This window comes from Cydia fagiglandana, chromosome 20 (genome assembly GCF_963556715.1).
Source record: "Cydia fagiglandana chromosome 20, ilCydFagi1.1, whole genome shotgun sequence".
Taxonomy (NCBI): domain Eukaryota; kingdom Metazoa; phylum Arthropoda; class Insecta; order Lepidoptera; family Tortricidae; genus Cydia; species Cydia fagiglandana.
In genome coordinates, this window is record NC_085951.1 from 3143488 (window position 1) to 3720203 (window position 576716).

At 39.2% G+C, this 576716-nt stretch overlaps 21 protein-coding genes, 1 long non-coding RNA gene and 1 other non-coding gene across 32 annotated transcripts in view; 13 read left to right on the plus strand and 10 right to left on the minus strand.

Moving 5' to 3' along the window:
- Positions 1 to 68881: 68881 nt before the first annotated feature.
- Positions 68882 to 69988, plus strand: LOC134674940 (ribonuclease P protein subunit p29). The gene has a single exon (XM_063533098.1). It carries the CDS (start codon positions 68971 to 68973, stop codon positions 69604 to 69606), a length of 636 nt encoding a protein of 211 aa, XP_063389168.1. The 5' UTR covers positions 68882 to 68970; the 3' UTR covers positions 69607 to 69988.
- Positions 69989 to 70187: 199 nt separating this feature from the next.
- On the minus strand, positions 70188 to 75970 carry LOC134674939 (E3 ubiquitin-protein ligase SIAH1-like). Its single transcript, XM_063533097.1, has 6 exons — positions 75875 to 75970; positions 74979 to 75007; positions 74610 to 74799; positions 73833 to 73971; positions 72866 to 73041; positions 70188 to 71515 (listed from the first exon to the last, which is right to left on the minus strand). Exons 2-6 carry the CDS (start codon positions 74996 to 74998, stop codon positions 71078 to 71080), a joined length of 963 nt encoding a protein of 320 aa, XP_063389167.1. The 5' UTR covers positions 74999 to 75007; positions 75875 to 75970; the 3' UTR covers positions 70188 to 71077.
- Positions 75971 to 76899: 929 nt separating this feature from the next.
- On the minus strand, positions 76900 to 83102 carry LOC134674790 (E3 ubiquitin-protein ligase sina-like). Its single transcript, XM_063532922.1, has 4 exons — positions 82841 to 83102; positions 79599 to 79782; positions 78608 to 78800; positions 76900 to 77950 (listed from the first exon to the last, which is right to left on the minus strand). The coding sequence occupies exons 1-4, from the start codon at positions 82861 to 82863 to the stop codon at positions 77511 to 77513; spliced, it is 840 nt and encodes a 279-aa protein (XP_063388992.1). The 5' UTR covers positions 82864 to 83102; the 3' UTR covers positions 76900 to 77510.
- A 155-nt stretch (positions 83103 to 83257) lies between these two features.
- LOC134674733 (CCR4-NOT transcription complex subunit 10) lies at positions 83258 to 85065 on the plus strand. Its single transcript, XM_063532859.1, has one exon. The coding sequence runs from the start codon at positions 83341 to 83343 to the stop codon at positions 85033 to 85035; it is 1695 nt and encodes a 564-aa protein (XP_063388929.1). The 5' UTR covers positions 83258 to 83340; the 3' UTR covers positions 85036 to 85065.
- A 926-nt stretch (positions 85066 to 85991) lies between these two features.
- LOC134674311 (WSCD family member AGAP003962) lies at positions 85992 to 93672 on the plus strand. The gene is made up of 5 exons (XM_063532338.1): positions 85992 to 86478; positions 87891 to 88066; positions 90307 to 90394; positions 90677 to 90846; positions 93187 to 93672. Exons 1-5 carry the CDS (start codon positions 86217 to 86219, stop codon positions 93385 to 93387), a joined length of 897 nt encoding a protein of 298 aa, XP_063388408.1. The 5' UTR covers positions 85992 to 86216; the 3' UTR covers positions 93388 to 93672.
- Positions 93673 to 105949: 12277 nt separating this feature from the next.
- Positions 105950 to 239746, minus strand: LOC134674338 (myotubularin-related protein 4). Of its 5 annotated transcripts, none has more exons than XM_063532381.1 (21): positions 189258 to 189729; positions 178053 to 178450; positions 132811 to 133005; positions 123000 to 123175; positions 119271 to 119466; positions 117500 to 117639; positions 116638 to 116827; positions 115383 to 115579; positions 114661 to 114853; positions 114220 to 114405; positions 113668 to 113841; positions 113426 to 113555; positions 113001 to 113103; positions 112596 to 112719; positions 111911 to 112180; positions 111192 to 111480; positions 110211 to 110339; positions 109303 to 109499; positions 108728 to 108844; positions 107245 to 107420; positions 105950 to 106083 (listed from the first exon to the last, which is right to left on the minus strand). In XM_063532381.1, the coding sequence occupies exons 2-21, from the start codon at positions 178206 to 178208 to the stop codon at positions 105987 to 105989; spliced, it is 3435 nt and encodes a 1144-aa protein (XP_063388451.1). In that variant the 5' UTR covers positions 178209 to 178450; positions 189258 to 189729; the 3' UTR covers positions 105950 to 105986. The 5 variants fall into 5 exon arrangements, with proteins under 5 accessions (XP_063388451.1, XP_063388452.1, XP_063388454.1 ...); XM_063532382.1 differs by having other exon boundaries at positions 189205 to 189729; XM_063532384.1 differs by lacking the exons at positions 178053 to 178450; positions 189258 to 189729 and adding an exon at positions 239577 to 239746.
- A 548-nt stretch (positions 239747 to 240294) lies between these two features.
- On the plus strand, positions 240295 to 265390 carry LOC134674356 (phosphorylase b kinase gamma catalytic chain, liver/testis isoform). Of its 4 annotated transcripts, none has more exons than XM_063532408.1 (13): positions 240295 to 240640; positions 241303 to 241478; positions 243383 to 243515; positions 246881 to 246936; positions 248322 to 248417; positions 249622 to 249712; positions 250893 to 250922; positions 251779 to 251885; positions 252317 to 252414; positions 254721 to 254804; positions 259221 to 259382; positions 259753 to 259908; positions 260631 to 265390. In XM_063532408.1, the coding sequence occupies exons 1-12, from the start codon at positions 240552 to 240554 to the stop codon at positions 259885 to 259887; spliced, it is 1257 nt and encodes a 418-aa protein (XP_063388478.1). In that variant the 5' UTR covers positions 240295 to 240551; the 3' UTR covers positions 259888 to 259908; positions 260631 to 265390. The 4 variants fall into 4 exon arrangements, 3 of the variants coding, with proteins under 3 accessions (XP_063388478.1, XP_063388477.1, XP_063388479.1); XR_010099598.1 differs by lacking the exon at positions 248322 to 248417 and having other exon boundaries at positions 240296 to 240640; positions 246881 to 247032; positions 260631 to 262758; positions 262902 to 265390; XM_063532407.1 differs by lacking the exon at positions 248322 to 248417 and having other exon boundaries at positions 240296 to 240640; positions 246881 to 247032.
- Positions 265391 to 268368: 2978 nt separating this feature from the next.
- LOC134674346 (max-binding protein MNT-like) lies at positions 268369 to 333954 on the plus strand. 2 transcript variants are annotated; one of them, XM_063532395.1, is made up of 13 exons: positions 283339 to 283456; positions 292369 to 292925; positions 310218 to 310440; positions 315147 to 315381; positions 318264 to 318399; positions 318879 to 318940; positions 319872 to 319985; positions 320709 to 320783; positions 321751 to 321834; positions 323037 to 323157; positions 328039 to 328113; positions 329262 to 329344; positions 330702 to 333954. In XM_063532395.1, exons 2-13 carry the CDS (start codon positions 292535 to 292537, stop codon positions 330831 to 330833), a joined length of 1731 nt encoding a protein of 576 aa, XP_063388465.1. In that variant the 5' UTR covers positions 283339 to 283456; positions 292369 to 292534; the 3' UTR covers positions 330834 to 333954. The 2 variants fall into 2 exon arrangements, with proteins under 2 accessions (XP_063388466.1, XP_063388465.1); XM_063532396.1 differs by lacking the exons at positions 283339 to 283456; positions 292369 to 292925 and adding an exon at positions 268369 to 268515 and having other exon boundaries at positions 330702 to 333953.
- Positions 333955 to 337181: 3227 nt separating this feature from the next.
- Positions 337182 to 339385, plus strand: LOC134674412 (uncharacterized). Its single transcript, XR_010099604.1, has 2 exons — positions 337182 to 338427; positions 338654 to 339385. It is a non-coding gene; the product is annotated as an uncharacterized LOC134674412 (long non-coding RNA).
- Positions 339386 to 346736: 7351 nt separating this feature from the next.
- Positions 346737 to 354978, plus strand: LOC134674786 (zinc metalloproteinase nas-4-like). Its single transcript, XM_063532918.1, has 6 exons — positions 346737 to 348446; positions 350181 to 350327; positions 350878 to 351033; positions 351646 to 351779; positions 353075 to 353160; positions 353641 to 354978. The coding sequence occupies exons 1-6, from the start codon at positions 348314 to 348316 to the stop codon at positions 353690 to 353692; spliced, it is 708 nt and encodes a 235-aa protein (XP_063388988.1). The 5' UTR covers positions 346737 to 348313; the 3' UTR covers positions 353693 to 354978.
- A 123-nt stretch (positions 354979 to 355101) lies between these two features.
- Positions 355102 to 357163, minus strand: LOC134674787 (uncharacterized). The gene is made up of 4 exons (XM_063532919.1): positions 356936 to 357163; positions 356561 to 356622; positions 355996 to 356146; positions 355102 to 355331 (listed from the first exon to the last, which is right to left on the minus strand). The coding sequence occupies exons 1-4, from the start codon at positions 357126 to 357128 to the stop codon at positions 355249 to 355251; spliced, it is 489 nt and encodes a 162-aa protein (XP_063388989.1). The 5' UTR covers positions 357129 to 357163; the 3' UTR covers positions 355102 to 355248.
- Positions 357164 to 368170: 11007 nt separating this feature from the next.
- Positions 368171 to 387042, minus strand: LOC134674739 (aldo-keto reductase AKR2E4-like). The gene is made up of 6 exons (XM_063532864.1): positions 386741 to 387042; positions 385992 to 386165; positions 385178 to 385294; positions 370602 to 370769; positions 369419 to 369622; positions 368171 to 368608 (listed from the first exon to the last, which is right to left on the minus strand). The coding sequence occupies exons 1-6, from the start codon at positions 386813 to 386815 to the stop codon at positions 368429 to 368431; spliced, it is 918 nt and encodes a 305-aa protein (XP_063388934.1). The 5' UTR covers positions 386816 to 387042; the 3' UTR covers positions 368171 to 368428.
- A 197-nt stretch (positions 387043 to 387239) lies between these two features.
- On the plus strand, positions 387240 to 389764 carry LOC134674738 (zinc finger protein 420-like). The gene is made up of 3 exons (XM_063532863.1): positions 387240 to 387749; positions 388503 to 388703; positions 388845 to 389764. The coding sequence occupies exons 1-3, from the start codon at positions 387641 to 387643 to the stop codon at positions 389717 to 389719; spliced, it is 1185 nt and encodes a 394-aa protein (XP_063388933.1). The 5' UTR covers positions 387240 to 387640; the 3' UTR covers positions 389720 to 389764.
- An 8472-nt stretch (positions 389765 to 398236) lies between these two features.
- On the minus strand, positions 398237 to 412811 carry LOC134674398 (gustatory receptor for sugar taste 43a-like). Its single transcript, XM_063532468.1, has 11 exons — positions 412692 to 412811; positions 412204 to 412318; positions 410896 to 410978; positions 410270 to 410380; positions 409263 to 409410; positions 403632 to 403787; positions 401785 to 401931; positions 399963 to 400148; positions 399457 to 399566; positions 398664 to 398825; positions 398237 to 398369 (listed from the first exon to the last, which is right to left on the minus strand). The coding sequence occupies exons 1-11, from the start codon at positions 412794 to 412796 to the stop codon at positions 398307 to 398309; spliced, it is 1386 nt and encodes a 461-aa protein (XP_063388538.1). The 5' UTR covers positions 412797 to 412811; the 3' UTR covers positions 398237 to 398306.
- Positions 412812 to 415273: 2462 nt separating this feature from the next.
- LOC134674596 (cytochrome P450 6B2-like) lies at positions 415274 to 426305 on the plus strand. Its single transcript, XM_063532709.1, has 2 exons — positions 415274 to 416697; positions 424964 to 426305. Exons 1-2 carry the CDS (start codon positions 415314 to 415316, stop codon positions 425149 to 425151), a joined length of 1572 nt encoding a protein of 523 aa, XP_063388779.1. The 5' UTR covers positions 415274 to 415313; the 3' UTR covers positions 425152 to 426305.
- A 51607-nt stretch (positions 426306 to 477912) lies between these two features.
- LOC134674422 (gustatory receptor for sugar taste 43a-like) lies at positions 477913 to 486312 on the plus strand. The gene is made up of 9 exons (XM_063532487.1): positions 477913 to 478073; positions 478834 to 479030; positions 479491 to 479635; positions 480375 to 480515; positions 481174 to 481281; positions 482389 to 482565; positions 483694 to 483806; positions 483999 to 484163; positions 484940 to 486312. Exons 1-9 carry the CDS (start codon positions 478061 to 478063, stop codon positions 485006 to 485008), a joined length of 1128 nt encoding a protein of 375 aa, XP_063388557.1. The 5' UTR covers positions 477913 to 478060; the 3' UTR covers positions 485009 to 486312.
- A 12809-nt stretch (positions 486313 to 499121) lies between these two features.
- On the plus strand, positions 499122 to 516472 carry LOC134674845 (uncharacterized). The gene is made up of 4 exons (XM_063533000.1): positions 499122 to 500208; positions 500674 to 501095; positions 513293 to 513747; positions 516223 to 516472. The coding sequence occupies exons 1-4, from the start codon at positions 499122 to 499124 to the stop codon at positions 516470 to 516472; spliced, it is 2214 nt and encodes a 737-aa protein (XP_063389070.1).
- Positions 516473 to 518797: 2325 nt separating this feature from the next.
- Positions 518798 to 527463, minus strand: LOC134674846 (uncharacterized). Its single transcript, XM_063533001.1, has 8 exons — positions 527448 to 527463; positions 525730 to 525894; positions 523820 to 524016; positions 522785 to 522932; positions 521796 to 521936; positions 520913 to 521017; positions 519260 to 519445; positions 518798 to 518808 (listed from the first exon to the last, which is right to left on the minus strand). Exons 1-8 carry the CDS (start codon positions 527461 to 527463, stop codon positions 518798 to 518800), a joined length of 969 nt encoding a protein of 322 aa, XP_063389071.1.
- A 6916-nt stretch (positions 527464 to 534379) lies between these two features.
- Positions 534380 to 543750, plus strand: LOC134674670 (farnesol dehydrogenase-like). Its single transcript, XM_063532794.1, has 6 exons — positions 534380 to 534651; positions 535189 to 535354; positions 535929 to 536070; positions 537560 to 537689; positions 543141 to 543299; positions 543649 to 543750. Exons 1-6 carry the CDS (start codon positions 534520 to 534522, stop codon positions 543691 to 543693), a joined length of 774 nt encoding a protein of 257 aa, XP_063388864.1. The 5' UTR covers positions 534380 to 534519; the 3' UTR covers positions 543694 to 543750.
- Positions 543751 to 547495: 3745 nt separating this feature from the next.
- LOC134674811 (farnesol dehydrogenase-like) lies at positions 547496 to 551074 on the plus strand (the record flags this gene model as incomplete). The annotated part of the gene is made up of 6 exons (XM_063532963.1): positions 547496 to 547585; positions 548445 to 548613; positions 549169 to 549310; positions 549482 to 549611; positions 550084 to 550227; positions 550977 to 551074. Coding segments are annotated over 6 exons (720 nt in total), but the record flags the coding sequence as incomplete, so codon positions are not given.
- A 3935-nt stretch (positions 551075 to 555009) lies between these two features.
- On the minus strand, positions 555010 to 561404 carry LOC134674813 (uncharacterized). Its single transcript, XM_063532964.1, has 7 exons — positions 561276 to 561404; positions 560568 to 560810; positions 558319 to 558819; positions 557909 to 557974; positions 557481 to 557624; positions 557120 to 557179; positions 555010 to 556679 (listed from the first exon to the last, which is right to left on the minus strand). Exons 1-7 carry the CDS (start codon positions 561402 to 561404, stop codon positions 556539 to 556541), a joined length of 1284 nt encoding a protein of 427 aa, XP_063389034.1. The 3' UTR covers positions 555010 to 556538.
- Positions 561405 to 567549: 6145 nt separating this feature from the next.
- LOC134674669 (armadillo repeat-containing protein 2) overlaps positions 567550 to 576716 on the minus strand; it is a 23832-nt gene continuing 14665 nt past the window's right edge. For both annotated transcript variants that reach the window (XM_063532791.1, XM_063532792.1), the window contains exons 16-20: positions 576423 to 576572; positions 575339 to 575572; positions 572053 to 572132; positions 571532 to 571680; positions 567550 to 570872 (exon numbers count right to left, since the gene is read on the minus strand). In XM_063532791.1, the coding sequence (XP_063388861.1) occupies positions 570722 to 570872; positions 571532 to 571680; positions 572053 to 572132; positions 575339 to 575572; positions 576423 to 576572 (764 nt within the window). In that variant the 3' untranslated portion in view covers positions 567550 to 570721. The remainder of the gene's footprint in view (positions 570873 to 571531; positions 571681 to 572052; positions 572133 to 575338; positions 575573 to 576422; positions 576573 to 576716) is intronic.
- Positions 573702 to 573773, minus strand: Trnaw-cca (transfer RNA tryptophan (anticodon CCA)). Its single transcript has one exon. It is a non-coding gene; the product is annotated as a tRNA-Trp (tRNA).

A 576716-nucleotide genomic window follows, 5' to 3' on the forward strand; every position in this document is an offset into this window, starting at 1 on the left:
ACTTGAGTAAAATTTGCTTATTAATATTGTGACTTGAGGTAACTTTCATTCTTTGATAAAAATATTACTTCTTGAACTTAATTTATATTAATGTTACCAATATTTTGATTTCTATATCTAATATCTAATCAAGTCTAACTTCAATATATCTTAATTATATGAACTAATAAATTTTAATATAATCATTTTTTTCCATTATAAATAGCACAAACCAGTCTTTCCATACTTAACGTAAATAATTATGCACATTATTTTTTTAATGTATTTTTAGTTCTTAGCATTTTTTTATAATACATATTATTAATTATGTACACGTATTGAGGTTATTTAATGCCTGTTTATTCTGATGTTTTGAATACATTTACCTTAAATAATAATTACCAATACTTTTGATAGTTCAAGCTTCTTGGATAATAATTACCTTTGGGTTCAATTGGCGTAAAGGACATTTTGGCGAAAATGAGTTATATCCACTACCGTAGCCTCAAAGGGCTTAACTGACAAAACGCCAGGATATCTTTCCAGGAGAGCCAAAAATCAGTTTTGTTTTGAGAAAAAAATCAGACCTTTTTTTGTTTGTTTGAATTAACTGATAACTGTATGTGGCTTATTATTAATTCTATTTTTGAGGCCTTTTAAACTGATTTCTTGAATACAATGCTTATTTACAAAAATAGCATGTCCGTTATGCCAAAAAACACGACTATTTTTAAAAAGGCGTCCCTTACGCCTCTTCTTTAATGTTTATCTTATCAGAAAAAGGGCGTAATGTACTAAAATTAAACTGTTTTAGTACCATTTGGCGTAAATCCAACAATTTCGTTGCAATATTCGCAACTTGCATTTAGGGAACACTATACTTCTAAGTTCTAAGTACTATAATTTACATTTTTTTTCTGAAAAATTATAGAGATGTATGTATTCACTGTCAAGTTTTCCCCATTATTGTTATTTTGGATACTTAAACGTGGAAAAGATCGTTTTTAAGAAAACAATGTTTTTTTACACACTACAAAAACAATGTTTTTTTTTTTTATATTACTTCAAGTAGGGTACATCGCCAATTACTAGCCACCCCCCAATTACTGGCCACTTAATTTGATTTCTATTTATAGGTGAACAAAGTTCATTTTAGTATATAAGGTACGAAAATCCAATTATTAGCCAGTTTTCAATTACTGGCCACCTATTCCAAAAATGAATTCTATTTACAGATAAATAAAACTCATTTTCAGTATAAGGAAAATGGCCAGTAACTGAAATTTATCCACAACCCACTCGTTCAATAACTGGCCGCCTCTTACAAAAATGAGTTCTATTCACCTATACACAGAATTCATTTTAGTATAGGTGGCCAGTAATTGAAAACTGGCTAATAATTGGCGATGTACCCTATATTAATTTAATTAAATTTGGAAGGTGAGAAGAGATCTCTGCTATAAACAATTGAAAACCGAAGGGGGAACATGTTGGGGCACCTGATACGTCACGATACTTACATAAAGTCTATAATTGAAGGCAGAATAGAAGAACAGAGAGGCAGAGGAAGACCGAGACGTGCATATATTGACCAGGCCAAAGAGAAAATTAATGTAGTGACGTATCAGGAGCTCAAAACAGTGGCAGAGAAAAGTACGGAATGGCGAATACTCCACCGACAAGAGCTAGGCTCTTAAGAACAATGATGATGATGATTACTTCAACAGAATCACTGCTGTCCTACCATTTATACAGGGTGTCAAGTAATTAACCTTCTAACCATCGACAGGGCACCTTAGGCTGGTCCAGAAAAAGCACTTATAGGTTTAGTAAAAGTTTCGTGGTTTTCGAGATAATCGCACTTTTCTAATGATAATGATCGCTTAGGACATAAATGAAAAGATTTTTACCTTCTGTTTTTTGAAAAATATTCTCAAATAGGCCTGCTAACCGAACACCGATAGGCAATACAGTTTTTCCATAGCCAAGGTGTATTTTTAGAAGACCTTAATCCAAAAAAATAATTTGGCCAAGTCCGAGATAGCTCGAGGCATTTAGTGTTCCGTACGGCTACCATCAGTTTGGCATTGACATAAACGATATCGTGAACGTAATTTACTTCCTATAGGTATATCTCTTTCGCACTAATATGTCAGTACGAGCGAGATGCATAGAAAGTAAATTACGTTCACGCCCACGGTAGCGTTTATGTCAATGCCAAACTGATGGTAGCCGTACCGCTCGCATCGTTACATTTTACAGAGGTTGTTTGCCTGTTTTTAGGATACCGTATTCAACTACACACACAGAACAATAGTACAAAGTGTCTAAGTGCGAAGGCCGAAGGCCGAGCTTTAGCAAAATGTAATCGCTTTAGCACAGAGCAATAGTACAAGTGTCTAAATGTGAAGGCCAAAGGCCGACCTCCGCGTAGCCCGAAGGCCCGAAGCGTCCAGGATGTCAGTGCTTTAACACAGAAAAATAGTACAAGTGTCTAAATTCGAAAGCCGAAGGCCGACCTCCGCGTGGAACCGAAGGCCCGAAGCGTCCAGGATGTTAGTACTTAAACACAGAACAATAGTATAAGTATCTAAATGCGAAGGCCGAAGGCCGAGCTCCGCGTAGGGCCGAAGGCCCGAAGCGTCCAGGCTGTCAGTTCTGTGTTTAACCACTGACATCTTGCAGGCGTCGGGCCTTCGGCCCTACGCGGAGCTCGGCCTCCGACCTTCGCATTTAGACACTTGTATTAATTACCTGTGTTTAGAACTGACCTCCTGGATGCTTCGGGCTTTCGGCCCAATGCGACTTCAGCCTTTGGATCTTGCGACTTAGACACTTGTACTTGAAAATACTTGGAAAAGTTACGGGAGGCGCGCGTCTGTCGGACGCTTCGGATCTTCGAATCGCTCCTTCGGCCTTTGCATTTAGTTAGATTCTTGTACTATTGCTTTGTGTTTGAATACCGAAGTCGAGCATCTCGCGAATGCTTGATGTATTATAATAATTTAGAGTAAGGCCAAGCGCGCACCACTTTTTTTTGTCCTGCGATAATTTTGTCGCAGAAATGCAACGTATGTGTTTATATGTTAGTGCGCGCATATGAGACAAAAAATCGCAGCGATTTTTAAATAAAATTGTGATTTGTCACATTTTTCCGCGATTGTCGCAAAGTGAATTGCAGCATGCGGAGTTGTATGGCCCCGCGCGCACTATGATAATAAAATCGCACCCCGGCCGGACCTCAGTCGGCATTTCGCTCTCCAAACCCCAACATCTCGGCAACTGCATCTCCAATGGAGTCTCAAAATGAGACGCTAGATGTTGACCATTTAATTATGGAAATAGACGGGGATCACCTTTGTGTTATAAATGCTCAAAGTCATACAGCAATCGCATATTAAAGACACGTTTCATGACAAGCGACTGGTCGACTTTTTCATTTTCATCGCAGTGCGCGCAGTGAATTTTCTACGATATATTACAGCGCGATTCTAAAATCGTGTCGCAAAAATTAATATCGTGGTGCGCGCTTGGCCTATAATACCTTAAAATGTATACTCCTTCAATTTGAATTTAGAACTCATTATTATTTTTTATTTGATTTTGTTTCTAGTTCTATGCCATATATATATAGAGTATAGACTTTAATATTATTTAGAACTGCTAAAAAACAAGATCGGCTTACTTTAAATATTTCGTAAATTTTACCTTTGTTTCTAAAAACTGTGATATTTAACTGTCATATACTATTAATGTCTTCCAAAATTATTTTCTCGTAACAGGACTGAGGGGCTACCGCGTAAACCGAAATTCGCAATTTGCGGGGATCTTTCTCTTTTACTCCAGTGAAGGCGTAATTTAGAGTGACAGAGAAAAATGCTCGCAATTTGCGAACCTCTATTTCGCGGTTATAGCCCTGAATCTTGTTGCTCACCGATCCGTTCAAAAATATACATAAGTACTGAATATAATTAATAGATATTATAATTATACAATTAATACAGAAATGTAATGGTACTTAATGAAAAGGAATATTGTGTATATTGTTTCGACGAATCAGATACTCTCAATAAAATCTATACATGAGGCCAAAGCTGTTCATAAATATTAAATGACTTTATTATCTCTATACGCCTTACTAACTCTATGTGTCCTATTGTGGAAAAAAAAAACAACGACAGTCAAGAACGGAATTCTTAATTTGAATTTTTTAGTTTTTTGAGATGCCTAGTCCATTGCTTGGAAAGCCCGTTCGAAATTGAAACTTATTTGCAATATAATAAGGTCGTATTTTGTAGATCTCTCTCATACTTATAGTAGGCTATTGAGATAAAATTAAATATCCCACAAAAATAAGCAAGCAGAATTAAACTTTGTGTCAAAGACATAAGTCATAAATTTCAATGTCAAAGTTTTAACTAAGGATGTTTCTCGCCTAATATGAATTGACCAGTGTAAGCATCAGTTAGCTAGCCCTAAGCAACCAAAGGTCAAGCTGCAGTTGAAAAACTAATAAAGATAAAGTTAAGCTGATAATTTTCCCGCCGTCTCCATGCTTCTTTAAGTTGGGTATTGACTGGTCAGCTGCCTGTTAGCTATAGTTTTCGCGAAAATCGTCAGGACAGAGGTGAAATTTTTTGTATGAAAACTTGCAACTTTAAATGCATTTTTTGACGAAACTATTGCAGTCTAAAATGAAGTCAAAATCAGTCCATCGACTCAATTTTTTGCAAGCTTTCTAATGGTACCCCACACGATTCTTACAAATGAAAAAAGTTTCAGCCTACCCCTCTCAACCCCCTAAATTTCCCCCTTTAATAAGAAATAAGCAGTTTTGACTTATTCACAATATGAGTGGTGGTAATTGCTATAACTGTTCCAAATTTTAGGTATCTATGTCAAACGGTCTCTGAGAAAAACGTATTTAACTGATTTGCAAGACCGAAGTGATCCCATAAGTGTTCCGTAAACAAAGTTTTGTACGGAACACTAAAAATACATTGTACTCTAACATTTTTAAGAAATCTGATCGCTTGTGGTGAAAAAAAAGCGTATGGAGAACAGAGTGGCCAACTTTCTTAAAAATAGTTTGTCTAATACTGATTCTAAAATGGTATCACACATGCTATTTACATTTCTACAAACAAAGATATGGCCTAGATGTTGATTAAAGTGAAGTATGGTGCTAACTAGTAAAAAAGACATAAAAGTGCGATTATCTCGAAAACCACGAAACTTTTACTAGACCTATAAGTGCATTTTCTGGACCAGCCTGAGGTGCCCTGTCGATGGTTAGAAGGTTGTCCATTTATTACTGGACACCCTGTATATATTGATATACAACAATTTGTAACAAATTAATTTTACTATAAAAATATGCGTGATTTCTGTTTGTAATGTTAATTGGATTATAAATTTTACTTTTACATACTAAAGTACTATTAGGTACAGTAGTAGTTTTGAAATTTCGTATGTCTATTCAGTAAAACTTATTGAATATGATCGCATATTTATGACATTATATTATAGTAGAAAAAGGCATGCAAAGGCATAACGTTTGCCTAGACAGTAACTTTCATAAGGTAAATTAGGGTTTAAACAAAAAAATATTAATATTACGTCTTAATTAATATTACCAATGACCCAGTCACAAACAAAACTAATAGTTATCAGTCTAACCTTAATTAAACGCCATAATTATCATTTGAATATAGTCATGTTTTATTATTTTTATAAAACTGATGAAAAAGTACTAGAGATGCAAGGGATAGTTGTTTGGCCGGATACCGGATACCGGATATTCGGCCTGACCATCGGCCGAATATCCGGTATCAGGCCGCCGAATATCCGGTCAGAGGAACAATACCTACGTTTCGGTTTTTTAGGTGCGCATTCTGCAGGTTTGACCTGTTTCCTAGTAAACGTTCGCGCACTCATTTCTAGGTTCGAAATGAGTGCGCGTACAAGTCAGTGGAATGATTAAATTGTTTTAAAATAATAAATAAGTACGATTATGACCGTGTCTGTTTTTTAAATCCAATTTTATTACTCCGAAATCAAGCAATATTACTATCTGGTATCCGGCCGGATAGTAAAACAATGGCCGGATAGGCCAATACCGGATAGTAACCGGATATCCGGTGCATCTCTAAAAAGTACCCACTAGTTCAGTTTAAATTGTCAAAATTTAGTAACCCTATAAATAAAGCGATGAGCACATGAGCACAGATTATATAATAGTTCTTACGAACAGATACTTATCTCTCAAACAAAAGGCAAATACCTACCGCTTTGATACCTACACAAAAATACAATGGAGTGACCTTCAACGCGCCGCTCCCCGCACCGCGAAATATAATACCTACTTAAACAGCGGAGTGAAATAAAAGGAAAGTTTAATCTTAAATTATACCTAATATTCCGATGATGCGTTAGTGTTTACGAAATAGTCATTTTAAAAGGTCATATGTCCCTGCGGTAACCGCAGTGTTCACGCCGTTTTATAAACCGCGCAATAATCCCAGCCAGAATTAGTTTTAAAACTTCGTGTAATTTAAAACCAGATAGAGATTAATGTTACATATAAAGACAAATAATAGAAACCCCATGAATACAGGTAATTAATTATAAGTTAACCAGAGCAAAAATGAGTAGGCACTTTCCGGTGTAAAGTTACGAGTAACTTACTGTCGTTAAAATAAACATTTACCAAAATAAATTAAAAATTTGCTCCCTACTTCAAATAGACAGATATCTAAAACTATACATTTGTCATACATAATAAACATTACATGTTTAATTAAAGAAATTCAATAGTAGGTACCTACTACGTAGCTTGACTATCGTAAAAATGTACAGTGCGGCGCGCGGTGACGTGCGTACATGAGCGCGTATGGCAACCAACTGGCTTGCTTTTCTACCGTGAACGGGAGCAGATTCGTAGGTATAAATCCGAGCTCGCGCGGAGAGTTCCATAGGCCTGACATGAGCAGGTAATGCAAGTACCTACTTAACAAAAAAAATTACAAGGAAAGTAGGTATAACTAGGTCATCCCACTTAAACACAAAAAAGCAACAATTATAAACCCGAAATTATACATAGTATGGGGGCGCGGGCGTATCTCTTACACTGAATCTCTCTCTCGCATAAATATACAATAGTTATACATTTTTTGTACATTAGTTGTGGGCGTAACGTACATTTAATTTTAGCACTCAAAAATTTCCGATGCAAAAGGGCGTATCGTACACAAAGTTGCGAGTTACGCCAAAATGTCTCACAACATTTTTTTGAATTGGCAGATACGGCCAAATGCGTTGGAAAACTGTGTTCAAGCATTGATTTTTCATAGGGCTTAACGGACATTTTTTTCAAGTTACCGATACGTTAAATATACTATTCGATAGAGAAAAAAATACTGAGTATAACAACATTTTCGCAATTTTGTCCCTTACGCCCTTTGAGCCTACGGTAGTCGTTATATACAGTATTGTTCAGAATTCCAACCGCTTTCGTTCTGTATAGTGAAAATTTTTATATCTCTTAAAAAGTTGCCTTTACGACCCAATTTTTGCACTATGAGCTTGCAAAAACAGCTTATCTCAAGGGGCGTAAATGACCAGTTATAAATTAGAAATTCATAGATATTATCGTTAAGGTTACCGCTAAATATAAATATGGTTGTAAATGACTTATATGTCTTTTGTCGTCCTTTAAGCCCTTCATTTGTCTTGATGATTTTTCATATCGTATCTCGTATGGTGAATATGGTCGTAAAGGACATATTTTACTATTGACAATTATTATTTTACTTGCCCTTTATGACCCGCCCTAAAATAAATACCATAAGTATAGGAAGCGAACAAGGTTGTAAAGGACTTTTCTAAGATTTGTATCGTTTACTACCACGAATTAGTTTCTAAACTCTAAATTTAAAACAAATAACATGGACTTAGCGGTGTATAATAACAAATAAATAGTTTTCTGGGACCTATATTACTACATTGTAATGTTTGCCCTTAAATTTGAAAGCATTTACGCTAAGAGTTTTTTCGGCAGTTATCTTTGTTCATGGGCGTAAAGGTCTATAATGCCTAATAAATAAATAGTTTTATGGATCCTTTATTACTAAAATGTCAAACATTACATTTTTCTTCAAATTAAAAACCTCAGCTCGGTGTTTTTCAGCAACTATCATCGTTTTACTCGCAGTGGAATTTCTTATAGTATATTATATATATAATTTCTTATATTCTATAATATCGTTATTTATCGACTAAGCCAATCTGTGTAAGAATGTCCTATAAAATCATTCATTCATTCAATTGTTTCATAATCGTTCTACTTACCAGAAAAAATTCTGCTCCTCAAAGGAACATATTTTTTTCAATAACTTTTAAAATGTATGGAGTCTTGTATTCAATGTACACCATCATCATTGTAATTGGCGTTGCTTGCCACGCTTTATAAATCACAAAATTAGCAATACCCCCCCGCCGAAGAGTCGCATGTCTATCGGTGTTCTATCGGATACATTCTGGAGAGTGCGCACAAGAGCTGCATGACCTGATCCCACCATCCCCTTTCCATCATCGGACATCCAGGCGCGGGGAGCGAATGCACCCGTTCGTGGTTAGTATTCCATTTGTCCGCACAAAACGATTTGCCTCGTCTTTTTTGGTAAGGACGGCTAAGGAATGGAATGCGCTCCCGGCATCTGTATTCCCTGAGAAATATGACCTCGGTTTCTTTAAAGCTAGAGTGAATAGGCTATTACTGAACCGGTGAGCTCCATCTTAGGCTCTGTCTTCACTTTCCATCAGGTGTGACTAGAGCCAATCGCCGATCAGTATATTATAAAAAAAAATACATTGCGTATTAAAATAATCTTAAAAAGTGTACTAAATATCGAATAAAAGTTATTTTTAAGAGTCGCTGATGTGACATTCTCATTCAAAAGGTAGGGACCACTTTGTCCTTTACCATAAAGACGAAATTTTATTGTATCTTTATACAAATAACCTGTCAGAGAGTCCTTATGGCAAGGATAAAGTGGTACCTTTTGATTGCGAACGTCACGAATGTTGGTCAGTATGAGGAGCCTACATTTTATTTTTAAATATACTTACAACATACCTACTCCCACACTATGAAAAGACTTAATATAATAATTATGCCTCCGAATGAAATAAATACACTGTAATGGCTCCTCTACACGATGGGCCAACGCCGGCCACTCCAAGGGACGCATTTATGTGTTAGAGGGAGCAAGTGGCCGGCGTTGGCCCATCGTGTAGAGGAGCCATAATGTTCATCTAACAAGCACCCTACACGCGTAGGTAGCCTTCCCCGCGTACGCCGTTCATGCAAAGTTTTATTTTGCCAAATAGTAAAAAACCGTTGTTGAAAATGACCCAAATTATGAATGTTGTCTCGATGTGGCATTATAATAATGTAGACGTAAACTTAATAACATGAATTTTTTTTTGTGAAAGATACATGATATTTATAAGAAAAAAAAAGATTAAAAATAAAAGCGGTGGATGAATTTGACACACATTTGTTTGAATAACATATTATAATATCCTGTGAAGTACAACACTTCACTTACCGACTATAATTTTATTTTAGGCATTTTAGGTTCACTATTAGGTATTTATTAAATGTCATTATACCCGTGGATGAAAATGACACAAAATGCGTATGTACGTCGGAAGCCACTTTGCTTTTACAGAGAAACAAAGAATTTCATCTCGAATATTCTTTTTACCGAATGCTGTTTAAAAAAAGAAATACCTAAATTTCTACCTAAGCAAATACCTAGGATGACACAAATTATTATTATTAGGTTTAGTATGTGGTCTGAAAACTATATGTAAAAAATAGGCAACATTAATAATCTTATAACTTCAAAAGTTATTGCTATCGGACTATAAGCCGCGCGTGGCGCTGTCGCCACCTAGCGGCCATATCTGTCCTGATCGTGACAGACGCGTTTTGTTAGAGAGTGAGTCTTCCGTACCTAGTACTATTATTTATTCTGTGATATAGTATAGAGTAGGCATGTATTTCGGTATATTTGCTTTCGCAAACATTTTATAGCATGAAGCTTGTTAATTATTTAGGCACAATAAAATACTATCAAAGTCGGAACTTTGTTCATTAAAGCTGAAATACTTTAATCACTCGACTTTGCCTCGCCAACCATTTGGCGTTTATTGATATTAATGCTTTGATTTAGGTACTTTTCTTAACTTGGTTTGATTCATTTTGACTTGAATCAAAGATTTACCTGTGAAAGGTTATTTTCTTATAACGTATACGTAACGTAAACGCGAATCACTGACGTAGCTGAAACTGCCGCCAAGCTTTAATGGGACTGGGCGGGACACGTCTGCCGTATGCCGGATGATCTGTGGGCGAAAACAGCCACCCGCTGGGTCCCACGGACTGTAAGGCGTTACGGCAGACCTCGTCGGAGATGGCGGGACGAGCTTGACACCTATGAGAGAGACTGGTGGGAGACTTCAGGTGAGAGGGATACGTGGAGAAATGAGAGGGAGGCCTTTGCCCAGCAGTGGGACAATATAGGCTCATAATGAATGATGAATGAACGTATACGTAATGAAATTTGGAGTAAATTCCATGTCGTAGTAAATAAATATTAATGTTTTCGAACACGTTAAATGCAAGAAAAAGTTTACCTATGCGAGATGCTTTAAGGATGACTCACGTTAGACCGGGCCGTGTCCGGGCCGGAGCTTCCGGCGCTTACTTTTCTATGACATGACAGGTGATCACGTGATGCTTTCCATAGAAAACAAAGCTCCGGAAGCTCCGGCCCGGACACGGCCCGGTCTAACGTGAGTCGTCCTTTACGGTAGTTCTGCTACTACTCACTACTACTGTCGTAGTTCGTAGGCTTTAGAGGTTAAACTGCTACGAAATACATGGCTACGGCGTAGAGGCGTAGCAAGAACAGTCTGTGCGGTAGAGAATAATCGTGGAATGTATGGAGCCCAATACATTTCCCCACAGACTCTAACCTACGAGTGCTACGCTTTTAGGTACTCTTCTTACTAAAATTCTTGAAAATTTAATCAAATATTTTAATGTTTATTTGGGCATAAACGGTACAATAATTCTTACAGGTAGTATAAATATTATTCAATATATGAATCAATGAAGTTCTCACTGACAAATTTAGTACTTTTTTATGTAAAAATGTTAAATAATGTACATTCAGATTGTACATTATTTATTTACCTATTCGTTAACGTTCGCAGTCACCAAAACCACAGCCGTCTGTTTTTCACAGCCATATATATCAATTTTTTATAAAAGTTTCATGCAATTTATTATTTTAATATTCAATTTTCCACACAAGTGGCAGTTCAATGTAGCTCATTGAAACAACCGATAGAAACTGATTCAGAAAGGTTCTCAAGTGACTTAATTGCCACGGATTGCAGGCTGCATAAGAGATCACCAACAAGGCGGACCGAATATTTGGTCAAAATCACTGGAAACTAAGAGAGGGCAGTGCAATCAGTCTATGGGCCCGAATCGGATTTTGAAATAGACATCTATTAGATATCTTTTAGACATCACCAAGATACGATAACGATATGTTTAAGATCTAACCTGTCAAATTTGACATTTGCGCGATTCTGGAGATACTCTTAAACGATTTCCACAGGTTATGACTTAGAGATCCAATTCTCATCTAATAGATATCTTACTCTATCTAACGTAAAAATGACATTGCTTGCCCGAATTGCGCCGCAAAAGAGAACTAGTTGATATCTAAACTATAAAGTATCTAGAATGGATCTAGTACGGGTCGTCTCTTGTGAATATCTTGAAGTTCGAATACGGCAGCATCTCTCTGTTGAGCAAAGGCCTCTCTTCTAGTACAGTCGCCATCAGATATATCGGAGCGGCTAAGGTGATCACAAATATCTGAGCACGCCTCTATTGTCAAGGCGTTAGAGTGCCTGTTCAGATATATTTGAGCACCTCGGCCGCTCACATATATCTGATGGCGACTGTACCTACGCCACTTGTCCCGGTCCTCAGCTAAACTCGTCCAGAAATGACCCGCCAAGCGCTCCTTTCATCTAAAAGTGGCCATAAATCCACCACTCCTTTAACATTTTAATATTTTCAATCCACCTGCCATCACTCTGCCTAATAACCATACATCGTTATCGCGGGAGCAAATATAAATTTATTAAAGAAGTGGTAAAACAGACTGCCCGTTTAGTAAAAACAGACCTTTCTGCCTACACATTATAAGCCTCCAAGAAGTTCATCATACATAGCACGAAGTTTTTGTTGCATAATGTTCATAAATCTTGCTTTACACTCTGTTAGTAAATAATGACCCGGAATCGACATATCAAATAAATATTCATGATTTATTTTGTACAACATTATTTAATTTTTGTTGATCTTAAGTGATTTTCGTAATATACGACATAAATTTTCTCTATGTTTTCTACTCTTAATCTGCGGCGTCGTGCAGTAAATATCCATTTTAATTGGCTAAATGATCTTTCGACTGCTACTGTTGTAATGGGTGCGTTTTTAAAACGACGGAAGTAATCAAATGTAGAACGATATATCGTTGAATCTAGTACTATCTCCTTCTCCGATATCAGTTCACACATTTTTTTCATAACTTCATATCCGGCATTTTTCTGCAAAACCACTTTGAACTTTTTTAAAATCTGTTTTCCATCTTTATTCAAAATTAATTTGGATATATGTTTGTATGTATTTTGTACTATGGTCAAACTTTCACTAAGAGATAGATTTTGGCACTGCAGTTTATTTATAGCATCTGGTATTACTTGCAGATACTTTGCTATGAAATTTACATCTTTTCGAACTTTTGCACTGAGTAAAGATTTTTTTGCTTTGACGATGCACTGTGCGTCTGAATTACGAAATGTGTCTATAACGCTTTTTATTTCATCAAAATACTTGTTGTAGTAAGTGGTAGCCTCGATCCATGTTCCCCAGCGAATAATTGTTGGGTTTGGAGGCAAAGGAATTCCATTAAACATTTCTCTTAATGCTTTTACTCTTTTCGGAGATTTGCGAAATACTTTCTTTACATTTGAAATTAATAGGTTAACTTCTGGAAAAAGAACACGAACTTGATCGGCAACTCTGTTAAGAGCATGGGCTAAACATGTAACATGGACAATGTTCGGAAAAAGTGTTTTCAAATTTCTGCCAGCTTTCAACATATACCCCACACCATCAGTCAATAACAACAACACCTTGTCATGCTTATTGTGACCAGGGCCCCACAAATCATCCAGGGCATTTTTTACAGTATTAGTTATACTGATATTGTTCGTTTCATTTAAACATTTGCTTGACAGCACGTGTGGAGTTCCAACATCATCTTCAAGCATAGCACCTACTATAACGTTAGCGATTTGACGACCTATAGCATCTGTGGTTTCATCAACACTTACATATATATACGCGTCTTTTAATTCGTCTCTAATTATATCCATCTCTTTGTCGTATAATTCATTCACGCAAGTCTGCCTCAGCAAACATTCTGAAGGGACCTGAACAGTTTTTTCAAATTTTCCAGATAGACAATCTTCAATGAAATTTTTAAATACAGGGTTCTCTATTTGAGACCACGGTATGTTACAGCTTACTAGAAATTTTGTCAGTTCCAACCTAAAATCTTTTTTGAGAGAAGTGTGTCTTTCAGAGTTAAAATGACGTTTCACGGAAGATTTAGTTTTACAAAAACTAATATTGCACTTCGAGCAAAATAGATTTGTATCGCGAGCCTCTAGCTCAGGATAATCCTGTATAAACAACCCCACAAATTCATCACATGTTATTTTCCTTCGAGGCATTTTAAAGGCAACTTCTATTTGATTATGTTGTTACAAATAAAGATCAGTCAAGATTGACAAATGTCTAAATTGACTGATAAGGTTGCGTACCTAATAGGTAATCTTTTTAAGTACCAATCAAGTCAAGTATGGAGGTAAGATAGCATTGATATTCAATAAAATAATTATACATTTTAAGGTCGTAGGTATAAACGTTTCTCTATACGAATGTCATTTCTGTTTTTGACTGTTTTTTATAATCTTTCAGTATTGTCAAATCGTATTTGCTCCCGCGATAACGATGTATGTTAATAACATGTTCAGTCCAACTTAGGGTTGCCTACTTTTTTTGGTGGTATAGTATTTACCAGAATAAGGCATCAAAAATATAGTACATTTCCAAAAAATGTAGTACTTTTAGATAAAATACTAAACATGAGTGTAATATACGTTTAATCGGAAATATAGTATTTTAGCGTACTATATATTTTTCCAAAAGTATATAGTACAGAGAGCCAAAATATAGTACAATACTATACATTTACTTTGGTGATGACGTAGATTGTTAGGGCCAAAATTCAGAAGAAAACATCTCACAGCTGTTATGATGACCTATTCAGTTTGTAAAAAACGTTATCCTAAATGACACCGGCGTTTAAATATCTCCGGGATGCCGAGATTTTCCTTTCAAGCCGTCTCGCTGCTGGCTCTTGTATGTTCCCGTGTTTTGCGAGCGTTAGCGAGTTTGTTTGAACCAATGTAACAGGACCTACCAGGTCCGTGACGGCTAGGGTAGTGTAAGCACAGAATCATCATCATATATATAAAATTGAAAAACCAGAACGGGATAAAAAACGAGAGAAGAAGCGAGATGGCGCCTTACAAATTTCTAAAAAAGTTTTTGACACGTTTCTCGAATACGACGCACGTATGATAAGAAAAAACTGTTCCAATCTATTATCTAAATATGAGAATATAACTAGAACATAAAATTTATCGCTTTCGATGCGTATTTAATTTACAATAAGCAAATGAAATTTTCAAAATAACTTTATTCGGCCATCTCTCGGCAACTCTCGGTTGCTTTCGTTTGGCGGGGCTACAGATTAGACCAAATAATCAGTAAGTGATGGCGTAAAGCCAGTGGACTGTAGTTTTTTAAGTTAGTTCCTTCAACACTATACTGCTTTATCTGATGGTAGAAGGACTTACCGGTATTTTGGTCTGCAGCTGGCAGAGGCCTCTGCGGATGGATTGCTCGCTGGTGGCTTCCTCGTTAGTTAAAGTAAACTAAATTATGTTTGTCATGTTGGTATACAGGTATTTCTGAGTTTTTTTACACGAAGTAAAATAAAAAGTGCTGCCAACCTAAACCTTAGACCATAGCCCATACGAGTGAATTATGCCATTTATGACATTGACATATCAATCAAATTAATATTATCGTATGATTATCGTGGTAATAATTTGTATTTTATTGTTTTAAATTTCTTTATGAGTTATTATTATTCAGATTGATTTTCATGGCTTCGGCAAACATTGTCATTCGTCCAGGAAAAGGGCTGCCGAGATGAGCCAAAAATACAAAGTTATAGAATGGGAGACGAGCGTACTTGGGACAACAAAATGAGAGACGCCCGATGGCGAGAGCTATCACAAGATCGCAAGAAACATGACGTGATCTGGCATCGGAGGCCAGGTGACTCCTTTGCATCGTTGCGTCACCTTATATTAGCCGTAGTAATGTTAAGATCCAGAAAGGGAAATGGGGACTACCTACGTTTGTATGAAAAGGCGATTTATGGGTGGTGGTCGTCCATATTCGTGGCTTAAAGCGGAAAATAAGTAATCTAATGAACGTTTTTGCAACTAGGCTTACAACAGTAAGTAATAATTTTATGTTAAAACAAGTTTTAAATAAATACCTACGTACGTTATAAGAAATTTCCGAATTAAGTTATCCAAATAACGGCTACCTACTTGACAAATAAGAAATCCTTATCACAGTTATAAACCCTGGCAGGGTTGAATACATAATAATGTCGGTATTTAACTAAACATAAGACAAACTCTTTATTTCATTTACGCGAGCGGAGCTGCGGGCCCGTCTAGTAACTAATAGTATGGTGTAAGCTAACTTTGCCCCAACTTGAACAGATCATAGTGGGGAGTGTCATGTTAAACATCATATTTTCATAGCAATTTGACATTAAATATGACATTGGCACACTTGGTCATTGCAAATAGCATGCAGATTTAGCTTAGTCATTATTTCGGACCGTACTTTTTGCGCCATATAACAGCTAGGGTTATAACCGCGAAAATCGAATTTCTTAAGAGCCCTTCAACGTGCACCTAGCGCCACTACTAAATTATCGTGATTATTTAAATTTCACGAAAGATATTTAAAAAAGGAGGCCGCTACGGACTGTATTGTGTATTTAAGTACCTTTTGAATACATCAAACTAGTTTTTATGTTGCTGGATTTGTCAATCTATGCGTCCAAAGTAAAAACGGCCGTTTTTGTTTTGAGTTCCTAGATAGACGAATCCAGCAACGTAAAAACTAGTTTGATGTATTTAAAAGGTACTTAAATACACAATACAGTCCGTAGCGGCCCCCATTTTTAAATACCTGTCGTTAAATACAATATTAATCAACAAGTGCAAGAACAAATATTACTATGACTCTTTTATAAAATGTAAGAACGAACCTAAACAGATGTGGCGACTGATATCAACTCTGTCCAATAATAAAAGAAAAGATGACAGCATTCCTTCAAAACTTACTACAACTACCGGAACTACCACCAACCTAAAGGAAATTTGTGAGCACTTTAACACCTATTTTGCTACAATAGGTCCGCAGTTAGCTAACGAAATAAAATCACAGCATCCCTATAAAGCAAGTGTTAGCACATACAAAGCTAGCAACGTTAACGGTAACACTGATAAAATGACGGAGCTACAACCCTGCGATGAAGAAGAAGTCTCGAAAATAATTAAGGAGTTGGATTCGAACAGTAGTGCTGGTATAGACAAAATCACTACAAAATCTATTCAGTGTATAATACATAATATGGTTCCGAAACTTACCAAATGCATTAATTACTGTCTCAAGAATGGTGTTTTCCCGGACTCACTAAAGATTGCTAAGGTTTCACCAATTTTCAAATCAGGAAACAAAACCGAACCTGGGAATTATAGACCTGTCTCCGTATTACCTACATTGTCAAAAATACTGGAAAAGATCATCTATCGTCGTTTGAATAGTTATCTAACACAAATGAATTTCTTTTTCGACAAGCAATACGGGTTTCGTCCAGAATCTAGTACATTATCTGCAACGATCGATCTAGTCAACAATATCAAAATTAACATAGATAACAGAAAAATAGCCTTGGGGATATTCATTGACCTTAAAAAGGCATTTGATACTGTCAGCCACGAGATCCTATTGCAAAAACTTAAAAACATAGGAATCACAGGCTTAGCATATGCAATTTTTGAGTCGTACTTAGAAAATCGCTTTCAAATTGTAAAAATAGGTAATGAACAAAGTTCTCCTCAAAAAATTACATGCGGCGTCCCTCAAGGTTCTATCCTTGGGCCACTTTTGTTTTTAATATATATCAACAGCATTAGTGAAATACCATTACATGGAGAGCTTAGTCTTTACGCAGATGACACGTGTGTGTTTTATTTTGGGCACTCGATAGATGAAATAAAAAAAATGGCACAATGTGATCTTAATGAACTATATAACTGGTACCAAAATAACTTACTCACTATTAATATAGATAAAACAAGCTACATGATATTTAAAGCTAAAAATAAAAAAGTCAATGATGAAACACCATTAATGATAAGTAAATTCAAAATAAAAAAATCCTCAGAAGAAAAGTATTTAGGACTCATAATTGACAGTGAGCTAACGTGGAAACCTCATATTAATAAATTAAAAAACAAACTATCATCACTACGAGGATGTCTTTTTAACACTGTACATTGTTTTCCGCGTCCAGTACTATACACTATATACAACTCTCTAGTGAAGTCTCACCTAAATTATCTAGTAGAGATATGGGGAAGTGCGAATAAGACGACGCTTAAAAGTTTACAGATAGCCCAAAATAAAATTGTAAAAACACTTTTTCGATATGACTTCCTGACACCAAGTGCTAAAATTTACTCGGAAACCAAAATAATGAATCTTAATCAGCTTTATTTTAATAATATATGTATACTTATAAGAAAAATAATAGATAAGAAAATTAGATCGCAGATAACTTTTATAACAAAAACTGAATTAGGATTACGACCTTTACGCAACTCTAATAGTCTATGCCTCCAACCCACGCGCACTAAATTTGGACAAAAAAACATCGGATATGAAGGGGCACAGTTCTACAATAAAATACCTACAGCTATTAAAGAATGTAAAAACATTAATAATTTTAAGAAAAAATTAAAAGACTATGTAATTAAAAATATTTAAATCCGGCCCTGGGAGTTCCAAGACGTACGGCTCAAAGGTTTGTCGTCAAGTGGTCGTCAAGTAGTAAACAATAACAGCGCGCGTACTATTGTAGACCTTAATACAATATACTTAAAATACAATATACAGTAACTGATATATTTTGTGGTAACAAGTTGTAGATTCTTCTCTACCCACTGTTTACTGGTTTATCGTCTTTGTTTAGAACTGAGTTTAATTAAACATAGGTTAGTTAACTTATTCATAGTTAGATCTATAAGTAGTAAAATTTTATTACACTAAGTTTCTTTCGCATTGTGCGCAAGAAAAATGAAATGTAAATTTAATAACATTTTGTTTTTAATTGTTATTTATTTTTAAGTGTAGTTAAGAGCTTTGTAAGTGAGTACGCATGCACTCGCTATACTTACTGATTATTTATATTTAGTTCTGTTGTAGTTAAGTTTCTCTTAAGTGAAATGTATAATTTCTTTGAGAAAAAAAATAAAGTTCTATAAACCTAAATAATCACGATTATCTAGCAGTGGCGCTAGTGTGCACGTTGAAGGGCTCTTAAATGGCGGGCATCTTTCTCTGTTACTCTAATTACACCTTCATTAAAGTACGATTAAAAGAGGGAGATCCCAATTTGCGAATTTCTGTTTTCGCGGTATTCATTTCATTTGGCATTTCTCGATGTACGATTGTAATTTTGGCTGAGCTCCAGCCGTTAACTCGCCCGTGCTAGAAGAGCGATGGGAAGGACAGCTCTGGAAGGGGCTTGTCGAGAGCTTGTCTTGTTATGAGTCGCCTCTCATTAAGGCTGAGCCCCTGGTAGCTTCAAGCTTGAATCGCTATATTTTTTCTAGAAAAAAAAGGATTTGTTGCTGGAAAAACGAAACTTATTTTCGAGTTTGATGGTGTGGATTTTTCGGTACAGTCAGCAGCAATAGTTGCTAAGCGAGCCAGGTGTTCAAAATGATCTTGACGCGACTTTACTGTTAAGATAATAAAAGCGCGTCAATGTAATTTTGAACACCTCGCCCGCTTTAGCAACTTCTGCTGCTGACTGTACGCTAAGATGAGATTACAGATATGCAAGTTGCGGAAAGTTTCCATAAAATTCTAAAAATTCTCAGAAACATGAAACTTTCACTAGGAAATATGGGAAATTTAAATTTAAAATTGGAACGTTTCAATTCTCATACAAAAATGAAAGAAATTTTCCGAATTTTTCCTACGTGAAATTTCCGAAACATTTCGCAAGTTTGGAAAGTTTCCTTAGGCACATCAGTAGATGAGATCGTGTTGAGTTTACGTGCTCGCGCAAGCGCATAGCCGATTGATATGGAAGACACTTGCTATAATCTTAAAGTGACGTTCGGATGTAAATGGCAGCTTAATGTTGCGTCGTCATTGTTGCCTCTGTCAATTTCCTTGAAAAATAAGTGACGGTCGCCGCCTTCGAGCAACACGGAAGGGAGGCGGCATTCGCACTATTTCCCCTCTGCCGAGGTACAAGATTAGCGCGTCAATCTAATCTACCGCGGGTAATAAAACTAGTTGCACTTGGATTTTTCACTAGACCGAGTCCAGACGCGCGCGTGAACACTGCTGCACAAAAATGCCTGTTTGCTCGGTTTTTTGTTATAAAAAGAGGTCGGGGACGTCAAATTTACAAAAAGAAAGTGTTACATTTCACATGTAATATTTTTTTTACATATCATACGTTTAATTACATTTAAATACAATTATTATATTTTAGTCTCAAGTAATTGTTGGATTTATCAATTTTGCTCGCTCAGTACAAATTGCGGCTCGGTCGAGCGACAAATCCGACTTCTCATCTCTCAGAATACAATGGCATACTTCTAGTAAGCGTCAGTAAGGTCATTTAGCATGCACTTTAGTCTCAGGCGATGCCGCTTGGCACGATTGTTCCTTAGGTCAAACAAAGTTGATCTGGCCCGGTAGACAGGAGATCGTACCATGCAGACCCCCCAAAAAGGTGGGGTGAAAGGGTCGGCTCCCCAGGTCCAATCTATGCCATATTCCTTCCTAGTCTTAGCAACTAGGTCAAGTTATATATCATTTTCGTATAAATTAGAGACGAGGAATTCATTTTTGAAAGAATTATTATGCTTTTCCATACAAAAAAAAATATTTTCGTATAAAACATGAAAATGTTATATAATTTTTTGTGACAATTTTGGATGGTACAATCACAGTGTGACGATTTGCACTAAATAAAAAATTTGACGATGTAGCCCATGTATTCTTTATTCTGGAAAATATCACTTTAAAGTAGGCATTTTTTTTTGTATGGAAAGGCATAATAATTATTTCAAAAATGAATTCCTCGTCCCTAATTTATACGAAAATAATATATAACTTGCCCTAGTTTTAGCAACTAGGAAGGAATATAGCATAGATTGGACCTGGGAGCCGACCCTTTCACCCCCCCCCCCTTTTTGGGGGTCTGCATGGTACGATCTCCTGGCTACCGGGCCAGATCAACTTTGTTTGACCTAAGGAACAATCGTGCCAAGCGGCATCGCCTGAGACTAAAGTGCATGCACTTCCATACATTTGTGTTCCTTACTAACCCTACTATTCAACGGAAATGTGTTAGTGTGCGTGTTGTGACACTAGTCACTCGTTCGTACACAAAAAGAGATCGAGGTTTGCAAGATTTGTCTTTGACGTGTGTCATTTTGTATGTATTTGTGTCGTCATTACAGAGGGCCTACCGCGAACCACATTCGACGTGTTGCCTCCCTGTCACACTTACGTATGAATTTACAAGTGCCATAAAGAGGCAACACGTCGAACGTGGTTCGCGGTAGGGCCTCTGATTGGATTTTGTATGTAAGTGTGTGAGAAGTGCCACTGTGTGCTTCCCCCCGCGAAAAATGGCAGAAAGATTTGTACGGTGAGCTCGGAGTAATTAAACAATGGAGCCGCCATTAACAGGCGTTCCCCTCTGTCGAAAATAGGCGGCCAATGGTCAAGCACATGTCAACCATATGTATGGACTGACGTTTATCTGACATGACGTACCTATACATTTGATGTGCCCCTCCCCCGCAAAAAACGGCAGACTATTTTGTACCGAAAATTTTAGACATGGCGTCTCCATTGGTTATATCCTCTAAGACGGTGAGATATCGCTTGGGCCCCTCCCTTCCGACGTGTCGGAAGCCGGTGTTGCTCGAAGGTCGCCGCCGCATACTACTAGTCGAATATTTTGACCCAATATTAACGTCGAAAGAAATTATTTCTTCTATATACAGGATGGTCAAAAAATAAGTGCATTCCCGTTGCCACAAAGGTTTTGGGATTATACTGAGCAACTCTTACTATGGGACTAACCCCGATATATCGAAAAAAATATTTGGCTGTTTTATACATTTTGGCTGGTCCATTTTCTAAACTCCTTCTTTCGCGATTTTGGGATTGGTTTGCAAATAGATAATGAAAGGACTGACGCTCTTTATTTAGTGAATTACGATTTAAAAATGGCTCTATCAATACAGATAACACTTAAGTCGCTATTTACTTAATTATAATCACTAGCACTGGTACCTCTTTGCCCCAGAAATACTATGCTATATTTACGAGTATAAGGTGTAGTTTAGAAACAACTAAATGAACACATTACTCCGGATTATCTCACGGGAATCAAAGTTTCTTCGTATCAGCGTAATCAGTACATCTACCTGATCTACCTGTATAGACTTACTACGTTGGGCGCTTACCAACTTTCCAGAGTAACTTAATAGCTGTAGGAATGCAGAGCACAGGAGCGAGCGGCATTCAGCGACCAATAATTAAATTCATTCATTCATTCAATTGAAGAAGAAGATAGGTATAGACCTAAAAAGAAGAAGATAGGTATAATGAATGGTAGATCACGCGGCCGCGGTAGGCCTTTAAGGTAACATTCCATTTCTGACCGCAGCTGCATCACTAGTACGAACGCGTCGGTGTTATTGTCAATTGCCATAGTAAAATGAAGTGCTGCTGTCGTTGGAATTTAGACTGTCACCTCGAAGCTGGCTGAACGTCGTGAACGTCGTGAACGTCGTGATAGCGGACATGGAAGAGAACAATCTCCATTCGTAAACAATTAAAATAAAACTTACTGAATCTATTCATATTCAATTTCACCATGTTTAATCCGTGTGAGAACAGAGCTTGAGCATAACGTAGTCCTTAATCCAGAGCCTGTAGAAAACTGAACAGTTTATCACCAAACTAGTTCTGCCGCAATTGGGATGCGTTGTTCCGTTGATACACACTGCAGTCTAGCTTAGAAAACAATTATACAATATAGTACAGTCATTATAGATTTTGACCCGTGAATAATTAGTTCTTGGAATTTTTTTTCGTAGGTCACTCGGGGGGGTCACTGAGAGTGTAAATTCAAAAAGTAGGCTTAATCAGGCTCCTGCGTATATTCAAAAAATGGTTTTTTTTACAAATAAACGGTTTTTCTTCAATAACTCGGCCATTTTTGATTTTAAAGTAAAACCGTAAGGACAAAAATTGTAGGAAATTTGATTCTCTACAAGTTAGTCCAGTCATTATATCCAAAAAAACGACCCTTCCCGTGAATAATCAGTTCTTGGATTTTTTTTTCGTACGTCCCTCGGGGGAATCACTGGGAGTGTAAATTCAAAAAGTAGACTGAATCAGGGTCCTGTGTATATTCCAAAAACGGTTTTTCTTGAATAACTTGTTCATTTTTGATTTTACAGTAAAACCGTGAGGACAAAAATTTTAGAAAATTTGATTCTCTACAAGTTTGGTCCTCACAATTTTTCTTCTAGGATCGATAGTTTGGAAATAAAATTTGAAAAAAGCGACAAATTCAAAATATTTTCAACATCTCGTTTATTTTCAACTTTACGACATAAATGAAGAGGACTAAACTTGTAGAGAATCAAATTCTGAACAATTTTGGTTCCCACCTTCTTTCCCCCAAAATCGATATTTTAGAAATTAAACCTGAAAAACGCGACAAATTCAAAATATTATCATTATCTCCTATGTTCCACGCTTTACGGCATAAATGAAGGTAAACAAAGTTGTACAGAATCAAATTCTGAACAATTTTTGTCCTCACGGTTTTACTGTAAAATCAAAAATGACCGAGTTATTCAAGAAAAACCGTTTTTCAAATATACACAGGACCCTGATTCAGTCTACTTTTTGAATTTACACTCCCAGTGATTTCCCCGAGGGACGTACGAAAAAAAAATCCAAGACCTGATTATTCACGGGACGGGTCGGTTTTTTGGATATAATGACTGGACTAACTTGTAGAGAATCAAATTTCCTACAATTTTTGTCCTTACGGTTTTACTGTAAAATCAAAAATGGCCGAGTTATTGAAGAAAAACCGTTTTTTTGTAAAAAAAACCATTTTTCGAATATACGCAGGAGCCTGATTAAGCCTACTTTTTGAATTTACACTCCCAGTGACCCCCCCGAGGGACCTGCGAAAAAAAAATCCAAGAACTAATTATTCACGGGTAGGGTCGGTTTTTTGGATATAATGACTGTACTAATACAGTTTTAGAGACTATGGACCCGATTCGGATTTTGAAATATACATCTATTAGATATCTTTTAGACATCACCAAGATACGATAACGATATGTTTAAGATCTAACCTGTCAAATTTGACATTTGCGCGATTCTGGAGATACTCTTGAACGATTTCCACAGGATATGACTTAGAGATCCAATTCACATCTAATAGATATCTTACTCTATCTAATGGATCTAGTACGTGTCGTCTCTTGTGAATATCTTGAAGTTCGAATATGACAGCGTAAATTAGAACCGGGCTTTTTCGTTCTTTCTAGAGTTAGAGCAAGATAAGTCTGCAACGATTTTGATAGCACACGCAGTGCAAGTGTTATTTTATTTTTAACTCTATTTCTAACTCTATTTTAAGTCGAACACCAGTCACAGTGTACAGTCACCGTCATCTCTATTGTCAAGGCGCTGGAGTGTTGTGTTCAGATATATTTGAGCACCTCGGCCGCGCTGATACATCTGATGGCTGTACACTTTACATCCTTCTAATCTGTAAGTGTTCGAAGACTAAACTGGCATCGACTCGTAGCCGACTTCTACTATTGCGGCTATGCCGTTACATGCCGTATTTATGACTAACTTGAGAGGAATTTATTGAATCAACTTTGGCTTTGGCCATACTGTGAGTCACCGTAAGATTAGGACTAAGTTTATAAAACTCTATTGCCTGATTAAAATAATAAACTTAGCAGAAAAGTACCAATAATCGTAAGAACTAAGAAAGCGTGTTCATCTAACCATCTGTTATGTGTTATGATTATGATACATATGTTTTGGATTTGTCATTGGTTTTTAATTTAAATTTAGATACTTACTGTCAATAGATATTACAAACCTCAATAATTAATATGTTAAAAAATTTTTGAAACTTCATTTAACGCTTCTACTCGGCTGACGCGTAGAGTCAGACCGTGAAAAGTCTGCAGCGATTTTGACAGCCCACGCAGTGTAAGTGTTATTCATACGTCATAATTTCATAGAAGTTTGACGTTTAAAATGACACTTGCACTGCGTGGGCTATCAAAATCGCTGCAGATTTTTTACGGTCTAACTCTAGTGATCACTGTATTCTGACATTATAATAATTTCTACATGATCCATTCCAACAGCATTGTATGCTGAATAGGGTATTTTCCAACTAGTCAAATCAGTTACTTTTTTAGAACTGTCAAAACGATTTGCTAATATGGAATTTATATGTAACATTACATCGTGACGTCACGGTCAACTCACCTACTTTATACATATATTTTTATCCGATTTATTAAATAGAACTTGTGTTTTCAAACAACTGTTATCTATGTTTTTCTAATAATTATCTGGTGCTTTATTTCATGCATGGTGTAAAATAATTTATTTTAAATACAGTATAATACCCTATTGTATACATACCTAATAATGATCACACTATATTTAATTACAGAAACGGGTCTACCGCGATATAATTATTAGAAAAACATAGATAGCAGTTATTTAAAAACACAAGTTCTAAGTAAGTACTTATTTAAAATTAAGTAAGTAATAAGTAGTAGTAGTAAGTAGTAGTAGTAGTAGTAGTAGTAAGTAGTAAGTATTTGAAATTATATCGCGGTAGATCCGTTTATGTAATTAAATATGTGTACAAAACGCGAGAGTTTAAAGTGTTATAATGATCGCACTGCTTTGAATCCCGTCGAATGTTAAAAACACAGAAATTCCTGCATGCACATCAATTTAATAGAGCAAATTGGAAATCTGATATTTTGCATCGTGAATTTCCTATTAGTTCTCGGTATTTTGACATTCAGGGGATTTTCCGAGTTTTAAATATTTTCTAAGCTATACAGGAGCCAACAGGAGTGGTCATTTCTCCATACAAACGTACTCGACTGTTTCCTCCGTGGATTTGGATGCTAGAGCAATGATTTTTTCAACACAGATTAATATTGTCAATATCTGTGTCGGACCGTTTTGCTTTTTTTGATATTTTTATTTTTAAGGCGCTAGAGCCCTTCGAAAGTGGCCAAAATGGCCCCATTGACAAAGTCATAAATTCACCTCTTGATTGAAACCGTTACCTTGGTTACTTCTAGACCCACACGTCAACCTTCTGACCCACAATTTCATCAACACTTTACGTCGGCCGTAAGCCTAGGCCAATATCGGCCTAGCCGTTACCGAATAGGCCATTAAGCCCGTGCTTTACGTCCCGTGTGCTATATTGCCGGCGCTAAAACAGCTTGCCACTACAAGACAGCCGCGAACGTTATGCTAATCCGGTAGGTACCGACAGCACTCTTGATTGAAAATAGGTGGACCTGCCGGCCTAGCCAAGGTTACAATCGCTATCGCTTCGACAACGAAAAGCATTATGTCTCTCTATCACTCTTCCATATTAGTGCGACAGTGACAGTTGCGTTTCGATCGCTACGGAGCGTAAGCGATCGGCATCTTGGCTACGCGGCCTTATCTCTTTGCAATAAGATTTCGGAATTATCATTTAACAATGTCGATAGTAGGTACCTTATTGTTATTCCTTTAGCTTAACTAAGAGTACCTACATGTCGCTTTAGTCTAACTCATCGGGGTTTTTTTATCCTGCCAAAAAGGTACAAGTACTTACCTTAGTAACCTTGGAGGATATAACCAACGGAGACGCCATGTCTAAAATTTTCGGTACAATATACCCAGCAAACATTTTAAGTATTTTTTCCTAGGCTCGAAGAAGATTTTTCCAATTTAAGTGAAAATGACGTCCTAAGTCACCAATTATTTTACGTATTGTACACTTTTACTTCCAAGTCAAAATATAGGGATAATAAAACGTAAATTTCACTTCATAAATACACCATGAAGTCAGGGACTTAGGGGTTGAAAATAAGGCAAAATATTAGGTAAAATTAACCTTAAACCCTGACCAATAGGTCAAATCTACTAATAAGGTATTTTAGGTGTATTTGCGACGTAATTATTACTTATACGGGGACTATGAAGTCACGGACTTAATGGTTGAAAATAAGTCCTATTACTAGGTAAAATTAACTTCGTACCCTGACCAATAGGTCAAATATACTAATAAGGCCTTTTAGGTGTATATGCGACGTAATTATTTCTTATACGGAGACCATGAAGTCAGGGACTTTATGGTTGAAAATCTGTCGAAATATTAGGTAATATTAACTTCGAACCCTGACCAATAGGTCAAATGTACTAATAAGGCATTTTAGGTGTATATGCGACGTAATTATTTCTTATACGGGGACCATGGGGTCAGGGACTTAATGGTTGAAAATAAGTCGAAATATTAGGTAAAATTAACTGCAAAGTCTGACCAATAGGTCAAATGTACTAATAAGACATTTTAGGTGTATTTGCGACGTAATTATTTCTTATACGGAGACCTTTAGGTCGTCGATTTTATGTCGATTTAGCTACTAATTTTAGGTAAATGTTACTTAAAATAGATACCAAATTGCGACCATATAGTTAAAATCACTTGTAAAGTACTATCAATACCATAAGGTTGTGCCGCCATTTTCTTTCATTATAACGAGATGCTAAATATGAAATTGCATAACTTAAGTTGTTATATCTTGAATGGTGCCATCGCACGGTACTTCATTGTGCTAATATTCAAAATAAAACAATATTTTTGATCAAGTCAATACACTCACACACACAAATATTCAATTACAACACTCAGTTACAAGCAAATATATGCATTTTGATTTTATAAAATGTTGAAAACTTAAATATTTCAAAAGCCCATCGATAGTTTTGTATGTAAACCTAACATACTGCACGAAAAAATTTTCTGTGCACTAGATTTCATCGTTCTTCATCAGCGTAATCGGCCTAAATTATTTTACATGACTTAGTGGCCGCCATTATCATTGCACAACTTAAAGTTGTTTTCTTGTTAGACATTTTGTTTCTGAGTGAAAAGAATATATAAGCGTAAAATGTTTGTGTCTCTTTTTCTCTTCATCGCGTCTCATCTAAATATTGCCTCGCAGAGTAATTATATGGATAAAAATATGTCGCCATCACGTCTAAAGGTGGTAAAGAATACCAAATTAGTACATTTTCACTACGCGGCACGTCGTGGCGACGTCGAATCCACATCGGAAACATGACCTAGTGTTGACCTAATGGTTGTAATCACTAATTTACCGTCAATAAATACGTCGCCGGCACGTGCGTTTTTTCCCCATTTATGTCGCCGGCACGTGCCCACGACGTCGATTCGACGTGCCTCATTTTGGTCTCCTAAATTGTGCGACCTAAAATAGGTGCCTTTTTCGGAATATCGACCAAAAATGTTTGCTGGGTAGTCTGCCGTTTTTTGCGGGGGAGGGGCACATCAAATGTATAGGTACGTCATGTCAGATAAACGTCAGTCCATACATATGGTTGACATGAGGTTGACCATTGGCCGCCTATTTTCGACAGAGGGGAACGCCTGTTAATGGCGGCTCCAGAGTTAGTAACCCATCAAAATGATATTACTATAGTCAATAATTGAGCCATTTCTCACTGCTGATTTGCATACTACACGTATACAGAATACAGAATACAGAATACAGACTTTATTGGTAAATATAAACATAGTTACATTTTACACGTCATTAACTTAAAACTATTGAGTACATTGTGTTTAAATCATTAAATACAAGTAATAAACAAGTAACATTTGTAGGTAGTTAGGTATTAGAACCTGTTTCTCAAACGGTGCTGGGTCAATTACTCACCGGCGCACTCATAAAGTCGGCAATACTATAGTATGCCTGATCTATTAGAAAGGATTTAAGTTTATTTTTGAATATTGCATCGCTAGTCGAGTCTTTGATGACATTAGGTACGGAGTTGTAGGCAGTCGGTCCCATGACGTCAAGCGATCGTCGAGACTTCGCGAGTCGATGCTTTGGGATTTGTAATCGTGGTCGCCTTCGCGACGAGGTGTCACAATTTTTAGCGCTAAATTTGTAATTTTGTATATTTGACCTTACATACATGCACACAGTCAATATGTATACAGACGGTAACGTTAAGATTTTATGTTTTTTAAATAAAGACTGAGCAGGATAGTCAAATGGTTTTCCATCGATTATACGCAGGGCTCGTTTTTGCATCTTAAACACTCTGTCGCGATCTGCCGCTGTGCACCAGAGATCTACACCCTGCGTAAGAATCGAGTGGAAATATCCATAGTAAGCAGTTTTGGTGTTCTCTATAGACAAACTGGGCGCAATCCTGGACAGTGCGAAACACGCTGCGGCCAATTTGTCACAAGTCGCATGTATGTGTGGCGCCCACTTTAGGCCAGCGTCAATATGGAAGCCTAGGTACTTAGCCGTTTCGACTTGTGGAATTGGGGTGTTATTTAATATAATATCCAGATTGGGCTTATTTGACTTTTTTAACTGGAAGTGGACAATATTTGTTTTTTCTAGGTTTAGAAGCATGCCGTTGGCGGAAAACCATTCGACTAGTTGATTAATGACGTGACAGATCCTTGATTTTAAGCCATCATAGTCATCCGCATGGACAATAACACATGTGTCATCGGCAAACATAACATATTCTTGGCCCTGGCAAGCTGACGTGATATCATTTACCAGGACCAAGAATAGGCTATTCCCACACACAGAGCCCTGAGGCACGGCGCAGTCACCTATAGACTCCATGTCAGACTTCGAGTTAAGTACGTACGTACATTGTTTACGCTCATCCAAAAATGATGCTATTATATCAAGGAAGGTACCGGTGACTCCGTAGTGAGAAAGCTTACTGAGGAGGAGCGAGTGATCTATCATCTCAAAGGCGCGCGACAAGTCACAGAAAATGGCTGCGACCTGCCTCGAGCCCTCGAGGTGTGTCAGCACCCGCCCCACGACATCGCGAGCGGCATCAGTTGTCGATCGGCCCGGCTGATAGGCATACTGCTGACTGTTCAGTAATCTATTGCGAGTAAAATGTTCCATAAGTCTATTACTCAGCAACCTTTCAAACACCTTCGAAATCACAGGCACCAATGAGATGGGTCTGTAAGACTTAGGTAAATTCAGTTCGCCCTTGCCCTTATAAATTGGCATAACCTTTATTAATTTTAGTATTTCGGGATATACACCAACACTAACGCATTCGTTGAATAGTGACAGAAGTAGGGATACGAGTATGACACAAGGAGGCAAACAATCTAAGATATGTGTCGACATGTCGTTTATGTCTTTAGATGTCTTACGTTTTATTTGTTTACATACTTCGATCAATTCACTCAGTGTAAACGGAGTAAAGATAAGAGGTGAGGGAGTATTGTCTAAGTAACTATGTAGATATTTTAAGGCAGTAGGAGTGCATGGTCTTGTATTGTTTACATTTGCTTCGACGTAGTACTTATTTAACAAGGCGGCGGAGGCGGTGGCTCGGGCATCCTGACAGTCGCCCGCGGCCTTGCTAACAAGTATGTCGATCGCTCTGTTCATGTTTTTTATACCTCTGCACGTTTCGTTTGATACTATGCGCCATATACTACGCGACATATCGTGACCGCTGCTGTTTGATATTTGACTGTTTATGTGATTCTTACGTACTTTTTTTAGAAGGGACCAGTAGGAAATTTCTAACGTCTGAAGCTTCGATCGCGCCACAGAGTCATTTGGGTTTTGACTTAGTTTTACTTTAAGTTTTTTAATAATGTTTCTCTGTTTTTTCACGATGTCATTGACCCAGACATCATTGGAGTTTTTAACAGGATGATTCCTAACAGGAAAGTGTACATCGAAGTAATGCTTTAAAACATTTATAACAGATTTTGTCTTCTCATTTGGGCAGTTGCTTTTACTCAAGACTTCATTCCAATTTTGGAAATTTAGACTACGAGTGAAGTCCTGCTTATTAGAAAGTGAGAACTTTCGTTTTAAAACATGGCATTTAGATTGTAGTCGGTGATTTATATTAATACCAATAATCAACGATAAATGATCGGATAAATGCATTTCAGTACAATTAATTTTATTTATATCGGACTTAATTATATTCGAGTATGCATGGTCAATACATTTTTGAGAGGTATTTGTTATCCTGGTCGGTTTCTTTACAAGGTTTCTAAATCCATAAGACTTAATTTTGTCTAGCAACTGATTAGTAATATTACAATTTGTCAGTATATCAATATTAATGTCACCTACTATGATTACATTATTATTTTGAATAGCAATAAAATCCAATAATTGATTCAATTTATTTAAATATAACGTGATGTCACCACCGGGCGGTCTATATAAACATATTATAATGAGGTCAAGGCCGATGCACTCAATCGCACACGCTTCAAATTGCATTTCGACCGACAAGTCTGTAACTTCCTTGCGCTCCATTGACAGGATTTCAGGTCTCGTATATACGCAAACTCCTCCACCCATTCGCGAGGGTCGGCAGTAGTGGCTCCGGAGCTCATAGTTGAGTATGTTTACTGATGTTATTTGATTGGAATTAAGCCAGTGCTCAGATAAACACAATACATCTATGTTCTGAAGTAGCTGTAGTTCACTTTCCAGTTTGTAGGTTTTATTAGCTAGTCGATTTATGTTTAAGTGAAATATGTTAACATTGGCTTGAGGAGGCAATTGCAGTGGGGCTGCCGGCGGTGCGGGGGCGGAGGCGCCTGTCGCTGGCGGGGGTCCGGCGCTGCGACCGGTTTGACGAGCGCCCCGCTCGCCCGGCGCCTCGGCGAAACCACTCGCTAACCTCAGTCCCTGGCGGCCAGTTGTCTGGATGCATGAAATATTCGAATGCGCTGCTAGGCAATACTATTGCGAATGATGAGTAATATTGGTGTTTGAGTGTTAGTTTAGTTACGTGATAATCGTGCCCTGCGTTTTTGCTCTGCATGTAATTCTTTAGGGAGTCAGTGGTAGTGTCCGGTTTAAAGAAGCAGGCATGGAGTTTCTTTGTCCGCTCGACTGTTTGTAGGTTATTATCTATAGGGCCAGCACCGCGGACCACAGCTCGAGTTGAGTGGCGGCGTCGTTTGCGTGACTGTGCTTCTTCCCATTGTGAAACGTTTTCGGAGTCTAATACTTGAGGTTCGTCCAAAGTGTTTGATAATAAGTTAGTGATTGGGGTTGACGTGCTGTTAGGTGTAACTGAGTCAACTTTATTGTTTAAAGAAGTGTTAGTTTTGTTGGTTGTCGGTGGCGATGCAATTTGTTTTGTAGTTGTCGGTTTTAGCGCAGGAAACTTGACAGTATCGGCAACAGGTGTTGTTGTTTTTATTATGCTGTTTCGTTGCGTGCCCCTTATATCTCGTGCTTGAGCCCTCTGGCTACGTAACGAATTAGAATACGACGTACCTTGTGTGTTTTGGCATTTGGCTTTTTCGCTTTCGGTGGTTTTTGAGGCGGCTCCAACAGTTGGCGCATCCGTATTCAAATCGCTGTCACTGTGCAACGAACCTTGCTTCGTCAATTTTTCTTCTAGTTTTTTTATTACTTGGTATAATCCTGCGATTTCTTTATTAACAGGCGCTAAACACTTTTGCACTATTTTTTCAATTTGGTCTAGGTTGTAATTAGACATTTTTATATTTTTTTTTTAGTAATATTATTTGGGGAGCTCTATGTTTCTGACAGCTACGACCACAGATAGTATAGATAGTATGATGGAAAAGGTCAATGATGTTATCGTAATTCACCTGATAAAACAAACATCTCTTTTTATTACTGTGCGATTGAAAGAGACAAGACTCTCGGCCCGATTCGAACTTTAAGATACGACAAATATTACGACTAGGTACGATATGGATATGACAGTGTCAAAAGTATGGTTCCTTCAAACAAAAACGTCACTTTTGACAATGACACATAATCCATATCCTGGTGGTGCCGGCGTAGAATGTCACCACCCCTTATCCTCCAGTGGGTGTCGTAAGAGGCGACTAATGGATCCTACGTGATATGCCACAATTCACACGTCCACCTGGGCGTTGGCAAGTCACTGCATTCCCTGTCTCTGCCAGTCGTATCGGTTACACGGTCCACTGGTGCCAGGAGGCTGGGAACGAGGGAGTGGGCCTGTAGGGGCGCAACTATTAGCCCACTATAATCTAATCACGCGCAGATGACCCTGGCAAAGTTCTCAATGGACATCGAGACAAAAGTCCTCCGGCGATGGAATGTCAGCGGTGGGGTTCCGGACTCCGATGTATCCGGGCCTTAGTTGGCATTCTGCACGTAGGCGGTCAGACGAGAGTGGTCGCTCCTTGGACTCGACAGAGGCGGGAGGACAGGTTCGGCAGCACGTCTGGTGGCAAAGCAGCCCTATTTAGGATCGCTCTGCTTTCCCCAATCAGGGGAAGGGCCTAGAAAAGGTGGCCTAAACATAGTCCGTCTCACCCCTCACCCAGATGCCAAACCGCGGGCATCCGGACATCGAACTAACGCGGTCGAAAAAGGAAACATACATTTAATTGTAAAAATCTGTGCATCGGGGCGTGGAATGTTCGAACGCTCCTGGATGCTGACACCAACTTGTGCCCTGAGAGAAAAACCGCTCTCATCGCCAGGGAATTGGGCCGGTATAGTATTGACATTGCAGCAATTAGCGAGACCCATCTCAGTGACAGTGGAGAGCTTTGTGAGCAACTAGGTGGTTATACTTACTACTGGAACGGTAGACCTGCCTCCGAAAGGGCAGCGAGTGGGGTAGGCTTTGCTATACGCAACCATATAGCGAGATCATTACAGGAATTGCCAGTGGGTATTAGTGATCGCTTGATGACGCTTCGGCTTCAATTATCATCGATGAAGCACCTCCATCTTATCAGCGTATATGCTCCTACGTTGCCCTCTTCGGACGAAGATAAGGCTAGGTTTTATCAGGATCTCCGTCATATCCTCACTAAAATACCATCAAGTGACAGGATCATACTTCTGGGGGATTTTAATGCTCGAGTCGGCGCAGAGTCTGAAGTTTGGAAAGGTATCCTCGGTCGTGACGGTGTCGGAAAGTGCAATGCTAATGGCTTGGATCTTTTGACGTTGTGCGCAGAGTTTGACCTGTGTATTACAAACACTTACTTTAGGCTGCCCGAAAAGTACAAGACCTCGTGGATGCATCCAAGATCCAAGCACTGGCATCTCTTGGACTATGTCATAGTGCGCAAAAGAGACATCCAAGATGTTCTTATTACGAGAGCTATGAGAGGTGCCGAGGGCTGGACCGACCACCGCCTGATTCGGTCAAAACTAAAAATTACTTTAATAGCACCACGCAGAGCATGCCTCAAGACCCCTAGTAGACTCGACACCAACAAACTTGTTCATGACAGGCAACTGGGAAAAGACATTGATGCAGCCTTTGGTAGTCAACCATCGTCATCTGAGCCAGAGTCAGTAGACGTACAGTGGCGTGCCTTTGCCACAAAGCTGTACGAAATCTCCTCCGAGACTATTGGAAAACCGCCCAAACAACATAAGGACTGGTTCGACAACTCTGACCCTGTAATTACGCGTCTTGTAGAAGAATATAGGCTTGCACTCAAATCTACAGCAAATACACAGGTTATAAGGGCTGCTCAACGACTCTTAAAAGCGAAAGTGCGCGAGCAAAAGGATAAATGGTGGAATGAGCAAGCGAATGAATTGCAACACCTTGCTGATACAAACCAAACGGGCAGGTTCTTTCAGGGTATTCAAGCGGTTTTCGGCCCGAAATGTAGGAAAATAGCACCTATTTATTCGCGTGACAAGGAAAGACGTCTCACAGACAAGCATGAGGTGCTAGCTCGTTGGGCAGAACACTTTAAAGACGTCTTAAACCCTGTCACCCAAAGCGTTGATTTAGCCTACATACGTACCTTGAAGAACCAGCCTTTATCAGATAACCTTGCTCTACCTCCGGATTACAACGAGTACGTAGCGGCAGTGAGGAAACTTAAAAATAATAAGACACCAGGATCAGACAGCCTTCCCGCAGAGATCTTTAAGTACACCGGACCAAACGTTAACAACAGGTTGTTTGAACTGATACTGAGGATTTGGGAATCAGAAACTGTTCCTCAAGTTTGGAGAGATGCCTCTATTTGTAAACTGTACAAGGGTAAGGGTCAGATGTCTGACTGCGGTTCTTATCGAGGCATCTCCCTTCTATCCACTGCCGGTAAAATCTTAGCGCATATACTTAACACCCGCCTAGGTTGCCTAGCAGAACAGCTCTTGCCCGAGAGCCAGTGCGGTTTTCGACCTTATAGGGGCACTATTGATGCTATATTTGTTCTAAAACAAATCCAAGAGAAAAGCTTAGAACAAAATTGTCCCCTATATATGTGCTTTGTAGACCTTGAAAAGGCTTTCGACCGCGTGCCGCGCGAAGCTCTCTGGCTTGTTTTGCAAAAAACTGGGTGTCCCGAAAAGTTCGTTAACTTAGTCAAACAGTTTCATGAAAATATGATGGCTACAGTTCGACATGAAAGCGAGTTTTCGGAACATTTTCCAGTCACCAGCGGGGTCAAACAGGGTTGTGTGATGGCTCCAACTCTTTTCGCGTTGTATTTCTCCACAGTACTTGAGGACTCACTTCTTGCGTGCTCTGGACAAATACAACTTAGCGTTCGTTCTGACAGAAGTGTATTCGACCTGTCTCGATTTAAGTCTAAAACGAAAACCAGAAAGCTCTCCGTTCTCGAGATTCTCTATGCCGACGACGTTTGCTTGATGGCCGATAGCATGGAAGCGCTTCAGTCCTACATGGATGCTCTGCAAAGGTCGTGCCTTAGATTTGGCTTAGTAATAAGCATATCCAAGACTCAAGTGCTTAAACAACCAGCCCGTAATTGCGAAGCGGACACTTCCAACCTAACTATAGAAGGGAAACCCCTAACCGAAGTGTCCACTTTCAAGTATCTTGGGAGCCAGATCAGAAAGGATAACAGACTAACCTCCGAGATCCCATCTAGGATTGCTAAGGCTGCGTCCACCTTCGGTCGGTTAACGCATCGTGTCTGGGGATCGCATGATCTAAAGCTGCAGACGAAGTTGTCGGTGTACAAAGCCATGGTTCTTCCGATTCTTTTGTATGCTTCGGAAACATGGTGTTTGTACAAAGGCGACATTCGCTTGCTAGACACGTTCCACTTACGTTGTCTACGTTCCATTCTGCATATAAAGTGGCAAGATCGCGTTCCCAACACTGAAGTACTTCGTCGTTGCAAGATGCCTGGCATGGAGGCGCTCTTGATGAAGGGTCAGCTAAGGTGGTGTGGGCATGTTTGGCGTATGAGTGATTGCAGACTACCGAAATCCGTTTTCTACTCCCAGCTATCAGCTGGTAAACGGAAGCAAGGTGGGCAGCACCTACGTTACAAGGATGTGCTTAAGCGCCACCTAACTGCCTGCGGTATACCACCTGACAAAAGGGAGGAGCTTGCTTCTCAGCGGCCAGAATGGCGTTCCCGCGTTAAGATGAGCGTAAAGAACTTTGAAGACGCTCGTCTCATTGACCTTGATGCGAAACGTCAGATACGTAAATCCCGGCCGAAACCCTCCTATAATTATACTTACAATAATTCTGGTCAACTTTACTGTCCCACCTGCGATAGAGTTTTTAAAAGTAAGTTCGGCTTTGCTTGCCATATCAGAGCTCACGCTCGTAATTAGCTAGGGTCGCCGTTGCCGATTACGGCATGGATAACTATATATATCCTCATTACCTCTCATTACCATGCTGTAACGCAGTTTCAAACCGTTATCTTTATTTAAGTAACAGCCGTATTTGAACAATGAGATATGTCAAATACTAGATATTGAAACGATATGGATCGGATATGTCAGTGTCAAACGAGTGTCGACTCGTTTGACACTGACATATCCGATCCATATCGTTTCAATATCTAGTATTTGACGTATCTCATTGTTCGAATACGGCTGTAAGTACTTCCACACAATTTAAAGATACCCTGGCATGTTGGCCAGAGGCGAACAATCGCCTGCATTTGGTATACATTAGCAATAATACGAACTAGGGAGGGGACCTCTTCGTTATTATGCACGCCTAGTACTTGTCGCATGAAAATGTGATGGAGGCTGGTTTCAACCGTTGCAAATGAATTTTTGATTTCATAATTTGGTTTTAAAAGCGTCCCAGTTCGCTGTGGGTAATTTGTAAATAACGAGTGGCTCGACTGAAAACAGAATGTAGGTACAAATAAACTTAATTTCTAGACTAAAAGCTGCGGCAAATTTTTTGCCAAATTAAGTTTAGAAGTACGGATATCAACAAATTTATTATTCACACCACCTATTCGGAAAAGAGCTTTTTCTTCCCTGCTAGGAGGGATCATAGTGGCACTTTGCCTCCCTGCTAGGAGGGATCAAAGTGACACTTACGTGTTCAAGCACACTATTTTACATTATTTTTTTAGCTTAAATAATCTGTTTAAGCATCAGATTGTATCAACACTAAGATTTTTATATTTTCCTCATAGTTGATGTGAAAAACAGTATGTATCACACGGTATCAAAATTATTTCGTCTTGGGCGTTAACACTTGAATCCCTCATTACGCTCAGGATTCTACTTTAGAAGTGTACCTCACTACTTTCGGGATTCTCTTGTAGAATCCATCGCTTCATTCAGGATCAGGAATCAATGTAGGCCCTTGACGGAAATATATCATTTTGATCCCTTGTAACACAAACTACTATTTCACATCACCTATTCGGAAAAAGGCTTTTTATTCCCTGCTAGGAGGGATCAAAGTGACACTTTTCTTCCCTGCTAGGACCTAAGAGGGATCAAAGTAACACGACTTTTCTGTTCTAGCACACTATTTTTAAATTTTTTTGCACATTATTTTTTTAGCTAAAATAATCTGTTTAAGCATCAGATTGTGTCAACACTAAGATTTTTTATTTTCCTCATAGTTGATATGAAAAGCAGTATGTGTCACACGGTATCAAAATTATTTCGTCTTGGGCGTTAACATTTGAATCCCTCATTAAGCTCAGGATTCTCTTTTAGAATCCCTCACTACGTTCGGGATTCTCTTGTAGAATCCATCGCTTCATTCAAGATTCAATGTAGGCCCTTGACGGAAATATATCATTTTGATCCCATGTAACACAAACTACTATTTCACATCACCTATTGGGAAAAAGGCTTTTAATTCCCTGCTAGGAGGGATCAAAGTGACACTTTTCTTCCCTGCTAGGAGGAGGGATCAAAGTAACACTTTTCTGTTCTAGCACACTATTTTTACATTTTTTTGCACATTATTTTTTTAGCTAAAATAATCTGTTTAAGCATCAGATTGTGTCAACACTAAGTTTTTTTATTTTCCTCATAGTTGATATGAAAAGCAGTATGTGTCACACGGTATCAAAATTATTTCGTCTTGGGCGTTAACATTTGAATCCCTCATTAAGCTCAGGATTCTCTTTTAGAATCCCTCACTAGGTTCGGGATTCTATTGTAGAATCCATCGCTTCATTCAGGATTCTATGTACGCGCTTGACGGAAATATATCATTTTGATCCCTTGTAACACAAACTACTATGAATGATTGTTCTGATTTAATAACACAACAAAATTACACGACATTGACTCAATGCAATGTTCTACTTTTCTTTGGATTTGGAAATGAAATATTTTTTAACTAGTGCCATCTGCGATATGTTTTGCGCGTTTTTCTTCATATCATAACAAACACGTGCTTTAAGTTAATTAATATTTGAAGCTTTGTGGAATTGTATTACTATCACCAAATACGTTGCGACGCCACCGAGCATCTGAAAAATAAGGAAACAGCTTTTATTTTATTACAAAAGCGGAGTTAATGCACTGCGAGTCATGTCAAGGTCAAAACATAACAATACTCATAATTTTTAAGAAATTCTTCAAGTCTCTTTCTTAGACATTTATTATTAAGACAAATTCACTACACTGACGAATTCGCTAGTGTCTGTAACGTAAGGATAACTCACGTTAGACCGGGCCGTGTCCGGGTCGGAGCTTCCGGAGCATCGTTTTCTATGGAAAGCATCACGTGGTCGCCTGTCATCTCATAGAAAAGTAAGCTCCAGACCGGAAATGACCCGGTCTAACGCGAGTCATCCTTTACTCCTCGGCCGGCTAGCCAAGGTGTCAATCGCTATCGCTTCGACAATGAAACGTTTCGTGTCTCTCTATCACTCTTCCATATTAATGCGACAGTGACAGTTGTGTTTCGATCGCTTCAGAGCGTAAGCAATTGGCATGTTGGCTACGCGGGCTGGAGTTACATGTGTACATAGGCTACGGAGACTGCTTATCATCAGACGGGCCGTATGCTTGTTTGCCACTGACTTAGTATAAAAAAATAGTATCGGCGCGATTCGGGAAATGAATTAGAGATGCACTAGATAAGATATGGTAACGATATGTGACGTTCCACGAGAAAAAGGTACCATTGCCCCGGCTGAATATTGGAGCGGCGTTAATAATAAGCGTAATCGCCAGCCGCCATAAGGTACCTTTTGCCGTGGAACGTCACATATCTTTACTATTTCATATCTAGTGAAAGTGAATGTCTAACGGCGCGATATCTTAAAGTTCGAATCGCGCCGTATGACGGAAACGTACCGCTGCTGTGAGCTCCCGATCCAGGGTGTAGACTCCAAGAGCGCAGAACTTGGTGTTGCTCAGAGTGAGCTGCTTGGCGAACTGTTCCAGCTCTCTGGACAGCCGCTCGCATCTGGGGCCCTGGTGCACGATCAGCTGCCGCAGCAGGAACACAGTGTGCTCCCTCTGTTGTGGACAGATACATTCCAATTATTTATACCAAACCAAACCGGGTGACCATCTCCGTCAGACTATGGCAGATGACGGAACAGAAGCCCATAGGAAGGGAAATCCTCGAAAGGAAAAGGATCGGACACGTACTCCGTAGGCCGGAGAGCCATCTGGCCAAGCAGGGTCTCCGCTGGCATGCGGCCGGCAGTAGGCGGTCGGGGAGGCCTTGTACTACATGGAGGCGATCAGTTGAGAAAGAGGCAGGCTCAACTGGACTCGGCTGGAAAGAGCTGGAAGAAGCCGCTCAAGATCGTGACAAATGGAGGATTCTTCTGCGATCCCTATGTCCCTAATGAGGGATAACAGGAATGCATCATCATCATCAAACCGGGTGACCAAAGGGGTTGCCCATAACCCCCGCCCACAACAACACACAAGCTACTGCACCGTTGCATGAGTTGCATCTACATCTGCAGGAAGCTGCGCATATGGCGGGTGACAGAAGCCTATGGAAGAAACTGGTCAGCAACAATAGGACATGATGTCACGATCCTCAGCATTGAGGGAACGACTGATGATGATTAAAACCAAACCGGGTGACCAAAGGAGTTGCCCATATTTCGCTCAGTGGATGAACATTGCTATCCAGTGGGGAAATATAGCCAGCATTCTGGGCACTGTACCGAGCGACCAGGATTTAAGGCAGCTGCAGCTTCTTGGAGAGCCGCTCGTATCTCGGGTCCTAGTGCACGATCAGCTGACGCAGCAGGAACACATTGTGCTCCCTCTGTTGTGGACAGATACATTCCGGTTATTGAAGTGTGATGCTGATGTTAACTTAAAACTTGAAATAAAAAAAGGATAAGTTACTAACCTGCGTATGGGTCCAGTGGCAGGGCTCTATGATTAGCGTCAATACTGTCAAGTGAAGGGTCATCCAGTTTATTGACAATGCCATTCCGTAAACGTCTGAGTACAATAAAAATATTGATATTATTTTCTATAACATAACACTCAAAACTCTCGCGTTTTTTACACATAATTATTTAATTACACAAACGGGTCTACCGCGATATAATTACATTGTTTTTATCTTAAATTCCGACGTTCGTGACCACAGCTGGTGCAACTCAGCTGAAACATCGGAATTTAAGGTAAATCAATAAAATGATATCGCGGTAGACCCGTTTGTGTAATTAAATATATATGTGTACAAAATATTGTATATTTTTAATATTATGTTTCAAAACATATTCCAAAACTGTCTCATATGAGGTAAGCTGCACGAAAACCGCCAAACCATTTGGATAACAAATTATTTATGATTTGCCTGGGCAAGGGAAAAAAACCATTTGGATAACAAATTATTTATGATTTGCCTGGGCACGGGAAAAATGAACAGCCCAGGGGGCCTACCGCGAATACCGAAATTCGCAAATTGCGGGCATCTTTCCCTTTTACTCCAATTAAGCCATAATCCGATCGACAGAGAAAGCCCACAATTTGCGAACTTCGGTGTTCGCGGTAGACCCTCTGGGTGTGCTGGCTGGATGTTACAAGAAATGATATGCGTGCCAATGATGTTAATAAAGAGAATGACGGTCAAGCGAAGAGAAGAAAAAGGAAGTTGGATACTGTTACAGAAGTTAATCATTAAAAGCATATTGTTAAAAGTTTAGCAGGCGTGGCTCACTTCGCAATTGCACCGCTTTGCAACAGATAGCTACAAGTACATCCATTCCACACCAATTTTGGTGGCTAGCCATAGGCCGCGCGTGGCGCTGTCGCCACCTAGCGGCCATATCTCTCTTGATCGTAACAGACGCGTTTTGTTAGAGAGTGAGTCTTCTGTACCTAGTCTAGTCCTATTATTTATTCTGTAGTTGTAGAAAATAAAGTGCTCACTCACTCACAAACAGCATGTAGTACGGAATGATGATGATCTGCAGGAAGATGAACATGAGAAGGACCATCAGGAACAGGCCGTGGGTGTCGTTTATCTGTCTAATGACGGCGCTCATGCGCACATGCGAGAGAGAGAGACGCCGAATCAGCGCCTCTGTTTTCTTAACACTCTCATCGCTACGTAGTCTTGAAAATACTGATCCTGTAAAACAGATTTAATTACTTGAAAGGCTCGTCTATATGTAAGTATAATAGATACTTAATATTAGAGATGCAACGGATACGTAGTTGTTTGGCCGGATATTCGGCCAGCGGAAATATACCTACATTTCGGTTTTTCAGGTGTGCATTCTGCAGATTTGACCTGTTTCCTAGTGAACGTTCGCGCGGACTCATTTGTAGGTTCGAAATAAGTGCGCGTGCAAGTCAATGGAATTATTAAATTGTTTTAAAATAATAAACAAGTACGATTATGACCGTGGCTGTTTCTTAAATCCAATTTGTTTACTCCGAAATAAAGAAATTTACTATCCGGTATCCGGTCGGATAGTAGGTCACTATCCGGTATCCGGTCGGATAGTAGGTCACTATCCGGTATCCGGCCGGATAGTAAAATAATGGCCGTATAGGCCATATACCGGATAGTAACCGGATATCCGGTGCATCTCTACTTAATATACATTAACGGTCTACCGCGATGAAATTTCATAGTTTTTACCTTAAAATAATAATTTAATTAATTATTAATTAAATAAAATAAACATTTTTAGTTAAGTACTTTAAGAAGTAGTTTTATTTAATTTAATTTATTAAATTCCGACGTTTCAGTTGAGCTGACCAACTGTGGTCACGGAAAGACTGGTCAAACTCACACTGGTCAAACACAGCTGAAACGTCGGAATTTAAGGTAAAAACATTGAAATTATATCGCAGCAGATCCGTTTTTGTAATTAATAGATAGATAGATCTGTAAAATTTGGATTAAGTAATTCAAATCGGTATCTTAGCCCGTTTCGGGATACTTTGTCTTTCCTATGTCTGCTTCGATTATTTTCTTTCCTGTGTTTTTTATTTTGATTATATTAAACCAGGATAATAACTGAGACGAGAGAGAGAGATCACCATGTCGTAGTCGTTTCAGATGTCGGTTGAGAGCAGTGGCGCCCTCGTGTACCGCTAGCACCGTGCACGCCCACTTCATCACCGCCAGCTTCCCCATCACGTCCACGATGTGAATAACTCCGACACATAAGTTAATCTTCCCTAAAACATAATATACCAATAAAACATAACCTCCATCTAAACGTCCTCCAAACTTAGCATAGTCGCGCTACCCCCTCTGCCACGCATACAATAATTTTACTCCATTTTCGAGTCGAAAGTTTCTTTGTGTGACGTCCGTGTCTTTGAACGGACCAATCACGGCACGAGACCTCGCTGGCCTCGTCCCGCGCACCCCCGCATTTTGGCGTCATCGGTTGCATGAAATAATTGCTCTAAACTCGGTCTAGAGGATTCTTAGTCTATGAAAGGGGCCTACTGATTACCAGTTCGCCGGACGATATCAGCCTGTCAGTTGTTCGGAGCTGTCAAATTTCTGCGTCTGACAGGCCGATATCGTCCGGCGGACTGGTAATCAGTGGGCCCCTTTAGAGCGTGACTCTGCATTATCGTCGCACATCGGAGCTCTAAAAAGCCAAGCGCGCACTACGATTTTTAATCGTGCGATAGTTTTGTCGCAGAAATGCAACGGATACTAACACATTGCGCCTCCATTGGATACAGCTTCACTTTCATACATAACGGCATCCGTCATCACTATTGACCCCATCCAGATCAGCGCCACCACCATCGCAATATTTTTGACTCGCACCGTCTTAGCGGACGGTCGTCTCACGTTCAGATCGAATTTGACCTAGGAAACATTGAGAGCAATTTTTATAGACCGACCGCTTAAATGAGTTCGCCTGCGCGGTACGGGGGCGACGGGGAAGGACGACTAAGGGCGGCGGGGAAGGTGCGCCTTCCCCGTCGCCCCCGTACCGCGCAGGCGAGGATTCATTTAAGCGGTCGGTCTATAGTTGCGCTTTTTTCTCAGATTTTTATGGATAATAGAGTTATCAAGGGAGTAGGCAAGGTCGGCCTAAGAAGAAATGGCGTGACGACCTGGACACATTTCTCAGCAACTGGACAGATGCTGCACTTAATCGGGAGGATTGGAAGTCTAGGGCGGAAGCTTTTGCCTAGCAGTGGGACACTTTATCCTTATAGGCACGAAAATATAGAAAAATAGAGTTATCGTCATGCGCTGATAATATTGTCGTAAGCCGCAAAAAGGCTATAAAAGCATGTACTTTAACATAATATACGATTATAATTTCCTGGTACCTGTTGTAACTGGCCAAGCACTAGCTTGAGGCTCTCCATCTGAGTGCGACCCCTGTAAATGGCCAGGCTGACTATCACATGCGACAACACGAAGTCAGCGACCCATACCGGTGTCTGCACCACCGTCTCGCCGGCGTGGATTCGCTCGTCGGGGGCCAAGTGTAATTCTAGATATATACCCGTCACCAACATTATGTCTGAAGCAAAATGCTTAGATATAACGTTCAAATACTGGATTTACAGATAACAAATTTAATGTGACGTTTCACGGGTAAAAGTGGCGATTGGCGCTTATGCTATTTTTAACGATGCTCCAGTAATGACTCCTCTACACGATGGGCCAATGCCGGCCACTCCAAGGGACGCAGCCATTCGGTAGAATGAGATAGAAATATCACTTGCTCCCTCTAACGCATAAATGCTTCCCTTGGAGTGTCCGGTGTTGGCCCATTGTGTAGAGGAGCCATAATATTGTGGTGCTATCCGTAGTAAACTCCAGCCGCGATAAGGTACCTTTTCCCGTGGAACCTCACAAATAGACCGAAAAAGGTCTGCAATGATTTTGATAGCGTACTTACGCAGTGAAAGTGTTATTTATACTTACGTCATAGCGTAAAACGGGGTGAGTAGGTTTCGCGGGGAGAGTTGGGTTATGAATGGGGAGAGAAGGTTTGAGAGGGGGGTGAGAAGGTTTTTTAAGGCTACTGCTACAAAAATAATGTATTCCAATTTAAAATGGGGCTATAGTAATCCACATAATAAAAAAAAATCGATCCAACAATCTTCCAAAATCACCTTTGTATGAAAAACCTTCTCACCCCAAATACGAGGCACTACGGGGTGAGGTGGGTTTTCCTCTTTATCGTCAAAGTTATGAAATGGAACTCCCCAAAATAAAATACAAACTAAAATACAAACGTCCGAACCACTTATTATATACACCATTCAGTTTTCACATGTAAAAATAAAATTTTATTGAGGTTTGAAAGTCAAATTTCACCCAACTCACCCCATTTCACGGTAATTTCATAGAAGCTTAACACTTGCACTGCGTGTGCTATCAAAATCGTTGCAGACATAATAATCTTGGTCGAACTCTAACAAACTCACTGCCGTATTCGAACTTCAAGATATTCACAAGAGACGACACGTACTAGATCCGTTCTAGATACGTTATAGTTTAAATATCAACTAGTTCTCTTTTGCAGCGCAATTCGGGCAACCAATGTCACTTTTACGTTAGATAGAGTTTTACAACCCTAGAATCATTACAAAATCTATTACCGTAGAGTAAGATATCTAAGTATTAGATGTGAATTGGATCTCTAAGTCATATCCTGTGGAAAACGTTCAAGAGTATCTCCAGAATCGCGCGAACGTCAAATTTGACAGGTTAGATCTTAAACATATCGTTATCATATCTTGGTGATGACTAAAAGATATTAAATAGATGTCTATTTCAAAATCCGAATCGGGCCCTCAGTAGAAATTCGACACTCAACGGAAATTCCATAATCCAGTGTGGTTACTTATAACCAAAGATAGCGTGAATTATTATTTTGATAATCTCTAGCCGCCCATACGTCAAACCTTGGCAAGCAAAACGAAATTTTATTTTGTCACTACAAGGGGCTTAGTGCCAGTTGCACCAACCACATTTGACAGACTGATCGTCGTCAGCCGGCGCGCCCCGCGCCTTTACTATGAAACTTTCCATACATAAAAATTTAGCGAACTCTTTAACGATACGAACAGTTTGGTGCAACCGATCCTAAGTCACGTGTTAGTTATAAAAGTATAAATAAAAAATACTTGGGTACAAAGAATTTATTTTCCTACCCATTTTATAGTTTGTATCCAGTGACTTTCATATTGATTGTCACTGTCTACCTTGGAATATAATCTAAAGTCATTTTACCGCGGGTTTACTGCCAATAATGAATTTTTAATCACAATGAATAATTTTAATGCCTAATTAATGATAGGACTGTAACGATTATCACGCTTTATAAATATTAACATTTTGCTTTGAAGTCAGGTATAGGTATCAGTATCAAGGATCTATAATGGCGCGTACACACAAGGCCAACGAACGCCAACGACAGAAAGCCTACCGCGAAACACGTTCGACGTGTTGCCTCTCTGTCGCACTTGTAAATTTTACGTAAGTATGACAGGGAGGCCACACATCGACGTGGTTCGCGGTCGGCCTTCAGATTTCGTTGGTCCCAAAGATTTATAAAGGTACCTACATACCTACTTAATAGCCTGTTCCTAAGTTCGACCGAACGGTTTACTGATATGCCGTTTTTTTAAGTAAGTATTCAGAATTGCATAATTTTCTCATGTAAATATATTGCCTCCGGGAAACGAAATTTTCCATTTGAAAAATGAAAGTTTCCTTTGGTTCTTGTTAGACTTTCCTGAAATTTCCGAGAACATTTCCAACTTTTTTGGAAAGTTTCCGCAACTAGCGCCTCTATAAATAATCTTTGATACCGCCAAATTTCAGATTGCCTTTGATATCTATTTAGGTTTTTGTTTCTTAACCTTTTTAGGGCCCCCCCACATCTAGCGTCTTTCGAGCGTCGGCGTCTGTCGGCGTCTGGTCAGCGCTATGGCGTCTACAATTCTATGGCCGACGTCGACGCAACGTCTAAGACATACAAAATCGGGCTCATTTCGCCGCGGTCTGATAAATAAGACGAAACTTCGTGTATTTTCGTACCGCCAGCAACACGAGCACGCTCGATTAGTAATTCTATGGCGGTTAAATGGTTAATTTGGTAAAGTATGAAATAAAACTTTGAATACACGTTATTTATATTATCAGAATCATTTATTTTGCTAGAACATTACACAGATGGTACAATTTGTCATGTCAGTAGATGGGTTACATGAATGCATGTTCTGCCACACTTGGCATGCAAAACTACACATTATACACAGTAATACACATGTACATTTTAAAATTATACAATTATTTAAATATTTATTATTACAATTTTAAAACTTAACTAATTATTTGGTTAGTACGTACTTAAGAGAGTTAAGAGCCTATCAACGTGCACACTAGCGCCACTGCTAAATAATCATGATTATTTAAATTTAACGAAAGATATTTAAAAAAGGGGGCCGCTACGTACTTAAATTTGTATTTAAGTACCTTTTGAATAATTTTCTTCTTCTTTTTAAAATTCAAACTAGTTTTTATGTTGCTGGAATCGTCAATCTAATATGCGTCCAAAGATAAAACGGCCGTTTTTGTTTTGAGTTCATAGATCGACGAATCCCGCAATATAAAAACTAGTTTGATGTGTTCATAAGATAAGTACCTAAATACAAAATACAGTAGGTAAATATCTTACGTTAAATTTAAATAATTACGGTTCTTTAGCAGTGGCGCTAGTGTGCACGTTGATGGGCTCTTAAGAACAACATTTAAAAATAATACATTAATTACTTGAAACGGTTTGAAACTGTATTATAAGGCCTGATTCGAAACAAATTTGACAAATTCAGAGTGATTTTTCTTGGATATTTTCTAGCTTACTTTATATATACACTACGACATTATAATTATCAGAATCACAAAATTATTATACCAAAAAATTTTTTTTTTATCAATTCTAAGATGATCAAAAAAATCAAATAAACGCCGCCGTCTTTTTAATTAGGCGCCAAATTGCTGTCAAAAACTTGATAAGTATGGAAGAAACTTGCACATAACTAATTTCCAACATAACCTGTTACCTAATATTATACCAATACTGAAAGGTAATTTCATTGCAATATCCATGAAACAATGAGGATCTAGACATATCTTCAAATATCTGGCGTATCAGGAATTTCGTCGATGTGGTGTCAGTTACCGGGCATTGGTTACTTTTCGACAGAGAAATCGACACCAACATCACTAAAAGAAACGGTTCGCAGCTTTAGTTTAATAATGCGGATTTCCAATATTACTTTGATAATATTTGGAGATGATCCACGATGTTTATGAGGCAATCAGCATGCTTAAGCCAGTACCCTCGAAATCGGACCAAAAAACTTGATTCAACAAAGTCCCACAGTATTGACCTATTGAACGGTATGGAGTGGAGTGTCCAAGGAATTAGTTAAAACAACAAAAACTATATGCAATATAATATTTCAAAATAAACATTGTTCTTGATAGGACTCAAACTAAGAAACTGTCAAAAAACACTGTCGGATGTATGATGGAGGGCATACAACAAAACTAACGACAGGAGCGGGAAGAAATGGAAAATGATGAATTTACTTATAAATAACAATTTTTAAACAAATTTTCAATAAATTATGGAAAAACAAATCTTGATTCAGCTAGCTTCAGTACCATTAATAGGGTTTTCAATTTGGCAGATTGAATTCGAATCAGGCCTTAATAGCCAAGTATGTCGTGACGCCACCGATAATCTGCAAAATAAGAACAATTACTTTTACAATTACTTTTGGTGGTGGTTTGTTATATTACTTATATTTATTTGCGTATTTATTTTTGCGGTGGGAGGGTGGGAACATTAATTGCATGTAAAAAAATACGCAAGTAAGTATAACGGGTTAGCATAGATTGACTAGCACGTTATCTTTTACGCGGATTAGCAAAGTAATATTTTGGTTATAATTAATATAGATTTCCACAAAGTAAGTAACGCCTGATTCTATTCACTTTCTGGGCACCTTGCCTGTTGACGGCGATCTAGACCAAATTTTTTATCTGGTTTTTAAGTTTTTTATGTTTACATGTCTATATCATTCTATTTTTTAACAACCACTAAAACTTAGGTAATAATATAATTCCGGAAATTCATACAGTCCGTTTACCTACTTTTGAACGTACGAGTAATATGACTATCGCAATGCACTTTAATATGTACTTATATCATGTTACGACCGTCACGAACGTAAAGAATTTTGCTTTGAAAACACAAAAAATCACTATCCTCTAGCCGCCCATACGTCAAACCTTGCCAAGCAAAATGAAATTTTATTTTGTCGACACAAAGTTCAAATTAGAATGGAACAGAAGACCTTTTTATAGGTCTCTGGGCGGCTAGAGGCTATAGATCAGTGTCAAGGTCGTTTAACCCAAGCTTTAGGGGTCATCCATAAATTACGTACGTATGTTTTGTTTACAATAAAATTGACAAAAATGTGATGGTTAGTCACACTCGAGGGGAGGAGAATGCCATTTGTGATGAGGAGGGGAAGGGGTAAAAATAATCGTGTGACGTTATTTGTACATGATTTTCGGCATGTAAGTCAAATAAACAAATAAACGCTTTATCTATCTATCTAAGGGCCACTTGCACCACCCCACTAACCCGGGGTTAAGCGGTTAAACCGTTAACCCAGCGTCAAATTGTATTGGTAACCATAGTAACTCAATGTTTAGCCGGTTAACCCCGGGTTAGTCGAATGGTGCAAGTGGCTCTAAGTCTAAGGAAGGATGAAATAAAACTCTGAAGTAAGTACACAAGTAATGTATAGATATACGAGTACAAGGTAGGTACATAACATAATTATTCGGTGAGAACTTAAAATTTTACTTAGATATAAATGTAATACCACATCAAATACTTCAAGCTGTCTGAAATTGTATTATGATCACCAAGTACGTTGCGACGCCACCGAGAATCTGGAAAATAAGGAAAAAGCTTCTAAAGGACGGCAACCATTTTGACTTGGGACTTATTAATGGTAGCAGGCAGTTATGAACAGTGTTATGAATCTCCTTTAGTACCGTTTGGTAACTAAAAATTGGTAACCAGCTTCGAAACGGGAAAGAAATACCAATTCGTAACTGGCTTCAAATTGGGACTTTTGCATTACCGATTTGTAACCACGTTTCGTAACCGGCTTCGAAACGGGAAAAATACATCCCGGTTTGTAACTGGTTACAAAATGGGACTTTTGAATTACCGATTCATAGCCACGGTTGGTAACCAGCTTCCAAACGAGAAAAAATATCCCACGTTGTAACTGGTTACAAAATGGGACTTTTGAAGTGGTTCATTAAGTTGTATGGAAAGTAGAGATGGGGCAGTAAAGGTAGCTTGCTGTCACTCGAAAATGGTCTTGGGAAGCCATCTCTAACTGTTTAAGTGGTGGCAATTGGCATTCACAGATTTTTGATAAAATGTACAGTCAGCGAGAAATTATCATTAAAACTTAAAATAAACGTATGCAATGACAATAAATAGGTCTGAAGTGATTTCGTATGTACATACACCGTTTTAGCCTCGATTTGGTAGAATAAACTCCGATCAGTAACTCAGGCCCAATATGTAACCGGCTACAAACAGGTAATTTTGGATTCCCATTTTGTAGCCGGTTACAATATTTAGTTACCAAATGGTACCACTCAGGCCTAATTCGTAACTGGCTACACACAGGGAATTTTAGATTCCCATTTTGTAGCTAGTTACCAAATCTAGTTACCAAGCGGTACCACGCTGGCCCAATACGTAACCGGCTACAAACTGGGAATCTTGATTCCCATTCTGTAGCTGGTTACGAAATTTTGGTTACCAAACGGTACTAAAGGATGAATCTTTATTTGAAGGCCTCCTTTTGAGTTGGTCTTAAAAAAGATTACAAAGGACTCGACTTGGGAGAAGTTTTTTAAGCGCAGTCTTGTAAAAAGGGGCTGTTCTTCAAATTCAGACTCAAAGAGCTCCAGTTTCTACAAACACGAGGCTCGAACATTGCACGGACAGCACTAGTGTTAATGAAAAAACCGGGCAAGTGCGAGTCGGACTCGCGCACGAAGGGTTCCGTACCATAATGCAAAAAAAAAAACAAAAAAAAAGCAAAAAAAAAACGGTCACCCATCCAAGTACTGACCACTCCCGACGTTGCTTAAATTTGGTCAAAAATCACGTTTGTTGTATGGGAGCCCCATTTAAATCTTTATTTTGTTCTGTTTTTAGTATTTGTTGTTATAGCGGCAACAGAAATATATCATCTGTGAAAATTTCAACTGTCTAGCTATCACGGTTCGTGAGATACAGCCTGGTGACAGACGGACGGACGGACGGACGGACGAACGGACAGCGAAGGCTTAGTAATAGGGTCCCGTTTTACCCTTTGGGTACGGAACCCTAATAAACGGGTGGCCCTGACGTCCCGGCCCCGGAACGGCTCGGTCACGGTGGCGCTCCTGACAGCCCCTGTGTCGGCTCGCTCCGGCCCGCTCCGGCCCGCCCCGGCCCGGCCACGGCCCGGTCTAGCGTGAGTCATCCTTTATGAATAGATAAATAGATAGATAATTTGTTTAATTATTAAATTGTAACACACACATAATATTCAAATACAAAATGACATAAAAAATCAATTAAAAAAAAAACAGAAAATACAATTCAAATTAAAATACACACAGATTTTTATAAAATAGAAAAAGATAGAAAAATAAATATAAATACTATTTCTGGCTGAATAACGAGACTTAAGGGGCCCACTGATTAACAGTCCGCCGGACGGAATCGGCCTGTCAATTAGAACAAAAGTTGACAGTTCCAAACAACTCACAGGCCGATACCGCCCGGCGGACTGTTAATCAGTGGGCCCCTTAACAAAGAAAACACAGAACTTATTTTTTGGATAACCCTTTTTAGGGTTTCGTACCCAAAGGGTAAAACGGGACCCTATTACGGGACTCTGCTCTGTCCGTCCGTCCGTCCGTCTGTCACCAGGCTGTATCTCACGAACCGTGATAGCTAGACAGTTGAAATTTTCACAGATGATGTATTGCTGTTGCCGGTATAACAACAAGTACTAAAAACAGAATAAAATAAATATTTAAGTGGGGCTCCCATACAACAAACGTGATTTTTAACCGAAGTTAAACAACGTCGGGCGGGGTCAGTACCTGGATGGGTGACCGTTTTTATTTTTCCTTTTTTTGCATTATGGTACGGAACCCTTCGTGCGCGAGTCCGACTCGCACTTGCCCGGTTTTTTCTGATTAGGGTAGACTGAGAGAAGTATACCGCTGCTGTGAACTTCCGGTCCAAGGTGTAGACTCCGATGGCGGAGAACTGGGTGCTGCTCATCATCAGCTGGTCTGCGAACTGGTCTAGCTCCATCGAGAGCTGCTCGTTTCTCGGGGCCGGGTGCACGATCAGCTGGCTCAGTAATAAAGCAGTGTTCTCCCTCTATGGTTCGTTTTTTTAGCATTAGAAAGAAGGTAAGCATATTTAATTACATAAACGGGTCTACCGCGATATAATTTCATTGTTTTTAGTAGTAGTAGTAGTAGTAGTAGTAATCACTTTATTGTACACAACACAGGTTTACAAAAATAAATTACAGTAATGGAAGTACAAAGGCGAACTTATCCCTATAAGGGATCTCTTCCAGCTAACCTTCGATTAGATGAGAGGAAAACTCCAGTCAGGTCAGATAGACAAACTTACAGGATGTACAGTAATATTTAGAAAAAGTAAACTAACGTATTGTCAACTCATAAAATACATAAATAATATTATCGAATAAAATACATAAAATACATACTAGCATACATACAATACAATACAATACAATATATATAATAAGCATAATTTAATTACATAAACGGGTCTACCGCGATATAATTTCATTGTTTTTAGTAGTAGTAGTAGTAGTAGTAATCACTTTATTGTACACAACACAGGTTTACAAAAATAAATTACAGTAATGGAAGTACAAAGGCGAACTTATCCCTATAAGGGATCTCTTCCAGCTAACCTTCGATTAGATGAGAGGAAAACTCCAGTCAGGTCAGATAGACAAACTTACGGGATGTACAGTAATATTTAGAAAAAGTAAACTAACGTATTGTCAACTCATAAAATACATATATATAGTAGTGGACCCTATAATGGACGTGGAACCAGTAATGGGACAAAAAAACATAATTCCTCTAAAATAAGTATCTAAAAGTAGTTTATAAACACTGGCTGTATATTATCATAAATAAGAGTCCTAGAGCTGTTTCAGTTTGAAGTTTTATTAAATTTGGTTGTTTTTTAAGAAATTGGCGTCAACCTAAAAGTTGTCGTGTCACTGAAAAAAAATACCACTACGAATTCTTAACAACTTCGCTAAGAGAGGTGAGTTAATTTATTAAATTTTAATTAATTAATACTTGATGAAAACTAGAATGTGTTTTGTTAATTGCATTTACCATGAGATAAGGTATATAACACACTATGTTGTGACTCCACAGATGTAAAAAAATAGTGGTATTTGGCCCAATCCCATTATAGGAGCTGTAAAACTGCGTACCTCCTATGATGGGACAAATGACAGAATGATGCTTGCTATGCCATAATTTCATGTTTAAACAATACAGAAATAAAATGTAGTTAAGAAATATGTCAATCAGGAGGTATTCTCGGACTTCGGATAAATTAATATCGTTTTTCCAAACTTTTATTTAACTTGCCCTGTTAGTTAGTGTGGGTCCAATCTTGGTAGCTGAATTTGAGCCACTTTTCGATTTCCGATTCAGTTGAAATTTTGTGTAAGTACGTAATTAAGTATGCAAATCGGATGATAATGCAATATTATGATAACATGGACCTAATCTGATAATGGAGACAGGAGGTGGCCATGGGAACTTTATCGCAATAAACCCTAACTAATTGTGTTTGGGTATATTAGAATTGTCTCCATGGATCTAATACAATAATAATTGGCTGTGGAAAGAAAAATACATTCAGCGATAAAAGCTTATACCAAAAATTGATTTTTTTGCCGTAACTTATTCCCCATTTCAATATTTTATACTGATAGAGCAATGTCCATTATAGGGGGCCCATTACTGGATCCACGTCCATTACCGGGGGCCCATTACTGGAGCTTTGGTGTCCATGACTGGAGAAAAAAAGCACAGTTTTAATTTGTTAAATATGTGGAAACTAATTGCAGTATCTTTGATACAACACGCCTAAAACATGAAAGACGGATAGGACTTTCATCTTTTAACACGCTAAGCGGTAGACCATTTACATGTATAAGGGAAATGTCATAAATACTCCAAATTTCCTCATAAATGTCCCATGACTGGTGCTGTTACTATATATATATATACACAAGTTTAAAGTAGAAATAAAGGTTAGTACTTAACCAGATCACGCTGATTGGAAAGCCAAAGCTTCTTCAGATTAGCCTTGAGTGAGTTTTTACCTTTAATTCCGACGTTTCAGCTGAGTTGCACCGGCTGTGGTCACGGAAAGACTGACGTCCCAACAAATGTCAACGGAGATACAAATGAACAATGAAATTATATCGCGGTAGACCCGTTTGTGTAATTAAATATGTGTACAGAACGCGAGAGTTTAAAGTGTTATAAGAAGGTAAGCGATCTTGACATGTCTTTTAATTGAAAAACGCTTTTTAAAAATCAGTAACTATTACTTATGAAAGCAGAAGAATATATTTGAACGTACTGGATTCATAATTGTTACATATTTGCCGTAACTTATTTTTAAAATGGATTTTACAATTAAGACACATCAAGATTGTTTACCTTATTTCTAATCCTAAAAAAACTAACTATAATTAAGACAGAAATTGATAACTATTGGCGCGATTCGGGAAATGAATTAGAGATTCATTAGATATGAAATAGTAAAGATATGTGACGTGTCACAGCAAAAGGTACCTTATGGCGATTGGCGATTACGTCGCATAGCGCCGCAATAATATTGGAGCGGCGTAAACGCCAGCCGCCATAAGGTACCTTTTGCCGTGGAACGTCACATATCATTACTATTTCATATCTAATGAATCTCTAATTCATTTCCCGAATCGCGCCATATACTTTCCACAGGCAACTAAAACACTAATCGAGAGAGTTTTAACAACTTCAAACACAATTAGGTTGCGTTATTTTATCACACAGTTCCTATGGCCACCTGTCTCCATCATCAGGTCAGATCAGCTCGATGGTAACATAATATTGCATTGAGGGTATTACCTGCGTATGCGTCCAGTGGCAGGGCTCTATCGTTAGTACCAACACCGCCAGGTGAATGAGCATCCAGTTTATTGATAATGTCACGCCTTGCACCTCTGAATGGATAAAAAACAATATTGTTTTAAATATTAGAAAAAAACCGGGCAAGTGCGAGTCGGTCTTGCGCACGAAGGGTTCCGTACCATAATGCAAAAAAAAACGGAAAAAAATGCAAAAAGAAAACGGTCACCCATCCAAGTACTGACCACGCCCGACGTTGCTTAACTTTGGTCAAAAATCACGTTTGCTGTATGGGAGCCTGGGAGCCCCACTTAAATCTTTATTTTATTCTGTTTTTAGTATTTGTTGTTATAGCGGCAACTGTGAAATACATCATCTGTGAAAATTTCAACTGTCTAGCTATCACGGTTCGTGAGATACAGCCTGGTGACAGACAGGCGGACGGACGGACGGACGGACGGACAGTGAAGTCTTAGTAATAGGGTTCCGTACCCAAAGGGGGTAAGGGTAAGACTTATTAAATTAGTAATGTTTTTTTTCTGATGGTCGTTTCTGAAAAACTACGTGAAGCACTGAGTTGTGAGCTCTTATTTGTAAATGTTGACAAGTTTTCTCTGCTAAAGCTAACTATTTTGTATTTACTAATACCCTGTAAGTACTTTAGGTTTGATATTTTTCCTACATACCTTTGAGAAAAAGAAAATCGAAGTAAAACGAACTAAATTTTCTCTCCGAAACAAGTGTCAATTCCTACGAAAATCTACTTAATATCGAAGTCTGTTGGTATACATTAAAATGTTTATGAAATTCTACCCAAATTTTTTGAAAACTACTCTATTATTACCAGCTAGCGGACGCCCTAAAAAGACGACAAAAGTCTGTTTAGGCGACAACGGTTTCACTTACTTGAATTCGGTATCGTCTTGGGTCGTCCCATTCGTTTTTCGTCAAGTACTTAAACTAGTCCTATTCTGCTTTCGTCACTCATTCTACATTGAAAGCCACCGACGATTGTGACGAATGTAGAATGGGTGAGGAAACCGAATAGGACTAATTTAAGAACTTGATGAAAAACGAATGGGACGACCCAAGACGATACCTTGAATTCAACCATGGTATAATAATATACTCCGCCTGGTACTCTCTTCCCGTCTTTTCTAGGCCACCTGACTGACACAAGCCTACGCTATCATGCGACAGCGCTATATGATAATATGCGATAGCGCTATATATAGCGGCCATGTTATTGTGACGTAGGCTTGTGTCACTCTGGGAAGAGAAAACCATGTTTTATTAGACTGAATTCGACAAACGAGCGACGAGGCGGGCGGCGCGATCAGTGCACGAGTTGCAGTCGCCGCGAGCACTCGAGCCTGAGGAAGGACCCCCGATGGGCCCGAGACATGTCGCCAATAGCGACTAAAAATTAAAGTGAGTGAAACCGTTGTCGTCTAGTTTAAAATATGTCTCACGAAAGTTTAATATCGAGGACAAAAGTCCTTACGGTTCAGATAGAGCATGTAGTAGGGAGTAATCACGAGTCTCAGGAACGTGGACACGAGAACGGCCATCAGAAACAAGCCGTTAGTGTTGCTCATCTGTCTCATCATGTCGCTCATGCGCTCGTGCGAGAGAGCGAGACGCTGAACCAATACCTCTGCTTTCTTCACACTCACATCGCCAGACAGTGTAGATAATTCCGATCCTGAAAAATTGATCCCAACAAAAACATAAATGTGAAATGAGAGCCAAGTTCAATATTATAAGAATACGTGTCGTTGTTTACTGGCCGACAAAAGAATTGAGATCTATATGGGATGTATATGGGTGCCAAGTTCTGTGCTGCGTAGTAAATCCTGAAATATAAAGGATTTGTCTTGGCTAGTTTTTACGTAGGCTATATTTATCTATGTTACTTTTCTAAAATTTGATTTGTTGGTAAAAACTAGCTAGTTCGTTTTTTAGAGCACCGTACAAAACTTTGTTCACGGTGCTCATATGGGATCACTTCGATCTTGTAAAGCACTTAAAATTCTTTCTAAATGCTAAAAATCGAAGTACAACACATTCATTGCCACTAAGTGCTACGGGTTACGCTCGTAGCGCGTAGCCACGGTTTCGCCGTATGGAGCGCGTTGTCGCTACGAACAGTGTTCCCGACAGTCGGGTTCTTGGCCCTGAATGTGATAATATATAAATATTATAGGTTAGCATAGGGCGCCGAAGAAAACCAATTAATTACCGTGTCGTAGTCTGATCAGATGATGGTTGAGAGCAGTGGCGCCCTCATGTACAGCTAGCACCGTACACGCCCACTTCACCACCGCTATCATGCCCTGCAGGTCCGTGATGTAACGTACTCCAGAACGATTAATTACCGTGTCGTAGTCTGATCAGATGATGGTTGAGAGCTGTGGCGCCCTCATGTACAGCTAGCACCGTGCACGCCCACTTCACCACCGCTATCATGCCCTGCAGGTCCGTGATGTAACGTACTCCAGAACAATTAATTACCGTGTCGTAGTCTGATCAGATGATGGTTGAGAGCAGTGGCGCCCTCATGTACAGCTAGCACCGTGCACGCCCACTTCACCACCGCTATCATGCCCTGCAGGTCCGTGATGTAACGTACTCCAGAACAATTAATTACCGTGTCGTAGTCTGATCAGATGATGGTTGAGAGCAGTGGCGCCCTCATGTACAGCTAGCACCGTGCACGCCCACTTCACCACCGCTATCATGCCCTGCAGGTCCGTGATGTAACGTACTCCGGAACAATTAATTACCGTGTCGTAGTCTGATCAGATGATGGTTGAGAGCAGTGGCGCCCTCATGTACAGCTAGCACCGTACACGCCCACTAAACCACCGCTATCATGCCCTGCAGGTCCGTGATGTAACGTACTCCGGAACAATTAATTACCGTGTCGTAGTCTGATCAGATGATGGTTGAGAGCAGTGGCGCCCTCATGTACAGCTAGCACCGTACACGCCCACTTCACCACCGCTATCATGCCCTGCAGGTCCGTGATGTAACGTACTCCAGAACGATTAATTACCGTGTCGTAGTCTGATCAGATGATGGTTGAGAGCTGTGGCGCCCTCATGTACAGCTAGCACCGTGCACGCCCACTTCACCACCGCTATCCTGCCCTGCAGGTCCGTGATGTAACGTACTCCAGAACAATTAATTACCGTGTCGTAGTCTGATCAGATGATGGTTGAGAGCAGTGGCGCCCTCATGTACAGCTAGCACCGTGCACGCCCACTTCACCACCGCTATCATGCCCTGCAGGTCCGTGATGTAACGTACTCCGGAAAATAGGTTTATCGTCCCTGGAAAATAGCTCCTATTAACATAACCTCTAGCCACGCCACCCACGCACCAAAACTTGCCAAGACCAGGCGTGGCTCACTCCGCGATTTCGTCGCTTTGCTACAGGTAGCTAAAAGTACATCTGTTCGACCCCAATTTTGGGGTTTGCCATAAGCCGCGCGTGGCTCTGTCGCCACCTAGTGGCCATATCTGTGCTGATCGTGACAGACGCGTTTTGTTAGAGAGTGAGTCTTCTGTACCTAGTACTATTATTTATTCTATGCCAAGACAAATACAAATGAAAATCAATATCAAAATCAAAAATACAAATCAAAAACAAAATTTGTTTTGTCATATTTAAAATTCAAAAGATTTAAAATTCATTGCAACGGGGCCTTTTTATAGGCGTCTAGGCAGCTAGCTAGAGGTTAAGACGAAAGTGGCCGGTCGCGAGAAATCTTTTATATAAACTTTTCATACAAAAGTAATCCTCATTTTAGTATTTAGTATATATTACACACGGTTGCTGCGTCGCCAGTTCCTGTTTCTTTGAACTTGGCTGTGTCTAAAATGTCTATTCTATGCCCGTTCGTTTCATTTTCCTACTCTACTTATACAGCACAACCGGAGTCTGAACCCGTTATTTTTGATCCTTACACACATAAAAGATTAAGCAACAACTTCGAAATAAATACTTGTAGCTTGTTTGATTTCTTTTTAAGGATAAGGGATGACTCCCTTATCCTTAAAAAGGGGGCCCGGGCCGCAGTCGTAGAAAATGACTTGTCGGACGCCCCGGCGTGAGTCATCCTTAACATGCTAGAAATTCAATATCATACTGCCGTATTCGAACTTTAAGATATTCACAAGAGACGACACGTACTAGATCCATTCTAGATACGTTATAGTTTAGATATCAACTAGTTCTCTTTTGCATCTCGGACAACCAATGTCACTTTTACGTTAAGATAGAGTAAGATATCCAAAAAGCGCTGGTGGCCTAGCGGTAAGAGCGTGCGACTTGCAATCCGGAGGTCGCGGGTTCAAACCCCGGCTCGTACCAATGAGTTCTTCGGAACTTATGTACAAAATATCTCAAATATCATTTGATATTGACTAGTCGCTTTTCGGTGAAGGAAAACATCGTGAGGAAACCCAATAAGGCCTAGTTTCCCCTCTGGGTTGGAAGGTCAGATGGCAGTCGCTTTCGTAAAAACTAGTGCCTACGTCAAATCATGGGATTACTTGTCAAGCGGAAGCCTGGGGGCTGTGAGCCGTGGCAAAATGCCGGGATAACGCGAGGAAGAAGAATAGAGTAAGATATCTATTAGATGTGATTTGGATCTCTAAGTTATATCCTATGGAAATCGTTCAAGCGAGTATCTCCAGAATCGCGCAAATGTCAATTTTGACAGGTTAGATCTTAAACATATCGTTATCATATCTCGGTGATGTCTAAAAGATATCTAATAGATGTCTATTTCAAAATCCGAATTGGGCCCATACTGACACATTTCGTCTCCCCCCAAGTAGCACAGATAGCTCTATAACTACTCACTTTTAGTTCTATCTAACGCTCTGTGCGTATTAAGACACTTATAAGAGCACACTCGTGGTCCTACAGCTGTATAATAGATCTCAGTGATATTTATATAGCTTAGGGCTGATTAAAAGCTGCCTTACGGCTCTGAAAACTACCATTTATACGCAAAGAGTGATATAAAGGTATATTTGCTACGACCCTATACAGCTTTAAGGGTTACCAAATGCTTTAACCGTTATAAGGTCTGTTAAGTGGATAAAATTACGCCATGTGCTGTATAAGGAGGTAATTGTGGACTTTTATTACGTTGACTTATTAAGGGAGCACAAGTGAACTATTATGAAGCTAATAGACGTATAATGAAACACATGTGGCACATAATACAGCTTGTCGCTGAACATGTTTACCGCTAAGCAGCTTTTATTACGCTGACTTTTAAGGGACCACGAGTGAACTAATATGAAGCCAATAGACGCATAATGGAACACCTGTGGCGCATAATACAGCTTATCGCTGAACGTGTTTACCGCTAAGCAGCTTTTATTACGCTGACTTTATAAGGAAGCACGAATGAACTATTATGAAGTCAATAGACGTATAACGGAACATACGTGGCGCATAATACAGCTTATCGCTGATCATATTTACCGATAAGCAGCTTTTATTACGCTGACTTTTAAGGGAGCACGAGTGAACTAATATGAAGCCAATAGACGCATAAATGAAACACATGTGGCGCATAATACAGCTTATAGCTGAACATGTTTTACCGCTAAGCAGCTTTTATTATTCTGACTTTTGAGGAAGCACGAATGAACTATTATGAAGCCAATAGACGTATAATGGAACACATGGGGTGCATAATACTGCTTATCACTGAACATGTTTACCGGTAAAGCAGCTTTTATTTCGCTGACTTATTATAAGGGAGAACGAGTGAACTATTATTAAACCAATAGACCTATAATCGAACACATGTGGCGCATAATACGGCTTAGCGCTGAACATGTTTACCGCTAAGCAGCCTATTATACTACCATTGAAACTGTGTGAATAGCGGCTGTTTAAACGTTCACAAGATGCCTTATAACTGTTTAGAGGTTCACTAGTGTATCGAAAGAACGACTTGGACTTTATAGTGGTTCACTTAAGTATCTTTATCAGATATATAACGGTCGTATGCTGCATATTAGAATTTTAACGGTTCACGTTGCTTTTTAACATTGACCGCCATTTTATTGTATATAACCTACAAAATTGAAATTACTTTTCCAACTTTTAAGGGTCACAATAAGGTTTTGTGCATCAGTTCTTAACCTAAATAATTAGTTTAGTACTTCCTATAAGGTATTATTAACTTTTTATCTCATAATTCTGTCCAAACCACTGAAATAGTTTTAACACATAGCTTATTTATATCATTAATTTAAATAAATCCTGATTATTTTCGTGGCGCACTGAAATTTTCTTAGATAATGTATATATATAATGTCAATAAACTTGCATTCCCAAACATCTTTCTCGCATTTAAATATAAAAGATCATGCACTAACATTTAACTAAACACTTTAACAAAATGACTTATGGTGTGGTTGCGCTAAACCTCTGCGTTCGTCGTCACTAAACTAAATAATAGCTGTTTTTTAAGGCAGAGGTGTAAAAGTAAGTTAATAATTATCTTTTATTCAGCCCAACGTCAATCTTTCCCGGTATTAGGGCGCACATGTGACATATTAACTGAATAAAGGGTAACTGGTGGGGTCTTACCCAGTCAATATACACCTCTTATAACTCCTGTTACCCCTTATAATTCCATTAAATTGCTGCTACAATGCTCTTAAGCAGCTATGTGAACTTAAGGCTGCATAATTTGTGCCCATTTAAGAGTTATAAAAGCTGAAAAGACGCTTATACAGCTCTTATGCAGCTTTTATATTCCAGCTTCAAGCGTATTCGTACTTCATTATGCGGCTGCTATACAGCTAATCTGTGCTACTTGGGCCGTCGTCGTTGCTTGCATGTAATACATAACGAAGTCCACCAACATAACGGCCGCCATCCAGAGGAGCATGATGACCATCGTAATATTTTTGATTCGCTCCATCATAGCGGACGGAGCAGTCACGTTGAGATCAAAATATATCTGAAAACATTACTTGTTTTTAAATATTATTAAACTTTCCATACAAACAACAACTGTTAAAATTTATCTTCTGCTTTCTATCTCTTCTTCTTCTCTTCTCATCTTCTTCTTCTCTGTATCTCTTTTTTTATTGTGGCAAACGAAATAAATGGTTTATCTATCTATCTATCAAAAATAACATTCTGGATTCCTAAATACTACCTTTTCCACCTGACCCAGAACGCGCATCAGGGTCTCCATCTGCGCCTGACCTCTATAGACGGCCAGGCTGGCTATGACCAGCGTCAGCACAGAGTTGGACACCCACACACTCGACTGCATCACAGTATTCCCGGCGTGGACACGCTCGCCAGGAGCTTGGTATAATTCTAGAATTATACTCGTCAGTGACATGATGTCTGAAATAAAATTCATAAAAGAATTTAAACTGTTACCTCCTGGGACTGCGTGAACTCGGATTACTCGCATTAAGGACCAAATGAAGGTATTAAAGCGATTTCCAGCTTGTTGGAAATGAAGAGAAGAGAGGAGCTTGTTCGAAAAAATCTAATTTGATTGGGCTAAGTGGGGCCGAAACATAGAAGCGCCAACTGGTACGCGTGCGGTTCGCATAACGACTAAACGCAGCAACAGCACCAGCGTGCTTTCCTCGTAGGTACATGATTTTGGGCCAATTCGAGTTTAGATATGATACGATACTGATCTCCAGTGTCAAAAGTGACATTTCTTCAACGATAAACGACACTGATAATGACTATCTATCGTATCGGAATCTGAACACATAACTAAAACTCGAATTGGCTCGTTTCATCCACTGATAACTGCAGCGCAACGAGCGTCATTGAGACATGGAAGCGCCAACATTCGCATCAGCAGAGCCGCATTCAAGCAGAGCAGCGCCATTCTTGTGTAACGACGCAGGCGAAGATTCAACGCCAACGTGCTCTCGGCGTACATCCATACTAATAATGTGATACAATTGAACAATACTCACTCATGGCTGTCATAGCAACGGCCTGTATAGCAGCGAGCGTTTTTGACACATGAAAGCTCCACCCAGCGCGCGCGCGTCTCGCGCTGAGCGGCGGCGCTACTCCTGTGTAGCGACACAGGTGGAGAATCAGCGCCAACGTACCCCCGGCCACAGAATAAATAAAAGTACTAGGTACAGAAGATTCACTCTCTAACAAAACGCGTCTGTTACGATTAGGACAGATATGACCGCTAGGTGGCGCAAGCGCCACGCGCGGCCTATGGCTAACCAAGTAACCACCAAAATTGGTGTAGGACGGATGGCCTTGTAGCTACTTGAGCGACGCGACGAAATCACGGAGTGAGCCACGCCTGCCCCCGGCGTTCATGTGATACCTACAATTGAAAAATACTCACTCATAGCTGTCATAGCAACGGCCTGTATAGCCACGAGCGTTTTTGACACATGAGAGCGCCACCCAGCGCGCGCGCGTCTCGCGCTGAGCGGCGCTACTCCTGTGTAGCGACACAGGTGGAGAATCAGCGCCAACGTGCCCCCGGCCACAGAATAAATAAAAGTACTAGGTACAGAAGATTCACTCTCTAACAAAACGCGTCTGTTACGATTAGGACAGATATGACCGCTAGGTGGCGCAAGCGCCACGCGCGGCCTATGGCTAACCACCAAAATTGGTGTAGGACGAATGGCCTTGTAGCTACTTGAGCGACGCGACGAAATCACGGAGTGAGCCACGCCTGCCCCCGGCGTTCATGTGATACCTACAATTGAACAATACTCACTCATAGCTGTCATAGCAACGGCCTGTATAGCAGCGAGCGTTTTTGACACATGAAAGCGCCACCCAGCGCGCGCGCGTCTCGCGCTGAGCGGCGCTACTCCTGTGTAGCGACACAGGTGGAGAATCAGCGCCAACGTACCCTCTGCGTACATACCGTCGCTTTCTGTATGCACTGTAGAGGAAACAGTTGATTAAAAACTGCAAGTTTCTCTCAAAATATAAACAACAAAAAAATGTTTCTCCAATATTACCGTAGTTATTTTGTAGAGAATAAGGTTTCATATATAGTATTGAAGCAGTCAAACGTGTTCCCATGATAATCGATCCTTGGAACTAAGCGTATTTGAAAACCTTTTCTTTAAATAGCTATCCACCGAGTCGTTTCTAATGAACCCAAACGCAATGAGATAGCTTCGTTTTGCCACAGGATTCCTATAGGGACAAGTGCTAGTAGGTACTTGAGAATTAGCGCAGTAGAGCGATATATTCAGATATTATCTCAATTATCTGTCAGACTGTCATCCTTTTGATTATAATATTAATATGACATGTTTGCTTATTAATTAGCGCAAAATTCACTGCGACTTATATGAGTCGCATGTCGAATACGGCATCTCGTGAAAGTGCAAGTGATTTCAAGATCATATCATAAAAATATCAATAAGTACTCAGACTCGAAAATGGGTACCTTAATTTAAATTTCAACCGACGTGTTTTACTTTCGTTTAGATAGTACTTGGTAATTATTAGGACGGAAAAGAACAAAACATAAACAAATGGGCAGGAAAGTACATAGTAATGAGTTCTAACAAGTATCTACGTGAAACCTAGATAAATGATATCATTGTATTGACAAGTACCTATGATAAGCATAGACTATGTCCACTAGTCCAACAGGACGCAGTAAGAAGAGAGCTTCCAGAACCGTTTGAATACCTGTAAGGCAATTTGTTACCTGTAAGGCAGTTTTGGATGAATAAGAAAAAAATAAGAATGGTTTTAACTCTTCCCTGTTTAATATTAAAACCTAAGCATGCAAAAAAAACATTTTTTTTATTTGTTTTAATTTATATTTAAACCACTAAGTACCTACCATGCATTTTTACATAAGATTCTGACCAGTCTACGCTTTTCCTATTAACAATCTTCATCATCATCATCTCAGCCATAAGGGGTCATCCATTAATTACATAAATTACAACACACGTTAAGGGGGAGGGAGGGGGTCAAGAAAATGTGACATATTGTGACATGGGGGAGGGGGGAGACACAAACTTTGTGACGTCACTTTAACTTCATCTGTAACCGAAAATTTATTAAAATTATTTTATTCGCTGTACATTTAAATAACAAGTTTTTAAAACGATAATCGTTTTTATTCGTTTAATTTTCTTTCCTAAGCAGCTTTGGGTTATAAAATTACTAATATTTATATCGTCAAAAATATTTTGATAAAATATTAATAATAATAACTAAGGTAGGTAAAGAAAAAATGTGACGTCACACTAGGGGGGAGGGGTTTGCCAACTGTGACCAAATGTGACAAGGAGGGGGGGAGGGGTCAAAAAAACCTAGAAATTCGTGTGACGTAATTAATGGATGACCCCTAAGACGTCCACTGCTGAACAAAGGCCTCCCCCTTTTTTGGGGGGTGAATGCCATAATCGCCACGCTTGGCAGGCGGGTTGGCGATCGCAGTCGAGTACACCGAATTTGAGGGACGCTGCTGCCCGTCCACCGGTGGTCTTGGACGTGGTTTAAGGACATACCCGGGTCCTGGACGTAGTTTAAGGATATACCCGGGTCCTGGATTAATAATCTTAACTTTGCAAAATTCTGTGATCCTACGTAAGAACTACCAAGACTCTATCCCTTTGTAAAAAAATAAGATATGGACTTAACCTCCTAAGACCCAGCCATACAAATGAAAAATCCGAAATTTGCCACTGAAATTTGAACCTAAATTGTAGGGCATAGAGTATGATTTTGCGTTGTTTGAAAATTAAACGAAACAAAGCAAAACCGATTCTGTTCCAATTGAATATGATTTAGATTTCACCGAACTGAAGAAGTACTATACGTAGGACTTTGGGCCTTAGGAGGTTAAGTATACTCTGGCAAGCCAGGTTTATCAGTAGAAAAAGGCACCAAATTTGAAAAGTTTAGGTTCGTATGATCTGCCATGAAATTTTTGAATTTCGGGCCATTTTTTACTGACAAAGTGAGCTTGCCGTGTATAATAAACAGCGTACCGGAAATAATTTAAATTAAAGTATAGTCCGTTTACCAAGGGTTTACTGGCTACTAGAAAGTACCTACTGGACATAATGAGTTTTTAATCGCAACTTTGAATTGGACTTTTATGCCTATAATTATCATGTTACAACTAGGCGATTTTCTGTGTTGGTGGGTAACTATGATACAATTTTGAAAAAGGACTTTTATTAACGTAAACATAATATTTCTATACATACATATACAGGATGTTTGGTAAATCGTTTGCCAAGCCAACTTAAAACGGCAGATATGTTGAGTCATTTTTGCTATCTGCTCATGTCTAGAAAAAATGGCCATTTTTTTAAACTACTGCTCAAGTAAAAATTTGAAATTAACGAAAAACTGCCATAGAACTGAAAAAAAAATGTGCGCAAAATTAAAAATTCCTAGGCCTGGGAAGATAGCAGATGACTCAACCTATTTGCCGTTTTAATTTGGCAAACGATGTACCAAACACCCTGTATAGGTATGTAATCTAATACCTTTAAACTATAGGTAAGTATATATTTCAGGGATCTCAGAAACAGCTCTAACGATTTCGATGAAATTTGCTACATGGGGGTTTTCGGGGGCGATAAATCGATCTAGCTAGGTCTTAACTCAGGGAATACGCACATTTTAGAGTTTTTGGATGTTTTCCGAGTAAAGCTCGGTGTCCCAGGTATTTATTATTTACTTAACACATGGCTCCTCTACACGATGGGCCAACGCCGGCAACTCCAAGGGCCGCATTTATGCGTTAGAGGGAGCAAGTGATATTGCTATCTCATTCTACCGCATGGCTGCGTCCCTTGGAGTGGCCGGCGCTGGCCCATCGTGAAGAGGAGCCATTAGAAACACTCTCACATACACATCTAATAATGTGTTCATATGGTCAGAAGGCAAGAGCACGATATAGTGATGTGAATCGAATAAAGTCGGATTATAGATTAGCTTCACAATATTAGAGCAGATATTGCACTTTCATCACCACGAAGATATGATTTTATTCGTGCATTCCCGCACCGATGCGAAATTTAAACCTTCTAGAAAAGAGCGCATTCCCATCTTAAAGTAGCTAACACACTATCGCACCGCACCAAGGTCATTGAGGGACGTACCCATAAGTAAGAGGGAGAAAGAGATATCGCTTTCTTCCTCTTACTTATGGGTGCTTCCCTCAATGACCTTGGTGCGGTGCGATAGTGTGTTAGCTACTTAAAGGCCGGTAATGCCGGCTACACACGTAACTATAAATCGAAGCGATTAAACTATGCAGTCCGATTTGCGCAGTTTTATCTACCGTGTGTATGACAAATTGTTACGATAGTCGACAACGATTTGTCATACACACGGTAGATAAAACTGCGCAAATCGGACTGCACAGTTTAATCGCTACGATTAAAGTAGCTAACACACTATCGCACCGCACCAAGGTCATTTAGGGACGTACCCATAAGTAAGAGGGAGAAAGAGATATCGCTTTCTTCCTCTTACTTATGGGTGCTTCCCTCAATGACCTTGGTGCGGTGCGATAGTGTGTTAGCTACTTTATAGTTACGTGTGTAGCCGGGGTAAGCCGGCAACACACAATCCAAGTTATCATGAATCTAGTATATAACTGGAACAGGCATGAGGGGTGGGGGGAAATGACCGAACGGGATAGTCATGTATCTCTTTCAGTAGGAGTAGCACCAAACGCTTTTATTGTTAAAATAAAGACCGTAGTTATGCAGAAAACGACCAACTCAATTTTTTTATCAATGCATAAAGCGACCAAAGCCACTGAGTTAGGGTGTAAGTCACTTTGACAAAAATAAAAAGTTGGTCGCTTTCTACAGAACTACGGTCGCTTTGTCCTTGTCACAGTCTCACTTTTTTTTACTCCCCTCCGTAAATTTAGATTATAAACAAATAAATTCGACCAATCATAGTGTCACATTGCGTATTAGACATAGACATCATTTATTGGTAATAAGGCATTACAAGTCACAATTTTTAAGCATATTTCTATTAGAGTAGCGTATCTATTACTCTTTTATGTAATCTGTAGCTGGCTGCACTGCTGGCAAAGTTTTAATGTATGTTCATCCCCAGCGAGCACAATCAACTGTAGCTTATGCTATGCTCTGCTCGCTTCACACGGAAATACTTTACTAAAATAGTGCACAGTTGTTTAGAATTTTTTGTTGGCATTTGGACGGGTATTCGTGTGTTTTTTTTTTAGTAGTAGATAGTTTTCATTACGGAATCCTACGTATAAACGAAGTCGCAGAAGTTACTAAGATTATCATGCTTATATATTTATTTATTAGGTTGCGAAATTGGTTTCGCCACTATTCTGTGAAAGAAAACATCGTAAGGAAATCGGACAAATCTCAATCAGGTACAGTTTCCCCTCTGGGTTTGAAGGTTTCGTAAAAACTAGTTCCTGTGCTGTACTAACACTGCCAACTCTTGCGAGCAGGTTACCGAGCGGGCCCCAGGCTCCTGAAGTACACAAGCGGCAAACGTGATGATGATGATGACTTACCTTCTAAAGGAAATTAAAGGAATCACCCAGACCCTCAATTAGATTGGCCTACGTGTATTTTAGGCCTGAATTTTATCCTACGCGCCAACTCCCTGAGTACAAATGGACGTAAAACAATAAATAAATAAGCTAATTTTATATTGCGACATAAAATAGTATAAATTAAATAAAATTGAACTAAAAAATTCCCACCATAATAATTTTATACAATTAATTTCTTGTCGGACTATAATCAGTTTCTTGCTCGCAGTGTATGACTTATCGCGTATTTGAACGCACCCTAGTAGTACATTCTCAAAATGTCTGTGAGTGTCACTGTCAATTTTCATAACATAACCTCTATAGCCTAGCAGCTACGCGAATGTTTACACTGGGTTTACACTATTTTAAGGAAAATAGTATTATAAATTTTGATTTGAACAATCCAATACCATTTCACACCTTAATATGTCTGCCGAAGAACGTAACGGCGATAATTCTATCATTAACTTCCTCAAAACAAATGTACCCAAATCGGACCAAGCCAACATCGAAGCAGAGTTGAAAAAGGACTTTCTTTTAGCTAAAAAGAAGAGTAAACAAAAAAAAAAGCCGCAAAAGAAAGTTAAAACTAAGAAAATTCGTACTTTAACGAGACGTGAGAAAAAATGTTTGGGTTTCTATGATATACCAAGACGCAGTGTTAAATACGAAGATGTACTTCCTATGCACAATATGTGGAGTGAATATGTGAGTCAAATGCTGGAACTGGACAAGCCGTTGCCGGACTGTACAAGTAAAAGTTGGGAGCAGTTCACACAAACCCTGTACCGGTCAGATTTCCATGGCAGCTTACTTCACGTGGTCCGTTCCAAATGCCCTAGCTACGTCGGCAAAAGCGGCATATGTATTATGGACACGAGGAACACGTTTAAAATAGTGTCGAAAGACAATGTGGTGACTACGGTGCCTAAATTTTGTTCAGTGTTTGAAATGCACATAAGGAATGTGGCAGTGACATTGTTTGGAAAGCATTTGTGTGTGCGGCCAGCAGAGAGGTCATCTAAGAAAGTGAAGACTCAGTTACATCCTGATTTAGTATAAGATATGAATATTGTGACTCAGTGTTATAAATACTAGGTTTTTAAGAAATAAACAAGAATCCCAATGATGTTTCAAACACATTATAAAAACTAACGCATGGGTTGACAAACCATAGCTCATGAGCCGCATGCAGTTCTTCCTTGCTTACAGCATGATTGCCTAAAACCATGCAAAAATTAACACTTGTGTCAAAAACATATGCGGCACCTTGAGATTTCTATTTTCTATTGCAAGAAATGCAGAGCCATTCAGTTGTTATAGGATAGGCTGTTATTTTTTTACATAAAAATAAGATAGTTTAACAAGCTTGCTCCTGAATTAGCTCAACTGCGCATTTAACCAGTACTTGTATGGAGTGAAATCAACCCATACCAGGCGTGGCTCACTCCGCGATTTCGTTGCTTTGCTACAGGCAGCTAAAAGTCCATCCGTTCGACCCCAATTTTGGGGTTTGTCATAAGCCGCGCGTGGCGCTGTCGCCACCTAGCGGCCGTATCTGTGCTGATTGTGACAGACGCGTTTTGTTAGAGAGTGAGTCTTCTGTACCTAGTACTATTATTTATTCTGTGCCCATACTATAATGAACAATTGAACATATTTAATAAAGAATTAAAATGTACTTGATTTAGTTACTTCTGCCTCACTCCCTAATTGTTAGTGATTGTTACCACATGATTTAAAGAAAACCAGTCATTATTATCAGGATCATCTAATTAGTAAAATAATTCTTAACGAACCTTAAAAATAATTAATTAATCATAATATTAGAGCCTAACCTGACTGAAGCAGAGTAAAGTTTATAAGATTGAAGTGCCAATTACAAAATAAATTAGAAGCTAATATTGTATCTCGAATTTTATATAAAAATCCAAATACTATTAGCATTATATGCATTAGGCTTAGGCTACTAAAACCAAACCAACTTACAAATACTTTGAAATACATTTTAACTCCCAACCTCTGTGTTTATTATACATGTTTACTTGTATATATATAATATAAATGTCATGTTAAAAAAAGGGATCCTATCTCGTCGCATAATAATTGATTGTCATAATGTAATGTTACACATAAAACTCTTATCGCATATTTTTTCTCCAGCTGAAACAGAAAGTATTTTCGAAAATATTTTGAAGAGGTTGTGTGGAATAGGGTAGGTTAGGTTAGGTTTGTGTCATAATTTTTCAGTGATGTTAAAATTTTCAGCACAATAAAAATTATGCGAAATGAGTTTTATGCGTAACATTACATTAGGGCAATCAATTATTATGCGACCCAATATGGACCCTAAAAAAAGTTTGATAACATAATACCACAATGTTACAATTTGCTATACCATTCTGTCTTTATTCTCTACATGCATAATACCTGATGTTCTCAGTACTGTATGCTAAAATTCTTAAACATAAGTACATTGGCAATATTGCCATTAATTAACTTAAAACTCTAAAAAGCATAACAATACTAATATTTAAGCCTGAGCCTTTGTGAATTTCTTAGGACCAGGTTTCTGTCCTGGATGTTTCTTCCAATGTGGCTTTGGCCCCGGGCCTCTCGTCTCCGGGCCCTGCGAGGCATCCCGGCCCCTGGAAACAGAGGACTCCCTACTACTTGGAGCCTGAACATTCTCTTTATTATCTCTATTCAACCTCTTAATAACAAAACGGAAGGAAAGTGTCTTATCCTTTATGAAATGGGTTAGCATGTCTAAAGGCATGACAGCGCAGTTGGCCTGTCGGAACACCTCATCGGCTTTCAAGCTGTCGTTGAGACAGTGCTCGGTGAAGACAACTTTGCGCTGCTGGTCGCGTCCGCTGGTGACCTGTATTTCGTAGAGGTGTTGTTGGGCGATTTTCTTTTGTCCGATATGCTGGATCACCCAGTAGGCCATGCGCTGGATGGTGTCCACCTTTAATAAAACAGGATTTAAAGTTGGGAAATTAGTGTCATGCATGTTGAAATTAGTTTCACGAAAGTAGTTTCGAAATATGCGAAAGTGAATTCGTGAAATAATTCGTTTCGTGATATTCACAGCATCGAAGCTATAGTTCGTTTTTTCTAGCATTAGAAAGAACTCCACAGAAGCAAGCGTGCAGTTTTTATCAGGCTCTTTAATTGTTAATAATTATTGAATTATCTAATGTAGCATGGTCAATACATATAATTTACTTCAAATTGTTACCGCTAAAAGTGCCAGATTTAGAACCACAAGCGAACTTCTGCGAAGTTCTTTCTAATGCTAAAAAAAACGGACTATACACGTCCGCAACTCCGCACAGGGCCTACCGCGAACCGCGAACCACGTTCGACGTGTTGCCTCTCTGTCGCACTTGTAAATTCGTACGTAAGTGTGACAGGGAGGCAACACGTCGAACGTGGTTCGCGGTAAGCCCTCAGCGTAGACACTCGCGACACTCAGTTTTCACGTCGCATTTACACATAGACTAGGAATCCTCTAGACCGAGTTTAGAGCAATTATTTCATGCAACCGATGATGCCAAAAATGCGGGGGTGCGCGGGACGAGGTGAGCGAAGCGACCGTTCAAAGACACGGACGTCACACAAAGACACTTTCGACTCGAACATGGAGTAAAATTACCGTATGCGTGGCAGAGGGGGTAGCGCGTCTATGCTCAGTCTGGAGGATGTTTTGTCTGTGCATTTACACTACGAAATTAGTTGCATGCAGTGATGCACCAAAAATCGCTGAGTTTCGTGAAGTTACTGCATGCATTACGAAAATATTGATAAAACGAATGTCACGAAATCAATTTCGTAATGTAAATCCCGATTAGAAAATGTATGTCAAAAGATAGTCACTAAATAACTAGTAATAAGCCGATATAAGGGCATGTCCACATGTACTACTTCAGTCTGGTATTTGAATCAGCTTTGATCTACGGCACAGTCAGCTTCTTGACTTATACAAGGTACAGTCACCTCTGTCACCTGCGATAGTATGTTACACAGCGAAGGCTGCAAAAATATCTGACACGATCAATCTTATTTGTAGAGTCAAGAGAGTGTCATATATTTTTGCCGCCTTCGAAGAGTAACATATTATTGCAGGTGACTGGTGACTGTGCTTCCCTAAGTTATTTTGTCATGAAGCAAAAGGACTATACCTACTTTAAAGACATACAAACAAGCCTTCTTGTTAATTATGTAATGCGTATTTCCCTCTAAATCCATCACGTTTAAAGGGTTAGGGCGTGATTTGTGCACAACCCTTTGCCAATCTCAGTAGAATTCAGCCAACCTTGAGGGTGATGATGAAGAGAAAGTTTTGCTGCGCGGCGAGGAACACGTGCCGCGCGCACTCCTTCAAGTCTAGTTGCTCCACCTGCAACCTCCAGCCCGCCTCGCGGTCCACTTCGGCCACGCAGTGGGCCGGGTGCTTCTCTTTAAAATGCTCCATCATCTTCCTTACATCACCTGTTTATCAAATAATTTGGCTTAATTTATGTTGGTATGTGAAATAGGTGTAAATTTAAAACGCCGATCAAAAGTATCACAGCATTCACAGCATCATCTAGGCATCTGTGATCCGAGTGAGTCGCCTTTACATAAAACCGTGACTAGATTGGTTGATCCGTTTGGTAAATATTTGTTAAAATCCACTTTTTTGGTCTAATACCGTTTCCCTTTCATCGGAAGTTATAAATATCAGTTAATTTCCATACAGATGAAAAATAAAATGCACAGCTCTCTCTCTCTCTCCTTATTTTCTGCTGCGCCCAACAGACTACATAATGTGATCTTTGATCTAAAATTATATGTATTAAATGTATTGAGTAAGCTATTAGCTAACTAACACAAGCAAAATAGTTACGTGCTACCTACAAACCCCACAACAATGATGAGTGACATATTTAGTAGTCTCTAATCTGCTTTTAATGTAACTTAAATATATATGCAGTCAGTGTTGGCCGATACGTTAATGCAATTGAATATTCTTGACCTTAACCAGTACAAATTGAACCGTCAACTGTAACTGTCCGTTACCGTTAAGATAAGATAAGATGTTTATTTGTATAGTCATGTACATGGGATGTTATTACAGTTACACAGGAAGCTTCCATGACACCCTGTCAGGGCACACTAATTTTCTTACACCGTTACCGTTTACGGTTCAATTTGTTGTACTGTCTGTTTGTTGTACTGGTTAATGGTTAATTGCAATACTTAACGTTCGGCCAACACTGTATGCATTGCATGTAAGTTACCATTCCAGGAGCATCTGCCAAAGACCGCGTGCGGGCACTCGCGCGGACGGAACAGGCATTCCTTGAGATGGTCGGCCATCGCCGGGCCGGGCAGCGAAAATACGCAGCCCGCGCTCTGGTTGGGGCATGGCGACTTGGCCTGCAATACAAAATATATACAATTAAACTAGTGAGCTGTAGATCCCGCGAGTCCTAATTTAATCAACATTTTTCAAAACCTGCTCACAATGCTTCTGGAGAATCGATTGAGAAATCCACCTGTAGAGAAAGTATAGCCGGATAGGTATCTAACTCAATTTTTGTCCAAGATGAAGTGGAATCAATAAAACATTAAGATCGTTTTTGCACACAGCACAAATAAACTTGGTGGGCTTGGTGGCTGAATATTAAAATTTACGGGCAACAACTGAAATACCGCAGACAGAGATTTACAACCCTCTTATTCTATCTTTACGTACAATTAAATTTATGTGATCTGAATCTAGATTACCTATAAATAAAAAATAAAATAAGCTTAGTCAATACAGGAGATGGAACCGTCCCGTTAAGAAACATCTTTCCTGTGTTGGGAGGCGCCGCTTCATGAGTACCTACCGTTAAACTACCCAACTGATTTAATTCGAATTTTAAGCTTAATTCTTGCCTCCCTTGCTTGCCTTAGGAAATTGCCTCGCGCGTATGCTCGCTCTGTGTGAACCCGGCTTTTGATTAAATCAGTCAATAAAATTTTCAATAATGCAAAATATTTTCGACAGAACCATTATTATTATTGGTTACCTTGTTAATGAGTTCCTCAAGGGAGCGGTTCCTCATCTGCGTCATGGGTTGTCGGCAGATGGGGCATGATGGAGGGCACAGCGCCAGCGTGCATGAGTTGCACAGACTGTGCCCCGACTGGCACAGGAACACCGGTATGGTCATAGTGTCCAGGCATATTGGGCACTCCGGGATCTCCACTGCTACTGATCTGGAGAAAATAAATTGCCAATGAAAAGGCTTAAAAGATTAAAAAAAAATTGAACTATAACAAGAGCTGACAAGAGTGAGTCATCAGTAAGAGCTCTTCGGTTGGAACTACATATATTATTATGTCATGGCCTAAAACAAATATACAATTAACTAAAGTGGAATTAAATTATCACTTACTTTTTTCCTTTGGAAGCCATTTAGGAAATCTGTAATGTGTACAAATCATAATTAGTATATTATCTTATTTATTTATTGATAAAAACAAAGAAAGGAATAAACAAACATAATAAAACTTACAAAACTATAGATAAATTAGTATCTTAACAAATAAATTAGTATATAAAATAATAAATAATGTAATCATATAGAACTGCCTCCCAGGTCCAGAGCGGCTACCGCGAAAACCGAAATTCGCAAATTGCGGGGATCTTTCTCCTTTACTCCAATGAAGGCGTAATTAGAGTGACAGAGAAAAATCCTCGCAATTTGCGAACTTCTATTTTCGCGGTTATAGCCCAGGATTTGTCCCAGGTTGGACCCCATCCAGGGAGCGTCCAACAAAGTCAAGCCTAATCACTTATTGTGTCAGGGGAAATCATGTTACAAGACCGTAACTAACTTATATCTAATCAAATATATGCTTCATCATCATCTCAGCCATAAGACGTCCACTGCTGAACATAGGCCTCCCCCTTGTTATGGGGGGTGAATGCCATAATCGCCACGCTTGGCAGGCGGGTTGGCGATCGCAGTCGAGTACACCGAATTTGAGGGACGCTGCTGCCCGTCCACCGGTGGTCTTGGACGTAGTTTAAGGACATACCCGGGTCCGGGTAATAAATGCTTAGTTTGAGAAAATAGAACCTGCTACTTAGGATAATCAAAACAAAGTACCATAACCACCAAAAAATCCTAATTCAATGACTATTTACAATCACTAATCAATTGAGTGCCACGACGTAATCGAAAGTAACTAAGATACAGACAAACTAATTATAGAAGTAAATCATAACGCCTTAACTTTATTAAACTTAAGAGTTTTCAACTAAATTGTTTTATACTTCTAAACATACCTAGCTGTCTTATTTCACCAGATTGCTTTTATAACACTCTTATTTCACAAAGGAATGTTATGAACAAACTTTGCAGTGTGTGGATCAAGTGACTTATAATCGTTATCGCTCCCAGCGCTATTGATTATGTAGTTACTTATAATTATAACTATAACTGCATTCTACGTACTTGTTTTATTAGCAACTGACGTATGAAACAACTTTAGTAATGCTGTCAAAGTGATCTTTATATCACTGTAATAAGGGTGATTGTTGTTGATTCAAGTGACGTAAGAAAAAAGAAAAATTTGATGAGGGTATTCCCAGAAAATGTTAGGTTGGTAGCATTGTGTGCAAACCATAGACAAACTAGAGTATCAAGTCAAACTATTCAAGGCACACGTTTTGACGGTATTATAGAGTTGGCTGCAGAAATGATTGTATGCTCTTGTACAGCCACTTCGTCAGTAGAAAAAGGCGGCAATTAAAAAAAAAAATGATATTTAAATTTTGCGCCTTTTTTTACTGACAAGTTGGGTGTTTTTCGGTGTAGTTACATAGGCCCTAGTATAATCAACGTGATTGAGTCACTTCCAGATGTTTAAAGAGTTGACTGCACTGCACTCGCACATCTGTGTGACAGTGGGCAGCGCACAGATGTTGATTTGCCCGATTTAGGTGGCCAAAAGTCGATTTTCCAAAAATCAACATGGAGATAAATAATTAACACGTGGGGGTAGCCCCTTCTACTCCCTATAGGTAAGTATAACTAGCTCAGGAAGAGGCCAAAGTTTGACTATCGCTCATCGCATCGTGCAGCGCTATGAATGAACATTATAAAGTGGTGTCCCGTTTGACCGCTTCGGCGCGGATCCGCGTCCGTGTGACCGAATCATAATCTCTGGTGTGCCTACGAGCGATTAATTAATCGAGAAGAAGGACAATAAAATAAAACCAATTATGTGACTTAAAATATTAATTTGCTTAGAAATGCTTAGTAAAAATGTTAATACAAATTCAAGTTGTTGCATTATTACTATTAAAGCCTACTACGCGGTCGGCAACGAAGCTGCCCACAACGGTGACCTTGGTAGGTTTCGACCAGTCAAATAGTTTTCAGCTCCTACCGCGATCACGGTAGCCTTGGACCGTCGGACGCTTATTTGCCTGCCGTGTAGTAGCCAGTGGCGGATTTCCCTTAAGTCCCAGTAGGCCCGGGCCTAGGGCGGCCAGATGTTAGGGGCGGCAGTCTATATGGTGAGTCCTGAGAAAGAGGCGTCTAGTACTTAGGTACTACAGGGCCTGGGGCCTAAGCCCCTAAGGCGGCAAAGACTGCAAATCCGCCACTGATAGTAGCCACTTAACTTTTACAAAAATGCTTTTCTAAGGCACTAGTTTCATTGAAAAAGAATAACAAAACCGTGCATAATCATAATTAAAACAGCTAGATTAACTTAGCATTATATAACAATAAATGTAAACAATAATCATCTTACGTATTTGATAGGTACAAAATCAAATACAGGGAGTGAAGACAGACCCATTGTAGTTTGATATTGTTATCTTGTCTCGTTATAGTCCTTATACATGTAAATGCCAACATCAAATCTGGGGGCACGATAACAAGCAACGGTCGTATGACTATATTGTGGTCCCTTTACAAGGTCGGCGGCACCTTCTTAATAACTAACTTAAAAGTAACCTTATTGTCCGTCACATAATGCGCCAGCATTTTCAAAGGCATGACCGCACATCTCCCTTCCCTGATAACATCTAAAGGCTCCACCACATCATTGACACAGTGTTCCACCAAAACTGAGCGCCGTCTGACATCCTGCTTACTGGTTAAGTAAATTTCATACGTGTATAGACGCGCGTTTTTCTTACTGCCGATATGTTGGACTGCCCAGGAGGCAGTGTTAGTAGTCTTGTCTATTTTCATGGTGATGATGAAGTGCATATTGCCGGTGGCGGCGAGGTAGACCTTGACGAGGTCTTGTGTGAGAGGTAGCTCCAGTTCCGTGTCGACGCCGGAGACTATCTCGCAGCTGGATGGGTGGCTCTGTTTGAAGTGGTCCATCATGTTTTTGAGTTTACCTGGACAAGAAGGTTTTAATAATACGTTATTAAAACACACACACACAATTACACAGTGTTGTAACAGTGTGTTACAATGTGAATACCTTGATAGCGCGTATTTAATGACGATTATCTGATTGCAAATTAATTATACAACGTGTTCTTGGCGTTTAAAATACTCAATTATTAAAAACAAAAGGTGTTTTAATTTTTGGTTAATGAAATACAAATACATAATATAATTAATAAATATTAAAAAAATGATTATGCTACTGTGGGAATCTCTGGACAATATTCGAAGAAACTTTTTTTTTTAACAATCATGAAGTAGGTAATGTGTGTTACTATCTTAAATGTTGATGTTCTCCACACTGGTGTGCTGACCCAGGCTGCATGTATTAGAGACTCAGTTATAGTTTAAAACCTGGATCTCTACTATCTCTGTATCTTTAGCTATTTAAATAAAAGTAAAAAAATCTACCCTCAAATGGCTCCTAAAACCAATTGAGGGTAGATGATAACATTACATGATCAAATAATGTAGGTTAAACTCAAGACTGATCCAGGTGGTTTTTGGTTGGTTAACCAATAAATGTTATAACTACCCGAAAATTAACAAATTGTTTACTTTTATTTAAATACCTAAACATGCAGACATACACATAATGCACTTACCTATCCAGAAACAGTTGCTGAAAGCGGCGCCAAGCGGGCAGAGCATGTCCCTGAAGATACATTCATTGGCGTGCTCATCTAGCTCGCGTGCTTTAGCTTGGCTGAATGTGAATCCGCAGCCGGCGTCTTTGTGGGGACAAAGCAGTTTGGAGGACGGCGCCGCTGGCGCTGGCGCTGGGGCTGGCGTATTCACCTGTGCGATTCAGTCTGTGACTATTGGTATCAATGCGAAGAAATGTAAATTTACTTTCATATGCTGTAGAATCTAACGTCGCTTGCCTTAAAGCTCATACTGACACTAAAAACCAAAAAAGTATATTTTGTTCCCGAAAGTTGTTTAGGACAATTAATTGGTTGTGATTTATTTTTGAATAAAACTGTTTCCTATGTAATCTTGGTCTATGTCAAAATTGTGGGCGATCAATATCGAATGCTTCACGCGGTTAGAACAATACACGCAGCTCCGATACGATATGTATGAGTGAGACAACTCCAAAGACCAATTTAGCGATCCGCATCCATTGAGACGACCGCCTTACCAATGTAGAGCGAGGTGCAAAATTACATGGACACATTATGAATGAATTCATTCAAAAAGTGGCCTTGCGATTTTGCGGCTGGGTGTACTTTCGGAAACAGAAAGGGACCTAATAAACAAAACCTGAGAGCAGGGCTCGGAACCGGTTTTTTTTTTAAACCCGAAATAGCACCATATTTTTTATTATTTCATGCCTTTTACGTAGGACTGATGAATAATAAACAAATGGAATAATAAACCAAAGAACGTAATAATACCGGTATTTTTTGTATGAAAATAAAACCGGTTACGAGCCTTGCCTGAGAACCCGTTATGTAAACGCCTGCACAGAAAGTGACGCTGCGCTCGGACGTAAATTCATACATTTCCATACTGCCACTATCGCTCTGGCGCCGCGTCAGTGTCGCTGCGTTACTGTCGCCGGAGCCGCTTTGCTCGGAAGTCTACCTTTACCTTTGAAATGATATCTTCGAAAGCCCAGTTCCTCATGTCCGTCATGGGCGAGCGGCAAATAGGGCACTGCGTGAGGCCGCGGCTCGTGCAGCGGCTGCAGAGGCTGTGCCCTCGTTGGCACTGCAGGATAGGAGCTGTCATGGTCTCCAGGCATACTGGGCACTCCATCGCCCGCTCCGACATCCTAGAACCGACCATCTTCGTCAGACTTAACTGAAACTAGATTTAGGGTCGGTTGCACCAAACCGTCTGTCACCGTTAAAGCGTTCGCTAAATTTATTTGTATGGGAAATTTCATACTTCACTGCTGTTTAATGTTAATCAGCCTGTTAAATGTGGTTAGTGCAACTGGGCCTTAGATATGTTGGTTTGTTAGATGACCCGTCTAAATCATTTTGTTGAGAAGCGAAATATTGATTTGGAACACCCTACCGCGAGAAACGAAAATCGAATTTTCACTCTACAAAAAATAATTGTCTGCCTCTCTGTCGCCCGAATATTCAAAGACGATAGAGAGGCAAATAACTAAATTTTGATTTTAGATTTTCGGGTATGCCCTCAGGACTCAAAAACCGAATTATTTCAAATCGTTCTATTCAGAATCTGAATTACAGATACCATTTTGGGCCTAATTCGTTCGTCTTTAGTTTATGTAGAACTGAATTAATATTAATAGAGTTAGACCAAGAAAAGTCTGCAACGATTTTGATAGCACACGTAGTGCAAGTGTTATTTTAAAAGTCAAACTTCTATGAAATTATGACGTATAAATAACACTTGCACTGCGTGTGCTATCAAAATCGAACATTTAGGTAGCCTGCTTTACGGTGACGTTAAAATGTGCCGATGCCGTGGAAGTACGTTATGGAAGTAAGAATATAGCATGACAATAGTAATCGAGCATTAAGTCTGTGTAACTAATTATTTAATTTTATTCCTGGTAAGGGCATTTATTCGTATGATGATACAGATATTTGTTCCTGAGTCATGGTTGTTTTCAATGTATTTAAGTATTTATATATTATATATATCGTTTTCTGAGTACCCACAACACAAGCCTTCTTGAGCTTACCATGCGGCTTAGTCAATTTGTGTAAAAATGTCCTATAGTATTTATTTATTTAAAACTTTCGAATATTTTGTTAATGATTTTTAATTAACAGTAAGAGCTGATAAGACCCCATAATGGGCTTAATGGATAAGATAATAGTAATAGTCCAGTTTCGACTTACTGCTACTGATAACAAACAATGATGAACGGGGAACCCTACTATACTGCCCTGCTAAGCCGAGTTGCGCTATCTCAAAAGAAAATCCATTGCTAATTTATACTTTAGTTTCTATAACTGAGAATTCCATTTTCAAAATCATTTGTTTTTGAGATAGCGCTTTTCGGCTTAGCAGGGCAGTATAAGTAATATACTTACCGTATATACTTACCGTAAGTAATTCCAACTGGCAACTGAATGCTATCTCTTTCACTCTTGGTTGGTCTTAACAAGGGTAAAAGAGGGTAAAAGATATAGCATTCTAAGTTTACACGAATTGATCTATACGTATATAGGTTTATACTCGGTATTCACGAGTGACGCGTAGATCAGAGGGGCTATAGCCCTGGCCTATAACCGCGAACATCGAAGTTCGCAAATTGCGGGCATTTTTCTCTGTCACTCTAATTACGCCTTCATTGGAGTAAAAGAGAAAGATCCCCGCAATTTGCGAATTTCGGTTTTCGCGGTAGTCGCTCAGAATTGTAAAGTGTTGACCAGAGGGCTTACCGCGAACCACGTTCAACGTCTTGCCAGCCTGTCACACTTATGTACGAATTTACAAGTGCGATAGAGAGAGAACACGTCCAACGTGGTTCGCAGTAGGCCCTCAGTAGCCTCAGATGGGATATACACTCTTATCGTCATTAGTATAGTCACCTAAAGTTGCCTGGGCATACCGAGAACCGATAACATTGTTTATGTTTAGACTTATCAAGCTTAAACGACGGGCGGTTGACACCCTAGGGCCTACCGCGAACCACGTTCGACGTGTTGCCTCCCTGTCATGTTTACGAACGAATTTACAAGTGCGACAGAGAGGCAACACGTCGAACGTGATTCGCGGTAGGCCCTCTGGGGCTTGCTTTACCCTAAACTGCACTAAAGGAATCGAAATACTGTCTAATTTGTAGGTAATTCTAATTAATGTTATGTAATACGAAAATCATTCTTCTGGAATTCATACAAAATGTAACAAAAATAGTGATGATTATGCCGTTATTATGTCGTTAATGATAATGACATAATAACGGCACATAATGTCGATAATGATTTTATGATATGACATATCAGAGTTTTTGACACATTGTATACTTTACTTCAATTCGTTTATTGCGGAAAAACAGGCGAAAGTATACAGTAATACAGAACAACATTGTATATAACCAAGGTTCCACGTTCTATTAATGGGCACTTGTACAACTCAGTAGTTTAAACAATATTCAAATACAAAACATAACATGACTCATTTATATACAGGGTGTTTGGTATATCGTTTGCCAAATTAAAACGACAGATATCTTGAGTCATTTGCTATCTTCTCATGCCTAGAAAAACAAAATGGGCCATGGTTTTTTTTTACTACTACGCAAGTAAAAATTTGAAATTTACGAAAAACTGTCATAGAAGTGAAAAATTTTTTTTGCACCAAATTAAAAATTTCTATGCCTGAAAAGGTAGCAAATGACTCAAGCTATCTGCCGTTTTAATTTGGCAAACGATGTACCAAACACCCTGTATTAATTTGTACTACATGCTAAATTTGATTAAACAAAGAAAATTGGTTTTATTTTATTGTATTTTGCATTTATAGTTTGGCCCAGGACTGCCTCATTTCAAACATAGACAGAGACTCATACTATCTTTATCTGACGCTACTATTAGCACCCAAAAGAAAGGGATGAGTTTAGATCTCTTTTTCTTACTTACTGACAAGTTGTATTTGCCTGACTATATTAAATTTATAAACAGAATAAATTGATACTTAGATATACCTAACTAAAATCTGAAACACATACAAAGTACATATAAAAATAATATTAAATAAATAAAGTAAAATAAAATATTGTTCCTACTACGGGCCCACCTTGTATATGTTGTGTATTGTTGATGAGAATTATATATATTTATGTAACTAGAACTAGAAACGAGCTTAAAACTTTAACTCAGGTTTTAGGCTAAATATCTACTTACGTGATAATTGCTCTTGTTGCCATTATAGACTGCAACTCGATATTAATTAATAAACTATGAAGAAAGTGCAAGGACAATTCCTTTTTGTTCCAGCTCCTTTATAATGGAGCAGAAACGAAAACTGACCACTGATTTTAAATTAGCACTGTGTGTACTATGTGTTTAGTATATTTTTAAACGAACTATTAATAATTAACTCAAGTAAGTTCTACTTCTTTAATAGAATAACAAAGTCAACACAAAGTTGTAATAGGAACCCCGACCGGGTGATTTAGGTGATGATTAGTCGAGGTCGACCATAGACACAAGACAATGTTTTACAACTTTTACATGCAATAAACGGTTTAAGCGTTTCTTTTAAACACAGTTATGACAGCGTCTCGTCTCGACAACACAACTGTCAAAAACGTCAAACACTCGTTAAAGTTGTACGATTTTTTTTTTGCCAATTGGAAAATATCTTTCTGTTGTAAACTATTGTTTTACTTATTATTTGTACCATGTCTAACTTAAAGGACCGCGAAGAGCCTGTCGTGCTCGCTTACCAGTGCTACATGAACAAGGATTACTCATCCGCTCTCCAGCACTTAAACGAGCTAGAATCTCTCGCTGGCGCCAGCAATAAGAGGATTCAGCATAACAAAGCCGTCGTAGAGTTCATGGCCAGTGATATGAGGAACGTAGAGAAATTCAAGAAGGCCATTACACAAATTACGGCGGTTACTTTCCCCGAAGTTGACACAAAGGAGTCATCTGCTTACGCGCTGTATAACTACGCGGTTATTTTGTACCATTCACGCTACTACTACCAATGCGCTGTAGTGTTAGAGAGGCTTCTCAACTCGAAAAATGTTAAAGACACTAAACTGCACCAGCAAATTGTACTACTCATGATGGAAGCTACTCTTTGTCGAAGAACCTTTAACAAGACTTTAGATGTAGCTAACAATCATACAGAATTAATGAAGTCAGACAGTGAAATCAACAACATGTTTGAAAGGCTAGTTAGCAGAGCAAAACTTCTCCTCGGACAGAAAATAAAGTTAACATTAACTGCGGACTCAATTGAGAATATATTTGTAATTGCTCAGCAGCATTACATCAATGGAGATATGAAGGAAGCGGCAAATACTTTAGGACAATACAAGACACTTAAGTATAATTATGATCTGAAGACTCAGGGTGAAGATATTTGGGCAGCTATTAACAATAATCTTGGAGTTATTTACATGTCAGTGAAAAAGCCGTTTTTGGCATCAAAGTATTTTCAGCATGCTGTAAAAGAACACTTTAGAGCCATGGAGAATGAGGACAGTGAGCGTCTCATCGCCTGCAAGGACAGACCGCTGTATGTTTACAATTTGGGACTGGCATTGCTGGCTGCAAACAACTCTGAAGGAGCCTTTGAATGCCTGGTGGAGACGGCCCGCCACTACCCCAACAACCCTCGAATTTGGCTCCACTTGGCCGAATGCTGCATCAAAAAATGCTGCAGCGATGAAGCCCAACAATTCACAGTCAAAAAGCTAGGCAGCGGCCCACACACTAGAATACTCTTCACAAAAGAAGTCAAAGAGAAATATTCAACAAGTGGAGAGTCATTCGCTATACCAACATTATCTTTAGAATTTGCAGCCCTGTGTTTGAGAAATGCTATTACTTTACTGCCAGACCAGGAACCTACCATAGATGCGACACTGCCAGTGGTGCAGGCCCCTCCGGGACCACCCATCAGCTGGAAGCAGTGCTGTGAAGTGAAGAACTCTGTCCTAGTTTTACAGAGTTATGTATTGCTGCACATGCAGGATCCACTCTCAGCCTTGATGAGTGCTACGGAGCTCTTGAACCAACCTGACGTCTCCAACAGCCATAAAGCCTGGGCCCACATCTACGCAGCTGAAGCTCTCATTAACTTAGACAGAATAACAGATGCTGTGGAGCACCTGAACCCACATATGATCCATGAACTAGTCTCAGTCCTCCCATACCAGATGAGAGACATGATAGCTGTCTCCGTGTGGGCCAAGGCTGCAGTTTGCCACATTTTAAGAGGAGATCTGGTCACTGCTAGGAAGATTTTACTGCAAATAAACTCTCCAAGAGTTTTACCCCTTCAAATGTATTTGGAAATATGTACTGGTAATATAGAAAGCTGTCACACAACTTTGAGAAAGTTAAGAAGTTTATCACAATGATTTACTCCAATATACTATATTTACTATAAACATATTTTTATTTTGAGCTACTCTCTAAAAGCCTCAATGAAAGGAATGTGTATCACATATTTTAAACTACCTGTTTATAGAAAGACTAGACTAGTATGCTGCATTTCTCACCCCTGTGACCCTACAGACCCTGTCACTGCAATGGCAAACCTTTGACATGCAGATCTAAAGCATATCAAATGAAACTTATGCAGACCGTATAATGTGATTAGTTCACTAGGCTACAGTGAAATATCTGGAATGCGCGCATTTTTCCCCGATTAAAAAAAAATAAAAGGCATGCTATGATTGAAAAATTTATTGCATGCTAGTTTCACTTCTAATTTATTTTTCTTTGCAATATAAAGAGATTCATCTAGTAACAAAATAGAAAGTACAAAGCTACAAAGTACATAATCGATCTTGGAGGATATAACCAACGGAGACGCCATGTCTAAAATTTTCGGTACAAAATAGTCTGCCTTTTTTTGCGGGGGAGGGGCACATCAAATGTATAGGTACGTCATGTCAGATAAACGTCAGTCCATACATATGGTTGACATGAGGTTGACCATTGGCCGCCTATTTTCGACAGAGGGGAACGCCTGTTAATGGCGGCTCCATTACGATATGCATGAAAATATGAACTCTTCAAATTAAAAAAAAATGCACACGGTGCTTGTAACCCGAGCGCCACAGGCATATTTTAAAGCGACAAAATATGCGTAAAGTCTGTGCGGAAAGAGAAGAGTCGTAGAATGTATTGGGCCCCATACATTCCACGACTCTTCTCTTTCCGCACAGACAATATATACGGTTCTTTATACTCTTATTTACACAATATGCAAGATAATTTGGGCAAGTGTTTCAAAATGAGTTATATGCACCATGTGCAATAATTTTGTGCAACCACAGTGGTAACACCGGTCCGGCCGGGGTTGTGTTGTGCTGTCAAAAATGACAAGTTATGAATCTGCGCGAAAACAAATCGATGTCGAAAAGTCGCAGAATCCGACCTCGTCGGTTAGTTTCGCGGAAAATGTACGAAAATCTAACTTAAACGGGACGAAGCCATGGCCTTGAAACTACAACAAGGTCCTATGTATGGCAAATAATCATGTGACGTCATGTTTATTATAACTATTAACAAAACTTAGTATAAACGGGCAGTCATGTCTCGGCGCTCGCTGTTTCTACTCGCAGCTACGTTAGTGGTGCTTCACTTTACTATAATAGTGTTTATGCTGAGCCCACTGCACGGTTCGCGGCGAACGTTCTACACGAGCGGCTACCATCGCTACTCGATGCGCGGGGGACCCAGCGTGGCATGGTGCAAGGATCTCCACTTTAAACCCCCTGGGCCTGTAGTAGCCCTGATATCTCACCCCGGTAGCGGTAATACATGGCTGCGCTACTTATTACAGCAGGTTACAGGTAAACTTTATTTAAAAGTCCAAATAATTATTCATTTAATTTATAATCGAGATATTCCTTATCAAAACATTGCAACTTTGCATATTTATTTCCGGTATAAACTGATACATTTAAAATCATGAATGGATTGAACATTATATATAATTTAAAACTATATAATAGACAAGATTATTTAATTTTGTTTTAATTTATGTTTTCCATATTCCAGGATCTTTAATTACCTACGGGTAAAAATAGTGCCTTTGAATAATTCAGAAACAATATTCTATGGATTTTCTTTGTAAAATATATAATATTTACATGAAAACACACAATATGAGTAAGCTCAATTATACTATGCCAAATGGCTTAAAAATATAAGTAGTAGTAGTGAAAGTAGACTGTTAAACTATTATTATACAGGGCGTCCCACGGCAATGCCACATGGAGGGAAAGTACCTTAAATATCATAGATAGCATATTTTGCTGAAAGAAGACTTCATTTTATTTTTAAAACTTAGTAAAGTTGCATTCATACTTTTTTAATTTTTTTTGAAAAAAAATGTATGGAAAAAAATTATCGCGTCATTGGAGGAAAAGTACCTTAATTATTGTAAATGAACATCTTACTGAAAGAAGGCATTATTTCGATTTAAAAAAACAAGTTGAATTGCATTTTAAATAATTTCATGGTTAAACCGGGAATCGAACCCGCTACACGAGAAAAAAAAATACCTTGTACCAAAAAAATAATTCTCACATTGAAGCCTTTCGATCGGTATGACAAAGCTACAAGGTATTTTTTTTTCTCGTGTAGCGGGTTCGATTCCCGGTTTAACCATGAAATTATTTAAAATGCAATTCAACTTGTTTTTTTAAATCGAAATAATGTCTTCTTTCAGTAAGATGTTCATTTACAATAATTAAGGTACTTTTCCTCCAATGACGCGATAATTTCTTTCCATACATTTTTTTTCAAAAAAAATTAAAAAAGTATGAATGCAATTTAACTAAGTTTTAAAAATAAAATGAAGTCTTCTTTCAGCAAAATATGCTATCTATGATATTTAAGGTACTTTCCCTCCATGTGGCATCGCCGTGGGACGCCCTGTATACTGGTCGCCATCAACAGATACGTCTGAGAGGACATCATCATATACATTTTAGAAAAAAATCATGTTATTTGGACACAGAGAAAATTGACTACCCTAGTATTAAATTATGTACTTTTTCTATTTCTCATTATGTTAATTTCTAATAGAAAAGGGGTAAGAAAAAATGTTGATAAGTTTATTTCCTCTGACTCGTGAACTAACAACTTTTTTGAAAACATCAATTCCTTACTCAGGGCCTGTAGGCGTGTATCTATCATATATACATGTTTTTTACTAATAAATATTCATACTGCAATTTTAATTACATTTTATCTGCAGGTATAATGACCGGGTCCATATACATGGACTACGGGCTGCGGACACACGGGTTTCCGGCAGAGAATGTCACAGACGGCACCGTCCTGGTTGTGAAGACTCATGAAGCACCTCCAGTGGACCCTGACAAATTCCAAGCCGCTGTGCTGTTGATTAGGCACCCTAAAGATGCTATTCTGGTAAGGATTCATCGTGTTCATGTATTAATAATTTAGAAATGGTTGCCTTTTTGCTTAAAATTTAAGTAACTGATAAGAAAACCAAGAAAAGGATTTCAAATTTAAACCAGCAGGCCTATTATGGATGGCTGTATCCACGTGACAAAATATCCGTCACTTATTAACAGAGCACGATTAACGACGAAAGTGACAAGTACCGTTTTATCATGCTGTCACGTAGACAAGAACAACCATCATATATGTACAGTTTCCTTATTTTTATACAAACAACATTATGGTAGTAATATTCATTTTTTTTTTCTGTCAACATTTTTATTAATAACCTTTAGAATAAAACAGATTTAACATACAAATTATAAACTAAAATAAACCTAAGAATGAGTAAAACTAACTTAACAAATAAAATATTGCCCCCCACTCTGATTGTCTCCCGGACCAAATGTGCCATAAATACTGGCGGCATTACCCTGCTGAATGGCCAGTGATGTTTGTTGGACAAGGAAAGAACCAGAGCGAGGGTCGCAGCCCCTATCCCTTAAACGACGCCCTATATCCTTAATAAAGGCTTTGGCCTCGGCACACCAAGGTCCCGCCGTCTCGACGGCAACCGGGACAAAGTCGTACACTTGTTCAAGATTCGCGTACTTGCTGTGCTTCAACCTAGCAGCAGTTTCAGCCGCTGCACCTGCCTTGTTCACCGTGCGCGTGAGATGAGTGGGTGCAAAAGTACTCACACACGTGGCATCCCAAAGCAAGCTGCGGCCCTTCGCCCAAGGAACAAGTGTAAGACCATCCGGTCTTTTGCCGTCCAAACGACTTAGGCCCTGGGGCTCCATGATACATGGGACGTTCTCCAACACCAAAGCTCGCCTTATTAATTCGGCGCAGTGCCTAGGTATCCTGCCCACACACCGCAAGCAGCTTAGCCCGTGGTGACCATCCGCCTCCACCATTGCCCCGCACTTACACTGATGTGGTTTGCACACCTTATATTCATATTATACTTAAATTATAAATGCGTATTTCTGCAAATCTGTCGATTTTGATAAAATTTGGTACCTATGTAGAATGGAAAGAAGTATAGAACCGAAGTACTTATCAGTTTCGGCACAATAATCATGAATCTAGAGCAAAACGGAAGCTTTCTAAAAATCTTATAACCACCTCCTAAGGAGAGGGAGGGGAATGTATGGGCAGAGCCACGAGCCACAGGTATAGCTAGTACTTATGATGCTAGACGTCGACTACGAAAATAATAGTCGTTTTGGTACTAAAAGTGATGTATGGAGTGAACACTCTGTGTTTTTTTCTCTATGCTTTGATTTAAAACTAATACTTATCAATGTTTAAGTATTTTGTAACAAAACACCCAAATATTTTATTTTATTGTTTAATGTTTTGTTTTAATGTTTGATAATCTGTTCGTTCGTCTGTTGTATTAATCGGTACATTCATCTTATTACAATTTATTTGTTTTCCAGCTATGATACAGTCAGCAGCAGAAGTTGCTAAGAGAACCACATGTTCAAAATTATCTTGACGCAACTTAACAATAACTTTTATTTGACGACCGGTCTGGCCTAGTGGGTAGTAACCCTGCCTGCTAAGCCGATGGTCCTGGGTTCGAATCCCAGTAAGGGCATTTATTTGTGTGATGAACACTAATATTTGTTCCTGAGTCATGGGTGTTTTCTATGTATATAAGTATGTATTTATCTATATAAGTATATATATCGTCGCCTAGCACCCATAGTACAAGCTTTGCTTAGTTTGGGGCTAGGTTGATCTGTGTAAGATGTCCCCAATATTTATTTATTTATTTATAACTTTATTGTTAAGAGAATATGAGCGTGTCAAGGTAATTTTAGCAACTATTGCTGCTGACTGTACATCCGAATTGTTATAACTGTTCTAAATAGATAAACTATATTACTACTACTCCTATTACTAATATTGTTTTATTTTATTTATTAGTTAATTTATTTATTTAAACTTTGTTGTCTTAGGTCCCAAAAAAAAGTCAGTTTTGTAACGCATTTTTCACATACATGTTGTTTGGGCCGTCACAAGACTGACACCCAAAATTTGTATGAAAAACTGGGGACTCTTTTTTTCTTTGTTTCACTCAATAGTGAGTCTAGATACCTAACCCAAAAGTTGATGGTTTTTCGAAAAAAGTGAATGTTACCATTTTTCTGAAAACCCCCATATATACTTTAGAATATCTACTCTGTTCATAGGCCGAGTACAACAGACTGCACAAAGGACATATCGGAACGGCGCCGAAATCAGCATTCAAAAGAAAATCTCACGAACATAGAACAACAGGTAATTTTGTATGTTTTTGCATCCCGGTTCTTTCTGGGTAATATACTAATTTACACCGATCCCTGCAATATGATATACACACCTATCACATAAAAATACATACGAGTATAATCCCTCCCAATAGTCCCAATCTGCCCATCGAACTAATCGGCTAATCGGCTAGAGCAGTGCTAGGAAGAATAACCCATAGGAGTCACGTCCCTCAGACACGAGGTCACGACCACGAAGAAGAAAGAGTAGAACTTTGTTTGCCACATAATAAAAACAGCCTTACTTCCTCAGACTGGGTGAAGTTCGTGTCCTACCAGCTCACAGCGTGGGAGTCGCTACACGACTTGTGGCTGACTCGCTTCCCGGGCCGGATACTGGTAGTGTTATACGAGACCCTGGTCCGTGACACCGGGCCTTCATTACAACGAATACTGGACTTCCTAAACCATACTGTGACAAAGGTGAGATGTTGTTAGTTATATAGAGGCTACGTCTGGGTGAAGTTCGTGTCTTACCAGCTCACAGCGTGGGAGTCGCTACACGAGCTGTGGCTGACTCGCTTCCCGGGACGGATACTGGTAGTGTTATACGAGACCCTGGTCCGTGACACCGGGCCTTCATTACAACGAATACTGGACTTCCTAAACCATACTGTGACAAAGGTGAGATGTTGTTAGTTATAATTATAGAGGCTAAGGTCTGGGTGAAGTTCGTGTCTTACCAGCTCACAGCGTGGGAGTCGCTACACGAGCTGTGGCTGACTCGCTTCCCGGGACGGATACTGGTAGTGTTATACGAGACCCTGGTCCGTGACACCGGGCCTTCATTACAACGAATACTGGACTTCCTCAACCATACTGTGACAAAGGTGAGATGTTGTTAGTTATATAGAGGCTACGTCTGGGTGAAGTTCGTGTCTTACCAGCTCACAGCGTGGGAGTCGCTACACGAGCTGTGGCTGACTCGCTTCCCGGGACGGATACTGGTAGTGTTATACGAGACCCTGGTCCGTGACACCGGGCCTTCATTACAACGAATACTGGACTTCCTAAACCATACTGTGACAAAGGTGAGATGTTGTTAGTTATATAGAGGCTACGTCTGGGTGAAGTTCGTGTCTTACCAGCTCACAGCGTGGGAGTCGCTACACGAGCTGTGGCTGACTCGCTTCCCGGGACGGATACTGGTAGTGTTATACGAGACCCTGGTCCGTGACACCGGGCCTTCATTACAACGAATACTGGACTTCCTAAACCATACTGTGACAAAGGTGAGATGTTGTTAGTTATATAGAGGCTAAGGTCTGGGTGAAGTTCGTGTCTTACCAGCTCACAGCGTGGGAGTCGCTACACGAGCTGTGGCTGACTCGCTTCCCGGGACGGATACTGGTAGTGTTATACGAGACCCTGGTCCGTGACACCGGGCCTTCATTACAACGAATACTGGACTTCCTCAACCATACTGTGACAAAGGTGAGATGTTGTTAGTTATATAGAGGCTACGTCTGGGTGAAGTTCGTGTCTTACCAGCTCACAGCGTGGGAGTCGCTACACGAGCTGTGGCTGACTCGCTTCCCGGGCCGGATACTGGTAGTGTTATACGAGACCCTGGTCCGTGACACCGGGCCTTCATTACAACGAATACTGGACTTCCTAAACCATACTGTGACAAAGGTGAGATGTTGTTAGTTATATAGAGGCTAAGGTCTGGGTGAAGTTCGTGTCTTACCAGCTCACAGCGTGGGAGTCGCTACACGAGCTGTGGCTGACTCGCTTCCCGGGACGGATACTGGTAGTGTTATACGAGACCCTGGTCCGTGACACCGGGCCTTCATTACAACGAATACTGGACTTCCTAAACCATACTGTGACAAAGGTGAGATGTTGTTAGTTATATAGAGGCTACGTCTGGGTGAAGTTCGTGTCTTACCAGCTCACAGCGTGGGAGTCGCTACACGAGCTGTGGCTGACTCGCTTCCCGGGCCGGATACTGGTAGTGTTATACGAGACCCTGGTCCGTGACACCGGGCCTTCATTACAACGAATACTGGACTTCCTAAACCATACTGTGACAAAGGTGAGATGTTGTTAGTTATATAGAGGCTACGTCTGGGTGAAGTTCGTGTCTTACCAGCTCACAGCGTGGGAGTCGCTACACGAGCTGTGGCTGACTCGCTTCCCGGGCCGGATACTGGTAGTGTTATACGAGACCCTGGTCCGTGACACCGGGCCTTCATTACAACGAATACTGGACTTCCTCAACCATACTGTGACTAAGGTAAAGATATGAGTATAATATTTTAAACTTTCGCGTTTTGAATACATATTAACTCACATTATAGACGGGTCTAACGCGAATTATATTCAATTACCTTTATTTACCGACGTTTCGACACAGGTTTCACTGGTCGTGGTCGCGGCTGACTGATTGTCCCAGCAAAATGTCAAAACAGAGATTTGTGCACAAATAATATAATTCGCGTTAGACCCGTCTATAATGTGAGTTAATAAGGTAAAGATGTTGACTTGGGGGGTGACTAGCTCTATAAGACAAATATTAATAGTGTTAAACCCCTTTAATAGTTATTTACGATACAAGTGCGGAAAAGAGGAGGAGGCCCAGTATTCGCACGTGTATCGTACAACGTTTTACAATACATATGGCCCTTTAAACTTTTGACATGTTTAAAGGGCCATATGTATTCTAAAACGTCGAAAAGTGCTATTTTCGACCATATGTACTGTAAAAGAGTTTTGTGTTTTTGTGTCACGGGGTTACTAAAATATAACTCTGTTTATTAGGATGACATGAGTTGCGCGTTAGCCAACCGCGAGGGCATCTACCGGCGGCGGAGGAAACTACAAGACTTCGACCCGTTCACGGCAGACATGTACCAGGCGCTTGACCGGGCGCATGCGCGGGTGCGCGACTTAGTCGCAAACTATAGTCGTAAGCATAACCTCACACAAACGAGACTTGAAAACGTCGCTCCGTTGAAGTAGGAGTATTCGACCTGTACCAGGCGCTTGACCGGGCGCATGGACTGGTGCACAACGTAAGGGGCACTGATTACCAGTCCGCCGGACGATATCGGCCTGTCAGTTAAACGTAACATTTTACAACTCCGAACCACTGACAGGCTGATATCATCCGGCGAACTGGTAGTCTGTGGGCCCCTTTAGTCGCAAACTATAGTCGTAAGCATAATCTCACGCAAACGAGACTTGAAAGCGTGGCTCTGTTGAAGTAAGAGTGTTCGACCTGTACCAGGCGCTTGACCGGGCGAAAGACTAAGGGCCAGTTGCACCAACCACACTTGACAGACTGATCAACTTGACTGACTGGTCACGGAGCAGAGATCTATGAAACTTCCCATGCAATACGATTTAGCGACCGCTTTAACGGTGACAGACCGCTTGGTGCAACCAACCCTAAGGGTCGGTTGCACCAAACTGTTCGTATCGTTAAAGAGTTCGCTAAATTTTTATGTATGGAAAGTTTCATAGTAAAGCGCCGGGGCGCGCCGGCTGACGTTGATCAGTCTGTCAAATGTGGTTGGTGCAACTGGCCCTAAGTCATCAGCACAAACTACCTTTGAAAATGTAGCTCTGTTGAAGTAATACAAGACTTTTCGATTTATTCATGTCGCTCGACCGGGCGCGGAATCGGCAAAAGCCGGAAAAAACCGGACAAGTGCGTGTCGGAGTCGCCCACCGAGGGTTCCGTACTTTTTAGTATTTGTTATAGCGGCAACAGAAACACTTACATCATATGCGAAAATTTCAACTGTCTAGCTATCACGGTTCATAAGGTGCCTGGTGACAGACAGACGGATAGTGGAGTTTTATAGTCCGTTTTTTTTAGCATTAGAAAGAACTCCGCAGAAGGAGGCGTGTAGTTTTTATCAGGCTCGTTAATTGTTAATAATTATTGAATTATCTAATGTAGCATGGTCAATACATATAATTTACTTCAAATTGTTACCGCTAAAAGTGCCAGATTTAGAACCACAAGCGAACTTCTGCGAAGTTCTTTCTAATGCTTAAAAAAACGGACTATAGTAATAGGGTCCCGTTTTTACCCTTTGGGTGCGGAACCCTAAAAAGCTTACGGGCGTCCGTGTTAACGAAAAATATTATGAGCAACGATAACTGGCGCGGACGCGTGCGACGGATTTTACCTAGAATGGTATCCGCGTAGTGATGTGCCGATGAGAAAAACGGAAAATTTCAAACTTTCTCGAGAACATTCTCTTATTAGCGTAAATAAGTTATGAACAATCTTATTTTTTTTAATGGAATGACATATTTACTTTTGTTAAGTTTATACCTTTTGCCTCAAATAACTTTTTTGGGCAATTTTGTGTTGTTTTACTCCTGTTTTTTTATCAATTAGTATTATTTTTTTTATTGCCATGAATGGTGCCAAGTATTTGCTTTTAAGCTTCCATGGTTAGTCTTATCTCCTACACTAAGCGATTTAAACAAAATAATTCATCGCTTTTGCGACGCAAGGGTAAAACTCTCAGAGAACATTTCCGAGAACGTTTCCGATAGATTTCTCTGTTCTCGGGAAATTTTCGAGAACGGTACATCACACCACCCGCGCCATCTAGCGGACGCCCTTATGACCAATGTATATGATAAGTGTGAAGAGACGCTTACTTGACATGATTGTGAGTTTGTGGAATCAACAAGCTTCTATTGTAGGTAAATAAAATAAAAATCACTGGACTCACAGGGAGTTCGTTCTAAGTCAAATGTGTCGTCCTATGGAATAGGGATCTTAGCACGATTAGGGCTTATATCACGAAATACCTTATTTTTAATATCGTTATTAATGGCATAAGCGCTAAGTCTTAATTGTTCCCTTTCCCACAAAAAAGTCGTTAGGATAATATTATATTTAATTAGGTAAATGTGATAAGCAAAAGTGAACATTATTTATATACGGGTTAAAACTACTTACAAGAACAAGGTCGCATAATAACTCTGATTTTGTTACTTAAGTATTTAAGATTTTACTAGTCATTCTAGTCAGAGTATTTGCTGTCCTATAGGGAGGGTGCATGAACTATAGGGGGCAGCACAGGAGCCGTCAAATTTTTGGCGCGAGGCGTAAAAGTATAGTTTATGCTTCCGATGTAGCCCACAAGATGGCAGAACTTACTATTCACAAAAAACCGTACGTCAACGGTAGATGGCAGCACTTGCTTTAGTTCATGCACGGGATATAAAGGAAGTTTTCAAAATATCCGAGAACTTTTTGGACCTGCCTCTTCTTATCTTTATCACACGCGCTAAGTTATATTGCTGTCCCGCTCGCACAGTGTCATTGATTGCCAGCATCCTGAGGAGCCAGTAACATAACCGCGTGCGATACACATAGGAACAGGCAGGTCAATGTTTAGTAAGCAGCAGATGTTACTAAGCGGGCGAGGTGTTCAAAATGATCTTGACGCGACTTTATTGTCGAGAGAATAAGAGCGTGTCTAGGTAATTTTGAATATCTCGCCCGCTTAGCAACTTCTGCTGCTGACTACGAAATTTTACGTGCTTACTTTATGTGGGATATGAAAACACGGTAGGCTAGTGTTTTTCATTGGCTTCCGCGTGCATTAATAGCGCCAAAGTTACAAGTATACTTCCATGACATGCTTTGTAGATTTTAATCTACAGGGGGCCGATTTTTGAAATTCGACCACTCGATTTCGTGTATTTCGTTAAATGATATCTCCACTACTAGGCGTTTAAATTCTACTAATAGAATTGAAATCGAGTGGTCAATACCAATAGATTCCAAATTTCGATCGTTCGTATTTCAAAAATTAGCATTTCGCCGTTTTCCACCGATTTTCGAGTGACGAAATCGAGTGATCGAAATTCAAAAATCGGTCCCCAGGTTCATGACTTCCACAATCATTGTAGAAAAGGTAATAATAAGTTATTAAATGTTATATGTCGTGTTATGTACTTATCCCACCACTCTTTATTATAGTTTTTATGATCTTTACTTTTATTCAATGTTTTTTCTTTTGAATCTTTATTGTTATGTTTCTTATGTACTTAAAAATAAATGTAATCGCATCGTACAAATGTTTTTCCAAAGATATTTAGTTATTTATTTTAGTCGTTAGGGTGATCATTGTAAATAATTTATTACTTTGATTTTTTACTATGTAAGTGAATTATATATTATATGTCAACGAATCCTATTGAAAGTTCAAATATTGGCCTAAATAGTAATGCTGAAGCTTAGAGCAATTGAAATACTTCTGTCATTTGATTAAAAAGTAACATAATACGAATATAGAAAGAGCATAAAAAGAAACGAATTCCGCATAGCTTTTGCGCACAAATCTTACTTTGTATACTTGCATCAACAGAGATTATATTCGCCATTATACTTTATTGACAATAATTTATTTTTAAATGCCAAACTTACAAAGCAATTAGCTTTTAAGTTTAATTTTAGGAATAAGTGTATTAACAAATGTGTATTGGGGTAATTTTGAAAACGAGGTAATTTAGAAAACGGCAAATATCTATAAAACCGAAGCATTTCGTTCTTTAGCAACACTTGTGCTACTGCAACGCTTACCACGTCAACTTGCGTACTGTTACGTTTTTTTTAGCATTAGAAATAAGGTAAACAATCTTGATGTGTCTTTTAATTGAAAAACCCATTTTAAAAATAAGTTACGGCAAATATGTAACAATTAAGAATCTAATACGATCATTTATATTCTTCTGCTTTCATAACTAATAGTTATTAATTTTTATAAATTTTCAATTATAAGACATGTCAAGATCGCTTACCTTCTTTCAAGTTCTTTCTAATGCTAAAAAAAACGAACTAAAAACCAGAAGCATTTTCTACTAAGATAATCTAAGAGATTAGACAAATTATCCGCCTTCGAAATTACCCCAATGCACCCTACTAGAGTCCGTCTAAGCTAACTCTGCACCGGCTTGAACAGAACAAATTGTGGGAGTGTCATAAATGTTAATATTTTCATACTCTATTGACTTTGTCGTTGCAAATGCCGTGCAGTGTTAGCTTGGTCCTACTATACTTAGGTATAATATAATTGTTTAAACAATGCAGTATTTTAGTTAATCAATGTGAAATCAGTGTATTAAGAGTTCATGAATGAGGTTAAATACTGGAAATCATCAATAAAACTAAACTAAACTATAACACAACTAAACTATAACTATGTATGAAACTTTGGAGTAAAGGTTACTGTGGACGACGCACCTTTATTTATACGTTTACTTTTTATAATTTTATTGTAATCTTGAATTCCTTTGTTCGTATTTTTTATAATTTTATTGTAATTTTGAATTCCTTTGTTCTTATAATGTTATGTTCCTTTTGACACCATATTTTTGTTCAGTCTTCTCTCAGGTTTCATGAAATACAGTACTATCCTGAACCAGTGCGCCTTATCATTAACAGTTACACTGACAAAAGTTGTGTGAAGACTGTAGACTGTGTAGTCTATGGTTTATCTATCTCACTATGGATTGTTCCATAGACAATATTTTATTTCCGTATTTATTTGTCTGTGCGGAAAGAGAAGAGTCGTCTAATGTATGGGTTCCCTTACATACACAGACAGGACATCCTCCAGAGCATAGTCGCGCTACCCCTTCTGCCACGCATACGATAATTTTACTCCATGTTCCAGTCGAAAGTGTCTTTGTGTCTCGTCCGTGTCTTTGAACGGACCAATCACGGCACGGGACTTCGCTCACCTCGTCCCGCGCACCCCCGCATTTTGGCATCATCGGTTGCATGAAATAATTGCTCTAAACTCGGTCTAGAGGATTCCTAGTCTATGATTTAACCTCATTATTTGAATAAGTATATGTATTAGTCAGTAATTACAGACTGCTTGTAGAAACTCCAGTGGCCCGTTTTATAAAGCTACAAGTTACAATTTACAAGCGGAAGTCTCGTTCTAAAACATAGGGTTAGAAAGAGACTTCCGCTTGTAAATTGTAACTTGTAGCTTTATAAAATGGGCCACAGGATTTACGTCCAAAGAACGAAGTTGTATTAAAAACCCCTGTTACGAATAAGACAGTTGTATTGTACCGTTACTTAGTTTTTAAGGTAAGGGTGGTATTGCATCTGTCCAATGTATACTGCATCTAATAATAAATGTTGGCCATTAACCATTATAAATTGAACCTTAAACCGTAACGGACGATTACAGTTTACGATTCAATTTATAATATGGTTAATGGCCAACATTTTCAATTGCATTAACGTTTCGCTGACATTGGACAAAAAAATTGTATGTATTGGAAATATTGGAATATCACCCTAAGATCTGCAAATGTTTGTTCCTCTACAATAAATCCCTTTTTATGTAACTTTGTTTTTTTTTTACCTGACTACGGGAATAGTTACATGTCATCGTAATAAATAGCTGACATTTCCTAAACCTTATTCCATACACATAAGGTTCAATTTAGTTGACCCAGTCCATACGGCTTTGAAAGTAAGTACGTAGCGTGAAAAGAACCTACTGAAGGGTGGTATCCACCTATCCAATTTCTTTGTCCAATTTGTATTGCGTCTCATATTTTGCTTTAAAGAAAGTGAGAGGCACTGACATAGGACAAAGAAAATAGACAGGTGGAATACCACCCTAAGCCAACATTACGAGTATTATTTTTATAACCAAGATTTTCTGGGCGTTAAGCCAGGCATAGTACGATTTATTTACCACATACGTGCCAATAGAATTTCAACTTTATCATTCCGATTTAAGGTTCAAATTATATGTGTAACCTTAACCTGCAACCCTTTGGTTGACTTGTTAAGTAGTCAAGGGAGATGTATCCTGAAGCCTCGCGATAGTCAGCTGCCGCTCCGCCGGTGGATTCACGTAAACAATGTTTTCCTTCTTGATTAACTTGATTGGATCTATGGTAAGTTTGCTTTACATAGCCTCCTAAGGTCCAGCGATACTAATGAAAAACCCAAAATTTTCCACTGAAATTTGAACCTGTAGTGCAGGGAATAGAGTTGGAATTTGATTGTTTGAAATTTTAAGGAAACAAAAGAAATGCGACTGTTCCAATTGAATATGGTTTAAATTTCATCGCACTGTAGTACTATAGGTAGGACCTTGGGCGTTAGGATATATGGCGGATGTGGAAAAGAAAAAACTGTATAAAACTAAATAATGCTTTATTTCACATTGTGTCAATATTCATTGGTCACAAACAAGTTTTGCACTTCGACATTGGAACTTATACTCCGATCGTTACAATAACTATAAAATATATGCAGTTAACAACAATCCCCAGTTCTGGGGTCCCGAGAGTCTCTTGGTATATCTGTTTATAACAGACGTAATCGGTATATTGCAGAACTAGAACGGTAAGGTAAACATTTATTGTACCTTCATTGCACAGTACAAGAAAGTACAAATGGCGGACTTAATACCTTAAGGCATTCTCTACCAGTTTAAACGTTGTGGCATTGTATGTACATACAGCAACATTTCAATTGAGGACTGACTTTTCAAAAGCGCTTATTTTTCATAGAGAAATAAGCCCCTTTCTAAAGACTCCTCAATTGACATAACAGTATTCCTTGATAAGTTTTATTTTTACGAAATTATGTAATATAATTCTCAGAAATTCTCATTCAATCATACTTTTGTTCGTATTCGCACAAGTCTACAAGTTATTGTGTTGCTGGCGGTATTACAAGTACAACTGTAATGATTAAAACGTTACAAAGAAAACTTTCGTACAGTTTAACATTTTCAAACACAACTGGGCCATATTATTGACATATCGGTTACATAAAAGAGGGCCACTTGCCTGTTTCTTCACAACCCGCTGTATTTCATTTGTATTTTTCCCCAGAATACCTACCCGTATCGGGCGATCAATTCAACATACTCATAATACGGGTTTAAATACTATTTCATTAATGAATTATAATGTTAAGTAGGATTTTATTACATTTCATTTGTTATGGACCAAGAGACTCAACGGTGAAGGAGTGTAACACTCAAAAGCAATATAATTTGCATTATGATTATTATATATACATGGATATTTCACCTCCAGTGTACGAAAAGGTCTCCACACTTGGCACAAAATATTAAGGTGGTGGCACTAGTGCTCGACATGCTAATGCCCAATAAATGACACCCTGCCTTCACCTCTATTGACAATGACAAAGTTTCAAGATGACATGCACTGGGACCGCGTCGAGCACCAATACCACCACATTACAAGGTTAAAATACAAATGCTTAGTCAATTTATCGTCAGATTGTCTTTATCTTTCTTTGTGACATAAGTAAGAAAGAGAGAGACGTTACATTTAATTTTAATTAAATTTATTAACATATAGTAACAAACTATTGGTGCAAGTTTTGTATTGAAAATCTTAAAAAATTCATTGCCACCCAGCTAAACAAGACGACCGCGCCAGGCCACAACAATTTCGTCATATAAAGCAGTAGTACCACGATCCCGACTATCGGGTCCTACGGACTGGGAACGAAATCATAAAATACCCGATAGTCGGGTTTTCGGCACTGAATGTGTTAAGACAGCTTGAATATTTATCTGTATTGCATTATCTTAGTACTCAGATCTCGTGATATTTTTTTTAATGCGAAGACCCGTTCGCAACTGCCACAAGACTCAACGATCGCGCACCGCAAGGGTTAAAATAATCACCAGTAGAATTTAACCTCTAACAACATGTATAAACTCTTAATCATTATACAAAATTATCATAAATATCACAAATAAAATACAAAGCTAATGATCGATGGAGAGCTAGCAACAGATAGACTGTCGTATGTAACGCCTGACGCGCGGCGTTATTTTGGACTTTATTACAATTACTTTAAGGTTCAATATCTGAGGGCCAAAGTACGAAGTTTTGTCTCTTTCGCACTAACGTACGAGTTTACAAGTGCGTCAGAGAGGCAAATCTTCGTTTATGGTCCGCGATATTCAGACGCCGCGTGTTTTGAGGCATAAACGACGTATGTCTAGACGCACCGAGCAAACTAACAGTTGTCTCGTTTTTACATAAGGATTTCTTAATTCTATCTCTGTCAGTTGGCGCGGCGTGAAAAACCTTACTATACAAATAATATTTATAGAACAAATTGAAACGCTATAATACAAAATAAAAGAACAAAAACTATTTATACAAAACAATGCATCGCTGCTAGATGGGTGGTTAGTCTGCCTTAATCGTACCGATTATCTAACGGAGTCTTTTACAATAAATATGATAGAAAAAAAACGAAAATATCGTACAAAATCAGCCTTCGCGTTCATTCCTTCACTATACCATTTCCTAACTATCCTACTTGCACCCCCACGCGTGGCAGACTAGATCTTTAAGCTACGGTCTAGACTTAAAAAAAAACATATTCTATAGCATCACATTACATTATAGAAGATCCTTTTTTTTATTAGACCATGGCTTGACGCGATTATCACACTAATGCGATCCGCGCGCCGCTCCGGTGTGTGAGCGAGACAGCTGTTCATGTATATAGCGCTGTCCCGCTCGCACACCTGGGCTTGGACCCGCATCCAATGTGAAAACCTTCCAGAATCGCGGAACGCTGTTATCCTCTAGCCGCCCATACGTCAAATCTAGCCAAGCAAAATGAAATTTTAAGTTTGTCAACACAAAGTTCAAATTAGAATGGAACAGGAGACCTTTTTATAAGTCTCTGGGCGGCTAGAGGATTGCAACGCAATGTTGATATTAGCTCGCTCTCGTTTGAATGGACATGACGTGTCATGGCGAAATGTAAAGACAATACGCATAGCACAAGGATTTTCATACGTTGACCCGTAGGTTTCTATCTCTATTGCTCGCATAATTATATTTAGATCAGGGCGTGGCTCACTCCGCGATTTCGTCGCTTTGCAACAGGTAGCTACAAGTACATCCGTTCCACACCAATTTTGGTGGCTAGCCATAAGCCGCGCGTGGCGCTGTCGCCACCTAGCGGCCATATCTGTCCTGATCGTAACAGACGCGTTTTGTTAGAGAGTGAGTCTTCTGTACCTAGTACTATTATTTATTCTGTGCCAAGGTCCTACCTATAGTACTTCTTCAGTTCGATGAAATCTATATCATACTCAATTGGAACAGAGTCGCTTTTTCTTTCTTTCGATCAATGTTCGAACAACGCAAAATCAACTCTATGTCCTGCATTATAGGTTACTAATTTCAGTGGCAATTTTTGGCTTTTTCGTTTGTATGGCTGGGCCAGGAGGATATTGCAATCACGCTCGCACACTGACATTGACAGCCGGCATGGGCGGGACAGCATTATACGTTATTATGTGCGTGTAATAGGGATAGCAACAGGCGGGTCATTGTACGAAAATCCTTTTGGTATGCGTGTTTTCTTCAGTTAAGTTATAGTGTTTAAACAAATTAAAATATCAGAGTTTGAACCATCAAAGCGGACTGACTAGTAAAAAGGAGAACCGTTTAGACGACCGGAATATATTATGCGTTTGTGTTATTCTCGGGGAAAAGGTACCACTTTGTCCATGTCAATAAGGCGCTATTAAGATAAGTATGACATTTGCAACGGTTGCGTGATAACTTTGTTGCAAGTGTCCATAGGCTACAGGTGGGTTTTACGATTTTTGCCATCAGTATGGTAGAGTCCAAGAAAAGTATGCAGCGATTTAGATGACCCACGCAGTGCAACTATTACTTATACGTCACAATTTCATAGAAGTTTGACGTTTAAAATAACACTTGGCACTGCGTGGGCTATCAAAATCACTGCAGGTTTTTCTTGGTCTAACTCTATAAAACAAAGATGTAAAAAGTACTTATTGATGGACAAAGCGGTACTTTTTCTTAAGAACGTCACATTTATATGTGACGTCCCACGGGTAAGGTACCTTATGGCGGTTGGCGCTTATGCTATTATTAACGATGTTCCAATAATATTTTGGTGCTATCCGACGTAAGTGCCAGCCGCCATAAGGTACCCTTTCTCGTGGAACGTCACATTTATAGTTAAATCTCATTGGTGTAGGGCTGCGGTAAGAGGAACAGTCTAAACAGCCACCACCGAACCACTATCATAGCACTGCTAATGTTATCACGCAGACAAGGAAACAGTGGCGGGCCATCAGTAAAACTCGATGCCCACTGGCTTGACTTTTCAACCAATTGACAGTACCGTCTTTACCATAAGCATAGAGAAAGGGATCCTATCTCGTCGCATAATAATTGATTGTCATAATTTAATGTTACGCATAAAACTCTTTTCGCATATTTTTTCTCCAGCTGAAACAGAAAGTATTTTCGAAGATATTTTCCATATAGTTTAGGTTAGGTTTGTGTTATAATTTCTCAGAAATGTTAATATTTCCAGCACAGTAACAATTATGCGAAATGAGTTTTATGCGTAACATTACATTAGGATAATCAATTATTATGCGACCCAATATGGACCCATAGAGAAATATAGTAAGACAAGAGTGCTCACTGAGTGTTATGTTGTTGAGCATTAAAGTGACATTCCATTTCCAACTGCAGCTGCAATACTGTTCATTTTCTATGGAAATTGACAATGACAGCGACGCGTTTCCATAGTAAAATGAACAGTATTGCAGCTGCAGTTGGAAATGGAATGTCACTCTTAGGCTTTCCGGTCGGTGCTACATCTATTATCAAGTAGCAGTACTGATAATTCCGCTACTCGATGCTAGATGTCGACTATGAAAATAATAGTCGTTTAGGTACCAAAACTCTGATGTATGGAGTGAGCAATTTATGTATTTTTTTCTGTATGCCATAAGGGACAGACAATAACAGTATATTTGATTACCCATAATAAATAGAAGATGATAGTAAAAAATGTTACTTTAATTCGCTTTTTTTACTTTCCAAAAGTGCCCCAAATTCTTATGTTCTTAAGGGCCACAGCATAGTTTAAGACGGCCCTGCCAATTGAGTATCTACTTTTACGGCTCACAATATGAAACTCTTTGATGCGCCGCCACTGTAAGATAGTATACATTTTCACAAACTTGTAGGACTATAAGATCATTTCAGAAGTTTTGACATCGTTTATTAAAAGTAAAGCCAGATAGGATGTAGTGTTGAACGGAGCGGACGCTCGAGCGGAGCGTGTAGCGTATATTATAAAGAAATGCAAATTATATATTATACGAGCGGCCTCGGTGCACGCTGCTTAGATCTTTGACCAAAGAGTTACTGATTGTAATATAGAGGTAAAGAACAAACGTGCCTAGAGTCAGACCAAGTCTGCAGCGATTTTGATAGCCCACGCGGTGCAAGTGTTATTTCATACGTCATAATTTCATAAAAGTTTGACGTTTAAAATAACACTTGCACTGAGTGGGCTATCAAAATCGCTGCAGACTTTTCTTAGTCTAACTCTAATTTGACAGCCGAACCAGATGGCGTTGGTATTGCGCCATGTTTTGTGGTCACTGAATAATCAAACGTCAACATTTGACAGCTAGTTACCGCATATATGGAGTCGTGTAGCGTTATCTACATAACCTGGCAAATTCTAAGCACAAATTTGTCTTAGACTTTCCTCATCTTGCCCAAACAATGGATCCGCTTTGACGCTGCCCGCTCCGCCGAACGTTACGCTGGACGCTCGCCAGTGAGGCCCGTTACGCTTATTGTCTTCCCATACAATGTAACGCTGTACGCTGTGTATAGCGTCAACCGAATATCAAGGCTTTACATGTTCTTGTTTTCAAATTCAAGGCATAAAAACTTAGTAACTGTTAAATAACGACGAGGTTTCTATTACATTACATGTTTTAATAATAGCTTGTGATCAAATTCAGTTTCTATAATTTCATTGATATTAATTTCATCTTTATATCTCAGTTATTTCGAGCAGTATAAGTTCCAATGTATTGTCAGTGACATTGTTACTTTATATACAATTGGTTTCACAATCGACATATCACAAGCTGCCATTAAAACAGGTAGAATTGAACCCTTGATTAAAAACAAGATCGCTCCCGGAGGCACGTTTTGATAATATGATACTAAATTTACTTCAAGTTCAACCAACATTTTAGAATCCTCAACCTCTGGAACGCCACAGACAGCAATTGACGTCAACGCAAAATTGTGACAACGACGTCAAAGACGGCATTTGACGTCGATCGTTTTTTGATGAAAATCTACTGAAAAACACCCCACTTTTAGGTTGCCTTTATTTATTCAAAAAAATTTACCCCCGTGGCGTCAGTGGCACGTTAAATGGATGAGCCGTTTGGCGTTCAAAAGGTTAATGAATCTCTATTCTGTATTATATTTCAGATTAAGATTCAAAATAGTTCTAATGTCTCCATCTCGTATTCGATTTCTGGTAAGACTCAGCTTAAAATCTGATTACAACATATAACACATTTAATATCATCGTTTAGGTAGTTCCTCGCATATTGGGCAACATCAGATGAACATTAGCAGTTTCGAACCTCATGAATGTGAACATTAGCAACGCTCGGACACCAGGCGTGCAGGAGCGGGCGGCGGCGGCGGCGGCGGCGGCGGGCGGGGCGCGGTCACCGCAGCGCGCGGCAGCGCCGGCACACGCGCACGGCGCAGCCGCCCCACGGCGACATCTCGGAGCACGAGCCGCAGAATATGCCGCCGCATCTTCTGCGAGAGAATACATACTTACACTTAGAGAGCTTTACATACGGAGACGAATTTCTGACAGGGTCGCCATGAAGTGACGTCATGAGTGAGTGAAGTGAAAGAACATGATTCAACTATAGTGCTGACTCACCACGTATAACAATCGTAACATTCATTTTCACTCTCGATTTAAAAAAAGTCCAAGTCATAGTGGGCTGGAAAACTATACTCATCCATGAGAGTAACCAACTTATTCAAAAATATGTATGTATATGAGGAGGCCCGCTCCTCGCCGACTTCCACCTCGCTGCATAGAACATGGATATGTCGCAGTCGGATCGTATAATCCGCCGTATTACATTACGGCTAGCCGTTTTCAAAAACAGGGGCGTTTTGAAATGCGGCGGTTTAACGATTAGCCGTATTGAATGCGGCTGAATGAGAATCCGCCGGAATGTATTCGGCGCCATACGTTCTTCAACACGGCTAGCCCTAATGTAATACAGCGAGTCATTAGCCGCCGCTTTGACAGTTTTTAGTTCCCATGTTTAACACTCGTGGCGCTGCCTGACAAACGCTGGGGTGTCCATCAAATCTGGAGTTTGTCGGACTGTTTCTTTTAAAAAAAAAATTCCTTCGCAACTTAACTAGACGGAGCCCCGCTTCGCGGGGCTCCTATTTCTGAGCGGTTTGCCCTTCGGGCATCTGAAGCTACCTAACGAACCTAACCTACCTACCTATTGATTAAGTGAGACGTCCGTGAAAACATTACACTTTGGGGAAAAAAGCGTAGGTAGGTAATTAGGTTAGGTTCGTTAGGTAACTTCAGATGCCCGAAGGGCAAACCGCCCAGAAATAGGAGCCCCGCTTGCGGGGCTCCGTCTATTTAAGTTGTGAAGGAAATGTTTTGGAAAAGAAACACATGTAGTGCGGTGGGACCATGGTAGAAATAAATTAAATTGCAAACATTGTCAAACTCCGGTTACGTAGGCGACCGAAAGAACTGGTCACTCTACAATGTACGATGCGGCTAAACGTGGGCCGCCTTATTGAAGAACGTATCGCAGTGACAATCCGGCTAATCGTCGAACCGCCGCATTTCAAAACGCCCCTGTTTTTGAAAACGGCTAGCCCTAATGTAATACGGCGGATTATACGATCTGACTACGACATATACATTACCTGCAGTGGTGCCGTCTCCTGGCCAGCCAGAAGTGGTTCCGGCAGTACTGGCAGCGCGGCGCGGCGCTGTCCGGCACCCACACGACGCCCCGGGCCTCCTCGCCGACTTCCACCTCGCTCGCGCTGCCGCTGCTGCTTCCGCTTGCGCTTCCGCGTCCGCTACCGCTGCTCGTCATCTGCAACAACGAAATGAACATTGATAAAACGTTCTAAAAGAATCACAGACAAGACATCCTCCAGACTGAGCATAGAAGCGGTACCCCCTCTGCCACAGATGTACGGTAGTTTTACTCGATTTTAGAATCAAAGTGTCTTTGTGTGACGCCCGCGTCTTTGAACGGAACAATCACGGCACGGGACTCGCTCACCTCGTCCCCGCACCTCAGTATTTTTGGCAGCATCGGTTTCATGAAGTAATTGCTCTAAACTCCGGTTAGAGTATTCCTAGTCTATGAAGAGAACCAAGAATCAATTTTAATTTTCTTTTGCAAGTACATACAAGACGTACCTAGTCCCAATATAAACTATTTATAAAAGATAAACTAAAAAACGTCATATTACAAGAAACAAAATGTAACTACAGTCGAGAAAGCTTTAATTTATGAGTCACAGTGACACTCAATATGGAAGTCGCTATCGCTAGAGACCTCATAATATTTATTGTCACTGACAAGGTACAAAATGGGTCATAAATTAAAACTTTCGTATGTGTTTCTTGGGCAGGGTTGCAGGGTTAATCGAATCAGCGTCTTCTAAATTCGCGGGAGACGTCACCAGTCACTCGAACAACTATCGGATCACGGCGGATTATACAAATCACAAATAAACATATTTAATAAAATAATAGTTTTCTATCCTAATTAACTAAGATATATCTAAATTAGTTTCGACTGCCGTTTTTAAACAACATTTTGGTAAATAATACCTGACTGACAACTAGGCAAAGTCTAAAGGGGGTGTTTTTCGGTCTACGAGTATGTATGCGGGTTTATTAGTATATTTAGTATAGTGTGTAGCATTAATACTATTTACGCCTATTTAGATGAATGAGGTGTCAATCGGGGTCAAACTAGGACTATCGGCAGGGTATCTACAGCCTGGCAAAAGAGGAGAAATTAAAAAGTGGCAACACTGTAGCGTCGTCCCGTTCTCTTATACATATTGATTTGAGAGAAACGACACTACAGTGTTGCCACTTTTTAATTTCTACTCTTTTTTGTCAAGTTGTACTTCAGTCCAGAGGTCGAGTTTGTGACTGCGATTAGCAATGAACGGGTTTTAAGACAATGAAACTAAATGATTTCTAAATATGCCTATTCGTACTGTTTTTCTACTAACTTTTTCACTCGACAGGATGGTGTTATACGTTGTCGGGACATGGCGGGCTCGGGATCTACTCCGCGGTACCAGGGCATTATAAACGTGTAGTGACCTGTCGCGGCGTGACGCCGCCGGGCTACGGTATTGGAGGACAAGCAGAGACCTGCGTGGGGCTGGGCGCCGACGGGGAGGGCCGCGCCGGCGCGGCGGGGGGCAGCGACGCGCGCCGCAGCGCCTCCCGCGCCGACCGGAGCTGCCCCGTTAGCTCTTCTACCACTTTCTGTCAACAAAAATGTATAGTCAATATAGTCGTCGTACACTTAGGTACAATCATACCGGGGGGGGGGGGGGGGCTGGATATAAAGAAAGCTGTAAGAAATACGTATTTGATAACGTCCGCCCAAGATAGAGTCACACCAAGAATAGTCTGCAGCGGATTTGGCGCAATGAAAGTGTTATTTTAAACGTCAAACTTCTATGACGTATAAATGACACTTGCACTGCGTGGGCTATCAAATCCGCTGCAGACTTTTTTGGTCCGACTCGAAGCTTGGCAGCGACAAGATTACTTTCAACAGCGATTGTATGCATGACCATGCGCGGTTGCACTATAATACGAAGTTTTCGATGAAGAATACCATTGTGTTGCCTTTATGATTTATGATCCCTGAAGACCTACTAGAGTGAACGTTCCTTCTGGTATAATTTATGATACGAGTGAGATGTGAGATTACCAACCTTCTGGTACAGTATGATCTGGTGCAACCGCGCCTGCAGCGGGTCGGAGACGGGCGGCAGGCCGTCGAGCGGGTCGGCGGCGTGCGCCGCGGGCGCGCCGCACACGCACCGCACGCGCGCCGCGCCCAACTCGCCGCCGCACACGCCGCACCAGCATTCCGAGCTCGTACCAGACTCGCCTGACGTCTCAATGCCACCTGCAAAGTAAAATAAGTTTAATGGGAACTCCATTAGGGTTATGCGCTCCTAGTATTTTTAAGAAACAAAACTTGGTAATTTAAAATAGTTAAGAAATGTTAGTTGTACAGGTTATTTCGGGTAAATCCATTATTTATTGTCGTTATTTTGTCGCGTCAGCCAGGGAACAATAGTAGGAAAGTTTGTTAGAATTTTGTTCTACATATTAACATGCTTGCTGAGCATTATGGAAAGTACTACTACAAAATACATGTTTGGTTAATTGAAATACCATAAAACCATTGTAAAAGTAACCAAGGTGAACAGAACTGTGGCAATCATTGGTATATTATTATATTAAAATTTCAAACATCCTACCTACATTTTCAAATCGTCTAAATAAAATTGGCTAAAATTTAAACCTAAAATGTTGATCTTCCAAAACGATTTAAACGGGTAATAATGACAAGAGTAAGCATAAATCCAGCACTCTTGAATCGCAATTCGCAACGGATTAGCGCACAAACTTGGAACACTGGGAATAAAAGCGATAACTACTTTAACCCTTTGAATGCCACGCCTATCGTGTGCGTCATCGTGAACCTTCGGAATTAACGAATGTTGATTTTAAAGCGCGTCGAGGTGTTTGGCGGTCAAAGGGATAAATAAGCGTTTCGGGTGGCAGCCGGTAGCGGGTACAGTTAGATATGGTGGTATGTGTCGGTACTGACTGGTGGTGCAGTGCGGGCAGCGGCGGCGCGGGCTGGCGGGGCACAGCGTGAGCTGGCTGGCCACGCGCGCGCGGCGCGGCGGCGAGCCCGAGCTGGACGACGTGCTGCGCGAGCTGCCCGGGTCGCTCCCTGCCACAGCGGTAACCGGTGAGCTCTCACCTACTTATGGGGGCCTGGTACGCGCTATTCGACGGCTGGCGATAAATGCAACACGACTCGGCCTCCCCTAAGATGGCGAAGCCGGCAAAATGCCCATGACCTAGTACTCCTAGAAGTTCCCCTTTTAGACCGATATGCCGTGAGCACGGGCCCCCATAATCCCAATTCGATAAATTTCCCACGGGCCTCAGTTGATACAGTACCCCTAGCACGAAACGCAGAGAGCCGGTTTTCTGGCCTTATACCTGTTCATTACTTATGCGGCCCTGGTACTGGCTACTTAATGGAAACTACGTAACCGGCATATTGGACGCGTAGAGTTAGTTACACTTCCTACGATCTTATGATTTCTACGATATCACGCTAGAGGGTCGGTTGCACCAAACTGTCTGTCACCGTTAAAGCGTTCGCTTTAATTGTATGGGATATTTCATACTACACTGCTGTTTGATGTTAATCAGTCTGTTAAATTTGGTTGTTGCAACTGGGCCTAAATGTCACCAAAATTGTATTGAAACAAGATATGCCACATGCGACATCAAAGGATTTAAATATGTTTGTAGTAAATTTCTTAGTTAATTAGTAAAGTTATTAACTGAAATAATTTCAAGATGTCCACCACCAGTATACAGACATTTGTTATATTTAATGCATACATCATCATTGGAACATATAATAAAACCTTCGTCAAATATTACACAAGTAATCCACCCTGATAATCCTAGTAGTTACGTGAAAATTATTTCTGCAAATTGTTGAGAACAATTATTACTTCGCGCTCGACTTGGCGGGGGCACTGCCGTGCCCCCCGATCTTACTCACCATTCAGATCAATCTCCAAAAATTTAGGCTCAATCTCTTCAACCCCATTGATTCCGTTGCTCACTCCATTCTGCGGTAAGTGGTTCATCAGTTCCTCGGTCGGTGACCGCTCGTGGTCACCATCATGAGTGACCGACATGTCGTGTGTGACCGGTGACCGCTCGTGAGTGACCGGGGAGCGCTCGTGCGGCTCAGGGATGTCGAAACCGGTTGAAGATTGGTTTGAGGATTCAGAGATGGATCGCCACGTGATGCTTATGTGTCGAGTTCGACTGCCGTTTTGTGGACCCTGTTGGTCAAATACAATCGTTAACGTTCTGTGTGGTCTATAATTATAAAAAAGATACTACTTAGTGAAATTGCGCTTCAAAAGACAATCGTTACTTTAAAAACATGAGGACCTAGAATATTTCCTTGTGGTACGCCGAATGCGACAATATGTGCTCAGTAAAATATTTGATAAAAACCTACTCCTACAATAATTCCCTGATAGCTAATTCGCCAACTACGTCAGTGAAAGGTTATGTATCCCCAGATTATTCAGCAAGCGGAGCAAAATCGGCATGCACACAGTGTCAAAGGCTTTAGCGAAATCCAGAAAGATTCAAAGGTAAACAATTTGAAATCATATCTAGCTGAGTTGTACAATCAAGTTTTGTACAACTTGCTAATATTTGGAAAATGGTCGGAGTGAAAAAACTCAATTTATAATAACTAACCTCAGGCAAGCCTCGCTCATCGAACGCCCTAACAAACACGGCCGTATCCTCCGGCGTGCCTTCAGGCGACACCTCCACCTCGATCGCCGGTCTCACCGGCTCGTCATGGTCGATGACGCGGTCGACGACGTTGTCGGCGATCTCGTGGTCGTTGTCGGTGTGGTCGGAGTCGACGGCGCCGACCAGCTCGCGCTCGAGCGAGGAGGATCCGCTGGCGAGGTCGCGTGGTAAACGCGGGGTCTCGAAGTGGTCTGGGTGCAGGCCGTCCACCTGTAAACAATGTCATTATTATGAGTTTAATATCCATACAAAGATCCTGGAATAAAAGCTTGGTTTTATTACTTATGTTGTCGGTATTCAAATTAGCGTAGATCAAAACCTACTTTTTTATCCAAAAGTGCGTATCTTGTTTTATCAAAATATTACCGTTCTTGTTTTTGCAATAATCTCCAAGTTCTAATACAATTTGTACCAGGGTCAACTTCTACCGCTTCCTACAAAAGTGCCACGGCCAATAGTACGGCGGGTCCAAACAGAACGAGTTGCCTCGTAAGGAAATTGCTTCGCGGAGCAAGTATAAAAATATCTCGGGCCGTCTCTTCGGCAGTTTTCTCACGAGTCTGCTAGTTCTGTATTGATCTGCCTAATGGCGAATCTACTAATAGATCAGGACATCAGCACTGACCTGGTCGGGGCGGGGCTCGGGCTCCAGGTCGAGCACGGGCCGCAGCTCGTCCACGCAGCTGTCGGTGAGCGCGCGGGATTCTCTCCGCGGATCACACTCGGCAGCCATTATGCTTGACAGTTTCCTGTGGAAAGGCAATCGAATTTGATTAGGCAAATCGGTTTTTCAGGCCAGATTAACATCTTGTCTGTGAATTATAAGGATCCTGAATTTTTAGTCTTCTTATTTTATTTTTTCGAAAACTATAATTTCTGATCTATACAGCACAACCGAGGTTTGAACCCACGATGTTTGATATGAAGGGTTAAGTAGTAATGAAATACAAATACATATTACAATACTCCTAGAGGCAAATCGCCGATCTTTGTTATAATAATGGAGTAATGTGGATAATAGTGAACTTACATGACATCAGGTGCTATACTGGGGTCACTACACCGTCGTTGTGTTGTCCTTTTCTCTCCCTCGCTTAGAAGATTATCACAAGATCTTGTTTTGGTCATTAACCCTGAAAACAAAAGAGAAACGTAAGAAACAATAACCTGCTTGATTAAGCAGTTTTGGAGTTAGGTAATGCAAAAAGTCTTCATACGTACGAATACGAAGTGCGGGGAGGGACCCTTTTGCTTGTTATATGTAAATGTTACTAATAGCACCCGTTCAAAGTAGCCTATTGTGACTGACCGGTAACTACCGAACCCGACATAGCCAGTTTTCTGTCAAAAATATTACAAATTATTTGCCATGCGATACGTAAACACGACCGGCAAACGCCTGCAAGTGAGCTTCAGGTACCAGGCGCGCATGAAACAAAGATGGTAGGTAAATACCGTTGGCGGGCGGGTGCGGCGGCGACACGGCTTCAGGCTCGGGTTGGTCGTCGTCCGGCTCCTCACGCTCGCCGCAGTACATGCCCCACCATAGCTGCATGGAGCGCACCCCGTACTCCGGCCATAGGACCTGCAAAAATATCATCATTAAATACTCCATACGATTTACTCGTATCTCGTCTCAAAGTCATACGTACTTTTGCCTCGTAAAGCAGCAACGCCGAGGCAACTCGGATACATACCTGTTCAGATCGAGAATGGTGCGGCGAGTAGAGATGGTTCCTGTACGCCGGCGCGCGTAGTAACTCCCACACTTGAGCGGTGGTTTCGGGTACGCGCGCCTCGCTTCGCTCGCGGCTCGTATTGCAGAGGAACGTGCCGAACATGCACGAGTGAACGTGTGTTGCTAGTTTTATCTGTGGGCAGACAATAGTAAAATGAGATAATTTTAAGCACCGTTCTATGTATCTAGCTCTAAGTGAGGCAAGATGCCGGGGAGCGGTCGATAAAGTCAATCGAATTTGAAATTTACGTAAGTTATCAGTTATCATTGTCATTGAATGTAATACACATTAGCGCGTCATTGTGAAGAAGTGCCTCGCCCGAAGCAAACTCACGCGCGGTCACGATGCGGGCGTCGATTTTCCTCGGAAGGCAACTCGTTCTATGTGGAGCCTGATTTGATCATACGAGGCAAGGCTGAACTATAAACTCAGTACCCTTGTATCTACAGACTACAGAGGATATCTTCTCGCCTCTAAGGCTAACTTATCTACCAAAGTACCATAACTCACCAGATATGCCTCGTTGAACTCGAAACTGCAGGGGTACTGCCTCATGAGTTGGTACACGACGTCCAGCCATTGGAGGAAGATTGGCGAGCGCTCGTTCGGGTCTTCAGGACCGAACTGGTGACCGCAGCGGTCCGCGAACTTGTGACCGAAGTCGAGCCATTCGCGTTCAACTAGTACTCGGAAACCCTGTGAAAATAACATCAACATTAGAGCCTCAATAGAATGAAGTACCTCAATAGAATTAGGTAGAACGAGATGTGTTTTTAAATTTCATATTATTTTATTATATGTTACTTCAATTTGTCCGACCGATCTCTCATTTTAGTACAAAATTGGTATAAAATTAGGTAAATTGACCAATCGAACTCTCAATTTGAGATATATACACAGTATACGTAGTGGGTCAAGTTACTAGGGTATCATAACTAGCTAGAAGTTCACCTCAAGTGTCCGATAATGCACGTCAAGGATGAGCTGCGCGGCGGCCACGATCTGCGGCGTGCGGTCCCAGCCGTCCGAACAGTGGACCAGCACCGGTCGTCCGGCGAGCACTGCTCGGGCCACTACGCTGGCCGCTCGCGCTACGCCTGAGATGTATTGGAGCCATAGCGTGCGTTCTAGGTTGCTATGCCAGCTGTGGACAAAAATAAAAAAAATTGGACACATCCACATAGTAATTGCCGCGCGAGGCAGCTCGGTTTATAACGACGTCATCGCACGAGGCAAACGCATGTACAGCGGCAACGCATGGACGAGGCACGTCTACACTGGTTGTGCTGTTCGCAAGGGAGCTCGCACTATGTCACCGATCTTTTCTATGCTTATTATTTGTTGTTACAGATCTCAGTAATAAGCTATCAAATTTTAAAAGACCATATAAACCTGCGATTTTCTTTCTAATGCTCTGGTTTCCTAGGATAGCGGTGCCGTCATATAGCGGCCGTCTCCATAGAAATACTACGACATCCATATTTAGCCGTATTATTTAGTATGGAGACAGCCGCTATATGACGGCACCGCTATCCTAGGAAAACCGATCTTAACCGACGTTGTACGTATGTTTGTAGAACCATCACTACATAATTAGAAGCGGAAATTGACCAGGCAGTGACTGTGATTTATTATAATTAGTACCAGGCTACCATAAATTAAGTGGAACTCACTTGGCCTGGTCGCTAGGTTCGGCAGCCAGCGCCCGTAGCTGCAGGAAGGATCTGCGTACATGATGTATGTTCGGTAGGCTCATGAACTGTATGTCTGCGAACGGGTAGTATTGTTGGCACTCGCAGCCTCCGCCGCGAGCTCGGTTCGTTACTGCTGATGCGTATGATCGTGCGTCTACTATTAGAAGTTTCGTTTGCTGGAAAAGAAAATAATACGAGTTTTAGATGAGACTTTAACGCCAATTAAACGAGTTAAAGAATGCAAACAATAAACAATATGACTGGTAGCCTTGCACCATTCCATTAACCCAGGGTTAAGTGGTTAAACTGTTAAACCAATGTCAAATTGTACTGATAACCATGGTAACTCCAGGTTTAACCGGTTAACCCCGGGTTTATAGAATGGTGCAAGTGACCCTTACTGAATTACATAGGTCCTTATCCTCGTAAGCAAAAATGTCGTCAATTGATCGAGCAGTTGCGTGCTAGGAAGGACGCTGTCAGTGCAGAGGATATCAACTTTTAGACCACCATTTTGAAAACAAGTTCATTAAAATCAAAATCTATTAAAGTTTTTATAACTACAAAAGAAAAAGTTGGTTTACATTTTTTTTCTCAAAAATGGACGGCAAACTCGACTTTGCCGTCTAAAAAATAGGTCGCGAAGCGCGTAGTTTATGGTCAGTCAAAAATTAAAAAGTTAAAAACATTGCAGTCTCGATTTTGGGACTGCAATGTTGCATACAAATTCCATTATTTGTCGAGTTCCAAACTTTTTAAAATTTGAAATAGCCATATCAAATGAAGGCATAGGCCCATTAAACAGCCAAACAGATGATTAGTATTGCGACTATTTAGCTGTCTCAAATAGGTTGGCGTATTTTCGGCAGAAAAATACACTTCAATTTTTTTATTAAAAAAATAAAAAGGCGGCAAGGGCTTGTTTCTGTGAAAATGTATACGTAAGAACGTTGCTTTTATAAAATATTTCTATGATATTTATTTTTATTGCACCATTTTTGAGAAAAGCACTATATATGACTCGGCTGGAAGGCTGCTTGCTGGCTTCGGATTCAATTAAACGGACTCCCAAGGTCGTCCGTTTAAAACGAATCCTCAGCCTGCAAGTAGCTACTTCCGAGCCTCGACAATAATGTACTATTCCTCGTTACGTTGCCCGTGAAGATAATAGAAATGTTCTAAACGACAACAATGGATACTACTTCTTGTAGGTCAAGGTACCAGGAGAGCATACCTTGTTAGTGTTAGCCGGCTGCACGCCCCTATCAGCGTTGCAGGCGGAGACGAATGCAGCTAACAACCGCTCGTCCTCAGAGGACCGCCAACCGAACCAGCCCACTTCGGGCTGCGAGGTCCGCGCGATGACAGCGCCGTTGCCCCGGTGCCGCCACACCACGGCGGGGACCCGACGCATGGCGCGAAACCTGGAAGATAATAGATTATAGCTGAATCTATACTTGTAAGCTATTGGATATAGTTACTGCAGAAATGCTGGTGAAAAGCAGCTGTCAGGCACTCGTGTATAAAACCTCGATTTGTCATCGATCGAAGTCGCGAACAGTAGAGGACGCGGATCGCCACCGTCATATAACCCTAACGGCTCGGCCACGACATTGAGCGACCTGCGACGGCGGTAGCGACAACGATAGGTGGGAACGAAAGATTTCTGTGTCTCTCTCCAACCTATGGTTGTCGCTGCCGCCGTCGCAAGTCGCTCAATGTCGTGGCCGAGCCGTAACCGCCAAAGACGTCCACAGACACGCATGGATAAAGTTGACGAAATAATAATATATAAAGTGAGCCGATCTTGTTCAAACTTCTTGAGAGATCGGCTCACTTTATATTTCGTCAACCTTACAATGTGGGGCAGTTATAGTTACCTATAACCAAGCAAGGGTTGGCGCAATACCGGTCATTGTGGCACTCTTTGGGGAGACCTATGTCCAGCAGCAGTGGACGTCCTCTGGCTGATATGATGATGATGATATGGGTTTTGATAAGGTTTACGATGACGCGTTGTATATATAATAGGCGTAGCGTTTAAAGGGTTAAATACATAATTCTAGCCGTTTATTGTCCTCGCGTGTGTAGTTTACCTCGCAACGGAGTCGAGGTCTTCATCGCCGATGGACGCCGGGACCACCAGGAGTGGGGGGTAGGAGGAACATAGCTTGTAGTCGGCGTTTGCGGCCGTTACTCGCCACGCTCCCTTCGTCGTGAAACCGAGCCTTTCCACCTGGAAATAGAGTTACAATTAATAATGACAAGAAATAAGAACATTTATTTAGATGTCTATCCAATTAGGTGTTAATGGTGCCAACAGCGAATGAATGTACCACTAGTAAAGGCTGATTTACGGCGCGCGAACTCGTATGCGATTTTACTTACATTGAGGACTATAATAGCTTACATCCAATTCAGCCAATCAAACACCGCAATGTAATGAAACTCGCATGCCAGTTCTCACACCGTCTAAATGAGCCTTTAGTCATTTGTGAATCAGTCGCGCACAACTGGTGCTACTTATAGACAACATTCTATGATCATAGAGATTCCGGTGCTTAGTTTCAATTTAAGCCCGTGTACGAACGCACTTTTGAAGTGAAAACTTCTTTAGCGGCGCTGTGCACGTTTTGAGGTGGGGAAAAGATGTTAAAGTCGAAACAGCGTAACGCGTAACGCGCTTGCGTGACGTCATGTGTGACGGACAATGTCATTGTTTTTTATTTCAATGCCATCTAGTGAGTTTCCCTCAAACTGGTATTAATATAACTGTAGTAAGTCAAGTCAAGTAAGTCATACATAGTGCTGCAGATATTTTGCACTAGATGGCGCTGTTATTAATATTTTGAGTTACAATGTCGTTGAGTTTTCACTTCTGCTGGCAATCCCGGAGTGCACCCCGTTGTTTTTTTCACACGATTTTTGAAACTCGCTAAGACCACTTTGCCTTCTGCTCGTTATAAAATATCACGGTAAACAGTGTCTAAAAACCAGTGAACTTAGGTGTACCAGGTTTTTAACAACTATGGAATTCACAACTTATTATTATTCAATAAGAGAGTTAACCTATCATATTGAATAATAACAATAAATTATGCAAACGTAGTACCTACTTATCTTTTGTTTACTCAACAATTATTCAAAGAAAACGAACGTCCATGACATATTTTTATTTTGCATAAAAGCGATGCATTTGCATTCGTGCCTTGTACCAACATACGGTATACTTATATTATATAATCGATAAAGACTCGATACAAGGTCTAAGCAATTTCTGCATAACTCTTGTGTATACCACCACGGTATTTTTAATTTTATTTATTTATTTCATGAACAAACTTATACAAATTGAATTCTTAAAAATAAAACAGAAGCGCTGTTTCCTAAGTAGGTTACCCTGTATTTTAGGATAAACAGCTAGTGCCCATTTAATCCATAGGTACCAGTTCCTGTGTGGGGCGTTAGATGCCGGCATCAAAGCTTGTCCCTTAGGGCTCATTTAGACAATGCGAGTTTCATTACATTACGGGTTTTGATCGGTCGGTTGGATTGGACGTAACCTTACAGTGCGCGATGTAACTAAAAATGCACGCGAGTTCGCGCGCCGTCTATATCAGCTCTTAGCCTAGTCAGTATATACCGCTACGAAGTTTCAACTAATGTACCAGGGTATTATAAATGATCAAGAGGCTTATCTCAGGGCCTAACCAGTTTCTGTGTGGGGCGTTAGAGGCCCTCATCATAGCTCTATGGACGGAAGCAGGTGATGCCCAGGTAGGTGGTTGTTCCATAGCCTAGTCAGCATATACCGCTACGAAGTTTCAACTAATGTACCAGAGTATTATAAATGATCAAGAGGCTTACCTCAGGGCCGAACCAGTTTCTATGTGGGGCGTTAGAGGCCCTCATCAGAGCTCTATGGACGGAGGCAGGCGGCTGTTCCTTGGCCCACGCCGCGTATGCCGCGGCGAAGGTTTCTTGAACTGAACTCATGGGCGAGAGAGCGGTGCTGAGGCGCTGCCACCATTCCAGGCATTGGTCGCCTGTGTTGAATGTACATCTGTAAATAAAAAAAATCTTTTAACTCTATGTCTGACATTTTAAAGACTTAACATCTTAGCCACACTCCTCACTTCATCGCGTGCTATTATTTAGAGTTTGACCTGTAGGCCACAAAATGACCTTGAAGTTTTATGTTTACAAATGAATTTTGATTCTCTTTGCTGAATCAATATTACGTATGTGAGAAGAGAGGGTTATACGAGTGGTATATGATATAAGTAAACATGTAGAGGTTTTAAAAATGAAATCTACTGCCAGGTGGCTTGGGTTCGACCACGGTGCCGCCCTTCCACAATCGATTGAAACCCCTTTTCTACCCTAAATTTTTCAATGTATATGCCTAGGTATCATTTATACTTAAAAATTTTTTTTTTATTAAATAATAGCCGCTAGGTGGACGTCACTGTCACTAACAAAGCCGAGTAGGGGAGAGCGGGGTTAAACGTGCCGATTTTCATAAAATACAAATTTGATCTATGAAAACAGTGTGAATAAGGTATGTGAGTTGCGCTATATTAAATAATGATTATTTGCGTTTCTGAGTAGCGATATTATTTTGTGCATCGTTAAACAGTCTTTTTAACCAGATTTTTTTTTATGAGATAGGTCGGAATGGAACAACTAACCCCGCTATGGGGCGGGTTGTTCCGTTGCTAAAATTTATAACTTATCCGTCAAATATTTAAATCTCAGTTCACACACGCTAAAAGAGTATTTTGCAGTTCGTCGAAATATATGATAATTTGTTGTGTACTATCAACAGATAGTAAAAAAAATCCAAAGCAAAAATGTGATTATCCGTGGGGTTCGTTGTGCTCTCGTTTTTGATTTTTTTCCATAACTACTATTATACTATAATGGAAGCAACGAAAACGGCTCCTGCAACCGCATAGTGGTCTGACTTTTCGCGACAAACATCATACGAAACGCTCCATGGTTTACTTGCGTTCCTATTCCCATCGGATCAACTTACCTCCGGCACGTTTAACCCCGCTCTCCCCTACTTCATACTGTATTGTATACAATTATCGTAAAAATATAAACTTATACAACCTCTCAAGCACAATGGCCTTAGTAGTCAAATAAACTTAACACTTTAAATTTCCCAACAACATACAAAATGAATGTACATTTAAGTCACGTCCGGTACATTTCAGAATTAGAGAAATCCTCGCTTTCAGAATGCATTGTGCGTAGTTGGCACCCGCTTTAGAGGCAATAAAGGAGTATTCACTTTACGACGCCATTGCGGATGCGTTTGGATTTGTTATTAGCAAGGACTCATAAAATGAGCTTTTTAAGAGTACAGGGGAAAAACTACATAGTTCATTTTACGATATAAAATGTTTATTTTCATAAATACTAGTACCTATTTACCTAACTACAGTAACTATTCTGCATACTTTAGGTAAGTACTTAAACCATAACGTAAGTGTTAAAGTTTTTAAATTGGTATGAAGCAAAAGTATAGTTTTATTTACACAAGAACCTCTGCTCCAATAAGTTCATCTAAGCTACCGAAGCTTGCTTGACCTGGTTGAATCTTTCCTTTAATTATATACTGCTTAGATAAATTTGAAACTGGCTCCAGGTGCCGAATCTTCTTTATTTCCGACACATATGACGCCTCTGCATTATAATATACCAAATTGTAAACCAACATTTTAGTTTGAAAGATTAAGTACTTGTAGCTGTAATTTAACTACCACTTTTACTTTTGCTTGTCAAATAGGTAAATAATTGACTATTATTTGAAGTTATATAAGGCTGCTGACATCATTCTGTAATGTTTTTTTATAGCGCATAATAACACCAAACGTTGACGCCTTTCTAATTCAATGTCCATAAATATTCGTCGACGACCTGTCAAATATAATAAAATAAAAATATGTCTCCATGCAAACTTTTTAGAATGTGAATGATATTGATAATAGGTATGGGAAAATGTACTCAAGTCAATAGTTCTGAAAATGGACCACCTTGTATCACTTCCATGCAAAAAACCGGGCAAGTGCGAGTCGGACTCGCGCACGAAGGGTTCCGTACCATAATGCAACAAAAAACAAAAAAAGCAACAAAAAAAACGGCCACCCATCCAAGTACTGACCACTCCCGACGTTGCTTAACTTTGGTCAAAAATCACGTTTGTTGTATGGGAGCCCCATTTAAATCTTTATTTTATTCTGTTTTTAGTATTTGTTGTTATAGCGGCAACAGAAATACATCATCTGTGAAAATTTCAACTGTCTAGCTATCACGGTTCATGAGATACAGCCTGGTGACAGACAGACGGACGGACGGACGGACGGACGGACAGCGAAGTCTTAGTAATAGGGTCCCGTTTTACCCTTTGGGTACGGAACCCTAATAAAAATGGCGTATTTCGGTGTTAATTACTACCAGGAACACAACATTGTGAGTATGTACTTAGTGTCCAATATGTTGTTTGCTCGTGTTGCTACGGGTATAACAGTTGTTATGCTTTCGATATCAAATGGGCTTATCGGTGAAATTAGCTTAAACATTATTACTTAACATACTTTCTTGTTATTCATTAACGTTATCTGACGCAATCATTAAATAATAACCTATTCTCAAAGTGTGAAATACAAATTTAAACCGTTTAACACCTCGGCGCATAAGCAATATTATTACAGTAATACCGACGTTTACATACTATTAAACTTGTAGTTAACTTTGAAAACTGTTTGCAAATGGTGTTCAATTGCTATGTGGGTATAATTTGCTACGATTACGATACCTGTATGTGGGAAATACGCCACGGGGGTTGCCGGGTTTTCCAGACTTTCATTAGAGTACCAACTAATAAAATAAGTACACATTATGGTCGCGAAAGGCTATTTGAGAGAACAAATATTTTAACCTCACATTTGATGGATTTATTTTACCCAAACGTCGAATGGTATTAGGTTTACAAAAAACTCACAAGGCGGTTTCCCAAATCGTTTTACTTGCGTGATGACAAACAGTTACAGTCCCAATGTCCAATTTTCGGTCAGGTTAAAAAACCGCCAAAAATCAATCTAGACCATTAGGACCAACAAATTTCAATTAAAATATAAGTCACGACAACTCCGTAAAGCTCTTGGATTAATTTAGTTAGTTTGTAGGTGGCAGCACTGAGGCGTCCGATCTTTCTTCTGTCAAAGCAGCTAAGTCCTTGTAAACCCTGAACCAGGCAAGCATACAATCTAAGCAGTACTTAGGTACTGAAGTCGTCTGCCATGCTTGCAGAGCAAAACAAGGCACAGCAGATCCTTGGTCTCAACCGCGTGAATGATCCATATTACCAACCTTCAACCTCCACTATTAGTACCAGGCAAGCATACAATCTAAGCAGTACTCACTGCAGCTGTCGACCATGCTGGCACAGCACAACAAGGCCCAGCAGATCCTTGATCTCAACCGCGTCGATGAGCCGCAGCGGCACGGAGGCGCCAGGCCCGTTCCGCCGCCGAGGTTGAGCGTGTAGTTAGTACCAGGCAAGCATACAATCTAAGCAGTACTCACTGCAGCTGTCGGCCATGCTTGCATTGTACAACAAGGCCCAGCAGATCCTTGATCTCGACCGCGTCGATGAGCCGCAGCGGCACGGAGGCGCCGGGCCCGCTCCGCCGCCGAGGTTGAGCGTGGAGGCGGTAGTTGGACATCGCGATAGTACCGCCGTCCGCCGTGCGGCCGACCCACTGGAAATATAATTACTTGTTAGTTATAAATAAATAAATATTAGAGGACATTTTTACACAAATTGACTAAGCCCCACGGTAAGCTCAAGAAGGCTTGTGTTGTGGGTACCCAGACAACGATATATATAATGTATAAGTACTTAAATACATAGAATACAGCCATGACTCAGGAACAAATATCTGTATCATCATACAAATAAATGCCCTTACCAGGATTCGAACCCGGGACCATCGGCTTCATAGGCAGGGCCACTACCCACTAGGCCAGACCGGTCGTCAAAGTTATGATGTCTTGGTACATTTAAACTAACACTAATAATAAACTAAATTCAGTTTATGTTACGCCAAGTGCTACATTGAGTATGGCGCCACCAGGAGTGGATTCGATGTCATATTGTGCCTTTGATTTTTACGTTAACCCAATCAGTATTCGGCGATTCCGCGGCCGGCTCCCTGACTAACAGAGCGGGGTTGCGAAATGCATCGCAGCCATAGTGTGTGTTGGCGTTAATATTCATATTTAACAAGTTAACACATATCAGTGAAAGAATAATGATCAAAGTCAAATGGCGTTCTAACAGTTTTAATCTTCTGTCGAAAGATGGCAGTAAATGTACTGTAGCTACATAATATACCATGGCAGTAACTCTCTATTTCAAATTTTCTTTGCTATGGGCCGATAGTTGCCTGAAAATAAAGATTTTTCATTTGATAAATTTGCATTCAAATAGCAAATAATTTAAAGTCATCATCATCATCTCAGCCATAAGACGTCCACTGCTGAACATAGGCCTCCCCCTTTATCTAAAGTAATAAACACTAATTAAAAGCCATTGCCCTAACGCATTAGACTAGTTACTATATCAACTATCAAAACGTCATTCCGTTCATTCACCCCGGTGCATCCGACCCGTTGACCTTAAAGTCCATTTGCTGGACTAACTTATCTATCAATTTACATATGATAACTTGATAACTAGTAAACTGATCATAGATATACCTTATTCCGTTGTAATAAGGTGTACGGGTGATCAGTTAACAATGTTTACGATAGTAACAATCGATGTATATGCTAATGATTATGAACATTTGAAAGGCATGTTCAGAGTAGACTTTGAACATATTTGGTTTTAGTTGGTTATAGTTACGCTACGTCTTACGTAGGCGAACAACGCGCGAACGCGGCGCGGCGCGGCGCGGCGAAAGCGGCCGCCGCCGCGCCGCGCCGCGCCGCGCCGCCTGCCATTCGCGTGCAAATCGCGCCGCACCGCGTTCGCAACGAGATCGCTTACGTAGGACACTTCTATGGGCATCAAAGGATTGATTTCGCCGCGCCGCGCCGCGCCGCGTTCGTGCGTTGTTCGCCTACGTAAGACGTAGCGTTAGCACTTGTCGTGTTCCTGGTAGAGCTAGACATTAGGGCCAAGTTATTCGTAATTTATTTTGATAGAATAAATGTGATATATTATTAAGTTACCCATCTCTTAAGGGGCCCACTGATTAACAGTCTGCCGGACGGTATAGGCCTGTCAAATTGTTCGGAACTGTCAAAATTTTGTTCTAACTGACAGGCCGATACCGTCCGGCGGACTGTTAATCAGTGGGCTTCTTTAGTGATCAATTTTGAGACCTGGTAGTTGAGTAGTAGTGAAATGTAGTAGCTACTTAGTGTCTTTTAAACACAAAATGAACATATTTAAATAAAATGACTCGAAATTTACTTAAATGGGACAAGATTGACAAGAATCATTAATAGGGGTGCGAAACAGGAATGCTGGCAACCCCAGGCTAGCAAACATATGTAATCGGAGCTCTGCGAGTTTTTAATCGAAATTAATATGTTAAAGAGTATAAATATCAGTGTACGTGTATTCAAAAGTTTTAATACGTAAAGGACTTCAATATACAAGAATATTACATCTAGCTGAGACGGACTAACACCAACATTAGATCCTGGTAAGAATCAACATCTCACCGTTTTACTTCGAAGTGTGTCAACAAACCGCACATATGTCACATACCCATTTCTGATTGGACGACACACTTGACAGGCGTGCAGTACTACCAACCGTAAAGCAAAAATAATGTTACCAGTCGAGAAATCAGACTGCGTTCAGAAACTGTAAATTGATTCTAAATCGATTTTAAGTATCGATTGTACACTCCATTTAATATAAAGCTTGACTCACAAAATTAAATCACAATGAGTCCAAACAAAAAAACACAAAAAGAAATTAGCAAAACGCAAAGGCTATGCGCAAAATGCGCCGAAGAAATCAAACAACCTAAACATAAGGAATTTATGAAGTGCTCTATATGTAAGCTCTCGCTACATTTGAATTGCACTAATGTTACACTGTCGCGCTTCCGTCTCATGTCCCTTCAGTCTAAGGATGACTGGAAATGCAGCCGTTGTTTGGGATCAGCGTTGACAGATTATTTACTGCCGCTACCATCGACATCTAAAACAGTATTAAAAGAAGCTCAAATTGTAGGATCAATTACTAAATCCCAAGAAAAATGTCAACCGAATACAGACAAAGAACCTCAATGTACACCGAATAGAATTATAGACAACATAACTCGACGCAAAAAAAAAGTAGACCAGCGTAGTCTATCCTCCTTGCATACATCAAAGAGCTCATTGGATGAATCTGTGGACTCGATTCTTAATAATAGTACCCAAAGTATGCCAAACGCTACAGAAGCGTCACAAATAGCAGAACTTAAGGACACTATCGACATACTTAAAATACAACTCGAAAGCGCACATGAGGAAATAACTAATTTAAATGTTGATGTAACACGATTAACAAAAAATCAAATCGATTTGGAGCGACAAATTGCTAGAGTCTGGCTACTGAAATTTTACACAAATGTTTGGCGGGAAATTCAAAAAATCTTGGGCTGGTCACACTTGGTGTAGTAGGAATTATAGTTTTGATACTAGAAAATATTTTTGATTTTCTGTGCACACGTAAGGTACCTAACGATATAAGTTAAATATATGTTGACGTGCACTCAAAGTCAGCTCACATAATTTCTACCAGTATGTAATGTACAGTCAACGATAAACACATATGTGATTAGCACTGTCTGACCATATAACATTGTAACAAGACGAAAAATGAAATATAGTGTAAATAAGCCCTAGCTCGATAATACCGTAATATTAATCCATCACCAAAAAAAATTACATAAGTACTATGCCAAATATGCTAATTGCTAAATGCTAAGTATCAAAATATTTATAGAGCACCAACCTTCTGATTTGTTTACATTTGTTTAGGAGTTGTAAACATTGCAGTTTTTCATTATACAACGCTACACGTCGACTTCGCACATGGTCGTAAATTATTTACGAGCTTAAATAATAGTTTGCGAACCTCACTCAGTATGGACATTATTAATATTATTCAAAATAAACCCCTTATAAACCGCAAACAATTTGAATGAATGACATAAATTGACAACTGACTTTTAGCTTTTTTTTAAATCATAGACAATTGGTGATGCAACAACGAAATATTTGTCAACAATTTTTGGCTAGCCAGACTCTACCCTAAAAACTTTACTCAGCGACAAAACGCCAAGTCGCAGATCTACTCCGAAAAACAAAATTAAAGCTTCGAACACTTGGATGACACCGAAAAACTCAACTACGACATCTCCAACATCGGACAGTAACCCCCTAAATAAAATTAGAAAGACATTGACGATGTGTAACTCTTCACCAGTAACTCAAAACCATGAGCAACCCCTGCACAAGGCCACGATGACAGATGAACAATATTTGGACAAGGCCAACACTCTCAACACGACGCAGGTGAAGACTAGTACGATACCCTTGCCTTCAGCTCTACCAAGACTCATAGAAAACGGGAAACATGACTCAATACCTAATATTGTCATTGTCGGCACCCAGCAATGCGTTGGTCTCGCTTCAGCTTTAACGCGTTCAAGAGCGACAAACAATTACGTAAAATATAGAATTACAGCTATCACAAAACCATATGCTCTAAGCGCTGAAATAACGAAGAACTGTCAGGCGGCGGAGTTAAAACTAGAAGACAAAATTGTGATATGCATTGGTGAAAATGATCACAATATGCAATATACTCTATCTCACCTGCGAATTATACTTAGAAAGTTTGCTAGCTTTACAGTGCTAATATTAAGTGTTCAAAAAACTGTACATGTAAATACAATTAAATTGAATTTCGCGATTGAAAAATTATGCAATGAATATAAAAATAGTCACTTTATTAATTGTTCGTATAATAAACTTTTTAAAATGTGTGACTCAATTAACTATCAGATAGATTGTATTGACTACAGCAACAAATATTTAAACTTAAGTGAACTTAAAAAATTGATAGTGCGTAATGAACCAAGCCAAAATAAAACTAGTAAAACAAAATTAGCTCAGTTAAAAAAAGGCACTATTCCATATTATTTTGCACGTGCTAACTCGGAAAAACTTGCGGAAACTGTGGAAAAGACTCCTTTACAATATTCCACGGAAATTAATCGGACAAAAAAGGGAACAATAACATATTACTTCCCAGTAGTGAAAAAGAGTGAGTTTTTTCGAGCCTAAAGATTCAATTGCTGCCGATTTTTTAGTTTTCCACCAGAATATAGCTAGTATATTAGCCAAGCAGGATATACTACAACTAACATTAAATGAACTAAAACAAAAAAACTACGTTCCGAACATCATATGTCTAACGGAGACATTTCTAAAACCTGGTTACGAAAAATACGTAAATCTCTACAATTATGAGATGGTAGCTGGATTTTGTAGAGAGAAACAAAGAGGGGGAACATGTATTTTAGCTAAAAATGGTCTAAATTACAGAGAAATAGCATTTCCAAAGAATCTGGCCGCGGAAAAAGTATTTGAGGTTTGCGGAATAGAATTGCCACAACAAAAGCTTGTTATTATCTGCCTTTACAGAACTCCGTCATCTAACCCAAAAATATTTTTAGATAAATTGGATTTATTGCTTCATGAGTTACAAAATATATATAAGACAAATATGCATATGGTAATAACCGGCGACTTTAATATAAACACACTGAAAAAAAGCTCTACGGTAACAGAATTACAAGATCTCACAAAAAATTACAATCTGACCTTACATATTAAGGTACCTACTCGCAAGTCCTCATGCATAGACCACTTTCTTAGTAATATCCCTAATGCCAAGGCAACCGTTCTTCCACTTTATCTGTCCGATCATGATACGGCACAACTATTGAGCTTTCCTATTAACATGGCAGAACCGAAACCTGCTACCTTTTATATCTATAAGAGAGACTACAGCGTAGACAACTTAATAAAATTCAAATATTGTTTGCAGAATCTTTCTTGGTCAGAGATCTACGAAGAAACCAATTTAAACAAGGCATTCAATAACTTCCACGAATTATTGTGTCTCTTCTACAATCTTTGTTTCCCTAAGATACGAATAATGGTAAATAATATCAATAAATTTAAACAAAACTGGATAACTAAGGGTTTAAAAGTGAGCTGCAAAACCAAACGTAAAATACGATACAAGTATTATAGGGATAAAAATGATACACATAAGACTATGTACACCAAATATTCGAATTTACTAAAACGGTGTATTAACAACTCTAAAAGGAATGCGAACATAAAATTTATTAAAAAGAGCTCTAATAAGTGTAGAGCATCATGGTTAGTAATAAAGAACCAAATATCTAGCTCAAATCCACCAGTAACAATAGAACGTATCATGCATAACGACACAATAGTCTCAGATCCAGTGGAAATCGCCACTGCCTTTAATGATTATTATGTAGAGTCTACGCACAAATCACAAAATCCTCAGCCCATAAACAGTAGCAATAATAATATTAGAAGCAACTCCATGTTTTTGAAACCAGTGTCGGAAACAGAACTTAAAAACGTAGTGATGTCTCTAAAAAACACTAAATCAGAAAGAAGGCTATGATGGAATCAGTACAAGCATAATAAAGTCTTGCATTAGCGAAATCGTGGCCATCTTAACACACTTAGTAAATCTATCGTTTCTGTCTGGAACCTTCCCTGAAGCTCTTAAAAAGTCGGTAATTAAACCTCTATTTAAGAAAGGTAAAAAAGACGATATAGGTAATTACCGCCCAATAACATTAATACCTATACTATCAAAAGTCTTTGAGAAATGCATGCATAAGAGATTGCTTGATTTCTGTACAAAATACAGTATTATAAAAAAAGAGCAATTTGGCTTCCAAAAAAACAAATCAACAACTTTAGCCATTTTTTCGATACTGAAGCTAATATTGACTAGTCTTAGCAGTAATTATTGGACCACAGGGCTATTTTTCGATTTATCTAAAGCCTTTGATTTCGTCTCTCATAGTCTATTATTAGCAAAACTCGAAAAACTCGGTATTCGAGGGCCGGCTCTCCAATGGATATCATCATATTTGGAAAACAGATTTCAATGCGTCCAAATTACAAGAAAAAGTGAAACTAATGAGATGACTAACTACTCATCTGGATTTAGATGCAATACGTACGGAGTCCCACAAGGAAGTGTTTTAGGCCCAATACTATTTTTACTTTACATTAATGACATCACGGACATATCAAACCACAGTTGTATTTTATTTGCTGACGATATATCTATGATTGTAACGTCCAACAAAGATAATTATACAGTTAATGACCACGAACAAGATGTTAATAACACGATCAGTAAAGTAAAAGATTGGCTTTATTCGAATAACTTAAAAATTAACCTAGGCAAATCTAAATTTATGAATTTTAATAAATCAATGAATCCGAATTTGAATATTAATCTGAATATTTCAGGCATAGAGAATGTTACGCAAACTAAATTCCTAGGAGTAATTCTCGACGAGAATTTGGACTGGAAGGCACAATTGGAGAACGTTGCTAACCGGATAAATAAATATGTGTTTGCACTCAAACAACTCGGTAGAGTTACTGATACCAAAACGGCAATATCCTGCTATCATGCATACGTAGAGTCCGTTTTACGTTATGGCTTAATAATATGGGGCAATAGCACCGATTTAAATAGAGCCTTTATTGCACAAAAAAAATGCATTCGTGCAATACACGGGATGCGACCAGGTGAATCATGCAGACCACTTTTTAAAAGGCTTGGTTTGTTACCTCTTCCGTCTCTTTATATTTATGAAATATGCATGTTTGTTCATAAGCACAAAGATTTATTTAAAAAAGCCTGTGACAGCCATCCACGCTCTTGCCGCAATCCGGATAGACTACTTCCTGATGAACATCCGAGACTAGCGAAACATAAAAAAAGCTGCACGATTATGTGTCTTAATATGTATAATGCATTACCTAATGATATGAAGACATTAAATATTATAGCATTCAAGCGACAATTGCATCAATGGCTAAATAACTACAATTTTTATAGCACAAATGAATTCTTGGACATGAAATTTAATTAATTAGACTTGACCTGTATAACATTAATAATTAATTATATATAAATAGAGACATTATTTTATATGTTTTGCATGATAGTTTTTAAGTCTTGTACATATTTTGCATACCATTTATGGTTAAACATAAAACCTACCACCTATCGCATGAACACCGATGTACCTGGTAATGTTTATTGCAAATAAAAGATTCTTATTCTTATTCTTATTCTTATTCTTATAAACTCCTGAGATCGGTCAAACTCGGCTCCGCTCGGCTCAGCATTGCTCCGAGCAATTATTAGGGTTGGCACCACTTGACTTCCTTCTGCGTGCACGACCACAGATAAGATAATCACTTGAATTTTGACAACCCTAAATAGCCGAAAGGGATAGTGTCATATATTAGAAAGGGATAGCATGATTCGACCCTGAACCGCTGTCAAACTTCGGTTTTGTAGGAAGTCTCCTTTCTGTACGGTAGTACTATTATTTATTCTGTGTCATAAATTCCATATCATGGGGATATCGGGTAAAAGCTAATAATAATAGTTTGTGCTTTTGTCGACGTGGTCCCTATTGCATGGGCAATCAAATTGACAGTAAGGCAAATAGGGTCATAAATGGCACGTTTATTTTGTTCGTTTTCCTATTCATAGGCCTTATAAACATGGTTCATAAAGTTTCGAAGCATTCTAAACGAACTATTGATTTTAAACTAGTGATTATCTGAAATTAATTTAATTTCTTTATTAACAAAATAACAAGCTAATAACAAAGCCATTAGCTGCGCGGGGTCATAGTATGTTTTATCATTTTTAAACTGGCTCGTACCTTTTATAGTTCGAAGAACTTGGCCCTAAACATTAAGAAAGGGCGTCTAGACACCGGAATAGATTCCGTAACACATTTCTAGTAAATACAACACCTGGTAGAAATACTAGAAATCGTGAGAGTTAACTTAGATTAAATTGGCGGCTCACGATTTCACGCGGTGCGATACCCGAAGAATGTTTGTTCAGACCAAATATAAGGTGTTTTCTAATTTATTCTAGCTTCTGTCCCCGCTGTGACAACCGTCAGTACTTCCGTACTATTTTTTTTACCTATTAATAGCGGTAAAGAGAAAATCAACGTAATAAAGTACCAGAAGCTCAAAAAAGTGGCAGAGAGAAGAACGGAATGGCGATGACTCCACCGACAAGAGCTAGGCTCTTAAAATTATGATGGTGATGAATTGCGCTTAGGATTTGGAGATGATTCCTTAGGTTTTAGTTATGAGGTACTTGTATGCGAAATTTCACATAAATCTGTTCAGCCGTTTTTGTTTGATTGAGCAAACCTCCAATAATCAAAACATACGAACTTTCTCATTTATGATATTAGAGCTATCGGTTGACCTAAATAAATTAACAGGATTCTAGTTCTTTCTGATCTTATCAACGAAATGCAAAGCCGTATATCAAATGAGAAAAGTTTCCTTCGAGCCGGTTTGATTAGATAGAGCGATGCAGCCAAAGTGCACCTTGTAATCTATCTATATTTTTATGTTGAGGAAAGTTGGTAGGATTCCATTTTAGTTATGCGAATATTTAGGGAGGTTTAGTTCAGTTTGACAGAACAAAGTTGGGTGGTACCTACATGGCGTAAATATTTGTCATAACAGGAACTCTATTTGGGCATCGTATAAACAGCAAATTTCCTAATTTGTACATCGGTGGACCTTATTAGAAAAGGCAATAAGGTCCACCGATGTACAGTTAACAGTGTGGGCGATGGTACTAGGATTTCAGAAACGCCATGAGGTCTCACTCGGCAAAAGCCGCTACAAATCTGATACGGTCAGCTAGGGCAGTAGCAGAGCACCTCAGAGCATCAAACATACCAGGACTTCATAACCCACCTGCACGAACTCTCCACATATCGGTGTGAACGGCACATCCAGGCCGGGCTCGTCCCAATGGGTCCGCAGCCGCGGGTCTATAACCGCAAAAATCGAAGTTCGCAAATTGCGGGGATTTTTCTCTGTCACTCTAATTACGCCTTCGTTGGAAAGAGGAGAAAGATCCCCGCAATTTGCGTGTTTCGGTTTTCGCGGTAGCCGCTCAGGTTCGCGGCTCGCACACAGCGCCTTAGCGCTCCCGGTCATAACACACCAGGACCAGGACTACATGACTCACTTGCACGAACTCTCCACATATCGGTGTGAACGGCACATCTAGGCCGGGCTCGTCGCAATGGGTCCGCAGCCGCGGGTACAGGTCCGCGGCTCGCACGCGGTGCGGCGGCGGCTCGGGCTGCGGCGGGGCGCCCCAGCGCTCCCGGTCTCGCTCCCGGTCGCGCTCGCTCATAGCGCGAGACGACGACGATGAGACCTGCGGACAAGGATAAACGAATGTTAGTTTAATGTGTATAGTGTACATACTCGTCCAGACCCTCTCGCCGAGGGTCTCGGCACCGCTCCGATCCAATAGGAGAAGCGCGAGACGAGACAAGGAAGAGCGAGATGAGAAGGGAGCAGCGTGTACATACTCGTTCTCGGCCTGTTCTGGGGACTCTCGACGAGCGTGTACACTTGTACAGCCCGCATACGATGTCTACATCGGACAATCGTGCAGTTTCGGCTGTACTATTTGGACTTTTACCAGCATAGTTCAGCAAACAATGATACAAATCCGGAAAACAAGCGCTCACAAATGTCATGTGGGTGGAACTCATGGAACTATAGCTACTTAGGAATAAATGGTGAGCTGTATGTTCCGGCAGCTTGGGTTTCGGCCTCAAAAGGAGACGCCCGTCTAGTATTTTACAGAATTCAAAGATTTTCTTCCTTGTAAAAAAGGTAAAAATTATTGATGTGTCTTTTAACTGAAAAATACGTTTCAAAAATAAATCACGTCAAATATGTAACAATTATGAATCTAATACGATCGTTTATCGGGGTCTGTCGGCGTCTGGTCAGCGCTATGGAAAATGACGTCGCTGCGCAGTTGCGTCGACGTTGCGTTGACGTTGCGTCGAGCAGCGGCCATAGAGTTGTAGACGCCGACGCTCGAAAGACGCTAGATGTGGGGGGGCCCTTAGATGACTAACTCACTTTGGCACTGACCCCGAGCTATTATTGTTATTGAACAGAGCATCCGATTGATTGTGAGGAGAACGATGATCGATGATGATAGGGGTTGTCAATTCCAATTACCTCATATTAGGAGCTTATTGTAAACGTTTCTATTATTAGTGAGTCCTTAAATTTAGTGTATTTATTTAATCCTCCATCCCTGGTAAGATTGAATTTCTACAATTTACAGAGTTGAAGATGAAGAGGGGAAAATTGCTATACCTACGGCAAATCTGCTTTTTCCGCTAACAAGAAAAGCTAGCGCGAATACTAATGTCCTTTTTGTGAGAAAGGGAAATCTTCAAGTTATTTCTAAGAATTGTAACATTACATAATATCTCTGATGGTCGCTTTCGAAAACACTATTATGAAAGCCTTTCTAGGTTATTGCGAGACTATTGCGAGATATCTATAAAAAAGCTTACACAAAGTCCGTATATTAAAACGATTGATAAAATTATGAAATCGGAAAATGATGTCCATTTTTCGTCACACAATTAGACGTAAAATTCTAACTTCCCGTAGGTTTTCAACCCAATTTTAAATTACGGGGGTGGTCTGGACTTTGGACATCCGATGATGGTAGCATGACGTAGGAGGAAATGGTCATGCGAAGCATGATTTTTGTATGATTTGGGAGGGGGTCAAAAATAAAGGGTGATTTATGAACAACCCCATAATACCTCAAGCAGAGCGCTGAACCGGACACAAGTGTTGGACACAGTCACATACATTTCACAAACCATGTAAATATTACAGTCACATTATCGTACGTTCGTAGACGAAAAGGTCTAAAGTTGAACTGGGACTTGATACGATAAGGACGCACTATCAATATTACATATAACACTTATAACCAAATCTAGTATGTATAATAAGAGCCAACAGGAGTGGTCATTTCTCCATACAAACGTACTCGACTGTTTCCTCCGTGGGTTTTATATGCTAGAGTAGGGTTGCCATAAGTGTGGGGGCTCAGACCGGGACATTTAAAGAAAACCGGCCAAGTGCGAGTCGGACTCGCCTTCCAAGGTTTCCGTACATTACACAATTTTCAAAAATGTATATTTTGATGTGAAACGTAAGTGAAATGTTTAAAAAAGACCCGTAAGGGACGATCAAAAACTAAGTAATAAGTCCGACACACGCTTGACGCTTGACCAGGGCTTGTTAACGTTACCAATTCACATTATAAAGTAACGTTACTTAACGTTAAAATCATAAATATACCTTATTACCGGTAGTCAATGGTAACGATACTTGGTAACTTAACATTATTATAACGTTAGCTAGTTAACGTTAATTTTACCGGTAAATCTACTTTTTATTGCAGGGCTTCTTAACGTTACCCAATTCCCATTATAAACTAACGTTACCCAACTAACGTTAACACTATGGTTCATTAAGCTGATATTTGCTTGTAATTTCATATACAATTTTAAGGCCAGTAGACCTTATTGACCATAAATACGGTAGGCTTCTGTCAAATTTAAATCAGTCAAAATACATAAAAGATAATTATGTACGTTAGTAAAACTCAACTTTAATTCTAGTAGTTAGAGTTCATAGTCTTTTGTCATTATTCTTCATGTTTATCAAATTAAAGAGGTGTATTCTACTTGTTTAAGATCTTTGTCTAATATGCATTGCGTCTCCCTCTCTCATTATGCAAAATGTGAGACGCGAATACACATTGGACCGAGATTGGACAGATAGAATACCACCCGGCTGTGTCGTAATATATGTATTTGCCAAAATAAGGAGGTTGCAAAACGTCATAATTTTGTTTGTTAAATATGATGGTATAGCTAATTCGTTACTTGGTCGGTTTATATTAGGTACAGGCGTCTTTGATATAAAATACGTCAAGATTATATAGGTTGGATAATGTCTTGATTTATTTTGTGAAATATGGAGGTGTTACTGAAATGTAATTTAGTCGGATTATATTAAATGAGACACCTGTTTATTGATGTCATTGCTTGTTTGTAAAAATGATTCCATCAAAAACATTGTAAAAAGATGCAAGTCTCACAATGCAATTCTTCTACTACAAAAAAGTTTTAGTAGTTAAACCGTATCAATAAGATATCTTTAATTTTTTCACCACACCAGCTCGGAAAGTCTTACTTTGCACTTCGAAAACTGATAGCAAAGTTGCATTTTATTCACATGTTATTAGACTTACTAAGACTTCGCTGCCCGTCCGTCCGTCTGTCACCAGGCTGTATCTCACGAACCGTGATAGCTAGACAGTTGAAATTTTCACAGATGATGTATTTCTGTTGCCGCTATAACAACAAATACTAAAAACAGAATAAAATAAAGCTAAGCAACGTCGGGAGTGGTCAGTACTTGGATGGGTGACCGTTTTTTTTTGCATTATGGTACGGAACCCTTCGTGCGCGAGTCCGACTCGCACTTGCCCGGTTTTTTTATTTCGTACGAAGTTCATGGAAATGCACGTGTAGATTAAGATAATAATGGTTTGCGGGCGGCACATGCAATAAAATAGCCGTGGCAATTTTGACACCGGTATTTTACCCGGCATACCTTTTGTTTGAAAAAAGAGGTAGTCGTGCTGTTTTACAAACAAGAATTGGATTTTTTTAGTTATTTTGGAGGGGGCAGCTTTTGAACTCACAAGTACCCCTACCCCCTACCCCTACTTAGAACCAACAGATATTTTCAGACGTTGATTGTCATGTGCTTGTGGCACCCACTACATCTGTTTTGAAAAAAAATTAGCTAGTGACAATGATTCTGGGTTCAAATCACGACGCTGCATAATTTTTTTATTAATTTATTTATTATTTTTATTTTAGCGCAAAACTAAACAAATTTTTGTTTCCCTTTAGGAAACCCCAAAGTAATATCTAAAAAACACAAAAAAAGAAAAAATAAAGAAAAAGAAAACAAGCAAGAAAAATATTTATAGGTATGTATCTCCTAAACCGTGCGTCGTAACGCAAAAATAATAAAATGTTCGTTCCCCTGTAAGAAACCCCTACTTGGTAATAAAAAAAATAACGACAAAACTTTATAATGCTGTATCTCCTAAACCGTACGAAGTAGCGCAAAAATATTCAAATTTTCGTCACCCTTAAGAAAACCCCTAAGTAATATTTAAAAATCACAAAAATAGGAAAAAAAGAAAAAAAGCAAAAAGATATGAATAGCGATGTATCTCCTAAACCGTACGTCGTAGCTCAAAAATGATCAAATTTTCGTTCCCCTTTAAGACACTCGTAAGTAATATTTAAAAATCACAAAAATAGGAAATAAGAAGCAAAAAAAATATTTATAGGTCTGTATCTCCTAAACCGTGCGTCGTAACGCAAAAATAATAAAATGTTCGTTCCCCTTTCGGAAACCTCTAAGTAATATTTTTAAATCACAAAAATAGGAAAAGAAGCAAAAAAAATATTTATAAGTCTGTATCTCCTAAACCGTGTGTCGTAGCGCAAAGATAATAAGATATTCGTTTCTCTGTATGAAACCCCTAATCGTAAATAAAAAAATTAACAAAAAAACTTTATAATGCTGTATCTCTTAAACCGTACGTCGTAGCGCAAAAATAATCACATTTTCGTTCCCCTTTCGGAAACCCCTAAGTAATATTTTAAAATCACAAAAATAGGAAAAAAAAACAAAAGCAAAAAAATATTTATAGGTCTGTATGTCCTAAACCGTGAGTTGTAGCGCAAAAATAATAAAATGTTCGTTCCCCTGTAAGAAACCCCTAATTAATATTAAAAAAAAAAAAAAAAATAAAAACAAAAACATACTTTATAATGCTGTGTATCTCCTAAAATATCCTAAACCGCACGTCGTAGCGCAAAAACAACGGAAAACCCCTTTAGGAAACCCCTTAATAACATTTAAAAAACACAAGAAAAGAAAAAAACGAATAAAAAGAAGAAAAAAAATTAAAGAAAAATCTTTAAATAGGGCTGGATCTCCTAAACCGTGCGTCGTCACGCGAAAATAATAAAATTTTCGTTCCTCTTTAGAACCACACGCACTGAAGAACATTAGGACATTATTATAGTAATATTTTAAGGACATTATTATTATTTCATTGCATGTTCAAACATGCAATGAAATAATAATAATGTTTCTCAAGAAAAGCACTATACATGCCTAGCCGTGAAAAGATCTTACCGGCTTCGTATCACTCTCTAAAACCTATAAAACGACACCCATGATGACTTTTATGTCAAAGCACACGGCAGGCATCTTGGACTCCAAAATGGTCATTTTCGAAATCTGCACACCTGATTCAAATAAGGTGCATTTATATCTAGTAAGCCAACATCAACAACATCTATACATATTTACAGTCGAAATGTACTTTTGATAGTAGTAGTACGAAATAGTGAGGATGTTAAGTGCAAACACCTTTTTTTTCTTGATTAAAGCATGAAACTTGGCACAGTTGTTCCTTATATCAAATAAAGCCGATTTCGATCGGTAGCCCGAAGGAGCCCCCCCTCTGGGGCCCGAGAGGGGGGGTCAAAGTACCGCTCCGCCCGGCTTCATTCTTAAAATTCTAACAGGCCCCGTTAAGCTAATAGGTCATATTTGGTATCAATTTCGGATAAATCAATAACGTAGAATTCATTTCTCATATAAAAAAATTGCAATTTGTAGAAAAAATTTTAAAAAAAATTTAAAAATCTAATTTTTCAAGTGTAATATTTATTTTTTATTTAGTATCAAAATTAAACTGCCTGGTTTTTCTACATATAAAAAATATGACAATAAAGCCTATTTAATGCAGATTTTAAAAACGTAACTTTTCCTTACCTTTATTAAAAGAAAATTGCATTAAAAAAATCTTATATCGTCTCGCGCGGTGAATATCTTTTTACCGACATCGGCATCGTTATGGACAACATCCGAAGTACACACTCTGGAGACCGATTAAATGTATTGTTTGTTGTTGTAGATCCTTTATAGATCCTATTATAAAGATAGAAAAGTGTACAAATACTATTTTTTATGTGTCGTTCAGTAAAAAAAGGGACCTAGGAATAAATTATCATAGAGCCTCGCGTTTGTATAGAAGCATACTCGTATTTAATTAGTGTAAACCACTCCATGGACTCCATGGTCGCTATTCTCAATGAATAAGAAGTAATCTGTAAGTATTATTAAATATTTTTATTACATTATACCACACTTTAATTTTGCGACTTAATGTGTATTAAAAAATACAATTCCTTCCCCCGGCACATGAATGCGTACATTTCATCATTCACGTATATAATATATGTCAGTTTCAACCATATTCTGGCCACAGCAGGGTTGTCAGAACAGTTTTGAAACAGTCATCTGCTCCTTGCTTCCATTCCCAAGAAGACAGACTGAGCAAGTTTAAAGAGGAACTAACGTCTGACCCCCAAGCCCCAAACATATAATTCTATCCTGATAAGGCTGCTTCTGTTTCAATAGTCTATTCAAGTAAAGAATTATTTCAGGCATTTTTTTTATTATTTAGCAACGGCTTTATCAGTAAGGTATTCACTTTACAAGGCTATTTCACATATCATCATATGAAGTTATAATAAACTTTTGGCGAATGTTATTTATTAAATTTACTGATATTGCTCTATCCTGTAGGAACTTGAATCCTTGTATCAGTCAAGCTAAAAAGGGTCTATGCTTAGATCTCACTTTTATACACCATATATTAAATGGGGAACCCGGTTCAAATCCTAGAAGGCATATATTTGTGTTTATCGTGAAAGCTTGTTCCTGAATTACCTATGGATGTTTTGAGTGTATTTATCAAATACATATTATCATATATATATCATCTAGTCTTATTATCACAAGTCTTATTGAGCTTACAGTATTACAAGGTCGATCGAGAGAATGCTTGGAATACGAGTAAGACTCCTGGTGTTTCAGAGCCCGATAGAGATAAGAGTTAAATTTACCATGATGATAAGCTTCACTTATAACCACTGATATTTTAGTGAAACTCATTTCTTTAGCACTAGGTAAATCATTTTGAGACACTGTGTTGACAAAACTTCGAAGAGTTATAAGTCCTTATTTATGCCATCGCGAAATTGTGTAGAGAAACATGTTATAAGTAATGTTCCTCGTGAGGTTCCGAATACTCCAAGAACCATGAAGAGTCCGATTCATTTCATATGATGGCCCTAGTTGCAGATGCTGTAAAACAGTCATTGCAAGGTATTGATAAGCACAGTAGACATAGACGATGTAGTTATAGCAGCTAGACTAGATTCATGCGTACGAATATTTCCCCAACTACAGGATTTGTGGGCTCACGTTGACACAGTGGAAAACTCAATTATATCACATGTCACTCCATTGCATCCACAATAGGCCAGGGAATTCTATTTTTAAGCCAATAAAATTATCTATTCTGTAAGCTACTTAACTAAACTCTTTTATTTACCCTAAAAGAGTTGAAGTCTTACCCCTGTTTCGAGCATTCAGCTGAAAGGGTAGAAAAAGTGAGTTCGAAACATGGAACCTGTTCAGAGTTCAGCCATGCTACTACAAGGATCCAAGCTCTTACAAGATGGAGCAATAGCGGTGGCTAAAAGCATTCCCCTAAAATACTAAAATGAGATATTATATGTTCGGTAATAAGTGCAATATTGAAGAAGACAAGTTACACCGGGATATTGAAATGAAGAGTTGTATAATGTTATACCTGTTCAAAAGGGAGCCGTATAAATGCCTCATTACGCGCAGTGTACCGTGTGGTTGATGTTTGGGATCAGACATTAGTTCGTCGTCAAACTTGCTCAGTCCGTCTTCTTGGGAATGGAAGCAAGGAGCAGATGACTGTTTCCAAACTGTTCTGACAACCCTGCTGTGGCCAGAATATGGTTGAAACTGACATATATACGTGAATTATGAAATGTATCCATTCATGTGTCGGGGGAAGGAATTGCATTAATACACAAGACGCAACATTAAAGTGTGGTATAATGTAATAAGTAAGCAGATTAAATAATACTTATAGTTTACTTCTTATTAATAGGGAATATTACGCAAAACTCTGCGTAGGTAGCGCCACTACCACTATCTGTCAATCACTAACAATCTGGGGGTCTGTCGCGAAACAAGAAAATCGAAGTTTCGTTGTCTAATCCCTCTATCACTCTTGCATATTCGATAAAGAGGCAGATAACTTAATTTCGATTTTCGCTTTTACCGATAGGCCCTGGTTAACAAACCGCCTTGATGCATCAATGTCATATTTTATTGTCTGTGAAAACTTGTCAAAAAACAGTTTAAGGTACAGTATGTATAAGTTAGTTTATGAATTTACTAGAGTCGGTAGTGCTGCACTTTGGCGGCAGAACATTGCAGTAATATCCCCTATTGAGAACAGCGACCATGGAGTCCATGGAGTGTTTGGCACTAACTAAATACCTACGAGTATGCTTCTATACAAACGCGAGGCTCTGTGATAATTTTTTCCAAGGTCCCTTTTTTCACTGAACGACACATAAGAAAATATTTGTACGCTTTTCTATCTTTATCTATCTACAACAATAAACAATACTTTTAATCGGTCTCCAGAGTGTGTACTTCGGATGTTGTCTATATCGATTCCGATGTCGGTAAAAAGATATTCACCGGCGCGAGACGATATAAGTTTTTTTTATGCAATTTCCTCTTAATGAAGATATGTAAAAGTTATGTTTTTAAAATCTGCATTAAATAGGCTTTATCATCATATTTTTTCAATGTAGAAAAACCAGGCAGTTTAATTCTGACAATAAATAAGAAACAAAAATTAAACTTGAAAAATTAGATATTTTGAGTTTTTTTTTTGTTTTTTTCTACAAATGGCTAATTTTTTATACCAGAAATGAATTCTACGTTATTGATTTATCCGAAATTGATACCAAATATGACCTATTAGCTAAACGGGGCCTGTTAGAATTTTAAGAATGAAGCCAGGCGAGCGGTACTTTGACCCCCCCCCCCTCTCCGGCCCCAGAGGGGGGGCTCCTTCGGGCTACCGATCGAAATCGGCTTGGTTTGATATAAGGAACAACTGTGCCAAGTTTCATGCTTTAATCAAGAAAAAAAAGGTTCGACCTTTTTTTGTCACTTAGAACCCTAGCTAAAATGTAATCTGAAAGAAATCAATTAATATATTCCTGTAGTGAGGAATCGACATGGATTCCAATTAGTAGTAATTGTAATATTAGAAAAGATGATTCCTGATTCAAGTGATCAGATTACAAAGTAATTTCGAGTAATCGTAGAATCAGGAATCAATTACGAAATGCCCATCTCTGCTTGAGCTTGAGAGTGAATGAATATTCGCTCGATTGTCAACGATGATGACATCTATCAGTTAATCAAACGGGTAATAAGCAGCTGTTAACGTTACCAACTAACGTTAAAAATGGTGTATCGATACCTTTGACTTAACGTTAGCTCAAATTGACAGCTGCTAACGTTACCATTTTATTACCGGTAAAGAGTAGTATAACTAACGGTACCTGGTCTAACGTTAGTTACAACTTAACGTTAAATCTGTCACCTCGTGGTAACGATACCAACTTTTTAACGGTATTTAAAGCCCTGCGCTTGACTGCATATTTCTAATAGGTTTTTCTGTCATCTATAGGTAAGGAACTATTTAGTATTTTTTTTTTTAATTTTAGTAGTTTCGGAGATAAAGAGGGTAATTTTTTGTCTATTTACTTAAATTACTTCTAAACTATTAATCTTAAAATTATTAATAAAATATATTTGAGATTCCCACAGCTCTATCACTTGATATATAACACCATATAGTTTGCAAAATTTTGTTTATTAACTGTCTCATTTACCCCCCAATAAGTGCCCCCTATGTTTAAAATTCATTTTATTTACGTTACATGTCCGTCTTCGGGTTATAGATTGACATAATATATGTGTACCAAATTTCAATTTAACTGTCACAAACAATGTAGGTACCTAAATGAAAACGCGAGCGAAGCGAGCGCGAAATTTTTTCGAGATAATAGTAGGTAGATTTTTAGGATTTCGTACTTCAAAAGGAAAAAAAACGGAGCCCGTAGGATCACTTTGTTGACCGTCCGGCCGTCTGTCTGTCTCAATGCCCCCTACTAAATAACTATGATTTATAAACCGGGACAATTTGCTTATGGGCCGGGACACCGGGACATCATGCTTCAAACCAGGACATGTCCCGGCGTACCGGGACGTATGGCAACCCTATGCTAGAGCAATGATTTTTTTCAACACAGATTAATATTTGTCAATATCTGTGTCGGACCGTTTTGCTTTTTTTGATATTTTTGTTTTTTAAGGCGCTAGAGCCCTTCAAAAATGGCCAAAATGGCCTCATTGACTATGTCGCAATGAGAGGCGTAAGTAGTATTCAAAAACCGGGCAAGTGCGAGTCGGACTCGCGCACGAAGGGTTCCGTACCATAATGCAAAAAAAAAAACGGTCACCCATCCAAGTACTGACCACTCCCGACGTTGCTTAACTTTGGTCCAAAATCACGTTTGTTGTATGGGAGCCCCATTTAAATCTTTATTTTATTCTGTTTTTAGTATTTGTTATTATAGCGGCAACAGAAATACATGATCTGTGAGAATTTCAACTGTCTAGCTATCACGGTTCGTGAGATACAGCCTGGTGACAGACGGACGGACGGACGGACGGACAGCGAAGTCTTAGTAATAGGGTCTCGTTTTACCCTTTGGGTACGAAACCCTAAAAATGATATCAATTAGCCAAAAAAGCAAAATGGTCCGACACAGATAATTTCATAATCATTGGCTCTGTGAGCTCTAGAGCTTGCGATAAATTTCATAAGTTTATAAAATGTAAAAATTAAAATACTTCATCGAGTCATTATCGCAGCGAAGCTGGAACGTAGACCTTTGCTAACGCTCGGTCAACTATACCTTGTTCGTTCGCATTTTAGTACCTAGTAGGTACTTTATTTATTTTTTAAATATGTATTTGTATAACGAGGGATTCCCTCCAGAAATAGAAGCTATTATCAAATCGATAATGAACACGATATATTATCATGATAAGATAAGATTTATCGTAATAATTATGGAGATAGAAATATACTTTTGAAGCCTGAACTTATACCTTTGATAAGTATGTAAAAAGACTGTAAATCTCTAGACAAATCCGATTTCACATCATGATGTAATGCCAAAAAATCGCAGTATCTAAAGTAAAATGTTCAACCATGAGACCTGTTGAAGTCATGGTATAATAATATGCTCCGCCTGGTACTCTCTTCCCGTCTTTTCGTGGTCACGTGACTGATACAAGCCTACGTCATCATGCGACAGCGCTATTTGATAATAATATACGATAGCGCTATATAAAATGGCAATGTTATTGTGACGTAGGCTTGTGTCACTCTGGGAAGAGAAGACCATGTTTTATTAGACTATGTGTTGAAGTAATTATGACCAATAACTTATCTAAACTAACTTATCATATGTACAATATAGGTGATTTTCCTATGCAATAAATAACTGCGTGATTGATAATTATGTATTAATATGAATATGCAATAGGTAAATATTGATAGAGATAGAAACGTCAAAGTTCACATTCCTGAAAGTTATTTATAGTAACGGTCTTGGTAATATTAATACATAATCATACAAAACCAATTTCTATACATATATTCTGTATTTTTACGTACTTAAATAAAAGTAAACAAATAATTTGTACATTTTCGGGAATACAAAACCACCTAGATCTGTCACCGAACGACCTGACTTTAACTTATTATTTGATCATGTATATGTACCTATATAATGTTTTCATCTACCCTCAACTGGCTTAAGAAGTCATTTGAGGGTAGATTTTATTTCCTCCTTTTTAAATAGGTACCATAGTCTAATAAAACATGGTCTTCTCTTCCCAGAGTGACACAGGCCTACGTCACACTAACATGGCCGCTATATACACGGTGTAACATGAGGAAACCGAATAATTTTAACCACGCATTTCTGAGGTCAAAAGAAGGAAAAAATGTAATATGAGTTTAGGTCAATTTCGCCAAAAAAAAAATTTTTCTTTTATTTTGTTTTTTAAATTTTATGAATGTATTTGTACATAAAAAATAAATTTTTTCGGTAAACTTGTTACTTAAAATTGATTTTTACATTTTTTTTCGTAAAACCTTCTTTTTGCAAAGTGTTACTTGTCACTTTTTGACATCTATCAATAAGGATATTTAGACTACGTCCCCCAGCAGCAACATTACCATCAAAAAAGCCTTTTACATTATGTAACAACAAAAACTTGTTTATTTTTAAATTAATATTATCTCTGAAAGTAGGCGTTTTTAAAAAAAAGTTTATAGGACATTTTTGTCTCTAAATATGATCAGGAATACGCTGCTAAAATTATTCGGTTTACTCATGTTACACCGTGTACAGCGCTATCGCATATTATCATATAGCGCTGTCACATGATGACGTAGCTTGTGTCAGTCAGATGACATAGAAAAGACGGGAAGAGAGTACCAGGCGAAGTATATTATTATACCATGATAGGTACCTAAAGAAACAGATATAGTTATTATACAGAAATGTAGATTGTAATTAAGAGCTTAATGGGACATAATTTCTTGAGTAATATGTATGCACTATGCACCCATATTTTTACACTTGACTGGTTTATACGGGTAATTCCGACTACTTCCAAAAGTTCCACGTTCTGTATAAAAATCTGTGCTTTTATAGAATTAAATCAAACACAAATAATACGTTAGGTACTTAAGGGCGCCAATTAGGTAAGTAACCCTTTATCTCAGTAAGTCACGTAGGTATATCGTAATTGCGCAGTTGGTTTACAATCAAGTAACTACCCACAAAGTAATCGGGTTATAAATATAGATATAATCTTATTATGTTTATGTTGTGATATAACAGAAAGATACAATATAATAGATTACATAACTTACGCGCGTCTTTATATCAATGGTGGCAAAATAAATGTGTTTACAAGGAGTTTTCTTTTCTTGTTTATGATAAGTTAGTTCATGTTTACGTTTCGTAAAATTAGGGTAAAACACCCACACCACCGATACTATTATTAGTAAGATAAGTATAATCCAGTTTTTTACCAAACTGCCTACACTATTTAGTTCAAAAAAGATTGTTAGCAATAAATGTAGAGCAATATTTTGTTTATCCTATCAGTACGTAATAACTACTTACCTAATATACCTTTATATGTTAAAGGGTAAGGATAAGGGCACTGAACCAAAACCAAAAGGAAGCGTCATGATTTCAACAGCCTAATGTGCGACAATGTGAGTGTGCAAGTGCATAATATTAGTTATTTGTTTTACAAGGGGGCAAAGTTGTTGTTTAACCGCTCGTGCTAATAATTGATGAAACACAAAATTTTTCACCACACCAACCCGAAGCAAATATTAAATGTAAAATATCAAACAAAATCCAACCAAATCAAATGAATGTTATTAAATATTTATCATCCAAAATCAACATTTATAAATCAATTTTACCAGCAAACATAAGAAAACAAATCAAAATTTGCATTTGATTACTTTGCCTCAGATGTGAATAAAATTCAACTTTGCTATCAGTTTTTGAAGTGCAAAGTAAGCCTTTCCGGCTGGTGTGGTGAAAATTAATATTTAAGAGCCAACAGGAGTGGTCATTTCTCCATACAAACGTACTCCTCGTTTTCCTCCGTGGTTTTTGAAGCTAGAGCAATGATTTTTTCAACACAGATTAATATTGTCAATATCTTTGTCGGACCGTTTTGTTTTTTTTGACATTTTTGTTTTTGAAGGCGCTAGAGCCCTTCAAAAATGGCCAAAATGGCCTAATTGACTATGCCGCAATGAGAGGCGTGGCATTCAAAACTGATATCAATTAGCCAAAAAAGCAAAACGGTCCGACTCAGATAATTTCATAATCATTTAGACTTCCAAATTTGGTTACGATTGGTTAAGTTTTGGAGGAGGAAACAGAGGAGTACGAAACCTCGATTTTTGAGATTTTTACGCAGGATTTTTCGCCTTGTCCTTATCGCACTACTTTTAGGTGCCGCTTCCGTTAGCGAGACGGGTATCTTTACCTAAAATATTTAAAACTCAGCTCCTATTTCGTCTAAGATATTTTTTTGCCTGACATTAAGAACATACGATTCACCTGACGTGCAATAAAATTATCATTTAAATTTAAGAGAAACATTTACATTACAAAATATATAAAACTATTTCGTTAAAATGCAATGCATCAACATAATTTACTTATCGAGACCAGGCAAACATAACATGCAAGAGACAGCATATGCAACATAACTAAAAGCGAAACGTCCAAAGCATTATTTACCTAAGGGGACCTTACAAAGATTTTGTAATGCGTTTCTACACTAGCTTTTGTAAACTACAGTCCTTTGTTCATCGATAAACACTGTTACTTCATCAATTTACACTTGTAATAGCTTTATAGTAAGAAACTTAAGAAAGTATTTAAATCATGAAACTTTGTTATATATTTCTCTTTCTTTTAAAAATCTTTTGGTTGATATTAGTCTTCAATATTCGGCATAACATATTATACTTATCTTTTAAGCGTTTTAGCTCAATTACGGTTATAAGTATAAGATTACCTACCTATCTACTATAGTTTATTCCTTCCGTCAGCACCCTATTCCCAATCTATTTATAATGTTGGTAGACATAAAAAATCCAAACAGACGCGTAAGAAGGCAATAAACTCCAGTACTCTTCAATTAGTACGGCATTCCTGAGTAATGATGTAATGTAACACGCCCGAAGCTGTTCTCATGTACGTATACAGCCTGAGAGTTATACCAGACGCTTACAGAGTTAAATGTTGTTATATTATTAAATACGAACCAGTGTTGCCTTGCATAAATGATGCCAGATCTGGCATATTTTCACTCGCTTTGGCACCAAAATTTTCCATTTAGCATCTGGCATATTTTTTAGCATAATCTAGTCTAAGCCAAGTTTGCACCAACTTGGCAGCAACAATATACGCCATCGCCTTATGCGGTTCATATTTTCATATGAATATTGACTTTTGTGGACGGATGGACGTCAACGGACTGTATAAAGTTGGTCAAGCAGATCTTGTTAGTAGAAAAAGGCGGTAAATTTGAAAAATGTATGTGTTTTAAGTGACATTTTAGCATTTTTTTAGCATAGGTGTTTCAAAATTCTTTGGCATAATTTTGGCATAATCTAGACATTAGTCTGGCATTTTTTCAAAATCCGAGTTGGCAACACTGATACAAACTGACCACTGACCCCTAGTCAGAGTCAGGATATCCCCTGACTGTATATGTTTGGTCTTTTGTCAGGATTGCGAACGTTTGTCAGGGTTATTTAGAAACTTCAACTAACCACTAGACGCCAGCTAAAAAAGTGTGGAGTTGGGAAAAGGGAAAGTTATACTTCTATAAATAATATTCAACTTTATTGTTAACTATTATAATAGTGGTTTACTTTATTGTTAACTATTACAATAGTAGTAGCTATAGCTACAGCGTATTGTGGCGAGTTTGGCTCGATGCACATACGCAAAATGGATAATGCACTTAAGCTATGAAACACTGCCATCACTGGTGAATGTTTATTAAAAGTACCAGGGTAACATCGGTTTGGTGGAGCTTTCCTGTCAAGGTACATGTGAGGAATGGAACGTTTTCCCCGCTCTATGCCATAGACTGCGCCGGCTGTCTTGTCTTGGATACCAAACATAACTGTATTACGTGTGTTAAATAAAAAGCTAATTAATTAATTTAGGCTCTTTATTTCAATATATAATAATTGGCGACGAGATATAAGTACCTCGTGTGCACGTTTTGTGTAATAAAATTAAAATCTACAAGTGGTTTCAACTTTAAGTGGTATATTTGTAACACTATAAGTATGGTAATGGCCGCCACGCGTACAGGTTATTTCACTACAATAAATTAAGAGTGCTATTACATTTCGGGGTTGAGCGAGTTTAGGTATTTTACGCGCTGCGGCAGGCCGTGCGAGCTCAGTATTCCGATCCCTTCTACCACACTCGCACTACAATGATGGATTAAACATTCTTGATCCTTCGCGAAGCATATTGAAATCAACCATAACAACACTAACTGTACTTAACTTATAAAGTCCTAAAACTGTTATTTGGTAAGTACGAAAATACTAAATGCAGTGCAAATGTACATAGGGGCTGTTCATAAATTACGTCATCTATTTTTGACCCCCCCATCCCTCAAATCATCCAAAAATCATGCTTCGGATGACTCTGTTTCCTCCTACGTCATGCTACCATCATCCGATGACCAGACCCCCCCCCCCCTCCTCCCATTTGAAACGACGTAATTTATGAATAGCCCCATACTCGTACTTATGAACGTATATTACTCGAAAAAAATTATAGGTACTCGCTTATTTACAAGAAACAAGTTACAAGAAACTGAAGATACACAGGGTCTGATGATGGAGCTGGAAGGTGGCCACGGGTACCAGTCTATCATGTAACTAAACCACTTCGTGTTTGGGCTCGTTTGATTCGTCTCAACAAGATCTTTGACACTGAAGATACACAGGGTCTGATGATGTAGCTGGAAGGAGGCCACGGGTACCAGTATCTCATGTAACTAAACAATTTCGTGTTTGGGCTCGTTTGATTCGTCTCAACAAGATCTTTGACACACGACAGTACTCAGGGTCTGATGATGGAGCTGGAAGGTGGTCACCATTACCAATCAATCATACAACTAAACCACATCGTGTTTAGGCTCGTTTTATTCATCTCAACAAGATCTTTGACACTAGGTGATACTCAGAGTCTGATGATGGAGCTGGAAGTTGGTTACCGGTACCAATCAACCATACAACTAAACCACTTCATATTTAGGCTCGTTTGACTAGTCTCAACAAGATCTTTGACACTAGGTGATACTCAGAGTCTGATGATGGAGCCGGAAGGTGGTCACCGGTACCAATCAACCATGCAACTAAACCACTTCATGTTTAGGCTCGTTTGATTAGTCTCAACAAGATCTTTGACACTAGGTGATACTCAGAGTCTGATGATGGAGTTGGAAGGTGGTCACCGGTACCAATCAACCATGCAACTAAACCACTTCGTGTTTAGGCTCGTTTGATTCGTCTCAACAAGATCTTTGACACTAGGTGATAAACCAAACACGAAGCCCAAACACGAAGTGGTTCAGTTATGTGATAGACTGGTACCCGTCGCCACCTTCGAGCTCCATCATCAGACCCTGAGTAGTATCTTGTGTCAAAGATCTTGTTGCGACGAATCAAACGAGCCCAAACACGAAGTGGTTCAGTTACATGGTAGACATGGTACCCGTGGCCACAGTCCAGCTCCATCATCAGACCCTGAGTACTAACTTGTGTCCAAGGTCTTGTTGAGACGGATCAAACGAGCCCAAACATGAAGTGGTTCAGTTACATGATAGCAGTGTTGGCAAAACATCAATTCGAATTGACGATTGACGATTGAGAATTGACCGATCAATTCGAATTGAGGATTGACGAAACTAATTCTAAATCTACTGATTGAAGATTGACGATTACTAATCGTTAATTCGAATTGATCGGTCAATCCTCAATCGTCAATTCAGATTGGCGATTACTTTGTATGTACCTACCTAATGTCCTTTTTATTTAGGCCATTTTTGTGAAACTGACCAAATGCGTTCAAAAGCGGTGTCTGAGTTTACCAAAGGTTCCGAAACATGTTTCCGACGGCTATATGAAGGATGTCCTTTTTGGAACATTTTCGGGACTTTCCTTGAAATTAACCGATAGCGTTCAAAATCGATATCTGAGGTGCCCAAAGGTTTCGAAACTTGTTTCCGAGGGAAATATTGAGAGATGTCCTTTTTTGGGACATTTCTAGAAATTACCCGATTGCGTTTAAAATCGATATCTGAGGTAAACAGAGGTTTCTAAACATTTTTTCAACTGCAATATTGAAAGGTGTCCTGTTTTGGGACATTTTAGTGACATTCTTTGAAAGTGACTGATTGCATTCAAAATCGATATCTGAGGTGCAAAATATGGTTTCAACGGCAATATTTAGATTCTACACTTTAGCCGCGTACTTACTTTACTACCTGCATTACGCCACCCTGCTGAAAAAAGGTCATTTCTCGGTATTGCCGTCAGAAACATGTTTCGAAACCTTTGGGCACCTCAGATATTGATTTTGAACGCAATCGGTTACTTGGAAGAAATGTCCCATAAATGTCCAGAAAAAAAGGAAACTCCGTCTGTATTGCCGTCGGAAACATGTTACGGAACCTTTGGAAATCTCAGATACCGTTTTAAAGTGCCAACGATCAATTTAAAAAAATGTCCCGAAATGGAAGCGACATCCTTCAATACTGACGTCAGAAACATTTTTCGGGACCTATGGTCGACATCGATTACGAATATGAACGTAATTGGCCAATTTCGAAAAATGTCCCTAAAAAGGACATCAGTCAATACTGACATCAGGAACATGTTTTCGAACCTCTGGGAACCTCAGATATCGACTTTAAGTCCAGTAAGTAAGTCCCTAAAAAGGACACCTTTGAAAACTAATCTTAGGGAAAGGAAAGGGACCCTAGGTTAATCTAGATTGAGAATTGATTTAATCCGAATTGAGGATTGATGCGTTAATTCCAATTGATACAATCGGATTGACGCGTCAATCAGAATTAAATCAATTCGAATTGATAAATTCGGATTGACGCGTCAATTCGATTGATCAATCCGAATTGATTTAGTTCAGATTGATGCCAACACTGCATGATAGACAGGTACCCGTCGCCACCTTCGAGCTCCATCATCAGATCCTGAGTACTATCTTGTGTCAAAGATCTTGTTGAGATGAATAAAACGTGTCTAAACACTAAGTGGTTCAGTTACATGATAGACTGGGACCCGTGGCCACCTTTCAGCTCCATAATCAAACTTTGTGTATCTTCAGTATCAAAGATCTCCTTGAGACTAATCAAACGAGCCCAAGCACGAAGTGGTTTAGTTGCATGGTTGATTGGTACCGGTGACCACCTTCCGGCTCCATCATCAGACCCTGAGTACTATCTTGTGTCAAAGATCTTGTTGAGACGAATAAAACGAGCCTGAACACGAAATGGTTTTGTTGCACGGTTGATTGGTACCGGTGACCACCTTCCGGCTCCATCATCAGACCCTGAGTACTATCATGTGTCAAAGATCTTGTTGAGGCGAATAAAACGAGCCTAAACACGAAGTGGTTTAGTTGCACGGTTGATTGGTACCGGTGACCACCTTCCGGCTCCATCATCAGACCCTGAGTACTATCTTGTGTCAAAGATCTTGTTGAGACGAATCAAACGAGCCCAAACACGAAGTGGTTTAGTTGCATGGTTGATTGGTACCGGTGACCACCTTCCGGCTCCATCATCAGACCCTGAGTACTATCTTGTTTCAAAGATCTTGTTGAGACGAATCAAACGAGCCTAAACACGAAATGGTTTAGTTGCATGGTTGATTGGTACCGGTGACCACCTTCCGGCTCCATCATCAGACCCTGAGTACTATCTTGTGTCAAAGATCTTGTTGAGACGAATAAAACGAGTCTAAACACGAAGTGGTTTAGTTGCATGGTTGATTGGTACCGGTGACCACCTTCCAGCTCCATCATCAGACCCTGAGTACTATCATGTGTCAAAGATCTTGTTGAGACGAATCAAACGAGCCCAAACACGAAATGGTTTAGTTGCATGGTTGATTAGTACCGGTGACCACATTCCGGCTCCATCATCAGACCCTGAGTACTATCTTGTGTCAAAGATCTTGTTGAGACGAATAAAACGAGCCTAAACACGAAGTGGTTTAGTTGCATGGTTGATTGGTACTGGTGACCACCTTCCGGCTCCATCATCAGACCCTGAGTACTATCTTAAGTCAAAGATCTTGTTGAGCCGAATCAAACGAGCCCAAACACGAAGTGGTTTAGTTGCATGGTTGATTGGTACCGGCGACCACCTTCCGGCTCCATCATCAGACCCTGAGTACTATTTTGTGTCAAAGATCTTGTTAAGACGAATAAAACGAGCCTAAACACGAAGTGGTTTAGTTGCATGGTTGATTGGTACCGGTGACCACCTTCCTGCTCCATCATCAGACCCTGAGTACTATCTTGTGTCAGAGATCTTGTTGAGACGAATCAAACGAGCCCAAACACGAAGTGGTTTGGTTGCATGGTTGATTGGTACCGGTGACCACCTTCCGGCTCCATCATCAGACCCTGAGTACTATCTTGTGTCAAAGATCTTGTTGAGACGAATAAAATGAGCCTAAATACGAAGTGGTTTAGTTGCATGGTTGACTGGTACTGGTGACCACCTTCCGGCTCCATCGTCAGACCCTGAGTACTATCTTAAGTCAAAGATCTTGTTGAGCCGAATCAAACGTGCCCAAACACGAAGTGGTTTAGTTGCATGGTTGATTGGTACCGGTGACCACCTTCCGGCTCCATCATCAGACCCTGAGTACTATCTTGAGTCAAATAAATACATATAGAATGTCGTTTCAAATATTTTTAATCCTGTCCGCTAGTTTATTAAACTGTACCATTATAAATTATAATACTATAAAAACAGTGCTAGGATCAAAGTCTCTCGTTGCGGTTTACACGCACACAGTATAGCGTTTTACACGGCGCCCGCCGCACACAACGATAAAAAACCTCGTCGTCGCCGTTGAAAATGTGCGGAGCCGACCGACACACGTCCTGCCTGTACAAGCTCTGCCGCGGCACTGAGCTGGCGAGCGCGCGTCATTGGTAATATAGAGTAGTTTTCAAAAAATTGCCAAAAAATTATAGTAGAATTTCATAAACACTAATGTATACCAACAGTATAAGCAAACGTTGCAGATTGCTTGAGTATGAAAATGACTTCGATATTAAGTAGATTTTCGTAGAAATTGACACTTGTTTCGGAGAGAAAATTGAGTTCGTTTTACTTTGATTTTCTCTTTCTCAAAGGTATGTAGGAAAAATATCGTTTGATATGCCTAAAGTACAGGGTATTAGTAATACAAAATAGCCAGGTTTAGCAGAGTAAACTTCTCAACATTTCCAAATAAGAGCTTGCCGTTCAGTGCTTCACGGGGTTTTTCGGAAACGACTATCAGAAAAAAATTCATTACTAATTTAATAAGTCCTTTTTCTAATATTTACAACGATATTTAAAAAGATAAGAAGACGCTTTTACTGGAACAAGTACTCATTGTTTCTAATAATGAGCACAAAGTCCTGAATTTCGTCGACTAGTATCATCAATTTTGCATTATTTCGACTTTTCTTGTAAGAGCGCTCTTAATGTCGGACTCAGAATATCAAGATGCAGATTTGATGGAAGAGGAAAATCCAGAAGAAAGGTGGAATATTATACAAGAAGTGAAAAGCGGAAAAATAAGCTCCATCTACAAATGCAAAAAACCAGAACTCATACAAATTTTAAAAGACGAGAGTTTAGAACCTAATGAACCTCAAACCGTGGACCAGTTACGAAAACAATTGAGTGATCACTTCAAGAATAAAAGAAAACTACAACAAAAAGTGCGTACCTCCACAATGACCGCGCTAGGCGAGTTGAAATCATTTGATGGAGAAAAGTGGGAAGTGTTTGAACAACAGTTTGAATGTTTTATCTTAGTTAATGATATAACTGATGACAAAAAAGTGCCTTTATTAATCACTAAATTAACGGCCAAAGTTTTCGAAACACTGACTTACTTATGTTCTCCTAAACAACCGAAGAATTTTACATATGAAGAATTAATAAAAAAAACTACAAGATAAATATGTAAAAACGCTATCAACAACATTGGAAAGAGCGGAATTTAGGAAAAGAAACCAGCTACCAAATGAGAAAATCCAAGATTATGCCCTAGAGTTGAGAAAACTCGCAGGAAAATGTAATTTCAAAGACATTGATGATCAAATTAAAGAAAAATTCATGGAAGGTGTGTCATCTAAATTGATCAAGTTCGAGTTGATGAAGAGTCCCTCTGAAATAACTTTGGAAAAATGCATTGAATTAGCAAGAACAGTGGAGGCAGCTTTACTTCACACAAAGAACTCCGGAGAAGTCACCGAAATGTTTTATAACCGAGGGAAATCAAAGCCAACTTACAAAACCAAAAAAACGGATAACAATAACAAACCGGGAGCACAATGTTACTGTTGCGGGAAGAACAATCACATTAAAGCGGAATGTACTCTAAAAAAGAAATTTTGTTCAGAATGCGGAGTTCAAGGACATGTATATAAGATGTGCCCTAAAAAAACTAGACAAGTTAATGTGTTAGAAGCAAATACCTCAGCAGGGAATGACGACTGTGAGGATGTAGAAAATTCAGTGCAAGATTTGTTTGAAGGATATACAACATATACTTTTTTTTTTTATTATGAATGGGCTTACTCATGGCCACAGACTAGCCGAGGCGTAGACGTGGCCTACGATGAAGCGAGCTCGCCCAGAAGGTGCCTGTTCACTCTTGATTTGAAGGTTGCCGGGTTATAAGAACACGGAAATATAGACGCCGGCAGGGAATTCCATTCCTTGGCAGTTCGCATAAGGAAAGTAGAAGCAAAGCGCTTCGTGCGAATTGGTGGAATATTTACCATGTAAGGATGGAAACCGGCCGTGCGTCTAAAAGTCCGATGGTAGAATGGGGACGGTGGTATAAGCTCGTGTAGCTCTTGGGCACACTCCCCGAAGTGCAGCCTGTAGAATACCGACAGGCTGGCGACTTTCCGCCGATGGGCCAAAGACTGAAGCTTAGCCGTTAGCTTCTTGTCGCCAATCATCCTCCTGGCTCTGCGCTCCACTGAGTCCAAAGCGGCGAGGTTGGTATTTAGCTGAGCCATCCCACAGGTGGCTGCAATACTCCATACACGACCGGACTTGAGCTTTGTAAAGTGTTAGAAGCTGTCCAGGTGTGAAGTATCGCTTCACCTTATTTAGGACGCCCAGCTTTCTGGCCGCAGTTTGAGCTTTATACTCAATGAAGCTGCCGAAGCTGAGGACTGAACTCAGCTCCATGCCGAGGAGTTCCAGACTGTCGGCAATAGGTACAGATGCACCCCGGAAAGAAGGAGTCAGGTCGAATGGACTCCGTTTTGCGGAAAATAGACACGTCTGCGTTTTGGAGGCATTGAACGTGACCAGATTGTCATCACCCCACTGGGAAACGAGACTAAGGGTCAAGTTCATTCGCTCAACCATGGCCTCTCTCTGTGAACGTATATCCTCCCTGCTGTCCCCTGCACTAGCCAAATATCTTTCAACAACCGTACTGTCAGCTGCACTGTTAATAGTGTGAGTAGGATACCACCTGAATACTTAACTGTTAGTGTAAATGATCATGATTTGCCTTTTCAAATTGACACAGGCTCAGAGGTGACAGTGATGTCAATAACAGATAAAAATAAATATCTGAGTAGTTTTGAGCTACAAGAATGTAAAACCTTGTTTAAAAATTTTGACCAAACTATATCTAAACCAATAGGAATTGTGACAAATGTAACAGTTACATGTAATAATATCACTAATAAATTAAGTGTATTTATTGTGAAAGATGACTATCCTAGACTCATTGGTAGGGACTGGCTTCATGCATTTAAATTGTGGCCTCCAAAGTGGGTAGAGTAGACAATGTTGATAAAAAAACTTACATGCTTCAAAATGTTTCAGATGCAGAACAATTAATCAGAGACCAGTTTGCAGAAATATTCAAGCCGGGATGGGGGAATTTCAAAGGTGAAGTGATCAATTTAAAATTGAAGCCTAACGCTCAACCCAGGTGTCTGCCAGTCAGGCGAGTACCCTATGCACTTCGTGAAAAGGTAAATAACGAAATCACTAGATTATTAAAAAACGGTAGGATTACTGCAGTTGAACACAGTGAATGGGGTACTCCAGTAGTGCCTATAATAAAACCGGATGGTTCAGTCAGGCTATGTGGCGACTACAAGCTAACAGTAAATCCTAGTATGGAAATTGATCACTTCCCATTACCTCATATTGATGATATTTTAAATTCTCTATAAAATGGCGAATATTACTGTGAGCTGGATTTAAAAGAGGCATATTTGCAGGCCCCACTCAGTGAGGATAGCAAAGATTGTACAACTATTGTTACCGAATCTGGAACATACAAATATAATTACTTGCCTTATGGGGTAAGTTCCGGCCCTGGGGCTTTCCAACGTTTAATGACTAAAAAATTAGCCAATGTTCCCAACACCATAGTGTTTATAGATAATATTTACATAAAGGGGGATTCATTACAACATATGTTTGAAACATTGTGTCAAGTCTTAAAAAAGTTGCAGGAATGTGAATTCAAATTAAAACCACAAAAATGCAAATTCTTCACTACTAGCCTAGATGTGTTTGGGTACCGTGTAAACAAAAATGGTATCAGTGTGATTCAGTCCAATATTGAACCACTATTAAATGCAAAAGCTCCGACTAATCTGACCATGCTGAAATCATTCTTGGGTAAAATAAATTATTACTCTCGATTTTTACAACACATGGCCACAACACTAGCACCTTTGTATGACTGTACTAAAAAAGACAAATTTATCTGGACATCAGAGTGTGATGAAGCTTTTACAAAAATTAAAAGTAAATTAGCTTCGGCTAATAACCTTAGACATTATGATCCTAAACTGCCACTGATCTTGACTTGTGATGCTTCAGATACCGGTCTTGCAGTAGTACTGTCAAATAGAGATGCCCAGGGTGTTGTAAAACCTATAGCATTTGCTAGTAAAAAATTAAATGATGTTGAAAGAAAGTATTGTACCATTGATAAGGAAGCGATGGCAGTGATTTTTGGAATTACCAAATTTTACAATTATGTCTACGACCGTTTCTTTGAGTTAGAGACAGATAATGCAGCGCTGACGCGAATTTTTGGACCAACAAAAAGTATTCCAAAAATGGCTGCCAAACGATTGCAACATTATGCAATATTTTTATCAGCGTTTAATTACAAAATAAGGCATAAGTATTAAAACCAGTATAAATCCTGCTGATTTTCTGTCAAGGTCAGTGACTGATCTCAATCATAAAAATAATGATATTAATATTCATCCTGTATTTGTAAACGCCAGTTGTAGTGTACTAAGCTATACTAATGACTCCAAAATGAAGACTTTAGATTGGAAAACAATTCAAACAGAATCAAAAAAGGACACAGTTTTGTCAAAATTAATAAGATACTTAACAGATGGGTGGCCAGAAAAAAAGGAGTTAGATAAAGAAGTTTTACCATTTTATAGCAGAAGAAATGAGTTATCGATGGACAGGGGTTGCTTATTTTGGGGATATCGAATATTAATACCCTACACTATTCGTGAATCGGTTTTACTCGAATTGCATAAAAGTCATTTTGGAATCATTAGAATGAAAGAAATAGCACGCTCATACTTTTGGTGGCCTAATCTTGACTCTGAAATAGAAAATATTACAAAAAAATGTATAATTTGTTTGCAAAATAGTAAAACACCATCAAAAACACAGAAACCGTGGCCTGTCGCTCCTTCAGTGTGGCACAGAATTCATGCAGATTTTCTGGGACCATTTTATAATAAAATGTTTCTGGTCATAGTAGACAGTTATTCGAAATGGCCAGAAATATATGAGATGGCTAATATCACTAGTTCTCGCACCATAGAGGTTTTTGAAAGTGTATTCACTAGGTTTGGATATCCAGTGCATTTGGTAACAGATAACGGTCCTACATTTACCAGTCAAGAATTTAAAGACTTTTGCATAACTAAACACATTAAGCATACATTTTCACCGCCATATCATCCTGCGACCAATGGTGCGGCTGAAAGGTTTGTGGAAACGTTCAAATCTGCTATAACTAAAATTAAAGAGAGTGGACTTAATTTAAGATCTTCAGTGAATTTATTCATGTTTGACTATAGAAGTACACCACAGCGCACTACAGGAGTCTCACCTGCTCGCCTTATGTTTAGCCGAGAATTAAGAAATAGGTTTAGTTTATTGCGCCCTCCTCCCCTGTCAGAAGTGGTGCAGGAGAGAGTGGAAAAAAGGGACCAAGGGAAAAGGGATGTCAGTTTTGAAATAGGTCAGAAAGTAATGGTAAGAGACTACAGAAAGGACAGCAGGCCATGGGTTCAAGGATTAGTTATTGAAGAGTCAATACTAGGAACTACCTACGTGGTAGATGTAGAAGGGCTTAAGTGGAAGCGCCACATCAATCAGATGTTAAGTTGTGCTGATGAACTAGAGGAGTTATGTTAGCTTTAAGCTTCTTTAATTAAGAATCTATTTTTAAGTTAATTCTAAAATAAGCGAAGGAGAGTGTGAGGAATGGAACGTTTTCCCCGCTCTATGCCATAGACTGCGCCGGCTGTCTTGTCTTGGATACCAAACATAACTGTATTACGTGTGTTAAATAAAAAGCTAATTAATTAATTTAGGCTCTTTATTTCAATATATAATAGTACAGGCTTGAGATAAGCAATAACATCGATTTGATTAAAATACCAACCGATCATAAAATGTATTATTATAAACTATAAACCATAATTATGACAACATATTTAGACAAGCTCACATTATAAAGTAGCAAAATATATAATTAGTCAAATGTAAGCTCAATAGATCAATCATTTTACGAGCAGCCTGACAAGGCGATTAAATCTAGACAAAAGACAATCTGTAGCTAATAGAGTCATTAAAGTCTCGCATCTGTGTGGAATAACAAAAGAACGTTAGCTTAATTAGAAGCAAATAGTAAATAGTAGGTAGAAGAGTTGTACTTAAAGTACATATAAGAAAAAAAATCGTGTTTCAAATTATATGGCACCGAAATATTTAATAACATTATGCAGTAACTGTTGATTCGGTCAAATTATGTTTTTTATTTAAAGTACAAATTGAAACTAATAGGTACAATATGATACCTTTGGGTATAGTGCTTTACGCACACTAGCGTCCCCTCCCCTGACGCTTCCTCCCCTTTTAGAATGAAATATGCCCCGGTTGACAGTTGGTTTATCCCTTTCTTACATTATATAAAAATCAACAAGACAGATAAAGACAAATGATTAATAGCTGATCGAGGCTCGTTTATGAATAACGCCATAACTCTTTAATTAGAAGGGAACAATGATGTCAACATTAAATATTAGTAATGCATTAACATTAATGTGTAGGCGGCGCCCACATTTGGCGCATTCACCCTAAGGCCAACGAACAGCCGAGAAATGAGCGTAGCTTTTTGTATCTAACGAAAAAATAGATTGAAATCAGAGCAGGTTTTTAGGGTTCCGTACCCAAAGGGTAAAACGGGACCCTATTACTAAGACTTCGCTGTCCGTCCGTCCGTCCGTCCGTCTGTCACCAGGCTGTATCTCACGAACCGTGATAGCTAGACAGTTGAAATTTTCACAGATCATGTATTTCTGTTGCCGCTATAACAACAAATACTAAAAACAGAATAAAATAAAGATTTAAATGGGGCTCCCATACAACAAACGTGATTTTTGACCAAAGTTAAGCAACGTCGGGAGGGGTCAGTACTTGGATGGGTGACCGTTGTTTTTGCTTTTTTTTGTTTTTATTTTTTGCATTATGGTACGGAACCCTTCGTGCGCGAGTCCGACTCGCACTTGCCCGGTTTTTGTATAAAGCATAATGCCATGAGATTTCTTTTTGGGGCAAAAAATCTATCAGCATCACTTGTTCTTTTCGACAATGGACGGTTTTGTTCGGTGAAAACGTTTCGAATAACTTTGTTTTGTGGAAGAATAGACGGTGAAACGAAGTAACTGTGTAAATTTGAGAAAAGATCCGGTGTTATACTTACATTCTATTATTATAACTGGTGAAAAACATAGCAGAAGAAGCGAAGTAACAAGCGTTGAAATATTTGTTGTCTGACCGGGAAAGCACCATAAATAAAGTAATGTAATGTGAATGGGAAAGCACCATAAATAAAGTAATGTAATGTGAATGGGAAAGCACCATAAATAAAGTAATGTAATGTGAATGGGAAAGCACCGTAAATAAAGTAATAAATGATGTTATACGTTTAGACATACATGTTTTAAAATCAGAATCAGAATCAGAATCAGAATGCTTTATTTGTGAAACATAGGTATACATGGTCTTAGGTATATAGGTACATTGAGCGCTATGTTTTGCCGGTTGGCATACAAATGTCAAAGAGAGTGAAAACCTAAATTAATATTGCAAATGTCAAAACTTATGAAATAAATTAATACAGTTAAAATTATTATTAAGTACATTACATTTAAATTTAAATCCAATAAAATATAATTCAAATAAAATTAAAATCTATCATTAGTCATGGTTATAATTAATGTTTATATCATATGTCATAGTCATCTAGATATTCTTTTATGGAGTAATATGCTTTAAATATTTACTAGAAATTTGAAAAGTTTTTTTTTGAAGAGCCCTCTTTGTGGATATCTTTGTGTGAAAGGGAGAAAAGTTTACTTCGAACTTTACACATGTCATGGAATTTCATAAATATTTCACTATTAAAGTTCCTTTAGTGTTTTTTTTTTGTTCTTATTCGATGACAAACTAAATAAATAAATTAAGCGTGTTTTACGTAAAGCAATGTCGCCAATTTCATCATCATCATCATATCAGCCAGAGGACGTCCACTGCTAGATATACGCCTCCCCCAAAAAGTGCCACAATGACCGTTCTTGCGCCACCCGCACCCACATTCCTAAACAATTATGTTCTATAGAAAATACCTATTTCCCTGGGCACATCTCTCGCCTTAAAAAGCAGGCCGTTGCACTCATCATCATCATCATCATTTCAGCCTATATACGTCCCACTGCTGAGCACAGGCCTCCTCTCATGCGCGAGAGGGTTTGGGCTATAGTCCCCACGCTAGCCCAATGCGGATTGGGGACTTCACATACACCTTTGAATTTCTTCGCAGATGTATGCAGGTTTCCTCACGATGTTTTCCTTCACCGAAAAGCTAGTGGTAAATATCAAATGATATTTCGTACATAAGTTCCGAAAAACTCATTGGTACGAGCCAGGATTTGAACCCACGACCTCCGGATTGAAAGTCAGACGTCATATCCACTCGGCCACCACTGCTTCCCGCCGTTGCACTGCAGCCATTAAAACAGTCATGAAATCAGCGCGGGTGGGCGCTAAGCTATTACCCAACCACATTTAAAACTAATACTAACCCAAACTAAAACCAGCCAGCTTACTCACTGTTTATATTAGTCGGCTATTAGTTAGAGGTCGTTCACCTAGAGATTTGTGCTTACAAAAAAAAAATCTTGAGCCAGATGTTAGTACCATCGTCAACACTCAACAGTTAATTGACCATGGTTGAATCTTATTGTAAGGATGTAAGGTCTACTCCTGTTCAGTAATATGTTGATGTTTAGTACCAACATAGAGAAATCAAGTAAGCTTAGAGTGCTCACTCCATAAGTCCATACAGAGGTTTCCTATTAGCGTCGGTTGTATGTATGTTCGGGATAGACTCGAAAGCTACTGAACATATTTTCATGCGGTTTTCACCTATCAATAGAGTCTAGAATAACTCTATTGATTTAGGTATGATTTGTTCATTTGTTTGGTGTACGTGCGAAGCCGGGGCGGGTCGCTATAGTTCGTTTTTTTTTAGCATTAGAAAGAACTTGAAAGAAGGTAAGCGATCTTGACATGTCTTTTAATTGAAAAATGCGCTTTAAAAACCAGTAACTATTACTTATGAAAGCAGAAGAATATAAATGATCGTATTAGATTCATAATTGTTACATACTTGCCGTGTCTTATTTTTAAAATGTGTTTTTCAATTAAAAGACACATCAAGATTGTTTACCTTATTTCTAATGCTAAAAAAAACGAACTATAGTTATTAATAAATCTTAAATCTCATTACAAATAAGTTTTCACAAAGCGCAATTCAAACTTTTATAAATGGGTTTTTATCTATCACTGGAGTGAGCACTCAAAGTTTACTTATTGCTCTATGGTACCCAAGCACTTTTCAATATTTTTATCTACGCGGTTACACACAATTTTGGACTGTAGCTGCATTGAAATAGAGATGAAAATATTTTGGCTGAGAGATCAGGATAATGAGTCCGTCAATGGTATTAAGTTCCTTTGAAAGCTTGTTAACCATAGTTTGTCAAATGACTGTCTCATTTCAATCATAAACAAAGAAAATCATACTATCTTTATCTTACACTAGTACTAGCACCCAAAAGAAAAGGACGAGTATAGTTTTCCTGGTTCTTACTTACTGACAAATTGGTTTGACCAGCTATATTTAAATAGGTTTGAGCCATTAGGAAATGGTATTGATTGTATGCGGGTTCTACGGGTGGGAATGAATATTCAAAAGGTAAACTTTCTAATAATGTACGAAGAATCGATAACTTAATTATACTCGTCTCCTTGTCCAAGAGGAATTACAAGAGGAATTACAAGTAGTAGCGCCCATCGTGCCGCGCGAATCACTGTTTTCAAAGCTAAAAATTTAAAAAGAAAAAAACACCTCTCATTTGACAGTTGTTTGACAAGTCATAACGTTCTAAGTGCTCAGCGCGAACCGCTGTCGCCTCTTGTTATTTTATGAAAAATCAAGTGATTTCTAATTGTATTGTGTTTAATTAACATTTTTAGTAAAAATGTTCAATGTGTTACACTTAAAGTATGGTGTATATGTGGTTTTTCGTGTGTACATGTTGTATCACAAGGTTCCTAGCAATGGAAGGACCGGATGGTTTGTGGTTATTGGTAAACAAATATTCATCATTTGAGGTATGTTTTTGCATCATTTTTTATAAATAACATACGAAATATTAATACTAGAAGAAGTTCAGACCTACATTGCGTATATTACAATAATGAGTTTTAGGTTATTTTTCGGAACTCGATAGAAGCATAGACAAATCTAGTTTATCTAGGTGCGATTCATAGTGATGCGTTTTTTACCGGTTTTTTGTGCTAGGTTGGTATAGACCCGGTATTTTACTTTTTTTAAATGGTCGCGTAAAACAAAATGTAATGACCGTTTTTTCTTACGATTTGAACTTCATTCGGCAATAACGCTCTGTCACTTTTCTTGTTAATTCATCGGATTTTCTAACAAAAAATGGGTAAAAGAAAAGCCGAAGAAAGCGAAAAAGAATATATTAAAAGAAAACTAAGGAAACTTCAGAAGAAATTAAAGAAATTACCTTCGGATCCTGTAAATCCAGAAGCTGAAACGACACCGCCGAGGGAGACGCAACCTGCACCATCAAACCCACCAATTCCAACAGAAAAACATAATGATGAAGAAGAGACGGCTAATACTGAAAATCTGGATACTGGTATGTCCAACTATTACTGTCTTCAGTATTTAATCACATCAAATATTACTTTGAACGTTTGGGTCATACAGATGATAAGACAATAAGCGCTACCACACAGCGGGTAGACATACTTGCTTTCCCTTTTACTGGAAAAGTCATGCACATGTTTAAAATAGACAAGAAAGCGCTACCACTCAGCGGGTAGACATACTTGCCTTCTCTCTTTACTGAAAGAATTAAATTTTTTACAATTCCCTTCCTCCAGTCCTGTCACTTGACGCATGGTGTTTATTTTTGTTACTGCAAGCAAGCGCTAACATTCTACGGTTAGACAAGCTTAAAATATTATCATTAGTTCATTACAATTACTTTTATTTTGTGTAATGCGCTATCACTTAGCGGATAGTCTCACAAACTTATCATATAAATTGTTTCTCACAACATTGTATATTTTGGGAAAATTACAGATGATGTGTTACCGGAAGAGTTTCTCCTTGCCTTGGGCACAGAGGGAGAAGAATGTGAAGAAAGAGGCCCAGAAATAAGAGGAGAACTCGCAAGTAGGTGGTCAAGAATCATGTCAACGGGGCTGGGTAAGGATACAAAAGAGAAAATTTTGAAAAAATACCCAGCACCTGAAAACTTTCTTAAGGAGGCTCCACAAATTAATCCGGAGATTATGGCATCTCTCTCCGATGTCTCACAAAAAAGAGATAAAAGAATAGTCCATAGACAAAACCTGACACTAAAAGCATTATGTGCTTTGGGCAAGACACTGACGAATGTGCTAAAAGGGAACATTAACTCAAACGCAATTATAGAGGAAATTAATGACGCCGCAAAAATTATGGCTGAAGTATTCTATGAAGACTCCGGATCCAGAAAATTTTTTGCTCTGGCGGGAGCAAACCCTACTGTGAGGGAAGCAGTGAAGGACACCAAGCCGGATGAATTCCTCTTTGGAAAAGACTGTGCTGAAAGGATAAAAGCAGCACAAACTATTAAAAAGACAGGATCACAAATCAAGAACCCGGAACCATCCACCAATACCAAACCAGCATCTAAACAACCTCAACAAAAAAGGCAGGGAAACTGGAGGGGCCCGCCACAACAGTACCAGCGAGCGCGTGGCGGGCATCGCCAAGCCCCAAAGAAGTACTACCACCCACCTCAACGCGAACAGAAACGTCACCATCACCATCACCGGAGCCGCTACACTTACCGCCGATAAGTCAGGTACATGCAGGAAAAATTAAACTTTTTCTAAACAATTGGTCAGAGATTACTGATGATGCCACTATATTAAATTGGGTCCAAGGCTATGAAATCCCTTTCATAAACATACCACCTTCACATAAAACACCGCCACAACAATGGTCTAAAAAAGAGAGTATGCTGATCAGTCAGGAAATTAATAAACTTATGGCTTTAGGTGCAGTTTCTGCCTGCACCTATAATATAAATCAGTTCACATCTCCAATATTCCTGGTTCCAAAACCAAATGGCTCTTACAGATTTATCTTAAATCTTAAAAAGCTTAATGACTATGTAAATACTGAACACTTCAAATTAGAAGATATAAGAACTGCATGCAAACTAATGACAAGAGATTGTTATATGGCTAATCTTGACCTTACTGAAGCTTACTTTTCAGTACCCATTTCGGATAGTTCAAAAAAATATTTAAGATTTGAATTCAACGGTCAGTTATATGAGTTCAATGCATTACCATATGGCCTATGTACAGCCCCATTTGTATTCACAAAAATAATTAAGCCAATAAGTACATATCTTAGAAGCAATAATGTAATACTGACATGTTATCTAGATGATATCTTACTATTTGGAGACTCTAAAAAAGTTTGTACTGATAACTTAACATTAGCCTGCAACCTTTTACAAGACTTAGGTTTTGTAATCAATTTTGAAAAGAGTACCCTTATACCAAACAAAATATGTAAATTTTTGGGCTTCTTGTTAAACTCTGCCAATATGACATTAGGTGTACCAGAACAAAAACAACTAACACTTTTAGAAAAAATAAAGTTGTTTCAACATAAATCATCTTGCAGCATTAGAGATTTTTCCCAATTATTAGGATCACTGACATCTATTGCCCCAGCTGTTCCTTACGGCTGGGTGTATACAAAAATACTCGAAAGAGAAAAATATTTAGCCCTGTTAAAACATAATGACAATTATGATGCCATAATGACGCTTCCTAAAAACATCTATTCAGAGCTACACTGGTGGAGTAAAAATATACATAAACCTAATCCAATAAAACAGCATAACTTCAATCTAGAAATCCATACAGATTCATCACTTACCGGCTGGGGTGCTGTAAGTGAGGGAAGAAAAGCATCAGGTTCTTGGTCACATAAAGAGAAAGAAAATCATATTAACTTCCTTGAATTAAAAGCAGCCTTCTTAGGCCTAAAATGTTTCACTAAAGACCTGGAGAAGTGTGAAATTCTATTAAGAATTGATAATACCACAGCAGTATCATACATTAACAAATCTGGTGGAATACAATTTCCACATCTCAATAGCATTACTAGAGAAATTTGGCAATATTGTGAAGATAAAAAAATATGGATTTTTGCTTCCTACATTAATACTAAAGATAATGTTGAAGCTGATATAGAGTCAAGACGAGTAAATATAGAGTGGGAACTCTGCAGAAAAGCATTCCGACAAATAACAGATAAATTTGGTAGACCTGAAATAGATTTATTTGCATCAAGAATTAATTCTAAATGTGAGAAATTCATTTCCTGGAAATGTGACCCTGAAGCTTTTGCAGTAGATGCTTTTACTGTTAATTGGGAAAATATATTCTTTTATGCTTTTCCACCCTTCTCTCTGGTCTTAAAATGTGTTCAAAAAATCAAAAATGACAGAGCCACCGGTATATTAGTATTTCCATATTGGCCTTCTCAGCCATGGTTTCCTTTAGTAAATAATCTAATAATAGGAAACCTTATATTTTTTGGACCTAACAAAAATCTGTTATCATCTCCTTACAGAGAGACACACCCTCTCCACCACCAGCTTATCCTGGCTGCAGGGCTGCTGTCAGCGAGGCATACGTAAGGAGAGGGACTCCAGCTTCGGCATTAAATATTATGCTGAACTCGCTGTCACTTAACACCATGAAACAATACGATTCCCCTCTTAAGCAGTGGTGGAAATTTTGTAACAGACATAAGTTAGACCCTTACCAGACATCTATCCCTTCCATACTTAAATTTTTAAGTGAGCAATTTGAAGGGGGCGCGTCATATGGCACTCTAAATTCCACTAGATCTGCACTATCTCTAATAATAGGTCCTAATATAGGTAGTGATGACAGGGTTAAACGATTAATGAAAGGAATATACAGATCAAAACCTCCTAAACCTAAATACAATGTTACTTGGGACCCATCAATAGTGTTAAACTACCTATCTACATTACCTCTAATAAGTGTTCCCTTAGAAATATTAACAAGAAAACTAGTAACGCTACTAGCTCTGGCTACTGGACACAGAGTACAGACCCTATCACTAATTTCTCTTAATAATGTCAAATTTTCTAATGAGATGGTTTCCATTTTCATCCCAGACATAATAAAAACATCCAAGAAAGGTAGTCTTCAACCATTGTTACAACTTCCAGTTTATGAAACAAAAATAGAAATCTGCCCTGTTAGAACCTTAAAGTCATACATTGAAGTTACAAAATCCTTAAGGAGTAATCAGAAGAGACTTATTTTGACTTTTAAAAAACCACATCTCCCAGCTTCAACACAGACTATAAGCCGTTGGATTAAAAAGACTCTACAAGAAGCAGGCATTGATGTAAATACATTCACAGCACATTCCACACGACACTCTTCTACTTCGGCTGCTCTGAGATCCGGATTGAACATTGACCAAATTCAAAGAACGGCAGGTTGGTCTGAAAGTTCAGCCACCTTTGCTAGACATTATAATAGACCCGTCACTCAGACCTTAAGTTTTAGTCAGGCAGTCTTAGACTCTGCTAATGGATAATTAAGGGTACTTATACTCATGTATAATGTGATTTTAGATGTAAGATTCTAGAAATTGCCTACTTCATTTTACTGAATTGTTACTTGGATTGTTTTAGTTACATGATGGTACTAACCAAATTTTAATGAGTAATGTTATTATTTTTTAGAAGTTTAATTTTGTTTCTTTTTTTTTTTGAGGAGTAAAATAAATGTTATTTGAATTTTATAACTGTACTTGACATTTACTCACAACCCTACCTTTAAACATCTACTTGTAATTCCTCTTGGACAAGGAGACGAGTATAATTAGGTGATCAAACGAACTTACCTTAAGTGAAGTTCGATCACAATTATACGAAGCTCCTTGTCCAAGAGGACAGTCCCAAAAACCCACCCGAAATTCTTACGAATTCCTCCCTTAATTATAATGATATAGGGTTGTTCATAAATTAATAATATCTTCAAACTATATGACTTGTCAAACAACTGTCAAATGAGAGGTGTTTTTTTCTTTTTAAATTTTTAGCTTTGAAAACAGTGATTCGCGCGGCACGATGGGCGCTACTACTTGTAATTCCTCTTGTAATTCCTCTTGGACAAGGAGCTTCGTATAATTGTGATCGAACTTCACTTAAGGTAAGTTCGTTTGATCACCTAATAAACAGGCAGTCTCAGGCAACTGAGCGAAGGAGGTGTCTATAAAATATGTAGTCTCAATTGAAAATAAATGCATGTTAGTGTGGATCGGTAATGTTGCCGAAATTCATTAATTTTTTTTGTCACAAATCTATATTTTACAAGCTTTTATTTAGTTTCACCTGACCGTTGTCTGTCTGTCTGTCTGTCTGTCTGTCTGTGTGTAATCAAATCTTGCAAGTTAAATTTGATCCAGTTCCCGGTTTCCGATTGAGCTGAAATTTTGTACTTATACATTAGGGGCTATTCATAAATTACGTGAGCTGATCTGATGATGGAGACCGGAGGTGGCCATAGGAACTCTTGATAAAACAATGAAACCTAATTGTGTTTGGGGTTTTCAGAATTGTCTCGATGAGTATTAGTTGTCTATGGAAAGAAAAGTACAGTCGGCGATATAAACTTGTACCAAAAATGAAATTTTTGCCAGCGGTTTTTTTTTAGAATAGAATAGAATAGTTTTTTATTCGTAAACACACAGACAGTTGACATAACAGTGCGACAATATAAAAAAAACATATTTAAAAATAAAGTGTCACGAAATGGCCCCATCTCAGCATGTTGCTGGCGACTTGCAGCGCTGATCTTCCGATGAGACCATCAAGTGACAAATAAGTACATATATTTTTTTTTTTGTATTGTACAGCCACGCTCCGTGATTATTAGGTAATATTTATAGAAAATAGAATACAATAGAAAATATTTCTTCGGCGTAAAAAACATACATTAGGTAAGTATAACATAAAGTTAACAATACAGTAAACATACACCAAATAGGATGCCGCTCAGCATAAGCAGTGTCTGTAAGACACGTTACTGCGCTGGTTTTCAGGGCACCCAAAATTAAAAACTACCAAAATTTAAAAAAATGTAAACAAAATCTACCCTGAAATGGCTTCCTAAGCGAGTTGAGGGTAGATGAAAACATTACATGATCAAATAATGTCGGTTAAAGTCAGGTTATTCAGTGACAGATCCAGTCCAAAGCGTAAGCACGATCAGTCGATGACAATTTACTACGCTCATTGAATTGAACTGACAAATGCATTTATGAATGGCGGTATCTATTCCAAGCGTTATCATTACCTACGGCGGTATTATTTAGCCGACAATGTGATAGTATAGTAGACGCAAACCAAACTGACGACCGGGGTCATATCTGTATCTCTCTCACCCCACCTACGATCAAACGAGTGTGAATGAGAAGTTTTACGGCCCCGGTCGTCAGTTTGGTATAGTAGGGCGAGCCCTCGATCCACATGACTAATGCTGCGACAATGTTAATTCTTAACTATCCATTAGTATACCTTAATACAGCATGATAAGGTCTTCTTTCGGGCAGTTATTTCTTTCGTTTGTATCTCATTCATAATTTATTGTCATTAGTCTAGACTCATAACTGGACTTCTAAATCCTTTACAACTTTGCGTGACCAGAGATCACCTTATATTAGTTGATTTGCGGCTGGTGTGAATAGCAATATGTACTAAATAATAGAATTCATTGATAGACTTTATCTCGTAGCAGTAAATGTTACAATTGGTCAGTGAATTGTGTCAAAGATTGTAGGAGGTATTGGGGACACCATGTGGGCTACATCCGCATCTGTTGTAACACTTGTAACTTATGGCATACGTAACGTATGTGTAACTTTAATATTCTAATCAGTCAAATCACTTATTACGACAGTATGTAATCAAATTGAAGAACACTTTAGAGGAATTTCCTCATGTTTGATCCAAAACTTCATTAAGCCTCCAACATGACGTCTCCTGTGGTTACGCCATTATTTTTATTGATAATATCTTCATTTCAACAAAGTTTAACATGACATTAAACTCAATTGTGTTTAAGAAATGTTGCACTTTTCACAATACGTAGGTTGCCCTGAAAGTTTCGGGAATTGCATACTTAGGAACGTATATTTGACATGTGTTATACCTCTTTGTTACAAGCATAGTCTCATTATTCGAAAACACTGGCCACTTAGAAAAAAAAAACAATGTTCTATTTTCAATTGTTTTTTAAAGTCGTTGAGTCGCTGGTGAAAATGGAGCTGTCCCGCGAAAGTTTTAGAGCAATGATTTATTATGACTTTAAAAGTGGATTAACACAACAACAATGTGGAGACCGATTGACTATTGCTTTTAGTAGTGAAGCACCTTCGAAGACGACAATATACAGGTGGTATTCGGAATTTCAACGTGGCCGTGTGTCTCTTGCGGATGACGTACGTGAGGGTCGACCGAAAACTGCCGTTACCGATCAAAACATCGATGTTGTTCGCCAACTGATAAAAGAAGATAGGCATGTTACATATCGGGAAATTCAGGAGACTTTAGGCATTGGAATGAGTCAGGTACAAGTTATTTTACAGCAAGAGTTGGGCGTGCGGAAGTTGTTTTCCCGGTGGATTCCTCACTTGTTATCTGACGACCAGAAAACGGTCCGTGTCAATTGGTGCCACAAAACCCTAAAAAGATTTAATGGAGGAAGCTCAACTGCCGTTTTTAGTATTGTGTCAGGTGACGAGTCATGGATTTACGCATATGAGCCTGAATCCAAAAACCAATCTCGAGTATGGGTTTACGAAGACGAGCCGAAGCCAACAAAAGTTGTTCGTTCTCGCAGCACGATCAAAAAAATGGTAGCCACGTTTGTCTCCAAATCGGGTCACGTGGCGACTATTGCTCTTGAAGATCGAAGAACTGTCAATGCCGATTGGTATATAGGCGTTTGTTTACCGATTGTTTTTGCTGAACTGCGAAAAAATAACCCTAACCGCCGTATTATACTACACCATGATAATGCCAGCCCTCATACTGCTCAGAAAACAAACGACTATCTGAAGGGCGAAAAAGTCGAATTACTGGACCATCCTCCGTACAGCCCCGACCTAAGTCCCAACGATTTTTTTACTTTCCCGAAAATAAAGAATCGGTTGCGTGGTCAGCGTTTTCAGACCGCGGAAGAAGCAGTCCACGCTTATAAAATGGCCATTTCGTCAACCCCCAGTTCAGAGTTCAATAACTGTTTTGAAAACTGGTTTCAGAGAATGAAAAAGTGCATTAAACACAAAGGAGAATACTTTGAAAAACAATAAAAGTACTTTTATTTCATTTAAACGCGTATTTTTTCCAATTCCCGAAACTTTCAGGGCAACCTACGTATTGGCATTGATGTCAAGTTCACAATCACATGCCATACTGAATCCTAATAGTAAAAATAAAATCAAAACACTCATGAGAAATAAGGTACACCAAGCTGCAAAATCGCACAGACAATTTATGAATAATCTTTCATAATATCTATTCAATTTGCAGTTCGCTTTACCTGCCGAGGGTTTCTCAAAGAACTATTACATTTTGTGGTCGTTAAAGAAAAGAATGAGTACATTTCAATGAAGCGTGAAGTTGCAAATGCTCTTAGACATGTTTGCGACACTGACAATACGATCCAAATATGTCTGGTGTCCATATTGAAGACAGTTTAACTGTCACCGTGTGTGAATGAAATATCCATTCGTTCCGTTGCCATTTAAGTCATTCACCCAGCACGGGACAATCGAAAGGCCCATTCAAGGCTGACAGCTACACTCTACTATCGGTGAGCCTTATTCATTGTGCAATAAGGTTTACTATGTCTCAGTGAAAACGGTCGCAGTTTCTGCAGGTTAGAACGAGACCAACTGTTAAAGCTATTATGATTATTTGCCCGAAAGCCGGGTACAAAGCATCCAGTATAAAGAGATCTCTACAATCTTAGTAATCGTAATACGCATCGAATAGTTCTTAAACTGGTTTGTCCTGAATAACACTGCTGCATCCGATTCTCATTCTAATAACAATTGATCATTAATGGACTTTATGTCTTTGAGATAAGGTGTACGTTAACAGTGTGGACGATGGAACGTCCATCTCTATTAAACAACAATGGGATGCTCTTCCGGTGTGTGAATGACGCATCTGATCACCGATATCATCTATGAAAGACGCTAACTACATAATGGCTTCTGGAAACCTGGTACATGTTCGAGATTTGTATGGAATGTATGTTGGGTAAGGTTCAGGACACCATCACAAATTATAGGTTTAAGGGCGTTTTTCTTTTCTGTCATAAATACGCAGATCTTCGGAAATCGATCAAAAAAAGTGTCATAACAGCTCCTAAGACCTAATAAGCAAAGCTATACAACGAGAGAACAAATAAAATGTTATTAAATGTTTTTGATTTCGTAGATTATTTCAGTTTATAAGCATAGCTATAAAAAATCTGTTATATCTCTTACTAACAAAATACGTCTAAGTCATAAATAACAAACGATTAGCTAATTGGTTTGTAGGACGTTTATAAATCACCGCAATAGATTACAAAATAAAAGAAATAACAAAGCATTCACTAGAAAAAAGAATTAAACAGTATCTCACTTAGAAGATATATTCATAAGAATTGAGACATTGATATCTGAAGGAAAAGAGCTAAGTTCTAAGTTAAGTAATTCATTTAACAAAGTTGTTTGAAGCAGTAATATTAAATATTATAGAGATGAGTCAACAATACTAATATAAGTATTGGAAAAACCTAAATTGATGTATAGGTTACAAATTATACAATAATGTGGGTGCTCTCATTTCAGAAATATTGTTGGCGAGTGCCCACAACATGCTTCGGTTATTCGTTTTCATTGTATGGGGATAAAAGAAACCACTAGCCGCATAATGAGTTCTGAGTAGATATAATAAAAGAAATATATTCTTAAGTTAATCCAAATAGCATTGTAAACAACCATGAGAAAAATTGGAGTTGAAAAAACAGCAATACTTTATGCCTACATATGAAAAATCTCGAAGAGAACTTCTTTGATAAATAATCGATCGGGTTTCCAACCCAGGGAATGTATGACATAGTCATAGAACAGAATAGACTTTCATTTAATCAATTAAGGACTGTTCATTTTATTAAGCGGACACACAAAAAAGTATAAATTACATTTTTCTAATTCTGGAATCGCTTTATTTAGATAAATATAATAAAAACGGAAACCAACGCAAAACATTTTAATGTAAATATAGTATAATATAATAACATCGGTAAGATTTTCGTACTTTTACACGGTTGCGCCGTTCAAGTGCCTGCACATAAATTTTTGACACTTTTTGACAAGTTGTAAACAACATTCGTTTGAATTCTTTCAATGTTTTAGCTTCTCATCTACCCTTTTTTAAGTGCATCTTCACATTGGTCTAGTGCCACTCGATGGAGTGGAGCTCCGGGCAATTAGATGAGTTGACTTGTTTTTGAACGAAATCAATGTTTTTCAAATTCAGTAGCTTCACTTTCTGACCAGCATAGTGGGCACTTGCCAAATCAGGCCGAAATGAAGAGGTGACATTATGCGTCTGATAGACGGAAAGTACTCGTTATTAGATGCATTATTTTCTGTAAATGTCGCAACCAAAGTTCATGTCGCAAAATAGAACAAACTTTTTAAGGCCACAGGAACCAATTGCCTGCCAGACAAGGACTTTCTTCATGAATTGGTCAATTTTGATGTTACTCTCCTCGTCGAATATATGATCTTCTACAACGGCATGGTAGCATCAGGGCCATTGGTAACGTACTACAGCAACATTTTACGCATTTTCCGTTGTCCATTAAAATGCTACGAAATTTATCTTAATGTAAAATGTAGTACAGTTTGACGCTTCTTTTTTTCGATTGCTTTCGCTGCTCTGTAATTCTTTTGTCCATTTTTTTCTTTCTATGGGTCCATTTATTGTACATACTTCTTATATTTTAATCTGTGCCTACTCTAACGCCTGCTGTCTTAGGAATTTCGCGAACCGATAAGTAATTTATTGATTTTAACAGCCGCATGACAATACTTTTGTTTCTGGATTGGCCGGGCCGCTTCTGTGCCGGGATTTTGTAAAATCTTCAAGCATATGATGCCCTGCAAATGTTTTAATAATTTTATTCACGTTTAACTTGGAAAATTTGTACATATTTACGATTTTTCGCAGTGAATACTAGCCTGTGCATCCTTATTGCAGAACTAACTTGCTATGTTCCAAATTTGTTCGGTCCTTCGGGAAAAATATTTGACTATTATGGGAACAAATATGTAGCAATTGATAAATAAGGGATTGTTAATTATATTGTTATGAGCTGTACGTCAATTGATTTTAAATTCGCCGATTAAAAGAGTTGTAAGAGTGTCCGCTTAGTAAACTGAACAGTCCTTAGGAGTAGGTATACGAAGTAGGATTATGCATAGTAGACAATGTTGAGCATATTAACAATTTTAAGAAGATAATAATTAATTATTCCTCACTCATATTTCATAAGAATCATAAGAGTGCGTATTGTTAACCAAAGGGGCTGCTAAACATAGTCTTTATAACGAATTTCTCAAAAAGCGTGAAAGTAATTGCACTCAGGTATGTTTTCCTTTTCCTCAGATATGAGGAAACGACTACGAAGGTAAAAATTTTAATAAATGAGGAGGAAAATGTTAAAACCGAAATAAATAAAAGCGAAGATAATTTCATAACTAATACGGAAATAAAGGAGTCAGATTTGATGGAGACAGCTGTCACAAGATTCCACTATTAAATTAATGCTGACGATCAATTAATAAAACAGCATTAAACTAAAGGCAAATAATCACTAATGGATTAAATAAAATGATTAATCCATTAAGATCATTAAGTAATAAACGGGCACGATTGTTACTACTAATAATGCGGGTATTCAACGCCAGTAATTCATAAAGAGCAATATCCCGTTATTAGGCATTGTTGGTTTGATGCGATTTATAAATCATTTTGTATTCGGCTGCGAACTACTCTCTATTATGATTCAATTTTAAACTCGAAATGTTGTAAATAAGCTCATGCTTCGCTTAACTCGGTAAGATATGTGCTAAATTAACAGTTCAGTATATTAATTTTGTTATATACTTGATAAAAGTGTCCGATATTTAAAGCCGTATATAGATGTTTCGCTAAATTGAAAAACCATAATAGGGATTGAGTTTAGAAATTTACAAAAGTTGGAATTTGATCGAAGCCGATCGAAGATCGTATATTTTTCCCCGTATCAGAATTACTTTAATTTAACCCAGAAAAATCAGACAAAATTTAAAATAATTAGTTTCATTTCAAAAGCACAAATCTCTTGAAAATTGAGATCTATAATCTCACTCCCTGTTCTGTTTTCCTATGATTTGCTTAACAACAGCATGCAATCCATAGAAAAAGGCAATTAAAACATAAACACCGTAAGAAGTAAACCATACTTAGCTCGCTACTGCATCTGATATCTCTGGATTAATTAAAAGTGATAGACATAAACCTTGCGCACTCAACAGAACTGATTTATGTGCAGATAGATATTAATAAGCGAAATGATGTTAAAGACCGGTAGAGCAATAAATAGCATAAACGTGTTTAGACAATAAAGTTCTTAGAACTAGAGGAGATGCTGTATGATTATAGTTCTTATAACAAGGTCGGAAGGTCCACGAAGTTGTCGTGTGCTCAACATCCTCGTCCTGAGGTCGTGTAAACAGTTGAAGGCAACAAAAACTAGAAGGTTGTTTGTTGACAAGAACCTGACATGGGATTGTCTAATTGAATTATCCTTAGTATACGGATGCACGTGACATTTAAAGTAAAACTTTATGGCATTCAGTGGTTTAATATCTTCTTTAAGAATGATTGAATTAGTCCAGGTAGTCCTCACCAATAATCATCTACTTGGTTGCATTTTGGTAATGGAATGGAAATGGAAATAATATTTATAAATTGGAAAACCTTTTAACATTGTTTTCTCTTCCAAAGTTTTGACATTGACAGCTTTAACTTTTGACAGTGATTGAGATTTTTACAATCAAGAATAATTTCCACAGATTTGTTTTTATTCAATTACAATGAATCAATACAACCAAAACACAATATGTATTGTTTAGCAAAACACATTGTATTAGCCTAATTGTAACACCTCTTGTTACAGTATTTTTGCAAATAAGGCCTGATTCGAATTCAATCTGCCAAATTGAAAACCCTATTAATGGTACTGAAGCTAGCTGAATCAAGATTTGTTTTTCCATAATTTATTGAAAATTTGTTTAAAAATTGTTATTTATAAGTAAATTCATCATTTTCCATTTCTTCCCGCTCCTGTCGTTAGTTTTGTTGTATGCCCTCCATCATACATCCGACAGTGTTTTTTGACAGTTTCTTAGTTTGAGTCCTATCAAGAACAATGTTTATTTTGAAATATTATATTGCATATAGTTTTTGTTGTTTTAACGAACTAATTCCTTGGACACTCCACTCCATACCGTTCAATAGGTCAATACTGTGGGACTTTGTTGAATCAAGTTTTTTGGTCCGATTTCGAGGGTACTGGCTTAAGCATGCTGATTGCCTCATAAACATCGTGGATCATCTCCAAATATTATCAAAGTAATATTGGAAATCCGCATTATTAAACTAAAGCTGCGAACCGTTTCTTTTAGTGATGTTGGTGTCGATTTCTCTGTCGAAAAGTAACCAATGCCCGGTAACTGACACCACATCGACGAAATTCCTGATACGCCAGATATTTGAAGATATGTCTAGATCCTCATTGTTTCATGGATATTGCAATGAAATTACCTTTCAGTATTGGTATAATATTAGGTAACAGGTTATGTTGGAAATTAGTTATGTGCAAGTTTCTTCCATACTTATCAAGTTTTTGACAGCAATTTGGCGCCTAATTAAAAAGACGGCGGCGTTTATTTGATTTTTTTGATCATCTTAGAATTGATAAAAAAAAAAATTTTTTGGTATAATAATTTTGTGATTCTGATAATTATAATGTCGTAGTGTAGTGTATATATAAAGTAAGCTAGAAAATATCCAAGAAAAATCACTCTGAATTTGTCAAATTTGTTTCGAATCAGGCCTTAAATATATTTTATACTTTGTAATATGTACTTACAAGGATGAATTTAACAGTCTAAAATACACCAGAGAACTAAAGCAGTATAGTAGGCAGTGTCTGTCAAACGTTGGTCCCAAGATGCTGCCTTGGGGTACACCTCTACCAGGCTCCAGTAGTAGAAAGTACTGAAGTAGATGTTATAGTTACCTGAGACTGAGAAGAGGAGTATTCAGGCGAGGGCGGGCGCGGATACTTGCTGGCCATGCGTGCCCCAGCTCCGCAGCCCTGCGCACCCGCTGGCTCATCCTCAGGGTAATACAAGTGCACGAAATCCTCCGTGTCCAAAAACGTATTGATCAGCATCACTATCACACAGTACAAAACTAACTAATAAATAACTTAACGCAGTCTAACATCAGACTTTGGGTTCACTATGCACTATATAACATTACATCACTGTTGTAGGAAGCACACCATCGAAATGCTTTCGATTTGTTACGTTCCATTGTTGGTCCTTAACTAATATAATTTTATAATAAATAAGTTAATACACTAATTGTATAAAATCACATTTGCACCGCAAACCGATCGCACTGATTTATCTACTGAAAATGAAAATATCACTTGTTAAGGGATTTCTAGATGGCAGTCCAAAACACAATATGATTCAGAAGCTGTTTTGAAACGCAATGATAAACAATACTCGAGGTTAAAGTAAACATTAGGACATTATCAATGATAGCCTTCAGTTTATATATATATATATACACTGAATCACCGAATCCTATTGACGTCAATCATAACAATACAGTGGTGGCAAGTGTTTGAGCAACTGGGGCTATTGTTATAATTATACATGCTAGCCGTAAAGCGAGAGGATTCTTTTCAATGGAGTAACTGAGACACATTAGTAAGGACACCTGTCAAAATCGCGTAGGCATGACACGCGATCCATCTTGTCAATGTCGTTTGGATAATGACGTTTGTCATGTTTACATTGTTAACCTGGGCGGCGGCATTAATCAAAGGAATAGCTTTAATTGTATTTCTTATGGGTTGGACAAGTTGAACCTTTTTAATTGTTACATCTTTATTGTTCGACAATTCATCTTCAAAGCCGTTTATTTTCAGTGGCGTCTCGTAAAGTATGTCCTCAAGTTTTAATAACAATGTAATTATACTCCAGTACGGCTTTGTTTTTATTATACAATCATTATTCATGAGGAAGTAGTGACATTTATTAAATTCAATTAACAATAATCATAACTCAACCAGCACTGAATAGTTTATTATTGAGTTAGTGTAGTAATAAGTGTTATCGCACAAATCCATTACACAATACAAAGTCCTGCGAGTTCAATGACCTAGTTCTTACAGTCAATGAATATATTTGATGTAGGAATCCAAACAAGCACTTAAGTTGATTCAAAACAGATGTAAATGCAAGACTTCCGGTTGCAGACAATTATTAGAATGCAAAAGCAGTTATCAAAGAGCACTTTAATGCAGAGCCAAGCAGACATTGAAATACTAAAATATAATGGAATACCTCAGTGGAAGCGACGTGAAAAAAGATGCAAACAAAAACAAATGCATTTAGGTACGATTATCTTTTTTTACTTAAGACTAATGCCAAAGCAGAAAACGTGTTGTGAGGGCGATGTTAATAAAAAACGCATACAGATGTGTGCAATAAAGAGGCAATTGTTAAATGAAGGTAAATAAGGAAAAGTGGATGTATCTTTATTGATAAATTGATGTGCATGATTATTGCATTACTCATTGTATGTAAAGATGCTCGCATCTCGTGTTTGCCAGTAAACAAAGAAGCAGGGTATAAAGATAAAGGATATGTTGATTATGTTTATCAGGCCCCCTACAATTCCATCATGAAGCAAAACAATGATAAAAGCAAAATGGGGTCATTTTTAGTGACATTCGGTGTCCAATTATCCATGCTTCAACGATGATAATGTATTTTTAGTTATCACAGTTCACTTGCATCATACTCATCATTGTGGTTGGTATTTGGTATTCAAGGTTGGTAGCAAAAGGCGCGAAGTTCAAATTTTCTATGGGACGATAATCCTTCGAACCTACATTTCTTTAATTTGCCGCTTGTTTCTACTGGTTTCTACTTGACAGACTATATTTATATTTGTACGTTTATGTAACTAGGCCCATCAATATGCGGCACTGAAAATGTTTATTAATAGCATTAATGCACGAAGTCATTGTTTTATTGTGCATGCAATGACTTTACAAATATATTTATGAACTGACAGACGATGCTTGCCCTTTCTTCCGTAATGAAAGTCTAGTTTGAAATGTATTATGATTATGGAGTTTTACAAATTAATCATCAGTGACTTTTTAGAAATTTCAAAACGATTTGTAGTAAGTTTACCGCAACGCCCACAACCAACAATCACTTCCTTCATTCATTAATCCTTTAAAAATTGTTGAAACACAATGATGACCTTGACTTTTCTAAGTACCAACATAAATATTTATTCGATTAATTGAATTCAATTTATCTGAAGGTAACAAGCTTATTAGCAAATCTAGAAAGCCTTTAAAGTACCAGGACTTGAGTTATCGATGGATATCAAGTAAAACATGGAGACGTACAGCGGACGTGCGCTCCACTTTACATTGCCGGCAGAAAAGAATGCGGTCAGCGCCTACTCACTCCAATAACTACATGTACTCTTCGACATTTATGTACCCCTGGTCTTGCGAATGTACATTCTTTATGCAATTTTGATAAAGTATGTTCATTTAAAAATGCAACGGGAAAATGAAATCGACATGGTTCACTAGTTTCATCGTCCGTGTTCGAAAGAAATCATTGTTTTATCAATAATTCAATATGCTCTTATAGGGGGAGCGGAACAATGAATTCCCCCTACAAATTACAACATAGGCATATTGCGTGAGCGCGAATCGATTTAACAAGTTAGCCTGTTAATCGCTCATTACAAAACGAGTAATAAGGTCAAAAAAACTGGCGAAGTTTCCCTGAGCATTGGACTATGAAACTTACATAAACATGAACTACTCAGTTGTGTCGGTGAGGATAGTTAGAGACTTTAAGAGACGCGCCTCATGCAGTAAATAATCTGCAGTAATACACTATTGTGTTTCCTAAGATCATATTCCTTGAAATACTCTAAGTGTTTTTCAATAGCTAATTTTGGAAAAAATCACGTGAACACTGAAAATTATCACGGTACAGCATGTATTCAGTTAGGAGAATCTTCGAAATATCCCCTTAAAGACTCGGATCCTGGAGTTTCTGAGACTATATTTGCAAGTACTAAACATGTAATCAATAGAAAGACGCGGTACGACGTATCACATTCCAAGACCGCAAATGCGTCGCCCGTTCGCTGTCATTCTCGAGTTACCGACGGCCAACTTGGTTTTACACCTCTCCAAATATGTATAAAGGGAAACTAACTCTAAGTTCCTTGGAATACGACATTTTAATGTGTAGGTGCCCGTTTGGTACATTGACGCGGGCGCCACATGTAACGTAAAGCCAGTCCATTCACTGGATCGAGTCTCATACTTTTGCGAAACTGTACATTAGCGGTGCATTCATTTAACTCGAGCAACGAAGGAATTTTGTTACTCGTAATCATTAGACAATTCCTTACAACTTCGGACTTCGGACAATGTACGTTTTAAAAGCAAAACACAAATGTAATGATAGCATTAATTAAACAGTAGACATAAAAACAACTAAATTCCTAGTGAAACTGATACGCCGCTCAAAGAATGATGACGCTATCATAATAGCTGCTAGACAGTTCCACGTAATAAATAACCGTCACTGGGCCAAGGTTTTTCATGTGATACGTGCCGAAAAACACGAACGCTAGCCTACTTAGTTCTCGACGCTTCTTATCCCAGATGAGCTTCTAATCTCAGCAAACTAGACACTTTAATAGATTGGTGTCCTGACGATTTGAATAACTATACTTTAATGGGCAAACATAGAGACCAGACTGACCGATTATTTCCTTAAATTTTTGAAGACGATACTCCCTAAAAATAAACTGATGATAACGATACTCACTCACGAGAAAATGAGCAGAGAGAGAGAGAGAGAGAAAACTAGCCTAGTATGAACGAGTAACAGTGAGTTTTACTTCAAGTGGGCGTCGTAGAGTTTCAGTCCTAAACAAAGTGAAATGGATACCGTACTCAAACAAAGATGACGCTATGACAAAAGAGTTGTCAGCAGTTTCATGTAATAAATAGCCAGCACTTTGACTGGCTAAGATTCTAAATGGTCTACTACCTCTATAAGTTTAAGTATTGTTCGACATTAAGCGAGCCTAGTAATCAGAAAGGTATTTTCTTTTGAGTCACTGGATTTTGCAAATACTTGGTACACATAAATCGTTTTTGTTTTGCAAGCTGTAAGCGGAACAAATTTCGCACGTGAATTACCGGAGACATGATCAGAATCAAATGCAGTAAACATTAAAAAAAAGTAGACCTGATAAACATACATATAATTTTATAACACATTGCCCTAAATAAACAAGTGTATCGAAATACCTATGAAACAATATAATAATGAAGTTGGTGTGGTCACAAGCTTGACTTTAAATTCCTAATGTGTTTGAACATGAACATTTTATTTTGAAATTTAGTAGTTTTTCCGTAAACATCAGGATTTTAAATAGGTCTGTGACTTTATGTGTAGTTTCCTTAACACTTTAGTGACTTCTTCCTCAGATGTTTAAATTTCATCCCATCTTGTGGCCTATCTGCTAAATAAATGTTTGAGTTTGAGTTTCGTCTCTTGGCATCAAGCTTTTCGTAATTCTGCATCTACTATTCTTGTCCGACTTCAAGTAAACACCGGTTGCGTGCCGGATTGGAAACTGACCTTCGACGCCGCAAGTGATGGACAACCAAATTGATTAGGCCTTTTATACGGTTGAAGCGGTAATCGCCGTCGTGAGAATTCGCACGATGCACACAGGTGTCTGGTGTGGTAATCGTTGAAAGTTGAAGCTCATCGTGTCATTGATTAGCTTTGTGTATAGAATCTATAATTTTGTAGAATGTGTTGTATAACATACTCACAATGCGCTACTTGAATGTCTGCTAAAGGTAAAACGGACTGTAAATGACAATGATCGTAGAAAAAAAAGAATAAAGTTGGTAAGACCTCTGAGTTTATTTATCAAAAGAATTCAGATTAGCTAAATACTTGAAGTTTAGCTAGAGGACGTCGAAAGAGCAGAATTGTGACAAGGAGAAAATACAAATATTAGCACGTAGTAAAAGTATGTAGGTAGATAAAGGAAACGCTTTACGCACGCGGACGTTAAAAAGCAAACGCAATCTGGCATATCATACCAGTTCAATTGTAGTATGGACCAGACCAGCTGAGTCATAACTACAAGCTATAAATAAAGCGATAGCGTTACACAATGGGGATTTCCGTCCAAGGTCTGTAGTTCACCAGACGGACACACATTTTTAACCAGACATCCTTGGGAGCTGTTTGTGCAAGTTCCCACCAGGCACCGAAGATAATGGATGTGCATTTTACTTATCTGAAATTACGACTTACTCGTAATTTTCTTATTTAATAGTGTACAATAAATAACATACATAGTTGTAAATGGCGAGCGTATGTCGGTTAAAGAAGGTACATTTATTAAGATTTTTATAGTTTTCCCGGTTTTATAGCTAAGTCTAGATAGGCTCCTGTTTCTTATAAAAATGTTAAGGTACTTGAAAACGAACCAGCCATAAAGATCATCGTAAAATACACGAGCAGCATAAGCGATATCAGCTATAAATAAGTGTCTTTTAGGATTGGAAGGATCAAAGGAGACACGGCTGACTACAGCAAAGCATTCCTAAACCGTATGACATTACAGCGCAAAGGGAAACTGTAGTTTCACCCGAGATTCCAATGCGACAAGCTTCACAAGCTATACATCTTTAATAATGCTCCATAACAGCAAGTACCTTTCTCTAGCTCTAAGCTAGAAAGCCAGTAGGGCTGCCATTTTTATGTAAATTAACGACATGAATGGAAGACAGATTGATTTTATTACCATTATTAACGACTATAATCTTCGGTTGTAGTGCTTGTAGTTTACAGACATTTAAGATCGCTAATATTTTAGAGAAAATGGTTGTTACAGAATCGCTTGACCACAAATCAATTTCTATATAATTTCAATTCAATAAATATGTATTGATATTGTTGCAAGCAATGTGGGACCCACAGAGATTAATGTCTGTTAAATGGGTTCAACTGAAAAGAAAATAAATCAAGATTTTCCAGAAATTTTAGAATAATTGACATGAAACAGGAGAAAATAATTTCTACTTAGTTTATCAAAGGAAACTAAGCCGTCTTCCATAAATCATATATAATTATGCCTAGCAACATCCTCGTAGCGGCGGCGGCGTGACATAAGGTATTGCGTGACTTTAATTATTAAATCTCATTTCTAATAATAACACACAGTTTACACGCGGTTTCTCTTTTAGATCATCATCATATAATTATAACAGTCTGCTTATATTTAAAGTTACCCAAGCGTCACTTATTTGTTAGAAACTGTCTAAAGTCCAAAGCCGTTCAGATTGGTTACGAAATTTTTAACAGAACGCAACAAAACATTTATACAATGGACGATAAGCAAATGACCATGACAACACTTCCGAAGATATTAAAAGTGACGAAAACTACCAAGGAGATTGCGAAAGTCAATGGCAATGTAGATCCGCAAAATTTGTCAATATAATGGCGGTTAGATAAATCAGTGTTTGTGGAGCGAGGCCAGTCTTCCGGACCTTCCGGCTAGCTTATCTATTCACAATACATTTTTTAGTCCACCATATCGTCTCTGACATAAGTTGATCTGCAGATTCCATTACTTAACTCATTTAACTGGGACGGCTTGTTGATAAAGACATCGGCCTCGGTAAAATAATGTTCGTAACTCTCATCGTTAATTCATAATGGAAATCCATCGCAGGGCATAATGGAAATCTGGATGTTTTTGAAATAAAGACGGTAATAAAATAAACTATTTATGGTATAAAATCTCTTGCAAATGTAGAAAACCAACGATTTAGGACTACTACAACAACCACTATGGTATATATGGCAATATAGACGGTAAAAAAACGTGTTATGTTAGAAATCTACCTCCTTCTAGCTTGTAACTGCTTGTAGCCGTGTAAACTGTTAAACGGTTACTTTAAAAAAAATTCATACGTCAAAATACCAACAGTGCGGCATGTGAAGTAAGAACCAACCAATCAGCATCGCACACGTTATACGGGCGTACACACAAACAAAACAAGTCATGTGAGTACTCGCCGGCGCCGTGGGATCGACCCTGACCTTCAGGCGGCATAAACATGAATTGCAAAACCATGCAACTATTTCCGATTCCGACCCATGCAAACTAAAAACATTCAGAACAACAAAAGGCTATAAATACACTGAAGTGCATTTAAATCACAAAGGGAAACGAGGCGCAAAAACGACGAACGACAATGTGAAATGTTCATGCGGACAAAGTAATGAAAGGACTTGGGAGTCATCTCTGACAAAGAGATAAGAATGACGTTACGACACTACTTTAAAGTCCTTTTCTACTCAAGTAGAATAACGTAAACAGTCGTATATTAAAAGAACATCATCGTGATAATCATGCCATGCAACTCGGTAATGTCGTGAACTAAAGTTACGGAAGGGTTAAGAAAACACGCATTAGTCATTATCTCGAAGTTCCGCGATAGCGTTAAGTAACAAAACGCTTCCTGGATATGCAATTCCAGTATAGGTCATACGGACCAGATGTGAAAGTAGTTGTGTAGGTAAGTACATAATCTACTAAATGCCACTAAACGTTGTAGGTTGTATCTGGTCTGGTAATGACGCGGACATGGCGCTGACATTCAGACCACGAAGGTCGTCTACATTACAATAGATAAATGTGACTTTTCTACACAACACTATCAAATATGATACTGTATTTATCCGAATATTGCATTGCACGGTTGACCAGTATTGAAATTCATAAATCACAGGTAAATTTATGCATTATAAACTTGAAATGAAGTCGTATATCACAAATTCCTAGTTCGCGTTTAAGCTAACGCCGTTATTCGGCCCGGTGCCTGTGCGCATGGCCACAATTGATTTATTTTAAGGGCGGGAAAGATTTATTGGAATCGAACTAATGCACCGGGAGAGAAAGTAGACTTGGCATGGACTGGATATCACGAGGAAAAGGCATTTAGACATGATATATGGACTGAACTAGAATAAGTCACGTGAAAGGTGATAGAGCCGATACCTGCGACTTGGCATCGTTTATTGATGAGATTCGATTTTATCATCATAGACAATTATATAATACGTAGTACTGATGTTACATGTAACATCAATTGAATTTAAGATGAGTTACAAGACAATAAATGATTTATTTTATACAAAACATTTTCAAAGCTTTACTCAGGTTACTTACAGCATAAATGTCTCAATGGTAGTAAGCATTGAAGTAGGCTCAACACTCTCAGCAGTGAATGAAAATTAAAAGAAAGAGATTTAGTCACAGGCCAGTAATCGAGCACGCCGGTACGTCGTGACGTGACGACCGCGACCCAAAAACATAATGAATGATAAAGCAATGGATCTTGGTAATTCATATTGCCTTGCACTGCATGAAAACTATCGTGACTGAGGATCCTTCAAAGAAGAATTTTATTTTAATTGTTTTCTATAAATTATTAAACAGAACAGATGTTTTTTTATAATAATAAACAGTTGAAATGGTTTGTTTGAATCTGGGACAAGTAATGAGCTTGGCTGATAGTTGCGATAAAAAAAGAATTATCTAATCGACAGCATTACTAAACAAATAAGATAGAGGTGTTTGGTCGCTTGTATACAAATTCTCGTTAGTTTAAAATCATCGGCACCTCGTTTTTCTATGACCCAATATTATACGATTCAGATAAGAATCCAATTTGATAATACGAACAAAGTCATTTTTTATTTGGAATCAATGTGGTACTGCGACTGCAACTTACAAGTACAAATTTTAGAGGGACTAAACGATTCTGTAAGATCCGATCTGTCATTGCTATTGGTATCAAATTTGATTAAATCATGAAATAAGTAAATTCAGAAAATCATAAAGAAGGAAGAATATGTGGTGGGTCCAAAACCGTCGGCCAATGTAATCTTTCAACCAGTTCGTTCAAGAACTTTCTTTACTTCATGGTAGAAGAATAAGAAGGTAACAATGTAAGTACTTATAGGTTTCTTGGATAGGATCAAAACCAAACAGTGTGATCAAGGGCATGGTTAACCAGACGTCGGAAGCCACGTGATGTGAAAATGGGTGCGTTGGCTGTCGGTAACGATTTTCTCGGATCTCAGCTGGCCGCGTAGACCTGCGCAATGTGCGCGAGAAACACGTGGCATCCGATGAAGTCCTGATCTAATTAGTCAAATAGTGACATTGGCAACTATGTATTGTGTAATCAAATTTATTACTTGTGACTCCTTCAAAATCGATTAACGGCTCATCGCTTATCTCTCTGGTCATTAGATTATTAAATTAAGTAATGCGATTCTCTAGTAGTCTTTTCAGGTTATAATCATGTTTTCAATTAAGTCAAATCGATTTGAAGTGACTTGCGAAATTGTAAGAAAGAGAGTTTTGGAGGCAGGCCACGCAGGCGCAGTAGAGGCGGCGTTAGGGCTTGCCACGTGGCAGACTCCCGTTGCATAACCTGACTTTCGGTAGACAATAGTCAGACAAGCTCTTCCGAGAATATGTACTACAGTCCTTCCACATTTCACTTTCCCAAGATATTCTGTGTATAATTTGATATGCCCTCAAATTTGAGGCTCTAATTTACATTCATTTCATTGATATATATGAAATTGTCCCTTCTGATATTTTATCCCCCTTATCTTAATCTCAGAAGATTCCCACAAAAATGTGTGTATTTTTTGTCTTCATTCGGCTAACTGTTTGACTGTTCACCGTTAGTCCGTTACCTTATTTTGTTACATCGCCTTCCTCTCTCATCTGATGTCTTTGTATGCCATTATTCCCACTATATTTTAATTGATTTTCATTCAGATTAGACCTTTATTTAAATTCTCATGCGCTAATGGTTACCCAGAAGCATTATCATACTCATTGCTAAACATATATGTGTCATATTCTAATTAAGTTGATTGTAATGCCTCGCCTGTCGTCAGCAAAGAATTATCATTATTGCGGGTAAACGAACCTCTTTATATCGATGTGCGAGCGAATATTTAATATGGTTCGATGCACGTTTTTACACACGCTGCGTTGCACATGCATCAATTGTTCGAGCGTCAGTGATACTTATGCATTCCTTGAAACAAGGTTATGAGTTAACCTCTTTACGAAAATTAGCGTAAGTTACAAGAAATTTAATAATTAAAACCTTGCACTTGATTTCTTTCACCCGAGAGTACCAGGAAATCAGCAATGAGAGAATGTCTCCGACCACGCCTACGGAGCCCTACTATGGCATGCCGGGGCCACGTTGCACTATGAGACGCCCCGCACACATGCATGCATACTGAACACAGCCGTAGCCGCTGTAGAATGGCGGCAGAATTCGCCCGCCATTTTCCTTCGCCGCAAATTCCTCAAATTTTATTGCTTCTTTGACACATTTTGCAAAATTTGAAGTGTAAATGAGTATTCACGAGTAGAATTATGCAGTTCTTCATTAAAATTAAGTTATTGTAATTTACGTAGTAAAAAACCGGCGGTATTTGAAATAGAGTCATTAAGTCGGAGCAAAGCAATTCAATGATTAGGCAACGTTTTGCCGAGCCGGTGACCTCGGTCAAATTGTACTTTGAACAAAGCGACCAGCGTTGTGTACAGACGAAGAATTCAAAACACCGGTTGTGAAATGACTCAGTTTTCATAACATGTACTGGTCCTTATCAAAACAATTTTTGCAGGATTTATTGGACAGTGTTTATAAACATTCACATACCTATGGTCTTTACACCTGGTTAAATGGTTAATGACAACCAGGGGCGTATCGTAAAGGAATGCGAAAACCCGCGGCAATTTGTAGGTTGACGTGGACGCCACGAGTACGTCGTCTCAAACCAGTCGATAATTTTGGGTTTATTTAACCTCTATTACACACAAGCTTCCGTCAAAACACATATTTTTCACTCCCGCTTTACCCCCGACCACTTATTGGTACATTTTGATGTAACGCCCGCCACCACCGTATTATTATGAAGCCATGTGCCGAGCACGTCGGCCCACGGCGACTGCCATACTAGAAATTCCAATGCGGACATTTAAAAAACTACTGTTTTCTTTGACACTTTACAATATAATCCATTTGTATTTGTCGGCAACTTCGTAAAACCACAGAAACGAGAATTGGATGTTGATAAGAGCGCGGATGTGCTGTATATCCATATTATGGTGAAGGAGGAGCGGAGTCGCATAGAATATGCGACAGGCGCGCGCGGCAGCTGCGAGGCAACTGGCGCGGGGCGAGGCGGCGGGGCGGGGCGAGGCGGGCGGGTGCCGGCGTCTGAACCTCGTCTCTGCCGCGAGTAGGGGCCCGCCGTGAATCGTATTGTGCAACGTCAGCGAGCGCGTGCGTACTCGCGTTTACCTCATCTGGCGCCGGCACTGAGCGGCAAAAAATGCCACCAACTCACCGCATCGGTTACGAGCGATGGTTTCCCCACAACCACCTTGCGTTTGCGATAAACACACATTAATTATCTCCCTGACTTGCGAGACTTTGCGACTCTACGCTTTTTTGGTAGCCACATGCAGTTTTTCGTGTGTTAGAAGCATTGATGATAAGCTGTTTTCTTGTAGTTCTGCACACTTGATTGATTTACAAAAACAAGAATTGGCAATGTCAGCGGATACACGAAATTACCAAGTTGCAGGATGTTGTTGCAAATTTTGTATTGAAGACAAACACGACAAAAACATTGTCTCGTTAGAAAAACCCAAATCAGTAATCACACTTCAGACGAATAAGTAAACTACAAGAGGTCTAAGTAATTTGATGTCGAGATTCAAAGGAGTCATTCAGTTGAGGACACAATTGGTTCAAGTGCTGGCATTCACGATTCGCGAAGTGTTTTATTAATATGACAAGATGACAGCATTGATGACGACATGTGTCGAGGTTGAACATTAAATATAGACTCTGATTTGTCATATGATAGTCTAGCATAATAACACACTAGCATACATAAGAGATTAAGAGATAGGATAGAGCGTTGAATGCAGGAACATTAATATCGAGAATACATAGGAGCTACGAAAGGAGGATGCAAGGGGGGAAAAATACTAAAACAAGATGATAGAGATTAAGTGCGAGCAATGTTTAATACAACAGAGTGCTCCCAGCACTCTGTTATATGCGTATATTATACCTAACTCAACAAAAAGTTTCGTTAATTCTTTCAACACAACAGACACAAGAAAACATTAAGTAATAATAAAAACTGCAACTCTAATGAACTTGGCCGGATATGTCTTGATTACTGCCAAGCAATGCATTCCGAGTTGAAAACGCACATAACCGGACACGTGGAGGAAGCAAGACATACAAGTAATGAAAACCAGTTAATACTGCACAAGAGGAGATTACTAACTCGGCAGTTATGAAGAACTAGTAAATAAATCTACGTTTGTTAGAGTAGAACATAGACAAATATTACCTCATTTAAATATAGAGCAGCCAAACTAGAAGCGTTTCTTCACCGTCAAATTTTTTAATGATTCTTCATCATTTTAACCCACGAAAAAGCGCTTAACTTTTTCATTAATTTGGTCCATGTAATGTTCCTCGTTCCTCTTAGTCTGCCACATTCTCTTACATTATAAATATAATCCTCATGGAAATTTAATATTTCTCTTCTATGTTTAGCGTTAAACAGATATTTCTTGTATCATTATTAAGAGCGCATTGGTTAATTTTATTGTAAGAAAATCACAGTCTTCAATAATCTACTTGTAGTTGTCAGCGATGGATCTTCATTTGTAACTTTCAACAGGATGATTTATTAAAGGCAAGTGTCATTTAAAATTGCTTGCCTATACAATATTCGTAATTAATAATATGATTTTGGACTACTACTGTGATGTATAAACTTTTGTCGAGCTCGTTGATTAGGGAACAAAAGCCGTCCTTCCTTCCACTTTACACGCAGACTGAATTTCTTTGTCTGCAATTAGCATCAGCGTCGCGACTCACAATAAACACAAAAGACAATTAGAATAAGACAATAGACTGCATTACGATATAACTTAGGCAGCGCAGCGCCTAATCCTTTTACGTAAGCGTCGGTTTAAAATCAAACTGAAACAAATAACCAACAATATGATCACTATTGTATATTGCACTATTATTTTGTTTACAGATTGTGGAGATCTATTTATATTCGTAGATAATTTTTACTTTTATATTTACCTATTTTCTTTATTAGTCTTCGTCTGTCCTTCCCCGGGCCGCTAACTAGCACCATGCAAAAGTTCTCCCCTCTTTTTTCCATTTATCATTTCTATTTTTTTTTTTTAATTATGAATGGGCTTACTCATGGCCACAGACTAGCCGAGGCGTAGACGTGGCCTACGATGGAGCCCCCACTATTCACCCATCTTCTAAAAAATTATACTCCATATTTCAAAACATTTAATCCCGATATACAAATAAATATGATTGCTAAATGAAATTATTAAGACTCAGGCGACTCTATGGACCTTTATACCTCAAAGCCTCTCAGGGCGTCCCAAAGATTGTCAAAAGTCAATCGGGTGAAAAAGGCATTATGTAATAATAGACGTCCAAAATTTAACATTCAATTCGACGAACACAGCCTTTCACAATTCAAATTCAATCATGAACATTATGGTTCTTGAAAGAGAGCCGCCATTTTCATAGGCTATACTCGACTGCTTTACAATTCCATACCATTGTTACTTCAAGGTGGCCTTTTCTCAATCACATTAAATCAACTTGCTTAAGCCATAACCTTCATAAAACGCATTTCCTAGTAGCAACAGCCATTTCAATTTGTGATCTGGCGCGTTGGCACGCGGTGCTAATTCGTTTGGCTTTGAAGCGTGGTAACTGAGGTATACAAGTGCATAGACTTACAGATCAGAGAGAGCGTGTAATAAAATAAAGTAAAATAGCTAGTCGTTAACAAATATTAACCGTCAAAAATATTTATGATACACACTTTTATTGCCGACTCTATTGTTATGTCTATCAAGTACGTCTCGAGACCTTTCAAATGAGTCTAAACTCAATGTGTTTATGTCTTCCCACTACCTTCCAACTGCATCATCAGATCAGCTCCATGTTAGCATATTATTACATTGTCATCGGAAATACGGAGGTATGCGAAATTTCAACTCAATGAGTAGCACCTGGCAGTGGTTTTTATTAAAATAAAAAGGGATATAATTATGTACGCAGTTTTTCTAATTTTGAAGTATACTTTTGTTTAAATCCTCAAGCGCGGAATCTATTGGTAGAACTCTACGGTGGAATGTTATCAGCTATCGAAGTCTGTCACGTGGCCAGTCGCTATGGCGACCATAACGTTGCGCCAACAATCACTTGGCCGGTTTTATACTATTGCTTCTGACGCGAATTGTATAGACTTTACACAAATGCCCATTCTCAGGTAGTCTGGTACACGCCAGGCGCCAGGTGGCTCTTTAACTATTTGACTTAAAATCGAATGTTCATAAAGATAGAGTCGATAATCCGTTCGGAACTTCAAGATGGTTCTAACGACTTTTTACTACATGGTCATTTCGGTGTTTTGCGATAAACCTTGCAAATGCTGGCCAAAAAGAAAAACGAAACACAGTCTATGATGGAATGTTATCAGCTGAATGTTGTCACGTGGCCAGTTGCTATGACGACCACAAGCAACGTTGCGCTAACAATCACTTATCAGGTTTTAATATACTTTGCATACTGTCTGGAAGTTTTAATAATTGCGTGGACAGAGATGTGAAAAATACTTTATAAAAAGTATTTAAATACAAAATACAAATACTTCCTTGATAATACTATTTCAAATGCAAAATACAAAATAGTTTTTGAATTTTTATTTAAATACAAAATACGAAATAGGTATTTTCAAAATACTTTTTAAAAATACAAATACTTTGCGATAAAAGGTACTCTGAGTAGTAAATACCTAGTCTGAATTAAAAAGTATTACTCGGAATTTCCGAGTTGAAAAGACTCTTTATTCTTTGAAATCAATCCTCTATCTAAAGTGCAAATTTCTAGTTGTTTGCTCATATTAACCGGTAGGATGTAGGTATTGATGATGGTTTTTAACGGCCAACTTTTAAAGCATTAATTTGTAATGTTTTACAGCTAGTACGAGTATAATGCCTCTCGTTAGTGTGATGAAAACGTCTCGTTTATGTTTCACCAGGGCAGAAAAGTTTGTTCTCCTCTCGGGCCTTGAAACCCTCGCAACACTCAAGATTCCACTTTTTTAACCACTCGCTACGCTTGTGGTCATGTGCGACGTTACTAAACAGATTCAACAGTTCCATGTTAAAAGAATGATAGAGTTGCCAGGATTGTAACCAGTGCCGGATTTACCACTAGGCTGAGTAGGCTGAAGCCTAGGGCGGCAGATTTTAGGGGGCGGCAAATTTGGGTCAAAAATTATTTTTATGTGCTGTTCAGATAGGGTCGACCAGAATTTATTTGTAAAATTTAAATAACAAGCATTAACTATTTGTCGATTTTGCCGCCCTCTGTCATGTCAAGACCCTTTATATTGAGACAGACAGACGGCCGGATGGATAACAAAGTGATCCTATATGGGTTCCGTTTTTTTCCTTTTGAAGTATACGGAACCCTAAAAATGTATCTGCCTACTATTTTCTCGAAAAAAATTCTCGCTCGCTACGCTCGCGTTCTCATTTAAGTACCTATATTATTTGTGACGGATCTGACCACCATCTGACTACAGTGTGAATTTGGGATGGTCGTCGATTCTTCTATCTTCGTGGTATTATGGGTTCCGTTTTTTTCCTTTTGAAGTACGGAACCCTAAAAATGTACCTGCTTACCTACTATTTTCTCGAAAAAATTTCGCGCTCGCTACGCTCGCGTTTTCATTTTAGTTACTACTCCCATCAGACTACATTGTGAGTTTGGGCTGCTCGTCGATTCTTGTCTTCGTGGTATTGAATCTCCGATCCCATGCCGAAACTCAGGATGGGTAGAGTGCTCTCGATATCAGATACTTACAAGCTTTTCATGCCGTTCCAGCACCACAGAATGAGGGATATTGGCACGGCCTGTGTAATACGTATACCTACTACTGTCATCGCTGCAATCTAGGTTCTGTGCTATGCAGCAAGGATAGCACAGAACCTAGTGGAACGCCAGCGGCAATGTCCACACTATCGGAGCAGCTTCCGTCTACTATACAGCTCATATGCGTCTACCGGACAAAAAGCTAGCGATCCACTTGTCCCTCATAGTCCCTCGAGCAGACTCGATGCCAGACCCGACCGAACTCCTCAGCTATATCCAGCCTGCCAGCCAATGCCTCACCTTGATTCTCGATGGCCAAAACCCAGCGGTACCCACCGGTCACCGATCAGATCAGGCAAATATAACGAGGTCGCATCGTCATTGAGTGATAAAAACAGCCCATATAAATCTGTATCTAGAATGTGACATTAGTGACGTCACCTTATATGCATTTTAATATGGCTATGGTGTGTTGTACTATAAAATTAAACGCCCCTGATAGGAAAGTACTTTAAAAAACCTATAAGCGAGGCGGATAGGGGCGGCAAAATCGGCATAGCCTACGGGCGGCAAATGTCTAAATCCGGCACTGATTGTAACATCAGAAGCGAGCGTAACTCCTACCTACATTACCTACCTACTATAAAGTATTTTGTATTTTGAAAATAGAAAATAGGTCCCAAAAACTATTTCAAATAAAATACAAAATAGTTTTCTTCAAAAGGTATTTAAATACAAAATAGGTATTTTGCATTTTGTATTTGCATTTTAAATACAAGTATTTCAAATAAGTCACATCTCTGTGCGTGGAGAACTTGGCGGTTTCCTGGGTTCGAACGGTTTTCCTGTTCTTGATTAAGCAATTTTAGTCTTGAAATTGACTTGAGGAATATCGTATGAGATATAGGTACCATTAAAGAAACCCGTTAGAAAAATATACAGCAAGGTATCCGAAGACAATGTCGAGGATAGAAATAAGTGGAGGGTAAAAATAAGGGAAACTGAGCTAAAAACCGGAAAAGCAATAAAATGGGGATCGTTGGCACTGAAGTCACACGGCGCGATTCCGATAGTCACGTCAACATGTCAGTTCATTGGCACTTCTCTTTGTGAAAAGGAAGGTGACTGCCGTAATTAGGTTGAGGGCGCTAATCATTGGTCGGTAAGGTTGGCGAAATATAAAGTGAGCCGACCTCTCGAACAAGTTGGAAAAAGATCGGCTCACTTTATATTTCGTCAACTTTAACAATATGGTAGATTGCAAAATTTCTCGACTTTTAATCAGGCCTATACCAGAAACAAACACAAACAAACTTGCATTGCATACAACGCAAAAATAAAACAATAGCTCCGTAAACAATAATGAAGCACCAATGTTTTCTGTATCACGCGAAATGACTTTCATTATCGAGGACGTTACATTCTAGATTGCAAAATGTAAAATTAGAACGCGTGCTGGATTAGTGTCGGGTGTCGGACGGTGGGTAGATAAGGAGCGTTGGAAATGACGTAAAGGAAAGTGCAGTTTCCGATCTAATATGAGCCGTGCAGACGTAGGCGTAAGTCCACCTACGCGGCGCCCACTGCGCTGAAATATGTCCCGTTTGTCGACTTGCAATTTAAATTGTTACCCTTCATAACGGTAAGTTTGCAAGGAATTAAAGGGATCGCCCACGTACGTGTTTAAAAGCGGATTGAGGTATACATTTATTTATTTCAATGATAAAACACTATGAATGCTACTACGATAACACGAGCCTAAATATAGCTTGCTCAATGAAAGAGACAAGTGTAATGGAAATTATTATTTAAGTCAACACTTCACCGCGCGTATTTACGCAAAAACGGCTTACGTTTCTTTCTATCTCTATCAGTAAATGCAACACAATTATTTGAACAAATACGACGTAATATCCAGGCGCCATTATGATTCCGTTGGAGACGGTAGACATCCGGACTGTACAAAAAGTTTTTTATATTAAGGTCCTCATTTCATTCATGTCGATAGTCCTAAAGGTTATAATACTTATAAACGTATTTCCGTCGAAGTGAGTGGGTGTAAAGTTGCCAAATAGGCAATATAGAGTGGCGAGAGGACGTTGGCAGCCTAGCCCACGCCCGAGCCTAGGCGCACTGAGAATTAGGCCAGGAAAATCGATAGGCGGCCGGAATCCATCGTGAGACGCCCACACTAAATTTGTACGGTAAAACACGCCATAGAAATAGAAAGCAAAACACACACGTGTGAAGAGTAAAATATTGTTGTAGGTGACTGTACATGCGTTGAATTTTACTTTTTCGTTACTTTTGGATAAAATTTGACTGGTTTGAAGAGCTCTTCTGGGTCGATTAGGTACGAAGACTTACGAAGTCAAAACTTGTCCCGAAATAATGTTAGGATTAGGAACTTTCCGTTGAGTAGATAACTAAAATATCATACGTTTACGTAAGAGAAAGTTTTTTTACGGACATTCATCTTACCTCTGGAAAAATGCGCATTTTTGAATTTTTATTTGTTTTCCGTGTAAATCTCGGTCTCCCAGATATTGCAGTATAAAGAATACACACCCACTGCAGGATCCGCAAAGTAAATATTATCGATTACGTGCAGACAGGGAAATGTTCGTGTGAAAAAAGCTCCACTGTACGAGGTCCGGTGTACACTTGACCCAGTTAACTTCTAGACATTTCTAGGCTGCGACCTGGAAACTCTTGTGTAACATTTAGGTACATCTGCAGCAGGGGTTGGTGAGTGAAATAGCAGCACCTTTGTCTTTATCTCAAGTGTTATTTGGAATGATGAAGGGAGTTGTATAGTTCACATCACAGTCCATGAACAGGTTAACGTTAAATGTGGCTCTGACACCTATCAATATCGTACCATAGAAATAAAGCAAACGTAAAAAATAGTCAGATATAGACAGTGCGAGATGGACACAAGATGGACAGACGATCTTGTTAAGGTCGCCGGAAGACGCTGGATGCGGGTAGCTTCCAACCGGCACGTATGGAGGTCCAAGGGGGAGGCCTATGTTCAGCAGTGGACGTCTTATGGCTGATGATGATGATGATGATGATGAGACAGTGCGATAAAAAAATACCGACACAACTCAGGACTCATCATCATCATCATACCTTCCTGGCCGGTTTCGACCACGGCGACTGTATAGTACTGATTACTGAGAGCGACGTTCGTGAGCTCTCAGGTGGCTGACATAACCGATCTTAGCAGTAAATGTACGGCCACATTCACTGCATGTCAGCACCCCTCCGACAAAATTGTAATTGATGACCGCAGGTGGTCGGGCCTTTAACTCGTCGCGCTTCGCGTCGAGTTCCACTCGCCTCTGCTCTTCGAAGGCTTGCACTTTGGTACTCACTGTATGCCTCCACTTTGGCCGATCTTGTGCCAAAGTCTCCCAGTGCGATGGCTCAATGTCACATCTCCGCATGTGGCGCTTCAGCACATCTTTGTAGCGCAAAAGTTGGCCGCCCTGTTTCCGCTTGCCATTTTGCAGCTCAGAGTAAAAGATGCACTTAGCCACTCTGTCGTTAGACATACGGCAGACATGACCACACCATCGCAGCTGTCGCCGTATTAGATAGGCTTCAATGCCGCTGATATTAGCACGGCGTAGAACTTCGGTGTTCCTGACACGATCTGACCAAGAGATGTTCATAATGTCACGCAGGCATTTAAGGTGAAACCTATCCAATGTCCGAATGTGTTTTCGGTAGAGACACCACGTTTCGGAGGCATACAGGAGATTGGGCAGAACTATTGCCATGTACACAGAGACCTTTGTCTGGAGCTTAATGTCATGTGAACGGAACACCTTGACGCGCAGTTTGCCGAAAGCAGCAGCAGCCGCTCCGATTCTACTGTTTATTTCGTCCTCAAGGTGGCACTTGGATGCGGCTAAGTTTGTCAGGCTTGTTCGGCTTCTGCACGATGACATGCAATGCTGTGTCAGCGTAAAGGGTGAACAATCTGAATACTTTGGCGTCAGTTGTGGCGTCAAACAGGGATGCGTTTTAGCGCCAACTCTTTTCGCCCTTTACTTTGCTGTAGTCGTCAGAGATGCCCTACAAGCCTTGGCGGATGGTATCCGAATTCGCTTTCGCACTGATGGCAGTGTTTTCAATTTATCACGACTGAAGGCTCGCACGAAGGTAACTCAAGCCACTATCACGGAGATAATGTACGCGGATGACCTGTGCTTTGTGGCGGATTCCCCGGATAGTCTACAAACGCTTATGACGAGTCTCAACGAGTCCTGTCAGCGCTTCGGCCTTAAAATCAGTGTCAAAAAAACCGAAATCATGGGGTTGGAGACACTCAGGACTATTAATCCGATTAACGACATGACTAAGACAGCCTCGGCCGCGACCTTAAAAGGCCGCCTCAGGTAGCACATCAATTCACATAATTTCCATCTGCACCACTTACATTAGCACTATTGGCAGTCCTCAACTGTATTTCTCCAGTACTTCCTGCCTCGCGCAGCTAAACTGTGAAATGAACTGTCGCCTGCGACATTTCCAGACCGATACGACCTTCAAAAAAAGAGCAACGCACTTGCAACCTGGTGTTGCATCGGTAATTGCTTACCATTCGACGATTCGTCTGCTCGTTTACCTCCTACATGATAAATGTAAAAATACCATTTTAGTTAGAGATATTCGTTCAGGCATATCCGGCAGATCTGTCCTGTAGACATTTCAATGTATCCATAGATTTTATAGAATCAACGACATGACCAAGATGGAGGGACTTTAAACGATCACCACAGCTGGAGCATTCCACGGGCTGTCCCGTACAAACGCATTTTATTTCCTGTGTTGTGACTTTTTTCTCGGCATTTAAAGCAGGCGATTATTTTTCTGTGCATATTTTTGACCATTTGTCATAGAAAAAGAAACTCTTATACCTTTAAATCTTCAGAAACTTCGCGTTTGTACGGGACAACGGTAGACAATTTCATGGAATGCTCCAGCTGCGTTCGCGCCGTGGGAGTTACCCAACAGTGGGAGCTGTTAATGAACTTAATGGTGATAACCAAAGAAAGAATTAAGCCACAGCTGCTTTCGCGTCGCGCCGTGAGAGTTACCCAACAGCACAGAATAAATAATAGGACTAGGTGCCTAGTCTGTACAGAAGACTCACTATCTAACAAAACGCGTCTGTTACGATCTGTGCGGATATGATGGTCGTTCTTGTCTACGTGACAGCGTGATAAAACGGTGTCCGTCACTTTCTCTCCCACGGTGTTAGAAAGTGACAGTTATTTTATCACGTGGATAAAGATGGATAAAGCTATCCATAATACGCCGGCAGGACAGATATGGCCGCTAGGTGGCGAGTGGCGACAGCGCCACGTGCGGCTTATGGCTAGCCACCAAAATTGATGTGGAACGGATGTACTTGTAGCTACCTGTTGCAAAGCGACGAAATCGCGGAGTGAGCCACGCCTGCCAACAGTGATAACTAAAGGAGTCACGGGTTAATAACACCCATTTACAGGTTAATCTCACATGCAACCAACAGGACCATTATCGGATCAACATGACTAAGACGGCGCGGCCTTAAAAGGCCGCCTCAGCTGCGCTCGCGTCGCAACACTCATTTCCGCCCACACTTCCGTAAACACTGCTATCATGTGGATCGGAAAAAACACGGTAGGAAAGGACACTGCCAAATGTCATGGGGAAAATTTGTGCAGGTCAGCTTATGATAATTTAGTGCTGTTTTATAAGTTGTTTATATGTCTGTCTCTGTGTGATGAAGCTTAATGGCGTTATTCATAAACATCTCTCAACTCTAACAAGCTGTTGATAATCTGTCATTTTGAAATTAGATAGATAGATAGATAGAATACTCTTTATTGGCACACCTCAGTAAAAAGATACAAAAGAAAAGTACAATTAAATTAAGTACAAGAAAATTAGTGTTGCTAGAAAGATACAATATTTTACAAAGGTTTATAAATAAGAGGGTTCATGTGTGTAGCTTTATATTATTAGTATATGTAGATGTAGCAACCCATAGAAAATCAAAACAGAATATAAAATCTTTACTTAAAAGGAATTTCAAGGGACCGAGTCCTTTAGTGCGTTATACAATTTTCATCGTATTTTACAGCATGAATCGTAACCTATTTCAGCCAACTTTTGATTTTGATGTTGTTGTTGAGTGCAACTATTATTGTCGGATTTGTACAGTATACTAAGACTTAATGTACAAAAACATCTACATGCACTTTTGAAGGCGAGTTTGTACAAATAATTAAGTACACTATTTATCTTGTTTTTTATATTTGTCATTTCTTTTGTCTTCCTGGTTACCTTGTATTCCGCAACTTTTATCTGATTTGGAAATGTCAACTAAACACTCAACTTGTAATTTGCATATCGATGTTTAAAGCAATTTATTATTCTATCCATTGCGTAATTCAAGATTAAATGGCTCGCCTACTGAACTGAACTTTACGATGTTCATGAATTGTATTTAGGCTAGAATCAATCTTAGGCTTATACTCTGATATTAAAAATCGTAAACAAAGATCGCTTGACTAGGTCATTCGATAATCATTACACCTTATAAAACAAAGTCCCCCGCCGGCGCCGCGTCTTTCTGTGTTCTTTAAATGTTCGCGATAAACTCGAAAAGTACTGAACGCATTTTCATGCGGTTTTCGCCTTTCATAGACTGATTCTTGAGGAAGGTTTAGATGTAGGTAAGTAAAATTTATTTTACGTATCCTTCGTGTTTGAAAAATACTATAGGTACTGGACTACTCGTGTAAGCGAACAATTCCATAACAGACTTAAAGCGTCTATAATCGAGTATGGAAGTATGTTCAATAAGAAATTTCTCTCCAAATTAAGTATTCTTTTAACGCTTCAACTTCGGCTTTAACTTTCATTTCCCACACATTCCAAGCTTAAACACTCAATAAACTACTGAGACGGATGCAAGGCTCAACTAGTGATGGGCCATACTTGGGAACAATTAACACCTGGGTACTCTCCTCATTTGAGTCGTTTAACTAAAAACTCGGGTAAATCCATCTGTCAGATTATGCGATTTTGGTATTAAGAAAAGGTGATAGGGTAGATATTTGCTGAGAGGGTCGAATGGATTTACCCGAGTTTGAAGTTAAGCGACACATTTCTGTATTTGTTTCATCATACGTCTTAAACATAAATATCTGGGATATCTCAGAGCTTTGCTCGGAAAACATATAAAAAACTAAAAAATGCGCGTTTTTTTTTTATTTATTGAGAAAACCAAACAGTCATATAAACATATCAAAAATACAATACAAGATGTACTGCAACAAAAGATACAATAAAAAAGACCTGGAGGTTCATAAATTATAAATTATCCCAAAGATATAAGACCGATTTTTATTTTTTTGTAGCTAGATGGATTTTTCGCCCCCGAAAACCCCCAAATAGCAAATATCATCGAAATCGGATCGAATTAAGAAATGTGGATTTTGTTATTTTTGTTTTTTGATATTAATTTAACAAAAGAAATACACATTTTTCAGCTCGACCATTTTAATTAAATCTACATATTTTGACAATTGTAAGTCACGCATATTTTTTTATATTAATGTTTACCTTTTAAGTTAAAATAGAAACTATGTTTAAAAGAATTGAGATATAAAATTAATGTTAAACTTCTTTTAACGAAATATTCCCGGTAATATCTCAAGGAATACTTATTTATGTCACATCACTAAACTCAAGCAATGATTTTGTGGGAAGTGTCGCTTTTACTGTTAATGTTACGTTTCTCATTAGATTTTAGCGCTTGTGAGTATGTTCCACTCCAATTATATGTACACACTATAGCTCTTATTGCATCGGAATAAGGTGAGAGCGGGTGTAGATATTTATGACCGTATGGCGGAGCATGGACAGACTATTATGGTGTTATAAGTTGCGTTGGTTGTATTCCCAGTCCCACGATACGTTTTGCATAAGAGCATTGTTAAAACAGGAAACCAGAGGGCCTACCGCGAATCACGTTCGACGTGTTGCCTCTCTGTCGCACTTGTAAATTCGTACGTAAGTGTGACAGGGAGGCAACACGTCGAATGTGGTTTAGTAGGCCCTCTGAGAGTGCCCTCATGTAGATTAAATACCGAGTAAGAACAATTTTAAACAAAATAGAGCGAGTAGAGAACAACTTCTACTCGATCTATATTTTTTTTACAATTTGTAGGAACGAAAACTAATACCTACATACCTCTAGTAGATATTGTTACTTAAAAGTTCATGTCAAATTTCATGCAAATGAAACATGCCGTTTTAAAATCTAAGCGTAATTTTGAATGTATGAAAGCGTTCAGGCTAGCTAGTGTGACTCTTAATAACTATTAAGCATTAAAAGTGACTAAGAGTGACATTCCATTTCCAACTGCAGCTGCAATACTGTTCATTTTACTATGGAAATTGACAATGACAGCGACGCGTTTCCATAGTAAAATGAACAGTATTGCAGCTGCAGTTGGAAATGGAATGTCACTTTAAGGCAACAATGTTAGTTATCTACAACGTAAAGTCAAGGTAAGTCCTTCAAGGATAGCCTTAAGTGCCGTTACTAACTTTAATGATAACTCTGATAAGAAAGCGCTTCGAAATAATCAATTAATCACCAAAAGAAAATCGTCCCATCTCTAGAAGAAATATGATTGCACACGACTGTACATAATAATTGTATACATAAGAAACACGCAGAGAAATATGCTATTGCGAATGTAAACACTAAACAGTCTAAGTGCATTCGAAGTATTAGGACTAGAGATGGGATGGGCCGAATATTCGGTAATTATTCGGTATTCGGCATATTTTTCAATGTTCGTATTCGGTCGAAAAGATCGGTACGAACGACCGAATATTTACGGAATAAACAATTTTTTTAAGGGCGTCCGCTAGTTAGCGCGGATGCACTTCGCGATCAGGTATGAGACGTTTCCGTTTCTTTTCATAAACTTTCCCGGTTTCCCTTCTCCTGACCCGAGAAGGGTCCAAAACACGTTATATTAGTACAAATCGCGGAACCGAATGAACTTGCCTTCAGCGTTTTAAATATTCGGCATAAGTATTCGGTAAAGACCATATTCGGCCCATCCCTAATTCGGACATAAACGAAAATAGAGACTTTGTTGGACACTGTGTTTGAAGACAAATAACACTTACATAAACAATAACTTACCATCTATGGACCTTACGCCTTTGATAAAAGGTTTAGCAATTCTCAGTTAATAGCGCACAATGGTGCAAACACCAAGTGCTTTGCGAGGCAAAATATTTACTTTAACCGTCTGAAGTAACACTTAAAAACTGCACTTACGTTTCTTTACACAACTGTCTTCTGCCGCGCGAATTTGAACTGTATCTGTGTGTATATAAAGCCTATAGCAACAGTTTATAATTAAACATCAATTGTAACAACATTGGTGAAACAGTAAACAGCTGATTGACCCAAATAAACAAGATGGCGATACGTCAGTACGACGTGGGAGAAAGGGACGACGATGGGTGTCGGGACGCGTCGTACGTCACGTAGGCACGTTTCGATGGGTTAGATAAGAATCGAAACGTCCAGAGGTGGGAAAATTTGATAGTGACGTAACGTAACGGTGTGGAATGCGGTGTGAGGTCATAGCGTAGCGTGGCCCTGGGATTAAGGTGCTGGGTGTAGCGTGGCGTGAGTTTGATCAAATGATCATAATTGACAGCTGATTTTTGTAACCTACTTTTTTTGTGTAAGCAGGGGGCTCAAATCTGCATTCTTCATCATCCTCCTAGCATTAGGTTTTTCACGGCTAACCTAACCAAAAACTAGGAATTCACGCAAGCACATTTTTTTACTGAAGCGACTATCATCAGTTCCACACTTTCCGACTTCCAATACAGAGGGTAGTCCACCTTCCTTCACTTCAAAAGCGACTAGAAAATAACAAAAGATTTTCCTGAATGATAAGTTAAAATCCCCGTAGTAAGTACCTGTTATTATTACGAGAGCGTCGTAATTTACTGAACTCTTCAGATCATATATACATTTCTGGACATTTAATGCCAGTCTGTGCATTAAATTTAGTTTAATGCACAGATGTGACATCCCACGAGTAAAAGTAGGTACTTTTGGCGGTTGGCGCTTACGCTATTATTAACGCCGCTCCAATATTATTGCGGCGCCATGCGACGTAAGCGCCAGCCGCCATAAGGTACCTTTTGCCGTGGAATGTCACAGATGATGTTACATTTGGATTTGACCTATCATATTCTATAAGAACCCATTTAACTCCCCACTATTTTTTTACACCTTGTATGAGAGCCTCGTCACCTGTCACTTTCGCACTTTACTATGTTTATCGGCCGAATGTCCGCTGCTGAACATAAACCTTTTAAAAAGATCTCCACAACGATCGAACGCACGCCCTCGCCCACCCGACTAGATCGAAAACACAAATCCAAATATCCTGTTACCCGCTATCAATTTATCTTCAATTCCTACCACATTATTGACTAACAACTCATCAACCTTATTGCCAACACATAAGCACCCACGGTCATTGGCGAGTGTTGTTGGTATGGTACAGACAAAACACGCAACAGTTTAAGGCAGGTTAGGGCTTACACGCCGCGATGGGGCTTCGCCGGTCTTCGTGTTCGTTCAAGCGATGATTTGCGAGCACGCGATAGGTACTGTTTCTAGTCTACTGTGTATTTAAAATATCCTATGATTCCTTTAACTTTAATTACTTGTGTCGGTAGAATTGGCAATCTGGGTTGGTTGTGGCTAATAATAAAAGGGGTTTCTTCAAACCCACGTGAACAATAGTTAGTTCAGTTGTGTAATTTGATGAGTTCATTTCCTAAACTTGGATTTGGACCTACCTACCAATCGAACGAAATGTGGTTCAGTTATCAACGGTGATGCTTCAATATAACGGCCAAGATACCAGGGTAACATAAGTAGCAGAAACGTTGTGTAAATCGGTCAACGGTGCACTACTCTACACCCGCTAAATCCACACCGATTAGAATCCGCATGTTAATGCAGTTGACAAGGTGATGCCTATTAACTCTTTTGGCGCTCTGTTGCCCTGGTAACTCAGTATGTTAAAATTATCGATGAGACTCTAAGGAGGGTGTATGGTCAGCATTTGTACAGTTATTCCATTCCAAAATGTTAGCTTCTAACTATACACGAGGGTGATACATGATGAGTGTGATGACAGGCAAGAATATGCACTTCGAAAAACAGGATCATGATACGAGTAGATTAGCTGGAGTGGAAATAGGCTTATTGTAGTTAGGGAGGCGAATAGGGGAATTTTCGGCAATACTCGAGCGTGGCAGTTTAAGATATGAGAGATAGCTTAGACCTAATAGAACAACCTTGTAAAGTATTTAGCTCTATATGTAGTGACGCGCGCCTAGGATAGACGATCAGATTAGTAAAAAAAAATGGATAGTCTGAAATACTCGAGCGCGTCAGATTAAGATATTGGGGGTTGATTTTAGTGTTTAAAGACTAAATTTAACTAATCTGACGATAAGTCCTTGACGCCGCCGAGTTATAGGGTCGCGAACTTGTAAAAAAAAAACGTTAATCCGGCATTCTCGAGCGCGATTTTTTTTATTTTTATTTTGAAGAATATAATCTAAAACTTACTAAAAATACAAAATCTGCCGGTTTCCGCATGACCGGAAGTGTGGAGGAGCCATTTCGTCTTCCTAAGAACGCGTTGCGGCATATAAGTCGCGAACGATACATTTTACAAAAAAAAAAGTTTAAATAAACAAAAAAGGTAATTTTATTTTACACAAAAAAGGTCTCTTTACATTTTTGTCCAAAGTTAAAACTTTTTGACTTGAAGCATCATAAAATCGGTCAGATTAAGAGAACCCACCAACATTTTTGTCAGATTAAAAAAATATGCTTTCAGGATACCGAGATAAACCTCCCCTATGAAAATCTGACGCGCTCGAGTATTTCAAAAAAACTTTTTTTTTGCATTTTCAAAAATTCATCGTAACTTATCGTCACGCCGAAATCGTCAGTTTTTTTAAAGGAAGCTTCCTTGGGGCCTACTTAACACCCCTTCCGAAAATCTGACGCGCTCGAGTAAATTTTTTTTTTTGCATTTTTGACTACTTTATATGCCTACCCCCACCACGCAAACCGGCAGATTAGTATACCGTTGTTATCAGAGCACAGACCAACCCCTATAGACCGAGCTTATAGGACGACTCGCGGTCACCGCACGTATGGTGTATAGGTCAAATATAATATTGCTCGCGCGCCACTCCGATCAGTTGCGCCCAAGATTACGACCTGATAGCAGTGTGCACGAGTCTCAGAAATAAATCGTAAACTATAGAATTCATTGGGAAATCATGGGGAAAATGGTGTGGCAAGTCATCTAAGACTTCTACTTACAAAACAGATGGAATAACATCCCACTGGAAAGTAAAATTCATTATTTCATTGAATAATGTTTCTTGTCCGCGGGGTTCATTTTATACTGGTCACTAAGCAGAGGCGCAGTAGTCCGTCCCTTTTCGTCAACTTGAAAATGCAAGGTGCTATCCCTTTCCCTTTCGACTAGTGATGTGACGATGATGGTTTCGTCAGTTGCGCAAACTTCGTGCTTCGTCATGCCGTATTGTACCATTTTAGACATAATATGTAGGTAATATGTTTTTAGAATCCTCTAGGCCAGCGGAGCCGCATGTTATAAGATGGACCTGATGATGAAAGACGTGCGAGGGAACTCGGTGTTGGTTTGTAATAGACATATGTTGTATGGGTTTTTTAGAATCCTCTAGGTGAGCAGTTAGGTCTTACGTCACGAGATTGACCTGATGATGAACTTCAAAGAAGTGCGAGGGAACTCGGTGTTGGTTTGTAATAGACATATGTTGTATGGGTTTTTTAGAATCCTCTAGGTGAGCAGTTAGGTCTCATGTCACGAGATTGACCTGATGATGAACTTCAAAGAAGTGTGAGGGAACTCGGTGTTGGTTTGTGATAGACATATGTTGTATGGGTTTTTTAGAATCCTCTAGGTGAGCAGTTAGGTCTCATGTCACGAGATGGACCTGGTGATGAACTTCAAAGAAGTGCGAGAGAACTCGGAGTTGATTTGTAATAGGCATATGTTATTGGTCCATTTGAATATGTTTTCAATACAATCTTCTATGACCTTAATAAAAGGGACAAAAAAAAATTATGATATTTTGGCGACACTTTTTTTCTCGTATCGAATGAGATTGCGATTCTGAGTGGAAATAATATAAAATTTCTAAACTTTAAAATTCAAGTTCTGGGCACTTTAAACAGAAATGCCCTAATATGTTAAGAAAAATTTTCAGGTAGGTACATTGTTAAATTACTTAATGAAATATTAAATTATTCAATATAATTATTAAGTAAGTTTACTCTAAGTATACTAAATTGGTAACAATTTTACCCACAATAAATTTCGGTATCACTAGTAGCAGTACCCACTAGCTGTAATGAACATGTCCCATCCCTACGCTTACACGTATCAGCGCGCCATGTTTGAAACGACCAATCGCAACGCCGTGAGCACCCCTCCCGCACCTCACAGTTTGGTGATTTGCGTCGGGAACAAAATGGCTAATATTAGGTTTCTAGAGGCGGTGTTCTGTGTATCAGAGGCACTCGGGGCATACGTAGTATGAATATCTGACGCGCTCGAGAATGCCCAAGTAACTGTTTTTTTTAACATTTTTGAAAAACCGTACACGCCAAACCCACCGCTAAAATGGTTTTTGCCATACGAGCTTTTCTTTTCGAAATTATTTTATCTTTCGATTTTGATAGGTCTCGACGGCGCCGTTGAATTACGCCATTTAGCTACCTCGCCTCCCTAACTATTGGCAACATATTCTCTTGGACAATTGATTATCGATGGAACAAAAACTATTTCTTCGCGGTAGGGCTTATGATCTCAATTCCAAGAAAATACCTAGGACAGGATTCAGATACAGCGTAATGCCAGAAGCCTATGTTTGTAGGCAGGTATGTTTTACCTATATTATGTACTATAAATAAATCCATGTGGCAGACATAAAACCGGACAAATTTCGTTTTATCGTCGTCATAAAATAATATAACGTGTGGACGGATTTTATTTTATCGACGATCTCGTAAGATGATTCGGCTAGCCAGACGGAAAGAGGTCGATATGTGCAAATAGACACTATATTTTCTACACAGTTTTTAGGGTTTCGTAGTATAGTTTCGTCTGTCTGTCCGTCCGAGGCTTTACTCCGTGATCGTTAATGCGACAGATAGCTTCAATTTGGCTTGGATACATTAATCTTGCATGGCGACAAAGGTAAAATCTTTGTCTCCAATCCAATGGACTTTAGTCAGGCGTGGCTCACTCCGCGATTTCGTCGCTTTGCTACAGGTAGCTAAAAGTATATCCGTTCGATCGACCCCAATTTTGGGGTTTGCCATAAGCCGCGCGTGGCGCTGTCGCCACCTAGCGGCCATATCTGTGCTGATCGTGACTAGGGTTGCCAACCGTACTATATTATATAGTATTGTACTATATTTTGGCTCTCTGTACTATATACTTTTGAAAAAATATATAGTACGCTAAAATACTATATTTCCGATTAAACGTATATTACACTCATGTTTAGTATTTTATCTAAAAGTACTATCATCATCATCATCATCTCAGCCATAAGACGTCCACTGCTGAACATAGGCCTCCCCCTTGGACCTCCACTCGCACCGGTTGGAAGCGACCCGCATCCAGCGTCTTCCGGCGGCCTTAACAAGGTCGTCCGTCCATCTTGTGGGTGGGAAAAGTACTATATTTTTTGAAATGTACTATATTTTTGATGCCTTATTCTGGAAAATACTATATTCCACCAAAAAAAAGTTGGCAACCCTAATCGTGACAGACGCGTTTTGTTAGAGAGATAATTATTTTGTGTCAACTAAAAGTTTCACCCCGTATAGATGCCACGCCGACAGCTGCCGTTAAAAAGTCCAATACCGCTCCGCGTGTTTTGAAAGCGTTATTTTTATTACAGACGCTCCGTTCCGCGCAACGGTTGCACAAAGTGCGCAGCAAAAACGACCCTGGGCAAAATGGCCGCGACCTTGAACCGCAGGGAAGGGGGACGAATGCTGTCTGGACGTTGTATACATTATGTGTATACCGTAGTATAGAATACAAGGTACAGTCACCTGCAAAAGTATGTCACACAACGAAGGCCGCAAAAATATCTGACCCGATCTTATTTGTAGAGCCATAAGAGCGTGTCACATATTTTTGCGGCCTTCGAAGAGTAACATATTATTGCAGGTGACTGTACAAGAAAAACAAAAGGAAGGAATAAAAGGTAAAGGTAGAAGGAATAAGTTTTCTGCCAACAAACTGCTATGCAGTTTGGCAGATAAGAAAGAATAATTAATGTATATTTAATAATAAAATAAGTGTTCCGTAAACAAAGTTTTGTACGGAACACTAAAAAAAGAAATACCAGTGGTGGCGCGTCAAAATTATTAGGAGGCATCCGAAGCTAATTTGTCTTATACCTACACATATCTTTATTAGGAACTGTAGGAATATTTAGGCTCTACTAATCGATAATTAGGCAATCCTGATGCGGGAATCTAGCTGTACATAGAGATCCGTTCGGCTTTACCCAGATTACTCGTAGTCAGCCCGCCCGGGTGTCCAGGCGGGATTATTAAACGCGTCAGGGTAAAACCCGGACATCTTCTGTGACAAGGATATGCCCACCGACAATTTAACTTCCTTACTGCCGTGGCGCAGCGACCCAAAGTGGATCTTGGCCTCTGACACTAAGGACCGCCATGCTTCTCTGTCTGGCGCGAAAGAGAACATTTAAAAATGTTTTCCAGTAACTTAATAATTTAAAGCAGCCGGTGTGAAAACTAAAAAGCTAGCTACAATTTGATTTCTTCAGGACAATTCAGATAATTGGTGATGTAAACCTGATTTTCAAGCTCATTTTTATTCTTCACAAGAATGCTTGCCTAACAAAAGAATTTACTTTTGCGACGAGCACAAGCGTAATGCAATCAGGAGTACATTGAAGCTACTTCGCGCGCAGAATTACTAAATATAACTGCAAGTGTCTTTTTTTAAAGCAAAAAGCTAAAAACGGGACGACTGTATAAAGTGCAACACAGATTGTTCATTTATAGTCCCTATGTCTATGAAGGTTCAAAAATGGTCAGTTATTTGTGCTGATGTTTCTATGTGTCAGATCCCTCGCTATGCGACTAACTGGTGTCTATCCTTTTCAATGCAGTGCTGGAAGGATGTTGCGACAGCCAGACAGCACAGAACTGTCAGTTAGAAGTTTAAAAACTGCATTAAGTTCCACTGAAATTATTTCGTTGTGAGACTATATTTTTTTAAGAGCTTTGGTCCTTTTCTTGTTTCGAAAAATGCGGAAACACGATTTGAGAAAGAATATATTATTATTATTGATCCCACAAATGCCGGGCATATACTCCGCAAATCCGCAGATACCGGAGATTAAAGACAAGCCGCGTGGTTGGAAGTCCTAATCCCTAACCGAAACAAATAACTTAAAGAGATTGCTTCTGATGAAACAAAAACTATTTTGGAAATGTTTTTGCTTAAAAAACAGTTTATTTTTACGGAAAACATAAAAGCCTTTAGTCGAATTTAAGCTGTTGTGAGACATACTAACATACTAACGAGCAGCGTTCACGACGGCCGTGTATCGCACTGTTAGTAGTGTCCGACCGAAGGTTCGGTTTCGGTTTCGGTTTCGGCCAGTTTCGGCCAAAAAATCATGTTTCGGCTGTAGTTTCGGTTTCGGCCAAAAAACGGCCGAACCTTTCGGCCGGGCCGAAACTTACGAAATGGTACTTCGGACAAAGATCAAAAGTTGGGGAATAAGTAGGACAACAATATTAATATCTACATATACTGATTCATGTATAGGTACAGAAATTAATTGGTTTATTATAAAACACAATTCCACTAATGAGGGCGCCACTCAGTCTTACGGACGGCCGATGCAGTCTTAAGAGGCTGTCAATACTTATAACGCGCACACTGTCTAATGTGCGCCTTATAAGTGTGACGGAGTAAGTGTGACAACGGAGTGAATGAGATAGCACTGTCGCATGTTACTGGGCCCTGGGCAAGAGAATAATAAGAAAACTCATCATCTTCCTCGCGTAATCCCGGAATTTTTGCCGTGCCCTGGCAATGGGAATGGGACCCTGGGGTCCAATAGACAACTAATCCCAAAAATAGGTGTAGGCACTAGTTTTTACGAAAGCGACTGCCATCAGACTGACCTTCAAACCCAGAGTGTTAACTAGGCCTTATCGGGACTAGTCCGGCTTCCTCACGATGTTTTTCCTTCACCGAAAAGCAAATAGTAAATATCAAATGATATTTCGTAGGTAAATAAGTTCCGAAAAACTTTTGCTTCGTCGAACGTCGAACGTCGACGAAACTACGGTCTCGCTTTTTAATACAATGGACATTGGTTGGAGTCTGTGCTCAACTACTTATCCTGAAGCCTGAAGCACGGCTTTGACTTCGCATGAAAGTTCGCCTCACTGGGGCACTTCGGACTTTTAGGCCCAGGTGAAGATCGGTACCTGGCCTTGCGATATTGTTAACAAAATATTTCGCGCTCGCTGCGCTCGCGTTTTTGGTTGGTGTTTTAGTTGACCCTGTATCTACATGTTAGCTTGACTGGTGACTGAATAGAGTTAGACCAAGAAAATTCTGCAATGATTTTGATACGCAGTGCAACTAGTGCAAATGTTATTGATACGTCATAATTTCATAGAAGTTTTGACGTTTCACTTGCACTGCGTGTGTTATCAAAATCGTTGCAGAATTATCTTGGTTTAGTCATTTTCTTAAAAAAACTGCTTAAGTAACATCAATTTCAAGGACATTCGGTGTTGACAGCCCCATAATATGTGTATAAAAGCGGTTTTATGACATTTTTCAACGATTTTATCAAGTCTACAAAAGTTTCGGTTTCGGTTTCGGCCGAAACTAGAGCCAAAGCCGAACATTCGGTTTCGGTTTCGGTTTCGGCAAAAAAACATGTTTCGGTCGGACACTAACTGTTAGTGCTTGAGAAAGGAGACCTAGGCTCTCCGTAACATGTCGCGCGAGTGACTAAAAACAAGTGAGTCTAAACCGTCAAATTATTCAAAAGTTTTAGGATAGAATCATTTTTCTTTGCAGGAAATTGCATCAGTGATCACATTGAGACAATTCTGCAACTGTCACCACTGTCATAACCCTAATGGCTGAAATGCCGGAGACAGAGGCATCTAATGGCATGGAAGACTTACCTGAGGAATTCTCATCGGGAAGTTGACGAACAATTTTGCGAGTTTTCGCCGGGCTTCTTATCGACTTAACTTATAGGGCTGCATGTCTCTTACCTGTGGAAATATAACTTGAATTTAATTTAAGAACCAGACGGGCACTTAGACTGTCAAAAAGTAGAATGCGCTTAGAACTTTGTTATTAAAAGCAAAAATTTGCATTTTGCGAGTCAGAGTAGGTACTTAAACACTCAGCAAAGCTTTTACGAAGAAACAAATTTGTACAGTCGACGTCAAAGATATGTTTACACTTTTGCACCTTACTCCTTTGTAATAAGGCGAAAAGTGTAAACATATCTTTGACGTCGACTGTACATATAAATAGTTTACTAAAATAATCAAACTCAAATTGTGAGCTCCGCGGTACAAAGCAAATTAATACATTAAATGAAATAGGTCAGGAACAAACAAATGTATTTTTTGGCGACATATTTATTCACAAATGGCAACTTTCAATTGATTATTTTATATTCGTATCAATTCGCATGAAACTTGTATCAAAATACTCAGTCTAACCTTGCCCCTGACTCAGTGTCATAAGGCACCTTAAATTATATGATACCTATCAATGATACCGTGTGTTGGGAAAACATTATTAACACTTGTTTGTTATACCTACCGAAATATTATGTGGTATTTGCACTTAAGCTCTACATAACATTTTCGCATTTCTTACAGCCATAAGAGTCTACAATTATTAGAGTATCTCTTATTAGAGAGGTGCAAAGACAATTTAAAACAATGTGATGTGAAGGAAAGAAGACAATTTTCCTAAGCACTCATATAATTTAAAAATAGCCTCATGACTTGTCAAACGCGCGAACGAACCCATGAAAGCTTAACGGCAATCTAAACGACATCTTCTGCGTCTTCACGCCACCGGCATCTCGATTTTCATCAGACGCCACCACAAATTGCCTTCCCGTATCGCAACTGACAGAGCCTACGAGCTACGCCTCCAGGAGCTAGCACCCTGTCCCGAAGTGACATCACGAGTGTAGTATGAATTATGAAATGATTTTTTCGGCTTGTAACCCTGATCGCTCGGATTATTGATACTCCAAGACACAGATGCTCGCAACGCACAAGAGGGGCATGACCGATCGCGAACCTCAGTAGAAGATGAAACAACGCAGTAAACAATAACGCTATCACTATCATATCAGCGACCAACACTGGCGCCTCAATTCTGATAGCGTTGTCGCCGCGATAACGTTACCGAAATTATACCGTTATCGTGTCAGGTGGAGGCAGATAAAATACTAAGTTAAGTACCTACATACTACTGTGCAAATAATATAGAAATATTCATACTGACTCAGAATGGTATTGATATCTATAATATCTCCAAAGCCGGCGTTCAGATCAAGCGATACAATGCAATGCTCTCTAGTCGATTACGTATATTCGCCGCATCCGAGGCGTATTCGCCGGGCCACTTGTACTTTCCAGGGTTAGCCAACTAACTCGGAGTTAAACGGTACAGAGTTAAACTGTAATGTTAACTCCGAGTTAGTTGGCTAACCCTATAACGCGCCTAAATCTAGACGCCCCTTGAAGATGGCTATTTTTAGGGTTCCGTACCCAAAGGGTAAAACGGGACCCTATTACTAAGACTTCGCTGTCCGTCCGTCCGTCCGTCCGTCTGTCACCAGGCTGTATCTCACGAACCGTGATAGCTAGACAGTTGAAATTTTCACAGATGATGTATTTCTGTTGCCGCTATAACAACAAATACTAAAAACAGAATAAAATAAAGATTTAAATGGGGCTCCCATACAACAAACGTGATTTTTGACCAAAGTTAAGCAACGTCGGGAGTGGTCAGTACTTGGATGGGTGACCGTTTTTGCTTTTTTTTATTGTTTTTTGTTTTGCATTATGGTACGGAACCCTTCGTGCGCGAGTCCGACTCGCACTTGCCCGGTTTTTATTATTTACACAAAGATTTTAAAATTTCGCTAACACCTATCGGTATTAAAGCTGCTTAATAGTGCCATATGCCTCATATCATTGTCACGGCCGATTTTTATGTTAAATTCAACTCATTCGCTTATTTTGTTTCCGTGTTCTTATAACCCGGCAACCTTCAAATCAAGAGTGAACAGGCACCTTCTGGGCGAGCTCGCTCCATCGTAGGCCACGTCTACGCCTCGGCTAGTCTGTGGCCATGAGTAAGCCCATTCATAATAATAAAAAAAAAAGGAAAACTAAAGTGAACCACTATTCATTTCAAAGTAATAAATAGTAATAATGTTACATTCCATGACTACTAGTTACATTACACTATCAACGCGGTATTGTAGGTTGGTAATTAGGAACGAATGCCATCACTTATCACTAAAATGCCAACATAAGCCATAGATTTGTTCACGCATTTGATAACAAGTGACATGAATACGTATAACTTCACACCGTATCCAATTAGGGAGAATATTTGTATTTTGCTTCGTACACACTGGTAACTGACAATTTGTAAGCCTTTTCCCACATCAGGCATGAGGTTCATTTCATAACACTGTAGTCAGCACCAGAAGTTGCAAAGCGGGCGAGGTGTTCAAAATTACCTTGACACGCTCTTATTCTCTCAACAATAAAGTCGCGTAGATCATTTTGAACACCTGTCCCGCTTAGCAACTTCTGCTGCTGACTGTACCGAAATGTGGTGGTGGCCAATGCGGCACCGTGACAGGATTGGTTGAGAACCATATAAAACAGAAGAGGAAAGATGCTTGGACACCGTTTACGGTTACAACATGACGAATTTATCAAAAGTATCATAGAAGAGAGAGTTGAAGCAAAGAGGAAGAAGGGGAGATGACATTTACCTGTGAATTTTCCGAGACTTCAAGAACTTATTGGAAATTTTCCCCTATGTGGGATATGAAAACAAGGTTTAAGTCTTAAATGTTTTTTTTACAATTATTACATCAATGAGAAGCATTCCGTTACTTATGAAGGGCAATGTGCTTAAGATTCTTATCTTCTGCTATAAAAAAACCGGGCAAGTGCGAGTCGGACTCGCGCACGAAGGGTTCCGTACCATAAAGCAAAAAAAAAACGGAAAAAAATGCAAAAAGAAAACGGTCACCCATCCAAGTACTGACCACGCCCGACGTTGCTTAACTTTGGTCAAAAACCGGGCAAGTGCGAGTCGGACTCGCGCACGAAGGGTTCCGTACCATAAAGCAAAAAAAAAACGGGAAAAAATGCAAAAAGAAAACGGTCACCCATCCAAGTACTGACCACGCCCGACGTTGCTTAACTTTGGTCAAAAATCACGTTTGCTGTATGGGAGCCCCACTTAAATCTTTATATTATTCTGTTTTTAGTATTTGTTGTTATAGCGGCAACAGAAATACATCATCTGTAAAAATTTCAACTGTCTAGCTATCACGGTTCGTGAGATACAGCCTGGTGACAGACAGACGGACAGACGGACGGACGGACAGCGAAGTCTTAGTAATAGGGTCCCGTTTTACCCTTTGGGTACGGAACCCTAAAAAGTAATAAAAACTAGAATCGTCTTGAAAGCGTAAGTACTTGTAGACACAGAAAGCCATAAAAATAACATCTCAATGCACCGCAAGCTGCAAGTATCCAATAGTTATTAATATTTTAGTACCCTGTCATTTTAACTCCTCTGGTAATTTCGAACGGTGGCTCTGTAATGTTATTAAAGCGACAAAGTATCAAACTGGTATCCTGGTATATGGTATCCTCCCGCAAAGAAGAAAAGCGGGTGATTCTAAAATTTAAAGGGGCCCACTCATTATCAGTTCGCCGGACGACACGGGTCTGTCAATTAAATGCAAAATTTAAAAATTTACAGCTCCGTACCGACCGGCTGATATCGTCCGACGAATTGGTAATCTGTGGGCCCCTTAACAGAATATTACATCTGGGCCTTAACTGCGAAAATAGAAATTCGTGAATTTCGACCGACTATTACTGTCTCTCTAATTACGCCTTTATTGGAGTACACGTTAACCTGTCCCGTATAAAATGATATGACAAAGTCACACATCCGAGTGTGTTTTCACTTTGAAGTTGTGAACCTATAGGGGAAGTTGTGAAAAAAAGCTTCATGACCCCACATTGGGGGCACCCGGACAGAGAACGTGCGATTGATGCCCGAACGAACTTCGGTGTTCGCGGTAGGCCCTCTGCTATCTAATTCAACCCCAAAGTGCCTCGCATTTAGAAAAATGAAAACCAGCCTATAAAACTTCTGTCAAGTCTTAAAACATAGGTGCACACATCATCTCTAAAATATGTCCCAAAGCCCTTATGTCAGCGAATTAAGAACTATGGCCACTATGGGACATGTGTTTCAGTAGTTATATGCACCCAAATTTTTACACTCGACTGTACAAATTTGTAGGCACACCGTTTATGTTTTCCGCTTTTTAGGGTTCCGTAGCCAAATGGCAAAAAACGGAACCCTTATAGATTCGTCATGTCTGTCTGTCTGTCTGTCTGTCTGTCTGTCTGTCTGTCTGTCCGTCCGTATGTCACAGCCACTTTGTTCCGAAACTATAAGCACTATACTGTTGAAACTTGGTAAGTAGATGTATTCTGTGAACCGCATTAAGATTTTCATACAAAAATAGAAAAAAAACAATAAATTTTTAGGGTTCCCCATACATAGAACTGAAACTCAAAAATTTTTTTTTCGTCAAACCCATACGTGTGGGGTATCTATGGATAGGTCTTCAAAAATGATATTGAGGTTTCTAATATCATTTTCTTCTAAACTAAATAGTTTACGCGAGAGACACTTCCAAAGTGGTAAAATGTGTGTCCCCCCCCCCCTGTAACTTCTAAAATAAGAGTATGATAAAACTAAAAAATATATATGATGTACATTACCATGCAAACTTCCACCGAAAATTGGTTTGAACAAGATTTGGTAAGTAGTTTTTTTTTAATACGTCATAAACCGTAAACCGCATTATGTTACTTGCTGTTACGGAACCCTTCATGGGCGAGTCCGACTCGCACTTGGCCGCTTTTTTAGCTAAGTTTCTCGCTAATCACATTTCTAATCAAAATCTTCTTCATCGTAGAGGCTAAAGCACTCGAAACACTGAAAAACGTTCTTGAATGACCCAGCGATGGGCGTCGATAAACAGTACTGAATTAGCCAAGGTCACTGAAGCTGCAAATACAGTGACATTCGCGGGGACCTTGACACTCGAGTGGGCGATCGGGTGCGAATGCTCGGTTTGGTATAATTAGAATAACTGGCTCAGGGTCCTGGGCCAAGAACTGTTCGCATTGCGAGTTCTGGTCCAGAGAAAGGTGACCTCGAGATTAGTGATGATTATCTGAAATTTGAGGGCGATTTAAACTGGATCTGTCGAGCCTTTTCTAGCCTAATAGCGTAGTAGCCAGGGCTCCGAAAGGTTATTTTTTAGGCCCATGCTAGACGTAAGGCATCACCTATTATCTAGCCTGTGAAGTTGGCAAAAGTACCCAGGCATTACCCTAGTGTGTATGGCCAGCTTTAAGCATATTTTTTTATTTACAGTTTATTGCACGATTAAAAAATGTACAAATGGCGGATTTAATACCTTAAGGCATTCTCTACCAGTCAACCATTGGGGGCTGCCCATAAATTACGTCATCGTTTTTTAACACCCCCCCCCCCCCTAAAATCATCCAAAAATCATGCTTCGAATGACCCCGTTTCCTCCTACGGCATGCTACCATCATCCGATGTAATTTATGAATAGCCCAAGGGTCAAACAGAAAACTTGTAGCCGATGAGATGAATCAACAATGATGCATCAGATGCCCATTTAAAGGCAATTAAAAACGTTTACCGTTTCTCTGTTCGCGAGTTGGCGCCCTTAAAACGGACATAACATTGTTACAATGCAAATATTATAATGAAATATGGACACTGATTATGTCAGTATGTTAATTATCTTTACTCCGAGTTATCTGTAATTAACATACTCCTCCTCCAAGTGTCTGCACTTGGATTTTTCAGTTCTTTATACCTGCATAGGTTATTGAAAGGCGGGGCGCAAACAGTCTAAGTGGGATACAAACCATGTACAACACGCAAGGGTGGCAAAAGAGATAAAAGTCACACTTTAAAGGGGCCCACTGATTAACAATCCGCCGGACGGTATCAGCCTGTCAGTTGTTCGGAACTGTCAAAATTTTGTTCTAACTGACAGGCCGATACCGTCCGGCGGATTTTTCTCGTGAGTGACGACACTATAGCAGAAACAAGTGTTAAATTTGTAATAACGGCGAAAAGTTAGAACTGCACATTTGACGTTTCTTTCTAATATGTATTATATAGTTACCTTGTTATTGCTATTATAAAGCGGCTGCCTTTTTGGCGCACACTTATAGGTATCATTTCCTTTTTTTTACAATTTTTCTTTGCATTAAGTGATATTATTTTCAAGAAATAAAAATACCATTTGGCTATCGAAGCTATACCAATATTTATAAATAGAATAGCCTATTGTTAATACCCTTCGAGATTTTAGGTGTACAATAGCGGCATTATAAAGCACATTACGTAATATTTGTCTTAGTATTATATCATTCTATTGTCAATAATATAACTAAAAAAACAAAACAAAGACTGCGTCTAGGCCCGTTACGAGAACCAAAACAATAGTTATTTGTTTTACAAGGGGGCAAAGTTGTTGTTTAACCTCTCGTGCTAATATTGATACCCGAGCAAGCGAAAGATTCCAAAACTGAACCACGAGCGTAGCGAGTGGTTTGAAAAATGGAATCTTGAGCGTTGCGAGGGTTTTAAAGCACGAGGGTTAAACAAAATTTGCCCCCGAGTGAAACACAAAATTTTTCACCACACCAACCCCGAGGCAAATATTAAATGTAAAATATCAAACAAAATCAAACCAAATCAAATCCAAATGAATGTTATTAAATATTTATCATCCATAATCATCATTTGAAAGTCAATTCTACCAGCCAACATAAGAAAACAACTCAAAATTTGCATTTGATTACTTTGCCTCCCATGTGAATAAAATGCAACTTTGCTATCAGTTCTTGAAGTGCAAAGTAAGCCTTTCCGAGCTGGTGTGGTGAAAATATTTTAGTCACCTAAAGATTAAAACAGATCGATGATTGATGAAATTGCGGCGTAGGATTTTATCGTGATATAGTTATTGATAATGATATGTGTACCCTTAATCCATTTATCTTGATCCCTTAGTAAGTTTAGATAGTCATTGTTTTGCTTTGAAAGTACGTAGGTATGTATTAGACACGTGCGCAAAGTGATAACTGTTTCTTAGAGTGTTCAGTTCTGTAGGCTTACAGCGGTTTCGCACTACGTCCGATCCGAATCCGATCCGAACCCGTGAAAATTTGGTCCGTAGTAACCGTAGAACTATTTCTATGGTAAGTTACGCACCGCACACGTTGAATGACGGAATGAAATCGGATGACGGAGATCGGATCTAGTGCGGAACTCACCATAGAAATAGTTCTACGGCTACTACGGACCATACTTTCACGGGTTTGGATCGGATTCGGATCGGACGTAGTGCGAAACCGCTCTTAGCCAATATGATAATTGTACATGGATAAACGCCAAACGAATCCAAAAAATTGGAACACTCGGTTGGAACGAAGTTATGAAACGGTGGTGACAACTTATATATGTTAATTTATGTTATGTTATGTTGTCCTCATCCTTATCCTCATTCACCTTCTTTCTCAATCGTATGGGTTGTGAGGTTGTGACGGGTTTTCGTTAGCCCCATATCCGCCAATTGTCCGATAAGGAACTTCGTTCCAAAAATTTATCGAGATGAAAGACAAGTCACTATTTCCATACATTATTTAAATTTCGATTGAAATTTTAATTCAACGATTGTCATCTTGGCTAGGCACCCAGGGAATGAGTTATGGCAGTAAATAGCAGCTAAATTAAACTACTTACTGATGAATAATATACGGCATACCAAATTTCATCTAAATCGGTTCAGCGGTTTAAGCGTGAAGAGGTGACAATGACAAACAAACGCATTCGCATCGCATTTATAATATTAGTAGCGATGGAGAAGTGTCCACAAATAATGGACTACCTAATATTTTCTAAAGGCGCCCACTGATTACCAGTCCGCCGGACGATATCTGCCTGTCAGTTAAACGCAAAATTTGACAGCTGCGAACAACTAACAGGCTGATATCATCCGGCGGACTGATAATCAATGGGCCCAAAGAATAGTCCCTTAAAAAGAAAATTAGAAAACTACCTTTCTGTCCACAAAATTTCACAACGAAACTATTGTATGTATCAGTTCTTGTCACAATATTGACGAAACCAAATACACCATGGTCTTGACTTCAAGGGTCATGGCAAATTATGAAACAAAACAGCCACTGAAGTAGTAAATATATGTAGTTAAGTATTTCATGAAGATAATGATAAATAAAGTAATGAAATGATGCCCTTGAAGCGAACATCCAGCAAGGTCAAACATGTTTAATGAACGTTGAATAAAACTTGATTTATCTTATCTATTTGTATACAAAGATAACATTTCACATGTTGCTCTTGTACACAGTGTTGATATATAATAATGTAACATCGCACAATTTATAGAGTTTTGTAATATAACTCTTCATGGTCGTGGTACGGCCGGATATCGGATATCCGGTACGGAGGGATGAAAGTCATGAGACGAGAAAGGTATTACGAATGAATGTGGAGGGAATTAACACGAAAGAAAAACCGAGGAATAGGTGGATGGACTGTGTGAGAGATGATATGAAGCTAACGCAAGTGAATGACGAGGTGACGGGCGAGAGAGAGGTATGGAAGAAAAAGACATGCTGTGCGTGCCGACTCCAAATGAATGGGATAAGGGCAAGCGAATGATGATGATTAATCAACAGATATAAATTCTTTAAAATAATGCGCTTTTTAGTGCCTGATGCCTGAATGAGAAAACTTTGTCTTAATGATTTGTCACATCTGTCACAATTGATAACTGTATATGGGCTATATGATATTATGTCAATGGAGTTGGCCGATGACGGTCGAAGTAGTTTAGAGAAGGGGCCAGCTTTCTTTAGTGTCCAATTCTTGTTTTTTTAGGGCTCCGTACCCAAAGCGTGAAAATGGGACCCTATTACTAAGACTCCGCTGTCCATCTGTCTGTCACCAGGCTGTATCTCATGAAGCGTGATAGCTGGGCAGTTAAAATTTTCACAGATGATGTATTTCTGTTGCCGCTATAACAACAAAAATACTAAAAACTTTTGCCGTTTTTTGTGTAATGGTACGGAACACTTCGTGCGCGAGTCCGACTCGCACTTGGCTCTGGTTTTATAAGTTGCCGTGATGACACGCTAATCATATTTGCCTAAGAGATTGGTACTTAACGTTTTGCAGGATGTTATAATCGTTTAACAACTTCTGATTTCTCATGTCCGCCTGGTTGCGTTGGTTATCTCACGTAAGATCTTTCATTCATTACAATGTCAAACGTTTTCTCGTCATCTTACGCTATCTTATTTAAAATCTCTAACTTTTCAAGTCAAGTTGATTTTAATAGTACCTATTACATTGTTGAAGCTAGAAAATTAAAATGTTAAATGGACGAGTTAGTTGAAGATCTCTCTCTGAGATATATTTTACTCGAATGTTCGTGTCTTTCATATTATATTAAAAACTCGTTTCAAAAAGAGCCTGACTTCAATCGTATGGGTGCATAGCTTCGTGTGACTCTTAACAAAGCATATAATTATCTAAAGTTTGATAACAAATTAAACTAATAAATGAACCATGACTTTGTTTATGAACTATACGTAAGTAGACAGTAACAGTACCAGTTCAAGAGAAAGACATCCAGAAAGTCCAGCCGTGTCAGTACGAGCGAACGAACCAGTCATGCGGAATGCAGTTACGGCAGCTCGGCTAATTCGCAGTGTATTTTTATGCGACGCATCGCCCGTTGTTCCGATCGCCTTTCAAGCGTGGCAGCGTGGCTTACAAAACCAACAGAATGTTGCTTCTTCTTCAGGGGTTGTGAATGTTGTGATCTTTCTCTGTCACTCTAATTACGCCTTCATTGGATTAAAAGAGAAGGATCCCCGCAATTTGCAAATTCCGGTTTTCACGGTAGCCCCCCAGGTGCCATGATCTCACGGATATCGGCTACCACAGTCCGGAGCTCTTCTCTATTCGTATTTCGCAGTCTTTCTGCCTAGCGTGGTAGTGTCCATTCCGGGCGAACTCCAAATCCTAAGGTTATCCATCCATGTTGTTTTTTTACCTCTGCCCCTTTTCTCTTCGAATGTTGTCTTATATTATAGGAGGCAAACGAGCAGGCGAATCGCCTGATGGAGTGCATTTTACATTCGCCCATGGACAACTGCACCCCCATGAACACCAGCGACCGTAGCACGCTCGCATTTTTATCAGCTATCACCATGCCTGTCACGTTCTAACAAGTATGTAAGTGCGAAAGTGACAGGCATAGTGACAGAATCTGCAGAGGGGTTGCAAGTGCGTAGCGTAGCCTTTAATAAGACGGAGGGAACGTTGAACACTCTTTTCTTACATGTTTGAAGGTCGCATCGGCTCAAAATGCCTCGGGTCACCGTGTTTAGCTCCAAGAATTAATTCTATTGTCCTGAGTCCATACTAAGAATGCAATCCGTAAGAAGTATGCTCGATGCTTTCGGTAAGTCGTGAGAACAAATCGCATCCGCCCAAATTCAAAAGGCACTGTAATTTATAAGATCACTGTTAGACTTACTCCCTTTTAATTCAGAGTTGAGCGATGCGTGTGCGCAGATTTATAAATAGGCGGCGTTCGCATGCAAAACGGCATTTTTAAATGACCGCAGTGTACAGCAAAACTCCTTAATTAATAGTGGACCTTATATAATTGAAATAAGGTGTAAGTATGAATTGTTAGTTAATAGTGGACGATTGTAGAGGTCAGTTTCAGTTGCTATACGATTCCACTGTTTACATTTCGATTATGAATACAAAGGTATACGTAACGCCAATTGATAATTAGTGTCACTATGAGTAACCCAGGGGGCGTAGCCAACATGACAAGCATTTACCGGCAAAAGCCAAGAGTATTTATCGGGATGACAGATGTGAACGATTTTCATACATAATTTAAGTTTCGATTGTCGTTTTTATAAACGATTGGTACATGGCTTTGCCCTAGGCCCAGTGGTGATTAAATAACAATAATAAAAAGAAACTGTAAGTATGTATTTCCAAATCTCCACCAGGATATCAGAAAACAAAGGCATTCAAATATTGGTTGCAAGTTTTATGAGACGACGCAGCGGCAGCAAATGCTTTGATGTCTGGCGCCTCCGCAGTTGACATTACCATCGCTTCAAGCTCATAGTCGATACTAGCAAAAGTGACGAACTCTACATTCATAAGAGTAAGAAGAAATAGTTTAGGTAGTAATAGTAAACACGGAAACAAAGGAGAAAATTATAAAAAAAAGACAAATGATAAAGGAGAAACTGCCACAAAATCTCAACATGACTTCCAGCGCTGATCTTCGGATGAAACGGTGAAAAATGGTGGCCCTAACAAAATAACTATTTAACAAAATAAGTCGCGTAACAACACGACTGGTTGACTAGGCTCTACTTATGCTGGTTCCTCATAACCACTGCTCTGGATGGGAACATCAGTTGTGAGGACTTTAATTATAGCAAGTATTTTTGGCTGCATTACGTGCCGCGGTGCACGTGACAAAGGGAACGTTTTGTTTGTGCTCATTTACAAGGGAAATAATTAATCAAACGCTAAGCTGATAATTTAACCTTTTGACCGCCAAAGACGTCAACTGACGCGCGTGGCTACAGCCCAATATCAATATTCAATATTTTTAATATTTCAATATTTTTCAATATTTCTGTTAATTTTATTTTGATCAATATTTTGCATTTATATCAATTGTATCTTCGTGCATTTCAGCAAGGTTGACGATGACGCGGCGCGCACGATACGCGTGGCGTTCAAAAGGTAACCGGAATCGCCTTTAAGAGCTTACCCCTCTGCCGAAAACCTTGCACAAGTGTGCATACTTTTTTTTGTATGGACTGACGTTTATCTGACATGGCTATTTGTACGCTACGTTAATAGCCATACCTACATTTGACATGCACCTCCCCCTCCAAAATCGACTGACGGTTTTGTACAGAAAATGACAGACAAGGCGTCTCTTGAGGGACCACATTTTTGTCAGCAGTAACATTTTTACGAAGTCGAAATATACCATTTCAAAGAATAGCTATAAACGATAACCAATCGAAGCTATAAGCTTTGAGAAAAAAATTGAGCGTATGTCGGGTGAATTAAATTTAATTCGGAATTTAAACTTATGCTGACTTAATTTCCCATAAAAAATTACGGAATCGTTTCACTTTTTAGCACATTTTGCAGAAAATATTCTAAAGATTAGGTATCTTAGATCAACAAGCTGATGGAAGCCGCGATTACTGCATCTATTTTGGCATTAGTAATCCTTCGAAAGTCAAGTGTAAAAATATGGGTGCATATAACTTACTCAAAAATTTGTCCCATGGTTCTTAATTCGCTGATATAAGAGCTATGGGACATATTTTTGAGTATGATGTGTGCTACCATATTTTTACACTTGACTGTACACACTGTATAATTACCATTTTTACAACTAATAAATCTCGGACTTATCATTATCATCTTTAAAAGGACTCTTATCATACTCATGTTTACGAGGAAGCTCGTACTACAACCAAAATATCAAATGCTATAACAATAAACCTTACGTCGTCAGCAAAAGGTCGAAAATCGGTCAATTCGCGGAATTCAAGGTTATTGCCACAAGGGCGCGTGCGCAGATGCACGCGCGAGGCCATTTTGTAAACAAACAAACAAGTTAATTTGTTTACCGAAATGATCCGAGTCAATGAAACTGCAATGCAAGCTAAAGAAAATATTTCCTTTATTTAGAGAAACGCCCCCATTAACATTAAAATAAAACGTGACACAATATTCCACAAAAATATTAAGTATGTACATATTACAGTTTGGGATATTAACGAGAAGAACCTAGACCTTCATTGTTGAGTAGCGAAAATAAACGGTAAGAGCTACCTTTACCTACGTGACAGTTTTATTAAACATTTAATAAACATGCCCTATCCTAGAGCCACCATACAAGATGCGATGCAAGATGTGGTGGTGTGCGTCCACCCACAAGATGGACGGACGACCTTGTTAAGGCCGCCGGAAGACGCGGGTCGCTTCCAACCGGTACGAATGGAGGTCCAAGGGGGAGGCCTATGTTCAGCAGTGGGCGTCTTATGGCTGAGATGATGATGATGATGATGATGATGATCCTAGAGCCCTGGGGTGACCAAAGTGCATTTGCGTCGCGGTAACGTGTCATGCAAGAACGCCGAAAATCGCTCGCTATACATACCTATATAAGATAATCTTGATCTACGTGCAAATATCTTCATTTAAAAAGAGTCTCAAATATTTAGAAACTTGTAAAGGAAGTTGCACTACAAAAATGTTTGGAAATTGGAAACCGTGCCCTATCATATTCAATTTACTAATAAATTTTAGCGCATACGTGTAGCAATCTTATATTTCGTGCTAAACGCAATTATAAAATAAAATTAACCAACAGGAAACTCCTTATGCATATAAAAAGAAACAATTAACACGCATTAGTATCCCGCCATGCAAATAATCACCGTATTAATTATAACGTAATATCAATCCCAATACTTGACACGATAATTGGTGTAATGAAGCGTGAAGTTGCAATTTCCGAAATCAATAATGCATACCGAAGTAGTAAAAGTATATTCTAAAGAGGTGTGTACGTATTTCTGAACAGTCAGCAAAGACGAGAAAGAGTTAGGGCGATATATAAAGCTTAGGATTTTAGAGTAATTTATCTGCCACTATAATATGTAGTATGTTAGACCGTAACCCTCGAAACGAAATACAGGTTACTCGGATAATGGATTCAAAGGTAAAGAAAATATCTCTACTCATGTCTACACAAACAAACGTAGCTAAACTATATCTATACCGTCCTGACGACTCGCGACTGACTGTTTTGCCACTAAAGCGACTCTGTCAATTTAGCAGTTAAAATTAAGCTGGCAAATTTAGAAACCCATTTGTCAGGAGGATACAAAGTGACGTTCATGAATATAATATGGTAAAATATTAAAACGTGAAACTTAGGTATAACGAATGTCACAGCAGGAAGCAATTTGTCAAACTAAGCACTGGTAATCCCAGAGGCTTGTTCGGTTTTTACTATATACGTAGAGTAAAAAAATGTTATTTTACTTGACAAAGAACAAAAAACCAATGTTAATGTTTGTGTAAAATGCATATTTCGCATTGTTGAAGATGATAATTCTACAATACATGCAAACTTTTTTGCTTGCATTGTTAAACCGGATACCATGCGTTAAAATCTTAAGTCGTAGGTACGTACCTAATGATATTCTCGAATTACACCTCGCATTGGGTTAACTTCGACATCGGGGTAACTCTGAAAATCGCTAATATATACTAAACGAGAAACACTGCATACTTTGGCAACCCTCACAGTACAGCAGCGCTAATCAAGGCATCCATGATAGTAGAAATACATGCAACAGTAGAAAGTACTTTTAGTTTAAAAGATATTTTCAAAATTACCTCACTTCACTTCGAAAGTGAGATGCTCTGCTACTTGCTAGGGTTGAAACATGCAGATTTTGCCCTAATATTTAACAAACTGTACCTCACATAAGTATTTTTTTTTTTATGAATGGGCTTACTCATGGCCACAGACTAGCCGATAAACGTGATTAATAAGTGAAAAATAAAGTAGGTAGCCTAAACAATTCTCCGTTTGCATAAAAGCCCATCGTTCAGTTCCACCCGGTACACTAGGGGGACATGGACACCACACTCTGTATCGATCCTAAGTACCTAAATGATATGATGGCAAGCCAACGATGACACCTACTAAGTAGGTAACATCTATAAAACAACAATGCCTATATCTACAACATTGTTATTCATTTTCCGTCACGTTTTCCTGGCGACGTCTATTTCAAAAACCATTCCAGAATAAAACTTTTATAACTTGAACTTGACACCCGTATGAAATATTCGTGTTTGGAGACTAATTTTAACTGGTCAGTGAAGCGAAAAGCTTGTGCGTTGGAAGGATAAGTGTGCACGTGATGCCAATAATATGCAAACAAGTAAATATACACGCGATTCGTGACGACTCGATAACTTATGACACGGGGATATGTAAAGTTAATACAGAGGTCGGGAAAATAGGGATTACTAAAGTGCAAAACATAATTCGGGACCAAAAAAGTAAGACAATGTTGCCACTGCAATAATTTGTTTGTAAAATAGTAAATTCCTTTTGATAAATAATCACGCCTAAGATAATTTATTTATTAGTAGTTTTACTCCTACGATTTAAAAAAGTAAATGGTACCATTTTTTCTGAAAACTCCCATTTACTATTAGGCCAAGCACTTATTGCTATAGAGGGAAATGCTAGGAACAGAATTTTTGACTCCGTAGCTTTGTTTGGACTAGTTAGGAGGTGAACATATCAAAAGTCCCCGGCCGTAGCCCCGGTGCTGGGGGGTAGAGGGGGAAAGAAGGTCTCATTTATCCGGGGCTACAGCCGGGGACTTTTGATATGTTCACCTCCTAACTAGTCCAAACAAAGTTACGGAGTCAAAAATTGTGTTCCTAGCATTTCCCTTTACAACGTTTTTTGAGCATTCATTTCCTGGCCTATATATCAACTAAATGTGTAATATTTTCCGATGTACAGCCAATTGTCAATAGATCTGATACTGGAATAGGCAATGGAGCGAGAAATAGGAGACAGTTATAGTCGAAAGCGGCGATTTGCGGCCTTTATCGACAACCTAACATTATTCCGATAGTTATGCGAACTAGGTTTATAGAATTATACTGTTTTATAAACACCTAACAGTTTTATAAATATTTTATTATAAAGGGCGTATATTTTCACAAGCCATCCATTACTTTTTAAAATAAAATTTATTTCTCAAAAGTATCTAAAAATATGAGTGACAACCTAACATTATTCCGATAGTTATGCGAACTAGGTTTATAGAATTACTGTTTTATAAACACCTAACAGTTTTATAAATATTTTATTATAAAGGGCGTATATTTTCACAATTAAGCCATCCATTAGCATTACTTTTTAAAATAAAATTTAGTTTTCAAAAGTATTTTCTAAAAATGTGAGCAGGTCTTGACTTTCAAATATCCGACACAGAACGGTAAAATATTCGCGTTGTGAAAACGAGAATTGTGGCTTGGCGTCTCGAATCATTTAGATACGTTTTAAAGATAAAAAAACCGGGCAAGTGCGAGTCGGACTCGCGCACGAAGGGTTCCGTACCATAATGCAAAAAAAAAACGAAAAAAACTTTGGTCAAAAATCACGTTTGTTGTATGGGAGCCCCATTTAAATCTTTATTATATTCTGTTTTTAGTATTTGTTGTTATAGCGGCAACAGAAATACATCATCTGTGAAAATTTCAACTGTCTAGCTATCACGGTTCGTGAGATACAGCCTGGTGACAGACAGACGGACAGACGGACGGACGGACGGACGGCGAAGTCTTAGTAATAGGGTCCCGTTTTACCCTTTGGGTACGGAACCCTAAAAATGTAGTATCATGCAGATGGCTGCCGTAGCTTTTTATGGTAACTAAATATTGAAAATTATCAAATTCATTAATTTCTTTACAAAATAGCTAAAAACATTATTGTACGCTTGTGGCATAGGAAAGTGCGAATGGATACTATAAACTATAACTACTTCATATAAGTGTATTGTCTATAACTGTATTTTATCTCCTAATAAGTTATCAGAGCAATAACAACTTCTAACATATTTGCTTACTCTAAAACAAAATGCTATTTCAAGATCATAATACATATGTCGGCGGCTGATCGTAAGATCAGGCATAACGTGAAATTCCTAGGCATATCGTGAAACGTGAAAATCTTTAACTCGTTCCCTGAGTCGACGGAGCCCCGCTACGCGGGGCACCTATTTCTAGGCAGTTTGCTCTTCGGGCATCTGAGGCAACCTAACGAACCTATCCTACATATATATTGGTTTCATGTGACTATCGTCAAAACATTACACAGGAACATTACGATCTGCCTGATCTTACGATCGGCCGCAGACATCTATATGAAATGGATATCATAGGATTTTAAACTCGCGTAAGGCTCAATGAATTTACAATGTCATCCTACATATTAGTTGCAAACCTTTCATAAACCAAATTAAGTAGCATTTCTTTTGTTTCATTCATTTATTCCTCAAACAAATGATATTCTCCCCAATTTACTTAAACAACAAGGTCCAAATAAAAAGTAGGAAATTTTGTATGATGGCTCTTACGATTCTACAACCAAGAGTGAACGAGTTACTTGTGCAGTTTATCCGGTGATAAATCTGAGGATATGCAGAGGACTTAACGCCGCAGCACACCGGCCACTTCGACTCGTTTGCGGGACATAGACATATACCATTTCAATTTGATTTTTGTATTACCTTTGAAACTTTCAAAAGTAATAAAGGCCTGATGGTAGGCAGCCACAGTAGCCCATGGACTGATGCAACTCCAAAAAACGTGTACATTCCTTTTTTGAAGAACCCCAACTGTAAGCCCCTATTAGAGAAAACCTCAGCAAGGATGAGCTCCTTCCACAGCCGGAGCGTCCGCGGGAGGAAATTCCTCTGAAACTGCACATTATTTTCTAGTGGTACTTACTCTACAACATTTGAATAATATGTACATCTTAAACCGCACAGTACGCGACACACCCGTCCCGTCCCGTAGGGTGTACGGATCAGGGATGCGGATGCGGATATTTAAAACCTCACATCCGCGGATGCGGATGCGGATGTCAAGATTTGGTACTTAAAAAACGTAAAATATTACATTTTAAGCATTTACTATTTAAGAAAAACGAAACGTTTAGTACTTGAACAAGAATATAGGTGCGTTTTATTTAATAAACAGTAACTTGGCCGACTTTTCGGGACCTAAATGATTTCCTTATAAATAATGACGAAATTACCTAGCACTTACGCCTAGATATGAGCGCCGCGCCGGCGCGCCGCCGCCGCCGACAAAATTTTCGCGCCGCCGCCGCCGACGCTGCGCTATCGGCGTGGCATCGGCGTGACCTTGTTAGATACTACTACTTTCAGAATCAGATAATATACATTTTATCTAGTTTAGATCTTTAACGGCGCCAGTCTGAATAGCTTATAGACATTCAAAAGGTATTTTATGTCCATATAATTCAGAAATATCGAAAATTTTCTGTTTGGTAACCGCGCTACTAGTGTTAGGGCAACGAAATGACTAAATTTGCCAGCTGGCTAGCTCATCCGTCATTCACCTCGAATTTAACCATTGCAAGCATGGTTGAATGTCTTTAAAAGGTGTAAGAGGGGGTTTATTTCAGATATTAAGCGTTTTTACAATCAAAGGTCCGGCCGTTGGCTTCGCATGGAAGGCATCGGAAACAGAATCGGGTCTCATTTAAGCTTGGCCATTGTTCGAATTTCAAGCTTTGCTCTCTCGTAACCCAATCTTTGGCCTCGCTTTGCTCGCATAGAAGTACCGCTATCTGAACCTCCAAGTTTTCGGCCCTGTTTGGAACCTAACTTTCGGCCTTGTTTTTAAAATGCTTGGTTATTGGTTCTTCTCCGATCTTAGCTCCACTACCAGCACGGCCTTTGACTTCGCACGAATACACCTGCAAGAAAGCTCTAGGTCTTTAACACTATGGCCTCGGTCTTTATCGGCCTTCGGACTTGCTTACACTGGACCAATAGTTCAATTCCAAGCTCTGCTCTCTTGCAGCTTGGCCTTCGGCCTCGCACAGAAGCGCGCCGTAATCGGCGCTCCGCGCATTCGGCCGTCAGCCAAGCTTACACTTGGCGTTCGATTCTAAGCTGTATGCTTATCTGCAGCTCAGCCTCTGGCCTCGCATGGAAAGGCGTCGGACTCAGGTCTTCGGTGTTAGGTTGAGCTCGGCCTTGGGCCTCATTTTTTGGCATAAATCGGTTTGTTGGGTCGATATTGGTTAGTCCATGATACTCTTTGGATTTTCGACCAGACGTTTCCCTGTTACAGTCAATCCGCTACTTTTTACTTAGCACAAAAGATAAGGGCCTCGCAAAGATCTTCCCGCCAGGGCCCCGCCAAGATTAAGACCGCCTTTAATGCCACGCGATACCGTATAAATAGTATATAAAACGTTTTTCGTACCTTTATTCAATAAATTTTGCAGGAAATTGAAAAATGCACTTATTTTATAACTTTCTTACAGCCAAAACACGTATTTTCGGTAAAATTTTGGTTAGAATTATTTTTTCATTAATCAAAGATGTTTCAAGGCCACGCCGCCGATTCGCCGCCGCCGCCGACCGATTTTCACCGGCGCGCCGCCGCCGGCTAAATGCCTATCGGCGCTCATATCTACTTACGCCGCCGGCGCCGCCGCTAATACGTTCCGGTTACCGACTTGGTCGACATCCACATCATGCGGATGCTCCGCATCGATTTTATGCGGATGCGGATGTTGAAAATAATGCGGATGTTCCGCGGATGCGGATGCGAATATTCGCTACATCCCTGGTTCGGATGAACGGGTGCGGTGATGGAAAAGTTTCTGCCGGCTTGCAGTGCACAATTGAACATGCGACCTCCACCATATTAAACGTCTGTGTCCAGGATTTATGTAATGCATAAAACCCGAGGCCGACATCGATAGGGATAAGTTCAATAAAATACGCAACTTGCTCGCAGTCACAAATAGAAATATCAGGTTAATGACCTCATATCGTGCGTACTATCGTCAACCGTACCGGACTGTTTTTATACCTTATTTCAAAGCCATAGGGGTTACCAGTGGTCAAAGAAGCGTTGCTGTGAGTACCTACAAGTTTTCCATGGTGAAAACTTTACTAAGAAATTTGACAAAGGTTAAACGGTTTCCTTTTGGGTTATTGTTCGAGTTTTGGTCACGTGGAGTTCTTTTGGACGTCTGGTTGGAGTGGTTGGGCAAAAAATATCTTATATATAGAGTCTTTACGTAACATAATCAAAGCCCAAAGCCTCAAAAGGGTTAGGATTTAAGCAATCTATATGTGTACTGTGACGCACGTGAAAAGAGGGTGTGATTTAAGTACAACTTGTATGAAATTATAGGTTTTTATTATTTGATTATTTCTACTAGAGCCACCGGTTGAGTCACCTACAATAATTAAAACCAAAAATATTATTTTGCTGATCCGCGAAAAGATAACGTGCTAGTCAATCAGTGCTAACCCGTTATACACGGTGTAACATGAGTAAACCGAATAATTTTAACAGCGTATTCCTGATCATATTTAGAGACAAAAATGTCCAAACTTTTTTGAAATTCGCCTAGTTTCAGAGATATTATTAATTAAAAAAAAAACAAGTTTTTATTGTTACATAGTGTAAAAGGCCTTTTTGATGGCGATGTTGCTGCTATGGGACGTAGTCTAAATATCCTTATTGATAGATGTCAAAAAGTGTCAAGTAACACTTTGCAAAAAGTAGGTTCTACGAAAAAAAAATGTAAAAATCAATTTTAAGTGACAAGTTTACCAATAACATTTATTTTTTATGTACAAATACATTCATAAAAATGAAAAAACAAGACAAAAAAAAATTTTGGCGAAATTGACCTAAACTCATATTACATTTTTTACTTCTTTTGACCTCAGAAATGCGTGGTTAAAATTATTCGGTTTCCTCATGTTACACCGTGTACTTACTTGTATATTTTTTACATGCAATTAATGTTCCCACCCTCCCGCTCCCACCGCAAGAATAAATACACAAATAAATACAACAAACCACCACCAAAAAATACACAGGTAAGTATAACGGGTTAGCACTGATTGACTAGCACGTTAGCTTTTCGGGGATTAGCAAAGTAATATTTTTGGTTTTAATTAATATGGATTTCCGCAAAGTAACGCCTGATTCTATTCACCTGCAATAATACTTTACACTACGAAGGCCGCAAAAATATCTGACACGATCTTATTTGTAGAGCCATAAGAAAGTGTCACATATTTTTGCGGCATCGAAGAGTCACATATTATTGCCGGTGACTGTACATAGGTATGTGACAAAATCTTACACTTATATTCGCCTAGACCCCATCCGCCAACCGTCGGATAAGGAACTTCGTTCCAATAACTTAACATATTTGCACTGTATACAAATCAGCTATAAAATAGTAGGTAATTATGTAATTTACATACCACACTAGATGATAATATTGATAATAAATAAACATAAATAATGCTCTGATTACTGATTAAAGATTACAGATCACACGGGTCACCAGGCAATTTGTTTACCTGTAATTAGGACCTTTGCCCTGTTTATCAAAAGCTTGTAACTTGTAATACAAGCGGAAGTCCCTTTTTGACAGCTTTTGTTAGAAAGGGACTTCCACTTGTATTACAAGTTACAAGCTTTTGATAAACATGGCACTTGACTTAGCATAAATATTAAATGAACAAGTTCATTAAAATGTACACAGGCCACAGACAAGACATCCTCCAGACAACATTGTAGCGCTACCCCCTCTGCCATAAATATACGGTAGTTTTACTCCATTTTCGAGTCAAAGTGTCTTTGTGGGATGCCCGTGTCTTTGAACAGACCAATCACGGCTCGGGACTCGCTCACCTCGTACCCCGCACCCCTGTATTTTGGCAGCATCGGTTTCATGAAATAATTGCTCTAAGATCCGTCTAGAGGATTCCTAGTCTATGACACAGGCACTCACGCCTAGAGAAGTAGCTGGTTGACTTGACACGTGACATGACAACGCGGCGTAAGTATGTATACATGCTAACAGTAGGGAATGCAATCTTGAACCAAGATTAGTGAAATTAGATTAGTAAAATGTGAGATATCACCCGAAAAACTGATCCCACCAAAACATTATCATGTAAAATGTTGCCAAGACGAGGCCATACGGCTCCTGTCAAAAAGTTATCAGCAGATTTCATGTAATGCCAAGCTTCTAACTCTACAAGCCCTAACTTCACTTCACAAACTCTATCCATGTCAAAATATGTGGCTTGGTTGGCTTGGCCGTTTCGTTACTACAAGGACTATTGTATAATAAAAAATTAGCCCGGTTTCCTCACGATGTTTTCCTTCACCGAAAAGCGACTGGTAAATTTCAACTGATATAAAAACTGATAGAAAAGTAATGAACAGTGAATACATTTTTAATTTACGCCCATGTGACGGTAGCGGTTCTGGAATAGCGGTTTACAATGGATCAAAGGTCACATAAAAGATACATTTAAATGTAAATTTTATCGGTAAAGGTAATGATAATCACTTGATTATGAGGGTGAGCCAGCAGTCTCGGTGTAAGTGAGGCTGTAGGCCAAGCACATGATTGGCGCGAGAGTATCTCGCGGCGAGATAAACTACCAGTCTTTTTCTAATTATGTTAACAAAAGAGGGACAGGTAGTCTATCTCGCCGCGAGATACTGTCGCGCCAAGCCTGTGCTAGCCCGGCTACGGCTAGGGGATAAAAATAACTTTTATGGGCACTGAGCTACCTTGACACGGCTAAGTATGGCGACAGAATGGTAATTATGTACCTGTTGACTTTCCACGGTTAAACAGGCCCTTATTACTACAACACGTAGTATATACAAAAACGATAATATGTAGGTACTTAGTTGAATCGATCTCTAGTAAATATTTATTTCTTATGTCTGTGATTTCATTCATACATTCATTCATTTCTTTCTACTTAGATCGCAACACCTGCAATTTAATTTAATTTTTGCAAGCTCCTGATGACACTCCCCGGTACGGAGTGAAACATGTCGAGCGTTTTTCGACTTAAAATGGGGCATTATCTATGAAAAGGGACCTTATTGTCGATGGCGCAAGTTTCAAGGTAGAGGGTTAAACAAACTTTGCTATTACTTGCTATTACCAAGTGAAAACTTTTGTGTAGGACATTCATTCATTTCTACTTAAATTACAAGCCCTGCAAGATACGATCTATATTGCCAGCCTGATACGCCGCTGGTCTTTATAAGCCCAATAACAATATCGTAATTAACGCAATTATGCTCTTCCTGTCTAAGCTAGGGTCACAGACAAAACATCCTCCAGACTGAGCATAGTCGCGCTACCCCCTCTGCCACGCTTACGGTAATTTTACTCCATGTTCGAGTTGAAAGTGTCTGTGTGACGTCCGTGTCTTTGAACGGACCAATCACGGCACGGGACTTCGCTCACCTCGTCCCGCGCACCCCCGCATTTTTGGCATCATCGGTTGCATGAAATAATTTCTCTAAACTCGGTCTAGAGGATTCCTAGTCTATGGCTAGGGTGAAGTACCTTGCGTAACTTGTAAGAATCTCAGCATACTGACATTTCCTCTGGTAGTTCTTTTTTTTAGCGTGGATTAATGCATCTCTTCGGCATTCCGCCTGACTATGTCCCAAGTCCATGGTGGGGATAATGAGAACTAAAAGCGTTTCTTCTTTCCTTCCTTTCGAGGTTTTTTTTAGACAATAGATACCCAGGAAACAGCGGTGAATGAACACATACAATACAAAGTTCCTATAATATCTTTGCGAACCGCTACTTCACTGAGAGAAAAATCATCACCAGGAATTAAAAAACAGTTCTGTACTGGGGGAAAAAATGAAGTTTTGGTAATAATTATGGACGTTTCACTATTTCTGTAAAGTTTATTTATTTCTACAAACAGCTCAGTAATCCCAAATATAATTTCAACAAACAGATAAAAGAAATTGCAAGAACTAATAGAAATTGCAAAAGTCAATTTGTTCCTATTAGTTAACTCTCCTTGTCCCCGGATTAAGTTTATTTTTGTAATTCTAAGTGTATTTTTGTTGTACTTTTCTCTCAGTGTTGGTTGTAGATATTAAAAAAATGAATATAAATTTTTCCCTCCCTCCATTTAATAGGGTTCCGTCCGACTCGCACACAGGCGATTCTTTGAACGCTTTAACCTTAACCTTTACGTACCTATCCGAATTCACAGGAATCACAGGTAGGTATAAACCTAATTGAATAGAATTGACAGCATTCATACTTCGCGATAAAAATACCTAAGTACCTAACTTATTGCATAGCCCCCTCACAGGACCAGGGAGGCATGAAGCCAAGGCATTGATCGGGGACAGACGTCCTTGGTCGTGTCCTTGCCCTGACGTGAAGTCTTTGTTCTAGCTTCTAGCACAGAATAAATAATAGTACTACCGTAGAGAAAGCACACTTTCTACAAAACCGAAGTTTGACAACGATTCAGGGACGAATCATGCTAACTCTTTCTAATGTTTTCGGCTATTTAGGGTTGTCAAAACTCAAGTAATTATCTTATCTGTGGTCATTCTAATTCTGAATGTCCCCACTGCTTCTAGCGAGGTGAGACTATTCTGGACGAAGTTACAATAAGGCATACCTTATTCTAAAGGTTACAGCGCAACTTTTTATCTCCGCAAGGTCAAAGCATACTGGCTGACCCTTCAACCCCTATATCCTATATAATACACGGTGTATTATAATAGATGTGTAAAGCATTTTTTTAGTTACGTAACCACTAGCGCCATCTATGACGAGGCGCGCACATCACTACGCATCTTATCTTGGCAAGGTCAACATACAGGTTTACAACACCAAATGACCTATCATCAATCTCGGAACGATTGTTCAAATGTACTGATTTTGTAGTACACAAAACAACATTTAATATAAGGTGCAGGGGGGGCAATTTATACTGCGGGGTAATTTGAATTAATCGAAATATCTTCCATGTTTTACATTATTAACTAGAATCAGACACAACACATATTTTTCGCTATATGGACATAATATGGCACTCTACTCTAATTTTCACGGAACACTTATGGAATCACTTCGATCTTGTTTACACTTTTAAATGAATAAATATTTAAATATATATCAATCACATCAATAAACTTTAACACATTCATTGCCACCCAGCCAAATAAGACATCCGCGCCAAGCCACAACAATTTCGTCATATAAAGCAGTAGTATGTACAGTTGCCATCAGATATAGGAGCAGCTAAGGTATTCACAATATCTGAACAAGCACTCTAACGCCTTGACAATAGAGGCGTGCTCAGATATTTGAGAGCGCCTTGGCCGCTCCAATATATCTGATGGCGACTGTACCACAATCCTGACTATTGGGGCGTCTGGCCCGGGAACGAAATCATAAAATACTCAATAGTCGGGTTTTCGGCACTTAATTTGTTAATAATAAACTTCAATTAGTATTCCTGCCAAGAGTTAACACAGGTATGGTCGCCACTCACCACAATAGGTATTTAAGTTATTATGACAAATTGATTGTGTGACCTACAACCAATTAATGCAACCACATTTTGTGGTTATAAATGTGTCTGCTGTTATTTTGTGAATTGATGTGGCCTACTTGCCAGTTTACTGTGCATATTTATATAAATACTGTTGCAGTGAATAAAAATAAAAGTTCATTGCTCTGAAAAAATCAGGTCACCCAGTATTTGATTTTGCCACAGTATGTTTAATATTAATTTACTGATTGTTAGCGAACATCTCCATGTAAGGCAAAAATGTAAATGTATTTGTATGCCTGATGTTCTCCTCTATAGGTGGCAATTCTGAATCCATTCACATTAAATTTTGTGAACAAGATAGATGATTGAAAAAAATTAAAATGATACTTATTTTTTTTTTTGCACATAATATAAAAATGGGAACATACATGAAGTCGAGGGTGCATGCATACAGTAATACTTTTATATCAAACAGTATGATAAAAAAAAATAAAATTGGCTAATCAAGGCTAAAGACCGAGAAAGATGGAAAGATATGGAGGAGGCCTATACCCGACAGGGGTCCTTAATATAGTCAAAACAAACAACAATATTAACAGAAAACCTCTTAATGAAATACTATTTAAGGAAAAAGAAAGGCATAAAAATAAAATGATATAATAGTTTTTTTGTTGTTTCCATTTTGGGAAAGATTTATTCAGTTTTAAGCTAGCTTAGCTCACAGTAGTGCATATACATATATCATATACTTACTGTATTTAAGTTTAGTTGAGAGTCACCCACTAAACTAAAAGTGTTCAGACGAGTGTGTTAATAAAAAAATATCATGAATTTTAACACAATTCGACTGTGTCATCCAAGCTTACGTATGTGATGTCATTTATTTATATTCTCTCATTATGTATGTGCACTACAGAAACCTTATTATATGTTAATTGATTTAAAAACGTTGTCCTTCAGGTGTACCTACTATATAATCAATAACACTGTGACATAACTTGATTATCCAATAAAGAATCAGATTTGATTCCTGTTGTTAAAAATAATGACTATGCAGATAAGCATACTGTACTATTTGATGATAATGGGACTATCAAGACCATTTGTTAAACGTAGGTTAAGTTAAAACTCTTAAAAAAACTGGTGGGAGTCATTGGAAACCTATTAGAACTTGAAATTGTTTCATTTTGCTTAGTGGGTAGCTAACATCAGCTGTAGATTTTCATTGTCAGAGAAAGTTGTTAGTCATTCCAGTGCTAAATCATACTAGTACCCGCGGAGATTTCCTCAAAACAGGCAAGTAGTCGCCAAAAATCAAACAAAGAAAATAAAAATCTATTTGATTGATACCCTATTTCATTCAATAGCTCAAGGTTGTCAAAAAGATGTATAATGTCACTTGGTAAGACCAAATTCAATGCGTAATAGCTGCTTACCTGCTTATGTGAGGTCCGTCCTGCGATGTAGCACAGTAATCCAAGTCCTGGGGTTAAATTACACACAAACTAAACACAGGGGAAAACAGAAAGAAGCGAAATTTTCGTAACTTTATCAAATTGAAGACCATCGCACGGACGGAACAATAAGCGAAAACACGAGAGAGCGGGACAGAAACATAACATAGCGAGAGAGAAAGAGATACCACACAAGCCATAATAAACAGAGGTGACCATAGACTACAATCAGCTGTTGGTATCTTTTATAAAATACAATTCCTAAAATAATTTAAGAATAGCACAGTTACGTATTTTTTATATTTTTATAGTGAACTATTTATTTATTTCAAACTATAGCTATGGAATTAAGTAACAAATGGATGATCAATAAGATCAAAGTCTAATTATACTTTAAATAAAAAAAGAAAAAAGCCACAGAGCATTTACAAAGACATCTTCTTGTTTTTGTTACATTCCTTCAGTGTACGAAAAACTCTTACGTCATGTCTTTTCGGACTTTTTTCTATTATGCATTTTATTGAAGTTGTTGATTTTTTGTGCTTTCATTGTGATAAAAGTAAAATTTTAATTATTCATTAACATTAAAGGTTTTTCTTAAAAATAGTTGACTTTTAACATTCTGTAACTATCTTTTAAACGCACCTAAATCTACTCTATTCTATTTGATTCTATTCTGACTTGTCTTTCAGTCTTTCATTCAATTTATTTTGCGAGCTTGGGAGTCAAATGTTATTTAAATTAATTATAATACGCAAAATAAACAGTAATTTTTAGTTGTAGTGTCAATAGAGCCCTAAATATTTTTGTAGATTATTTATTAGCCTTATATAACTAGGGTAATTTATTCTAATATTCTGTGAGTGCTGTCAGCTGCTCACAATAACCTTTCGTCATTGCGAACGAGTAATTACGCCTAATTAGTTGATAAAAAGTATAACAGCAACCGTGAACAGCATGGCGAAGGAAGAAGACGATGATTTGCCCGACAAGGATGCGGCGAAGGAGTTCTACGCAAAATATGAACCCAAGGAAATCATAGGCAGGTGAGATCTATATTTGGGACGCAGTGTCAATCGGCAGGAACGTGATTTCTTTGGAGTTGCGAGGCTGCCAAGAGCGGCTAGCGGAAAAGAGAATTGATCAAACGTCAGGCGTTGTTGTACATAACAAGACATTACTCATAAAGTGATGTTTTCTGTTTGACCTTGAGAATGAAGCCCAGCAATGCCGCCGTGCGGCATCGATTTTCGAGTGAATCCGGCTATAATCTGATATATCCAGAGTTCAAGGACGTCTCATTGTTCATTTAAATTTGACTCAATTGATGTAAAGCACTTTTATTGTTGAAGATTGTTAAAAGTATGATTAGCTCTAAGTGACTTTTACCTATTAAAAGCAAATTCAATGAGGAAAAATACAGAAATGTCAAGTATCTTTAACTTTTACTTTGTTTCAATAACTGAAATGGTATAAAATTGTAATAACAGTTATTGTAACCGACTTAGACATGGATTTCATCTTGTCTTTTTGTACCTTCATAGATTTTTGTATGGACTGATAAATATGTACTTTATTATATAGGTATTTTAAGTAATCCATATAAAGAATTTTGGCGTTATTTTATTAAATTTGTTGACATAAATAACTTAGCAATTACCAAAAAAATTGTAACATTACTTATATGTACACTATTTGCTTATTGCAGGGGCATCAGCTCAACCGTCCGGAGATGTGTAGAGAAGGAGACTGGGCGGGAGTATGCCGCCAAGATCATAGATCTCAGTCAGGAGTCCATGGACGGAGTTGATACGCACACCATGAGAGATGCCACCAAGCAGGAGATACAGATCCTGCGGATGGTTGCCGGACACCCTTATATTAGTGAGTGAGTTGTTATAGCACACAATAAAATAAATGTATTGTGCAGTAAAGATTAAAATAAATAAATAAATAAAACTACACTTTGTTGCTCAAGATAGAAAGGCATGGAAGGATCTTGTGGAGGCCCAATGCACCTCCGGGGTGACCTAGGATTCCTAGGAACAACAACAACAAGACTACACTACAAAATTTTGCATCTCCCTAAGGCCATAGGTCCAACCTATTCAGTGTGATGAAATTTAAATCATATTCAATTGGAACAGAGTCGCATTTCTTTTGTTTTGTTCAATTTTAAAACAAAACCAAAATCAACTTTATTCCCTGCACTAAAGGTTCAGATTTAAGTGGCGAATTCTGGATTTTCATTTGTAAAGCTGGGCCTTAGGAGGGTATGGTGGGCCTTACGGTAAATGAATAGTGGCAGATGCTAAGAGCAACCTCAAGTTTAGTGATCCGTTAAATATATCCAGCCTTGTTAGGTAATGCTAAGGGCTCAGATCACTTGCTTATAGATGGAGCATGTTGAATTATTTGCAGTCACCTCATTATACTACACCTACGGATCCTATTTATTTTATTTTATTTATGCTACATGCTATTATTATTAGTATAGTAAGATGGTTATTTTCTCCACATCCCATACATGGTTGGTGACATAAAATGTGAATGCATTGATAAAAGTCAGACACTTATTATGCATGCATAACACACGATAAAGGTATTAAAACACTTGAAATAAACTGATAATTTAGCAATTAGTAACGCAAACACCGAGGTGTGTCATCACAAAACAAATACACTCAAGGATATTGAAAACTTGTCAGTTTACACAGACATTTTCTTATAATGACCTGTATTCATTGTTAATGAGTGTATGTATAATGTTTGATAAAGTGAGTGTGGACTTTAATCGAAGATTTTCGTACATAGACCCTCCTGTTCTTATCTCTGTCACACGTGCTTAATTATATTGCTGTCCCGCCCATGATGCTAGCAGTCAATGCCACTGTGCGAGAGGGACAGCAATATAATTATGCGCGTGCGATAGAGATATTTGATATTTGATATTTATTGAAATTAAATTTTACAGCATTACAGCTAACACCAATGCACTGTAAAATTAAGTAGAAAAATTAAGTACCTAAGTAATAATAGAGCGATTAATAAGCTAGCTATTGGATGTTTGTTCGCAAAAATGTAAAAAATCTTTAACAAGTTTATGACTTTCGTCGGCAAACAAGTCGGAGTTAGGTGCAAAAGATAAGAAATTATTAAGAAGTGTCCGGGAACGGACAATTGCAGAGTACTGGTGTGCAGATAGGCACAGGCGGGTCAATGTATGAAGTTCTTCGTATTTGGCGTCCTTATTTTAGTTTTAAAATACAGACACGATATTTGTGTGGCTGCCTGTGGCGATGTACCTTTCAAACGACACATTTAATATCATCATGCAACATATTTTTTTTATTATTTAATGAAAATCGGTTGATAGATTTTTTTTATCGTTATCCAAAACATTTTTAGGGTCCCATACCCAGTTACTAAGACTCCACTGTCCGTCTGTCTGTCACCATGTTGTATCTCATGAACCAATTGAACCATGATAGCTAGACAGTTTAAATTTTCACAGATGATGTGCAGTCAGCAGCAGAAGTTGCTAAGCGGCCGAGCTGTTCATAATTACCTTGACACGCTCTTATTCTCTTAACAATAAAGTCGCGTCAAGATCATTTTAAACACCTGGCCCGCTTAGCAACTTCTGCTACTGACTGTATAGTTGCCGCTATAACAACAAATACTAAAAAGTACGGAATCCTCAGTGAACGAGTCCTGCTCGCACTTGTCCGGTTTTTTCTTTTTGAAAAAAGTTTCCTATCACCTAACAGCGTATAATTTTGTTTCAGTTGAATTGCAAGATGTGTTTGAATCGGAGACATTCATATTCTTAGTATTTGAACTGTGCAAGAATGGGGAGCTGTTCGACTACCTCACTTCAGTGGTGACACTCTCTGAGAAGAAGACTAGATATATCATGAGGTAAGTTCACGCTGAATAATTTTACGGTTTAGACTCACTTGTTTTTAGTCACTCGCGCGGCATGTTTCGGAGAGCCTAGGTCTCCTTTCTCAAGCACTAACAGTGCGAGCAGCGTTCACGACGGCCATGGTTCATGTCGCGCGAGTGACTAAAAACAAGTGAGTCTAAACCGTAAAATTATTCAATGTTAGTATGTCTCAACAGTTTAAATTCGATTAAGTTCACACTCTGTAATAACTACCTGCTAATATAGTAGCAAAGAGGATTTGAAATAGAGAGTTAATGTCAGGGTAAATTATATAGCTACAGCACATTTACTGCCATCTTTCGACAGATTAATATTAACGCCATCTATTCGAGAGTAGGCTGAAGGTTATTTATTTATTTATTTACATAAGGAGATCCAACAGCTAACTAAATGACAATGGAATCTTAAATAGATATATAGAGCCAATTACAGGAACTCGCAATTAGATATGTAGTAAAAACATATACTTAAGTAACACGGATCACACACACACACACACACACACACACACACACACACACACACACACACACACACACACCATGGCGCCATCGCTCGAAAAAATTGCACCATAGCTTTGGCCAATAGTCGAGTAGATGGCGTTAATGCAAATATTTAATAAGTTAACACATATCAGTGAAAGAATAAGGATCAAAGTCAAATGGCGTTCTAACAGTTTCACGTTCTGTCGAAAGATGGAAAAATTTACAGTGGCTACATAATTTACTTTGACAATCCGCCTCTATACACTCTATTCTCTTTGCTAGTAGAAAGAAAAAGTAGGGGTCATGTCGTATCAAAAAGTCAAAGAGCTGGCGCAAGATGGGGATAGCTGGAAGATATTCCACCGACAAGAGAATAACTCTTTTAAGTTAATGATGATGACTACTAGTGGCTCTGTGAGCTGTAGACCTCACGAACCCTCATTTTGAAAAAGAAATCCAAAAACTGCCTCTACGTATATTAAATATAGCGATTAGCGCCATCTTTCGATGCCTAGTGAAACGTGCTTGATCCAACGCGCGATAGATGGAAGCTGGTAGGCCTACGTGTTTCTTCGCAGGTTTGAACCGTTGAAACTACCGAAACCTTTGTTTTCGCCCAAGGTTAAGGTTTATAACTTTTCAATCGATTTTCATAGGGAATGACGTTCTGAAAACATCGTGTTTGTGTTCGGAAAGTGTTTTTAGGGTTCCGTATCCAAAGGGTAAAAACGGGACTCTATTACTAAGACTCCACTGTCCGTCTGTCACTAGGCTGTACCGTCTGTATGTCTGTCACCAGGCTGTATATCATGAACCGTGATAGCTAGGCAGTTGAAATTTTCACAGATGATGTATTTCTGTTGCCGCTATAACAACAAAAAATTCAAACAGAATATAATAAATATTTAAGTGGGACTCCCGTACAACAAACGTCATTTTCTTGCAGTTTCTTGCGTGATGGACTAATGGCACGGAACCCTTAGTGCGTGAGTCCGACTCGCACTTGTCCGGTTTTTTAAAGAACTTGTAAATAAATCAAACCGCAAACAATCTTTTTAGGGTTCCGTACCCAAAGGGTAAAACGGGACCCTATTACTAAGACTTCGCTGTCCGTCCGTCCGTCCGTCCGTCCGTCCGTCCGTCCGTCCGTCCGTCCGTCCGTCCGTCTGTCACCAGGCTGTATCTCACGAACCGTGATAGCTAGTCAGTTGCAATTTTCACAGATGATGTATTTCTGTTGCCGCTATAACAACAAATACTAAAAACAGAATAAAATAAAGATTTAAATGGGGCTCCCATACAACAAACGTGATTTTTGACCAAAGTTAAGCAACGTCGGGAGGGGTCAGTACTTGGATGGGTGACCGTTTTCTTTTTGTTTCTTTTTGTTTTTTTTTGCATTATGGTACGGAACCCTTCGTGCGCGAGTCCGACTCGCACTTGCCCGGTTTTCATTTTTTTTTTCATTTATGAAATATAGCCTAATTTAGACTTCTCTAAATTTCTCCAATAAACCTGCGCGTACGTGACTTCACGCACACCTGTAAATGTGTCTCAAGCTAACAAAAGCTGTTTATAAAAAAATACTATAATTAAAATAAAGGTTTAAATCATTACATCCCATTAACGAAATAACCGCACAGTAATAATCGCACTAATGCAACTAACTACAAAGTACAAAGTAATCGAATGCGTCAAGAATGTCAAGATAATGGATTCGCGAACATCGCGCGCACTCGTTTGACCCAGTCGCGTACTAACTCTTGCGAAGCTCTGTTCTCCTGGTACCTCTGTACCGTATTTTGCAAGTTTGTGTTCAAGTTTTTTTGTTTATAATGTCGTTGAGTGTGTGTAAAAATGTTCAAGAGGCGCCTAACGAGTATGTGCATTGTATTAGGTGTAATGTAGTTGTAGATGTTTTGGTTAAATATGACTTAAGGTAAGTTGCAGAATCTACAATGTAGAAAGAAAACATAATAGAAAATGTACCTACATCTACTCAGTTTTCAAATACAACTCAAAAGTTAATTGATAAACCGATTTACGAGACCGACATGATCAATTAAGGGCTACGTGAACTATGTTTTGTACGGAGCATTAATAGTTATTTGTTATACAAGGGGGCAAAAAAGTTGCTAATATTGATACCCAAGCAAGAGAAAGATTTCAAAATTGAACCACGAGCGTAGCGAGTGGTTCGAAAAATGGAATCTTGACCATTGTGATGGTTTCAAAGCATGAGGGTTAAACAAAATTTGCCCCCGAGTGAAACACAATATTTTTCACCACACCAACCCGAAGAAAATATGTCAAACAAAATCAAATCTAAATGAATATTATTAAATATTTATCATTCAAAATCATCATTGAAAACTCACTTCTAGCAGCAAACATAAGAAAAAATTCAAAATTTGCATCTGATTACTTCCCGAAGAAGCTAGCTGCTGTTTACCTTAACCTAATAAACTCTATAGATAGTGCCAAATAGTTTCGAAAAAGAAGCTAAACTTGGTCAAGCAGATCTTGTCAGTAGAAAAAGGCGGCAAATTTGAAAAATGTAGGCGCGAAGGGATAGCGTCTCATAGAAAATTTGAATTTCGCGCCTTTTTCTACTGACAAGATTTGCTTGACCATCTATAATTTGCCTTGTCTATCACTCCTATTATGGCTCCTCTACACGATGGCCCAGCGCCGGCCACTCCAAGGGACGCATTTATGCGTTAGAGGGAGCAAGTGATATTGCTATCTCATTCTACCGCATGGCTGCGTCCCTTGGAGTGGCCGGCGCTGGCCCATCGTGTAGAGGAGCCATTACGAATTGTTATACTAACCATTCTTCTAAATTGTTCCAGACAAGTCCTAGAGGGCGTGCGGTACGTGCACAGCAAGAACATAGTCCATCGAGACCTCAAACCGGAGAACATCTTACTGGACGACCAGCTGAACGTCAAAATCACAGATTTCGGCTTCGCTAAGGTTCTTAAAGAGGGAGAGAAGTTGTTCGGTAAGTCACAATGTTATACAGACGAGTCTTTAACTCATAAGTCTGTTTGCGATGGAAGAGCAGGACACCTGACTGCTAGAGGGAGAAAGAAATATAGGTAGATGACCCAAGAACGTAGTCCGTCGAGGCCTGAAAGCCGAAAACATCTTACTAGATGACCAGCTGAACGTCAAAACCACAGATTTCGGTTTTGCTAAGGTTCTTAAAGAGGGAGAGAAGCTGTTTGGTAAGTCACAATGTTATACAGACAAGTCTTTAACTCGTAAGTCTGCGCTGGAAGAGCAGGACACCTGAATGCTAGAGGGAGAAAGTAATATAGGTAGATAGACACAAGAACGTAGTCCATCGAGACCTCAAACCGGAAAACATCTTACTGGACGACCAGCTGAACGTCAAAATCACGGATTTCGGTTTTGCTAAAGTTCTTAAAGAGGGAGAGAAGTTGTTCGGTAAGTCACAATGTTATACAGACGAGTCTTTAACTCATAAGTCTGTTTGCGATGGAAGAGCAGGACACCTGAAAGCTAGAGGGAGAAAGTAATATAGGTAGGTAGACCCAAGAACATAGTCCATCGAGATGAAACCCGAAAACATCATACTAGATGACCAGGCCCCTGTTTCACCAACGTGACAGGTGCGACGAATTGTAAAATCACTGTTGCTGACGTCACAGGCATCCATGAACTACGGTTACCGCTTACCATCGGGCGGGCCGTATTCCTGTTTGCCACCATCATTGTATTATTAAAAAAAACTTTATGATATCGGAAAAAAACAGATATTTCTCTTGCTAAGTTTATGACAATTGTCACAAGAAACACTACAATTGTCACGAAATTCCGACATATAACTCATTACCTGTCAAGAATTACCTAGAATTCTTCTAAATCTTTGACAATTGTCAGAAACTTCGCAGGACAAATATCTGTTTTTTTCCGATATAATAAAGTTTTTTAAAATAATACAATGATGGTGGCAAACAGGAATACGGCCCGTCCGATGGTAAGTGGTAATCGTAGCCCATGGATGCCTGTGACGTCAGCAATAGTGATTTTGCAATTCGTCGCACCTGTCACCGATGTGAAATTGGGGCCAGCTGAACGTCAAAATCACGGATTTCGGTTTTGCTAAAGTTCTTAAAGAGGGAGAGAAGTTGTTCGGTAAGTCACAATGTTATACAGACGAGTCTTTAACTCATAAGTCTGTTTGCGATGGAAGAGCAGGACACCTGAAAGCTAGAGGGAGAAAGAAATATAGGTAGGTAGACCCAAGAACATAGTCCATCGAGATGAAACCCGAAAACATCTTACTAGATGACCAGCTGAACGTCAAAATCACGGATTTCGGCTTCGCTAAGGTTCTTAAAGAGGGAGAGAAGTTGTTCGGTAAGTCACAATACAGACAAGTCTAACTCATAAGTCTGTTTGCGCTGGAAGAGCAGGACACCTGACTGCTAGAGGGAGAAAGAAATATAGGTAGGTAGGATAGACCCAAGAACATAGTCCATCGAGGCCTTAAAGCCGAAAACATCTTACTGGACGACCAGCTGAACGTCAAAATCACGGATTTCAGCCAATATTTTATCATGTTCAGTAAACACGTTCAAAAACACGAAATTAATGAAAACGTGTGAAATCCTCAGTAAATGTCCTCTGCATATAAGTCTTAAAACCAGAAAAAAATAATTATAAGACTATTTTTACACAGATTGACCTAGTCCAACAGCTCAATAAGGCTTCAGTTGTTGGCGAGATGTTATAGAAATTTTCGTTTTTTTTTCATTCATACTCTAGTTAACTTTGTAGAAAATTAAGCAACTTGCGGTTAATACTTGGTAATTCAATTAATTAAAACTAAAAATAACTTCGCATTGGACATTTAACCTTTCTGCTATGCTATAATAGTTACTAAATGACTCGTGGCACTTATCTGTGATCTTATCCCGCCATTTTTGTATGCATGACTGACGATTGACGTCAATGTAAAATAACTCTTCAGATAATAGGGTTAAAGTTGCATTTCGCTCAAGAGGTCACGGTCCGTTGCCGTAATAATCTCAGGTTACAATCAGGTTCGTACAATGTCGCAAGTCTATTGTTTTAATGCATGGTACCAGGGGTGCAGAAGAACAAAAGAGTGTCGGTGTTATATTAATGTATTGAAGGAGTATACATACTCTTAGCGAATGCTGCTTTCCTAATGAACATGCACTGATTATTTGGTCACCTGGGGATGATGTCTCTAAAGGGGCTTACATATTACCAGTTCGCCGGACCGGACGATATCAGCCTGTCAGCCTTGCCTGCAAACGGTGACAGTTCCGAACAACTGACAGGCTAATATCGTCCGGCGAACTGGTAATCTGTGGGCCCCTTAATTCTGTCCATGTCAACTCATTACAATAGTTATTTGTTTTACAAGGGGGAAAAGTTTTTGTTTAACCTCTCGTGCAATAGCACAATACCTAGTTGGTGTTGGTACCCGAGCAAGCGAAAGATTCCAAAATTGAACGACGAGCGTGGCGAGCGGTTTGAAGAATGGATCTTGAGCGTTGCGAGCGTTGTGATGTATGTATGTTAATTGTTACAGAGCTATGCGGCACGCCGGGATACCTGGCGCCGGAGACGCTGAAAGCGAACATGTTCGAGGACGCGCCCGGCTACGGCATGGAGGTAGACATGTGAGTACCATCGCCCACACTGTTAACTGACAGTTCGTAAACCTTATTACAAGAGGCGTAAGGTCCACCGATGAACAGTTGAGTTTGTACTGAACTGATCTTAGTAACATAGCTAAGCCAGGCGTGGCTCACTCCGCGATTTCATCGCTTTGCTACAGGTAGCTAAAAGTACATCCGTTCGACCCCAATTTTGGGGTTTGCCATAAGCCGCGCGTGGCGCTGTCGCCACCTAGCGGCCATATCTGTGCTGATCGTGACAGACGCGTTTTGTTAGAGAGTGAGTCTTCTGTATCTAGTACTATTATTTATTCTGTGGCTAAGCTAATGCGCTGTGCCAAATACTGGCCAGCCCTCTGGTCACTGGTCACCCGAGGCCTCTATTAGGCGCGTCGATAGATCTTTATGTATATGTGTTCAGTACGCGAAAGTTCTATATGTTATAAAGTACAGTTATCTACAATCATATAACCACAAACATAGTTATAGAAAGCTGACGCATCGCCCTTTCATCTCGATTCCTCATACCAGACCTCTTGAACTCCTGATACAGATTTAGATCAACACTAGATATTATTTTCTGAAAATAAGCAATATGAGGGTCGTGTTCGAACTCTGAGGTTATGTATCAATGTCATGATATGACATGTATATTATGTCTTATTATCTAAGCTGTATTTAGAAAAACATTATAGTTCGTTTTTTTAGCATTAGAAATAAGGTAAACAATCTTGATGTGTCTTTTAATTGAAAAACACATTTTAAAAATAAGTTACGGCAAATATGTAACAATTATGAATCTAATACGATCATTTATATTCTTCTGCTTTCATAAGTAATAGTTTATGATTTTTAAAAAGCGTTTTTCAGTTAAAAGACATGTCAAGATCGCTTACCTTCTTGCAAGTTCTTTCTAATGCTAAAAAAAAAACGAACTATAGTCCGTTACCCACAAATGGTCTCGCCGGAAGATCAGCGCTGACTTTCGGGTCAGCATTATGCTGCGGCGAAACCATTTCGTGGTAAACTTTAACTCTTATGTACATATAAAAAAATAGTATTTTATATTTGTAGTCTTTAGCTATACATTTGTATGTAATTTTAGTTTTAAGTTTATCACGAATAATACTTGAATTATTTAGTGAAAGTGTAAGTATTTAATAATGTTTTTTTTACATTTCAGTTGGGCATGCGGTGTTATAATGTTCACATTGTAAGTATATACGGTTTTATAACGTTGTCGTTAGGTATATCCGATCCGCCAAATTGCTTACAAATGCATGATCACGCCGATCACGCAGCACGCCTCTATTTTCAAGGCGTTAGACTGAAGTGCTTAGATATTATTGAGAATCCTGGCCGCTCCCATATATTATCTGATGGTGATTAAATGATTATATGTGAATTACTCAGAATTACACTTGTAACCGTTGCAGATGTTTATGTTTATAACAAATAAACAAAATTTAGGTTCAATGGTAGCGAATTATCATTGTTACTGAACATGATGTTTACGTATTAACTTCTTTTGTTACAAGTTACAGTTATTGCGTAAACAAATCTGACTTGTTTTTGCACCAACGTGATTTAAAAAAAATGAGGATAATTTCGGTGCTAACTATACTGAAAATCGTAATTCAAGACCAAAAAAAGTAAGAGAATGCTGCCCCTTTCTACTAGCGCGTCTTGTATTTATGTAAAAATAAGTAAGTGAATAAAAATACATTTTTAAATCGTAGGAGAGTAAAATTACCAATGAAAAACATATCTTAGAATTTAGAATTCTATTTATAAAAAAGGAATTTACTATTTTACAAACGATGTACTATTGCAGTGGCAACGTTGTGTTACTTTTTTTGGTCTCGATTTTCTGTTTAGAACCAGAAATGCTGTCTACCATTTTTTATTTTTTATCGTAACATTCGTAACACACCTTTGTTACCATAGAAATAAGGATGTGTACCGATATATTTGGGCACTTTGGCCGTCACTATCTATTCGGTGCTGACTGTACTAGGGGTCCGTTTCTAACCAGGCTATCATGAATAACTAGAAGGTTTAATTCTCAGACTAGTGGGCTGCCCGCCGTTCTGGCACCGGAAGCAGATGGTGATGCTGCGGAACATCATGGAGGGGAAGTACTCCTTCACGAGCCCCGAGTGGGCTGATATATCAGGTACTATTATTAAAACTTATGTTGTCCCGGTCCAGAGGGCCTACCACGAACATCTTGGATATTTATATATCTCTCTTCTTTGTCGCAAAAATATGTGACACGCTCTTAGGGCTCTACAAATAAGATCGTGTCAGATATTTTTGCGGCCTTCGTTGTGTAAGATTATTGCAGGTGACTGTACAAAAATCGGTGTATGTATTCTTGTACAGTCACCAGCAATAAAATGTTACACAACGAAGGCAGCAAAAATATCTGACACGATCTTATTTGTACCGCAATAAGAGCGCGTCACATATTTTAGCGGCATTCGTTATGTAACATATTACTGTAGGTGACTGTACCGTCCTTCTGACACAGTTTAAAAAACCACTCTTTACTTTTTATTACCTGCTTCTATTATAGATTTACATAACATTTTCTGATGTTTTCAGATGACCCTAAGGACCTAATCAGGAGGCTATTAGTAGTAGAGCCCAGCCAACGGCTGCCCATCGAAGACGCCCTCAGCCACCCCTTCTTCAACACAGTGGTAAGAACTCTTACTACCTCATGCTACCCTGGTACTTCAGTATTTGAAACATCCTTAAAATCGCTCGCAAAAGCAAGTATACAATAGAGGGGCCACACGCGTGCGCCTGTGAGGGACAGAATGATCGGTTTTACTCGGATAGCGGTGCCGTCATATAGCGGCCGTCTCCATACTACTTAAATAATACGGCTAAATAGGGATGTCGTAGTATTTGTATGGAGACGGCCGCTATATGACGGCACCGCTATCCTAGGAAACTGGAGCATTAGCGATGCAACGAAATTAAACGTTTTAACATTCCTGACTACATACCAAAAATAACCTACGTAATTTAGTCGGGTTCATTGTTGCCCACCAAGCTTTGGTGGGGAACTACAAGATGTGTACCTATTTGACATGGTAGGGTAATTCGCCAGTAACTGGCCACTGTTAGTAATTGGCCACCCTTAACTAAAAATGAATTCTATTCACGTATAAACAGAATGCATTTTAGTATAAGGTTCCAATAACTGGCCAGCCTTCAATAACTAACCGCTTTATACTAAAATAAGTTCTGTTTATAGGTGAATAGAATACATTTTTAGTTTAGGGTGGCTAATTACTAGCAGTGGCCAGTTACTGGCGAATTACCCTAACTGGAAATAGGCAAAAATGAAAAATGATGCTATGATAAGGACAAATGATAACATAGCAGTTTCTCTGCTACTCCTATTGAAAGTTGCATAAGATCATCCCGTTGGGATGAACATTATTTTAGCGTGTCATCTCTATAGAATAATCCCCTTATACATAAACGCGCTTCAAACCTTAATTAGGTAATAATTGTTTGTCTGTATCTGTCATTTTGACTTATGTATTTGTGAGAAAGGGATAAAACATAATTTAACTAAATCAGGTCCGTAAAGTTTTATGAATAAGGGGGCAAGTACTTGCTTTTAGCGTGAAACTTTATTTTCAAAGTATACTTAGTCAGCTTTGCAAGATCTTTATTAATTTTACTATTTTAATACTGACTGCATCTATAGTCCGTTCCAAATCAGGCACTTTTAGCGGTAATAATTTGAAGTAAATTATATGTATTGACCATGCTACATTAGATAATTCAATAGTTATTAACAATTCAAGAGCCTGACAAAAACTGCACGCTTGCTTCTGTGGAGTTCTTTCTAATGCTAAAAAAAACGAACTATAAGTATTATTTTCGCTTATCTAAACCGATCTACGTACACTTGTTACTGTGTATGCACTTCTTTGCTTAGCAGCACTTTAGTTATTGCGGCGTTATGCGTTCCTATTTCAGTTTTTTCTTGCTTACATTTAATCTACGTACAATACAGTCAATGTGATACATATTTACAATATCGTTCACATACAGCACATGCCCAAAAACGATAATCGTAAACTTATTTCTTCTTTTTGAATAGTATTTATATTTAGTGAAATACTCAATACTCAATTGGATAAGTGATCTAAACTGAAGAAATATTGATTTATACTCTTTTCGGCACATTTTTGTACGTGTGCCGTACTGAAATTTCTGGATTCTGATATTTGAGACGACTCGTTTTTAGGGTTCCGTACCCAAAGGGTAAAACGGGACCCTATTACTAAGACTTCGCTGTCCGTCCGTCCGTCCGTCCGTCCGTCCGTCCGTCTGTCCGTCTGTCTGTCACCAGGCTGTATCTCACGAACCGTGATAGCTAGACAGTTGAAATTTTCACAGATGATGTATTTCTGTTGCCGCTATAACAACAAATACTAAAAACAGAATAAAATAAAGATTTAAGTGGGGCTCCCATACAGCAAACGTGATTTTTGACCAAAGTTAAGCAACGTCGGGCGTGGTCAGTACTTGGATGGGTGACCGTTTTCTTTTTGCATTTTTTTCCGTTTTTTTTTTTGCTTTATGGTACGGAACCCTTCGTGCGCGAGTCCGACTCGCACTTGCCCGGTTTTTTCTAAATGGCCAGTCCAGGAATTTTCAGTATGCCCTAAGTATGAGCACAATCTTATTTTGACTAATTTCGGGACCTATTCTTATTTCGGCTCAAACCACTTGTTAATAAAACAAGAATGTGTCAAAATAATATAATAAAATATAGCTGAACTAAGCCAACTCTGCAGTTCATTTCCACACTTCACGTTAAAGTCGCTGCAGAGTTAACTTAGACAGGTTGTAATAGAAACCTGTAGAAAAATCATTCAATTGAAATATAAAATCAAGGAACTACTATTTACCTAGCACTAGGAACGCATAACTCGCATGTAAGCTACATGTTAATGCACACTACATGTTCTTCGGTCAGCTCTGGGACCAGGACATGACGCCGCTCAAGAAGTCGCTCTCGAGCACCAGCCGTCGGATGTCCAGGATCGAACTCATCACCATGGTAATTGTGTTGTTTGACACACACACTTAACACTATACACACATATTGATATACATAAAGATAGATACTCTGGCAAACCCACTTTTTCAGTTGAAAAAGGCGCCAAATTTAAATCTGCTATTTTAATACAAACCCTTTGCGCCTAAATTTTTTAATTTGCTGCCCTTCTCTACTAACGGAAATAGCTTGCCAAACTATACTCAGATTTTTCTATGATATTCGAATTGTAGTATGAGCTCTTCACATTCTTAAACTATAATCTTAGCGCATATTAAACTTCGGGAGTTAAACCTTAATGTTAGTTACAGATGTAGTGCATAATTTCCATCGTTTTTTCTCGGAAACGTTCGTATTTGTCATGATCATGATGCTACAAGTAAAGCATTGCTACTTAAGTCAACTTCAGTACTTTTTGTACCGAGACTGTCTGAAATAGCAAGACACGTTCGTACGTTTCTATGAAAATACGATGGAAAGGAATTATTTTATTGTATTTCAAACTCAAATCGATATGAAAAAGTCATCTAACAAATAACCCAAATAACTTTTTTTGAGTTTTAACACTAAACAGAATTTGTATAAAACACATAACACTCACAAACATTAGGAGGAACACACACATGCACAGTGATGGCACTGTCATTACATGGTGTTAATTGCAATTTAAATTCACATAATTAGAATTACACTAATTATGTTGGACGGAAGGTAAGTTAAATTGGAAATGACACACATAAATAGAGCACAAAAATCACGCTTTATTTTTTCTTTTTTTTGCAAATAACATGCATGCATGCATGTTTGCGTATAGCATGGTTATGTATAGTATTGATAGTTTTTAAATAACAATAATTCTACCCCCATTCCATATTTATGCACAGTGTGGCAAATGTTTAATATTTGACAAAACGTGATCATTTCAAAGTAAAAAATATAAATACTCTTAGCGTCTGTAACTATAAAAGGTGCTATAGATAGTTTCACCAGAGTTGAAGTCACGCACATAACAACATTGTCATGTAATGACAGCGGGATTTTGAAATTACTGTTCTTTTATTGTACCGATAGCAAGTTCAACAGAGAATTGCAAGATAGACCAAAAAGTTTCTTTAACCTATTTTGTTAAGTATTATATAGAATAATTCAGAAAAACTCAAGAAAATGAAGAAAGGTACAGGATAATGGAACCTAAGATTGATGAATTAACCGAAAACCATAACCTCGTAATCAATCTTAACGAATCAGATGAAGATATGCTAAGTGACGATGGTTTATAAAAGTAATTTTTTTTACTGTTTTTTATACCTATACCTATAAAATATTTTTTTTTAAACATTTACTTACATTCACTCACTCATTTAAATTCATTCATTCACTTTTTTTGCAATCAGCACTTCATGTAGCTGTGTGTGTAATCATTCACCTCAACTCAAATGGAACTATCTATAACAAAAGTAGTCACGGATATTTTAAGAGATAAGACATTACATTAAAACGATTAACCTTTAATTGTAATTAAGGAACCTTTGTATATATTTTTTTGTTTTCATTTACCGAACAAAAAAAAAATGTAATTAATGTTTAAAATAATCACCCCTATTATGTACCTGTCAAGATGTTTAACACTGTCTGTCATGTCACGTCAAAAGTTGTTTTTCTTAAATGTCATTATGACTCGACGGAAAATGATGGTTTAAAGATGTTCTAGAATGTCTAAAGAGGTCTCATTTAATTATCTTATTAACAGGGTGTTTTAACGCAGCAAATTTGTCCTAGTTTTCTCCAAAAAAACATAACAAAACCAATGATGTTTCATACTTAATGGACCCACTGTTTAACAGTCCGCCGGACGGTATCGGCCTGTCAGTTACAACAAAATTTTGACAGTTCCAAACAACTGACAGGCTGATACCGTCCGGCGGACTGTTAATCAGTGGGCCTCTTTAAATGTACTCCGAGAACCGAGTACAATTAGCTGTAAAAATATCTGTGATTAATTTGTTAGGACCTTATATATGCGGTATCCTTTGCGTGACCCCAGATTGTGATGCCATAAGACATCAATGAATGAACATGTGCAAAGTATACATTTAACGTATGCGGAGTGAAATTTGGTCAAAGTTTGTTATATAAAATATAAAAACACAAAAATCTAAATAAAAAATATGTGTTGTCAATGTTAAGCCAATATATCTGTCAATCAGTTTGGTAAGTCTCATAAAGATTGGTTGTTTAATTTTGTAATTATGGTAAATCAACAAGAACGCCGTCGTCAAACAGTATGTAATTTCTATAGTAGCCATCCCCTATGGCCGAAATCAAAGGTGGTGGAACATTTTGTGCAAATGGGTGAGAGTCGAAGCACTATTTACAATATTCTGGCGTCCTTTGCCTTGATGAAAACCACTGCCAGAAAGCCTGGTTCTGGAAACTATTCCAGCTTGAGCAAGGTTTCTGAGAGAGCTCGATTAAAGAAAATTACGGCCGGCCGTGTCGCACAATCTTATAGAGAGCTCGGAAGAAAATTTAAAACTGACGGCAAAACTGTTAAAAAATATCTTAAAGACATGGGCATTGATAAGCGATGTAGAAAAGTTAAGCCCACTGTCTCTGAAAACCAAGAAATCACTCAGAAAGTACGGTTATGTAAATTAGTCAAAGAAATATTTTACGCTAAAAACAATGTCACTTGCGTTATGGATGACGAGTCATATTTCACGTTAGATGGAAACGAGTGGCAAGGCAATTACTATTTTGAGAACACCAATGGTCCAACCGATGAGAACGTGAAATATGTTGAGCATACAAAATTTCCTAAAAAAGTTTTGCTATGCTTGCCATCAGTCGACGCGGAATGCCTAAGCCTGTATTCTTTGAGTCAGGTTTAGCTGTGAACGCCGACCGCTACATAGAGCGTTGTTTGCCATTAGTGCGGGATTTCATAAATACGAGTCATAGAGGAGAAAATGTAGTGTTTTGGCCAGACTTAGCCTCAAGCCATTATTCCAAAAAAACCCTTTGCAAAATGGCGGAGTTAAACATCCCATACGTACCGAAGACATCAAATCCACCTAATGTTCCGCAACTTCGCCATATAGAAGATTTTTGGGCAAATCTAAAGAGGCGAGTATATTGCAATAATTTTCGTCCCAAAAATCTACAGAGTTTGATTCGAAAAATAAAATCGGAGCTGAATAAAATGCCGACATCTGTGTTTTCGACAGCGATGGACAAAGTACCACAGAACTGTCGTAAAGCATCTCGCATGGGAGTAACCTATTTTTTACACTAAGCCTTGATATCTTCGAGCAACACCGGCTTCCGACACGTCAGAAGGTAGGGGCCCAAGCGATATCTCACCGTACAAATCTTTCTGCCATTTTTCGCGGGGGGAAGGTGCACACAGTGGCACTTCTCACACACTTACATACAAAATCCAATCAGAGGCCCTACCGCGAACCACGTTCGACGTGTTGCCTCTCTATGGCACTTGTAAATTCATACGTAAGTGTGACAGGGAGGCAACACGTCGAACGTGGTTCGCGGTAGGCCCTCTGTAATGACGACACAAATACATACAAAATGACACACGTCAAAGACAAATCTTGCAAACCTCGATCTCTTTTTGTGTACGGACGAGTGACTAGTGTCACAACACGCACACTAACACATTTCCGTTGAAGTATGTCATTGTATTCTGAGAGATAAGAAATCGGATTTGTCGCTCGACCGATCCGCAATTTGTACTGAGCGAGCAAAATACGATAAATCCAACAATTACTTGAGACTAAAATATAATAATTGTATTTAAATGTAATTAAACGTATGATATGTAAAAAAAAATATTACATGTGAAATGTAACACTTTCTTTTTGTAAATTTGACGTCCCCGACCTCTTTTTATAACAAAAAACCGAGCAAACAGGCATTTTTGTTCAGCAGTGTACACGCGCGCGTCTGGACTCGGTCTAGTGAAAAATCCAAGTGCAACTAGTTTTATTACCCGCGGTAGATGATATTGACGCGCTAATCTTGTACCTCGGCAGAGGGGAAATAGTGCGAATGCCGCCTCCCTTCCGTGTTGCTCGAAGCTTGATATATACATTATTATAAAAACATAATTATTTTAAAAAAGGATGGTGTTTTTTTTATTTCAAATAATATTGAACTTCGTCCAAATTTCACTCCGCATACGTTAGTAAGTCTGGGATTAAACATTTCAGGGTCGGTTTCACCAAACCGTCTGTCATCGTTAATGCGTTCGCTAAATTTCATTTTTAGTATGGGAAGTTTCATAGCTTAATGCTGAGTAGCATTGACCAGTCCGTCTTTTGGGGTTGGTGCAACTGGACCTTAGTCTTCGCAACGCAAACACCGCATATACAATCGACTCATGCTATCCTTGTCAATTTATAGGCGAAAAAGCAGGGCAGCTTCAACGCGCGAGCCAAGCTACGTATGGGTCTGATGGCCGTCCGCGCAGCCATACGCCTGAAAAGGCTGCCACACACCGCTGCCCGCGCTGTCTCGTTGCACGCGGCACTAGGAGACCCTTACACCATGCGCGCGTTGAGGAAGGTGGGTACACTGGGTACTATAACCGGAGAAAGCCATATGCCTGTTAAGACTGCCGCGCACCGCTGCTAGCAGTGTCATTACATGCTGCCCTCTGGGAGCCCCATACGCGCGCTGAGGATGGTGGGTACTGACACTAGAGAAAGCCATACGCCTGCAAAGACTGCCACACACCGCCACCCGCGCCCGGGGATCCTTACATCATGCGTGCTTTGAGGATGGGTTCTGTAAACTAGCATGGGATAGTGCCATACCATAGAGAAAACCATACGCCTGCGAAGACTGCTATCTTACAAGAAATTTTCCTTTCCAATATAGAGACTATTTTGGTTTTTTTTATTGTTTTCTAAATAATGTCATTGTTATGTTACAGGTGATAGACGGCTGCGCCTTCCGAGTGTACGGCCATTGGGTTAAGAAGGGCGAAGGCCAGAACCGAGCCGCGCTGTTCGAAAACATGCCTAAAACCGAGCTCAAGAGTCTATACGTCAGCAACCTCAGTCGATAGCGAGAGCTGTAGCGCTGACAGGTATGTCACAACTACTGTCATTGTAGATAGATAGTACTAGGGGTTAAGAAGGGCGAGGCCCAGAACCGAGAGCGGTTTGAGAATGTGCCCAAAACTGAGCTCAAGAGTCTATACGTCAGCAACCTCAGCCGATAGCGAGAGCTGCAGCGCTGACAGGTATGTCACAATCACAACTACTGTCAGTCATACTCCGATTTAAAGGGAGCAATAGGTCCCGTGTATGAACTATAGGGGTCAGCATAGGAGCAGTCAGATTTTTGGCGCAAGGCGTAAATGTGTCGTTTATGCTTCCGATGTAGCCCACAAGATGGCAGAACCTACTATGCATTAGGAAACGTACCGACGAAAACGGTAGATGGTAGCACTTGCTTTGGCAATATACATATGCACATATGTTTGTCTATATCTGTCATTTTGACTTATTTATTTGTAACTAGGGTTTTCACGACTGATCTGAAATGTATGAAAAGATCCGTGGATCCGGATCCAGATTCGGATAATTTCATACATTTCGGATCCGGATTGCAAACCCTATTTGTAAGTTATAAAACATAATTTTAATTACCTAAATAAGGCCCGTAAAGTTTTATGAATAAGGGGGTTAGCCGTGCGCAGTAATTATTGTTTTCAATAAACGGTAACTAAACAATACTTATCTACTCATTACTGCGGTAAGCATAACTTGAAAAAAATTAAGATTTTTTTTTATTTTCTTCTTTCAGGATTTGTAAACATACCAGGGTAAAAGGATCAGTATCTTCCCGCCGATCCGCAGGCCGAGTCGCACGACGTAGTACACCGCATAGTAGGTATGCGGCCACACAGGATAAACTACCCTATCATCGGCTCTACCTATGATTGGCCCCTTTCACCTTATTTCAACCAGGCATGGCTCACTCCGCGATTTCGTCGCTTTGCTACAGGTAGCTAAAAGTATATCCGTTTCACACCAACTTTGGTGGCTAGCCATAAGCCGCGCGTGGCGCTGTCGCCACCTAGGGGCCATATCTGTCCTGATCGTAACAGACGCGTTTTGTTAGAGAGTGAGTCTTCTGTACCTACTGTACTATTATTTATTCTGTGTTTCAACACGCGCACTGTGTTATGATGTTCAATTAACTTCATGAATGGTTAAGTCAAGGCTTTCCAACAAAAATAGATTGCAATTAAGGGTAATTGCGCCAATCATCGGGTAGTTTACCCTACCCTAGTTAAATTGTAAACGCTGTATTATTCAGAACTTGTTAAATGTAGGATTTTAATTGAGATTTGTTGATCTTATTCTCTTAGTTTTTGATAGTAGCTCACATTATTTCATTTGGATGATATAACGCTCACCCAGTTTAAATATCTAAGATATACAAAGAAGTACGAAAACGCTTAAAGTAGTACAAATTGTAGTCGCAGGTTTACAAAGTAGATGGCGCTGTACAGCTCCGTACAGTCAGCATCAAATAGATAGTCAGAGAGACAATAGATGAGCCATTTTATTTAAAGTTGTCCCCCACACATGTTCAAAATTGGGATTTTTTATGTTATGTCTACTCAGAATCATGAGCTCTTTTGATCCTAATAGGAGAAAAAAAGTGTCCCAAGATTACCATACATTTTTCGATCTTTCCATTCCGAAACCGCCATACAGTCTATGAAAAAATGGTAACGGAATGGGAAAAAAACCTTGGGACGCTTTTTTTCTCCTATTAGGATAGAAAGAGCTCGTGATTCTGAGTAGAAAGAACATAAAAAATCCCAATTTTGGAAAAAAAGTGTAGGGGACAACTTTAAATAAAAATAAAATGGCCCAGATAGATTAGCCGTTTGGCCAAATATATCGTAACCTTTGTTTACCATAGAAATAAGAATATACAGTCAAAAATGCAGCTACATTTTGCGCTACGCGTACTAGTATTTCTTCGTGTATGATAGGGTGGTTCGAAAAACATTTTTTTTTTAATTTTCCGACGGGGAACCCCCTCATTTTGTTACACTAAAAATGCTGAGAGAATACACCAAGTTTTGTAACTTTATCTCATCTAGAAGGGTGCTCAACCACTTTGAAATTTTGTATGTTGTATGAAGCAATAAAAAAGTATTTATTATTCAGAATTTTATTTAAGTATCTGTTTTCACACTATTTGCACATGTGATTCATAAGTTTTGAAGCAGAAAAACATTTTTATTTCAATTTTTTATATATTTTTTTTAAATTAAGATGTGTTGAACCTAAAAACAATCATAAAAAATATAATTTATTTTTATTATTTTTTCATATCTAGGTAACTTCGAAAAAATTCAAAATGTTTGAGCACCCCCTTGTAGTTGAGGTAAGATTACAAAACTGCGTATTTTGTCAAATTAATAAGTGTAACAAAATGAGGGGGTGCCGCTTCTTCTGGCTAGAGTTTGAATTTTTCCCATACATACGTGAACCACCCTAGTGTATGATCTAAGAATTCGAAGATGATCAAAGATTTTAAATAGTTTAGAACGTAGGTTAACGTTGTTTCTCACTATATATAAGGTCCACAAATACATGTACCTACCTAGAAATAATTTAGTATTATCGTCTAATCATTTCCTTTTGATTAGTTTTAAGTTTATTTAATGTTTGTGTGTAATTTTGTAATTGTTGTAGATAGTTAGTTCTTGCCATTGGCACTGCGTTATATAATTCTAAATTAGGTATCTGAGATTACCTAAATATAATTTTTGCGTGCAAAAAAGACTATGGCAATACGCCAGTCACGATTTTAAAATACTATTATGTAATATTTGGCAACTATGTAATTCACTGATTTAAACTTTCACTATTTTTACTCACTAGTTTTCACAACGACGGGACTTAATCGCGTAAAATTAAGTTTTAAATTTACCTCCTACGTTTCGAGGACGCCACTTAACCATTGCGGGTTCGAAAAACTCGCTTGCCTAGATGTTGAACTTTAGCCAGTCTTCTCCACCACGGGGACAACGCCGTCCTCGAAACGTCGGAGGTAAATTTAAAACCATGTAATTTTACTAACAGTCGCAGTCTTTTCTGATCATTGGTGGGTCTTAATGTCTTTGAAATAAGATTCACTAATTGTCAGTCTAGAAGGGATGGTACAGTCAGTATCAAATTGATATTGACGATCAATGTAGCCAAATATATCGCAACACAATAGTGCGCATACATTTCAACGTGACGAGAAAAAGAGTTTAATTCTGGTGCCTTTATGTAGATAAACCTACCTTTTATCTACTGGTGCATCAAAACTTAAAAAAAACCGGCCAAGTGCGAGTCAGACTCGCGTTACAAGGGTTCCGTACATTAAATAAATAAATAAATAAAAAAGCCTTTTATTCCAACTCATTACTAACTAAAGTTTTCAAACTAAGGTTACATATAACTTATTTTTAATATTTACATAATACAATTTATATCTATACTTTTTATTTGAATGAGCGGACCTCCTCGTGAGTAAAGGCCTCTCCCAGTTTGCGCCAGCTCTCTCTGTCTTGAGCCTTGGTGTGTTTAATTCTGGTGCCTTTATGTAGATAAACCTACCTTTTATCTACTGGTGCATCAAAACTTAAAAAAAACCGGCCAAGTGCGAGTCAGACTCGCGTTACAAGGGTTCCGTACATTACCTAATTTAAAAAAAAATATTTTTTGTGTGAAACGTGAAAGAAATATCTTTAAAAACCTCGTTGGGGTCGGATCAAAAACTAAGTAATTAACTCCAACTCACCCTTGCACATTTAATAGGTTTTTCTAGCATCTATAGGTAAATAACTATTTCGTGTATGTTTTTTCGAAATTTTAAACCCAGTGGTTTCGGAGATAAAGAGGGGGAATGGTCGGATAGACAGACAAACAAACGCACGAGTGATCATATAAGGGGTCCGTTATTCCTATTAAGGTACGGAACCCTAAAAACTACATTATCAATATAATGATAACTATGATTATGATTTGTATTTTATACTTATACATAGAAAACATCCTCAACTCTTGGACAAATGTTTGTGATATAATTAATATATGTAATTATGTACCTACACACAAATAAAATATCCGTACCGGTATTTGAACCCGGTACCTCCCGCTTTGTTTTGTATATTTTGATATTTTCTCTAATGTACGTTGGATTATATGATTATATCAGTTTTCATAAAATATCAAAACACAAGATTAGTAAAATTACTACCCAATTGTGAAGTTATGTGATATTGATATATCGATTTTTAAATGTTAATCTTTATTGAATTTTTTACGACACTTCGTCGTAATAAACATAATTATGTATGTATTTATTTATTATACATATACTTTGGAAATGTATAATATTTTAATGGTGCAAGTGTCTTGTACAGTCACCTGCAATAATATGTTACACTTCAAAGGCCGCAAAAATATGTGACACTCTTTTATGGCGCTACAAATAAGATAGTGTCAGATATTTTTGCGGCCTTCGTTGTGTAACATACTATTGCAGGTGACTGTACAGTATCAATGTATTGTAAGTAACAGCAATATTTCCATGTATAATACAAAAAAATATAACAAAAGACATATGTTTTGTATTTATTACTTTTCATCACACTTGCTCGAAAATGATCTTATTTCATGCAGGTGTACTAAACTATAGGATAAAAGCCTATATTATTCCCGCGGTAGCTATCGATTGCGATAAAAGCTATAAGGGGCTATTCATAAATTATGTCATTTCAAATTAGGGGGGGGGTCTGGACATCGGATGACGGTAGCATGAAGTAGGAGGAAATGGGGTCATTTAAAGCATGATTTTTGGATGATTATAGGGGGGGGGGTCAAAAATCGATGACGTAATTTATGGACAGCCCCTAACTCCTTTGGGAGCTATAGCTTTTTCGCGATTTCGGGCTTGGTCCCATGGTAAAAGTTGCTCAGTATAATCCCAAAACCTCCCTGGCAACGGGAATGCACTTATTTTTTGGCTACCGTGTATATGGAAATACACCATAGGTACCATCACGCTCCGCAATTGTTGCGGCATTTAGGGTCCTAGCTAAATATACACTTTCCAATTAAGTAAGAACCCTAAATGGCATAACAATCCCGTGTGGTGACTGTACTTGATAGCACACAAGCACATACCACAAATACTAAGTATATTCTTGGGACTGTGAAAACTGTAGTAATACAAGTTTTTTGGAAACTCCAATGTTATGGCTCCTCTACACGATGGGCCAACGCCGGCCACTCCAAGGGACGCATTTATGCGTTAGAGGGAGCAAGTGATATTGCTATCTCATTCTACCGCATGGCTGCGTCCCTTGGAGTGGCCGGCGTTGGCCCATCATGTAAAGGAGCCGTTATAGTATAATTTAGTGTTATCTATGTAAGTACACGATGGAACTGTGATCCTACGAGCGACGTAGGCAATAAGAGTAAGCAATATAATATTTACCTGCCATGTCACAGATGCTTCTAAATTAATAAATTATCTACTATATTTAATGACGACATTTTATTTTGATGCCCTTTACACGGTGTAACATGAGGAAACCGAATAATTTTAACCACGTATTACTGAAGTCAAAAGAAGGAAAAAATGTAATATAAATATAATTAGGTAAATTTCGCCAAAAAAAATTTTCTTTTGTTTTGTTTTATGTTTTTAAATTTTTTGAATGTATTTGTACATAAAAAATAAATGTTAATGGTAAACTTGTCACTTAAAATTGACCTTTACATTTTTTTTTTCGTATAGCTTACTTTTTGCAAAGTGTTTCTTGTCACTTTTTGACATCTATCAATAAGGATACTAAGGGTCTCCCCTGATATATCGACGCGCATTCGGCAAAAGCCGATAGGAAAAAGCTTTATGTCCACGGAATAAGAGCGAAAAAGCCGTCGACGCGTCGGCAGGCGCCGGCCGATGTGAGCCGAGCCGAACGACGACTTTTTCGCTCTTATTGCGTGAACATAAAGCTTTTTCCTATCGGCTTTTGCCGAATGCGCGTCGATATATCAGGGGAGACCCTTAGACTACGTCCCATAGCAGCAACATCACCATCAAAATGGCCTTTTACACTATGTAACAATAGAAACTTGTTTTTTCTTTAATTAATATTATCTCTGAAACTAGGCGAATTTCAAAAAAGTTTATAGCACAAAGTGTCTAAATACGATCAGGAATACGCTGTTAAAATTATTCGGTTTCCTCATGTTACACCGTGTGTAATACCATGGTGAAGTTTAATCTTAAAAGCAGTTATTATATTATACCTCTCGCGTCTATGACGATCCTGGTATTCCTGGTCCACAGACAAGGTATCAGACTCGCTCACCTCAGCCCTCGTCCCCCGCACTCCTGTATTTTTGGCAGCATCGGTTTTGCTCAAATTGGTTGTACTCCACCTGTCCAATTTCTTAGTCCAATGCACGTCCAATGTGTATTTTGTCTCACATTTTGCTTAATGAGAGAGTAAGACGTAATGACGTTGGACCAAGATATTGTGTAGATAGAATACCTCCCTAAGTTTGGTATTCCACCTGTCCAATTTCTTGGTACCACCCTAAGGTTGGTATTCGACTTGCCCGATTTTTTGGTACCCGCCTAAGGTTGGTATTCCTGTCCAATTTCTTGGTACTGCCCTAAGATTGGTATTCCTGTCCAATTTCTTGGTACCACCCTAAGGTTGGTATTCGACTTGTCCGATTTCTTGTTACCCCCCTAAGGTTGCTATTCCTGTCCAATTTCTTGGTACCGCCCTAAGATTGGTATTCCTGTCCAATTTCTTGGCACCACCCTAAGGTTGGTATTCGACTTGTCCGATTTCTTGGTACCCCCCCTAAGATTGGTATTCCTGTCCAATTTCTTGGTACCCCCCTAAGATTGGTATTCCTGTCCAATTTCTTGGTACCACCCTAAGGTTGGTATTCGACTTGTCCGATTTCTTGGTACCCCCCTAAGGTTGGTATTCCTGTCCAATTTCTTATTACCACCCTAAGATTGGTATTCCTGTCCAATTTCTTGGTACCACCGTAAGGTTGGTATTACACCTGTCGAATTTCTTGGGACCACCCTAAGGTTGGTATTCCACCTGTCGAATTTCTTGGTACCACCCTATAAGGTTGGTTGGTATTCTGCCGGTCCAATTTCTTGGTACCACCCTAAGGTTGGTATTACACCTGTCGAATTTCTTGGTACCACCCTGAAGTTGGTATTCCACCTGTCCAATTTCTTGGTCCAATGTGCACTCTCGTGCGTCTGACGTCTCACTCTCTCACTAAGCAAGATGTGAGACGCAAATACAAATTGGGCTAAGAAATTGGACAGGTGGAATACTAATGGGATGGTCCCTATCACAGTTCATATTTACTACTCCATAGTTGTCAAGTAAAATGTTCGCGGAAGAGAAAAGAGCAACCACACCACAAATCCTATATTTATTTGATATCATATCACAGACCATTTAATAATAGTTGAACAAAGGAGAATCTTATCGTGCAAAAGACGGACTTAATGCTATTAAGCATTTTCTGCCAGTTGAATTTGAGCCTCTGGGGACATCCGATTAAAATTTAAACATAACATCTTGCTAATAGGAACTTCTATAATATAACTAAGTTCTATTTTTGATTCTGACCACATTATTTATTAGTTACGAATACGTTACCTACACAAGTAGCCCGGTCGCTATGAAGTCACGACGATCATTATGTTTTTGATCCAAACTTCAAAAACGGTCCGCCCACGTTTTTCCAAAATGAACCTTATCACCCCGCATCGAGTCTCACATTCCCGTGACAGGCCAACGGCCTTGCGTAAATTCCGCACCAAAAAACTGACGGAAAAGTATCCTATTTATAGGTACCTAACTTTCGACGGCGTAATAGGCCCCGTCAGCAAGTCGTCATCTTGCGTTAGATTACATAATTTATGTAGACTGTTTTGTTTATTATTCTGATACTAATAACTATTTAATTACTAGGTAGATTAGTGTAGTCGATTAATAATGAAATGATAGGACTTATTAGGTGCGTCCTACGTACAATTATAGGTGTTTTAGTAAATTCTCCCTCACAAAATGTTTGAGGTGAAAATTGTACGGTGCAACTTGTTAGAGGCGACGAGCGCGGAAGTGAAAGTCGGGTCAGCACGTGCTCGCCGGCAGTGCCTCCGCCAAGCGCACAGCTCGTAGGAATCTCTGAAAACTTAGGCAAATTTTTTGATTAATGCTATTGCCGTTCCTAGACGAAAAAAAAAGTATTAGATAAACAAAGCCCTGTAGGTGTAGTGCCGCGTCACCGGTCGCCGGTGGCTCGTGGAGGCGCGGAGCGGGGGCGCTTGTGCATTCGATCGCTGCAATGGCATCGATCTCTTGCGGGGCGGCGGGGTAACTCGCCGCGCCGCTAGTGGCCGGGCGCGGTCACGTGACGCGCACGCCGCGCCGCCATTGGTCGGCGGCGCCGCGGCCACGTGAGCGCCGCGCCGCGCGCGTGGCCAGTCGCGGCGTGACAGCGGGCGCGCCTGTACCGCGCGGCGCGTCGCCGTGCCTCGTGCGTCATGAGCCTGCTGGACACCCTGCTCGAGGCGGCGCGCTTCATCGAGCTGCAGGAGCGGCGCCTCCAGGCCGGTAAGTCGGCCGCCGGCGGCACACGGCGCGGCCGCGGCCGGTCGGACGCCGGTGCAGCGAGCCGACGCCCGACGCTCTTGACCTTGAACGGCACGCAGCCGCGCCGTCGCGCCCCGCGCCGGCCTCGCCCCACGTAAACAAAGGAAACCTGAAATTCGCCAATTATGAACGCTAAGCGGCGCACGTAACTCATAATCAATCCGCCGCGCGCCGGTCGCTTTTATCTAATGCAATTTGCAACGTGCGATACGAAAGCGGCGGCCGACTCGCACCGTACATATCTATGAATCATAGATAGCCTCGCACTCGACGGGAACGTGTTGTTCACTACGTCGTAACTCGTTACGCTAACACTACACGACATTCCGGCTGCTCTTTCTATGCATTCATTTTGTGACAAACTTTTAAACCTTATGTAGAAAGAAGTACGGGCTATATTGCACCTTTCGCGTGATAAATATTTTCAACGTTGTTTACTAATTACCGAACGCATGTGCCCCTAGTATTCCTACCGACAGTACCGACTCTAATAAGAGTAATAAGAAAACTAGCGCCTACGCAAATGGTGGTCATAACAGTGTCATAACATAAAACGCCAGTGCCACGTACGTAGGTATAAAATTTCCTCTATGCGTTGATATAGTTAGCGAGTAGCGACAGTGGCAAGTACCTACGGGGGGATCGGGCCAGCAGGGGGCGCATCGGTCAGCTGATCGCGGCGCGTGTCGGGGGGGCACGCACCGCGGCACATCGCTTCAACATCCTTTCCAGATTTCAAATCAAACTTATACGCGTTATTTTACACGCAACACGGTGAAGTATGAACTCATTGTCTTATTGTGTGCACTATCACGCCTACGTGGCTTACCTTACCTACTTTGAAGAGTCACAACACGAGTCATACAGTGTGGTTGTTGCAAACCGCAAAATGTGCCTACGCTGTCGCGTGACTCTTTTCATTTCTGCAACCCGTGTCAGTACAGAGCGAACAAGTTACAAAACGCGCGGAGCGTAGAGAGCGACGGTAAAGGTGTTAAAATGAATTCTACGATGTCAAAGGGCCTACCACGAACCGCGACAGAGCAGGGGCAAAAGTTCGTTTGTAGTTCGCGGTAGGCCCTCGGATTTGTTTTTGTACTTATTTTTTTAGATAAGTAACCAACAATATTTTTCCTTGTTTACTCCCATATTAATCTAGCAGTCTATTTATAGGTATCTAATCTATTTGTGGACGTAAATGTACTCAGGAAAAGAGTGAATAATAGTTATGTACCTATGACAACCACAGAAGTGACCTATTCACATGCGTAATACTTAAATAAGTAATAATAATAACAATGCAGTCGACATCCCTAATGCCATCTAGGTGTAATAGGGATGTCGACCGAGACACGAATGCCTCTATCCTCTAGCCGCCCATACGTCAAACCTTGCCAAGCAAAATGGAATTTTATTTTGTCAACACAAAGTTCAAATTAGAATGGAACAGGAGACCTTTTTATAGGTCTCTGGGCGGCTAGAGGTTATGCAGATTCTTGGGATTAAGTTGCCGAGCGGACTCACTCCTCAAGTTAGCCGTGCCAAAGAGTACTACGGATGATGATGAATTGATGACAGAAGACTGCCCAGGGGGCCTAGTTAAGATAATCGTTTGCGCCGTAGCCAACGAAACGCCTCTCTATTGCACTAATATGGAAGAGTGATAGAAGCATTTCGTTCGCTACGACGCAAACGATTGTCACCTTGGCTAGGCCCCCAGATTATCTTAGCATTTGTTACATAGTTGACATAGTTCATGCAACAGTGCAACATTGTCGCTGCATCGTTAAGCGGGTCGCGAAAGCGGAACAGTTCCATCGCACGTAGATGCGTATTAGTAAGGAATAAATGTGACGTTCCACGGCAAAAGGTACCTAATTGGCGGCTGGCGCTTACGTCGCATAGCGCCGCAATAATATTGGAGCGGCTTTAATAATAGAGTAACCGCCATAAGATACCTTTACCCGTGCGACGTCACAAATAGGTAGGCTGGGTTTCTTCATCTTCTGCGGGCCTCTTGGTTAAGGCCCAGGTTCGGGTTCCTCTCTTACTCTTACTGCATGAGCGTAAGCGTGAGCGAGATGGGTTATTCCCACTAATCAGGTACCACTAGGGAATGCAATCCCGCATGAGGAACTCAATCCCGGTATTCCGCGGGATTGCCATTTTAAGTCCCGCGGGATCCCGGTATTTGCGGGATCCCGCAAGTTAGTATACAATTTTACGAATTAGTACTAAATTTGAAGGTTGAAAACAAAAAATAAACTAAAATTAGAAATAGTACATTTTGTATTAAAAGAATACGGTATAATGACAGTAATCAAGAATTTAAGAACGTGTGTAAAGGCTTAATTAACGCGATTTCGTAAGTCCTGTACCACTCGTGGCCAAGGCCTGTTCACTTCCTAAGAAAGTTATGTCCCCAAATAATTGCGCATGTGTGCGCCTGAAGCTTCTATGTGTGCGTTGGCCTCCGAGAAAAAGTTGCGAGTAATAAAAATAAAAACATTTTTCTACAGCAACATTGCTCCCAACTCTGATTTAAATTATCACGAATTTTATACATAATTAATCATAAAACGGGACTTAAAACGCTTAAAACTTAATTACACGCGATTAAGTTTTATAATGAATATTTGCTTCCAACTGTCTTTATCAATATTCATAAAATATATGGAGGGTAGATACGTCTACCCACCATAATAAAAAAATATATTTGTCAATGACTCTGTCCAACTGCTGTGGTTAAAGTTCATAACGAAAATTTTATTTATTAAATCTTTAAATAATAAATACAACGTAGCGGTACAACCACTTAAGACTGTAAGTCTGTACCTACATAGATTACAGCAACGCACATAGAAAATGTGCTAAATGCGGAGCAACGGCTGTTGAAGCAGCCAGAGTGAAATTTATACAGCTTTAGTGGGTTCAGAAGGAACCGAGTCATAACGCATCTGGAAAGCGTATTAATTAACCGTGAAGAAATGTATGAATGAATACAAGTTAGAAATCTGTGTAAAATGCCGTGTGTAAAGTGTAGTGTATCTGTGTGTAAAGTGTAATAGGTAGGCATGCCTAATGTTATTTGTATAATACTGAAAACTTTGTGAATGCGCTTTATTAATGTCTATTTTTATTAAGTTGTCAGGGTTTAATTTTCAGTGTATATTTCTATATGTAAAACATAATACAATGTTATAAACATAAATATGCCTTTTATTTAAATCAATAGATAATACCACAAACAAGGGGTAATATTTGCATCTTTCATATATTTCGTGATATGAAGATAACAAATATGTTTATCAACATAATTACTATATACCTATAATACCAATACCCGCCAGGCTAAACCGGTTGTCAACTTTAGTTCCATTGGTACACATCGAGGGCGCCAGTAGTATAAACGTATAAACGGTTGGGGACATTTTTTTGTATGGAGTTACCGTTCTTCTCCTTGTGAGTATTATATTCTTTGCTCGTGGCACACACAATGTTTTTCATCACACCTGTGAGGAAAAAAGAGGGAAAACAATAAAAAGTCTGCCTAATTTCGGACGTACCTACATAACAAAATTCCCTGGGTACAAATTTAAGATTTACGGACCGCGTGGCCTACGTAAAATAACACCTTTTACGAGAAAGTGTGATGAAATAAATAGACAAATTCGGGCAAAATGCTCTTCCGTGTCATTACCCCTTTCCTCCATAGATGCATTTAGGCTCCGTGAAGAATTTTCGCCAGAAGGCACGTGCCCGAGCCTGTGTTCCTTGTAGTAACACGTAAGAATCACGTCGTTCTTCGATCCCGCAAATCCCGCGGGATCCCGCTTAATTTACGAGCGGGATTAATCCCGCAAATTGCATGCGGGATCCCGGTATTTCGGGATCCTGGTATCCCGGTATTGCATTCCCTAGGTACCACCAAGTTGTTACCAGTACCAGTGGGAACACTGGTCGCTACTGGGGTTTATTTACCACCACTGGTAACTACTGGGAAAAAATCCCCAGTAGTAACCACCAAACCACTGGTAAAAGGTGGGATTTTTTTTCCCAGTAGTTACATTCAGTAGTTTATTTGGTAGTTTAATTTTAATTCTAATAAAAACAAGAGACTGCGTATCGCACCAGCGATATAATTAAAATAAATCGATTGACACATTCGCCAAAACATCATCAATTTCCTTATACTATCCTTCCTGTCATAAAAAAAGAAAATGACCTAAAAGGAAATGAGGACGTAGAATAGCTATTCCTAAAACAAACATTTCGAGGACAGCTCTTAACCTAGAGGTCCGTCGAACGGTGGTCCCTGGAACTGAAGTAGTCAACTCAAGGGTCTATAACCTCTATTGACTTTATTTGCCATATTTACTTCCAAACAGTGGATGACCCTTGGGAAAAGTGATTTTATCGAGTGGACCCTTATCCTATACTTGTCACTGAAAGGTTAAGGATCGAATTATTGGGCTAGAATTGTACATAAACCGCCCAAGCTGATTGCAACAGACTTAATAGTGACAAGGAGTCTAAAAGTGTCACCGTAATTTTGTTTATTAGGGTTCCGTACCCGAAGGGTAAAAACGGGACCCTATTACTAAGACTCCTCTGTCCGTCTGTCTGTCACCAGGCTGTATCTCATGAACCGTGATAGTTAGATCTATTGCCGCTATATCAACAAATACCAAAGACAGAATACAATAAATATTTAAGTGGGGCTTCCATAGAACAAACGTGATTTTATTGCCGTTTTTGGCGTAATGGTACGGAAACCTTCGTGCGCGAGTCCGACTCGCACATGGCCGGTTTAAAAAATCGATTTATAATGGCCTTTTAATATGACAGTGTTGCGTCACGTCGATGTCGATTCCGAAATAGCTCCCAGGCGGCGTAGCACGGTCGCGTTTTTATCGCTTGTCACCATGCCTGTCAGGTTCTAACAAGTATGTTAGTGCAATAGGGATGCGCATAGTTATAGTCGATAAAAATGGAACCGTGCTGCGCCCGCAGCAGGCGTATTTTGGATGGCTTTATCGGTGCTCCACGTGATAAAAATGTTACACCGCGGGATAGAATGTATTTATTATAAACGTAGTAGGGAAACAAGGAATGGAGGGATGAAAGTCACGACCAGAAAGGTATTACGAATTTACGAATGAATGCGAAGGGATGTGACGGGAGAGGAAAACCGAGGAAAAGGTGGATGGACTGTGTCACCTGTGTGAGAGATGATATGAAACGAACGCGAGTGAATGTTGAGATGACGGGCGAGAGAGAGGTATATGGAAGAAAAAGACATGCTGCGCCGATACCCCCAGTGAATGGGACAAGGGCAAGAGAATGATGATGAGTAAAACACTTAATTGCACAAACCAAGTACATTAACTAAAAGAGAATACAATAAATGTGTACAAAGGCGAACTTATCCCTTTAAGACGACTATAAGACCAGCTAACCTATTGCAGCTGAGAGAGATAAATAGGAAATGGTAGTGAGAAGTCAAACTACGATTTGTACCTGACAGAAAGATTTAGAATAATATTTTCATAGAAATTTTACATTAAAGATGGCACCCACACTTTCGCCCCGAATCGAACTTTAAAATTCGTCAATGAATAGATCTAGAAACGATATGGATTAGATGTGTCAGTGTCAAAAGTGACGTTTTTGTTTGAAGAAACCTTAATGTTCTAATTGGGAAAAGTTTTCTTATTGCAAAGGCCATGCAGAGTTAATGTGGTCCGACTAAAACAAAGACTATAAAATACAGAAAACCGAACTGACCACGCACGTATCCACTTGAACCTTTACCGATACACACGCGCTACCCTTATCGTGTTTGCTCACTTTATCAGCACCAGTTCTGCATACATATATTCGTCAGCTAAACTCGAAAACCTCGTAACTCCATTTCAAGCACAATAGGGATTTCCTACCTTAGCCAACAATACATAGAGTTGCAAACCTCTTAACTCCTCCGGAGAAGTTACGAGGTTTGCGAATTTAGCCGACGTTATGCGGAATTACATTTGACCATCGGTGCACCTTATTGCGTGGTAGTAAGGTTCACATTGACAGTTAACAGCGATGCTACGCACGTATACGTAAGCCGTTTGGCGACTTTGTATGCGCTGGAAAGTTGTCGATAGTTAATCGCAGGTTTTATGAGGTCCGATACAGACTATAATGGCAACACTATCATTAGCTGACGGTGAATGTCTTTCCAACACAGAAGGGACCTTATGCGTCAAGTGCAATAAGGGCCTTTTTATCTGAACTTCCCACAGAAATTCTGTCAGAAAGGTCCTTATTGCAGTTGAAGCACAAAAACCCTTCCCCGATGAAAGCCAGATGAAGAAAATCGTGTGGTCTATTCTGGAAAATTTTACGGGTATTAAGATTAGATCGATATTGATGTTGAATTTTCAATGGATGCGTTGTTCCAACTTCGTTGGAAGAGCATCAGGTCTAGACCAGTCAAATCTTACAAAAAAATCTCCTAAAAACAATGCGTGATGTACCTAGTTCTGTATTTTCTGTATGTTGTTTGGAGTCCTTGGAGGAATGTTAGCTGTTCTTCGAGAATGTATGCGATGTTTTTCTTCACCGAAAAGCTAGTGGTAAATATCAAATCCTTCGCAATTAAATTGTACACATCTTGGGTTTCAAGACTTTCTAAACAATTGGGAAAGTTGGAATGAGCATTATATAAAAGCAACCTATCAAAACAGTTTAGCCCTTTTTTTCTGGATAGCCTAAGCAAATTAGAAAAATCTGCGGAAATAATTCGTGTAGTTTTGAAAATTGGTACAGGTATACCTTGTGATGTCCAGATAAACATACTAAAAGTCCTCGAGGGTAGGGGGTGTGCTGGGGGTGTAGAGGGGGGTTGAAGGTACTTTTTTTCATATTTTTGCTCATATCTCGAATATCTGTATGAATAGCATTATAATTACTTAAGACAAAAGTTTTAACATAAAATTTACTACAAATTTGGTTATGTTTATTTTTACTCTGCGATCAATACTTTAGGGGCTACAGGCTGTTAAAGTTAAATAAGTAATAAAAAATAGACGGTTTAAAAAAACGTCGTATTTTCATAATTGTTCATTATAAATAAAAATTTTAATTGAGAATAAGCAAGCTAAATGACCTGCTGATAAAATATAAAAAAACCGGCCAAGAGCATGTCGGGTCATGCTCAGTGTAGGGTTCCGTAGTTACCCGTCTGTCAAAATAGACTATTTGCCATAACTCAAAAACAGCTGTACCGATTAGGTTCGCTATATTTTTCCTTGAAAGTATTTACTAAGTTATGTTTTCACGATTTTTTTCATATTTTTTGGACCCATGGTTCAAAAGTTAGGGGAACTAAGGGGTAAATCACAACTTTTTTTCTTTCAGATCGATTATTTCCGAAATTATTAAGTTGATCAAAAAATGGTTCCTCAAGACCCTTATTCGTTTTAAAAGACCTATCCAACGACACCCCACACTATAGGGTGGAAGTGAAAAAAAATTTCATCCCCACTTTAATGTAGGGCAACCACCATAAAAAAATTTTTTTCTAGTTTTCATGTTTAAATTTGACACGAATATATAAATCAGTTACGCTGACAAAATTGAAAAATATAAATTAGAAAAAATATTTTTTTAGGGTGGCTGCCGTACATTAAAAAGGGGATGAATTTTTTTTTCGCTTCCACCCTATAGTGTGGGGTGTCGTTGGATAGGTTTTTTAAAACGAATACGGGTATTCGAGAACCATTTCTTGATCTGCTTAATATTTTCGGAAATAATCGATCTGAAAGAAAAAAAGTTGTGTTTTCCACTTTAGTTCCCCGAACATTTGAACCATGGGTCCAAAAAATATGAAAAAAATCGTGAAAGTAAAGCTTAGTAAAGACTTTCAGAGAACAATATAGCGAACCTAATCGATTAAGCAGTTTTTGAGTTTTTGCAAATAGTCTATTTTGACGGACGGGTAACTACGGAACCCTACACTGAGCATGACCCGACATGCTCTTGGCCGGTTTTTTTATATTTTATCAGCAGGTCATTTAGCTTGCTTATTCTCAATTAAAATTTTTATTTATGATGAACAATTATGAAAATACGACGTTTTTTTAAACCGTCTATTTTTTATCTCTTATTTAACTTTAACAGCCTGTAGCTCCTAAAGTATTGATCGCAGAGTAAAAATAAACATAACCAAATTTGTAGTAAATTTTATGTTAAAACTTTTGTCCGAAGTAATTATAATGCAATTCGTACACATTTTCGAGATATGAGCAAAAATATGAAAAAAGGTACCTTCAACCCCCCTCTACACCCCCAGCACACCCCCTACCCTCGAGGACTTTTAGTATGTTTATCTAGACACCACAAGGTATGCCTGTACCAATTTTCAAAACTACACGAATTATTTCCGCAGCTTGCCCAAATTCGGCTTAATTTGACGTGGCTAGGAATAAAATATTAACATTAGGCAAACTGAAAAAACGGCTTCGTTTGCTACAATTGCGAATTCGCTGAACAGTAAGTATTTCAGCTAATTGAGTTGCGCAAAATAAATATTTTTGGGACGCGTGCTTCTGGAGTATTACTAGGTATTTATTTCTCAATTGATTGCTAAAACCGTTATTGATAGGTGTGTCGTTAATTTTTGCAAATTATCGGAACTTTTTATTCTTGTAGATCGGAGAATGGCAAATTGATTCCAATAATTTCCATCCAAAATGTTTGGTCGTAACTCGTAACGTCTCCGTTGCCTTAAGTTCTGGTTTATGTGATCTAAATTATTTCTTATGAACTTCTAAATTAATTTAAATATTAATCTGTCTCCGTCTCTCTAGATAGGTATACAATACACCGTGTTTTTATTGAATTCCGTTAACTTCAGGGTATGGTTAAGTACGTTTAAGAGAACTAAATGGCAGCAATAATTTTCAAAAAATTTTTTTTTTTGCGTTTTATTAAAAAAATATACGTTTAAAAAGTAATTAAATGTAGCATATAGCGTTGTTGTAACACGGGCATTACATTTAACTCATCCAAATAATTGAAATCTGTGACAAATCAATGACATTTCGAACATCGATAGACCAAGATTGTACTTAAGTTTACTAGCAAATGTATGAACTCATCCTAAACACTAATCAATATGTAAACCGGCCCTAAAGCAAGTGTACACGCTTGTAGAGGCCTTATAGGAAAAAAAATATATTCATTATCTCCGAAATGGAGTTAATTAGAATATCGGTGGCTTTGACAAAGTTACTTAATTTAAGCTCAGGAATGCACCCTTGAAATTAACGGAAATCAAAAAGAACACGGTGTATACTCTTTCCGAAAAAGTTTATTTAGTTCGCTGCACAACACAAGTGCAGAGTGTCTACATGACGTAACTTTTTGTCGTCGGCTATGAAACCATCATTACTAAAAACAATCACGACAACCTTGACTTGTGTATAACTTGTTACTGTTAGCACGTATAATTTTTAAGGGCCTCTCATTGCATTCGACACACAAACAATCGCATCGCTGTAAGGTCGGGGGGGTACCTGCCGTATCCAGCGCGCAGTTCGCAGTGTTTTGGTTCGAGTCTGCCCTTGCTAATGATGCTAATCATCATCTGAGCCGAAAGACGTCCACTGCTGGACAAAGGCCTCCCCCAAGGATCTCCACAGCGAACGGTCATTCGCTGCCCTCAACCAACGGTTTCCCGCGACTTTAACCAAATCGTCGGTGCATCTAGTCTGGGCCTTCCCACGCTTAGTCTTACTCTATAGCAGTGAATTTTTCATGGCATTTGCGCTTGATTATTCAATATAAGAACTACAATTTGGCGTTAGCCCCCTCTTAAAGGCCTCTCGGTGCATCCGACACAAACAATCGCATCGCTCTAAGGTCGGATACCCGCCGCGCCGCCGTACCCAGCGCGCAGTGAAAGGATCGCGTGACCTCGCGACTGAGGACGCACTCCGTTGTATCTCGGATTGCGAGCAAATTGATTTGAAAGCCGAGTAATGTGATTATTTGAAAACTGATTTTCATGTGTAGGCTCTTCATCGCTAAGCAATCAAATCACTTTTGAATGGGAATAATAGGTACCATGCACAGTAGAACCTGTTTAATACGATAGTAGATATGCCACATTATCTATTATTAGCCGAGCTTTATCAAATTGTCCGATCTGATATCGGAATTCGGATGTCCTTTGGAGAAAAACAGCTGCTAGTGAATGCCATGTGGCATCCAGTCCTTATATTTTTGCATTAACGCTTTCTTTTGAATAACACACAAGAATTAAATATGTATAATTTGTATGTACTTAAAAAAAAATGTAAAAAGCTACTACTTTTTGCATCTTTGTTTCACGTGCTTACTGTCTGTTCCACAGACAAACTTGGTTTACAAAATTTAATTTTATTAATAAATAAAAAAGAAATCAGACATTCGTCCATCCTGACAAAGTCAGTGTCCTAAAAGCTTTTGTTGAATACCTAAGTAGGAGATATGAGTAAATAGTGTAAATTAAATACCTTTGCTAACGTCTTCGAAGTTCATTCGGAATTCTTCGTCTAGTGGTATAAAACACATAGATTTAAAGCTGTAGGTATGTGCAAAAGTGCACCTGTAAAGAGTCTACATTTCACATTCAAGATTCGCGATTTTGCCATGTATGTACCGTTATGCGGTACTATCACCTGAGAAAAGTAATGCACGTATACGTCACTAGTTTTCTGACTATACATGTATGAAGGTGAAGGTATACAACTGAACTAAGATCGCGCTAGAAGAAGTGGAATCGTTAAATTTAAATACCTTTACAATACAGAAGTTGGTAGCGGTCCAGATTATTGAAATTCAGTTGATAAATAAAACATTTTGCCTAAGTTTTGTCTTCCTTAACAGAAGCTTGAATAGGGTTACCAGATATCAATAAAATAATAAAATCATTAATTCCGAACGAAATCCTTGATGCATATTTTATATGCGACTTTATTTTTTAATAATAGTTTTTACACAAAGAACTGTGTGCTTGAAGTCTAAAATATTTGATAAATATGTAGAGAGTTTTCATGTTATGATCAGAATTTCGTAAAATTTCAATCATGACAAGTATTTTGTTAGTGTATATTTAGGTACTTACTGAACATTTAATTTTTGTAGGTACCTATTCATATTAGTGAAAGAAAAAGTTGACGATTTAAGCATAATAAATATTTATTGCAAAAGCATAAAATGAAAAAAAAAACTAATAGATATGTGGATTCAAGAATCGGCAATGTTTGGTCTGTATGATTAAAATTCCATGTCAAGAAAACTCTGACTTCCTTGCTAGGCAACCCTAAGCATAGGTCGCTAGGTGAAACTGCGATAAATGATAAATAAGATGTTTGTCGTCCGACGGTGACTTTGGCGACAGTACCGTTCTGGACCGTTACTCGCCGCGGGTACGATTTTTAATGACTGGAAATTATGGCGACGCATTTGCTCCGATCAGTTACTAGGTTCTGGCACGATTGATGACTGAAAGGGAGTTCTGAGTTCTAAACGCAATGTATTCTAAATTCAAATCCAAACCAATTATGTCTTTGAATATTTCGTCACCCAATCTGTATTTAACTTTTAAATACTTATCAGATCATCGATTTACCCACCATTCAAAAAATGTTGTTCACAATATTTTGCGAAAGGTTCAGAATAGTCGTGTAGTAAAACAGTGTATATGTAAACATAAAATTTCTTATGATTCGGACGTCTAAATAAATTTAACTATACAAACGATTAGTTCAAATTGATTTCATTTGCGTCAGCAGACCAATTTGTCTTTTAGGTAATCAAATCACTAAATATACTCATGTATTTCCATTCCGGCCGGCCTGTTTGCTCTATTCCTTACTTATTGATTGCAGAATTGAATGATCTGCTCATTTTAGTCTTCTGTTATGCCATCTAACTCATTTGCCTTTATGTTAATAATAGTATCTGGAATAGATTGATTATTATCATTGAGAACGCCACCAGTTGTTTTTAACTTTTTACTTGCCTTTACTTTAAATTTGTATTCTGTATTGCTTTATTTTGTCCTTGTTCTTATATTAACTTCTTGTCTGTGGATAATAACGATTCTGACCGATTTTTTTGTCATAATTTTTGCATTTTTTTCGGGAATGACTTCTTCTGCTCTGCAGCGCAACTCACAACCGAGGTCTGAATCTGAACCCATGATTTCTGACCAAACACCTATAAAAGTTTAATCAATTTACTAAGTAAGTATATATAACATAAGTAGGTATCTTACAGAGAAACTGCTTGGATATTCTTACGGAACCCTACAGCTATTGGTCTTGATAAAAATTCAATACCTACCACTAAGACTAGCTGTTATCAATTTCATAAACTCTGGTCATGGACTCATGGATTATGTATTAGTTTTGTTTCATTTAATTCCATGTTTGCCCTGTCCTCTGTGTCAAGTTCATTGACCTTTTTTATACGTATGAATCACAATATATTAACATTATTTTATGTTAATACCATTCAGTTTCCTTTGATTCAGGGGAAATTTTAAATGTTATGTCACATTTTCCTCACACGTGTGCGTTGGCTGCCTTATTAAAATTTATATGAAGCCCTGTTGTCTCCTTTACAGTGTAGTAATGATGAGCTTCACACATTTCCCACTATGAAAGTAAAAGGACTTAAGTGCTTGTTAATTCTACTAGCTTTACGTCTTTTTTGTCTCTCGTAATTGTTATCGATGTAGGGTCTGGTTGAGTATTCGCATCGCCCAACGAGCTCAGGGTGTACACATGCTCTTCGTAACCAGTCTTTACAGCTCCGTGTAATTGGTACGGATACAGGGATCACAGTTGTAAGGTTTTGTCAGCTTCGCCAGCATTCTGCGAGCGTTTGGAAACCTTGGTTGCCAGACAGCCGTATCTGCACGTCCGGTATGAGGGCTCCTAAATGCACGCTTGATTGATAAAAACATTCACTTTGTACGATTGTGGACATTGTGGCCTGTTTAAGAGAGAATGAAAACTGTCAACGACTGTTTGGAACTCGTTAATGGCATTTCCGTACAAGCTATACTCTCCATTTTACATTTTCTGGATAAAATAAAAATATTTAACTAGGCATGCCAAATTCCATCCAAATCCATTCACATTTTCAAACATCAAAAGTTTTTATTATAAACACAGATCTATTTGAAACATTAGTAATGTCATGAAGGCACTAGTAGGTGGCAGGCTGGCAGGCTAAGGTGGTGGGTGAAGTTACATACATACCACCACGCACGAACTGTTTCTTGAGTTCATTTGAAAGGTGCTTGGAAAAGGGAAATCGCTCACGTTCTTCTCTTCTCCTTGGGCATATTGAATACAGAGTTTATCATTGTGCAGTTCTAGTCCTACCCAATTTATATACACCATAAACATGCCATATACCTGATTTAATTAAGTGTCTGCCTCAAAATGGAAGCGAAGCAACCTGCTAAACCGGCAGGCGTGGTTACGCGGGGTACATGAACAGCAAAAGGTGCGGAGTTTCCCGTGCGGGGGGAGGGGCGGCGGCCCGGGCTGCACGCTGCACCGCGCCAAGGTCAGCCGGCGCACGCATGCGCGCGCCCCTCCCGCGGAACCTACCGCCTGCCACTTATGTGTTCCTTTTACTTGCACTTCCAATCTTTCTCCCCCGCATTTTGCGCTTCGAATTGAATTCATGGCATTTTCCTTAAGCTTAGTTCAATTCCTAGTTCCTTCAGTCCTTAAAATCGTGTGTTTCTGCAATCTGTTCAGGTTATTCTTAGCGCTGAGCGTCAATAAGCTCGTGGAGCTATAGATAGGTAACATGCGTAGGACGGTAACGTGGCGTCGTATAAACACTAACTGATACCTTTCTTTGAGTACGGCACGGACGGCACGTGCGATGTTATTGCCCCAGGGTACTATTATGTCGCTAAAATAATGCCGCCCACAGCTATAAACGAGGTACTCGTGTAAGTATGCCAACTTTCATGAGAATTACTGAGAAATTATAAGTCGTGTTCCATTTTGCCATTAAAATTTGAATTGTGGTGTTACTCATGTTACCTCCTGGACCAGGTATCAAAAACAAATTGTTTATTTATTGACATGTAAAATATGTACAGTAAGCTCTACTCTATATACTGTAATCTAACTCAGTGTGTCTGTGTATAGAAAAAATCTGCTTCTGAAACAGATGGGTTGCTATATCAGACAAGTGTTCGCGTATCTCTTTCTGGCATGTCATCTTGCTCCGGACGGTATGGAAAGGAGGCGCTTCGCGAGCCTAAGCGGCGGGCAGTGTAGCGCACGGCCACGTTTCATTAGAAAGCTAATCAGCATTGTGCATAAGGAGCGGCTGCGGCTCCTACGCCGGTTTCGGCTGCATGTTCCATTCACCTTATTCGCCGTCGAGGTTCACTGACTCCGCCGACCGACTTACTGGACTCGACACGTCATCCGCGTGCTAATGCCGCCTGCCGCCGTTTCATCACAGTCGCGAGCCTCTTTAAATTCTGTAGGTGTCCCGCGGTCGCGGCGACCTCGTTTCTCGGCACCCGCGCCTCGCCCGCGCCGTGCAGCGTTATGTAAAGTGCAGAGCGGTGCAGCGAGCGTTGCGACCGCGTGAGCCCCCCGCGCCTCGCGATTCTGCCTCGCGTTTTCACTCGCGACGGCGCGGAGCGCGGGGCCCGGAGGTCGTCCTCCCTCCCTCCGAGACGGAGATGGCCGGCGGAACGCGGCGAGCGATCAGTCGTCGACCGAATCGCGTCGGCGCCGCTCGGATAGCACCCGCCGGTCTCCATACCCAGTCCGCCGCGGCGTGCAGACACCTCGCGCGATACGTCTTTAGTTTATTTGTGGTAATTTTTGCGGATGCGTTTGCGACGGTCAGGATCGCCGAGCTAACGACAGCGGGCGAAAATAGCGTGCGTTATCATCGCGGCCTCGGCGGCGAGACGAGATAGTGCGAGGTCGGCGGCACCTGCGCCGCGCCTCACCCCACGTGCCGGCGCCGCCGCTGGTGGTGCAGCCCGCAGGACCCCGCCAGCGCCGGCTCTGGCAACCGCTGACCGGTCGAACCAGCCCACTTATGACCTTCACTTAATCTTACGTTTCCAGTACCCGCCCTTGAGCGATCTCATTGTTGTTGGAATACCCAATACCTTGAAGACTAATTAGTTTTACTAATTAGTATTAAAAATCAAGTAAATACGAGGTAAATGATAATTCCATCTACCTGCCTCTTGGAGTATGTATTTTGCAAACTAAGGCAAAAAGTCAAGGAACCTTAACACCGATCGAAATCGCTTCGTAGACAGAAACACTCCCGGTTGCTAATGGCTATTTTTTGATCACTTGATTGAACATCTATCTAGATTATGATATGACTGACGATGTATTGCGCAGTTAGTAACTCAGTTGCTTGGGAAAAAATGTTATTGAATTAAAGATTTACTGTAGAGCTTCTAGAACTTTCTTAGACTGTTAAACTATTGTATAATACTTCTTCCTCATCGATTTTTAGCTTAATATCTGTGATGTTTGTAAAGATGCTAATACTACTTATTAAAAGTCTTTGTTTCGTTATCTTCCTCGTGTGATCGATAGGCATTGACCGCCGAGATCCGTGTTTTTCATTCGTTCGTTTGTTCTCTATCTATAATGCTTGGGAAACGTCTGCTGACTTCACCTAGGAGTTATCGCCTCTTCCACGTACGTGACTAATGAAATCCTTAGTTTGTGTCAGATCCGCGGGTGGTCATTGTAGTGCCGGTAGGGCATGCAGTACCGGTCCCGGTACCAAGAATTTCATTTCCCGGTTCTGGGCATGGCCGGAACCGGGATTCCCGGTTCTTCCCGGTTCTCAAGTCATCTTTTGATTACTTTTAAGAAATTGTTTTTGTTAGCGTACAATCTTTATGAATGACTTATTTTCATATAAATAATTGCATAAGAATTAATAAATTACATATTTTATTATAAACAAAGACTTAATTGGCGTTCCAACCTATTTTACGAAATTAACCGGCACACATTGCCTCCGCCTGGGCCGAGCCACACGGCCGTAGCGTAGTCGATGCACTCAGCACTATATGACGGCACGGCCTGCCTGCACGAATGCCTACTTTACTAGGCTAGTTTGTCGGGTTATTTGGGTCCCCCGTTTCATAGCACCATTATTAAATGTTATATAATGTCCCGAGCTAAAGTACTAAAACATTACTACTATTGAAATTGGTATAAATAGTCATATGATGAGAACCGGGAAGTACCGGTACCGGGTCTTCAGTACCGGTTCTTTTGACACCATAAATTTCCCGGGAATTCCCGGGAATATGAGAACCGGGAATTCCCGGGAGCATGCCCTAAGTGCCGGTCGATAAGTGCGAGGCAGAACTGTATTATTTGTACAATTCCTCTGCTATCCACATAACTTGATTTGCGGCATCTTCTGGAGTTCTGGATTGTTCTTTAGATTCTCGTCAGCTCTTACATTTTGAGTTATTGATTACTTTGGGTTTTTACCTTTTACGCCTTTCATTAATTTTTATTCATTACTGACCTTAGACATTGCTTAGATGTAGTTGGTTAAAATATCGATGTTAACACAAAAACATCAATTAATGATTACAGCCACAAGCTAACTGTAAACAAGGTGATAGGTATGTTGAAATTGTAAAGAGTACATTGTTTAATCTAGATATTCGCGACTTGTTTACATAAATTTGTACTCACACGAACTGTTATAAGGAAAAATAGTTCCTATTTACGCCACAAATTTAGCACTTCTGTATATACATACATACAATTTAATTTTAAATGGAATTGGTTCTTTATATTGTATATTATTTTCAGTATTGACCTATTCCAGTAATATAAGTGTAAAAGTTAAATAATCTAATTATAAAAAATGTCATAACAAACTTCACAAATTCCAATACGCAGTTTTTTACTGCATCAACAACCTGTGTCACTTCGGTTTAGCAAAGTCAAAAAATACTTAACGGACATTCAAGTCCGATCCGACAGTCTGAATGACCATTATTTTTAAGTACATATTATGTTAATTCTGGAGACAAAGTTCATGATCCCGAAATATTTTAATATTTGTAATAACATACCATACAATATTTTTTTGTAAAATACTATATTCCACGGTATATTACCGGTGCAAAAAAAGCCTTTACAGGTTATCTTTTATGTTTCTTTTTTATTAGAAAATTTTCCTGATCTTGAATATAAACACAAACCTATTTTTATAAATTTTTGACGAAGTAAATTAATTATTTTAAATGTGTTGAGGTTCTGGGCAGTACAGCGAGTTGAAAATTTTTTTGCAATTTTCTCGCTGTTTTTTTTTTGATGTTAATATGGGGAATAGAACCCTAAGGAGGAACCTGGTCTTCAACAGAAGGATATGATGTCACGATCCTCAGTATTGAGGGACCGACTGAAGAAGAAACAATATAATACCTACTCATTTAAATTCAAAAATTGCAATTTATGAGATAACTGAACTAAAATAAGACATTGTACTAAAACAAGTATACATATTTAATTCTTATCAAAATAATGACAGTTATTTTAGACCGTTGAATAAGCATGCCTTTATCTTTGATGTTTATTTGTAATAGTTTATCTATATTGATTATTGACGTTGATCCTATAAAATTAGAGTAGGTACCGGTACCTACCTAGGTACCGGTATTTTGTATTTCTATCATTGTATTGATTGTATCTAAACTGCTTTGTATGAATCTGGATGGTATAAGGTTCGGAATTTGCACTACGGATCCCTGAACGCTCTCGTCTAAAGTTAAACGACCAAAGAAGTATTTATTGCAATACATTTGTCAGCCCAAGCAATACAAGCCTGATGTTAAAAAACCGGGCAAGTGCGAGTCGGACTCGCGCACGAAGGGTTCCGTACCATAATTAAAAAAAAAAACAAAAAAAGCAAAAAAAAAACGGTCACCCATCCAAGTACTGACCACTCCCGACGTTGCTTAACTTTGGTCAAAAATCACGTTTGTTGTATGGGACTATGGGAGCCGCATTTAAATCTTTATTTTATTCTGTTTTTAGTATTTGTTGTTATAGCGGCAACAGAAATACATCATCTGTGAAAATTTCTATTGTCTAGCTATCACGGTTCGTGAGATACAGCCTGGTGACAGACGGACGGACGGACGGACAGCGAAGCCTTAGTAATAGGGTCCCGTTTTACCCTTTGGGTACGGAACCCTAAAAAAGTGTCAGAGTGCACTGTCTAAAACACATATTCTCTCATGACTTTCTTCATTGCATTAGATTTCCAGAGCACATATATCTGATGCTCAATTCAGACCATTATTTTGACGTAAGATGTTTAGCAAATTTTCGGTGTCGATACCGTTGAAGATTTTCTCCAATTAAAATTTTTGCAATACCTAGTAGCTAAGGAGTTAAGGAAAGACTGACAGATCCTTACGCTCTCGAATCACGCCAATCCCGCTCACATGATTGATCCAAGTTTAAGCAATTTACCGGGTTGTGATTAGCTGATGAAATTGAAGCACCATGTGAAAAAATGGACCCTAATACGACCCAGATTTACACAATAGATACGGCACACAAGTTCAAGTTCCATGATTGAAACAGTAATGTCACATTGCGCAACGTGTATTGGCTAATTGCGATATATGGATTAATTACGCAACTAATGAATCGCTGACGAGTCATTGGAGCTGATTAGGCATTGCTTTACTGCAACACAGCCTTTTCTGCTCTATCCTCATTAGTTTTTGATCTCGAATAGCTCCTAGATATGTGATCTCCACTTGTGGAGTACAACGCCATCAAATATATCGGAGCGGCCAGGGAGCTCAAAATATCTCAACATTCATTTTAACGTCTTCTTCTTCTTATATTATCAGAAACTTGTTCAGATATTTGTGAACACCTTGGCCGCTCCTATATATCTGATGCCGACTATACCCGATGAGTACTTTTTGTTCCAAAAGGTTTTGTTTGACTTATCTTTGTCTTACCTTTTAATATTGAGGGTTAGGGACCTTTGGATTGCTCTTCTACACAATGGGATCAATTGGGATGCCACCTTTACACGTTGATAGTCACGACAGTGTCTAAAGCCGACCACTGACTAACAAGCCGGACTGTCAGATAGAACAAAAATTTGACAGTTCCGAACAACTGACCGGCCGATATCGTCCGGCGGACTGTTAGTCAGTGGTCGGCTTAAATTTCTTGGGTTCTTAGTAGCAATTGCAGAAGTCGATTAAAATATGCTGGTGGTAAACTGTCAGCTGATATGCAATTTGATGTTTACTTGGAATGAATTGATATAGTAATTTGTGTTATTGGCGGATATAGTTATACCCGTGTTCAATCTGTAAAACGGGCGGAGCTAGCTCACAGTTGAGTCTTCTTTTTTGACTCCTTTTTCTTACCTGTTAAATTTCTTAATGCGTATTTTGTACCTCTAAATCTTGGGTTCATTTGGATTGTCATGTTAAATTCATTTGTTATCTAGTTTATTTCATTATTAATGTTCTCAGGCTAACTTTGTCGTTTATAAAGCCTAACAAGTTCCTTTTTAGCCCTCGCCACGTTGCGGATTTTCGATGGAACTAATTTATTTTAATGGCAATTATTTTGTTTGACATCCGACATTGAAAGTCATTGAATGTCACCGATGTAAACAAATCGAAAATGATTGTAAATATTTCAGGATAATAATAGATTTTGCAATCAAAATGCCCAAAAAAATTCACACCGATGCTAAACAAATAATTTTAAATACATTAAAATACTTGCGACAGAAAAAGGATACGGGATTCAGTAGCATTCCATTAAACAATGTTGTGAAATTATTTGTTGACATGACGGGTACTGATTTTCATAGTGAGTTTGTAATAAACTGGTTAGTTTTGTACTAAATATGAATATTAATTATTAAATTATTATTTTTCTCATTTAAGGCGTCTTTAGTGCTATAATCAAAAATATTTATTATAAGAATGAGCCATTACCACCACGAGTGACTGAATCTGGTAAATATATATACGGAGGTCGAATATTTAGAATCAAATTATGGCGGATAGGTAAATTATTCATACTTAATTATCAACTAAACATGCTCTTTCGATTGGGTTTCGATTGGGAAACATACTTCTACAACTCACATGTACATAATTGTATACCTCACTCGCTCTTGCACGATGCCAATACACACTGTCCCGACTATTCATGACGTACACGTATTGTTGCTATATGTAAGCTGTTTGTAGCGACATTATATCAGGGCTAAAAAAGAACTTGTCAGGCTATAATGATTTATGGCTGGTAAAGGAAATCATAAGTCGTAGGTGGTGGGAGTCCGTTATTGTTATTGATCTGTCTGGCGAGTTCAGTACGTAGGTTTTAACGACATCATACCAATGGCCATTCATTTTAAAGCATTGTATACCTATCCATAGTATCTATATACATTTACATATGTAGCAAAAACAATACGATTATATTATCGTCACGAACATTGTTGACGCTTGTAGTGCCGTTAGTTCATCTCAAGAAGTTACTGAGAAATCGTATATTATTTATAAATAGGATACTTGTAATAATAAAAATTACACAGTTTTACACCTCACGGTTCTCTGCTGCTTATAATGTTGTTTGGAACTTGGAGTTTTCAAAAATGTAATGCTTATGGAGTACGCGCAAATGTAATCTTGATTTAAAGCGCAATCAGTAGTATTGTGTACAATCTAGCTAGTTAGTGCTTAGTAGTTACTGGCTATTACATAATATAAACATGGACACGTGTCGTGTGCTTATATAACACGCGTTGTATACGTTCGTATGCTTCTAGTTTCCACTGCGTTAACTTGAACATTAATACTATTTTAGCTTGTTCTAATGGTGTTTAGTTGTTTACTGTTTATGAACTCCTAGTGTCGTGCGACATTTAATTTGCGGGATATATGATTGATGATTAATTTGATAGCTTCATTTGTGTTTAGTTGAATCATTGTATTTACTTAGTTGAATTCTTTATCAATGTTGTCACCGAGTTGATGTTCTTCCTCAATTTCCTCATGCTAATATTTGAAATGTGAAATTATGTTGTCGAGTTTGTCTTTTCAGATTTTGTTTCTAGTTATTTGTTGTTTCATTTTTTATTCTAAATTCGTTCATGAGAATGAGTAATGTCAACGTTGTTGTATAAAGCTATAAAGCGTTTGTTATTGAATAATACACAGCACGAGCCACACGCCACGTGTAACTAGCGCGAATGTTCCTGATTCAGTAATTAATTAATCTCAATTCATGCACCTCTTAAAGGCTTGCTACACGGTCGCCGACAAGCCCCCAGACCGCGTGGCCTTGGCCGGTCCCGGACCGTGTAGACAGTTGTTACCAACAAAATTTGACCAAAACTGACCAAGGACCAAAGAATATAATACTCACTAGGAGAAGAACGGTAACTCCATACAAAAAAATGTCCCCAACCGTTTATACGTTTATACTAGTGGCGCCGTCTTTGTGTACCAATGGAACTAAAGTTGACAACCGGTTTAGCCTGGCGGGTATTGGTAGGTATATGTATAGTAATTCTGTTGATAAACATATTTGTTTTCATCATATCACGAAATATATGCAAGATGCAAATATTACCCCTTGTTTGTGGTATTATCAATTGATTTAAATAAAAGGCATGTTTATGTTAATAACATTATATATACTGGGTCAAGCAGATCTTGTCAGTAGAAAAAGGCGGCAAATTTGAAAAATGTAGGCGCGAAAGGATATCGTCCCATAGAAAATTTGAATTTCGCGCCTTTTTCTACTGACAAGATTTGCTTGACCAGCTATATATTATTTATTAAAAAATGTTTTACATATAAAAATATACACTGAAAACTGGCAACTGGCAACTTAATAAAAAAATAGACATTAATAAAGCGCATTCACAAAGTGTTCAGTACCTTTTATACAAATAACAGGCATGCCTACCTATTACACTTTACACACAGATACACTACACTTTACACACGGCATTTTACACAGATTTCCAACTTGTATTCATACATTTCTTCACGGTTAATTAATACGCTTTCCAGATGCGTTATGACTCGGTTCCTTCTGAACACACTAAAGTTGTAAATTTCACTCTGGCTGCTTCAACAGCCGTTGCTCCGCATTTAGCACATTTTCTATGTGCATTGCTGTAATCCATGTAGGTACAGAACTACAGACTTACAGTCTTAAGTGGTACGTAGCGGTACACGTTGTATGTATTATTTAAAAAGTTAATAAATAAAATTTTCGTTATGAACTTTAACCACAGCAGTTGGACAGAGTCATTGACAAATATATTTTTTATTATGGTGGGTAGACGTACCTACCCTCCATATATTTTATGAACATTGATAAAGACAGTTGGAAGCAAATATTCATTATAAAACTTAATCGCATGTAATTAAGTTTTAAGCGTTTTAAGTCCCGTTTTATGATTAATATTGTATAAAATTCGTGATAATTTAAATCAGAGTTGGGAGCAATGTTGCTGTAGAAAAATGTTTTTATTTTTATTACTCGCAACTTTTTCCCGGAGGCCAACGCACACATAGAAGCTTAAGGCGCACACATGCGCAATTATTTGGGGACATAACTTTCTTAGGAAGTGAACAGGCCTTGCCAAGGACAGACCAAGATCAGACGGTTAGAAGGCTTGTCGGCGACCGTGTAGCAAGCCTTTTAGGATGTATTGTCAGGCTTCATGGCATAGCATGACCTTTGTGATTGCATTAGTTTCGGTGTTTAAATAAGTAAATCATTTTGGGAGATATTTAGTTATTATGTTAATTAGGTAATATATGTCACATCACATCGTCTGTCTTAGGATCTGAGTACTATTGATATATTGATTAAGTTGTGTGTTGTGGTGTCTTTAGCTAGTTGAAGAGGCCTTTTAGTAAAAAGGCCTCTTCAACTAGTTTTAATGTTAACCATCGTATTATTTACGTCTCAATCTTGTTTTGCTCCACGGCTAAAATTCTTTCTAGTCTAGCCTGTTATAATTATGTTATGTTGAAACAAATCATTCGGTGACTTGTTTACATTTGCATTTTAGATTTTGTTTTTATCAGTAAAATTTTATTCGCAAACAACGTTCATGTGTTTAATCCACAATGTCTGCCAATTCAGTTGGCCGCGGTACCAGGGCCGCATTATAGCCGCAGAGGTGTAGTTAACTGTGCGCGGTGCGGCGAGTGGTGGAGAGGGGGGGGGGCAAGTGCACGTGCCGGCGGGGCATGCCATGCGTTCGACGCCCGCCGCCCTCCCTCACTTGTTGAGCGCACCGCTTCTAGGTCGCCCCACATCACCCATGCTAACTAGTTTGCCTTCCTTGCTTACGCTCACATCTCACACTCCCTCTCTTTCTTGCAAATAATAAACCAGCAGGCCTGCACCTAAGGACCTATCACAAGTATTGATTCTTGTCATATTCGTATTATTTTACTTACGGTTAAACTCGAGACAGACTTTCTCTAGCAACTTTTTGCTAGAATTTACAAAATGACTAATTGCGCAAGCATCTTTCTGCGTCATATTTAGCACTTCAGAAGTGAGCAAATGAAGCTATCAGATTGTACGGGGTCGACTTTATCCATTGTGTCGTTGTTTGAATTGTGGAGGCAAAAAACTTTTTATCCAAGCGTTATCGGAATTTCGTAAACGTATCTGCAATAACGACATATCTTTACAGATAGCTATGCATTTGATGAGACTTTAAACAATTCTTAGTAAGCAGTGATACGGACAATAGGTTTCTATTGAAATTATTAAAATGAATGTTACGACGAAAGTGTTATGACCATGGAGACTTTAGCGTTTACAGTAGCTAGTTAGTATATGTGTCGTCCTACTGTAGAATGGGCATTCTTATGGAATCCTCCGAAGTGAATCTATGCACTGCCAGATACGCGAGCGGTACGGAAGTGTTCGGCGCAATGGCCACTCCGAGTGACTACTACAGCGACACCATCCACACCATTGCCATCAACACCAGGGAGACAGAATTCGGCAAGATCGTCGAGCCGATCCCGATAACCCTGAAAGCATACCAGCAGCTCCAAGCACACGGACATGCTTTACATGGTTATGGGTTTCAGCAGCAAATGTTAACGGCGCTAACTGTTCCCCGAATTCTTGATGATCAGAAACCTTCCACATCATCGCAAACTACCCCCTCCAAGAAGGAAACGAAGGATCATCAGACCGTGCGACCGCCACCGAAAAAGAAATGGATAAAGGAGTATTTAGGTGAGTTTTAGCGAGCTTCATTAAGTTATATTATCGGAATGGACGTATGTTACAGTTGACTAGCACGTGCAAGCCGGCCCACAGCGGCCTTGCGTTCGACCTCGTGTTGTTTTTGCACAACAAAATCCAAGACCACAACTAAACAATATGATGAATGCTTCAACAGTTTTGTGCGGGCGTCTAATCTACAGGATCATCCATGAACAAAATATCAAAAATCTTTTAAAGGGCAAATTTTGGTAAATTCTTTATCCGCAGGCAGTTGATATTTCCATTAACGGTTCAAAATGTTCCTTTCTTTATGCGTGTACGGTAAGCACCTATATTGATATACGTGTCTGATCACCGAGAGATCATCGTCCATTCTTCTTCTTCGAGGATTTCAATAAACGGGTATTGCTGTTTCAATTCAACTATTAAATACCTTTTAGTTTAGTAATCAGCCAAGTAAATTGGTGGAACAATCCATTTTACTACTTAGATTTTCCGGTTTAACCTGAGCGTTGTCAAGCCAAGTTCTATTTACGCCAACTCGCCAAGCAGCCCAATGTTCCCTTGAGCTCTACATTGGGAGCAGGACGACAGAAGCGAGGAGGATAAAAACAAGTCGTGCAAGCGTTACCTAGGTTCGTGCTGCGGTGAATTTACATCGCCTTCCAATTGCAAGCAAGTCCAACGCTCAAACAAACCAGTATATCTCCTCAACGACTGTTAATATGTACTTGGGGAGAACGTTACTGGTTTGCTTGAACGTTGGACTTTTGAGACGTATATAATTGTGCTCCTGGAAGTGCGGTGGTCGGACTCAAGGCGTTCCTCTTGCCAAGGTCGGCCCGGGCACGCCACGCTCATATGCTCACGTATACAACACGAGTTGAGTAAGATTTCGTACTAGGTCAATACCGTAGTGTCATTTCAAATTCTACTATATGTGCACTGGTGTTTTGATGCACTTTGCTCAGCTGAGCATTAAATACTACCCAGGTTTTAGATCGATGGCATTTTACTGTAACACTTGATGATGTGGAATTACGAATACGTAGGTTTTCAATTACGATGACAAATTACTCTTAATTAAATTAGCTGATCGATATAATTTGTAGAACCTGTTACAATTAAGCGGTCGTATAGTTAGCTTCTAAATTAACTGATACCTTGGCTTCTTGCGGGATTCCAATTAAAACGAAATCTAAGGACTTCAATTCCAATTGGTTGTTAAATGCGAAACATTAATCACTTTTAGGTACTGTTTAAACAGATGTATGAGGTTTTTTTGAAATATGTAAATTAAAGTTCAAGAGCCTTGCCTTTTGAGATTTGATTTCTAATATGCAATAATTTCTATGGTTTCAAAGCTTACGACTTACATTTTCTCTGATGTACTTGCCCCCTCCGCTAAATGAGACGACTGTTGGGCTTAATTCAGCAGTAACATAATAAGTATGTACTTAACTGATGTCACTTAAGGAACATAACCTGGGGTTGTATGGACTGTATAAGTGATAAGCATTATGAAAAACGCTTGTATTTTAAAAGACGAGGCAGACCGAGGACAAGAAAAGGACCGATCAGTCAGTGAAAGCGAAAAACCAGTGTTCCCGTATTTTAGCGTCGTTGATTCGGATCGGATGCTCATTGAATATATTTTTGTCATTACAGTAAAATTGGCTACCGTTTTTCGTAAACCCAGTAAGATGATTATTATCTTCTTAAGTAGTTAATGAGGCTTCACGAGGGTTGAAAAACACTGCTCTAACGTGTAACTCGATCCGACCTCGAGTTACAACTACACGAGCACGCATTCACCTGAACTTCCGTCTCGTTGGCACTGGAACGATTCCAATAACATTTAAGGAAGGAAGTCTATTCCAAATATTCAAATGACATCTAAAGAAGGTAGGCCCTCTGTCCCTGATCTGATGTTATTGGAATCCGAATCATAAATGGAAACTTCGTTATCTGCCTCTATCACTATAGATAGAGACATTAGAGACGCATTTAACGATTTCGATGCTCACGGTACCTGTGCTGGTTGATTCATAAACGGGGGATAAGCGAACAGGCATTTGATGAAAATCTTTGACCGTCCATTGACTGACGATATATTTGCGTATGTGTTTGCGTAACTGGCGGATGTCGCACACAAAGACAATGTCTTGTAATCCAATAATGGCCGCCCGTGCCGGGCGTTGCGTAACTCCGCAATTGTATAGTTTTTATGAGATTAGCTGTACGACGTACGTAGTACGTAGGTGTTTCGCGATGTTCGTGTCAAGGCCCTAACTTTCATCGTTAGTGCCGTGCCGTCGGTGGTATATCTACCTTCCTTATGTTTTTGAATCATCGTTGGCCTTTGCGTATTACACACGATTTTTGGTTTGTGACATCATTAAAATCACGGTGCTTGGACTTCTGGTGGCTGAATATACCCGAGAGCAAAAGGGTCTAGAGAGGCCCACAGATTACCAGTTCGCAAGACGATATCAGCCTGCCAGTTGCAAAAGGCAACAGTGGCGAATAACTGACAGGCTGATATCGTCCAGCGAACTGGTAATCTGTGGGCACCTTAACATGAAAAGACCGAAGTGATCCCATAAGTGTTCCGTGAACAAAGTTGTGTACGGAACACTAAAAATGTGTCAGATGGTGTTTTGAACAGGGAAAGTGGCATACACACATATGCCCAGTTAAGTCAGCTGATAGCCTGATAGTGATATCAGATCATGGTCGCGCACACCACCTGCAGTATACTATACCGGGTGTGACCTGTAACACGAGCAAATAATTAAAACATATATTGTACTCCTCAATCGGTGACACTTTTGTTCAACAACTTTTAAAAATGATAAAGTATTTAGACTTCCTATTTTTCATACAAAATAAATATTATTTTCAATGGACGCCATCGCCATGCCATATCATTTGTGATTGACGTTGCTTGTCACGCCTTCACAATTTGCAATACATTGCGTCTCAGAATAAACTTTAAAGTGTATTAAAAATCAAACCACAAGTTATTTTTAAAAGTTGCTGAACAAAGGTTGGACAGTATGAGGAGTACAGCCTACAGTAAAATTTTTTGCTCGTATTACAGACCACACCCGGTATATAGGTATGTATGCTTTTATACTTAGGTATACTTATGTATACGAATACACGTCATGTCCTTATGTTCGATCGCGCAACTGGACCGTATGAAAACGGTACACGTGTATATAGGGTACGGTGGTTGTATAAAAACTTGAACAAAAAGTTTTTGCTTGAAATACCTACATAGGTTGGTGAAGGTTACGAAGTCTGATCTGTAAAAAGAACTGTTAATGTTTATAATATAACCAACCATAAAGTCAGTTGTTTTTAAAATTAGAGGATATTTATATTTTACGATATCAGCCTGCCAGTTGCAAAGGGCAACAGTGGCGAATAACTGACAGGCTGATATCGTCCAGCGAACTGGTAATCTGTGGGCACCTTAACATGAAAAGACCGAATTCATCCCATAAGTGTTCCGTGAACAAAGTTATGTACGGAACACTAAAAATGTGTCAGATGGTGTTTTGAACAGGGAAAGTGGCATACACACATATGCCCAGTTAAGTCAGCTGATAGCCTGATAGTGATATCAGATCATGGTCGCGCACACCACCTGCAGTATACTATACCGGGTGTGGCCTGTAACACGAGCAAATAATTAAAACATATATTGTACTCCTCAATCGGTGACACTTTTGTTCAACAACTTTTAAAAATGATAAAGTATTTAGACTTCCTATTTTTCATACAAAATAAATATTATCTTCAATGGACGCCATCGCCATGCCATATCATTTGTGATTGACGTTGCTTGTCACGCCTTCACAATTTGCAATACATTGCGTCTCAGAATAAACTTTAAAGTGTATTAAAAATCAAACCACAAGTTATTTTTAAAAGTTGCTGAACAAATGTTGGACAGTATGAGGAGTACAGCCTACAGTAAAATTTTTTGCTCGTATTACAGGCCACACCCGGTATATAGGTATGTATGCTTTTATACTTAGGTATACTTATGTATGCGAATACACGTCATGTCCTTATGTTCGATCGCGCAACTGGACCGTATGAAAACGGTACACGTGTATATAGGGTACGGTGGTTGTATAAAAACTCGAACAAAAAGTTTTTGCTTGAAATACCTACATAGGTTGGTGAAGGTTACGAAGTCTGATCTGTAAAAAGAACTGTTAATGTTTATAATATAACCAACCATAAAATCAGTAATATCACTTATTTATATGAAATAAAATCAGTTGTTTTTAAAATTAGAACATATTTATTGTTTTCGTATTTTGCTGCCAAAACAATCCGCTGATAATTAATTCTGAAGCAAAAGTATAGCTAATTAAAATTAATGCTCTTTTAGGTATATGTATTAATTATTAAGCCAAGTTATTCAAGATTTGACCCTCTGGAGGTCGTAAAGCTTACCATTGAGGGATTTGAGGGGTCGCGAAAAATTTTATCATGCCAAGGTGAACACTTTATTCAAAAGTTTGAAAACCAGAGACGAACCAATCTATCTCTGTGGGGTCATCCATTAATTACGTCACACGAATTTCTAGGTTTTTTTACCCCTCCCCCCCTCCTTGTCACACTTGGTCACATTTGGCAAACCCCTCCCCCCTAGTGTGACGTCACATTTTTTCTACGAAATCGCCAAATCGAATTAAGTAAGTACCTAAGTATTATTAATATTTTATCAAAATATTTTTGACGATATAAATATTAGTAATTTTATAACCCAAAACTGCTTAGGAAAGAAAATTAAACGAATAAAAACGATTATCGTATAAAAAACTTGTTATTTAAATGTACAGCGAATAAAATAATTTAAATAAATTTTCGGTTACTGATGAAGTTAAAGTGACCTCACAAAGTTTGTGTCTCCCCCCTCCCCATGTCACAATATGTCACATTTTCTTGACCCCCTCCCTCCCCCTAAACGTGTGATGTAATTAATGGATGACCCCTGTATGGTATTTGCAAATTGAAAATAGGACGTTTATAATGAATTAGACCACTTCACTTTGTTCTGTTTAATTCGGTGCAAAGTTAGCTTAGACGTACTATATGTAAAAGCTCCTCTACACGACGGGCCAACGCCGGCCACTCCAAGGGACGCATCCATGCGGTAGAATGAGATAGCAATATCACTTGCTCCCTCTAGCGCATAAATGCGTCCCTTGGAGTGGCGGGCGTTGGCCCATCGTATAGAGGAGCCATAATGTGGAATAGAGGTAAATACGATTCTTACATAGCAACGCTACTGTTCAGCATTTAAATCCTACGTCAATGCTCCAGTAAACGGGACATTTATTGCGTTTTCTTTCCTTTATCTTATCAGTATGACTCGTTTAACACACACTCGACGAATGCGTTTCTGAACGTAGCTTAACAGGTTCGGAATATTAGGTAATTAACATTCCTATTAACACGCCATTTTCCAGCGAGGCTGGACACTAAAGTGTGATTTAGTGGAGATATAAATGGCATTTCAACGAATTCACGCGATGCCTGTTTTCTAAAATAGATATACATATAGATGGTCAAGCAAATCTTGTCAGGGGTCATCCATTAATTACGTCACACCAATTTCTAGGTTTTTTGACCCCTCTCCCCCCTTGTCACACTTGGTCACATTTGGCAAACCCCTCCCCCCCTAGTGTGACGTCACATTTTTTCTACGAAATCGCCAAATCGAATTAAGTAAGTACCTAAGTATTATTAATATTTTATCAAAATATTTTTGACGATATAAATATTAGTAATTTTATAACCCAAAACTGCTTAGGAAAGAAAATTAAACGATTAAAAACTATTTTCGTTTTAAAAACTTGTTATTTAAATGTACAGCGAACTAAATAATTTAAATAAATTTTCGGTTACTGATGAAGTTAAAGTGACGTCACAAAGTTTGTGTCTCCCCCCTCCCCCATGTCACAATATGTCACATTTTCTTGACCCCCTCCCTCCCCCTAAACGTGTGACGTAATTAATGGATGACCCCTCAGTAGAAAAAGGCGCGAAATTCAAATTTTCTATGAGACGCTATCCCTTCGCGCCTACAGTTTTCAAATTTGCCGCCTTTTTCTACTGACAAGATCTGCTTGACCAAGTATAAATCGAGTCTTGACCTCGAAGATAGATGGAGATAAATTTGCAAAAAAAAGTTAAAAAGTTTATATCATACCATATACCTGATTAAATAAAATGGAACTAAAAAAATCCATAGGTACTTACTAAATTGTTGCCATGTTTAAGCATTTCACGTCAAAAATGTGACAGTTACGTAGGAAGTGGCGCCGTCTATAATTTTCTACAATTTCTTGTCTATAATTTTCTACTTTTTCTAAAATAAATATCGAAAACCTGATTCTCACAGATCCTGGTGTTTTTGGGTTCTTTCAATTCAGAATCACTAGCATATTCAATTCTGATGATAAAATTATATGTCCCAAAAATTTGTATGAAAATTGTACGCTACGTCACGCACATACAAGTGAAAATTTTTTTCATACTAAAACGTGACGTAATGGAATGGACATTTTGGGACATCTTTTCTTATTGGTGGGATGGAGAATGCTGTCGATTCTGAGTAGAATGAGCCCAAGAACGTCCAGATTTGAAAGAATCATGTTTTCAAATGGTTTTCAATATTTATTTTAGAAAACGCCCAATAAAATTTAAACTCGTGTATTATAGACAAGTGGTATGATTTGTTATCGCGTCACACGTGGCATTGTTTATCTTGTGACATAAAAACTGATATTTGCTTATCTCGACTTGTAGGTTATTGACACCCATTTATATAATTTATGTACTGCAATTTCAAGGATTTCTTAAACAGCGCATAATACATAAGATACCTACATAATGTATATGTAGAATACTTTCAGGAATTTATTTCATTACATTTTTTTGCATCTTGTTCAGGTTAAGTGCTCCTTTTATAAAATTGCAACATTAGTTTTGTGTAACAATATAAATTCTTCTTCTGTTGATTTTTGTTGCTTTGCTTCGTGATTGTTTGTTCTAGAAAGCTGCAATTTCGCATGAATATAATTATATCATCAATCATGCCGACAAAAAGTGGTAAATCAACAAAAATCATTTTTCATTGTTAGGTTTTAGTTAGTATTCTAAATTGTTTACCGAAGTTGCGTCTACAGAACTACCTACCTTGTTGCCTCAATAAAAAATTATAATAGTTCGTTGAATCCCCACACCAAGAAACTATGTTTGTAGTGCAGCTACCAGCACCGCAGAAGCGCTAGAGAGGTTACCATTACCACACGTTCGCTAGTTACATTCGGGACGCCGCGTGACGCGCTGTCACGTGCCACGTACCCCGTGTACCCCACCCGTGTACCCCCGCGCTTATCATCCAGACGGGGAGGGGGGCACGAATATGCAATATTCGATTTGTACACGTAACCGTTCTTGTTCGATATGAAACTCGCTAAGTGCACTACGAGACGAGTAACAGCCTAGGAGCGATAGTTGCGATGTCACATTTTTAAACAATGTTCTAATAATTCGGTCAAATTGTGTTTTTTGAAAAACTAATTATAGCCAGCATTCTATGAATGTAGTATGATAGCTTTGGGTATGGTGCTTTACGCAGGCTAGCGTCCCGCCCCCTCCCCCTGACGCAACCCCCCCTTTTAGCATAAATATGTCCCGATTGGGAGTTTTTTTTTGTTATTTGGGGAAAGTATACAATATAGGAAAAAAGTGTCAATGAAAGAAATGTTCCCTATTAAATTCTAAACAAAAAAGGTTATATTAATTTTTTTGATACGACGCACCATATTCATGTTATGGCTAGATGAACTTCGACAAAATTTAACCGTTGAAAAACTTGCAGAAGATCAATATAACATAGTACGTGATAGTACTAAAAGAAATCATACAGGACAATAACCTTGCAAGCTTATTTTCCGTATAAGATTTTTTTCAGTACTATCACGTACTAACTTATAATGAACTTCAACAAGTTAATACATGAATATGGTTTGTCTTACTAAAAAGTTGTATATAACCTTTTTTGTTTAAAGTTTATTAAGGATTATTTCTTACCTTGACACTTATTTCCTAACTCTAATACTTTTCTCAAAAATAAAAAAAAACCGTAAACCGGGACATATTTCATGCTAAAAGGGGGGGTTGCGTCAGGGGGAGGGGGAGGGACGCTAGTGTGCGTAAAGCACCATACCCAAAGGTATCATACTACATTCATAGAATGCTGGCTATAATTAGTTTTTCTTGCCCATACATTAGAACATAATTTAACCGAATCATAAAGAATCTAAAGAAGGATCTTTGTCTGAGTGGGTGTATATATGTATTTTTATTTTGATAAAACACGTGTTATTTTTGTTATTTATTTAAACTGGAAAGGGGGTTGCTTAATCTTACTGTGCGAATCTTGATTTTGCCTTTATTGACTCAGAATTAAGAATTAAATTAACATTGATATTTTTGTAATTAGAGGTCTGATGTCAATACTACTTTAGTCATCCTAGTAGTGGTTTTCAAATATCTGCTTGAAGCATTGAGACTTGAGCCTCTTGAAAATGTTACGATATTCTTCATAATAAACGTTGGCTAGCCCTTTAATTCGCAATGTTAAGTATGCTCAACATTAGAATCAAAAAAATATTGCAACGTAATTTTCACTTAAACTCAGTACTTTTTTTAATAAAATGATAGTTTAGAACCTAACGCATCTTCGACGAGTGAGATTATTGCCCAGGCGCACGTATTTTGACAGTTAATGGCAAAATGGTGACACGACAGCAATTGACCTCAGGACGCAGGTTAATTAAAAAATATTAAAAAATATGTATACCTATAATGTCGATTGAAATACTATTACAATGTGTTCTTGAGGGTGTGTGCTTTGTGTTTTTATGTTTTTATAACACAATAGAAGCCTAACTAACACAGGACTGGGTTACCATTATGCGTGTTGAGAATGCTCAACATTGCGAGATTCTTAGAAATATACTTAGTGTAACGCATGTTGAGCATTCTTAACACTGCGACGCTATGAATAAAGTACATTCTTGTTAGGCTATTAAGTAATTTTAACAGTGCGAAGATAAGGTTAATATAAGGGAAGATGCAACATCCACGACTTAATGAATTCAAACGTTTTGCAGCGAGCTCTTCCCATCCCAACGTGCAGGATCGATATCACACACGTTTAGGTGACGCTTGAGCATGTCCGCCGTGCTTCCGCTTGCCCTCTGCTAATTCTGAGTAGAATATAGCTTTAGGCAGGCGGCGATCGTCCATCCGAAGAACATGCCCACACCAACTGAGCTGACGCTGCATCAATAGTGCCTCCATGCCGTACATCCCGGAACGACGCAGAACCTCAGAGTTTGGAATACGGTCCTGCCATTTAATTCTGAGTACCTAAACATTAGACATCTTAGGTGGTGCGTGTCTAGTCTTTTGATATCTGGCTTGTACAGGTATCGTGTCTCTGCGCTGTACAGGACTGGGGTTATTACGGCCTTATAGATGCTTATCTTAGTCTCAAACTTTGATATCATGGGAGCAGCTTTGGCGATGCGAGATGGTATTTCTGAAGCCAGGGTGTTGTCATGTCGTATAGGGATCCCAAGATATTTAAAATAAGACTTCATCTAGTGGTTTCCCATCTAGATTCAGTGGTTTTGAATCAGATTCAACTCTACAGGGTGGTTATTGAGGATTTGTGTCTTGGAAATACTTATTACCAGCCCGTATTATTGCCAAGAGCGGTTTAATGCATCAACGTAGCTTTGGAGATGCGCTATACTGCCAGACATAAGGCATACGTCGTCACCGTAGAGTATCTCTAATATGGAGACTCGTCGCACTTTAGACTTCGCCCTGAACCTTTAAGACACCTTTCTCAGGCCCCTCACATTTAGTTATCTCTACTGAGAAGCATGTATATGGCAAATAGTGTGGGTGCCATGAGACATCCCTGCTTCACTCCGCTTGTAACCTGGATCTCCTCAAAGAGTTCGTTTTCCTGTTGAACCTGCGCTTTCATACCATCGTGGAATTGGTGAATGAGGTTTACAAATTTCTTTGGATAACTAGATTTTATAGATAAAAGTAAATAATGTCTGGTAGTTGTATCGGCGAGAAGCAGGAGCTACTGAAAAGACTATGCTACTGAATAAATTAAGACTACAACACAACTAGCAATGGAGCTGCTAAAAGAGACTAGAGAAGTGCGAGGCGGACACGCCCACCGAGGGTTCTGTACTTTTTAGTATTTGTTGTAACAGCTACAACAGAAATACATCATCTGCGAAATGTTCAACTGTGTAGCTGTAGCTACCACGGTTCATGACTTTCATGAGATACAGCCTGGTGACAGACTGTGGTGGAGTCTTAGTAATAGGGTTCTGTTTTTAACTTTTGGGTATGGAAACCTAAAAACAGGGCTTAGAAGCTTCAAGTTCCAAGACCTCCACATCTTGTAGTTCAGTATATAAAATCGGTGTATCTTGAACGTATTGCAAAAAAGGATACCCGAACATGTTCAAAATTGATATTATGTCTCGCCTAGTAGCAAAACAAATGGTTTCTACTTTTTTCATGACGCTCAATAGAAACTTTTTATTAAAAACTATAATTTTTTTATTTCTTCATTATCTCTAAATCATGCGCAATGTTGAGAGTACTCAACATTGGTTGCTAATGGTGATATTGTGAAAGTTGGGCAATGTTGAGTATTCTTAACATATGTTTTCTAGAAGATCATATACAAAATATTTTTTTTATTATTTTTCTGTACTTTATATTACCCCTAAGAACTCATTTATGTGCTTAAAAGCAGAAAAAATTACAAAAAAATTTTTGAGCATTAAAGGGCTAGATCATCTGATCTGATCCTGGCTCTAAAATCCGCTGCTTAAATCCCGTCAATAAATTGAGACTGCAGTCAAACAGGTATCAGCTATTTGCTCCATGTTTAGGTATGCCGATCGACTCGATCCACTAGTTATAAAATAATTCACAATAATAAATTTACTCGGCTGAACGCGTCGCCAGTGTAACTTGACTTTGAAGTACGTAACAACTGCGTGTAACCGTACTAACCGTAGGTCAGGCTGAGACGGTCTTCATATTGGAAGCGGATCCGCCTCATCCGCCTGCCGCTCCGGCGATGTGTGAACGGGACATCGCTATTTAATTATACAGGTGTTTTTTCTCACTGTTTTATACATTTTGGCTTGTCAGACGTCGATGTTTTTCGCGATTTCGGAGTTGGTCTATAATAAAAGTTACTTTAGACCTATATGCTCACCTCTTAAAGTGTGGCTAACGGTTGGAAATACATTCCGTATATAGCTGTCTCGTTCACACACCGGAGCGGCGTGCGGAACAATGATAACCGTGTTTAACCGGTTCGCTTGTAGCGTTTCATCGACATGGACGCCTTCGCTGGACCGGTTATCCTTTGGTTGCACAAATCATTTAATAATAATCATTTCGCATGCAATCATTTTCTCACGGGATCGCAGGATAACGATGATAATAAATTTCCTTTATGGCTATGCTGGCTATGAGAAGTAAAATAAAAATGCAAAATATAATGTCCAGAAGCTGCTATCGAAAATTATTTCATTTGGATCTCATGTTGATATCACTTTAGTATCTCGTTCGCATGAATCTATCATATGAAGAGGGGGCGTAAATCTAGGAAATTGGAAAAAAAATAAAGATGGCACCGCGCCAAACTTGTGGTAAAAATTTGACCGTTGCGTCTTGATTAAAAGTGTAAATTTTCAATAAAAAAACCGGGCAAGTGCGAGTCGGACTCGCGCACGAAGGGTTCCGTACCATAATGCAAAAAAAAAACAAAAAAAAGCAAAAAGAAAACGGTCACCCATCCAAGTACTGACCCCTCCCGACGTTGCTTAACTTTGGTCAAAAATCACGTTTGTTGTATGGGAGCCCCATTTAAATCTTTATTTTATTCTGTTTTTAGTATTTGTTGTTATAGCGGCAACAGAAATACATCATCTGTGAAAATTTCAACTGTCTAGCTATCACGGTTCGTGAGATACAGCCTGGTGACAGACGGACGGACGGACGGACGGACGGACGGACGGACAGCGAAGTCTTAGTAATAGGGTCCCGTTTTACCCTTTGGGTACGGAACCCTAAAAATTAGATTATATTAAATATCAAAAGCAATTAGAGTCTGACCGAGATAAGTCTGCAACGATTGCAAACGTCAAACTTCTATGAAATTATGACGTATGTCAAATAACACTAGCACTGCGTGTGCTGTCAAAATCGTTGCTGACTTACGGCGGTCTGACAATAAACATTGCTTTATGTATCGGAGCCTTGATTTTCTTTTATATTGGTTTATGGTTAACTCTTTCATTATTATTTATAAATTGTATAATCAAAGAAAGTATTTTTTTTATAAAAAAGGTCCCCCGTTTGAACTAATCAAGGCCGAAAAAAAATCCTTGACCCGAAAAGTTACGAGAAACCTCCGCTGACGCAGCCGATAAGGGCCGTGGCCTTCGTGTTGGTACTTACCATGATCTTAAAATCTTAGAGCGACCTTTTCTTATACTTAAACGTCAAAAGTGCAAATTACCCATACCCATATACAGGTTGCTTCCTGTAACAGGAGCAATAAATTAAACTAAAGGCTGTACTCCTCAAACTGACCAACATTTGTTCAACAACTTTTAAAAATTATGAATCCTTTAGTAAAATTATGAATCCTTAATCATTCTTTTTCATACAAAATAAATATTGCCTTCAATGTACGCTGACATCAGTGTGTTTGACGTTACTTGTCACGTGTTTAACATAATAAAATTTGCAATACATTGCATCTTAGAATAAATAAGTGTAATAAAAATCAAACCATGAGTTATTTTCAAAAGTTGCTGAACAAATGTTGGTCGGTTTGAGGAGTACAGCCTACAGTTTAATTTATTGCTCCTGTTACAGAAAACATACTGTATAACATGTAAGAAATATTAAGATATTTTTAAACGGCAAGGACTTCCAAGAACAAATCAAATTACTTTCTATGAAAATATTTTAATTTGTGTTTTTTCAAGTTACGAATTCCAGGAGCGAAGATGATAAACGAGGGGGTCACTTATATTATGAATGACCGACTTAAAAATAATAGAGTATAAAAAAGACGTAAAGGTGTTTTTTTTTTTAATAAAGATTTTGTTAGGTATGTTGTGTTTTTTTGATAAATGATAACCATTGGGTACGGAACCTTAAAAACAACACATAAAATTCAATTTAATGTACCTTATTCTTGGAAAATTCATCTCATAAATATAAAGATAGGAACGAAAATGAATACTTTTACTTCGATATCTAGGATAAGGATTGTTGATAAAACATCTTATTTTTCTCCACCCACGCAAGCAATTTACTCGTAAAAGAAAACCAAGATGCCGAGAAAATTATATTAACAAAGTAAAAGATGCTGATATATTTACGTACATTTAAAGACAGCGACACTTAAGGTGCCCCAGATGGGATACATTCTTTTAGTAAAAATATATTCTCTTTGGAATTTAAGTAAGTACATATATATCTTGAGTATGTATGTCGTTTACATTTTTGTATGTTCCTTATTTTTGAAAATTAGGCAATGATGTAATCTACTTTATAAAAAAATAGGGTGATTAGGGTGGTATTAGGGTGATCGTGAGAAAACTGGAGTAATCCCAATAAGGTCTAGTTTACCCTGGGTTTGAAGGAACTCCCAATTCTTGGAATTCTTTGCCAATCGGACTCCAAGCTCCCATGAGCCGTAGCAAAATGCCGGGACAGCGCGAGAAAGATGATGAAGAAATTAGCAATGAATACGAATAAGAAACAAAACAAAGGATCTGCAGTCTGCAGTGTTAGTTACCTTGGTATACATTTCAAGCGAACCGTCGAGTTTTAAGGTAGCATAAAGTTTAAGTAAAATTGGTTTCGTAAAACTTTCGATTCACGTGCAACCTTCGTGTAACTCCTTTTTCCGAATAACCATAATGTTCGCTGTACAAACACGCCGTTAGTCGGTACCGCTCCGATACCCGATGCCTCCAATCGGAGAACCGCGAGACGAGAAGGGAACAGAGGGTCTACCGCAAACCACGTTCGATGTGTTGCCTCTCTATCGCACTTGTAAATTCGTACGTAAGTGTGACAGGGAGGCAACACGTCGAACGTGGTTCGCGGTAGGCCCTCAGTATGTACGCATACGCAGATCTCGACCTTTCTTGGGGTCTCTCGACGAGTGTACCCGAATAGTTTTTCAAGTCGTTTATCGGTATTGCTGGAGGTGTCCAACCCCATGCTAGCCCACGCGCCGTGACGCACATCCGCCCTCACCCTCGTTGCGTAACCTTCACGGCTTTGTTCCCCTGGTGTCTGCAGCCGACAGCCAACCACCGTGGCACTTACAAAAAGTTCACTGTAAGAAAATGTCGAGACCAAGTGTAACAAGTAAATTCTAGAAGCTATTTGTTTGCTTTATTATCATTGACTTGCCAAGATGTAAAACCAAATACCATTAGAGTAAAAAAATGTAACAGTAGATCGTTACATTAGCTGGATAAAACAAGAAAACTGAAGTAGAAAAAAAAACGCATTCACTTATAAAGAACATTAGGTATATGTAAAAACTGAAGGTATACGCTGTAGGTATAATATAGGGACTCGTAGTACACATTAAACTTGAGGTATATGACGCCGCAATCGTTTAAAAAAACATATCAATCATGTCATGACGTCATGTCCGAATCTTAAAAACAAACCACACATTACAGACCTTTTTTTGGAATCCTGAATTTTTATCATCATCTCATTCAATCGATATAGAGTGCGTCAAGCAAATCTTGTCAGTAGCAATGTAAAGCTAACTAAAGTAGGGCAACACTCAAAGAGTAGTATTGCGCTAAGAAAAACAGCAATGTACAATGTACATCGAACCAAAACTTCTTTTTCCGCTGAGCGCGCCCTGTTACGTACGTCAATTCAAATTGTCATTCGCTGATTCTCTATTGAAAATGTTTGAAATTGTTATTAAATGGTATGGACAGACAATTTAAAAGCGGTGTGTGACTTTGATAAAAATCATTAACTAATTTGAAAATCTCAAAATAAGAAGTGGACTATGCCGTTAAACAAGAATGTAATGAATAAAATCATTGCTTCAGCAGGTAGATGTCCTACTGGATTTTAATATTTTATTAGATTTCTCAGTTGGCACTGTAGCCACCTTAGCTTTGATTAAGCACAATCTTATTTAACATATTGGTATTTAATGGTGATACAGCAGAAATATCTCTTTAAATAGAATCGATTCAGATTGTAAACAAAGATGATGGCTGTCATTTGCGATCCACAGATAAAACACAGATGACACGCGATTTTCGAATTTTCCGCCGTTTGCTACTGACAAGATTTGCTTGACCCAGTATACATAATTTGTTAAGTTTAATCTCGTATGTAAAGACTGTAATAGACCTTCGTACTATTTCTAGAAGGTACGAGTATAATTTCCGTGTATTTTAGTACCTCTCACCCAATTCGACACTAACAAAACACCCGTGTACCCTGTGCGTGTACCCTCTGAAGCAAACACTTTCAGTTACGTAGCTATATAAGTTTCAATTTAGCGTGCAGGTGGCGAGTATAGGTATAATTTTATACCTAAATGTGACTTTTGTGAACGAGTGAATTTTCTGTACGGTGGGACAGTCAAGGAATTTAAATTCCGACCCATTTCGTACTTTGTCACAGTGACAACCGTATGAGGTCTCTAGCGGCTTTCATATTGATTGTCACTGTGACAAAGTACGAAATGGGTCGGAATTTAAATTCCTTGACTGTACTATTAGTTATTCTGTGCTCAAAGTTTTGGACAAAGCTGGAAGCCAGATTCTGGTCTCTTACCTGCGAAGAGTCATTCCTACGTTACATAAAGACGGCAGAGACGGCTAGGGTCACTGTTCAGGTTGATGTGTTGTTTTGAAGCTCTATAAAGTCTGTTCGACATAGTGGAACTCGTAAGGTCAGAAACCTTGACTCCGTACTATAAATGCTTGAATAAAGCGGTCAATAACTTCTGTATTTGTTATATTCTACGGGCAATAGAATTTTAGATCTACAAACTACTCAGTCCCCTTCATCTATTGTTTTATTTATCAAAATACATACATAGCGGTATGGCATGATGTTACAAAAAATAAAAGGTATTAGTAACAAATGGTTCTTAGTTACTCGTATTTCGAAATCAAAGTAATTCGATCGCGAAATAAAAATATTTACAGATTTTTTTTGCAGTTTATCTAACTTTTGAGAATTTAACCCGTTCGATGCCACCGGGTATGTGAAAATATGAGTATTTATTTTTACGGTAACGCGAACTACGTGTACCCGGGGCTTTTAAAGTAGGTAAACTTTATGGAATATAATTTTATGTATGTAGGTATGTCGTGTTTCATAACAGCTTATCTAAAGTGGGGCGCTACGTACGTCATACTCATACCTACTAGTTCGTACCTAGGTATTAATTAAAATCACATAACAGTTATTACTGTTATTAGGTTCTTAATCGATTTGTTTACGCAGCGAAGTAGCAGACAAGCAGCGTTAGCGTATCGACGGGTCGTTTACGCGCGGTCGCTTTTTTCTGGCTAGCAGCTGATTTTCGGCGCGCCTTGGCAACACGAACGTCAATCACTGGCACGCGCTCATAACCACATGTACTGACGTCAGCTCGTGCCGAACGACACGCCCCCTTCTCTATCCCTTTCATTCTATACGCTAAGCGCTATCTCCCATCCAGCTCGCCAATGCAGCGTGACTGATTACACGCTTACACGACATTTTGTAATGAATTGCCTAGGGTTTAAAGCTCCATTTCGCTTATCGCGCCACGTAATGGTGTTGCGCTCGTACCGTTGTCCCGCTCTCGCCGATACCGAGATGTCATTAGCTCGGTTGTTTTGAACGCTAGCCTTGCTATGCTCGCCTGGTACTTTGCCGCCTCGCACTGCAGCCGTCGACGAGCGGCTGACACGGGTTTGACAACCTGCCGGCCGCAGATGAGGGTGTAGACACAAAACAATTTCAAACTGACTTTTTGTAAAGTTTATTCTTTGTTTTACGTGTAATTATTGTTTTATACATACACTGGCTTATATGGGTATTTTTTTACATAAAAACTGATGACGTTTCGTTTGTTCACAGAGGAGGAGCCGAAGTCTCCGGTGTCGGTGCGCGTGGTGACAGGGTTGTCGGTGACGGCTCGCAGCAACGGCGTGGTGCGGCCGACGTCGCCGGTGCCGGTGACCCCCGCGCCCGCCGCGCTCGTGTTCGAGCCGGCCCCCGCCCCCGCGCCCGCGCCGCCCGCGCCCCTCCTCGACTTCGTACAAGAACATTCCAGGCCGCGTACATCGAGCACCAGTCATGGGTATGTACTCCTAGTACCGGCGCTGTCCAAAACAGCTGGGGGACTCGGCTAGGCGTGACGATGACGGCCGGTTCCGACGGTCTGAATGAGTCGGATAGGACAACATTTTCTTGTTATGCTCGCTTTTTGTTGAGTAATAGGAAAACTTTTGCTCTTATCTTGTAGAGTCAGCTCTACTGGCCTTAAAAGTGGATTTTTGTTATATTTATTGTAAGTTTTACGTATATTAAAAAAAAGAACTGTATGGTAGAGCAAGAATTGAATTTATACAAAGTAAAAGTTCATACAAATGAAAAACTATCAGAAATCAACAAGTGAAATTTCCGAAAAGTACAAACATAAATACATCAGTTAAACGTACATATATACCAATTTGTACAACAAGAGGACAAATTGGTACTGGAATGGTCCTTTAAGGCAACAAATTTTAAAAATATATATAAAAATCATATATTTTTTTATCTCTATGATGACGGTATATGTACATAACAAACGCCACGGGTCGATAGCAACCATTATTACATAGTATAATAGTACATTTCGATGCTAGTGCGGAAGGTATGTCATTACTTCACGAGTACCGAGATATCTTGCCACGAGCCGCAGGCGAGTGGCAAGACTCGGGACGAGTGAAGAATGACATTTCCGCACGTGTATCGAACGACGTTTTTTAATACAGTTGCGAAAAAATAAGAAAAACATTGTTAATCGTACACTAAACAAAAGTGGTAACAGTGACAGCTCGGTTAGACGTCGTCTTTAAGTATATTATATCTATGGGCGTTTGGCAGCTATTCCGTTCCATTCAGTCAACTTATTAAGAACGGAATTTTCAATATTGAATATTAAAAAATAAACGTGTTATATTGATGAAGAGGTAAGTAATTAAAATATGAAATATGTAATATTTTTCGTATTCTTACATTAACGGTAGGTTTTTATGCTGATTACGACGTTTAAAGGAAACTAATATTAACACTCATCAATAAGTAGTCGTGAATTGGAACAAGTATAAATTAAAAAAAATTGGAAAAGTAAAAAGCACTAGTTCGAGATAACCAACTTTCCGCACGCTAAACAGCTACGTAAAGTAGCACTTTTTGAGCAACTGTATTAAAAAATACCTTTTTAAAGTAAGAAAGTTGGTTATCTCGAACTAGTGCTTTTTACTTTTCCAATTTTTTTTAATTTATACTTGTTCCAATTCACGACTACTTATTGATGAGTGTTAATATTAGTTTCCTTTAAACGTCGTAATCAGCATAAAAACCTACCGTTAATGTAAGAATACGAAAAATATTACATATTTCATATTTAATTACTTACCTCTTCATCAATATAACACGTTTATTTTTTAATATTCAATATTGAAAATTCCGTTCTTAATAAGTTGACTGAATGGAACGGAATAGCTGCCAAACGCCCATAGATATAATATACTTAAAGACGACGTCTAACCGAGCTGTCACTGTTACCACTTTTGTTTAGTGTACGATTAACAATGTTTTTCTTATTTTTTCGCAACTGTATTAAAAAACGTCGTTCGATACACGTGCGGAAATGTCATTCTTCACTCGTCCCGAGTCTTGCCACTCGCCTGCGGCTCGTGGCAAGATATCTCGGTACTCGTGAAGTAATGACATACCTTCCGCACTAGCATCGAAATGTACTATTACATTCCTAACACCTATCGCATTGCAAGTATTGCGACTTAGTTCCTAGAAGGTTCAGTAGTTCTAGACAAGATCATTAACTACCGTGGAAACTATTTTTATTATTATTACTTTTTCATTCCAACGCTGCCTTACAGGATTTTATGTGATTTTGCAACCTTACATCACTTTATGTAACGCGTCACATTTAAAAGTAAACGATAACACTGTACATATTTTAATATATGGCTTTCCATCAGTTTTTTTTATTTTTTATTTTATTAACACCTTTTTATCAGAATTTCTGTTGTAATTTCAGACGGTAAGGACTTTATTGTACTTGAAGCATAAGGACCCTTCTGTAATGAAAAGCCACATATTAATATCAAATCTGGGATACACGATCAATAAAAACTAAATGAAAGCGATTTTCTTTACAGTGTAATTAATTATTGCGTCTACCCGGCTACCCTCGTTATAAGTAATTATTTTTTCACCACACCAGCTCGGAAAGGCTTACTTTGCACTTCAAGAACTGATAGCCAAGTTGCATTTTATTCACATGTGAGGCAAAGTAATCAAATGCAAATTTTGAGTTGTTTTCTTATGTTGGCTAGTAGAATTGACGTTTAAATGATGATTATGGATGATAAATATTTAAAAACATTCATTTGGATTTGATTTGGTTTGATTTTGTATGATATTTTACATTTAATATTTGCCTCGGGTTGGTGTGGTGAAAAATTTTGTGTTTCACTTGGGGGCAAACTTTGTTTAACCCTCGTGCTTTGAAACCCTCGCAACGCTTAAGATTCCATTTTTCGAACCACTCGCTACGCTCGTGGTTCAATTTTGGAACCTTTCGCTTGCTCGGGTATCAATATTAGCACGAGCGGTTAAACAACAACTTTGCCCCCTTGTAAAACAAATAACTATTTTCAAGCGAAATATGTTCCATAACTACCTTTTATTAGAATTACATAAATTGATTATAATATCCTTAATAAGGGAAAATATCCAATATAGTAGTTATGATCTCAAGAGTCTCTGTATTTTCGTACGAATCATCATTAATGATCACATTAATACAGATTATTATGATGAGGTAAATCCTGTACTAATAAAATATAAGAATTGCCATAATTTCACAATACTGCCTCAGATGGAATCAACTGAAACTAAGTATTCAGAGCAATACAGCACATTACATTTCACATTACTATTAATCAGACTTACATTGAATTTATGCAGTGAGAAATCTAGGACATTCTTTAAATCAAATTCAAAAATGCAATTGGGTCGAAGAATTGAAACTGTGACAATGATAATTTATTTTATCTAGTATGTACCATGTGCTTTATTTTTCACCCGATTGCTGTCAAGGTTTGGTTAATATTACGTGTAATGGTTTCACGGGTGCGGGTACACGCGTGGACACGGGTATTACGTGTCGCTCTCGGTGCGGTTTTGTACATAATTCAACACTTTAGATAGTGGGCCCGATTCGGATTTTGAAATGGACATCTATTATAGTTATCTTTTAGACATCACCAAGATACGATAACGATATGTTTGTTTAAGATCTAACCTGTCAAATATGACATTTGCGCGATTCTGGAGATACTCTTGAACGATTTCCACAGGATATGACTTAGAGATCCAATTCACATCTAATAGATATCTTACTCTATCTAACGTAAACGTGACATTGGTTGCCCGAATTGCGCTCCAAAAGAGAACTAGTTGATATCTAAACTATAACGTATCTAGAATGGATCTAGTACGTGTCGTCTCTTGTGAATATCTTGAAGTTCGAATACGGCAGAGTGATAGGAGATCGGAGGCCGATTCTGTTTTTTTATTTTTATTTTGATACGACCTTGACTCGTGTCATCACACACATCACACACACATCACACGCACCAATAAGTGCAAGAGAGATGCCTTATGAGACGACTCTTGATTTTTCGCGAGGACGAATAAACATTAGCGGCTCACGTTGGTGCAGCGTCACACTGATTCAAGGTTATATCAAAATAAGATCAAAACCATATCAAATTGTTGATTCAGAACCGTCTTCCAGTCCTTGCGTTCGCATGCATCATTCATCTGTATAATGTGACAATGTAATTTGAAATTTAATTACTCCATGGAGACGATCGCGAGTTTTGACGCATTTTGACTTGATAATTACATAATTATGAATGTACATGTGTTTGCGTGTTATCAGTTTCCTTGAGATTCATCTGGGTTGTTATGGTTATTCTTATGTCGTCTATGTGAATAAGGTTACATTTTAATACGCTTGCAATGTTTGGCCAGATGGTTTTGGGTTAATGTTATTATGGAGACCATTAAATATAATCGTTTAAATTATTTTGTTTGTACTAAAAACTTTACTAACTTCATAACAATAAAGTATTACTTTTTATCCAGCAGGCGTTCTACATGACACTAAAGCTCTCCAAGGGGCCTCTACGTGTTGGATCGATATCCCCACGCAAGCCTATAAAAAAAACCAGGATTAATAGGCCCGTGAAATCCAGAATAAAGTATTAAAATAAAAGTACATATATAGGTACTTAATGTGTCGTCGCGAGCGAAAACCATTATTAAAAAAAAATATATATATATATATATATATATATATTGTCTTGTAATCTAAATGTTCATAGGCAGCGATAAAATATACCTACCTACATTTTCTAGTAAATACCTACTTAGGAACAGTGAAGTGTAAAAATATGGGTGTAAAAATACAACTTACTCAAAAATATGTCCCATAGTTCTTAATTCGCTAAAATAAGAGCTATGGGACATATTTTTGAGTACGATGAGTGCACCCATATTTTTACACTAGACTGTACCAGCATTTCTTGTAGAAAGTTATTTGAATATATTATTTGTCCTCAAACTTTGAAATAGAATACAAACAAATAATATTCTAAACACTAACATATGTAAAAAGTGATTGAATAAAAATCTCTACGCTCTTTTGACGAAACAACAGTTTTCTGCTACGTCGGCTGTTCTCAACGATTCTCTTGTCCCCAGGACCCCCCAGATCCCCTCTCCCCCCTCAGTGGGCAGCAACGGCAGCAGCAGCGGCAGTGGCAGCGGCAGCGCGCCTCGCGCCGGCACGAGAGAAGTCCACAACAAGCTCGAGAAGAACAGACGAGCACACCTTAAGGAGTGCTTCGAGCTGCTTAAACGGCAGTTGCCTGCTACCCCTGATGATAAGAAGACGTCTAATTTGTCGATATTGGCGTCAGCGATTAGATATATCCAGGTTAGTATCACACACAACAAGTTTGAAAAGACGGGTGCACCTTAAGGAGTGCTTCGAGCTGCTTAAACGGCAGTTGCCTTTGCCTGATACCCCTGATGACAAGAAGACGTCTAATTTGTCGACATTGGCGTCAGCTATTAGATATATCCAGGTTAGTATCACACACAACAAGTTTGAAAAGACGGGTGCACCTTAAGGAGTGCTTCGAGCTGCTTAAACGGCAGTTGCCTGCTACCCCTGATGACAAGAAGACGTCGAACTTGTCGATATTGGTTGGCGTCAGCGATTAGATATATCCACGGAATGCTTCGAGCTGCTTAAACGGCAGTTGCCTGCTACCCCTGATGACAAGAAGTCGTCTAACTTGTCAATATTGGCGTCAGCGATTAGATATATACAGGTTAGTACCACACACAACAAGTTTGAAAAGACGGGTGCACCTTAATGAGTGCTTCGAGCTGCTTAAACGGCAGTTGCCTGCTACCCCTGATGACAAGAAGACGTCTAATTTGTCGATATTGGCGTCAGCGATTAGATATATGCAGGTTAGTACCACACACAATAAGTTTGAGAAGACGGGCACACCTTAAGGAGTGCTTCGAGCGGCTTAAACGGCAGTTGCCTGCTACCCCTGACGACAAGAAGACGTCTAACTTGTCGATATTGCTTGGCGTCAGCGATTAGATATATCCACGGAATGCTTCGAGCTACTTAAATGGCAGTTGCCTGCTACCCCTGATGACAAGAAGTCGTCTAACTTGTCAATATTGGCGTCAGCGATTAGATATACCTACCAAGGTTAGTATCACACACAACAAGTTTGAGAAGACGGGTGCACCTTAACACTAATATAAAATGAACCCACGCAGCGGGTTCCTGGCACTGAATGTGTTAAGGAGTGCTTCGAGCTACTTAAACGGCAGTTGCCTGCTACCCCTGATGACAAGAAGACGTCTAACTTGTCGATATTGGCATCAGCGATTAGATATACCAAGGTTAGTATCACACACAACAAGTTTGAGAAGAACGGACGGACGGACAGTAGATTTAAAAGTAAATTAATGATTACAGAAACAGACCTTCATCGACACGAGACGCATGCGCCGAACTAGAACACGAACCGAACGTATGCGGGTTTCATACTAGTTTTTGACCATAGATAGACCGTATGGCCTTATAAATAAGGTTTACGAATTCTTAGTGAGTAGATACTAGCTCTCAATGCCTAACCATTGACACGTGTAACTTTTTTAATCGATTGCAAAAATCAGCAATTCATGCCACGTTTTTTTGCCAATTGATCTATAGCGGTATAGAGACAGTGATGGTACTCGTTCTAGCACCCATTGACACGTATAGCGGCGCTTTCCTAATCCTTGACAAAAAATATGGGTTTCGGCTTTATATTGTCTACAATTAGGCCCAATTTTCATTAAGAAATCCTTCATCTTCAGACATGCAAGGTGTAAGAAAAATGATGGGAGTAGCCAGTAATAAGGAAAATGTAGAAGAAAACAATGTTTCTATGAGGCAAGTCGTCTAAGTCTACCAACCCTTCGTACAATGATCAAAGATTTTTCGCGTCAAAAATTTTTTTGTCCTACTTTTGTCTGACTCGTAAGGTATACATTTGCTAAGAAAAGGGTTAAACCATGTTTAACATTTTGACCCGTCATTACACTCTCTAGGGGTTATATAGGGTTCAATAATCCTTATCGCCCCGTCCCAAAGGTACGCACATTCTGATTCTGGTAAGTGTAGTCCCGGCCGTGACCAGCGTACCCCCTCGCGTTCCTGCTCCCCTGGTCGCTACGGTCGCGATAACTCCCACTTTCGCCACAGAGCACCCCATTATTTATTGCCTACATATTTCGTAATTCAATTTTAATTTTCGAATATGGCTTCCACCATTGTTGCTAACTTACAAAACTTTTCGCACATTTTGTTTCGACAACAAAATGTTTCATTTCAAATCTTAAACAATGAGCCCCGTCCAACGATAGGCAAGTTTCAAACAAACCATTGCCCAAGCTATTGTTCTAACTTTCTTTTTATTAGTCTTAAATTCTCCGTGATTTGAATCATAGACAGCCAATTTGCCTTACATTTAAACAAAAAAACTTGTTCAAATAAGAAGCCATAGGTATTCTCCTTTTCAATTTTTCAGGCCATGATCACATTGACTTGTTTCATTTGAAACCCAATTGAAACCCAGGCAGCCATGCTGGGGTACTTACATACTATAGAGCTAACTGAATTTCATAGAGGTAGATTTTTTACCTTGAACTCAATTAGGTCACCATTCTTAAATATTTGTTGCAACTATAAGGTAGTTTTCAGATTATTCTACCATTTTTTTTCACTACCTAGGTACCTATGTATTTTATTTACATATTATGATTATAATTAAGGGCGAGTTGCACCACGCACAATCAAACTGATCAATGCAAAGTTAAATATGGCGCCGATAGCTGCATCTGGTTGTCTTCATCCAGTAATGTCTTATCAATCAAAACTCAAAGCTATTAATTACTTACGCCAGTTTTATCGAAATCTGGCCAACTGTTTTGTGTGTTATGACGCTAAAGCCAAGGCTTTCCGTGTGCTAGTATAGACGTCTTTGGCGGTCAAAAGGTTAATATTTAACATTCTTACAAAAATAAAATTATAAAATTTTAAATAAAATTATCATTCAGTACCGCCTATTGCAATCTCATTGTGTGGTTTACTTTGTTCAAATATCCAAGATGTTTACCGTACAAACAGCATCAATCTTAACAAACCGGTGAACCTTATATCTTTGCAATAAGGTATACCGATCGTTATTTTACTTGTCTTGACAGCTCCCCAACAGTCCTGTAACCCTGGTACATTGTTCGCAGGTCCTCCGCCGCAAAGAGCGCGAATGCGAGCACGAGATGGAGAGGCTGGCGCGCGAGAAGATCGCCGCGCAGCAGCGCCTCGCGGCGTTGAAGCGGGAGGTGTCCGTGCGCGCCACGGTGCGACCGAAGAGCACGGGTACGCTTTACGTTTATGCGAGCCTGGTAGCTAACGGACGAGATTATTTTCGGCAGTGTGCATCCGTTAGAGGAAAAAAACAATAATTAATTATTCGATTTTTTTTAGGGTTTTTCAAAAGGGGATAAGTATGATACGAGTTATTTCGAAATAAACATAAATTTTATAAATACGCAGAATTAAACCAACTTAAATAAAATTTTCGGATCATATTACTTTAAATAAAAATAAAAATATACAGAAAACTGACTTACTGGCGGTAACTGACGTCATGTATGTATGTTTATATTTTTCAATTATATAAAATATAGAGTTTGTGCGGAAAGAGATAAGTCTTGAAAGAGTCGTAGTATGTTTTGGATCCCATACATTTCACGACTCTTCTCTTTTCGCACAGACTCTATAAGCGACCCAATGTAAAATGTCCCACAAATGCTACATAATTTTACTAGTAAATGAGTTTTTTTTTGTTTTCACAGAAAATGAAGAAATGGAAAGGGATGATAGAGTCAATGGACAAGTAGTGGGAATCCCTATAAGTGTAAGTACAAACTAATTCTACTTAACATAAAGTTTTTTTTTAAACATCAACACTTTATTGTACAGTCACTTATAATATGTTACACAACGAAGGCCGTAAAAATATCTGACACGATCGTATTTGTAGAGCCATAAGAGCGTGTCACATATTTTTGTGGCCTTCTAAGGGTAACATATTATTGCAGGTGACTGTTCACACAAGGTACATGTGAGAACTTCATTTCAAGGGTTCTGTGCCAAACGCCAATAAATTAGATACGAATAATTGCTTAAAAATGTCCTTAGTTGGCTATTTTTAGAGACAACATTTAGGATCCTGGTCACGGCACCAAATGTAACAAGTAACATTTTTTTACGTCCAAGAATTTTTGAAATTTAAAGTAACGCGCACGTACCGAAAACGAATGTGATTTAACCTTTCATATGCGTACGTATACGTACCACACAATTAATTGGACTTTAATTTACAATATCAAGGTTATTTAATTCTGTAGCCAATTTTTTACATAACATAATTTTTACAACAAGGGTAAATGAAGAGATTCAGAGAAAAACGATATTTGAACAGCCTATTTCATATTAAGAAATACCAAATTCATTTCGAACCGTATATAACGCTTTATTAATTTAAATTGTTAGTATAAGTAAAACTTTTAAATAAAAAATATTTAGGGTAATTGTAGATACATACTCAAGGCTCATTTAGACGGTGCGAGTTTCATTACATTGCGGTATTTGATTGGTCGGCTGAATTGGATGTAACCAATAGTCCTCAATGTAACTAAAATCGCATACGAGTTCGCACGCTGTCTAAATCAGCCTTTACTAAAAAAATCTAATAGAAATTTGGATATTTTTTACCGTTTTGCCCCTGAATTCTTCAATTGATAATTGATTATTAGTTTCTTACGTATTAATTGATAAAATTCCAGATTACTTCATCCCCCCCAACCGTGGCGCGGATCAAGGCCTCGCCCCCCCGCACCCTGAACCTGAGCACGAAGCTCCGCACGCTTCCCATACAGATCACGCCCACCACCTCGCAGGTATGGGCGCCTGGTGACCGCTTAGAAATTAGAACTGACCTAATCGCGGATTAGCTAATCTTGGTGTAAACGAGCTTGGGTTATTTCGATTTTTGGTGGTGTGTTGATTGTAACGGGAACTGTTTTTTTGATAAAATCAATGTGATGTTGGTTTAAAAGTTTCATGAGGTTCTAATCCGTAAATTTTAGGCAGTATAGTTATTAGTCGTTAAGCCCAATAAAACTAACTGGTTTATCCAAGAAAAAAAAAACAAATACTGTCGGAGTTTCTCAAAAGAAGTAGAAGACGTCTAAGCTTTCATAAAAAGTCGTGTTTATGTGATCATGTTCATTGGTATTTTTTTTTCCTTGCGTATTTCGTGTTCTCGCGTAGCAGAATTTGAGACTGCACTGATACCTACCTATACTTACATTTATACAATTCACTACCTAATGTTTCATCAAACCAGTTCTAGTGTGAAACAAAGTGAATACATTTGTTTTACACTACAAATTTATGATAGTAGCCGTACCACGAGTTGACACTTAGATTAGATTTATGAGATTTGTGAGAGTTGATATTTAGATTAGCGACAGCGTAAATTCGATCGCAGTCCATCTTGTTCGCACTGATGTATTGGTGCGATAGAGAGGGGGTGCGATCTCAAAGGTCAACCGTGGCAGCAACCTGTTTACGCTAGTTGTATACATGTGTACGTATTATGTATGTGTGTATGTTTGCAGGTCGTCCGGACGTCGTACGGCGCGCGGCACAACACGCTCACACTCACTACGTTAGCGCCCGCGGAGACGGCACAGGTACCTAATTAACCCCCTTAGGGCCACTTGCACCAACCCACTAACCCGGGGTTAAGCGGTTAAACCGTTAACCCAGTATCAAATTGTACTGATAACCATGGTAACTCGAAGTTTAACCGGTTAACCCCGGGTTAGTGGAATGGTGCAAGCAGCGCTAATTCATAAACGTTTACTACATAGACACGTGTCGTTCACGAGTGAGTGAATGAACTGTATCATTTGACTGAACTCACTCACTCTTCAACTCAGTACAGGGCTATAACCGCGAAAATCGAAGTTCGCAAATTGCGTGGATTTTTCTCTGTCACTCTAATTACGCCTTCATTGGAGTAATAGAGGAAGATCCCCGCAATTTGCGAATTTCGGTTTTCGCGGTAGACGCTCAGTTTCAACTCGCTCATTTCGCTCAGTCGCTCATCTATCTCAGTGCTCCTTGCCCGCTCTTTCCCACTCATGAATAGAATGAGCCGGCTGAGCGTATACATATAAAACACATTTCTTTATTACATAATAAAGAAATTATTTATGTAGCGATTTGTAATTGATTTGCAATATTGAAATTTCTCGGTAACTCACAGCAAATAGAAGTTACATATTTTAAATATTAATCTATGACTTCTCGATAACAGATTTATAGATTTTTTTTTAAATTTATTGAGAAAACCAAACAGTCATATAAACATATCAAAAATACAATACAAGATGTACTGCAACAAAAGATACAATAAATAACCTCCTCCTTTGGGATTTGAAGTCGGTTAAAAAGACCTGGAGGTTCATAAATTATAAATTATCATGTAGTAGTTATAATTGTACTTACACAGTTATGTGTATACCTAATACCTATTGTACTTACACAGTTATGTGTAAGTACAATTATAACTACTGCATATTAATATGTTTCATTTTCTCAAACACTCGTTTATGCCACAAAAACTTGTATGTCTGAGTATGTGTTAACTTTCAGAACGGCCAGTTAGAAAACGGGGTCAGCAATACCTTAAGCACCACCCTGGTGCATCCCGCGCAAATACACCTCCCTATCTCGCAAGTAAGTCTGTCGTCCTTACATACATTACATTAGAGATGCCACGAATATTCGGCAACTATTCGGTATTCGGCCACTTTGCCGATTACCGAATATCTGTGGCATCTACCTAAAAAGAAAAATTACACAAAAAAATTACCAAAACCTAGGTACCTATATCTAATATTTAAAATGTGTTCTTGGAAAGTAGCTAAATACGAAGGCTCATTTTTGAGCATTTGTTGATTACAAAATATTTATTTTTATCATGGGTCTAATTTTTGATTGATTCTAACTACGAGTACATTTATTAATTCTGTTCAACATAAAAATATAAATCTTAGCAAACGTTGTGCTTTGTTGACGAACAGTTTTCATAATAGCTGTGACTCATAATGTTCGCATGTCATGCCGAATATTCGGTCGCCGAATATTCGGTCGCCGAATATTCGGTATTCGGTCGAGAGAGGGGCCGAATATTCGGTATTCGGTCGGTCAAATTCACTATTCGGGGCATCTCTCTTGAGGGCGTCGCGTTTCGAGTGACCCGCGCGTCTACAGCTCAATATTGATCTTTCTGCATTTCGATAAGGTTCACAATGAAGCGCCACGCACGATAAGCGTGGCGTTTAAAGGATTATATGTGACGTCCCACGAGTAAAGGTACCTTATGGCGGTTGGCGTTTACGCTATTATTAACGCCGCTCCAATATTATTGCGGCGCTATGCGACGTAAGCGCCAACCGCCATAGGGTACCTTTTGCCGTGGAACGTCACATATAATTACTAGCGACCCGCCCGGCTTAACAAATTATACACCTAAACCTTCCTCAATAATCACTCTATTGATAGGTGAAAACCGCATGTAAATCTGTTCGGTAGTTTTTGAGTTCGCGAACAAACATACAAACACAAACAGACACGCGGCGGCCCGGCGGGGGACTTGTTTTATAAGGTGTATAGTTCGTTTTTTTTAGCATATAGAAATATAAGGTAAACAATATTGATGTGTCTTTTAATTGAAAAACACATTTTAAAAATAAATTACGGCAAATATGTAACAATTATAAATCTAATACGATCATTTATATTCGTCTGCTTTCATAAGTAATAGTTACTGATTTTTAGAAAGCGTTTTTCAATTAAAAGGAGATCGCTTACCTTCTTTCAAGTTATTACTAATGCAAAAAAAAACGAAGTATAGTGATGAATGTGTATGTTTGCAGGTGGTGGGCAGCGGCGGGCTGGTGGTGGGGGGCGCGGCGCTGCAGCTGCTGTCGGCGGGCGGCGGCCTGCGCGTGCTGCAGCCGCACCCGCATCCGCATCCGCACCCACACCACACCAACGGTGAGTGTTGCGCTCGTCAATCTAGTTCCTGTCATGTCAATTGCGTTCCTCCCAACTAAGCCTTCTTCACCCATAGACTAGGTTCACACGGCGTTAATTTTTCCCGTATACCATAAACGGGATTTTATCGAATACCGTAGTGGCAGCAAAATTTGTATAGAGATGTTCAAAATCGTTCAGACGGCTAGACGGCTTTCCCGCATAGACGTCGTGTGAACGACTTTGAACGTCTCCTTACAAATTTTGCTGTCACTACGGTATTCGGTAAAATCCCCTATACGGTATACGGGAAAAAATTACGCCGTGTGAACGTAGCCTACCGGTTTTATGTCTGATTCTTTCGCTATACAGGCAATCCGTCTATGGAATACGGGAGTGCATTCCATTGACGGTTTGTCATGTCCCTATAATACAAGCCCCAAGCAAATTAGTTGTCAAGCGGTGTGCTGCTCTGCAGCGGCGCCACCATAATGAATACCAATGAATTATATGGTGAAATGATGTACCTAAAAGGTACATCATGTACATATAATGTTTATGACTGTACCTGTGATACGAAACGAAATAATCGGCATTGAAAGTGGCGCCGCTGGGGAGCATACTCCCCAGCGGCGCCACACAGTACTCATAGATAGAAATGATATTAGCTTTTTTTTTCTTATGTAAATTGATGTACTAATGCTGTTTATTACGTACCTATTGAAAAAAAGAATTATTTTGCATTGATTAGTGATTTTATTTACATTTTAATTCCGCGTTCCGCCTAAACGGTACGAGTTGTAAGAGAGGGGCGCGGGTGAGCGAGATGGAGATAGAAATTCTTCCCGCGGGACCGCGCTCCCGTGGCCCGCTCCGATTTTCAATAATGAATATTTTTGTTTATGCTTTCGTTATGTTTCTGTGTCTGTCCTTCGGTATCAAAAGGAAAATTATATTAAGTAAGTTGTATTTTTTATATTTAAAAGTATATAATTAAATAACATTTTCTGTATGATAGAGTCAGACCACAGAAAGTATGCAGCGCTAAATAAAAAGTAGCTTTTAGAAATCAGTATGTGCCAACACCATAGAAAATGGATTAAATAGTCTTGATACTTGTGAAATTTCGACCATATTTCGTCATACGTTGTATTTTTTTATAATTAAAAGTATATCTAGACACGCGGTAGCGTGTCCTGCCAAGTTCAAAGAAAAAGGAACTGGCGACGCAGCAACCGTGTGTAATATTACACGAACCATTTCGAGCTACTTTTAACCCCTTCACAACTTGAAACCTACTTTACCTACACAAATGAAATTTGGCACATGTATTCAAACCCCTTAGCTTGTCCAAAATACAAAATTTTATAAACATAGCTCATATAGTTATTGATAAATCAACGTTTAAAAACCGGCATTTTTGTGACTGACTGACATATAGACCAAAAACCTAACCCACTTCTATATGACTTAGAAACTTGATATTTGACATGTAGGTAGACTATTAGGTGTATATAAAGGGAAAAATCTGAAAACTGGAAATGATTGATATTTCGATGGAAAAAAAAATACTTATAGACCAAAAACCTAACCCACTTCTAGATGACTTAGAAACGATATTTGGCATCAAGGTAGATTATTAGGCGTATACAAAAGAAAAAATCTGAAAACTGAAACTTTTTGACAATTGACCGCGCGTTAGCGAGGGTCTTCTTTTAAGCTGAGGCAAACTGCTTTCATGATGAATAGTAGGGTGTTTCATTTTTCCGAATTTTCGATTTTCATCTGACTGCTCGAATTTTAACTGATAAAAAAATATTATACGTTAAAAAAATTAAAGTCTGTCAACATTTAGAGGTAGCACAACATCAACAAAGATTTTTCAAATAACCAACGACTCTACATCGGAGGGTAGAAAATGGTTTAAGAGGCTACCATCAAAGCAGAGAATAGTGTGATACTGAACCTTCTACATATAAATAAATTTTAAAATTAGTAGTAAACTTGGATTTTGGTTACTCGATAAATGTTCTAATTAAGATTTTTCAGTTTTTCCACCTGTTTCCAAAGGAAAGTGCTTTTATCGTATTTTAGACGCCAAATTCAGTTTTCTCATTCGATTTTAGTATCAGTTCATTATATTTTGTCGTTTTAAAACATAATTCATTTTCACGCAATGTATGGGGTTCTCACTCTACCTTTTCAACTTGTGCAACCTCTAAACGTTATTCGATTCTTTTGAAAATTGAAATAGATAGTTTTTTTTTGTGTGGGGAGAATCCATTGGTGAGCAAAGTCAGGAAAAATATTACAACTTTTTTTCTCCATACAAAAGTGAATCACCCTAATGAATAGAATACTTACTATAATAATTTCTGTACAAAAAGTAATGATATCCCAACAAAAACATAAATGTGAAATGAGAGCCAAGTTCAATATTAAGAATATGTGTCGTTGTTGACTCGCCGACAAAAGAATTGAGATCTATATGCGTGCCAATTTCTGTGCTGTGTAAAAAATCCTGAAATTATAAAGAATTTGTCTTGGCTAGTTTATTTTATACCTAATACGTAACGTATAAGTTAACAACTCAAAATTTGCATTAAGTAATTTAATTTTCACTACACCAACCGGTAAAGCTCTCTTGATTGTTCAAAAACTGATAGCAAGGTTGCATTTTATTCACATGTGAGGCAAAGTAATCAAATGCAAAATTTGAGTTATTTTCTTATGTTTGCTAGCAGAATTGACTTTTAAACTATCGCTCATGCTTTGAAACCATGCTTTAGCTTGAAAACGAGCTGTTAAACAACTTTGCCCCTTGTAAAACAACTATTTTTCTTTTTACAGAAACATAAACATAAGAAAGCCAGAACAAAAATATTATTGATAATAATAAGTTCAAAAACCAAAACCCGACTACCGAAAATCGCAATGAAATAAGATAAAATTCTTATCTCAAACTCATCATTCAGGCCTTTAGCATCATGGCAGATGATTTATGCAGCGTCTGTTAGCGAGGAACAACGTCTCTCGTGGCTGTATAAGCCAATGCGGGACCGGCATTTGCGACCGCATTTATGGCAGCTGAAGCAAGGAGTCATGTCGGCATCATTAGGTGGATTGTACCTCTTTGCGCGTTTTCGGACAAGGTCTTGGAACCATGCGTTGTCGTGGATTTCGATCTGGATCGACCTGGATCTCAAACTATCATACAGAAAATGTTTTTAACTAAAAGTATATACTTTTAATTATAAAAAAATACAACGTATGACGAAATATGGTCGAAATTTCACAAGTATCAAGACTATTTAATCCTTTTTATATGGTGTTGGCACATACTGATTTCTAAAAGCTACTTTTTATTTAGCGCTGCATACTTTCTGTGGTCTGACTCTATCATACAGAAAATGTTATTTAATTATATACTTTTAAATATAAAAAAATACAACGTATGACGAAATATGGTCGAAATTTCACAAGTATCAAGACTATTTAATCCTTTTTCTATGGTGTTGGCACATACTGATTTCTAAAAGCTACTTTTTATTTAGTGCTGCATATTTTCTGTGGTCTGACTCTATCATACAGAAAATGTTATTTAATTATATACTTTTAAATATAAAAAATACAACGTACTTAATATAATTTTCCTTTTGATACCGAAGGACAGACACAGAAACATAACGAAAGCATAAACAAAAATATTCATTATTGAAAATCGGAGCGGGCCACGGGAGCGCGGTCCCGCGGGAAGAATTTCTATCTCCATCTCGCTCACCCGCGCCCCTCTCTTACAACTCGTACCGTTTAGGCGGAACGCGGAATTAAAATGTAAATAAAATCACTAATCAATGCAAAATAATTCTTTTTTTCAATAGGTACGTAATAAACAGCATTAGTACATCAATTTACATAAGAAAAAAAAAGCTAATATCATTTCTATCTATGAGTACTGTGTGGCGCCGCTGGGGAGTATGCTCCCCAGCGGCGCCACTTTCAATGCCGATTATTTCGTTTCGTATCACAGGTACAGTCATAAACATTATATGTACATGATGTACCTTTTAGGTACATCATTTCACCATATAATTCATTGGTATTCATTATGGTGGCGCCGCTGCAGAGCAGCACACGTCAAGCGGATACTTCGTAGCATAGACTAGGAATCCTCTAGACCGAATTTAGAGCAATTATTTCATGCAACCAATGATGCCAAAAATGCGGGGGTGCGCGGGACGAGGTGAGCGAAGTCCCGTGCCGTGATTGGTCCGTTCAAAGACACGGACGTCACACAAAGATACTTTCGACTCGAACATGGAGTAAAATTACCGTATGCGTAGGAGAGGGGGTAGCGCGACTATGCTCAGTCTGGAGGATGTTTTGTCTGTGCTTCGTAGTCATCTGCTAAGCTACGGGAAGAACTCGTCTAGTGTCACGGACACTATGGACACAAAAACAAACCATCTAGTTAGTAAAAACAATTAACAAACACATTGTAATATACTGCAATGTCTGCCTTTATAATGTGTTTGTTAATTGTTTTTAATGGGTTGTTTGTTTTGCACCAACTTTTAATACCAAAAATTGAGTAATAATACCAAAAACCGGACAAGTGCGAGTCGGACTCGCCCACCGAGGGTTCCGTACTTTTTAGTATTTGTTGTTATACCTAGCGGCAACAGAAATACATCATCTGTGAAAATTTCAACTGTCTAGCTATCACGGTTCGTGAGATACAGCCTTGTGACGGACGGACGGACAGCGGAGTCTTAGTAATAGGGTCCCGTTTTACCCTTTGGGTACGGAACCCTAAAAAGGATTGTATGTTAAAAACCTTAGTCAGTCTTTCCGATAATTAAATTTAGCATGAATGATCAATATCATTTATTTTGATTACAGGAGTGACTACAGGGGATAGTAATCATAGAATACAGAGAGAAAATGGCATTGTGTCACCTCCACCTGCGTCCTCAGGTGAGCGCCCACCAAATAATACATTAGTAAAATGCATTGAGAAAAATGCAATATTTCGCCAGGAAAAGCGTATAGGGACCGTGCGCGTTAAGAGGTTCTGCCATCTTGTGGCCTGAATTGGAAACGTATGTGCACATATACATTGTCAAAGCAAGTGTTACCATCTACCGTTCTCGTCGGTACGTTTCCTTGTGCATAGTAGGTTCTGCCATCTTGTGGGCTACATCGGAAGCATAAACGACAGATTACGCGTCGCGCCAAAAATCTGACGGCTCCTATGCTGCCCCCTATAATTCATGCATGGGGCCTATTAAATCGAGAGTGAAGTAAAATATTCTGAAGATAATATATTCTCATAGAAATAACTATAGTAGTTTATATGTTATGATCCTCATAGTCTATTGTATGACAGATTCGCATGAAAAATGGAAGTAAAAATGTTTGGCTTGTCTTTACACATAAAAAGTAACATTTTCTAAACATTTCTCCATCAAAAAACTTTTTTCTTTTGTCGAAATTAACGTTTTGTCGCTGAAAGTATCAGAGAAGGGTTAACCTTTTGAACGCCAAACGGCGCATCCATTTGCCGTGCCACTGACGCCACGGGTGTGTAATTTAGTTTTGTGAATATATATATATGCCAACCTAAAAGTGGGGAGTTTTTCAGTAGATTTTCATCAAAAAACGATCGACGTTAAATGCCGTCTTTGGCGTCGTTGTTACGAACATCGTCGTTGACGTCAATTGCCGTCTGTGGCGTTAAAAAAGTTAAGAACGTTTCCCTTTGTTTTATTATTATTGGGAGGAAAACCCGTTATGGATACCTCCGCACCGCAGGGACAGCGCGGAGGTTATGTCGGACTTTCACCGACTAAAAACCTCCCAGTAGCCCTCCTCGGCGCATTTCGGACGGCTCTGAGATCTCCAATGAACGCGCCAGTGCCGTCCTAGCGCTATGCCCCTATGTGGGTCCCCTTTTTTCAGTCGCAGTCCCTAGCTGCGACCGTCTCCGACCCCGAGAACCCCTTTTAGTCGCCTTTTACGACAAGCAGGGGATACCGTAGCCGTATTCTTACGCTCGGGCTACAGGGCGCAAGGACCTTTCCCTAATAGAAGGCCAGATATAACCTCGTGTGTTTGCGTTTCAGAAGGCGTGGTGGTGAGCGGGCTGACGCCGCTCGTGGTGTCGCAGGCCGGCCATCTGCTGCAGACACACACACTCACGCACAAGGTCTTTGTTTTACCATATTTTTGGCAACGTTCTATCTAAGGGTGGTATTCCACTTGTCTAATGTGCATTGGGTCACACTCTCATTAAGCGACATTGGACAAAGAAATTGGTTAGGTGGAATACGACTCTTAGTGTAACGCCTGAGTGGACGCTCGAAGCGGAACGTTCGGCGGGGCGTGTAGCGTGGCGTCGGGATCACAAGTGATTTGAGCAGCGTGCACTAAGGCCGCTCCTATACGTTTGCATTTGTTTAACATGCACGCCGCACGCCCCGCCCCGCTGCACGCTCCACTTACGGATCTCCCTAAATCAGGCGTGGCTCACTCCGCGATTTCGTCGCTTTGCAGCAGGTAGCTACAAGTACGTTCCACACCAATTTTGGTGGCTGGCCATAAGCCGCGCGTGGCGCTGTCGCCACCTGGCGGCCATAGCTGTCCTGATCGTAAAAGACGAGTTTTGTTAGAGAGTGAGTCTTCTGTACCTGGTTATTTCCTGGTTAGGAGTTATTTCTGTGGCCCTAGTGAAAAAAGGTACAAGTCTCACACAGCTTAGGAGTAAAAGGGCACAGGTGTTACTTGGAACTTATACCCATTTACAACCGCGCTGCCCGAGACTTATACCTTTTTTCACTAGGGACACAGATTTATTCTGTGCCTAAATCTTAATATTCGGTATCGCAAAGAAACTGAACATAGAGCGTTCATTAGCCTTTTCAGTGACATTGGGCCTTCTTAAAAAGATTTTCGAGACCTATTTTGAACGTTTTTATGAGATCCATTTTGCTGCCATATCTGTTATATCTGTGTTTTTATCCTCTATCCGCACCGAGACCTTAAAAAGCCTTCGTTTCATTGTAAATTGAATGTATTGTTTGTGCAAATTCATTTGTTTTTGTAGGTGTTCTCTTGTCAGCTACAGGTTATGTAATCTTCTAGCGTAACTAAGGGTGGTACTGGTATTCTATTCTTCCAATATCTTGGTCCAATGTTATTGCGCCTCACTCTCTCGTTAAGCAAAACGTGAAATAAAATACACATTGGACAAAAAATTGTACAGGTGTTATAAAATTGTCGATGTATTGTTATTATTTTTGCTTGTATGTAAATTCAATGTTGACGTGTAAAAGTGCCGTTGTGGCCTATTTGCTGAATAAATGTTGATGTTTGAATTTAAACTGTTGTGAGACATACTAACATTGAATAAATTTTACGGTTTAGACTCACTTGTTTTGTTTTGTCAAAGGAGACCTAGGCTCTCCGAAACATGTCGCGCGAGTGACTAAAAACAAGTGAGTCTAAACCGTAAAACTATTCAGTGTTGATGTAATACCACGCTAATGGATAAATCTCCCTTACAGATGGTAGAAACCCAAGTGGTAAGCGGCAACGGCGGGCCACTAACGGTCAGCGCGTCGTACCTGAGCGCCGCCGCCATAGTCAAGCCCCTCGTGGTCCTACCCCCCTCCACAACCTCCCCACCCAACACGTGAGGGGACCCCGCCGAGACTTGGGGCCTGCAACTCAAGACCCCCTACAGTTTGAGCGTCGGCGTATAGTGGAAAATACATTAGGAATCCTCTAGACGGAGCTTAGAGCAATTATTTCATGAAACCGATGCTGCCAATAATACTGGGGTGCGGGGGACGAGGTGAGCGAGTCCCGTGCCGTGATTGGTCCGTTCAAAGACACGGGCGTTCAAAGACACTTTGACTCGAAAATGGAGTAAAACTACCGTATGTTTGTGGCAGAGGGTAGCGCTACTATGCTCAGTTTGGAGGATGTCTTGTCTGTGGGAATATGGCACCCAGTTGCGTCGAGCCATAGAGTAGACTGGACGCCGACGCTAGTGTGGGGGGTTAGTTCGCGACGTTTGTCAAACACTGCCATTGTACGAGCAATAATAGCCCAAGTCTCTGGAGCGCAGCTACCTCAATATCGCGCTTTCGTTGCTTCCACAACCATTCCTTGGTAAGGTGAGGTTACGTTATATTCTGACTGTTGATGTGCATATGAAAAAAAGGACGACTTTCATGGGAACTTCATGTTATTTGACAACTGTTAACTGTCAAATAAATAATTTGTTCCATATTAGCCAGTCATGAATGAAGCGAATGAAAAACCGGGTATCTTAGACCTTTTCTTGGCAATTTAGAAATCGTCAGCTCGACTGCGCCTAATATAGCAGAAAAGCTACGAAAAAAATGTAAAAAATGTGTGAAAAATTATGTGTAGTCTAGCAAACCAATTTTGTCAGTAGAAAGAAAGTGAACGATTTTTAAAATGTTGCGATCTCCTATACTTAATATAAATTTCGCACTTTTTCTACTGACAAATTAGTTTATCAGACTTGTAAGATACGTTGCCAAGAGAAGGGATACCTAAGGTGTGTAAACAGAAAGGGATGGAAAAATTCGCACGCCTCTGGTAAGCTTCGGTAGCTCAGTTGCCTGGGGTGGTGAGTTTTATAATTTTTCCTTTAATAGGATTTTTTAAGAGAAAAGATGACGTCAGAACAGTCGAATAGAACTGGCCTCACCTATATAGTGCGGCATAAAATAGTAGAAATTAAATAAAATGGAACTAAAAAAATTCCATACTAAATTGTCGCCATGTTGCATTTTACGTCAAAAATGTGACAGTTACGTAGGAAGTGGCGCCCTCATTAATTTTCTACAATTTCTTGTCGGACTATAGCGAGTGGCGTCCGCCGTACAAAGTGCGGGCGGACTAGCGCGTGTCTTATGTTAAGACGGCGTGTGAATGTAAAAATGTATTTATGCAATACTAACCGTAGTGACTCAAAGACGGTGATAGCAAAGTGACAAATTGTGATTCTTGGACTTTAACACGATTTCGACCGGCCAAACCGTGGTGAAATTCACGTATTTTTCTACACACAAACAAATATTCCACTGTAATTGCGTATTTAAATGTAGCAGTTACGATGTATGATATAATTTAATTTTTATTTATAGACAGTTATCATAGGGAGCAATTAAAATTGAATTTTGTTTATTTATTCGGCAGTTGCCCACGTTATCCTGTCCACGCAAAAAATGTATTTATTTAGTTTAAACCGGCATCCGTTTTATAACGGTGGGGACTGTATACAAGTAAATATTTCCAGTTTCTGTGAACGTAGGTTTAGGCTAAAGTGTACTTGTTATGTATAGACTAACAAGATGAAGTTTATTTTTTCTATATATATCTGTGATGTGCAGTTAGCTACTTATAGAACTGGAACTCTGTACAAAGACGTCTATAGGTGTTGTCAATTTCTAACATTGTGTGTTAAAATTAAAGTCAATAAATAATGTATAATTGTTTCGGTTAGCTATACAAATTATGTGGCTTATGAGTGTCGCGTATCAATATATAAATGAACATCTTGTGATATGAGCCGGCAATGAGCACCGGGAGACCAGAGGCTGTCTACAGATAAACATGCATATTACATACGCCACTGCATCTCGACATCGTAGTATTTGGGTCAAACAGAAAACTGTGTTACGTCTTTCCTGTAGAGATACACAAGAGTTAAGGGCTATAAAGGTTAAATTTCTTATTTAACCCTTATCCACGTGAAAAGGTCCTCCTTTTATTTGGAGAACTATGATAAAATCATTACTTACATGCCCACAAGCTGTTAACTATTGCCCACAGGAGAGAAAGACGTAACACAGTTTTCTGTTTGACCCATTTATATTAATTTCCAGCATCAAAAGTAGCGAATGAGCCAGGCTTCAAAAGTATCTACCCTTCTCCAATAGTTTTACCAAAAGAGATATGTATGTACAGTCACGCTTCATGGTCGTTACGCCATTTAGGATTCTATCTAAATTGGACATTCCATAGCGGAAGTATTGAACAACCAATTTAGCTAGGACCCTAAATGGCGTAACAATCGCGGTGTGTGATGGTACATGAGATATGTATCTCTATATGTGAAAGCATTAGAGGGCGGCAGATGCTTTCGGCACTTTCTATTCGCTACTTTTGACTACACCGTAACGCAAAACTGGCACGGTTGCCTACACATACCGGGTGTGGCCTCTAATATGAGCAAAAAATTAAACTGTAGGCTATACTCCTCATACTGACCAACATTTGTTCAGCTACTTTTAAAAATAACTTGTGGTTTGATTTTTAATACACTTTAAAGTTTATTCTAAGACGCAATGTATTGCGAATTTTGTATGTTTAAGGCGTGACAAGCAACGTCAATCACAATGATATGGTGTGGCGATGGCGTCCATTGAAGATATATTTATTTTGTATGAAAAATAGGGAGTCTAACTCTAAATACTTCATAATTTTTAAAAGTTGTTGAACAAAAGTGTCACCGTTTGAGGAGTACAATCTATGTTTTAATTATTTGCTCGTGTTACAGGCCACACCCGGTATAGCGTTGATCTTAATATTGCCTCGTTCAACATCTGTCACGGGTTGCAGTGCCGTGTGTAAACCTCTTTATAAACGGCCGATATTTAACGAAATTGTATTAAAGTGACGTAAAAAAATGTGCAATCTGTGCCCTGTTTATAAAAAGCTTGTAACTTGTAATACAATTGGAAGTCCCCTTCTAACAAAAGCTGTCAAAAAGGGAGTTCCACTTGTATTACAAGTTACAAGCTTTTGATAAACAGGGTAATGGTCTCCGGCGCTGGCACGGGCCGCGCGGCCGTCCTCACCGAGTGCCTACATTTACCCGGTTTATAGGGAACTATTATTGTAATCGGACCCAGCCAAGCTAAATCGATCTCCATGGGACGGTTTACGAGATTTACTTGAAAAGTAACCGTTTTTGTCGACTTGACGCCTCTATTCGCCTTGCAACAAATCCGCGAGATGCGAGTGCGTTGTGGCTTTCGGTCGATTATTAATTTTATTGAATTGTTGCATGGTGAGTTTGTAGTGGCGATTACGGTGTTTCTACATCATAACATGGAATAAAATGATTGATAATAAAAATAATAATAGGTATAATATTAGAAGTGGAGAAAACGCGCGCTCAGATCTCTGCTGCGCCAAACATGTTTGCTGTAACTGCATTAAAAACACCTTTGATTATTTTAACTTGTCTGTTCAATTGCGCACTGAGCTCAAATTTAGTGTTTTTTAGAAACCTAAATTGTTATATTTCTGTCTATTTGACTTCATTTTAAAGTTGTATGCAATATAAAGCGGATATGCTTAGCGCGGCTTCCACCTGTGATACTGTACGCCTGTACAGTCGCCATCAGATATATCGGAGCGGCCAACGTGCTCACAAATATCTTAACACGCCTCTATTGTCAAGGTGTGTGTACAATTTTTGAGCACCTCGGCCGCTCCGATATATCTGATTGCGACTGTACAGTGTACACTGGCGTTCAAAAGTGCATGGAGATGTTTCAATCGTAATATTAAGGCATTACGGCCGACATCTATCCATGCACTTTTGAACGACACTGTACATACCACCAGCAACATTCTTAACTGTCCATAAATGGACTTTATGCCTTTTGTAATAAGGTTTATTAACTGTCAGTAAACAGTGTGGTAGGTGGGCCATTTTATTTAAAGTTGTCCTCTAGACTTTTTATTCAAAATTGGGATTTTTTATGTTATTTCTACTCAGAATCACGAGCTCTTTCTATCCTAATAGGAGAAAAAAAGTGTCCCAAGGTTTTTTCCTCATTCCGTTACCATTTTGTCATAGACTTTGTATGGCGGTTGCAGAATGGAAAGATCGAAAAATGTATGGAACTCTTTGGACACTTTTTTTCTCCTATTAGGATAGAAAGAGCTCATGATTCTGAGTAGAAATATCATAAAAAAGGGTCTCTATTTTTTCCCAAATAGTTTTAAGTCATAATGTATTGTTTGTCCGAATTTTCGTTAGTCATAATTGGTTTTTCTCAGAAACGCGTAACTTTTCAGGATTGCCATAAAACAAACCTAACCCATCTACAGCATAACCTTACGAAAATCCTGAAAAGTTAACGGTTTCAGTTTTATGACTAACGATAATTTGGCAAACAATACATTATGACTTAAAACTTTACGGGAAACAAAGGGACCCCCATAAAAAAACCCCAATTTTGAAAAAAAAAGTGTGGGGGACAACTTTAAATAAAATGAGCCAGGTGAATTTTAATACATGGTCTAGCTTGGCTGCGACGACCTAACTTAAGTAGGTACTTAGTACTAAGGTATACTGTAGCTCTCTAGCTCTGCAGTTGTTAAGTTTTGCTAGCTGAGCGTTCACGTTGTTGACTCTTCCATTTAGGCCCCCCCCCCCCCACATCTGGCGTCTTTCGAGCGTCGGCAATTCTATGGCCGCTGCTCGACGCAACGTCGACGCAGCGTCGACGCAACTGCGCAGTGACGTCATTTTCCATAGCGCTGACCAGACGCCGACAGACGCCGACGCTCGAAAGATGCCAGATGTGGGGGGCCCTTAGGGTTACCAGATGTCAGGAATAATCCTGACATGTCAAGAATTTTGGCCGTTTGTCAGGAATCCGGCCGGAATACGAAAATGTCAGGAATTTTAGTGAATCAACAGACTTTTCTATTATGTATATATGTATATTTGAATAATGTACCTAAAAAGGTACATTATTTAAATTTCAATACATATCAAATTTAAACAATGTATCAAGCATACAAAGATGAGCGTCAGGAAAAATATTCGCAAATCGGGAATTTTGTCAGGAAATTCCAAATTTGGATCTGGTAACCCTACTTCCATTCGTTTCGGCATTGGTACTGGAGTACTTCGTACGTTCGACGTGTGGCCTCTCTGTCGCACTTGTAAATTCGTACGTAAGTGTGACTGGGAGGCAACACGTCGAACGTGGTTCGCGGTAGGCCCTCTGTTTTAGTATATTGTATATGCGTGGCGTTACACTGGGTATGACCACGAAAACTTAAATGTATAAACTACAAGTTAATTAGCTTACTTACTTACTCCTCTGGCTAAGCGCTGGTGGCCTAGCGGTAAGAGCGTGCGACTTTCAATCCGGAGGTCGCGGGTTCAAACCCCAGCTCGCACCAATGAGTTTTTCGGAACTTATGTACGAAATATCATTTGATATTTACTAGTCTCTTTTCGGGGAAGGAAATCATCGTCAGGACCGGACTAATCCCAATAAGGCCTATTTTACCCTCTGGGTTGGAAGGTCAGACGGCAGTCGCTTTCGTAAAGACTAGTGCCTACGCCAATTCTTGGGATTAGTTGCTAGCGGTTCGCTAGTTAATTAGCTAATAATCGTCTAATTAGTTTCTTCAGGGGTCCGGTTCGTAAAATGAAACGACCATCGCGGTCCGGTTCTCCTTTATTTTATAAAATAAGAAAAAACATAAAATACTTCGGCGGTCCGCCATTTGGTGACCCCTGGTCTAATTAATGTCATTTTGATTTACGTATTCGTAAGAAAGGGATAAAACATAAAAACATTCTATTCTATTCTATTCTAAATTAACCAATTGAGGCTTTAAAGTTTAATGAAGGCCTTAGAACCCATCTTTGTTCATTGTGCACTCAGAGGCGTAGCTAGAGGATATGGCGCCCGGGGCAGGCACCGAATTTGCGCCCCTCCCTCCCTCCTAACGAAAGGTCTTGTGCATTTTGGCGCCCCCCCGTTGGACGGCGCCCGGGGCACGTGCCCCCTCCAACCCCCCCCTAGTTACGCCACTGTGTGCACTGACTTTGATGTGACAAAGTATGGAAGTTTAACAATAAATGTAATTTTCGTAGAATTGCTGTCCCAAATCTGTGCAAAGTTAGCGTGGTCCGACTCTAGCTTGTAAAACTTGAGCCCTTATTTCTGAAAAAGCCGTTACGTTTGTCTCTGAGGGCCTACCGCGAACCACGTTCGACGTGTTACCTCCCTGTCACACTTACGTACGAATTCACAAGTGCGACACAGAGGCAACACTTCGAATGTAGTTCGCGGTAGGCCCTTAGAATGGTCGTTAGCCAGTGTGTTAGCCACATCTCTTGCATACTCCAATACCGAGACTGATGATGTTGTAGCTTTTAACCACGGCTGTCCCTTTCTGTCCGGCGTCGATCAGCTGCAAACGAAAGGGACGGCAAGCGTGCGATCTACAAAGCAATATGTGCCAACTGCCTATGATCGCCGTAACCTTTCGACTTGGTTACGGTATGTAACCTATATCGGCATTTTTAGGAAAAAGTACCATTTATTGTTTTTGAAAAACTATCCATTTTGGGTTCTTTTCTACTCAGAATCACGCGGACTATCGATTGAAAAAGGAAAAAAGGGTCCAAAAAAAAACAGGATTTGGGGGATTTTCACATAGGTACAGTCGCCATCAGATATATCGGAGCGGCCGAGGTGTTCACAATATCTGAAGACGCACTCTAATGCCTTGACAATAGAGGCGTGCTCAGATATTTGTGAGCACCTTGGCCGCTCCGATGTATCTGATGGCGACTGTACGTTTTGTGTGGATCCTCGCAGTGACACCTAAAATTTTTATGAAAATTTGGGGACACTATTTTTCTTTTTTCTTTTATTAATAGCCCTCGCGATTCTTAGTCCAAATAACCGGAAAGGTGATAGTTTTTCAAAAAAGAATTTAGATCGTACACTTTTTTCTAAAAACCCAATGTGTAAAGAATTTTTTAACGAGCTTTAAGAATTCGTCTAATTAATCCATATAGGTAGTGCAATACTAGGGTTCTAAAATCAAATTGAGGATTGTTTGACAGACCAAATATTTTTATTACCAAAAAAACTGGGAACGCTAAATGACGCTGGTTGCCATTTCAATTTGTAAACTTTTTAAATTTTGTGTCTTATTTGCAAGAAAAGGAACCGCATAAAGCTAATGATTAAACGATTTGAGCTTACGGTTTAAAAAATATAAATGACGCAGAAACGAGTGCAGGGAAGTGTCCTTTTCTTGCGGAATGCCACATTTTATTATAATATACTATTTTGTCAGCCTTCTTGTATATGTATTTATTTGGTCGTGACAAAATAAACTTCACAATTGTTTTGTACTATTTATTCTAAAAGAAACTTAAGTGTGTTTTATCTGTACCTCTAGTGTAATTCTGTGGCCCTAGTGAATAAGGGTACAAGTCTCAAGCAGCGCGAATGTAAAAGGGTGTAAGTCCCACGTAACACTTATGCCTTTTTACACCTAAGCTGTGCGAGACTTGCACCTAGGGTTTGCAATCCGGATCCGAAATGTATGAAATTATCCGCGGATCTTCCCATACATTTCGGATCCGTCGTTCAAACCCTACTTGCACCCTTTTTCACCAGGGCCACAGAATTTCATTCGGTAGCGTGACGTGACGTACGCGTTTTCGTTAAGTGTATGGGAAAGTAATTTTGTATGGGATTTTGAGTTTCAAAAATAGACATAAGCCCCCATTCGGCAGCTTTTTCAACGCGCGTTAAAAAAGCGTTTGAATGACACAAATGGATACAGGTGTATTTATTCACACGACAGCGGTGGCGCTTTTTATCAAACGTTGTTGGATTTTCGACTTTAAGCCTTAAATCGATAAATCGAATTTAGACATGCGGACAGATACAAACGCTTTTTTAACGTGCGTTGAAAAACCTGTCGTGCGAATGGGGGCTAACGCAAACGCGAACGCAAGTCTCGCTATCGAATATAATTGACACTAGCGGCCCGATTCGAACATTAAGATACGTCAGTTAATAGATCTAGAAACGATATGGATTAGATATGTCAGTGTCAAATGTGACGTTTCTTCAAACAAAAACGTCACTTTTGACACTGACACATCTAATCCATATCGTTTCTAGATCTATTAATTGACGTATGTTAAAGTTCGAATCGGGCAGTAGGGGTTCTGTTCTGTAATTTTGTTTTAGTTTTGTCACTTTGCCTAAATACTAGGTGGATTAAGGAAATGTAAAAATAATATAATAAAGAGAGAAATTTATTTTAATTGTAATAATATTGCGAAGCAAAAATGCTCATGTATATAAAGATGATGTAGTGTATAAAGTTCTAATATGTTAGAAATACAATACAAACATCTGAATTTTGGACTTTGATTTCTTATTCCTATACTATCATCAATAGGTATAGGTATTTAAATAAAAGTAAACAAAATCTACCCTCAAAGGGCTCCTTAAGCCAGTTGAGGGTAGATGAAAACACGACCAAATAATGTTAGGTTAAAGTCAGGCCGTTCAGTGACAGATCCAGGCGGTTTTGTATTTGGTCGGTTAACCAATAAATGTTATAACTACCCGAAAATGTACAGATTGTTTGTTTACTTTTATTTAAATACCTAAAGATACAGACTATAGTTTATACCTACATCTGTCCATTTCGATCCCTCCAGGTCTTCGATACCAACCCTATAATCGCAATTAAGCATCAATGCAATTTCAGTCTTAATTTATTAGCAACCGAGTTGATATTCCCTTTTATAGCTCTCTTTATTGTCTAGCCAATTTAATTAGGGTTATGTCTTAGTTAATTTATGAATAGGGGTCCCCTATTCTTGACGTTATCTTTAAGACGCCGTAAATTGTGGCTAGAATTCGTTGACCCGCCTCTATGTACTATTCATTAGCGAGTTTTAATTGCGTTTTTAGTCGTGGGTATTAAATTTTTGGTTAGGGTTTCAGACGACCGGACGGCGACCTATAGTTAGTTTTTTTTAGCACTAGAAAAAAGGTAAACAATCTTGACGTGTCTTTTAATTGAAAAACACATTTTAAAATATGTAACAATTATGAATCTAATACGATCATTAATATTCTTCTGCTTTCAGAAGTAATAGTTAGATTTTTAAAAAGTGTTTTTCAAGTAATAGACATGTCAAGATCGCTTACCTTCTTTCTAATGCAAAAAAACTAGTCACTAGTGGGTGGTGACCGTGCCTATGAAGCCGATGGTACTGGGTTCGAATCCCGGAAAGGGCATTTATTTGTGTGAGCACGGAGTATTAGTTCCTGAGTCATGGGCGACTTCTATGTTAGGTATTTAAGTATATAAGGTGCTACTTTATTAGTTGCAGATATTTTAACAGATGATACTTTACTTTAAAACAATTAACTTTAAATAGAAATTAAGAATATTTAATTATTATTTTTTTGTTTTAATTTACCGAACAAAAAATTAATTAATAATTTCGCCTAAAAATAATCACCATGTGCATTTAACTGACAAGACGTTTAACACTATCTGTCATGTCACTCATGTCAACAATTGTTTGTCTTAAATGTCATTATGGTTCGGCGGGAAAACTGCGAAAGGTTATTAGGATGGAAAAGTAAACATTTTGGGTATTCAACTTTTGTTCCTAAAGCGGATTTTTATTTTGTGTTCGATTTTCTTGCGTCCGATTTGAATGAAATTTGGTGAGTACGGAGAGTTCCTTATTCTACGCTGGATAGATACATAATCCCAAAAAAATTGTACTGATTTTTTAGTAAATCAGTGGAAGAAATTGAAGGACATACCTACTGGGGAATTGCACCTGCGTGTTAAAAATCGACAAGAAAATAAAAATCCAGCCATTAGGGTAGTTAACTAATACTAGCCTTTGATAAGTGAGTGAAAGGAATTTTAAAAGCAAGCATGAACAAAAGAAAACTTTTATTAACATATTTTTTTACAAAAATTGTTGAAAATGGCGACCCTGGTTTTCAATACACGATAATGCTCGCTTTCGGATGTTTCTATTCACACGCAACAAAATCTCTCCTTCCCTTTTCATGATTCCAAAAGCGTTGGTAATGCGAGCCCGTAATTCTTCTGATGTTCTGATCGTGTGACCGTCGTCTTCATACACCAAATCTTTGGCTCGTCCCCAAATATGGAAATCGAGCGGGGTTAAATCTGGTGAGCGGGCTGGCCAGTTCAATGCACCTGCTTGAGCCCCACCGCGGCCTATCCATCGCAATTGAAATTGTTCCGTTAAGTACCTTCTTACATTACGATCGTAATGGGCGGGCACCGTCCTGTTGAAAGTACATCCCCCTACGAAGATCGACTGGTACGTTCTCTAGCAATTCCGGTAGGTCTTCTTGTAAGAATTGTAGGTACGTCCTTCCATTTAGGCGATTAAGAAACACTGGACCCAACAAACAGTCTCCTAGTAACCCTGCCCACACATTGACGCTGAAGCGAGTTTGGAAGTGATCAGGGCGAGCTAAGTGGGGATTCACTTACGACCAAAAGTGTGAATTGTGCAGGTTAAACAATCCCACCCTTGTAAAGGTACACTCGTCAGTCCACAGTATGTTATGTACGTCTCCTAAGCCACTGGCAAAATAATACACGTGGTTCATAATCCTGAGGCTGCAGTTCTTGGATACGGGTGCATTGTAGTTTGCATCGTGATAACATGTTACCATGTTAAAATAATCATCGTCTGTGTAGCGGTAAGGCATTTCAAAATAATTTTTATGCAAACGACACAATCAGACGGCAAATAACATGACATTGACAATCAAGTATTTGATTTATCGACGTGAAGTGGCCAGACAGTTAGGCGTTAGCTAAAAGAGGTCCTAGAATCTGTTCAATGAGTTCACATTTAATAATCACATTAACAGGGTGTTTTTACGTAGCAAATTTGTTTTTCAGATTTCTCCAAAAAAACATTGTATAAGCTATAATGTTTCATACTTAAATATACTCCAGGAACCGAGTACCATCAGCTGTATAAATATCTGCAACTAATAAAGTAGCACCTTATATACGTATAAGCATAGGTATCGTTATCTGAATACACAAGCCTTCTTGAGCTTATACTGTGGGGCTTAGTCAATTTGTGTAAGAACCATATATAGTGTGGGAACCTACCGTGGGTGGTTAGGGTTGCCAGATCGAAAGGCGCTATTATCGGGAAAAAATATCAATTTTTCGGGATTTTGGGACTTGAGTCGGGAAAAAAATACTTTCAAATTAAAGTAATTAAGTATTAAAAACAACGATATTTTACATTATTGGTAATCGTTAGCTACGCGCTCGACGCCGGTCGTTCGCTAGCTCGACGACAGTTCGGAACATGAAATTATTGTTTTATAACGTGAAGCTGTTTTTCGGGACAATTTTTACTTCGTCGGGAATCGGGAACACGTGATAAAAATCGGGAGAATCCCGCCAAATCCCGACCATCTGGCAACCCTATGGGTGGTACTTAGTGCCTTGAAATAACTCAAATAAACAATAAAATGATTAACTAATATACGTTAATGCAATACGACGAAAACGGAACTGAATTTCAAATAATAAGGTCATCTGGTGTTTTCCTTTTTTAAATCAAATAAAATGAAACTAAACAAACATTTCACCTACCTTGCCCTGTCTTATCAATCACAAAACGTTTTGTCTCTATTATCTAGACACGCGGCAGCGTGTCAAGCCAAGTTCAAGCAAAGGAACTGGCTAACCAGCGCCAAGTGTAATATTACACGAACCACTTGGTGCCACTTTTGACCCTTCTATAACTCAAAACATCTTTAACATAAACACATAAAACTACGTGTGTTTAATTATATCCATAAGGACATCTAGAAGCCCAAATTTCATGAAGCTAGCTCAAACGGTTATAAAGATATGAAGGTCAAAAAGTCGTAAATTTTAAGACTGACTGACATACCTATAGTACCTAAACCTAACCTACTTCCAGATGACCTAGAAGGATGAAATTTGGAATCCAGCTCAGTTATTGTGTGAAAGCGTAGGAAAAAATCTAAAAATAAAAAAAAGTTATAAAATAAGGGGGGTCCCCATACAAAAAAACCATTTTTTATTGTGACTGACATATAAGTACCTAAACCTAACCTACTTCTAGATGACCTAGAAGGATGAAATTTGGAATCCAGCTCAGTTATTGTGTGAAAGCGTAGGAAAAAATCTAAAAATAAAAAAAAGTTATAAAATAGGGGGGGTCCCCATACAAAAAAACCATTTTTTATTGTGACTGACATATAAGTACCTAAACCTAACCTACTTCCAGATGACCTAGAAGGATGAAATTTGGAATCCAGCTCGGTTATTGTGTGTAAGCGTAGGAAAAAATCTAAAAACAAAAAAAAGTTAATAAATAGGGGGGGTCCCCATACAAATTTCTTTTTTATTGTGACTGACATATAGTACCTAAACCTAACCTACTTCCAGATGACCTAGAAGGATGAAATTTGGAATCCAGCTCGGTAATTGTGTGTAAGCGTAGGAAAACATCTAAAAATAAAAAAAAGTTAAAAAATAGGGGGTCCCCATACAAAAAACCTGTAATACGCGCTAAACAACCGGCCAATGGTGTGTCGTTGGCGGCGCGCGGCACCACATAATTAATACAAAGAACAGAAGTAAAAAACATGCGGCGGAAACACAAGAAAAAACATTAAATCTCAATACCTGCCTAGTTTTCTTTACAAAAAGTATTGATATCCCATCAAAAACATAAATGTAAAAAAGGAGAGCCAAGTTCAATACAAAAATTATGCTTGGCTGTGGGGTTCGCCGCAAAAAGAATGAAGATCTAAATGAGTGCCAAGTTCTATGCAAAATCCAAATATGTATTTATAGGAACAAAATAACATTATAAACAAGTATTAAACTCTATTTCTTTGCTTTATTGGATACCTATAACAATTGCTGTTATTTAAAAAAAATGTGAGATCTTAAAGTAGGTTAGATTTGGCTTGGCCAGTTTTTATCAGAATTACAAAATATATATGTTGAATAACTTTATAAAATGACTGATGTAATGAAAACTGGCCAAGTCAAATCTAACCTGCTTTAAGATCTCGCATTTTTTTTAATAACAGCAATTGTTATAGGTATCCAATAAAGCAAAGAAATAGAGTTTAATACTTGTTTATAATGTTATTTTGTTCCTATAAATACATATTTGGATTTTGCATAGAACTTGGCACTCATTTAGATCTTCATTCTTTTTGCGGCGAACCCCACAGCCAAGCATAATTTTTGTATTGAACTTGGCTCTCCTTTTTTACATTTATGTTTTTGATGGGATTTCATTTTCCAGTATAACTAGACCCCGAAAATCAGTATAAATACAAGCAATCTGAGGTCAGACTTACACTGGTTATGAGGCAAAGTGTCGTCAAGAACGTCAGGATTTTTCCGGGAGATATTATCCGATCTAAAATTATCATATGTAAATAATCGTGATACGGTAATAACTACCTTCTTACACATACCGTAAAGTTGAGTTTTGAAAACGATGGCGATAAAGATAAGAGGTTGGGAAAGCGAACAGTGATTGTACCTAATAACATGGCCGTGGCAATGTACGATAAAGCGTCCGTTTCCGAATATGATGTAAGGTTTGTAATTATCTGATTAGTGATTACGAGTTTTCCACCCGCCCTTCTATAGTAGTTTGTGTTACAAGGGATCAAAATGATATATTTCTGTCAAGGGCGTACATTGAATCCTGAATTAAGCGGTGGATTCTACAGTAGAATCCCTCATTACGCTCAGGATTCTAAAGTAGAATCCTGAGCGTAATGAGGGATTCAAGTGTTAACGCCCAAGACGAAATAATTTTGATACCGTGTGACACATACTGCTTTTCACATCAACTATGAGGAAAATAAAAAATCTTAATGTTGACACAATTTGATGCTTAAACAGATTAGGTATTTAAGTTAAAAAATAATGTACAAAAAATGAAAAAATAGTGTGCTAGAAGAGAAAATTGTTACTTTGATCACCTCCTAGCAGGGAAGAAAAAGCTCTTTTCCGAATAGGTGGTGTGAAAACGTATAGGTATACTCATCAGCAGAGGGCCTACCGCGAACACCAATTAATCATCATGTACTCCAATTAAGGCGTAATTAGAATGACATAAAAAGATGCCCGCAATTTGGGATTAGTGTTCGCTTTAGGCCCTTAGTAAAGACAGAATAATTAATAGTACTACCGTACAGAAAGGAAACTTCCTACAAAACCGAAATTTGACAGCGGTTCAGGGTCGAATCATGCTGTCTCTTTCTAATATATGGCACTATCCCTTTCGGCTATTTAGGGTTGTCAGAAATCAAGTGATTATCTTATCTGTGGTCGTGCACGCAAAAGGAAGTCAACCCTAATAATTGCTCGGAGCAATGCTGAGCCGAGCGGACCCGAGTTTGACCGAAGTCAGGAGTTTCGCACCCCTGGTAAAGAGGAGAGGTGATGAAGTGAATATACTCTGATTATTTTGAATACCTCACCCGCTTAGTGTTGCGATACACTAGGATTTTCCCTGACATCTCAGGAATTTGGTATTTTGTCAGGATCATAGACATAATATATATATAGACGGTGTCTCAGCGAGCTGTCACTGTTGCCACTTTTGTTTAGTGTACGATTAACAATGAGGCCCACGTTGCTGTAGCCATGTCGATAAAGTCATATCGATAAACTATCGATATTTCTTGCAATTTTAATTTTACTTCAAAGGCTTAACGATACCTAAAATGACCAAAAACGCTTTTATTCTTTATTGTGGTTATCAGATCACAATTTTATAGTCACGCCCCAGCAGGGAACCAAGGGAAAGTTCAGATATTTAATTAAAATACATAAATACCTCCTAAAATAGGTGTTCCGCAATCATTGAATTATATTATTATATTATAATATATTCATTATCCATTAGCATTTCAATTATGTTTATGTTTAACGAAGATATTGAAGCTTCAATTAATCGCTATTTCGTTCCGCTGTGTAGCGTTTATCGATATATAACATGATTAAAATCGACTTTTCACATCCCTAAAAGAGCACACATATACGCTTTTACGCACACATACACAGCCTGGGCGCATCAAGAAAGGCAACACTTGATTTGAAGTCCACCTTGTCAACAGTATGGTTACTATGGTATGGTTGTCCTTTTTTGACAAACGGCATTTTAAAAGAGCGAGGAGAGAGAAATGATACTAGTTGCTGCGTCGTGAAAGAGAACAGAAAAGGTTGGGCCCTTGGTCAGGATTGCGGGAAAGTTGGCGAGTGTCAGGGTTTTTTAGAAATCTCAACTAGGTAATCACTGGACGCCAGCTAAAAGTTTAGAGTTGGGCAGAGGAAAGCACGCTAGACCGGGCCGTGCCCAGGCGCAAACAAACAAACAAAACAAACAAAAATTTATTCGCAGAAAAAGGGTAAAGATTACATGTGTTAGTGTAAAAATAAAATATGTTTCACCTTTTTCAACTGTTTTAAACAGTATGCAAATATTATAGAGGGTATTAATTAACATTACATACAACATAAATTAATCCGACAAATGGTAACTTAACATCAGTAAAAAAGATTCAGTAATATAAAAACAGTTAGATTGAGATTAGAATTAGAAGACACTATACGTAGTTTATAGTGGAAGCAGTTATGAAGTTGACCCAATTTTTTTTATTAGGTAAGCTTATGAGCTCCACCACATATGTTCCCTGAGCAATTCCAAGCAACTCTAGCCTGGGAGGCAACAAGAAGCGCGCGTCCAGTCGTCATAGAAAATGTCTCGTCGCAGGCATCCGACAAGACATTTTCTATGACGGCTGATCGTCATCTAACGCATGAGTTCCATGAAGCGTGTAAAACTTGCCGCATGTAATAGGTATATATTTGCCGCAATCGGATAAGCTTCGGTAGCTCAGTTGGTCAGCGAGCCAGAGACCAAGAGCCGCAAGTCCGTCTTTAAAATAATAATTGGCAGTCATAATTATTTTACCTACCTACTGAAGCTATAGAGGATGTTGTCAGTGTTCTGAATACATTACACGCTGCTCCGTATAAAAATGTCAGAATTCGCGATCTCTTATCAGCGAGGATTACAAACAATATTCAGCTGTCCCATTCAGGAAACATAAACCAAAAACACAGCGAAGGTTCCTCTTATCGATGTTTAGTACAATGTACATTTTTCGGCGGTACATCCTGTACCGGGAAGTATATCTGTTTACCCTATGACAGGTCGGAGGAATATAAATACGCGCTCGCGGTATTTCAGCGCACACTTTCTTGCGACTCCTGCGAGCCTGGTACTACGCTGAATTTATTTTAATTCGCTAAAATGGATAAAGTAATTTTACTTTTGTTTGTAATTTCGGTGTGTAAAGCGTTGCCTCTAGAGGATGACGACGTAGTTATAGAAGCAGCGAATAGCATAGATGGTGCTAATGATGATGATGTAAAGATCAATTTGTCACATCTAGGACCTCAACTATACGGTTCTCCTAAGAGTGAAAGCGGTAAGTGGTTAATAATTGTTTAGGGTTCACTTTTCATTGTACCTGTAGGTCCCTGTATGAGCTAAATTTAACTTAATGGTTATTTTGGTTTTACAAAATGTCTCCCGCTGATGGCACACATCCTCCCCTTTATGTACTGATAGCAGTGACACAATACGATACTTTATAAACAAGTTTACTTTACGAGTGTTCATGCTGTGCGTAATTAAACTAAACATACCTTAAGTTACTTAATTAAGGCATTAAACTCCGCTTGAGTAGACTTGACGGTTAAACGCGCGTCTCAAATTTTAGGAGCCGTGCTGGATAAGCTAGCGGCCTTTAGGTATTTTGTTTCCTTATCTCCGCGGTTAGAGTAACCCCCGGTTACTCTCTCAGACTGACTATTTACCTGGCTAAAATAATGATTTAAGCGTAGAAGATGCGAAGATGATGCCTTAAGACATCTTATGGTCTATTCAGGGGTTTAGCATAGCTAACTAATTTCAGGGATCCAAGTTTTGCATACTTGTTGCTCTTTAGTCTAACAATGATTGATTTCACCGGCATTATATCCACCATTTGTATGTTTTCTCATTTTCTCTGCAATAAAGTTTATACAAATCAGTAAAAATACGACGCTTAGATACTTCAACGCCTCAAAGGCTTCGAGCGATGATAGAATTCATGAATGACTTTTTCAAAATTTTGTCTTAAAACCCAATGTTACAGGTGACGCAGTAGCGAAATGGAACGAGTCTTCACCCATGAACCCTGAGGAAATGGGGGAGTACGCAGAGGGTGATATACTCATCCCAAAGCTGGGCAGGAACGGGATGAGAGACGAGACCTCACGGTGGCCTAACGGCATCATACCTTACGTCATCGAAGGACGATACAGTGAGTATATTAGGAACAGTAGTAGAGTAGTAGTATAGTCTTGAATCCTGGTAACTAATTTAGGCGGTCGTCACACTGCTCCGCATCTCGCAGCGTCGTCCGTTGATGCGTTTTTTAACTTTGTATGTAGAATCTTGATTTTGTATAGAAAAATCGCATGGTACGACACACTGGCTCCGCGTCGACGCGCGGAGCAGCGAGACGCACGACGACTCGCGCGCTCGGACGGAGACGCGGTGCGTGCCGCAGGGTATGTCACACCGAGCCCCGCAGTGCCGTACGGATTTTAGTGCAACGGCTCGATTCGGGAAATGAATTAGAGAGTCACTAGATATGAAATAGTAAAGATATGTGATGTTCTACTGCAAAAGGTACCTTATGGCGGATGGCGCCGCGATTCGAGAAATTAATTAGATATTCACTAAATATGAAATAGTGAAGACATGTGACGTTCCACGAAAAAGGTACCTTATGGCGGCTACCGCTTACGTCGCATACGCCGCAATAATATTGGAGCGGCGTTAATAATAGCGTAAGCGCCAACCGCCATAAGGTACCTTTACCCGGGGAACGTCACATATCTTTACTATATCTCATCTAGTTATTCTCTAATTCATTTTCCGAATCGCGCCGCAAGAAGGACGTAGGCGCAATGGATATCGACGTCGATAAGTTTTAAAATTTTTCTTCGTGTTGCCTTAAATATTGGTAATTTCTAGCAAAAGACCCATAGGTCTGGTTTGTAAATAGGGATGAACCCAGTGTCCTCTGCGTTTTATGACTCGATTGTACAAAAACAAAACTGAAAGTAAGTATCACCGCAGCGTTCTGAAAATAATAAGTTCCGTTTCTATTTTATCGACAACTAGGAACTGTTTTCACCTTAACGTTCGAATGTGAAATGAACGCGAGACGGAAGCAACGCGGGACGTCACGCATCGCAGCTCCGGACGGAGATGCGGAGAAAACTCGGACGTTGGTGCGTTGTCTCCGCATGCGAGTCCGTTGCTCCGCATCTCGCAACGAGACGCGGGGGCAGTGTGACAACCGCCTAACTATAGTAACTTCTCATCAAAATGAGAGGTCCCGATGCTTTCCTAGGAAACTTGCGGGAATTCCGGGATTCCCAAAGGTAGACATATTTATCCTCCAGCTGGGAAGGAACGGGATAAGAAAGGAGGCCTCGCGTTACCCTACCCTACCGGCATCATATATGTGACGTCCCACGGGTAAAGGTACCTTATGGCGGTTGGCGCTTACGCTATTATTAACGTCGCTCCAATAATATTATTGTGGCGCTATGTGACGTAAGCGCCAGCCGCCATAAGGTACCTTTTGCCGTGGAACGTCACATATTCTATGTCCTTTAAGTCTTGTTGCAATAGTTATGTTTCTACTGTCTACTATGTTCCCCTGCTAATTTTATACAAATTCTTGAAGAAAGTGGAAGGTCCAATGGGTTTGCTTCATAATATGTTATATCGAAGACTGGTACATTGTTAGAAAAACAAAAACGGTTCGTTCTTTTTTCCGAAGGAATGTAGAAAACGTTGACACCAACTTCCGTCTTTAACTTTTGGCAGTCTGAAACAGAGATTAGTCTGTGCGGAAAGAGAAGAGTTGTGAAATATATGGGCTCCCTTATATTCCGCGACTCTTCTCTCTCCGCACAGACACTACTAACGAAAATAAGAAACACAAATTAGCCATTAATATACACGGTTAATGTAACAGATCAAGAACAACGCGACACCATCATGAAAGCGATAGCTGACTACCACCGCTTGACGTGCCTCCGCTTCGTCCCGTACAACGGCCAGAAAGACTACATCACCATACAGAGCGGCAATACCGGGTGCTGGTCCAGCGTTGGACGGATCGGTAAGATTTATACATACATATAACATATCATCATCATCATCTCAGCCATAAGACGTCCACTGCTGAACATAGGCCTCCCCCTTGGATCTCCATACGTGCCGGTTGGAAGCGACCCGCATCCAGCGTCTTCCGGCGACCTTAACAGGGTCGTCTGTCCATCTTGTGGGTGGACGTCCTACGCTGCGTTTGCTAGTCCGTGGTCTCCACTCGACACAACATATAATCACGCCTTTTTCCCGGAGGGGTAGACAGAGATCACAGATTTCCACTTGCTATACGCTCCTGATATACCTCTTTCGCTTCCTTCACTTTCATAACATTCCTCATACACGCTCGCCGGTTTAGGTTAGATTTATGTACTTACTGGTAAAATTTGATTCTATTTGTGTTTGATCGCTCCTTCACTGTTGAGGATCGTGACTCTTGATTTTGTCAGCCAGTTCTCGCCGTCAAATTAAAATTAAACCCGAATATAATTCCATGTAAATACTTTAAAACAATTTAAATTGTCAACACAGTAAATCATGACTTTTCTTCTTCTGTCTTCCAGGTGGACGTCAAGAAGTGAACCTGCAGAACCCAGGCTGCGTGTCCAAGAAGGGCACGGTGTTGCACGAACTTTTACACGCTGTGGGATTTATGCACGAGCAGAGCCGACCAGAGCGTGATGACTATGTGGATGTGCGCTATCAGAACATCAAGTCAGGTAAGCCTCCTGCAGGCGTATTATGGATGGCTTTATCCACATAATTTAATAATTGTCACGTTTTAACGCCACGGGATAGAAAGTGACGGACACCGTTTTATCACGCTCTCACGTAGACAAGAACGACCGTACTGGAATACTTCATCAGCAGGTGGACCTGTAGAACCTTAGGTGCCCAAAGGCACAAGTGCACGAATAGCTGCATGCTGCAGAACATCAAGTTAATATAGACTAGGACAATAGTCTCCATCCTACGACACGCGAGCCTGCCTGTTAAACATTTTAGTGACCACCACTGGTCTTTAAAGTACATCACCATCAACATCATCAAATATAGATAGGCAATTCTTATTGTAAACCAAAATATGTAAGCACCTTGACTAGACACCGACTGCAATTCATCGATAAAACTGAATATTTTCTTGACTTGATCTGAGAAGGTAGTACTAAAAAAGGTATAAAAGTCTTAAGTATAAAGGTTTCGCACCGATAAGAAAAAAGGGTATGTCTGCCTGCAGAACATAAGAACTTCCAAAGGGCTTCGTTACGCCTCCTCCTCCCTCCTTCTCAGATGATAAAAATCCAAACGCATGTCTACTTAATCCGTTTCAGGCTCGGAGAATAACTTCAAGAAGTCGGAGGCCAAGCACACGAACGACTTCGGCGTGAGTTACGACTACAACAGCGTCATGCATTACTCCGAGTACGCCTTCTCCAGCAACGGACGGAAAACTATCGAGCCCAAGGTACAGTCGCCATCAGAGCTGCTAAGGCGCTCACAAATATCTGAACACACCTCTATTGCCAGCGCGGAGTACGTGCTCAGATAGCTTGCCATTCGTCATTAGCTTGGTCAGACTCTAATAAAGGGGCCCACTGATGAATGACCAGTTCGCCGGATCATATCAGCCTGTCAGTTTGACAAATCCGAACAACTGATCGACTATACTGCCTGATGTGGCCCCCTAATGGTAACATTCCATTTCTAACCGCAGCTGCACTACCGGTACTGAACGCGTCGCTGTCATTGTCAATTTCCATAGTAAAATTGACAGTAGCGCAGCTGTCGTTGGAAATGGAATGTTACTTACCCTAACACTATGGCTAGAAGGTGGGCTAGAAGGCAACGACACGTTCCTGCTGTCTGTGTATAATCTTGTTAGTTAAACAGTTTACCGATTAAGCAATCTACAATTATGTATTATTGCATTGTTTGCACATTTGAATCGCCTCAATGGATTATCTACAGTCGTAAATAAGAAACCATGAACCAAGATAAAAAAATTAACCATACTTTTTTAGGGTTCCGTACCCAAAGGGATTTTTCCCTTTACTAAGACTCCACTGTCCGTCTGTTCGTCTGTCTGTCTGTCCGTCCGTCTGTCTGTCACCAGGCTGTACGTATCTCATAAACCGTGCATGATAGCTATAGACAGTTGAATTTTCACAGATGATGTAAATATTCTGTTGCCGCTATAACATCAAATACTAAAAACAGACTCTTCTTCTTCCTCGCGTTAGGTATCCCGGCATTTTGCCATGGCTCATGGGAGCCTGGGGTCCCCTTGACAACTTGTCCCATAATTTGACGTAAGCGCTAGTTTTGCACCCTACGTGCGCGAGTCCGACTCGCACTTGTCCTGTTTTTTAGGGTTCCGTACCCAAAGGGTGAAACGGGACCCTATTACTAAGACTTCGCTGTCCGTCCGTCCGTCCGTCCGTCTGTCACCAGGCTGTATCTCACGAACCGTGATAGCTAGACAGTTGAAATTTTCACAGATGATGTATTTCTGTTGCCGCTATAACAACAAATACTAAAAACAGAATAAAATAAAGATTTAAGTGGGGCTCCCATACAGCAAACGTGATTTTTGACCAAAGTTAAGCAAGGTCGGGCGTGGTCAGTATTGGATGGATGACCGTTTTCTTTTTGCATTTTTATCCGTTTTTTTTTTGCTTTATGGTACGGAACCCTTCGTGCGCGAGTCCGACTCCCACTTGTCCTGTTTTTTTAAAGTTCACCTAAGGTATGTGTATTCAGGTTGGCGGAGTGACCCTGGGTCAAAGAGAAGGCTTGAGTCGCGGCGACGTGAAGAAGGTTAACTCCATGTACAACTGCCAGAAAGAGTGAGTTATACTTACTTACTTACTCGTACTCCTCTGGCGCAGCGACCCAAAGTGTGTCTTCGCCTCCAACACGACTGCTCGCCACTGATCCCGGTCCTGTGCCGTTTCTCGCCAGAGCGGCTACCGCGAAAACAGAAATTCGCAAATTGCGGGGATCTTTCTTTTTTACTCCAACGAAGGCGCAATTAGAGTGACAGAGAAAAATTCCCGCAATTTGCGAACTTCGATTTTCGCGGTTATAGCCCAGTTCTCAATCAGGAGCTCGCGGAGATCAGCGTCCACCACATCCGCCCATCGATACCTAGGTCGACCGACCGGGCGGCGTATCGGTTTTCCCTACCAAAAACCCATCACTAACCGAAATTCGTCGACCTTATTTAGCTGCCAAATTTTACTAAATTGAAAATCAATGTGAACTAATAGCTTTCCTTGATTGGCAGTTATTTTTTAATCTAATTTAAGTTTCTAATGTGATTTCAGGGAGCCCCAGAGTGGCTGGCTCGGAGCGGTGTGGCAAGGATTCTTCGGGTAGATAAGCTATTATTTCAATTATTCGGTGCTTGCATTAATATGACAAACTATGTATATAATAACTATTGACAAACACATACTGATGGGCCGTCGGAAAGTTTTCAAACTTGCGTTTCCACATTGATTTTTTTTGGAAACATGCATACCTACCTAGTTTTGTATGGAGATAATTTCACAGCTTCGTTTAGTTAATTTCCTATGATTTTTTACTGAAATCAACGATAATATTTTTAACTACATACTTATTTTGAAACTTTCTGAAAATTGCTTAGCTACAACAACAAATATCAACTTATGCCAATTAGCCCAATTATTTGTCTGAAATCGTATTAGCAATACCTACATAGGTAGGTACTTTACGATACGTTTGACCACTAAAAAAATCTAAGTAAGTGAAATACGCATGTTCGTGATATAATTTGATACAGATGATCTGTTTACTAATTTACAAACACGAATTATGTACCTATTTGCGAAACCATTTTTATCATTAGGTATACTTATAAGTTAATTATGAACAAAATTAAGTTCAGCTCTTGATATTGTTTACATCGATTTGTTCATCGTGACATACGGCTCCATTCGACAAGTTTTTATGACAGTTCGCAACATGGTGGTCATAACAGTTTTGTATTTAAACATCATCATACCTAAATTATAGTGATCTTAAAAAAATAATGTCACCAAATAATAACAAATAACATCATTTTTTTTTTATATTTGCCGTCCATTAAGTTTGTCTTCTTTTGCAAGCACTATTGGAATCCCCTCGATTTATAAGTTTTAACTTCAATGGCTGGGTATACATACCTGGTTTTAGAGTTAAAAACAATATTTTGTGTCCAAAGATCTGTTATTTTAAGTGTGTGCTAGTCCTTATATTTTGTACTTGTCTTATTTATATGAATAAAAATAATTAAAAGCTGTTTACCGTCTTTATTTTACCCACAAACCTACGCTACGTGATATATAAGAATAAAATGTTTCCTTTACCCCACCTGAACTAAGTTTATTTTCCAAGTAGGCATGATATATTATAATGATCATCATCATAATGATACAATGCTACTAACGTAATTAATTTGCCCTTGGGATAGGACAGTTTAAAACGTAATATTACGAACGTCAAATAAGGTAAACGTACTGGTGCTCGACGTGGTCCCAGTACATGTCATCTTGAAACTTAAGTCATTGTCAATAGAGGTGACAGCAAGGTGTCATCTATTGGGCATTAGCATGTCGAGCACTAGTACGTTTACCTTAATCCTACACCGGCTCTCGCCCTACTCGTATCTACTCGTATCTGGCCCGAGATTTAAATTTCCCAAATAAAAAAAACCTTTGTTTCTTTTGGAAACTTTTCGCACCTTACACATGTAAGTAATTTTAAATGAGTATCAAAAACCAGTGAACAGGATAACAAAAATAGTTTAATCCTATAAAACTTGCTTCTCTACATTTAATTAACTACTATAAACAAAATAAAACAAACCGTTTGATTATTCGAAGGTCGCGCGTTGGTTGGTTGGTAGGTTGGTTGGTTGGTGGTTGGTTGGTCTAGGATTTCTCAGACATCTTGATTTCCATCTCCATGAGGCATTTGATGAATTGGTACGATCTCTCACACTTGCAGGTTTCCTCTGAAAAATTTGATAGATATTTTTGACGTTAGTGAGTGTGTAGGTACAAAATCCTGCCTTAGGGGTCACAAACTGAGTAACGACCAGGGTGGCTAGCCAAGATGACAATCGTACTTGACAAACTCCAAACGAAAAGTAAATTTTTACTTTCTTACGTGCTCAAATACCTTGGACGCTCGACGTAATGTTGCACGCCCTTAGATTAGAGCAGCTTCAGCGCGCTCAAGGATGAACGATCCGTCAGCTAACTAGCAGCACCATCAGGAACTTACGTCGGTCAGCACAAGTGACAGGCTGACAGCCCCACACTCCCCTGATACCCATGAGAGCAGCTTCAGTACGCTCAGGGTCGAACTGTCCGCCAGTCAACAAACAGCACAATAGGAACTTACGTCGGTCAGCACAAGTGACAGCCACCTCCTTGACGTTGCTCAGCGCCCACACTCCCGTGATACCCATGAGAGCAGCTTCAGTACGCTCAGGGTCGAACTGTCCGCCAGTCAACAAACAGCACCATTAGGAACTTATGTCGGTCAGCACAAGTGACAGCCACCTCCTTGACGTTGCTCAGCACCCGCACTCCTCTAATCCCCATTAGAGCTGCTTCAGCGCGCTCAGGGTCGAACTGCCCTTAAGCCAACTAGCAGCACCTTTAGGAACTTACGTCGGTCAGCACAAGTGACAGCCACCTCCTTGACGTTGCTCAGCGCTCTCACTCCTCTGATACCCATGAGAGCAGCCTCAGCGCGCTCAGGATCAAACTGCCCGTCAGCTGATGCCACGTCCACCATCTCTAGCACGCAACGCACGTAACACTACAAAAATATGTGAAATAAATCGACAATACCTAATAAATATGAAACACGTGATAAAAATATGTCGTTAGGTATATTTAATAGAGGTGAATATTTATTTTATTTTAGAGTGCGGGGTGACACATTCGCCAATCTGGTTTAGGGCCACCCCATACTATAGCGTCTCCTGAGCGTCGGCGTCTAGTCAACTGTATGGCTGCTGCCCAACGCAACGTTGCGCGTTGGCGCGGCTGCGCAGCGACGCCATTTTCCATAGCGCTGACTAGACGCCGACGCTCAAACGACGCTAGTGTGGCACTAGGCCATGTTGTTGACAAGACAAAGTATTGATGTTCGGCTAATGATAGAGATGAAGAGAAAGAGACACCTAACGAATAACTTCAAAATATTTTCAAGAAAAAAAATAATAAATACCTTCGGTGTCCTATCGGTTTCATCAGGAAAACTGCCGCTTTCATTTAGAGCCAGTAAATATGCTGAAAAACAAAACAAAAACATTAAATACAACGTTTTTCTACAACCAATTTTGATAAAGTGAATATTTTCGCAAATAATCGCTCCGACAGGAAAAAACATCGCCGCCCTTCTAGAGTTAGATCAAGAAAAGTCTGCAGCAATTTTGATAGCCCACTCAGTGCAAGTGTTATTTTAAACGTCGAACTTTTATGAAATTATGACGTATAAATAACACTTGCACCGCGTGGGCTATCAGAATTGCTGCAGACTTTTCTTGGTCTGACTCTAACGTTTAACCATTAGTCCCAAAAATGTTATATTCTACCATCTTACACATGTCAATCCTGAAGGTCTCATTGCAATCGCTCAGCGCTCCCATGATGTTCATATCGCTCATATCATCTTGCCCCACGTCAGATTCTGCCTTCGCCTTTACATCTATGCTCTCTGCCTTGTCCACACACTGTACGAGAGACAGAGACAGCAACAACACTACGGTTGTCGCGAATATCTGTGACTTGGACATTGTGACTTCTCGGCGAAGCCTGCTGGTTCGAGTGCTGTGGGTTTTTATGTATACATCGGAACGCAGGGTTTGTAAACATTTCAAGAGACCTAGCTACAGAATAAATAACAGTATACTACCTACCGTACAGAAAGAAACTTCCTACAAAATCTAAGTTTGACAGCGGAGTCTAATCATGCTGTCCCTTTCTAATATATGGCACTTTCGGCTATATTTAGGGTTGTCAAAATTCAAGCCATTATCTTATCTGTGGTCATTATGCACGCAAAGGGACGTCCAGTGGTGTCAACCCTAAAAATTGCTCGGAACAATGCTGAAGTCGAACGGAGCCGAGTTTGTCCGAAGGGAAGAGTTTCGCACCCCTGACCTAGCCAAGATATGACAACGTTATGGAATTTGCAATGACAACATGTGGCAATGTCATTATTCATGTCAAATTTTGATGTCATATTCTGTTCAAATCGGTGCAAAGTTAATATTAGAGCGAAGTCTAAGATCGTTGACCTAAACTTAATATGTCCTAAAGCTATAAAGCTTTAGAACATATTAGGTTGCCAATCTCTGTCAATTAGAAGCGCAGAGTGCACTCATGCTATTTATTGCTCTTAACTACACTCCTGAACCAATATGTACTTAAATGGATGAAAAAACAACTACCATTTTTTTAAGCTCCTAGAGTCCTTGCGGAAAGAGAAGAGTCGTGAAATGTAATGTGTACCTATAGTATAAACAACATTATTTGCGGTATTTGACACATTATGACTGACGTATATAGAGATGTAACTAACGCAAACCGATTGTCACAGCAAGCGATTACGATTGGATGGCACGTAGACTGAGGTATAAATGAATTTTTATTTGAGATTTAAATAAAGCTAGAATTATATGGTTTTCCCGCAAGCTAAATGCATTTAATACACCGACCGAGTAGGTCGCACCCACTGTCAAAATTGAAACTAACTGGGGATCTATTTTAAAGTTTATTTATGTTATTTCTGTGTCTGTTAAGTGACGATAAATATATCCATATTTACAGTTAATTATCCACCTTTTCCTTATTTTTATTAAAAGAAAAATGAAAAATTCATATCGATTTATTTAGACGACTACCGATTCATGACGGTGGTGTCCGGACAACCCTAAAAAAAAAAAGAAGTAGAACGTAAACGTTCGCAGTGCAGTTGTTTTCCTTTGTGATTTCGATGTGCAAGACATTTTACGTAGTATTGCTGTTGTGAGTGACAGACGTCAAATACCGCAAATAATGTTGTTTACACTATAATGGGCTCCATTACATTCCACGACTCTTCTCTTTTCGCACAGACTCTACCTACTCGCCCTAATTTCAGGTTACGTCGTAGGCCATGCGCATGATTGGCGTGACAGTATCTCGCGGCGAGATAGACTACCCGTCTTTTTCTAACTATGTTAACAAAATATGCACGGGTAGTCTATCTCGCCGCGATAAGCGCTGGTGGCCTAGCGGTAAGAGCGTGCGACTTGCAATCCGGAGGCCGCGCGTTCAAACCCCGGCTCGTACCAATGAGTTTTTCGGAACTTATGTACGAAATATCATTTGATATTTACTAGTCGCTTTTCGGTGAAGGAAAACATCGTGAGGAAACCGGACTAATCCCAATAAGGCCTAGTTTCCCCTCTGGGTTGGAAGGTCAGATGGCAGTCGCTTTCGTAAAAACTAGTGCCTACGTCAAATCATGGGATTAGTTGTCAAGCGGACCCCAGGCTCCTATGTGAGCCGTGGCAAAATGCCGGGATAACGCGAGGAAGAAGGAGTCTATCTCTCCGCGCGATACTCTCGTGCTAATCATATGCTAGCCCGGCGGGGGGCTACGGCTACCCTATAGGGTTACCTAAACCCTAGATCCGAGCATCGAATATTTCATTTTAATAATTTTGTTTTACTTTTCCAGCTTTACGATTATAATGACTCAATGGTAGATAACACTCACTTAGATAACACTATCATTTCAGCTCAGTCTCTAGAAATATTCCACCCTGTATACGTGGACGAAGTCACGGGCATACCCTATTCATTCATTGTTCTCTATCAACTAGCTAATACCCATGGTCATGACCATGATTTGAACCATTACAACTAACCATTATACTCTGGAGCGATGCTATATTGTGTTCTGCTAATAATTGGCCATTAACCGTGTGATGAACGTAATTGAAATTTAAAAGGGTTATTTTCGTAATGGCAGATGTTATGTACCTTTAATGACTCCGCTACACGATGGGCCAACGCCGGCCACTCCAAGAGACGCATTTATGCGTTAGAGGGAGCAAATGATATTGCTATGCTGATTCTACCGCATGGCTGCGTCGCTTGGAGTGGCCGGTGCTGGCCCATCGTGTAGAGTCGTTTTTTCCTGAGGGCCATATATATATGAGGGCTCAGAATTTTCGCGCGGGCCACCGTCGGTGCCCAAGGGGGGGTTTTGGTGTATCTGGTTGCTGCTGTTAGGGCTGACCTGGACCCTGGCTCCCGCGGGCCGGATTGGAACGCTTCGCAGGCTGGATTTGGCCCGCGGCCCGGGGTTTGGAGAGCCATGGTGTAGAGGAGCCCTAACGTGCTAAGTGATGGCCAAAGTGGGATACGCGAACTCGAGGGTTTAAAAGGTGGTATTAGCAAATGTAAGTTTTTAAAATGTTTTTGATAACCCGATTTTGGATTGAGGTGAAAATTTGCATACCTATTTATGTAAGTCAGGTGACAGTGCAATATTATGGTACCATCATCATACAGTTTCAAAAGCTCTCCCACAAACTTTAAAGTACGAATAGAGTTATACTTCGTTTTGTTAGCATTAGAAATAAGGTAAACAATCTTGATGTGTCTTTTAACACATTCAACACCAAGAACCCGACTGTCTGGTACACTGTTCGTAGCGACTACGCGCTACATACGACGAAACCGTGGCTACGCGCTACGAGCGTAACCCGTAGCACTTAGTGGTATTGAATGTGTTAATTGAAAACCACATTTTAAAAATAAGTTACGGCAAATATGTAACAATTATGAATCTAAAACGATCATTTATATTCTTCTGCTTTCAAAAGTAATAGTTACTGATTTTAAAAAGCGTTTTTCAATTAAAAGACATGTCAAGATCGCTTACCTTCTCTCAACTTCTTTCTAATGCTAAAAAAACGAACTATAGACCAAGATAAGTCTGCAACAATTATGAACGCACACGCAGTGCAAGTGTTATTTTAAACGTCAAACTTCTATGAAATTATGACGTGTAAATAACACTTGAACTGCGTATCCAATCAAAATCGTTGCAGACTTTTCTTGGTCCAACTCTAACAAGATTTAGTTTAATACATGAGATAATTTTAACTACACGAGATGATTTCGAGATTTTTGACCACGTGTATGTGAGGTGTGCAATAAAGGGTTATCTTTATTAATAAACGCGAGCCGCTTTAACGGTAGACCTAAATGAAATTATGCTCAATCGAAAGAGCTTGAAAAAATATCACTTTTGAATCGAGAACATGTATCCGCAAAATTCGTATTGTCGAGTATTTTGCATTTAAAAGTGAAAAAATTTCGACAAAAAATGCAAATGTTCAATTTGTTGGTTGACATTTGACAGCTCTATGGTTTCGTTCAGAAATTGTAAATATTTTTACGTCCGTCATGCATGTTGGACAGATTGCTGGTGAGAGTGTGGGTAAGCCTATTTAAAAAAAACGACTACTGTCAGTGTAAGATGACACTGGTGACAGATGACACCCAATCATGTATTGTGCATTGATTGACGGGTAAAACCATGGTAAAACCAAAAGTTTGTGCTTTACCAGTCTGAAATTAAGTTTAATTTTCAGTAAAGGGTCTAAATGTTTGTGACTAACCTAAGCCCTCCTACGTGTACACGCTCGACGCAGCTAGCCAACTTTATTGTCACGCGTGCAATAGAGTATTAAAGGCCAAGTTCGGCCTGGCCAGCCAGGGTTCACGCTAGACAACGTCAACGATTTATTTGGGGTCGCCGTCATCGAAAACGATGAGGAGGAGGAGGAGGACTATACTTACTAACGATGACACGGCACCGCCGCGTAAAACAAACCTATGCCGAAAATCGTGAGTATCTTTAACCGACATAATTGTTTCAATCTTTTATTATTGTTGTCATGTTGTTGACAAATAATTTTGTTACCTGAACAAACCTTGCCACAAACGCTGAAAAACAATGCAACGAAGGGCGGTTCGTAAAGATTTATTTACTGTATGTAACTATTGTCACGGTAAAATATTTGCCAGGTACCATCAGCAAAAATTAGCTTAGCATTCTGCATACAAATGTGTATACAGGGGTACCATACCAAGCTAATAGCTTTGCCGACTGTACACAAAGTACTTGCAAATATAATATGCAGCAGATGCATACATATAATGTGATATAAATATAAGTCATATAAATCTTGGTAAGTGCTTTTCCTAAGATTAAATCTAAATTGAACTTTAATGTGCTGTGTCCACACACATGTATCCATGAATCATTATTATTATTTTATGTAGCTACTTAATATGTATAAACTCTTTCTATCACCCAAAAAAAATGTGAAATTATTCCTTGCACCATTTCACTATCCCGGGTTAGGCCGGGTTGAGCGGTTAAACCTGGAGTTAAGTTACCATGGTTACCAGTACAGTTTGACACTGTTAGGCTCAGTTGCACCATTCCACTAACCTGGGGTTAACCGGTTAAACCTGGAGTTACCATGATTACCAGTACAATTTGACATTGGGTTAACGGTTTGACCGCTTAGCCCCGGGATATTGAGATGGTGCAAGTGGGCCTTCACGACAGAATAAATAATAGTACTAGATGCAGAAGACTCACTCTCTAACAAAACGTGTCTGTTACGATCACCACAGATATGGCCGCTAGGTGGCGACAGCGCCACGCACGGCTTATGGCTTTCCCCAAAATTAGGGCGGAACGGATGTACTTTTAGCTACCTGTAGCAAAGCGACGAAATCACGGAGTGAGCCACGCCTGCCTTCACGGTTTAAATGCTTAACCCCGGGTTAGTGGGATGGTGCAAGTGGCTCTAATCCTCCCTTCCAGTTCCGGTTATACTTTTAAAATCTGTATTTATATACCCATACAATATTCATTTTTTGCAGATAGTTTCAAGTATTTTGAATGCTGTAGCCAGAAGACTGCCAGACAAATGTGGATTAATAAGGTTGTGGAGATAAAAAAAAATACATCCACACTACAGCATCCGAAATCTCAAAATCATTTGCTTCTATATCGAAGAGCTCTCTGGACTTTTTTGATGACTTTCCGGCATGTATAATGATAATTATATGCACAAAGTTTTGTTTCTTATGGACATGTATTTATTACATTAGGTATTTTATTTTTATTTAAGGTCACTTATCTTGACATAAATGCTGAAGGAATTAATTATGTCACTTTAAAAGGAGAGGAAGAGCAGAACGGTATTATAAAACAAAGTTAAACATCACGGCCCGAAGACCACCCAAATGATGAAAATGTATTAACTAGGTTCAGTTCTTTTCAAATTTGTATTAAGGGGAGAAAATCCAAAATTAAAATTCAGATAAAAACTTTAATGTTTTAAGAAATTGTAAGTCATTTCAAGTTTTAGACATTTTGAAACAAAAAAATGTTTTGAGAAGAATGTGTTTGACAGATGGTAAAGCTGCGGTTTCTTCTGGGATGTGGGGATGCATAGCGAGGAATGTGTTTGTAAGAACCAATACAAATTGTCCTCCAGGACTGCGCTGAGTGAGGATAGGTAATTGAAGTAATTCTAATATTCACTCTAAAGAAACAAATCTACCTCTCTACGCATCCTTGCACATCTCTGATGGAATCATGGTCCTTGCTAATCTTTGGTGGAATACCTCATAGCCTTACTATACTTGGTTTTGTGAAAGGCTAACTTTATATGATATACTTAGTTTAATTCGTTTATTTATATGTATTTAATTGCAAAAGACTGATTGTTGTAGTAAATTATACTATTTTTATATAAGATATATTTTTTGTAAATTCAAGTAAAAATAAATAAAAATAACGTCAGCATGTCTTTTTATAAATCGTCAGGTGAATTGAGATGAAATTGTACTCACAACTTCCATACTGACATTTTAGTGCCATGATGGGTGCATGAAATTTGGGTTCCCTCCTTTGAGATGGAAAAGTGGGTTAGTCCGTTAGGGGCTATTCATAAATTTCGTCATTTCAAATAAGGGGGAGGGGGTCTGGACATCGGATGATGCTAGCATGACGTAGGAGGAAACGGGGTCATTCGAAGCATGATTTTTGGATGATTTTAGGAGGAGGGGGGGTCAAAAATTCAAAAATGGTCAAATACGATGACGTAATTTATGGACAGCCCCTTAGGTGAGAGGTACAGAACCGAAATGCAACAAGTAAGCAGGTTAGGTTAGAACTGCTGCCTTTACAGAACAGAACTACGTACGACCAGAAAAGTGGGTTAGGTTAGGTTTGAACTGCAATCCTTGAAGAACTGAACTGCTACCATAAAAATGGTTTAGGTTAGGTTAGAACTACGATCCTTACAGAACCGAACTGCTACCAGAAAAGGGGGTTAGGTTAGGTTGGAACTGCGATCCTTATAGAACCAAACTACTAACAGAAAAGTGGGTGAGGTTAGGTCAGGTTATTTAACCCAACCCACTTTGGGTTGGTTGGATGGGTGCATGAAATTATGAAATTAGGGTTCCGTCCTTTGAGATTGAAAAGTGGGTTAGGCCGTTAGGGGCTATTCATAAATTACGTCATTTCAAATTAGGGGGGGGGGGGGGTCGGGACATCGGATGATGGTAGCATGACGTAGGAGGAAACGGGGTCATTCGAAGAATTTTCGAATTTTTGCATGATTTTAGGGGGGGGGGGGTCAAAAATTGACAAAAAACGATTACGTTAAGTCCGGTTAGGTTAGGTCCGGTTATTTAAATATCAGTTACTATAATCACTATAGAGGTTACTATAATCACTATAGAAATGCAAAAAAAAACATTTTAAATCATTTTCGAACTAAACCTGCAATAAACCGGGCTCTTGAAAATGTTGGCAATGATTGTTCGGGCAAACATTATTAAGGTCAACTAATTACCCTCCTTTGCGTCGCGCAGTCGGGTAAAAAGGGGAAAGATCGAGGTTTTAATAAACGCATAAGTATAAAGTTTTCGGAGATGGGATAGCTAACCGCCGCCTTGATAAACGTTTAGTCTAAAATGAAATAATTATTTAATCCAAAATGAGTATTATCTTTTATTAATTTATTATACCCGAGCGAAGCCGGGTTCTCATCTAGTTGTATTGTATTGTATAGTTACTAAAAAAATACTTTTTGTTTAAATTTCATTTTTTTACTAAATCTCTATAAAATAACATACATAGTGTTACAATAAAATAATAAATGGCATCATAAGTAAAATTACACATGAACAGTTCTATATATACATATATACATATATATTACAACATTTACAAAGCACTTGCGGACATAACATAATTATTTCTTTTCTACGTACCTAATTGTGTAATTCGTGAATTGTGTAGTTAAAAAAAAGCAAAAGAAATTCTTCGCAATAGTGTTCTTAGAGAACAATCTACATTCTACAAAGCCGTACACTTCGGGAAGAAGTTGATAACTCGAGATATTCTACTGAACAAATTTACACTTAAAATCAAATTACATAAGGATCAATTTTTTTCAATTCTTCCCGCGAGATATCAACGTCTTCCCGCCGTGTACGGAAATATACCTACACTGTATAGTCCAGGGTTGCTATTTGTATAACTATCCTACTAAATTCAAGTGCATTTAAACAACTACAACTAAATACAAGAAATTACAATCATGTCGAATCGGATATGCTTATACTAGCTGTTGCCCGCGACTTCGTCCGCGTGGTATGTTATCTTCAACATTTTACATCTTTTGTACCTATAATTTTCATATCCAAGCAATGTTGAAATTACTTTTCTTTTTAGCAAGTTTTAAGTCAAGTGGATTTGAAGTTGGTTGCTGAAATTACTTTTCTTGTATTCTAATAATAGGTCCCCTTACCTACCTATGCCCTTATACAAAGATTCAAGTACCCGAAGACGAACTTTCATTTCTTAGGGGTTGAAATTTCAAAAATGTTGCAATGACTTTTTTTTATAATCGGCTATTATGCCTTTCTAAGAAGTTTCAAAGCATTTGTAATGGATTCAAACTTGCAACCCCTTTTTAACCCTGTTAGGGGATGAATTTTACAAAACGCTGAAATTACTCTTATTGTCTTTTAATAATAACCTCAAATACAAAGATTTCAGTCCCGCGCTCGAAAATTTTTTTGATATCCATACGAACTTTCAACCCCTTTTTCACCACCTCAGGGGATGAATTTTCAAAATCGCTGAAATTAGTTTTCTTGCATTTTAATAATATATCTTTTCATGAAGTTTCAAATTCATAGCTTAAAAGAAAACTTTAACCCCATACAAACTTTCATCCCCTTTTTAACCCTGTTAGGGGATGAATTTTACAAAACGCTGAAATTACTTTTATTTTCTTCTAATAATATCCCCAAATACAAAGATTCAAGTCCCGCGCTTGAAAAAATGTTTGATATCCATACAAACTTTCAACCCCTTTTTCACCACCTTAGGGGATGAATTTTCTAAAACGCTGAAATTAGTTTTCTTGTATTTGATTTTAATACCTTTTGACAAAGTTTCAAGTTCCTAGCTTAAAATAAAATTTGCACCCGAAGACGAACTTTCATCCCCTTTTTAACCCCCTTAGGGGTTGAGTTTCCAAAAATGTTGCAATTACTTTTTTTTGTAATCGGCTATTATGCCTTTCTAAGAAGTTTCAAAGCATTTGTAATGGATTCAAACTTTCAACCCCTTTTTAACCCTGTTAGGGGATGAATTTTACAAAACGCTGAAATTACTTTTCTTGTCTTCTAATAATATCCCCAAATATAAAGATTCAAGTCCCGCGTTCGAAAAAATATTTGATATCCATACAAACTTTCAACCCCTTTTTCACCACCTTAGGGGATGAAATTTTAAAAACGCTGAAATTAGTTTTCTTGTATTTTAATAATTTATCTTTTTACGAAGTTTCAAATTCCTAGCTTAAAAGAAATCTTGAACCCCATACAAACTTTCATCCCCTTTTTAACCCCCTTAGGGGTTGAATTTCTCAAAATCGCTTCTTATCTCTTGTACACTTTATAAATTTAATCTGGTGTGAAAATTTCATTTTTCTACCTTTTGTAGTTTCGGCTCTGCGTTGATGAATCAGTCAGTCAGGACACTTGCATTTATATATATAGATAGATAGATGTACACGAAAATAGCTAAGCGGGCCTCCGATAACTGGCTCAGATATATAAGCTAATTTGTAATATGTTAAGTAAGTAACCCTAATATAAGGGGCATTATCTATGAAAAGGGACTTTATTGTATTGCGTTTACGCCGCACAGCGTCGTGCGGCATTTTATTTATATCGGAGCATCGTTAATAATGCCGTAAGCGCCATTGACAATAAGGTCCCTTTTCATAGATAATGTTACATATGAACTAGTTATAGTTTTAGTCCCAAAACTCAGCTATATTCTACTATTACCTCATTTTTTTAGGACCAGAAAGAACTTCGCAGAAGTAAGCTTGAGGTTCCGAACCGGGCACTTTTTGCGATAAAATTATAATCTACATGCTTACTTCTGTGGAGTTCTTTCTAATGCTAAAAAAAACGAAGTATAGAAAATAGCTTCGCAACTACATATTTAACCAGTCGCCTGAGATAAAAGTATAGTAAAACTATGATTTGAACTGTAGATACCCTCGTGCAACACCGGCCTCCGACACGTCGGAAGGGAGGAGCCGGATAAAGCCGGATACTCATTAGCGAGCCGTAACCGTAACCGGGTTCGCAGGTTTGCGCAAACCTGCGAACCACGTACACACTATGTTTTTTTGGTTATAGTACATGCAACGGTTACGGTTACGGCTCGCTAATGAGTATCCGGCTTAAGCGATATCTTAACCGTACAAATCGTTCTGCCATTTTTTGCGGGGGGAAACGTGCACACAGCACTTCTCATTCACTACATACAAAATTAAAACTATGATGGCGACACAAATACATAGAAAATGACACACGTCAAAGACAAATTTTAAAAACCTCGATCTCTTTTTGTGTACGGATGATTCACAACACGCACCGCACTATAGTTTGTATCTTTATGTATTTAAATAAAAGTAAACAAAATCTACCCTCAAATGAGTCCTTAAGCCAGTTGACAGTAGATGAAAACATTACATGATCCAATAATGTCGGTTAAAGGCAGATCGTTCAGCGACAGATCCAGATGGTTTTCTATTTGGTTGGTTAGCCAATAAATGTTATAACTACCCGAAATTTTACAAATTGTTTGTTTAAGTACTTTTGTTTACTTTTATTTATAGTATTTTATGCAACCGTTGTTTAAGAGAGGTCATAAAAGGCCGAGTGGCGTGAGTCGGCTTCGCCTCAAATTGTTAATGAAGACGCCACGAGTAATTTTTGACTCAGTTAAACAAGGTTGCATACAATACTTTTTCTACGACAAATCACTTACTTTGAAATAAAATTATAAATTTAACGAATATTTTTCATTCAAGAAATAGCAAAGAATGAAGGGTACGGGCGGGAAAAGAATGAATGAAAAAAAAATGTCTATGGTTCATTCATCTGTCAAAGATGACAATTAAAATTAGATTGGCAACAATGTATTTCATACAATATTTTTCAAGTGGTGATTACACGAAGTATGGTAAAAGTGGCAAAAAGATACTGCGTGTATGCACAAATACTTTTTTTAGGTATTCCTAAAGAATAAAGACTTGAATAAAGACTTGTTTTTCTATTGAATAAAGACTTGTCTTGACAACTATAAGATAGGGGTTTAAAGGTATGTGCACAACCCTTTAAATGACAAATAAAAGTACAGGAGTAGAAAAAATACCTAAAGATACAGAGTATAGTTGTGTGCATGCCCAGTTGGGCATGTGCTTCGGTAGAGGGGAAATAATGCGAATGACGACTCCCTTCTCGGTGTTGCTCAAAGGTACAGTCGCCATCTGATAAATCGGAGCGACCAAGATGCTTAAAAATATCTGAACACGACTCTAACGCCTTGACAATAAAGGCGTGTTCAGATATTTGTGAGCACCTTGGCCGCTCCGATACATATGATGGCGCCTGTAGTTACTATAAGTTAGAAAGGGTAATTCTTTAGCTTAGCGAATCCCGTGGCAGGCACGCAGCGATGGTTGATATTGTAAGAGTCGACCACGTCCATGTCGGCGGGGCTCAACTCAAAGTCGAAGATGTCCAGGTTTTCGGCTAGGCGGGACTGCGTGAAAGATTTCGGGATAACGGGGATGCTGCGTTGGATCTAGAAATTATGTAAGACGTTTAGTGCATTTACGAACTGTATTTAAATCGACCGGGATATGGACCGTGATTACTAATACCAAAGACATATGTAACTCCGTATAAGATGAATAAAGTCTAAGAAAAAAACGTGCCTCAGAAATCAAGAAAAAGTCATTCTCGCATAGATGGCGCACACACCTTTAGCCTATTCTCGGCTAGATGGCGTGACGACACCGTTTCATATTTAACAATTATAACACATAGATATCAGTGAATGAAAATGATATAAAAATAATAAAATCATTTATCCATATATATTCATTTTTTTGATAATTTTATACGTGTTTATTTTGAGTTATAGTCGTGGTCGTGTGTCGATAGATGGCAGTAAATTTACAGTGACTACAACATTTACTATGACAGGACCCCTCTATACTATCTATTCTTTTTGCTAATACTTAATGTCCCAATAAAGACGACACTTTACAGGGTTTAAAGGTAAAACATGACGCGGCTGACGCGCTATTACTGCTAGACAAATTTATATCATGGCCGGGTCTTTAAAACAAAATTTCGAACGAAGCATACCACGCCTTTTTCCAAGCACCATCGTAAAGGTCATATTATAGGCAACTAGCCCGGTTATAATTTCTGTCAAGTAGCCTAGCCGGTATAATGATCAAGTCTACATACAGCTTGGCAAAAAAGAGTAGAAAATTAAAAAGTGGCAACACTGTAGTGTCATCCCGTCTTCTTATATATATTTGTTTGAAAGGGACGACACTACAGTGTTGCCACTTTTTAATTTCTAGAGGCTAAGTCATCTCACCAGATTTCTAAGCACGACCTGCGCCCTGGTCTTCCCATGTTGCTCGGCGACCCGACCAAGCGCCGCGTCCGTTTTTATAACATCTTTGCCTGCAAACTCCGGCCGAGCCTCCGATAGTAAGCCTAGCGCGGTGTACGCTATTGGGACTACGCCATTGGCTTTGCAGAAGTTGACTAGCTCGTGGTTAGTCAGCGTCGGGTTTATCTGAAATGTAATTGTATCTATAGGATTACATTGTAGATTTTATTTGAAGTGCTGAAAATTGTACTTACACATTGACATTCCTATAATCTCCAATCCGTTATCTGACAAGTGCCTTAATCTGTGCAAGATCACTCGCGACAGCTGGTCGGCGTTGAAGTTAGAAACACCGATGCCGCGCGCTTATAGGCTAACACACACCATTCCAAGCTATCTATCTCTAACATGTCTGACGTTAAGTTACTTCTATCTGATTCACAAGCGGCTTGATCTGCTCAACCCGTATCACTCGCTGCAGCTGGTCGGCGTTGAAGTTAGAAACGCCGATGCCGCGCGCTATTAGGCTAACACACACCATTCCAAGCTATCTATCTCTAACATGTCTGACGTTAAGTTACTTCTATCTGATTCACAAGCGGCTTGATCTGCTCAACCCGTATCACTCGCTGCAGCTGGTCGGCGTTAAAGTTAGAAACGCCGAAGCCGCGCGCTAGGATAACACACACCACTCCAAGCTACCTCAAACCTGTCTGACGTTAGGTTACCTCTATCTGATTCACAAGCGGCTTGATCTGCGCAACCCGTATCACTCGCTGCAGCTGGTCGGCGTTGAAGTTAGAAACGCCGAAGCTGCGCGCTAGGCTAACACACACCACTCCAAGCTACCTCTAACCTGTCTGACGTTAGGTTACCTCTATCTGATTCACAAGCGGCTTGAGCTACGCAACCCGTATCATTCGCTGCAGCTGGTCGGCGTTGAAGTTAGAAACGCCGATGCCGCGCGCAAGGCACACACACCACTCCAATCCACCTCTAACCTGTCTAACGTTAGGTTACCTCTATCTGATTCACAAGCGGCTTGAGCTACGCAACCCGTATCATTCGCTGCAGCTGGTCGGCGTTGAAGTTAGAAACGCCGATGCCGCGCGCAAGGCACACACACCACTCCAATCCACCTCTAACCTGTCTGACGTTAGGTTACCTCTATCTGATTCACAAGGGGCTTGATCTGCGCAACCCGTATCACTCGCTGCAGCTGGTCGGCGTTGAAGTTAGAAACGCCGATGCCCCGCGCTAACCCCCGACGCGCGGCTTCTTCCATTCCGCGCCAGGTTTCCAGATAGTCGATACCCATATCCTCTCCAGAAGCCTGGAAATACGATATTTTAATTTATAATTAACTAGCTATAGAATATCCTTTATCCGTACTATAAGACTATACAATATCCTTTATCCGTACTCAAAGAATCTGTATCCATATAACATATATCGGTACAATAGTTTTGGAGAAGTAGCAGACACACAACCAGCGACGCGGAGAGCAGCAAATCCGCATTCATGGCCAAGGAATTCAATAAAAATTTCCTTATCATTTCGTACACACACTGTATCAAACAGTGCTATCAATAATTTAAGTTAGTATGTATAGCTTTTTATATCCTTTTATTAAGTAATTAAACCCTCCGCTTTTGAATCAAATGCCATTTTAATTTTGCATCATTTGGCTTTCTCGGATCTTAACATTAGCACTAGAGGAAAGCTCCTACTATGACCCTTGTTAAAAAGAAATATCGTTTTCCGTATAAATTTAGGATGATTTAAAAAAAAGTATTAGGATAAGACGGTTAATACAATACAGTTCAATGACATAAGAATACCTTAATGATATAATAAACACTATAATTAAACACGATGACAGGGATGTTTTTTCAGCAAATGATAAAAATCAGCATCGTTATCCAACACTACGATTACCTACGTTAGATTACATTATAAGTACCTACCTACATTTCATTAGGTACATTTGTATTAGGTATCCGCTGTCGGTTGAGCGAATGAAATAATTTAACAATTACATTGATACTAGCTTTTACCCGCGACTTCGTCTGAAATTGTAATGTGGGTAGTTTGTTTTCATCCAATCTGCTTTTGATCATGGTATAATAATATACTCCGCCTGGTACTCTCTTCCCGTATTTTCTAGGTCACCTGACTGACACAAGCCTACGTCATCATGCGAGAGCGCTATATGATAATATGCGATAGCGCTATATATAGCGGCCATGTTATTGTGACGTACGCCTGTGTCATTCTGGGAAGAGAAGACCATGTTTTATTAGACTATGCTTTTGATTGATTTTCCATACAAAATTCCACCCCTCTTGTCACCCGTAACAATGTACACGAAAACCTTCCTCAAGAATAACTCTATCGATAGGTGAAAACCGCATGAAAATAATACATAATACACAGTAAACAGACGCAGTTTTATCAGGTATAGTGATAGTAAGGGATTTGCATAGATTTGCATGCAAATCTATATTACCTACCCACAAACGATTAGTTTGCGATATGAATCTATTAGATCTATTAGATCGCATGCATTCCAAAATTTAATACGCATTAAATTAAAATATTCCATCAGGCAGGTTATGCTCACTTCGAGTGAGGACTTGAAGTGCAATTGACAATGTCTAGGATCACTTGTCTTGTAATTATGGTTCTCATTAGCGTAAATTATGTTTGGGTAAGTCATTGAACTATTATTGTTATTACTACGTGATAGGTACATAAAGACACACATATTATGATTATGATGGCGCTAGCTGTCACGAAAACAAGTGCTCCGCGATGTTTTATTGTTAAAAAATATTAAATTCTAACAATATGAAATAAATAAGTATAAGTCTAACATGTAAATAACTATCCATAAAAACTGTGAAAGTGTTATCTAAGTGCAATATGACCAAGAAGTGTTGTAAATTTACAAATGACTACAGACGTGTTATTGTTTGTTTTAAGACTAAATTTCAAACAAAACTATGATTAAGTGACAACCAACCGTGTTAAAATAGTGTGATACAGTGACTTATGCAACAAAATACAAATACAAATACAAATACAAATAGTTTATTTCCAAAAAACATGAGAACATTTACAGTTTATACTGACCCCCACACTAGGCATAAGCCTGTCCCGTGAGGGAAAACATACGATTAACTTAAAGATAGGTATTACATAAGCACTAAAAACTGCGAAGTGATTGCAAATAAGAATATTGTAAATATAAAAGTGACCGTTTCAACATTTAAATTGTTTTGAACTTTGACCCCTACCATATCAGCATATCATCGTGTGTATTTGTAAACGACATTCTTACAGTCCTAAAATTCGTCCAGTACATCTACGCATACATGGCGTTGTAGTAAATGTTATGGCTGTGAAACCGTGCGACCAAGTTCGATTCCTACGATCGGGATAACTTTTTGTATTTTTATTTTTTACTATGTGCATGTAACAAACAGTTTGAGTTCAAGTTCGATCCCCGGGTGAAAAAGTTTTTTTCTTTTTTAAATTTATTTTATTTTTTTGTTAAAAAAAATAATCTAAAACTTTTAACAATTTGTAACACAACCATGGCGCCGAATCCTGCCTGCAAAAAGTGTAAAAAAATAATACAAGTTAAACACTACCTGAAATGTTCATGTTGCAAACAAACATACTGTCTCACCTGCACCAATACTGAGAAACGTTATAACTTAATGGATAGGTCTGCTAAATCTAAGTGGACTTGTATGAACTGTAATAAGAAAAAAGACCAAGAATACAAAACTATAGCTCAACAAAAAAGACTATCTAGTACTTCAACATCTACGCCAAATTTCAACGTAAAGAATGCAAAGGAGAGGTGTAAGCTAGAGACTGTAGAAATAGCTACACCGGTCGAGACAGAAGTATTAGAGCCGGTAGATAACAGCGAAGTACAAGATTCTTCACAAACGAATATTCAACCTACGTCAGAAAATATCACCACAAGGCGAAAATATAACCTACCAGTACAGAATTCTTTTGATTCTTTATCCCAAGATGAAAGTTGCTCAGATCTTTCAGTTTTGGAAAACACCCTAAACACAAGTTGTCCTGACGTGTCGTTAAGCCGAAATATACACACGGAAGCCGAAAAATGTGAGGATGGACATTCTCAGAGTGAATTGAATATGACAGGAAACACTAATACACATAGTTTGCCTAACATACACTCACAAGTACAAAATTTTATAGTAGAGGACTTAAAAAAAACAGATAGAGAATCTTAAGGAACAATTGCTGGGAGCAGATACAGAAATCCAAAAGCTGCTAGGTGAAAAATACAAACTAGAAGATGACCTAATTGAGACACGTAAGAAGTGTGATTTGTACCGGAGCCTGCTGAAGGGAACAGCACCAGTATCATCAACGGGGACACCCAAAGCACAGGCAAAATGCAGAAAACAAGTGCCTGTAGTAAACAAGCCACTCGTTTCGGGCGGCCCGGACCCTGCCTTAAGTTTAAATGACCAATCGGACGAATCAAAACTCTTAGGCGAAACGGAAAATTCTCGGGATACGAGTAAAGTAGAACATCGGTCAAGGCAAACTAGCATAGATAGAGAAGAAGAACAAGAGGATCACTTCAGCCAGACGCCGGAACAGGGCCGGAAGGTTCTTTTTTTCAGCGACAACAACAGAAATAAGATTCTACAAATAATAAAAGGACAAGAAAAACTACAGCATTACGAGTATTGTCACCACATCCTGCCTAGTAGCGGGCTACAGGACCTGCTAAGTGCTGCGAGCGTTCAGGCAAAAAACCTAACAAAAAGCGACTATTGTGTAATCCTAACAGGTGAACGGGACTTCTGCAAAACACAAGACTACTATAAACTGGTAAAACAAACTGGAAACGTTTTAAAAGAGCTAAGTAATACGAACTTTATTATTGTGTGTCCGACATATATATGTGGCGCTTTGTTGTTTAATGCTAGGGTAGATACTTTTAACACTTTTTTGTATAACGATATTCTGAAGCATAAATACTCAATTTTTATTGATCCGAACTTAAATCTAACATGTGATATGTTCTCTTCGCGGAATGGTAAACTTAAAAACATTGGCATGAGAAATATCATTGTAAATTTGCAAGAACACATCTCCGTAGTAGAAAAATCTGAGACATTATCGTTTTTTCGTGTCTAGCGGGAAAATAGGATCTGTCAAACATTGGCCAAATATGAATAATGTACTGTGTGATAGCTTGGTTAAAGTGGAGTACACTTACCTAAACCTTTTCCACCAGAACCTCTGCGGTGTTAGCAATAAAAAACAGGAGCTTGAGCTGTATCTTGAAGGTCTTGATGTCGAGTATGACTTTATCGGAATCACCGAACACTTTCTTAACAAAGATACAGCTCCCTTATTCAACTTAAATAATCATACTTTAATGTGCTATAATACCAGACCAATTAAAAAAAGAGGTGGTAGCTTAATTGTAGGGAAAACTAATAAGCTTGTAGAAGATCTGCTAATATGTAAAAAACTATATAAATGTGAAAGTTTCGAAATATGCGGTATTAAAGATATGTCCACGAACATCTGTGTATGTTGTTGCTATAGAAATCCGGTAGATAAAAATTTCGATATGTTTATGGATCGATTAGAAAAGTTTATGGAGCACTTTTTCGACAAGAAATGTTTATTGATGGGAGACTTTAACATAAATATTTTAAATGATACGAACAGGGCTATGGAATTTCTCTCACTCATTAAGCGTTACAACTTTAGGCACCTTATAAATGTACCTACCTTTCAACGGGACTCGAGCTCTTCCTGTTTGGATAACATACTGACCAACCTGCCGGAGGACTACGTGATCGAGACAGAAGTGGATCACAATGGTTTAGGTGACGGGCATGCAGGAATCTCGTGCCGTCTAAAAGTGGAGAGTACGGGCCTTGCGGCGAAAGAGCAAGCACTGTACAGGGAAAGACGAACCCTATCCGAGGGAAATAAGATTACGTTTAAAACCAAACTAATGGAACGAGACTGGTGCGCACTAGGAATTGACCAATTTATTAACAATTTTAACACTGTATTTACTCATTCCTTTAAAAAACAGAAGAAGAAGATAAACTTAAGAAAAGAAAACAAATTAAACTGGATAACCAAAGGCCTGAGAGTATCGAGCAAGATGAAGAGATTTTTGCTAAGTGGAAACATAAATAGTATAGACAAATCCATTGCCGACTATAGAAGAAAGTATATCTGCTTGTATAGGAAAACAATAAACGCAGCAAAAAGGAATTGTATTACTCACCAATTAAAAAATGCAACGAATATATCTAAAACAATCTGGACGGTAGTAAACAAACATAGGAATAAGCTACCTGCTACCTATCGCCAAAAGCTGTTACTTAAGATAAACAACACAGTCATAAGCGATCCTCACGACGTTGCAGAAACCTTCTCTAGTGTGTTTGACAAAGGCACCAGTGGCGGGGGGCAATCCCTTGACCCCAACTTAGCTATAAATATATTAGTGAACAATAATCGGAGGCAAAATAACGACATAGCTTTCAATGAAACAAATGCCCAAGAAATTATTAAAATCGTGAAAAATATGAAAAATAAGAAATCTGTGGGTCACGACGACATTCCTTTATCCATCATAAAAGAAAATCTGGAAATTCTCGCGGGACCATTAACATATCTATATAATAAATGCATTTCTCAGGGGGTATTTCCTGACCAATTTAAAATTGCCAGAATAATTCCAATTCACAAAAAAGGGCTAAAAACGGACCCAACGAATTATTGTCCAATATCGGTGTTGCCTACCTTGTCCAAGATTCTCGAAAAAATTGTTTTAAATAGGCTGATGGCTCACCTTTACTCGAACGCAATCCTGAGCGATACGCAATTCGCATATCAAAAATCTAAAGGCACTACTCAAGCAATTGATACCTTAATAAATGTTGTCGTAAAAAAACTTAACGAAAAGCTTAAAGTAGCTGCAATCTTTTTGGATCTAAGCTCCGCATTCGACATGGTCGACCATAATATTCTCATAGCGAAACTGGAGTTCTACGGCATTAGAGGCCAGGCCTTAAATCTTATAAAATCTTACTTTCACAATAGAACTCAATTTGTGGAAATTACAAACGTAGAAGGTAAATATGAGAATGTTATCAAATCAAAATCAATCAAACTAATGCGAGGAGTACCACAGGGTTCTATCCTGGGCCCAGTCTTTTTTGTGCTTTACACTAACGACCTGATACAATTTATAAGCAAAGAAATTCCGGATATCGGCCTAATAGTTTTTGCAGATGATACCAATGCAATTGTAAGCGCTAGTTCACTTGAGGCTCTGAACAGAAAGGCGAATCGAGTGCTGGAATTATTTGACTGGTGGTTTAGCTGTAACTACCTGAAGGTGAACCCAGGTAAAACCTGCGTTATGCTCTTGAGGTCTACAGTCAGGCAAAGAGACCATTTGAATCTGTCGTTCTGTGGCGATAAAATAGAAAACGTAAGCAGTGTAAAGTTTCTCGGTACTCACATAGACGATTTACTTACGTGGAAAAACGAACTCGTAAGCATAGTAAACTCCATTAGCTCGGCTTGTTATATCTTACGAAGCTTACGGAACATAGTGGAGCAAAGATACCTCAAGATGATATACTATGCACTGGTGGAATCAAAACTTCGTTATAGTGTCAAGTGCTGGGGGAATAGCTATGAGTATAACATGAACAAAGCCTTTGTTATCCAAAAACGAGCCATGAGGACTATAGTGCGTATTCCACAAACTGAGTCCTGCAAGGAATATTTCATAAATCTCAAAATACTTACTGTCCCGTGTCTGTACATCCTTCTGCTCCTCACTGACTTGGTCAAAAGTCTAAAGGAGTACGAGACCAATGAAGAGAGGGAGACACGTGTAAGTACTAGAAGAAAATACCTACACTGTAAACTGCAGCCTAAACTTAATATAGTCACTCATTGCGCAGAATTTCAGAGTGTGCAGCTCTACAACAAGCTTCCCAGTGAGTGGAGGAACATCGATAGCCTTGTTATCTTTAAAAATAAATTAAAAACACTGCTGCTGAAAGAGTGCTTTTATTCTATAGTGGAGTTTACAACCTACCTTAGTAATTTGTCTTCGTAATGTTCGTATTAACTATTTTCTGCGATCATATATAACCATGGATACCGCCTTTAGGAACATTACCGTTCAAATTCTCGGGCCAAATTAGCACACATACACAATTACGCCTACATTCAAATAAGACGACGCGTTTACAGAGCCTGTAATCAAAGCTGGTAAACGAAATAATAGTCATCTTTATTACACTAATGGTACATAGCTAAGTGTAGATGAAATGCATATAATGTCAATAACTACCAATCAGCGACATTAATCCGCTAATAACCTTCTTGCTGTACGTACTGGCCGCTGAGAGTTCGCGGTCCATATTTGATTAGAATATGACTTGGACAGGGACAGGTTTATGCCATACATTGAAGAACCAGTCAAATAATTCACGTATAATAATTTAATGCAGATTAAAAGATGACTAGTTAAAATGTTGTTATGAAATGACAGACTAACTCAAGATAAGTAAATATATCATTGTTGTATAAATGTATTCCACTATAATAAGTATTTTGTATATTTTATTATCAATCTGTATGGCAGTGCGAATTCACGTTCAGGTATAGTCTGTCCGTTTTTCTAAGATCAAGTACGCCATAGTAAATGTATGGCGAACTTGATCTTAGAAATCGGACTGGCTATACAGTCTGCAAAATTTACACGGATACACGAATCGGGTCAAAAATATTTGAACAGGCGGAGTCACAATAAATCCCCACTTTCAGTTCAGAATATTTTATATGTATATAGCCAGTCAAGCAAGTTTGTCAGTAGAAAAAGGTGCAAAATTAAAATTTTGTATAGGACCACAGCCGTTCGCGCGCTTACATTTTCTAAATTTGCCGCTCTTATAATATTTTAAACTTTCGCGGTTTGAACACATATTAACTCACATTATACGAAACGAAACTGATTTACGTCGGTATTCAAGGTAATTGAATATAATTCGCGTTAGAACCGTCTATAATGTGAGTTAATATGTTTGCCGCTCTTTTCTACTGACGGAAATGGCTTGAGAGAGAACCTACATATATGTGACAGTAGAGGGTGGATTCAAATGATCAACATTTTCAGATAATGTGTGTATTTGTTAAATTAATTCAGTGAAAGCATGATAGGAAAAATGTATCTACATATAGGAGACCGGGTATGATTATCTCACGGGTTATATCTCATGAATAGAACATATTCTAGATATCTTGCCAGGCATCCACTCGATTTCATGTCTCTCTAATTGGACAGCTTTTTTCCATAGTTCTCTGCGAATAGCATCTTGTGGGAATCTGAATGGAAAGTAATGTAAAATGACAATACCAAATTTGATTATTAATTTGAAATAACTAGGTAGTTTTTTATAGCTCCATCTCATGAAATAAAAAAGGAAAATACAAATCTGTAAGAAGGAATTTATTACTACATTTATAATTATATATAAAATACCTAAACCAAACACAAGTTAATAAAATAGTCTACTTCATTTAGCATAACACCATCCCTATTATCCTCGCAATTTAAAAAAGTCGTATGTTGTTATGAAAGTCGTATGCAGTTGTTACGTTTTAGCTTAGCACGGTAGTATTGAAAACAAATCGTCATGTTTTTTCCAAATTCTACTGAAGTTATCTGTTTACTACAAGTGAAAAATGATTCCACTGTCCTTGGTATGAACTAAAATAACTTCTGCACCACTTCACGACACATGAATATATTTTTAATTACACAAAAACGTTGTTTTTATAAATCAATTTAACAAGAATTTAGCCATTTGTCACTGACTGTCATCTCGGTCGTACTGAGATTGCCAATCGAGCAGTTTGTAAGTACCGCCTATCGCGGGGTAGTTTGCATTGGGTCATAATTGAGCGGACAGAATACTTCCATGTATAGCATTTCGCTGACTATTTTAGATAAATACGTATGATATTGTACTGCATGTTAGATTTTAAAATTCTTAGATTTAAGGACCTAGATTTAAGCAACTTAGTATGTAGTTATATTCAAATACAATTGTCACATTGTTCATGAATAAATAAATAATAATAATATGTTTCACTTGTATATGTACGTGACGTAGTGGAAACTAAAATTTCCATACAAATGTATTTTTTTATTTTATTTCCATAAAATTCCTATGAAATCATGATGAGTTGTGTAGTTTTTGTATTCGCGAGTACAGTCAACTGTAAAAATATGGGTGTACAAATTATCTAAAAAATATGTCCCATAGCTCTTATGTCAGCGAATTGATGGATGCGAGGCCTCTACATCCGTTAAGGTGTAATTGTGGATGTGATAAGGGACTTGTGATTTGTAATTGTATTATTTGTAAGTGTTTGTTTGTACCTGGTTATGTTATTTGTAATAGTTATATGTACCTGTTTGGTATATGTTAATGTTAAGTTTCATGGCGCATTGGATCTGTCTGTAAGGTCATGTAAACATTTTTTTCATAAAATAAATGAATAGATAAATATAATAAGTATACAGTCAGCAGCAAAAGTTGCTAAGCGGGCGTGGGATTGAAAATTACCTTGACACGCTCTTACTTATTCGCTTAACAATATTGTTAGGTCAAGATCATTTCGAACACCTCGCCCGCTTAGCAACTTTCTGCTGTTGACTGTACAAATTAATTTATTCTTTATTATGAAAATATTTTAATTTGTTTTCGTTCAAGTAGAAACACTATACCATATAAGTAACTAAAGTATAAACAGATATAAATGTCGTACACGAAAGAGAGTGATCAAGGCCTCCGGTGTCTCCTCAGCATTCGCAACAGTTGTCTACTCAACTCCGGGTGGCAGAGTTGCCATCACGGCGCCATGGTCATAGCTCGAATATTCTTGCAATCCCTCAAGGGAAGTTTGAATTGCCCGTCAACAGTGTGATACCTCTTCTACATTATCGGCGACGATCGTTGATAGTATCATCGTCAAGATCATCGTACAAGCATCCACACTATCGCCTGTAGTAGCAACCACCCGGCGATTCCCTTTGATTTCCCAAACACCGAGAACACATGGGTCGCAGGCGATGACTGGCGGAGACTGCCGAGTATGCCCTCTACAGCAGGGGTCTGCAAACTTTTTTAACTGAGGGCCATATTGAGCCTCAGAATCTTTCACGCTGGCCTCCGTCGGTTTTTGCGCCGGGGGAAGGTGTCTGGTTGCTGCTGTTAGGAACAGTTCCACTCTCAATGAATGCCATGAATCTAGCATTAGGTAAACTGGATTGGGTTTGAGTGGTGGGGGTAGCTGACAGAACAGGATAGTCTTACATATTTTTCAGTAGGAGTAGCAGAGAAAGCGCAATTATTGTTTGCCCTTGTCATAGTCTGACATTTTTTTTGATTCCCCACCGTAAATTTAGTATGTATTATGGTGAGCAACAAATAAGTTTGACCAATCATAGTGTCGCATTGCGTATGTTTTGTCCCTCACGGAGGCACGCGTATACCACTTCTGTAGGATCCTACCTTCTATGATGAATGCTGAACCCCTGGAGCTTGGCTCCCGCGGGCCGGACAGTGGGTCGCTTTGGGTGTCGGCGGGCCGGATTAAAACGCGTCGCGGGCCGGATTTGGCCCGCGGGTCGGTGTTTGAAGACCCGTGCTCTACAGACACTACCCCAGTCATCGTATATCATCGCCGATAGTGTAGAGGAGCCAGAAGATCACTAAATGCTTTAATTACTAAAAGACATAAACAGGAATATAAAACTAAAACTAACTACAGTTAAAATAACTAAAACTAAAAATTAAAAATACCTATCAATATTTGGTGCCTTCGGGAGGGTGCCCAACACGCAGGCAGCGTTCCCGCGATGGATTGCGATGGCAATTCTCTGTGCGGGAAAGCTGCCCGAGCGTGGGTCGCCCGTTGCCTCCCTCAGCCTTTTCCCGAGCGCCTTGAGGAGCATATGTGCGCCTCTGCCCCACGAACCAAGCGTCTCGACGCCAAATGCGACGAATTCGTATTGGGCGCCGAGACAGCTGTATTTTTCTAACTTTTGACGCCGCTTTAATGTTCCAGCTTAGTTTCGTGTTTTACGAATTCCTTCACAACGAGTACAAGCGCAGTTTCGTGGAATTCCAATTCAAACTGTGCGATATCGTGAACAAGGGTAACTACATTGGGAAGGCGCTGCGCGCCGTGGGGCTAGAGTGTCCTGTACTGCCTGTAAGTTGCACCCTACGAACTAGAACAGTGGTGGGCAAACTTTCTTCATGAGGGGCCAGAAAGTTTAGGAAATTTAAGTGGAGGGCCAGAATTGTAGCCAAAACTTATTTTGATTTGTGATAATCGTGGGCCAATGCCACATAGCCCATATAATAATTATATCATAGGACCGGCGGCGGGCCGGATAAAATCCATACGCGGGCCGGAGATGGCCCGCGGGCCGTACTTTGCCCACCACTGAACTAGAATCAACATCCATACTAATATTATAACTGTTTTAGTGAGAGCGTTTAAGAAAGTACCTAAGTGTTCATCTGAATAATATATGTACCTATCAATGTAACCTATTATCCTGTCGCATACTTCTGTTGTTTCTCCAATAAATAAATAAATAAAAATAAAAAAATGCGAAAGTGTACGAGTATCTGTTTGTCACTCGTTCACGTTTAAACCGATGAACTGATTCAGTTGAAAGGCATAGAGATAGTTTCAGTGTCGGGGAAGGACATAGGATAGTTATTATGGCGAAACTTTATTATGCGAAGTTACTCTTCTTCCTCGCGTTATCCCGACGTTTGGCCACGGCTCATGGGAGCCTGGGATCCGCTTGACAACTAATCCAATGATTTGACGTAGGCACTAGTTTATATTAAAGCGACTGCAATCTGACCTTCCAACCCAGAGGGGAAACTAGGCATCATTGGGATTAGTCCGGTTTCTTCAAGATGTTTTCCTTCACCGAAAAGTAACTGATAAATATCAAATAATATTTACCACATAAGTTCCGTGCTATTATTTTGTGCTTTTTTTCAGCGCCGTTGGGCACTGGTCAACCTATCGATACCAGCGCACGACTACCCTAACGTGTGGCCTTTTGAAAAATGCAGACTCGACATCAAGTTCGAAACTGTTCCAGAGAAGGAGCACATCGGCGATTTGCATGTCTACGTGCTTATCAAACAGGGCAAGGGGATATAATCAATTATATTATATACTACCTGTTACCCGCGACTTTGTCCGCGTGGAATCTTATCTTTAACATTTTACAATTACATCTTTAGTACCAAATTCAAGCAATGTTGAAATTACTTTTCTTTTTTTGCAAGTTGTATGAAGTTTTTATAAATTTCGCCTTTCTCAGCACCCATCATATTGACTACAATTTGAGTTATTTCCTGTTATCATGAGCTAGTTTTTTGTCACAATTTGCCGCCTCTAATATCTTGCCGCCCTAGGCCCGGGCCTACTCGGCCTTAGGGCAAATCCGCCACTGATACTCTCACATAAGGAACTAAGGAGTGCAAAAATTACTTTCCAATTTATTTCATTAATATTACTTATGTACCAACACTCGTGGATAAGCTTGTAGGTACATACATACATACAGGGTGTGACTGACCATCGGGCTTTAAATCCACAGCTCGATTCTACTCGCTAAACTGAGCTACTAACTAGTATTATAATTTTTTACGCGTATTGTACTAATTTCCTACTATTCGGCCGAATACCGAATACCTGTTGCGCCTAGGTACCTAAAAAGAAAAACTACACAAAAAATAACTAAAAACTAGGTAAGTACATTTAATATTTAAAATGTATTCTTGGAAAATAGTGAAATACGAAGGCACGTTTTTGAGCATTTGTTGATTACAAAATATTTTATTTTTATCATGGGTCTGATTGATTGACTCTACCTACATTCATTAATTCTGTTCAAATTAAAAATATATCTTAGCAAACGTTGTGTTTTGTTGGCGAACAGTTTTCATAATAATTGTGACTCAAAATGTTCGCATGTCATGCCGAATATTCGGTATTCGGCCTAGAGAGGGGCCGAATATTCGGTATTCGGTAATCGGCCAAATTCACTATTCGGAGCATCTCTAATATATATCCAGTCAAAAATGTCAAAATCAAAACAGACTTTTTTAGACTTACCTATACATGATACGTTATACAAATACCTATTTTATTAATAAAATATCCTATCCGGTTTCGCTTGGCAGAATGAAATAATTTCACAATTATATTTATATTTGCGCAATATATATTTTATAGTACCTACACATAATAGATTTGTTCGCATAACATAACTAAGCAATATTTAGGAGACAGAGCTTTGCTCGGAAAACATATAAAACTCAAAAATGCGCGTTTCCCCAGATATAAGACCTAGCTAAAACGAGTTTTCGCCCCCGAAAATCCCCATATAGCAAATTTCATCGAAATCGTTAGAGCCGTTTCCGAGATCTCCAAAATATATATATAATAATAATAATAAATTTCTTTATTTCGGACAAACAAAAGTATCCATAGAGTGTTAGTAATACATACAGGCAAATATCTTAGAAACTAGTGTTAGTATTTTTACATTTTAATTAGACATCTATGTTTGGCTAATTTATAATATAGATACCTGCCTACACTACTACTACAGCATAGCAGGCACCTATACTACAAACTGGGCTACACCTTTTATCAACTCGGTCCAATGCTTTAGTATCGGACAATCATACCTATCAGCAATTTCTTTTAGAATGCTGTTGGGACTACACCTCACACGACTTAGTAATGAGACTATATTTTTACGTAATACAGTCTGAAAACCATCCGTGTGAGCAGCCACAAACATGCCCGATGCAGAGCACCTGCTAGGCAGTCCCATCAGCATTCTAAAAGCATTGTTATACTGTACGCGCAAGGCGTTGTAGGCTCGTTTCGTGTACCGGACCCACAGGCTGCTCGTGTACAAGGATTGACAGTACGATTTAAATAGCGTGATTTTTACATCACGTGAGCAACGAGCAAACCTGCGGGTTATCATATTACTCCGAACCGCCAACGACCTGCGCTCCCTTTCTAAATCATCCCTTAGGTCGCTCGTGAGGACGTGTCCCAGGTATTTAACCTTGTCCACGACTTGTAATGGGCTAGAGTTCAACATAATAGGTGGTACATAGTATGGCTTAATTTTACCCGCCTTAAATACCATCACCTCACTCTTTTTAGTGTTGTACTCTAGCCCATGGGTCAAGGCGTAGGCTTCGCAGTGGGCAAGCAGCTGCTCCAGCGCACCGACAGACATATATACATATATAAATATACACGACTTGCTTGTTTAAAGGTATTAGGTGTAGAATGTAGTTTTACATATAGACATAGACAATAGACTTTTACAATGTTACTATTATTCGATTTTTTTTCTTATACACGCTAATTATACGGTAGATATATTATAATGAAATGTTTAATAGGTACATATTAGCTAGTAAGTGAAATATTGTGTGCCCTAACAGGGTGTCATGAATTGGCCAACTTAACTGTAAGATCCTATTATGTAATTTATGTTAACGACTATGCAATAAATGAAATATAAAATAAAAAATAATATAGTTGACTTACATCAACAGAGACGGGCCAGTGTACAAGATACAGGTCCACATAGTCCAGTTTGAGCCTCGCTAAAGACTTCTCCAGTGCCGGGATGACATCAGCTTCCGCGTGGCAGTCATTCCACAACTGGAAAGCAAAGCAAGCCTGTATATAAAGCGTGTCAGGAATTATGCAAAATTGAACCCTATCACTTTGAAACAAAGTTCAAAATCAGGTGGCAAATATATTCCCCCTGCCATAAAATAGGCTTAATTAATTATTAAGTCTAGAAACATTACGGTGAACTTTGAACTTATTGTAGGCTTGGCTGAATGTGGCTGGTTTGTATTATAATAAGTGACTAAAAGTTTAATACTTATATAGTTCTTTATTGTACAACCGTGTTACAGAGGTGACATGATACATGTGAGTTTCAACGGTAACCCAATTTGGGTATACAATGGACACTTTAACTTAAAACTAAGAAACAGATAACTATAAATTATGCACATACATAGTATGTAACGTAGCAGAAAAGAAGTTTTCTCCCATATAAAAATCAGTAGATACACATTTTTGCCTATTTTCTGCTGCATTACCATACAAAATGTAACTTTTATCTGATTAAGTTGTTAATTTTAATGTGTTCATTAAATACTTATGGATATAATAATGCCCGTGTAAAATATCAAAAATCAAGTAATTATCTTATCTGTGGTTGTGCACGCAAAAGGAAGTTAAGTGATGCCAACCCTAATAATTGCTCGGAGCTATGCTGAGCCGAGTGGAGCCGAGTTTGACCGAAGTCAGGAGTTTCGCACCCCTGCTATGGATGCATACTAACCTTGGTAGTGACAAACAGCTCCTGCCGAGTAACAAGTCCCTTGCTGATGGCATTTGCTATTCCCTGGCCAACCTCCTCCTCGTTGTGGTAGCTGGAGGCAGTGTCGATGTGCCGGTACCCCGCCTCGATGGCCCACTCCACTGCTTGCCGGTACTGGCCTGGCTCTGCTTTACGCTGAAAATAAATAAACATTATATCGTCAGCAAAACACACTAATTACAATTACTAAAAAACTATTAAACAAAAATCAACCTTATTTAGGTATTAATATGGTTCAGTATGGCTATAGTCATAGTAGTGGAGGCTAGATTTGATTCGGCACATTCAGCTATTGCAGCTGATGCCACAGACCTCTAGGCCACCCCATCATGGCAGTACCTGTCCCAATTTCTCGACTATATGACATGTTTAGAAAGTATTGTAGTGTGACTACTTAAATAAAAACAAATCAAAAAATTTGATTTGTTCCCACAATTAATTACATTTTAAAATAAAAAAAATAAATATATTAAAATAATTTTAAATTAAATTTAATTAATTTTTTTTAATAAATATTAATTTATTTAAAATTTAAACATATATTTTATACAAAGTAAGTATGAACCATACATATAATTAAATTAGGTGAAATTGGTTTAGAAAAGTTATATATGCCCAAGTTATCAAACTCATTAAATAATAAGCTGGGTTATACAATGCTCTTAATACAAGGAAAATTAATATTAATTCTTATTGTATAAGAAACTTACCGCGTAAGTGCCAAGCCCGACAATCGGCATCGTCTGTCCATTTCCTAATTGTATTTTCGGCACTTCCACAACCATGGTGTAAATTGACTGGCTCAATTAAAACAAATTACTTAATTAATTCAAGCAATCCTGCCTTATCATTAACAAGGTTAAAAATGTGATACAGATAAGTTTTTATTGCTTGCAATATATAAAATAAATTTATGTAACTAAAAATGGGTTCTTGCTACACTTAACTTGTAACTTGAGAGATTATCTCCATCGAATCTTGAAGAAATTAATGAAAAGTTTTGTTGTGGAAACGGGAAAACTATGGGAAAACTTTGAATTTTTATTTTTAATTTTCTATCGCATGTCAATTTTTATATTTGAGACACAGACAAAACCGCTAATGACGTTGCAAAACCTGTATTTTTTCGTCAATTTGACTTGTCACTACTCCACTCGTTAGAATTGTCAATGTCAGAAAATGTCAATCAAAAGTCAACATTGTTATTGATTCGCTTTGTTTCGCTCCTAATTGGGTACTTTATTTATGAAAACAATGAAAGAAATAAAGAAACATAATAAAATTTAAAAACCTACAGCTAATAAAATTGGTCCAGATCGCCGTCAACGAGCAAGGTGCCCAGAAGGCCGGTCGTATTTCCTCACTGTATGGCGATACTTTGTTCCGTCAACTTTCGTCTTCGAACCTATTCATAATCTTCGGAAACATAAACAAAATCCTCGGAGATTCTTGGTGTAGTAAGAATTCACGTCATTTTATTATCTTCGGGAGATATTATTTAAGGTATTTCGGACTGTAAACCAGTTCTGAATGTTATCGATCGTCATAGTATACAAAAATCTAGTATTGCTCGTCTCTGTGCTGCATTCATAAGGAAGGATATCCCCAGTATGTCACTAGAAACAGTATTAGTAAAGAAGGAGCATGGTTGGGACGGCGACGAGGCTCGACTGAGCGCAGACGATGCGGTGAAGAGCGAAACACAGCCACTACTAGAGAGTAAGGAACAAGGTGCACTTTGTGGCACAGTCGAAGTCAAAAATATGTTTACACTTTTGCACCTTACTCCTTTGTAATAAGGCGAACATTGTAAACATATCTTTGGTCAACTGTACATACACTGGTTATTATACATAATTGTTTAATCTCGTTTTTTTTTCTGTGTCTTACCTTAGATTTTATTTCATGAATGCTGTAAAACAATTTAATTTGTTAGCGGGCAAACAATTTAATAGTGGACCCGTTCAACATATTTCTTTTTTTTTGTAGCAGCGAGCATTCTACTCAAAGAATGAGTCAAAATAGTGTAGTACTAGTAAATAGTCTTGGCATGAACTTGAATCTCTTAAGTCTATATTTGAAGAACTCAACTTGTTTTTATGAGGTACTGCACTTAAAAAACTTCCAATGAGTTAAGTCCCAAGTCAAGTTGTATGTTAAATCTTTTTTGAGCTCAACTCAAAAGGACTCAAGCCTCCAAAAAAACTAGGTGTTATTGTATAATTTGTGTACCTAACTCATGAAATTTATGTCTACTACAAAAGTCTATGACAAGTTGAAAAGACAAATTTTTTTCAACTTTAAACTCTTACAATTTTCAACTTAATTATTATTAGAGTCTGAGGTTAAACCTTTTTTTTCCTACTGAACCGTTATTGCACTATAACTAAGTTTACTAGTAAATATACCATTTTTGTCGGACAACCATTTAAACTTACTGTTATATCAAATACATCTTCCTGTTTTTTACAGTGCAATATGCGATAGAATCAGTATATGTAAAGCAGGAGTCCTATGATCACCAACCACCAACTATCAACCAGCAACCACCAACTATCAACCAGCAACCACCAACTACCAACCGCCAACCAGCCCCAAAGGTCTGTGAGGTTGCGGTGAAGGCAGAGCTGGTGTGTGAAGAACAGCATTCTGGTTCCAATGGACTTCCTCCTGGTGAGTAAAAGATAATTATCTCATACAAATTTGGTTGGTGTACCTGGCCCTTAATTGAAGTTTTGTCTATTCCTAATTCCTAAAATCTCTGTACAGATAGACTTATGAAATCAATTTTTATTAGATGCATTTTGGTTTCAGTCATATTTGAGGGAGACAAAACGAATACCATCAAGCAGCCGATCGCCCCATCCTTGTCTACAGCGCATGAGCAACCAAAGAAACAGATGTTACCACAAGGAAATGCACCACAAACAAAAAAACCCTATTCCTGCAATATCTGTCATAGAGAATTCACACTATTAAGTACTTTAAGGACGCATCAACGAACACATACCGGGGAGAAGCCGTACACCTGCGTAGTATGCAAAAAGAACTTTACACAAGTGACTTCTATGAAACGACATGAACTCATCCATAGCGGAGACAAGCCACACGTTTGTGAAATATGCAACAGGCAGTTCACGCAAATGAGTCATTTTATTCGTCATAAACGAATCCACACTGGAGAAAAACCATATTCTTGTGATATTTGTCATAACAGATTTACAGAATCTGGCACTTTGAATAAACATAAATTAACTCACACCGGAGAAAAGCCGCATTCATGTAAAATATGCAATAAGGAATTCACGCAATTGGCAAATTTAAAGATGCATGAAAAAACACATTCAGATATAAAAGATTATTCGTGCGAAATATGTCATAAAAAGTTTAGGATAATGAATCATTTACGGGTCCATATGGTAATCCATACAGGCAAAAAAGAATACTCATGTGATATATGTGAAAAGAAATTTGCTAGGATAAAATATTTAAAGGACCATCAAAAACTTCACACGAAAGTAGACCTGTACAAATGTGACATATGTGGAAAAAACTACTCGCAAATGGGCACGTTGAATAGACATAAAAAAATTCATCAAGGTGGGAAACCATTCTCGTGCGAAATATGTGGCAGGCGGTACACTGAAAAAACCACATTATTGAAACATAAGTTAAATACCCACCTCTAACCAGGTGGCTGATTCATAATCATCATAATCATTTATTTGCACATAAAGAGACAAAAAATAAATAAAAAAATAATGATGATGAAATTAATGATGATCTTAAAAATAATGGTGGAGTGTCTTAGTAATTCTTTACCCAATAATATTACAGATAATGGTTTATAGTTCCATTAAACTTGATATTTGACCATGTAAATCAGTTTAAATATAGTCATGTTTTTAATGTTGATGTTTTATTTATAAATCAGGGACGAATCATGTTGTCCCTTTCTAATATGCGGCACTATCCCTTTCGGCTATTTAGGGTAGTCAAGTTTTCGCGCTAACGTCATGCAACGCCGCAGACTACATAACTAGACTATCTTAAGTCATTCTATTATCTTATCTGTGGTTGTGACGCAAAGGAACGTCAAGTTACGCCAACCCTAAGGCCCCATTCGTACGACAGCTTTTTCAACGCGCGTTAAAAAAGCGTTTGAATGACACAAATGGATAACCATGTACGTATTCACACGACAGCGGTGGCGCTTTTTATCAAGCGTTGTTGGATTTTCGATTTTAAGCCTTGGTCATTAAATCGAATTTAGAGTGCGGACAGATTCAAGCGCTTTTGAAAAAGCTGTCGTGCGAATGGGGGCTAATAATTGCTCGTTGCAACGCTGAGCCGAATGGGGCCGAGAGCGCCTCAGAGGGTCCAGTGTCACCCTTCTGCCTGTAGTCATGGGAAGAGCAGAAATGGTCAAGGCCTTATGGCTCCTCTACACGATGGACCAACGCCGGCCACTCCAAGGGACGCATTTATGCGTTAGAGGGAGCAAGTGATATTGCTATCTGATTCTACCGCATGGCTGCGTCCCTTGGAGTGCCCGGCGCTGGCCCATCGTGAAGAGGAGCCATTACAGGAAATTATAGGTACAGACAAACAATTAGGATTGTTCTTTTTTTTTCAAATGTTCTATTTCGAAAACCATTTCGAGATATAAGGTTTTTAAACAGTTTCCGACATTTGCTGCGATATAATAATTGAGGATTGAAGATATTTCAACAAATATCCTTATGACCTTAGTTTGACCTTCTCCTGGGCTGAATGTAAAGTCATTGCATAATAAAAGTTATCGAACCATAGTAAATAAATCCGTCACTCACGTATTGTCAAAGTTATCATTGTCATCGATTGTCATAACAAAATTTTTCAGTTAAACCGCTGCGCTTGTTTGTTACAATTTGATTTATAATTAATACCTAAACAGTAGATTTCATTGCTTAATAATATATCAAAAACCTTGTTCCTATGTGTGGGAATGATTCACAAAAATAATAGTTCGAATCCACGAATACCTACGACGTGAAAGATGGTGCCGTGAATTAAACTTGGAATACCTACCTACTTCACGTGTTACACACAGTATTGCTGTGAGAATCACGTCGATGTAAGTATAAAATTAATATTAATTTACTACAATTAAGTATTTAAAAGCTCACTTTATTGGTAGGGTCGTGCTATCTATTTATTTTCTGTGGTAATGTAGCCAGAGTATCTAAAGGCAAACCGTTAAACAGAGATGGTGCCTACTAGAAAGAAGGAATATACAAGAATACATAGCCATACTCAAAATTCAGCCTGAAACTGCTTTAAAAAGATATAATTTCTAATTTCCAGGTACATGTTGCAGTTCAAGCTGCTGATATCATGGTGGACAAGACTTAATAAAGAGTTGTGAATAATAAAACATGTTTTTGTTTACCTACTTTTTTATTAATTTGGGAAATATGTTATATATGTTTCCAAAAAAAATAGTAACTTTACATTAAATGTATGTTTATCATGTTCTGCACGAGCATCTGACAATGATGGCTTCTTGTTGACCATCCAGAAGAGAAGTGTATGGTTTGTTATTTACTCTGTTCCCAGGCATTATTTACGGTCGTAAAGTATTACGACGATTAATAATTAATATGACGTTCGTTTCAATACAAAATGCTCAACTTTGTTCTGGGCCCAAGTGCAGTTACATATCTCACAGCTGTATCTAAATAGGAATCACGATGACCTGAAATAATAGGATATAATTAGCAAAATTGGCATGTTCCTAATATAGTAGTATAAGTATGTAGTACAATATCCAAACAATGGTGACAAGCCGGTAGAAAGCACCCACTGGGTGCTAAGCTACCTTTAGCAATGGACGCTTGTAACGATTTTATGAATCCAATCTTCTTACAAATCGAATCAGTTAAAATATATATGATGTAGGTAACTTACATTTGTATTTTTGCTCCCTTGATTTCAGCCAAGTTATGGTTGGAGTTGGATGCTATATGGATACATACTCCAATAAAACTAAGTTATATTATATAACTTAGGCAGATTTCTGGAATCAGCTTTCTCAAATTTATAGCGTAGGTATTTTACAATATCAAAGAAATTAATGATTCAAAATAAACGAGTTTTCCATTCCAGACGATTGTTATTTATAGAAACACGTGACACTGACATTGTCGACAGGTGACATTACAATCAATTGACAATGACAACTATTTTTTTAATGCTTGTTGTTGCTTGTGCATTATCCTAATCAGCCGACGACATGTAATTTACGAGAAGTCGTATCTCATATTTTCAATAAATTATAAATATTCAACCGAGCCACGAATTACTAAATCATTCAAATTGGTATCTTAAATTAACCTATATTTTCAGAAAATAAAATAAAAATGGGGGTCTAAAAAAAATGAACAATCCTAATTGGATTTCATTAGATTTTCATGTATTTAAATGGTTTTCATATGTAGGTACAGCTTAATTTATAGGTACTTATTAATACTTAAATAAATCGATTGTCACCGATGCAGATTCACACGCCACTTCGATGTGTGAGTGAGACAGCGTTATGCAAGCTTAGTATATCGATGCCCCGTTCGCACCGTCTATGGGTTAATTTGCTTTTTCAATAAGAGTTAGACCAAGTTATTTATAGACCGACCGCTTAAAGTCCTCGCCTGCGCGGTACGGGGGCGACGGGGTAGGATGACTTAAGGGTGGCGGCACCCTCCCCGCCATAATACTTGCACAGTCTGGGATAGAGATGCAACGGATAGTCGTTTGGCTGGATACCGGATATTCGGCCTGACCATCAGCTGAATATCCGGTATCCGGCCGCCGGATATTCGGCCAGCGGAACTATACCTATGTGCGCATGCATTCTGCAGGTTTGACCTGTTTCCTAGTGAACGTTCGCGCGGACTCATTTCAAGGTTCGAAATGAGTGCGCGTGCAAGTCAATGGAATTATTAAATTGATTTAAAATAACAAACAAGTACGATTATGACCATGTCTGTTTCTTAAATCCAATTTGTTTACTCCGAAATCAAGCAATGTTACTATCCGGTATCCGGCCTATCCGGCCGGATATCCGGTGCATCTCTAGTCTGGGATATCAAGATCGCTGCCAACTTAGCTTGGTCTAATGCTACGTTATTCTCAGAATAGGCACAACGAAATACTTTATTTAGATTGTAGAAAAAATATTCTTACAGTTTTGATAATATGCACCGTACACAGCTGCAAAAGTGCATATCCACTTTATAAATGGGATTCATTCATAAAGTGGGTATGCACTTTCGCTGTACTTGGAAACTAAAGTCCGATTAAATCATCTTCAAAACATAGGTTATGAATTGGACCTAGTGTTTATATTTTTATATGTGTGTTCCCCATTTGCTCGAAGTCTGCAAGGTTGCATTGAAAATATTCTGAGAAAATAGTTGTCAAGGTAATCATACAAAAATACTATTTATTTTCTGTAATACAGTCAGCAGCAGAAGTCACTAAGCGGGCGAAGTGTTCAAAGATACCTTGACGCGCTCTTATTCTCTAGTCGCGCCAAGAGATCATTTTGAACACCTCGCCCGCTTAGCAACTATTGCTGCTGACTGTATATTAGATATATTTATACGCTATATATATATATATTAATTTGCTCAAAAGTACATTTAATACTGATTCAATAATGTTGGACCAAGTTCTTAAATATAATTGACACATCATTTTATTTCATACATTGTTAGCTTTATTTTTATTAATTATACTATAGTAACCGCTGGCAACGAATGTATATAGGATAGGTACCTTTATATAAAGACGTGTAATTTGACAGCTGAAATAGATGGCGCGGATTGTCTAATTTTAGTGCTTGACAATTTTTTGCTTACCGCATAAATATAATTTGTAGTACAGTCGCCATCAGATATATCGGAGCGGCCAAGGTGCTCACAAATATCTGAACACCCCTCTATTGTCAGGGCGTTAGAGTGCGTGTTCAGATATTGTGAACACCTTGGCCGCTGTGATATATTTGATGGCGACTGTACATATGGTAGGTACAATATGTTACTTAACTACTCGTATCTTATATTTTAAAATAATGATTAACGACTAAATATAGAAACTCCAACGAAAAAGTCGATTTATTGTATGATAATATTAGCTTACTAGGTACTCTAATGTAAGCTTATTATGTACATTACACTATTATAATTATGTATTTTAGCAGGTTATACCTACTTATACGTTTGACTACAGTTGCCTCCAGAAACTCGCGAACTAAATTGACATGAGTTTGACAAATAAAATGATACCAGGAATACTTAGCAAAGAAAAAATAGTCAGGAGTATATGTCGATAAAATGATATCGATAAGTAAGATGCAACTACTACCCATGTGATAATTATAAAGGGGTCACAAACGATTTCGATTTGTATGAATGTGACGAGAAAAGTGGTTGATTCGATTGTAAGATTTTGACGTTACCAATCAAATCAAGAGGTGCGGATGTGAAACTAACAAATTTCAATGTTAAGACGAAACAGGACCTGAGTTTTAAATATTTTAGGTAAATATACCCATCTCGCTAACGGAAGCGGCTCCTAAACTAGTGCGATAAGGACAAGGCGAAAAATCCTGCGTAAAAATCTCAAAAATCGAGGTTTCGTACTCGACTGTTTCCTCCAAAACTTAACCAGTCATTACCAAATTTGTAAATCTAAATGATTATGAAATTTTCTGTGCCAGACCGTTTTGCTTTTGATATCAGTTTTGAATACTACGCCTCTCATTGCGGCATAGTCAATGAGCCCATTTTGGCCATTTTTGAAAGGCTCTAGCGCCTTAAAAAACAAAAATATCAAAAAAGCAAAACGGTCCGATAGATATTGACAATATTAATCTGTGTTGAAAAAATCATTGCTCTAGCATCAAAACCCACGAAGAAAACAGTCGAGTATGGAGAGATGACCACTCCTGTTGGCTCTTAATATGCAGGTTTGGGGGCAAGTTGTTTAATATCAAGAGCTCGCGGTTGTCGCCATAAATCTAAAATTGGTGATTTAATTTTATACAATGTGACCGGTTGATGAGATTGAACGATATTTAAAGTTAGACCAAGAAAAGTCTGCAGCGATTTTGATAGCCCACGCAGTGCAACTGTTATTTATACCTCATAATTTCATAGAATTTTGACGTTTAAAATAATACTTGCACTGCGTGGGCTATTAAAATCGCTGCAGACTTTTTTTGGTCTAATTGTATTTAAATTCTGACCTAATTGTCAACTTGAATGTCCAGTTTCCAACGTCCCTAACGTTTTAATTTTTACGTCCACACCACACAAAATAAATAAGAAATCTTATCTTATTTTGCCGTCTGGGCGAATATATAAATAAGGCTATTTGTATTTTGAGCCAAGATCACGGTTTTTATGTTATCACCTACAACTTGTTACTCTAGCTGTAAGTTTTCCTAACAAATAAAATAAAATAAATATAATAAAATATTTATATAATTAACTACAATATGTTTATCCAATATCCTTGTATCTGGGCATTTTCATTTAACTTGTACAAGTTAAGCGCGACTTAAGTCGTGTTTCAGTAACGTCTAACCGTTACGTTCCTGACAAAATGTATGGGATTTGACATTGACCGTCAGTTTTGTAACGATTGCTAAACGGCCGTTAAAGGTGTTCAATTAAGTGAAAATGCCCATCTATTACAATAAAATTGGACAATTATCGAAATACCAAGTACCTATTTTAATTGACCGCGCAACAGTAGCGCCGCTAGCGGTGAATTCTCGCGATATTCTCTAATCCAAACTTTTTTGAAAATATCGATATGAACAGCACTGGCCAAACTGTGGTATCATTTGTGCACATTGACCTGTCAATTTAGTTCGCGAGTTTCTGGAGGCAACCTTAGAAGTATATGCTGTATGTATATTATATGCAGACATCGGATTCCGTGGGGCGAAACTTCTTGACAGCTAGGGACTTCCTATATCGATAAACCCATTTATCGATACTAGTTCTATATAATAGTGACCGCCCCCAACATTGTGTGTGTTTTTCGTAACTATTGTTCTGAAAACCAGTATGAAATTCATACATAGCGTCTAAAATAATCGGTAGGTTACACATAGATAAGGCTAGTACCGATTGCATTATAAAATAGTTGATACCCATTATCTTAACCTCTTCAGATAATTAAATAGAAGTACCTTACCTACTTAGACACTCACTATGAAACAATACTTGTCAATGTCATCAGACACTGTCATTCTCATTTGTAAAGACGTGCTATTTATTACAGATTTTATATTTATGAGTGAAAATAAATAATGCCTCTTCAAAAAATAGAAGACTTGCTTAAAAAGCATCCTGAAATAATTAAACGCGGGTCTAAGCTACGCTGTAGCCAATGTCAAGTGACCTTTCATCGCAAAAATTATTCTCTTGCTAGGCACTTGAAAACCGGAAGACATACAAGTATTCAAGAAGAAAAATATAAATTCTACAAAGAGCTTACTATGTTCATGGTGGCCTGCAATATATCGTGGTATCAATTAGAAAATCCAAATTTTTATGGTTTTATTCAAAATTGCATTTCTGGACGATATGGGAAGTTTTCAGTGCCTTCGGAATCTACTATCAGAAAAAATTATCTTTCTCCAATTTATAATGAAACGTATCAACAAATTAGGAACGAAATTGGAAACAATTACATCTACGTGTCGGTAGATGAAACTACAAATTCTAACGGTGACCAAATTGCAAATGTTGTCATTGGCAAACTTTCTCACAGCACACCAAGTCGGCCGTATGTTATTGCAAGTAAATGTTTACAGCAGACAAATAATGAAACTATTGCAAATTTGATTATAACGTCCCTATCAAATTTTTGGTGCTGTGATTCAAATAGCGATAATTTCAAAAAAGTGCTATTGTTGGTGACTGACGCAGCACCTTATATGATAAAAATGGGTAAGAAACTGGATTCAGTTTTTCAAAATATGACTCACGTAACATGTGCAGCTCACGGATTAAATAGGGTTGCTGAGAAAGTTAGATATCTGTTTCCAAATGTTAATAACTTGATATCATCCGTCAAAAAAGTATTTTTGAAGTGTCCCAAGAGAATCAATGTATTTAAAAATATGTTACCAAATGTACCTCTACCGCCGCAACCAACCATTATAAGATGGGGCACATGGTTGCAAGCAGCAAACTATTACGCTAAATATTTTGAAGATATAAGACGAGTTCTGCATACATTTTCTGCATCAGATGGGAAAGCAGTTAAAATGGCCAAGGCTGCACTAAATAAATCTTCTCTTCAGGGTGAACTAAAATTTATTGCCGACAATCTAAATATCATTCAAGAGTCGATAAAGAAATTACAAGCAACAAATTTGTCTCTAGACTTTGGTGTGCGAATAGTGAAGAAGGTACAGTCTGCATTATCTAAAATATTTTTGGACAAAAAGGGGAAAATCGTATACGATAAATTTAAAAACGTTTTTTACAAAAACTCCGGGTACAACACAATGGAAAAAATCAATTTGTTATTAAAAGGTGAAGAAGTTACATTACAACCGATAAATAAACGAAATACCATTGATCACTTTATGAAATTTTGCTATGCTCCTATAACCTCCACAGAAATTAAAAAGTCTTTTAGCCACCTGAAATGGATTTTTCAGCCAAGACGGAGACGCTTAACGCCCGAAAATATGGAAAAAATTCTGGTAGTTTACTTTAACAACAATAGATGGGACAGTCATGAAGAAATAAATTGTGACGAGTAAACTTTTAAAAACGTTTTAAAAAAAGAAGAGGAAAATTTAGTTCTTATTTTATTATATAATACTCTTTTAATAAAAAAATATTTTATAAGCAAACCTTTGTGTGATCACTAGTATTTAGAACTAGTATCGATAAATGAGTTTATCGACGTAGGAAGTCCCTAGCTGTCAAGAAGTTTCGCCCCACGGAATCCGATGTCTGATTATATGCATGTATTTATATATAACAGGATTTATATACTTTCCATGTCTTGCTTATTGTTGATTTACCTTCCGCTCAGTACTCAGCGAGACAGCGACCTCCGTTCAGAGAACTCATTTCACCTCATATCTATTAAGATATATAAAATCATATACATAAGTATACGCTAGCAGTTACACACATATACGACGTGTGTTGTATGCGTGGCCTCTTCTTACGATGCGATAGATACCTACAGGGTCAGTTCATTTTAACTGTCATATCTTTGGAACTGTATTAAAATGACCAAATACGTAGTCACTGCGCCTATTACCTGCAACGAAAAAAAGACATGAAATATTTAAAATAAGTTTATTGTATAAAATTTTATTAAAATTAAAAAAAAAAAATTGGCGCAGAAAAGTAGGTAATTATTGATTAAGCCTTTGGCTTCCGCGCAGCACACAGATGACCGATTTTTGTGTGCAAAATTACGGCGCGTCGTTCAACGGCCAAACGGCGTAGTCACATTAGTAGGTGACTGAGCGCAAGAACTGCCGGGAGAATAGCCCTACTAGCTCCAGTCGCGAGGATAGTGCGCCGCCCGACGGTTATCTACAAGTCTTACAGAAGCGACCAGCGGGCGGTCCAGCGTGGCCATCCCCAGCGGGGAGTAGGTGACGGAGCGCAGCAGGAGCTGCCGCGAGAACAGCTCCAGCCGCGAGGGAAGTGCGCCGCCTGACGGCGCGTACGTTATCAGCTGGCACACCAGCTGTTCGGTCCTTTTGCCCTGGAATAGTAATTGTAAATTTACTTCTGTAACTCCATAGAGATTAAGACGTCAGGAGGTTAAACTAAAACGTTTTCTGTCCATGTTGTCCAACTGGATACAAAAAACTTAACAATTATGCAAAGGTATAGGTATCTAGTTATCTACAATATATTGAAATGACAAAGAATATCTAAATTATGTCTGCTCTATAGTGACATTGTAATATGTGATTAGTTTATAGGAGGTGCATAATAGGGGCCGTCGGATTTTGGCGCGAGGCGTAAATGTGACGTGTATGCTTCCAATGTAGCCCACAAGATGGCAGAACCTACTATGCACAAGAAAAACGTACCGACGAGAACGGTAGATGGTAGCACTTGCTTGGGCAATGTATATGTGCACATATGTTTCCAATTCAGGCCACAAGATGGCAGACCGTCCAACGCGCATGGTCCCTATTTTTGACTTATATTTAGTCTAGTTGGCGCAGTTGGTAGGATTCAAAAATATAATGACCGCTATTCTATTCCAATATTAACCGGTAATCTGTTAAAAGACCGCGCCATCTTTTGGCAATCTCCGGTTTTAATATGAATGCCCTGTCGAGATTTTTATCATTAGAAGGGCGAAGGTATAGAAAGTTAGGTACCTCAGTAATGGTGTAGTGACATGGCTCTACCACGACGAACATGCGCAGCATGTGCGTGACGCACCACAGAAACTGGAGCACCAAGAAGTGGATTCGATTCGTAGATACAACTGGAAGGAGAAAATAAACATTTTCTTATATTTCTAAAGAATTTTCGTATATAATTTCGTGCAAAATCGTTTGGCAGAGCACCATGCGTGAGGAAATTTCACAATTAACTTTAAAAATGTCCGTACTGTTTGTAGGTAACGTAAGCTGATGACAAAGCTGGGCTCATTAGCGGACAAAATAAGACTCCGATAATTTGTGTTAATGACCCCCTTAAAGAAATATTTGAGAAATGAAAACTACACTCCAGCTCGCTTATTACAGTAGTATAATAAGTGTTTATGAAATACTATAATATGACTCACTCGTAGTCTGTTGTATAACATTGTCTTGCACAAAAGCAACATACGTGTCCTTACTAGAGTCCGCAGACAGATCATAAGGCTGAACGGACTCACTGATCTCCATAATAAGGAAGTACGGCGTGACAATAAGATGCAGCAGCGTAGACAGCAGTATAACTATGAGCGGGAGACCATAACTCATGTCGATCCTCTGCACCACCTCGCACAAGGAGCCGTGGAGCGCTGCGAGCCGACGGATGGCCTCGCACGGGGGCACGATCAGACGGGGCTCGCCGTTTACTGGTCAAAAGAAAAATTAATATACATAAATGGGGTAGTACAGTCGCCATCAGATATATCGGAGCGGCCAAGGTGTTCACAAATATCTGAACACGCCTCTATTGTCAAGGCATTAGAGTGCGCGTTCAGATATTGTAAACACATTGGCCGCTCCGATATATCTGATGGCGACTGTACCTGTTGTTGAAGGAAATATGCTGGAGTTATTTAAGTCCCGCAACAGTCAGATTTTAGAAAAGATCTCTATTTGAGATTTCTCTAGGTTTAAGCTAGATTCAGCGGCAATCCGTTTGTTTCACAAGTACAGGGAGCATAATATACTTATATGTTAAGTACATATGTTAGTTTGTAAGGTATGTATCTATGGACCTTATAGTTGCTTGAAAATAAATGCTTTGATTATTGATTGATAATGACAATATGACAATCGATTAACGGTAAAAACGTTAAAAAAAGACACGATCGCGAAACGTTCCTTTCCATCGCAATTTTCGCGCAGCGCGCCACGCCATCGGTACCTATCTTTTATTCCTTTCTAGTTTCCTGGTTTGACGCCTACTTTTAAGATGGAGCCAGTACCGTCTTTACCATAAGGGCACACGGGGCCCGTGCCCAAGGACCCCATCCTCAGGGAGGCCCAAAGAACAGACAGTAACAGTATATTTACCCATAATAAATAGAAGATCATAGTAGAAAAAAATTAGTTTAATGCTCTTTCTTTACTTTCCAAAAGGGCCCCAAATTCTTATGTGCCCAGGGGCCCCAGCATAGTTTAAGACGGCCCTGGCTGGAACCGAAAACTACGCACCGTTTTTCCTAATGATGACGGGGTGGTCTCCTGTGCCGGGTAGCGAGTCGACCAGCAAGCTGACGTTGATGGCGGAGCGGCGCGCGTCGGCCGGAGCGACGCGGATCACGAACATATTGACACAGCCGGACTACGCACCGTTTTTCCTAATGATGACGGGGTGGTCTCCTGCGCCGGGCAGCGAGTCGACCAGCAAGCTGACGTTGCTGGCGGAGCGGCGCGCGTCGGCCGGAGCGACGCGGATCACGAACATATTGACACAGCCGGACTACGCACCGTTATTCCTAATGATGACGGGGTGGTCTCCTGCGCCGGGCAGCGAGTCGACCAGCAAGCTGACGTTGCTGGCGGAGCGGCGCGCGTCGGCCGGAGCGACGCGGATCACGAACATATTGACACAGCCGGACTACGCACCGTTTTTCCTAATGATGACGGGGTGGTCTCCTGCGCCGGGCAGCGAGTCGACCAGCAAGCTGACGTTGCTGGCGGAGCGGCGCGCGTCGGCCGGAGCGACGCGGATCGCGAACATATTGACACAGCCGGACTACGCACCGTTTTTCCTAATGATGACGGGGTGGTCTCCTGCGCCGGGCAGCGAGTCAACCAGCAAGCTGACGTTGCTGGCGAAGCGGCGCGCGTCGGCCGGAGCGACGCGGATCGCGAACATATTGACACAGCCGGACTATGCACCGTTTTTCCTAATGATGACAGGGTGGTCTCCTGCGCCGGGTAGCGAGTCGACCAGCAAGCTGACGTTGCTGGCGGAGCGGCGCGCGTCGGCCGGAGCGACGCGGATCGCGAACATATTGACACAGCCGGACTACGCACCGTTTTTCCTAATGATGACGGGGTGGTCTCCTGCGCCAGGTAGCGAGTCGACCAGCAAGCTGACGTTGCTGGCGGAGCGGCGCGCGTCGGCCGGAGCGACGCGGATCGCGAACATATTGACGGGTGCTGGTTGTTCCAACTTTTCCACTGGAAAACAAGGGAAGGTGCTGTACTGGGGGCATATTAGTAACTGGGTAGGATATGAAAAAAAGATAGATCAATGCGGAATAATCATTCTTGAACTGTGGGCGAGTACTTACAGTCATGAGTAATTTGTTATGGATTGTGTATGTTCCATTTTCTAATACTTAAATACTTCCTAGTCAAAATAGCTTAGGTTACAAATGTTTTGACTTTTATGCCCAAGTTTTTGGGATGTCTCGTTCTAGAAGAAGAGGAGTGAAGGAAGCAACTACATATTTATGTCTCGTAAATTGAGAATATCATAATGGGAACTTCAAATATTTCAAACCTATTAATTGGTCTCATTTTACCTGTTTACAACACGAGAAAAAAGGTCATATTGTCTAGGTACACTCAAGAGCTGTTAAATTAAAACGGGTCACTTTGCTTAGAGTTTCTATATAAAGTGCCCCTTTTTATTGTTGTTTAGTGTATAATAAGGTAACTAATACCATAATAACATGCAGCATCAATTTTGCTGATTATTGCACTTTAAATTGCACGTGCACACTATTATCATAAGTACTGCAATCATTATAATAATTAGAAACATTGTAGGTACTTAACCAGTGGTGCTATTTAAACGGTCACAGTTTTCTTAACCTGATTTGTACAATTGAGTAGAATTGAGACGTCATCAAAACATATTGTTAGTGTTACCTACATGCTTAAACTTTCTGAAGTGAATAATATGCACTCTAACGCATTGACCATAAAGTCGGGTTCGTAGGTAGGTTTATTTGTTCGAGATTATGCGTTCATAATGAAATATGCGTTCAATATCCTCAGAAACGGCCAACTTAGAATAGAGTAGAATAGAATAGCTTTAGTTTGGCAAGCGGCGGTCGGCTGGTCATCCATTTGAAGGAGTTCCACACCATCTGAGCTGTCTTAACATAAATCATGATTCTTTTTTTGTAAGAATACAGTAAAATTTGGTTTTAAAATAATATAAAGGAATCCTTGTAGGTATTCAATAAACCAACCTTAAGGGTAGCTACATTTTCGCCAGACACTTGTCTGCTATCTCGCAACAGGCAAATAGCATATAAGTACTTACTTTTCTCTGTTTCTTTCCCCACCAAGCATCATACAAAAAAGGCTAAATGTAATTACTTAAGGTACGTTTAGTAGGACAGTCCATTTCCAACGACAGCTCCATTACTGTTCATTTTACTATGGAAATTGACAATAACAGCGACGCGTTCAGTACTAGTAGTGCAGCTGTGGTCAGAAATGGAATGTTACTATTACGCGGTATGGCGACGTGTCGCGCCGTAAACGCGATGGCGTCGTTGACTGCGCGGAAAAGCGTGCGCACGGACAGCGCGGTGAACGCAAATAAGGGATTATTATATCTACATTTTCTTCTGCTTTACGACAGACAAAAGCATATACTTTTCTCAATTCTATCCTCAGGTGTCATGTAAAAGGCTAAACGTAATACTTACGCGGTATGGCGATGTGACGCGCCGTGAGCGCGATGGCGTCGTTGACTGCGCGGAACCGCGTGCGCACGGACAGCGCGGTGAACGCGAACTGCAGCTCCAGCACCATTACCACGTACCATAGCAGGTAGAAGGCGATGTAGTTCGTCACAAGTCAAGGAATTCCCATATACCGTGTAGCGATGTGTCATGTAAAAGGCTAACCGTAATACTTACGCGGTATGGCGACGTGTCGCGCCGTGAGCGCGATGGCGTCGTTGACTGCGCGGAACCGCGTGCGCACGGACAGCGCGGTGAACGCGAACTGCAGCTCCAGGACCATCACCACGTACCATAGCAGGTAGAAGGCGATGTAGTTCGTCACTATGTCCCCTGAGAAAAAAAACAACGGGTTGCACTCTGAAAGTGCCGGCAGAAGTGAAAATTCAATAACATTCTAACAGTTCTTCAATCAGGTCACGTGTCCGTCTTACGAATTTTCAATCTGTCGGTCACGTGATCTGTCGCGAGTTTAACATTTTTTTCCCATCACAAAAAGTGCACAGCACCGCTAAAGAAGTTTTCACTTCAATAATTGTCAGTTCTAATTTCAGGCGATTCGTCTTGCCGACCCTTTAAAACCCGAACACTACTTTTTTGAAGACCCCTCGGCAGGGAGCTCATTTCACAGCCGGAGCGTTCACAGGAAGAAATTCCTCTTAAACCGTAAAGTGCGCGACCATTTCTTAGGCTCTAGGGTGTGAGGATAATATTATGGAGACCCTGCCGACGGATTCTGCCGTTAGAATGAGCTGACACAAAAACTGCAGCTGATATAACCTTTCACGAATTTACACATTATTAACCAACCACCAAACAACCATCCAAGCAACCAAGTGCGAATAATTCGAAAAACTCGCGCGGCTAGAAAATGTTGACGTCAACTTTAGCTAGTCTTCTCCGAGACCACGGAACAACGCCGTCCTCGAAACGTCGGAGGTAAATTTTAAAACTTAAATAGGTACCGATCAAGTCCCGTTGTACAATTTAACATAAGTACAGTTCAAATCATAACGTATTAGGGCCATCCTTTGAGAATAAGTAGGTACAACCTTTGAGAGTAATTAGCCCGCAGACACAGCGGCGTAGCGTATGTGTTTGCCGCCCGGGGCCGATCAGAAATTTGCCGCCCCGTTTATGATCAACATTAGTGGTCAAAAATGACAAAGTTCGGTAAAAATTTTAAAATATTTTTTCTTTTTTGGCTGGCTATCATTTATTGAGAACTGAGTGCAATTACTTGGATACTACAAAAAAAAATACCTACTTAAAAACCAGAATCAGAATGCTTTATTTGTAAAACATAGGTGTACCTACACAATAGGTCTTAGGTAGTTAAGTATGTTATATACATTTGAACACTATGTTTTGCTAGTTGGCATACAAATGTCTAAGAGAACGACAATCTGATTCAATATTGCAAAATGTTATAACTAATAAAATAAATAAATTAAAATTAGTATTTAAAATTAAGATACAATTAAAATAGGTACAGTTCAAATACAATTATGTTTTATTTTATTGTATATGTAAAGAAATATGCAATCCTTGTAATCAAAGAGATGCCTGCTGTAGATTTTTTTTTAATTCCCGCGTTTTTGCTTGTCCAACTTTCATTAGCCAAACTCTACTAATGCTAATTGGGGACACTATTTTCTGAAAACTCCTTACACCTTTCAACATAAGTTCATAGTGTTAATTGCTGCTCTGGCTTCTTTATTTGTTATCAAGCTGACAGTAAAATAAATACTGACCGATAGTGAATAAAAATAACGAACACAGCTGTGTTTATGTGTTACTTAGAAAGTTTAATATATGCGTCCATTCCTTGCACGTGTACAACTTGTGCAAGGCACAAACAATAGATAGAAGACCCAGACATTTCTTTTGGATTTTATTGCTATGAGTTCGGGAGATTCCAAGTAAGACGTCATTATAAATTTTGCTAATTACGATTTACGGAGTCTGCTCTTTGAAATTCGAGTATAAATAAGTAACTACTATCAATAGCTCACAGGGAATTAATATTTTGTTCGAGTTACGAAGTCGAAATAATTCTATATTTACCGCGTTTTTTCGATTTAAGTATTTTAGGTACTGAGAGAATTATGACTTAACGAGGTTCGGGTTATCGAGATTACAGTGTATTTCCAAAATAAAACAGGTTCATATTATGTAGGTACTTACCTATTACTAATTATTCGGTACCTAACTAAGGTAGAAATGTACCTAGTTTACGCACATACGCCTAAAACTTTCAAACTAGAAATATTTAATTATTCAACATTCAAATACAATAAAAATAATAAGGTAGTTACCTTTCGACAATAATTAAATAATAATTTGCAAATCGAATCTACATACATTTTTTTTCCGTAGGAGTTGCACTTAGCACTTGTTGCACTGTTCTCAAAATCGAAACAAATGGCGAACTTCAAATTTGTTTGTTGTCATTACTGTCTCAGTAAACAGTTGACATAAGTTCGAGAAATAAAAAACCCACACATTCTAGTTACCTTTCGACAATAATTAAATAATAATTTGCAAATCGAATCTACATACATTTTTTTTCCGTAGGAGTTGCACTTAGCACTTGTTGCACTGTTCTCAAAATCGAAACAAATGGCGAACTTCAAATTTGTTTGTTGTCATTACTGTCTCAGTAAACAGTTGACATAAGTTCGAGAAATAAAAAACCCACACATTCTAAAATAAGTTTTAAAGTTATAAAAATAAGGAGTTATATTATTGTACAGTAAAACAGACCCTTAAGCTCTTTCGTCCGTTCGTGTATAAGCTCGGCGGGCGCTCGGAACGCCGCGCCCCGGCCGGCACCGATCTCGAAATCCACACCGCCGCCGCGCGACGTTCGTGCTACCATCGCATCAGTACGATTTGAAAATCGTGATTTCTTAATTTTTAATTTTTTAAATTCCGTGTTTGCCGCCCCCGCTTATGTGCCGCCCGGGGCTATGGCCCCCCTAGCCCCCCCCACGCTACGCCTCTGCGCAGACATATTATTTAAGAATTATCTATATGCATGTCACGCCGCTTTTTAAGGTCAAAACCCAAAAACATTTATCCATAATATACGGTTTGAAAACTATATAAAGGATGACTCTCGTTAGACCGAGCCGGGGCCGGGCCGGAGCTTCCAGACCCCACCACGTGATCACCGACCAGCCGTCATAGAAAATGACATGTCGGACGTCTCGGCCCGGGCACGGCTCGGTTTAGCGTGAGTCATCCTTAAATGGTATTTCAAGAAAATAATTATAGATGCACGATTGACGTATGCATCACCGTATTATTATCATGGTATTGTGTACATACATTGTATACGTGTTTATCTACTGAGACTATAAATTCAATAAGTGGTCGTTAGTTATAATGGCCGCTAGCCGAGACTCTGCTCGGATATCTTAAAACCACAGACATGCATACAATAGATTACTTAAAGGTCTTAAAGCACTGACTTCCCACGCCTATGCTCATGTATATTGGAGACAGTATGATGAATATTTATTCAATTTAATTTTTTTTAATTGTTTTTATACTTTATAGGTGTATGTGTACTAATTATGTTTAATTATAAATTACTTAATTCTATATGTTGTTTTGCCTATGTATGTACCTATTGTATTTATTGTATTTTTGGACTACTTTCTGAGAACCACGAGGGAAATCTCACTTGGAACATTGAATATCTTCATATCAAATCAAAGATTGCGACTTCGTTTCAGCAAATAGCTTTCCGCTCTCCTAAGTATTAAAACGTTTAGAAATAGGTATCACTTAATTTCATACATTTGGCGTCACAAACATGGACATTGTAACATGGACCTCCATATGAGATCCGAAGAAAAAACTTATAAGGCCCACTTGCACCATCCCACTAACCCGGGGTTAAGCGGATAACCGTCAACTCAGTGTCAAATTGTACTGGTAACCATGGTAACTCCAGGTTTAATCGGTTAACCCCGGGTTAGTGGAATGGTGGAAGTGGGCCTAAGTAATAACTCAAAGAAATGCTCCTATAAGTCCTAATTGGTCATTTGGTAAAGTTGACGAAATATAAAATGAGCCGATCTTAAGCTCACTATATATTTCGTCAACTTTACGTCGTAAGTATTTTGCCCCATTGCAAAATATATCACCCATCTAGCTTGTCAATGGCATGTTTGCTTTAGAAACAAACATGCGGATTCTATTGAGATGTCTGTGGCCGTGTCTCTTCACTATGCTATCTATTATAATCGCTGGATATATCGCTCGATTGATTAACGTACACAATTCGTCAATCTATTTCTGAATGTTGTAGAGTAGAGCAAACGCTTGGCGACCCAGATTATGTTTATGTTTACAATTTTACCATTGTTATAAGCATGCCTCGGGGTTTTTTAATAGACATATTCTCAGAGAATGATCCTAATGCCCTATTTAGTCGATGCGAGAACTCGCATGCAGAGTTTTATTACACTACGGTTTTTGATCGGTCGGTTGAATTGGACGTAACCAACATAACCAACAGTCCGCAATGTAACTAAAATCGCATGCGAGTTCGCGCGCCGTCTAAATCAGCCCTATATAATACGTTTTGATTCGAACTGTAGTTATGTTAAATTTTCTAACACCATTTTTATTTATTTTTCCATTATTGTTTTTGATTCTCACGGCCCTATTTCATTTCTCACCCTGGGGGCCGATTTTTGAAATTCGACCGCTCGATTTCGTCACTCGAAAATCGGTGGAAAACGGCGAAATACTAATTTTTGAAATACGAGCGATCGAAATTTGGAATCTAGTGGTATTGACCACTCGATTTCAATTTTATTAGTAGAGTTTAAACGCCTAGTAGTGGAGATATCATTTAACGAAATACACGAAATCGAGTGGTCGAATTTAAAAAATCGGCCCCCTGTATATCTTTGACGTAGATATAGTGGGATAGGAATGACTAGAATAAAGCTTCATGTAAACAATGTCGGATTATTATTAGACGCAGTCACTGATGATTAAACTCAAATGGGTTTTGTTGAAAGTTACGGGACAACACTGAACAACATACAGTGTGAAAAAACCGGCCAAGTGCGAGGCGGACTCGCGCACAAAGGGTTCCGTACCATTACGCAAAAGAAGGCAAAATAAAAATCACGTTTGTTCTATAGGAGCCCCACTTTAATATTTATTTTATTCTGCGTTTAGTATTTCTTGTTATAGTGTCAACAGAAATAATAATCTGTGAAAATTTAAACTGTCTAGCTATCACGGTTCATGAGTTACAGCCTGCATGGCCACAGACAGACTGACAGAAGGGCAGACGGAGAAATAGACGGACAGAGGAGTCGTAGTAATATGGTCCAGTTTTTATCCTTCGGGTACGGAACCCTAAAAGTACTAAAAACACATCAATGGATTTCCTATAGTTCGTTTTTTTTAGCATTAGAAAGAACTTCGCAGAAGTAAGCTTGTGGTTCCAAATCCGGCACTTTTAGCGGTAATAATTTGAAGTAAATTATATGTATTGACCGTGCTACATTAGATAATTCAATAATTATTAACAATTAAAGAGCCTGATAAAAACTGTACGCTTACCTCTGTGGAGTTCTTTCTAATGCTAAAAAAAACGAACTATATAAACACGGCTAAATAAAATTGAAACGGTGAAGGATTATGCATTAATTAATTAATTAATTGATTCTTAAGACGATATTACAACTGTAATGGTCGCGTCGCTGTCATTGTCAATTTCCATAGTAAAATTGACAGTGCAGCTGTCGTTGGAAATGGAATGTTACCCTAACTTACATTCTCTGTTAATCTTCTTGGCCTGCAGCACATAAAAGCAGAAGTCGTCAGCGATAAGCACGGTGAAGAAGATGAGGATGGCGAGCAGAACCGCGCAGAGTTTGCGCTCGTTGGCGAGGGAATATTGAGCTCCTATGCTGGTGTCCACCTGCAATCAACAGGTGGCGTATTATATCTAAAGGTAAGCGTCGGCATGAGGCTGCCGCGACCCGGCAGTCGCCGCCCGGCAACCGCCGCCCGGCAGTCTCCGCACTGCTTTATAGGGATTTGTATGACACACCGTCCGACGTAGGCGGCAGAGCGGCGCGGCCGGGGGGCGTGGCCTGCGGGCGACCTCGGCCGCCCAGCTGTCACGTTCGGCGGCGGCGGTCGGTCGCGGCTGCCGGGCTGCGGCAGCGTCTTGCCGAATGCTATCTTAAGGACTGGCCTTACGGGCAGTTCAGCGGTGGTGTCACTCAAGAATTCGAGCCAATCGTGCAGCCTAACGCAACTAGTTGCGACCAATCGCGCGCGTTGTGCGAACTCATCAACCAATCGCGTGCGTGATGCGAACTCATCAACCAATCGCGTTGTAGCGATGTCACACCGTTGTACTGGCCCCATCCTTATTGCCCGTAAGGCCAGTCCTGAGATATATACGCAATGCAAGTAGGTAACTGTCTAAAAATGATTATGTGACACACACTTTTATTGCTGAAGGTACTCATTTGCATGTCAGTACTTCTTGAGACCTCTCTAATGAGCCTAAACTCGATGCGTTTGTGTTTTTCCATCGAGTAGTCCGTCTCCTACCGCCCGACTGCATCATTAGATCCATGTTACTTCAATAAATTATGACAGAAATATACAAAGTGTTAAATCCAAATGAGGCTCTGGCAGAATGCCCGTTAAGATTGGTATACCTAGATATTGAAAAAAGTTTTAAGAATATCAAAAACTTTATTTAACTATTGTTCATATTTTTGGCAGAGGTACCAGGGCATCAGAAATAGCTTAGAGTAACTCACCGACGCGACGTTGTTCATAAACTTGAGCATCTCCCGCATCCTCCTCGGGGCGCCATACACGCCGGCGCCCGCGGTGATCACCACCACCAACACGTCGCATGTCGATACGACCTGCGGCATAAATGTAGCTTATAAAGGTTACATTTAGATTGTGACTGCAGCAGACCCTGCTGCCACAGTGTTGCGGCGGCGGGAAATAGCAGATATTACTACGTAATTTTGGCGAACCTATTAAATAAGTTTGAAAGGTACCATACTTTTCTGAAAGATAAATAAAAGAAAAAACTTTTCCCTGATTCTTAAAAGTAAGAGCGAATCGCCTAGCGTGGTACCTACGGGCATGTGATGCGGAGGGATGAAAGTCATGTGACGAGAAACGTATTACGAATTAATGTGGAAGGGTAAGTAACGGGAGAGGAAATCCGAGGAAAATATGTATGGTATGGGCTGTGTGAACTGTGTCAGAGATGATATGAAACGAATGCATGTGAATGATGAAACGACAGGCGAGAGAGAATGAAAGAAAAAGACATGCTGCGCCTACCCCAAGTGAATGAGACAAGGGCAAGAGAATGAGGACTTTCAATTTCCTTGTTTGACTTGGGAAAGTGGCAGGAGACACTGACCTGCGACATTCGTGACGACATCCGCACAGAGAGCTCGACCCCGATGTTGATTTCCGTCGCGAGCCCGAAGATTGTACAAATTACTGGAATTTCATACTAGATTATACATCGGTAAGGTTAGGTGAGGTAAGATACACTATGGGTCAAGATAAATATTTGTAGGGAAAATAAAAAGTTAATAAAAGTAAGTAGAAAGAGATACCTACATAAAGATAGGTATTAAAAAGTTTATTTTGTCCCGAGCGAAATAAACTATGTTTCTCTTATCTACCTACCTGACTATATAAGTTTTTAAATCTAACTTACCTAGTTAGGTAAAGTTAAATAGGTATATGATTGATTCACGAAAGCTGGAGCGGATTTTATATTTAAGTTAAGGCACTTACTGTACCAATATTTTTACATCTATGTATCTTTCTATAACTATAAGGTATTTTTGAAAGCATTTGCATACAATCATATATTTAGACCCCTGCTTTATCGTGACAATAAATCGTGTTGTTGCAGTGGAAGACCAAGATAAAGATTAAAAGCACGCAATGAGTTAAACTAAGTACGTATATATGTAATATTAATTTGCTTATTGAATAAAAGGGACGGATACTGTAGGTATTCGTAATGTAGGTACTTCAAAGTTAAATACAATAACACCCTTACAAATTACGCAAAATGAAAGGAATCTTTAGATAATCAGGGACCCCGATTTTCTTGTAATTATACGAGTACCTTTCTTCTCAAATTTACCTTTGATTTCCTATTAGATTCACCCACACGCTCCACGTAACGGTGTGTGAAATTATAATCTCCGGAAGCTAAGGAATGAATTTTGATATATCTCTCATATTAACAGAATCTAAAATATAATCTTTATTTTTGGCTCATGTGGATTAGTTTGCTTTTGTACATATTTCTTTTACTTTGTTTTGTCTTTTTTGTGTACCTAAACTAGTTTATGTCTATTAAAGTGTTCATTTTATTTTTTGAAGTTTGAAATTAATATTTGCTATCCATGTTCAGTATAGGTTCGTGATATTCAGACATATTAAATATCTTTGACTCTCAATAAAACTCTCTAGCAATCCTCTACTTAAATACAAACGTGCGTGACATGGTTTTAATATACTCATATTTTACTTTCTTTTAATTTTATCAGAGCGTTTTCGTGGCCAAAGCTCAAGTATTTTGTAGCACAGCTGCTTTTCCAATTTCTTTGTCCAATGTGTATTGCGTCTCACATTTTGATGAATGAGAGAGTGAGACCAAATGACATCGAATAAACAAATCGGACATGTGGAATAACACCCTTACCTAATATTGTGACTAATATGTAGCTATATATGCACATAGCGCTAGATATAGTGACTGTGAACCCGTTGGACTGCGTCTCGAACCTAAGCGGCGCTAGACCGAAGAAACTGGATATCTGGAACAAACATTCACATATAAAATACATTATGGTTGTTTCAAAATACAGAAAACCTGCGCGGTAACTACATACTTAGTAGAATACTAACGGGGCACTGCAAGTTGAACAACACATGTCTCAAATGGGTAATAAACAAGACACGGTACGCATGTTCTGTCAGGAGTCAGAGAAAACAGTGAAAACACCTTACAACACATTATAGCCCAGTTTTCTCCCGACGGCCACCGCCCCATCCTTTGCTGACTGAACATTTCTTACCCTAACTATGAAAGCGTGTGCCCCTCCAATGACGCAATGTGTCGACACCTCCGGCTTGGTGCTCTCTCCTATTGCTGCCACCGGCATCCTTTGCTGACGGAACATCTCTTACCCTAAGAATGAAGGCGTGTGCCCCTCCAACCACGCAATGTGTCGACACCTCTTGCTTGGTGTTCTCTCCTATTGCTGCCACTGGCATCCTTTGCTGACTGAACATCTCTTACCCGAAGAATGAAGGCGTGTGCCCCTCCGACCACACAATGTGTCGACACTTTGCAGCTTGATGTTCCCTCTTGGCGTTGATGCCACCCTTTATTTGCTGACCGAACATCTCTTACCCTAAGAATGAAGGCGTGTGCCCCTCCAACCACACAATCTGTCGACACCTCCGGCTTGGTGTTCTTTCCTATTGCTGCCACTTAACTGGCATCCTTTGCTGACTGAACATCTCTTACCCTAAGAATGAAGGCGTGTGCCCCTCCAACCACGCAATGTGTCGACACCTCTTGCTTGGTGTTCTCTCCTATTGCTGCCACTGGCATCCTTTGCTGACTGAACATCTCTTACCCGAAGAATGAAGGCGTGTGCCCCTCCGACCACGCAATGTGTCGACACTTTGCAGCTTGATGTTCCCTCTTGGCGTTGATGCCACCCTTTCTTTGCTGACCGAACATCTCTTACCCTAAGAATGAAGGCGTGTGCCCCTCCAACCACACAATCTGTCGACACCTCCGGCTTGGTGTTCTTTCCTATTGCTGCCACTTAACTGGCATCCTTTGCTGACTGAACATCTCTTACCCTAAAGAATGAAGGCGTGTGCCCCTCCGACCACACAATGTGTCGACACCTCCGGCTTGGTGTTCTCTCCTATTGCTGCCACTGGCATCCTTTGCTGACTGAACATCTCTTACCCGAAGAATGAAGGCGTGTGCCCCTCCGACCACGCAATGTGTCGACACTTTGCAGCTTGATGTTCCCTCTTGGCGTTGATGCCACCCTTTCTTTGCTGACCGAACATCTCTTACCCTAAGAATGAAGGCGTGTGCCCCTCCAACCACACAATCTGTCGACACCTCCGGCTTGGTGTTCTTTCCTATTGCTGCCACTTAACTGGCATCCTTTGCTGACTGAACATCTCTTACCCTAAAGAATGAAGGCGTGTGCCCCTCCGACCACACAATGTGTCGACACCTCCGGCTTGGTGTTCTCTCCTATTGCTGCCACTGGCATCCTTTGCTGACTGAACATATCTTACCCTGAGAATAAAGGCGTGTGCCCCTCCGACCACACAATGTGTCGACACCTCCGGCTTGGTGTTCTCTCCCGGCGTTGCTGCCATCGCTCCATCCTTTCCAGTCGGTTCTACACCTAAAACAAAAGTTTTCATTAGATAAATTATAGGTACTATAGCAAAATAAATTTAGTATATATAAATACTTTTTAAAGCTCAGAGATCTGACGGAAAAGTGTTAAATATTTAACCTATTTATCCCCAATTAACCCATAAATGTTGATACTTTTTTAATGATTATTAATTAACATTAACAATCAATAATCATTACTACCTAATGCTACCTATATGAGGCACGCTGCAAAATATGATAATTATGAATTATATTAATCTCTGAATAGAAAATCATTATAAATGAATATTATTATTTTAAATAATATGCACATTTACTTAAATGTAACGGTAAATATTTGATACGTGGACGGTCATAAATACCGTAGTCATTTGCTGAAACGGCAGCAGTTTTACGAACCCATAAATACGGGAGACATTAAGTTTTACATCTTTAGTGTAAGTTTCATGAAAAGTTCTGGGATAAGGTGGATTTACAAATGTGTCGCTTAACTTCAAACTCGGGTAAATCCATTGGACCCTCTCAGCAAATATCTACCCTATTACGTTTTCTTAATACCAAAATCGCATAATCTGACAGATGGATTTACCCGAGTTTGAAGTTAAGCGACTCAAATCTACTACTAAGTATGTACAAAAAAACTACTAATATATGTATACACGATGATTTTTAATCGGTGATCAGGAGTAGAAAAATATTAATATCTAGCCCAAAACCAAATTAAACTTATTAGGCTAGGTCTCGCGCAAAATATTATCTTATTGTTTAATTCATTAAAGTTAGACATAATTAAAACACTACATGAAGTAACTACGATAAGTCAAGTGCAGTCGATGTGGCGGAAAATTTGACGGATCTATGACTTTGTTTATGCATATGACAATGACAATGACAAGTTATTAATCGTAAATTATCAATTGCCATTAAGTTTCTAAAGAGGCTCTCATAGATACCGATTAGTAGAGTGACAAGGATTTTAGGATAAAATTGATCTCAAAATTAAAATTATGGTAAAAAAAACAAGTTTGTTTCCATGTAATCTTCAACGTGATGTACATCAATTACTGAGTTAGAAAAAAATGTTCCTGATAACCGATTAAAAATCATCGTGTATATCTTTACTATCTTTATTGCATGTTTCAAGAAATAAAGTTAGATATCAAACAAAATATAAAACACTCATAAATACGCAGTATGCAAAGAATCATCAAAAATAAGTACTTTAGGTACCTACTGCTTGTTATTGTTCGTTTAATAACATATATTTATGGCAAATGTTGGTCGCCCTAATAGCTCTACGTTCGTAAGTAAGTTGATATATAAGACTCGCATATCAAAGCAAAACATTTAAGTCTGGCATCTCCTACGACATGATCGTTTTAGTCCTCATATCGGCCACTGTCGTGGCCCTCTCGATACTTTACTTCATAGCCAATAGAAAATTAAATTACTGGGAGAAAAGAGGAGTACCCTTCGAGAAACCAGTACCCATATTCGGAAATTTTGCGGAATACATTTTATTAAAGGCGTACTGGGGCAAATCGGCGCAAAAATTATGCAAAAAGTTTCAAAAAGAACCGTATTTCGGAGTTTATTATGGTACGGAGCCTGCCTTAGTAGTACAAGATCCCGAGCTGATCAAGCTCATCACAACTAAAGACTTCTACTACTTCAGCAGCCGAGAGGTATCCAACTATACTCATTTAGAGACCATGACTCAAAACCTGTTCTTCACTCAAGGCAACCGATGGAAGGTGCTTCGACAGAATCTGACGCCGCTCTTCTCGTCCTCTAAGATGAAGAACATGTTTCACCTAGTTGAAACATGTTCGAAGATGTTCGAAACACTGCTTGATGAAGAAACCAAGAAGTCTCCAGACCTTGATGTCAGAGCGACATCCGTGCGGTTTGCTATGGACAGTATCACTTCCTGCGCCTTTGGAGTAAACAGCAATGTTATGGGAAAAGATTCTGATAACAATCCTTTCAAGGTCATGGGTGACCTGATCTTCGAACTGACAAACTACAGAGGATTCAAGATTGTAGCACGCGCTATTTGGCCTTATGTGTTTTATGGCTTAGGTTTCAAGGTATTCCCTCAAGAACTCGACACATTCTTCAACAAACTGCTTTCTGATGTATTCAAAGATCGGAACTACAAGCCATCTGCAAGGAACGATTTTGTTGATCTCATGCTAAACTTAAAAGAAAATAAGTACTTGTCTGGAGATTGCATGAGTAATGTAAAGTCGGAGTCCGAAAAAAAAGAGCGGATGAACTTAGAGGTGACAGAGGAATTGCTGATTGCTCAATGCGTAGTATTTTTCGCCGCTGGTTTTGAAACTAGCGCATCTGTCATGTGCTTTACGTTGTACGAATTAGCTAAAAATCCTGAAAAACAACCAAGATTGTTCGAGGAGGTGGATGCATATTTGAAGAAATCTGGGGGTAAAGTTACTTATGAGTGCCTAACGGAGTTGCCGTATCTGGAAGCGTGTGTGAACGAGGCTATGAGGCTGTACCCGGTACTAGGAGTGCTGGCACGCGAGGTGGTGGAGCCCTACACCCTGCCTTCAGGCCTGGTGTTGGAGAAGGGGATGCGCATCCACCTGCCGGTGTACCATTTGCATCATAACCAACACCTGTTCCCGGAGCCGGAGAAATACCGACCAGAAAGGTTCATGGGAGAAGAGAAGAAGAATATCGTTCCCTACTCGTACATGCCTTTTGGAGAGGGACCTAGAATCTGTATTGGTAAGTTTACTTTTTTTGTCCATTGTATAAGGTCCCCCACCTTATAGTCTGGCTACTGAAATATTACACAAATGTTTGGCGGGAAAATCAAAAAATCTTGGGCTGGTCACACTTTGTGTAGTAGGAAGTTGTACAGAAAAATACCTATATCTAAACGTAACTCAACTCTGTTGGTTTTGGGGCAATTTTGATGCATAGTCCTTTCCCGTTCTGATTAGAGATTATTAACTCAATATTCTTAGTTGACGACGGTTTAAACATTTACATCACTCATTGGCGTATATTTCAAGTGTCATAGAAAGAAAGAAAGAAAGAAAGAAAATACATTTATTTAACGCCACAACATATTACATCTAGAAAACAAAGACATACAAACATAAAAAACATTGGACGCTAAAATAGGACCCCACTCAGCATAATGCCGCGGCAATCCGTGGCGCTGGTTTTCAGTGGGGACCTGACTTAAAACTATGAGACGACAACACATACGCCAGCGACACACAAAAAACAGACATAAAAAAGAGAGAGACACTAAAATTTATACATACTGAACAACAACGAAAGAAAAGGAAAACAAAAAAAAAAGAAAAAACATACTAATAACATATAAAAAAAAAACCACACTGAATTATACAATATACATCAAATTTAAAAATATTAAAAATAAAAAGAAAAACTGTAACCTAAAAACTTAAAAACTACCCACAAACAAATTATAGTTATTTTAATAGAATGACGGTATCAAACCGCAAAACAGTCTAAACTAAACTACATACGTCTCCAGAGAGATAAAGTGGTTAAAGTGGTTAACGTCTACGTTTGTTACTTATATTGCAGTGATGTTTCAATTTGTGTTTGTAATAAGTGAGAACGACATTTTGACTTGAAGCCACTCAACGACTTCAGCGAACGGATTGGTGGAGGCAGGTCATTCCAACACTTCGTGGCAGCGTACCGAAAACTGCCGCGAAAGGCCGTAGAATGGTGACGAGGGCAAACAAGTTGCAGATACCTGGATGATCTGACATCTGAGGATCTGGAGTTATGAGCCCAGGTTAGCTTATCGTAAAGGTACGAAGGCACCCGGTAGTGCACAATGCCAAACATAAGCGACGCTAAATGGACCTTTTGACGCGTGGACATTTTCATAACGTGGTTTTTATTCAAGTATGGTGTTACGTGCGAGCGGGGAGGGATATCAAAGCAAAAGCGTGCACAGGCATTTTGCACTCTCTGTATTAACCTCTGGGTACTCGCCAGGAGGCGTGGCCCGTAGACTGTGTCACAGTAATCAAACCGTGAGAGGACAAGTGCATCGCATAACCTCACCCTAAGTTCAACACTAAGGAAATATCTTATTTTATAAAGTAATTTTAACCTGTAAGAGCAATTTCGAACTGTGCTAAGTAAATGTTTTTCAAACCTCAGTTCCCCGTCCATAACCAACCCCAAGTTTCTAACCTCTTTAACATGTTCAAGAATGGTGTCGTTTATGAACACTTCGAAATTGCACATAGAAAGTCTGTTTATTTGTTTTTTTGTACCCAGTAACATAACCTTGGACTTTGTAGGGTTTAGTGCAAGTGCGTTTGCTTGTGACCATCCAGCAATGCGCTCGAGATCATCGTTTAACTTACGTATTCCAGAGTCCACGTTACTCGAACTGCACGAAACGTACAACTGTAAGTCGTCAGCATAAATATGGTAATTACAGTGTTTGATTACATGAATTATGTCACTGCTGTACAATATGAATAATATTGGACCTAAAATGGAACCTTGTGGCACGCCTCTAGTTACCGAAAGTATTTCAGATACGACTTTCTTACCATTAGATGCTTGAAGTTCAACTAGCTGGCTCCGATTACTGAGGTAACTTACAAACCATTTCAAGGTATCAGTTTCGAAACCGTAATATGATAGCTTTGACAACAAGAGCGAAATGTCGATAGTATCAAAAGCTCTGGAGAAGTCCAATAATGTGAGTATAGTACCTTGTCCCCGGTCCTGAGCTTCCAAAATATTATCAGTAACGTCGAGCAGGGTTGTCGCCGTTCCTCTGTTCTTACGAAAGCCTGACTGATAAATTGGCAATATATTATTTTGCTCTAAATAGGTTGTAAGCTGCTGACAAACAATTTTTTCTAGGATTTTAGAGAGACAAGGTAATATGCTTATAGGTCTGAGGTCTTTGACTTGAGTAGGATCAGGGATCTTAGGAATAGGGCGCACCACGGCAACCTTCCAGGCATCGGGAAATTCATGGGTAGAAATAGATTTGTTCATTATCGCGGTAATAGCTGCCAAAGTATGAGGCAAAGTAAGAGTTAACATGTCCAATGTAACCCCATCGATTCCTTGAGCATTAGACTTAAGACTATTTATTATTTTTAATACTTGGCTTTCAGTTACTGGTTTTAAGGTGAACTTTGAAGTACTAAACCTATTGTACTCAAAATAAGTAAGTTGACTAATTTGAACTGGATTATTATTTGGTAAATTAAGAAAATGTCGATTGATTATATTCGGGTCATTAAAAAGGCTGGGTAGTTGTTTCTCGCGATCATTAAATACGTCATTCTTTAAGTTTTTCCATAAAACTTTTGAATTTTTAGCGTAACAGTTGACTTTTTGGGAGAAATACGCACGCTTTTCATTGCATAAGGCAGTGGTGACTAGAAGTTTAAGATCCTTATAATACTGCTTGTGCACATCCAATCCTGTACGTTTGTACCTCTTATGAGCTTCGTTCCGTAGACTCATCATCTTCTTCACTGTATTAGTAATCCATGGACTATTCTGTGGTTTAATACAAGTGCTTTTGCGAGGAGCATGTGCGTTAAATAGGGAAATAAGGTAAAAGTTAAATAATTGTACCATTGAACCAATAGTAGGCAGGGTAGTTACATCTTCCCATTTGATATTGTGTAGATCACGCTCGAACGCAGTTAAATTAATTTCCTTGAGCGGCCTATACGTAATAAATCTAGGAGCCGGTTTTTCCATTTTAATGTTGATTTTGCATGTGACAAATGCGTGCGCACTAAGGTCCGGTATGTAAGGTAAAGGGCCCCTATTTCGGCAGGTTAAGGCTCTTGAGAGTGAGTTGAGAGTTTGTGTATTTTTTTAAAATATTACTAAGCATATCAATACCTTGAAAGCTTTTGAATATGTTATATTAGTTCTTTGTTAATAATTTAATGCATAAACTGTAGGGTTTTAGTTGAAACTTTTTTTTATATGAATTTTTTCGTGAACCTCTTATGTGGCTCCCATTTCGTGATACAAATTTAGGTCAGCTCCTAAATTCGTGAATTCGTGTCCCCTGTTTCGGCATAAAGTTTTCTTAGAGTAATTGGTGATAAATTGATAATTTGCTGATAATCATTTTAAATATTTAACGGTCTTACCTACTTACGAATAATTGTAAGGTCAAATTAAAAATAATAATTTAAAAAAATGTTAAATTGAGAGCTAGCTTAAAGTTTTTTGTACTCGTCGACTTTAATGGTTGAATTAAGACTTAGGTAAACCATATGGGTACTTTAATACTTGATTAAAAGTCAAACTATTTAATTTAAATTAAAAAAAAAAATTAAAAAAAAAAAATAAAAAAAAAATTATATACAAAAAATAATTTACTATCTTATACGTTAAATATAAACATACACAAAAATAAATCAAATTTCAATAATAAATAAAATTGTGCTAGTAGTTAATATGAGAATATACGTGGAACATACCTTAAAATTTTTAACTCGGGTCACATTCAAACTCGTTTTATGAGAATTCTAGTGAAAAAAACATATACTGAATTTCGCTCATACGAAACTTCATGAAATACATTAATTGTTTTCTAATTTATTTTTTTAATTATCTTTGTTGTTATATTTAATAACAAGCACTCAAAATGTATCTAGAAAATCCTTGATTCGTTAGTGGCACGAAATAGGAGACACACGAAAGATAAAATGACCGCTATTTCGTGAGTCGATTTATTGCAATTTTAAGTTATTTCTATGCATATATTCAATCTTTTTTCTTATCAAATCAATTACTAAGGAACCCACAGAAACACTCCCAAAAACTTTTATTCGAATGGGTTTAGCTTTTCCTTCCTAAAAGCTTAACAAGTGAGAGCGCGCACCTTACGCCTAAAAAAAGTGCACGCATACAACACAGCTATTCGCGGCCGTCTAACAGTTTCGACCGTCGTATTACTCTTAGTTTAATCACTAAAATATTGGTTATTATTTTATTGAAGAGATTAAATAATACAGATTTTTTTCATATGTATAATTTGAATAAAAGATATTTGAATTCCTTATTATTTGCGCCAGAAAAAAAACTAACGAAATAACGTACTAACACGAACTTGGGGCCGTTTACCTTAGTCGACGGAAGTGACAGATACTGGTGCATCGGTGCAAATCAGATCTAAAAGTGTACTACTGTGGTCTGTGAAATGTGTAGGCTGGTCAACATACTGTTTAAGGTTAAAACACCGTAAAAAATTCGATAATTTTTGCGCACTCCCATCATTTGCATTTAACATGTTAATATTAAAATCTCCTAGTAAAATTGTAAAGTCATAATTTGCAAATGAGCTCACAGATTCGCTCAATGAGTCCAAAAAGATGTCAACAGACATCCACGGCGGGCGATAGGCAGTACCAATAGCGACCTTCGCACCCCTAACATTAAGACTAAGCCACATTTGTTCGATGGGTTTTGTAACGGGATGAGTTAACACGCGCGCATTGATACCGCATCTTACATAATACCCCACTCCACCACCGCGTGACCGCATATCTAAAGGTCGGGCGACGTGCTTTAGTTTGTATCCAGGTACAACGGGTGCGCGTGCGCTCTGCCCTTCCTTGAGCCATGTTTCACATATAGCCATAATGTCGACTGAATGGTTTTGCATTGCTACTATAAATTCATCATGCTTTGTACCTAACGAACAGGGGTTCAACAAACCAACCAAAAGTTTATTGTTTCTATTTATCATTTTGAAAACGAAATCAAAACTAACTGTAAGACAGTTTGGCAATATACGTGTAAAAAAATACTGATGAATACTGTAGATTGTTAAATAACCGACTTCCAAATCCCAAAGGAGGAGGTTATCAATTCGGTTGTATGTTTTTTTTTTTATTTTTTTTTTATTTTTTTTATGTTTGTTACTCCATATCTCCGTCATTACTGGACCGATTTTGAAAATTCTTTTTTTGATTGAATGTATATGCATACAGATTGGTCCCGTTTCTGTCAAAACCCAGTTCTGATGATGGGGTTCCATGAGGAATCGAGGGAACTCCTCAAATCTTAAAGGCATACGTATAGTGATTTTTGGGTTTTTATCATCAAATCAAGCATATACATCCAAAAAAGTGACATTTGATGAAGTGGAACTGCTGATGATGATCAGAACGGAACTCCTCAACGACGCATAGTTCACGGATGGCGATTTGTCCTCTTCGTTATGTTTGTTAAGCAAGTTCAGTTTTTAAGCTACATTTTTGTCAAGCTCGAGTTCTGATGATGGGATCCATGAGGAATCGAGAGAACTCCTCAAATCTTAAAGGCATGCGTATAGAGATTTTTGTAATTACATCAAAAAATCAAGCATTTTCATTAAAAACTGTCGCATTTGATGAAGTGGAACTGCTGATGATGATCAGAATAGAACTCTTCAACGACGCATAGTTCACGTTTCGCGATTTTTCCTCTTCGTTATGTTTGTTAAGCAAGTTAAGTTTTTAAGCCACATTTTTGCCAAGCTCGGGTTCTGATGATGGGATCCATAAGGAATCGAGGGAACTCCTCAAATATTAAAGGCATGCGTATAGAGATTTTTGTATTTACATCAGAAAATTAAGCATTTTCATTAAAAACTGTCGCATTTGATGAAGTGGAACTGCTGATGATGATCAGAACAGAACTCTTCAACGACGCATAGTTCACGTTTGGCGATTTTTCCTCTTCGTTATGTTTGTTAAGCAAGTTAAGTTTTTAAGCCACATTTTTGTCAAGCTCGAGTTCTGATGATGGGATCCATAAGCAATCGAGGGAACTCCTCAAATATTAAAGGCATACGCATAGATTTTTTTGTAGTTTCATCATAAAATCAAGCATTTACATTAAAAACTGTCGCATTTGATGAAATGGAACTGCTGATGATGACCAGAATAGAACTCTTCAACAACGCATAGTACACATTTGGTGATTACGAATTTCGATTTTGACTTGGACTGGGACCCGGACTCGGACCCAGAACCGGACTCATACCCGGATCCGGTTCGGACCCGGACCGGACCTGGACTCGGACCCGGGCTCGGACCCGGACTCTGACCCGGACTCGGACCCGGACCTTGACTCGGAAAACCACTATGATACCTTAACTAAATAAACCACTATGATTACCTACCATAAAATGTGTAAGTATATAAGTATGATGATGCCAATCTTACTAGCCCCTCCCGCTTAAACCCCCGTACACCGCACCGCATGCGCCGTTAAGTGGGTTAGGTTAGGCTAGAACTACGACCCTTACAGAAGCGAAATGCTAGTAGAAAAGTGGGTGGTTTTACCTCCTTTTCTACATAGTATACCATCTACAATAATCTTTCACCGGCCCCCATAGAAGTCGGTTTTTTTTTCTTAAAAATTATTTTGATCAATATTTAACTTGCTGCTCTTAAATCTGATTAAAATTTGCTTAGGACGCAAGAAGCTCTTTCTATAATTGCAAATCTGACGTAGACGTAGACAGCTTTATCTAATTTTAAGATTGTTGCTGTTACAATATTCAAACGAATTAAAAAGAAATTGAGAAAGTTAAATAACAAATTGTGTTTTTGGTGAATGTCTGATAATTTTTATACTTTGTAGTAGGTACTTAATGGTAGGTACATCTCGATACTAGTGCGAAAAGTAGGATTTTCGCAACGGCTGGCGATGAATTGAAACCCAAACGAAGGGAGTGTTTTAAATCGACACGAGTTGTGAATAGAGATGGGTAGTGAGTAAATACTCACAGGTAAATACCGAGTAAATACTCAGTATTTACTCAATATACCCGTATTTACTAGTTTACACCCAAATTGGTGGGTATAAACTATTTAGAGTGCTGAAAGGGGCATATAAATTTGAAATATAGGTGTATTTTGTAAGCCGCTACTGGATTAAGTACTCAAAATTGTAAGAAATGTATTTTTAAGAGGGGCACTCCATACATGTAACTAATTGTCACAAAAAAATATCTCAGAAACCACCAACGTATTGCACGTCATTAAATGGGTCTTCAAAAATAACTGGAATGTTTCTAAGAACATTTTTGGATAAATTGAATATTTTTGGAAAAAAACCGTTTCGAAAGGCCAAAATAATGTTTATCTTTCTATAACTTTCGAACTAAAGTTCAGAAAAAATATGAAAACATATCGGGAGATTAGCCGTATAATAGAGTACAAAAAACAATATTTTGAACATCATCGGTTGAGCCATTTTTGAGTTTTCTTTAAAAAACCCTTAATAAAAGGTCGTAAGTGCCGCGCAAACACGAACTTTTGCGCGACATGCACTTATCTAGAACATCGATAGAATTTAAGTACTCATATTTTTTAAGAAAATAGCTTCTTATTTAAAACAAAATTGTTATCACAATTTGCCTCTCAATAATAATTACCATTTTTTCCTAAATTAAGCGCCCTCTATGCTTTTTATTTTATAGATATTGTTAATACACGTTAGCACTCTTCAATAAAAGACAATTTTGTTCTTAAATCTCACTTTTTGAATATTTTATAAGCAATCGTTTTTACCCACCTAAATGAGTAAATACGGGTATTTATCGGGTGCTTTGAGTAAATACCGAGTAAATACTCAGTATTTACTCACCCCTACCCATCTCTAGTTGTGAATTATCCTTTCGCACGTGTACTGTACGAGTACAACGTTTTACAGTAGGTACCTTGAGTAATACCTACCATGGACTTTTAAATTTTTTACCCTTAGGGCGGTAAACTAGCATCATATGTACTGTAGAAATAATTAAATAAGTATCGACAAGTTGATTTAATGTAGGTACGTAGATGTAAATATTTATATTTAGTACATGTATTTTTCACGGCGCTCTTGTACCGCCGCGTAGACAATCCTAGTAAATCCTGGAGATGTGCGCAGCAGCTAAAATCTAAAATGCTATTAAATTAAATAAGCATTTAATTTAGGCATGACCCAGACAGCCTTTTGTTTTCAGGAATGCGTTTTGCCCGTATGCAAATGATGGCCGGCATGGTGACTCTGCTGAAGAAGTATAGCCTGAGTTTAGCGCCCGGCATGCCGCGCGAGGTGGACTTCGAACCGAGGACCTTCGTCACGCAGGCCAAGGATCCCATCAGGCTCACGCTCACTCCGCGCCCCGGCCCGGAGAGGATGTTTGCCTAATTTTTAATAATAAATTTATATAACATTTAAAACTTTTATTCAGTTCAGTTCAAATATATTTTGTAAGATTATAAATCACTTATACGAGAAACAAACAAAGTTTTAGTAATAACATAAATTACAAGTAATCCATAGACCATAACATAAGCGTAAAGGATTTAATATGACTGTATTTTAAATATATTAAGAACGGGTCTTGCACGTATTTTAAGTCCTGATGACACTGACATGATACCGAGGGGTACGGAGTGAAACAAGTCGAGCGATTTCAACTTAAAATACGTGACCGAATATTTCTGTGTCTCACGGAAGTTTTGTTATGAAAATGTGTATTTTAAATAAAAATTACACATATTTAAACATAATTTAGTCGACTGTATCACGAATTAACTTTGTGACATTAACATTAAGGTGGCCACTGACGAGCCTTCCAACAGTCCAAATAGCGTGGCTGCCATCCAAAATCGGTCCGTGCATGTCAAAAACGTACCATGTTTAATATTAAGATGCCGTCCATTTGGATGAATCCATTGTAACGGAATCCATTTGGTAGGCTCGTCAGTGGCCTGCTTTATTAGGTACACAATAACTACTAATGTGACATGTTTTTGACATTAGAGATATTGAATCGAATTGAAGGTGTGATGGGCTGTTTGCATTTTGTGAAGTCTCAACTTTTCATTTACTTTTCGTAGGGTAACTACACAAATCTCTGTTTTGATATTTTTGCTGGAACATCACTGATGTTCCACATCAGTTATCTGTGACCGTGTAACTAACAGCGAAACATCGAAAATATTATAAAATTGTCCTTGTATTCGTTGTTGACTAATTTACGAGCATATTTCCATTATTGAATGTTCCTTAAACCTACTAGGTATATATAGTTAGTTTACCATTTAAATATTGATTCACTGAGTTATTTTTGGAACTATAAGCGTCAAGAAACTTGCAAAATATTTTGATAATATGTAATAAAAAATCGAATAACAACAATTTACATAATGTAAATTTTTATAGAATTTCCAAAGTACCTAGTTAGCTATGTTAGTTAAGGAAACATAAACACATGGTAAACTTTGTAAACAACACAAAACGAGATAATTTGAATATCATTATATTATTATCATCACAAATATAATTATTATAATTAAGTTCTTTGTAACATTGTAGCCACGCCATATGTACAAAGTTACATTATAGCTCTCACGCCATATGTATGTACAAACAGCAACAGTCCTGACTGTACATCGGTGGACCTTATTACAAAGGGCATAAGGTTCATCAATGTGCCGTTAAAAGTGTGGGCGATAATGGTACTTACAATCAAACCGAATGTCATGCAATTGCAATGACAATGTATAGCTTTTAGCCCCGCTCATGCGAAGAAAAGTGCTATAATTATGAATGCGCAGAAAAATACCCTTATACAGGGTGGTCCAAACCTCGACGTCCAAAAATTTTTTAGACTCCTTAAGTCCTCACGTCGTGAGCTATCAGAATATAATAAAACTTCAGGGCCATGTGGGCCAAGTGCGTGTCGGCTGTATAAAGATTTTTCTGTGCGCCTAAGAGCGTTTTTACATTGACTGATCCGAAATCCGCCGCATAGAGATAGTTGCAAAAACTCTTGAGTACATATAATATTTTGTGGGGGCGATTACACAAAAGAAAAGACAAGAAAAGACCCCGAAACAGTAATAAGATAAAATAAGATAAGCCTCATCTCGTGCAATCCCTCGTCATCTTCCGTTGCAATCCCCTATCCTTATATAAGGGTAACATTCCATTTCCAACGACAGCTGCACTACGGTCAATTTTACTATGGAAATTGACAATGACAGCGACGCGTTCAGCACCAGTAGTGCAGCTGCGGTTGGAAATGGAATGTTACCATAACATAAGATCCATCATTCCCTACTAACTTTAATTGCGCTCGTTACTCCTAGCAAACTAATACTCTTGGGAAACTCTGGATAACTGTCTCAACTAGCATGATAAAGCGACCGAAATGTAATAAAACTATTTGTAAGTAGGGGAGACCGAGGTGAGTTGTGACAGAGGAGAGTTGTGACATCGTTGATTTTTTGGAATCTATTAAGTACAAACTAGGTCGCAATAGCACGCGTTTGTTAGTTCAAGTTACAAGTTAACAAACGCACACTGTTGCGACCTAGTTTCTAGTTAATAGATTCCAAAAAATCGACGATGTCACAACTCTCCTCTGTCACAACTATCATCGGTCTCCCCTAAACTGATTATATCACGTATAACGAAATTAATTATTTTTACATATACCGATCCCTTTATAAGAATAAGATTTATTGCCACTCAAAAAACAGACAGGTTACAAAATAAATTTAAAAAAAGGCATATGTGGCAAAAGGAACGGGCTCAGCTCACGCCGCGTCAGCCATTTCAATAGGTACAAATTGCCTGCTCAGCGCTGATTTTCAGTCCGCCCCCATCCCTGGACCACATTGATATGTATACGGGTAAAAGGAAATTTTCCAGAGATCTAGCTTGTACCTATATACAACCAAAGTATAAAAAAACTACTTACAAAGATAATAATCTCTAATAACAGTTACAAAAAAAAACGACATGATTATTATTAGAAGTATGTTGTGTGCATGTGTATGTGTGACTATTAGGGTTCCGTACCCAAAGGGTAAAACGGGACCCTATTACTAATTAGGGTTCCGTACCCAAAGGGTAAAACGGGACCCTATTACTAAGACTTCGCTGTCCGTCCGTCCGTCCGTCTGTCACCAGGCTGTATCTCACGAACCGTGATAGCTAGACAGTTGAAATTTTCACAGATGATGTATTTCTGTTGCCGCTATAACAAGAAATACTAAAAACAGAATAAAATAAAGATTTAAATGGGGCTCCCATACAACAAACGTGATTTTTGACCAAAGTTAAGGAACGTCGGGAGTGCTCAGTACTTGGATGGGTGACCGTTTTTTTTTTGCTTTTTTTTTGTTTTGTTTTTGCATTATGGTACAGAACCCTTCGTGCGCGAGTCCGACTCGCACTTGCCCGGTTTTATTTTTATTACAAGTGAATCAGAATCATGAGTTTTGTTCATTCAACGTGCAGCAATAAGTAAAAAGTACTTTTTTTTATGAGATAATACTTACAAATAAAGTCAAATAATTTTTAAGGATGATTTACGATAGATCGGGCCGTGTCCGGACCGGAGCCAGGCTTACTTTTCTATGACATGACAGGCGATCACGTGATGGTTTCCATAGAAAACGATGCGCCGGAAGCTCCGGCCCGGACACGTGACAGTTGAAATTTTCACAGATGATGTATGTCTGATTTTCTGTGCTCCCATACAACAAACGTGTTTTGTTAGCCGTTTTTTGAGCAATGGTACGGAACCCTTCGTGCGCGAATCCGATTCGCACTTGTCCGGTTTTTTTTAATGGCTACAGCCTATTTTCTATTTGCAAGGTCATTATGACATGTCACAGGATTTGCCATGTCACTAAATATAAAAAAATAAAAACTTTTTACAAAAAAAAGAAAACCGACTTCAAAAAGGATGAAATAAAATATTATCCTTTTTAAGTCTATGCGTTACCAACTGATATGTTTGAAGTCGGTGCCAAGCCAACTTTTGAAGCATACCATGATTTTGGTGCGATTCGATAAGGATGTACATTGGATTGCCTTACACGACGACAATGAACGTACTTTCTGTAGGTACAGTCGACGTTAAAAATATGTTTACACTTTTCGTCTTATTACAAAGGAGTAAGGTGCAAAAGTGTAAACATATCTTTGGCGTCGACTGTACCTAAGAACCGAGAGTACCTAAGAGTCCGTACCATGTTTGTCGGCACGCAAGCGTGGGATTGGGACTGAGTTATTTCCCGTCCCTTATTCAGAGCACTACATTTCAAAATATAAAACAATTCAAGGAATTTACGTTCTTGCCAAATTTCACCTAAAGCGGTTCAGTTGTTTAGCCATGAAAAGGCGACAAAGAGGCAGACAGAATTACTTACACATTTATAATAGTTATTAGTACAGTTCTAATGGGATTTATATATAGTCATAAAGCTGATTATTTTTGACGGGTATTGTTAGTACTTGGCTTGGCACCGACTTCAAACATATCAGTTGGTAACGCATAGACTTAAAAAGGATAATATTTTATTTCATCCTTTTTGAAGTCGGTTTTCTTTTTTTTGTAAAAAGTTTTTATTTTTCCATTTTTAGTTTTAACGCATTGTTAAGAGCGCGACGCATGAATGAAAAACAACATCATGATTAACACTAAATTCGTGTAGTACCTACTTTAATATTCATATATTCATATTCATATTTAATCATTTATTTGCATAAAAAACACATAGAAATGCATGCAAATACAATTTTTAAAAACACAGATATCACAACAATTCAGATCGGAAATAATGATACACATAGCAAGGTCAAACAAAAAAAAAATTAAGTCAGGTACGATGGTCAAATACAACGTTAATATGTAATAATTAATTTTCTCGAGTCCGTCTGGGAAATTATAATTCCTGTCACTACACTAAATCCATCCTCCGCCCCGCCACTGACCCAATCCCTCAACCCCCCGATCACTCTACCTCACAGCGCATCAACCCCTGATCCATGAACCCCTCGACCCTGAACCAGCAGCCATTCAACCGCCATTCCCCGACTCCTTAACTCCTAACCCTAACCCCCGATCAGTATATAGCCTTACCAACTTACCAAGAGTTTGACATTGATTTATTCGCTAGCGTGTGTGTAACTTACTTTCTTTGCATCTCGCTCGTACTGGCATATAGTGCGAGCGAGATGCATAAAAAGTAAGTTACGAAGACGCTAGCGTCGCTAACTTAGCGAATATGTCAATGTCAAACTCGTGGTAAGGCTACACTTGCATTACATCAAATTGGCGGTTTTCGGCAGCAAATGCTCGAGTTACTTTAGAAAACACCGAAATCACTTTACACGTGCCTTTAAAAACTGAGGAGTTCCCTCAATTCCTCATGGATTCCATCATCAGACCAGAACTTTTTTATAATTTATGCTTCCCGTTTCAAAGAATAAAAATATCATCCACAAAGAAACCTACATGGATCTCAAAGGGAATAAAAAAATGCTGCAAAAGAAAGAGACTGCTGCTTTGGAAATGTCGATTCTCTTGTGAAAAGGGCGACAAAGAGTATTTTAAAAACTATTCTAAACGGCTTAAAAAAATTATCAATTTGACCCAAAAATCGCAAAATAATAATTTTATTAATATTGCACAAAACAAATCCAAAGCTACCTGGAAAATAATTAATAACTCAAAACTAAATCAACCGAAACAATATATCTCGCAAATAGTTACGAATAGCAATGTTATAGTGAATCCAAAACATATCGCACAGGAATTTAACAATCATTTTATCGACCAAATTCAACCAATTAATGCAGTAAGTAACGACGTTAACATTAATAATTCTAATAACAATTTGACATTCAATTCACTTAATTCTTTATTTATGAAACCGGCCATTCCCGATGACATTCATAAAATAATAGGCTCTCTAAAAAACACGAACAGTACTGGCTATGATGGCGTTAGTACTATTATAATAAAGAAAGTTTCTGATATAATTTCACCCATCCTCAGTCATATTATTAATTTATGCATTACGTGTGGTCAATTTCCGGACAAATTAAAAATAAGCATCGTAAAACCTCTATATAAAAAAGATAGCAAAGAAAATATCAACAATTACAGACCAATAGCACTTATTCCTATATTCTCAAAAATTATAGAAAAATATATTTATAGCAGTGTATCAAGCTATTTTGAAAGCAATAATCTATTTGCTAATGAGCAAAAAGGTTTCCGCAAGAGTATGTCGATTAATATGGCTATCTACGACTTAATTCAAACAGTCCTAAAGAATTTGGATAAAAAGCGTCCAGTCTCTGCGTTATACATGGATATGTCGAAAGCGTTCGATTATGTTGACCATCAAATACTTCTGAACAAACTTTTTCGCTACGGAATACGTGGCAATGTCCACTCTTTAATAAAATCGTATTTAAGCGGTAGGAAGCAAATTACTCAAATTAATAAATTGTGTCCTAAGTCGAAAATGGAACTAACATACTCATCGGATGTAAAGGAAGTTTCTTATGGTGTGCCACAGGGGAGCGTTCTAGGTCCCCTGTTGTTCCTCATTTACATCAATGATATGCCAAATGCTATTGATCATCCAATGGTTCTTTTTGCTGACGACAGCACCATTATATTCACTGGAAACAATTTGAATGCTTATGAGGCTGACATAAACCAAACATTAAGTGAAATTATAGATTGGCTAACAAATAATAACTTGAAAATTAATTTGGACAAAACAAAACTTATGACATTTAAACAACGGACTAATTATACACCTAATCTTAATGTAGCTTATAAGGGACAAAGAATTGATGAAACTGACATGACCAAATTTCTAGGATTGAATGTAGACGATAAGCTGACGTGGAAATATCAAATTGACGCTATATGTAAGAAACTAAACCAATATTCATATGCATTGTATAATTTAAGAAAAAGGGTGAACCCATCTGCAGTGCTTACCGCTTACCATGCCTTTGTAACATCTACTCTAAGATACGGCATAATATTTTGGGGCAACTCTACAGACCGAGAAATGGCATTTCTAGCTCAGAAAAAGTGTGTAAGATCCTTGTGTGGTATTAGCTTTGAAGAATCATGTAAGCCTTATTTTCAAAATCTTAAGATCCTAACTCTTCCTAGCCTATATATATTTGAAATGTGTGTTTTCGTGAAATGTAACTCCCATTTATTTTTAAACTTTAGAAGCTCACGATTACGGGGTAAAATACTACATTCTGTCATACCCAAAACGATGCTATTCCAAAAAAATGTGGTTGGAATGGCCCCAAGAATATTTAATAAAATACCACAAGACATACAATTACTAGAGCTCAATCAGTTTAAAAAAGCCTTGAAACTGTTACTGATTCGAAAGAGTTACTACTCAATAAAAGATTTTTTAGATGATAAGGATTGGTAAATAATATTATATTTTGACATGCATGCTCTCAACATTTGTATGCCGTAAGGCGCCACATAGTGAAACTGACTGAACTGTAACACCCTCTATAACCTATGTTGGACAAATAAATAAATTTGTATTTGTATTTGTATTTGAAGAACCAAAAATAATACGGAGACACCTTGGAGGGAACTCCTTCCAAACAAAAAAAGAATTACTCAAATCGGATCACAGGTGCCGGAGTAATCGCTGAACATACTACATTTAAAAAATCATCATCATTATCATCAAAACAATCATCATCATCAGGTCTACTTCATCAAAGTGGTGGTTTTCGGGAGAAAATGCTCGAGTAGCTTAAGAAAACACCCAAATCACCATGCATGTGCCTTTAAAAATTGAGGAGTTCCCTCAATTCCTCATGGATCCCATCATCAGAACAGAACCAAATTAAAATGGGACCAACTCGGAGGTAGCTCCTTTCAAACAAAAAAAGAATGACTCAAATCGGACTACGGATGTCGGAGTAATCGGTGAACGTACATAGAAAAAAAAAATAGCCACAACCGAATACAGAACCTCCTCCTTCTATGAAATGGAAGTCGGTTAAAAAAACGACAAGTCATTAGGTACTTACGGAAACATCGACATGTGTTTTCAACTAGTCATCAAACTTGTTTACGTTAACGACAAAGTACTTATAAGTAATATCATAGTGTTTTTCCACCATAGAAAAACACGATTAAGCCATTTTTCGGAACATGACACTATTATCGTTATCTATGTGTACTAGGCAAACATACGTTTGCAATGGGCGATTGAGACGAAAATGTAAGCGTTAGGGCGGTTTGACACTTCTTTTATTTTTACCTTATGGCTCCTCTACACGATGGGCCAACGCCGGCCACTCCAAGGGACGCAGCCATGCGGTAGAATGAGATAGCAATATTACTTGCTCCTTCTGACGCATAAATGCGTCCCTTGGAGTGGCCGGCGTTGGCCCATCGTCTAGAGGAGGAGGCATGGCCAGAGGGCGCCATAAGCTTTCAGCAAGAAGTTCATATACTTGGAAAAATTCGACCTATGCCGCTGTGGCCCGGTGGCCGAATGGCACAGGCACCTGCCGCGATAGCAGAGGACGCTGGTTCGATTCCAGCCTGGGGCACTGGGGGCCTTGGTCACTTTTTCTTAGTATATGACATTTATTTCATTTTATAAAAATAAATAATTATATTTTGGGAAAGGTAGGACATGGATAGGTAGCTTTTTATCATGTTACTAACTTATTTATGTCATGAAGCTCATTTACTTGATTTAGGGGCTTATTATCACAAATTTATCATGTTATCAATAGGAAGCCATAACAGTAATGTAGTATAATACTAGGACCTTTTAATTAGTGATGTACCGACTATTGATTTGGCCGACTAGCCGACTAGCCGACTAATCGGCGCTCGGGTGGCCGATTAGTCGGCCGACTAGTCGGCTAGTCAGCCGGATCATTAGTTTCGTCTAAGTTCGGTTCAGATGCACTTAAAAACAACCGTTTTATCCATTTCTATTCGTCATATTATATAGTAACGCTACACATATAGTAACGCTGAAAAATGAAATGAATAAAAAAATCCTAAGGCTATATGTCATACGACAATTGGAACAAAAGTTTTCGTAAGCACCCTAAATAGGAATGTGGGTAAAATAGGTGAAAAGCTTATGGTCAATATTTGCTGTTTATGGGCGATTCTCAGAGATGACATTCGGTGCCTGACTTCGGTGCCAAAAATTTTTTTTAACTTATATAATATGCGAGTTTATTTCCTAAAATCTACCCTTGATATAAAAAATATTGGTAGTGGAGGCCTCCATTAGAACCTTATAGTTTTCAAGATATTTGAGATTTAAAAACACCGAAATCATGTGCAGGCACTGAAATCAATTTTCGTCACCGAATTCAATAATGCTTACACCAAAATCACATTTAGGTTTTAAATCTCAATTATATAATTATTTTAATCATATTTTTCAATCCTATTTGTTGATAAGCGATGTAACAAGGCTAATGATCTCGAAAGCTTACATAACTTTAATAGATATAGACTCAAGATTTTAAAATAACCAAATTACGGCTTGTAAATCAACATCTCTAGCAGATATCCCACACTATATGACTGGCCTCATATAATAAGGTGATGTGTGGTCCTGAAACGAGTTTCAGACGTGTCGACATTGTCGACCACAAATTCGCACATTATAATCATTTATTCATTGCATTATTATATCCATGAAGGAGAAGATGTTTGTTTCACGCAATCCGACCGCACACGCATCTAAAAAAAACTTATGTTACCTGCACCCGATAAACAATACACTCTTGAGTGGTGTTCAATGCTCATTAAATATTTAATGTACTTATAAAGCAATGTGATGCAATACGGAAAACAAGTATTTTTTTAATAAAAGAGTTTAAAAGCGTGAACTCTAATCTAATATTTGAAGTAGTCGAGTAATGCTTGAAGATCCAATTACCAATTAATTATGATCTCCAGCACCCTCAAACACTTGAGCTTAATTGTAACAAAGTTGTTGACAAAGACATAAGACATTGAGGATTGTTAAAACATTTGCTGTGTTCAATTTGTGTCTATGGCTATCCTTTAGAAATATCGATCAGTAGGTACGCTCAGTGCCTTTGAAGCGATCTCGACATTAGAATGCTATTTTATTTTTAATCCCTTGTTCTGTACATCCCGTCCCTTGGGTTCACCTTGCATAGTACTTACATACACAAGTTATTTTAAAAGAAGTGGGATCTAATTGACTACATTTATTTAACATGGCTGACATGTTTAAAGGTATCGAGATGTAGGGCCTCCGGTGATACAGAGGACAACGAACATAATTTACTTAATTGGTTGGAAAAGAATATCAAGACAGAGAAAGAAACATTGAGTCTATACGTCTGGTTTAAAAAACTACTCATAGTGAACTAGTGATTTTGTGTACCTACTATGACATAATTTACTTACAAACATAATTTTACGTTTGTACAACGTATCTTTCACTTTTTAGACATGATAAATTAGTACAACAAACTAGTTTACAAAGCAGGATTTGAATTCAGTGATCACTTTTTTGATATCGGTGGTCAAAAAATCCACCGAAACCAGGGAAATCAACACCAGTGATATCAAAATTAATCGCTTTTTAGCAATTACAGAAATAGCATGAACGATACAGAGGAGATGTAATAATGGTGGATTTACGTACTTTCGATGACTTCTTAATCACTTACATAACGATAATTGCACTAAAACCTTCGGAGTAAATTGCACCACCGATCTCAAAAAAACATAGGACCAAACCCTGCGAAGGACGGAGAAACGTTTAAAAAATCACTTTATTGTACTGTGACTGTACCTCTACTTTATTCAACGGTTAAGGCACAACTAAAGCATACTATGTTTGAGACACTGAGTTCCTGGTGTACAACTTTCAAGGAGTACTGACATGTTTTGCAAATTACACCGATATCAGTCACTAGCCCGGGACACATCGTAAATTTGGTTTTATTCAATGTGTTGAGCAAACACATTATTGTGGTATAAAGAATATGATAAGCTAACTAATACCCTATGCGTGAATACCCATAATAACTCCGATCTAATGCCCCATCTTGAGTAATAATTTTTTGTTTCATAAAATCTGGGTGCGGGACACGCCCACCGAACATCATTTTTGGCATTTGAATTTTTTTTTCTTGTATTATTTAAATAATAAATAAATAATTTGATAGTGTTCCAGACAGAATATAAGCTGAAGATCATGCCTAAATTAATTCAGATTTATTGAACAGTAAATTCAATCAATTACTGCCCCGGACACGTAAAAACGGCCCTCCTGAGAAATGCCCTTATATCTTTTTGCCCAGTTTTTCTGTCATTTATAAAGTGCCGACTAATCGGCCATTTTTGCCGACTAGTCGCCGACTAATCGCCGACTACAAATGAGGCCGGATAGTCGGCTTTCCCGACTAGTCGGCGACTAGTCGGTACATCCCTACTTTTAATCCACCTCCACAAACACTCAAATGACTCACTGTTATTCGGTTCGGAATATGATATGATATGATATGATTTATTTATCTCACAATATACAATGTCACTTAAAATTACACATGGTAAATTTTTTGGAATTTATATTGTGATTGTCAGTTTTTTTTACATTATGAATAATTACGAAAAATAACATTGACAATCAAAATTTCATTCAAAAATTATTAAATAACAATAATAAATTAAATACAATTATTCGCCAGGAATGGGTCGTCATTAAGCTATAAGTAAAATATGTAAACGAAATTGAGCATTTATGTCATAGGAATTAAGGTCACCATGAAAGGGTCGTCGTCGTATGTAAGAGTTCATGAAAATACGTACATACATTTTCACTACACTTCATTCATTCATGAAGATTCATGTTCGACTAATAATGCATGTTATAATTATATAATAGATTTCGTTGAAATGCCTATAATAAAGCAAATATCTGGGTGACCAAGCTTTACAAAAAAGCTCGTTTTCCCAGGGTTTGGACCAAGTTAGATCGATTATTCGACCCCAAAACCCCCATATAGCAAATTTCATTGAAATCGTCAGAGCAGTTTCCGAGATTCCCGAAATACACAATAGATAAATAAATAAGAATTGCTCGTTTAAAGGTAGGTATATATATATATATATATATATATATAATAACATTTTCACAGAGAAGAAATTTGTTGTCATAAAGTTTATTTTATTCTATGTGAGGTCATTGAGCGCATGACAAAGGGTTTCCGATGTGTAGATAAAACTACTTAGATCTTTCTATTTCTCAATTTATAGATAACACTAATTAAGGTCACAAATGGATTCACTAAAAAATAGGCTCATCAGAAACGAATTAACCAAACGGTTACACCTCGATCATGATTTAACCGCCGACGACACATTAATGACTCGTTCACTTCATAGATTAACGAAAGGACTACATTTAGCAAGCACCAAGACAAGTAGGCCAATTAATTGTCGCATATCCTTCAAGTGGCGTCAGCGAAAACGCGAAAAGTAATCAAGTGGCGCCGCGAATTTTCGCAATTTCTTCTAATTATGCAGGAATTTTTGTTTTTAATATTATTACGGTACTTTTAAGATTACCTGTATCTTTTACGCTTTCTACTACCGAATGTGTAAATCACTATGAATTAAATGTATCAAAATAAATACTAGTAAGTAGCACTTACCGCTACAACGTTCAGCGTACAAAGGCGATATTTTCCACACACTTTTGGAGATAGACATCTTATATGTCGTCCACATCATTTCCATTAATAGACAAAAAATGTAACTTATAATATCGTCTTAGAATATCATTTATAGAATATAATTCACTGACACATTTCTCACGAAACAAAACCTTAGGCCTGAGTTACACTTGTAAGTTTTACTTACGTAAGTAGGGACAAAGCTATTTGTTAGAATGAGATAACGATATTCATCTCTCCTGTAGTATAGCCGTGTCCCTACTTACGTAAGTAAAACTTACAAGTGTAACTCAGGCCTAAGTATCTGACCGGCTAGCATGAGATGAGTTTTCGCGCGGGAGTCCATAATAAGATTTTGGCAAAAATTTCATTTTTGGTACCAGCTTTTATCGCGGTACTTTTCTTGCGACAGACAATTAATACTCATCGAAACAATTCTAAAAACCCCTAACACAATTAGGTTGCGTTGTTTCATCACAGAGTTCTTATGGCCATGCACCTCCTGTCTCCATCATCAGATCAGCTCGACCATCCAGCTGATCTGATGATCTGATCTGACCATAATATTGCATTGTCTACCAATTTATATATGCAAGCAAAATTTCAGCTCAATCGGAAACCGGGAAGTGGATCAAATTTAACTTGCAAGATTTGATTACAGACAACGGGACAAGTGAAACTAAATAAATATAAAATATAATAACTTTTAAATTGCTTTACTTGTCGACTACACTAGATGTATGGATTACGCTAGCTGCATGGAGTCGCGCGCGAAAACGCTACTCATGCTAGCAGCCGGCCTAGCCAAGGTTACAATCGCTATCGCTTCGACAACGAAAAGCTTTACGTCTCTCTATCACTCTTCCATATAAGTGCGACAATGACAGTTGCGTTTCGATCGCTACGGAGCGTAAGCGATTGACATCTTGGCTACGCGGCCAGGTCTGAACTATTTTAAACTATTTTTTTACGTTAAGCATTATACCGGGTGTGGCCTGTAATATGAGCAAAAAAATAAACTGTAGGCTGTACTCCTCATACGAACCAACATTTGTTCAGCGACTTTCAAAAATAACTTGTGGTTTGATTTTTATTACATTAAAGTTTATTCTAAAACGCAATGTATTGCGAATTTTGTTATGTTTAAGGCGTGACAAGCAATGTAATCACAATGATATGGCGTGGCGATGGCGTCCATTGAAGATAATATTTATTTTGAATGAAAAATAGGAAGTCTAAATACTTCATAATTTTTAAAAGTTGCTGAATAAAAATGTACCCGTTTGAGGAGTACAATCTGACCTATATGTTTTTATTATTTGCTCGTGTTACAGGCCACACCCGGTATTCAATTTCGTGCAAGGGCACATGTTTGACGGCGGTCTGTTACTTACTAAATTATCGGAACAGAAGACATTAAGTAGGTAGGTACCTAAATGGTAAATAAAATTCGGTGTTCAAAATGGTACGTGGTTCCGCATTAATCGCCTCTTTTAGATTTCTTTCACTACAGTGTTTTTTTAGCATTAGAATAAACCGACCAAGAGGATGTCGGGCCATGCTTATGCTTACTCCCGTAGGTAACTACCCTCCCGTCATAATAGGCTAAACTGTTATTATAAACTGAAATAAATGTCATATACTAAGAAAAAGTGACCAAGGCCTCCAGTGCCCCAGGCTGGAATCGAACCAGCGTCCTCTGCTATATGCGAAATATACTTATTCAGTGAAAAAAAAAAGCAAACTAGTCCAAAAAAGCAAATTAGTGTAGAAGATTGTTAATTAATTGGTGCCTTTCACCCGTGTTAATCAATCTACTTTTTTCTCCGAAAAGATTCACAATCAAAACTTGATTCGAACATGCAGACTTTAATTTTAAGATAATTTGGTAATTTTAGATTAAAATGGTTTCTACGAACTGCCAGCTGATCTTCGTACATTAGTTCCTATATTATAATAGGATAATTTGTACCTACAGCAAAAATGATAATACAGAGGTCATTAGTAACCTCATAAATCAATTATGTATATTTATATTATAGTATACTCGTACATGTTACTTACACACGTTAAAAGAAAACATCATGAGGAAATCAAACCAAACAAGTCATTATTTCGCGTTTATTTCCATTATATTATTATGTATTTAATTTTCAATTTAATTTCTAATTTTAAATTTCTTCTACACTTTCTTGTAGAGTTAGACCAAGAAAAGTCTGCAACGATTTTGATAGCACACACAGTGCAAGTGTTATTTATACGTCATATTTTCATAGAAGTTAATTTGACGTTTACAATAACACTTGCACTGCGTGTGCTATCAGAATCGTTGCAGACTTTTCTCGGTTTGACTCTATTATATTCATTTCATTGAGTATGGCTTAGGATTGAAAACACCTGTAAGTATTCCCACTAGAAAGAAATAAATAGGAATACATTATCGGAAACGACTCTTTACAAAACACCGATAGAATTTCATATTTAAACACATTATTACGATTTTTTCGTGCGTGTAAAACGATTGAAGAAGCCTCAACTTTTCTCGGAATAAGGCATGTATCAAAATTAAACATTATTTTGTTAAGTTCATCGTCCTGTTTCACCCTGTATGCACTTTCCGAAACCCTCCTCAACCCTCCACAAAGGTTACAATGGATCATAGATATTGGATCCAGGCCATAATGTAACAGGAGTCTTAAGGGGCCGTGGCCCACTTTGCCCTCCTGTACTTACACATGAAATTCGATCAGGGTTGGATCGGGGTATCGAAGGGTAGAGAATGTATGACAATTTTACACTATAGATAAGGGGCCAATTCGACATGTAAATATTTGTGTCAGATTTCGCATCCACGTCAAATCAACGGTCGATTTTAATGTATTGTGTTTCAAGTGGTGATTCCATCAATATCATTTGGTACAACCGAAATTAAACTCTAAAGTCGGGGTGGTTCGGTTTGGTTTGGTGCTCATCTAACTGTGGATGGCTATAATATAAAATTTTAACCTACATTATTTGATCATGTAATGTTTTCATCTACCCTCAAATGGCTTCTTAAGCCAGTTGAGGGTAGATTTTGTATACTTTTTAGGGTTCCGTACCCAAAGGGTAAAACGGGACCCTATTACTAAGACTTCGCTGTCCGTTCGTCCGTCTGTCACCAGGCTGTATCTCACGAACCGTGATAGCTATACAGTTGAAATTTTCACAAACGATGTATTTCTGTTGCCGCTATAACAACAAATACTACAAAGTACGGAACCCTCGGTGGGCGAGTCCGACTCGCACTTGTCCGGTTTTTTTAAATACCTAAAAACACAGAGTACAGTTCATTGGCATCATAGCTAGGCACTCTGGTATATCGCTCGAGAGTATAGACAGTAGGATAGACACTGGCCTAGCTAGGGTAACAGCACCAGTGGCCAGCCAGGGACCAGTGGTCAGCCTTTTGAGTCGTTTATTGGTCATAAATATCTGGTATATTCGTTTAAACAAATCGCGATTACTCAAATAGGAGCTTTGATTCCTTATTGGTTAATACGTCACACGACAGGTGCGGTGAGGGAACGGGGGGAAGAAATATACTCGTTCATACAGGTGCTGTTTGTCGAAGAGTGCAAAAGTGTCATGTCCGCCATATTTTTTTCTGCACGTGGTGTTCTCTTAACAGGCAAGAAAAACTATGTTTTAATGTTATAAGTTATTATTTTTGTTAATGATTGGTTTGATTATTAGTTAATCTATTAAATTGGATTATGTTTTGATGAAAATATCAATATTTCACTTATAAATTGAGGGGGCTGGCCACTGGATAACACTTTTTTCCAAAAAATCCAGTGTTCAGCCCCCCACGGCTGACCTTTGGGTTATTCGTTTATTTTATTATTTTCGAGCCAGTGCGACCGTTAGGACCGTTAAATTTACATTTTCAAATTTAGTTAGGCATGCCCTAGTCAATTTTAAGTAAAATCCAGTAGTCAGCCGCATTTGAAATTACGTTATAATGCGGCTGACTACTGGAACTTCTTCACTTCACTTCGCGGATCCAATACTCAGCCATTGACGTTGCTTGGTACGTCGCCGCCAAAAATAAGTCCACATTTTTAAACCCTATCTCATTGAAATAAGGTTCAAAAGTGTATACATATTTATGACGTTTACTATACATAACTATCACTTTGCTTTTTCCTGGTAGGTATAAGACTTTGTTTATTAATGATAATTAGATCTGTATAGAATCGTTTCATTATTTTTTACCGAGTAGGTACCTTCTTCTTCCTCGCGTTATCCCGGCATTTTTGCCACGGCTCATGGGAGCCTGGGGTCCGCTTGACAACTTTTTTAGTTAAGTACATAACTAACAAATTTCGTGTCATAAGAATTGTATGTACTAATAAAAAAAAATGATAATCAAAAAATAATAATCATAATCATATTGTTGGTTATGATATAAATATAAGTGATTTTGATCAAATCATTATGAATATTATAAAGGCTGAGTACTGGGTACACAGAGGCTGCTTACTGGATTTTGGAGGCTGACTACTGGAGAAAAGTGCCACTTTTTGTTTAAACTAAATTAGAGATATTATAAAAAGGATTGTTATTTTTTTAAATATTTTGTTTTAAAATTATGATAAACAATTGATCTAGCTATGTCATTTGTTTAATTATCCGAATAATCCTGTAGAAATGCCGAACGTTCAAACTTAAAAAAGTCGTTATAAGGCTGACTACTGGTGCCTTTACCCTAGCTCATTCATAACATAAACAAGTCTATGACAAATGTTTTGTAGGTACATATGTAGGTACCAGTCTTTGATTTAACCCCGTGGCCCTGACCTGGGAACCGTAAACAATTGTCAATCAGACAATCATATCGGTAAAGAATGATCTAACTATACTATTATACAAGCTTTTAGTAGTTAATATGACGCATGTTTTGACCCTAGGCGCAGGCTGAGTACATATACTTACAACGTCACAAATCTCCTCATAATAGTAACAGTCCATCTCCAACGACAGCAGCACTACCATTCACTTTACTATGGAAATTGACAATAACACCGACGCGTTCGTTCTAGTAGTGCAGCTGCGGTCAGAAATGGAATGTTACATAGGTGACTTTCGCATTCGGACCGCATACAGTATTGCAGCGCGACATTATTACTGCCGACTGCATTGCTGCTGCAAATGTCAAAATTCCGGGCAGCAACGTCGTTTTTGACATTACCTACTGCTGCAGGTTATTATAAATTTCTCAATAAACTATAATGTCAAAGAAAAACTACATAATAGTCAGTGGTAATTGAATTTATTATTAAACATACAATAATAACATTTGAAACAATAGAAATTAATAAAAAAAAATACTATAAATTAACTTAGAGTTAAAAATTAATAATAAATTAGTACCTACCTAGAATATTTACAGTATAAAATTTTTACACTGGCGGCGTTACCTCTCTGTACCGCTAGGGCGATTCGCTGAGAGAGGTACGCGCCAGCCCTACGGTCCCCTGTGGAATCGACCAGCCGCGCCAAAGCCTTCATGAATGCCTTCATGTCAGATGACCAAGGTCCCAGAGTCTCAAAAAAACCGGGCAAGTGCGAGTCGGACTCGCGCACGAAGGGTTCCGTACCATAATGAAAAAAAAAACGGTAAAAAATGCAAAAAAAAACGGTCACCCATCCAAGTACTGACCACGCCCGACGTTGCTTAACTTTGGTCAAAAATCACGTTTGTTATATGGGAGCCCCATTAAAATCTTTATTTTATTATGTTTTTAGTATTTGTTGTTATAGCGGCAACAGAAATACATCATCTGTGAAAATTTCAACTGTCTAGCTATCACGGTTCGTGAGATACAGGCTGATGACAGACAGACGGACGGACGGACGGACAGCAAAGTCTTAGTAATAGAGTCCCGTTTTACCCTTTGGGTACGGAACCCTAACAACATAATAGTAAGTACTTAAAAAGGAAGCTTTATGTTTATGAAAGTTTCTAATAAATAGTACCTTTAAAGTTGGTTCTAGTGATTCTTATCTTAACATGTAAATAATGTGAAATAAATAATGTAAATAGGTATGCCCTAAATTGCGTGGCTTATAACAGTTATAACTGCTTTTTTTTTCTGTAACTAAAGAAACATTTATTTTAAACATTTAGATTACAATAGATTAAACATACAAATTATAAGCTAAAATAAATCTAAGAATGAGTGAAACTAACTTAACAAATAAAATATTGCCCCCCACTCTGATTGTCTCCCGGATCAAATGTGCCAAAAATACTGGCGGCATTACCCCGCTGAATGGCCAGTGATATTTGTTGGACAAGGAAAGAACCAGAGCGAGGGTCGCAGCCCCTATAACTGCTTACTTTATTCCAACTACTTATATTCACTGCTTGTTAACTAAGTTGGTAATGACTTCGATCGTGTAAATCAAGGGTGCCTAGCCAAGATGGCCAATCGTTTGCGCCGTAGCAAACGATATATGCTAATGTCTTTCTGTCGCACTATAGTTATTATATGGGGCATTGTCTATGGAAAGGGACCTTATTGTCTTATTGCATTGTATTAATATCGAAGCATAGTTAATAATGGCGTAAACGCGATCGACGATAAGGTCCCTTTTCATAAATAACGTCACATATTAAGGAAGAGTGATAGAAAGAAATTACCGAATTGTTCCCTAAGGCGCAAACGATTGTCATTTTAGCCAGGCCCACAGACATAACTAATGGGTTTGTTTTCGATTTGAGCCCCAATTTTTATCCAATCATGAATCAACGTGACAATAATTGATCACCCAATAAACAACGTAAAGGGTGTGTCGATGGTAACTTATTATGATACCTACTTACCTAGTACGGTCGGTGCCCCTAAAGTACCTAAGTACCGTAAAATGGGGTGAGTAGGGGTAACGAGGGCACTTGAGTTATGAATGGGGTGAGGAGGGATGGTAGGGGGTGAGATGGTATTTTTAGACCAGAGTTATCACATTGTTACGTAAATAGGTACTTTATTCTCTTGAGAAGGCAAGTTATTGTAATATTGTGTCAATTCTAACTAGAAATTGTCCCATCTCACTCAATTCCTATCCTAACCCCGACTATACGGGGTGAGCTGAGATTTCCACTCGTATTTTGTGTTTACCGTTGAATCTATATGAAATGAAACGACAGATTATCATTGAAAAACTAAACTTCATACTACCGGAACACGTTTCAACTTATGAATCAACATGCCGCATATAAAAATAAACTTTTAATGAGGTAACTTCGGATTTGTCCCAACTCACCCCATTTTACGGGACCCAAGTTGTCATACTAATTGTATATAAAAGTACCTATCCACTTTGGTTAGGGAACCGACCTACCTCCTACTACATAGTCTACATACTACTTACTACGCCACACACACTACGGGCTATTGAAATCTACTACAACTACTACATACTATATACGGGGTATTGAAATCGAAAAAATAAAAAATAATATAAAAAAAATAAAAAAAAAATATCGTTTATTTCAGGCTTTTAACCCATAACAAAAATACACATAAACAATACAATGGCATACTATATACAATACAATAAAAGGAATACGAAATGTCAACAATATTAATTTTAGAACCTTACTTAACTAGTTACATCATTTCGCCCAGTTATGGGACACTGGTGCATGCAATGACAACCAGTGTCCCATAAATGGACCATCAAGCCTGTCGGCGACGACTGCCAGCAGGGCGCTGCCGCTGGTGCGCACACGTCTCGCTGCTGAGGTTGCTCTCTTGCGCATGGTGGCGTAAAAGCAGTCCACACGCGCCTCCGCGAACATTCCCGAGGATATAACCTAACAATGTAACCTATTATCCTGTCGCATACTTCTGTTGTTTGATTGTTTCTCCAATAAATAAAATAAAAATAATAATGCGGGAATATCTAAGTCTAGATAATTTTCACGGCCTCCTAGCCTAGTCGGTAGTGCCCCTGCTTACGAAGCAGGAAGTGGCGGGTTCGAATCCTGGTAAGGGCATTTATTTGTGTGTTTATCTCAAATAATTGTTTCTGAGTTATAGATTTCTTCTATGTAACTAGTTAAGTATAATGTACATATATATTGTCGTCTAGTACCACAATACAAGTCTCATTGAAGTCATTGAGCTAACTGTAAGACTCAGGGCCTGATTTGGATTTTGAAATAGACATCTATTAGATATCTTTTAGACATCACCAAGATACGATAACGATATGTTTAAGATCTCACCTGTCTTTGACATTTGCGCGATTCTGGAGATACTCTTGAACGATTTCTACAGGATATGACTTAGAGATTCAATTCACATCTAAGATATCTTACTCTATCTAACGTAAAAGTGACATTGGTTGCCCGAATTGTGCTGCAAAAGAGAACTAGTTGATATCTAAACTGTAACGTATCTAGAATGGATCTAGTACGTGTTGTCTCTTGTGAATATCTTGAAGTTCGAATACGGCAGTCAATCTGTGTAAAATTGTTCAATATTTATATTAATACAGTAAAATTATACATTTTGCGTTTGCGTCAAATCCGGTAGTTCTGATTTTTTGCAGGCATGTTTATGATGTTGGCCCAATGAATAATCCAAGTTTGTGACCTCGAGCGCAGAACGCAACTTTGTCAAAATTCGAATAAACCGCAATTTTTTTTAGGTTTGGGCGATTATAACCCTAAAGTACTAGTTTTTGATAGTAACTTCCTAGGGCGTTTTTAAAGTAGACTAAATTTGCTACAATAAGACACTAGAATTGTCTCTGTACATCTAATATTTTCCGAGATAAAGCCTTTCAAATTTTATAATTTTACATCAGTTCTTAGCTATAATATAAAGGTTATGTATGTAATTTATATGGAATTCATCACCGCCACGTTCTACAAACTATTTATTTTCCATAAAAAAATGTATGAGTGCCTATATACATATATTTGCTTTCTCTCAAACCGAAAACAGATAACGGGTTTGAATTCCGGAATTATTTATAATAATTGACGTCGCTATTGACAGTTGCAAATTGTTATTTATTACCGCGGCTGGCTGAGGCCGGTGTTTACAAGCTTCTGATCGAAATCAAATTATTTATATAATAATATAATATAATAATTGGTAAAATTTGACATAATATTTACCTCTCGTAATGATAATGACTCAATTGACAGTGAACCGTCCGATTCGAACAAAATAGGTACCTTAGCGCAACTTGTACCGTCCCACTAACTCGGGGTTAACCGGTTAAACTGTTAACCCGGTGTTATTAGTGTTCCGTACAAAACTTTGTTCACGGAACACTTATGGGATCACTTCGGTCTTGTTTTTTATTTTACTTTAAGTATTACAGATAGGTATCGTACAATATCATTGGAAACATGCCACTGTACATTATGGCTTAAAAACTAGCACGAAATCCAAAACAAGTGTACACAGCATTTTTTTTAACTGTACTGTTAACCATGGTAATGATGATGAACCACGGTAATTCCAGGTTTAACCAGTTAACCAGGGTTATAAATGGTGCAAGTGGCCGTGTCAATACATCGATAAAATTGTCCGGAATCTACACTTCTGCCAGGCGTAACTAGTTACGATACATGGTTAGTCTTTCATTTTGTTAATGAACTAACTAGGTACCTAAGCACTATAACAGTTTTACCAAGCATTATTGTCGCCTGTCGTGTATTTATTTGTTTTTTGGCCAATTGCATGTAAAAGGTCAGCTTACCTACACAAATTAGGAAGCAATTACCTAAACTTATTACGTTCCGACTTTACTTTCTTGTGTCTTGTAAATGTGTTTTTACACAGAAATGTCAGCGTTTAGTCGTTTAGGTACAAACATTACATTTCTTAGTTACCGTAAAATGGGGTGAGTTGGGTGAAATTTGACTTTCAAACCTCCATAAAATTTTATTTTTACATGTGAAAACTGAATGGTGTATATAATAAGTGGTTCGGACGTTTGTATTTTATTTTGGGTAGTGCCATTTCATAACTTTGACGATAAAGAGGAAAACCCACCTCACCCCGTAGTGCCTCGTATATGGGTGATTTTGGACATACAAAGGTGATTTTGGAAGATTGTTGGATCGATTTTTTTTATTATGCGTATTAATATAGCCCCATTTTAAATTGGAATACATTATTTTTGTAGCAGTAGCCTTAAAATCCCTTTTCACCCCCGTCTCAAACCTTCTCTCCCCATTCATAACCCAACTCTCCCCGCGAAACCTACTCACCCCGTTTTATGGTAAATACATGTTATTTACGTACCAGACGTTGAACAAAAACATCTTCACTTCATTATAAGTTATAATTACTTACTTTGAAGCACGACCGCAAGATTTACACCTTCTTTTATTTGTTCACACAATGAGTTTTGTATGGCCGATCGTAAAGTTCCTGAGTAATGTTTTGACGGTAGTCACATTAAACTAATAGATATTAAATAAATATTATTATAGGACATTCTTACACAGATTGACTAAGCCCCACGGTAAGCTCAAGAAGGCTTGTGTTGTGGGTACTCAGACAACGATATATATAATACACAAATACTTAAATACATAGAAAACACCCATGACTCAGGATCAAATATCTGTATCATCATACAAATAAATGCCCTTACTGGGATTCGAACCCAGGACCATCGGCTTCGCAGGCAGGGTCACTACCCACTAGGCCAGACCAGTCGTCAAAAATAGATAGGTAGGATCATGGTATAATAATATACTCCGCTCTTCCCGTCTTTTCGTGGTCACATGACTGACACAAGCCTACGTCATCATGCGACAGCGCTATATGATAATATGCGATAGCGCTATATATAGCGGCCATGTTAATGTGCCGTAGGCTTGTGTCACTCTGGGAAGAGATTAGAGAAGACCATGTTTTATTAGACTATGGGTAGGATAGGTTCGTTAGGTTGCTTCAGATTAGAGATGGGTAGGGGTGAGTAAATACTGAGTATTTACTCGGTATTTACTCAAAGCACCCGATAAATACCCGTATTTACTCATTTAGGTGGGTAAAAACGATTGCTTATAAAATATTCAAAAAGTGAGATTAAAGAACAAAATTGTCTTTTGTTGAAGAGTGCTAACGTGTATTAACAATATCTATAAAATAAAAAGCATAGAGGACGCTTAATTTAGGAAAAAAAGGTAATTATTAGTGAGAGGAAAATTTTGTTAACAATTATGTTTTAAATAAGAAGGTATTTACTTTAAAAATATGAGTACTTAAATTCTACCGATGTTCTATATAAGTGCATGTCGCGCAAAAGTGCGTGTTTACGCGGCACTTACGACCTTTTATTAAGGGTTTTTTAAAGAAAACTCAAAAATGGCTCAACCGATGATGTTCAAAATATTGCTTTTTGTACTCTATTATGCGGCTAATCTCCCGATATGTTTTCATATTTTTTCTGAACTTTGGTTCTAAAGTTATAGAGAGGGAAACATTATTTTGGCCTTTCGAAAGGGTTTTTTTCCAAAAATATTCAATTTATCCAAAAATGTTCTTAGAAACATTCCAGTTATTTTTAAAGACCCATTTAATGATGTGCAAAATGTTGGTGGTTTCTGAGATTTTTTTTTGTGACAATTAGTTACATGTATGGAGTGCCCCTCTTAAAAATACATTTCTTACAATTTTGAGTACGTAATCCAGTAGCGGCTTACAAAATATACCTATATTTCAAATTTATATGCCCCTTTCAGCACTCCAAATAGTTTATACCCACCAATTTGGGTATAAACGAGTAAATACGGGTAAATTGAGTAAATACTGAGTATTTACTCGGTATTTATCCGTGAGTATTTACTCACTACCCATCTCTACTTCAGATACCCGAAGGGCCAAAAATAGGAACCCCGCCGTCGACTCAGGGAATGAGACAATGATTTTCACGATTCACGATATTCCTAGGAATTTCATCTGCCTGATTTTACGACCGGCCGCCGACATGTGCATGTGCACCAATGCGAGGCAATCGTGCAGTATAACGGAAGCAAAAAACATTTTTATGGAGTTTACATAGATACCGTAAAACGGGGTGAGTAGGTTTCGCGGGGAGAAGTGGGTTATGAATGGGGGAGAGAAGGTTTGAGAGGGGGGTGAGAAGGGATTTTAAGGCTACTGCTACAAAACTAATGTATTCCAATTTAAAATTGAGCTATAGTAATACGCATAATAAAAAAAATCGATCCAACAATACTCCAAAATCACCTTTGTATGAAAACGAGTAAATGGAACTACCCAAAATAAAATAAAAACTAAAATATTACAAACGTCCGGAACACTTATTTATTATATACACCATTCAGTTTTCATATGTAAAAATAAAATGTTATCGAGGTTTGAATTTCAGTTTTGACCCTACTCACCCCATTTTACGGTATAAAAGTTATTTTGTTCCTTGTTGTAAAATAACCATAACATGAATTTGTTCGACCTGGCCTTGGCGTGGGACCCACTAATCTGGAACCAATAACTACGTAGGTACTAGTACTTACCTATCAACGTTATTAGCACAATCTGTTTATTACTTTCATTTTGTTCAATAAACCGTTTGAGTGCAGTTTTATAACACCTATTGCATTTGATTATTAACATGCTCTAGCTTTGATTACGAGTAGTGATATTACACGATGGATTTTTAGGGTTCCGTACCCAAAGGGTAAAACGGGACCCTATTACTAAGACTTCGCTGTCCGTCCGTCCGTCCGTCCGTCTGTCACCAGGCTGTATCTCACGAACCGTGATAGTACTAGTATTTATTTTGATACATTTAATTCATAGTGATTTACACATTCGGTAGTCATCATCATCATCATCATCTCAGCCATAAGACGTCCACTGCTGAACATTAGGCCTCCCCCTTGGACCTCCACTCGTACCGGTTGGAAACCTTTTACGCTTTCTACTACCATTCGGTAGTAGAAAGCGTAAAAGATAAAGATAATCTTAAAAGTACCGTAATAATATTAAAAACAAAAAGTCCTACATAATTAGAAGTAATTGCAAAAATCCGCGGCGCCACTTGATTACTTTTCGCGTTTTCGCTGACGCCACTTGAAGGATATGCGACAATTAATTGGCCTACTTGGTTGTCTTGTCTTGGTGCTTGCTAAATGTAGTCCTTTCGTTAATCTATGAAGTGAACGAGTCATTAATGTGTCGTCGGCGGTTAAATCATGATCGAGGTGTAACCGTTTGGTTAATTCGTTTCTGATGAGCCTATTTTTTAGTGAATCCATTTGTGACCTTAATTAGTGTTATCTATAAATTGAGAAATAGAAAGATCTAAGTAGTTTTATCTACACATCGGAAATCCTTTGTGATGCGCTCAATGACCTCACATTACGACCAGAATAAAATAAACTTTATGACAACAAATTTCTTCTCTGTGAAAATGTTATTATATATATATACCTACCTTTAAACGAGCAATTCTTATTTATTTATCTATTGTGTATTTCGGGTATCTCGGAAACTGCTCTAACGATTTCAATCAAATTTGCTACATGGGGGTTTTGGGGTCGAATAATCGATCTAGCTTGGTCCAAACCCTGGGAAAACGAGCTTTTTTGAGTTTTATATTATGTTTTCCGAGCAAAGCTCGGTCAGCAGGTTTTTGCTTCATTATTTCAACAAAATCTATAACATAAATTATAATTATAACATAAATTATTAGTCGAACATGAATCTTCATGAATGAATGAAGTGTAGTGAAAATGTATGTACGTATTTTCATGAACTCTTACATATTCCGAACCGAATAACAGTGAGTCATTTGAGTGTTTGCGGAGGTGGATTAAAAGGTCCTAGTATTATATTCAGTGCCGGATTTAGACATTTACCGCCCGTAGGCTATGCCGATGTTGCCGCCCCTATCCGCCTCGCTTATAGGATTTTTAAAGTACTTTCCTATCAGAGGCGTTTAATTTTATAGTACAACACACCATAGCCATATTAAAATGCATATAAGGTGACGTCACTTTCACATTCTAGATAGGTACAGATTTATATGGGCCGTTTTTAGGGTTCCGTACCCAAAGGGTAAAACGGGACCCTATTACTAAGACTTCGCTGTCCGTCCGTCCGTCCGTCTGTCCGTCCGTCCGTCCGTCCGTCTGTCACCAGGCTGTATCTCACGAACCGTGATAGCTAGACAGTTGAAATTTTCACAGATGATGTATTTCTGTTGCCGCTATAACAACAAATACTAAAAACAGAATAAAATAAAGATTTAAATGGGGCTCCCATACAACAAACGTGATTTTTGACCAAAGTTAAGCAACGTCGGGAGTGGTCAGTACTTGGATGGGTGACCGTTTGTTTTTTTGCTTTTTTTTTGTTTTTTTTTTTGCATTATGGTACGGAACCCTTCGTGCGCGAGTCCGACTCGCACTTGCCCGGTTTTCCCTAATAGCATTTTCTTGTAGGGATTTGGTTGGGCCTTTGTTTACGTATTAGTTGGGCAACCGTTATATTTGGCCGTACGATTTGCTGGAGGGCCCTCGACAAAGGCCCTCCCGAAGATTCCCAACAGAGGGCCATAAGAGTAATTTTTTCGTTGGGCCTATTTAAATAAATCATACAATTATTCAACGGTGGTGGTTTTGGTTGGGCCTATACACATTTGTTTGATGGTTGGTTAATTATTACATTTGGCCGTACGATTTGCTGGAGGGCCCTCGACAAAGGCCCTCCCGAAGATTCCCAACAGAGGGCCATTAGAGTAATTTTTTCGTTGGGCCTATTTAAATAATTCATACAATTATTCAACAGTGGTGGTTTTGGTTGGGCCGTGGTTGGGCCTATACACATTTGTTTGATAGTTGGTTAATTGTTACATTTGGCCGTATGGCTTGCTGTAGGACCAACTGCAAAAAAATAAAAAAGGGCAATTTTTTCATTGTGCTTCTGTTTGCAAATTCAACAATTACCCAACGGCAAGTCAGGTAGGTCGGTAAGTAGTCGTGCACCAGGTTGAAGGCCCAACACAGCTAGTCCCACAAAGGGCCAACATTGTAAATTTTACGTTGGGCCTTGTGTATGATTCTTACAATACTACCGTAGGTAAATAGTGGTGTAATTTATAGTGGGCCTACACAGTCTAATTATGTAATGGGCCTTTGTTTACGAGTCCTACAGTTATCTTACGTTAGTAAGTGGTTGTGTAATACGACGTTGGGCCTTTTTGCTGATAAATATTACAATTACACTACGGTAGGCATGTGCCACATGAAGGCCCTAGGCAGCTGTTGTTGTTAATCTTCTCTGTATCGTTCCAATTTTAGTTTGTGTACTACCGAAGCAAGTACACTTACTATACACTCTAATTTGTATATATACTAACCGCACTTCGAAACTTCGTAAGCGAGATTTATGTTTTGTGAGATTTAAATTGAGAAAATGTTGGTAAAATACAATTATTTAACGTAATGTATAAATTTTATAGTTATAGCTATTAGATATTAGAATATAAGTTACTTTAAAAAAATATTATGATTATATCCGGAATAATCGAGAAAATAAATATAATTTCGATGTTTGGAGACAGTAACGCCATCTAGTGACGCCACAAGCAAACTCAACTGGTAGCTATTTTGATGACGTCACGCAGCCCCTGGCCTCTGTTAAAATGCTCGTGTGATATTTATTTATTTGTTTATGGTGTTATACTCTGTCAAACCATTTCCGTCATTAGAAAAGAGCGATAAATTTAAAAAATGTAGGCGTGAATGGTTATCGTCCCATAGAAAATTTGAATTTCGCGACTTTTTCTACTGACAAACTTGCTTGACCGGCTATAGTTATAAATGCGATATTTGTCCTCACTGGGCCATCGAATGATATCGTTGATTATCTAACGTTACCAAAATACACAAAGGCCCATTTTTGGGCTTCAGTGCCACTGCCAATGTTGGTAAATGCGATATATGTCATCATTGGGCCAAAGAATATTATCGTTGTTTAGCCACCGGTACCAAAATACACACAGGCCCATTGTTGGGCATCAGTACCACAGCCAATGTTGGTAAATGCGATATTTGTGCTCACTGGGCCAACGAATGTTATCGTTGTTTAGCCACCGGTACCAAAATACACAAAGGCCCATTGTTGGGCGTCAGTGCCACAACCAATGTTGGTAAATGCGATATTTGTCCCCACTGGGCCAACAAATGATATCGTTGTTTAACGAACGGTAGCAAAATACACAAAGGCCCAGTGTTGGGCGTCGCTGCCACAGCCAATGTTGGTAAATGCGATATTTGTCATCATTGGGTCATCGGATGATATCGTTGATTAGCCAACGTTACCAAAATACACAAAGGCCCATTGTTGGGCATCAATGCTACAGCCAATGTTGGTAAATGCATTATTTGTCGTCATTGGGCCATCGGATGATATCGTTGATTAGCCAACGTTACCAAAATAAACAAAGGCCCATTGTTGGGCATCAGTGCCACAGCCAATGTTGGTAAATGCGATATTTGTAATCATTGGGCCATCGGATGATATCGTTGATTAGCCAACGTTACCAAAATACACAAAGGCCCATTGTTGGGCATCAATGCTACAGCCAATGTTGGTAAATGCGATATTTGTCGTCATTGGGCCATCGGATGATATCGTTGCTTAGCCAACGTTACCAAAATACACAAAGGCCCATTGTTGGGCATCAGTGCCACAGCTAATGTTGGTAAATGCGATATTTGTCATCATAAGGCCACCGGATGATATCGTTGATTAGCCAACGTTACCAAAATACACAAAGGCCCATTGTTGGGCATCAATGCTACAGCCAATGTTGGTAAATGCGATATTTTTCGTCATTGGGCCATCGGATGATATCGTTGATTAGCCAACGTTACCAAAATAAACAAAGGCCCGTTGTTGGGCATCAGTGCCACAGCCAATGTTGGTAAATGCGATATTTGTCATCATTGGGCCATCGGATGATATCGTTGACTAGCCAACGTTACCAAAATACATAAAGGCCCATTGTTGGGCATCCATGCCACAGCCAATATTGGTAAATGCGGTATTTGTCACCATTGGGCCAACGAATGTTATCGTTGTTTAGCGAACGGTAGCAAAATACACAAAGGCCCATTGTTGGGCATCACTGCCACTGCCAATGTTGGTAAATGCGATATATGTCATCATTGGGCCAACGAATATTATCGTTGTTTAGCCAACGGTACCAAAATACACAAAGGCCCATTGTTGGGCATCTGGGCCACAGCGAATGTTGGTAAATGCGATAGTGGGCCAATACAAATTTTAATGTTGGCTACGGAACGAACCTCATCCCAACGTTTTCCCTACCGTTGGCACCGTGGGCCCCAACGAAAATGCTACTAGGGTTTTTACTTATAATTATATTTATAGGAACTTACAGAATAATTATTATTATTGAATAAAACTAAAGCTGTATTTTCTTTGTAAAGGTTTACTTTTATATTTCGTTTTTTTAGCATTAGAAAAAAGGTAAACAATTTTGATGTGCCTTTTAATTGAAAAACACGTTTTAATAATAAGTCACGGCAAATATTTAACAATTATGAATCTAATACGATCATTTATATTCTTCTGTTTTCATAAGTAATAGTTACTGATTTTTAAAAAGCGTTTTTCAATTAAAAGACTTGTTCAATATCGCTTACCTTCTTTCTAATGCTTAAAAAACAAACATAAAGGCCGAGCTACACCGGCTTGCGTGTGCGTGCGTTAAAATGTTGGAGCGGTACACGCACACGTCACGCAAACGGTGTGCCATCTCTCATAAAGATCTGTATACTACAACGCCGCACGCGCACGTGCACGTCACGCACACGCAGCCGGTGTGCACAAGCCTTTAGGCTCCGTCACTTTTTTAGTTTAATTTATTTTTTACGTCATTATTTCATAGAAGTTTGACGTCACTGCGTGTGCTATCAAAATCGTTGCAGACTTATCCTGGTCTAACTGTAGCCTTTGACTAGAATTTAAACATTTTTCCTTAGCAAAATAATAAGGCCTACTGAGCGCCAAGAAGTCTCAAATTCTTCTTTTGTGCCAAGTTAAGTGTACCTAGAGCTTTAATGATACCGATGGCGAACTTAATTAGAACCAACAAAGGACAAGACAAAAAGTTTATTGTATCATTGCCATTTTCCATTTTATAAATAAATACCGAATTGTTCTGTTCAGACAGCCTAGCCATGAACGTAGCCAATGAAACGGTATCTCTATCACTCTTACATATAAGATATCAGTGGCGGGTTTGCAGTCTTTGCCGCTCTAGGCCCCAGGCCCTGTAGCCGCCCCTCTCTCAGCACCCATCATATCGTCAGGTGACAAGCAAAACTCACTAATTACCACCACAAGTTCGTAGCCATAGTTAACCATATTAGTTCTAGACATCGACCTTCTCGATTTTTGTTTAATTTTTTTTTAGTAATTAGTGACTTTTGCTTGTCACCTGACGATATTGATTAATACATTTTGAGTTATTTCTTGTTATCATTAGCGAATTTTTTGTCACAATTTGCCGCCCCTAATATCTTGCCGCCCTAGGCCCGGGCCTACTTTGCCTTAGGGCAAATCCGCCACTGTAAGATATAAGTGCGATGGAGAGGATTAAGCGTTTCGTTTGCTACGCCGCAAACAATTGGCATGTTGGCTAGACCCCAGGACGCTTGTCCTAAATATTGTATCTGTACAATGAGAAGCCGTTGAACTAAAGATCGGCTTCTGATAATAGGTATGCGAGCGATTGTCAACTACGCTGAATATATTATGAATTAATAACCTCTGTCCGCTCATACGTCAAACCTTGCCAAGCAAAATGAAATTTTATTTTGTGCAACACAAAGTTCAAAATAGAATGGAACAGGAGACCTTTTTATAGGTCTCTGGGCGGCTATAGGTTATTGATTTAAATGTACCTATTCTAAGAGCTCAACAAAGTGTCAATAAGTCTATATTTATTTTTTTAAACTAGGAGGGGTACAATAAAATATGTCAATTTGATGTCAATTCAATAAAATTTTACGATATTTGGCATTTTTAGGTTATAAATTGCATGGAGATGACATGTATCATTGTACCCTCGGAGTAATTAACAATGGAGCCGCCATTAACAGGCGTTCCCCTCTGTCGAAAATAGGCGGCCAATGTTCAACCACATGTCAACCATATGTATGGACTGACGTTTGTCTGACATGACGTACGTCATGTACCTATACATTTATTTGATGTGCCCCTCCCCCGCAAAAAACGGCAGACTATTTTGTACCGAAAATTTTAGACATGGCGTCTCCGTTGGTTACCCCTCCTAGTTTGAGAAATATTATAGTTAAGCTCGAAGCGTGAACCGTGATAGCTAGGCTACAGATGTGCAAGTTGCGGAAAGTTTCCATAAAATTCTATAAATTCTCGGAAATTTCATGAAATTTTCACTAGGAAATATGGGAAATTTAAATTTAAAATTGGAATGTTTCAATTCTCATACAAAAATGTGAGAATTTTTTTTCGAATTTATCCTACGTTAATTTTCCGAAACATTTCGCAATTTTTGAAAGTTTCCTTAGGCACATCAGTAAGCTAGGCAGTTAAAATTTTCACAGATGATGTTTTTCTCACAAATTAAAATTCCTAAATATTAAGTGGGGCTCCCATACAACAAAGGAGATTGCCGTTTTCTGCGTAATGGTTAGGAACCCATCGTGCGCGAGTCCGACTCGCACTTGGTCGGTTTTCTTTTTATCAGGCTTACTGTGGAAGAAGGTTATGTAAAGCTGCCCAAAATGTATTATCTATTAAATACAAATTGTACACGAGTTTTTTACGAGTATATTCTTACTTTTAAGAAGAAAGTAGGTAGGTAGAAGCTTTTAAGAAGGGATCGTGAAGATAATGGGATTATGCCCCGACTCAGTATTTTATCGATTTTTCTCCAGTTTGGTAAACAAACTTTGACGTCATTAATGACCATGGATGAAGCTCTCCTAATATATGTCTGGCAGTTTAAGGGTCGGTTGCACCAAACTGTTCGTATCGTTAAAGAGTTCGCTAAATCTTTATGTATGGAAAGTTTCATAGTAAAGCGCCGGGGCGCGCCGGCTGACGTTGATCAGTCTGTCAAATGTGGTTGGTGCAACTGGCCCTAAGACTCGGAGTAATTAACAATGGAGCCGCCATTAACAGGCGTTCCCCTCTGTCGAAAATAGGCGGCCAATGGTCAACCACATGTCAACCATATGTATGGACTGACGTTTATCTGACATGACGTACCTATACATTTGATGTGCCGCTCCCCCGCAAAAAACAGCAGACTATTTTGTACCGAAAATTTTAGACATGGCGTCTCCGTTGGTTATATCCTCTAAGGTTTAAGACGATTGAAATTCCGTTAAGGTTTTTTTGCTGTATTTAAAATAACGGCGGACCGCCGACCTATTATATTTTTTTGCTTATTTAATAAAATCAAGTCGAATCGGACCGTGATGGTCATTTTATTTTAAGAAGCAGACCCCTGAAGAAACTAATTGGTGACCCCTGACCTACGTTTTTAAATAAATATTGCTAATTTGTTTTAATTACAGGGGTGTAGGGGTACTAGGGGTAGGTTACTAATAAGAAAAAAATTGCGACATTTGACCGGATTTGTTGTTAGTGCGTATACTTACCTGGTCAACAGAACCAAAGGTCAACATATTATTATGTTTATTATGGTATATTAAAAGACGATTGTTTAGTTTGTATTGGTCGCGTAAGGGCTTGCATATATTTTTTTATTATAACATATGGCAGTGTGAGTAGTGTGACTCATTTTATTTTTAATAGGTATTAGAATTAGGTATCAGACATCTACCGGTATAGTTCGTTATTTTTAGCATTAGAAATAAGGTAAACAATCTTGATGTGTATTTTAATTGAAAAACTCATTTTAAAAATAAGTTACGGCAAATATGTTACAATTATGAATCTAATACGATCATTTATATTCTTCTGCTTTCATAAATAATAATTATTGATTTTTAAAAAGCATTTTTCAATTAAAAGATATGTCAAGATCGTTTACCTTCTTGCAAGTTCTTTCTAATGCTAAAAATACGAACTATAGGTCTCCATGTTTAACTTAATTCAGGCAATTATTGCAAAATTTTGAATTTTCAGAACATTAAACTCACCCATTTTAATTAATCACGTTTTTCACAGTCATTTTAAACGTATCCACGTAACTACCAGGAAAGCAGAAATCACGTAGCGTATCCTGGGCGGGCGGCGCGTATACTAACAATCACCAGGAGAGCGCTTCGGCACACATAGCACCCGGTCGGTACTTCCACCCTGCCCGGCATACAATGCGCGGTCCTTACAAACTAGGCAGCTTAAACACCCAATAAAAACACCAATGTATGATGACTCTAGGAAAAGTCACGTTGCATTTTCTGGTCCTATTAGAGTTAGTTTGAAATTATGTTGATCGTCAAATAAAATGTTGTTAAAGTTTATTGTGTACGTATTAACAACACTATTATTACTCGGGTCTCGCACTTATAGACAGGTCATTTGGGGCCTTCACTTAATTTCGTATTTAAATGACATAGGAGAAATTGGAACGTACATAATTTCCATACAAATTGTTTGATTACTCTTTCAAAGTAAATGATTGTAGTGAAAGTTCGTATGAAACTAAACCAGTTTTAACGCAGTATACAACTATAACTACGAATAAAACGCTATATTTAAGATTGATACAATTTTTTTGCCATAAAATAAAACTAAGCTTAAATACCAGGAAATTCCTACCTTAGTATCATCTCTGCATAGCATATTAAAGAATGTGACGTTACTTTGAATCTAAAAGTACTGTAAAGTGTAATATCCTATATCGCCACTGAGAAAGGGCTAGAGCGCCATATTGGATTTTGACTAAGACTCTAATAAATATCAATTTCCATTGAGCGTTGCCCTTCTTTATACTTACTTGTACAGTCAGCGCCAATAATGGGGGATGAAACAACGCACCAAAAGTATCTGCCACATTCTGATCATTTTCATGGTTTAATATCGTGCGCTTAAGTCATGCACATTCAGTCATTCAATGCTGTTTTTACGGTTAGTACTTTATCTGTGTAGCTGTGTGTGTAATAATTTTATTCACCTCAACTCTTCTAGCGATACCTTTATTGTTTCTTCTTGGTTCTTAATGAGTTTAAAACCAATATCTTGCTCAATCGATCTAGTGAAGCTGCCCGTCGTCCAATCACTTTGTATACAATCAAGGCGAGCTTAAGGTGAATCCTTCTTCATGGTTACCGAGTAACCCGCCAGGACACCAGCTTAAGTTGGACCTCTGATCTAGTCTATTCTTTACGTGTCTTCGGGTCAAGTTTTTATAAAAACGAATTCAAGGTTGAAAAAAATGTTTTGTATAATAGTTGATGCCACTATCTCTGAGGGCCTACCGCGAACACCGAAGTTCGCAAATGGCGAGCGTCTTTCTCTGTCACTCTAATTATGCCTTAATTGGAGTAAAAGAGAAAGATGCGAACTTATTAGGTGTTCGCGGTATACCAATATAGCCTCTGAACGGAACTTAGAATGTTTGAATATTTATTAGGGAAAGTAAAAATATCTTTATTTTAATCGCGTTCGATAGGTACTTGAAGCTTCTTTCGTGGAATGGATAAAATAAAATGTTTTTTCAGTATCTATGTACTTATGTAGGTATCTCATATTTCTCAACGAAATTTAATGTTTTATAAATAATATCTGGGAGACCGAGCTTTGCTCGGAAAACATGTAAAAACTCAAAAATGCGCATTTTCCTCTGGATAAGACCTAGCTAGATCGATTTTACGCCCCCGTAATCCCATAGAGCAAATATCATCGAAATCGTTAGAACCGTTCCGAGATCCCCGAAATACCGCCTGTAATATGAGCAAAAAATTAAACTGTAGGCTGTAACATACTGACCAACATTTGTTCAGCGACTTTAAAAAAAAACTTGTGGTTTGATTTTTATTACACTTTAAAGTTTATTCTAAGACGCAATGTATTGCGAATTCTGTTATGTTTAAGGCGTGACAATCACAATGAAATGGCGTGGCGATGACGTCCATTGAAGATAATATTTATTTTGTATGAAAAATAGGGAGTCTAAATACTTCATAATTTTTAAATTTTGTTGAACAAAAGTGTCACCGTTTGAGGAGTACAATCTATGTTTTAATTATTTGCTCGTGTTACAGGCTACACCCGGTATACAAGAATTGCTCGTTTAAAGATATAAGATTACTTATACGTCCGAAGTACTTATTTCTTTACATATAAAGTATTCGGATAAAATACGAAATATCTTGGTTTAAAAAAAAGTTTAACATTTCCCCGTAAGATACACTTAGAAGTTTTCCTCGTAAGATACACTTTGTCCTTTCGTCTGAGTTTATTTAGGATCATGCACACATTTTTGAGTTATGTACATATTTGTAGGTACTTAATATTCAGAGCAATTTATTTTGTTTTATAAGGTTACATTCGGATTACGACTACACTAGCTTATACCGGGTGTCGCCTGTAATATGAGCAATAAATTTAACTGTAGGCTGTACTCCTCATACTCATCAACATATGTTCAGCCACTTTTGAAAATAACTTGTAGTTTGATTTTTAATTCACTTTAAAGGTTATTCAAAGACGTAATGTATAGCGAATTTTGTTATGTTTAAGGCTTGACAAGCAACGTCAATCACAATGATATGGCGTGGCGATGGCGTCGATTGAAGATAATATTTATTTTGTATGAAAAATAGAGAGTCTAAATACTTTATAATTTTTAAAAGTTGTTGAACATAAGTGTCACCGTTTGAGGAGTACAATCTATATTTTAATTATTTGCTCGTGTTACAGGCTACACCCGGTATAAGTACTGCTGCAGCGTTGCATCAGAGGAAAATGTGCAAAACGTAAGTAGGTAAGTACTCCCTGTCATTTCCTTCGTTAGTCTTGCTTTACAGATGTAGTGCATTAATTGTTTTCCGTCTTATTTTCCCGGAAAAGATCGTATTAGTCATGCTACTTCAGTCAACCACAGTGTTTTTTGTACCGAGACTGACTGAAATAGCACGTTCGAGTACGTTTCCGTGAAAATACGATGGAAAATAATTATGCACAACATCTGTAGCTCGCTAAGCAATGAGAATCGTAGTTCTTGATTGCAAATTCATTTAATGAAATTGCTGCTTCACTGTCACATGCAGATTCAGGTAGGGGTAGAGCTTCAGAAGCCGGTGTTGCTCGAAGGGGTAGAGAGTTAACTCGCCGTGAGACTGACCTGATTTCATTAAGGTTAATGGCAAGGGGTTCTAGTTATCACGGTCATATGTCTAATTCAGGGTTTTCCAATGTTTTGAACACGATGACAAGGTTTATACAATACAATACAATACTCTTTATTGCACACCTCACATACTTACACGTAGTTTACAATAAATGTACAATAACATAAACAAAGACAATAGAGGTAACAACAGGCGGTCTATCTAAAATACCATTAAACGAGCAATTCTTGTTTATTTATATAGGTATATATTTCGGGGATCTCTGAAACGGCTCTAACGATTTCGATGATATTTGCTATATGGGGGTTATCGGGGGCGATAAATCGATCTAGCTTCTGCTAAGACTCTGCTTATCTCTGGGAAAACGCGCATTTTTGAGTTTTTAACTTTTTATAGAAGAACTTAACTTTTTAGAGAATATGGCCAATGGGGTCGAAAAGCGCTCGAGTGGAGACCACGGACTAGCAAGCGCAGCGTAGGACGTCCACCCACAAGATGGACGGACGACCTTGTTAAGGCCGAGTCGCTTCCAACCGGTACGAATGGAAGTCCAAGGGGGAGGCCTATGTTCAGCAGTGGACGTCTTATGGCTGAGATGATGATGATGATGATGAACTTTTTATATGTTTTCCGAGCAAAACTCGGATCAGATATTATGAGTTAAACACAATGCAACTTACTTTCAATGAAGATCTTGTTGATTCCATTCACTTGAATGAACGTTTGCCTGATAGGCATTCTACTGGCGTGGTACAGTTTGCCGGCACGTATACTGTTCTTATAACTTGATTTGACGAAAGCCATTCTGTCAATTTCCAAGTAGGTCATCAAATTATTTATTCTTTGGTGCCATTTTCATTTTTCTAAGCATTTTTTCTTATTTAAGTATAAGTCCATATTAATACACAAGTCATTTTCCCGTATTTCCATTATATTATGTTACTGATTAGATACAATGTCACACGGGAAAACCGTATTCTTTGTAAATTTTTTTATTTATTCTTACTAAAATATTACTTTACACTAAACTCACTTCTTTATAATTCAAAATTAAATTAAACACTGACTGTTAAATTAGGTGCAAGTGAAAGTGTAACTCGGGATGCACCCGCGCGAGTGATATGCACCTTGCGTGCACGTACGAGTAGGTGTATTAAACTGTGTAATCAAGGATCTAGGGTACGTATCAATTTTGTGTGGAGGCACCATTGCTATTCTGCGAGGATAGTCAATCCAAATAAACTTTATTTGTAAAAAAATAAGTAGGTACGTAAAATCTGACTCTCTCAACATAAATGAATGAAATGAACTGAAAACATTTATTTTCAGGCAACTATTGGCCCATAGATAAATACCTTAAAACTAGCATACATATTATTACAAAATATATCTTAAAACTAAAAACACAATTATGGCTGCGATGCAGTTCGCAACCCCGCAGTGTCAGGGAGCCGGCCGCGGAACCGCCGGAACTTGACACCCTTCGGCCAAAACTCCTCCTTAGTGAAGGTCGCTAGATGTTCAGTCGGAACGCTCAGCACAAAAGAATTAAAATTCACACTGTGTCGAGATTCCAACTTCACGACCCTCAGGATGAATCCAGACTTGGCTCGTACATACTTCACGATCTCCTCGACCTTCGTAAGGTAGTGTAATCGGGACACATACAGCAGCGTTGTCGGTGTGGCAGGACGCAGCAAATGGTTGGGTCCAGTCGGTGCGGTACCGCACTGATTCGGAAGAGCTGACTTCTTTCTCCTCTCCACCTTTTTGAAGCCATCTCTGTCGCATCCCGACTCTTTTAGAGTCAGCTGTGACCGATCCTTGTGAACAGGTCTACGAAGGCTCTGCACCCCTTTCTTCGGCCGCTGCTTAGACTTGGACACAGCAGGCGGCTTAGCGGCAGTGGCAGCGTAGGAACATTGTGGTCAATAAAGTGACCGACGACAAGATACAGATGAAGAGCTAATTATTTTCCATCGTATTTTCACGGAAACGTACGAACGTGACTAACGTGACTTGCCATTTTAGTCAGTCTCGGTACAAAAGTACTAAGGTTGACTGAAGTAGCATGAGAAATATGAACGTTTCCTCGAAAATACGATGGAAAACAATTATACACTACATCTGTACAAGTTATTTATACAAAAGGTGTTAATCTAAAAAGTATTTACGTGGCTTCCTAAGTTGCTAAGTTGCTACATTATTGGTAAAACTTAATAAAACCGAAACATTTTCCTGAGAGCTCTAAATTTATAAAACCCTTCCAACATTGACTGAAAAGCAAGTGACAAATTCGTTTATTGAAGAAGAAAATACAATAAAATCTACTTGTTTAGATAAGGACTGAAATGACTGCCATCTTTAATATTACAATGATAAAATACCGGTAAAGGAAGGGTACGGTCCATGAATGTTTCGCATAATTTGTCAAAGCATTGAAGTGCCTCTCAAGAATTATAATTGACGTTGAAGAATTCTGTTTCTACCCGACTGAAGAAAGGGCTAATTTGCGTATTTTTATTGTTTTTGAAGTTAAGCGTCCTTGCTTCAAGGATGACTCACGCTAGACCGGGCCGGACGCGGGCCGAGGCGTTCGACATGTTATTTTCTATGACGGCTGATCGGTGATCACGTGATGCTCCCATAGAAAACGAAGTGCCGGAAGCTCCGTTTCGGCCCCGGCCCAGTCTAGAGTGAGTCATCCTTTATTCGATTTTATGACACGTACAGTCAAGGAATTTAAATTCCGACCCATTTCGTACTTTGTCACAGTGACAATCAATATGAAAGCCGCTAGAGACCTCATACGGTTGTCACTGTGACAAAGTACGAAATGGGTCGGAATTTAAATTCCTTGACTGTACGTGACGGATGACATACCTACGCTACATTTTTACCGACTCTGAAATAGGAGGAAGTGTTTTTAGAAAATGTCAGGAAGTATGTTTTGCATTAAGCATGAGTATCTAATTAATAAAGTTTTAAGTTTTAGTAACGAAATAAAAATTACGTATGGAAATAGCATTATTAATTTCTAATAATAGAGAGTGATTATTACATTCTAATAAAATAAAAATTAATTAAATAAATAAATACCTACAATTAGACATTCTTACACAGATCTAATCTGAGATTAATCTGTGTAAGTATAAATTTATTTTCATCAATCCACAAGTCGTATATCTATTTGTTTTTCAGTGAGAACGAATTATCGGCACGACAGCTAATCCAGTAGCCATCAATATGAAAAACAAACAATATGAGACAAACAAAGAGATTAGTGTGTCTACCACCAGTTTGACACTGACATAAACGATAGCGTGAACGTGACTTACTTTCCATGCATCTCGTTCGTCCTGACATATTAGTGCGAGAAAGATGTATGGAAAGTAAATTAAGTAGACGTTGGCGTATACCGGGTGTGGCCTGTAATATTAGCAAAAAATTTAACTGTAGGCTGTACTCCTCATACTGACCAACGCTTGTTCAGCAACTTTTAAAAATAACTTGTGGTTTGATTTTTAATACACTTTTAAGGTTATTCTAAGACGCAATGTATTACGAATTTTGTTATGTTTAAGGCGTGACAAGCAACGTCAATCACAATGATATGACGTGGCGATGGCGTCCATTGAAGATAATATTTATTTTGTATGTAAAATAGGGACTCTAAATACTTCATAATTTTTAAAAGTTGTTGAACAAAAGTGTCATCGTTTGAGGAGTACAATCTATATTTTAATTTATTTGCTCGTGTGACGGGTCACATCCGGTATGTCAGTATTGACATTGTCAGAGACTCGACGTGGTACGGGTACATGTATTCGTAGCTAGTCAATGTCAGGTTGACGAGAAATATGCCGGTCAGCTAGACAGCAAATATGATTACAAACTTTATGTTCATATTGTTTACTAATTGTTGTGTGTTTAAGTACTATTTTCCCGTGATGTTCATGGATCCTATAGATTTGCATGAAGGTAAACGTTATGGGTAGAGTTAGACCAAGATAAGTCCGCAACGATTTCTAGAGGACACGCAGTGCAAGTGTTATTTATAGGTACATCCTAATTTCATAGTAGATTGACGTTGAAAATAACACTCGCAATGCGTGTGTTATCAAATCGTTGCAAAATTTTTTTGGTCTAACTTTATCTGTCATGTACATATTTGCAATTTTGAGTTTTTTTACACTTCTGAATTTTTTAAGTAATTTACTGATCGAACGCAGACTAAAATCTACGATCAGACAGAGCTCAACATCATTACAGCTACAGAAGACATCAAGTCATATGTATAATTCTGTGTCCCTAGTGAAAAAAAGGTATAAGTCTCGGGCAGCGCGGTTGTAAATGGGTATAAGTTCCAAGTAACACCTGTGCCCTTTTACTCCTAAGCTGCGTGAGACTTGTACCCTTTTTCACTAGGGCCACCGAATTAGACATGACATAGATTAAATTAGATTTAATTTATTTGCAATAAACATGGTACAGTGGTTCTTATGCTATTGTTATTAGGTAACACATGATTAACTACATAGTAGCATGCAAATTTACACCTTAAACTTTAGGACATACAACACATTAATCCAAATAGACAGATATATACAACACAATTCAAATGTCAATGCTAAAACTAGGAAATTCAAAGGAACCGTCAATTTAAAATTTCATTGTGTGTTATACAAGGTTTTTTTCTTCTAGCCATTTATAGAGCCTTGGTTTTAACATATAACATAACATGCATAGAACTATTCCTGGAAAAAACAAGTGATTGACATAATGAATTATAGTTCGTTTTTTTTAGCATTAGAAAGAACTCCACAGAAGCAAGCGTGCAGTTTTTATCAGGCTCTTTAATTGTTAATAATTATTGAATTATCTAATGTAGCATGGTCAATACATATAATTTACTTCAAATTATTACCGCTAAAAGTGTCGGATTTGGAACCACAAGCTTACTTCTGCGAAGTTCTTTCTAATGCTAAAAAAAATTAACTATAGGTATCGACACAACTGTATTTATCGATGTTATCTTAACGTAATTAATAAATATTTTAATAACCAATTGTTAAAAAAGATAGGTAAAATCTTCAAAAAAGTATGCCGCCAAATACATAACCAACACATTCGAATATCTTCTTTGATGTATCAATTGGTAGTTTTCTATTATTTTGGCACTGTATACAGGATTGGTTTTATATTTAGGTTTAATTTTCTAGCAGTCGTTTTTGCCACGATAAGTTCTATAATTGTATAACAAATACATGTACATATACTGTAGCAGTTAGCAACATTTGTGTTCTATGTTTGCATATAACAAATACCTGTACATATAAGAACTGTACCTACCATGGGCTACGATTACCACTTACCATCGGGCGGGCCGTATTCCTGTTTGCCACCATCATTGTATTATTTAAAAAAACTTTATTATATCGGAAAAAAACAGATATTTCTCCTGCGAAGATTCTGACAATTGTCAAAGATTTAGAAGAATTGTAGGTAATTCTTGACAGGTAATGAGTTATATGTCGGAATTTCGTGACAATTGTAGTGTTTCTTGTGACAATTGTCATAAACTTAGCAAGAGAAATATCTGTTTTTTTCCGATATCATAAAGTTTTTTTTAATAATACAATGATGGTGGCAAACAGGAATACGGCCCGCCCGATGGTAAGCGGTAACCGTAGCCCATGGATGCCTGTGACGTCAGCAACAGTGATTTTACAATTCGTCGCACCTGTCACGTTGGTGAAACAGGGGCCAGTTAGCAACATTTCAACCGCATGTTAGTATAACGAGCCTGACCCGGCATCGCCCTGACAAGTACAAATACTTATTTGTGTTCTATGCTCACTGTCTCAACACACTTTAAAGTCCTCCAATCAAACTGTTCTATTAAAATTTAACTAGATTTACCATAGGTATATGCATTTTATTAATTTTATCGAGGAAAAGGTGGATGGACTGTGTGAGAGATGATATGAAACGAACGCAAGTGAATGATGAAATGACGGGCGACAGAGAGGTGTGGAAGAGAAAGACATGCTGCGCCGACCCCAAGTGAATGGGACAAGGGCAAGAGAATGATGATGATATGCATTTTATCAATATAGGTACTACAGAATGGTGTGATACTTCTGGGGCGCAATGCCATGGGGTGATGGTAAACTGTATATGTACAAAAACAAGTGTAAAAATATGCATATAACTTATAAAAAATATGACCCATAGTTCTTCATTCGCTGACTTAAGAGCTATGGGACATATTTTTGAGTATGATGTATGCACACATATTTTTACACTCGACTGTCCCATTAGGCAGGTCGTATGATAGTTTACATATCACTCGGTCTCCAACGCAACCTTTTTCTTAATATAAGAGCCTCGGTAGAGAGTACCATTTTGTACCATTTGGAGTTGAAACTCGAGGTCCATGGGGTCCCAGCGCGCTTAAGTTGTTCGCAGAAATCGCGAAGCGTCTGGTTGACGTAACTGGTGACCGAAGAGCTGGCGGCTACCTCGCACAACGTATCAGTATTGCGATACAGCGGGGAAATGCCGCCAGCATCCTTGGTACAATGCCTCAGGGGCCTATTTTAGATTTAAGCTAGTTATTAATTTCGTTTAGTTGTACCACTGTATATATATTGTATGTAAATAAATGATTTATTTCTATTACCTTTTTCCTTAGTAACCAATTATATCATAAAATAAAATTAGGCAAACATAGTAGGCAGGTACCTTAACTATTGATTAGATAAATAGTTTTTTTCAAATACCTTTTAATTACTCGTCCGCACTTAACTATAACTATTAACGCCATAGACCATCTCCCACAGACTCCGCACAAGCGGTTATTATACAAAACTCCATTTTACCCATATTTTGTTAACATTGAATTCTAAAAACAGCAGTAATGCGGTAACGACAGCGACGCAACTTACGCAACTTAAGGATGACTCACGCTAGACCGGACCGGGTCGGGGCCGAGGCGTCCGACATGTCATTTTCTATGACGGCTGATCGGTGATCACGTGGTGCTTTCCATAGAAAAAAAACGCCGGATGCTCCGGCCCGGCCACGGCCGACGTGAGTCGTCCTTTCTCGAGGAAACTGTCAGTGACAGACCGTGGCAACGCTCCGGCAGTACGTTGCAACAGTAAAAGTGACGTTCAGATTTCAACTGCATTATACTGTTGCGGTGTCATTGTTGCCGCCGCTGTACCTGTCAATTTTCTTGATAAAATGACTTGCCGCTGCTGTATCTGTATAGAGTGGCGGCAACAACGCCGCCGCAACAGTAATGCAGCTGCAGTTGAGATCCGAACGTCACCTTAATGCTGCTGCAGTGATGTATGCTTACTGTCTGTATAATGGGAATCTTTTATTCATTAAATAATGTATAATTAACACGGCTGCAAATGAAATGAAGGTTGATCTCTTAGGCCCATTTGCACCATTCCACTAACCCGGGGTTAACCGGTTAAACCTGGAGTAACCATGGTTATCAGTACAATTTGACACTGGGTTGACGGTTAAACCGCTTAACCCCGGGTTATTGGGATGGTGCAAGTGGGCCTTATTAAGTTTTATGGAAGAGTCAACGTGTAATAATGATAAATAATGGCGTTACGAATATTCGTAAATACCCCATCTAATAGACAAGTAATCGTTGAATTACCCATGACGTAGGTACGGCGTAAAAGCAGGATGCAAATTACACGAATTAAGAATTCCTCGATACAATAGCGGATTAAGTCAAGCAAAAACGTTTAAAAAGATAAGGCAGCGTATTTATATTCCAAATCGATGGTTATCCGGTAGACGCTCCCAAGGCTTTGTACAAAAATGTACTTTAGTTTTAAACGTGTGTTTTTATTTTTAACATTAACCTGTGCCCTCGCTAGCAATGGCCCGGGCAATATAATAGGGATCAATAATATAATAGACTTCCCAAATAAAATACCAGCTATACCAGGATTTGCTTCCAATAATGATACCGGGGGAACAACCACAGTTATGGGGAACTATGGTGATATAATACCGGGATTTACTCAAAATATATTAGAAAATAACAAGACAGGATCAAACAGCAGTGGAACCAGCTCAAATAATGGTGGATACTTTGGATCCTTAATATCAGGTATTCCTAATAACATATTCCCTAATCAAACTGGAGGTAATAATGGGATACCCGGTTACGGTATTATATCCGGTGTTCCCAATATATTTGGGAATAATAAAACTGACTCGGATAATAATTCTGATGGAATACCGGATTTTGGATCATTTATACCAGAATATTTCGGAAATAAGAATAAAACAAACTCCGCGAATGAAACCGATTCAGAAAATGGGAATGGATCTAACTCTGGATTTCCTGACTTCAGCTCATACATACCAGGCTTGATGAAGAAAAATAAAACATTTGGTTCCAATGTATCGTCGAATAGCGGAATACCTTTTATTCCCTACAGACCCTCCTTCCCTAACAATATATTTGGTACAAACAACAACGATACTGGTGACAATCCAAAACCGTTAACAGGGATCAATTTCGGTTCCATAACTGGCATACCTGATAATGTATTTGGAAATGACAAAGGCAATAAAACAATTATAAAAAGACATTGTCACGAGCACAAGGAAGAACAAGAACACGATGAAGAAAAAGAAAGAGATAAAAGACAAATTGCATCTGGTCTTGGATCTTTGGGATCTTTGGTTCCTGGAGGATCTAATATAAGCTCCATAGGATCAGCACTTGGTTCTATAGACTCTGGTGATGCTACGTTAGTGCTCGGGATGTTCCAAGTGTTAGTGAAGCCTATAAAGACGCCTAGTTTAAACACAGTGACAGATATAATTCAGAATCCTCAAGCCGGAATTTCTGATATCATCAAGAATCCTCAGAATATTCTTACGCAATCTCAAGCATTGCTCAATGGCGGGAAGTGAGAAAATAATGAACATTACATAGCAAATAAGTATGTTTTACAAACTAATAGAGTTAGACCAAGAAAAGTATGCAAGGATTTTGATAGCACACGCAGTGCAAGTGTCATTTATACGTCATAATTTCATAGAAGTCTGAAGATTAAAATAACACTTGTATTGCATATGCTATCAAAATTGTTGTAGACTTTTCTTAGTTTAACTCTACTAATGGAAGCGTTTGTAGGCCTCAGTTAGGTTACGAACACTTAATTAATTTCCTACAGTGTTCAGGGTTTTCAATGTTTATTTGATAAATAAATATTATGGTGATGATTCTGTATAATGCCACTTTCCTTGTACAAATTCTCTCTGAAAAACTGTCATAAACGTTTCCTTTGCGTTTGGCAAATTATATCATGTAAAAATAATATTTAATTATATTACGCCTGGTATAGATGGTCAAGCAAATCTTGTCAGTAGAAAAAGGCGCGAAATTCAAATTTTCTATAAGACGATATCCCTTCGCGCCTACATTTTTCAAATTTGCCACTTTTTTCTACTGACAAGATCTCCTTGACCAACTTTATAAACACAGTGACAGATGCGAACGCTTTTGTAGGCATTGTCAGGTTTCGAACACATAATAACTCACAGAGTTTTCAATATTTTTTAATAAATAAATACTATGGTGATAAAAGGGTAGATAGCCAATAACAATTAGATCGGTAACATTATAGGTAGGTTTCTAAGTAAGTAAATAAGTAAAAAACAAAAAATCTGGTAGGTATTTTATTGCCTAAAGAAGAAAGGAGATGTCAAAACTTTTTAAATTCTATTGCGACGTGAAAGTAATTACAGTAAATAAATTGCTTCTACCCGAAGACTGTTTTGAGCCTTGCTTATCTAAAAGAAAGATATCATAAAATTTAATATAATAGGAAATAAACGACAAGAAAAATTCATTTTAACAAAAAAGTAGGGATTATGTCTAATGGATGTTCCGTGTTACCTCAATATAATATAAAACAATTTATTGAGAGACTTGGAGGGTCATGGAGGTCAGGAGGATTGAAATCAAGAATCCCTATAAAACTAAAGAAAAAAGTTCTAGATTCCTGCATACTTCCCTGCCTGTCCTACGGCAGCCAAACATGGATATATGGAAACGACACCAAACACAAAATTCGAACATGTCAAGCAGCTTTAGAGAGAAGCATTTTAAATATTAAAAGAAAAGACAGAATACGCAACGTCCATATCAGGGAAAAAACGAATGTTATAGACGCTCTAGAATACTGTAAGAAACAAAAATGGAAGTGGGCTGGCCATGTTGCCCGTATGAACGCCGACAAATGGACAAAAAAAATCACTACATGGACAGGCCCGCCCAATAAAAGAATGCAAGGAAAGCCGAAAGATAGATGGAACGATGAGATTGTCAGAGTGGCGGGAAAAGACTGGATAAGAAAAGCAAGAGATAGAGACACCTGGAAGAGTATGGAGGAGGCCTTTACTCGAGAAGAGGTCCTTAGAAGATATTTTAACTAACAAAAAACATATATATACTGCATGTTATACATTATTATTATTTTGAATTTTTTATATTTTTAATCGTAAGTTTACAATTTATCGAGATGAAATGCGTTTTAATTATTTACAATTTATTTTAACTTTTTTTTTGGATTTAATAATGCAATACAAACAAAATGTGAACTATTTTTATAATGCAATTATTATTTTTGTTTTGATTAACTTTAAGACTGTGATATAGATATATTATGATTATTTCAATATTTTTAAACGGATTTTAAATAATTTTATACAACAATTTTGCTCATTTATTAAATTAATTATCTTTATTTCACGGTTTATGACCAAAAATAATTTATTATTAGGTATACTTTTTTATTATATTTTATTTTTTATTAAATTTTACAATCTTATTTTTATTCATTCATGACTTCCTAAATGTTGTTATTAAAATTATTTAAATATCTTGACTACTATAAATCAAATATATTTGTTGCTCTAAAAATTAGGTAACCTATTGTTATATAAAATCAGCATAGCATTAAGCATATTTGCAACTTATGATAATGATGAAATGTATTTACTACTTCAAGCTGTAAAAAAAAAAAAAAAAAATTATGTATATACTTGTAACTAAATGTGAATCTTTTTAAGGAATAATAAAGGCTATAATAATAATAATAATAAGCCCGCAGGGCAGCTTGTGGCGAGCTGTTGGGGAGTAACGACCCCACGGACCCGAGTGCTCCCGAGAGTCGGTCAGGGTCTCCGTCTCCGGCGTGTCTTCGTCGGTCGGAGTGGACCCCAAGGAGACCCGCAGGACTCTCAGCTCTGGCTTGCCTTCATTGGCCGTCCAGAGAGGAGTCGCTAGAGCTATATGCTCCAGGGGTGGAAGTGAAAGATGCATAAGACGCGAGTTGGCACAGTGGCTGTTAACAGCCACTGGGTAGAAAGCGGCGCACACCTCTCGACACCCCTGAGCCGCCTACACCAGTGTTGCTCCTGGTCGTCTTTACGACGACAGTTTCAGGGGCCCACCTAGTTAGTGGCAAGTCACCGCCTGCCTCGATAACGTGTAGAAGCATTGTTATGGCAGGTGTCCGGACCTCTCTGCAATAGCCCAATCTTTTGACCAGCCAAACTTCAACACCATAACCGGCACTCTTCTCCACTGTATTTACAATAGCTCCTATGCCAGCTGGGACCGATTTACGGGTATCTATTTGTACCCGTGGATGGGTTCTAGCTGGTGTATTACATAACATCAAACTTGTCTTAAAGGGCCTCTGTGCTGTTGGCTTCGGCCCCACGCATGCCTCCCAAAGGTCCGGGACCCCATGGTCCCGAGATATGGAAAGACATACAAATAATAATAATAATAATAATTGAGAGACTTGGGGCGGCGTCTACGTGACAGAAGGTGCGATCCCCGTTCAGGCTCCTACCTAGTCCAACTGATATTGCTTGCCATCCAGCGCGGTAATGCCGCTAGTATCTTTGGCACTTTTGGTCTGGGTAGGGGTTGGAATGGGGCTGATGGTGTAAGTAGGATGGTATATTAGTAATGTGTTTAGATTTTAAGTTAGGAGTGTTAGGACATTTATTTTAGCGTGCATTGACTTTGAATATCATCATCATCATCATCATCTCAGCCATAAGACGTCCACTGCTGAACATAGGCCTCCCCCTTGGACCTCCATACGTGCCGGTTGGAAGCGACCCGCATCCAGCGTCTTCCGGCGACCTTAACAAGATCGTCTGTCCATCTTGTGGGTGGACGTCCTACGCTGCGCTTACTTTGAATATACCTACCAATAATGTTTGTGGGATTTATAAATTAATAACTTTCATTTATTGTTAAAATGTATTTAGGTAATGGCTCTTTAACGTAAAATTAACGGTTTTACCCTTAAGGTACGGAACCCAAAAATGGAAATCTATGTAGCGTGACCTCATTTTTCTGTCAAAGGCATGAAATGTACGGGCCCTGAATTGATAATACTGGGACAAAGCCATATCATTTAACTAACAAACGTAGGTATACGTGTCATAGCATAGTTTATTTGACTTTGCCTGTTAAAACAATATTTCCAAGATTTACTCAACTTGCAATAATAAGGGTTGTGTGTCTTTAAATGTGTCATCAATGTAAAAGGCAGTAAAACTGACAGGTGAAACGTCACCGTTTTAGGTAAACAAACAGAAATGTTAACGTAAGCCCGACTGGTCATAGTACCAGAGTCTATTACTACTGGATGAGGCAGAATATAAGCAATTTATAGCCTAATAGGGTATTTGACTATTAGTCAAATCAGTTTCATTTTTCGAACTGTCAAAGCGATTTTGCTACTATGGGATTTATATAAAACACTAGCATGTGACGTTACGTCGCAATCAAATTACGTACTCTTTACCTATTAAACCATTGTTCAGCGGTGAGGTGGTTCAGTTGAGGTTGAAGAAGAAAACTCGGTCTTGTAGCCACAAAACTATATATTTAATATAAAATTAACACATAAAAAGTTTTTTTTTTTTTTTTTTTTTTATTATGCATGGGTTTACTCATGGCCACAGACTAGCCGAGGCGTAGACGTGGCCTACGATGGAGCGAGCTCGCCCAGAAGGTGCCTGTTCACTCTTGATTTGAAGGTTGCCGGGTTATAAGAGCACGGAAATATAGACGCCGGCAAGGAATTCCATTCCTTGGCAGTGCGCATAAGGAAAGTAGAAGCAAAGCGCTTAGTGCGAATTGGCGGAATATCTACCAAGTAAGGATGGAAACCGGCCGTGCGTCTAAAAGTCCGATGGTAGAATGGGGACGGTGGAATGAGCTCGTGTAGCTCTTGGGCACACTCCCCGAAGTGCAACCTGTAGAATACCGACAGGCTGGCGACTTTCCGCCGATGGGCCAAAGTCTGAAGCTTAGCCGTTAGCTTCTTGTCGCCAATCATCCTCCTGGCTCTGCGCTCCACTGAGTCCAAAGCGGCGAGTTGGTATTTAGCTGAGCCATCCCACAGGTGGCTGCAATACTCCATACACGACCGGACTTGAGCTTTGTAAAGTGTTAGAAGCTGTCCAGGTGTGAAGTATCGCTTCACCTTATTTAGGACGCCCAGCTTTCTGGCCGCAGTTTGTGCTTTAGACTCAATGAAGCTGCCGAAGCCGAGGACTGAACTCAGCTCCATGCCGAGGAGTTCCAGGCTGTCGGTAATAGGTACAGATGCACCCCGGAAAGAAGGAGTCAGGTCGAATGGACTCCGTTTAGCGGAAAATAGACACGCCTGCGTTTTGGAGGCATTGAACGTGACCAGATTGTCATCACCCCACTGGGAAACGAGACTAAGGGTCAAGTTCATTCGCTCAACCATGGCCTCTCTCTGTGAACGTATATCCTCCCTGCTGTCCCTTGCACTAGCCAAATATCTCTCAACAACCGTACTGTCATCTGCATAACCTACAATGCTGGGTTGCAGCATGTCGTTAATGTGGAGCAGGAAAAGGGTTGCGGAGAGAACAGACCCCTGAGGAACACCGGCGTCAATGGCCATGAGGTCCGAAGAGCAGCCATCAATAACTACTCTGATCGACCGTTCACTCAAGAAATCAGATAGCCAGCTACAAAAATCAGCAGGGATGCCGTAAGCAGGAAGCTTGCTAAGGAGACTTGCGTGCCAAACCCTGTCAAAGGCCTTCGAGATGTCCAGTGAAACAGCAAGCGCTTCACCGTTCCTCTCGATGGCCTCGCCGCAGCAGTGCGTGACATACGCTAAAAGATCCCCAGTAGACCGACCTCGGCGAAAGCCATATTGACGGTCACTGAGCAGATCATTTGCTTCGAGGTATGCCAGCAGTTTGCCGTTAAGTACCCTTTCCATGACTTTACAGAGCATGGAGGTAATGGCGATTGGTCGGTAATTGCAGGGATCAGCACGACTACCCTTCTTGGGTACTGGCTGCACGTTTGCAAGCTTCCAGGATTTCGGCACCGTTCTTGTTTGGAGAGAGAGGCGGTACAGGCGTGTCAGTACAGGAGACAACTCAGGCGCACACTGCTTTAGTACACGTGCAGGTATACCGTCTGGTCCATTGGCCTTATATGTTAGTACCTTAGTTTAAGGTGGTAAGAGTTTTTACGGTTACCATAGTAACGGAATAAAAAGTTCTGTTGGACTTGCCTGGTGTCAATCCTAAAACATTTATTAATTTCATTTATACGGGTTTTAAAATAAATGGTGTTTAACAATAATGTATCAACCCACATTCATTACGAAATAAGATGTCAACTCAAAAAAATTACACTTAAAGTTGACATTTTATTGCAAAATGAATGTGGGTGACACATTTTTTCTAAACATCATCCAGTCTGAGGGCCTACCGCGAACCACGTTGGACGTGTTGCCTCCCTATCACATTACGTACGAATTTACAAGTGCGACAGAGAGACAACACGTGGAACGTGATTCGCGGTAGGCCCTCTGGTATTGTGTTGTGCAAAAATAACTGCTGTCTACGTTCCTCTATAATCTTCTGGTGCATTATTTCATGCATGGTGTAAAATAATTTATGTTAAATACAGTCAGATACCCTATTGAAGACCACTTCCAGTAACACCTATTATTTAACACCTGAACCACGACCTAAGGCACTCGCTGCGTAGTCTCTGTACAAGCCTGATGGAGCGCGCTCGGTAGTTTCACGAAAGATTCATTAAAAAATAATCAGATTTTAGTAAAACAGAAAAAGCCCTGTTAATAAATATTTAGCCCCTAATTAAATTATGATTTAAGCAGGCCGGAGAGACTCATTAAGAAAGTGATAAGGAAAAACAAAAACTGGAACGGAAAACAGCAATTTTAATTTATTTTAAGCGTCCCTACGGACCTGCTTTGGATCACACAAATTTGCAAATATTAATGTTTATTTTTAACTACACTGACAAAAACTGTCTGTTTGGGAGTAACGCTTATTTGATATAAACTTTGAAGTAAATTAGCAAATGAATAACCTAAAAATGTTCAGATATCCTGTGCAATGGCCATCGGGAGATAATCTCGTAAATGATCAAATGATTAAAAATCGAGGTAAGAAACACACATGAGTTCTTACTCACACGACATACTTCACTTCCACTTCATACACTTCAGGTCCACAGAGAAGCATCGCGCGTTTTAGTATTCTTTGTATATATAAAGTCACACAAGTGCGACCGCTGATCCGCACCGTGGATCCGTGGACGCACCGTCCGATGCGTGCGATTCGGCCCTGTGGACGTCTACCTATCATCAGCACTATTTGGACAATGGACTCGGTAGCGTTGGATGGTCTAGCCGCTAGACCACTTCACTACGCGTAGTGGTCTAGCCGCTAGACCACTTCACTACGCGTAGTGAAGGTTGTAAAACTGAGCCAACTGGCTCTGGACGTTTTGACACTTGGACATATATGCCCCTAAAGGAGGTGACGTGAAGAGCCGTAATTGTATGTTCGCGACGGTTTTCTATATTTCATTAACAATAAATATTCATTATAATTTCAGCAGATCCTCCTCCAGAATGCGTAGTGTCGGGTGCGCTTGCGCTGCTCCTCCGCGCGTCGACATGCGCCGGCGTCTGCCCGCTACGCTTCACGCGGACCCCCGACGGCTGGCGCCCCTCTCCCTCCCCCTCCATCGCCGCGGCACAGCGCCTCATCATGACTGTTTTTAGTGAGTATTCACCTATATTAATACACTATCATTTCCCCATTTATCAGAACCCCCTCAAGAATGCGTGGTATCGGATGTGCTCGCGCCGCTACTCCTCGCGACAACTTAAAATATTCACTGCCCCCAACGCACATGTGCGTTCACCGTCATACACGTTTGTTCCTAGGCCACGCCCCCTGGCAGTGAATGCGTTAATACGCAGGTCTCTGCCCGCTCCGGTTCACGCAGACCCTCGATGGTTTGCACCTTTCCCCCTCCACCACCCTCGCTGCGGCACAGCGTCTTATCATGACTGTTATACGAGTATACCTATACCTATCATATCTGCGCGTCAACATACAGGCGTCTACCGCTACGCTTCACGGGCACCCTCGACAGCTGGCGCCCCTCTCCCTCCGCGCCCTCTCACCATACATACGATATAAAATATAATAATTCTCTTTATTGCACAAACTCAAAATAAATTTACAAATAAACACACATAAAATATAAAGACAGAACAGAAGTAAACAACAGGCGGCTTTATCGCTAAAGAGCGATATCTTGTAAAGACCGACAGCTTTTAAATGAGTCCTCGCCTGCGCGGTACGGGGGCGACGGGGTAGGACGACTAAGGGCGGCGGGGAACGGGGAAGGTGCACCCCGTCGCCCCCGTACCGCGCAGGCGATGACCCATTTAAGCGGTCGGTCTATAGAAAACCTTTAGGTAATGGAGAAATTAAACGCTTTATTTAGAATGTTGGCCAATCTCATCTTCCAGACGCGGTGATGCTGGCAGCCTTTATCCTGGACATCTGCCTAGAGCCCGGACAGAGGATCCGCATCGGCGAGACGACGCTGAAGATGTTCGTGTGGAGCTCCGATATGCTGCTGATGATGATGATTGCCAGCGTCGCCGTCTACATGGCGCCCAAGAGGATGTACCACCTAGTTCACGTGCTGGATCAGTTGCGACAGGTACCATCGCCCACACTGTTATGCACTCTGTGTGCGTTGAGTGTTGCTGTTTGTATCAGGCGGCCTGATTCAGGCCTTATCAAGATGAGAATCTTATGTATGTATGAGCGTTTCTATATTGTGACCTTTTTTGCCACTTTTGTGTTATTTCTAGTCAGAATCGCGAGCCCTTTTCATCCTTATAGGAGAAAAAAAAGTGTCAAAAAATTTCCATACATTTTTCAAACTTTCCTAAATAAGAAATTATCGGCACCTTCCCCGCCACCCTTAGTCGTCCTACCCCGTCGCCCTCGTACCGCGCAGGCGAGTACTCATTTAAGCGGTCGGTCTATAGTTGACTACCTATGTCAGTTGTCCCCTCGCTTTCGTTTTGTCCATGTGAATTTAAAAAAATAAAAATACCTAGGTTTCTTTCATAAGGTGATGATGCTGATAGGTAAAATGGTGCTATTTGTTTCAGGTCAGCACAGAACTCAAAATAAATTCATCGGCAGGGAGCGAAAGGACCAAAACCATTACAATCGTCTGCATACCTTTGTGGGCAGCCTCCATCTTGATAGCTGACTTTTATAGTTTTTTGGGGCCCTTACTGGACGGCAAATTGTGTAAGTACTCTTAAGCCCAGGCCACACTGGCTGCGTGTGTGTAGACGAGCACGAGCGCGCACACGTCACGCAAGCGAGCGGTGTGTCGTCACTCATAAGGAACTGTATATTACAACGTGCACGTCTACGCACACGCACCCGGTGTGCACAAGCCTTTGGGTGGAATCACATCTGTCAGCATCGAGCCGCATTTTATGAGAAATCGCTCGTTAGTATGAAGCTTTTACCTGTGAGCCATGGGATGTACTCCGAGTATGCACGCTCGACGCTGACGACGACCATACATTTGAGTTAATCATGTATAGCAGTCGATGTCAGCGTAGAGGATAACTCAAGCTAGAACGGTCCGGGTCCGGGCATCCAACACTTCATTTTCAGTGATCACGTACAATTGATCAGTGATCACGTACAATTCTCTATAGAAAATTGATTAGTAGTAGGCATTGTAATATGCCTAAATTGAAGAATATTAGAGACTTTCACTTTCATTCACACCTAGGTATAAGACTTTCACTTACCTATACTTATATATATGATTACACCTATAGAGTTAATAATTAATTACAGTGTAACATAGGATCACAATGCCCTAACAACTGATAAGGTAAACGTACTGGTGCTCGACGCCGTCATCTTGAAATTTAAGTCATTGTCATAGAGGTGACAGCAAGGTGCCATCTATTGTGCATTGGCATGTCGAGCACTAGTACCACCACCTTATGAAGAAAATAATTTCCAGGGTACATAATGTGCATGTACGGGCCATACTACGTAGGAAACCTGATGGGAGTGCTTGTTCTTCTGCAATGGAGCTGTGCCGTGCTCGCCGTGCATGCCGCCGTGGTTGCCGTTAATGATGAGCTGGCAACGTTGCGCAGAGGTCAGTACCTGCCAGTTAATTATATCTACATGGGAAAGGGAAACTACGGAACCTTATTTTTTTTCCTTTGGAGAAATGCGTTTATGTATGCCACCTGATCCGGGCTAGGGAATGCTCCCGGTACTGAGTTTGTATGGCGAGAACCGGGAATTCCCGGATCCGGTACTGTATTTGTATAGAAAACCAGTACCGGGAGCACTCCCTAATCCGGGCCATACTACGTAGGAAACCTGATGGGAATTCTTGTTCTTCTGCAATGGAGCTGTGTACAATATACCCCTCACAATTGCTCTTAATAGGTATGTCTAATATGATAAATTATACATTGAAAAAGTCATAGAAAATACACATAGTAATAAATTTTGGAGGTGGAAACACATGTTATACAGTATGTGTCTGACCATGGGGCTTTAATTCCAGGGCTCGATTTTACTCGCTAAACTGAGCTACTTTTACTATTGGACCAACCCAAAAATCGGGGAAAAATGTTTGGCTTTTCCATAGAAAACGTCCACATCTGATCAGCCAAAATGTATGAAAAAGTAAAACTTTTTTTCTGTATTTCAGTTTAGCGAGTAGAATCGAGCCCTGGATTTAAAGCCATATGGTCAGTAACACCTTGTATATTTAATTTCACTTTCATGGCCTCATTTTCCAGCTAAGTTCGAATTGGAGCCAACTACAGCATTGGAAGACTTGTTGAGACCACCGAAATCTGAACGGAACACACTGATCGACTGCTTCACAAAGCCAGCCAAGTCTCCAGGTAACACTCCAATCTAGCAATATTCATGTACGTGTAATGTCTTGTAATTCTATAATGGGCCGCCGATCAGGATGCAACAACTCAGTGACCGGCGCACGTTTGTCATAAAGGATATCATTAGGGAGGTAATTAGTTAATTTCGTACGTTTAACCATTTCTGTAGACGCCACTTCTTTAACTTTTTCGGGTAGTCCTGCTATCAAAATTGATGGGATTGTGGGAAGAGTTCTGAAGCCGTGAAGTATTTTAATGGCAAACCCGCGTTGTAGTCTAAGAAGAGAATCGCAAACATTTTTATAATTGGTAGCCTGGCCCCAGATTTCGGCCGCATAGGTAATGATGGGCTCGATCACCTGCCTGTAGATAGTATTTATGTTGGCAGCATGCACGCCCCAGGTGGGTTTCACAAATGTGCGTAGAGTGAATTAATCTAGCCGTGAGGTATTCCCACCGGCGACGCCTTCTTTCAATGTGTGTAATAAAAATGGTTGCTTCCCGCGGGGCCTCGTTAAGGGCGAGGCCGCGGGAGAGGGGCCGCTGCTGGTCACCATTTATCATAGCTAAGTTTAGTCCACTTAATGTGATGCAATCATGGAACCCTACACTGAGCATGGCCTGACATAGTCTTGACCGGTCTTTTATTCAATTCCCAATCATCATATCGTCCAACTGACCACAAGATTACAAACAGGAACTATCAGTTCGCCCCCTTCCCCTCCGAATCATTTTTCGATGTTGCTGAGTTAACGCCACACACTAAAATCGCACTACTGGAAAAAAAAACTTGATTACGTAAATGTATTTATCCCTGTGAAATTAATCTGCTACTTAAAAAAAAGTTTAATAAATAGTGTGGCAATGGGGTTGGCAAATTTCAAAGGTTTGCATGGATGGCGGCATCATAGCTTGCCCCTTTTTTCCATGAGGTTTGGCTTAAAGGGCTGGCATCCAGGGCATAAAATTCCATTAAAAAACAATAATTTGACGCAATTCTAGGTATTGAATTGACAAGGCAAGCTATGCTGGCGCCATCTGCTAAATACTTCGACCGGCCAAAGCCATTTCCTCCAAAGGCAATTCGACAAAAACCAACCTATTCCTTTTCAGGAGACTCCATGACCCTGTCTCAAGCGCAAGCCACCATTCGGCGTCTCGCTCTCACCCACGAGCGTATAAGCGAGCTAACGAGACAGCTGAACGCGTCCAACGGCGTGTTCCTGATGTTCGTTCTCATGTCTACGTTCATCCGGCTGGTGCTGACTCCATACTACCTTCTGCAGAGATGTACGATCATGCTGTCTCACTTTCTCTCTTAGGTTCACTTGCACCATCCCACTAACCCGGGATTAAGCGGTTTAACCGTCAACTCAGTGTCAAATTGTACTGGTAACCATGGTAACTCCAGGTTTAACCGGTTAACCCCGGGTTAGTGGAATGGTGCAAGTGGGCCTTAGAGTGTGCGACATCACAATGCTATTAACGGGATCTGGGATGGTATATCTCTTGCGAAGAGTTCCTAACCTGGCCAATCGGCAGCCCATAGAAGACGGCCATAAGTGATTTTTGGGCGACCAGGCCGCAATTAATGTAGCCTAACCTAGCTACTACTACTATTTCTAAACAATGGTAGGTACTAGGGAATGCTGCCGGTACTGAGTTTGAATGGCGAGAACCGGGAATTCCCGGTTTCGGTACTGTATTTGTATAGAAAACCAGTACCGGGAGCACTCCCTAGTATGTACCTACCATTGTTTTGATGATTAGTATCAAGGTCATTTCATTATTATCTAACTCAGTGTGACCATAGCCTACGCAGTGCAAGTGTCATTTTAAACATCAATCTTCTATTAAATTAATATGACGTATAAATAACACTTACACTGCGTGGGCTATCAAATCCGCTGCAGACTTTTCCTGGTGAGACTATATCTCCGTAGTCCGTAACCAAATAATCTTGTTTAATTTATTTTTTATTTTAACTAAACCCCCGCGATGCCTCTGGGGGAGGAGGCCTCGGGCTCTCGAGTTCAAAATCACTGATATACAGTGTGTTTTCTGTAACAGGAGCAATAAATTAAACTGTAGGCTGTACTCCTCAAACTGACCAACATTGGTTCAGCAACTTTTGAAAATAGCTCATGGTTTGATTTTTATTACACTTTAAAGTTTATTCTAAGACGCAATGTATTGCAAATTTTGATATGTTAAAAGCGTGACAAGTAACGTCAAACACACTGATGTCAGCGTACATTGAAGGCAATATTTATTTTGCATGAAATAGGAAGTCTAAAGGATTCATAATTTTTAAAAGTTGCTGAACAAATGTTGGTCGGTTTGAGGAGTATAGCCTTTAGTTTAATTTATTGCTCCTGTTGCAGGAAGCACCCTGTATATCACTAATGTTTCCCGCAGTTGACCATGATGAAAGGATCCTGTACGAGTTGCTATTACAGATCAACTGGAGCTTGTTTCACGTCGTCACACTCCTCTTGACGATAGAGCCTTGTCACTGGACACAGGAGCAGGTAATCTGCATTCATATGTATATGTTCCTGAGTCATGGTTGTAATCTATGTATATAAGTATGTATTTATGTATATAAATATGTATATCATCGCCTGGCACCCATAGTACAAGCTTTGCTTAATTTTGGGGGTAGGCAGATCTGTGTAAGATGTCCCCTAACATTTATTTATTTTTATTTATGTTACAAACAGAGGGAGCGCACCCAAATCCTGCTAAGCCAGCTGATCGTGCACCTGGCCCCGAAGTGCGAGCGGCTCTCGAAGGAGCTGGATCAGTTCGCCAAGCAGATCCTACTCAGCAACGCCAAGTACATGCCACTCGGCGTCTACGCGCTAGCACGCCCGCTCATGGCTACGGTGTGTTTATTATTTATAGTGTTATATTATAATCATGTTACAAACAGAGGGAGCGCACCCAGATCCTGCTAAGCCAGCTGATCGTGCACCTGGCCCCGAAGTGCGAGCGGCTCTCGAAGGGGCTGGATCAGTTCGCCAAGCAGATCCTACTCAGCAACGCCAAGTACATGCCACTCGGCGTCTACGCGTTAGCACGCCCGCTCATGGCTACGGTGTGTTTATTTTTTAGTAAAAACTTTGCCATTCTTGAAGTTGACACAGGTAAAACCCCCAGCAATACTCAAAAGCCACATAGAGAACTTAGAAAAACAATAAATAGTAATAGAGATTTGCCTTTAACGATAATCGGAGCACGAACAGTGAACGTGTTAAGCATTATTCTAGATCAGCAATTGTAATTACATTAATGACCTTTATTTTCAGTTTCAGGTAGATTCATTAAAAAGAAAAATAAACTAGCTTTTCTATAAAATAAAACTACATTAAAACTAATACTAAATACAATTAAAATATACATCTAAGAAATGGTGCCGAGGGCGCTGGCAGCATTTCCCCTCTTTATTGCGATGCTAATACGTTGAGCAAAAAAGCGGCCAGCTCTTCGGTCACCAGTGAAGTCGATTAGCCTTTTTGATAGCTCTTTAAAAAGTTGATGACCTTTATTACATCCATTAATTTTCATTGTACGAGAGAATTCCTAATCTTCAGCTGAGTTTCTATAACGGAACCAGACTTTAATAGACAAACAAAGCTGAATAGCTTTCTTTTTATTGCAGATTTTGGGCGGAGTAACGACTTACCTGGTGATAATCATCCAGTTTCAGAAGATCTCTGACCAACTTTAGGATTGAATCGGAACCGATGCCAAGACAACGCATTTCCCTGAATTCACATCACACGAGCTGATTACTTACTTACTGCTGTGGCGCAATGATCCGAAGTGGATCTTGGCCTCTGAGGGGCTACCGCGAAAACCGAAATTCGCAAATTGCGGGGTTTTTCTCTGTCACTCTAATTACACCTTTTGGAGTAAAAGAGAAAGGTCCCCGCAATTTGCGAATTTCGGTTTTCGCGGTAGCCGCTCTGATACTAAAGACCGCCATGCTACTCTGTCTAAAGCCGTTTCTGTCCAGCCGACGGCGCCGAGTTCGCTAAGGTCTTTCTGCACGAGTTCAACGAGGTGATTATTTTCAGAAATTCAAAGTCAGATTTTCTATGGTCACTTAATAAATTCAGATATTCCGTGACAATAGAGATATTTAGATTGATATTCAGACAATGAAAATTTTAGCTTGTGCGTGACGTGGCTTAGGGCTTTTCCTGACTTCGTAGTGCGATATCAGTATCAATATTATCTATACAACCATGACCCCTATTCGGCAAGCGACGTTTGACGTATCGTGTTGATCTCCCGTTGATGCGGGAAAAATCATAAGTTCTCGAATACGTACAATGTCAAAATTTGACATAACAATCCACAGTTAGGGTGACAAGCAAACCAAACCGAAGCACCCTTAGTTTAGAGTTGAGTTTTGGTTGTACCAAATGATATTATCCACCGTTGATGGATTCAACGCGGTAACGCAGCGAGTGTGATGGGCACTTTTGCGCCGGGGGTAGCGCGGGGAGGCCTCTTTGAGTAGTTTTTATATTCCTTATTTTATTTTAGATATATTTAGGGTTGTTAGTTTTAATTTAGTATTATTTATAGATGTATTTAGTTCATAAGTTATTTATTTGTTTTTCTACTGTCTTTTTCCTATGAAATAAATTATTCTTCATGTTGATGGAATCAACACTCAGTATGCGATAAAATCAACTGTTGATTTGACGTGGATGCGAAATCTGACAGTTGTACGTGTCGAATTTGGCCCAGGCGTATTCTATTTTTAATAATAGGATATGAATTCGATCTGGATTGCATGGGTATGGATCGAATTCATATCCTATAAATAAAATTAGAATACGCTTCGCCTCCCGCCCACGTAATCTCGCCGATCAGTAAAAAATAAGTCTGTCGGCCCAATTCGAACTTTAAGATACGTTAAATGTTACGCCTAGATACGATATGGATTAGATGTGTCAGTACTATGAATAAATATTGTTTGAATAGTAATATAAAATGTGTTATCCTTCACGGTCGAATTAAGTAAATTAGTGTTAGAATTAGGATCAGCCGAGTCTCAAGGACTCGAAATTTCAAGGCTAAATTAGCTACTAGAACGCTCGCTTTCGCCTTCAGTAGGTACTTAAAGTGGGATCCAGGCGGGACAAGTTTTGGCACAATCTGATTAAATTTGTCAATGTTAATAGTAAGGCACCATAGACTAGGAATCCTCTAGACCGAGTTTAGAGCCATTATTTCATGCAACCGATGATGCCAAAAATGCGGGGGTGCGCGGGACGAGGTGAGCGAAGTCCCGTGCCGTGATTGGTCCGTTCAAAGACACGGACGTCACACAAAGACACTTTCGACTCGAACATGGAGTAAAATTACCGTATGCGTGGCAGAGGGAGTAGCACGACTATGCTAAGTCTGGAGGATGTTTTATCTGTGTGAGGCACGGACGCAATAATGGAATTCAAGGACATTGGGCTGATTCTACAATTGAATTTTGAACATTGTGGTCGCTAGATGAGATTGACGTCAATTTAATTTATGATAAAAATGGCGTCGTTTTCAACTTTTAGTGTTCCGTACAAAACTTTGTTCACGGAACACTTAATATGATTATCCTATGGCGTCAAAGTAATGCGTGACAGATACAAGATGCTTTGATTGTGATCTTGACAAACGAGACGGTAAGTTAATTTTCACCACACCAGCTCGGAAAGGCTTACTTTGCACTTCAAAAACTGATAGCAAAGTTGCATTTTATTCACATGTGAGGCGAAGTAATCAAATGCAAATTTTAAATTGTTTTCTTATGTTTGCTGATAGAATTGACTGTTAAATGATGATTTTGGATGATAAATATTTAATAACATTAATTTGGATTTGATTTGGTTTGATTTTGTTGTGGTGAAAAATGTTGTGTTTCACTCGGGCGCAAATTTTGTTTAACCCTCGTGCTTTGAAACCCTCGCAACGCTCAAAATCCCATTTTTCGAAATTCTGGAATCTCGCTTGCTTGGGTATCAATATCAGCGGTTAAACAACAACTTTGCCCTCTTGTAAAACAAATAACTATTGTCCACTACATTCTACATGTATACCCAAATAACCACAAATAGAGTTAGACCAAGAAAAGTCTGCAGCGATTTGGATAGCCCACGCAGTGCTATTTAAAAATAGACGTTCATAGACGTTTGACGTTTAAAATAACACTTGCACTGCATGGGCTATCAAAATCGCTGCAGACTTTTCTTGGTCTAACTCTAACTGACTTGACCACTTAAATTTCATTTCTTCCGCTACAATCATTCATTAGGGGATGGAATTTAAATAAAACTGCCAATATTGCTTCAGACAAACCAAAAAACAGAATAAGTATTTATTAAATGCAAAATATACTAATTTTAAAACTCATTTTACAAATCAAGTCTTAATTATTATCATAACTGAACGAGGGACTATCCCCTTCCACATCATAATTGTCCACCCTATCCCCCTCTTTGTCCATATCTTCCGTCCCCTTCTCCTCGTACCGCTGCGCGTTGTCATCCGTGTCACTGCCGGCGGTGCTCCCGCGTTTCTCTCCCTCGCTCTCGTAGTATTCCCCGTTGCTGTCCTGCTCTTGCTGGCCGTAATGGTCCTCGCCGGCTTGTTGTGCTGCCTCTGTAATAGTTATTTAGAAAAATAGAAAATTCGCAACGAGTGGCGATTACCTATTTGCACGTTATCGTACAACGTTTAAAAGTACATAATGGCGTTTTAAATTTTCGACGTAGTTACGTAACGTGCTTATTATAGCACCTGGTGTCGTAATGTAGCAAAAGATGTTCTGTAAAATAAAGTTATATATCAGAATGAAAATTGTAACTCTAATGTGTACCTATCTATTTATGTAAATATATTTGTATACTAGTGGCTCTGTGAACTGCCGGCCTAGCCAAGGTTACAATCGCTATCGCTTCGACAACGAAAAGCATTATGTCTCTCTATCACTCTTCCATATTAGTGCGACAGTGACAGTTGCGTTTCGATCGCTACGGAGCGTAAGCGATCGGCATCTTGGCTACGCGGCCTGTAAACCTCGCGTTAAGCTTGGAGAATGTAAAAATGGAAAATAAATCGGGGTGCCTGACAACGGTACATCGGAGGAAGTCAGAGTGGTATTCCAGACAATCTAGACTCCAATGTAATTAATGCAAATCACTGGGGAAATTGTCTACTGTTGTTCCTTAGTTTAGAATTTATTAAAGTTTTACTACTTTCTATGAACATAATTATTTGAACGTGTAGAAGGTAGAAAGGCATAGAAAGTGCTCTCTCCAGGCGGATATTATGCCTGGGGACCGAAGTCCACTGAGAGTTGGTCGGAAGTTATACATATAACAACTGTCATTTAAAACTCCGTAAGCGCGATGTAGGTCTTTTACTAATTGCGTTCTAGCTCCCTAACGCCATCTGTTACATTATTATGGCAAGACGCTGGCAGTGATACAGCTAGAGGAGACGCCACAAACGTTAGAATATTGTATTGTATTGTATTTTATTGTATTGTATTGTAATACAATAGTGACGTACCAGTGTCCTCTCTGTCGTCGTTGTACCGGTCTTCAGTGTTGCCAGCGTTAGTTTCTTGTTGCTCCTCCTGATATTCCTTCTCGTTTTCGTATCTGTCTTGGTTTTTCTCGTCGTTCTTTTCTCTGTATCGTAATATAGTAAAAATATTATTATGACTACTTTTACATTGCTTTTTCTTAAAAAAAAAAAACCAGAAAATGAAAAAAGAAACAAACGATAGGTATATTATGAAATATCGTGAGCTGCCATTTCCTATTGCACGCGCAAAATGATACTGCTGTCTCGCCTAGATGCTGGCGGTTAATGCGCGTGCGATAGAGACAGGAACAGGCGGGTCAATGTAAGAAATTATTCTTCGTATTAGCGTTGTTGTGTGTCCTTACTTTAATAACCATATTTGTAAGAAAGTCCTCCTCTCATAATCCTCGCCCTGTCTCCATACTTGACAACCATATCCAGTATAATCTACTGAGTAGACGGACTCATCATCAGCTCGATCCTGGAATGAGGAAGTTGCACAAGAACAATAATTTCTATATCAGTTCACCTGCGTTCCTCCCCCTTCTCATAGTCATCCTCCCCTCTGCTCCCATACTTGACGCCCACCCTATTCCAGTAGTCTGCCTCATCATCAGCCCGGTCCTGCAGCTCCTGATGGCTTCGCTCGGCGGAGTAGTCGGGGAACTCGGCCTCTATCTTGTCAGGGGATCGGGCGAGGCGGTAAAGGCTTACCAGTACCACACAGTAGGCAGGCAATAAGGCAGGGTGCAGGCGCATTAGTAAGGATCATCATTCGACGCCAGAGGTATAGAAGAACCGACCGATACCTTCAAACCTTCAAGAAAAGAGCGTAAATCCATCCAAAAGGCCGGCAACGCACTTAGAATTCCTCGGGTGTCCATGGCCGATGGTAATCGCGTACCATCAGACGATTAGTGTGCTCGTTTATCTCCTATATAAAAAAACAAGAATTTCTATATCAGTTCACCTGCGTTCCTCCCCCTTCTCGTAGTCATCCTCCCCTCTGCTCCCATACTTGCCGCCCTCCCTATTCCAGTAGTCTGCCTCATCATCAGCCCGGTCCTGCAGCTCCTGGCTTCGCTCGGCGGAGTAGTCGGGGAACTCTGCCTCCATCTTATCAGGGGATCGGGCGAGGCGGTAAGCCTGCACGTTGAATATTGCTGGAAATAACCGTTTTTTGTAGGTAGGTAATTTACCATAATAAATAAATAATAAATATTATAGGTACATTTTTACACAAATTGACTTAGCCCCACGGGAAGCTCTAGAAGGCTTGTGTTATGGGTATACTCAGACAACGATATATATAATATATAAATACTTAAAAAGGTACATAGAAAACAACCATGACTCAGGAACAAATATCTGTATCATCATACAAATAAATGCCCTTACCAGGATTCGAACCCGGGACCATCGGTTTCATAGGCAGGGTAACTACCCACTAGGCCAGACCGGTCGTCAAGTAATAGGTACAGATTTTTAAAGGGTCGGCAACGCCTAAGTAGCCTCTGGAGTTGCAGGCGTCAATAGGCTACGGCGACTGTTTACCATTAGGCGGGCCGTATGCTTGTTTGCCACTGACATGGTATATAAAAATGGCAAAGGCAGAATTATACATTAATGGATTGCTTACCGCCAACGCAGACGACCAGAGCGAGACAAACTCTTGCTGAAGCCATTTTCGGAATTCGTAGCAATGCTTCGAGACATCATCTTTTTATATTCTTCGGGCCTTTGAAGCTCCACCGCATTATTATTAAATAACGTATTTGCTGATAGCTCACACGCAACTTAGATAAGAGTACATACCTACTTAGGTATATGGAAATTTGTAATTACTTGACCTAGTTTGAAAGAAATTAAATATGACTATAAGTGAGTGTGAGACCAATTATACTTAATTATCATCATCATACTCATGATCACACACACACACACATACTCAGGAATCCCTTAAAATATTACATATCTGCAAAAAATCTGCAGAGTTTAGCAGTACATATATCCAAACCAAACCAAACCGCTCGATGACGGCTGTCTTTGCGGTAGCAAAACGTGTTTTAGCTGTCAGAAATCCCCGCAATTGACGAACTTGGCGGTAGACCCCCTGTACGTCGACTGCACGCCAATTACAACGCCGGCGCGCAGTTCGCTAAAGTTGCAGTCGGGTTGTAGTCCGTCTGTACCGATAGTATGGATATCAAGCCTAAAATGATATCAAAATAAAATGGAGATGACCCATTTTATTTTTTCCACCTTACTTTCTACGTGTATTTGTACCTATTAAGGATGACTCACGCTAGACCGGGCCGAGGCCGGGCCGGAGCTTCCGGCGCTTCGTTTTCTATGGAAAGCCCCACGTGACCACGGATCAGCCAGAAAATGACAAGTCGGACGCCTCGGCCCGGGCCCGGCCCGGTCTAGCGTGAATCATCATCTATTCATTGCCTTTATGCAAAACCAACCCAATTTCTAAAATTTACGCACATGTCAAAAGCCGAAAACATGCTTCCTTATCTTATCGTAGTTTATGTAAAACTGTCAACGTTACGTGACAGAACTTAGTGGGACACTGTAATTACCAAACGTGCATAATGCTGCTATGTGGCGCAGTTTTGATACTTGGTTTCGTTTATGTTAGTGGAGAAGGTATGTATAAATTAAAAGGTAGTGGACGACCGCTTTTCCTTACAAACGTAGTCTCCATTTTCCTCCCTGGATATCATGGAAAATACTTTTACATGTTATTATACCGGGTGTGGCCTGTAATATGAGCAAAAAATTTAACTGTAGGCTGTACTCCTCATAATGATCAACATTTGTTCAGCGACATTGAAAATAACTTGTACTTTGATTTTTAATACACTTTAAAGGTTATTCAAAGACGCCATGTATTGCGAATTTAGTTATGTTTAAGGCTTGACAAGCAACGTCAATCACAATGATATGGCGTGGCGATGGCGTGGATTTATTTTGTATGAAAAATAGGGAGTCTAAATTCTTCATAATTTTTAAAAGTTGTTGAACAAAAGTGTCACCGTTTGAGGGGTACAATCTATGTTTTAATTATTGGCTCATATTACAGGCCCCACCCGGTATATTAACCGTAGATATACGTAGATAAGCCCCTTCAAGTAATTTTATGGATTTTGTTATTGACCTACTTAAGGGTTATAAAAAATCCATACGAAATTTTATAAAGCTCCTAACTTTTATGAGAATATGAGCACTAATCGTTTTTTCAGCTACTTTTGAGCCCCCTTGGTGATATTTGGTGAGGTCCGGTTGGCGCGTGATATATGTGCACAAGCCCTAACACCTTAACAATCGAAAAAAAGTGAAACGATGATGCATATGGTTAAAATGTAAACAACAAATTGTGTATAAACAAATATTATTCAATAGGTAAATGTGCTTTCATGAGAGTGCTCGCCCATTACTGTATACACAGTATACAGTACTGTATACAGTACATTACTGTATACAGTAGGGTATACTATGTCTCATTCCTTGTCATTCAAAAGAGGTAACAGGAGGAAGTCATCTACAGATGTAGTGCATAATTATTTTCCATCGTTTTTGAAGTGAAAACTTCTTTAGCGGCGCTGAGCACTTTTTGAGGTGAGGAAAAAACGATAAACTCGATTTAGCGTAACGCGTAACGTAACGCTGACGTCATGTGTCACGGACAATGTTATTCACGAAAGAACTTTAGTCATAACGTATCATAATCAGGTCAATTATTTAAAACTGGACTTTTATATTAAGCAATAAAGCTCAATGTTCTAATCAGGTACGGGCTGAAATACGAGGATCTCACAGTTACATTCTCACTTTATATCACTCAAATATAATTGAATAAAGCTACATCTTGATGAAATCGCTAATAAAAGTGAACTCTAGTACTGGTGAATAAAACTCAAAATATCATGACCAAATATATTTAGATGCGAGGTCTGCAAGGTAACTTTACAATTTCTATTCGAATTTTAAACAATTAACGCTACAAATTTAAGCTCACTGGCCAGCAATTTCGGAACTAAAGTTTTTAAATAGATAGGAGGCTGGGTCAATTATACATAGTGCTGCAGACATTTTGGACTAGTCATTGAGTTTTCACTTCTGTCGGCACTCCCGGAGTGCAACCCGTTGTTTTTTTCACGGAAACTGTGTGGCACTTTCATCGTTTTCGGTACAAAAACTAGAGAGGTTGACTGAAGTAGCATGACAAATACGAGCGTTTCCGAGAAAGTACGATGGAAAACAATTATGCACCACATCTGTATTGTACATTAACATGTCGAGCAATTAAGACGCTTACAATAACTATAAAATATCCTTCATAGGCTCGGAACCTACACAACGGCAATACTTAAGTGCGTTAGAAAACCTACCCACATTATTCAACCACATCATTGGAATGCTGCAAATGAAACCACAGGTCCTCGAGAAAAACGACGTCACAACCTTCCTGGAGTCACCACTAGATGGCGACGTGGAAATAAGTCCAAGGGAAACTGAACTTAATGTCTTTAAGAGAGAGTCTGAATTTGATGACGCGAAGAAAGAGGAACGATCTGATTGGTCACTGCATGAATCTGATGCGTACGTTGGTTCGATTCCTGGTGGGTTCCAGTTGACGGCAGAAGAAGTGGCGGAGAGGATGCTATTGACTGAAAGGAAATTGGAAGAATATCATAATGACACCCGTTGAATTTGTGTGTGTAAAAAATATCAACATATATTTTTATTGTACCGATATAAGTAGGTAGGTATGTCACATTGTCACACTATAGACCAAAATAAGCCTGCAACGATTTTGATAGCACAAGCAATTTTGATAGTGCAAGCGTTATTTAGTCATAATTTCATAGAAATTTGAAGGATAAAATAACACTTGCACTGCGTGTGCTATCAAAATCTTTACAGACTTGCCATGGTCTAACTCTATGTTTGTGTGTAGTGTTTGTCATGTTATAGATTTATTGTTATATCAGTTATATGTTACATTATTTACCGTATAATAATTCTTGTGTAACGCTTTATGCATTATTAATTATAAATCTTTATTTTGCCGTCTTGTTATTACTTACCTTATTTATTGTCATAGCCGTGTTATAACTGCCTAGAGCAGCGGTTGGCAACCAGCGGCCCGCCAACCTCTCGCTTGCGGCCCGCTAGCCTCCCTGGCTATTTTGTATGTAGTACTGACGATCGACAATGTCTGCTAAAGTCACAAATATTAAAATGTCTGCTAAAGTTACAAAAGTGCGGCCCGCATCATCTTCGTTAACTACTATGTGGCCCTTGGCTGCTAAAAAGTTGCCGACCGCTGGGCTAGAGAATAAAAGTGACACGGGTATTTTTTTATTAAATTGTGCCTTGGGTGCCAATTTAAACTTACATTCCGATATCAAAATGATGTAATATCCGCGCGTGCTTCGCTTTTATTTGTTTGTACATAGTGTTGTCATACCCGTCATTGTGGCACTCTTTGGGGGAGGCCTATGTCCAGCAGTGGACGTCCTCTGGCTGATATGATGATTGATGATGATGAGTGTTGTCATATGGAAGAATTGGATGTCCTGATAAAAAATACTGACATCAACATAACATTTCTTGTAACAGAGATTTGGCGTACCTTGAACGACGCCGCGGCGGCGCGCTGGGCACTGCGGTGTACTGTATCGTGGAATTCGTGGATCTACCTTTCCCTTTCCCTCTGCCCGACCCCGATGCCCCCTCCCCACATTTTTTTATGAGGTCGTTCCTAAAAATTCTGACCCTTGCCAAGTCCGGCCGCAATCCGGACAAGGTCAAAAATCCATGACCGGAAAAATCCTGACGTATTGCAACCCTATTCGTACCGACATGTATTGGAGCGAGCGAGACGCACGGACGAATAAAACCAAAATGAGATTATTTTGATATCGGAATGAAATTTCGAATTGGGCTCTAGAAGTGCGCAATAAACGGTGAATACAAATAAATAATTCAGAAGATGTTGTCAACATCGATTAATCGGTGCTTGACCTTAATGCTTCCTTAACCATCAACAAACCTATTGTTATGAAATAAATAATAATACAATTGTTGACATGACCGTATCGACGTCACGCATTATCATGTAGGTGACATTCAAATCAAATCAATAATCATTTCTTTTCTGGCAACAAAGGTCCGGATACTCCGGATACATAAGTACTTACATACATACAATAAATATTATCTTAAAAAACCGGGCAAGTGCGAGTCGGACTCGCGCACGAAGGGTTCCGTACCATAATGCAAAAAAAAACAAAAAAAAGCAAAAAAAAAACGGTCACCCATCCAAGTACTGACCACTCCCGACGTTGCTTAACTTTGTTCAAAAATCACGTTTGTTGTATGGGAGGCCCATTTAAATCTTTATTTTATTCTGTTTTTAGGGTTCCGTACCCAAAGGGTAAAACGGGACCCTATTACTAAGACTTCGCTGTCCGTCCGTCCGTCCGTCCGTCCGTCCGTCCGTCCGTCCGTCCGTCCGTCCGTCCGTCCGTCCGTCCGTCCGTCCGTCCGTCCGTCCGTCCGTCCGTCTGTCACCAGGCTGTATCTCACGAACCGTGATAGCTAGACAGTTGAAATTTTCACAGATGATGTATTTCTGTTGCCGCTATAACAACAAATACTAAAAACAGAATAAAATAAAGATTTAAATGGGGCTCCCATACAACAAACGTGATTTTTGCCCAAAGTTAAGCAACGTCGGGAGGGGTCAGTACTTGGATGGGTGACCGTTTTCTTTTTGCTTTTTTTTGTTTTTTTTTTTTGCATTATGGTACGGAACCCTTCGTGCGCGAGTCCGACTCGCACTTGCCCGGTTTTTAGTATTTGTTGTTATAGCGGCAACAGAAATACATCATCTGTGAAAATTTCAACTGTCTAGCTATCACGGTTCGTGAGATACAGCCTGGTGACAGACGGACGGACGGACGGACGGACAGCGAAGTCTTAGTAATAGGGTCCCGTTTTACCCTTTGGGTACGGAACCCTAAAAATCTACTTATATCATTTTGACAACACAGGCTTTTGCTGCGTCACCTTAGGGTTCCGTACCCAAAGGGTAAAACGGGACCCTATTACTAAGACTTCGCTGTCCGTCCGTCCGTCTGTCACCAGGCTGTATCTCACGAACCGTGATAGCTAGACAGTTGAAATTTTCACAGATGATGTATTTCTGTTGCCGCTATAACAACAAATACTAAAAACAGAATAAAATAAAGATTTAAATGGGGCTCCCATACAACAAACGTGATTTTTGCCCAAAGTTAAGCAACGTCGGGAGGGGTCAGTACTTGGATGGGTGACCGTTTTCTTTTTGCTTTTTTTTGTTTTTTTTTTTGCATTATGGTACGGAACCCTTCGTGCGCGAGTCTGACTCGCACTTGCCCGGTTTTTAGTATTTGTTGTTATAACGGCAACAGAAATACATCATCTGTGAAAATTTCAACTGTCTAGCTATCACGGTTCGTGAGATACAGCCTGGTGACAGACGGACGGACGGACGGACGGACAGCGAAGTCTTAGTAATAGGGTCCCGTTTTACCCTTTGGGTACGGAACCCTAAAAATCTACTTATATCATTTTGACAACACAGGCTTTTGCTGCGTCACCTGTTATATAGGCATAGCACATGATTAGCGCGACAGTATCTCGCGGTAATAAAGACTACCAGTCTTTTTTAGGGTTCCGTACCCAAAGAGTAAAACGGGACCCCCTTACTAAGACTCTGCTGTCCGTCCGTCCGTCCGTCCGTCTGTCACCAGGCTGTATCTCACGAACCGTGATAGCTAGACAGTTGAAATTTTCACAGATGATGTATTTCTGTTGCCGCTATAACAAAAAATACTAAAAACAGAATAAAATAAAGATTTAAGTGGGGCTCCCATACAACAAACGTGACTTTTGACCGAAGTTAAGCAACGTCGGGCGTGGTCAGTACTTGGATGGGTGACCGTTTTTTTTTGCCTTTTTTTGCATTATGGTACGGAACCCTTCGTGCGCGAGTCCGCCTCGCACTTGCCCGGTTTTTTAACTATGTTAATCAAAGTAATCTGTCTTGACGCGAGATACTGTCGCGCCAATCATGTGCTAGCCCGGCTAGTGGAGGATTCAGCAGATTCCCACGAAAGCGCCGAAATAATAATGGCACGGGCAGTACGCCAAGAACGAGCTGGGGCCTTACCATGATGTCCTTATTGCGATTCTGTTTCAACTGAAACAACAACTGAATCGCTAAAGGGCGGAACTATATAAGTTATATTCAGTTTAGGTCCTGAAGTGCACGGAGCGTTCGCAGCTAAGACACGTCAGTCACGCAGTCGTAACGGGTCTTCTTACGAAAAACGTTAAAAATCTCATTTCAATTGTTTATCGCACGAAGCTTCGATTACCTACAACTAAGTAGATATTGTGTCTAGCTAGACCATTCCGCGATGAGGCGTGGATATTTAAACAGAAATACTTTAAAATTTTATTCTATTAATAGTAGGTAGGTACATAGGTACATAAATTACTTTAAAAAATAAGAAATCGAAACCAGTATTGATCTAACTTCAATTGTTTAAAAATATTGCGAGCATTGCGACATAATACATGATATTTATATAATAAGCTGTATGATTTTCCGAATCTTAATAATATTAAATAATTACTTTCCTCCCCAGGGAAATTGATTTTAAACAGGCTATCTATTTACTTACCTACACATGAAAAGTGAACTTTTCGTACAAAAATATGAAAAGGTTACTTTTAGTGTCTCCAACTTGACACTTTACAGCTTGTTCAAAATATATTGACAAAAGATTCTGAATATTTTCCTTACTAATTCATACGTCTTTCCCAAAATGCCATTATATTGAAACTACAACCATTTAACTAACACAAAACGTATATCCTCAAAATATTCTCCCTCAGCTTTTTTTAAGTATACACAAACGCGAACCTTTGTTAAAATTATTATTAATTATCATCATCATTTATTTAGAAGAGTTAGACTCTTGTGGGTGGAGCGATTTCCATGCATGTCGGTCCTCTGCCTTCTCCTTGACGATTTTACCGTGTAAGCGAATTGGTAAACTACTGTAAGCTTATATGAGAGAAATAAATGGTATTGTATTGTATTGTATTGATAGCCTGATACGACACGACGTTGAGTTTTTCCTTTACTTGATCTATAAGTACGTTCTCCTTGGTCTCCCCCTCCGTCTCGTTGCCTCAACTTTCCCTTGAATGATATTTTTGATAAATTCGTCTTGTCGTCGCAGGTGACCAAGCATCTTTCCTCTTCTGTTTTCTATGGTTCTCAACAAACTCCTCTTCTCTCCTACCATGCGTAAAACTTCTTCGTTTGTTTTCTTCTCCGTCCAGCTGACTTAATTATAATTATTTATTGTGACTGATTTCGGTCGTACGCGTGCAAAACCCACGGACTCGCAATACTAACATCATTAAAATATATTTTTTATGTCACAATGTATGTTAATAATGTGGCCTGCTCCGTACAATTATTTTAAATTAAATTAATAAAATGATAAATGATTATTTTAGAACTGAGGCTAAGTCCTATCTTGTCAGTGATCGGTGAGCGCATAGAACTGCATGAGAATAACAAGGTAGGTCGCCACACCGCCAAACACCTGTAAAGTAAGCAGATCTTTCATACAGATACCTACCTAATAATTGCCCCCCACATAGTTATTCTATTAGTTTATTACTTCCTAATATATATAAAACTTATAGCAAACCGAGTAAAGCGCGCCACTCGTGGACAACTCCCGGCGCGATATAGTAATTAAGTAGAGCGGAAGCTATGGCCATCCGTCTCGTTCTAACCTAACGCAGACGCAGAGTTGCCGTCCCGCTCCCGCGTAGCATCATGGCGAGCGCGGCTCTGTCTTGTCTCGACACACGACGCCTCACCGCGCTCTCGAAGAGTTTTGTTTATTTTGTGAATAATTAATGAATAACGGTAGATTAAGTTTAGTGATTATTGGGTTTGAACCCCCAAACTGTGTGAACAAAAATAACTTGCTAGTGTACGGATTCTGTTGTTGTGACTGAATAGATTGACTATAACCTACACGGCAGTATTATTTTATCACTCCTGAGGTAACCCTCTCATATATGGCGCATCCAACGTGAAATAATAACAAGTTCGTTCGAAAGTGTAGTTGAAAGTACATTTCTTTGGTGAGTGTGTCGATATGCCGCCGAAAACGAGAAAAGCGGCCAGTACAGAGCCCGAGACCGACGAAGAACCGCAAAATGGCGGTGATGAAGAAGCGCGCGAGGCGGACACAGCCGACGCGGTGACTACGGCATTGTCCGACATTAATATGTTTTCGACTCAAAATGTGCAAAACATCATAGAGACGCTACAGCGATCGCAGACCGAAGCCCTGAAAGAGTTGTTACAATCAGTATCGTCGCGTACTACGTCGTGTACAGCTCAAGGTCAAGGAACGTTAACGGGCTGCAAGACCACGTTCTCCGGCCAGCCGCAGGAGTCAGTGGAAGCATTTATTGACGCAGTAGACGCCTATAGTGAATGCGCACAGGTTTCGGATACAAATGTCCTGCGCGGTCTGGCGTACCTTCTAAAAGAAAACGCGGCGACATGGTGGCAGGGTGTGAAACAGCAAATTACTTCATGGCAGCAGGCTAAAGAGAATCTTATAAGTGCCTACGGTGACCGCCGCCCGCCCCATCGCTTATATATAGAGATATTTTCATCGCCACAGCAAACGGAAAACACCGACGTGTTTGTGGCGCGAATACGTTCCCTTTTCGCGCGACTCCCCGAGGGAGATATCTCCGAAAAGGCGCAACTTGACATGACGTACGGACTCATGAATAGCAGGATAAGGAAGAGGCTACGGAGGGAAGACTTCGCAACTTTTAAAGAGCTACTCCGCCGTGCGCGAAGCGTGGAAGATTCTTTCGACGAGGGGGAGAGGAAACAAACACTGTCGCAGGCTTCAAGCCGCACGGTGACCTCAAACCAACGCGCGCCTCCCGCTTCAACAACCACGGCGCGTACGGGTACATCGCATGCCAGCGGCGCCGCGGCCGCGCCGCCCCGGGCGCCGCAATCGTCCGCGCTCGCGCAGCCGCGCGCGCCGGCGCCGACGCCTGCTCAACCGGCGGTCGCGCAAGGCACCGGCGCTGCAGTCACCAGTGTCACCACCGCCGCCGCCGCGGACGCGACCGCGAAAAAGCTGCGACCCGTGTGTGCGTACTGTCGAAGGTTTGGACACTCCAAAGACCAATGCCGTAAGCTCATGAACTCAGGTGAGTCCACGTCTAAGAATAACTCTCCAAATAGTGCAAATGTGCCATCTAACAGTGAAACAAGTGATATTAGCTTTTATAGTGTCGATTTTAACCCGTGTAATATCACGTCGAAAGATAGATCGCAAAATCCCTATTTTGCTATGACTGACACATGCAGCAATTTGAGCCCTATTTCGTATAATAATAAAGTCGAAAGTGGCACTACTCATAATTCTTATGAATTCGATGGGCCAAGTGGTAACAAGATTCCTGCATGTAACACTATAACTATAGGCGAGAAATGTGTACATTGTTTGGTACCTATAGCTTTTAAAAATATTATGTGTGCTAATCATTCTTTGCAAACGACTAACCCTCATTCATGTAACGAACAATTTCGCAGCCGCGGACCGCTTAGTTCTACTATAGTTCCGATGTGTTCTAGTAATAATTCAATAATTTCAAGTGAAGTCGCGCGAAAAGGTTCGATGATGGATACTCGTGAACAAAACGAGCCTAATATATCAAACGGTCCTAACCCACTTTTGTGCGTATTTAATAATAATCGTGCCTGTGACAATAATAATAATGATTACTCGTCGTTCGCGTCAAAGTGCATTAACCCTTCAAATGGCAGGGGCGTTACGGAAGTTGACATGTTTTTTGACGCGGACTGTAGTAAAATTTCTGACGATGAGTTGTTAAATCTGTACATGACTTATGTTGATGGGGATTGCGAGACAGTGAGTCGAACGACAAGACCGATTTTTAATATAGAGATTTTAGGCGTGAAAGGCACTGGTTTGGTAGACACGGGAGCGAGGCGGTGCGTCGCGGGACACACGCTATATGCTATTCTCTTGCGTCGGAACCATCCGCTTCGCACGATAACGCGCAACATTAAACTTGGGCCTTATTCCACTTGTGCAAAACTGACATTTCGAATCAACATCACATCAACAGATGATTGTATCGCATTGTTCAATGGAATCGCGTTCTATCGCAAACTTGTGATCGAAAAAATAAGTAAGAAAAAATCAACTTTGTTTTACTACTACTATACGGTTTATAATGACTTTGAACTCGGGGTAGGTCGGTTAAGTCGGTTTGGTTCGGTTGTCACCTAACTGTGGATTGCTAATGTCAAATTTTGACAGGCGTGGATACTATCGCTAGACTTTTTTGTCCATGGGCTTGGGCACCATCTTGGAGTTTTTGACGTGCGAAAGGGTATTTTATAGCATAGAGTAAAGCTTTTTTTTCAATATATACGTTTACAGGAATTAATGACATCTTGTGAGCGATAGATGAACTAACGCGCTATTCACGGTGCGGCGGCGAGTAGTGGAACTATACGTGACAATTTCCCTAAATCAAAAGGGGACTACACTGTTGATGGTCGATAAAGGCTATTATTAATTGAATTTTAACAGCACGAACGCCTTATTGACAAGCGTTCTTTTTGTTGAACCCACACCTACACGTCAAATAATGCTCGCTCCACACATTCACCTATGAACGCTCAAAAATACCTATTCACGCAAGTTGTAATTAAACCATATTTAGAAAAGTCAGTTTTTATTACTGGGTGGAATTAGGGATGAAAATCCCGGAAAAAAACAAATGCTTATCGCACACACAAAATTTAGTTTTTTCCGGTTATTTTCCAGTTTAGGATGACTCACGTTAGACCGGGCTGTGGCCGGGCCGCCGGAGCTACCGGAGCTTCCTTTTCTATGCAAAGCGTTAAGCAGGCCACTGAAGAGCCTTCCAAATGGATGCCGTTACAATGGATTGGCGGCATCCTAATACTAAACATTGTACGTTTTTGACATTCACGGACCAATTTTGGAATGTAGCCACGCTATTTGGACTGTTTTCACTATGACATTGATGCATCAAGGTGATTTGCTTACAGTACCTATGTTTACAGATAGGCTACCGCAAAACGCGATAATCGAAATTTCGTTATCTGCCTCTCTGTCGATCGAATGGCCATGAGTGATAGAGGCAGAAAACGATACACGGTGTAACATGAGCAAACCGAATAATTTTAACAGCGTATTCCTGATCATATTTAGAGACAAAAATGTCCTATAAACTTTTTTGATATTCGCCTAGTTTCAGAGATATTATTGATTTAAAAAAAAAACAATTTTTTATTGTTACATAGTGTAAAAGGCCTTTTTGATGGTGATGTTGGTGCTATGGGACGTAGTCTAAATATCCTTATTGATAGATGTCAAAAAGTGACAAGTAACACTTTGCAAAAAGTAGGTTTTACGAAAAAAAAATGTAAAAAATCAATTTTAAGTGACAAGTTTACCAATAACATTTATTTTTTATGTACAAATACATTCAAAAAAATTTAAAAAACAAAATAAAAAAAAATATTTTGGCGAAATTGACCTAATCTCATATTACATTTTTTACTTCTTTTGACCTCAGAAATGCGTGGTTAAAATTATTTGGTTTCCTCATGTTACACCGTGTATTTCGATTTACGTGTTTCGCGGTAGGCCATGGGATGTGATTAACGCCCTCTACGCAGGGTTTTGCGTAATATTGCCTATTTCCTGCCTCAAATTACAGTGTGACAAAAACCAGTAGAATATAAATGAGGGCGCCACTTTCTACGTTACTGTCCCTTTTTTGACGTAAAATGCTTAAAAATGGCATCAATTTAGTATGGAATATTTTTAGTTCCAGTTTATTTAATTTCTACTATTTTATGTCGCACTTTGGGTATAGGCACTAACTACTGAAATAATACAATAGTACTCTTTGTATATATATTTTTTATAATAAACTAAACGGGGATTGGCTCTATTGAAAACAGAGCCTAAGATGATGGAGCTTACCGGCTCAGTAAGTAATAATAGCCTATCACTCTTGCTTTAAAGACACCGAGGTCAAATTTCCCAGGAAACACAGATGACGGGAGCGCATTCCATTCCTTAATCGTCCTTACAAAAAAGATGAGGCAAATCGTTTTGTGCGGACAAATATAGATGGTCAAGCAAATCTTGTCAGTAGAAAAAGGCGCGAAATTCAAATTTTCTATGAGACGATATCCCTTCGTGCCTACATTTTTCAAATTTGCCGCCTTTTTCTACTGACAAGATCTGCTTGACCAACTATAGAATATTAACAACGAACGGGTACAGTCGCTTTGCTCCTCCCGCCTGGACGTCCGACATAGACCTAGTATTAGGTACATAGATGAGCTATACGCGTGCCTCCGTGAGGGATAAAACATTCGCAAAGCGACAATATTAAAAACACGTTTTAACATTCCTGACAACATACCAAAAACAATCTACGTAATTCGGTCGGGTTATTTGTTGCCCACCATAAACCATATAAATAAATGTTGGTGGGGAACAAACAAAAAGTGAGACTGTGACAAGGACAAGCAATAATACCGCTTTCTCTGCTACTCCTACTGAAATTGCCATAAGTGCATCTGGTTCGGTCGTTTAGCCCCTCCCCCGTGTCATCTCTATACACCGTGTTTTTGTTGAATTCCGTTACCTTCGGGGTATGGATAAGTATCCGACCGCCATATACGCCAGTAACCGACACATAATTATTTATTTCAGCACGCTACATGTATACTAAACTATTTATACTGTTTTTATTAGTATTGAATTCTAACAATATTTTGGTGGTAACTACTGGGAATAAAAATTCCCAGTAGTTACCACCAAGCCGAGTTGGTGGTAACTAGTGGGATTTTTTTTTACCAGTGGTAAAAGGTGGGAAAAAATGCCCAGTAGTTACCACTGGTAAGAACTTGGTGGTAACTAGTGGGAATAACACATTCTTTTGCGCACTCCCTAGAATATATCCGATAGAACACCGATAGACATGTAACTCGTCGGCGATGATATGATCGAGGCTTTGTAACTTTGATTTGACAGCCATCGCCAAAAAGTATATGAGCCCGGCGCTCTATCGAGTCCAGGGCTGCCAGCTGATAGTCGGACCAAAAAAGTCTGCAGCAGATTTGATAGCCAGTGGCAGCAGTATTCCATGCACGAGTAGACCTATGTTTAGTGCCGCCTCACCTTAAATAGGACATCAGGTTTTGGTAGCAGGCCTGGACTCAATTGTCGACCCGAAATTTTGGTTGGATTATTATTTTTCTAATACAAAGGCCGCAATGAGACTACCATAAAAATTTTGTTTTGTACCAAGTTTTGTTTCTTTTTAAAAATAAAGGAATGTCTCCTTTAAAGTAAAATGAGCCAGCTCAAGGATTTAAGGTAGTTTCCCTCCAGGGCCCGACTTATCTTGCCACCCTGTATATGGCATCCTATTTGAAAGCAATCCTACAATTATGGTCATACACGCCAAATTTGTCAAAATTGTTGTTATTACACCATCATCTGTAAATATGTAGTTAGTTAATAAGTTTGTGCGTGTATCCTACTAACATTTGTTGTAAGATTTAAATTTAAATGACGAAATTGATCTTTTGTTGGCCTTAGGTAAATAAATTAAATTAAATTATTAATCACAGGGTAATTAAATAACAACAATCTTAACAAATATAGCGTGTATGATCATGATTGTAGGATTGCTTTCAAATAGGATCAATAAACATTCTTTGAATAGGTAGGTATATCTTCCTTTGACGTGGCTGCTATAGTCTTCAGAATTTGATTTGCCGTGTGATCATCGCTTTCTGGTTGCAACTTGGTGCCATCGAGGAATGTCCATAGTATATATATGAAAGAAAAAAATATTTATCACAACACAATACCTTCTACTACTACAGGGCGGCACCTTTAACCTTATTTTGGCAGTGATAATAATATATCCTTACTTAATATAAAATAGGTTAGGTGTCTACATAATTGTGTATCAATAATATTTTCAGTGGCTCATCTCTGTTATATATATACTAGCTTTTCCCCGCGACTTCTTCAGCATGGAATTATTTTATTCAATCAGTTAAAGGGTGATTTCTTGAATGAAAACTACCCTTTGTCATTCCCCGGGACTCAAACTATCTCTATGTAGGTACCCAACTAAATCGTGCACCAGCGCCGGTGCTACACCGCACGGGCGGGACAGTTCCTATTGACAAAGTTTGTTGTCCAGTTTGTGTTAAGTCCCCATACAAAGTTCCACCCCTTTAAGGGATGATTTCTGGAATAAAAACTATCCTATGTCCTTCTTCGGGACTCAGACAATCTCTATATATTACATATTTCAAATAAATCGGTTCAGTGGCTTAAGCGTGAAGAGGTAACAGACAAGACAGACAAACAGACAGCCACACTTTCGCCTTTATAAATTTTATAATATTAAGTATGGATATGCACTAGTCCAAGCACCAAGGGCGTGTAAGCGATAAGATAGAGATTCCGTGTCGGTAAAAGACAATAGATAGGTACCTATATTAATAGTTGATCGCTGGCTGTTCACATTGCCGGCGAGGACTCTCTTTGCACTCTTTACTCGCAGCGATAAAAGCTGTCAACGATAAAGTCGCTTAGCGGTAGGTACTCGCTAAGCGATGTTCGCTTGGCGGTCGGAGAGACCATGCAACTAGAAAAAATAGTCGTATTGTTTTACCACATGTATATCGATATTACTAACGAACCTCTGTAACTCAAAAAAAAAGAAACTGTATTTTTACGTGTCTATGTATAATCACCTGCCTAACACGAATTTTAATGTGTTTTTAAGACTAACAAAAACCTACAAGAACCTCTCTAAGTCGATGCACTCTATAAGATAAAACCTCGTTAACACGAAGTTTTGGCGTTTCCCTTGAGATCCGTGCTATCGAGGTTCCACTGTACTACTATTCTGTGACTAAGGTTACAATACTTAATTCACGAAGGCTGATATTTGCTTGTAGACCTTCATCATCATTATCATCATCTCAGCCATAAGACGTCCACTGCTGAACATAGGCCTCCCCCTTGGACCTCCACTCGTACCGGTTGGAAGCGATCCGCATCCAGCGTCTTCCGGCGGCCTTAACAAGGTCGTCCGTCCATCTTGTGGGTGGACGTCCTACGCTGCGTTTGCTAGTCCGTGGTCTCCACTCGAGCACTTTTCGACTCCATCGGCCATCTTCTCTGCGCGCAATGTGGCCTGCCCATTGCCACTTCAGCCTGCTAATCCGGTGGGCTATGTCGGTGACTTTAGTTCGTCTACGGATCTCCTCATTTCTGATTCGATCACGCAGAGAAACTCCGAGCATAGCCCTCTCCATAGCTCGTTGAGCGACTTTGAATTTTGAGATGAGGCCGATAGTGAAAGACCACGTTTCGGAGCCGTAAGTAATCACTTGGTAACACACATTGATTAAAGACTTTCGTCTTGAGGCACTGAGGTATGTCGGACGAAAAGACATTACGTAGTTTCCCGAACGCTGCCCAACCGAGTTGGATTCGGCGGTTGACCTCCTTCTCGAAGCTTGTAGACCTTATTAACCTTAAATACGGTGTTTAAAACGTCAAACTCGCATTCAAAAACTCGCTTCGGTCGCAGCCGGACGCCCCAACTCGTTTCCAGTTTTCTAGCTCTAATCGCTTCTCGCTCATCGTTCTTGGTGAAACCAATGCCAGTATATTGAACCTAAAAAATAATATATTATATTTACATTTATAACACGAGGTACGATAAATATACCAATTATTTTACACTACTGAAAACTGCAACTAAAACGTTCGATATGTTTCGGAAATGTTTGAGCACAGTCATTTGTAAGGTCAAATATCCTCCCATCACCCATCTAATTAAATAAAATGTTCCGTAGGTTGTTTGTATAACTATATACAGGATACAGGTGTATAAAGACGGGCCAATAACACCTGCTTTGTAGGTATCTTAGTTCAGTCATTATAGATTTTGACCTGTGAATAATCAGTTCTTGGATTTTTTTTCGTAGGTCCCTCGGGGGGGTCAAGGGAGTATAAATTCAAAAAGTAGACTGAATCAGGCTTCTGTGTATATTCAAAAAACGGTTTTTCTTGAATAACTCGGGCATTTTTGATTTTACAGTAAAACCGTGAGGACAAAAATTGTAGGAAATTTGATTCTCTACAAGTTTGGTCCTCACAATTTTTCTTCTAGGATCGATATTTTGGAAATTAAATTTTAAAAAAGCGACAAGTTCCTAAACCTACGTATAATGAACACCAACTACGCCGGTATCGTCTTGGGTTGTCCCATTCGTTTTTCGTCAAGTTCTTAAATTAGTCCTATTCTGCTTTCGTCACCCATTCTACATTCGTCACAATCGTCGGTGGCTTTCAATGTAGAATGCGTGACGAAAGCAAAATAGGACTAATTTAAGAACTTGGCGAAAAACGAATAGGACGACCCAAGACGATACCACTACGCCATATTGGTTAGTACCATGCAACCCCGCGACCCGCCCCGGCTTCGCACGGGTTACACAAAACCTTAACAGATTATACACCTAAATCTTCCTCAAGAATCACTCTGTTGATAGATGAAAACCGCATGATAATCCGATCTGTAGTTTTTGGGTCTATCGCGAACATACATACACACAAACAGCGCGGCGGGGGACTTGGTTTTATAAGGTGGAGTGATTCTATACTCGCTGTGGTCAGTTCTCTTCCTCCCTCTCTTCCGCCCGGGAGGGTATAAATAATAAATAATTAAAAGCCTAAGCCGAAACACCTATTAAATACTTGTCATGGAGAAGTTACTTTCTGGTCTTCATGAAAAAGTTCCATTCACCAAATAGCACTCTTTAAATGCAAATGTAAAAATATACTATAAGTACCTATATGTATATAAAATATTTGAAAAGTTTCGTCTATTCTTTCTGGAACCCATCACCAGAAATAGGTCTCGACTAAAATGATGCTTAAAAATAACTTGCAGATTAAACATAACGAAGAAGACATATTGCCAAACGTGAAATACGCGTCGTTAGGGTGTTCCAGCTGGTCTTCATCAGCAGTTCCACTTCATTAAATATCACTCATTTTATTTAATCTGAATGCTTGATCATCATATGATTCAACAACAAATTTAAATGTATTATGTCTGTAAGATTAGACCAGTTAGGAATAAATTCTTACGGAATGATCATTCACAGAGATAGGTAGAAAGATGGACAGACGGACGGATGCACAGACGGATAGACGGACAGACGGACGGACGGACGGACAGACGGACAATAAAGTGATCCTAAAAGTGTCCTGTTTTTTCCTTATGAAGTACGGAAACCTAAAGAATTACTTTCTGCTTATCATAGCGTTCTTTCTTTAGACATACGAGTACTTTATAGTAAGTAATAATCGTATTAACTTTATTCCTCTTCAACTCGATACCTACACCCGTTCCCGAGATAAAGGGCCTTGACTTGACAGACAGACAGACGGACGGATAGACAGACAGACGGACAGACGGATAGACGGACGGATAACGAATTGATCCTTAAAGGGTCCCGTTTTTTCCTTTTGAGGTACGGGACCTAAAAAAATAACTTGTACTGATCATAGCGATCTTTGTTTGGACATATCGTATAGTAATACTCGTATTTACTTTACACCTCTTATTACATATTTCGGTCCCTTTTACATATTACTTACATAGGTGAAAGAAAAACTATTAAGTTAAGTATGTATACCTATATATATACTAATATTATTTCTAGTACCAAAAAATCTACTTACTAACATACCTACACGTAATTTAAAAAAACCGGCCAAGTGCGAGTCGGACTCGCGTTTCTAGGGTTCCGTACATAAGTCCGACTCACGCTTGACTGCACATTTCTAATAGGTTTTCCTGTCATCTACAAGTGAAGATTTTATGTATTTATATTTTGTGTATTTTTTGTATTTCAAAATTTTAGACTTAGTAGTTTCGGAGATAAATAACTTTTAGGCTATTTTCTTAAATAACTTCGAATAAATGTATTTTAAAATTATAAAAAAAAAACTACTACTAATTTACATATGTGTACCAAATTTCAACTTAATTGGTCCAGTAGTTTTGGAGCAAATAGGCTGTGACAGACGGACAGACAGACGGACAGACAGACGCACGAATGATCCTATAAGGGCTCCGTTTTTTTTCTTTTTGACGTACGGAACCCTAAAAACAAACCTCCTATGAGTAGATCCACTTCACTAAATGTCACTTTTTTTGAACGTAAATACTTGCTTTATTGATGAAAACACAAAAATCGCTATATGTATGCCTACTTATAAGATTCGAGGAGTTCGGATGGACCCATCATCAGAACTGGGATTTGATAAAAACGGGATACCTATACTTTAAAAAAAAATCCAAATCGGTTCACCACCGCCAACCGGTTGAAATTCTAACCTACGAGTAAGTAGTGGCTTACAAAATTAAAAATACCTACTTTCCAAATTTCATTATAATATAGTTTTTGAGTAAAATTGCTGTGGCATATGGACGGATAGACGGACAATTCTACCTTAGTGTACTTATGAGCTTAATCACAGAATAAATAATAGTACTAAGTACAGAAGACTCACTCTCTAACAAAACGCGTCTGTTACGATCAGCACAGATATGGCCGCTAGGTGGCGACAGCGCCACGCGCGGCTTATGGCAAACCCCAAAATTGGAGCCGAACGGACGTACTTTTAGCTACCTGTAGCAAAGCAACGAAATCGCGGAGTGAGACACGCCAGTTAATATTTACTTACTTCTTTTTTTTACTTTGAGACATTCTTAGCGGTAAACGTATTCGCTATGGCCGAAAACAGTTTATAGATGATTATCTTATATCGATGCTTTAAATTATTGTTGCTTTCCCACAGCCATCGTAAATTTATTATCTTTTAAACTTTCGTTTTTCACGCGTTCCTGAAACCATAAAGTAACTATAATCTGTGCTGAAACTGAACAAATCTGTACACATGAACACTGAAGAACGTGAGATTGATGGAAGAAAATAATGCCAAAACCTGAAAGCTGAAATCTAAATTTGAAGAATGTAGCAGAATGCATTGAGCACTGTCAGTTTTTTGATATTCCATATTCCATAATATCAATATCCAGAGAGGAAAATTGCGACTACGTTTGTATGGAGAACCGGACATCCCCTTGCCTCTTAATAATATGCTTCGGCACATGATTACACATATTTATATGTAGGTACGTGCATTGTATTTCCATATCTTACAAGCAGAGAGCCAGACGGTGCTTGCTGGATATTGGTTTCTGAAATCTTCGACTAAGTCTTGGGTCATATGAAAATAAAGCTCTTTACATAACATTGTATAATATTTTCCTTTTTCATAGTTTTTTTATATAATATGCATTTTTTTCTTGGATATAAATTTCTTGACTTCGATTGACGTGTTTATTATTTTCGTTACTATGACAGCGTGAACATTGAAAAAAAAAATATAACGTGAAGGTTGAGTCCGCAGGTGAAGGTACAGTGACATTTATAGTTGGTCAAGCAGATTTTGTCAGTAGAAAAAGGCGGCAAATTTGAAAAATGTACGCGCGAAGGGATATCGACTCATAGAAAATTTGAATTTCGCGCCTTTTATAACTGAAAAGATTTGCTTGACCATCTATATAACTCACACAAGCAAGAACCACCAACGACGATTTAAATTAATATGATAAGCATTTAAATAGCAACTTTTTGGCGTTTATCGTGCGTACTTCTATTCGTCTTTTGGGAAAAATTACCACAAACAAAGGGCCTACGGTGAAACACGAAATTCCAAATTCGTTAACTGCCACTCTATCACTCTTGCATATCCGAGCGATAGAGTGGCAGATAAAGAAATATCGCTTTTCGGGTTTCGCGGCAGGCTGTAAACAAACCGCCTTGATCCATCAATGTTATATAAGTAGTTGGTCAAACCAATTTGTCAGTCAGTAAGAACCGGGAAATCTATAGTCGTCCTTTTCTTTTGGGTGCTAGTACTAGTGTAAAGTGTAAGACAAAGATTGTATGATTGTCTCTGTCTATGATTGAAAGGAGACAACCTTTGAAAAAACTATATTTATTCGAAACATCTGTGAAAACTTGATTACTTATTGCATGCAAATTTTCAGCTTAATTGAACACCCGGGAAGTGGGTATTTAGATTTGATTGATACAAACAAACAACGGGGCAGGTGAAAGTGAAACTACATAAAAGCTTGTAAAAATGTGGCTTCTGGAATTTCCAAGTTCTATTGGAATTTCAGATGAAAACGTCCTTATTGCATTTGAAGCATAAAGACGTACCCTTATTTTATGGAAAGCCACAAATAACAACCAATTCGAGGCTACTATTATTAAGGTGGCAAAATACGAGTAGGTCAAAGTAACTCGTAAGCCTCGTAACACAAAATAAGTTTCACAGAACAAAATTATTTACATATTCTAATAAAAGGACTGAAGTGTAGTGCTGCGAAGAAACGGTATTTTAATGACATAATTTTATTATGGATACCTATACATGGTAGAAGAAGACAAGTAGGCATGGAATCCTCCATTTTGCGTGGTCTGACGCATCTGGCCGGGCTTTCCCGATTTTCTGTCGATGTCTGTGAAGACCTTTCGTCACAAAATACCTAAAATAATAAGTTTTAAATTAATCAAAAACTCTCCAGTTTGCTATTCATTCAAACTGAAAACATCCAAATTTCTAAGTCGTTATACGACCGGTGTCTTATATGCCACTGAAAATTCAACATCAATAACAACTAATTAGGCATAGCGTCCAATGTAGAGAATGGCACCTCAGGCACTTAGTTCTTACGAATTTTACCTGAATTTATTAATCAAAGGAGCTGATGTAAAAGTGAGTTGGGAAAGTTGGCAGCTAGTCGCCGAAGGTCCGGTTTTCCAGAGTTTAGCCCCTAATCAAGTAATCATGCACCTCACATACCCTGGCTCATGGCTTAGGGCTTTTAACAACACAATAAATGCTTATTTTGCCGCTTTCTCCACTATCTCTCCCTGCCATCTAACCCAGAGGGGAAAAATATATACCTTATTGTGGCTACTCCATCTTCCTCATGATAATTATTTTACTTCACAGAAAAGCAATTGGTTAAGATAGTTACAACAAAGTCATTGTTAATAGCCGGGGTTAGGACCCACGACCATTGGTTTAAAAATTATACTTTTTACCTATATGATTTGTAAGTATGTTTATAATAAATCTGTTTTCTTTCTGCCATTTTGAATTGTATCGCTTTATATTATTATTTGTCAATTATTTTTTTAATCATAGACAATTGTCACATGTTCGTTTCATGATAGATCTACACCCACGCAACTGCATTTCATGTTCTTGCGGTTTACTTTTATAACGCCAAGATCGAAATTTGACTGCTAACTCCATCTTGCGTCCAGTAGAAGAATCAAAGTATTGTAGAAAAATAAGTATGCAGTTTACTCTATGTCGTAGGATCCCCTTTTGAATGTCATAAATCCAAATATGGCAGCCATACCCATCGACAAAAAAGTCTAGTTTCATTGACAGTTACGATCACAAGTTGTCAAATGTAACAACTTGCGATACATTGTGATCCTAACTAGAGCTGGGACACGTTGGCAAAATGCGTACCAAAAGTACGTTTCTATGAAAATACCAGTTTTACGTGTACCACCCCAAATAGGCAATTTACGTGTTTACCGTACTTAAGCGACTTACAAATAAGGGTTATTTATGCAAATATCGACTTTTCATTAGTCTGATCTGACGTATCGTGACGTTTTGAGTCAAGGCCATTAATCAAATGACATATTAACAATGTAAAAATTATTTCCATTATTTTTTGATCCAACAGACACCCAGACGACTGTCTGTTAACAAAAAAATATTTTACTTAAAGTAAAAATAAGAATGGAGGTACGAGGTGTTGGCAACTTCATATTTGTTATATTTCGAAAAATAGAGTCCGTGCTTTTAAATACTCGACAAACAAAACGTCGTCCATTAGGAAAAACCTGTCCCAAAAACTATTTCAGTACAACACCCCCACCTCTAGTGTGGATAGAGTTCACTGACAGGTGGTGATTGTACGCGATTCCACAAGTCATGATTTATCCGCATCAACTGGATATCCCCCTGATACGTCAAATGTCCGTTCTCGAATACACCCCCTTGCTGATGGGGTGTCGCGTACAATGGAAGTACTAGTTACTGTATTAGAGGTGCGATTAGAACAGGAAATCGTTAAAATTCCGTTCATAATTTTCCCTTACGCGACTAATAATGAAACGTTGTTAGGCATCGATTTTCTTACTGCTGCCGGGGTAGATATTGATTTCCTCGAGTTGTTATGGTGTTTTAGCAGGAACCGCACCGTTCAGTATAAACTGTGTTTCGAGCCTACTTCGCCCAGTGTAACCTGTGCTGCCACAAACGTCCTACGGGCTGACGAGGGAAGTCATCTTACACCAGCTGAGCGTCAAGCGCTCGCTGGCGTTCTTACTAGGCACGCACACGTCTTCACACCAGGGGGAGCTCCGACCCCTTACGCTGAGCATCGGATAGAAACAGGTGAGCATCCTCCTATAGCAGTACCGCCTTATCGACTCAATCCAGCCAAGAAGGAGTTGATGAAGAAGGAGATTGATAAGATGTTAAAAGACGATATCATTGAAGAATGTGAGTCAGCTTGGAGTTCACCAGCTCTGATGGTGCCGAAGGCGAATGGTGAGATCCGGTTCTGTGTGGACTACCGTCGTTTGAATGCAATTACCAAGTCCGATACCTACCCGATGCCACGCATCGATGACTTGTTGCAGAATACGAAGCGAGATTGCTACATGAGCACCCTTGACCTTCGTTCATCGTACTGGCAGGTAATGTTAAGAGAGGCGGACAGGGACAAAAGCTCATTTGTGTGTCCTTTAGGTACCTTCCGCTTTAAGCGTATGCCATTTGGCCTGAAAAATGCCCCGGCGACGTTTCAACGGCTGATCGACCGCTTACGTTCCTGCTCAGCATTAAAAGACGTAACTGTCTTAGCTTACTTAGACGACCTTCTAGTGATCTCGGAAGGTTATCAACGTCACTTACAAGACCTCGAGGCAGTTTTCAAACGCTTGGCCGAGTTCAACCTCCATGTCAACAGGGAAAAGTGCGCTTTCGCGCGTGAAAGCGTTAGGTACCTCGGCCACGTCATAACGCAACAAGGCGTTTCCACCGATCCTGATAAGGTGAGTGCTGTACTCGAGATGAAGGAACCAGGTACCTTGAAGCATCTGCGAACCTTTCTACAAACGTGCTCGTGGTTTAGGAAGTTTATACCAAACTTCTCTAAGGTTTCCGAACCACTGACACGCCTAACTAGGAAAAATCAAGTCTGGATCTGGGGATCAGAGCAGACTCAAGCATTCCTTGAGCTGAAGCGCCTTCTGACCACAGCTCCAATTTTGGTTCAAGCTGACTTCAGTCGTCCTTTTATTCTCAGGACAGATTCGAGCAATTACGCCCTTGGAGCGGTCTTACTTCAAGGTGACTGGAACGAAGAGCGACCTATAGAGTACGCCAGTCGCCTTCTTAACGCAGCGGAGCGGAACTACTCCACTACGGAAAGGGAAGCTCTCGCAGTGGTGTGGGCGGTAGAGCGTTTTCGACCCTACCTGGACGGCCAGCCGGTCGTCATTGGCAGTGACTACCAGCCCCTCCGTTGGCTGCTGTCACTGAAGTCACCAGCAGGGAGGTTGGTACGTTGGGCCCTTAGACTCCAGGCCTTTGATATCCGTTTCGAATACACTCCGGGGAAGGCGAACGTGGTAGCCGACACGCTGAGTAGGCCAGTCTGCTCCGGGGACTCCCGTGAGGACTGCGGAATCTGCTCGGTCGTGGTCGACCTACCAAAGAAGAATCCAGCAGAGTTGAGGCGGGAACAGCTCGCTGACCCCGAGGTGGAGAAGATTATCAAAGAAATCGAGGGTTCCGACGAGGTGGCATCTCGACGATGGACGGAGCGCGGCTACTTAATGGATCAAGGGGTACTATACAGGTACAACCCCGATTCAGATAGTGAGACCCCACAGCTCGTGATACCCAGTAGTCTCAGAGCGGAGATTATAAAGGAATGCCACGACTCGCCGGTAGCCGGACACCCTGGCGTCGATCGTACGTATCAGAAGGTTGCCCAGCTGTACTACTTTACAGGTATGCGGAGAATAATCACTGATTATGTCAAAGCCTGCATACACTGTCAACGCTACAAAGCCACAAATACCAAGCCTCCAGGTCTTTTGCAGACACCGCTCATGAACCAGCGCAATGAAGTGCTGGCCATGGATTTATTCGGTCCTTTGCCACCAGGAGACCAGGGGGAGAGGTGGATTTTCCTCGTCGAGGACACTGCTACCCGGTGGACAGAGCTATACGCACTCAAGGACGCCACCGCTGAAGCTTGTGCGGTGATTCTCGTCGAGGAGTACTTTATGCGTTTTGGTCTACCACGTAGAGTCATTTCCGACAATGGTGTCCAGTTCGTATCCGCAGTTATGCGTCAGTGCATGGCAGCTCTAGGGATAAAACAAAATCTCGCCCCGTTATACCACCCAGAAGCCAACCCTGCGGAACGCAAAAATCGAGACATGAAAGCGATGTTAGCACAGCTCGTGGAAGAAGACCACACTTCTTGGCCACGGAAGTTACCGGTGATACGGTTCGCCTTGAACAGTGCAAGATGCCGCACCACAGGTAAATCACCCGCTTATTTAACATTCGGGAGGGAAATGCGGTCACCCACAGAGGTCATCCATGACCTACGTGCCATCTTGGATAAAGATAACTTTGTCCCACAGATAACTCCGTATCTCCGATCATTTTTAAACTCCTTATCAGGTATTCGGGAACGTGTGGAGGTCCAACAGGATAAAGCAAAGCAGTATGCCGATACGTCGCGCCGACCTTCAGATGAATTTGAGGTAGGTGACTTAGTCCTCCTTAAGTCGCATCTGCTGAGTAATACATCGAAGGATGTAACTGCTAAGTTTCTCCCACGTCGCGATGGACCGTACGTCATAACAGAGAAGCTTAGTCCTACGACGTACACAATCGCTAGCACCGACCAACCGGATATTTCTCTCGGTAGATACCACACTCAGGACCTTACCCGTTACCAAGGTAACGATGGCGATACCCCACGACCTGTTATTCCTAAGAGGAATCGCGGACGTCCAGCTAAGGCTGATAGGAATGATAGGGTACTAGTCCAGGAGCGGGGGCGTTCTCCAGGACTAGAGGGGGAGCATATAGCAAACCGAGTAAAGCGCGCCACTCGTGGACAACTCCCGGCGCGATATAGTAATTAAGTAGAGCGGAAGCTATGGCCATCCGTCTCGTTCTAACCTAACGCAGACGCAGAGTTGCCGTCCCGCTCCCGCGTAGCATCATGGCGAGCGCGGCTCTGTCTTGTCTCGACACACGACGCCTCACCGCGCTCTCGAAGAGTTTTGTTTATTTTGTGAATAATTAATGAATAACGGTAGATTAAGTTTAGTGATTATTGGGTTTGAACCCCCAAACTGTGTGAACAAAAATAACTTGCTAGTGTACGGATTCTGTTGTTGTGACTGAATAGATTGACTATAACCTACACGGCAGTATTATTTTATCACTCCTGAGGTAACCCTCTCATAAACTACTTTTTAATAAAAGTATAAACTAAAATGTTACGTTATAATAATTCTGTGCAAACCACTGAAATTATTTTTACTCTTAGCGCACCTATTTATATCATTAAATCGCTGCTAGAACTAAAAGCTCTTAAGCAGCATTTAAGAGATATACTTAAAAGCTGAAAACTAGCTGATAAAGCTCTTATGCAGCTTTTATATTCAGCTTCAAGCGTATTCGTACTTCATTATTCGACTGCTGTACAGTAGCTATGTTACTAGGCTTTCATAAACTCGCAAGATGCACGAATCCATGTATAGCTTACCGAAGCTACGAGCGGTCGACCGAGGGTCAGGACACCGAGGGGTGTGAATTTGACATTAGCCAGTACAGTCTGTTTAGCGAACTGATCCAACTCCCGAGCCAGAAGCTTGCTCTTTGGTGCCAGGCGGACGGTTACTCGGCTCAGCAGAAACTTGGTGGTTTCTCTCTGATAAAAGAAACAAAATCATTAGAGTTTCGTTGTCAACTAGAAGATTTACCAGTCGCTTTACGATGAAGGGAAACATCTTGAGGAGACTGGGCTAATCCCAAAAATACCTAGTTAAGATGATGTTGAGGTGATTATTTAAGGACGACTCACGTTAGACCGGGCCGCGTCCGGGCCAGAGCTTCCGGAGCTTACTTTTCTATGACATGAGATCACGTGAAGACGAAGACGTTCCATAGAAAACGATGCGCTGGAAGCTTGGGCTCGGACACGGCCCAGCTAACGTGACTCGTGAGTCATCTTTTAGATGTGCAGTAGGAGAGACCAGTGTCCAGCATTGGGTGTTTTTTTGCGAAATGATGATATGCTGTTAGAATATTGCTGATATGAATATGGATAACATTTTTTTTCATGCACATCAAAGTCAAAAAAAAAAGTAAGTAAGACGTTTCTAGATCACCTGTTCCTGCGTCCAGTGGCAAGGTTCGACGGTCAGCATAAGAATGGATACGTGCAGGAAGCTCCAACAGACCGGCAGCAGCACCGCCTGCAGCACACTCGTGCCTGAATCTTAAAACAGACAATAAGGCCTCATTAATACCAGTGTTGGCCGAACGTTAATTGCAATAACCATTATAAATTGAACCGTAAACCGGAACGGACGATTATAGTTTACGGTTCAATTTATGATGGTTAATGGCCAAAAATAGTCAATTGCATTAACGTTTCGGCCAACACTGTCATTTAGACGGTGCGAGAACTCGCATGCGAGTTTCATTACATTGCGTTATTTGATCGGTAGGCTGAATTGATGTAACCTCAATTATCATTGTGGACAATTATTGTCCACAATGATAGGTAACTAAAATCGCATGCGAGTTCGCGCGCCGTCTAAATGAGCCCTAATAATATAATCTAAATCGATTTACCATCGGGGCGGTATACCATTGATTTCTGTTGGCCAGGTTGAGTTTTTCATTTCATTCTTGAATAAGTATATTTCTGATATTTCGATATCAGAACATAATTTACAATGTTTATTTCCCAATAATAAACAAAATGATAATAAAAACAACATTAATTAAATCTAAAATTTAACAGATCTTAAATTAACTTATATGTAGGTAAAAAATGCTCCCCAGGTCACCTTCGTTTGTTATGGTGCCCAGGAGGCTGGCAGCGTTTCCTTTTTGGATGGCCAGGCTTATTCTCTGGCCGAGGAAGCTGCCAGCCCTCTGGTCACAATTGTATTTAACTACTTATAAAGATAGTGTGTCAAATCGTGGAAACTAAATTTGGCTCACTTTCCGATTGAGCTGAAATTCTGCATACTTAAGTACATATGTGATATTTTCAAACAAACGGTAGGTACCACAATGTCCACAATGTCGGTTATCGATAGGTTGACTTCAAATTGAAGCATGTACGAGTACATGTATCCTTTTGGTTGAAAATGGGAAATATCTGAATCGAATGACAATTCAATATTATGATGACATGGAGCTGATCTGATGATGGAGACAAGAGGTGGCTATGGGAACACTGTGATAAAACAACGCAAACTAGTTGTGCTTGGGGTTGTTGGAATTGTCTCTATGAGTAAGCCTGTGGTAAGCAAAGTACAGTCAGCGATAAAAACTTGTACCAAAACAATTTTTTGCAAAAAACTTGATTTCTTTTAAAAATCATAATAATTAGACTCGCATCCGGACGGATCGCATCTGAAACCCTACTTTGCGCTCCAAAACACGCATCGTTGTGACGTGGGGGAGTAGACCACCAGACTGAAGTGGGACTCTGCTCCTCTCTGGGGTCTGCCACATGCATCCATCCGGACATGTGAGCTAGTATAGTCACCAATAAGTTGGATGCCGCAAAAGAAGCGCGGACGTGGCAGGCCCAGACGGAGATGGCGGGACGACGCCTTCATCAAAGAGGCCTTTGCCCAGCAGTGGGACACTATAACGGGCTAATTAAAAATAACTAGACTCACTCAAAGTCAGTAACAGGTAGTACGGAGTGACCACAAGATGCAGGAACGCGGCCATAAGAATTGCTATGATAATTGTGCCGTTGCTCTCGTTCATCTGTCTCATCAGCTCGCCGATGTGCCCGTACGAGGAAGCGAGACGGCGAACCATGGATTGAACTTGCAATGGATACGCAGCGAAGTCCGACCCTAAAATGTATTAAAGTGTAAGATAATATAGGGTTCTGTATGTATTTAGTACTAATTATACCCCGTTAGCAATACAGCAATCAATATATTTATAACAACTAACAAGTGTTGGGATAGTTGTTTCAGAACGTGATCTAACTTGAAAGTGACTTCCTAAGAATGTGACATACTCCGCCTACCAAAAAAAAAATTCGCCTTCGCCTTTGTACTAATGATGTGTGTTCTTTCATGTTTTATGTTTCTTTTTGTACAATAAAGTATTTTACTACTACTACTACTAAAATTAAGGTAGGTACGGAGTTTTTCTAATCCTTACTTTCAATTAATGACCTACCATTCTTGGTTGGCGCGATGACCAAAAATGAGTCTTTGGCTTGGCCTCCTACACCAGAGCACGCCACTTTGCTCGGTCCAGAGCGGTATCCCGCCAGAGATCTGCCTCCACTCTATCTGCCCAACGGCATTTAGGACGACCAACAGGACGGCGCCCTGTTGGTCGACCCAAGTAGGCCCTTATTTTGGCTGCCCGATCTTCACCCATCCTTTTGAGGTGGCCAAGCCAGCGGCAGGCCTATGGAACTCTCCGCGCGAGATCGGATTAATACCTACGAATCTGCTCCCGTTCACGGTAGAAAAGCAAGCCAGTTGGTTGCCACACGCGCTCACGTACGCACGTCACCGCGAGCCGCACTGACAATTTTTACGATACGTAGTTACAAGATACGTAGTAGGTACCTACCTACTATTGAATTTCTTTAATTAAACATGTAATGTTTATTATGTATGACAAATGTATCGTTTTAGACATCTATCTATTTGAAATAGGTAGCAAATTTTCATAATTTATTCTGGTAAATGTTTATTTTAACGACAGTAAGTTAACTTTACACCGGAAAGTGCCTACTCAGTTTTGCTCTGGTTAACTTATAATTAATTACCTGTATTCATGGGGTTTCCATTATTTTTCTTTATTGTGTAACATTAATCTCTATCTGGTTTTAAATTACACGAAGTTTTAAAACTGATTCTTGCTGGGATTACTGCGCGGTTTATAAAACGGCGTAAACACTGCGGTTACTGCAGGGACAAATGACCTTTTAAAATGACTATTTCGCAAACACTAAATCATAATCGGAATATTAGGTATAATTTAAGATTTAGCTTTCCTTTTATTTGACTCCGCTATTTAAGTTAGGTATTTATTTATCATTTCTAAGCGTCAGCAACCCTAGCGTTGTGCCGGTGCGCGCGGTGCGGGGAGCGGCGCGTTGAAGGACACTCCATTGTATTTTTGTGTAGGTATCAAAACGGTAGGTATTTGCGTTTTGTTTGAGAGATAAGTATCTGTTCGTAAGAACTATTATATAATCTGTGCCAGCGGGGACGATGCGCTTATCCCATTACCTACATTATTTATAAAAGGATATGCTAATTATAATAATGATAAAATAAATAATATATCTGTACCTGTAGGAGATATGTCGTAATGTCTCTCTGTGAAGCAGTCCACTACAGGCTTCGGAGGACTCAGGTATGCTTCTAACGTCGCATTTTCTTCAAACTTCAACTTCACTATACATAAGAAAACAATATTAAACTAACTTTATAATGTGGGGTCAAAAGTTGGTCCCTGAATGATGATTTAAGGTCCATATATGACAACTAATTTTTATAAGGAGCAGCTAAGTATCACGTAAAATGTTTATGGAATTTTTTATGGAAGTTTAGCTCATTAATCTATTTAGAAGTGTAATCAAAATACGATAATAAATATATGTAGTACCGACTGTAGAAGAGTAGTCACCGTGGTGCAGTCGCAGTAGGCGCTGGTTGACCGTATAGCCGCGGGCACATGCACTACCTGCCGACTGTAGAAGGGTAGTCACCGTGGTACAGTTTCAGTAGGCGCTGGTTGACCGTAGCCGCGGGGCCATGCACAGCTAAAGCGATGAAGCTCCACTACAGAGTATAGAACAGTAGTCACCATGGTACAGTCACCGTAGGCGCTGTTTAACTGTAGCCGCGTTGCCATGCACTGCTAACCTAGTAAGTAGTAACTACTGACTATAGAAAAGTAGTCACCATGGTGCAGTCGCAGTAGCCGCTGGTTGACCGTAGCCGCCGTGCCATGCACGCCTAACCTAGTAAAGAACTACTGACAGTCCCTGGTGTTCACTTAATTATACGGCAAATGATGATGATTTAAAAATTCGATTGGCTCCCCTTCATAAATCAATCTGTGAGTCAAAAGGAGCAACTCTGCAAAAGGAAATTCCATCATCATCATTTGCCGTATATCACACTTTTTTGTCGTGAGCGCCACGGACTATGACTATAGAAAAGTAGTCACCGTGGTGCAGTCGCAGTAGCCGTTGGTTGACCGTAGCCGCGGCGCCGTGAACTCCTAAAGCTACGTAGCCCCACTGTAGCCGCGCCAGCAGACCCATATAGTTTGCCACATAGTACGAACTGTACATTATCATTATAGGCCCTGTGAACATTTATCAATAGAGTACTTGACTACTAGTCAAATCACTTACTTTTTTTGAACTGTCAAAACGATTCTGCTACTATGGAATTTATATTGAAACACTAGCATGTGACGTCACGATCAAATTAGCTACTCTTATACGGGTTTTAAAATAGAAATTGTGTCTAAAAATAACTGCTGTCTAATACCTACGTTTCTCTATTCATCTTCTGGTGCTTTATTTCATGCATGGTGTAAACTAATTTATTTTTCATCACACTTGCTCGGAAAAGATGTATTTACACGTAGGGCTTGCGGGCGGGAAATTGAAATTTTCGCCCTAGGGCGGAAAAAATCTTTTCCGAGCAAGTGTGATGAAAAACACTTATTTACACGTAGGGCTTGCGGGCGGGAAATTGAAATTTTCGCCCTAGGGCGGAAAAGTGTTTTATACAGAAGTTTGTTTTTATTAATTCTCCTTTTTTTCCTTACAAGTGTGATGAAAAACATTGTGTGTGCCACGGGCGGTAAAGAAATTCCGAACTCGTGAACATTTTAAGCCCTCGCTTCGCGTCGGGCTTAAAATTGACACTCGTTCGTAATTTCTTATTTCCCGCCCTTAATACACAATGTACTATTAAATACAGTCAAATACCCTATTTTAGTGAATAGAGGTAGAAAATGGTGGTTTTAATTTCACGTTCTTCAAATAATAGTCAACGCGGATAATTCCGTCATACGGAAATTTCCGTCAACAAGCGACTTTTCTAAACCGGTACACAATTAATAATTAATTGTTCTAGAATAAAGAGATTGATGACGGAATTTCCCATTATTCTTGCTTTAAGTAATAGACTGTTCCCACTTACAATTGTATCCTTTATCAATGAAGAACTTCGTCTTGAGGTAGACCTCAGCAAACTGAATCATTATGGTGCTGATCAAAAAGCTAGTCATTACGATGGCACCAATCTTCTCCACTTTTGCGCATCCGGTGTTTTTTAGGTCAGTATTGATCTGAAAAAGTAAAAAAATTATACTGAATGCAACCTACTGTATACGTCAACGGTAAAAATATGGGTGTACAAATCATTTCAAAAATATGTCCTATAACTCTTATGTCAGTGAATGACAATGCAAATTGGGAACATCGCACGCTCCTTTGAAGTTCTTCACAGATTCAGATTCTCCAGGGTGTTTGCGTTCGCCGAAGAGTCACGGGACGGGAAACAGAGAGTCACGCCCTATGGGACATATTTTTGAGTAAGTTGTCTACACCCATATTTTTACCGTTGACTGTACCTTTAAAATGTAGTGCATAATTATTTTCCATCGTATTTTCTCGGAAACGTTCATATTTGTCATGCTACTTCAGGCAACCGCAGTACATTTTGTAGGTACGAATACTGACTGAAATATATAGCAAGATACTTTCGTACCGCCGTGAAAATACGATGGAATAGAATTATGCTTATGAATATGAATCTACGAGTGAGTCGTACGTATGTATTTCTATTTGCAAATGTGAATTAATAACCACGTAGGTAGCATTTGATATTGACATTGAAAAGCTACTAGTATCTAGGTAGTACCTTATCTTGTTTGTTTTTAATTATTTTAGATTGAAAATTCACCCTTCACTAGATTGGATTGGGTACTTTACTTGGTTACGAATGGTGTATGATACGATTTTTAAATACTGAGCGCATCGCATCCCCTAGCAAGTGTGATGAAAATAGACATTATGAAAATAGACACTAGGCTAGGTTGAAATTTAGGAATTACGGACCCTCATCGCCTACGTGTGCGTACACCTTTTACAATCAAATGTGACGAAAAAGTATTTCAGAGTGGCAGATACTTTTAACCCTTATTTAACCCGTTACTATCGAAGCTGACTGTACCTTCTGCAGCTCTCTCAGCAACCGTAGCATTTCCTCCATCCGGGCAGAGCCGCGGTACACGGCCAGGCTCGCTATGGCGAGGACCAGGGCCAGGTCGGCGATCCAAACAAATGACGTCACTGCGGAATCCCCGACGCGGATACGCTTGCTTGGATCTTCTTGGAAGTCTAGAATTAGGGCTGCTAGGCATACGAGATCTGAAATGGACACTGTTTATCGCATTCACTGCCAGGGGGCGTGGCTAAGAAAAAACTTGTATGACGGTGAACGCACACACATCGACATGTGTCGGGGGCAGAGGGCCTACCGCCAACCGCGTTCGAAGTGTTGCCTCCCTGTCAACCTTACTGACAAATTTACAAGTGCGATAAAGAGGCAACACGTCGAACGTGGTTCGCGGTAAGCCCTCTGTGAATGAATTAAAGCAACAAGATACGAATGGCGTAATAATGGCCGGATAGGCCGGATACCGGATAGTAACCGAATATCCGGTGCAGCAACAATACATAATCTATGAAGATTTCAACTGCCTAGCTAATAGCTATCAATCACGGTTCATGAGATACAGCCTGATGACAGACAGACGGACAGCGAAGTCTTTGTAATAGGGTCCCGTTTTTACCCTTTGGGTACGGAACCCTAAAAAAGTCTGAGCAGCTACAACTCTTAACAGCTGGCGCGGACGAGTGCGACAGATTTTGACACCCCACCCCCCACCCCCACCCCTAGCATGTGCGTGCCGCGCTCCGTGCACCCGCGCCAGCTATTATTAATTAATAACCAATATTATATGTAAATGAGATAAATGTAAAGAGACTCAGTAGCATGTAAAAACACTTAATGATAATGTTCAATAATTTTGATAGGGGTTGCTCCCCATGTCCCTTAGTTCTAATAATCTTAAAAATGTAAGATTAGTTCTAAGCTAATGGAATGTTAATTCTTTTTTAAAATAAACAGTTTAAATTTTAATTTTTTTTTTTAATAGTGAACGACCTATACCGGATGTGGCCTGTAATATGAGCAAAAAATTAAACCGAAGGCTGTACTCCTCATACTGACCAACATTTGTTCAGCGACTTTTAAAAATAACTTGTGGTTTGATTTTTAATACACTTTAAAGTTTATTCTAAGACGCAATGTATTGCGAATTCTGTTATGTTTAAGGCGTGACAAGCAACGTTAATCACAATGATAATGGCGTGGCGATGGCGTCCATTGAAAATAATATTTATTTTGTATGAAAAATAGGGAGCCTAAATATCTCATCATTTTTAAAAGTTGTAAAACAAAAGTGTCACCGTTTATGGAGTACAATCTATGTTTTAATTATTTGCTCACATCCGGCCACACCCGGTACTTGATGCCTCATTCATTAACTATTACTTTAGTTCAATAAAGTTTAAATAAATAGATTGACTTAAGTAGGTATACTCTACAGGGTGTCTACCATGGGGCTTTAAATCCCGGGCTCGATTCTATTCGCTAAAACTGAGCTAAGTACTTTTATTATGACACCAACCCCGAAATCCCGTATTTTTTTTTTATTTTTCATACATTCTGGCTGATCAGATGTCGACGTTTTCTATGGAAAAGCCAAAAAAATTTTCCCAATTTTAGGGTTGGTCCCATAGTAAAAGTAGCTCAGTTTAGCGAGTAAAATCAAGCCCTGGTTTAAAGCCCCATGGTCAGAAACATACTGTATAAGGCCCACTTACACCATTCCACTAACCCGGGATTGAATGGTTAAATCTGGAGTTGCCATGGTTACCAGTACAATTTGACACTAGGTTAACGGTTTAACCGCTAAACCCCGGGTTAGTGGGATGGCGCAAGTGGGCCTAATTGGCGTTTAACATTAGGTACTTTAAATTTTGGGAAAATTTTTCAAAAATAGTCGCTGTACTCACTAAGAGCAGTCATGAAAACGCGCTGCAAGACGTCAAGCGGCGGTGACACCGCGACGCGCCAGCCGGCGTCCGCGGCGGTGATGCTCAGCGGAGCCACTCCTGAGCATCTCGAGGCACGTAGCACTAGCGATAACGCGCCGCCCACCACGCATTCTGTAGGGGGACCTAGGAAACAGAGAGTCCTAGGGTTAGGAAGGTAACGTTACGTTAGGGTTAGGTAGGTTATTGGAACTACGTTAAAGTTCGTAACTATGATAGCTAAGTTTCTCTGAAGCATCTTGAGGCGCGAAGCACCAGCGATAGCGCGCCGCCCATCAGGCACTCTGTAAGGGGACCTAGGAAACAGAGTCCTAGGGTTAGGAAGGTAATGTTACCATTGGAACTACGTTAAAATTCGTAACTATGATAGCTAAGATTCTCTTCAGCATCTTGAGGCGCGATGCACCAGCGATAGCGCGCCGCCCACCAGGCACTCTGTAAGGGGACCTAGGAAACAGAGTCCTAGGGTTAGGAAGGTAATGTTACCATTGGAACTACGTTAAAGTTCGTAACTATGATAGCTAAGTTTCTCCTGAGCATCTTGAGGCGCGAAGCACCAGCGATAGCGCGCCGCCCACCAGGCACTCTGTAAGGGGACCTAGGAAACAGAGTCCTAGGGTTAGGAAGGTAATGTTACCATTGGAACTACGTTAAGGTTCGTAACTATGATAGCTAAGATTCTCTTCAGCATCTTGAGGCGCGAAGCACCAGCGATAGCGCGCCGCCCACCAGGCACTCTGTAGGGGGACCTAGGAAACGAGAGAGAGTCCAAGGATTATAAACGATATAGCGACACTTCTATCCTTACGAATTAATTTCTTCTTACCATAATCAAGCACATTTTCCGGAATTATGTGTTTTGTAATGACCAATATCCTTTTAAATTTTACGATGCGTGTTGCGGATGACATATGTGAAAATGTACGCTTTATTTTGACCAGACCTGAGGTGGATGAGCTATCTGTATGGTAACGAAGCCTGCGCTGTGGATCTGAAGGTACCTATGTATTATTATGATGTTGTTTTTTTTGGGTTATTAAACTACTAATGATTATTGAAATTAATCTAAACATTTCTATTTCTGTACTTACCTAAACTGAGTATTATATAAAATACACACTATTATTTATTTCAAAAACATCGCAAATAACATAAAATACCTATAGTACATCGGCTACCCAAGAATAAAGTACCTAAGAAGCTCAATTTAAACTGACTCGTATCCAAAGTTAGGCGGCAAAGACACATAAAATAAAATGTTTAATATGATAATATCTAACTCCACTCAAAAACATCAAAGTCTATCAAAAAACCATACCATGATACCCGTAATTGCTCTGCTTTCCCGACTCCTGAAATGCCGTTGATCTCATGATGTACCATAACAAAATTTATTATTTGCACTCTCAATTCCCTTAATTATAATTTTATACGAGCTTTACACTTGGTTTAAAAAAGGCGTAAGTTGCTATGAGTGTCATAATTATATATGTCGGCGGCCGATCGTAAGATCAGGCATATCGTGAAATTCCTAGGCATATCGTGAAACGTGAAAATCTTTGATTCATTCTCCTTCGGGCATACGAAGCAACCTAACGAACTTATCCTACCTATATATTGGTTGAATGTGACTATCGTCAAAACATTACACAGGAACATTACGATCTGCCTAATCTTACGATCGGCCGCCGACATATAGATGCGTCGTATCGCGTTCGGGCGGAAATTAGACTGAAGTTGGACGAGCGATTTACCGCTGAAGCTTTTATCGACTGGCGGCTTATTGTCCACCGGGGTGATTCGGTCAAGTTATGTCCTAATGTATGGGGAAGATAAACAAATTATAGCCAGCATGAAATGAATGTAGTATGATATCTTTGGGTATGGTGCGCACTAGCGTCACCCTTCCCCCTGACGCAACCCCCCTTTTAGCATGAAATATGTCCCGGTTGACAGTTTTTAGGGTTACGTAGTCACCTATTAGAAACCCTTATAGTTTCGCCATATCTGTCTGTCCCAGCCTTTGCTCCGTGATCGTTAGTGCTAGAAAGGAGTAATTTGGTATGGATACATATAATGGCAAATGAACGGTAAAATAAAAAGTGTAAACATTTTTTTAGCGCACCTCCCATACAATTTTATTTTTGTAGGTCTTTCAAAGCGAATAAGGTTCTCCGAAAACCATTTTTTGATAAAGTTAATGATTTTAGAAATATTCGTTACGAAAGAAAAAAAAATATGTGTCACCCCCACCCCTCTAACTTTTGAACCATGGATCAAAAAATATGAAAAAAATCGTCGTTTTTGAGTTATTGCAAAAAATCTTCTCTTTAGTAAAAAGACGTAGGTACAAAGCGCTGCAAATGCTTGTACCTAATGTACATGATACTTAATAATATTAGTCCCCGCTTAGTCTCCCTATATTGACAGAATAATAACTACAAAACTACACTGGGCATGGCCGATATGCTCTTGGCAGATTTTCTTATTTAGGTACAAGAGACGTGATTTTTTTTGCCATTTTTTGCGTGGTACGGAACCCTTCGTGATAAGGCCAGTGCGGATTCATGCTTATAGAGTATGGTATTGGTAGTAAGAGTAATAAGGATGACTCACGTTAGACCGGGCCGTGTCCGGCCAGGAGCATCCGGCGCTTGCATTTCTTTGAAGTACTGGTTGATTTCTCGGAGTGACGAGTAATGCCATATTACGTGTTCGTGAGATATCTCATTTGTGATATTACGAGCATTACTTACACATGTCTAATTTCTATGACATGACAGGCGATCGTGATGCTTACCATAGAAAGCTCTGGAAGCTCCGGCCCGGCCACGGCCCGGTCTAACGTGAGTCATCCTTTATGTAGCAGTCACGTAAACTACTATAGTGGTACACCCCTTATGGTATCATGCCAATGACCTAATACTTTAAAAAAAACATAAAAGGACATTAGGATAAAATAAACATTTTTACAAGCCTACGGTCCAAATTATGTTTACATTATGATATACAGATATATCTGTTATTGCTGTACTAGTTGTGTTAACGCCTTTTTGTTATGTTAATGTATTATTTATTATAAAAGTCGTTACCGCTTGCCACACATAAACACGGTAAATATAAACAAATTACGTTTATAAAAAAACCGGGCAAGTGCGAGTCGGACTCGCGCACGAAGGGTTCCGTACCATAATGGAAAAAAGGCAAAAAAAACGGTCACCCATCCAAGTACTGACCCCGCCCGACGTTGCTTAACTTCGGTCAAAAATCACGTTTGTTGTACTTAAATCTTTATTTTATTCTGTTTTTAGTATTTGTTGTTATAGCGGCAACAGAAATACATCATCTGTGAAAATTTCAACTGTCTAGCTATCACGGTTTGTGCGATACAGCCTGATGACAGACGGACGGACGGACAGCAGAGTCTTAGTAATAGGGTCCCGTTTTACCCTTTGGGTACGGAACCCTAAAAAACGTTGATTGGTCGGGTGGCTTTACAATACAGGATAGGAACGATTTGTGTTGATTTTCTGTATTTATTGAACTTCAACCCACAGTTTTTTAAATCCTTGGTGTCAAACAAGGAAACAGAACAGCCTGCCTAAAGGTTCCTCTTCACGTTGGGCCAACGCCAACGCCAACGAGGGACGCATTTATGCGTTAGAGGGAGCAAGTGATATTGCTATCTCATTCTACCGCATGGCTGCGTCCCTCGTTGGCGTTGGCGTTGGCCCAACGTGAAGAGGAGCCTTAACGGATGACTCACGTTAGACCGGGCCGTGTCCCCGTGTCCGGGCCGGAGCGTCCAGCGCAACGTTTTTGTATGGAAAGCATCACGTGATCGCCTTTCATGTCATAGAAGAGTAAAGTAAGCGCCGGAAGCTCCGACCCGGACACGGCTCGGTCTAACATGAGGCATCCTTAAAGCGACGCAATCAGCTCCAAGCAGCGTAGCCAACATGCCACTACCTAACAATTATTTTATTGTAAATCCTCTAGTTACTACCTATATTTAGACATTAGATTTTCTCTAATAATTTGACATTAGTGTATATATTGATTTGTTAGTTTGTTTTTGTACTTGTAAATAACTTATTGTAATAGTACATTACTACAGAGGCCGGGACAAAAGGGGTTGCCGGCCGAAGACATATAGACGGCCGAGCGAAGCGAGGCCGGATAGGTCTGAGCGCGGGCAACCCCATTTCCCGCCGAGGTATGTATAGTGCTTTTCTCAAACATGCAATGAAATAAATAAAATAAAAAATCCACGAAACCCAAGTTTTATTTATAGAAAAAACTAAAAGTAAACTACACCCAAAATATAACCAACACGTACCTATATCATTATCACGCGTATGTTTTACACGAGTCGTGTGTTTTTACTACCCGTATATTTTCATGTATCTTTGATTTTTTCGCCTTGTATCCGTCTGACTGTCGTTTTCGTCACATAAGTTTACATAGTCTTTCATATTGATATCATGTTTCACATACATCGTTGCTTTATGCATGGAGTAAATAAGTATAATTTCCACAGTGTTGACGAATTTGTAGTTACATTCATTTAAAATATGCCACAAAACTGTTTCTAATAAACTGTAAGCCATTTTTCTTAGTTTCTCAAATAATAAAATTGCCATAAGCATTAAGCAACCATATACATACTTCGTCTTTAACTTGGCGGCAGAGGCCGCAAGTTATTTAAAATCAATTCTGCTTACGCTGCCAATTCCAACACCTACGATTACAATTAATTTCATTATTTCGTCGGAACTCATATTAAAGTAAAAAAATCAACAACGCACCATAAATCCAATAAAACGGAATGAAAATTTTTCAACTTTACCTCCATAACAATTAAAAAAAAATAACTACGCGTGTTTGAGTAGACCTTTTTACCGCTAACGTTTAGATGAAATATTTTAAATGTTTTTATTTGTGTAGTTAAATTTAAAATTATAAAATTTGGTTAATAATGTATTATTTATTAAGTTCATGTTGATTTTATACAAATAAAACTGCAAATTATAGCAAACATTGTTTTTTGTTTTTTTTTATAGGCGTAGTGGCAGTGTCATTACGAACCATAAAGCCAAAACTGCCTCTAGTTTTTTTTTGTGGATGAATGCCACGATGCTGTGTCACAAATATCTGTGAAATGAAAATTAAAAAAGAGGACTTTGCCGGCCTAGGCCTGCAAGATTTGTATGAAATTCCATTAAATACCTTTTGTCCTAGCCGCACCTGAAACGTCATACTTCGCAGCCTATTATAAGGAACATAACATCAACATTTCATTGCATGTTTGAGAAAATATTATTGCATGCCTTCTCTGGTAGAACATAAGACGCTCTTAAAAATGTTATCACCTTATGTACCTAGGTACATAATTCAACTATGTTCTCGCAATAAAAAATATTGATTGATTGATTTCATAATTAACTTTATTGAATAAATGTTGTATAAAAACTTATGAACTAAAATTATACTAAATTAATAGAAATAAAACCTAAACTACAATAAAAAATCGCCCCTCGGCAGGGTACCGTAGACGCTGGCACCATTACCTCGCTGAATTGCAATGCTTATGCGTTGTGCGAGGAAGCTGCCAGCCCTACGGTCCCCAGTTACATGGCAGTTCCAACCTAATCAAACCCACTTTTCATCAAGTAGCACGTTCGAATTGATTGATTATATGTATTAATCTACATTATTAATGTTATCATGATCCTATAATTTTTTTAGCTATCAACTCGATTTACAGTGATACACAGTATGTATCATCCTATTGCTTTCATAAGTAATAGTTACAGATTTTTTTTAACAATAGTTACAGATTTTTAAAAAGCGTTTTTCAACTAAAAGACACGTCAAGATCGTAGTCTTTATCTAATGGTAAAAAAACCGGGCAAGTGCGAGTCGGACTCGCGCACGAAGGGTTCCGTACCATAATGCAAAAAAAAAAGAAAAAAAAAGAAAAAAAAACGGTCACCCATCCAAGTACTGACCACGCCCGACGTTGCTTAACTTTGGTCAAAAATCACGTTTGTTGTATGGGAGCCCCATTTAAATCTTTATTTTATTCTGTTTTTAGTATTTGTTGTTATAGCGGCAACAGAAATACATCATCTGTGAAAATTTCAACTGTCTAGCTATCACGGTTCGTGAGATACATCCTGGTGACAGACGGACGGACGGACGGACAGCGAAGTCTTAGTAATAGGGTCCCGTTTTACCCTTTGGTTCCGTACCCAAAAAACGGACTATAGATACTTACCCCGGCTACTCACGTAACGATAAATCGTTGCGATAAAACTGTGCAGTCCGACTGTGCAGATAAATCGAACCGTGTGTATGTCGATTATCGTAACGATTTGTCATACACACGGTTCGATTTATCTGCACAGTCGGACTGCGCAGTTTTATCGCAACGATTTATCGTTACGTGAGTAGCCGGGGATAACTTTTTTTTTATACCTATTCGCGCGAGCGAAACGCACGCGCGAATGGTAACTGAGGGCCTACCGCGAACTACGTTCGACGTGTTGCCTCTCTGTCGCGCTTGTACATTCGTACGTAAGTGTGACAGGGAGGCAACACGTCGAACGTGGTTCGCGGTAAGCCCTCTGACATCATTCAGTATCATTCTGATGACCGCGCACGTTCGAATTAGCCTGTAAGTCAGTATCAATAAATCACTCGGACTATCTACACATGTGTAAGTATTTATTTATTCGAACCGGCCATTCACCCAATCACGCGAAAGGCGAGTAGTGCATCCTATCGACAAAAGATTTATCAGTAAGTAGATTTTAGTAGATAAAAACCCTATAGTCAGACCGTAAAGTCTACAGCGATTTCGATAGCCCACGCAGTGCAAGTGTCATTTTAAACGTCAAACTTCTATGAAATTATGACGTACAAATAAAACTTACACTGCGTGGGCTATCAAATCCGCTGCAGACTTTTATTGGTGCGACTATATCAACTTTGCAACAAAAAAACGGGTATGGTAAACGTACTAGTGCTCGACATGCTAATGCCCAATAGATGACACCTTGCTGTCACCTCTATTGACATTGACAATGACTTAAGTTCCAAGATGAGTTACTGGGACCGCGTCGAGCGCAGTACGTTTATCTTGCCTAGATCATTTTTTTTGCAAAAAAGAAAGTTCCAAGTACCTACCCGTTTTTGTTTTGTTTTTGTTCAATTTATTTTGCTACCCGAATATTTATAATTTTATATTTATGAACGAATATCGGGTAGTTTAGTGTTGTTTACCAATATCTCCATTGGCAATTTGCTGGGACGTCAGAGCGGCTACCGCGAAAACCGAAATTCGCAAATTGCGGGGATCTTTCTCTTTTACTCCAACGAAGGTTTAGAGTGACAGAAAAAATTCTTCGCAATTTGCGAACTTCGATTTTCGCGGTTATACCCCAGCATTCCGTGACCAGCACAGCGAGTGCAACCTGGCTGAAACGGTGGAAAAAAGGTGAATAATGATGAAATTTAATCTTCTCAGTGCAAACAATCAAATGATTAGGTACTTTATGCAGTATCGGAATCAACAAAAAAATATATTTTGAAAATAATGTTTATGAAACTTTCTGGCACATTGAGCAAAAACAAAAAGTGCCCTTAAATCCGGCCTTACCCTAGGGTTGGCCAAATTATTTACCGTAAGGAACCCTAACTTTGCCAATCCTTATTTGCAATGAACTAAAGTTGTATCCAGACGAGACAATTTTTCGCCAATCTGATGAAATTCTCCGATCGAACAGGGCCGTGCGGACGTAAATACCAATTTGATTCCCCGATTACAGGCCTGTGCACACCGGCTGCGTGTGCGTGACGTGCACGTGCGCGTGCGGCGTTGTAGTATACAGATCCTTATGACAGATGGCACACCGCTTGCGTGACGTGTGCGTGTGCGGCTCCAACATTTTAGCGCACGCACACGCGCACGTCACGCACACGCAAGCCGGTGTGGCTCGGCCTTACATCAGCAGGTGCGGACACAAAAATGCCAATTTTCATAGTAGAATGCAAATTGGTGATTTAATTTGTGTACGTGTGGACGCTAGATGAGATTGACCAATTATTTTCCTGAACAAATCGACTGATTTCATCAGTCCCGTCTGGATACCCCTTAACTACAACATTGATAACAGGGTGCGTAGTTAGATACCTCGAGTGTTATAATATAGGCAAGAATAAGATAAGATAATGAAGTGCGTTGCATGCGTCGGTGCGTATTTTGTATTTAATTACCTACCTTTTAAATACATCGAACTAGTTTTTATGTTGCTGGATTCGTCAATCTATGCGTCCAAAGTTAAAACGGCCGTTTTTGTTTTGAGTTCATAGATCGACGAATCCAGCAACATAAACACTAGAGTTTGATGTATTCAAAAGGCACTTAAATACAAAATACAGTACGTACATAGGCTCTCGGCCTCGGCCCTCTTTATTAAATATCTTTCGTTAAATTTAAATGATCACGATTAATTAGCAGCGGCGCTAGTGTACATATTGATGGGCTCTTAAAGGGGCCCAGTGATTAACAGTCCGCCGGACGGTATCGGCCTGTCAGTTAGAACAAAATTTTGACAGTTCCGAACACTTGCAGGCCGACACCGTCCGGCGAACTGTTAATCAGGCGCCCCTTAAGCCTTTATTTAGCTATAAACAAGTTGTTTTTTATCTATTAAAGATCCTATACCTAGATTTACCTAGTCGATTATGGAGCGTTGGGTCGGCAAGACTGCGGTGGTGACGGGCGCGAGCGCGGGCATCGGGGCTGCCATCTGTGTCCGGCTTGCCAACGAGGGTCTGCGCGTGGTGGGGCTCGCCAGGAGGGAAGAACTAGTTCAGGTCAGTACACTATGTTTTTTTAATAAATGTTATGGGACAATTTTACATAAATTGTCTGCGAACCACGTTCGACGGGCTGCCTATGTCAGACTTACTTACGAATTTACAAGTGCGACAGAGAGGGAACACGTCGAACGTGGTTCGCGGTAGGCCCTTTGATTCATCTGTCAACACATAAGAGCAACGGAAGCATGAAGAGTACGGCGGGAGTTAATTACAACGCAATTGTCGAGAAAATAATGAACCTTTATTACCTAATTAAAATGCTTGGCTTATATATATACCTTAGGGTTTCATATGTTGCGTCTTTGTTCTGAATCACTTTGCGTAATAATTGGTAAAAGATTTATCTATTTTATTCTCGTAATTACATTGTCATTGTTCATTGGAGCGTGAACGCATCAAAGAGATGCGGCAAATTATTATTATAAATTAAATGTCTCTTTTATGGGTAACAGCTGATCAGCTGTGATCAACTACTACAGATCAGCTGTGTGGCCCCTCTACAAGCAGTTCATTCTCCACGTAATTGTCTAGCAACTGCAAGCCGACGTGACCGGCGCCGGCAAGATCTACGCCGTGCGGTGCGACGTGGGCAAGCCGGAGGAGATCGCGGCGGCGTTCGAGCGGGTGGAGACCGAGCACGGCGGCGTGGACCTGCTCGTCAACAATGCGGCGTTGTTGCTCAGCGGGCATATCACCGGTCAGTTATAGCTCAATGAATGATTTTATTCACATGAACATAATAGATAACATTCAAGACATACCTACAGTACGTGCAATTATAGACGTTGGCCACTAATTGGCATGTGAAACTTAAAAATAGTTCGATGATATACAACACGCAAAACGAAATATTAAGCCCTTATTTTACACAAACACAACTTAAATATTGACAATTAAATATATTAGATGTTTGTAATACATGCTCGTATTACATTGAAACCTGAAGCTAAAAAAATCGTCAAGACTAATAACAGGCCAATTTGAACGCAAGACACACTGACATCCAAATGATATTATTTGAATCATGTTATTTAGTTACGTGCGTGTCGCCCGTGTTGATACATGAATGGACAAGAACGAGCGAAATGTACATCATTCTGATATCAGTGTACGTTCGAACTGGCCTGGCATAGAAGCAAGAATCACACAATAATGGAAAAGCCTACTAAAACTACGCGCTAAGTGAGTTAAACCGTAGAATAAGCTTAAAATAACTCACGACAGGTTAAATTCGACTTATTCATCCTTTAAATATCAACCCTCTATTTCAGAGGCCTTGAGCAACCCGCTACAAAATGCACAAGTCCAGCAAATTATTGACGTGAATATCACCGGCTATGTACTGTGCTCGCGCTACGCCGTCGCATCCATGAAGAAACGGGGAGTGGAAGGACACATTATTCATATCAACAGGTTGGTATAGCCTGTAGACTTGTAACTGGCCCCGAACCAGGCGTGGCTCACTCCGCGATTTCCTCGCTTTGCTACAGGTAGCCAAAAGTCCATCCGTTCGACCCCAATTTTGGGGTTTGCCATAAGCCGCGCGTGGCGCTGTCGCCACCTAGCGGCCATATCTGTGCTGATCGTGGCAGACGCGTTTTGTTAGAGAGTGAGTCTTCTGTACCTGGTACTATTATTTATTCTGTGCCCGAACTGCTAATCCTTTGTCTATTGTTAAGTAAAACCGCACGTGCTGCCTACCTGCAAAAAAGGGTCTTAATTTTTCTAATTGGTTCTTGCAGAGCGCGGACTAGTCAATGCTCAAAAAACCAGTGTAGGTGCGCTCTTCGATAACGCGAATTTGTTACGCATCTGGATGACATACTCGTATAATAAGGTCTTCTACACGATGGGCCAGCGCCGGCCACTCCAAGGGACGCATTTATGCGTTAGAGAGAGCAAGTGATATTATTGCCAATCGAAAAACTATAGGTATAAGGTTCTTAACGCCAAACAGAGAATTTCGTACATTGACACGGGGGCAAGGACTTTACTGCAGATCTCATGCTGGCTCAATGGCGGAGACTTTAAAGCTATAGACGACCGCTTAAATGAGTCCTCGCCTGCGCGGTACGGGGGCGACGGGGTAGGACGACTAAGGGTGGCGGGGAAGGTGCGGGCGGCAGGCGTACGGCGCCCGCACCTTCCCCGCCACGTCATACCCCGTCGCCCCCGTACCGCGCAGGCGAGGACTCATTTAAGCGGTCGGTCTACACCGTGTTTTTTTTGTTTTCTGTTAATTTCAAGGGTGCATTTCTGAGCTTAAAACAAGTAACTTTCTCAAAGACACCGATATTCTAATTAACTCCGTTTCGGAGATAATCAATAATTGATATTTTTCCTATAAGGCCTCTATAAGCGTACGATATAAGGATGTTCTGAAAAGACATATGAAGAGATGCCAACTAGAGCCCTCTGACTGGGAGCGGAAGGCAGCGCAGCGGCCCGAATGGCGGCGCCTCATTAATGATAGAGTTAACATTTTTGAGACGTAACGCCGCAGTGAGCTCGACAAAAAACGTGATGAGCTTAAGGCTCGGCCGCCAACCTCAATTTCCTACAACTATGTAGGTGGTGTGCTGACGTGCCCAAAATGCGCTCGAGTATTTAGCAAGAAGATAGGGTACGTGAGCCACCTAAGAGCGCATCAGAGAGTGGATCAGCTACACTCTAATAACACGAGCTAAAAATTGCCTAGTCCAGAGCACACAGTCGCTGGGGCCGAAATCGGTCAGGAGAGCATCATCATCATCACACTTGTCTTAGGGCCGGTTTACATATTGATTAGTGTTTAGAATCAGTTCATACATTTGCTACTAAACTTGTTGACCGAGATTGTGTGTGTGTCCGAAGTTAACGGAATTCAATAAAAACACGGTGTATAGGTATCTTAACTTTTCAGCGTAGCAGGTCACTACCTCCCATCCATACCAGTGGCCAACTTGTACCCAATGACCAAACACGCTATCACCGCCTTCTGCACCGTGCTGAACGACGAACTGGCACACGCTAAGGCCCGGATTAAGACCACAGTAAGTCCTTAATGTGTCAAATACACGGTCGATAACAGTGGCCTACTTGTACCTGATGACTAAGCGCTGTTACCGCCTTTTGCACCGCGTTAACCAACGAACTGGCACACACACAGACTCGGATTTTTAAGACCTCCGTAACTCCCTAAACATATGTGTGTATTACCTACTGTGTGTAGACTCGGACCACCCTAACTTGACTTGGCATAATACCTTGGCGTGGAGACTTTAAGATGGGCAGGCACTGTCACATCCTTCTGTACCGGTACCGCGCTTCCGCACTTGCACCATCTTAACCACGTTAAGGCGCTCTTATACTGGAGTTTTACGTTTTCAAGGGGGTGAAGCAGACGCAGCGATAGAATAGGCAGGGGGGCACCCCGCGCGCCCCACCGCACGATTCCCGCGCAACACGTCTACTTCCTTATTCTGTCGCCATCCGTATTCTGGTTTGTTAGTTCCGAAATTTTTTACGGAAATTTATATTGAATGAGGTTTATATATTGACGAAATAAATAAAATTGAGATTGTTTATAGGCTAATTCGTATTTTGATGAGTATTTAATGAAATTTACAATGGTGGTAAGTATAGATAATTGTATGTAGAGTATTAAATAAATAAATAATAAATAAATAAATAAATATTATGGGACATTCTTACACAGATTGACTAAGTCCCACAGTAAGCTCAAGAAGGCCTGTGTTGTGGGTACTCAGACAACGATATATATAATATACAAATACTTAAATACATAGAAAACACCCATGACTCAGGAACATATATCTGTATCATCATACAAATAAATGCCCTTACTGGGATTCGAACCCAGGACCATCGGCTTCGCAGGCAGGGTCACTACCCACTAGGCCAGACCGGTCGTCAAACCACAAAATAAGTAAGTATTCCACAGTAAAATAATAAAAATCAATCATTTCTAATCACATTTAATTCCACGTTGTTTTATAATTCATGTAGTCTTGTGTGATATAATAAGCTTTAGAAATCGATACTTTTGGGTTCAATTGGCGTAAAGGACATTTTGGCGAAAATGAGTTATATATACAGTTTTATTCAAAAGTCCAAGCGCTTTCGTTCTGTATAGTTAAATATTCAATATCTCTTTAAATGTTCTCAATTTTATACTATGATTTTGGAAAAACACCTTAGCTCAGGGGGCGTAAATGACAAGTTATAAATTACATAGTATAGTAAAAGTAATTGTTATAAATTGTATTGATAGACATAAATAAATAGATATAGATGCTAGGACAGCAGTGATTCTGCTGCAGTAATATAAACAAATTAAAAAAAATGTTTTTTAGCAAACATTTTTTGTAAGTACATTAAGCCCTTTTTCTAATAAAACAACCATAAAAAAGAGGCGTAAGGGACGCCCTTCTTAAAAACAGTCGTGTTTTTTGGCGTAACGGACATGCTATTTTCGTAAATAAGTATTGTATTATAAGTTCAAGCAGTCAGTTCAAAAGAACTCAAAAAGTTAAGAATAAGCCATAAATACAGACATCCGTTTATTGAAACAAACAAAAAGGTATGATTTTTTTTCTCAAAACCAAAGCGTTTTTGGCTCTCCTAAAAATCGCGTTTTGTCCGTTAAACCCTTCGAGCCTACGGTAGTCGATGTGTACCGTAGTTGGTAACGAATACACCCTGAATTTAGAATAAAAATGTCTGAGTATGTCACTTACGACCCCCTACCAAACAAGACTCACTAAATTATCAAAGATGTCATTGTCGTAAAGGACATTCATAGTGTTTTTGACCAATTTTAAAGGACATCAACTTCTTTCGTATTGAATTTATAGATATGATCGCTAATTTAGGTTAAAGAGACTAACATTTTGAATACTTTTCCAATACACATCAAAAATATAGCTCGATAAATAAATAAAAATATATCAACATTAAACAAAACATCGCAGTTATTCGCGTCTCCTGAAAAGTAGCATTTTGTCCTTTACGCCAATCGAACCCAAAGGTATCTTCAGTTTTGTCTTGACCGGGCGCGTGCAATATTACACTGGACTGCCGAGATAAGCGAGTGTTCAAAAACTAATTTGCTACTCCTAAACGATTTCCTATTCCTAAATGATCGATTTAAAAGTAATGTTAAAAATAGGCTCATATTAATTGTTATATTGTTTTATTATATAGTGGACATAATATTGTCTATCGTTCGGACAATATTTTATTGAACTTGCCGAGTTTTTTTAGTATGAATGTACTCTTAGCTATCTATGTATGTTTATGTAACCTGAGAGATTTAACTAGTCTTCAAGTGTGGTTTCATTTAGATAGATTAAACACACTGTAAGACAAAAGTTCGATAATATCGATACCATTGATAAAATATGCCGCTGTCGATCGTCCTATAAGTTGTCAAACACAGTCCTTAATAATCCCCTATCCTCCTAAGGTCCAAGGTCCTACCTATAGCATTTATTCAGTTCGATGAAATTTAAATCATAATAATATTCAATTGGAACAGTCGTTCAATTTTCATTTTTTTTTGTAATAATGGATGTTCTTGTATAAGATATATGTGAAAGCTTTTTAGTACTAGAATTTTTAATCAATAGCCTTACCACGACTTTGACACTGACATATTCGCTAACGTCTGCGTAACTTACTTTCTATACATCATCGAGTATCTTATTTTAAAACGATTATGAAACAATTAAGTAAACGAATTAATTTAAACCGATTTGGTCATTAAATATTAATTACTTCTTCGTCCAGATACGTTTCAAACTTTTTAAAGTGCTTGAAACGAAGTTTTTTTGTTTTATATCAACGAGTTAGTGTAGCTGAGCTCATGCAATGACAGAAATAATTAAATTACACACAAACAACCACTTCCACTGCTCAGGGACGAATAATAACAGGCATAACATATCCCTGCGCCCGATCAAGCTGCATCTCCGATGAGAATCGGGATAGCGAGGCGATGGGCAGTCGCTGATACACTTGTCTTGTTCTCTTAATCAACAAAAAATGCGAATCAGAAAGGTACAGAGTGTATTATGTACAGGCCAGTATGTTGTCGCAGGACTATAAGAGATTCCACTGCGAGTAAAATAACGATAGTTGCTGAAAAAACCTGAGCTGAGGTTTCTAAGTTAAAGGGCAAACTTTACATTTTAGTAATAAAGGGCCCATAAAACTATTTAATAATTTGGTATTATAGACCTTTACGCCCATGAATAAAGATAACTGCGGAAAAAACTCTTAGCGTAAATGATTTCAAATTTAAGGACATTATAGTAATAAAGTCCCCAATCCGCATTGGGCTAGCGTGGGGACTATAGCCCAAGCCCTCTCGCGCATGAGAGGAGGCCTGTGCTCAGCAGTGGGACGTATATAGGCTGAAATGATGATGATGATGATAGTAATAAAGGTCCCAGGAAACTTTTTATTTGATATTATACACCGCTACGTCCATGATATTAGTTTTGAATTTAGAGTTTAGAAATTAATTTGTGGTAGTAAAAGACACATTATCAAAACATAATATTAAGACACATTAATATTAGAAAAGTCCTGTACAACCTGGTTCGCTTCATGTACTTATGGTAAAATCATTTTTAGGGCGGGTTGTAAAGGGCAAGTAAAATAATATCAATACTAAAATATGTCCTTTATGACCATCTTGACCATACGATATGAAAAATCATCAAGACAAATGAAGGGCTTAAAGGACAGCAAAAGACATGTGAGTCATTTACAACAATATTTATATTTAGCGGTAACCTTTACGATAACATCTATGAACATGTAATTTATGACTGTTCATTTATGGTTCCTGAGCTAAGGTGTTTTTGCAAAATCATAGTAAAAAATTGGGTCGTAAAGGCAACTTTTTAAAAGATATCGAAATTTTAACTATGCAGGACGAAAGCGCTTGGAATTCTGAATAAAACTGCATATATAACTAATTTTCGCCAAAATGTCCTTTACGCCAATTGAACCCAAAGATATCGATATTATGAATGTCACAAATTTATGTAAATTTAATGAAATTTATCTCTAAGTAAGTCTCTATGGTTCATTTTATATCTTCTTCTTCCTCGCGTCATCCCGGCATTTCGCCACAGGCTCATGAGAGCCTGGGGTCCGCTTGACAACTAATCCCATGATTTAACGTAGGCACTAATTTTTACGAAATTCTATGGTTCATTTTATATATTGCTTGAATAGCCTTCTTCTGCAGAACAAAAATGGTATTTAGAGTTAGACGAAGAAAAGTCTGCAGCGGATTTAATAGCCCACGCAGTGCAAGTGTTATTTTAAATGTCAAACTTCTATGAAATTATGAGTGTAAATAATACTTGCACTGCGTGGGCTATCAAAATCGCCTAAAGACTTTTCTTAGTTTAACTCTAGTAACTATTCGGTCGTATCAATGTTACAATAGTATCTGAACGGTTGCTCCTTCTGTCTTATGATGACATAATGCTATGGCAGTTATGAAAATAAATACTGATCGAGTTGTTTACACATAGGTTAGCAAACGTTTTGCTCACTGCAAAAGCTGCAGAACTCAGTCTATTTGAAAGAGCAGAAATATGGGGACCCCACTTGAGTTTAGAATCTAGAGTTATACCATGAAAAACTGTAGGTACTATCAACTAATCGTAATATGGAGCGCTTCAAAAATTGGCGAGCGTCCGACCTCCAACGCGTCCCGCTCGGGACTGAGCGGTGAGATGGCAGCGGGGGCGTGAGTAAATGGTGCCGTGAATTCGAAAATTTTGAGTTTAAAGTTATATGTGTTACGAAATTAACAAGATTAAACCCGACGGACATTACATCATTACAGACGTTTATTTTGATGTGATTTTCAATACATAAAGTAGTATAATATTTAAATGAAATGAGTTTTAAGGTGGAAAATAAGGGTATGTTTGGATTTTTTTTCTATCGAGCGAAGTTTGTCCAGTTATGTAACGAGTACCCGACGTACTTAGATAAAGGTCTCAAAAACAACATATATTTTTTTCACGTGTTTAATCTTTGCCGTTTCTTAATAAAATGGCATTAAAATTACGTTTCTAAGAGCTTACCTCGCCTTAAGTTTGATAGTACGAAGTGGAAACGCCTGATAAAATCCGATGGCAATTGTAATAGTATAGCTATTGATATTCATAAATATTGTCATGTGGTCTCTAAAAGGCCCTCAAGGGGCCTAGCCAAGATTAAAATCGTTGGCATAAAACGCTATACTTACGTATATTATATAATTGTTTATGCCAATGGAAAGTTACATAATGTATAGAAATACACAGTCACGTGACTTTTCCCGATACATTATTTTTGTTCGTTTAATAGCGTTTGTCTATGTACGATAGCAATTTCTAGGCCCTCTGCTCCACTGCCGATCAGTATTTTACTATATCAGTACCTTTAAGCCAGCATTAACACTACTTTTACAGAGTCTCTCCCCTGGCCTGGTGGACACGGATATGGGCCGCCTGGTGGACGACGACGTCGCCCAGATAGCCGACCAGGCGAACTCTGCCACGCCCAAACTTCGCACGCAAGACGTTGCCGATGCCTTGATTTATGCTGTGTCTTCGCCTCCCGACGTCAATGTAAGACAGCCCCCCATATCTTGTGTTGCAGTCTCCTCTCGACCTGATACAGAAAAGGGTCGCATAATGGGCCGCCTCTTGAGAGAGGACGTTGACCCGACAACCGACCAGACGTAGGTCATATATACCACGCCTATAAATAGTAGCATGTATTGTTAAACTGTGGCAACCTTCATTCAATTGTCACTTACCCTAAACTAGTTGCCCTAAAGAAAAAAAAAGTTCAGAGATCTCCCTCGAACTATTTCGCCCGGCAGGTTTTTGAGAGGCGAGAGCGCAGTCTACTTTACGAGTATTATGTCTATGGCCTGAACCCAGGAAGTTTATCAATAAATAATATTGTTTTCAGATATTGGAGTTGACTATCAACCCTCTCCATGAGATAAGGCACTAAATGAAGAACAATGAAATAGCGGCTGGCTTATAATGCCACGTTGCATCAAAGTGGAACAAAAATATAAACGTTTACAAATTAATTTGTATTTCATTTGCCATCAAAAGGTGTGATGAACCGTTTGAGAGACGATATGAAACTACCTAATTTAAGGATTATTATGAAAAGTGGACGTCCGGTTCCACCTCCGTCTTTGGGTCTCCGTCTTACGGATGTGTACCAAATTTCAAACAAATCGCTGGTATCGTCTTGGGTCGTCCCATTCGTTATTCGTCAAGTTCTTAAATTAGTCCTATTCTGCTTTCGTCACTCATTCTACATTGAAAGCCACCGATGATTGTGAATACGACTGATTTAAGAACTTGACGAAAAATGAATGCGACGACCCAAGACGATACCAAATCGCTCCAGTTCTTTCGTGACGAATTGACTGTGCTGTGACAGACAGCAAAGGAAAGTAAAGATAGGTATTTTATACATCAATAGCAATATTTTTATTGATTTTCAACAAGGAAAAACCACAATGGCTGAGTTACTCTGTGTACGGCTGTGACAAAGTCTGGGCTTATAAGAGTAGACCAGGTACATTCAGTGCTATAAAAATAATTTCTATTTGATATGTATAGTTTCTATAGTTGTAGTTGCTAGCAAGCGCAGCGTAGGACGTCCGTCCACAAGATGGACAGACGACCTTGTCGCCGGAAGACGTTGGATGCGGGTCGCTTCCTATCGGCACGTATGGAGATCCAAGGGGGAGACCTATGTTCAGCGGTGGACGTCTTATTGCTGAGATGATGATGATGATGATGTATAGTTGTACCTATATAAACTAAGTGAGTAGATATACATCACATTTGAATGCGCATGTTTTATTTCTTATTTAGGAGGCAAACGAGCAGACGAACCGCCTGACTCACGCTCACGGGAGCTGCGGCCCAGACACGGCCCGGTCTAACGTAAGTCATCCTTTACAGTCACCCATGAACCTAACATGCCCACAAGCTAAGCTAATAGCTGTAATCCAGTACCTAGTTAATCCTTTTTTTTTGCGTTCCTCTAAATTTATCCATGAGTAGGTATATATTCATAGACTAGGAATCCTCCAGACCGAGTTTAGAGCAATTATTTAATGCAACCAATGATGCCAAAAATGCGGGGGTGCGCGGGACGAGGTGAGCGAAGTCCCGTGCCGTGATTGGTCCGTTCAAAGACACGGACTTCACACAAAGACACTTCGACTCGAACATGGAGTAAAATTACCGTATGCGTGGCAGAGGGGGTAGCGCGACTATGCTCAGTCTGGTGGATGACTTGTCTGTGTATATATTATACAAATATATGATTGCTATATTCTTAGTTTATGTCTGACGAAAGAGATAATTTTAAAGGTCACTTGATGACCTTATGCAAAAAATAACGCATTCGGTTTTTGCTTAGATAAATAATTTGTCTTTAGTTCACACTGTCGTGTTTTAGTGTACCTACCAGTACCTACTAGTAGTGCCTGAGTTGTGAAAGAATATAGCCTGGATGCAGTTTAAAGACTTTAAAGGTACCTAGGTAGGTACAGGTAAAGTCTAGTGTAATAATTATGCACGTAGAAATTTTTTCTATCAATAAAATTCAAGTATAATAAAAAGAAAAACAGTCTTAAAAAGCGAATAGAATCAGGCGTTACTTTGCGGAAATCCATATTAATTAAAACCAAAAATATTACTTTGCTAATCCGCGAAAAGATAACGTGGTCAATCAGTGCTAACCCGTTATACTTACTTGTGTATACTTAACACACCTTACTTGTGTTAGGTACTTGTGTACTTGTGTTGTGTAAAACTGGAGCGATTTGTATACACAAGTAATTATAACGGGTTAGCACTGATTGACTAGCTTGTTATCTTTTCGCGGAATAGCAAAGTAATATTTTTGGTTTTAGTCTTAAAAGGTATATATTTATTTATTATACAAAAGGTTAAAGGTACATAAATAATCATACAAAAGTAACTTAAATATAGATGGTCAAGCAAATCTTGTCAGTAGAAAAAGGCGCGAAATTCAAATTTTCTATGAGACGCTATCCCTTCGCGCCTACATTTTTCAAATTTGCCGCCTTTTTCTACTGACAAGATCTGCTTGACCAAGTATATATCTAAATATTAAAATATTTTAATCTAAAAGACCTCCGCGGGCTGTACCGGGTGCAAAGGATAAATATAATATTATTCCTTTATATTTACGCTAGCAAATGATATGTTTGAGGTCAGTGCCATGCCAAATCTTAATAAAAGCGTCAACACGCTGTCGAACCAAATGCCAACGGTGCGGTACGGTGCGGTTGCGGTTGCGATTTTAGTATCGTAGATTTGTTTCAAAGTTTTGTACAGTTTAACGATTAGGTCTGAAGCGTACCGAATTCTCATAGTTAAACGCATTTATTGTTATGGTAATAGGTTAGTTCCAGTCAAAGACTACCTACTCCAAGATCCAGTGAATAAATAGGACGGTTTGCGCCACCAACCATCAAAGACACACATGCTACACTAATTATAGTAATAATTAAGATTTAACCTAAGTAGCTACCCACTTCTATGATTTTAGATTAACAATAAACCGTGGAAACTAGGCATTCTAGGCAAGGCTTTTCTACCTGATTTGCACAGTAATAATGGCTCTTAATTAAAAATGGGGGATCTTATAAGAGGGAGTCTGTGTTTGCAATGAATGCCGAGGAAAATTCAGAGGTAAGTATATGTAGTTTCTCTAGAAAAATGTTTACTCATATCATATCGGGGACAACATGATCAGACATTGAACTCACTTCTTGAGGCATTGCATGGTCTGTTGTAGCTCCTAGGTATTAAGAAAATCATTGAAGTTAGTGTGTAGTGTGTGTTGGGAGACTGTGGTTAAAATATTTTGAGATAGGTAAGTACGATATCGGCCTGTCAGTTAGAACAAAATTTTGACAGTTCCGAGCAACTGACAGGCCGATACAGGTGGGCTGTTAATCAGTGGGAACCTTTAGGCACATACAGTTAAATAAATTCTATTGTCTAACCATTTTGGGGTAACTTTACATTGGACATTTAATAGTGAGATTAGTGAGTATTGCACCACCAAAATAGCTAAAACCATAAATAGATAAAAAATCCTATTCTAATCCTAATTAGAAAAAAGGTAAACAATCTTGACGTGTCTTTTTATTGAACAACACTTTTGAAAAATAAGTCACGGCAAATATGTAGGTATCGTTCCATGACCAAATGCAGTTAAGTAGCAATGGTCGCGAGCAGTGGGTAATAAGACTTAGGTAAGCGAGCGCACTGCTGTTTAATTAATAATGGAATTGTATAGTACTATTAGTTATTCTGTGATAGAAGCTTCAACTTGCTTTAACTCTAACTCTAGCTTGGGTATATAGCCATATTGTGAAGCTTGTATATTGCAGGTATTTGTACCATGGAGCGATGGGTGGGACAGACCGCGGTTGTGACGGGCGCTGGCTCGGGCATCGGTGCTGCTATTGCCGCCGCTTTGGCCGAGGCGGGTCTGAGGGTCGTCGCTGTTGACATATCCAATGAGAACGCTATCACCGATGTGAGTCTTTATCATCGATGTGAGTGGGTTAGATCGCGGTTGTGACGGGTGCTGGCTCGGGCATCGGTGCTGCTACTGCGGCTGCTTTGGCCGAGGCGGGTCTGAGGGCCGTCGCTGTCGACATAGCCAATGAGAACGCTATCACCGATGTGAGTCTTTATCACCGACGTCAGTGGGTTAGACCGCGGTTGTGACGGGAGCTGGCTAGGGCATCGGTGCTGCTACTGCCGCCGCTTTGGCCGAGGCGGGTCTGAGGGTCGTCGCTGTCGACATATCCAATGAGAACGCTATCACCGATGTGAGTCTTTATCACCGATGTGAGTGGGTTAGACCGCGGTAGTGACGGGTGCTGGGTCAGGCATCGGTGCTGCTACTGCGGCTGCTTTGGCCGAGGCAGGTCTGAGGGTCGTCGCTGTCGACATAGCCAAAGAGAACGCTATCACTGATGTGAGTCTTTATCACCGATGTGAGTGGGTTAGACCGCGGTAGTGACGGGTGCTGGCTCGGGCATCGGTGCTGCTACTGCGGCTGCTTTGGCCGGGGCGGGTCTGAGTGTCGTCGCTGTCGACATAGCCAATGAGAACGCTATCACCGATGTGAGTCTTTATCACCGATGTGAGTGGGTTAGACCGCGGTAGTGACGGGTGCTGGGTCAGGCATCGGTGCTGCTACTGCGGCTGCTTTGGCCGGGGCGGGTCTGAGGGTCGTCGCTGTCGACATAGCCAATGAGAACGCTATCACCGATGTGAGTCTTTATCACCGATGTGAGTGGGTTAGACCGCGGTAGTGACGGGTGCTGGGTCAGGCATCGGTGCTGCTACTGCGGCTGCTTTGGCCGGGGCGGGTCTGAGGGTCGTCGCTGTCGACATAGCCAATGAGAACGCTATCACCGATGTGAGTCTTTATCACCGATGTGAGTGGGTTAGACCGCGGTAGTGACGGGTGCTGGGTCAGGCATCGGTGCTGCTACTGCGGCTGCTTTGGCCGAGGCGGGTCTGAGGGTCGTCGCTGTCGACATAGCCACGAAGCCACATAGCAACGAAGCCAGCCGGGCCACAGCCCGCGGTCTAACGTAACGTGAGTCATCCTTAAATCAGCCGATAGATATATTTTTTGGAATCTTTATTATTTACATCTAACTGCAATTTATTTGATAGTACCTGAGTCTGCTGTTGAAGCCCGAAGCCCTGAAGAACGTGATCCCGAAGCAGGTGGACGTGACGGACCACAAGCGGCTCGAGGAGCTGTTCTGCTGGATTGACAAGTTCGGGGGCATGAGCGTCCTCGTCAGCTGTGCTGGGGTCATGTTCCCTGGCCAGGTCACTGGTGAGTGGCCGAACAAAGGATTACTTGGGTTATTCCCATTTTTACAGTTTCGTCCGTTAGGGTCTCCTTTAGCTTCGAAACTATTGGGTCTAAAATTTTGACAAAAATACACAAAATAGTTCTTTATTATTGATGACAGGAAAACCTATTAGAAATGTGCAGTCAAGCGTGATTAGCGTGAGAAACATTTCATTCACTTTCCATTCCAAACTTGACCGGTTTTTGGTACAGTCACTTCCATTCTATTTGATTTTTTCAGACAGAATACACAAAGAAAATAAAACTCCATTAACCGATAGAAAGTCGATAGGTAAAAAAATAACAAATTTACCTGGTTGCTGTCGCTATCTCTTCCATATTTGTGCAACAGTGACAGTTGCGTTTCGTTCGGTAGCGTAAATGATTGGCATGTTGGGTACGCACCCTGGAACGATTACTTACGGTTTTCCGGAATGAGGAAACTATTGTACAGTTCTTGCAATTTTAGTGCATTTAATTAATGAGACTACATATATTAAGATTATATTGGAATGGATGAAATATTTTTGTTCACAGACGTGGGCAAAGACGTCGTGAGCGCGGAAAAGCTGATCCGAACGCTGGACGTGAACACCAAAGGGGTGATCCTGTGCTCTAAGTTCGCTGTCGCCTCCATGAAGAAGCGGGGCACCGACGGTCACATCGTCAACATTAACAGGTAACAATTATACAGGGGAAGGTGCGGGCGGCAGGCGTACGGCGCTCGCACCTTCCCCGCCGCCCTTAGTCGTCCTACCCCGTCGCCCCCGTACCGCGCAGGCGAAGACTCATTTAACGGATCGAAAAATCAATAAGTATAACTCAATATGAATGATTCCCATATTTTCAGCTTAGCGGGCCACTACGTGCCTTTCAACTCGCATATGAACGTGTACTCTGCCTCTAAACACGCCATCACCGCTTTCAACGGTCTCCTCAGCCACGAGCTAGCAGACTTCAATAGCAAGATCAAGCTTACGGTAGGTCTTCTTCCTCGCGTTCCACGGCTCATGGGAGCCTGAGGTCCGTTTGACAACTAATCCTGATTGGCGTGGGCATAGTTTTTACGAAAGCTACTCCATCTGAGCTTCCAACCCAGAGGATAAACTAGTTGGGATTACTCCAGTTTCCTCACGATGTTTTTCTTCACCGAAAAGCGACTGGTAAATATCAAATGATAAATATTTCGTACATAAGTTCCGAAAAACTCGGTACGAGCCGGGGTTTGGACTCGCGGCCTCCGGATTGAAAGTCACTCGCTTTTATCGCTAGGCAACCAGCGCTTTTTTCAAACTCACGGTAGGTACGCGATTGCCATTGTAGATGTAGGAAAAATCCGTCGCGCGCGTCCCCGCCGGTTAGCATTGCAGCATTGTTTATGTGTATTTTTCGTTAACCAGCTCTGTGCAATCATGCCAGTTAGTGGACGCCCGAAACATTGACATGTTTCAGAGCATCTCACCCGGTAACACGATGACCGAGCTTGCGAGCAAGTCGCTCGAATATGTCAGTAAGGAATCTAACGAAGTGGCGCTTCAACCCAGCGACGTCGCCGGCGCAGTGCTGTATGCGCTCTCTACACCGCCTAACGTTAATGTACGGTAAAATACCTACTACATATAAAGGGTGTCCCAAGACAATGGGACACCAAGGGAAAGTACCTTAAATATCGTTGATAGGCTATTTTACTGAAAGAAGACATTTTAATTTAAAAAACAATTTAAACTGCATTCATACATTTTTAAATAATTACATGGTTAAACCGGGAATCGAACCCGCTACACGAGAAAAAGAAAACACTTGTAGTTTTATCATACCGATCGAAAGGCTTCATCATAATGATTATTTTTTGCTAAATAACATTGTCAGAAATAAAAGGAAGACCATGTATTTTATTATGTCCCATAGTCTTGCGACGCCCTTGTATACTCACTTATTCATGAAACGTTTATTAAATTTTGTCTCTAACACACAGGTCAAAATGACAGAGAGGGACACACGATTATTAACAACTATAGAGTCAGACCAAGACAAATCTGAAACGATTTTGATAGCACACGTAGTGCAAGTGTTATTTTTAAAGTCAAACATCTATGAAATGATGACGTAAAAATAACACTTCCACTGAGTGTGCTGACAAAATCGTTGCAGTCTTATCTTGGTCTAACTCTAATTAGAGTTAAATAAAGCCAATATAGCACTTACTGCTGATATGTTGCTAAGGAACAGTCTAAGGAAGTGGCGCTACACCAAATATATCCTAAGATGCAGCATTGATTAATCTGTATTTTCCCAAGAAACTATAAAACTACATAGGTATTCCTAAACTTTATCCTTTCTTGCAGATCAACGAATTAACCATCACCTCGGTAGGAGAGAAGCGGCTATAAAAACACTATCATCGGGCACGCACTATGCATACTAAGCGAATATACTCGTAGCACTTATAACTATTGAGTGAACTCTAATAATAGCTGGCCCGGTCAGTTTTGGTAGCTGGTAAAAAACTACAGCAGTGGGGAGACACTCCTTGCTTCGGTCGAACTCGGCACCGTTCGGCTCAGCATTGCTCCGAGCAATTATTAGGGTTGGCATCACTTGACTTCCTTGTGCGTGCACGACCACAGATAAGATAAGCACTTGAATTTTGACAACCCTAAATAGCCGAAAGGGATAGTGCTATATATTAGAAAGGCATAGCATGATTCGACCCTGAATCGCTGTCAAACATCGGGTTTGTAGGAAGTGTCCTTTCTGTACTAGTACTATTATTTGTTCTGTAACTACAGCTACCAAAACTAGCCCACTGGTCACCCCGCTGGAGCGTCTACTCAGGCCGCGTAGCCAAGATGCCAATCGCTATCGCTTCGACAACGAAAAGCATTATGTATCTCTATCACTCTTCCACATTAGTGTGACAGTGACAGTTACGTTTCGATCGCTACGGAGCGTTAGCGATTGGCATCTTGGCTACGCGGCCTGTTCTCGTTTCGGCTGTACAGTCGCCATCAGATATATCGGAGCGGCTAAGGCGCTCTCAAATATCTGAACACGCCTCTATTGTCAGGGCGTTAGAGTTCGTGTTCGGATATTGTGAACAGATTGGCCGCTCCGATATATCTGATGGCGACTGTACACACTCTTCGAGAGCCTCTCGCCCGGAATCTCGGCACCGCTCCGATCCAATCGGAGAAGCGCGAGATGAGACATGGAAGAATGAGACGAAGCAGGAAGTACACACTCGTACTCGGCCAGTCTTGTCGGGTCTCGGGGTCTCTCAACGAGTGTGTACCTACAGCCTGCATCAGACTAATTAAACACAATTTTCTGGCACGTAATATATTAAACGAATATGGCACTTATGACTATTGAGTTATGGCGTTGGAAGAGCTGGACGAGCCGAGGGCGATGACGCTGGTCCCGAACTGCAGGATGGCGCGGAGGATGTCCATCTTCAGGGTCCAGATGGGGGAGGGACCGCTGTTGGAAGGCTGCGGCTCCTGTGTCTGCCTCTGCGGGGTGAAATATATTTGAAGGTTAGGTTCAAGACAATATAGAACATGTTTATTGTATGTATAGAACATGTTTATTATGTTATATAGAATATACCGGGTGTGGCCTGTAACATGAGCAAATAATTAAAACATAGATTGTACTCCTCAAACGGTGACACTTTTGTTCAACAACTTTTAAAAATTATGAAGTATTAAAACTCTCTATTTTTCATACAAAATAAATATTATCTTCAATGGACGCCATCGCCACGCCATATCATTTTGATTGACGTTGCTTGTCACGCCTTAAACATAACCAAATTCGCAATACATTGCGTTTTAGAATAAACTTTAGAGTGTATTAAAAATCAAACCACGGGTTATTTTTAAAAGTCGCTGAATAAATGTTGGTCAGTATGAAGAGTACGGCCTACAGTTTAATTTTTTGCTCATATTACAGGCCACACCCGGTATAGAATATACCGGGTGTGGCCAATATGAAAAATAAATAGTATGAAAATTTTTTTCATACATTGACGGGACACCCTGGCTGCGTTATCCACGTTCGTCCATTTTTTTATGTTGCCAAGGCAGCGATTGCACAACGTTAAGCAGCTGGACCTACATGCTTACTTTATACTTTTACTGTTGTTGTTATAAACCTGTGCCATCTGCAAACGGATCGAAAACTCATTATGGGCCACTTGCATCATCCCACTTCCCGGGGTTAACCGGTTAAACCTAGATTGCCATGGTTGCCAGTACAATTTAACACTGGATTAATGGTATAATTAACCGGCTAACCCCGGGTTAGTGGGATGGTGCAAGTGATGCTAAGTACCAACTTAATATCAATGATTCCCATATTTTCAGCTTAGCGGGCCACTACGTGCCTTTCAACTCGCATATGAACGTGTACTCGGCCTCCAAACACGCCATCACCGCTTTCAACGGCCTCCTCAGCCACGAGCTAGCAGACTTCAATAGCAAGATCAAACTTACGGTAGGTCTTCTTCTTCCTCGCGACCTCGCGTCATAGTCTAAAGGCCCCAGTACACAATGGCCATGGGCCATCGCCGGCCACTCCAAGGGACGCATTTATGCGATAGAGTGAGCAAGTAATATTGCTATCTCATTCTACCGCAAGGCTGCGTCCCTTGGAGTGGCCGGCGATGGCCCATTGTGTACTGGGGCCTTAATAAAACATGGTCTTCTCTTCCCAGAGTGACACAAGCCTACGTCACAATAACATGGCCACTATATATAAAGCGCTATCGCATATTATCATATAGCGCTGTCGCCTGATGACGTAGGCTTGTGTCAGTCACGTGACCACAAAAAGACGGGAAGAGAGTACCAGGCGGAGTATATTATTATACCATGTCAACCACTTTTGTTCAACAACTTTTAAAAATTATGAAGTATTAAAACTCTCTATTTTTCATACAAAATAAATATTATCTTCAATGGACGCCATCGCCACGCCATATCATTTTGATTGACGTTGCTTGTCACGCCTTAAACATAACCAAATTCGCAATACATTGCGTTTTAGAATAAACTTTAGAGTGTATTAAAAATCAAACCACGGGTTATTTTTAAAAGTCGCTGAATAAATGTTGGTCAGTATGAAGAGTACGGCCTACAGTTTAATTTTTTGCTCATATTACAGGCCACACCCGGTATAGAATATACCGGGTGTGGCCTGTAACATGAGCAAATAATTAAAACATAGATTGTACTCCTCAAACGGTGACACTTTTGTTCAACAACTTTTAAAAATTATGAAGTATTTTGACTCTCTATTTTTCATACAAAATAAATATTATCTTCAATGGACGCCATCGCCACGCCATATCATTGTGATTGACGTTGCTTGTCACGCCTTAAACATAACAAAGCTCGCAATACATTGCGTCTTTGAATAACCTTTAAAGTGTATTAAAAATCAAACTACAAGTTATTTTCAAAAGTCGCTGAACAAATGTTGATCACTATGAGGAGTACAGCCTACAGTTAAATTTTTTGCTCATATTACATGCCACACCCGGTATATATTTCCACTATCAGATAAATGACAATTTAGTATTTTGTAAGTATTAAAAAGTTTTAAAATCTAACCCCCTTATTCATAAACGTTTACTAAAGTTGACAAGCCGATAATAATCGTTTGTCCCTTTCCGACGTATTGGTATGATGGAAAGAGACAAACGATTATTATCGGCTTGTCAACTTTAGTAAACGTTTATGAATAAGGGGGTAAAAAAAAAATAAGGCGCCTAACTCGTGGTTCGCGGACATCGAGCTACCATTTCATTCATTCCCGAAGGGCCACATCACTAACCCGGGGTTAACCGGTTAAATCTGGAGTTACCATGGTTACCAGTCACCAATACAATGACGGTTGGTTAACGGTTTAAGCGATTAACCCCGGGTTAGTAGGTTGGTGCAAGTGGCGCTAAGAGCTTAAATAGTTATTGCTTCTTTCTCATATTGTTGTTAATAGTAATTATAGTGTAATATTGTAGAGTATAAGGGCCCCCCCACATCTAGCGTCTTTCGAGCGTCAGCGTTATGGATAATGACGTCGCTGCGCAGTTGCGTCGACATTGCGTCGAACAGCGGCAGTTGTAGACGCCGACGCTCGAAAGACGCTAGATGTGGGGGGGGGGGGGTCTTAATATTGACTTAAGTAGAGTCTAGGTTAACTTTACATTACAATGTCATAAACGTCATATTTTCACAGAAATTTGACGTTAACGATGACATGGCCACACTTTGTCATGCAAAGTTATCTTGGTCCGACTCTATCCTGTTTTATATCACGAAATCTGGTGCAATGGTATTGGAAGGGGATTGGATATTTCCAAATGAAACAGTTAAATATACGCAGTAATTTATTTACACTTAGATTCTTGGACCCCTATTCGACAAGCGACGTTTGACGTATCGTGTTGATCTCCCGTTGATGTGGGAAAAATCATAAGTTCTCGAATACGTACAATGTCAAAATTTGACATTAACAATCCACAGTTAGGGTGACAAGCAAACCAAACCGAACCACCCTTAGTTTAGAGTTGAGTTTTGGTTGTACCAAATCATATTATCCAACGTTGATGGAATCAACACTCAGTATGCAATAAAATCAACTGTTGATTTGACGTGGATGCAAAATCTGACAGTTGTACATGTCGAATTTGGCCCTTGTTCTTAATATTAACTATCACATGGAATACAATTATTATAAATAAGAACAATTATGTACAGTCTTATTTTTTATCACTGTCATCACTTTCGCAGGCCTCCATTGACGTGGAATTGTATTATTGACGCCCACAAGTCTTTTCGGCGTATTAAGGATGACTCACGCTAGACCGGGCCGCGCCCGGGCCGATACGGCTGATCGGTGATCACGTGGTGCTTTCCATAGAAAACGAAGCGCCGGCTAAGCCCCGGTCCGGTCTAGCGTAAGTCATCCTTTATGCATAAAATGTTTGTGACACAAATATTTATTGAAATAAAGGGCCTAGTGGGTAGTGACCCTGCCTATGAAGCCGATGGTCCCGGGTTCGAATCCTGGTAAGGGCATTTATTTGTATGATGATACAGATATTTGTTCCTGAGTCATGGTTGTTTTCTATGTATTTAAGTATTTTATATATTATATATATCGTTGTCTGAGTACCCACAACACAAGCTTATCGTGGGGCTCAGTCAATTTGTGTAAAAAAAATGTCCTGGAATATTTTATATTTATTTAAAGGGACCCAGAATTGTCTCCTACAAGGTGGTTAAAGAGAAAAGAAGATCTTTTTATCCTTTCGATTAGAAAGAAAATGATATTTGAGAGAAAGCGTCTATTTGAGCTGAGTGGTGCGAGGGTACGCAGGCGGCGCTCCCAATTGGTTCCATTAGCTTTCCTATTTCTACCTCTTTCTCTCTCTGTCTCTCAAGAAGATTCTGTGTATAATTCATGTGTATCTGAATAAACTGTTTGTTGTCTTCTTCTAATCCTGTACGTTTCGACAAACCAGGTTTGTCAACCAACAACTCCCGATGTGCTAAAAATGTCTATTATGATTTTTACTCTTCTGTAAATTTCACTTGCGAACGCTAGTCTTTTGTTGTTCTAAGAATGCTACGTTCTGGATTGCTACTATTTTTTTAAAGCCGTGGAATACCTTCAGACAACAAAATGTTAGCGTTCATAAGCTACACTGTTGGAACCTGGATGCTCTGAGTCGTCTTCGGAAATAATGAACCATGACCAGCGAGACCAGAGGGCCTACCGCGAAAACCGAAGTTTACAAATTAAGGGCATCTTTCTCTGTCACTCTAATTACGCCTTCATTGGAGTAAAAGAGAAAGATAACTGCAATTTGCGAAAATCGATTTTAGCGGTTATAGCCGAGATCACCATTTGGAGCTTCCAGCCGAGCTGGTTTTGGACATGTCTGCTGAGAGCCCCATGAGCAGGCTTGCTATGAACCCGGCGGAGTCCTTCGGGCCTTGGGGCTCCCCGCTCTCGTCTGAGGCACCCTCGGGGGCCTCACCCTGAAACATCTTACAGTTTAAAAACAAAAGTTAAAGTAAGAAAGTAATATAGGTAGGTATTTCCATCCCACTCTAGCGTATAGTCTCCCATTCTTGCAGGATCGCTAGCAGGAGACGGTGAGCTAGTGTTGTAAGTTAGGCCTCGGCAAAGATGTAGGCCTCGGCACAGCTTTAAGCCTCGGCAGGGAAGACTCTAGGAAATTTGCTTTTTTACTAGGTACTTGCTTTCGCTGTGAAGTCCCTGGTCTTTAAAACCGAAGCTTACACACAACACTGCCTTGATTACTAGGTTTTTATAAATATTAACCAAAGTACATTAAATTGGTTACTCTCAAAACCAGTCAAGTAGCAAGTAATATGTGCAGGTGTCTGGTAATGTTCCACTTATAAAATGTTGCAAAACTGATGTTGATTAATTAGGTTATTCCTAATTGACTTACCGCACTAGTTCCGCTAATTAGTTTAGATAAGAACTTTCCAAAGAATGCTCCGTTATTTTTCTGTAACAAATTAACTGATATGAGAAGAAAAATAAAAGCATAGGTAAAAGATAATTACAATAGGTACCACATACAGAGAGGTCAACTAAACCCAAAGGAGACTATCCAAGTATCCATCTTGCTAATCATTAGAATTTTTAGATTATGTTTTAGGTTTTTTTTACAATCTTACACAAATTGATCATTTTATATTCTATTCTATTCTAAATGCAGCAATGTGTCAGAATTCATGTACTTAATGCAGGGTCTATAGAGCCCTTTATAGATTTTACTAAAGTATAATATAAAACAGAATACATACCGCGCCACCTCCAGTGATAGTATCCAGAGACGTCAAAAGATACTGCGCTATGATGGTGCCCGGGTTCTCTTCGCCCTCTGATAACAGGCCCGCGAACAGTCCTATCCCGGACGCTATGAGACTGTTCAGATCTATACCGTCACCCTGAAATCATACGACGTAAGCAAAGATATGTATATTGTTTTTTTTATAGAAGAGATGTAATGTAAATTTTAAGTAATATTCGTGAGTTTAACACAAACGGCGCCAAGAATGAGGCATATGAGAGAAAATCGAGTATTTTTGATATTTCACCGATACCTACCTAGCTGTGTAAAAGTTTTATGTACATACCGCATTAAAATTTAAATATCTCATTCGTCCTTTATGTTCGCGTGCGCTTGTAGTAACTCTAGTATATAAAAATATAATATTCAGAAATCACTTACACTCAGATTTACCACAATACCACTGATTGTCGCCAGTAAAGAACCCAGATCAGACTCGCCGTTATCCTGAAAACCAAAAAATAATTAGTAATACGTAAACAAATTAAAATATCAATTTGCAAACCCGACTTATTTTCGTTATGTTGTATTTTAAATATGTTCTCATGTCAGTGATGTATTGTCTTCATGAGAATAAATGTCTTTAAATCTAAACCTAACTGCGCATAAATGCAGGTAGATTATCGTATTCGCCAATCAAGAAAGCCATGCTGAAAATAGCGACACTGATCAATGATCATTATATGCAGCAGACATTACACCCGTACAAAGTTACAGATATATGCTAGATCTAGACTAAAGAGTTGAGCCTTGAAGCGTAGTCAGAATTCAAAAAGAAATGTTTTACTTACGCCACTCAACCCAGCCAGTATTCCCAAAATACCGCCGCCTTGTCCATCCCCGCCTCCCGGCGGCTCATCATCATCATAATCAGAGTCGTTATCGCCATTACTATCATCTCCATTTCCATCTGACGCCGGCTTAGAATCCTCGTCTTGCTGAGACGCATTATTGTCACCATTATCATCATCGTCATCATCCTCTAAACTTTCTCCAGCATCATTCTCGTCAGATTCGTTGCTTTCATCAGAATCATGTTCGTCAGATTTCTCCTGACTTTTCTTACGTTCATCTGACTCTTTCGTTTCCGACACGTTGCTATCGCTGTTTGAACCATTCTCATCGCTTTCTTGCCTTTGGAAAGGAGGTGGTCTCAAGTCGAAAGAGTCGTCAATGTCAATTTCATTATCAAAGATTCCTTGTCTTCGCATGAATCTGTGTTGAGGTAGCAGTAGTGGTTGTGGGTAAAGTCTTATATACTCTCGAAGCATACTCCGAAGTATTCTCTGAAACTGTTGAGTTTTTTTTTAGAACAAAGCTTGCAATATGAGTGTTATAATTAGCGGATGATATTGTGTGAAAAGCAAAGTGCAAAAAGAACTTACCTTGTAAGTATTTAAGATTAAAAACGTGCAAATAATAAATTGTGCATCATACGTGTAAATAAAGGTTTTAGGTGTTTTAAAACATATTTTATGTTCTGAGTAAGATAATTATTTTAAAACACTATAGTTGAACGCATTATTAAATAGAAGCTTATTGTTTAGTTTGTATTTTTTGTCCCAATAAAGTCTCATTCTCAGTAGAAACCTTTTGCGTGGTGTAACACAATTAGTGGTGGTCCTTTCAAGGGAAAAATTGTCATCGTATTCTGGTTAGAATCTTTTTTTCTCTTTAAAGTCTTCTCTTCTACTTTGAAGGTTACTTAATTTATCTGCTCGTCCTCAAACGAGACCCTTTAATAAACAGCGTATTATGTAAAACCAAAACATGCCAAGTCCATTGCAACCATTGCGACAGAAGTGTTTGGCATGACCGAGACATTTTAGCTCAACCAAGCGAGACCAATGTCAACGGGAAGTGTATCAACGCCACAATTACATTTAAGTGCATCAGTGAAAGTGCAACATACAAATCGTGCATTTACCTTAAAGTCCTTAAACGTGTAGGTACAGTCGCCATCAGATATATCGGAGCGGGCAAGGTGTTCACAATATCTGAACAAGCACTCTAACGCCCAGACAATAGAGGCGTGCTCAGATATTTGTGAGCACCTTGACCGCTCCGATATATCTGATGGCGACTGTACATTATAACCGCAGATTTATTTCAAAAGAGGGTCCATATTGGGTCGCATAATAATTGATTGTCCGAATGTAATATTACGCATAAAAACTCATTTCGCATAATTGTTATTGTGCTGGATATATTAACATTTCTGAGAAATTATGACACAAACCTAACCTAACCTATCCTATTCTACACAACCTATGCAAAATATTTTCGAAAATACTTTCTGTCTCAGCTGGAGAGAAAATATGCGAAAAGAGTTTTATGCGTAACATTACATTATGACAATCAATTATTATGCGACGAGATAGGATCCCAATAAGTATATATATAGCATGTCCAACGTGCTAATTCTTATCTCGTCTTCGAACAATTTTTTGAATTAGATAATGTATTCTGTGACCGAAAACTGCAAATTCATCTCTTTAGTGCTTTCGTACGCCTTAACACAATACATTCAAGTACAGTCATCAGCAATAGTATCTTACACAACTAGGGCCGCAAAAATATATGACGCGCTCTTATTGCGCTCCAAATAAGAACGTGTCACATATTTTTGCGGCCCTAGTTGTGTAAGATACTATTGCTGATGACTGTACCTGCAGGTCGCCATCAGATACCTACATCGGAGCAGGCAAGATGATCAAAAATAGGTATCTGATCACGCTTCTATTGTCAAGGCGTTAGAATGAGTGTTGAGATTTTTTTGAGCGCTTCGGCCGCTCCAACGTATCTGATGGCGACTGTACCATCGTTCACACTGTCAATTGACAATTCCTATACCTTATGACAAAGACATAAGGTCCACCTATGGTCAATTTAGAGCTAGGGTGACAGAGTCCATTTCCAACGACAGCAGCAGCCTACCATTCATTTTACTATGGAAATTGACAATAACACCGACGCCTTCGTACTAGTAATGCAGCTGCGGTCAGAAATGGAATGTTACCCTAAGTCTGTTAGTACTCACGTTAGCACCTCCAGATGAAGGGAACAGCCCATTCAACAAGTTCAACAAGCTGATGACGTTGCTCCCACCACCGCCGCCTGTCGACGAAGTCTGCATCTCAGGGAAATCATCATCATCGTCATCAAAGGACTCTGGTGCTTGGAACTCTTTCCGTTTGTCTTCGTAGGTGTTCGTGACGGGTGGGAGGGTGACTGCCGGGTTGATGGGCGCCACTGACGCCTCGTCTACTGAGGTATCTGTGCTCTGGAATGAAACAGTTGGATTAAGGTGGTGGACTTTACGTGAGTGGCATTAAAATGACTATATACAGATACAAATATGGAATCTCGGGCACTGAAGAAGAGTTTTGGTGCATTTAATACAAATCGTAATAATTATAGGTAGAGACACCTAATTTATACTATAGGATTTTTTTTCTAGGGCGTTGTATCATTTCCTAAATTATTAGCACGGTCACAGGGACGCACAAAGACCCCAAAAGACTCGCCGCAAATATGCAAGCCATTTCTCATACTTATTAATCTTATTATTCTAAGTAAACTCACAATCAAATCGCTCCGCGATCGAGATCTCATTTTAATAAAACATATTGTCATAGTATCCTTTCCTTAGTCTTGACTTGACACGCAAGATTCAGCGCGAACACATAAACTATTGCTGATACTTATTCCATTGATAACATATTATTCTACATATACTCGTACTTACCATCAAATCACTCCGCGAAATTTCATCAAAATCCAGCTCATTGTCATTGTATCCTCTCCTATGTCTAGGCACGTCCACAGGAACACACAAAGCGTTCCCCAAAAGACTCAGCGCGAACACACAAGCCATTGCCAATACTTCTTCTATTGATAACATATTACTATTCTACTTCTACTTACCATCAAATCACTCCGCGAAATTTCATCAAAATCCAGCTCATTGTCATTGTATCCTCTCCTATGTCTAGGCACGTCCACAGGAACACACAAAGCGTTCCCCAAAAGACTCAGCGCGAACACACAAGCCAGTCGACCTCTCGCCATTGCTAACACTGCACAACTGATGACAATACACTCGTTAATTTAATCAAATTAGCTTGCATTAGGAACTGGAATCTGGTAAGAATCTTCCATGCAATTACGGGACGGGTATTTTAAATTGTGTCACAACAGCGCCTGAAAGGCCTAGAATATTATTGTTTGAGTCATCCCAGATTAAAAGTAGGTAGGTATGTAAAGTAAGACTAATAAATGCTAACAATACTAACAATGCAATAATAAATCATTATTCCATTGTTTAATAAATAAATAAATAAATAATAGTTATTTGTTTTACAAGGGGGCAAAGTTGTTGTTTAACCGCTCGTGCTAATATTGATACCCGAGCAAGCGAAAGATTCCAAAATTGAACCACGAGCGTAGCGAGTGGTTCGAAAAAATGGAATCTTGAGCGATGCGAGGGTTTCAAAGCACGAGGGTTAAACAAAATTTGCCCCCGAGTGAAACACAAAATTTTTCACCACACCAAACCGAAGCAAATATTAAATGTAAAATATCAAACAAAATCAAATCCAAATGAATGTTATTAAATATTTATCATCCAAAATCGTCATTTAAAAGTCAATTCTACCAGCAAACATAAGTAAAACAACTCAAAATTTGCATTTGATTACTTTGCCTCGCATGTGAATAAAATGCAACTTTGCTATCCGTTTTTGAAGTGCAAAGTAAGCCTTTCCAAGCTGGTGTGGTGAAAATAAATATTATAGGACATTCTTACACAGATTGACTAAGTCCCACAGTAAGCTCAAGAAGGCTTGTGTTGTGGGTACTCAGACAACGATATATATAATATACAAATACTTAAATACATAGAAAACACCCATGACTCAGGAACAAATATCTGTATCATCATACAAATAAATGCCCTTACTGGGATTCGAACCCAGGACCATCGGCTTCGCAGGCAGGGTCACTACCCACTAGGCCAGACCGGTCGTCAAATGACTAATGTTTATTTGCAATGTTCCTCGTCTGCTTTGTTTCTTTGCTCAGATTAGACGACTTAAGAAACGAAATATATCGAAACTCCCCAACTCTCTTAACCACTGGTTAATAATGCGTCACTAAAAGGTGGCAATTATGAATTATGTAATAGATCACCTAGAGTCCTAGGTAATTGAAATTGGGAGCTGATTTATCGATGGAAATGATTAGATCTATTTTTTTTAGGGTTCCGTACCCAAAGGGTAAAACGGGACCCTATTACTAAGACTTCGCTGTCCGTCCGTCCGTCCGTCCGTCTGTCACCAGGCTGTATCTCACGAACCGTGATAGCTAGACAGTTGAAATTTTCACAGATGATGTATTTCTGTTGCCGCTATAACAACAAATACTAAAAACAGAATAAAATAAAGATTTAAATGGGGCTCCCATACAACAAACGTGATTTTTGACCAAAGTTAAGCAACGTCGGGAGTGGTCAGCTCTTGGATGGGTGACCGTTTTTTTGTTTTTTTTTTTGCATTATGGTACGGAACCCTTCGTGCGCGAGTCCGACTCGCACTTGCCCGGTTTTTTTAATTTTATACACTAACCTGTGTGACTAGATGCGGTGCTGGCGGATCGTCCGCGGTGATTGGTCCAGGCGACGGTGCATGGAATATCTTATAATGATTCTTAGTTCCTGCGGAGGCTACAGGGTGCTTCTTTTTATTTATTATTATTATGAATGGGCCTACTCATGGCCACAAACTAGCCGAGGCGTAGGTAGACGTGGCCTACGATGGAGCGAGCTCGCCCAGAAGGTGCCTGTTCACTCTTGATTTGAAGGTTGCCGGGTTATAAGAACACTGAAATATAGACGCCGGCAAGGAATTCCATTCCTTGGCAGTGCGCATAAGGAAAGTAGAAGCAAAGCGCTTCGTGCGAATTGGTGGAATATCTACCAAGTAAGGATGGAAACCGGCCGTGCGTCTAAAAGTCCGATGGTAGAATGGGGACGGTGGAATAAGCTCGTGTAGCTCTTGGGCACACTGTCCGAAGTGCAACCTGTAGAATACCGACAGGCTGGCGACTTTTTACTTTGAAATGTAAAAAGAATTGCCAGTGATTGTTTTGTGAGCATTCCATCAGCTGTCCCGTATAAACGCATTCTATTTTGAATATTATATTCTGCATTTTTTGGCGTTTCTAAGTCAATGATTATTTTACTGAGCATTTTATACATTCATTGTGATAGGAAAAAAACTTTTATTCCTGCAAATCTTCAAAAAATTCGCGCTTGTACGGGTCAAAGGTACCTAGACAATTTTCGTGGAATGCTCCTTTAGAACTACTATTTTAATATAATATAAGTAAGAGTTGAAAAAAATTGTTTGTTGTGAAAAACGTCATAAACTGACTCAAAAATCTCATCACTTTTTTTGTCTTTAACGAATAGGTACAGTTAACAAAACTGCCGGCCTAGCCAAGGTTACAATCGCTATCGCTTCGACAACGAAAAGCTTTATGTCTCTCTATCACTCTTCCATATTAGTGCTACAGTGACAATTGCGTTTCGATCGCTACGGAGCGTAAGCGATTGGCATCTTGGCTACGCGGCCTGTTGGCTTAGCAACCTTGAATATTTCTTCAAAGGGATGTTAAGCATTAGTTTCAACCCGCAAACCGTGAAATTTGCTATATAGAGGTTTTTCGGGGCGAAAAATCGATCTAGCTAGGTCTTATCTCTGGGAAAACGCGCATTTTTATATGTTTTTTATTTTCGAGCAAAGCTCAGTCTCCCAGATTTAATATATTATGTAGATACATAGCCTATGGTATTCGCCTATTGCTCATTTAAACATCAGCCTGTAGAGGGGGCGTGATGGCTGGAAGGCCTGAGTTGCGGCACTCGAGTTGCCAAACCAACGCGTCGCCGTTCCGCACATTATCGCGCTTCCTCGCGGTCACTTCCCGAGCTGTGATGCGTTTCCATCATACACCGTCATAAACGGTTTCAAATAGGGAGTACTGCAATGTTCTGCCGCCAGAGTGCAGCACTAATTTGTTTTGTAAACCATAGAGTAACTTATACATACTAGGCCTTAAACAGTTTTTTGACCAATAGTTGCCAATTTTTTTTTTTTTTCATAATACTGTTTTTATTATGGAAGGTAGAGATGAGGAAAACAATCTTCATGTATTAAAAAGTGTCCCTCAAAAACATTAAATAGGCCGCGCCGCGGCGCCACTGTGCATCGTGAACCAATTATTGACGGTCTTTTAGCCTTGTCGGTAGTGACCCCGCTTATGAAGCAGGAGGTCCCGGGTTCGAATCCCGATAACAGAGGTGGCAGTCTATATGATGCGTACTGAGACAGGGGCGGCTAGTTTTACTGCACAAGGAAATCCTAAATTAAATAAATCACTTTATGAAAATTTTTAATAAAATTTCAAAAAACTGACAGCGCACTTCACTCAGTCAATAAGGTCTAAATTCATGTTAGTTCCCGGTACTACCTACTAGCGCCACCGGAGAGATTTCGAACTATTCTTTAAGCTGACAGCTGCGGGCGCAGCACGGTTCCATTTTTATCGACTATCACTATGCGCGTCCCTTTCGCACTTACAAACTTGTTAGAACGTGACAGGCATGGTGACAAGGGATAAAAACGCGACCGTGCTAGGCCGCTGGACACTTTTACAACCGTCTTATCATAAAAGATAGCTCTCCTTTACTTCTACACTCCATAGTTTTTATGCTGCGTACGGCGTCAACCAGACATATAATATTTCGGAATTTCACTGCAGTGTTGCCAACTTGGCATAAATGATGCCAGGGGGCCGATTTTTGAAATTCGATCGTTCGATTTCGTCATTCGGAAATCGGTGGAAAACGGCGAAATGCTAATTTTTGAAATACTAGCGATAGAAATTGGGAATCGAGTGGTATTGACCACTCGTTTTCAATTCTATTAGTAGAATTTAAATGCCTAGTAGTGGAGATATTATTGAACGAAATACACGAAATCGAGTAGTCGAATTTCAAAAATCGGCCCCTTTATCTGGCATATTTTCACTCGCTTTGGCACCAAAATTTTCCATTTAGCATCTGGCATATTTTTTAGCATAATTTAGTTTAAGCCAAGTTGGCAGCAACAATCGCTTGCAAATGCGCCATCGCCTTATGTGGTTCATATTTTCATATGAATTTTGACTTTTGTGGACGGATGGACGTCGACGGTCTATATAAAGTTGGTCAAGCAGATCTTGTCAGTAGAAAAAGGTGGAAAATTTGAAAATTGTATGTGTTTTAAGTGTATAATTTCAAGTGACATTTTAGCATATATCGAAAATATTTGGCATAATTTTGGCATAATCTAGACATTAGTCTGGCATTTTTTTGAAAATCCCAGTTGGCAACACTGTTTCACTGGAACTATTTTTTTCATACTATACTGAACTGTATTAACTCACATTATAGACGGGTCTAACGCGCCAAATAACAGCGCTCTCTTGACAATGATCACATATTACTGGTCAGGCTTTACCATAATCCTTCTTGTCATAGGATTGTGTAATGGACAAGCGCCCCCACGTGAACGCGACAGCCGAGGCGGTATCGGTATTATTTACATGGCGTACCTACTCGTTATGGCCCACACTTATACTTACTACTATAATATTATTAAGAAACGTAAGCGGGATGTTTAAATTAAGTGCTTAATGTCAGCGTTTTAAAAGACCATTGTTAGTTTTGCATAAACACTAAGATATTATTTTGATGTTCTATTGTTTTTAGGGTTCCGTACCTCAAAAGGAAAAAACGGAACCCTTATAGGATCACTCGTGCGTCTGTCTGTCTGTCTGTCTGTCTGTCTGTCTGTCCGTCTGTCACAGCCTATTTTCTCCGAAACTACTGAACCAATTAAGTTGAAATTTGGTACACATATGTAAGTTTGTGACCCAAAGACGGACATGTATCGTAAACAAATGAATTTTAAACATTTTAAACACTTTTAAAAATAAAGGAATGTCTCCTTTAAGTAAAATGAGCCAGCTTAAGGATTTAAGGTAGTTTCCCTCCAGGGCCCGACTTATCTTTCCACCCTGTATATAAAAAATATATTGTTAAAAATTTAGTAATGTACGGAACCCTTGGAACGCGAGTCAGACTCGCACTTGTCCGGTTTTTTTCATGTGTGTACAGGCTCACATATCTCAGCCAAACAAAAGAGTTTCTGTCGTGTCGCACGAGGGAGTTAAAAGGCTGGCCCAGCAAAAAGAAGAGTGGCGATTACTCCACCAAAAAGAGCATAGATCTTAAATACTGATGATGATGATGATGATGATGATGATGATGATGATTGTTTTTTATGCGATTACTCCACCGACAAAAGCCAGGCTCTTAAGAGGCTATTAACCCTTTATAAGGCAGAAGTGTGTCTGAAATTATGCATACTTGAACCCTATCCCTTTCAAAGTTCATAATCAATGTGGGAAATATATTCCCTCTGCCTTATGAAGGCTGCAAAAAAAGTTGCTTCACGAAAGTCAGATTAACAGTTTTGTGTTAGTTTTTGCCACATTAGTTGAAACACGTACTATAATATTGTAAAACATATATTATTTACATTACATAAGCCATTTTACATGACAGCTACTCCATATGTACTTATAGGTAAAAATTAACAGTCACAATTTATAACAGTAACAATTTATAACCTAAAAACGCCAAATGTCGCAAAATTGCATTGACCTGATATACAATAATAAATTATTAAAAATAAAGGAATGTCTCCTTTAAGTAAAATGAGCCAGCTTAAGGATTTAAGGTAGTTTCCCTCCAGGCCCCGACTTATCTTTCCACCCTGATGTATATCATCGTAGGTACCCTGGACGGGTTTGAAAAAATTATAGGGACCATAATTCGACGCAAGAGGTATAATTAATTATTAACACCGACTCCGTGTTATTCGACTGATAATTACGAAATTAAAACACTAAGTATATTACAATAACTTTATTTACTAATTCAGTATCTATTTCATAATTATATATATGTAGGTAATAAAACATAATTGGACGGATTTCCCTTTGATACATGTAAATAACTACGAATCTATGGTTTCTATTTACAGAGATTTTTTACAAGTAAGTATATTACAATAGAAAATTTTTAAAAAAGGTATTGAATTTTTAACATTTTTATAACACGAAACCAACGAACGAACGAGTAATAAAAATTATATGAATAATAACGATCAGTACTTACTTAATTAATCATTACAAAAAGTGGATATTTAACTGGACAGCAAATTAAAAAAACCGGGCAAGTGCGAGTCGGACTCGCGCACGAAGAGTTCCGTACCATAAAACAAAAAAAAACGGAAAAAAATTCAAAAAGAAAACGGTCACCCATCCAAGTACTGACCACGGCCGACGTTGCTTAACTTTGGTCAAAAATCACGTTTGCTGTATGGGAGCCCCACTTAAATCTTTATTTTATTCTGTTTTTAGTATTTGTTGTTATAGCGGCAACAGAAATACATCATCTGTGAAAATTTCAATTATCACGGTTCGTGAGATACAGCCTGGTGACAGACAGACGGACAGACGGACGGACAGCGAAGTCTTAGTAATAGGGTCCCGTTTTACCTTTTGGGTACGGAACCCTAAAAATAATCGGTTACCCCCCTACCCCTTATCCCAACATGTCACATTTTCTCGACCCCATCCCTTCACCCCTTATTGTAAAAACGCGAACGCGCGTAAAGACTCTTCTTCCTCGCGTTATCCCGGCATTTTTGCCACGGCTCACGGGAGCCTGGGGTCCGCTTGACAACTAATCCCAAGAATTGTTTACTAGTTTTTACGAAAGCGACTGCCATCTGACCCTGATCTGATATCACGTAAAATTATAAACTATGAGGGGAAACTAGGCATTATTGGGGTAAGTTCGGTTTCGTCACGATGTTTTCCTTCACCAAAAAGCGACTGCGAACGCGCGGAAAGATGTGAACGTAAATAAAGCTCTGTATGATACCCAAATACTCGGAGTAATTAACAATGGAGCCGCCATTAACAGACGTTCCCCTCTGTCGGAAATAGGCGGCCAATGGTCAACCACATGTCAACCATATGTATGGGCTGACGTTTGATGTGCCCCTCCCCCGCAAAAAACGACATACTATTTTGTACCGAAAATTTTAGACATGGCGTCTCCATTGGTTATATCCTCTAAGCCCAAATATGTACACATCGTCTTCTTTGCATTCTCCCAGATCTTTGCCCCTGTTCTCTACTGGGGTTCGCTCGGCAACTTAATCCCAAGAATTGGCGAACTTGGCGCAGTCACTATTATTTTCGAAAGCGACTCCTTGCAATCAGGAATTAGGTATGACTCCCCTATGCATCACGTAAAATTATATACTACGACAGAACTGAATCACAGTCAATGAGCTACTTATTCGTTTAATTGTTACAGCTACAATTCAGGGTGACTGTACAAGTCTTAGAGGATATAACCAACGGAGACGCCATGTCTATAATTTTCGGTACAGTACAGTACAGTCTGCTGTTTTTTTGCGCGGGAGGGGCACATCAAATGTATAGGTACGTCATGTCAGATCAACGTCAGTCCATACATGTGGTTGACATATGGTTGACCATTGGCCGCCTATTTTCGACAGAGGGGAACGCCTGTTAATGACCACTCCGTTTGGTTATATTCTCTAAGGTACAAGTAGGTATTTAAAATAGCATAGGTAACTAGTTTTGTACTGACTACTGACACTATTAGACAGTTCTAGTATGCGGAAATTTTACGATATGAACAATTAATTAAGATTACGAGGAAATAATTACAGTGAGTACTTTAGTGATTAAAAATTACGGAAACTCCAGTCCGGGTTTTATTTTGGAGTATCCTTCTCCTAGATGGATTGCAAACCAATGCCAAGAGCAATGCAATGTAATGCAATGTAAGGCGCGAGTAGGGTCCAACCTAAAATATGCGGCAGATTCCTGCAGCTGACCTGTCTCCACACGTATTGGCTCGCCTTTCCTGTGGCATAAGACAGTGAAGCCGAGAGTGTAATGCAGGTGCTGGGCATCCCTGCGTTTCCTTAATTGCGTCCCAGGCGGTGTAAGTAATGTATGTTACACCATAAATCGTCAGCAATAGACGTAAAGGCCAATGATGATGAAAAATTACGGATATGACCGTATTACGGACCGTGATTGATAAAATATAAAAATAATATTTTACACGAATTAGATATAAGGAAAATATGTGCCATTTTCAACCAAAGGGGTAGGTACTTAATTTGTCAATTAGGCGCTATTTCTATATAGCTTCAATATGAAATCAACCTTATCGACAACCGACATTGTGGTACGTTTTGGTTGAAAACGTCACATATCGCAAATAGGTATCTAACTATAAGGATATTCTCAGACCACTACAACTTGTTTTACTAATTTTCTCTCATCTAATTCTCTAACTAATAGTATACAAGTCTTGCAATTTCGATGTAAATTGCATTTTAAACTAGTAAAGCTGTCCACCTAGCCGCTTTCTAGAATTCCTAGATAGGTATTCGTATACATAAACAAAGATTATTTATACGAGAATCAACCTGCAAAAGTGCTAAACAATTACAGTATTTAGATCTTTAGAATCCCGCTAATAGACACGGCTTGATTATTGTGACCTGTCTTCGTGCTAAACAATGATCTGGCAGTCCTCAACTGTACGTTTCTCAAGAAACTTCCTGCCTCGCACATCTAAACTGTGGAGTGTGGAATGAACTGTCGCCAGGCGTGGCTCACTCCGCGATTTCGTCGCTTTGCAACAATTTTGGTGGCTAGCCATAAGCCGCGCGTGGCGCTGTCGCCACCTAGCGGCCATATCTGTCCTGATCGTAATAGACGCGTTTTGTTATAGAGTGAGTCTTCTGTACCTAGTACTATTATTTATTCTGCGCTGTCGATGTCGCCTGCGAATTTCCGGACCGTTACGACCTCCAAGAAAAGAAAGTACTATCATCTTAAAGGCAACGCACTATCCCTCTGGTGTTGCGAGTATCCATGAGCGACGGTAATTACTAACCATCAGGCTATCCGTCTGTTCCTTTGCCTATACCTATATCATAAAAAATGTCATCTGCATGTCGGACTTTACTAATCGGTGCCAACAGATGCGTCAGACCGCGGCGGTTTGAGTTTCTCCAGCAGTGGGATGGCGACGCCCACGAGCTCTTCCCAGGCCGCCAGTCTGCGGCACGGCCCGCACTCGCACCCGTCTTCTACCAGCATGTCTCCTTCCTCGAACCTGCAAGTGGATTTGGAAGGACTAATTCATCATTAACCTTAAAAAAACGACTTCTCGAAAAACAGAGAATAAGATGCGGTTTTTAAAAACTTTGTAGATCAACAGCTTATTATTATTTGGTCTTCAACAGAATGGCACGATCCTCAGTATTGAAGGAACGACTGAAGAAGAAGTTGTGTAACATCTCGTTCTTTTACTTCACCGAAAACCGAATGGTACCACAGGTGCCTTCTATAAGTATGTTGCTTGCGAGTATAATGAGAGTAACGTCAAGTTTCACGATAAATGGAAGTTAGTTTAAAGGCCCTTGATAGGATAGAATCCTGCGTTTATAGGAGATCATTTAGTCTCTAACCTAGTCTAGTCTAAAAACGTAGGGTCTCCCTATCCTATCTCAGTCAACGGCGAGGTTCAACCGAGTTGGATATAGTAATTGAATAGATATACAAACCCGAGATCTTCCCCCGACAACGCATGGTCGCTATCCTCCTTCGAGCAGCCCTCGAGATGTAACTCATGTTCGACGCTGTGTGCTAATTGAATAGATATACAAACACGAGATCTTCCCCCTACAACTCATGGTCGCTATCCTCCTCCAAGCAGCCCTCGAGATGCAACTCGTGTTCGACGGTGTGTGCTAATTGAATACATATACAAACCCGAGATCTTCCCCCGACAACGCATGGTCGCTATCCTCCTCCAAGCAGCCCTCGAGATGCAACTCGTGTTCGACGCTGTGTGCTTTGACGAACATCGGCCGCTGAAACTCTTTGTTCGAATAGTTGTTGTTGTCGAGGTCGAATTTCACCTGTAATTGTAATCGTATTGTGTTTGGGCGAGCTGAATGGGAAACAATAAATTATGTTTTATTTATATTTAACAAAAGCGTTGTTTATTAAATATCTGCATAAGTAGCCCAAGTATTTAAATTGATTTTATAGCTCGTAATGTTCTTTATTCTAAAAGTTAAAGAACTCGGGGAAATGTTTAGGTAAAGGTGCTCTCGGTTAGTTAACGCTTTACCAGACTAACATTTCAAAAATGACAATCGAATGTCAGACTTACTCATCGAAAATAGAACACATGTTTGTAGTTCCGTATGTGGGAAATATATATCCCTTAGCCTGGTAAAGGGTTAAAATTATTTACAGAATCAATCTGTCAGAGTGTAGATACTAACGTGATGTTTTATTTGCGGATCGCTGGCGCGCCGCTCTCCCGCCGCGGGCGCCTCACATGCGGCGAACACGGATTCGTCGTCTGAAAACATCACATTCATAAGCACAAGTGGACATTGATGTGCACGTATCAGCTTTAAGCTGCCTGTGCATTTACATATTATAATAATATTAAGCATACCCCGGGCACAGAACCAATATTATTAACTTTTTGGACGCCACTGACGGATATATCCGCACCGCAGGTTCAACACCAAAGACTGATTAATCGGTCACAGACCGCAGAGCCACATAGACCTACGTGCATATACATAAAGTTCAATTTTAGTTTTGACACTTCGGTGACGTGGCGTCCGCGTGACAGAGGGGCTACCGTGAAAACCGAAAGTCGCAAATTGGGATCTTTCTTTTTTACTCCAATGAAGGCGTAATTAGCGTGACAGAGAAAAATGCCCGCAATTACCGAACTTCGCTGTTCGCGGCTGTAGGCCAGCTTTTGTGTTTGACACGGCGGCGTTGAAAAGGTTAATATGTACTACCGTACAGAAAGGACACTTCCCACAAAACCAAAGTTTGACAGCGATTCAGGGACGAATCATGCTATCCCTTTCTGATGCATGGCACTATCCCTTTCAGGTATTTAGGGTTGTCAAAATTCAAGTCTTTATCTTATATGTGGTCGTGCACGCAAAAGGACGTTAAGTGGTGCCAACACTAATAATTGCTCGGAGAAATGCTGAGCCGAATGGAGCCGAATTTGCCCGAAAGGAGGAGTGTTTCTGGAGTGTTCTGGGTTGCGGGGGGAGGGGGGAATGTTTTCACTCTTTCAGCCGCCATTAACAGGCGTTCCCCTCTGTCGAAAATAGGCGGCCAATGGTCAACCACATGTCAACCATATGTATGGACTGACGTTTATCTAACATGACGTACCTATACATTTGATGTGCCCCTCCCCCGCAAAAAACGGCAGACTATTATGTACCGAAAATTTTAGACATGGCGTCTCCGTTGGTTATATCCTCTAAGTTTTCACTAGCCTAAAAATAAGTAAAAACTAAAACTCGCGTTTAGTTTAAAGTAGAGAATGCTGCCGGTATAATTCTATGGCTTATATTTACTACGGCGAGAATCGGGAATTCCCGGTTCTTGCAAAGACCATTTTGTATATATATATAGAGATATGAATATGAATATGAATGTATCTAGAAAACCGGTATACACCCTAGTGAAAGTTCCCGTGTCCCGTCCTCAGGGGACCCTTTCCTTGTAATCCCTTCCTAGAGGCGTATACGTGACGTTGTTGTTTTAAATAAGAATTTTCAGTAAATAGTAGGTATTTACCATGTATGTACTGAGTAAATACGTAAACGTTCGACTCTTTATGAAGATAGAAAAAAACAAAGGAACCTTTTTGATTATGTCAGCACCAATAGAAAATATACAAACTTTCCACTTTGGCCATCACTATCTGTGTATTTGATGTTCACTGTTTATAGGTAGTTTAGATTTTTTAATTCGTTAAAAAAGTACTTCTCTTCATAATTCATTTTATAAAATATAAGCCGATTTCATACAAACAGTATGACGGTACTAAAGACGCTTTCACGCATTGCATATTCAAAATAACAAAAAGAAACAAAAAGTTCCAATGTGACCCCGACGTGATTTGAACACGCAACCTTCTGATCTGGAGTCAGACGCGCTACCGTTGCGCCACGGAGTCGTATGGCAAGGCACACGAAATTACTCATCACTTCATGTAGCTATTTACAATATGGTCGACGCCAAAAATAATTATTGTCAGTATGGTTTACTGATAATATTTTATGTAGATAATGGCAGTGGCGTTCCACAATAAGATATAACAAGATTAATTAGTCAAATGAATTAGGTAATCATTAATCAACAAGTTGTCAAAGATAATTATTTTAATGCATAACCATTAACTTATTCGTAATTAAATTTTGATTGGAATGTATATAGAGTTGAACCAAGAGAAGTCTGCAACGATTTTGATAGCACACGCAGTGCAAGTGTTATTTATACGTCAAGATTTCATAGATGTATATGACGTTTAAAATAACACTTGCACTGCGTGTGCTATCAAAATCGTTGCAGACTTCGACTACAACGACTTCGTGGCGCAACGGTAGCGCGTCTGGGGGCCTACCGCGAACCGAGTTCGACATGTTGCGTTTCTGTTGCACTTGTAAGTTTGTTCGTAAGTAGGACAGGGAGGCAACACGTCGAACGTGGTTCGCGGTAGGCCCTCAGAGGGGCTCCCGCCAAAACCGAAATTCGCAAATTGCGGGGATCTTTCGCTTTTACTCCAATGAAGGCGTAATTAGAGAGACAGAGAAAAATGCCCGCAATTTACGAACTTTGATTTTCACGGTTATAGCCCAGATCAGAAGGTTGCGTGTTCAAATGTCGTCGGGGTCACATCAACTGGTTTTGTTTTTTTTTTCTATTTTTTATGAATATACCTAATAGAATCGAACCAAGCTAACTCGGCAGCGATTTTTATAGCCCTATGTAAGTCTGTAAGAGTTATTTAAACGTCACAGTTGCATATAAGTTCGGCGTTTAATATAACACTTGCACAGTGTGAGCTATCAAAATCGCTGCCAACTTAATTTGGTCTAACTCTACAGACGTATGACTACATATAAATTTAGGCAACAAAAGGGTACCAACTTGACTACTAGTCAAATCAGTTTCTTTTTTCGAATTTACTGGAATTTGTATGAAATTCTAGCATGTGACGCCACAATTAAATTACCTACTCTTTATAATTATATACGGGTTTTAAAATAGAAACTGTGTCTAAAAATAACTGTTGTCTACGTTACTTTATTAATCTTCTGGTGCTTTATTTCTTGCATGGTGTAAAATCATTTATTTTAAATACAGTCAAATACCCTATACCAAAAAGAAAAGATGGTATAGGTAAAGGCGGGTCCTGTCATAGTAAATGTTGTAGTCACTGTAAATTTACTGCCATCTATCGACACACGACTATAACTCAAAATAAACACGTATAAAATTATCAAAAAAAATTAATATCTTATTATTTTTATATCATTTTGACCCATGTTCATTCACCTATATCTATGTGTTAAAATGGTTAAATATGAAACGGTGTCGTCACGCCATCTAGCCGAGAATAGGCTAAAGGTGTGTGCGCCATCTATCTGAGAATGACTTTTTCTTGATTTCCGAGGCACGTTTTTTTCTTAGACTTTATTCGTCTTATACGAATTTACATATATCTTTGCCTATACTGACCAATAAACGCGGCAAGAGCGGCCGCAGCTTGCTTGGTGCTAGCGGGCGCGAGCGGGCAGTGAGCGTGCGCGTTCCACAGCGCGCGCGCCAGCAGCGCCGCCGCGGGCGCGTCGCGCGCCGCCGCCGCCGCGTGCAGCGCGCGCGCCGCCGCCTGCCCCGCCGCGCGCGCCTCGCAGCCCGCGCCGCACACGTTCACCAGGACGCCGGCGGCGGCGCAGCGGACGCTGGCTTCCTCTGAAAACGAACACGGTTAAAAAACTTCAACGAGAAAACTTCTCAGTGCCTGATCTCTTCTCTCTCTCTATCTCTTCTCTCTCTCTGACTCTCTATCTCTTCCGAGCTATATATCCCACGTTGTGATGGGGTCAGCTTTCCGTGTTATTTTCTTCCACTTCGCCCTATCCTCGACGTCGTTTTCGGACACTTTGCACTCAATCATATCTTTTAGCACTACGTCCTTCCATCCTGTTTTCGGTTTACCTCTGCCTCTTTTACCGGGGATGCTGGAAAGTCGTAGTGCTAAATTTCCGACGTAGTCTGGTGGTCTCCTTCCTTCCTTTCCTTCTTGGTGATGCCTGACTATGGCTATTTTATTTATTATTATGAGCCTTATATGCCCCACTGCTGGGCAAAGGACTCCCTCTTATTTCTCCACGTATCCCAATCCCCTGAAGTCTCCCACCAGTCTCTGTCAAAGGCGTCAAGCTCGTCCCGCCATCTCCGACGAGATTTGTGACGCCTTACAATCTGTGAGACCTAACGGGTGGCTGTTTTGGCCCACAGATCATCCGGCATACGGCAGACGTGCCCCGCCCAGTCTCATTTAAACTTGGCGGCAGTTTCAGCTACGTCAGGGATTCGCGTTTTTATTTTTTATGCGATTGGTTAATTTCACTCTCAAAATACTACGCTCCATGGCCCGCTGACAAACCTTGAGTTTGGATTTTTGAATTTTTGTCAAAGACCAAGTCTGCGCTCCGTAGGTAAGGATGAGGACTACTTATTAGGCATTAAATCATGTTTTGCACGATCATCTACTGAAGTATCTTCTGCATCACTTGAACATGCAGGGGCCCCAAGTTACCGTGATGCAGGAAGGCGGGCAGCGCGTCCAGCACGCCCTCGAGCACGATGAGCTGCGCCGCGCGCTGCGAGCGCGACAGGTTGCCGAGCGCGCGCACCGCCTCGCACGCCGCGTTCGCGCCGCCGCCGCCGCCCAACCATCGACACGTTGCTAATGGAAATAAAGGAAGAAACAGATAATATTACAGATAATTTGCGACGGCAGCAGCGATAACCATAGGTTGGAGCGAGACACAGCGATCGGACCCTTCGTCTTTCACCTTCGCCTTTCTTTCATGCGGTTTTCACCTATTAA

What these genes read in the sequence shown, in the direction of transcription:
- LOC134674939 (XM_063533097.1), bottom strand. Translation starts at nt 74,998, where the DNA reads ATGGCTTCCAAAGGAAAAAA. An exon ending in ATGGCTTCCAAAGGAAAAAA is followed by an intron (nt 74,800 to 74,978) that starts GTAAGTGATAAT and finishes TATTTTCTCCAG; the next exon opens with ATCAGTAGCAGTGGAGATCC. An exon ending in TCTTCATCATCACCCTCAAG is followed by an intron (nt 71,516 to 72,865) that starts GTTGGCTGAATT and finishes GTTTTATTAAAG; the next exon opens with GTGGACACCATCCAGCGCAT.
- LOC134674845 (XM_063533000.1), top strand. Translation starts at nt 499,122, where the DNA reads ATGCCGCCGAAAACGAGAAAAGCGGCCAGTACAGAGCCCGAGACCGAC. An exon ending in CCGTAAGCTCATGAACTCAG is followed by an intron (nt 500,209 to 500,673) that starts GTGAGTCCACGT and finishes TCGCGCGAAAAG; the next exon opens with GTTCGATGATGGATACTCGT. An exon ending in CGATAACGCGCAACATTAAA is followed by an intron (nt 501,096 to 513,292) that starts CTTGGGCCTTAT and finishes CGAATACACCCC; the next exon opens with CTTGCTGATGGGGTGTCGCG.
- LOC134674940 (XM_063533098.1), top strand. Translation starts at nt 68,971, where the DNA reads ATGTCTGCCGAAGAACGTAACGGCGATAATTCTATCATTAACTTCCTC.
- LOC134674356 (XM_063532408.1), top strand. Translation starts at nt 240,552, where the DNA reads ATGGCGAAGGAAGAAGACGATGATTTGCCCGACAAGGATGCGGCGAAG. An exon ending in TGCCGGACACCCTTATATTA is followed by an intron (nt 241,479 to 243,382) that starts GTGAGTGAGTTG and finishes ATTTTGTTTCAG; the next exon opens with TTGAATTGCAAGATGTGTTT. An exon ending in CCATGCGCGCGTTGAGGAAG is followed by an intron (nt 259,383 to 259,752) that starts GTGGGTACACTG and finishes GTTATGTTACAG; the next exon opens with GTGATAGACGGCTGCGCCTT.
- LOC134674670 (XM_063532794.1), top strand. Translation starts at nt 534,520, where the DNA reads ATGGAGCGTTGGGTCGGCAAGACTGCGGTGGTGACGGGCGCGAGCGCG. An exon ending in GGAGGGAAGAACTAGTTCAG is followed by an intron (nt 534,652 to 535,188) that starts GTCAGTACACTA and finishes GTAATTGTCTAG; the next exon opens with CAACTGCAAGCCGACGTGAC. An exon ending in CACATTATTCATATCAACAG is followed by an intron (nt 536,071 to 537,559) that starts GTTGGTATAGCC and finishes TTAACTTTTCAG; the next exon opens with CGTAGCAGGTCACTACCTCC.
- LOC134674422 (XM_063532487.1), top strand. An exon ending in CTTACTGGACGGCAAATTGT is followed by an intron (nt 479,636 to 480,374) that starts GTAAGTACTCTT and finishes AATAATTTCCAG; the next exon opens with GGTACATAATGTGCATGTAC. An exon ending in GCTGGCAACGTTGCGCAGAG is followed by an intron (nt 480,516 to 481,173) that starts GTCAGTACCTGC and finishes CTCATTTTCCAG; the next exon opens with CTAAGTTCGAATTGGAGCCA.
- LOC134674738 (XM_063532863.1), top strand. Translation starts at nt 387,641, where the DNA reads ATGTCACTAGAAACAGTATTAGTAAAGAAGGAGCATGGTTGGGACGGC. An exon ending in AACACAGCCACTACTAGAGA is followed by an intron (nt 387,750 to 388,502) that starts GTAAGGAACAAG and finishes TGTTTTTTACAG; the next exon opens with TGCAATATGCGATAGAATCA. An exon ending in TTCCAATGGACTTCCTCCTG is followed by an intron (nt 388,704 to 388,844) that starts GTGAGTAAAAGA and finishes TTTTGGTTTCAG; the next exon opens with TCATATTTGAGGGAGACAAA.
- LOC134674739 (XM_063532864.1), bottom strand. Translation starts at nt 386,815, where the DNA reads ATGGTTGTGGAAGTGCCGAAAATACAATTAGGAAATGGACAGACGATG. An exon ending in AGCTGTTTGTCACTACCAAG is followed by an intron (nt 385,295 to 385,991) that starts GTTAGTATGCAT and finishes TTTGCTTTCCAG; the next exon opens with TTGTGGAATGACTGCCACGC. An exon ending in CCCTTGTGAATCAGATAGAG is followed by an intron (nt 369,623 to 370,601) that starts GTAACCTAACGT and finishes ATTACATTTCAG; the next exon opens with ATAAACCCGACGCTGACTAA.
- LOC134674786 (XM_063532918.1), top strand. Translation starts at nt 348,314, where the DNA reads ATGAACCCTGAGGAAATGGGGGAGTACGCAGAGGGTGATATACTCATC. An exon ending in CTATCAGAACATCAAGTCAG is followed by an intron (nt 351,034 to 351,645) that starts GTAAGCCTCCTG and finishes AATCCGTTTCAG; the next exon opens with GCTCGGAGAATAACTTCAAG. An exon ending in GGAAAACTATCGAGCCCAAG is followed by an intron (nt 351,780 to 353,074) that starts GTACAGTCGCCA and finishes ATGTGTATTCAG; the next exon opens with GTTGGCGGAGTGACCCTGGG.
- LOC134674790 (XM_063532922.1), bottom strand. Translation starts at nt 82,863, where the DNA reads ATGGCAACAAGAGCAATTATCAC. An exon ending in GCAACAAGAGCAATTATCAC is followed by an intron (nt 79,783 to 82,840) that starts GTAAGTAGATAT and finishes GGTCGGTTCTAG; the next exon opens with GATGTCGGAGCGGGCGATGG. An exon ending in CAGCAACTGTTTCTGGATAG is followed by an intron (nt 77,951 to 78,607) that starts GTAAGTGCATTA and finishes CTTCTTGTCCAG; the next exon opens with GTAAACTCAAAAACATGATG.
- LOC134674398 (XM_063532468.1), bottom strand. Translation starts at nt 412,796, where the DNA reads ATGTTCAGTCAGCAAAGGATGCCAGTGGCAGCAATAGGAGAGAACACC. An exon ending in CACACGCCTTCATTCTTAGG is followed by an intron (nt 412,319 to 412,691) that starts GTAAGAGATGTT and finishes TGTTTGTTCCAG; the next exon opens with ATATCCAGTTTCTTCGGTCT. An exon ending in CATATTAGTCACAATATTAG is followed by an intron (nt 410,979 to 412,203) that starts GTAAGGGTGTTA and finishes ATGAAATTCCAG; the next exon opens with TAATTTGTACAATCTTCGGG.
- LOC134674787 (XM_063532919.1), bottom strand. Translation starts at nt 357,128, where the DNA reads ATGTCCAAGTCACAGATATTCGCGACAACCGTAGTGTTGTTGCTGTCT. An exon ending in AAACCGATAGGACACCGAAG is followed by an intron (nt 356,147 to 356,560) that starts GTATTTATTATT and finishes ATATTTTTGTAG; the next exon opens with TGTTACGTGCGTTGCGTGCT. An exon ending in TGTCACTTGTGCTGACCGAC is followed by an intron (nt 355,332 to 355,995) that starts GTAAGTTCCTAA and finishes CAAATTTTTCAG; the next exon opens with AGGAAACCTGCAAGTGTGAG.
- LOC134674813 (XM_063532964.1), bottom strand. Translation starts at nt 561,404, where the DNA reads ATGGCTTGTGTGTTCGCGCTGAGTCTTTTGGGGAACGCTTTGTGTGTT. An exon ending in TACTGGCTGGGTTGAGTGGC is followed by an intron (nt 557,975 to 558,318) that starts GTAAGTAAAACA and finishes TTTGGTTTTCAG; the next exon opens with GATAACGGCGAGTCTGATCT. An exon ending in GTATTGTGGTAAATCTGAGT is followed by an intron (nt 557,625 to 557,908) that starts GTAAGTGATTTC and finishes GTATGATTTCAG; the next exon opens with GGTGACGGTATAGATCTGAA.
- LOC134674596 (XM_063532709.1), top strand. Translation starts at nt 415,314, where the DNA reads ATGATCGTTTTAGTCCTCATATCGGCCACTGTCGTGGCCCTCTCGATA. An exon ending in GGGACCTAGAATCTGTATTG is followed by an intron (nt 416,698 to 424,963) that starts GTAAGTTTACTT and finishes TTTTGTTTTCAG; the next exon opens with GAATGCGTTTTGCCCGTATG.
- LOC134674311 (XM_063532338.1), top strand. Translation starts at nt 86,217, where the DNA reads ATGTCTCGGCGCTCGCTGTTTCTACTCGCAGCTACGTTAGTGGTGCTT. An exon ending in CTTATTACAGCAGGTTACAG is followed by an intron (nt 86,479 to 87,890) that starts GTAAACTTTATT and finishes TTTTATCTGCAG; the next exon opens with GTATAATGACCGGGTCCATA. An exon ending in ACCCTAAAGATGCTATTCTG is followed by an intron (nt 88,067 to 90,306) that starts GTAAGGATTCAT and finishes CTCTGTTCATAG; the next exon opens with GCCGAGTACAACAGACTGCA.
- LOC134674346 (XM_063532395.1), top strand. Translation starts at nt 292,535, where the DNA reads ATGGGCATTCTTATGGAATCCTCCGAAGTGAATCTATGCACTGCCAGA. An exon ending in ACATCGAGCACCAGTCATGG is followed by an intron (nt 310,441 to 315,146) that starts GTATGTACTCCT and finishes TCTTGTCCCCAG; the next exon opens with GACCCCCCAGATCCCCTCTC. An exon ending in TAGTGGGAATCCCTATAAGT is followed by an intron (nt 318,941 to 319,871) that starts GTAAGTACAAAC and finishes ATAAAATTCCAG; the next exon opens with ATTACTTCATCCCCCCCAAC.
- LOC134674338 (XM_063532381.1), bottom strand. Translation starts at nt 178,208, where the DNA reads ATGCTGATCAATACGTTTTTGGACACGGAGGATTTCGTGCACTTGTAT. An exon ending in GAAACTGGTTCGGCCCTGAG is followed by an intron (nt 117,640 to 119,270) that starts GTAAGCCTCTTG and finishes CTCTATTTCCAG; the next exon opens with GTGGAAAGGCTCGGTTTCAC. An exon ending in TTTGGAGATTGATCTGAATG is followed by an intron (nt 110,340 to 111,191) that starts GTGAGTAAGATC and finishes CCGCTGTGGCAG; the next exon opens with GGAGCGACCCGGGCAGCTCG.
- LOC134674733 (XM_063532859.1), top strand. Translation starts at nt 83,341, where the DNA reads ATGTCTAACTTAAAGGACCGCGAAGAGCCTGTCGTGCTCGCTTACCAG.
- LOC134674846 (XM_063533001.1), bottom strand. An exon ending in CGTTTTCATGACTGCTCTTA is followed by an intron (nt 524,017 to 525,729) that starts GTGAGTACAGCG and finishes TGTCCATTTCAG; the next exon opens with ATCTCGTATGCCTAGCAGCC. An exon ending in TTACGACATATCTCCTACAG is followed by an intron (nt 519,446 to 520,912) that starts GTACAGATATAT and finishes AATACATTTTAG; the next exon opens with GGTCGGACTTCGCTGCGTAT.